At 38.5% G+C, this 576,716-nt stretch overlaps 12 protein-coding genes, 2 long non-coding RNA genes and 1 pseudogene across 31 annotated transcripts in view; 8 read left to right on the top strand and 7 right to left on the bottom strand.

The window, feature by feature from the left end:
- The window catches only part of LOC129775409 (Kv channel-interacting protein 4-like), a 239,499-nt gene extending 149,158 nt beyond the window's left edge, over nt 1-90,341 (bottom strand). For 3 of the 4 annotated variants that reach the window (XM_055780132.1, XM_055780136.1, XM_055780135.1), the window contains exons 1-2: nt 90,217-90,341; nt 89,027-89,238 (exon numbers count right to left, since the gene is read on the bottom strand). The gene's annotated coding sequence lies outside the window, so the exon portion shown is untranslated. Of the gene's footprint in view, nt 1-89,026; nt 89,239-89,915; nt 90,131-90,216 lie in introns of those variants that run through there. The other variant, XM_055780134.1, reaches the window with a different exon arrangement.
- A 6,869-nt stretch (nt 90,342-97,210) lies between these two features.
- LOC129773628 (uncharacterized) lies at nt 97,211-98,515 on the bottom strand. Its single transcript, XM_055777267.1, has one exon. The coding sequence runs from the start codon at nt 98,513-98,515 to the stop codon at nt 97,211-97,213; it is 1,305 nt and encodes a 434-aa protein (XP_055633242.1).
- Nucleotides 98,516-112,159: 13,644 nt separating this feature from the next.
- Nucleotides 112,160-113,111, top strand: LOC129779288 (uncharacterized). The gene is made up of 3 exons (XR_008743614.1): nt 112,160-112,319; nt 112,383-112,495; nt 112,563-113,111. It is a non-coding gene; the product is annotated as an uncharacterized LOC129779288 (long non-coding RNA).
- Nucleotides 113,112-113,830: 719 nt separating this feature from the next.
- LOC129776465 (outer mitochondrial transmembrane helix translocase-like) lies at nt 113,831-115,897 on the bottom strand. Its single transcript, XM_055782123.1, has 3 exons — nt 115,528-115,897; nt 115,100-115,338; nt 113,831-115,043 (listed from the first exon to the last, which is right to left on the bottom strand). The coding sequence occupies exons 1-3, from the start codon at nt 115,692-115,694 to the stop codon at nt 114,310-114,312; spliced, it is 1,140 nt and encodes a 379-aa protein (XP_055638098.1). The 5' UTR covers nt 115,695-115,897; the 3' UTR covers nt 113,831-114,309.
- An 11,574-nt stretch (nt 115,898-127,471) lies between these two features.
- On the top strand, nt 127,472-139,381 carry LOC129779115 (CTP synthase). 3 transcript variants are annotated; one of them, XM_055786389.1, is made up of 8 exons: nt 127,472-127,788; nt 128,158-128,193; nt 128,249-128,469; nt 133,356-133,526; nt 133,582-134,338; nt 134,405-134,561; nt 138,360-138,501; nt 138,571-139,381. In XM_055786389.1, exons 3-8 carry the CDS (start codon nt 128,304-128,306, stop codon nt 139,047-139,049), a joined length of 1,872 nt encoding a protein of 623 aa, XP_055642364.1. In that variant the 5' UTR covers nt 127,472-127,788; nt 128,158-128,193; nt 128,249-128,303; the 3' UTR covers nt 139,050-139,381. The 3 variants fall into 3 exon arrangements, with proteins under 3 accessions (XP_055642364.1, XP_055642362.1, XP_055642363.1); XM_055786387.1 differs by having other exon boundaries at nt 128,158-128,469; XM_055786388.1 differs by lacking the exon at nt 127,472-127,788 and adding an exon at nt 127,957-128,074 and having other exon boundaries at nt 128,158-128,469.
- Nucleotides 139,382-148,291: 8,910 nt separating this feature from the next.
- On the bottom strand, nt 148,292-152,133 carry LOC129776849 (glyceraldehyde-3-phosphate dehydrogenase 2). Its single transcript, XM_055782737.1, has 2 exons — nt 151,975-152,133; nt 148,292-149,828 (listed from the first exon to the last, which is right to left on the bottom strand). The coding sequence occupies exon 2, from the start codon at nt 149,805-149,807 to the stop codon at nt 148,809-148,811; it is 999 nt and encodes a 332-aa protein (XP_055638712.1). The 5' UTR covers nt 149,808-149,828; nt 151,975-152,133; the 3' UTR covers nt 148,292-148,808.
- Nucleotides 152,134-176,089: 23,956 nt separating this feature from the next.
- LOC129780298 (6-phosphofructo-2-kinase/fructose-2,6-bisphosphatase 1-like) lies at nt 176,090-447,088 on the bottom strand. 3 transcript variants are annotated; one of them, XM_055788378.1, is made up of 9 exons: nt 445,691-447,088; nt 343,636-343,656; nt 206,940-207,095; nt 196,165-196,244; nt 195,722-196,105; nt 195,517-195,657; nt 195,127-195,454; nt 194,933-195,060; nt 176,090-176,946 (listed from the first exon to the last, which is right to left on the bottom strand). In XM_055788378.1, the coding sequence occupies exons 1-9, from the start codon at nt 445,782-445,784 to the stop codon at nt 176,848-176,850; spliced, it is 1,431 nt and encodes a 476-aa protein (XP_055644353.1). In that variant the 5' UTR covers nt 445,785-447,088; the 3' UTR covers nt 176,090-176,847. The 3 variants fall into 3 exon arrangements, with proteins under 3 accessions (XP_055644353.1, XP_055644354.1, XP_055644355.1); XM_055788379.1 differs by lacking the exons at nt 343,636-343,656; nt 445,691-447,088 and adding an exon at nt 207,508-207,667; XM_055788380.1 differs by lacking the exons at nt 343,636-343,656; nt 445,691-447,088 and adding an exon at nt 207,318-207,351.
- LOC129780300 (uncharacterized) lies at nt 176,138-177,747 on the top strand. Its single transcript, XR_008743882.1, has 3 exons — nt 176,138-177,155; nt 177,222-177,464; nt 177,523-177,747. It is a non-coding gene; the product is annotated as an uncharacterized LOC129780300 (long non-coding RNA).
- On the top strand, nt 227,923-401,229 carry LOC129780299 (alpha-N-acetylgalactosaminidase). Its single transcript, XM_055788381.1, has 7 exons — nt 227,923-228,650; nt 354,880-355,172; nt 392,815-393,259; nt 393,322-393,483; nt 393,540-393,737; nt 400,017-400,181; nt 400,240-401,229. The coding sequence occupies exons 2-7, from the start codon at nt 354,913-354,915 to the stop codon at nt 400,396-400,398; spliced, it is 1,389 nt and encodes a 462-aa protein (XP_055644356.1). The 5' UTR covers nt 227,923-228,650; nt 354,880-354,912; the 3' UTR covers nt 400,399-401,229.
- On the top strand, nt 303,648-303,827 carry LOC129781005 (U4 spliceosomal RNA; annotated as a pseudogene).
- Nucleotides 369,482-379,528, bottom strand: LOC129780297 (uncharacterized). Of its 4 annotated transcripts, none has more exons than XM_055788376.1 (4): nt 373,461-379,528; nt 373,321-373,395; nt 373,099-373,269; nt 369,482-373,044 (listed from the first exon to the last, which is right to left on the bottom strand). In XM_055788376.1, exons 3-4 carry the CDS (start codon nt 373,240-373,242, stop codon nt 369,715-369,717), a joined length of 3,474 nt encoding a protein of 1,157 aa, XP_055644351.1. In that variant the 5' UTR covers nt 373,243-373,269; nt 373,321-373,395; nt 373,461-379,528; the 3' UTR covers nt 369,482-369,714. The 4 variants fall into 4 exon arrangements, with proteins under 4 accessions (XP_055644351.1, XP_055644352.1, XP_055644350.1 ...); XM_055788377.1 differs by having other exon boundaries at nt 373,099-373,266; XM_055788375.1 differs by having other exon boundaries at nt 373,321-379,528.
- A 10,609-nt stretch (nt 447,089-457,697) lies between the features above and the next one.
- LOC129779104 (protein arginine N-methyltransferase 9-like) lies at nt 457,698-468,361 on the bottom strand. The gene is made up of 2 exons (XM_055786373.1): nt 467,801-468,361; nt 457,698-459,851 (listed from the first exon to the last, which is right to left on the bottom strand). The coding sequence occupies exons 1-2, from the start codon at nt 468,115-468,117 to the stop codon at nt 457,907-457,909; spliced, it is 2,262 nt and encodes a 753-aa protein (XP_055642348.1). The 5' UTR covers nt 468,118-468,361; the 3' UTR covers nt 457,698-457,906.
- Nucleotides 468,362-478,771: 10,410 nt separating this feature from the next.
- Nucleotides 478,772-518,685, top strand: LOC129776227 (polycomb protein Sfmbt). Its single transcript, XM_055781747.1, has 8 exons — nt 478,772-479,110; nt 488,911-489,065; nt 489,593-490,313; nt 497,198-497,621; nt 497,684-498,540; nt 498,595-499,034; nt 516,894-517,200; nt 517,262-518,685. The coding sequence occupies exons 1-8, from the start codon at nt 479,104-479,106 to the stop codon at nt 517,987-517,989; spliced, it is 3,639 nt and encodes a 1,212-aa protein (XP_055637722.1). The 5' UTR covers nt 478,772-479,103; the 3' UTR covers nt 517,990-518,685.
- LOC129776228 (uncharacterized protein K02A2.6-like) lies at nt 507,942-516,887 on the top strand. The gene has a single exon (XM_055781748.1). The coding sequence runs from the start codon at nt 514,599-514,601 to the stop codon at nt 516,156-516,158; it is 1,560 nt and encodes a 519-aa protein (XP_055637723.1). The 5' UTR covers nt 507,942-514,598; the 3' UTR covers nt 516,159-516,887.
- A 15,940-nt stretch (nt 518,686-534,625) lies between the features above and the next one.
- Nucleotides 534,626-576,716, top strand: part of LOC129775071 (uncharacterized) — a 294,827-nt gene continuing 252,736 nt past the window's right edge. Inside the window, exons 1-2 of one of the 8 annotated variants that reach the window (XM_055779301.1) lie at nt 534,627-534,871; nt 535,694-536,194. In XM_055779301.1, the coding sequence (XP_055635276.1) occupies nt 536,124-536,194 (71 nt within the window). In that variant the 5' untranslated portion in view covers nt 534,627-534,871; nt 535,694-536,123. Of the gene's footprint in view, nt 536,195-576,716 lie in introns of all 8 variants that reach the window. The other 7 variants (XM_055779298.1, XM_055779299.1, XM_055779296.1 and 4 more) reach the window with 7 other exon arrangements.

Raw genomic sequence — 576,716 nt, 5'->3', positions numbered from 1 at the left:
TAAATAAAAATATGTTTAATTAATTTTCCGAAACACTCTCATACTTACATTGTAGGATGCTATAGTCCCCAACCAAATCACCAGCTCTATGTAAAATATTTTGTAGGGTACAAAATAAAAAATTTACGCCTATGTAGAATCTAAAGTGGGACACCCCAAATTAAATTGGAAAATTTTGTTCACAGAAAAAACACTGTAGAAAAAAAACCAGGTTTTCTCTCGAAAATTTGGGTAGAAGTTGTTTAGAGTGTATTGTTGACATTGTATTTTTATCGCTGTCTGTTTTTTTTTCGAAAATTGGAAAAAATGCGTCACCTGAAAAGCAACGTCGCGAATTGATGTGGGCGTATCCTAACTCGAAACCCAGACGTCTGATTAAAATATTATGTGCGAAAAAGTTGTTTGAAAATCAATGGGCTACTTAGGAAAAATAACATTTCAAATACACCGTTTAAAATCTTACTAATTTAACCCCTTCGCCTAGGATTTGATTTCCAAAGAAGCGGTCCAAATGCGAACACTTCGATGGGTCGCACATCGGGTAATTTCACCACTCTGCTGAGCGTCCCATCGCGCTATGATCAGGGTTGTCATTATAAAATCTATGTTTTTGGTCTTTGTAGAGTCCAAATATGTACATTTGAATCACATTCTTTGTAGAGTCCAAACATGTCTGTCACGATAGTGTCTTATTACTTAGTGTTTCTTAATAGATGAACATAAGAAACCATTGAAACGCTGCACATATAATTACTATTTTCTGTACACGATGAACAAAGAGAAGCAATTGTGTTTTTCAATGTTATAATTACCTAAATTTCTGCATTTGAATCTTCAAGTAGATAATGAAACAATCAGATCAGTAGTAAAATTAAAATAATATTGGTTGTTAGCATTATAACTCATCGGATTCAACATTGAATTATTCCACATATTCAGCATTTACTCATACCGTTGGAGTAAGTTACTCCACCATCTTTATGCGATTGATCGTGATATCGGTAAATCATGTTGCTAAAATTACCAACGTTGCAGATTGCCTTTACAAATTCAATTAATTGAAAAAAAAACACGAACCTCCTGTTCTTATCATATCCCAGAGTATTCTTCAGGAAAAAGGTACTATCATAAACTCGCAACAAATCAAAAGCACATTTTCCAGACATTTCACTAAATTTCTTCCAAACCTTTTTGATCTTATCCGATAACAACTGAAACTAAAACGCCATATGAGCCTTGATAAAAATATATATATTTTGGAAAAAAAACAACTGACCGACGAAGACGTTTTGACTATTATCGGAATTGTAAATACTTGAAACGATTGATTGTCCGCATAAATAGACGCAAGCGGTTTCCAATTGAAAAAAAAAATTTTATAATCCGCAAAATCACCTAGGTCCTCCTTTTGCCGATAATATCCTTCAACAGGACAGATCATTACATCGGAAATTTGCATGGTTATGCTTGTAGACCAAAAAACAACAAAAATGCGTTTTCCCAACAGCTTCGAGATGAAAATTTGAAAAAAATACTGAAAGTGCATCTTACTATGCTGTATCGAGGAATATAATCAAATTTCAATTTCATCAAAAATTGAAGTACTAAAAACTAATTTTGAATATGTGATTTTTTTCAGAATTTTAACAGTGTTGCGCGATTCAAAAACATATTATTTATAAAATTTTTATATTTGTTTTGAATTTTCGATACTTAGTACGGGTTTAATTTCTGTTTAAATATGTTCATACGTGATTTTTGATACTTTTTTCAAAAAATTTCGAGAACTGTGCGGCGCGAAAATATCCAATAATATAAAAAAAACTATTTTGTTCATTTTCTAATATTTTGTTACTATCCTAAAATCTATAATTGTATTGTATTCATGTGCTCGTGAAAAGCCTCCAAATATTATCACCAGTGCTATGGAAAATGTTGTATAAGGTATCAAATTAGAAAAATTAATTATTTTTTTTGAATCCCTATATGGTTTATATGGTAAGAGTTTTTCTTTTTTTCACGCCATACTCAATAGGCTTGGAAATGAAAATTCGAGAAAATACTCAAAGTACGTCTATTATGATGTACCACGAAAAATTATAATTTTTTTAGAGAAAATAATTCTTTTTAAATTAAATTAATTTTTTTGGTAATTCGAAATTTTGGATATTTTAAATTTTCAGATCCATTAAAACATAATTTTCATTATAATATACCTGTTTTTGATATGTGTTTTATTTTTTTTAGAATTTTAGAGGGTTTTTCGGTAGAATTTTTCAACGATTTGAAATTTTGGAATAAGTTTTGAGACACAGTAGTATGATCGATCTTGTTATACAATTTTTTTTTTGATTTTTTCATAATGTATGTGCCAATTCTTGAATGCAATTCTTTAAAAACACAATTTTCCGGTATAAATTTGACAGCATGTACCACATATTTAGTGAACGCCTTGCATTCCAGTCAGCATTTGTCCAATCCCCGTTGACATCGTTTGGACTTTTTTTTGTGCACTCCCAAAGAGATGAAAAAGAAACAGAGAAAGGGATGTCTGCTCCCATGCATACAAACATTTTAAAACTTTTGAGGTAGATGATTTCATTTGCTCGTCTTAAGCTTCAGCACACGAAAAAGCATATTTTCTGCCGAAGATTAAATATTTTCTGGCGACGCTAGTTTGGGTGTAGATTTCGTTCAATGGCATTAAATAGCATGTTGTTGATTTCCGAACAGTCTTTCAATGAATTGAATGCGGTACATGGGGTGTATCACGTTGCACTGTCTTGTGGAAACCACACCTCCTCCACATTAAGAGCACTTAATTGTGATGCAAATGAGGCGTTGATCATGGCTCTGTAGCGGTTACTGTGACCTGTTACGTAGCATCATTTTTGAAGTAAATTAAAACAAATGGATCCACTTGCCCTTAAAGCGCACCAAGCGTCGCTACGCACTTTGACAATGCGTATTATCCTGAAGTATCAGAAGTGTGCAAACAATGGTTGCTCGAATTAAATTAAGATTGTCTTTTCGTCAATCTTTTATCAGACAACCCTATCCACCACAACTTAATTAACGGAAAAACACGTTGGCGTTCCTGTTAGTGTAAATCAGATTGCCTCACTAGCACGACACTCGTTATTAAATTACAGAAACAAACTCTATAAACGCGCGCTCTCATCTCGACTCGAATTTGCTTCGGATGAGCGTGCTAAATCGTAAATTCGAAAGGACGAATGACGAAACTAGAGACCCTCCTCTAGCTCGCCAATGATGGATAACAGAACATTAGCCGACGTGAGACTACTTGCCATTATCGTTCTATTTACGACAAAAGTAGATTTACTCGATTGATGTGCTTTCCCAGTCTCCAGTGTGTTCGATCCTGGAAATGGCTCCTACCGGTTGTCACGACACCCAAGCTTCATTAGTCGTTATTTTTTGCTCACGTTCGGTGTGAATGATGACTGTGTCGGTGGGGCGAATAAAATGAGCGCAGGCTATTGGACATATCCGACACTAATAATACCCCAAGCAGCACTATTTGATCGGCACGTCCGAAATAGATTCCACAGACACGTGATTCGATCCTATCGATTCTTCTCCCCCCGAAGAATGGTCATGCATATTTTAACTTTCCATTTCTGCTGGTTGGTGCTGGTTGGGAAAAGTGTTGCTGAACGGGAGAGAATATATTGAAGCCGCTAGGTAAATGTCAGGTGATGATTGTTATAGTTGAAGATTGATTTATAGCACTTATGAGAAATAATTCGAAGTGAATATAGTGCCCAGAACATGGGTATCGCATTTTGAAATAAATTTCACATATCCTCATGGGTGTATAACTTCCCAGCGAAAAATCGTACCAAGCAAGATTATCAAGAGGACTAAAGAAGTCGACGATAGTGTTCCGGATTTATCACGCTCCCTATCGATGTGCATTTCATGCAGTTTGCAAATGTCACACAGCACTGCATTAGGGCAGCTTATATTCCGGAATGTCGATTCGTTTGTACTCCCCCGAAGGTAAGCCTCTTCAGAAATCGCTACCATCTATGTATTCCGTTTTCTCCTTAGATGGAAATGCACAGGCGAATGGTACCATTCATACGGACTGACCTTTTCGCATTGCAGAAAATCGGTGACCCACTGAATGTGGGTGCCGATTTATCATCCATTGGTCAAATATGTACTCGCAAAGCTACATGTAGGAAGGATGTTGCACCGAGAAAAGGACACATTGCAATGGTTTCAGAAGAACGTTTCGAGGATGGGTTATATTCAAATTGCATTTACATTCACGTTGAATGGAGGGTGATATTCACATTGCTCGTTTTTTTTTCTATATTTTCCTGGATGCAAGAATGTTATGCTTGCTACATTGAAGCTTGTCTGATGTACTTGATTTTTTTTCATAGAGACAAAGAACTTTAAGGGGGTATTCTAGTGTAGATACATGAATTTCGGACGTTTTTTTTTCGTGCTCCTTAAAAATAAAACTAAGAATATGTTTACTATCCATTATATCATTATTTGTTCATCTATCTTCGAAAAATAAAACAAAAATTGAACGGAGAAAAAATATTCATAACCAGAATACTTAAGATGAAATGAAGTGAGACTGTAAAAAAAAGTTGTGCCATGGCGTACACGATTCCAGCCCTTCTGGTTTTCTGAAACAAAAAAATCGGACGGATTCTGAATCAGTAAAGATGCCGCTATCGCATGAACCTAGGACAAGTCAAAAACATCTTTTTTGACAAAACGGCGGCCGTTTGAAAAACAAAATACGATTTAAAATGTTTTTTTTTCTTGCGTTTCCCGATTTTTTGAAAATATTAAGACTTAAAAAATATCATATTTTAGAGGTTCGTGCGATAGCGAGATGCCTGCACATTGTATCCATATAAATTCGACATGAATCGGTTCAGTAGAACTTGAGATATCGTGTACGCCAGTTCGAAAAAAAAAAGTTTCGAGAAAAACGCGTTTGAAGTTCATTGTTATGGCCGTAGCAGGTTAGATATCGCGTCACTAAAATGGCTCTAACTCGGTAAATAATAGGATTTTTGATAAGTCCTTTCTAGGGTATATTCTCGAATGCCTAAACTACAGAAATATGAAGGAAAAAGATTTTTTTTTCAAATTTCTAGACTAGAATACTGCCTTAAAAGATTCCTCATTTTTATCCGGCATTTGAGAACCTCGCCTTGCTTGGAGGAAGTCTATTTTTCGATCACAATTATATGGTGAATGTTGTCTTCCAATAGTTAATCGTGAATGGATTATCGGCAAAAACACTTGTTAAATCGCATGATCTTGAAGGTCGATTCATCGGTCTACTACCAGGGGATAGTAACTTCAAGCAAAAAATGGGGACCGATTCGAGATTGCTTTTATGTAAACGGTGAACTTTTTTTACACTCTAAAAATTGCACCGACTTGCACTGACAACTGAATGATATTGTCAATTTGTGCGAGATGCCTCAAAACAGTTGGGAATAAATATTGTTTATATATACAGTAAGCTACATTTAATGCGATATTTAGATAATTGGACAGACTTGTAATGCGCCACGTTTAATTGGACATTTTTATCTTTTATTGGACATTTTTGTAAACATGGACTTCGGGGCCTAAATTATGGCCCCACATTAAAAGTTGCCACCAGACGTCGACACTGTATCACTCACATCGCCAATGTTCAATTACAGGCCAATATCGCCTCCAATGTAAATGTAAATAACTGTATTATATTGTTATTTATGTTCGCATCATAAGCAACGTACACACATTTATTCTCAACTTGCAACAGTATTCACGACATTATTACCCAGCAAACATTTATACGTATAACCTTCGTATATAAATTGATATATATATCCCATATTTGGGTGGTATATGATGCGCCTAACTGGCATATACATGCAAAAGTGGAGGTTATATACATACCTGATATCTGCTTGTGAATTGGTTTGGATGAATATACGACTTATGCATGCATCTAGTACGACTATTGTCATGCGTATATACGATTTACTACAGACAACAAAAAAACGAATGGCGGAAAATGTTCGTGATAATTATAACAATGATTATAGATTTTTGTAAATACATGTATGTTTGGAATATTACGTAAAAAATTATTTTTAAGTCTGAATATTTCCGGTTTCATGAAAAGTGAAAGTTAAAGTTGCTTTTTTATTTTTAACATTATAGAACGAAAGATAATTGCCGGTCTTTTGCATTTTGATATACATAGTGACAAAAATAAATTAGGTCAACTTCGTCATTCAGTTGCACTTAACTCAAAGCTGTAAACATAAGATTATGAGCTTGCCAAACCAAGCTGCCAAGCAATGCTAACCCACAACTATCGTATAAAAAGCATCGAATATCCGATATTTTGGGTGGCATATGATGCGCCCAAATAGCATATACAGTAAGTTACCTCTAATTCGACATACCGAGGTACTACTCAGCGTCGCATTAGAGATGATTGTGACCTGTAATAAGACATTCACGATGACAGTAGTATAGTGTCGACGTCTGGTGCCGACTTTCAATCTGGGGCCATAATTTGAGTCCCAAATTCGATGTTTACAAAAATATCCAATTAGAGAAGAAAATGTCCAATTATTCGTGTCCCATTACAGGTCTGTCCAATTAACTAGATGTCGAATTAGAGATAAGTGAATGTACAGTTACTTTAAGTTATTAAGAAATACCTAATAACCTAATAAGTATGTTGTCATACGAATATACGATTCATCACTGGTATAAAAAAATGGCGGAAAATATTGAAGTATAATGTTCAGCCCTGGGAATCACCATTTTTGTATGTATATAGAAAACATTTATATTTGTGCAAATAGGAATTAATCAATTGACTTTTAGGGATATAAATGTTTGATATGAGTGGTGGCGATGGCTATAAAATTGCTCCGATGGGATTTCAACTCCGATTGATTGAATTATCGAGCCGCAGCTATCTCGCACGGCTATCTGAAATATGATTCTAGGGCAGTTAAAGCTCTTACGTATGATACGAAAGAGTTGTAATCTGATACGTCGTTCCTGATTGACGATTGTGTTTTAGTGGAAATATCGCGAAATTTATATAGAAATGGTTAAATAAAGTTCAGTACTACACGTTTCAAGTAATCAAATAACATGAAGTAAAAAATTTCATTCATATTTTAACAATTTGAAACTGCCTTCGGGCCTACCCTTCAAAATTGAATCTTAAAAAAATCTTACAAGACACTTAACATCCAAGACACATTTAAGTAATGTATGATGTGTATAACTGGCATATGCATACGAAATTGGAGTCCATATACACGTATATGAGGTATGTGATGTTATATAAACGATAATTATACGATTTGATTTTTGCTGGGATGTATGTATATCGCCTCCACTTTTGAATGTATGGGCTGGCTAGGCGCATCATATACATTCAATTTATATTAGTCATACTTGTATGTTTATGAATGTAAACCTCAAAATAAAATCATTACACTAAACGTTCGTTTGAAACAACTTATACAGTAACCAAATCACGCAATAAACATCAATAATTGCTGGAAATATCTTATCAATATTTGTTTAAATTTGAAGATGTGCTTAACTCCAGTTTTGTTGACAACTTTTATGCATTAAATTAAATCGTACGATAATTCATATATAAACATAAACATTCTCACCTTTCAACCTTAATCAAACACCTCGTAGTTGAAATCTGTCAGTATGCATACACTCCCATACGAAACATAGTGGAAAAAAATATATTCGCCGATGTAAACAAGCGGTGAAAAAGGAAACACTTTTCGACGAGTGATTTGTATGGAGTTCCACTGCCGTGCTACTACGCTAAATTCTTCGTTTACCGGAAGTTTCTTTCGATTAATCGAACCCATTGTGACACGCGTGACATTTTGTACCATCTGTTTAGCTCGTCCACGTAGAGGGCACTCAATTGTGGTAAAAAAATGGTGATCAAAACCCCTGTATCGGGGTTTTGGTTGATCCAACCAATGATTCCAAAAACCCATAAAGCGCACCAAACAATGTCTTTTAAAGTTCTCGAAATGAACCTTGGTTTCCGTGAAAACGATGCACGATTTACAACCGGTTTTCCGACGTCAATATATTCATGATAAATTGGCTTTATGAAAACAGATTTTCTAAATTGGGTAGATACTATTCACGATCTGGGAGTAGCTATCAACTAAAAAACCAGATTGAATCAAAAATTAGGTGATTAACCGTGGATATTTTACAGATGAATTACCCTACGCATTTGAAAGGGAAATTAATCTGGTTATATTGGCTTGCTTCTAGCTTCGGGATAGCTAGCGAACACCGAAGGTAATTTGGATTCGTGGAGGGTGCGAAATCTCGCCCGAAGCAACTAAAGTTTGATTCGACGATTACTTAACTACCAAAATATTAGATTGGAGAAAAATGAATTCCTGATTTTTCGTGAAATCCAAACCTTTATTCAAGATGTATCGGATCGTCCGAATTGGGGTAAATATGCACCGTTTTATTGTACAATTTGTTACCATTTTAAAGGTAGCTTCATAATGCCTCTCTCATAGAAGTGTTGATCCTTATTAGAGAAAATCTCTAGAAATCGATTTTCACAATATTCACGTGATCACAATTTCTTATCACTTAAGAATTTTTGCTATACTAGAAAAAGGTGACAATCGTTTGGTGCCAGGTCCGGACATTATGGATGCATTAAAACTTCCCAACCAAGCACCCGGTGTTTTTGACGAGTCATGACAGATGTATGTTGCCTTACGTTGCCCTGATGAAACACAGCACCTCTTCTGTTGGCCAATTCGGGCCGTTTCTGGTCAATCGCTAGCATCAAACGGTCTAGTTGTTCAATAGATATATAAATTTAGTGTTTGGCCGTACGAAGCAACTCATAGTAAGTGATTCCTTTCATGTTTTACCAAATATGCAATAGACTCTTCTTGGACGTTAGTACTGATTTGGGCTGTTTCATCACGCTTTGCCAACGATCGTTTTCACACAAATCGGATAATCCGAAATATCTTTTGACGTAGGACTACGTCTTTCAATCAGAGTGCCAAATGAGAAAACAGGTCACGTTTTTATGAAATACAGTTCAAGGTGATAAATAATTTTGCTATGAACGGATCCTGACGATTTGCATACCAATCGAATCAGAAATTCTCTATGATGTGTTTGTTATGCTAGTTATGCTGTTATGCTAGTTTGTTATGAGAGTCGAATGGGACTGAATTGTCTTTCTCATACTGCTCATTTTGCGTCACCTTCATTCTTTGGACGCGAACGAATATTTTACTCGCTGTGGACATGGCATTGCAATAAGTTTCTGTTCAAATTTCATACTTTTGACAAGTACTCAATGGTATAAAAGAACATTTCGTAGAATAACATGTAGGAGATATTCTTTTGCAATTCAATTATTCAAATATTCAAATCAACCTCATGCCCGATGTCCGCCCTTTTAAGAGAAAAGAAAATCTTAACACTGATCATGTAGAAAATAATTAATGGTTAAACGCACATAAATCGAAATTTCCTCATAGATCGCAGATGTTTGCATCAATTCAGGTTCTACACACCAATCACAATAAATAAAATAATATTTTTCAGATACACAATTGAATGATTGTAAAATTTTTATTTAAACGTGGGATTTCACGTTTTGATTGATCCAATTTGCATTCCTCAAATAGTACCGACCAAAACAGACAACTAGTGTAACACAGTTTGAATACATCAATAACTACTGCGAAAACAAAGGTAGCTATCCAACACCACGTTCATATCTTCTCGGCCGTCTTTAAATCGCTTTTACCATTCATACACCCTTGTTTTTGACAAAGTTCAGTTACCAAATGTATTCTGCAACATTTTCAATGTTTAGACACAAGAATTTTTATTTGCAACACAACATTTCACACAATATCTCTAACCAATAGAATTATCCATATTCAAAATCTCAAAGCAAAAATATTTAACTTGTTCACAACTCTCCTGTACTCGCGCGTAAAATCGTAACTTATATACTCACAGACTGTGCAGACTGTAATATTACTGTTGTATATTTTTAGGCGTTATTGATATTTATTTAAAGGAAAGGATATAATCTTCAACTCCATACAGTTGCAATAGTCATTTTATTCAGCCACCTCATTGATTATCGATCTGTCAGACCTATGCGCGAGAAGGTAAGAGACGCTGTAAACAAACTTGATGACAGATCGCGCTCAAAGACCACCTTAAGACCAGATTAAGGCCACTAACAGTACAGCCAACTTAAAAAAATGAAAAATGTTCAGCGGGAGGATTTAGAATTTCAAATTTTCCGTATATATTTGACAGAATGTAATTACATAAATTTCTGCGATTTTAATTTCAAGGTGATAATGAAAATATTTAGATCAGTTATGAAATCAAAATACACGTGATTCTTAAATCGTGACCGGTGAATTGAATTGTGAATATTATATTTATTTGCTCACTTTATATACATATTTACTTACTACAAATACTAATACACACGTATTAACGCCCCCGGAGCGCAATTTTTATTATGAATGTATTTTTCCGTTATGAAATTTATTCAGAGGTCAATATAAGGGGGGAAAGTCCTTATCTAACGAGGATAAGGAATCGAGACGGCTCCAAGCCACCGAGGTGACGCAATCCGAGTCGAATTCAGTGTACATCAACATTTGTGAAGCGACTCTAATTCCTCCATATATGTACCATTCTTCATATTTGTCGAAAATCGAACACTTCTCTGATTACATTTTTGTTCAACTTATGCTGTAACCGAGTCTACATTTTTTTACTGATATCAATTTTGTGCGAGTGAAACAAATCTCAAGTTTCCACTCGGTTCGTGGCAGTTCAACACACATGAGACATTTTTTGATTACTCGGCGCATAATTTATCGGCAGATATAGCAGGGTAACTCCAAGCGCCTCCCCAGAAATTTGAAGGTAGAAGAATTAGCTTGTAGAATTAATTTCGGAAAAATAAAGGAGTCGAGAGTTGCACGCTAACAGGATTGGTCGAGTTTTAGTTGCATGAAAGAAAGCCAAGACCGTTCAAGCTAACCTCGAATCACTCGTGTATTTGATGATGCTTATACATAGTATTTATAAATTTAGATTGCATATTATCATTCAATAAAATTTTCGAGCTGCCGCCACGATGTTCAAATCAAATCTTCTGAACCTAAAATTACGTTAAACGTGTCGTTGCTGAGCTGATTTCGAAGATTATTTCTATTTTGCATACATTTGCATTCCCCAGAAGCATACAAGAGGCACAAATCTGTTCTTCACATCATGCTTCACAGACACGTTTTGTTTTGTTTCCATTCATACCACGAGATGCATCTTTAGTGATTTAAGGTAAGAATACTGAAAAAATTGTAAGGGGTTGTATCTAGGACACGACCGAATTATCGACGTAGAACTACGCAATTATATTATGCAATCCATTTGTTTACCACTATTTATTATTTTAGAATGCATCGAAATTTTTGAAATAACTTTTCTGTTTTTTTTATTGTTACTACTTCAGTAGTAAATTTTTTTCATTTGAAATTCGAACAATTTCAAACTGGTAGGCCTGGCTTGGTTAACTGACAAAGAACAATACGGATATTGTTTCCAGACTGTAGATTTACATATTAGATATATAATATATTAATATGTTACATTTACGATTGATCATTGTTCCAGACAAGGATAATACCGACGAGGCAACGAAGGAATAAATTATATATTTTTTTATATTGCACTGTAGTTTTAGCTAATTAGACTTGAGTTAATGATTATGTAGTTATAATATATTCAAATAGCTTCAAAATGTATTGCTTGATGGTAGCTCTTTATCCACTTAAGCCCAATTAAATAAATAAAGGAGAAAAAAATTACGATTGAACAGCGCTGCCAACCCGCACCAGAATTTCTCATTCCCACTCAGATATCGGACTTTAGAAGAAGAAGCTATAAACGCTTTTGCCAGTTTTCATGAATTTAAACCGTTAAGAGATTAGCGAATTGTAGTGCATAGCATATCAAACAAATCTTAGAGAATTTCAGTTTCGATTGGTATGCAAATCATGAGAATTCGTTCACAGTGAATATAGTTATAAACGTTAACTTTATTATAAAAACGTGACCTGTTTTCTGCTTTGGCACCCTTCCTGAAAGACGTAGTTCGACGTCAAAAAAGAGAGAAATTTCACACGCGGGAAAAATCTGGACCAATCTGTACTTTTTGACGAAAATCTGTAAACTGTACCGTACGGTTCCCGGAATAAATCGCCACAGAAAACGACTGCAACAGAAACCACCGCTTATAAAATGTGTAGTAGGCTATAAATATTGTGGCGCGGTATTGTATTTCAAAACAAGAATTAACCGGGCAAACGTATCGCCCCAGGCAAACGTAACGCCCCGGGCAGACGTATACCGTCCGACGCTCGCTAGAGCTCGGTCGGACATTGCTAAAGGATCGTATCCTATGTTTCAAACTAACCGGGCAATCAGTGGATCCCAGGTTTGCGTGCGAGACACCGCCGCTTCCGACGGCGGGTCGGCGGTGGACTCGGATTGCGTCATCTTGGCGGCATGGGCCGCCTCGATTCCTTATCCTCGCCAAATGGGGACTTCGTCCCCATTACATTGTCCTCAGAATAAATTTCGAAAAACGAGAACAAGAGAATAAATTTATAATAGAAATGTGAGGCACATGATGTTTTTCCCGCGCCAAATATTTCTAGCCTACTACACTTTTTCTAAGCGGTTGTTTCTGTTGCAGTTGTTTACTGTGGCGATTTATTCCGGTCACCGTACCGTACAGAATCTGTACCAACAATAACGAAAAAAAACTGTACCGTTCCAGATAAATCTGTACGTGTGGCAACACTGGATACACCCAGTAATAATGGAGCTGTGAGCTCACCAGCTGACGGAAAAACTCGATACACTGGTACAACAACTGAGCGTCCTAACTAAACGGCTGATACGTTACTCTGACTCTGCGAAGCGCCAAGAATAAAATCGGATGTTCAGAGATGACAAGAAAGCGGTCTACGACCACATTAGCGACGAGAAGCCCGATTATAACGAAGGTTTACCAGATATTAGTGATGTGACGAACTTCTGGGCTGGCATTTGGGAGACCCCAGTACAACATCGCGACGGACAAATGTGGCGAGAGAAGGAGAGTTGTGGTAAAATTGGAGAGATACCAGCTATCATCGTCGGAGAGAACGATGTTCGTGAAGCCTCGCGGTACCTGGGGAACTGGGCAGCACCGGGCAACGATGGTGTTCAGAACTTCTGGCACAAGAGGCTGACCGTCGCACATTCAACGATAGCTGAGTGCTGAAGCACTCAGGTGCTACAAGGTGCTACGTGACCCACATAACCTTCCTGAACTCGCCACCAGTGACGTAACCTTCCTCCTCCTGAATGACAGCAACACATTGAACTCATCAAAGTACAGACCGAAAACGTGTCTATCGAGTTTGTACAAAATACTGAGCAGCATCATTACCGCCAAAGTTTTTGCCCACTGCGAACAACACCACATTATCGCAGAAGAGCAGAAAGGATGTAGGAAAAATACACATGGCTGCAAAGACCAGGCCATCATCGACGCAGCCATAGTCGGCCAGGCGGTATATAACCAGCGGAATCTAAGTATGGCCTATATGGACTATAGTAAGGCATATGACTCCATACCTCACTCGTTTCTCGTCCGGGTATTGTAGCTCTACAAAATTGATCCCGTCGTCGTTAGGTTCCTGCAGCATGCGATGAGGCAGTGGAGCACGTCTCTGCACCTCAGTGATGGGGGAAATGTGTTGCAGTCTAGAACGCTGCAGATAAAGAGGTGGATATTCCAAGGCGATCTCAGGGTCTACGCTGATTCACGTCAGCGTGTAGGTATAGCTATCCGGGTTATCGAAGATATAAGCAGGGACATCTGCATGGAGTTCGGCCTCGACAAGTGCCGCTGTGTCTATCTGCTGAAAAGGCAGCTCACCGAATCCGGAGGTTTCGAGGTCTATGACGGAGAGTTGATAAGAGACATGACTCGTGTCGAATCCTACAAATATCTTGGATTCCAACAGCTTACCGGGATTCGCCACTTCGACATCAAGACGGAGCTGCGAGACAAGTTCTTGAGTCGAGTCAACTGTGTCCTGAGGACTTTTCTCAACGCGGGAAAAAAGGTACGCGCCATCATCACAATCGCGGTTGCCCTGCTGTCCTTCATTTTTGGTGCAGTCAAATGGAGTAAAACTGACCTAGAAGACCTTGAGAGGAGGATGTGGAAAGCATTCAAAGAGGCTGGAATGCACCATCCTCAATCGGCACTGGAGTGAGTGTCACTACCACGCAAAGAAGGGGGACTTGGAATAGTCGAAATATCTGCACTGTGTGTTGCCCAGGTACGACAACTGCGCGAGTACTTCGCAGAACGCGCCAACCAAAACACGCTATACCAGGCTGTCTGCGCCGCTGACAGAGGATACAGCGCTCAGCACTTGGCGCAATCGGAGTACCAACTCAACGAGAATCTAAAGACAAAAAAAGGAAAAGGAGGAAAAGATTGCAGCTTGGAAGCAGAAGGCAGTGTATGGTGCCCACCCATCAACTGGACCGGCCACACGTCGACAAGGCCGCATCTAATCTGTGGCCAACGCGTGGTGAACTCTCTCTTCAGGATAATGCCAACAAGAAACTGCAGGCATGAAAACGATGATGACACTTACCGGATGTGCCATCAACACGCAGAAAACATAGAACACATTATGGGAGGCTGTCACGTTTTGGCCAACGCAGCCTACACCGAGCGCCACAACAACGTGGCCCGTATTGTCCATCGACAACTGGCGCTCCAATGTGGTCTATTGGAAGACAACGTACCAAACTACCGGTACCTGCCTGCACCTGTCCTGGAAAATGACCGTTTCATGCTGTACTGGGATCGCACTATTCTGACCGACCTCTCGATCCACCACAACCGTCCAGATATTATGGTGTATGACAAGAGCGACCGACACGTCATCATCATCGATGTCGCAAAATTTGTAAGTACCGCCCATTGGCCGTGGAACTTGTGGGGGCTACGGGAGGTCACAAGAATTGTTCCAGTCATTCTCTCTGGAACTGGAATTGTCCCGAAGACTCTTCTGGAAGCGCTAAAGGTGTTGAACATGGAGAAGGAATTGGCTGGCATCCAAAACTCGGTCATCCTCAGCACCTGCGCGATTGTCCGACAATTCCTCGGTCAGGACTAAAAAGCACGAGGATGCAGATACGTGCATTCCGCAGAGCCTAGTCCCCCTTTGGCATTCAGAAGCCCGGGGACAGGTGAATACTCTGACTAGGTTCACCTAGTTTAGATGAGATAAGCAAAAAAAAATCATAAAATCAAACTCAGTCTCAAGGAATAATTTATCCTAGATTAAAGTGTATTTGTTTTATCACATATTGCCCATAAAAATAGTAACTAAATAATTAAACGTCATTAATGTTTTTGTTGATCACAATGTCTTCTCAATAGTGTCGTTTATTTTCAGACATCAAGGGCAAGACTTCTTGAAGGGTGAATGTCGGTTTCTGGACTTCTTTCAGCTGCGAATTGATGAACAGCTGCACTCACCTAAAATTTTTTTATCAAAATGTATGTTGTAGAAAAATTGAAAGCATCCTCCCATGAACTTTATCTACTCTACATCGAATAATTTAGGACGCGGCTTCATCTTACTTGGATGGCTTCAATTGCATTTTGTATTGCAAAAAAATCGATTCCGCTCATTATTGTTAGGCGGCCCATAGACAGGCATCCCAAAAGTACTGCATTTTCATAACAGTCGGTATGAAATTGAATCGACAGTCTCTGTGAGCGCGCTACACTCGTATACAAGCGACAGAGCATGAATGCATAAAGTAATACTATACAGCAACAGTCGGTGTTTCGTCGAATTCATCTAATTTGTCGTGCCTGACCGTAGTGACCGGAGAGACTGTTCGTTTCCGATTTTTTCGTGTCTGCTATTCCGTTCGCTCTGTCGCCGTAACAGTCGCTGACGAAGCGATGAATCTCATCGGTTTACCCGGGTTACTGTCACACGTGACTGTCGCCAGAAAAATGTCGTAATGCTAGCCTGTATCTTATGCGTTTGTGCTTCTTCACCAGTACGCTTTGAGATGTGTATCGGCCATATGGCTGTGATCACTAGTTGCGTGCACACATAGGAAGCCGAGTTAATTTCATATCGACTGTAATAAGAATGCTTTACTGTTGGGATGCCTGAATCCAGATACACAAATGATCAACAATTCATATGAGAAAAACACGCACAGCTTAATAATTCTAGGCGAGAGTTTCTTCGATAATATATTGGTGATGTCGGAAATACTCAGTGTTGGGAGTGTTTAGATTTATCCTCCAAGTTGGAAACTAATGCAGCGCGAACTCGATTATATACAGTCTCCGATTTATTTTCACTGTATATAATAAAGGGTGTGTCACATCCAATTGCATCACGGAAAAAACGCTGTAGAAATTTAATATTTAGGAATTATATCTTCAGCTTTCGCTTATAATCAGATAAGAGTGTATAGATCACGTTGGCCATGCTTCACTGTCAATTTTTCGTAAATTTGGAAAAATGTCGTCGAACGAAGAAGAGCGTCGTGAATTAATCCTGTGCACTCATTTCGAGAATCCGGAGTTGTCACATCGGGACATCGGTAAGATGCTGGGAATCGTCCAATCCACGGTCAGCAGAGTACTAAAACGATACTTCGAGAACCTAACCATCGACCGGAAGGTGAAGAACGGCAAAAATGGATGCTCCGTCAGTGAAAAAGATCACAAGCGCGTAGTTAAGCAGTTTAGATGTGATCCGAGAAGTTCGGTCCGGGATGTCGCCAATAAGCTGAATTTGTCAAGTTCATTCGTCCAGCGGACCAAGCAGCGGGAGGGGCTGCGTACATACAAGGTTCAGAAGGCTCCTAACCGCAACGAATAGCAAAACATGATGGGGAAGACGCGAGCCCGGAAGCTGTACACCGAAATGCTGACGAAGCCGCATTGCCCGGTAATGGACGACGAAACCTACGTCAAAGCGGACTTTCGTCAGCTGCCGGGCCTGTTGTTCTTCTCCGCAGAGGACAAATTCAGCGTTCCGGAGGAGATTCGCAAGCAGAAACTATCCAAGTTTTCCAAAAAGTACATGGTGTGGCAAGCGATCTGCTCTTGCGAAAAGCGGAGCGCCCCCTTCGTGATGACCGGCACGGTAAACGGGCAGGTTTACCTTAAGGAGTGCCTACAGAAGCGCTTACTACCAATATTGAAGCAGCACGAGGGCCCGACCATCTTCTGGCCGGATCTCGCTTCGTGCCACTATTCAAAGGACGTGTTGGAGTGGTACGAAGCCAACGGGGTCACCTTCGTGCCAAAGGAAATGAACCCGCCCAACGCGCCGGAGCTTCGCCCAATAGAGAAATATTGGGCGATTATGAAGCAGGCCCTCCGGAAGAACCCAAAAGTTGTCAAATCGGAGGCGGACTTCAAGAGAAAATGGATTTCTGTTCAAAAAAAACTACAACCTGACGTTCTACAGAACCTTATGGACGGGGTAAAGAGGAAGGTGCGAGCATACGGGCTTGGGCTCGAAGTATGAATAAAAAGAAAATGCCAAAAGTTGTTTAATAGTTTTTATTTTACTGTCTAAAATTTTCAAAAGGATCGGTCTACTGGGCGAATTTCTACAGCGTTTTTTCCGTGATGCAACTTGATGTGACACACCCTTTAGAATCCTGTATATGATCGAGTCAAAAAAATGTTTTCTTTAATTTGTTTTTCATGCATATAATTTTTGATTATTGAATGTAAAAGAAGAATTTAATATATTTTCCCATAATCTCTCAGGAGGTGATAGATGATCATATTTCATGGAAAAAAACCCTCCTACGTATATGTTCGAATTTTAACAATGACAGAGTTATAGAACTAAACTGGCTCTACACTAAAAAGTACGCTACGTGAGCCAATTATGTTGCTTTCATTTGAAAGATATATTTTTTTAAAATCTTTAAAACATTTTCTTGCTAGTTGTACGTTTTTCTCATAATCCAGTGGACCGATATGGCTGATTTTTTTAGCATGTAAAAATCTTATTATCTGAATTGTTACGTAGCGGTTTTTGAAAATTATGAAAATTGCCAAAATGTCGGCCATTTGAATAATAATAAAAAATTCAACAAAAATCGTAAGGCCGTGGTTATCAGAGAAGTTATCAATGATGATAATCGATCAAAGCAGATAGGTCCTTTTCGTAGGTCAGAATTCATTTTTGCATGCTGAAAAAAAACTTCTGCTAAATTGGTCCACTAGATTCTGAGATAAACGTACCACCAGCTGAAAAAATGCTCTTAAAGATTCGTACAGCCATGTTACTCTTGAGATGACCCCATAGTTTTTACTGCAGATTTTCAACGAAATGAAATATCGAAGAATCCTTCCGGTACAACATTGCATAAAAACCATTTTTTCGATTTACCAGAGTTGATTCCCCCATTAAACAGATTCCCGAAAAAATCGCAAATGAAACAAGTATAACGAAAATTTTCGCACGTAGAAGATTTCATGGAAATAAATTTGTACATAAAAAAGGCAATGTTTTTTTTATTAACTTCACACTTTCAAAAATAGCTGAATGTTCAAATCAAAATATCTCTATATGTGGAAAATTCTTCAGATCATGATATAATTATAGTTTTGAATGTCAATGAATCATATATTTCAAAGCAAGAATCAACCAGGCAAACCTAATTCACCAGGTAAAATATACCGTCGTATTCTGAAATACAATCGAGTTAGAATTACCCGAACGGATTGCAATTTTGCATTCTGTAATTCGTTCGACGACTCAAGTTCAATCGAGCTATGCATCCTAGCCACACTCTACCGTATCAAACATGTGTTCTATGTAACAGAGTAATAAAATCTTGCATGAACAACATATATATTAATGTTCTGCAGTTCTGTAGTTCCGTGAAAAGCATTAAATACATTTGCAAGTCCGTGAATGAGGGCAGTAAGGTGGCTGTATTTCAATTATCTAAATGGCAGCATAACGTTTACCGGGTCAGTTAGTAATAATGATACTAAAATTTTTTTGATAATATTAAGATTACGCGCTAAACATATTTTATTCATAAATAAAATAAAATCTCCTTCATGTCCAAACCTACATTGCTAAGTGCGCAACACTTCCCCCAGCCGCATTCTAATCTGGCCCTACAGTTGCATTCGCGTAACTTTCATTCACACGACTTCCACCCACGACACTTCTCCACGCACCTCTTTCAACAGATTCTCTTCTGTTGCTCACACTATTTCCCCCGAAAACTTCTCTACATAGAATAGCTGCGTCATCAACAAATTAAATTTTCCCATATCGGAATATGCTGCAGAATTCGCCAGTTATTAATTGTTATTAATTCTTCGCTGCACAGCAGGTTAATTTCTTTAGTTTGCGAAAATGAAATGAAATAAAATGACGTTGTACTGGAAAAATACATACTAAGACACCCGACATCATCAGCACGAGGGGAAAAATCATCAACGACGGTAGCAACGTATAACTATTGCATTCAGAATCTACAAAAACATCACTAATGAGCAAGCGGGTCTGTCGCAGACGAAAGACCAAAATACTCTCACATGGGAATGTATTCGTGTACAGTACACGACAGTAACAATATATGTCGCATAACATTTCCACTGTGTGACTGTAGTAAAAATTCAATCGCGTGACTGTCACGGGACAATGGTGGCGACAGTCATGAGATTACTGTCGTGATGCAGTACATTTGGTACCCCTGCCCATAGACGATCAATATTTTTGCGCAATATTTTGGTTTGTGCAATATAATTGTTCGTCTAGGGGCAATATTGAAGGCTTTTGCAATATATTGTGTTATTTTCAAAATCTTGAAAATATATTCTGCAAACGGGATAATATTGTGCCGTTTGTTCGCAATATTGCACAATATCCTATCGGTTGGTCTCTAGCGGTCGTTTGAACTAGTCATCTCAAGCACGCGTTATTATCATGAGTGGCAAGAAAGTCGAAAAAGATTTTTTTGTTGAGTTCATTGATATGTATCGTGGTCTTTCAGCTCGGCATGACGAGCACGACTCAATCGATAATTGAAAGTTCTGCTCTTCTCATTTAATGCTGTTGGTAGTAGGGTTTCATAAAATTTTCTGTTAACCCGAAGGCATCACAGGGACTGTTTGCACAATGCACCCAAATGCTTCCTCATACGTTTTTGTCGAGCCTAGCATATTTTGAGTGTGGAGGTAAAATGATCACTCACACACATCATACTAAATGGGGTAGATCTATGTGATGTTGCTTGTCCAGATTTGTTCAAAAATTTATTGAAATAGGAGGTAGATGTATGAAATAAATTTGGCCTATTCATCTTAAATCGTGATTGAAATTTTCTCATGCGTACAAAACCGTAGTAAGAAACACATAATATTCGCATAATTAGGCTTCGTTTTGGTTGGAGTGGCATATTTTCAGCGTCAAAGCCACAAAAGGAACCCCTTCAAGAGCAGAAGGTAATAAGACTTTAGTAAACAGAATATTGTAAGTCGTTATCCATCACAGATCACTCAGTCCCCAAACAACAAAGTAATTACGAATGCTAATTCATCGCTGAAATTAAACAAAATATCCGTTCACCTCTCCTAGAATATGTGTACAGTCGCCCAAACTGATAATTTGTCGAAGATATCAGATTAAATAAATTAAATTTCAAGATTAATTTCTTAAATACGGAGCGCAATTAACTACGGCCGAATGGCTACCGACAGAGTAATTTCGTTTTGACGTAGGACTACGTCTTTCATTTCTATACCGGGGTGTAAAATCAAAGTTTCGAAAACGAAAGCGTTACGCCGGAGACCGAGATTTTGAGTGTCAATAGCTCCTAAACAACTGAACGAAATGGTATGATAAACACTTCATTCGAAAGATAAAATGTCTACGCGTTATATACTTGTTAATTTCTGATCCAAAAACTTGTTTCAATAGTCTTAAATTTGCTGTCAAAATAGGCTATTGAAATCACCAATCGGTATATAAGCGAGCGCCGCTCGGAAATCCACTCAGTTCTAATTGAACAGCGATTGGAGCATGTTGTCGCTGTTGTGGTGAAGCTTCTTCTCCAAGAGCCTGTTTGTGCACCTTAGGCCAGAAGGGAATCCATCAGGAGGAGAGTGATGCTACAAACGGTTCCCCGGGAAGATCTCGAAGCAGCCGCTACACACACACACACACACATACACGCACGGAATTCTTTCCGTTTGGATCGAGAAAGATCCGGAAAATAATCTGCCAGTTCCTCTAGGAATTTAAAAATACATTCATGTGAAAGAGTTTATTTGAATGTTTTCTATCCATGTAACACTGTGACCAAATATGTTTCAATCAAGTGCTATTAACAGGTGGTTATCGAGTTAGCATTAACCACTGGTGGGCTTCCAGTATTGAGGAAAATGTGGAAATATCTAATCGTTACTGAAAATAATCTGCCAGTTCCTCTGGGAATTTAAAATTACATTCATATGAAAGAGTTTATTTTAATGTTTAGATCCATGTAACACTGTGACCAAATACATTAGGTTTTGTGATTTTTCAATCAACAATCAATCGCAATCAACAGGATAGCTTCTGAAGATTATTCTTCCCCATCAGTAGGATATTTCCGTATCCAATATTGGATGCATAAAACCTTGTGCCTCCAACGTAACGCTCTCGTTTTCGAAGTTCTCCAAATATTCATTCATTCAGAATGAATTCAGATTCAACTTCATACAAATAATCTCTAAATCAACGATAGTCCTACGTCACCCTTGCGGTTATACCATAGATATAACCCACTTCCTGTTTTTTATTTATATTTTGAAATGCGACAGATTTACTGAAGTGACCCAAAACTCACCAAACTCTTCAAATAAAGGCTGACAATCAATACGGCATCAATAGCCTATAGTTATATTACCAAACGAGCAGACTGTCTTCGACAAAGTTGTTACATATAATAGAGCGCTCATTTTTATGTTATCAAAAATAGGGTGACCAAAATTGTCGATGAAATGAAAAATCTAACTTTCTTATCTTTATAGATAGAGGTAAACATAGTTCGACAATATTGTAGCCTTGGTTATTTTAAGTAACTTTGTGGAACAATATTTCTTTCTATCTCTTAAAATAACCGATATAGCGCTTTTTCTCTAGGTTGAGTTAGGGTTACCATGAAAAAAATGGTTTTTTTGCCCTAACTTTTATATGTAAAATTCTGAGTTCTGAGTCCGTGGGCCGTAAGTTGAGTATGGGTGTCCTAGACCTTTTTTACCGATAATATTCTTCATCTGTATAGATTATTTCATTGGAAAATTTGCATTGTTATGTTTTTAGGTTAAAAATCAACAGACATGCGTTTTTCCAACACTAATTGTGTTGGTGTTTACAGCACCTATGCAAACATGAGCAGAATACCCACCTCCCAATACATTTAAAAGTTGCATCATTTTTGTGAGTGTACAATTAGGTATAATCACTTTGAAAATATACAGTGAACTCTCAGAATCATTGTTTCTATAACCCGAAACGAAATGTGATAGCAGATGTTGTGTAGATAGGGCTAACATCACAATTCGAGGGAAACTTTCAGATACGAACAAAACGAATCTCCCGTCGGGGGTAAGCGTTGTTACAGAAAAGACAAGTCGAACAAAAAGGGAAAGCTGCGTTCCGTGGGAATAAGAAACCATCGGCACTGGATGGCATCTGTTGAGGATTATCGGTTTCATAACGCTCAGGTGAAGACAGGGATAAAACTTTACAGAATAAAGCTCGGCGGAAGAATGGGAATCAGCTCTTTTGAATGAAATCCACGCTGAATAGAATTCAAGCGCAGCGTTGGAATAATTGTGTCAGCTGTGAGTTGGAAGAAACTGACAGTATTATTTTTTATTAACTATTTCTTGATACAATCAGTGAAGAATATGACCTGGGACTTTGTGCGAAGGATATGAGGTGCTTTCATGAAGTTTCTGCTTCATATTGAGATTTTCTCTGCAGGGTGTCAATTCTGATAATCCCGAGGGTTCGAATATTCAAACATTACACTGTAAACAACAATTTTCAAAGATTTTATGAAAATCTATGTAGCCGTCTTCGTCTTCAGATTGTGATGTTAATGAGCTTGAGCTTGGGTAGACTGACAATCCGTAGTTGCTCTCCCTGATCGACTTTTCGGATTGTTATGTTAATGATTACTAATACTTGAGGTGAACTGCATAAACAATTTTTTTCTGTTTTCAAAAATTAGTCCCACATTTTATTTACAATACAAACAGTGAAATCGCACGTTCCAAGCTATATTTTCTCCGCTCAAGGTCTTTGTTCATCCCATCTGTCTTCGGATTTTATCATTTCACTTGAACAATAAAATCTGAACCAACGGATTAAACGTGACACAATGAAAAAACAAGAAGGTTGGGCTGATGAAAGCCAAGTGAATTATGTCAGACATTATGTTAAAAGGGTAAATAAAACCTACCAGATAGAACCGACCGCTACTCGGCGCATCTTGTCGGAATACACGAGGACGGTTTTTGATTGTTCGCTGGAAAGGGAACGGATCGTAAAGGGCTACGAACGAATGTAAAATTCAGGCGGATCTGCATATCAACTGAATCATGAAAATATGAACAAGAACACATGAACATCGGATTCATCCCATGAGACGTAAATATTAAACAATCTGAAAAAACAAAATTTTGCTCAGTAAAAACAGCAACATTTTACCGCTTGTTTAATCACATTTTGGCTCGATTTAACTCAGTCCACCCCTGCTCGGTCCTCGAATGTCAATTTTCTTCTGAGGACTGTTTCCTTTTCCGCACATTCAAGTATTCTTCTCTGATTAATCCAATTCCACCCACAATGAAAGCACAAAGTCTTTGGAGATTGGACGAATGATTTCACATCTGAGTTACGAGTGGTACTTGTGAAATCTTTTGTGCACTGCAAAAAAAATCATGAAACACGAAGGAAGTGAGAACAAAGCGGCCCTGTGAGTGTAACTTGCATAATGCGAAATTCTATTCTGTTCCCATATAAACACAGACATTCCGCAGCATATTTCATTCCGAAATGGCTTTGCAATGAAATGAGAAGGAAAAAAATCCTAGCGGAATTTATGACATAGTTTTACACGAGAGGGAGAAATAAGTACACATATACGTTTCTTCTCGAGTTAACCTGCCAGCATCCGCTACGAGAGTCCCTTTGAAATCATGAGACGGTGAAACACGAGTGAGTGAACCAATCGACATCGTGTACACGCGTACACGTTCCAGCTGATGATGCTGGTGATAAATTGTGTCAAAATAATGGATTTCGTGATTTTTTTTGTTCGAAATTTGTATTACTTGCGTAAGATCTAGTAGCTTAGGCTTAATTCACTTGGAAATGGAAGAAAAAACAAATCTGTCTATTTGGCTCATTATTCATCGAATCGGGCTTTAACAGATTAAAACATACGTGAAAACATGCATTTTCAGAAAAACCAACAGAACAAATTATTCAAGGTTATTACAAAGAAATTGCCTAAGTTTTCCGTTCATGCGACTCATAAAGCTTGAGTGATTTGATATTTGAACGCAAAACAAAGGATCTATCTCACAACCATATTGATGAAATAAAAATGTTGGATACTCGAAATGAAAGTCATTAAGGTAAATGATTTTGGTTTGTCCAGTCGAAAATATGATCATTGTTTTGTCCACTTTTTTGAATGCTCTAATTCAGCGCACATGTGCCAAATCAGGTGTTCGAATGTTTGAAAACATATAAAAAAAAATATCTTATTCTTTATTTATAGTAGTTCTACAGTATGTTTTCACGGATTCATATGTTTTAAAGGATTATAAAACCACTTTCTATTGGTGTCAATGCGCCCCTCATTCGAGCTAACTTTTAATCAATCACCAGATAATTATTTGGCACGTTCTGGATTATAACACTTACAAATATTGTAAACATATTGCTTGCACACCATTTGTATCAGATTTACATAGTTAAACCATGTAATTAACGCATTTCGATTACTTCAATTCTGATCTGATCAAATATTTTGGGCAAATCATGATCATAGGTGAACAAACCATGAACATAATTTCTCTTTGAGGAAAATCGTTGAAAACATAAAAATTTGAATAATTTCAACGCATTAAACTGCCGTTCTACGCATAGTTGTCTCATGTTACTTTCTGACAATTTTCACTTTCTTTCATTAAACGATGATTAGGCTTTATGCCTAATCTACTGGAAAAACACAAAAAAAAGTTATTGTATGTTCCCAGCTTTTCGAAAAACAACACCAGGCTCATTTGACCCATGTTGATATTCTAGGCATAACTGTCCCGCCATGTATTTTTTGTAGATCCATAATAAATAAATAGGTTCAAGAACACGAATTTAATGCTACGCTTTCAGCATTGCTAATGCGCTCATTTCTGGTTTGGAAGAGCGAACTAATTCTCAAAAAAATTAATAGAACACGCGCACACGATGTTAGTGAATGCCTACTAAGAATGAGATTTATATTCTGCAAAGGTATTGCAGATCACTCCCTTCTACATAAAACGATGTTTTTATGCATAATCTTTCGAAAATACACTAAAAAACTTATTGGTTTCTCCAGTATTCCAAAAAACACTGTCCCATGTTGATATTCAAGGCATAACTGTCCCACCATGAATTTTAAACTTATAATCAAGCCGGATTGATCCAAGTGAGGGGAACTCTTCACATTTCGTTAGTTTACTCCTCAGAAAAAAACCCGTATTGTTAAACTGAAATACTTCAAGCTACTGGTAGACAAATATGCTAGAAAACTTTGATCGCGTTTTTCTCAGTTGCTGATTCTGGAACATGGGGCAACTATGCGTAGAACGGCAGTATAGTAGATTTAGCAATTCGAGACTTGGGGCTTTTCAAAAAACCCAAACACGTGTTGATTATATGTGATTTTCATGAAGAAAAATCTATTTGCATTTACTAGTTGCGTGAAAACACCGTAAATCGGACAAACCAACATCATTTATCCTACTTGCACATCAATAGAAAAATAGTGAAACGATTATTCCGATTCAGTTTTGGCGGAATCTCGAACTTTTCTTCGAGTACCACTTGGACGCTCTTCTGGCCAATCTGGGCGTTTCTTTTTTCACTATCTCTTAATTTTCAGTTTGACAATTGTCCTATACAGTAAAACCTGTTTTTTGCGGTTTTTTTGTGCGAATTTTTTTTGTGCGATTTTTTTGTGCGGTTTTTTGTGCGGTGTATGAAAAGAAGCCTATTTGACGAAGTTCTCCATTCCATTTAGTTCTTTTCGATGGTTTATATGCATTCAAGTGCGAAAAAAGCATATTTGCGTCTCAATTATCCACTTCTGAAATCATTCCCCTCCTCTCATCAAATGCTCTAGGTTTTTCTAAGTTTTTGCATGACATGAATTCTAACAGCAACACGTTTCGACATGCAACTAAAAGCACAAAACAGCCACGCGCAACCGAAAAGGCAAAGTGTCCCATCGCAAAGCAGAGAAACAAAAGAAAATTGAACGGTGAATGGCGTGGATTTGAGTTATTTTCTTATGGGGAAACTTTTTTTATGCGGTCCCTATCTACCGCACAAAAAAAGGTTTTTTTTTCAAAATGTGTACCGAACACGATTTTTTAAAGTTGCTGGTGAAGTTTTGCACAATTTTTTTATGAGACTTTTATGTGTATCCCTATCCCCCGCACAAAAAAAGGTTTGTCTGTATTTCCCGAGGGTGGTTTTTTTAAATATATATATATGATGATGGTCCCATCTCATTCCCCGGCAAAAGTTTGAGCGGAACGAGTTATCTTATTGATAATAATTATACTACGGTATTTATATTTTTCATTAACTAACCAGTATTCAAATTAAATTGTAAAACAAAACGGACTGGTTATCTCGCAGACGTAGATTACTAACGAAAGAACAATTTAAGCCATTATCTGAACGTATTTATTCCATGGTATGTCGAGAGAATTTCCAACCCGGGAAGACCCTAGACCGATCGGGAATTGAACCCAATACCTATTTCTGTATTAGCCAAGAATTTACAAGGGAAATCCCGCTTTATCAGATCACCGGTCACAACCTGCAATTGCGATCATCCGAGCTCTAGCAGCTGAGCAAACCCAAGCCTAATTCTAGCATATACTTCAGGCCCATTACTTCTTCCAAGGCATGTCAAGAAAGTTTCCAACCCAAAAAAAAACCTTGACCGATTAGGAATTGAACCCAATACCTATGTCAGTATTGGCCTTGAATTTACCAAGGAATTCCCGCTTTACTAGATACCCGACAACGACCTACTAATGCGATCGTTTTCGAGACCAGACATCTGAGCAAACCTAAGCCTAATTCTAGCCGATACTTCAGGCCCTACATTCAACCTGGAGTAAAAACGTATCAACCCGAATCTGCAATGAGCAATTGTGCAAGCTCCGGGAACGCCTTTTGGCCACTAGATTCTGCTTCAGTGTCCTGTTTGGTTGATTTAGTTTGGCCGAGCAATTCCTCTCGCAGACGAATCCTTTTGACGAAGTTCTGGAAGGCATTCCATTTCTTTGTGATATCATAGTCCGACAACCCTGGGGTTGCCCTAACCGTTCTCAACATCTTCAAATGCAGCGTCCGATCCTTAGTTCCACTACACCCAAACTAGCGTTGGTATAAAAAGGAGTGGGTCATATCTATGATATATCCGCAAGGTTGACGTGGAACTACCTTAGCTTAGCAATCATTCGTTTGTATTGATTAAATTCTTGATTGAATGAAACAGTTTCCAAATTCAATAGAATTCAATATATTTGTTTGTGAGTAAAAAGATTGAAGAAATGCCATGCAAAGTCATGCATTGTGATAGATAGTTCTTCGTTACAAGTAAATTTAATGACAGACCTTCTACGTTTGGTATGATGTTTAGGCCAAAATATATGTGCGGAAGAGTTATCAAACGTTTGATGAACCAGCCTAAGGCTGAAAATCTCTTTAATAAAGACAAAACAAATTATCAAACGATTTTTTTATTTTACATTTCCATCTGAAGTTTGAATATCTCAAGTGTACGTACTTCTCGAACCGCGAATTTGCTTGAAATTGAATAGTTCATTCGCTTCTAGTATCTGCACGATTTTCCCAATGTACCTAAGTTTAGAAGATCGTGTTAGGACAGACATATTCCAGTCTGCACAAAGGCAAGCGAGGACGAAAGTACTCGCAGTTTGCATTTATTTGCAGAGCCGATTTCCCCAGAAACCTTGGTTTTGAAGTCTGTGTTAGGGAAACACATTTCAATCGGAACAAAAATATCCCCAACTTGTATGAATTCGCAATGCCGATTTCCCCACGCTCCATGGATTTGAAGTCTGTGTTAGGGAAACACATTTCAGTCGGAACAAAAGTACTCCCGACTTACATGTATCTGCAATGCCAATTTCCCCAAGCTCCATGGAAGAAGTCTGTGTTAGGGAAACACATTTCAATCGGAACAAAAATACCCCCGACTTGCATGAATTTGAAATGCCGATTTCCTCCGACACCTTGGTTTAGAAATCTCTGTTAGGGAACACATTTTGGTAGAAATAAAAGCTTCCCCTATTTTCATGTATTCGCAATGCCGATTTCTCCATCGCTGCTTGGTTTTGAAGTCTGTGTTAGGGAACATTTTTTGGTGAGAACAAAAGTCCCCCTACTTTCATGTATTTGCAATGCCGATTTCCCCAAGGCTGCTTGGTTTTGATGGCTGTGTTAGGGAAACCGTAAATCGGGCCAATCAAAACGATGCAGTTAGGGCGTTTAGATAACGCCTAATATTTTACAGTTATTCAATTGTTTATCTAATGAAAAATAACATTTTGTTAGTTGCAATAGATGCGTAGAAATATTCCCTATCAGTTGATGCAAACATCTTTCCGATCCAGTAAGAAAGGGTCGAGTTATAAGCATTCGAAATCTTTCGTTTTTTCCTGCATGTTCTGTGTTTAGGTTTTCATTTTACCCACCATATATTCCGGTTAGACGTAGTCCCACGTCAAAACATTTCATCTTCGATAGAAAAAAATGCTTGGACAAATAAAAGCATCTTTTTCAAAACATTTAAATGTTTGTATGCATGGGAGCAGACATCTCTTTCTCAGAGACTGAACCAAAAAAAAAGGCCAAACGATGTAAACGGGGATCGATACGATACGGGGTTTTATACGACCACGCTATCCACATAGCCAATGTTGCTGGTGCTGTTGTATAAATGAGGAAAAATATTACATCTAACTATAAAATGAAGTTGGAAAGTGTTTCCTTAGAGTAAAAACGAATCTATATCCTTCTCGGCCTGAGTCGTGCATTTGACAAATTATGCAAAAAGCTTCAATGCGTGCTTATTTGCAATGGGTCTCTTGTTTCGCTCGCTCATATTGCTCTTATATTGCTGAAGCATATATATCAGGGGTGGCCAAACTTTTGGACATCCCGAGCGACTAATTGTTCAATTGTTAGGCTGCGGTCTACCAATATTGACTGTATCAAAAAGTCATTAGAAAATGATTGTAGTACTAAATGAGAAAACAAAGTTTTTACCCTCCTGCACTCGCGCGCAAAATTAGCCTCTGTAAACGTTATTAGCATTTATTTAAAGTACAAAAAGGTATATTTAAATTAAAAAACTCTAGAAAAAAAAATTCTTCAACTTCATTCAGTTTCAATAGTCATTTAGTTCAGCCTCCTCAAAACAAAATTATTGATTCTCGGTCTGTGAGACCGTTTGTTCGAGTATAGAAGGGTTAATTGAAGGAAAATCATAGGTCATACTTATAAATATCCAATGATCAACTATTCTATAATATAAAAATAATTATCGGTTACTAAATAATTGATAAGTAATATTTTATGTTATAAGTCTCATCAATCAATATCGTTCATTTGTTTTAAGGAAATTACCATTTATGAACACACAAAATCTTCAATTTCCTTCATAAAAACTAGGGACGAAACGGATATCCGGTAACTTTCCGGTATCTGGCCTAACTGGTCAATATTTGCTATCCTTTCGAATACCGTATAATAGAAAAATTCAATAATTTCTTATTAACGCAAGATAATTTTTTTTTTCAAAAATAATTTAATGTTTACTCATTACATTAATTCATTAAGACTATTACATTGATCATAATGTTTCTAACCGACCGATAACGCTTCGCTTCGTCGCCTTTCACTGTAAACAGTACTGCAAGGAGCTGAAAGATAAACTCTAGCAAACCTTGCCAATTGGGGGTACTGCTTAGAGTTTGATGACCATCAAACAAGCAAGTGACACTCTCTCAGATTATCTATCATTCCTAAAGACAGTTCCATGTTTTTAATTTTGAATGAAGATAATTGAATAATGTTCTTGACATATTAGAATTCGTAGTACTTACTCTTGCTCGACTAGTATTCAAATTATTCCAATATATTCACACTAATTTCATAATTATAATACAAAATCCTTAACAGAAAAAAAAAATGATCTGTTCAATATTCCTTGCAGAAAATTTATACTTTATTAGGGAATATTCATCCTATACGGAAAATTCAATCATAGTTCATTATTTGTTTGTTAAAATGCGTTTATTACTCCCTAAAATGTAAACCTTTATATAATTCATGCACACATGCAGTTTCTCCCAGTCTCGTGTTTGCAAATAAAGAGCCGAACATCCGGGCATCATCGTATTGCGAATTTCATATTTTGAAATGTTTCCGAAATGTTTCCCAGGGCAAAATATCAAAAATGCAACGAGCAAACCAAACAGCTCGACAAATTATCCTGACAGCTTCCACTCTCTATCCATAACATCCATAACAGGAAAGTAGAGCTAACGAGCAAAATTCTATTCAACAAGAATTGTATAATAGGGTTCAATATTTAATTTCAGAAATTTCTAATTTCTGTTGTTCTGTCACTGTTGTTCTATTCATGACTATATTTCTTGAAGAAATCTGCATAATTAATTCATATAGTTTTTACTGATTCTCGAAACCTTATGTCAGATGTTTCCAGCATTGTCAATTGGTCATTTAACAAATGATGGCGAAAACAGTGTTGAAATTGTTCCTAGTGACAATTTTAAAAAAAGAGACAGCTTCAAGAAAAATATTACAAGTTGTGGTCGGACAACTAGATTTGTTAATACAAAAAAACTAACTATCTGAAAGAAACTATTAGAACGGAAACTTTAATGGAGAGATATCTAATCTTACAACTAATATGTTTAATTTAGGTTAGCATAGACACCTTGTAAAATGATTACGGCAAAAGGTGGAGGAATACTTAATTCATTGCGTTTGTGGGTGACACTATCCTAGACCAGCTGGCGGACGCCTAGGAACACCTATGCGGGTGACCGGTAGACCGCGAACTACCGTTTGGCCATCCCTGATATATATTATGATATGAGCGATTATCAAATGCTTTGGCATCCATATTTATTACTTTAAATGAGTTTAAAAATAACAGAAAGTGTGCTACTCCACCATACTGGTATATCATTTGTATAATATATATGCTATAGCAATAAAAGAGCAATATGAGCGAGCGAAACAAGAGACACATTGCAAATAAGCACACATTAAAGCTTTTCGCATACTTTGCCACATACACGACCCAAACCGAGAAGGATATTGATTCACGTTTATGCTCTGCTTTTTACTGTTAGAAAATACTTTTCAACTTCATTTTATAATGAGGAGTAATATTATCACACATTTATGCAACAGCACCAGTGGCCATGTGGATAGCGTGGTCGTGCAAAATATCCTTCCATTCCATCTGGCCTCGGTTCGATCCTTGTTGACATCGTTTGGACTTTTTTTTGGGTACAATCCCACGCTGACGTTCAGTCTGAGAGAAAGACATGTCTGCTCCCATACATACAAACATATTAAAGCTTTTGAAAAATGTGCTTTCATTTATTAATTTCACCCTTCAGCACACGAAAAAGCATTTTTTTTTCTGCAGAAGATGAAATGTTTACTGCTAACGCTAGTTTGGGTGTACTCATCCACAAAAAAGACTTTTTTCAAAGAAGAAGAAATAATTATCGTGGAGTAGAAAAGTCAAGAAAAGTAGTTGAAAATTTCAGAAAGTTGGATACCCTCAAAATCCACCGTCTAAGTAGAATAGGCCAATAACGTTATGATAAAACACTTGGAATTTCTCAAAAGCATTGCTTATAACATGGTCAAGCGGCTAGTTGTGTATCTATATAAATAAAAATGGAAGGCCAAATGTGTTGGTAAGCGCGGAACCCGAGAAAGGAATCGTCCGATTTGATTTCTTTTTTTTTGTATTCGCCTCTGCCCGTAGATCAATGCTATGATTTTTTTTTAAAACATTGAGAGAGAGTTCGAAAAAAAAATTCCCATATGTTCTACAATGACACCGTTGTTAGTCCAACTGGATTTCGCGTTTGCGGAATCAAGCTTCGTTTTCCTTTGGTGTGAAGCAAAAATCGCAGTAGATTCTCAGATGGAATAACGCGCTGTATCAAACATGTATTCCATGTAACTGAGAAACATGCTATTTGCTAGTGAATCAAGAATCTTGAGCGAAATTGTGTTCGAAAATAAATTTATATGATATTGACGAGTTTTGGTAGAAGTATTAGGAAATGTACAAAAATCAAATCAAACTAATTTCTCTCAAATAAATGGTGCTGATGAAATGTGTCCCGAATTTAAAGTAAAAGTGTCCGGAATCCAAATCATGGTTAAAGAATTGCCCGGAATTAAAATCACGGCACAATGAATTAGTTTACAAATTTCGAACAAATCCAACATGATTTTGCGGAATTCTGTGATTTATAACTTACATGAATGTCATTCAATTATATAGGAACGGCAATTTTTCATGCTATGACATATTTTTTAGTAGTTGAAAGTATCATTACGTAAATATAAAACGTAAATTTTTCACTGTCGTTCACTCTTCGGTTCGAAGGTTGTAGTTTGCCTTCCATGTTTCTTCGACTTCAAATCGGTACAGAACATCTCTTCAACTATGCATGAACCATCAGTATCTGTTGATCAGTTTTGAGTAGAACTTAAATTTTTACTGAATTCAAAAATTAATGTTTTTAGATGAAATAAATGGGAGTGCGGGTAAGATTGACACCCTGTCGGAGTAAAACCGACACCTTTAGAGAAACAAATGAAAACTTGTTACAATTATGTCATAGTACACTTTAAAAGGGGAGAGGGGTATAGTTGCATATTATATGTATCTGGATTGATCGGATTATGAATGATAAAAAAGCAAACAAATTCACGTATTTCGACTGTAAGAAAAAGCTGTTCACTGATGGCTTATTGAGCCCCACAGCTCTCGCTGCCGATGTAGTTAGTCTCAGGTTTGCGGAACGAATGGTTCGGATTCCGGTCTTGAAATCTCAGCCAGCACTAATGTTGTTCACATTGAAAGGATGTTTCACATTGTTTTTTTTTTCTTGGCCAATTTGAAAGCCAGACGGTTCTCAAGATCAAGCAGGTGATGAACACACTCCTGCTCCTGGTCCGGAGTAAACACGAAAGTTTTGATCCCAGCCTGAGTGAGCATCCGCCGGAGCTGTGGCGATGAGCGTTGAACGGAGGGATATCATGAGCTCTGACAGGCTTTTTGTTGACATGCCCTGTTCAACGTTGGTTTTTGCTGTTTTCAGTTAAATATCAGTCCAGCTTTGCCGTTTTGTTGTCAAAACATAAACACGAGACATCCACAAAAAGTAAGAATGCATTTTTCCTGTCAGTGAAACACAAACCAAAAGTCGGTTTTACCTTGACTGAAGTTATCGGTTTCACCCCAAATGGACTCGAAATTTCAAAACAACGTTTCTGAGCATCTATGAAAAACAAAATCACCTATTCAATTGAGCTCACAGAAACTATCGAATTTTCCTAAATTTTCCGACTAAAACACTTAGCTTAATTCTTCTTAAATTCCACTAGCTGTTTGCTGAGCGGTTCTATTTTGTTGTTTAATTGGACAGCAAAGCGACTTTCGCAGCTGTAGGGTGACTCGAAACATAAGAAATGACAATTTTATACAGGAGACATCGGTAAATTTGCAAAAAAAGACTTTTAAATGGAAAAATCAGGAGGTGCCGGTTTTACTCTGATTTCCCCTTCTATAGGCCAGAGATTGAACATAGACCAAAGTTTATTGTTTTTCGAATATAATAAATTCATTCCAAGGGGTAAACAACAAACATGAGAAAAAAAGCAATTATAAAGTATACTGAGGATCGGTTCTTAAATGTTTACCCAAATGTAAAGTTACGAAAATAAAATTTATGTGAATGATGAAACGACACAAAAAAATAGATGATTTTTAAAATGTGAAAGGAACGAACGGAACTAGCATGCGAACATTAAATGAAATTAAAAATTTAATAAACGAAATATTAGTTCCTGTGGAGATGATTTCGACGTTGCATTTATGAAAAAAAATCAGCGTCGACAAGACTAATATGCGACTAAAACGCTTCTTTCGGTTCATTCCTGATTCCGGAACGTTGAATTGCCACCAAACAGTTTTCTCCAAAATAACAGATGTCTGATCAATTTTTCGACGCATTAGCCTCGATTCCTTCTTTAGCAGTAACTTATTCTCTCTGGAAATGACGATTGTAAATTTCGCTTCAGTGTGAAGAATGGAATGAACTCTTCAATGATCGTGAAAAGAGAACAACCATATATTGAGCCAACGTGAATACGATGCAGCATGAAATGCAGTAGGTACATTATTGAATTGACTTCGATTAGTCAATGAAAGTGTCTGTGTAAGTCCTTAGTTAGAGGGGGGGTCTTACACCACCATCGCAAGTATCATGTCTGGTCGATTGAATGAGTAGAAACTATGGCCGAAGGTTCCATGCTCACTTGTACTGTCGATGTTAAGGCATTTGAAGGTTTCGGTTGGTCTTTTTTCTCTTTCTATATATTATATACTTTCCGTATAGTACATTTTATTGGTATGCTTTTTACTGTCAATTATTATTAGATAATAGCTCAATCGGAATACTTGTAATTTTAATTTGTGATAGATCTCATTGCAGATTCAGGTTGACACGTTTATATCCTAATTTGATTGAAGGGCCTGAAGTATCAGCTGGTATTAGGCTTTGGTTTTCCTAGCTGTCTGGACTCGGAAACAAAAACGAATGAGCAGACAGTTGTCAGGAATCTAGCAAAGCAAGATTTCTTTTGTAAACTTATTGCTCATAATGACATATGTATTGGTCTTATGATCAGCAGCAACTTTGTAAGATACCGAGAACAATTCAAGCAAATCTTTTCTTTTTCTGTGAGATCAATTTTTGGAAATTCATCGAAATTAAAATTGACGAAATTCAGAAAATGAAACCAGCTCACCAAAATCCATAAACTGATGTTCTCGGCCATTGTGTCAGTAAGCCATCCGTTCAACCTCTGCATGCCTCCGTGGCAAGAATTATACACATATACTAGCTGACCCGGCAAACTTCGTCCCGCCCAAATTTGGTATTTTTTATATATCTTCAAACTATCTTCAAACATTCACGTTTTCTCACTAAGCGCAAGTTCATGAGTCCAATCGCAGAACTGTTCATTGATTGATCTTCTAATCGACCCCGTTGAATTCACCTTTTACTAAAAAAAATCCTAGTACTTCTACCAAAACTCATCATTCTAATATCAGACTATTTTCAGACACAATTCTCGTTCAAGATTTTTCAACCACTTGCAAATAGCATGTTTCTTCGTTGCATGGAATAAATGTTTGGTACAGAAAATATGATAGAATAAAGACAGTCCCCTCCCCTCTTCTCTCCTTAGAGAGAGGAGAGGAGTGTCCATTCATCATAGAAACGTTTCGTGTCCCCTAAAATCTTCACATGCCAAATTTGGTTTCGTTTGCTTGATTAATGGAGTGTCTAACCACCAAAGAAACATTTAGAGCACCCTAAAACCTCCATTTGCCTAATTTGGTTTCATTTGCTTGATTAATTCCCGACTAATGTAGAAATTTGTGTTCCATTTGCATGGCAGCTCCCCTTAGAGAGGGGGTAGGGAGTATCTAACCACCGTAAAAATATGTATTACACCCTAAAACCTTCACATGCTAAATATGGGTTCGTTTGCTTGATTAACTCTCTTAGAGAGGGGGGGGGGGCTGCCATAGGAATATCTAACCACCGTAAAAACATTTATTGTACCCTAAAACCTCCACATGCCAAATTTAGTTTCGTTTGCTTGATTAATTCACCAGTAATGCAGATATTTATGTTTCATTTGTACGGCAGACCTCCCCCCCCCCCCCCCTTAAAGTATCTAACCACCAAAGAAACATTTATTGCATCCTAAGACCTCCACATGCCTAATTTGGTTTCATTTGCTTGATTAATTCTCGAATAATGCATGAATTTGTCTTTCATTTGTATGGCAGCCCCCCACTAGAGAGGGGGGTGGAGTGTCTAACTACCATAGAAACATTTATTGCACCCTAAAGCCTCCATATGCCTAGTTGGTTTCAATCGCTTCATTAATTCTCGAGTAATGCATAAATTTGTGTTTCATTTGTATGGCCGACCCCCCTAAAGAGGGGGGTGGAGTGTCTAGCCACCATAGAAACATTTATTGCACCCTAAAACCTCCATATGCCTAATTTGGTTGCCTTTGCTTGATTAATTCTCGAGTAATGTAGAAATTTGTGTTTTATTTGTATGGTAGCTCCCCCTTAGAGAGGGGGGAAGGGTCTCAAACTATCATGAAAACCTTCCCCGGCCCAAAAAACTCCTACATACCGATGGGAGGCGATCTGGCGTAGTAGTAACATCCATGCCTCTCACGCTAAAGGCCACGAGTTCAATTCTCACTCCCGACATTCTTCCAAAAAATGGAAGTAAAAAGTGACGAACCTGCCAAATGAGTTGAAAATCACTATAATACAGATAAAAAAAATCCTACATATCAATTTTCATCGGTTCAGTAGTTTCCGAGTCCATAAGAATCAGACAGATAGACAGAAATCAATTTTTATATATATATAGATTGAAGCCTAATTAGCATAGAGTATCCGGAACACTTGTAGATGATATTTCTATCGCTTGTTTAACAAAAACCGCTTGTACAATGCAATCAACTAGTTATAGGTTCAGTCACATCCTTTAAATTTGAATGACTACGAAATCAACAAACTTCAAAATCGCTGAGAAATGTGTATTTGAGTGAAAGAATTGTTTTGGAATCATATCGTTCCCAGAGAAAATAATGAGAGAATATCTCATACATATTTTACTGACCCTCGCATCTCAATTCATCGGAAATACGGCTATAATGCGACCGATGTCATAAGTTTCACTAGTTTATCTACTCCTAATTCCCTCCGCTGTCATCAACTCAGTTTTTAGTTTTCCCCGAAGTGAAAAAATATACATAAACATAGCATTGATGAGAAAGCAGTCACTCACAAATCGATTTCCTAGCCCCCAAACAGAGTAAACTAAAAATCGATAGGTTTGGGATGAAAGAAAAAGCTTCGAAAAGGAGAGAGACGTTATTCTTCTAGGGGTTTATCGCTCCGGAGGAAACAAAATACCAGAGAAAAATGAATTATTCAAGCAACATTTCCCTCATTGTGTATGTAAATGAGGGCAATAGCATATTTTGACGTTTCCGTCTGCTGGTTTGGATTTGGTTTTCGGTTCGATGGCAACATTGAGAAATCTCCTCGGTCCACTCGGTGGAATGGAACGGGTACTGGGTAACTGTATGAAGCTTTCCCGAAGTGCCACCAAAAAGCAACAAGATTAATGAATCAAACATAATAAGGCTTGGGTAGTTATTTGCCGAAGAGAGATCGGCAATCAGTTTTGGGCTCTTGAGTTTTGTCGTATTATTGAATTACGCTCATCCAAGAATCATTATCTAAATGGACGTTCAATGTTTCGTTCAGTTGAATGATTTTCTATGATGCTAAATCAACACCAAACGAGACAGAAAAGCGGCGCTTAATCTGTTTCGATGAACCAAGTCCGATTGTTATGATTTTTCGCGGAAAACTGCTAATGCCCTCATTCATGAAATTATAGAAACTCTCTCCGGAATGTTGAACACTTTTATTATCTCTTTGAGCCCCTCGTCGATCCCACTTTTTGGTTTCTGGTTAAGAATAAATTTGTATGACTCGATGAATTTCATTTTTTTTGTCTTCATATTCAATAATGGTCAGGCTACAACTTTTGCAAATATTACATGTTTTCGGTGAATCACTTAAGAATAGAAATGACAAAAAGCGTGGTCTCGAAAAATGAATGGGAACATGAAAGGAAAAAACCCATAACCGCAAATCAATTATGAAACCCGCAAAGCTTCTCCATTTGCCGCGGTTTGTTCAGAATCCACAAAGGAAAGCAGCTAAATGAAATATTCGTGTCACGTTACCAGCATAACGTAATAAAAATTCCAGCTCAGCTTTTCCAATTTTGATTCTACCCCCGCAGTGCCACATTGTGTCTGACATAACACTAGCAGCTGTACCCTGCGATCAAAAGCGCCAGCGTACAAAAAGATGGAATCGATTTCAACCGTTGTTTTTGCGCTTTAAAGTGGCGTTATGTTATCTGATCAGATAACCGTAATAAATGCAACACCATTTGTTTGTAAAGTTCTTGTTCATTTGACTGCTTCAACTGCTCTTTTGCCTGGATCCAGGAATCGTTATGACTGGCCACACATACAGTGAGAATAACTACATACGAGTAATTCTAGCTTCAAGCAATATTCCTCCGAGGATGTTCATCATTCTGATTATCAGTAACGTGTACACGGGCGAGGCACCTTGTATTCATTTATTTCTCCTAAGATGATAAGTTTTAGGTCAAGGAAATCAATATTGCAGAAACCAACCACAATTCAATAACGTGCATTGGCCAGCTTCCAGCATAATTTGCAAATGCAAAATTGGTGCAATTTTTGATGCAGAAAATGTGCCCTAAAGGGAACACTCGAGCTCATCGAACAAGCAGCTTACCGACATTTCCTGGCTCCAAACCCATGTCGTGCATCACGCCAAAGCCTGATAGATGAAGCAACAGCTGTGGTCAAGCAAAAAAAACCTATCTTATGCATCGTTCCGTGTTTCTCGTCGTCCTATTGGTTGGATCCTTTCTTCAAGGGACAGCACGTTTTCTATTAAATATATTGCACATTATCTACCTGTATACCGAGTGGATGAAAGTTTCCAGAACAAGGATTCAACGTATATATTATACCGGTACCATCACACTTTCTCTCTAGGTGGCCACATGCCACCGCAAATAGTGTGGACTGCCAGCAAGTGGTTTGAAAATTAATACACCACTTGGGCCGGAATTACGAACAGTGTGATTATATTATAACGGCCTGGTTGAAGCATTATGTTTGAAGCCATGTGATTCTTAATTGCATATTGTTCCCGAAATGTAAACAGTCCTCCCCGGGAAGGCACACCCGGTCGGTGGATACTGGCCAAACACTGAAGCTAACCAACGTCTTAACACTTATTTGGCTTTGCTGATCCAGACGATTTAAAGTTGTGTTGTCGTTTAATTGGGTAACAAAACGGGGTACAAGGGTGCTATGTGATTGTTTTGTTTGATAATTGTAATTTTTATTGCAAATCCATAATTAAGCTATAATATAATATTTTTTTCCTTTGTTAAAATGTGGTAACATGAGTTAGTTTGGGATCACAATATTGATTATTTCCTTTAATAGAAAAATAAAATTTCGTAATTCGCTCGGGAAAATGTTCGTTCCATAACAAACAGGCGTATAGGACTTCCATTTTCAATGTGTCACCAAACAAAATGTTGCTGAAATTAAAAAAACAGACCAAGAAGTAGAATAGAAGTAGAATATTTTAGAATATTTTATATATCGAATTTTCACCAAGAATTGTTTATATCGGTATTGCAGCGAAATTAAGAAAGATAGATATCGGGTGTCAAAGAACAAATTGTAGAGTGGTTAAAGAGTTTTAATTTGACTGATAGTAACAATCATGTTTATTATAATTGTATGGTATAAAATTAATAATTACACATTAAAAATTACTAACTTTTAAATTTCTCACTTCCAAAATGTTATTTAAATTCACTAATTTAGATGTTCCACTACTACACTGCCCATGTTTGCATAGGTGACGTAACCACCAACACCACTCCGTGATGTAATATGCTTTTTTTCTTGTTTTTAGCTGAATAATCATGACTGGAAACAATTTTTATTGATTAATCAGTCTCTATTCAACAAATATTAACAGTCAAAAGTGACCCGGAGGGGTTATATTATTTTTGTTATTTTAATTCAATAGGAAAACACAGTTGGCGCTTACGTCAACCATGCATATATGGGCAGTACAGTGATGCTTCTGAATCCGGACGCTTTTTCATCCGGACACTTTTTCATTACATTCAATATTATTCCAAAACCATGACATTTTTTGCATGTTGAATTAATGTGACTGATAGTTACTATTGTGTCAATTTAGTTTAGTTTCAAACATGGTACCTATCTGTTAACAAAAAAATTTAAAAAACCAAAAATCAATGTGAATTTTACAAACCCATGTCCGGAATAAAAAGCACATTCAGAAAATGATTTTAAATCTGCACTGTCAAGTGTTGACGATTAAATTTCTCTCATTCTCAGGAGTTGCATAAGGGTATCTAAGAAGCCTTAGTATGGAGTAGGGAGAGGGGAGCAAAGATTTTCGACCCGGAAAACCACAAAACTCTTCGGTATACAGGACGGGGTCGATTATATGACCCGTTTGTATGTACGTGACAAACTTTGTAACTTTGTCTGTAGCACTGTCCCACATTAATAGAAATTTAACCCCCTTCCTGTTTACCGTTTGATCTGAAATTTGGAACAAACCTTTATCTCTGCAGTCATTATAAAACTGCTCATTTCATAATCTTGAAAATCCAAAATGGCGGCCACTATGAAACGGCGGATTTCATATTTACTCTAAACCCCAGCAATATGGGTATCAAATGAAAGGGCTTGACTAGTAGAACACAGTTATTTATGAAAAATTTAAATCCAAATCCAATATGGGTATCAAATGAATGGGCTTGATTAGTAGAATACGATTATTGATGGAAAATGTAAATCGAAGATGGCGGCCCTTTCAAAATGGTAGATAACGTATTTTCTCAGAGCCCCATCAAAATGGGTATCAAACGAAAGAGATTGATTAGTAGAATACAATTATCGATGAAAAATGTAAATCCAAGATGGCAGTCACTATAAAGTGGTGGAATACATATTTTCTTAGAACTCCATCAATATGGGTATCAAGGGATGGACTAGTAAAACACAGTTGTTTATGAAAAATACAAATCCGAAAGGGCCGCCACCACAAAACAGTGTCATTTTTTTTCAAAATTGCGTCAAAATGTGTATCAAATGAAAGGGCTTGACTGTTAGAACACATTTATTTATGAAAAATGCAAATCCGAAAGGGGCCATGTCAGATTTCCATTACCTACAGTTAGTTGTTTCATTACATGCCCACGATTTTATTTTAGTCTCATCAATGCCCTAGATTAATGAAGAAAGGGGTGTGATAATTACTAACTGCTACTTGCCTAATTATTTTCTAGCTTTTAGTACACCATCTGTATTGTTATTATGTTGAATCATAATGAAACCGTTGAACTTAAAAAGTGTTTTTTAATTATTTTATTTTCAAGCTTTTAGTACATTTTTTTTCCAAAATATATATTTTTATCAAGGCTCATATGGCGTTAGCCTGACGGGGCCGGACTTCAATATTTTGACAGTTTTTCTTATTATCTATGTTAGTAATATGTAACCGATTACTCGCTGTCGGCTCGAGGTTAGTATTACAAGTGTTCTCGTTATTGGGATGTTGCTGTCTCCAATGCTCTGTACGTGTGCCCGACACGGGATACTTCCTATTGGGATGCAGCTGACCATTAATCAGCAACGCCCCCCTAGTCTGTACCCCATATCTAGCGTGGTGCGTCTTCTCGACTCGAGGAATCCAGGATAGAATAGTCACTAGCCGGCGCAATCATCAGCTCGTGTAGAGTTGTCATGAGCGGTACAACCTTTGGCTCTTGTTGAATCATCAGTGGACTGCACAACCGTCGGCCCGTGTATCTGTAAAGAGTGTGTGTATGTATTGCCGCGACTAAGTAAAAGTTTATAGATCGGATAGGAGGGATATGAAACAGCGACACAACGAAGGAAACATCATTAAACGTTGACATCGGCGTTTCTGAGGAACAGGTATAGATGAAGCAGAAGATCAGGATCACGGCTACCTAAGATATCCCGGACGGGGATATCCGATTGTCTGCCTTTTGCTCTCAGTGCTCTAGAGAACTGAGAGCGATCAGCATGGAACCGGATACACGACCAGACAATATGCTCGATGTCGTGATAGCCATCGTCCCAATCACAAAGATTGTTTGCTGCGAGCCCAATGCGATAGAGATGCGCGTTTAGGTTGTAGTGATAGGACATGAGCCGAGATATCACGCGAATGAAATCACGACCTACATTCAATCCCTTGAACCATGCACTCGTCGAGACCTTAGGGATAATCGTGTGTAACCAACGACCGAACTCATCTTCACTCCACATGCGCTGCCAACTAACGAGTGTGTCCTGACGAGGAATGTGAAAAAATTCATTATAGGCAATTTGCCTTTCAAAAAGTGTGCCTTCTGAAGCGCCCACCTTAGCTAGCGAGTCCGCTTTCTCATTCCCCGGAATCGAGCAATGAGAGGGAACCCATGCTAAGGTAATCTTGAATAATTTTTCAACCAAAACACTCAATAGATGTCTTATTCTTGTAAGGAAATAAGATGAGCGTTTATGAACTTTCATTGAGCGGATTGCCTCTATTGAGCTGAGACTGTCTGAAAAAATAAAATAATGGTCGATGGGCAGTGTTGTGTTTCAATGAGCCCTAGAGCATAGTATATCGCACCCATTTCTGCGACATACACGGAACAAGGATCTTTGAGTTTGAAAGAGGCACTGGAATTTTCATTGAAGATGCCGAAGCCAGTGGACCCGTTTATGTATGAACCGTCAGCTTTTAGTACATTATCTGTATCATTAGTATACTTCTCTACAATAAAACCATTCATCAATTTCTTAAAAATTTTGGCTTTGCATTTTTCATGAATAACCGTGTTCTACTAGTCAATCTCTTTCCTTTGATACCCATATTCATGGGGTTTGGAGAAAATATGTAATCCGCCATTTTGTAGTGGATGCCATGTTGGATATTTTTTTCATCATTAACTGTATTCTACTAGTCAAGCTCTTTTATTTGATACCCATATTGATGAGGTTTTGAAAAAATATGGCGCCATCTTGTAGTGGCGGCCATTTTGGATTTCCATTTTTCATGAATAACTGTCTACTAGTCGATACCATTCATTTGGTACTCATATTGATGGGGTTCTGAGAGAATATGTAATCCGCCATTTTGGATTTGCATTTTTCATAAATTACTGTATTCTACTAATCAGGCCCTTTCATTTGATACCCATATTGATAGGATTTTGAAAATATATATATATAAATAGCGCCATGTTGTAGCGGTCATCTAGGTAAAATACAATAAATAATTGAATTAATAAAAATCTTTTGTACCAAACCCGTTTCCATTTAGTCCCACTACTTATGACGCATCCGTTAATATGTTCTACAATAATTAATAAATAATTTCTCTCAAAGAATTGCAAAGAAAGCACGTGTCTGGATTTAAAAGCAAAAGTGTTCGGATTTCAAAGCATGATTAAAAAATTCGACACGAGGAAAAAAAATAAAATTTTGAACAAATATAACATGATTTTGTGGAGTCCTGAGATTCATAACATAGATGAAGGCCTTCTAATTCCATAGAAACGCTATTTTTTAAAGCTATGATAGGTCAATATTTTTTTAGTAGTTAAAGTTATATTCGTATAAAAAGTTCTATAACTCTGTCATTGTTGAAATTCTCATGTGTAGAAGGATTTCATCCAATATGATCATCTATCGCCTCCAGAGAGATTCTGGAAAAAAATTGTTTATGTGAGGAAGGTGTTTTCTAACTTTAAGGGGATGAAACAAAAAATTAATTCTTCTTCTATTTTCAATGAACGAAAAATATATGCATAAAAAACGATTAAAAACAATGTTTTTACTCGATTATATACAGGATTCGATTATATGCAGTGAAAAGAAATTATAAACTGTATATAATCGAGTCCGTCCTGTACTATTCTATCATATTTAACCCATTAACGACCAAGCTGCAAAAAATCTTTTTTGGCGAAAGCCATTGCACAATGGTAGTGCATTTAAGTGGAAATCAGTGCTAGAGCTCGACAGAGATCGATTCTCTAAACAAAAATTATCTTCAACAAAGTTGTTACATACGATAAATCGCTCATTTCGATGTTCTCTAAAATAGGGTTACCAAAATTTTCGATGAAAGAAAAAATCAATCTTTCTTACCTTTATTACCAGGTAAATATGGTTCGACAATGTTTTAGCCTCAGTTATATTAAGCAAATTTGTAGAACAAAGTTTTTTTTCTATCTCTTGAAATAACCGATATAGCGCTTTTTTCTAAGTTGCGTTAGGGTCACCATCAAAAAAACGCTTTTATTCTTTAACTTTTATATTGCAAATTTTACATGCAAACTGTCTTCAGAAGACTTTTAGAGCTTACGAAGAGAAATATTTTGCGATGCAGAACTTGTCAATATCTCAACTCTACTCAAAATTATTGATATTTCTTCTCAAAAAATACGCTCCCATCAACCGCTTAACATTATTTTTGGGGCAAACATAAAAAGTGTTCGTTGACGGCATCTAAAAGAGCATACTTGACTCTATATATTATGGGATTTCCTAAGCTATGTTATTTTTTGGATTTGAGTAAACTAAAATTGAGATCATGAGCATCAATAACTTTTAGTAGGATTGAGATATTGACAAGTTATGCATCGCAAAATATTTGTCTTAATAAGCTCTAAAAGTCGTTCTAATACAATTTTCATGTAGGATTTGAAATATAAAAGTTAGAGCAAAAAAAATCCGTTCTTTCATTGTCACCCTAATGAAACTTAGAATAAAAAGCGCTATATCGGATATTTCAAGAGATAGAATAAAACTTTGTTCTACAAAACTACTCAAAATAATTGGGGCTACAATATTGCCGAACTCTATTTGCCTCTATCTATGAAGATAAGAAAGTTAGATTTTTAATTTTGGTCACCCTATTTTTGATGACATGAAAATGAGCGTCCTATCATATATAACAACTTTGTCGAAGACAGTTTTTGTCTACCATAAAGTTGTATTCTATCTAAGTTGCGTTAGGGTCACCATAAAAAACGGGTTTTTGGTTCTAACTTTTATAATTCAACCTCTACATCAAAATTATCTTGGGACGACTTTTAGATCTTATTATGACGAACATTTTTCTATGCAGAACTTGTCAATATCCTTATACTACTCAAATTTATTGATGGGTTTTCACCCGAAAACACATGATTTCAATTTTAGTTTACTCAAATATAAAAAAAAAACATAATTTTGGAAACCCAATATTATGTAGAGTCATGTATGCTCTTTTTAAATGCCATCAACGAATATTTTTTATGTTTGCCCCAAAAAGAACGACAAGCGGTTGAAGGGAGCGTAATTTTTGGGATGAAATATCAATAACTTTAAGAAGGAGTTGATATATTGCATCGCAAAATGTTTATCTTAGTAGTCTTCTGAAGACAGTTTGCATGTAAAATTTTTAATATATAAGTTATAGCAAGAAAATCCGATTTTCTGATGGTGACCCTAACGCAACTATTTCACGTTATTTCAAGAGATAGGAAAACGTTATTTCAAGAGATAAAAACTTTGTTCTAAAAAGTTTTCTTAAATAACTGGGGCTACAACATTGTAGAACTATGTTTACCTCTATCTATACAGATAAGAAAGTTAAAATTTTTATTTCATCGTAAATGTTTATCACTCAACTTTGTCGAAGACAGTTTTTGTCTAGAGAATAACTGTCGAGCTCTAGATCCTAATTCCCACTTAAATGCACCCCCTGGACCATTGTGCATTGGCGTAATTTCGATTATTGACACTGAAGAAATTCCAATGTTTAAGAATTTTTTTGCTCATCTTCCATTTTCCGAGAAATGGCTGTTCGAAAAATCGAACATTGGCCGACATTTGCACTTTTTATTTTGCAAGTACAAACATACTGCAAACGAAAAGTCACTTCAATTTGCAAATATACAGTGATCATAAATTCATCAATTTTACATTCTGGGATTAATCTACCTAAGGTTAGATGTGACATTTATTCTTTCATAAAATGTTAACTTATCACCCGGCAAGCTTTTCCTTTCAGACGACACGATATACTGTTATTTTTATTGTTGGCCTTGGAAAAAAGACAATGCTTAAGAATTATTTCTTCCCAATTATCCTTTTCCCGAAAAACCCAACATTTTCCAAAACCTGCAAAGTACCAAAATGCTGCGAAAAAACAATGGCATAGTGGGTTGGGAGATTATTATTCGGTCCGGCGGAAGCATATTCACACCAACAATCTAATTAAAATCCTCGTTACACGTACTGAGAATATCCTTCAGCTCTTCCACACATGAAATTCTACGGGCCACCATTACCTTAGGCTATTACAGACAAAAAATCATACATATTTTCAATATTTGTTGAATTAATCGATATTTGCAAACATTCTCAATTGAAAATGCAAATATAAATGAAAAAGCTTCCGTCTTCCAAAGAAAGCAAACCAAAATGCGCTGCGGAGGTTCGATGTGTTGGCATTGATTCAGCAAAAATGTTCGTTATGGTCAAGGTCATTTTTCGAACACTCAATTTCTCCAGCAGTTATTTTTCTGTGAAAGGCTCAAACGAATGATTTTCGCCCAATATCACAATGAATGTTCTTTAATCAAAGCAATACTGTAGAAAATTTCACATGTTTTTGTATTTTATTGTTGTTTTTTTTAAATTGATATTGAAAACACCATCCAAACATACTTGCTTTAATTTTAGCTATTGCCCAATAAAATTACACAAAATTGAATGAAAATGATGGCAAGTTAATAAATTGAGCTATATTTTGGCGCAGAAACATTACCATATGGTTGCTTTCCAAAGACATGAAAAATGATCAAAGTTGCTGTTTGATTTTTCGAACGCTTAGCCTGAAATGGGTTAAACCACCATATGACAATGAATACTGATCAAAAGCGGAAAAGGGATACAAAACCCGAAAATCAAACACGATCCCGCGTATGTCCACATTACCCATGTTGTGACGGATTATGAGGATGTCGCCCACGCCAATCGGGCAATCACTATTTTTCTTCCATTGTGGCACAATAGTGCTCGATAACAATTGTATTCACATTTTGAAGATGTATTGTTTCTAATGCGTGTATAATCTTGATGAGATAATAAAGAGTCAGTTGAATTCCAATAGTTACACGGCACGTGTCTTTTTCTTTCCGTCCGATCGGTCGTTTTTCGCGCTTTTTTTATCCTTCGAGAACACAACCCATATTACCCGCATCGAAAAAAATCTGCTTTTTGGTCTGTTTAAGTTTCAGTTAAAAACGTTGAAAAACTTTTTTTTTTGTAAAACATTCGGCCGATTATTTCTAAAAACAGTATATTGAATTGTACGAAACTACGGTTGAAGATCTTCTTAACATGTCCGTTTTCACCCACTTCCCCTACATCGAATAATCATTACTGCGATTAATTTTCAAACTAATACACTTCCAAGTTAAGAGTTAGGCTATTTTTTATCTAATGTGGAATATAAAATTTTCAGGTATTTCAGGTATGCGTTTACTTACGCAAGCTAGAAACAAATATAGAAGGCATAAGTTCTAGTGCTAAACTCAGTGTATTTGAAACGAGACAACCTGATACCAACCGTCGCACATACCAGTTGCAATATAATTGTTTTTTTTCGGGGCCTCTAAAAATCGTCCTAATCGCAGACAGAACAGATTCCCCATTGCAATATAATTGTCATATTTGTTTGTATTTTTTGCAGTAAAATTTTCATCAAACATAATAAACGCTTACATTGAATATCAGAACTCACAATAATGCATCGAGTAGTGTAGCATACCTGGAGATTATTTCAATATACTTTGGAGCGAACGGTACCAATGTTAAAACAAATGCAAACAAGAAACCGGCTGTGCGCCGCAAATTCCGAGTTCTGGTGCCAGCTACATTGAAGAGAGGCGAAATGGCTGGAAAAGATTGTCTGACTAATTTTCAACAACGGAATTCTACGCTATCGATTAAAAAGCTGGAAGCCACTATTCTAAACCGAGCCAGACTTTCGAAGACTTTTATGTAGGTTTCAGATAAAAAAAAGATGGAAATTTGAAATTTTCATGATTTCTTTTTTTTTATTTGACTTTTTAAGTTAAACGGTTTATTTGTGAAAAAACATAATAATTATACAGATAATTTACTAGAAGTTAAAAAAATAATTAGGCAAGTAGTAGTTAGTAGTTATCACACCACTTCCTTTAATCTAGGGCATAGACGAGACTAAAATAAAATCGTGGGCCACGTTGTATTTCCGTTATCCATAGGTAATAGTTTCATCATATGCCCCACGATTTTATTTTAGTCTCGTCAATGTCCTAGATTAAAGGCAGGGGTTTATGCAGTTAGTAAACTGCTTCTTTTTTTTAGCTTTTAGTAAATTATCTGTACAATTATTATGTTTTATCACAATGAAACCGTTTAACTTAAAAAGTTTTTTTTACTCTTTTTATTTAGATACAGTAGAACCCCGATTATCCGCGAAATAGTCGGGCTAGCTCCCCGCGGATTACGAAAATCGCGGATAACGCAATGAAAGGCTAAAAATAAGGTGCAAACACAAAAAAGAAGATATTTAGGCATGAAAACTATGTTTCATCAATACAGAAATCATTAAACTATCCATCTGTAAGGTCGTTTTCACCAGTAATCAGATAATGTGAAAGACATGACCAAAACAAAAGAACAAGACTCTACCGCTCACTGGCAAATTCCGGGAAGTTGTACATAATTAGAAATGAACTCGCTTTCGCGGATAATCCGCACCGCGGATAATCGAGGTTCTACTGTATATTTTTTTGTTAGGTGTTTTCCAAACCCATGCGTCTCCATTAATTCAATATATCGGGACTGCTATTATGGAGACACATGGTTTTTCTAAAACGAAACAACATTTAACATTTATAAAATATATCTCGAAAATGAGAAAACAAGTGTTCCTGAAATTTTTAAATTCCATGTAAATAAGTCTTCCCGAAAAAAATCTTAGAACCTTAGACGCCTCAAAAAACCCCGAAAAATATGCATATTTGCTGTTTATGCTCTAAAGTAACTTTTGGGGTGCAGTATAATATTTTCTATGCAGAATCTATCAAAATACGTTTAAATCTTTGTAAAATTACCGTTTTGGTTTCAAAGCCGACCACCCTTGTTGAAAACGATGGACCCTAATAGTGAAATAAATAATTGTTTCTTTTTTTTTTTTTGAAGGATTTTATTTTGTCTTTTTTTTTTTTGAAGGAATAAATATAGCAGTTTTGAGGAGAATCCGAGTATTTTTTTTCTCTAGTAGATCCTTTTTAATGGGATTGAACAAAACATAATAACAATAGGCACATCTGAGCAATTTTTGTACACACGCTTCCCTCTGACATTCTGATAATTAATAGACAGTTGAGCAATTTGGTCAGCTAAGGTTGGAACACGCCGGCTAGAATCGATGGACACTACTGGTCGAGAAATATTCCAAGAATGTGCACACTTACCTGCGATGACGGTAATTATTTCGCACACGGTATGCTATGTGCATCCTAGCGTGAACACGTCATCACACTTTCAATAATCATTCGGGTTAGCCGAAATGAGCCGCGCAATTTTTTGCCAGTTTGAGTCTGAATTAATTGAAATCGATCAAAAGCAGAAAAGGAAATAAAGCGATAAGCCTTTGTTCCGCAATGATTGATAGGCCGTATAGCAATACCGAGAAATAGAATCTCTCGGTCGAGCAACAGAAAAGGAAATTATATAACGTAGTCACACTCAATGGTTGGTGAACTGGTAGGAGGGAATCGATCGGGTTGAACTCAACTAACAATCATATTTCATAAAATTTCACTCCCACCCCCAACGGTAGCGCATCATAAACAAGAAATTGGGGCAGAATGTTTTGCTAGGCTTTATTCTGTTGATTTTATCTGCTGCTGTGGAAAACTTCATCAGTTCAGTCAGCCGAAAACGATAACGGAAAATTGTTTGCTTGGTAGAAGCAATATCTTTCACAAACTTGATGCTATTTTCATTCGAAAATCGAAATGTTGTTCCGGTTCGTGCAGAATGAAACACACACACATATTTCACTTAACCTAATCTTACTTCTACAAGAATCATGTTATCTGAGCATCTGGATAATCGTTTACACTGGTGTGTCCTTTACCTGTTGAAGAAAGAGAATAATTGTTGAAATTTACATATATAATACAAGCGAAGAGATGATGTTTTGAAATGGGACCCTACTAAGTATTTGAACGATAAAGTGACATGATGACGCAGCCTTCGGCATGATGTTCCCATCGCTCGAACCAAGTGCTTTCAAAGAGAAAGCTTAAACGGCGGGATACCGGATGATGAGTTTCCGAGCGCCGCGCATAATAGGTATAAATGGCATTATCGGGGCGATGATCGTTCTAAAAATTCATGCAATTTATTTTATTCAATCAATCACACTCGAGGAGCAGCGCTTCATTTGAATATTTTATCCCGACGACGCTTGGAGCATCTCGTTAACAAGCGGCAAACCAATGTTCGATGTTGATTCTGTTATTCAAATTACTGCCTCGTCACGCGGTAAACGAGTTCCATTCAATCATGTTTGGGAGTTAAGTCCGCCCAGTGATTCTTTCGAATCAAAACGAAGGTTTAACAACGTCGATGAAAATCTTGTTTCGAGAAAAATTTCTCTCACAATACCGAAACTGGGTTTGGAAGTTGAGTGCAGTGGAAAACTTGAAAGAACAAAATATGATTCACAGTTTGATTCAATCCTACATTAAACCCATTATAGTTTTCGTAAAACAGGAACATGGAAAGTGAAACTTGACACAACAAAATATGTAAAATATTCAAGCACTGCTTATTTTACTACAGCGCTCCCACTGGTTGGTTCTGGAATGTTTTGACAGCAAAAGTTCGCATGATTAAGTGGCAAGTCTATTTGAAAACAAGTTACTACCAATGTTAGGTTCAGAAAATCAAAAATGACCCTCTGTCAAAACCTATCACCCGTATTCATTTATTTAAAAAAATATATATGTTATAGATCTGGCACATCCTGAAAACATAAACTATTAAGAAATTTCTAACGCGATTTGGAAGCATGGAAACTGGCTGGTTCGACTGAAAACATACTAATGAAACGTGTTGTTAGCCCTCTGTTCACAGCTTGAACACCGTACCGGAATCAATGGAAGCTGTAGAAATGCCGAGGGCACAACACAACATGTATAAGTTTAAAACCACAAAGGGTGTATTTTATTTTTGTGGTAAAGTTATTGCAAGTTTAATGTGTGCTGGTACTTATCGATAGTCTTTACAGCGAAACTTCGACTACACTTTTCTGCTCTCACTTCCAAAGACGATTATCCCCTTTCCGCTCGTCGTAACGTTATTTTAATGCATTGCCACCAGCAGACGGAAAACACCCACACCGAAGCAAATTTATCAAACTGAATTCGACAGTTCCCAGCAGACTCTCATTATTTTCTGCTTTTCCCTTCCTCATCGGAAAGGTACACACTCGGGGTTGCCTCAGGGGTTAAAAAGGTTAACTTTATCGTCGCAAGATTTTGCCATCCGCAAGCTGGTTTTTATTGCCCGTGAAAGATTTTCAAGTCGTTCAAGTCGTAGTTATCAAATGAAAAAAAAAACGGGGAAAGCGTGAGAAGCTCCCGGACAAGGTACGATTTGAATAATGGTTTCCATTATTTTCCAATGACATTTCTGCAACAGTTTAATTCACAACATTATTCAGCTTCTAGTCTCACTTCTTGTACGCCAAATAGAGTTGGAAATATGAGCTTGAAAATACTCTCTTTGAAATTCGCAACAATGAAATAATCCAAATTGATTTATTACAAGGCAATTTTGGTTTTAATATTTTAAACTGAAAATGCCATTATAGCTCTGAACAAATTAGGCTAGCACTTAGAAATGAAACCTAATCGCCATAATGGCTATAATAATAATTAACTGGAAAACATTCCACAACAACGTTCGCAGTCGATAGCGCAAATAGGTGAAACTGTTTAGAGACTAGACTGGGGGAAAATCAATAGCATAGGCGCGTGTTCGTGTACAACTATTGACCCGAAATCTGGTCCCTCCACTTTGGCTGATGCTTGCTCATTGGAACGAATCTAAAGAAATAGAAACGACCGTAGCCATTTCGTGCGATAGAACCCAAAGGAGAGATAGCGGAGATAATCTTCCCAGTTCCGTTGGAAACAAATGTGAAACGTTGTGACGCATACAAGCCTTCGGGGCGACATTAGGTGTATTAACAGCATGAAACTGTTTTACGACGCTGCGTCGAAAACGCTTTTATTGAGGTGGGATTTGACTTCGAAACAGTTTTGTGTCTCAATCTGTGCCGTTTTAGAGATATAAAGTGAAAAAGCTGCGGACGTGAGTGAGAGTATGAGAGTGATGTATTGACGTCAATAAAGACACGATATATTCCGGACTTATCAGTGGTTATTGATAAGATGTTCGAGTACATTATTATATCTTGTTCAGACAGAGCGGACCAAGTCTCAGAGAAAAAAAACTCGCAATTTCTAATATTTTCATGATCAATTTAAAACCCAACTGTGGTCTTACATTGACTGCAAGTACTCTTTATTGAAATCACCCCAAACCGTCTGCCTGCTTTATCTGAACGAGGACGGTATTCCGAAGGCAAAATATATGGATATCAGTCACTTGCTGGAATACGTTCATCCAACCCACCAAGAATTTACGACAATTTAAGCAGGATGACGACAAAGACGATTATTCAAATTAAATTTTGTTAAGATGTTTTGAGGTGATGCTAATCGATTAATTTTGGTAATTAAAATGCCATGCCTTCATACCATAATACCATTTTATTTTATTGTATAGGCTTATTCTACAGTTTAAAATCCACGTCGACTGCGTACTGAACAAATTATATGATTTCATCATCAAATTATAAAAAATAGTGGACCAAGTGCACATAGCACATAGTCGTAAAACCCTCTTGATTAACCCTGAAAAGTTTTTTTTTGGTAATAATACAGTCATTACATGCCAAACCGATATAGTGGTTCTCAGATTTTTGCGAAAATTGGTTGTTTTGTTCCTTATCGCAAATTATTAGAGCCTTCCTTTTTTATTTTTTCACTAGACAACGTTTTGACTAACTAAAAACAAGGTTTTCCTCGTTTTCATATATAAATCACACGATCTCCAAATAGTAAACGATGTCAAAGTAAAATTGAGAAAATTTCCTTCAAGTATCTTCAGTTGGAGAATATTTTACAGTTGAATTCGCTTGTTGCCAGCCCAATACTTTTGTGACATTACAACACTTGTCTTTTAGTGGTTTTCGACTTTTGAACTTTAATGTTGTAAATATTTTCAGTTCCGTTTCAAAACATGCAAACAAACTTTGTTCTATGATTTGTCAACAAAAGATGAACGTGGATTCCTTTATATTCAGTTTTATGTGTTTTATTACTCTGAATGCTTCTCACTTTCCTCTGAGATCTCCTCTTCCCCTTCCAAAGCAATCGGTGGTCCTGAACATACCCCTCTTTGTATCTCAGGAACGGTACTTCCTACCGAATTTTCAGTAGCGTCAAATGAAAGGGGTCACATTATGGTGACTTTTGTCTGACTCTCTTCATTCTAACGTTTTAGCACCATTTTGCGAGAAGAAAGCGTCATTTTCCAGAGAAGAAATATTGTTGACCTTCATGGAAAATTAGTTCAATGTTCTTTTAGATTGAGAAACATTACAGAACAAGGCAATTTTAATTGCTTTTGGTATGGTCATCAAAATAAGCTATATATAATTGCATCTATATCATTGCATCTACCTGTACTCGGCATGCCATGATTTGGAAAAAGTCGAGATGGTCCTGAACCAAGCTCCATGAAGTGGTCCTAGACGATCAATCTGGTGCTTGCGATCCAAGGCTCGCACAAGCCTGGCTCATCAAGCGGTGCTTACTACCGGGCGAACGCATTTGATTTTGCTATCAGAAACTTTTGATTAACTCTATGAAAGCATCTGTGTGTGCATGTGCGTGTACCTGTGCAAGGGCGTTTATGTTTGCGTGTTGGAAATGTGTTTTACGTTGAAGTTTGATTTGACCGTTGACCATTGACGATTGCGTGTGTATTTGTATGTGCACTTTGTTCGTCTAATTTCAAACGTGTCGCTAAAAGGCTAAATCCATCCCACTTCAACATTATCTCCCTCTCGCGTAAATCCTATCTGCTCACTATCAAACTTTATTCTCGTTTTTCATTCTTCTTCGCACACCCGTGAATATATTCTAACACTACCATTTCTGATCGTTATGAGGGATTTTATGCCATTTCCAATCTTTTAGATTCTTTCCAAACGAACCGAAATCACCATTCTCGATTCCAAAATGGCCTCGGAATACGATATTCGACTTCCGCTGGTAAGACACTTGTACTCAATACCCACACTGTATGGGTTTTCCATAAATTTTTGTCATCCAATAGACGGATTTCATGCCAACTTGACTGGTCATTGGCAGCAACATCTTGCAGTAAAACGTTGTGGTGTAAAGATATTGGTCATTTATGCAACTTTGCATACTTGCAATCTTCGAAAAATAATTAGACATCTTTTTGACAAGAACCAATTTTGTTTCTTGATTTTTTCACAAAAAAAATATAACTCAAAAACCATAATACAGGTCGGACTCGATTATCCCAAGTATTGATTTTTTTTTCACTCCGGATAATCGAGTCAATTTTTTTTTCTTTATTTGTTTTTTGCATGTATTGTTCCTTTTTTTTTAAATAAAAGAGGAATTTGATTTCTGATTCATCCCCAGAAAACATCATTCTCACATGAAAAAAAATAATTTATTCAGATTGTCTCAGGAGGTGATAGACAATCATATTTGATGAAAAAAATCCTCCTACGCATATGTTCGAATTTCAACAATGACAGAGTTACAGAACTTTTTTTTTGTTTCAGGTTCTGTTGCCTCAAACTGGCTCTACAGTAAAAAGTACGCTACGGAAGACGATTCTGATGCTTTCATTTGAAAGATGAGAAAATTTAGTACAGGATATAGTAGTGGAAGAACTAAATTAGTGAATTTTTAATAACATTTTGGAAGTGAAACACTAAAAAGTTAATAATTTTTATTGTGTTATTATTAATTTTATCTTAAAAATTTATGTTAAACTAGATTGTTTCTATCAATTAAAATGAAGTTCTTTAACCGCTCCTCAATTTGTTCTTTGACTTCTATCGTTCTTAATTTGGCTGCAATATCGTTATAAACAATTCCTGGCAAAATATAAATTCAAGCATAATATTCAAAATCACGATTTTTACCCCACTGTACATGTAATAGCACCTTAAACTTCACCTTAACGTTGAAAGGTTACATTTCTTCATGAAATAAGCCATATTATAAATATAATATAAAAAATATATTTTTTTCCAAATTGAATATAATCGAGTCAAAAATTGTATATAATCGAATCACGTATAATCGAGTCCGACCTGTACTGTATTCTATTAGTCAAATCGTTTCATTTGATACCAATATTGAGGGAATTGCAAAAAATACATAGTCGAACATTTAGTGGCGGCGACCTTTTCGAATTTATGTTGTTCATAGTGTAGTGTATTCTCCAAATCAAGCCATTCAGCCATTTTTGGGGCGGCCAAATTGAATTTTTCAAAATCATGGAATACGCAGTTCTATAATGACAGTAGAATTAAATGTATGCTCCAAATTTCAGATCAATCATTCAACAGGAACGGGGTCAATTTTCTATTAATGTGGGACAACCCAACAAACATTCAAACATACATAGAAACAGGTCAAGCTGAATGGAACCATTCAAAAAGTAATTAGTTGTTTGGGGACTGCGGCCATCTTGAAATTGGATTTTTCATTATCTGCTATGTTCTACTAGTCGAGGACTTTCTTTTGATACATTTTTGGGCATTTTTCATAAATAACTGTGTTCTACTAGCCTTCTCATTTGATACCCATATTGGGGTTGTGAAAAAAATATATATGGCGCCATTTTGTGATGGTGGCCATTTTGGATTTGATTCTTTCATAAATAACTGTATTCTACTAGTTAAGTCCTCTCATTGGATGCCCATATTGATGGGATTCTGAGAAAATATGTAATCCGCCATTTTGTAGTGGCCGCCATCTTAGTTTTGCATTTTTCATAAATAACTGTATACTACTAGTCAAGCCCTTTCATTTGATACCCATATTGATGGGGTTGTGAAAAAAATATATATGGCACCATCTTGCGATGACGGCCCTTTTGGATTTACATTTTTCATAAATAACTGTGTTCTACTGGTCAAGCCCTTTCTTTTGATACCAATATTGATGGGGTTCTGAGAAAATATGAAATCCGCCATTTTCTAGTGCCCGCCATCTTGGATTTGCATTTTTCATAAACAACTGTGTTCTACTAGTCAAGCCCTTTCATTTGATACCCATATTGATGGGATTCTGAGATAATATGAAATCCGCCATTTTGTAGTGGCCGTCATCTTGGATTTTGATTTTTCTCAAATAACTGCATTCTACTAGTCAAGCCCTTTCTTTTGATACCTATATTAGCTATTCAATATTCAATTATTATACAAATTATTCAAAATTTCCGAAAATCAAAAATTAAATACTCCGGATAAAAGAGTCTAAAATTCCGGAAAATCGAATTCCGGATAATCGAGTCTCCGGATAATTGAGTCTCCAGATAATCAAGTCCGACCTGTATCTACAAAATTCTGGTCAAAGAATAAAATGTGATAAATTGTTCAGATTTACTTTTAATTGTTTAAATTTTCATTAACAAAATACCAAAAAAATTAAATTACACTGAAAACAGTATATTTTAAAAATTGAAATTCATTTTTCTCAAAAACTTTTTTTTTAATTCTCAAAAATATTATGTGAATAGCCTTTACAATTTCCAATAAGTCATCCATTTATCGGAAGATGGGCACTTTTACAGGGAAAAAGTTTTCTAACAACAACTTTTTAAAATTTTCTTTGAAAAAAAATACTACTAATCCTAATTCTGTTTAAAGTCAAGATACCATATTCGACATAGTTTTAGATCTTTTTAAAATATGAACTTTTGTCGAAGACTTCAACTTTCTATCTATGGATAGCTATCTATAAACTATAAACTATAAAAGTCTCTGGAATACATGGCAGACTCCTGGAAATATAATGTTTTACTCGTAACATTTTTGTGTTTAAATTCTCGCGTTTGTCATGTTCTTTACATGTTTCTAAATAAAAAGCTTGTAGACCATGTAAATCGCCATAATTTATACATAAAAATGTTACGAGTTAAACATTAATAGTGATTTAACAAAAAAAAAGGAAAATGTACAGATGACGTGTTGGAAATTGGAAATTACTTTTGAATTTCACCTAAAAATAAGTAAAAATAAAAAAAAATATCCCGCCCTTTGTCTCTAAACCATGTATAAACTATAAATAACAAATACAATCAAAAATCACAAAAACAACATTTTGTGTAATGCTTGTGTAATTTTTCCCAGAAATTACAGGCTCATTTTTCAAACTTCAGTTTGATATGTCGATCGTCTAAATCGGTCCAGTAGTTCAAAATTTATGATTTTTTGAAAAAAATAATTTTTAGAAAACATTGATTTACCGGATCATCGTAATTTCCGAAACCCCATTTTTGATTTGCGATGCGATCATCATTTATGAACAATCAGTCATCAAAAACGAAGGGGAAATTTTCGAAAAAACAGAAATCTTTGAAAAAACAGAATGAATTCGATTTTTTATTTCTTCCCGATATTTTTCTCCATTACATCCACACACACCAAGATAAAAATTTGTTTTTAAAATATTCCAAAACTTGAGAACTTAAGCTTTAAAATGATGTAAAATTGTGTTTTTTTTTTGTAATGAAAAAAATCGGCAATTACATTTCGGGGGATTCCTTTTTCACACATAGCACCCTCCATTGATTTTTGAAATCACTATGGTAATTGAAACAAGTGAACCGAGTTTACTCATCTTTATCTTTTTCAATTTTGCCTTCAAGTCCGAATGCTCCAGCAACTCCAATGAGTTATTGTATAATCGACATTTTTTGCATATTTTCTCATGTTTTCTTCATTTCATCTGACTACTTATGAAGAGATTCTGCTTCGTAACAAACCAGCACTCCTCAACCGGTCGCCTATCCGGTGTACTTGGGCGTTTAGAAATTTTGGCACGAAATCGATATTGTTTCGTACAGAACATATGTGGTTAACTCACAATCTGCCAACCCTACCCTACCTTTTATGGTACAGGCCTTGCAGGGGGGCATGTTCTCACAGAATAAATGCAAATTGCGGAGCTATGTATATGATACGACATCGACATCGCTCTACAAACCAAGGTAGACAAGAACAGAGATGCCCTAGTCTTCCCTAAAACGATTTGATGAATCTGGTCCAGCATACTTGGCAAATTCAAAAGTACAAATTTCTATAAAGCAAACGTTGCCTGCCCTCCTGAAATAATTAAATAATCAAACGCTCTGACTATATTGAGCAAACAAAATTAAAAACCAAACAAATCACACTTAATGTTTAACGATGGCATTGGCATGGCATGAAATGAACCATTTAACTCGGAACATTTCGATAAATATTGATTTATGAACATAAAATGCGTCAAATAATTTATGATTTATGAAGCACTGACCTTCCTATGCGGAGGTTTTTTCTGTTTGTTCGTTTATCTCCATCAATGGTTGCTCTCCAAATGCGCTATTAACACAACCAAACAATTGAACATACAGGATTTTTGCCATTTTAATAAAAAAGAATACATAATAAGGGAGCGCTTCTGCAAAAAAAAAAAATCAAACTTATCTCATCATCCAATCGTCTATTTTAACTTACAGACGAGAAACGCAATGCAGTGTGGAACTTTTGTAATCACCAACTCACAAAAAGTTTTAATTTTGTGTATCCGTTAATGTACATATTTATTCCGCTTCGAGGAAAAACATCTGTATACAAATTTTAATCTATTTAAAAAAGAGATCCGTTTAACATTGAAAAAAAAAGAAAAAAAAAACAGGTGAAATTTCAGTTTGGTACCATCCTACAAAAGCATAGCGGAGTGGGGGACTTTAATGAATTGGGATTGGAATTCCACCAGGATGGTGGAGAAACTTTCAGGAATGCTATACACATATAAAACGATGGCCTCGCTATGCTGAGCAGAGTAATGTAAACAAAGTTTTTTTTTAATTTACGCCAGTCAGTGGAATGGCCCAGCTGTGAGTTGAATTTACGTTGGGGAGTGCAGTAGGACTGGTTTTAATGAGTTTTTTTGTTCAGGAATGTCACAAAATGCTTTTCAATTCTAATTAGTCCTCATTTGGAGAGTTTGTCCGCATATAAGGTTGGGGAAAAAGAAATCCATTATTTTCAAGCAAACTTTAAGATCTAATTTAGAATAGTGATCTGATTCATATAATGATTCAGAGCTTCTCTCTTCTTAATCTTCTCTCCTCATTGGCAAACCACCACTACAAACGTTTTTCAGAAACTTGTCACGAGGCAAATTTTCCGGAAAAATCATTCACCAACAACAGGAACAGGTGGTTATCTCTTGGTGCTAGGTCCGGACAATTGATGCATAGGAATGCCACAGCCAAGCTTTCGGAACTCGTCACCCTCGAGTAGTGTGGTGACTACCGTTGTTCTGATGGAACACAATTCCTCTTATATTGACCATAGCTGGTCACTTATGAGCGATTACTTTCTTCAGACGACCGACAGTAAATGTCCGAGTTAGGTATTTGATCGTAGGGTAGCATCTCATGACAATAGATTCCCTACCATTCTCACCTTGCTACCTAACCAGCTTTCAATTCAGACTTAAATCTTTTTCAACCGTTTGGGCTGGTCCACCGCTTTTGGAAATCAACCGTTATTATTTGAAATTGTCGTAGGTGACCGACCATATCTGGTGTATTTTTTGGGGGTCCATTCCTGTCACTCATAAATGGGTGACGCTTTTCATCATTCGATAATTTATCCGCAAATTGAATGTTTTTGTTTGCGTAGCCATATCCAAGACGTTCCAATCCATTGTTGTGCAATGCATAACTTCTGACTATTCCAAACAGTTATGGCATGCCAGGCAATTTTTGATTGGTTGTTATAATATCGGGACATTAAGTACCATTCATTGTTTCAACCGCTTGGTCTGCATCTTCTTCATTATGAAAAAAAAAAACTGTAAAATGTATCGCATCTCTGTTTCACCACTTCTTTTCCTATCACCTCTATCACCATGTAACTCTCAACCTAATTGACCAAACGAAAAACAGCTAGTTCAGATTTCCAACGAGCATAAATCTGAAATTGCTCAATAGTAAAATACGAAGTATCGATAAAGCCATCAACCGGATAAACATAATGGATTTCTTTTTCCCCAACCTAATATATTTTCCATTCCCGCATGGCTATCACACTGATGAAATGCAAATTGACATTGATTGGAACCAACAAAATGTATCGGATAATTATGTTGGAATTATGTTAAGTCAACTTCATGAGTGTATATAAATATGTATATTTATCGTGCATGGGACGCAAAATAATTTCTATATTCAATCATGTCATCATCATTTGTTAAAAATCAAACAAAACATGCAACGTTGCAGTGGAGCGTTGGAAATTGCATTGATATTTCTTGGGGTTAAAGAGACTAAATAAACTGCGCAAAATAACGCAGAACCACTGCTTCTATCATTTACGATCTTATATAAATTTTGCTTACATGGTGATGGCTGCTACCCAAACCACTTTTCGACAGAGGAGTCTTCCAGTGAGGGTGCTCAATCAGGAAACAAGTCCCGTTTTTATGAAATAGTTTCAACGTTAATAACTATTTCTGCGAACGGAATTTGATGATATGCATACTAATCGAATCAGAAAGATTTGGGCGTCGGCGGGGAACTATTTTTACATACCATTACAAATCAGTCACACGTAAAACAGTCGCTCGAAATGAAAATGCAAACCAGCACGAGCACTGCCACGTATATTGTTGAGAGAAGATATATTGCAATTGAAGCTTCGCCCGATGGTAACTTCATCATACGGACCAGAGCGTAAAACTTAGCCACGGCCCAGACCGAGATAGATATTGTTCTCCTTCATGCGCTCCTTTTTTACTCTTAGAAAACACTTCCCAACTTAATTTTATAATCAGGTGCAATATCATCACGCATTTGCTGAACAACTGCTGAAGCATCATTAGCCATGTGGATAGCGTGGTCGTGTAAATTAGCTTTGCATTCCAACCGGCCTTGGTTCGATCCCCATTGACGTCGTATGGGCTTTTTTTTTGGCACAATCCCAAATGAAATGAGAAAAGAAAACAGAAAAAGATGTCTGCACGCATACATACAAACTATTTTTAAGCTTTAAAAATAGCTCATTATTTGCGCATTTGACTCAACAGCACACTAAATGGCATCATTTATGCCAAAGATGACATGTTTTCTGCCAACGCTAGTTTGGGTGTAAAATGCTAAAATGCAACTCCTGGATAAATGTGTTCTTTGACTGACTCATAGAATATATTTTTTTTATGGAGGTGAGGAACGTCCCCAGACGTCGAGTGGGGATCGCACCCACAAAAACCAAGCCCTCTACTCGTTGCCTTATTCCCCCTGGGACCACATCTAGGCGACTAAATACTTCAGGGGGCGGCTGTGCTCATGCACTCTTCGAGTTTTCAACGCTGACTAGCGTTGTCCTTCCCTTTTTCTCAATATTTTTTCTCTCTATTCGCTTTTCATTCCACTGCGCTTATGTCCTCTTCGCAGGCATCCATTTACCCGTCGAGACGTGTACCGATTAGGAATTGCCCTCCAACTTGACGCGCAACCCGTCACAGTCACCCTCGCGGGATTTCTCACCTGTCGAGACGTGCACCGATTAGGAAGCGCCCTTCAACTTGACGCGCGCTCCGTCACAATCACCCTCGCAGGATTTCTCTTCCCACCGGAGCGCCGATTAGGTAGTGCCCTCCAACATGACGCACACTCCATCACAGCTACTCTCTTGGGGTATGCACCATTTTGATCATGGCTTCATCTTTCGCGGTGTTCCTCCATCCAGGCCACGATCAGGCGTTGCCAGGCAGGCATTTTTGCTGTTCTCCGCGGCAGTATCCGGTTACCTGTCGAGACGTGCACCGATTAGGAAGCGCCCTCCAACTTGACGCGCGCCCCGTCATAGTCACCCTCGCAGGATTTCTCTTCCCAGCGGAGCGCCGATTAGGTAGTGCCCTCCAACGTGACGCGCACTCCATCACAGCTACTCTCGTGGGGTATGCACCATTTTGATCATGGCTTCATTCTTGATGCTCATTCCTTCGAAACGTTCGCAGTGTTCCTCCATCCAGGCCACGATCAGGCGTTGCCAAGCAGGCATTTTTGCTGTTCTCCGTGGCAGTATCCGGTTACCTGTCGAGACGTGCACCGATTAGGAAGCGCCCTCCAACTTGACGCGCGCTCCGTCACAGTCACCCTCGCAGGATTTCTCTTCCCAGCGGAGCGCCGATTAAGTAGTGCCCTCCAACATGACGCGCACTCCGTCACAGCGGCTCTCGGGGGGTACTATCCGGTACTACAGCCGTCTCAATTGTTCATCTTTTATGGTCAGGCGTTATCCGCATGCTGGTCGGTCCTCCACTTCCGCTGTAGCTCGGACATGATATATACGATTGCACTGTTTACTGCGTTCCAGGTGCCCTCGTCACGACACATTTCCTCCACGATGTTCCCAGCATGAAGGGTAGGCAGCCCCTCGCGCACTGTGGTGAATCTGGGACATTCGAATACGATGTGTTCCGGTGTTTCCTCCACATTTCCACACTCCGGACAAAGAGGCGATCTTGCGTGTCCGAACCGGTGCAGATACTGCCTGAAGCAGCCATGACCAGACAAAAACTGCGTTAGATGGAAATTTACCTCTCCGTGTTTCCTGTTCACCCAGCCCATTAGTGTCGGTATGAGCCTGTGCGTCCATCTGCCATTTTGCGCCGCACTCCACTCTTGCTGCCACCTAGCCATCGACTCCGCCCTCATTAACTTCCGGATTCCTCTGGTTCCCCTCTTCCTATAGCACTCGCTGTCCTCCGCCAAGATGATGTCTATGGGGACCAACCTGGCTATGACGTTGACCGCTTCTGTTGACACGGTTCTGTACGCACTCGCGACTCGCATCGCCATGAGCCGGTACGTACTATTCAGCCTCCTCGTGTTCCGCTGAGTTTCTAACGCCGCGACCCAGGCTGGACCACCGTAACGTAGTGTCGATGAGAAGACACTAGCCAAGAGGTGCCGCTTGCTGCTACTTGGGCCAAAGTTGTTGGGCATGATTCGTGTCAGTGCATTGATTGCCTTCGTTGCTTTTTTACAAGCGTAGTCGACGTGACTGTTGAAGTTCAGTCGATCATCGATCTGCACCCCCAGGTATTTTAGGTCTCGCTTCGAGGTTATCGAGTGCTCTCCAATTGTGATTTCTACACGTTGCACCGCCCTGCGGTTGCTGACAATCAGCATTTCCGTCTTGTGGTGGGCTATCTGCAGTTTCACACTTTACATCCACCTTCCGATTATGTCTATCGACTCGGTCGCGAGCATTTCGACCCGTTCCAAAGACTCCCCTGTCACGAGAATAACGATGTCATCCGCGAAGCCAGTGATATCCACACCTCTGGGCAGATTCAGTTTTAGTACGCCATCGTACATACTGTTCCAGAGCGATGGGCCCAGGATAGAGCCCTGCGGAACTCCCGCCGTAGTTTTAATCTGCGCCTGGCCCGTGTTTGTCTCGTACACCAGCACGCGGTTCTCGAAGTAGCTTCTCAGTATTCTACACAGGTAGTCTGGGACTTTCATCGTGTGGAGCGCAGTCGCGATGGCCTCCCAGCTGGCACTATTGAACGCGTTCTTAACGTCGATCGTTATCACTGCGCAGTATCGATTTCCTCTGAGCTTCTGTTTGGATGCTCTGTTGGCTCTTTCGACCACTATGCGAATGGCGTCTACCGTGGATCTCCCTTTCCGAAATCCGAATTGATTATCGGACAGTCCACGAACTCCCTCCGTGCATTCCGTCAGGATGATTCTCTCCAAAAGTTTCCCAAGAGTGTCCAACAAGCATATGGGTCTATACGATGCTGGACCACCCGGCGTCTTTCCTGGCTTAGGCAGTAGTACTAGCTGTTGTACCTTCCATCGATCCGGAAAGTAGCATTCGTCTAGACACTTCTGCATTGCTGTCCTGAACATATCAGGGAATGCTAGGACTGCCGCTTTTAAAGCTACGTTGGGGATTCCATCTGGGCCAGGCGCTTTCTTCGTTTTTAGGCGTTTGATAGCTGCAACTAGCTCGTCGTTCGTCACCTCTCTGCGTTCGATGCTATCCTCATCCTCTCCATATGGCGTGGGTGGCCAGGTCGTTGGGTCGTGCTGCGGAAATAACCCTTCCACGATAATTTTTAATTTTTCGGGACACATTTCGGAAGGTGTCGTTGGGCCCCTGAGCTTCGCCATCACCACTCGGTAAGCATTTCCCCATGGATTGACGTCCACGTCCCGACATAACTCCCTGAAGAAATTAGATTTGCTCCGCTTAATCGCCCGTTTAAGAGTGGATCTAGCCTCTCTGAATTCGACTCTCCGCTCTTCTCTGGTGTCTATGCTTGACCGTTGGAAACGTCTTCTGGCGCTAAGAAGTTGGCCCGAAGCACGCCAAGTGCCTCGCTCCACCAATAGGCTGGAGGTCGCTTATACCTGGGTTCCCTTTTTCTTGGCATTGCTAGCGTTTCCGTCAGTTCATCCGCGTTCATGTTCAAGACGTCGCTTTCCACGCGTAGTGCTTCGATGAAAAGGTCCTTGTCAAAGGTTTTTGTCTTCCACCTGCGCGGGCATGTCCTATTTATCCGTACTGCCACGGAGTTTCGTTGGCCAATGGTATAACGGATGGCTTGATGATCACTGTGAGTGTATCCTTCACATACCCTCCACCTCATTTTCGTCATTAACGACGGACTGCAGAAAGTCAAGTCGATGATGGACTCTCGACCATCTCGGCGGAAGGTACTAGTGGTACCCTCGTTGCACAGGGTAACATCGAACTTGGCTAGAGCTTCTAGTAAACTAGTCCCTCTCGCGTTGGTGCATCTGCTTCCCCACTCTACTGCCCAAGCATTGAAATCCCCTCCTATAACGACTGCTTTTCGTTCGGCGAGCTCCTCGGTGAGGACATCCAGCATATAGTGGAACTGGTCCATCGTCCATCTGGGAGGTGCGTAGCAACTGCAGATATAAATTCCGTTGATCTTTGTGATCACGAAACCTTCGCGAGATCTCGAGACTACCTCCTGAATGGGATATCGGTCCATGACCTGGATGGCGGCCATTCCCACTTTATCCTTCACCCAATTGCCTTTACCGGGGGGAACGATACGGCTCCGCGATAATTGCGACATCACGTTTTTTTTCTGTTGTTGACTGCCACAACAGTTGCTGTGCGATGTCACAATGGTTGAGATTAATTTGGGTTATCTCCATCACTGTTGGATTGCCCTCGCCTGTTTGTACACAGGGCAATTAAAGCCTCCCGTCATATGGTCATTACTGTCCTCTTTTTCGCAGAGCATACATCTTGGTTTTCCCTTGCAGTCGCTGGCAAAGTGTCCCTCTATTCCGCATTTCCTGCACAGTTTGGATCTATCTGGCCCTAAGCAGCCTTACGCCAGGCGGCCGAAGTTTAAACACTTTAAACATCGCTCTAGTTGCTTGGGAACAGGCGGAATGATTCTAAAACGACCCACAGCCCAGCAGTGGTTTATACTCTCTAACTTCAGCAACTTGTTCGCTGCGTCCGTTGAGAGACGAATCGTTGCGGTCTGCGTCCCGCGATACGCCTTTCGTAGTCGGATTTTCATCGGAACTTTGCCAAGGATGTTTTCCTCCTCCAACTTCTGACGTAGGTCTATCTCGGGGGTGAACAAACTGAGGTTCCTGCATTCTATCGATGCCTCGGAAGATAAGGCCCTTACGTTCGCTCCATCGCCGAGAACCCTTTCTACAAGATCCTTGAATGCTGAGCTCCTGATTTCTGGGTCTCTCTTCAGCTCGAACAGCATTTCGCCATTCTGGGTGCGCCTGGACTTCACCACGCTCTCCTCCAGTTTCTTGAGGCCAGGGTTCTCTCGCATTTTTTAAAGAGATCAGCGTATGATACGTTGCCCTTCGCTTCGACGAGGAGTGCATCGCCTTTGTCTCTCGCCCTCCGAGGATTAGGCTTCTTGTCTTTTGGCCCCTGCCACTTTTCATTCTCTTTCTTATTTTTCCCCCCATTTTCACTTTCCTCTCCCTCTCATTTTCTTCGTTCCTTTGCTTTTTCTTGTTTCTTTTCGTAACCGTGCTCCAGTCGTTTCTCTTGCTATCGGTGCCGATCTGGTCATCGCTGTCACCCAGCTCTTCGCTGTCGCCTTGGGCGGCACTATCGTCTTGATCATCGTTGTCGTGATCGTCCTTGCGTTTTTTGAGCATTTCTTCTTCTGCTGATGAATCCTTCTTTCTTTTTTCCGAACGGTTTCGACGAATCTTTGGCGTCACCTGTCCAGCTGCAGCTCTTTGCAACGCTTCTGCGAGTGCTTTCTCGGCGGTTTTCGTCTTTTCGACGAGTCCATCGTGCTCCTTCAAAGCTCGTCCCAAGAGAGATCTTATACCCGACATCCTGGTCTTGATCTACTTATGCACGTTGGGTTTGTCCTGCACGAAGGTGTCGAGTTCTTTGACCCTCAACATGATCGTGCTCAGGATGCTATCTCCAGTCAGCCCTCCTTCCTGGGTTAAACTACCGCTGGACTTTGATGATTGGAACAGGGAATTGATCCCCCGACTTTGCTGGGTCTCAGGTATTCCTCCATTACTACTGCTAGGGCCTGGTGTTTCCACTTGTTTGAGTATTGGCGATCGCAGAAGCTTTTTACTACTAATGAACGCGTTGGCTTGGTCACCTGTATCCATCATACTGTCTCTTGTTGGTTGTCTCCATTTTGGTTGGGTCCCAACTTCGGGCCGCTATCTCCGCTCGTTGTACATAGTCGCCTTTTTGTGATCCCATGGTTATCTATGCAAGCAGTGAGGCCATGCAGGGGTTGACACGGTCCTTCATGGGGACCGTGTTCAGAGCCGGATCAGCGCAAGTCAGGAATGTGACATCTGATGCCTAGTACCTAGTGCCAAGGCCTAGACGAGCACCGAACGTACCCGAAGACTTGCCAAGTTGTTACCGGGACGGGGGCAACCGTACTATTAACCCACACGCCATTTCAGGTAGGTGTCACCCTTCCTTACTCAGGGAGCAGAATAGCACGACTGTCGGCTTTTAGCATCGCATGTTATCCGTTTTCGTGTCTTGTCCGTTTTCCATGTCATACCAGTATGTCGTAATCAGGATCTTACTGGCGTCGATCCTGATGTGCTCGGCACTCCTCTCGTTGCTCCTGTACACGGTATTTCCCCCGTGCATTCTCTATATATATATATATATATATATATATATATATATATATATATATATATATATATATATATATATATATATATATATATATATATATATATATATATATATATATATATATATATATATATATTTCTGAATATTTTCTTTTGTATATTTTTAAAAAAATTTACTTTAAAACATGCTTTATACCACAAATTTACACTCTCTAACCCCCATTCCCTTTTTTCCAACGTTATTAAAATATTTTTATAAACAACTAGCTGTACCCTGCCACGCTTTGCTGTGGCACATTGTGGTTGCATGGTTGAGTTGAATTTTTCAACTTTTTATGACTTTTCGAGTTTTTGACGCGTACACAAACGAACAGAACATTTATATATATATATATATATATATATATATATATATATATATATATATATATATATATATATATATATATATATATATATAATATATATATAATGATAGATGACGAAAATCGATAAATTTTAAATCATTTAGAAACACAATTACAGTTCACGATTTTGTCAAACACTTAGAAAAAAGATGTTTCCATCACATAGCTCTCATATTTGATACGAAATGGTCGATTTTCATTAGAAGCTTAATTTCAGAAACGCATTATGGTCATATAAAAAATATTGTTTTTCAATGTTTTCAAATTTTTATATCGTAACAACACTCCTTGAAATGAATTGTATATTGTGTCCAACTATGAGCTCAATCGGTTCTGTAGTATTTGAGTTTTTGACGCGTACACAAATGAACAGAACATTTTTACACACACTTCCATCGTTCAAATTGAATAGGGTTTTCAAAAGGTATTTGATAGAATAGGCACCTAAATGTAACTATAGGATAAGTAGAAGAACAATAAAATCATAACCATATTATTATAATGTTTATTCTATACTTTTTAGTAAATCATAGTACGGATGGTTTGTTTTGCAGTTTTTGCGAAACCCATATAATATAACTTTGGCATATGTTGTTGTTGTCAATTCATCTTCAAATTAAACAAAATATTGCTAGATCATGTTAAAGTTGGCTACAAACTAAGTTTGATCCTCATTTAATATTTTATCCGTAAGTTGGGCCCCGCAGGAAACTCAGAAACGTCGCGTTGGGCGACGAACGTGTTAGCCTAAAGCCGGACGCATCACCGGCGAGCAGGAAGCCTTATTGAATGCGCACAATGAATTGAAATTAATCAAATCACACATGCTCGGATTTCACATCAACTGGAGAGCATGTGAGTAGATCCAATGCAAATGTTATTGAAGACTTTGCTGAATTCATGGAAAGCGACTGTACTGCAACGCGAGAAATTGTGGGTATTGTGGAATTCTAAAATGAAACAATCTGGAGTCGGCGATGAGACACACACCTCTCCATCGTCTTCTTCAATGACACTAACGTTCGCTGCCAAGCAACACGCCCGCCGTGACGGAGTTCGCGTTATGGTGGGCACTACCAAATCAGCGCTCCGCTGGGAAGAAAAACCTGCGAGGGTGACTGTGACGGGGCGCGCGTTAGGTTGGAGGGCGCTTCCTAATCGGTTCACGTCTCGACAGGTGAGAAATCCCGCGAGGGTGGCTGTGACGGGTTGCGCGTCAAGTTGGAGGGCAATTCCTTATCGGTACACGTCTCGACAGGTTTTTGTGGGTGAGATCCCTCACCTCTATAAAAAAAACACGCCTTGAATGGATTCTGAGTGACAAGCTCTACAATATGTGTTATCAATGTGCAAATCAGAAGAAATTTCTTTGACGAAAAATCCCTCAGCTGTTCTGAAAGGAGAAGACGGACATTGCACAAGCATTTAGCAACAAGATCCTGCCATAGGAACTTCATTCACTATAAACATCATTAGCCTTCTTGAATTAATGTTTATGAACATTAGAGGAGACGAAACAAAAAAAAGAGTGCGCTCGATGGATATCTATGGGTATCATATTATGATTTAGTGCGGTCAGGAAAACGTCATTCTACGTGGTCAAGAGCTGTGTGAACAATTTATGGTCGACAAGTACGTGAAGGAGAGAGCAAACGACTGCGGTTTCTACGACACAATCAACAGAAGCGATGTAAGAATACATACAATCCCTTGCAAGACACTATCGTGAGCAACGCCGACACAGCCTTTGCTATTGTCATGTCAAAACGCAATCCATTTTCATGATAATACAACATGTATTCGTGAAAATGGCAATGGGTTTTCAGGTGCAATAAGCACGGTTTTGAAACAAAAATCATATATTTTAAAATTAACTCTAACGTAACGCTTACTCTTTTACATTCTCTGCAGGTCGGGTGAAATCTTGAACAAAAATTGTGTCTGATAATGAGTTCTTATCCATATAAATAAAATGGATTCAACAAATGTGATGCTAAGTGCAAAACTCGGGGAAGGAATTTTCCGATTTGAGCCGTCTTTTTTTTTTGTATTTGTTTCTGCCCATAGATTAATGTTAAGGCGAGAAAATCAAGAGATTTTGTTTTGTGAAACTTTGAAGTAAAATGGGAAAATTCGGAAAATTGAATTTGTTGAATATGTTCTATAATTACATCGTGATAGGCGTTGTTGTTCCATTTGATGTTTTCATTCCATTGAAATTTATTTTTGTTCGAAAATGGTTATGGATATAGAATGGTGGAATAACACAATTCAATATCTTAGAGCTTATATATCGGGAGTGGCCAAAGCGCCGACTATGGGCGACTAGTCGCCTGCGTAGCCATTTCAGCGACCCGCCTGTCTGACATGTAGTTTTTTTAATATCCGTATACAACGAGAGCGGCCGTTTTTTAGAAAACATTGCCCTAAAATGAAAAGTTACTGTTTTGATACATCGCCGTCTATAATCAAATAACCACGTAGAACAGTGGTGGCCAACCATCGGCCCGCAGCAATTCATCAATCAACTCGCACGCATTGGATCATCGTGAGTTCCAAGCTTCTTTTCTACTTAACATTTTTTCTCGCTCGAAAATAAACTCAAGTTCAAGCAATAGATGAGTAATTTTTCATTTCACCCATTTCCTGACATTGAGAATTTCTTTAAGTGTCAACAACTAGCAAAAATGTTGATGCTGATTTTTCTCGCAGATTTTGGTGCTTCAAAGCACATGAAAGAATTCTTTAATTTTCTCTACCCCATTTGGTTTCGATGATATATATGCCGCACAAAACATGCAGATGGAACTCATAGAAACGCAGAGCTGCGTGGCAAATTTAAGAACCATAATATCTTGGATTTCTACTCCAGATTTGTTCCAAAAGCGCGATTTTCAGAAATAATAAAAGATGCTCATTTTGTGACTTCTTTGTTTGAATCCACAAATATTTGTGAGAAATTGTTTCAGTTATGAAAGAAGTGAAATTTTTATTGTCGTCAATCTAAATTGTAGACCGATACATTCTTAATACTACCTAAAACTACTTACTTAAAACTAAAAATCTAAAGAGAGCTGGCTGCATAATTTATTCGTTTAATTTAAAAGACGATTTTAACAAGTTACAGAATCATTTTTTTTTTATTTATTTATTTCGTCAAACCAGCGTAGACTAAATATGCTGCCCAAATATTACAGTGAAATTTAACGATATCTTATGCTATTCAGATAGTCTTTGAGCATTGACCTTGACATAGTTACATCAATTGTTTCACTGTGTTCGTTACAGAGGCTCATCATACGATTAATAGGACTATATTTGGCATAATTCGTTCTTCGATAATCTATGTAAAAAATGTTAGGGAAGCAACTTTAGAAGAGCAACATCAATTATATAAGTGAAAATTAAAACAGCCTTTTCTTGAAGAAGTGTCCCAGTGAAGCAGCAGCAGTGAATTTCAATCTGGCCAACAGGGCGACACCGTAGTTTCCATCCTCCGTTGTCTTGTGAGTCACCGGGCGACAAACAAGCAACGAACGTGTTCGATCCTGTCGTCCTTTTGCCAGCATCGTGTTGTGCAGCGGTTAATGGTGTGTTTAAGCCGCTGAGGGTGAATTATTTCGTGTTGTTTTACGGCGAATGTGCGCCGTGGTCCTTCGACGAGTCAGAGCAAGCTGCGATCTGAGTGTGCGATCGTCAGCGACTTTGTGTTGTGTTGAGACAAAACAGTTTGTATTTAAGGATTTTCAATATTGAGACAAACAAAAAATATTGTAGAAACTTTTCGATGATTGAAAGAACGTCCAATTAAACCGTATTCACATTATCAAGTATAACCATAATTCTGTCATTGAAATCGCGACTGCTCTCAGCAGAGAAATTTGGAGTGAAGAAAAGTGGTAACACTGCAGTCGTGTAGTTCGATGTCCCCTTCAATCTCACTCAATCTCTCAAGTTTCGCGGTCCCGTCAGTACTAGTTAGGTTTCCTAGAAACGATAAAGTTCGGTCTGTACGAGAAGCGGGTGGCAACTGTCACGTTATTCAAGTACGGGAAGAACAGATCTACGAGCTGCTCATCGGTTTATATCAATGAACGATTCGTGTTCCATACACTACAACAGTACAAAGAAACAGCTGATGTGGACGATAGGCCCAAAAAGGGACGTCCGAGGTCGGTACGGCTGCCCAATGATATCTATGTTGTTCATGAACGCGTTCGATACAATCCTCTTCGGAAACAAAAGCGTTCATCAGTCGAAATGAATTGGATAAATTAAAGGGTGTGTCACATCAAATTACATCACGGAAAAAACGCTGTAGAAATTTAATTTTTAGGAATTATATCTTCAGCTTTCGCTTATTATCAGATAAGAGTGTATAGCTCACGTTGGCCATGCTTCAATGTCAATTTTTCGTAAATTTGGAAAAATGTCGTCGAACGAAAAAGAGCGTCGTGAATAAATCCTGTACACTCATTTCGAGAATCCGGAGTTGTCACATCGGGACATCGGTAAGATGCTGGGAATCGTCCAATCCACGGTCAGTAGAGTACTAAAACGATACTTCGAGAACCTAACCATCGACCGGAAGGTGAATAACGGCAAAAATGGATGCTCCGTCAGTGAAACAGATCACAAGCGCGTAGTTAAGCAGTTTAGACGTGATCTGAGAAGTTCGGTCCGGGATGTCGCCAATAAGCTGAATTTGTCAAGTTCATTCGTCCAGCGGACCAAGCAGCCGGAGGGCCTGCGTACATACAAGGTTCAGAAGGCTCCTAACCGCGACGAAAGGCAAAACATGGTGGGGAAGACGCGAGCCCGGAAGCTGTACACCGAAATGCTGACGAAGCCGCACTGCCTGGTAATGGACGACGAAACGTACGTCAAAGCGGACTTTCGTCAGCTGCCGGGCCTGTTGTTCTTCTCCGCAGAGGACAAATTCAGCGTTCCGGAGGAGATTCGCAAGCAGGAACTATCCAAGTTTGCCAAAAAGTACATGGTGTGGCAAGCGATCTGCTCTTGCGGAAAGCGGAGCGCCCCCTTCGTGATGACCGGCACGGTAAACGGGCAGGTTTACCTTAAGGAGTGCCTACAGAAGCGCTTACTACCACTATTGAAGCAGCACGAGGGCCCCACCATCTTCTGGCCGGATCTCGCTTCGTGCCACTATTCAAAGGACGTGTTGGAGTGGTACGAAGCCAACGGGGTCACCTTCGTGCCAAAGGAAATGAACCCGCACAACGCGCCGGAGCTTCGCCCAATAGAGAAATATTGGGCGATTATGAAGCAGGCCCTCCCGAAGAACCCAAAAGTTATCAAATCGGAGAAAATGGATTTCTGTTCAAAAAAACTACAACCTGACGTTGCACAGAACCTTATGGACGGGATAAAGAGGAAGGTACGAGCATACGGGCTTGGGCTCGAAGTATGAATAAAAAGAACATGCCAAAAGTTGTTTAATAGATTTTACTGTCTAAAATTTTCAAAAGGATCGGTCTACTGGACGAATTTCTACAGCGTTTTTTCCGTGATGCAATTTGATGTGACACACCCTTTAATTGGTGCTTACATCGATGTGTGAGTCATTTATTGACGCCCAGATTGAAGCGAATATCTTTGGAGCGATGTTAAATACGATATTTCACATTTCATTATGAATTGTGGTGAGAAAAAAAATCATTGCGACCCGCACCATATCTATACTTGGCCACCACTGGCGTAGAATGTAGGAATAATTAATCCAACGTTCATCATAACTAACGAATTTATCCTATTTACCTAATTATTTATCATATTTAGTAAATATTTTTATTTTAATGAAGCAACTGGTAAAAACTTAATGAAAGCATAAATATTCAAGCAAAAATACAGCGTCGATGTAATAAATATGGCAAAAGTAGCACAAACACTCGCTGTTCGGTAGAGAGTACAGATTAGAACGCATGATCAACAAATAAGCTGCTGTTAATGGTTTCCGCCGTTAAACTCAGGCTACAACTTCATTCACAATAGAACCAGTTCCATCATTACTAGGAGTAATTTGCGATATTTCTTCCATGTATACAGCGTATTTTCTGCTCCACTTTCTCGCTATTATCTTCAGCCATGCCATGTGCCAAAGCAAACTAGCTGATATAAAATAATCTACCTTTTCCTCCCGGAGCTAAACGAGCAATAACTACTGATCATGTGTAGGCACGTAACGCCCGTTTTCCCATCCAGGCTGTATGCTGAAGATAAAACTAGTGCAAATACACATAATTTTCCACAGCACAGTGTCTGGTGGAAACTGATTTACTGTGTATACATATTCCTCTTCATTTGCACCCATGTGGCTCTCTGCGTCCCAGAGGAGAAGGTCATAATTGCATTTAATGTACCTCCCACTGCAGCACTTCTGTTCAATGGTCACAACCTTATAGTGCAGTGCAAATGCTTACCTTTTTTGTGCCTAGAGGGATGCTGGCACGGGGAAATGCCCTTGCACAATTATCCGGCAAATCGGTACAAACGATACAAGTTTACACTGTTGGACTGAGTGACATGAAGTGAAATATAATTATAAATATAATAAACTGTATGAATTAACTGATGCCTCTAATCAAACCAAGTTTAGCTCTATGTTGAGAGTGTTTTATTATCCTGGAAGTAATGATTTATAACCAAACATTTACCATAAATCGCATATCGAAATAAATTACAAAACTGAGAGTTTTGGGGTTTTTACACTGAGAGAAATAATTAGTAAATATAACGAATTTTTTGGTAAATACTACCAATCTATAGTCATTTTCGACCGTACTAATAAACACATATGTCAAGCAGAATCATGATTCGGAAGCCCAATATCGGCTACATTTTCTCGCCGAAAATGCACGTATCAGAATTATATCCTTATTATACCTCCGTATTGCCTTATGGGAACAATGAAAATGGTTAATACGCGCTTTTCTCACCAATTTTCAGATATGACAATATACAAGCTTACTAATGTTATCGAGTAAAATATACTAATCTCTGGTAGGGATGCGGGTTTGTTGACAATATGTACAAAAAAATTTGTACATTCTACTAATTTTGCATTACCAAATGTATTTAGTAGTTTTCGACCGAGGATTTTTCTAAGGGTATGCGTAAACTGAACCGTTTTACTGTCTTCCAGAATAACGATGCTATGTCGAGTAGAAGCTCGCCCAAGTAAAAGATTGCTATCGACATAAGCAAAGTGAGAAGGAGAAAATGTTAATTAATTGGAATTGAAACTCCACCAGAATGGTTGAGGGTACTCACAAAACTTCCAGGAGTGCTATACACATAGCAAAAGAATGACCTTTCCACGATGAGCAAACTTGAAACAACGTTTTGTTTCAATTTACGTCGGTCAGTGGGATGCCTGAGTTGTTGAGATAGATTCACTTTAGGGAGCGCCACAGCACGAGTTTTCTCAACAGCCCCATTCAGCGCGAATCAAGAGCGCTGGCACAACATCAGTATCGGTCCCAGTTTCCAAAGATATTGTTTTGTATAAAAAGAAAATAGTCAGAAATTCCACTAGAAAGTAGTAACACACCCGAAACAAAAAATATTTCATTTCATGCCAACTTTTCGAAGAAGGCAGATATTTTTTTCTTTATTTTTTACAAAAACTTTACTACTCTAAATCACAATGAAACTACAAATAATTAAAACTACAATATCTACAAAATTCCGCTCAAAGGATGAAATGTAGGAAATTGTTTATATTTTCATTAAAAATTAGCTGTCCCGGCAAACTTCGTCCCGCCCACAATTGCTTTTCTGATTTCAATAATTTCGAACACTCACGTTCCCGAAAATTACTTTTCTGTGCATAGATTGCCAGTATATAATTTTTTTCTTGACATATACACCTGACGCAGACTGAGACACTTCAGATTTGAACAGATACTGACTGTTCAAATCCGTTGCTCCGTTCTTCAGTTAAATCGTGAGGTACAGACACCAAATCATTTTTATTTATATAGATATGCAAAATTTGCCGAAAAAGTGACGTTCCTATATTCTAACTTTCCGATTGGTTTTCATAATTTTTTTAGCATATAAACCTGACGCAGACTGAGACACTTCAATCCTGATACTGACTGTTCAAATCCGTTGCTCCGTTCTTAAATCGTGAGGAACGGACACCAAATTATTTTTATTTATATAGATACATATATTTATACATTTATATGGTAGGCGTGAGATCCAAGGAAGGAATGGTTCGATTTATAGATACGTAGATTATAGATAGAAGATATAGGCGTACTTTCGAACAAAAATCAATTTCGTTAGCGCAAACATCGAATGGACTTATTACAGCTTATTGTAAAACATACGGGAATTCAATTTTCCGACCTTCCTTCAGAGTTTTCCGAAAATTTTCCGATTTTTCTTTCCATAACAATGATCTGCCGACAGAGACGAATACAACAAAATAAAGATAGCTCAAATCGGACGATTCCTTCCTCGAGATTCGCGCTTAGCAACACATTTGGGCTTCCATTTTTATTTATATAGATTTATTTTTCTTATTTAAAGGTTGTTAAAGTTTCTTATAATCCTCTGAATTATATTATGTTTATACACGGTTTTGTTGAACTTTTCCTTTAATTTTTTCGTCAATTTCATCCTTGAAGCTCCTCCTTAAGCCGATACATAGTTCTACGCTTTCAGAATATTTTTTTACCCCATAAGATTCCTCTTGAGCAGCCTGAGTTCATTATCCAAGCCTTGTATATCACCTGCTTCAACGAATTGAGGAAATTGGCGCATCAATTCATTAAGGTTTGGTAGCTTGACGAAATTTTGAGGGTTTATCAAGGCTTCGAGTTTCGATTACCAGATCGCTGAAATCAAACCGAAACAGATTTCAAGAGTTCAATATAGAAGTCACGACAAATCGATTTGAAGGTCAGCTTCTTAGCTTGGGAAGAAAAGAATAGTTTAAGCTCTTCAAGCTGCCATATAAATAGAACACAAATTTCTACATTACACCCAGGTTTTTTTTTACGCGGGGGATACGTACCTCGTAAAAAAACCGCGTAAAAAAACCGCGTTAATTGGAAAATCTGCGTAAAAAAAACCGCGTTAATTGGAAAATCCGCGTAAAAAAACCGCGTTAATTGGAAAATATGCGTAAAAAAAACCGCGTTAATTGGAAAATCCGCGTAAAAAAACCGCGTTAATTCGAAAATCCGCGTAAAAAAACCGTGTTAATTGGAAAATCCCCGTTAATTGGAAACTCCCCGTAAAGAAAAAAAGGTCACATAAAAATCCTCTTGAGAATCGTGATGGGGTGTGGCATACGCTCTGAGGGAGCTTGAAAGGGAGAGATATGAACTGAGAGAGAAAAGTGATGTTGCTCAGGTTTACGCGCAAAAATCGCGCTTATTTCATTCCTAAATGGGATTGATGCTATGCATGAATTTCATTGTGTGTGGCTCTCGACGAGCGGACTTAAATACATGTACATGAATCTTTCTTCCCCCAGCCGTTATGTGGGGTTGGATGAAACTTCGTTGCACACGAAGGTCGTACGGAGGATTTCTGCTTCGCAGTGGTGTGCTCATCAACCCATTCTTGCACAAGCTTTATGCTATCTCGAGATACTTCTTCTTGCACTTGCAGATTCATCAGCTAGCGACCCAGCTTGTATTTCTCCTGGAAATGCTTTCTCTGCTGCGCTAATTGCCTCTGTTCCAATTCTAACTGCTTCTGGTCTAATTCTTTCTGTTCTGTCAGGCATTTGCGTTGCAAAACCTGTCCTCCGACTTGACGTGGTCGTTCCCATCGAAAATGGCATAGGCGGTGGTGAACAACGCGGGCAAATTGAATCTGTGTTCGCTACAGATGCATCGAACCTGGCACATAGGTGCGGCACTAATATCCGTCAATAGCACTAAGTTCCGTCATATGGTCTCAGGAAGCATGAGGGACAGATTTGATATTGCTCAGTTTTTTTTACGCGGTGACCGCGTTAAAAAAACCGCGTTAATTGGAAAATCCGCGTTAATTCGAAAATGCGCGTAAAAAAAACCTCGTAAAAAAAACCGCGTAAAAAAAACCTGGGTGTACTCGAGAATTAATCAAACAAATGCAAATGAAACACGAATTTCTGCATTACTCGAGAATGAATCAAGCAAATGAATCCAAGTTAGGCATATGGAGGTTTTAGGGTGCAATAAATGTTTTTACGGTGGTTAGACACTCCTTTCCCCTCTCTAAAGGGTGCTGAACAACTCGAGAACTAATCAAATGGAATCAAATGGAATCAAACTTAGCATATAGAGGTTTTAGGGATCGATAACCGTTTCTATGGTAGTTCAAAAGCCCCTCTCTAAAGGGGGGCTCTCATACAAATGAAACACAAATTCTTGCATAACTCAAGAACTAATCAAACAAATTGAGCCATATTTGGCATGTAGAGGTTTTACGGGGCACGAAATGTTTCTATGGTGAATCGACACTTCTCTCCCCTCTCTAAGGGGGGCTCCCATGCAAATGAAACACAAATTTCTGTAAAACTCGAAAATTAATCAAGCAAATGGAGCCGAATTTGGCATGTGAAGGCTCTAGGGGGCACGAAACGTTTATATGGTAAATAGACACTACACCCCTCTCTCTGAGGGGGAGGAGGTTTCGGTAGAAGTACTAGGAATTTTATAGTAAAAGATAAATTCAACGAGGTCGATTAGACGATCAATCAATGAACAGTTCTGCGATTGGACCCATGAACTTGCACTTAGTAAGAAAACGTGAATGTTAGAAGGCATTAATAACAAAAAAACAAATTTTGGGTGTAACGAAGTTTGCCGGGTCAGCTAGTATCTAAATAAATAAACAAACAAACAAAGAAAAATTTTGTGGCAAGCGAAAAGCACCCCAAAGACGGGTTTCTCAAGGAGAAAGTCATGCTCTGTGCCTGGTGAGATTGGAACGAAATTGTATGTCAGCCATTCCGTGCCAAACCGATATAGTGGTTCTGAGATTTTCGTGAAAAGTGGTAGTTTCGTAGTTTATCGCAAAATATTAGATCCGTATTTTAGGTCCGAAAAATCATTTTTTTCTCATTTGTTCCAAAATCACTTTTTTTTAAATCATAAAGCTAATTAGCTTTGAAGCCCTAATGGAAAAATACCACAGTTGCAGAAAATTTGAATTTTGTTTTCGTCATAATTGATTGTACAGGGGAACTTCTATATAACGTACCATCGTTATAACGTCATATCTTTATATATGAAAGAGAGTTTTTCCCACGTACGTATAACTCATCATCACGGGAGAACGGCTGATCAGATATACGTCGTCCATATGTTTTGTGAGTTTGTCTTTACCCAAATTAGAATGATAGAGTACTTTGGAAAATATTTGAGATGATAAGAAAATTTCAAAAAATTGACTATGCACATATTTATATATAAAAGAGAGTTTTTCCCATAAATAGGGAAATTCGAAAAATTTACTATGCATATCTTATATATAGAATAAAGATATTTAAAACAAAAAGGGAAGTTCGAAAAAAGAGGTACGCTTATTTATGTGTCGCATACAAATTCTTTTGAAATGTATTCGTTATGTTTACCAATTCTCTAGAAATAAATTATATGGCAGAACAACGTAACATATATTTTAGCTCGGTATAACGTACACATTTTGAATGGACGAATTTCATGCCAACTCATCGTAGAAGATGGCTTTGAAACGTTGTGGGTGTAAAGACATTGGTTATTTGAGCAATTGTGCTTACTTGAAATCTCAAAAAAATTAAACTCCTTTTTGAAAAAGGCCAGTTTTTTTAATTTTTTTACAAAAATTTCTTATATTTCATTGTCTGACCAAAATTCTGTAGTTCTCATAGTTTTTGAGTTGATTTTTTTGAGTTTTAAGTTTTTCATACTTTTTCTCAAAAATATAACTTGAAAACTATAAGACATACAAATTTTTAGTCAAACAATAAAGTATAGGACATTATTTGATCTTTCATAAAAAACAAAAAAATATATAAAAATTACATTGAAAAATGAAATTATTTCAAAAATTAAAATTTATCTTTCTCAAAAATATTTTTCTTGAAATCCCAAACGAAAATTATATGAATAGCCCATACAACCAGTCTCCTAAACATCGGAAAAAGGGCACTGCAACAGGGAAAAAGTTGATGTGATCAACAGTATGAAGGGAAACATCATGAGAAAGGTTGGTTTCACCTTCTAGTTGGATTTTTTCATTATTATTTACTAACTCTACCCTAACAGCATCATGATAAAATAATATGAGCTATTTTTCCGAATTCTTTATTCGGATACTTCGATATAAAGAACAATTCGATACAACGTACAATTTTGAAAGTGAAATATACGTTACATTGAAGTTTCCCTGTATTTGTTTTTTGTTGTTTTCAGGGTTTTGGGACCAAGGGGGCTATTTTTTTTATTTTTCTTGAAAGCTGAGGATTTTTCAACATAACATATCCAAAAATTAGAAAAGCGTTTTGGTGAAGGGAAAACGTTTTCGGTTCATCGGTTAACTCGCAATCATAACTCAATAACTCAAAAACGAAAAAATACGCCTCTCTGAATTTTCAATATGTTGTTAAAAAATTCACAGCTTTCAAGAAAAAAAAATATAAAAAACAGGCGACCTTGGTGCCGATACCATGAAAACCATAAAAAAAACAAATTCAAATTTCTGCTACTGTAGTATAAAAGACTTTCGGCTTTGATTTGATATGTCGATCATCTTAATCGATACAGTAGTTCAAAAGTTATGATTTCTGAAAAAAGTGATTTTTGGAAAAAATGAGAAAAAAAAAATATTTTTCGGATCACCCTAAAATGAAAATGGTGACCCTATTGAAAAAAATACGGGTTTAATATTTTGCGATAAAGAACAAAATTACCACTTTTAATGAGAACCTCAGAACCACTATATCGGTTTGGCAAGGGATGGCTGATAATATGATCTTCTTCCAAGTAACCAGTCCATGAATTCCAACAAGTACTGATCGCAACTGAATAAACTCAAGTCAGCAATCTAGAACGCTTCTAAGGCGAGTTTGAAGCCAGAATTATCCTATATAATAGGCATCGTGTTCCTCCAGAATTTCAGAACACCGAATGTCTCATTGACAATCCGGCAAAATTTACTGAAGTTTGGTTGGGATGTGCTACTCCACCTGTCATACCCATTAGATATTGCACCTTCAGATTACCACTTGTTCAGGTTGAACCTCGACTCAGTTGCATCGAATGTGACTCAAAAACGTGTTAGCGAGCGATTATACAAAACTTTGTTGCATTACAATGGAAGGATGCTTCAAAACACCCATCGTTAGCATCTAAAAAAGTGCCATAGAAAGGCTTATTTCCTAAATAAAAGGACATTATCCTGTTGGGATGATATGTTACTGAATTCATAATGCTGCATCCGTCATGCATCATCGTGTACCTGCACCATCCGCCAATCCGCTTTCAGTCGTTTAGTCAAACTCAAGTGGCAACACAACTTCGCGTATCATCTTTATGTTTAATATAGCAATACTTTGTATCATGCTTTTGTGGCGACTATCTGTGCGAAATACATCTATTCATCTCATCCGGAAACTTTTAGTAAGCTTTTCACTCTTTTTGGTTCTTCTTGAGTGTGGAAAAGCTATTGACGATGGAATGGTAAAGAGTTGACACTAGGAGTTATCTGATATAAATCACTTAAAGTTACTTCGGAACGTGGAGTGAAAAAAAAATCTTATTATCACTGTGAGATGTTTGTTTTTGAAGCTGCATTTCTACATTTCAGTAATGCGTTAGTGCAGTTGTCGTTCGCTAACTGGGTGTTTTTTAGTTGGACTGCTCTTTAACTGTGCTTACGTTAACTGCTCAGCAGCCCAACCCAGTCGCCATATTCAATTATAAGTTTTGCTATCAAGAAATGTGAGGAGCATTCGAATATGATTTGAGAAGTTAAAAAAAATCACATTATCTTCGTATGACAAAGACACTTGACTGAAATTGGTGTTGTGTTTGAAATTGTTGAAAAATTAAATTGCATGAAATTTTATTGGAAACCCTCTGTATATCCAATTTCACGATGTTTAACACTGAGAAAACGCCATCAAAAACGTTACACAATAAATGGAACAACTTCTGTAGCCAAATTGGAACGTTCTCAGTCCCTTACCACTCACATTGCGGTCTGGAGCATTGGTAATTAGCACTATTAATAACACAACAATGGAAGCCTCATATCAACAATCCCGCTATGAACAGTCCAACTGTGAACATTCGAACAATAGGAACATTCTTACGCCAAAAAAGGCGGTATCGATAGAATAGGAATACTTTTACGCCTAAAAATGGCTACAGTGTAGTATACAACAAAAATATCTAAGATAAAAATGTACACGAATAAATTCGGCTCTGTTATAGCTGAATTGCTAAATGAAAAAAATATTTAAACAAAACTCCATCCTGTCCATCCACATAAATCCTATACACCTATCCCTTTTGCCTACCCAACAGATTACTAGGGTAGGTGTACCAATTATGGAGGACATATGTCACCAACTTGCAGAAATTGGCAAACAAATACTCTATTTAAGTTCAAAAGTATACAAGTATACAAAAGTATACTCTTTCTAGCAGTTTGAACTATGTTTTTGAAGATTCTCCCTGATATTTCGATGATTAATTGACTAAATTGTTTGGATTGTTTGAAAATGCCACTTCCATGTACCCATTATGGTAATAGCGTTCCTGGAGTTTCGTACTAAGTGTACCTATTATGGTAATAGTCGGGAAAAATGTTAATAAGATTCGAAAAATACTTCATTAAAATTTTTTGAACAAAACGATGCTTCTAAATCTTATTCCTAGTATGCAATACTATGTCGTTGATTCTACACTCGACAAAAATTATGGCAACGGAGCGAGTTTTTGATTTGAGAAACGTTGTAACTTTGTGAAAACCCAACATATGAAGATGGGATATTCATCATTTTAAAGCTTCAAGTTTTGAGATGTAATACTTGAATGCTTATATCATTTTGTGTGTAGGTGTAGTGGATAACAATACTGGAAAGAAAAAAATCGATTTTTTCTGTTTTTTTTAAGATTTTGTAGATTAACACAGTGTTTTATTAACAGAATCAATAGTAAGAGAAGTATTTTTGACTAGTAAGGTTCAAACTGTTCTTGAAACTGTAGTTGATTCAGGTGAAACAAAATATGCTAAATGTTTTAGAACTGTGAAAAAAATTATACTGCGTTGAAATACATTGAACAATGGAACTTCTAGGAGAAGAAACAGAATAGAATTAATGGATTGTATTAAAGTGCATTCCTAAATGGTCAAATGTTCAAAAAAAACTAGTATGTACTAGTACCAGTAATAGTTGAACTAGTATTCAAATTGTTGAACATATTTTGTTTGATGAGTCGACAATGGTTGACGGAATTATAATTTTTGAGATAAAACAAAGAATCCCTGCCAGTTACAAATCAGAATTTGCAAATATTTACAGAGATAGAAAACGCATTTTTAGAGTGTAAGAATTCATGAAGCTAACGGATTATAAAGCAGTTCCACGCCAGATCAGTCAACCGCTGTCCCGACACTCTTCAATTTTTTTAAAACTTTGTACGTATGGTGGCAGGTACCAAAAATCACTATTTTCATTATCCAATTTTATTACCAATTTTATTTGCGACTGATCTTTTTATAAGGTAGCATCTAGAATCATTGACCCATCTTTGCCAAAAATAATAACTTGGAATCCAATCGTCTGCTTAAAATATGATGTAGGGGAGGACGGGGTAAGACGGCCACCCTAAGCATGAATTACAATCGAACACAATGTACACAAAATTGAAGCATTTCTTCATGTCAACATCGATCTTTAGAATGTTTTCCGCAATCACGTTGGTTTTCAGAATGTTTACTACTTTTTTTAATCCCTTTTGTTTGTTTTAGGCTCATTAGCATTTTAGCTGTAACAGAGCCGAATTTTAATCGTGTACATGTCACATGTTTATCATATCTATAATTAGCACATTACACACAGTTGCCATTTTTTCGGCGTTAGAGGGTTCCTTTCTATACCATTGCATATGGTACACATTTACACGGTAGCCATTTAGGCGTAAGAGTTTTCCTTCTGTTCATCCATTATCCAGTTAGACCGGACAGTGGAGGCAGTTGATTGATCATTGTTGAGTTATTTATAGAACAGCAGCCCGATGTGTCTTGCAGAGCAGAGCAGTTGTATGGATGAATCGATCTTATTTCGACCGCGGATCGATCTCCATCGCTGACGATTGTTGCGTAGACGTAGTTATTCTGTAACAACACAAAAATGGTCAATGAGGGCCCTGAGTTTTGAACTCATGATCGATCGCTTACTCTGCGAACGCGCGACCAATGTGGCTACGGAGACCCCCCAGTTTACTACTTATTTCACAATTTTAGATGATAAATCAAAAAAGGTATGAAAATGGTGCTACTAAAATCATGCCGGGTAAAGTTGGTCACCACTAGGGGTCCTATGGAGGATAATTGTTTCCGGAAAAATTGTACTACAGATCAAAGCCGTTATACTTTAGATCAAGCATGACAAGATTAGGAGGTGTTATTTTCCCTGAATTACCTATAACTTGCTTAATACGCCACCCTTATCATAATTAAAATATTTATGTGGCATCTGAAAACAAATCGAATTTATCATGAATGCGCCTCGAGTTATGCAACCAACAATTTAGGTGGTTCGACGTGCGTTCAAATGATATCTTTTATGGCAAACCACATCCCTTACAATAGTGGCCGTCTTAACCCCGGTATGAGTCGAGTAAAAGTGCCTCAATAATTCAATTAAATACTTAAAAAACATTCCGTTTTCTATATAAGCACACTTAACAGACCTGTGTGTGCTTACTATTATAACATTTGGGTTCACGAGACATGTAACGATTCACCACTAAAACACTAAATTTCTGGCGAGCAAAATTATAAATCGGTGCTCGTCGCCATCTGAAAAGTTTATTTTTGTTGTTTTGCCATAACGTTTCACCTATACACACGTCAAAATGGGTATATACAGGGTTTTCCAACATTAAATTCCGAAAGTAAATTGAAATAAAACACACTTAGAATTCGAATTTCGATGAAACTTTTATTTCAAATTAAAGTTTGGTTTATGCCATTATGTGTGAAACACAACATCATTCAAATGTCCACCTAGGGCTTCCTCGCACACCTTGATCCGGAACAGGTAATTTTCGATGACTTTTCGGCACATATGGGGCGGTATCTCGGTCATAACTTCACGAATGTTGTCTTTCAAATGTTCAAGAGTTTGCGGAGAGTTGGCATAGACACGGTCTTTCGCATAACCCCACAAAAAAAAGTCTAGCGGGTTCAAATCGCATGATCTGGACGGCCAATTGGCATCACCAAAACGCGAAATTATGCGTCCCTCAAATTTCGTTCGCAATTTGGCCATGTTCGGTCGTGTTGTGTGGCACGTGGCGCTGTCCTGCTGAAACCACATGTCATCCGTATCCATATCTTCAATTTGTGGCAAAAAAATCGGTTAACATGCGGCCATAGCGCTCACCATTCACAGTTACCGTCTCACCGTCCTCATTTTCAAAGAAATACGGCCCGATGACTCCACCAGACCATAATGCGCACCAAACAGTGACTTTTGGCGGATGCAATGGCCTCTCAACAATCACGTGTGGATTTTCTGAGCCCCATATACGGAAATTTTGGGTGTTCACATAGCCACCGAGCTCGAAATGTGTCTCATCGCTGAAGAAAATTTGATGCGAAAATTCAGCATTTTGCTGCTGTTGTTCGTTCACCCAATCGACGTATGCCCGACGCATTCCATGGTCACCACGCTCTCATTTTTGTACCAGTTGGACTTTATATGAATGTAGGTGCAAGTCCAAATGCAAAATTCATCACAATGATGTGTTTGACAAGCCCAATTGCTGAGCACGCCATGGAATCGAAACATTCGGGTCATCCATCATATTTTCGGCCGAACGCACATTACGATGATGCACAGGTTTCACAATATCCAGTTTGTACGAATTTACGCACTACATTAGCGATTGTGTGCTCTGTAGGCCGTCCACGACGACCAAAACCCGTCCGTAATGCTCGAAAAACATTTGCCGGTTTTTCATCATTTTTATAGTATAATTTAACAAAATTAACACGTTGTGCGATGCTAAAACGATCCATATTGTAAAATGGCAGACATTCAACTAACGATATGACGCTTTGGTTGACAGCTATGTCAAACGGTTGTCAGCGCAGGGCTGTATACTTTCGGAAGCCCAAAATGGAAAACCCTGTATAATCGAGGGTAATACAATACACTAAAATTATGTATACCAATTGTCCAATAGTTTATTGTTTCAATAATCTAGAGAGTGGCCATCTTACCCCGGATGGCCGTCTTCCTCCGCCTTCCCCTACTGCAAGGTTGTTGAAAAATAAATGGTTTAGTTTGAAATTCGTAACAATTAATATTTCATTTTCGTTGTTCGAAGTTTCACATGGGGTCATGTTATGAGTTATTAAAATTTTTAATATTAGACTCAATTTTTGAGTAAGATTTTATAATGTATACCAAATTATTGTTATTGTTATTGTATTGTTATTCTTACTAAATAGTTCATTGATTTCTCAATAATTTCGAGTAACGATTTTTTTGGTCAAAAAAGGTCAATTGTATTGGATACACCCTTATAAAGATCAATCATAATTAAAATTGGTCATCTAATAATGAAAATTGTGATTTTGAATAGTTACCACAAAGTTCAAAAAAATTAAAAATGTAGTGCCCGAGACTCGAACGCATTGTTAACGTAAGTCTACGAAACTGAACTTTGAAGCCACTTTAACCCGGAAACAATGCACAGCATTCTCTGCGTTTTTCATTTTCCATGTGGCAATATCTTAGCTTCGAAATTATCTTTCAACTCCGAGAAGTTAAAAGTGTTGCCTACCTTAGTTTAAGCCTCTTCTTCTGTATCTATTCAGCTTAGCACGAAATACGTTTGGAGCGCAAAGCACCATCGAAAGCACTTAAACTCCTCTCGCGGAGATTCCCGAGCATCCAATTTGAAATACGCTGCACCTTGATGCCACTTTTAACCCTAAAATAATGCTCGAATTCACCCATCGAACAAAATTGCACTACTGTTGGCTTTTTCTTCCATTCCTTCTATGTATCGTGTAAAACCTCTCAACATAAGGAAAAAATGCGCTTCCAACTTTCGTTAATTCCAAACCATTGCGGATTAGAGAATGTATACATTGAACAAATTTTAGAAAATTACCGATTCGATTGGGGTGCAAATAATTAAAATTTATTCGTAGCGAAAGTAGTTATTAACGTTAATTCTATTTCATACGATCTCAACCTGTGTTCTGATGAAAGACAGAGTCCTACATAAAAAAAATTGGAAGGGTGTCGCGTCAAAATCTGCTTTTCTATATTTTGTGTCTACCTACCAGTACCGGTTCTGTTAAAAGGATTTTTTCTACCATGAACAATATGTTCACAATGGAAAAATTTTCAAATATTCATTTTTTGATGAAATGGCGACAATTTTTGTAAAAAAAAGAGTTTTTGCCTCGAAAAAACTGGCAAAAACATTCACCAGAATTTTATTTTTCAAAACAGCAAAAAATCCTACGTACGATGACAGGAAATTTAGTGGAGAAACTAGGAAAATCTCTTTCATCAACATCGGATGGACCGTCCCGGAGGTAAAACTCCCACAAGTTTGAAAAACATAGTTTCGAGCAGGACGCGTTTTAAATTTTGAATCCGCGCTCCTTACGCAAAGACTTAGGTCCACTAATTGGTTTGTAGCTTTGGAACGGAGCATCGCACAAACCTGGAACAAAAACTAGAGTAAAGTAGACATCCCAGAAAATATTTTAGGCCAGAAATATTTTTTGATTTTTTTCAAGTTTCCATAGTGTACTACCCCCTTAATGCAGATGATATGATTAACGAAATGTGAAATTATGGAGGATCGATACAAAACAACGCAGTTCAATTTTCTCCGAAGCCGTCAGTGGAGGGAAGGTGCCGATAACAGAGGATTGTGTTTCATCAAGAAGTGAACATACACGTGCCAATATTGTCGTTCTCACGCCGCACAAAAAAAATCTAATCAGTAAAGTAAATAACCTCAGCGAAACTCATAACTCAGTTTTACGGTGACTGTGACACAACCAAAAATCCGCTTATGCGGCAGAAAAAGTGCTTAAAAATTTAAATTCCGAGGGTAATTACTCACATACCTTTCGCTTACTTTCCGTTTTGCGTCAATTCCTTTGGACTGTCCTCGTAGTTCGGCCGACGAGAGATGATGATGTGGTGTGCGGTTTTTTTTTGTATTTCGACGACTCCGTTTACGCACTTTCAATTTTTTCGTATCCGGAATGAATACAACGACTTTGATGATACGTTAAAATAGAGTATTTTTCCTTCACTTCCACAATTTTTTATACCTCTGCAGAATGAAACAATAATCACAGCCCAACCATTAGTCACACATTTAATTGGCTAAACAAAACAGAACACCGCTGTCTAACAAATTCAGATGCACGGCTAAATTTTCATCCCTCTTGACTAGAGTGTGACCTCAAGGTTCCCTCGGAAATCTGCGGAAAACCTATTTCACCCGTCTGAGGGTGAAGCTGTATCTCATGCGACACTTGGGCCAAATTGGTTTATGAGAGTCACTCGGGAAGCGAGAAAAAGAAACGTTGCGACAAAAGACCGTAACTAAAAGGATCGTGTATCAAAAAAGCAAAGCATTGAACAAAAAAGTTTATCTGGAAAGAACACAGGACAACGTCCGAAACCTAATGGAGTGGATGACAGGACAGTATTGTTGTGGAAAAAATCAGGTGAAGGGAAAATGTATACAAGCGATGCCAGATCAAGCATCATAGGGGGACGAACTTCGTCTTTGGAATTTAATTATGTTCTATGAATGTGCTTCTCCTCATAAACTCCCAAGTGGCACACAAAATTGCGAAACAATACCGAGTACAAAACTAGAAAAGGAAGTGCTACACATAACACCATAATCCTCGAACAGTTGCGGTAGGACGTTTTTAGATGCAGAAAGTGAGATTTTCCAAAAAAAAGGTTCAGCATTGTTTGTCAGTGTGTCGTCCTTACGTTGGTAACAAAATGTGGCCGCAAAGTTGTAAAAGTTATTCGTTCATTCCTTGCATTTATTCCACAGCCAGGACTGCTGACACAATTTGATACAGCGAATTACGCAGACATATTCTCACAAACACACTGCTCCAACAACACCAACACCGGCAGCATGGACCTTTATCTCAGTTCCACCAGTCCCGCTTTCCCCACGCTATAAAGCACTACGATTTTCGAGACCGTAAATAGCGCCAGTGTCGGCAGTGGGATGGGAACGATGTCAAAAAGGCGCAAATAGCGCCATTCGAGTCACACTTACACACTCTCACTACACCAGCGATCCGAACACACAGAGGCACTCGACAGCAGGAGCTTCAAAGATTCAGCAAACTGCAGGTCCAGCACTGTGGGAGGATTTTCCGTTCGGCAACGCGCACCAAATCGGTCTGGTTGAAGGCGACAGGCCGCTCGTAGGTTATATCCTTTGCGAACGCCGAACTCCTGTGCCAGGCTCACGAAGTGAAAACGATTGCTTCCGTGCGTTCGGGACAGCTCATCGTAGCTTGTGAACCCTTGGTGTACCAAGCACAGAAATGGTAAAATTAACAATGGGAGTTGAAAAGATGATATCGAATATCTGAATTAACTATCCAACATTACATCAGAAGCTACTTATCTTGTTGTAACGGAGACTTACAAATTCTCTATTTTCGAAAACTGAATATAAAAAAACGCATTGCAAAAAAATATCAGAAATTTATGTGACTGCATAGTCATGCATGCAATCAGGGTTAAACTCTCCAACTGCTGAATTTGCAGTTAATTGCAAAATTGAGCAAACACACTTGGTTGATTCGTTATTTTCGATTTTTCGGGGATTCAAAGCGACTTATGTTCATCATAAAATCAATCCTTTTTACTTTAATGTAGTGAAAACAAAAAAATGTCACATTTTTACTCCAAAAACCTTCTATTCAGACGTGGCAAAATTAAACGTAGAGTAGTGCGGGGCAAAAGTGCGAACCTAACTGTCAATCTATGTGGAAAATTTAGGGGAGAGTGGTAAAAAACGCACCCTTTAAGCAAATCAGCCATTTGCCGCGCTTGTTGTAATTGATTCATGCTCTCCAACGTCTAGAATACTTATTCCATCACTATCAATAATATCCCTGATGTAATTTTATATAAAATGCTCGAATTTGTAGGGAATTTTGAATATATCCGTCGACAGTTCAAAACAAAGGGTGGGGTAAAATGCCATAATCGATGAACAGAACGCGCCATAACAACGGGATGAAACGTACGAAAACAAACGAGCACAACACCACCCAATGATTCGGACAAAATGCTTAAAAGTAAAAGGTAGATGATACACACTACCCTTGACGATTGTTCAGTATGATAGCTTAGTACCAAACCATAGCTAAACACTTTAAATAGTGGTAATAGAGTTTAAGTACTATCCAGTACACAAACCACAACTTTGTAAAACAGCTCATAAGAAAGGTATAAAAACCAGTATACAAACGAGATACAGTAGAACCCCGAATACAAGACTAAAAATGAGGTACAAACACGAAAAGTATATATTTGAGCATGAAAACTATGTTTCATCAAACAGAAATTTGATAGTTCAATCTGTAAGGTCGTGTACATCAGTGATCAGATAATGTGAAAGCCATGACCAAAACAAAAAAGCAAGACTCTACCATAAACTGACCAGACGTCCCGTCCCGTTACGCGGGACAGTCCCGCATTTCAACAACATGTCCCGCGATACCAATATATTTCAATATAACAATTTGATCATATTTATTTTATTAAATGGATTAACCTCAAAAAAAACTGTTATTTGGCAGACTGTTCAATAAAGCTTCCAATGCATCCAAAGATTATTACGTTGAGCTGGTTCCATTGCACCGACAGTGGATTTTTTGTTTAGAGAGTGTCAAATAGAAACGACAACAACAAAATTAGAAAGTGATTTTTGTAAAAGTCCCCTATTGATCAGGGGAACAACAAGAATAACGTGAGTCAGGCGAAAAGTTCATTTTTGGTCCCCTAGCTCGGTCGTGTTAAATAAGAACTAGTGTATACGGGACAGGAAGAGGCAGGGTTGTTTGATGAAGTATCGTAAATGAAGCGCTTGGCGGCCTTACGGAAGTTAGCCGGAACTTCAACCATGGCCAATGAAAAGATGTATATTGGCGTGTTCTTTTACCTTTTCGTGGCTTTGGTGGTCGGTTGTCTCTCCATTTTGGCCATTCGCCCAAAAGTTTTCTATCGGTCGCAGCTGAGGGATGTTGGGAAGGTTGGCGGTCTTCGCGACAATATTTATCTCCAGCCGATCCATCCTCCAGTGATCGGTTGGCATAATGGGCAGATCCCAGGTTCGGTATGAAGACCACATCACCTTCGCAGCTTCCGGTAAGCACTTCGTACTGTATATCTCCCAATTCACCATATGACTCGAAAGAAGTGTGGCTTGGACATTCCCTTCTCGTTTGTCAGAGAATGAACTTCTTCGAGAACTTGATGTGGGTGATATATTCGTCGCCAACGCTTACCTGGGGGACGTAAAGTATCCGGTCCTCTGCCATTCGTTGAATTCAAGCATCAAGTACTTCTTGTCTTTCATTATACGTACGATCAGAAGTTTTTCACCAGTGAAAAAGAAGTTTTTCACTTCTTTCACCGGAAAGAAGTTCTTCTCCAGTACCTTAAGCTACTACTTCTGGTGATTGCCTGCTGCGCGTCTCGTCTGACGCTTTTGCATTAATATGTCCATTTTGGCCAGATTCTCCTTCACCATTTGGCAGGTTGCTTTGATCTCCCGGCTTAAGGAGCGGCAGGGAGAGGATGTTGTATTTACCAGATTGGCTATATCTGGTGGACACAAAGTGTCTCAGGATGTCCAACTCCTTCGCCGTGAGGTGGAGCTGGCAGTATGAAAAAAAAATCATCAAATTACTTGACAGTGCTGCTGCTGCTGCAAATCAACAACCTTGAAACATTTTTGTTGTAGGCTTAATATACGTTAGATTTAAAGAAAATTTGTTCCATTAAATTATCTTTTGTAGTTTTTTTCATCGCCATCCGAAATTAGTCCATTTTTTTAATGCATACGTTAACGCTAAAATCGATGAAAAATGGATTGGAATTTTCGAGCATTCCATTCGATCATTGGAAGAAAATTGTAGAATTTGAATCGTGCTTGCCACACTTAAATGCTCTGACTGAGTGAGTTATTTTCAGGCGTGAACAAAATCTAAACCACCGAAAAATCACAACTGAGTGCAGATACTTATAAAGAAATAATGCAGATCAGGTTTAATTGCAAGGACACATGTTGAGAGTTTCACGAATAAATGAGACTCTCCATGGATAATGTTCACATAACGTAGGGTAGATAGGGGCAATATGGTCCCCCTAAGAACGAAGCGTCCTAAAACACGTAAAAACGTTTATAAATTATGCTACATGTTAAAACCTCACGATTTGAAACCTTATTGATCGATGTAAATTGTATGAATATACTTTAAAAAAGATTTATGTGGAAAATTTACACTTTCAAAAATGTGTTCCATTTCCGTCGATCGAAAGTACTACGGGTCCACCATGCGGGGCAATATGACCATGTTAGTTGATTCAATCTTTTGAGCATGTTTTCGCTAGGAAATAACGTAACAAGTTCATAAAAGGAAAGTTTATTCTATTTTGCAACTATCACGTATATTTCATTGGGTTTCAATCAGTTAGCATGTACAGAATATAACAATGTGATCAAAGTGATTGGACTGCAATTTTTCGTTACTCAAAGCAGGAACAGAGAATATCTGTGCCGTTATGTACTCAATATTGCCATCGACAGCGTTGGATCCATCCATCGCCGCCCGTAGATGAACTGAATTGTGCCGACAGTAGCAACCAAGGGAGTCCTGTGGAAGATTCTATAATCGTTATTCCGTGTTCAGCACTCAGCGTTCAGCTGAAGTTATAGCGCTTTTCTGCCTTTTTCCCCGCATTGTTAGAATTTTGGAATTTCTGGTTTATTTGCTTCTCCTATTGATAAGAGATAGTTATTGGAATCACTGAATTCTCATCGACGTTGAATTGCCTTAATGGTGGAATGTTGTATTTCTGTTGTACGTCCTCCAGTAAATCGTATAATTTCCCGACTGCAATGCGATTGAATTCTTGTGCCCTGGCGGCGGAGGTTGCTTCTGATGTCCGAAAAGAGAGTTGTGGGTGGTGCTTTCGAAAGCCAGCCAACCAATCTATTCCGGCTAATTGCTTTTGGCTATTGGAAGATTCCTCACACACACACATCATTTCTTTCGGCCAAATCATACGCCAGCTTCCGGATTTCTCTTGTCGTAACACCGTAGAATCCTTGTCCATAGCGAGAATATGGCTCCGTCGTAAAAACATTACCAATTGATCCGAGCAGCTGGTGCTGCAAAGAATCTGCACAATGTAAATAACGTTCAAGTGTTTTCCGCGGGACACAATGCACGAAGAATGCATGTCGCACTGACGTAACACTCTTCACCGCTTCGATTGCCGCCTTCAAGCCGTTCTGTGACCACTTTTTACGGTCGGATGTTCTGGTATAATTCCGCACCCTGATTGAGATTATTCGAAATAATGTACCGATCAAAAGAAAGTCTAGTCGTGCCAAATTCAAACAGCCATGGTGGAATGCCGAACTGCAAAATGTACGCAATCTTTTGAGAAAGTTCAGGAACCGTTACTGATGGGGTTGAACACTAATGGATGTTCAACCGGGATTCCTTCAACGGGTGATTCGCTGGGTTTCTTCGTGCAAATAGGGGACTCCAATCTCGATCGCTAGGTGGATCGCAGATGGTTTCGACGGGGAACACTCGGGGAACACTCGGGGACACTCGGGGGACACTGTTTGATTCCTGCTATACAGCAGTATAGCACAACGAACAACTCATTGATCTTTCTCGGGTATTAATAAGAAAACTCGAGAAGTTCATAAAAATACTTCCATTATAATTCATACACCTTCCATTCTTGAAGGTTTGGCTAAAAGTAACAAAAACTGGGTGAAAAAACGTTGCTATAGGAGCGAAAAAACATTGGGTGGAGGCGATCTGGCGTAGTGGTAACATCCATGCCTCTCACGCTAAAGGTCATGAGTTCAATTCTCACTCCCGACATTCTTCCAAATATGGAAGTAAAAGTGACGAACCAGCCAAATGAGTTGAAAGTCACTATAATACAGATAAAAAAAAAAAAAAAAACATTGGGTTGCTAGATTGCACAAGTCGCAAGATTACTAGATGGCTAGATTTCTACAATATTCCATTTCAGATCTAACATTACCGGCCACCTTGAAAATACAATTTTCAATAACAACTTAAATCTATGTTATAATTAATAATTCTTCTTTTCGTAAGGGTATCTTCAATATTGATGGCTTCAGTATATCTCCTGAAGATTGTGGAACCGCCACGTCTTTGAAGATGGTTATTGCAGTATTTCTGTTGATCGTATATAGCATCAGGAACTATTTCCGATACTTCGATTTTAGCCGGGGACAACATTGATGGCTGTGGGCTTGAAATCGCCAATAGAAGTTCAGCCGATTCTTAGGCAGCTGATAGAGGTCTGATTTGGGTACCGGTTATGACATTATTGCCACCTTGGATCAGCTTCAATTGGTGCAGTATAAAGAGCAATTAAATCAATGCGCGGAAGCCAGGGATGACAAGTTTGTGCCGAATGTTGTGGGATTTGACCGAAAGCTCAAACCGGCCACCAACTCGAATTAGGCCTTCCCAATCCAAAAACTGATTGAGCAACTGGAGCTTAGAATGTCAACTCGTCGTGGAATGCCTCTGGTTGCACTACTTTCATCAGATACAATTGAGTCGCGTTCGTATTTTGGACGAGAAGCACTCGGACATGGATCCGGTCATATTTTGAGCGTATAATACAGATGTTCGAGTTTTTCCGTTGGGAACTCGGAGCGAGGGAGATTTTGAAATGGCCATACTTTCTTGGGCTCACGGGATGCTACGAGAGTTGCATTCAGCTCGAATCGTGGAAAGCTGATTGGCTTCAACGGGGCTATCTCCGACTTGGACACTTTGACATTGCTATTAGCATCTTCCAAACGTATATAAATGCATGCTTCTTATGATTTTTTTAATGTGTTGCGGTAATTCGAGATGAATGTATTGTGATCAATCCGTAATTTTGGAACAGATGTGGGTTTTTGGCAAAATGGTTTCCGTTTACAATGAATTGCATCACCCCAACCTAAGCACGGGAGGCTGGTCTTGGCACAGTGTATGCCTTCATCTTGTACTACTTTGTGCATAGTTTGTAGAGACGAAATAAAATCGTGCGTGCTTCTGTATTTCCAGAATTTTCTTTGGAGCAGGTGATCGTCGGGACTAAACAAAACATGGCGGGATATTTTCCCCCATAAGCCCATAAGCACAATTGAGATGTGTCGGAAACGCAGAACAATGGTGAGAAATTCGTCCTGAGCAATCTTCAGTGAGTCTTCAAGTATGATTCGATCTTTAGTCGTTGAACTGTCCTTTTTCGCGACGGTGTATTCTTCGATAATATTAGGGTACTGCAATTTGAGATCTGGGTGTCTCCCTTGATTTTGTTCTGACGAATCGAATCGTTGAGGAGGGTGCTGCTCATCTGCCGAATTATTCGTTCCGGTCACCTCCTCAAGTTTCCACAAACGTTGTAGTTGATCTTCGATCGACGGGGCTAAAGCTACATGACAGTTTACTGCTTCTCTTGATTCATCGTGCTTCATTTGACCAGTGACGATCCAGCCAAAGACAGTTACGACCAGCATGGGAAGATTCTGGGCCAAGCGGATTCGTCCATCTAGCAAAAGAGTGTAGAAATGACCTGCGCCAATTATGAGGTCGATTCTTCGGGAAATGTTAAACTCAGGATCGGCTAACAAAACTGATTCCGGAATTTTCCAATGGGTAGTAGAATATGAAACTGCTGGGGTATCGCTGGTAACTTTTCGTAGGACGAGAAAATTCATTCGCTGCTTGAAATAATTCACTCTGGATCGGAGCTCAGTTGTCACCTGATATTTAGCGTTCGTGAGGGTGCCGTCTACACCCGTTATGGGGACGTTGACGTTGTGCGGGTAAGATGCAATCGATGACACAACCGTTCACTGATTGCGTTCGGCTGTGACCCTGTGTCCAACAGGGCTCGAGCCAAGTGCTCTTGTCCATATGCATCTACGATTATTAGAACTACGGTAGAAAGAAGTACACTCATTTTGTTTCCTTCTACAGCTGCGCTACGTGAGCATTATTGTCGGCAGCCAAAGTCTCGGTGGTGGCAATAGCAGATACCACGCGAGAGGGACCAGGTAGGGGCTCGTTTTCTGTTTTCGGGGTTGTCTCTGATTTAGGTTCCGGATGCAATTGAACTTCGATGTAACCGGGGTGTATCATCGTGTGGTGTCGCTTGGTGCATTGCTTGCACACAAACTTTGAGCGACAAGTACGAGCAAAATGGTCGCTACGGAAGCAATTGCTACATAGCTTTTTGTCGTTTACGACCCTCAAACGATCTTGAATATTCATTTCGTTGAATAAGAGGCAGTCCATCAGCGAATGCCTTTGTTTTTCACAGGCGGGACATAACGGATATTCCTTGTTAACACTTTCAGCCATAGCGTTGGAGCTGACACGGGAGGCATTCTGCTTTTGGATTCCAGAATTGTGGTTTCCGGTTTTGGATTGGGATGGGCTTGGGCGGTTGACCATAATCGTCTCCAGCACTCGAGTCCTTTTCTGCAGGAACTCAACCATTTTTTCGTAGGTCGGATTTTCATCTGATGCGATTGATTCCTCCCATGCGCTGTGGGAGGCGTCATCTAATTTGTCTACCAGCAGCTCTATCAGAATGGAACTAAATTGTTCGACAGGTTCTCCTAACTGCTGCAGTACCTTGGTGTGCCGTTGAAAATCATCAAAAATGCGGTGGAGCGCCTCCAAAGAACCATTCGGGATCTTTGGGTACTTCAGGAGCGCCCGTATGTGCTTTTTTCGTAGTAGACTCTTATTGGAATAACGCTTGATAAGCGTGTCCCACGCAACAGAGTAGTTCGCAGCGGTGATGGTGATAGAATGAATGAGATTCGCAGCTTCTCCCTTTAGAGCAGCGCGAACATAGTGAAATTTCTGCACACTTGATATCTCCGTTGACGAGTGAATCATGGAAAGGAAGGTGTCGTGGAAGGTCAGCCATCCATTAAAATCACCATCGAACTCAGGCAGCGTGATCGTCGGCAGTTTAACGTTCGACAGTGGGTTGGGAAATGGTAGTTGCGCGGGGATAGCTTGAGTAGAGGTTGATGCCACAGGCAATTGTTGGGTGGAGTGCTTCACTAGCAAACCAGCTTTCACTTGAAAATATTTTTCTTCGACCTTGGCTCTTATTTCGGCATTTTCCAGTGTAAAGTATTCATCAGCATCGAACTCTTCGTACTCTGATTGTACTGTTTCGAAAGACTCCATCAACTTCTCAAGACGCTCCAGTCGTAGTGGAATTTCGTGGCCATGTTCATCAGGATCAAAATTCCGCATGAATGTCGCGTAATCGAGTCAAGGATGTTTTTTCGCTTCAGCTCAGGTGTATGCCACGATTATCGCTATCTCACTCTACCTACCGTCACCGCCTATCTCACAATCCCTCTGATGTAAAAGTTCATCATCGACATCACGATATGTCAGATGGTGGTAAATTGGTAAACTCGTTGGTGTATTCTCTATCAGATTAGAAGACACGAAGCCGGTTTTTAAATTTTAAAATTTGAATGAAAATTTTCATATCATGTTATTTAATTATTAGAAACACGTATTTCTGACTTTCATTCAACCATATGGTCATACAATTCCAACATTGTTGCTGATTTTTTTTCCAATTTTTCCAATTTCGTTAGAAGTTCGGGCAACGGGGTTTATCTCTGTTAATCTTCTTGATATCGTGCGGATACCGGATGCTCTGGGTAGTGTCGGTTTTCAGGTTATGTGACCGTACGTCTTCTTGTTTGCGGGGCGAATTGTGTGACCTTTATCCTGGTCACGGCACCAAAATGATGGGGTTGAACACTAATGGATGTTCAACCGGGATTCCTTCAACGGGTGATTCGCTGGGTTTCTTCGTGCAAATAGGGGACTCCAATCTCGATCGCTAGGTGGATCGCAGATGGTTTCGACGGGGAACACTCGGGGAACTCTCGGGGAACACTCGGGGACACTCGGGGGACACTGTTTGATTCCTGCTATACAGCAGTATAGCACAACGAACAACTCATTGATCTTTCTCGGGTATTAATAAGAAAACTCGCGAAGTTCATAAAAATACTTCCATTATAATTCATACGCGAAATCGAGCACCAATATAACTCTCTACAGATGGCATGCTTTAAAAATTATATGCACCGCATTGAGAGCAACATAAAGCTTGATCCGAGAACCTTCTGGAACTACATCGCAAGTCGCAAAAAATCAAAAGCTATACCCATCAACATTCGCTTCAACGGTGAGTCAGCTGAAACTGAGTTGGATTCTGCAAACCTGTTCTCGTCGTTCTTTCAAAGTGTGCTAAGTAATAACTCACCACCCTTGACAGAATCGTACCTGAACAGTTTGCCGCAGTACAATCTCAGAATACCACGAGTATCCTTCAGTCAACAAGATGTCATACGAAAATTTATATCCATGTATCCATGCTTCAAAAGGTGCAGGTCCGGACAGACTTCCTCCTCTCTTTGTTAAAAACTGTGCTGCATCCCTCGCCTTCCCTGTTTCCATAATATTCACTCGGTCACTTAACGACTGCGTCCTTCCGAGTTTAAGGAAAATAGCGGCAACAACTCCGATTCACAAATGCGGTAACATTCACGACGTAAGCAACTATCGTTCAATTTCAATACTTAGCTGTTTGCCGAAGATACTCGAAAGCATGGTGCACGATGCTATATATGAGTCCGTGCATCACGTATTCGCCGAAGAACAACATGGTTTTGTTAGAAAACGTTCTACAATAACGAACCTAATGTGTTGTGTCTCCCATTTAATTGGAAGAATGTAAAAGCGACAACAGGTGGACGCTGTATACGTTGATTTGGCCAAAGCATTCGACAAGGTTCCCCATCGTCTTGCTGTCGAAAAACTGAAAAGACTTGGCCTTCCTGATTGGTTAACGCGGTGGTTTTGGACGTATCTGTCAGGACGAAGCGCATTCGTACGTATTGGGAACACACAATCGTCATCCTTCGATATTTCTTCTGGAATTCCACAAGGAAGTCACCTGGGCCCACTTTTATTCGTTTTATTCATTGACGACATGTGTAGATCGATGAAATCTCCGAAGTTGTTGTATGTCGATGACCTAAAGGTTTTTTGTAGCATAACGTCTCCGCTGGATTACTGCGAACTTCAGTCGGATATTGATGTGCTTACTAAATGGTGCGATGTAAATGGCATGGAAGTAAATGTACGGAAGTGCAATGCTATAGCATTCTCTAGGTCACGTTCACCAATTATTTTCGGCTACAAAATGTCATCCTCGAACATTGAACGAGTGACCGTAATAAAAGATCTCGGAGTATATCTGGATCACAAACTAAAATTCTCGGAACACATAGCATTAACCACCGCCAAGGCTTTTTCGATGTTGGGTTTCATACGTAAGAACACCCTATCATTCGAAGATGTGTACTACCTGAAAACCTTGTACTGTTCTATTGTTCGCAATGTTCTAGAGTATGCCGCTCCAGTATGGACGCCGTTTCATAATGTTCACATCCGGAGAATTGAAAGCGTGCAAAAGCGCTTCATCCGCTACGCTCTTCGCCGGCTACCGTGGTCCGATCCTTTACCTTTGCCTGCCTACGAGGATCGCTGCAGACTCCTTCATTTGCCAACATTAGAAAATAGGAGAATAATTCTACAGCGGCTGTTGATTTTCGATATCGTTTCCAACAACATCGACTGTGCTGAACTACTAACAAATATTCGATTTCACGCACCATTGAGACCGACCCGACATTTTGAATTTCTCCGACTACTAAGTCATCGTACTCAATACGGACAGAACGACCCACTGGACACATGTTGACGTTTATTTAATGAAGTTTTCGAAAATTTTGATTTAACATCTCAAAAAATACGTTTAGATTAAGAATTAACTCATAAGTGTCTGTGCGATGTATTTTTTATCGAAGACTTAAAATAATATAATATGATTCCACATCTAGCTATTTTCAACTATATTTACAAATGTTGACAGCTGTATTTACAGGTTATGTTGAAAAAATACATGCCCTTAGAAAAATCCTCGGTCGAAAACTACTAAATACATTTGGTAATACAAAATTAGTAGAATGTACAAATTTTTTGTACATATTGTCAACAAACCCGCATCCCTACCAGAGATTAGTATATTTTACTCGATAACATTAGTAAGCTTGGATATTGTCATATCTGAAAACTGGTGAGAAAAGCGCGTATTAACCATTTTCATTGTTCCCATAAGACAATACGGAGGTATAATAAGGATATAATTCTGATACGTGCATTTTCGGCGAGAAAATGTAGCCGATATTGGGCTTCGAATCATGGTTCTGCTTGACATATGTGTTTATTAGTACGGTCGAAAATGACTATGGATTGGTAGTATTTACCAAAAAATTCGTTATATTTACTAATTATTTCTCTCAGTGTGGTCATACTGCCTCAAGCATGGCCATTCCGCCCCGTACATTTACGCTCAATAAAAATGAACTGATCTTTTACATGAAACGGCAAAGCAGTACAATAAATCAGTGGAAATGTTCAGAATTAACATCAGTACGAATTGATATAAAGAGCAGAGTCATCAATTTCATTATGAAGCGTACAGAGCTTATTTTGTTGACTGCTTTTCATCATAATCAGTCAGTGTGAGATTCGTTCCAATAACTTTATAAAACAATTGAATTCGAATACGGTTTTCACGGAGATACTTAATAAGAATATTTCTAACACAATTGTTTAAAAATTAGTGCTATTGGTTCAATAACAAGCTCAAACGAAAGGTGGCCCATTTCGCCCCGCCTGGTCATATTGCCCCTATCTACCCTATATATATAACGTTTTGTTTTTTGTGTCCCGCGTTAGACCTCTGAACATCTGGTCACTTTACTCTACCACTCACTAACAAATTTCGGGAAGGTCTATAGATTTACTAGGGAACTCACATTCGCGGACAATCCGCACCGCGGATCAACCGCTCGCGGATAATCGAGGTTCTACTGTATCTTTCTCGTTTCACCCGTTCACTGATCTGGACGTTATAAATTGTTGCTATCGGTGAAATAAAACGTGAACTCAAAGTGTTTTTATCAATTTATTCAATTCGTTAGACTTTCAATACCCGAAGTTCTCGAGTCGGCGAAATCGCAATTTAAGCACGTGTTCATGTAATTCAAATCTCGTCTCGAACATGGCCCTTCGAACCAGATCGGATGGACCAAAGTGCTAGTGCCGAAGTGACTCTCAAATCAGCCATTTTGTGACTAGTGACCATCAGGGTGTAGTTGGAAACCCTGATGGTCACTAATTCTAAAAAATCAGGAAGAATGAAAATAAAAATCAGGATAAATCAGTATAGCTCATAATGGGTTGTCCGAAAAGTTAATGTCGATTTTTGGGAAAATTAAAACATAATTTTCATTCAAAGCATTATAATTTAATTTTATATCCATAGTTCTGTTTCACAATCTTTCGCTTAGATATTCTATCCTCCCAGAACATATCTGCTTCCTCGTCGAAATTTGCAGCGAGCCATATATGTGAGAAACAGGTTGCTTGGTAGTAGCTCATAATACAGAATCCATTCCAAATCCCACCAGAAACAGCGTATATCTTTCTTCGGGTTAAGACCGAATATGTAAAAGAATTAATAAACATGGTATAAATCCTTGCATATGCGGAAATGCTAGTGTTTCGTCTAACCTTTCAATCGTTTATATTTTTTTCCGAAAAAGACGGAAGGGTAATGTCGGGGACATAACCGGTGGACTACACCAAGGGGTGTCCATTATTCGAATATCATGGAGCACAGATCCCAGAATGATAAACTTTTCATGTACAAAATTACAGAAAAAAAACAAAGGATAAAATAAAACCTCAGCACTCAGCAAACACTCAAACGTTTAGATTCAAATACGAAAAAATCAAAATTTGTCGTGCAAATGTTGCAGAGGTTATTGTTCATCCGGCAACGAACACATACTTGATGGCAAGCATATCGTTATAGGAATTTACCGTCTGGTATCGTGATATAATTGAGCTTTGCACTCCTCATGAATAACTGTGTTCTACTAGTCAAGTCCTTCATTTGATACCCATATTGATGGGATTTAGAAAAAATATGTAATCCGCCATTTTGTAGCGGTCGCCGTCTTGGATTTTCATGAAATATGCAGTTTTATAATGACTGCAGAGATAAAGGTGTCTTCCAAATTTCAAATCAATCGGTCAACAGGAAAGGGGTCAAATTTCAATTAATGTGGTACAGCGCCATAGACAAATATGCTACATACAAACATATAAATATGTCACAGCTAAATAAAACCGTTTAAAAACTCCAGCATTCTATCAAATCGAGCGCGATTAGCCACTTCACCCGGCGCGACGATTCCACCGCTTTTAACACACTTCGATAGGCTCTCCTGCTCCACTCTTGCGGTATCGCACCGCATACATCCCCGGCAAATGCAGCAATCTCTTATACTGAAAATCAATTTCAAGATAGCGTCTGTCCGGCTTGGCGTCCGATGAAAGAATGTGGCCAAGCCCCATCATCGCTCACTTTATATAGCCATATAGTTAACGTTGTAGCGACCGCCTATATTTATTTATAAACTCTTTTTTGTCTCCCTTCTTCGCCTTGTCCATACGGTTCGCCCGTACCCGTGGCTGCTTTCTTCGTACCCGTGGTGGAATTCTTTCTTCCAATTTTTCATCAATTTGAACTTAATATGAGCTGGAAACCCTTAATGTGTAGCATATAAACAATTGCTGAGGATATTTCCTATCAATGTGTGTATTTGGAACCAAAATCCATTCATTAATTGAGGAGGTATTAGCGTTCAAAAACTGAACACCTTTTCACACCGAAATATTGAAATGGGCCCCTATATTGAAAGGTTAGCCGTAGTCCTACGTCAAAACCTACAGCATCACTACAGTCAATTGCAGAGAAATCAATATTCGAATTATCACTGAATTCATCCTCCATGCTTTGGAATGAATCTCTACTCAACAAATGAGAAAAGCATATCCGCAGAAGAAGGCTTGTTGAATTTTTCCTAATTTTTATGAAATTTAGTACCGTTATAGATATATCTCCATAATCGTTGATTCTACTTTGAATCACATGAATAAATTACATATAAAATCTTGTTATATTGACTGTGGATCCAATTTTGTTCTCTTGAGTAATTTTACACTCTCACTCTACATTAATAACTCTGGGGATACATCTACATACACATTATCTTCAATAAAGCAATGTTGTTCCTCAAACTTAATCTCGTTGTAATTTCATTAATTCGCCAGACAATCTGGCTTCATGAAATTTTCTAGCACTGTTTTGGAAAGCCACGAAGCAATTGAGGGTAGAGATTAAAAAAAAGTACAGCTTTGCGTCTAGAGAACTTAATTTTTATGTAAGACTAGCTGACCCGGCAAACTTCGTCCAAAAAATTTGTTTTTTGCCCAAAATTGTTTTGTTTGCCCAAAATTTGTTTTTCGTTATCAATACCTTCAAACATTCACGTTTTCTTACTATGAGCAAGTTCATGGGTCCCAATCGCAGAACTGTTCATTTATTGATCTTCTATTCGACCCCGTTGAATTTACCTTTTACTATAAAATTTCTAGTGTTTCTAACAAAACTCAACATTATAATATCAAATTATTTTCAGACACAATTCTCGTTCAAAATTTTTCAACCACTTGCAAATAACATGTTTCTCCGTTACATGGAATAAATGTTTTATACAGAAAATATGATAGATTAAAGACAGCCCTGAATCGGACAATTCCTTCCTCGAGTTCTGCTCTTATCAACACATCCGGCAATCCTTTTTTTTTTGGTATAGATAGAAGAAGATATAGGAGTGCGTTTCATCACATTAAAATCCATTTCCAGTTTCGAACAAAGTTCAGGTTGCCTAGCGCAAATATTAAATGGACTAACAGCACTTGTCACTATGTATTTGTATAACATATGGGAATTTAATTTTCCGAATTTTTCCTTTTTCCTTCAGAGTTTTCCGAAAATTTTCAATTGTCATGTTTGGTTGAAATATCTGTAATATTTTTATGGGACCCCCTCTCCATTCCAGAGGAGGGAGGGGTGTCATACCATTATAGAAACATTTCTCATATCCAAAAACCCTCACATCCCAAATTGTGCTTGATTGGTTCTCGAGTTATGCAGAAGTTTGTGTTTCATTAGTATGGCAGTCCACCTTAGACAGGAAGGAGGAGTGTATTCACCATAGAAACGTTTCGTGCCCCGTAAAACCTTCACATGCCAAATTTGGCTCCATTTGCTTGATTAGTTTTCAAGTTATGCAGAAATTTGTGTTTCACTTGTATGACAGCCCACCCTTAGAGAAGAGGGAGGAGTGTCTAAACACCATAAAAACATTATTTGCATCCTAAAACCTCCACATGACAAATTTGGTTTCATTTGATTAATTCTCGAGTAATGTAGAAATTTGTGTTCAAGTTGTATGGCAGACCCGCGGAGATAAGGGATATAAATGAATTAATTTTTACAAATTCAGTCAATTGTGTACAGTATTTCAGGTGGGAGTGAAACCGTTACCGCTGGAAATGCATCTACTCAGAATGATGGTGCTTCGGCTACGATTTTTATAACAGCTGAAGTGGCCAAAAAGTTCGAGTGCAAATGATTGGCTGGCATTATTGGATTTGCCGATGCCGAAATCGATCCAATTTATTTTCTAACAGCACATACTAGCAATTCCGAAATAACTCCAGCAGACCGGTATTTGCAAAGAGGATGTCACCATGTGGGAATTTAACGATGCCTTCTCGATTGTCGTAGTCGCCAATCATCCTATCAGAATGTCGGCCGCTTGTTTTTGTTGTCACTTATTTGGCGTACAATCTCAAGACTGGTCAGACTGTGCATCGATCTGCAATGAAGGTGGTGGCCATTCTTTCATCCTGATTGAAAAAATGTAAGGTTTAGTTGGAAAATGTAATAAAAAGTGCTTCCAAATTGTGTGTACAACAGAGTATGTGTCTTATGGAATCAGTGATTGATCAAGACAAAAGAGCATTTATTAGGTTTTTATCATCAACTTTTTGTAAAGAAAAAAAAATATTAAAAGAATGTGCACCTAAGAGCCTCGCGAAGCTGATTTATTTCTGAGAAAATTTGAAATAAATTGTATCCATATAATAAATAACATTGGATTTTTTGTTTTCCTCTCGCGTTCTTACAGCTATGGAGAATCATTTAAAAACACGACCTTTCTCGAATGTTGACAAGTCTGATTCAGGTAATAATGAACGGTGTGCGATGCACGTCGCTGCTACGTCTGGTATACCACAAGGTAGCCATCTGGGCCCCTTGATATTTCTTTGACGTAAATCTGGTAATTGAAGGTCCACGGCTATCATATGCTGACGATTTAAAAATTTACCTTCAGTCCAGCTCGATTGAAGATTGTCGCTTCCTTCAACGACAGATGGATGCTTTCGCCGATTGGTGTATTCTTAATCGAATGAAGGTTAACCCCGCTAAATGTTCTGTCATCTCGTTTTCGCGCACGAGACAGACCATATTGCACAACTATGTCCTGTTCGGCACGGAAATTGAGCGTGTCAGTGAAGTCAAGGACCTGGGTGTCATTTTAGACGTGCAACTCTCTTTCAAACCGCACATCACATACATGGTCTACTGTCTGAAATCCCTCTACTGCTCCCTCACTCGCTCCATCTTAGAGTATGGTGCAGCTGTTTGGACTCCACACTACAACAACGGTGTCGAAAGGATCGAATCAGTTCAACGAAGATTTATAAGATATGCTCTGCGTAGATTGCCGTGGACTGACCCCCTCCGAATACCGAGTTACCAGAGCCGATGTCAGCTGATCAGCTTGGAAACTTTGTCGGTTCGTCGAGACACAGCCAGGGCTTTGATGATAGCTGATACCTTACAAGGACGCATCGATTGTCCCGGTTTTCTGGAAAAAATTAATTTCAACGTTCGACCTCGGGCTCTTCGAAATAACTTGATATTACGATTGCCCGCCCTACGTACAAACTACGGCATGTTCGATGGATTAAATGGTCTACAAAGACTCTTCAACAGGGTAGCCATGCTGTTCGATTACCATTTATCCCGAACGCTTCTTCGTCGGAGATTTAGCTCTTTTTTTACAGAACAAAAAGTCCCGTGATTATTGTTTTTAAGTGTATCTTTAATATGTGATGACTGTAATTTGATGTAATTAATTGTAATACGATATCATTTGATTCATGTTTAGATTTAAATGTAGATTTAGAATTTTATATATCCTTAAGCACATCATTGGGGCCCTTACAGCCCGTTGATGAATTGACAAATAAATAAATAAATGCACATATAACAGAATGGCAATCTGTCGGAATCATTTAAGACACACATGTCGCCTCCGGCTTGTAAAGTTTCCATAAACGCTTTCGTTTCGGAGCTGGTAATCGTACCAAGCTTATTGACCAGATCGGTCATTCCGATACCAGTATCGATGAAAGTCCGATCCAACATTGGGCCCTATTCCAGAAAACGAGACGAGCAGACGAGCGCTCGTCTCATTTGTTTTCATATTCCAGAAGCCGAGCTCGACTAGAAACAGACGAGCAGCTCGTCTGGCTAGACGACCGTTTGGCCGCACTCGTCGATGAATCAGTCGAATCGTCTAGTTTGTTTGATGTGTGTGTTCACCTTGTTGATTGAAGGCATCGGTATTCTTCTGCTCCGCCTTTATCTTCAAAAATTGTTTCACTGCTAAACTAGTATTGCATAAGTAATGTATGTTTCCAACTGCAACCATCAAATTTAGTTCAGTAATTGCTAGATTTTACAGATTTTCAAATGGGTCTCTTCCAAACAACACAACCAAATGTAAACATTGAACTCTGTCCAGGGATGCTAGATGGCTGCTTTGAATATATTAACACGGCACGAAAAGGGTCTTCACGTATTAAACGAAAATGAGTAATTCAAAACAACTACTTTATTGGAAATACATATATATATATATAGATTTAAAACTTTTCTTGATAAATCATTGATTATGTGAACAAACATTTTCTCCAATAAATCCATAATAACAAAACGTCTGAGTGATGAACCCATATGCTCGAGGAAAAATATCAATGGAATCAAAAGATATATGAAACTTATTCCTTTTTCTTATGTTTTTTTTTTAATATTTTGGCACTGAGAAGAGTATCGATTGATCAATTTTAAAACTGTTTGTTGTTTTTCTCAAAACAAAAACATGTCTTCTCATCTGACATCACTGATCATACCAAGAAAAACTGACTGAAGTCTCTCCAGTCTACCAAATAAAACATTTCAATGAAACTCGTGTACTGGAATTGGATATTTTGCTCGTCGTGACTGAAACCGAGACATAACGAATTTTTTCGAGAGCATCCGAAGAGTTCAATCAATTCCGAAGAGATCAATTCACGCATATCAGCCATATCAGCTGAGCGATTTCAGCCTGGAACGCAAATGTTTCCACATCTGCGGTTGGTTCTGGCATCTGAAAAATTGAAAGTTTTGAACAATAAAGTCATAACAGTCATAACCAAAATTGCGCAATGCTTTACATTTTCAAATGTAACAGCATTTTACATTTCGCATAGCATACAATCGATATATGAGAAAAACAATATACATACCTTCGAGCCTTTTTGATCTATTTGTAAAACATTTAAAAATTTTAATGTAAAAGTCCGCACTGCAAAAGTCTAGAACTATTAGCTAATGGAAACCATTCACAAATTGTTTTCGTTTTGGCCTTTGTCAGAGTAAATGTCGTCACCTCCAAAGATGCCAGATGATTTTTTTGAAAGTCTGCGACGAAAATCTCGAGTGTATAAATATCTGCTAGCTACCTCTGTAACCACGAGAATCGCAAAAAAAACGCAGAGAACTGACCCAACCCATAAAGAAAAGAAATACCATATCCCTGCAGTCTGCAATTGAAAATATAAGTCTAAAACAGAATAGAGTTTGCAACAATAATAAAATATCAGTAAAATTACGAGCATGTCTGCAAATTTGGCATCCTTGTGTTGATGAAAAACAAATATCGAAATAATTCGAAGTCGAACGGATTGATAAATGTGCTTAATCGAAGTGGAACGGGTTACAAAATGCATCTTTTTGCTAATTTCAAACCCGTTCGGGATCCGGAATAAGGGTGATATATTGGGTTGGGGAAAACGAAATGTCGTATATTGTCAATATATGGCAACACTTAAACATATCTTGTGTTGTACTTATCGCATCGGGTCATACTATACAGCTTTTTAAAGACGACAATCTGTGCTACAATTTGCTACTACGTGCTACGTTTTGACAGTGTTGTGATTGTCATTTTCAGTCTCAAGTTATAGCGCGTCAAAGATGGAGTCCACCAAGCAAGAAAATCGCCATAGTTTACGTTTTTACTACCTGCGAGGTAAAACTGCGACGAAGGCGGCCGAAAAAATTCTTGTAGTTTATGGACCCGATACTGTAACGATTCGCACAGCACAGCGTTGGTTTGATCGATTTCGTTCTGGTGTAGTGGCTGTCGAAGATACACCCCTCACTGGTAGTATAATAAAGTTGTCTTCTAAATGGCAACAAGTTTGCGAACAAAACGGCGCATGTTTGACTTAAATCGGATAATTTTAAGTATGTTAAATAAAGCGTCAAATTTCGATCAGAAATACGACATTTCTTTTCCCCAACCCTATACATATAGAGATATTGCTTTTCTTGGAAACGCAGAATAGATTTCACGTATTGTTGAATATAGAAGGAGAGACGTGTCCACGTGGACATTATTTAAACCCCCTCCCCCCTCACCGTGGACAAGCGTGGACATTTTTGTAACCCCTAACACCCCTGAAGTTGGCCACGTGGTGTGTGGACAGCCCCTAGGTTTTTTGATTTTTTGTAATTTAATTAATGTAATTTAATGAAATATATATTTCTTCCTAAAAAGCCTCATATTTGATGTAGAAATGTGTTCTACACGATTTCATATATTTTTTCTATATATATTCACAATGAAAAATATGATTTATCATTTCTCATTAATTTACAAAAATTTGAAAAAAATCCATACAAATTCGCACGCTATTTACTAAGGCCGATTACACATTCAGCCCTATTCTGTATTCCGACGGATTTCCATTTCGTTCGGAACCGTTATTTCGTTCGAGTTATAATTTTGCGTTCCTTATTTCGAACGTTTTGCCCATTTGATGTTCGAAGAGAAACAGATCGAACGAAATGCAAAAACTACTCGAACGAAATACAGAATGGAATTTTATCAACTCGTTCGAAATATTTCGAATCGATCGAAATACAGAATAGGGGTGATTATCCGGTTTCTGCCGGACCGGTTTGAAACCCAAATGGCAAATTTCGATCGGACCAACCTTTTTACGACGCCGTGATGCAGCCGTCTACTGTGCGATTCACATAGCACGTTACGGAGAAGAACGTCTACGTTCCATCAACGTCTCCACCAATTCACACATGCAGTCAATGCTTCCACCAGCACCGTCACGTCAAATGCCAAACGAATGATTTATTTAATTTTATTCATGGTGTCGCCACCTACAACAATTTTAAATTGCAATGCCCTCTTTCAGAACAGCATGCCTAGAATCAGTTCTAAATTTTGAAAAATTCAATGAGAATCATTGAATTCAATTATTTAAATGCTTAAACCCCGTAGTCCGACCCTTATGCAATAATAATAATAAATAGAATAATTCTTTCAACTAGTCGCGAATGATTTTCACTCCGAAATTTGGAGCTAAGAGATATGTTGGCATAAAAAGTACAGTAAGTTACTTATAAAGCGATATGCTGAGGCACCACTCAGTGTCGCATTGGAGTCGGTTTTGACCAGTATTTGGACATTTGCGACCGGTGGCGACTTTCAATGTGGGGCCATAATTTGGGCCCCGAACTCAATGTTTACAAAAATGTCCAACTAGAGGTAAAAATGTCTAATTAAACTTGTTGCATCACAGATCTGTTCAATTAGCCTAATGTCGATGTAGATGTAAATTACTGTACAACCAAATCAAAACAAAAGCCGAGACACAAAGCCCAGACAAAAACCAAACGAGCCGTCCGTCTCCGTCAATTATTCTTTTCTACAAACCCTGCCGGTCGTTTTCGTTGAACGTATGCTGACGGGTCGTTACGTTGCTGGTGTATGTGAATGTTTTCATGAGAATTGCATAGTAGAATCATTGACGTATCGTGACGTGACGGGACGTGAACGTGACGTGTATGTTGTATGTGAATCGCACTTACAGCGACTGTAATGTCCGGTGACCGGACAAGCATTATACGCGATGACCGTAGAATAGTGTCGACGTCTGGTGGAGACATCGGTTTGGGAAAGCAAATCATTCTCTATAAGATTATCACACCTCAAGACAGTTTTAAGTTGTTTAAATTTTTAATGAAAACTTTTACTTCATATTATTTGATTGCTCAGAACCTGTGGTATTGATTCTTCCTTAACCATTTTTGTATAGTTTCCTTGATATTTTAACTAAAACTCATCATTGTAATATACAATCATTATCAGACACAATTATTGTTCAGGAGGTTTCCCAACTTGCAAAAGAACGTATTACTTTATTACATAAAGAACACATTTCATGAGAAGAAGTTAATTTTCATTCATAGTTTTTATTTTAAGATATGTGTTTAATGCACCTGAAAATCCATTATCACTATCATTTCCCAAAAGCGGAGCACGAAGCTCCATGCCATGAAAGCGAATTGACAGTTGTTTGTCATGTCTGTTAGTATTAGTACAATGCAGGTAATATTTCGTCTAATGTAATAGTATGTGTGCACTATTGACGTTTGTTTGTTGATTTTGAAACCAGTTGATAATTTGCAAGCGATATGGATGCTGAAATTTTTATTTCACTTCTTCAACAACTACCAGTGTTGTGGAACTAATTCTATGATGCAAGTTTCTGCTCAAAGGGAAGCAATGGTCACAGGTGCACGATGTCATCATTTAGCATATTGCCACGGACTGTGTTATTAACGGTGAGTGGTGTCTTTTGACAAGCAGATCGAGTTATTTAATTGACTTCTATTTTTTGTTCACAGGCAACATCCCTTATCTGAAATAATTATTGAACGAGTTCGGGGATGTCAAACAAATCTTCAATCGGTTCATGGAGGGGCGGATTTCGAGCGGCTTTATCGAGCTGAATGAGAAGGTTAGTTTTTGTTAATTTGAACACACTAAAAATAATTCTCTCGTCTAATATTCTTTGGGCATTCCAGTTTGACCTGACCGGCGACGCGATCGACGACGAGACCAAGGCACTCCAGCCAAAACTGTCAGATATGTGCTCTGTGATCTAAATGTTCCAATGCCCGACGCCAAAGCATCGGTTCTGTCAGAACGAAATTCCAGCTTATCTGATTCGGTCATTCTTTGCCCCGGATCCGCGTATTGATAGCTGTGATGCGAATTGGGCTCGAGAAGCTGCCCATGCCCCAGGATTACGTGCTCGAGGAATTGCGGCATATGTTGAGCTCGTTCTTCGACGAGGATCAGCGGAAGCAGCAATGGAATAGTGTTTGAACGAATTATGTTATTTTATTCGTAATTTGTTTACTGTATTAATGAAATAAAAAAAAACTCTAGAATGAATGGATGTGTATACATTCTCTTGTAGGTAAATTCCAAAATAATCACAGGAAGTGAACACATTATACATATAAATAAATAGTGCCTCTGGCTTGTAACGGAATGTTATTATTATTGGTTCATCAAATTGCACTTTTATCTAACCGTGTTTCTGAGACTGTTGAAAAATTATGTGGCAACAGAGCGTGTGAAATAAATCATACTATTCGTGTATGCTTGGAAACGAAATAATTATGCGTATGAATGAATAAACCGCAGCTGGACTAAAGTTAGTTTTTTAAACATATTCTGAAGTGGGGCGGAAGTATTCACGATAGGTACGGTAAGAACGCCGTTATGATGCAGGATGTGTGTAATGTCCGTGAGGCCTGGTCTCACTTTGATCATGCTTATGGTGTGCTACACTCCAACATTCGGCCTTATATGATTTCCAAGGAACATACATATGAGAACGCTCGTGGTTGCCGCAGCAGCTGTGGGTTTAAGGTTTTCCGTCTGCACTCAGCTGCATGTAACCGGAATATTTGAAGCAATGGTTACCTGTCAAATCCACATATAAATAAATGCATATATGTGTTTGTGAGAGATGTACGGTTTTGTGTAGCGCGAGGTCTCTTTCACATTGTTGTCCGGTTTTCCGTCCAAACCCAGCGGCGCTTTTTGAAACCGGTCCGGCAGAAACCGGATAATGTGTAATCGCCCTAACACTAGCCTTATAGCATACCTGGACACTGTCTATTTACGTTGAACACTACAATGGCTTCCTTCCATCTTCACCTTAACTGCATTTTAATGTGTTAATGTGTGATTCGAGATAAATTTCTCCACCCGAGCAACGAGAAAGAACATGGAATTTCTGAGAAGATACAGTTCAAGAAATTTATTAATTCAATAATAATTCAATTTACTTAATTGATCCAGCAGGGAATCAATTTTTTATTTTGTAAGTTCTTACACGGGTACAATACGATTAAATTATATAATTTAGTAATCCATTATTTTCTCATTAACAGATGCATTTCTACCTATGCGCAGAATGCAATCCACCCCATATTAATTTGTGATATAAGAACTATCTGATTTGTTTTATGTATACATAACATCTTATTAACTTCGACTCCACATCTAAATCTAAACTAATTGCTACCATAAGCTATTAGTTTTAGAAGGGTTTTCATTTCACTCCGCCAAAACTGAAACTTGTGCCGGAAAATAATTCGAGGCAATAATAAATATTTGCTGCCTATCTTGAGGGGAACGATACAATCAAAATCTCACTGCTCTGGAACATAACATTCGGAAATTTAACATTCCTAAATAAGCGTCTCGTCTCCGATATCTTTAAAAGCTATTAAAAGCGCGTAGAAATATATTTATTCAATCTAAATCGATGCGAGCATCGTTAATGTGTCCCGAATTGTATTTGGAGTGCTTCATATTGCGAAACGATTCGATCAAATCATCCAACGTAATTGCAGGAACTTCATCCAGCATAGGTGTTCCGGCACCCGTAGTGCAGGCTCCGTTTGCCGTTCCGTTTGGTATCGCTGCCATTTCCCTACATTTCTCTCGCAAAACCTTGCGAATACGATAAACCGACGCATTTCGACACATTTCCCTCAGATCGGATCCGGAGAAATTGTTCGTCATCCGTGCCAAGCTCGGGAGTTCAACATCATCGGATATTTTTTCCTGAGCTAGTATCAACTGCAAGATTTTCAACCGCTGTTCTTCGTTCGGCAGTCCGATGTGGAACTGTGCTGGCATTCGTCGCAGAATCGCTTTATCCAAATCTTGTGGACGATTGGTAGCACCCATAACTATAACTGTCGAATCGGATTCAGTATTTAATCCATCCCACAGCATCATAAACTGCGTCTTCATCATGGCAGTTGCTTCGTGATCGGAAGAGTTCCGGGCTCGCAGAAATGAATCGATTTCATCGATGAAGATAACACATGGTTGGATTTTAACTGCCAGCGAGAAAACAGCAGATGCTAATTTTTGTGACTCCCCGTACCATTTGTCGGTCAACATCGCTACGTCCAAATTAATGAAACGCATTGCGGCCTCCTTAGCAGTAGCTTTAGCGATCAAAGTTTTGCCGCATCCTGAACAAAACAACAAACTCAATGTAAGGAAAACAGAACGGAAATCGATATTTCACCTGGCGGTCCATACAGCAGTACCCCTTTAGGTGCTTGATAAAGCGATGAGGCCGGGAACATATCTCGATTACATACGGGGAACACTATACTCTCCTTAATCTCCTGACAAACGTGATCCAATCCGGCAATGCTATTCCAACTGACACTGATGTTCTCCGGAACCACCAAGTGCGATGCTATCACCAACTCGTAATCGTTAAGATTGCTCAGTGCCGACTTTTTCATATTGGGACCCAGTCTGAAAATAAAATTAGAATTTTTCAAACATAGTATTACAGAATATAATTAATGTTTGAGCGATCCAGAAATCAACCGAATCATTACATAACGGAACTAGAAATAACCAAGGCACCAGGCTCCAAATAGAACAAATTCTCAGACGGAAGAATACATTGCCCTTTGCCATTCTTGAGAATCCCATACTTACATTTTCAGAATTTCCTCCGCCCTCTCGATAGCCTTCTTTTTGCTTTTGTTGGTTGGGTCTAAATTTTTCATGAGCCATTTGGCCGAATAGTAAGTGACGACGGAAACCAACGAAATTCGCAGCACAAACTGTACGACCTCGTTGCGTGTGATACTTGACCCCGACATTTTTAGCTATCGCAACGGTGAACGATCCGAATCCTAACACGAGCTAGCGGTCGACCCCGATAGAATCGATTATCTCGAGTGTGTCTTTAGCCTACCTATGGTAATTCTTTGAAATAAAGCAAAATTATGTGAAATCACAGAATTGATGCGAAACGCATAACGACCAGAAATTTTCTGTTCTTTGACGTCTCGGTATGACAAAGACGTAATAGTCGACGTGTTGCCAATTGGCGATCTAACGCAAAACGTAAACGATCGGTGAGGCATCTGGATTTTGTTTTTGAACTAAGGAAATGATGCTAATGTAACCTAAAGGTGGCCGTACACTGTTTGCCCGGAGGTCAAATATTTGAAATATTTTGACAGATAAAGTTTGATTTGATATTTGTACAAACACTATTTTGTTTGCCACTCTTAAATATTCAACAGTGTTAAACAATGTCAAACACCGAACATGGATAAAATCGACTGAAATATTCAAGGTAACCTAACCATGTACCGACAGGTTCGATGAACAGACTAAAAAAGTATTCGAGGCATCCAAAAATTGAAAAAAATTGATTCCGGGCTTTCCAAGGTAGTTCTCACATGCAGGAATCGTACATTCTTCTACTTGTGTTTGATTGTGCTCTCGAATTTCCTTCTTTAATTCAACCATTGTCAACATTTTTATAGTTTTCACTACTGAAAGAGGTAAATAAATAACATGTTATATATGAAATTGCGCAGAATTAAATTTCTTACAAACTCACCGCAATCAAATAATCGTTTATGATTATAATATTGTAATTTATAAAAAGAACTACAAGCCTTCCATAAGCTCACATTGCAAAATTTAAAACTATCATCACTTTCACCGTAGCGCCGTCTAGGTGTAGATTTGTACGTTAGATCGCCAATAAGAGCAATCGGGGTCATCATTGGCAGTACTAGTTTTGCAAATTCTATTCGTTAATTCTAATGGGTTCGTCCACATACCACGTGAAAGAAGAAACACGATTTTGAACTGCTCTCTCTTCTTCTGTTAGGTTAGGCGCAAATGGAGAAGCGTATAGCCAGAGAAGAGAAGTGGAACTCGAGAGAAAAAAGTGGCAACGATTTGTGGCAAGAAAATGTAAACAGTGAAAAAATTGACAGATAGTTTACGCTCTAAAAATTGAACATAATGTTGAGATGTCTCTAAAAGGGTGGGAGACATCATATATAAGGTGGGAGGTTCGTATATAATGTTATTAATGTTAGCATCATCATGATAAACACGGCGAATGGTATAGAAATTACGAACTGAAATTGAATAAAACATACATATAGACGCTAAAACGCTGTGGATAGATATTATAATGCATTTTTATCGGTTTATGTATAATGCATTATCAAAATAAATCCATATGTATTATAATCATAACTTGCTGTGCTATTCATAACAACATTTGTGATCGTATTCCACCAATGATGACAAATGTGTAATTTACGAATGAAGCTTCGCCATAGAAACTGAACATTGAATAAAAAAAATTAAAATGTGGTAAGAGCATCAGTTGAAATATTTTAAAGCATTCTCATCGGAATAAGTTGAATGATACAATAATTATACGACTAAATAATGTAGGTACGCTAAAAAACAACATAAAAATATGATTTCTGAATTTATTTTTTTCAGTTTTGAACACACTCTCTAAAAAGCTATTTTTATTTTTTAAAATACCCTCTGTTGGTATTGTATCTAGAATTTACAAGGTAATAAAACGTTAACTTCAATTAGTTTCTAGTAATCAGTTTCTTAGTTGCAGGGAAAATTGACACCAAACTATATATTTTTTAGTATTATATATAGATTCCATGCCAAACCGACATAGTGGTTCTCAGATTTTTGTGTAAATTGGTAGTTTTGTTCCTTTTCGTTAAATATTAGATCCCATTCCATTTTAGGGTGGTTCGAAAAATCTAGTTTTCTCGTTTTTTCCAAAAATATTTTTTTTTAGATTCATATCTTTTGAACTACTAAACAGATTCAGATGATCGACATATCATATTGGCCAGTTAGCCAGTTTTTTTTTTAAATACTATACTCGCAAAAAAAAAAAATTTTGTTTTCTTGATTATTGATCGTAATTGTTCTTTATAGTTTTCATTCAAGGGCGCTATGTTTTTTATATTTCTTCTCGAAAGCTGAGGATTTTTTAGATAACATATTCAAAAATGTGTTCTTCGTTTTTAAATTATGATTTTTAAAAATTAACCGATGGTTAAAAAAATCATTTTTCTCCTTTTTTCCAAAAATTACGTTTTTTAAAAATTCATAACTTTTATCTACTGAATCGATTCATATAATCGACATAGTTAATTTAAGTGCAAATATTTTTTTTTTTATTTATGAAAAACAGATACAATTATTAATCACGAAAACAAAAATAATTTTTACGCAAGTGCAATATTTTTCCAAAATTTTTTTTTCGTTTTATTATCTCTCGAACAACTCTTAATGCATGGCTTTAATTTGATATATCGATCATCTGAATCGCTCTAGCAGTTCAAATGTTATGAATTTTTGAAAATAGGAAAAAGGGGAAGAAATTAATATTCCGAACTATCGGTTAACTCTAAAAAATTATAACTCAAAAAAGAAAAAAGAATATATCTAATTTTGAGTAAAAAATATAAATGTGTAAAAAAATCCTCAGTTTTCAAGAAAAAATGTAGAAAAATATAGCGCCGTTGGTCCCGAAACCATGTAAACTATAAAAACGGATACAATCAAGAATTACGAAAACAAAATTCAAATTTCTTGGAAGTTTGATATTTTTCCAATAAGACTAGCTAATTTACTTCAATTTGATGTATCGATCATCTGAATCGGCTTAGTGGTTCAAAAGTTATGAGTTTTTGATAAAAGTCATTTTGGGAAAAAGTGAAAAAATCGAATCACCCAGAAAAATAATAATACAGATTCAATGTTTTACCATAACGAAAACAAGCTACCAATTTTCCAAAAATCTGAAAACCAATATATCAGTTTGGCATGGAATGGCTGAAGTAATACTGCAATAGTTCACAAATTTCAAAGTTCGCGTTTTTCTTGTTGTTTTTCATGTCTTTTAGTGCGGCCATAATAATAATTAGAATTACTGCATTTGGATTGATGCTAGAAAATATCATTAACTTCCTTGAATAATGGATGTGATATAATTCACTTTATATATGTATTAATAAATGTTTTCAAACGAATACATTTGTCAAACAAACTGCAAAACTAAATACTTTTATACTGTGACTTAATTTTTTGAGTTTAACGTTCAAAGACCCTTCAATAAAAATGGCATTGGAACAACATAGTAAAACTGACATACAATTATGACAGATGATTGCTTTTTGATTGGCGCGTGCTCCAACTGGTGAACCGCCAACTAGAAGGCACTCCAATAAACGCCAATAAGCAAATGGTACTGTAAAACTGTGAAAAATATATAAAAAAAAATACAATCTAAGACTCTTTTTGTCGTTTATGAGTTTGTTTTGTCTAAGTTACTGCTTGACATGTTTGCGGATAACGGAAAGATATGATATGTTGGTTTGAAAGTTAAGAATTGGAAAAAAATATAAAATTCATGTGAATGGAGACAACTTTTGTGTACAGCACATGCCACTAGGGCCTTTTGCTGATTAAGTAAGTAACATTACTTACAAAACGTCATAACTTTACAGTCGATTTCAAAAATCGTCATATCAGATGAAATCTTATTCTTTTATGAATCAACTTTAATCTGTCATTCACACAAACTCAAAAATTAAATACTACAGAAAAACTTTGATTATAACGCTTAGAGAATTTGCGACTTAATTTTCCACAATTCACTCTTTCACACCAAATTTTTATCTTGTCGCAATTTTAAACCTCTCAAATTGAATTGTTAAAATGATAGGTCAAAGAACGAAAAGCAGGAGAAATTAACAAATAATGGAGGGTAAATAATAAAGCAATATTGATCATGGATTTTTAATAACCATCTCAGAAAAATATTGAAAAAAAACATTCCTTTTTAATTTCTCTTTAAAATTTTGATAAAATTGCACTGAATAGTTAAATAAGAGCAATATTAATATTTGAATAAACTTATGTAATTATAAACATGTTTATATAAACCTTCACATCTTCTCATTCTTCATTAAAGACCTTGCGTCAAGACAGCTAGAAATCCATACACTCTCAAATCAAGTGTGCCTGAAATAATTATATTCTTCACGTAAAGAAGCGATGAAAATGTGGACAATTTTTAGTCAGTGAATTGTATGGAGTTCCACTGCTGTGGTATAGCGCTCGCAAGCGAACACGAGATTATCAACACGACTCGTACGTGCCACAAACGTAGCGTGGTGGAGCGCAGATTGAGTCGCAGTGTGGTGTAAACAACGTGCCACTCGCATACAATGTCTGATTCACACAGAGTTGTGTGATACATTTATTTACTAACACAACCTTCCAACCTGTACAGTGTCAGACTCATGGCGCTATATAATTGTTCACCAATACAACCACCACAACCGGCATCAGCAGCACGAGAAACTGTGGCTCAGCCACAGCGTCGAGCGAGTCGTGTCTCACGAGCGCTCCACCATCTCACGTCGTCAGGCCAACTTGCGCCATTCCATCTGTTTTCATTAGCCAAAAATACAGGCGCTATATCGCGCCAAGTTACTCGCGCTATACGTCTCAATTTGTGCCTAGCCTTAAAGGCGAATGAACTGCAAAGTTTAAAGACTCTTAAAAACAAAGGACCGACCGATCTCTCTTCTTCGGAGGACAAGCGTGGACATTCGCTGTATCCCTCATCCTGTTCACCACGTGAACATTCTTCCATTTTATCCTTAAAAAATCAAAGAAATAACTCTACTGATCTTACATTTAAGTTTAAATTAGTTTCATTTTATATTTTATGTTTTCATTATTTGAAAAAAAAAAACAAAAGTAATTCAACTAAATAAATTATAAGTTTAGATAATAAAGACTCAGTGGAGTCATCCCAACAAACAAACAAACATTGGTTGTTATCTGGGTCATGCGGAAACGATGAAGCATCTTTTCAAGTACACTTTGCTTATTATTTTCTAGCTTTTTTCCCCTCACACTATCTGCCAATTGTTTCTCCGGTTTTCGTGGAGACGACAAATTTATTCTCGTGTTTGTGGAAAATCATGAAATTATAAGTTTAGATAATAAAGACTCAGTGGAGTCATCCCAACAAACAAACAAACATTGGTTGTTATCTGGGTCATGCGGAAACGTTGAAGCATCTTTTCAAGTACACTTTGCTTATTATTTTCTAGCTTTTTTCCCCTCACACTATCTGCCAATTGTTTCTCCGGTTTTCGTGGAGACGACAAATTTATTCTCGTGTTTGTGGAATTAGTGCAATGGTTGAATTGTTATAGACTAATAGTATTGCAAAGGTTTCTTTTAATTTTACAGGACCATTTCAATAGAAATACATTGCTCCAGTCCAACCGGAAAGGGAACCTTATGAAACTTCGAGACCCCTTGCCAACAATTAGGCCGATTGTCGAGCAAGTGGACTACGTCCATCACCAACACGTAGCGCAGATTGTTTTGCCGCTACATTCAAAACTTCGTGAATTTCATCCGGGAAGATCCTAACCTATGGAGTGACGACAATATTGCAGAATCTGAGTGTGAAATTTCGAAAAATTTGAAAAGCCTTGCGGAACTCTATCCATCGGTACGGGTTAAAATTCAAAACATCAAAATGTTATGCCGAATATCAAAGGTAGTTTTTTTTGTGTGATACAATCCTGATTGATACATTCCGAATATTCTAATTACAGATTGCATGAAATATGGCGACATCAAGCTTTCGATTTCCAATACTAATCGAAATTCAATCAATCAATCAATCAGCTGAGCAAGTAGTTCGAAGCTGCGCAGCGCCTCAGTAAAGTGTTCAATGAAAACCAGATTCAGGTGGCACAATAGCCGAAGTATGTTCATTTAAGTTATTCATTAATCCTGATTTTTCTTGACCTTTTGTATGAACTCGAATGGAATAAATGTTGTGAATTGGGTAATTCGTATTGAATTAATGAAAAAAATGTTTTTATAACGTCCGAAAACTAGCCTGACCAAATAGTTTAAGCATGAAAACGGTACAAGTAAGCCAAAAAAAATTGTATAATATTTTGGCGTAAGCCTACCTCTAACAGGATTTCGGTAATATTAAGAATGTAATGGTCTACATAGATTGATGACGAATATATAAATGAAATAAATTTAAAATCTACTGAACATGTAGGAAAACGTGAAAGATTTCGAATGCTGAAACAATAAATCAACTTAATAGAACACAAAGATATTTGCATTACTTGATAGGAAATGTTTTTGAAAGGTCAATATTTATCCAAACACACTATGTGCCACGCTTTGATCGATCAAAATTGTGCTCTTCAAATGGTTCCGACCAAAAAGAGCAACAAGAGTAACAGCGGAATATAATTCGAATACAAGCGAAACATTGAATCACATGCCTTGTGGTTTTTCCATCTGTCAAATCAAATAAATTTGGCTATATCCCCAATTATATCCCCAATATTACCCACTCCCCTTTTTTAAAGAATTTTATAAAGTGAATAGAACCGAACAATCAAACACCCTAAGATATACCTGCTTTGTGCTCTACAACGAAGGAATATTTAGACAATGAATCGACTTTGCGAAGCAGAATATGATTTTTGGAAAATTCATCATGAAATTTGTCACATCCCAGATCAAAGTTCTGTTGGAAAATTCAGATAGCTTTGATGATTTCAACTTTAAGTCTTGACTTTTCCGTATTCGTTATCATCGTTGGAAAAAAAAACATTTCAACTGGCGCGGTACTACCATGCAGACCATGCAGAAAATATAATTAGTGAGCTTCATATTAAAACACTAAGAATCTTCTCGATGAAAAGTCCAAGTGAGAGGAATAACGTGTTACCATGCTCAAATAATTTATGGTAATGTTCACCAACGAAATCATAAAAATTCATCATTTATCTCCATTAACAAATAATTGACTGATAAACTCTTCTCTGTGAATAAAGTGACTAAAATTTAAATCCAAGTTCCAATCAGAAGTTCATTTGACGAAAAATATAGGAAATAATGACAAAGCAATATGTTTTTTTCTGTACTCAAAAAACGGTACAGACTGATAAAAAGACGGGACAATAAAAATAGTCGAAAAAACGGTAATGTACCGTTCAAAACGGTACGTTTGGTCAGTCTAGTTTTCGCCAAGGGAATTTTTCAGGGCTAGAGATAAATGGACCAAAAAAGTTGTTGGTGCAAATTATGCAGCCGTTATAATATAAACAAGGAGAGTGATAGCGGAAGGAGAATATTTGCGCTAGGGTATGAATGATGGATCTCTGTTGAGGCAAATATTCAGTTTCTTTTTTCGAAGCAGTTAACATCGCTTGTTTTCCGTCATCATTAGTGCTTCGTTAGTGTCTTTGACATTGTATCAATGGATTGAACTGGCACTATGGCAGGCGTTGAGGTTGTGCGCCACATAATTATTTTGGGAATATTAAGCCAGACCAACGTGAATGTCGTACTAGACATGTTATGAGTTATTCCGGTTCGCGTGCCAGTCGCAAACTTTTCTTCAACAAGAATTGACGAATTTACGCAAAGCTGAATCAGCTCATGCGACATCTACATTAGAGCTCAGAACCACAAAATTGAGGGTGTTTGCTCATTTCACGCACTGAAAAGCCAGATTTTGTGGTGATTATTCATTTTTTTTCAATTTAGATTCATTTCAGCAATTGAATGTCGTCAGTATATGGTAAGAAAGTTGGAGTTTTGTATATTTACGATGGTTTTAACACGCGATTTGACCAAAGTCATAGATAATCTTCAAAAATTTTAAGTTCGATAATGCATACCGGTTATTGATACTATGAATAATTGCGATGAAATCGATATCATATCAAATTGACTGATATCATTGATTATGTAGAGGCCGATACGAGAAAGATTTGTAGTATTTTTAGTGCAAAACACCCTATTCATCGTTTACTTAGTTGAAAAAAATTAAAGTTACAATACTTATAACAAGCCATTCCTCGTAATGTACATAACACATTGTAAAATGATGATTTTCTAACCATTTCAGCGTGGAAAGAATACATGAAACCGGGAAATTTGAATATAAATTCTGATTTTTCTAGAAAATTTGAACGAATTTCATATCAAAAAAACAAAACAACCTCATTTTACTCGCTGCGCCATCTGGTTGTAAATCCAACGTAAATTCGTCAATGACATCTACGCTAATCTTGGTTATAATGAAGCAATGCAACTCTTTTCAAGGTTATTAATATAAAAGAAAGAATTTGTTTCGTTTATTTAGTTACCAATATAAAAAAGGGAGTACTGGAATTTTGTATGTGATTTGGTTTTACTCGCAAGTAGCAAAACTTTCTCCACTAAAGATGACAGCTGCGCTTATCTCGAGCATGATTTTTTCGAATTTTCTGGTGCTACAAACCAAAACAAAATGAAACTTCCTGACTTGGATTTCATCTCACAAGAATTTTCAACGCAATGATTCATATAGGATATTTCCCACAAGCATGGAAAATTTCGACCATCATTATGATTCCTAAGCCAGGGAAAGACGCACAGAAAGTGGAATCTTACAGACCTATCAGCATCCTTCCAATCTTCTCAAAGGTGTTCGATAAAATTATCCTAATAAAATCAGCGCCCGAGATTGAAAGATTAATCCCGAATCATCAATTCGGATTCCGAGCAAAACATGGCACTATTGAACAAGTGCACCGATTGAAAGAAGAAATTCGTAAAGTTTATGAAGGCCGCGGATATTTCTCAGCGCTTTTTCTTGATGTAGCTCAAGCATTCGATAAAGTCTGGCACGAAGGACTGCTCTATAAAGTTAAAAATATGCTACCGAATGTATATGAGATTATGCGTTCTTACTTACTGGGAAGAAAGTGTCATGTTCGGTAAAACCAAACACTATCGAAAGAGCGAGAAATTTATGCTGGCATTCCTCAGGGCAGTGTTCTTGGACAAGTTCTCTATCTCATCTACACAGCTGATCTCCCGACCGCGCGGAACTTAATGACTACAACATTCGCAGATGACACAGCTATTCTCAGCAGTCACAAAAACAGAACGATTGCCTCACGGGATCTCCAGGAACACAAAACGGTCGTGGAAAAGTGGCTTAAAAAATGGAGAATTAAAGTAAATGAAACAAAATGTGTCCACGTTACGTTCATGCTTAATCAGAACACATGCCCACAAATCAACTTCAATGGATCGGCAGTACCTCAATCGACTGAAATTAAATATCTCGGTGTACACCTAGACCGCCGTCAAACCTGGAAGAAACACATAGAGGCAAAGAAAACGCAATTGAAATTGCGAGCAAACCAAATACGTTGGCTAATCGGGAGGAAGTCGAAATTAAAACTGGAGTTCAAACTACTTCTATACAAATCCATGCTGAAGCCTATTTGGCATTATGACTGTCAACTTTGGCAAACAGCTTCAGCAAGTAATATCGAAATCATCGAAAGCGTACAAAATAAGCTGCTAAGGCAAATTACTGGCGCCCCTTGGTACATCCGCAATAGTGTCATACATCGAGACTTAGGGATGGCGACAGTTAAAGAAGAACTTTATAAAACGAGGAGGAAATATGCTTAAAAGGTGAAAAATCATCCAAATCCACTAGCAAGGCGACTCGGTCAACCTATGGTAACACGTCTGAAGAAAAAAACCTTAATTATTTGAACGTGGTCAAACGTTAGTGTTGTGCTCCAGCACACATGTGAAATTTTAACTGTAAGAATTAATAACAAACGTAATACTTTATTATGTTAGAACTAAATGCAAACCAAATATTGTTATTTCCACATCAGGGAGATTCAATAAATGTATGTATGAAACAAAAAATCTCGAGCATGAGAAAGTAATACAACTTTTTGCGAGGTCAGTAATGTTAACAGAAAGCGTTTTTTTTCGAGAATAGCGCAAAATGGTGAGAAGTGTTTATAGTCACTAGTCACTATAGTCACTTGTTGTTAGTCACTTCAAGCCACCAATCCGATCACCGATCCTCACTGACGCTGATATTGGCTGGATGACTGATGAATCGTACCTGTAGTCTTCGTCCTTTTTTGTTACGTAGACTTGAAGTTTCGATTTATCCTTTCCGACAGTTCAATTAAATTTCATCAAAGAAGTCGTTTTCTTTCAGAAACTCAATCAAATTGGTGTCTTTAGATTCGTTCAGGCTGATAATGTCATTAGTATTTGACCTATATTGTGTCGGGTTTGAGAATCTTTGGCATGCTAATAATCCATGGCTAACAGATATGGAGCCCGCATTACAGAAACTATAATCGCTCCTCACTTTGATTATTGTGCTTCCATACTGTTCCTCGCGACGAAGCAACAAAACAGACGGATGCAGATCCTCCAGAATAAGGTGATGCGAACAATTTTATGTTGCGATCGGCTGACACCAAGAATAAAAATGTTAAACTGTCTGCAATGGATGTCTGTTCGACAACAAATCGAGTTTAACCTATTAGTTTTTGTATACCATGTGACGAAAGGAATGACTCCACAATACTTGAGAAGTACGGTAGTGTATGGAAGAGATGTGCATCGCTACGAAACAAGGTAAGCAGGAGATCTTAGATTGCATAATTTTAAAAAGACAAAATTCCCTATTTTACAAGTGTTACCATTTATTTAACCAACTTCCAGAAGTCACAAAACGGACAAGTAATTTGAGGGAATTCGAAAATATATGTGAAGTGTTTGTATCACAACGAGCCTTGGATTGAGACAAAGATGGAATACACGGAAATGAAGCAAGATAAAAAGGAATCTTTCAGAATTTAAAAAAAAATATCGAAAGATATCTGCTCATAAACCTTCCACACTTCAAAAGATGTGTATGGGTATGAAGCGGGCCATTTATGAATAAAATAAGAGTTGTTTTGTGTTGTGAAATAAATATAAGCTTGTGAAGGAAATTGGACCAAGTTGGATATCCTTTATCGACCTTTTTTTCAGCCGAATCAAGGAAGTGTGATGTTTTTAATTTTGTGAATATGGTGAGATGAATGTTCCTCTGGGTTATATAGCAGTTTATGTGGATCTAAGGTTTCACCCACCGAATGAAATCAGATGGAGGACAGGAATATTTTGAGGTTCTTCTTTTCTCTCCTTACCTGCCAGCTTGTTGGCTGTGTTTCCGGAATAACCAGGAACTCAAAAGAAGACGTTGTTTTTTCTGGAAAGTATGCATTTGTTGCTTTGTTCAACTTATATGGAATCAGTTCTGCGCATTTCACGTTACGAACTTTTAAGTTGGATGCCTTATTATTTGACTCGGTGACTCATTTTTTTTTAGTTTCACTTAGATTGGCCAACGCCAGGTTGAGACTTAATATAAGAATTAGATTCTCTTTTTGAAGTCACAAACAAATCACTCATCAGGACTTAATTCAACAAAAGAGTTAATTCCTAATTTGCGTTTCTTCCTAACCTAATATCATTAAGTGTTAATTGAATTAAATGCAATAAGTTCTACGTTAACTATGCGGTCGTATCTTGGACACCAGCTTCCTGATGTTATTCCCGTCGAGTAAAAATGTTTGAAACAATCACATGGCAACCCTGCCCAGCAATGACATTTGACAGCAGTTTTGCTGCCGCCGAATCTAGTACAAAATTTAAAGTTGAAGTTGTCAATCACAATCGAGCGAAGCGTGCCCACAATCCTCGGAGTAGAGAGTCTCGCGAATTTCTGATATGGTATTTTAAATTACCGCAAATTCTATACGAAAGTGTGATACAACTTGTTTTGCTTCCTTTACTGATCGGCACTGATAGGACAATTGAAGAAATATCGATGAATTTCGATATGTCCAAAATTTTGTTAACAATACGTACGTAGAGGTTATGTATGTCGTGTTTGCTGACAGCTGATACGCAGTAATTCGCCCCTGGAAGCAATTTTGTGGTAGTTTAAAACTCGCTTTCCAAAATAAAGTAAGTAATGCATACCTGAGACATTTCAGCAAGCGAAAGAGAAGTGGCTATTGGTTCTCAAGGAAATTAATCTGTTTTCGTAGAGGTGAATTAAACTCGTATTTGCACGTGCGCATCACGCTAATCACACAGACGTTCAAAACAAAACAAGCATTGATCAGTTTGCAAGGTTTTGTTTACGCGACGATTAATGTGTTTTGTATTTCAGTAATAGAAAGAAAATTACTATTTGAAAACTAAAATTCGTTTTGACTGTAAGCTGTAAAGCTCAACTTTCACCAAAAGTGTGAGCATCAACGATTGTAGTGAAAGTTTACGATTAAATACTTTTTCCTGATTCTATTGCGTGTTTCGATTACTTCATTTCAGATTGGCTCTACAACTTGAGTACTTGAAGCTGCAATTGTATGTGCAGTCGTGCCATCTTCAATAGCGTACTTCATCGGTCAAATTCTTACAGAACGGCAATAGTGGCAGCTTCTACAGCAGTTTCCAATAGGACGCCACCAGCCGCAATGAAGTACATACTGGTAACCGGAGGCGTAATCAGTGGCGTCGGGAAGGGTGTCATTGCCAGCTCGTTCGGGACACTGCTTCACTCATGCGGAATCGGCGTAACGTCGATCAAGATCGACCCTTACATCAACATCGACGCGGGAACATTTTCCCCCTACGAGCATGGTAAGTGCCAGGGATTGAGGAGTGGTTTATTTTTATCCGCATTGTGTTGTTGTGTTCAAAACTTTCGTCTAGGGTGGCGTGTAAGACTTAGCTCAGTGTTGCTAGCTTAGGTGGATCTTCTTTCGCTCGAGGTTTCTAATCGGTATTGTTTTTGTTTAAGACATGAATTGAAACGATTTGGAATTAGTAGGGTATTGGTTTTAGGAAAATAAAGCGTGATAAGGAGATTGAGACAATGAAGGCAAACACTAGTTTAAGTTTAAGTTTATAGTAAAGCTGGAACTAGTTTCACTGAACGGATAACTTCAACGCTGGAACTGTAATTACAATGTAATAGCGTTCAATGGGTCTTGGGACGATGCTCAGTGAATCGCTGTCAATTCAGCAATATACACTGAGCAAGAAAAGTGAAGACTGAAAGGTGCTGAAAATTGAGCACTCCATATGATGTGACCCCGGTCATAGGGGAACGGTCAGAAAGATACAAATATCGGAAGGGGAACTAAATTCGTTCTGTTTCAATAAGTTGGCACAAGGTGCTATAAAGAATCGACAGCGACAGCTGATTTATGCTGAATCGTGAAGTGTCCACTTCTGTCATCTAAATGTTGTTTACGAGTCTTTGAGTTTTGCACAAGTTCAAGCTTTAATTTACTGTGAATTTCGTTGCAAAGAAGCATTTGTGGAAAGCTTTGACTTTTTGTTTCCATCGGAAAACTGGTCCGTCGAAACGACGCTGTTCCTCTGGAAAATCAAAGGCTCCATAACCAGATTCGAAAACGAGTAAGCGATGGGGGAGCAACAATCCTACGCAGAATAAGGATTAAGGAGATCACTGCAACATGTCTCTACTTCAACAGGGGACCCTTTTATCCCCTTTGCGATCTGTGCGAGGTTCGCAATTCGATCAAACACATCGTTTGTATTTGCCCAAAGCACGAGGACCTCCGGAACATACGGGATCAACGGGAGCATTCGTGATGTACTTGGCTTTGACCCTTCACGAACTGATGCACTGTTCTGTTTTTTAAAAGATGCCGATTTGTATTTTAATATCTAAACAAAAACTTGTGATCAAATCGAAGACCCTTGTTCTGTCCCCTTCGCGATAAGGAGAATATGAACAGCTGGCATTTTCGAATGGCGTGGGTTCCCCATCAGTGGCCTGCGGCCATGGTAAGTGGGCATCTTCGTCAAACGACCAGAGAGAAGAAATCAAAAGTTCAAATCTGTGGAAACTCTCGTGATGACACTTGTTTTTTGTTCATTGTATTATTGTTAATTGCTTATCCGTAGGCACATGTAAGATAAAATAATCGCGGCACTATTTCGGCCGTTTTGTCTGAGATGAACCAGCCAAAGAGGCTGAAAGTCTCAAAAAAAAAAAAAAAGAATCAAAAAATCCATCTCTGAGGATCAGTTTTTCTAAAAATTTTCTAGTAAATCTAGTTTTCTAGTAACATCTTCTGCGACTAGAATATCAAATGGATCTGGCTTAGGAGGAGACGCGGCAGGCATATCTTTATGAACTGATTTGTCTAGAAATTGTTTATATTCCTTATTTGGATTTATAAAATCATGTAAAATTTTTAGTTTAAAGGATAAAACTGTGTGACGGCTTCCCTCTTTGGTGGCAAATTGACTGCGATAATTAATTAGAAAGCAGTTAATTTTTTATTTAAATCTAATTTCCGCAACTGAGAATCCAACAAATACTTTTTAAAGACATCTTTGACCACCCTCACTAGTCGTTCTGCTTGTCCGTTGCTACTTGGGTTGTACGGTGGGTGGAATAACTGTCAACAATTATCACGAAAGTTCTTCCTTCGAAATGGAAGAAATCTGCATGTAAACGACTGAACGACCTAAAAGTTGGTATCCATTTGTTATGTTCGGGCTTGGTAGGCACCGTGCCCATTTTTATACACGCCTCACATTTCTTCACGTTTTTCGATATCTAAGGTGATTCCTGGCCAAAAAAAAGTTTGGCGCGTCAACTGCTTCATCTTCACTATACCGATGTGGTTCGCTTGCAAAAGCTTGAGAACGCTCTCTCTTAAGATATCTGTATCTGTATCAGTATCTGCCTCACTAGGAACAAGACGTACGATATCAGCAGGACCGGTTACATTAAAACAACGAGAAGCAATTTTTTGAATGTCGTCAACAGTAGCTAACGGGTGCAATCCAGATAGGTACAGCCAGAATTTAGGAACGGGAATCGATGGTGTCAGGTATGGCAGAGACAAGTCACTGAGATCATTTTTTTTTGTCCCGCGAGAAGAAGAAGTGCCAATCGGTTTGCTTTCATTACCACGACGACGTTTAATACCAAGTCTGGGCCATGTATTTTCGGTCGTGTCTTTGGGCGTTCGGCAGAGTTATCAATGGGGATGCATTTGTCCACTTTTTCATTCAGCGATTCCACCAATTTGGTCAGCTGTTGGACCTGAACCGGTAAGCAATCTGATGACAAAGTTGTGTTATTTGTGATCTCATCAAGTAGATAGGATTTCACGCTTCTACCTCCCAGTTTATCCTGGCATGTTGCACAAATGAAAAACACCTTGCCTTGTGAAACTAGATCTCTGCTTGCTCGACTGAGGTTGAAACCACAACATTGCATGCCGATGTGGAAGTAAATCTCATAAAAGCCACAACGTATTCTCCGCATTGTTTTTCTCCATCTTTGAACAATCAAAACAAACGTTGAGATCCAAAATTCGGGGATGCGGTTTCGAGTAATGTCCTTCGGGATCGTTATAACAATAAATTAAAAATGTACTTCACACTTCCACGATGTAGACAGGTCCAAGTAAACAATAAACGATGAAAACAGATTAAAATATTATAGTCAAACTAGTAAAAAACTAATTTCCAAAAGACAAATATTCAAAACGTGAACGATTGTTTACAAACAAAAGGTCAATATCCGCGAACATAGGCGAATTAATGTCCTTGTAGAATGCATGTCAACTTGCATGTGAGTTATGATAAACGGCTGAAACATGTGGCAGAACAACAACTCGGAAGAACGGCTGGAATACGTGGTGGAATAATCTTTTAACATAGTGCCTCTACTCCATTCTCTATTCTTTATTCTTTTCTCGTTTCTCTCATCTATCTACTCTCTACTCTCTACTGTTCTTTATTCTCTACATTCTACCCTCTACTCTCGACTCTTTACTGTCTATTATCACTCTTCTCTCTATTTTCTATTGTCTACTTTCTACTCTCTATTCTCTACTCACTACTTTCTATTCTCTATTTTCTGCTCACTATTCACGATTCTCTATTCTCTTTCTTCTTTTTATACTCTCCACTCTCTACTCCTTACTCTCTACCGTCTTCTCACTATATTCTGTACTTTTTGCTATCTATTCTCCACTTTCTTTTTTTTTCTTTTTTTTCTTTTTCTTTCTACTCTCTACTTTCTACTCTTTACTTTCTAATCTCTAATTTCTATTCTCTATTGTCAACTCTATGCTCTACTCTTCACATACTACTCTTAATTCCATATTCTCACTTCGTACTCTCCAAACTCTACTATCTTTTCTCTTATCTCACTCCTTACTCTCTATTCTTTTATATATTTTTTGTTATTCTTTACTCTTATTTTCTTTTCCCATCTATTTATTCTTCACTCTCTACTTTCTATTCTCTATCCTCTATACTCTCTATTCTCTATCCTCTATCCTCTATGATCTACCCTCTACTCACTACCTGCTACTCACTATTCTCTATTCTCTACTCTCTATTCTCTACTCTCTATTATTTTCTTTCCCCAACAATTACAAAAAACAGCATGGAATACATTTCAAAGTATTTATTTGTAATCGGCCAAATTTATTTCATTTAACAACTCAAGCAATTGCTGGGCAAGTGTGAAAGTATTTCTTCAGGTCTCTCGGTGTGATCTTCCATCTTCTATCATCTTCCATCGTTGGGATAATCGCCTACAGGAAAAACCTTGGTTTGGTTTGTTGTCTCGGAGGAATAAAGTACAATCATGTTAACATCAATTTGTTTGCGAATCATATCAGTCATATAATGTACTTACATCACACGTCCTATCTGTTACATGATTTGAAGCGTTGAATTCACTTGAAGAGCTGGTCGAAACATTCCTTGCAAGAAAAAAAAATTAAACCTTCAACGAAAAACATCAACAAATAAATATTATGCGATCAAGGTCAAAACTCGATTATAAGAACCCGAAACAAAATGGCGAACATAAAAAAATTACATTAAAGTTCACAACACAAAAAGACCACGAAAAATCCAACGGCAGAAACAAAAGAAAACAAAACACTTCAACAAAACCAACTTAACTCGTAACAAAAGCTAAAGTGAAATGAAACAAGCAAACTCGGAACGAAAACACAACAAAACAAAATTAATACGTACAACAGAACAACTCGCAACAAGAAGAAAATCAAATAACATACAAAACAACTCAACACAACTTAAAACAACTCAACACAATTTAAAACAACTCAACACAACTACAAACTACTCAACACAACTCAGCGTTTGGGGACCTCGATTCTGATTGCATCCTCGCTGGAACTGATAAATATGCTTCTTCTGCTTCTTTCGTGTAGTTATATTCATCAGTGAGAAACATGATCGCATAAATAAAATGCTTTGATTGAAAATCAAAATTTGGAAAATCGGGTGCCTGCCTACTTTTGCATCGTTTTTTGCTCCATTGATTCTTGTGTTTTTCACGCAGCTCAAAAATTCTTTTTCTCAGAAATTGTTCGGTTCTACATCGAAAAGCTGATCAAAGTGGGGATTTTTGAATCCATCAGTAGTTGATGATTTATAGAATTTAATTAGAAGCAAACACTAACTGTAGCGATCAATTTTCTGCATCATTTCAGGCGAAGTCTACGTGCTCGACGATGGCGGTGAAGTGGATCTTGATCTTGGAAACTATGAGCGTTTCCTCGATATCACACTGCATCGAGACAACAACATTACAACGGGAAAAATCTACAAAATGGTAATCGAGAAGGAACGTATCGGGGACTACTTGGGCAAAACCGTGCAAGGTAAGGCGAAAAATCGTCTGGTTAAACATTCCACTTATAAATACACGTTTTACAGTCGTGCCCCACATCACCGATGCGATCCAGGAGTGGGTTGAGCGTGTGGCTCTGAGACCTGTCAAGGACAACATTACTCCGGAGGTGTGCGTGGTCGAGTTGGGTGGCACAATCGGAGATATCGAGGGTATGCCTTTCGTGGAGGCATTCCGGCAGTTTCAATTTCGTGTGAAACGAGAAAACTTTTGTGTTGCCCATGTCTCGTTGGTTCCGTCGCCAAGGGCCACCGGTGAACCTAAAACCAAGCCAACTCAGGCCAGTGTCCGCGAGTTACGCGGGCTGGGATTGAGTCCGGATTTGATAGTGTGCCGTTCGGAGAAACCCATCGGCAATGAGGTGAAGGACAAGATAAGCAACTTCTGTCACGTTGCCCCCGAGCAGGTGGTTTGTATTCACGATTTATCCTCAATCTATCACGTGCCGCTGCTGATGGAAGAAGCAGGCGTTATCGAGTTCCTGAACGAGAGGCTGCAGCTGAAGTTGCCCCTTCCACGGCCGGTGCGGTTTATGCACAGCTGGAGGGATCTGGCAGAACGAGTGGACAATGTGTACAAAAAAGTTAATATCGCTTTGGTAGGAAAATATACCAAATTAGAGGATTCATACGCATCGGTGTCAAAATCACTTCTACATGCTTCGCTGGCGGTTGGTTATAAGTTGAATCTAAAGTTTATTGAGGCTTGTCATCTGGAGAGACAAACCAAACAGGATACTCCACATTTGTACTACGAAGCCTGGCAGAGTCTCACCAACAGCAAGTGAGTTGTGGAAGATTACAGCAATTGAGAGAAACAGAAATAATGTTCCTGGTTTTTGTTTTTCAGTGGTGTAATTGTGCCGGGTGGATTTGGCTCTCGAGGTATAGAAGGAAAAATTCGTGCTTGCCAGTGGAGCCGTGAAAATAAAAAGCCCTTCCTGGGAATCTGCCTTGGTCTGCAGGCAGCAGTCATAGAGTTTGCCAGGAATGTGTTAAATTTAACGGTGAGTATTATGACTCCCAAAGGCGTCTCGTAGGTAAATTGACTAGTTGTGCACCTACACGGTGAACGAGAGTAACACACAAAATTGGGTAAACTACTACTCAAAATTGCAAAAGGCGGGTTAAATTAGTGCTCGAAACATTGTTTTCTATATCTAAGAATTTTCATGGATTGATTGATTGACTGGAACGTGTTTCATCGTATTTCAAACTAGCAAGTGTGTTCCTGACACTCTTATCAACACTCCACTTTCACGAACTCAGTCGATCGATTTGTGGTTCCGAACGATCGGGTTGGAAAACCGTTCAACAAACACTTCTCCGTCGAAGAATCGTCGCGCTGCGCTCCACCAAAGCGGAGTCCACTGGTCCCGATCACATCGGTTATAAGATGATCAGCAGCTATCCCCGGTAGGTCAAACCGCTCTCCTCGACATCATTAATTACCTCTGGCTGAAACACGACTTCCCAGCGGAATGGAGACATAGTGTTGTGATCCCCATCCCCAAAGTCGGCCAGAACAGCTGTTCCGTGAAAGGATACCGCCCAAGACCCAAAACCCTAGAGAGGATGATGAATCGGCGGCTCGTCACCTACTTGGCCGAAAATAAGAAATTGGACTGCCGACAATTTGTCTTTCTACCGGGGATCGACACAAACATGTATTTCGCATCCATTGGAAAGGTGGTAGCTGAAGCCAGAAAAAATCGACAGCATCTCTCTTGGATGGCACTAACGTTCCAGTGGAACTTTTTGTCTCTTCAACGTAGCATTACTTCTGTCATTTTCATTAGTAGTACTTGGTTGAGATTTCTATGCCGAATAACATGTACTCTGGAGGGGCAAGCTCTAGAATACACATGACCACAGTCAGTGCAAGCCGGAAGAATTTTTTGACGAGAAATCCCCCGGCCAGAACGGGAATCGAACCCGAACTTCCGGCATGATAGTGTGGGACGCTAATCACTCGGCCACGGGAGCACAACCTGGATTCCACTAGTTCTTAAAAAACTGGCTGACTGGGGGGTAAACGGCAATCTGTTGCACTTTGTGAAAAACTTCGCGATAAACCGGACCTTTGAGGTAAAAGTTGGGAACACCAGCTCCAGGCGCCTTCATGAAGAAACTGGTGTACCTCAAGGTTTCGTCTTAGCCATCATCCTCTCCTGATAGCGATGAACAGCCTGTTCCGGGTGCTACCGAAGGAAGTATTAGTATTCACGTATGCGGACGACATCCTTTTTGTAGTGGTGGGGAATACGCACAGGGCACCACGCATCAAGATCCAGGCAGCTATCAATGTTATCGGTAAATGGGTGTCAAACGAGGTTTTCGACTTTCGGTGTAAAAGAGTAGTCACATGATGGTATGCAGCCACAAACACCAAGGTTGCAATTCGGGAATCAAAATCGATAACGACCACATTCCTCGCCGTAGAACGTTGAGAATCCTGGGAGTGGTGGTCGACTGCAACCTGAACTTCCAGCACCATTTCAACGAGGTGAGGAAGAGCTGTGCCACCCGATTAAACCTCTTACAAACCACCTTCAAACCTCAATGGAGTAACAACTGAACGATCCGTTTACGGGTGGCCAAAGCCATCATCAACAGCCTACCATCAAACAGCAGCTTCGGTATGAGCCGAAATAGGAGAACCTCCGTTTGACATTTTTATGGACGCGGCGATAGTCTCCAGAACTGCGAGCTTCCTCGCTAAAACCAGCGGAGGTAAAGAGACACACCTGACTGTTTTAACGAACGAAGTCTTGCTTAAACCTTCCACTGATAGCTAAACAGCTTTGGTTTGTGACTAACGACTGGAGGTTGCCGGTGGACCGAATGGATGATACAATCAGGAACAACTTCCGAGCTGAGGCGAGCTCTGTGGGTCTGAAGCAAACCTTTGTCGAACTTGTTTCAAGAAAATATCACAATTATGAAATTCGTTACACGGTTCCAAATGGATGCAAGGAGTTGGTTTCGGGGTAAGCGGTCATAATACCTCTCTTATTTCCAGCAAGAAACTCGTCGACATTTGCCAGGTGTTCTCGGCCGAAGCTGCCGGAATCTTTGAAGCTGCCACTATCCCGTCAACAAACCGATCCTGATACTTAACGACTCGGCTAGTTTCATCGATGCCGTTGGCGGGGCTAACTAGGCACCCATGGATACAAGCTATCAGGAAGTATCTGCTGCCGGATACAGTCGTCATGCTGGTCCGTTGAAGCGACGCTGTTCCTCCGGAGAATCAAAGCATCCATCACCAGATCCGACGACGTCAAAACGATGAGAGATCAACGAATCCCATCCAGGTTAAGAACCGGTCACTGCAACACGTTTCACAACTTCAAAAGGGGACCCTTCATTCCCTTTGTGACTTGTGCGAGGTTCGCAATTCAGTCGAACACATCGTCTGTATTTGCTCGAAGTACGAGAACCTCCGGAACATACACGGGGTCAGCGGGAGCATTCGTGATGTGCTTGGCGACGACTCTTCACGAACTGCTGCACTGCTCTGTTTTTTTAAAGATGCCGATCTGTATTTTTAAAAAAAAGCTCTAATGTTTGGAAATTCTCATGACGAAAACTGTTTTTGTCTCTTGTTTTATTGATAATTGCTTGTCCGTATGTGCATGTAAAATGAATCAATGTTTATAGTAAGCGCACATCGTGGCCGGGTTTCGGCCGTTTTTGCTGAGACGAACCAGCCCAAGAGGCTGAAAGTCTTAAAAATGAAGAATTAAAAAAACGACTCCCCTCGGTGTCACCTAATGGCATTTCTCTCACATTCATTTCTAGTGCTGTAGGCCCACTTGACTTTGCACATCTTCTGTTGCAGGAAACACAAAGCGTCACACAAACACAATGTGTCGACAGGGAATTCAAACAATGTCAGGGGAAATAAGAAAATATCAGAGAATTTCGCCACCAATAGGAAAAAAAGGAAAAGGAAATCCAGACGATTAGAATTTTGATCTTTGCAGTTTCTAGTTACCATGATATCAAAAATTTATATTTGACTAATTTGACTGTGTAGGTTCTTCAGTATATGTTTGCTTTTGCCTATAGATGAAGTTAGTCCTGCAGAAGGGGAAACAGCGTAAAAGTGAATAATACAGCGTCGTTGCTTCCGACGAGTCTCTGAACAAGAGTACAAAGAGGCTTCAGATGGATCTGTCAGATTCCAAAATCTGAAGAGAAGGAAGTGGTAACCAGACGTCAAAGTTTTTGGGACGTTGTAGAGCAGGGGTTCTCAAAGTGGTCTATGTCGGTTTCCTAGGGGTCGACATAAACGACACAAATTTTGGTGGTTGATTCCGAAGGAGCACACTGCCGTAGCGGAAGGGTTAATAATCATTATTTACATTTGATATTTACTGAATTTTATGATGCCACTTGACAACGGTTACCAACAATACAACAATACGGTTGGTTTTTGAATTGATAAGTATTTTGTATTAACCCTGAGCGAACGAATGTCTCTATACTCGCGACATTGCAAATATTCTCAAAAAAAACGAATGCCGCCATACATGCGTGGAGAGTCATGGATGCGTATTTTTGGCCGAAAATCGACGTTCTGGGACTTAGCCTGAGTGGCCAAATAATAAAAAATTTGAGTGCTTTGAGGCACCCCTAAATCATGTCCGATTGAGCTTTAATTTTGCACAGGTCATTTGTTTGGACCATTACACAAAATGTACATGGTCGGTTTTTGAAATTCTATGATTTTTTTTCCATACATCCATTGCCACCCTACTCTCAATCTAAAGAAAGTTCTTCAATCATGATTTTTACAGGATGCAAATTCCACTGAAGTAAACCCAAATACGGAGCATCCGCTGGTGATAGATATGCCCGAACACCATCCCGGACAGATGGGCGGAACAATGCGATTGGGCAAACGCACAACTCTTTTTAAGGATGGAAAAAGTATAGTTAGTAAGTACCCGAAACAAAACACATAATCTATAATCCTAGAAGAATAACCGAACATTTCTTCCATCCCAGAACAACTTTATGGAAATAAAAGTAAAATCGAGGAAAGACATCGACATCGGTACGAGGTGAATCCCCTTTACACAGAACGCTTGGAAGAAAATGGACTCAAATTCGTTGGATACGATTCGGAGAAGACCCGCATGGAAATCATCGAGCTGGAAAATCATCCTTACTATGTCGCAACCCAATTCCATCCCGAGTATCTTTCGAGACCGCTCAAGCCCTCCCCGGTGTTCCTCGGGCTGATTCTAGCTTCGGTGGGTAAGCTGGACTTCTATCTAACCCATGACAATAAGCTATCCAACTCCTCGTCCTCCTACGTTACGAGCGAAAGCTCTAGCGATGATGACACAATGTTGTCGAATAATCGTTTGTTGGAAAATTTAGCGTTGAATAATCGAGAGTCGCCAAACGGTAAAACTAGCAGCAGCGTGAAATGCAACGGAACGCATATAGCCGAATGCAACGGAGAACACGAGGAGAAGTAAAGTTGTGATAAGATATTTAGGTGCAAAAGTAACAATTTTGAAGATTTCTTAGTTTTTTAATAAGATTAAACGTTAAAATGTTCAAGCTAAAAGTGGAACGAGATGAAATCTCAATAGAGCTTTCGTGAAGACAAAAATCTGGTCTGGTCTTATAAACTCCTTTTAGCAGACCAGTTTTATCAGACGATGTGGTGGATTTTGTACACGTTTGTTGTACCCAAGCCGAAACGAAATATATGTAGCTTCGTCTTCCTCCCGTTTTTCAGACTTCTAAAATCTAATTTATTCGGTAGTAAGATAAATAAAAGAAAGCCGCTGATAATAAAACTCAATTATTGTTGTGAGAATTTGTTCGAATTGCCACGTCTCAACTATCGAAGCGGGTGAGGGTTTTTGGTATTTTTAATTTGAAATTAATTTTTTTTTTAATTTGAAATTAAATTAATTCTCAAAGTTTTCCTTCGCGTGTTAAATTCCTGCGCGTCGGATACAACGAAATACGGGTTCATTTCTTCATTCGTTCACTACTTATTAGAGGTTAGCTTCAGTACATTTTAGAGTTTTGACGTGGGACTACGTCTATTTATTTATTTCAACACCGTCTTCTATTAGTACAGACTGAATAATTTACTTATAGACTAGATGTAATAAATGTTTCGTCAAGTTGAAGTCGAAAACATCACATACAACATTGAACAGACGAATATATGAATCTAGCGGGTTGTTGTAGCCGTAGTTTGTCCTATGGAATGGAACCGATAGTAGAGATGAATTCCTCATGCGTCCTATGAGCTTGCATCAGTCGACATAAGGGGGGAGATTCATTGGGTCGTTCCATTGTAGCTGTCTTAGTGCAAAACGGATAAACTTTTTCTGCACTCGTTCAATCCTCAGGTTGTGAACTACGTAGAAGGGGGACCAGACAGGAGCAGCGTACTCAAGAATACTACGGATCAACGAACAGTACATGATTTTCAGAACATGGATATCACTGAACTCGTACGCGTGGCGGCGTATGAAACCCAGTACTGAGAAAGCTTTGGCAGTCATCATGCCTACGTGGTCATTGAATCTCAGTTTTGAGTCTACGTGCCTCCAAGATCGCAGATGGCCGCAGATCCGTTATCCAGTCAGGGAAGCCCATACATTTCATTTTCTCCGTTACTAGGAAGTGTGGGACTGTGTCAAAAGTTTTCGCGAAGTCGACATACACCGCATCAACTTGCCGTCTCTCTTCTATCTCACGTGATAGTGCGGTTACGTAGTACATTAAATTCGATGTGGTTGAACGGTGCCTCATAAACCCATGTTGCCCATTGAAAATTATTGGAGATGCCACATTGTATAAAACATTGTGCATTAGCCGTTCAAATACCTTGCTTAGGCAGCACAGCATAGATATTCCACGATAATTTGTCACCTGATTGCAGTTTCCCGATTTGTGTATAGGAACAACGAAAGCAGTTTTCCAAGCCATTGGAAATGTTTTCTCCTGAAGTGATTTGTTGAAGAGGCGAGCAATAGGGTTCGCAAGTTCAGTGGAGCATTTTTGTAGTAACAAGGATGGTACGTCATCTGTACCACATCCTTTTTTGATATCAAGATAGTCCATGGCGTTTGCAACATCATCAACAGATAAGTGAATGACAGGTAGATTGATGGTGTGAGACTGAATATGAGCAAAACAGTCACGTTTCGATACTGGATATGCTACACTGAACAATCTCAAAGAATGAGGCAAACAGGTTAGCAGCGTCTGTGTCCGTGTTGGCCTGGACATCTTCGAAGATAACATTGCGTGGGATGCGTTAAACAATATGCGTTCGACGTACATGCCTGAAGTTAATAAAATCAAGCAAGTTCTCGGCTCGAGAAGTACGTACACTTGAGAAAAATCTCGAAAAGAAAGGAGGTGTGACCAGATACTTCTGAACCGGGTGCGGAAGCTCCACCCGACGTCACTGCATCTGGTGATCAACAAATCAAACAGAATCTCTTATCGGCCATGTTCTGATACATGATCTGATGGTTCCCGCGATGGTACAATCTTACGCGATTAAAGCAAGGAACTCGAAAACTATGCTGTGCTTTTTTTTTATTAAATCGTTTATTTTTACAGGCTCAGTTACATAAGTTTAAAGGAGCCAAACTCCTGACTGTATTGTTACAAGTATATATAAACATTTTTCCTTAATTCTAATGTTAATGGTGTAGAAAACCGATTACTCGCGGTCTACTCGAGTTTAGAAGGGTGACATATTTTCTTCAGGAAAAGGAAGGGATAAAAGGATATGTTGACAATGTTCACTCTCACATTCACACTCACATTCATTACACTCAATTCTTAAGCCTATCTTATATCTAATATGTTTTTACATTTCACCTTATTCTATTGTTAATAAGAAGGGATTTGATTTCTCGCGAAGGAAAAGGAAAAGGAGAATATAAGGATATAAGGACAATCAGACACGAAGATCGATAACTTTTAGGAAAACATATATTTGGGACATGTAATCAAGGTCTAAACCAGCCAACACATCTCACACCGGCACATTGGGCTGCCTTCCTCTAGCCCCGAAGAGAGTTTTCTAAATTCGATCTGGCAACATGATACTCCTCGCACGACCAAACAACGTGTTCGACGTCGTGGTAACCTTGGCCGCAGGCACAGATATTGCTGTCGGCAAGATCAAAACGAAAGAGTAGCGCGTTTAACGAACAGTGATTGGACATGAGTCGGGAGAAGGTGCGAATAAAGTCCCGACTCAAGTCCAGACTTTTGAACCATGGTTTGAGGCTAACCTTAGGGATAATTGAGTGGAGCCACCGGCCCAATTCATCTTCGTTCCATTTGCGTTGCCAGTTAACGATGGTATTTTTACGAACTAAAGAATAAAATTCATTGAAGGCGATTTGACGCTGATAAATTTCGCCTTCAATTGCACCTACCTTTGCTAATGAGTCAGCCCTCTCATTACCCGGAATTGAGCAATGTGAAGGGACCCAGACAAAGGTAATGACATAACAGCGTCTGGTTAAAGCACTCAAAATTTCTCGTATTCTCTCAAGGAAGTACGGCGAGTGCTTTTCCGGCCTCACTGAACGGATAGCTTCGACAGAGCTAAGACTATCCGTTACAACGTAATAGTGTTCAACAGGTCGTGAGGCGACGCTGTCCAGCGCCCAGTGTATTGCTGCCAATTCAGCAATATACACTGAGCAAAGATTCTGAAGACTGTGGGAGGTGCTAAAAAATTCGTTGAACACTCCAAATCCTGTGGACTCATTCATAGAGGACCCATCAGTGAAGTACATATTATCACAATTGATACGCCCATACTTTGCATTGAAGATCGTAGGAACGATCCCCGATCGATGATAATCTGGAATTCCATGGATTTTCTCCTTCATGAACAGATAAAAAAATACAGAGGAATTGATGTAGTCAGGAAAACAAACACGGTTGGGAATATACAAAGAAGGATCAACCTGCATGGAGATGAATTCATGATATGAAGTCATGAATCCAGAATGAAAATTTAGCCCGATCAGCTGCTCAAAATTTCCGATCACCAATGGGTTCATAACCTTACACCGGATGAGGAACCGAAGAGATATTAAATTGAAGCGATCTTTTAGTGGGAGTACGCCTGCCAAAACCTCGAGACTCATGGTATGCGTTGAGGGCATACATCCGAACGCAATACGGAGACAAAGATACTGAATTCGCTCGAGTTTAATGAGGTGTGTTTGGCAGCTGATTGAAAACAGAAACTGCCATACTCCATCACTGAGAGAATAGTTGTTCGATACAACATTATAAGATCTTCGGGATGGGCTCCCCACCAGGTGCCGGTAATTGTACGGAGAAAGTTTATACTTTGTTGACATTTTTTACTCAGATACCTAATATGGGCCCCCCAAGTACATTTGGAGTCGAACCAGACCCCAAGATACTTGAATGACATAGCATGAGTAATCGGTTTACCCAAAAGTTGAAGCTTTGGTTTTGCTGGTCTATGCTTCCTAGAAAAAACCACCATTATGCTGTGCTGCCGGGAAACAATAAACTTAACCCATTAGTGGCCAGCGTATGAAATTTAATACGCAAAATTGTCCGTTCTTGAAAAACTGTTTTGAAGCTTGCATTGAAGCTTGCAAAGTTCGAGTTTCCCGCAAAAGTCGCAAAGTAAACATAACCTACACCTGGGCAGTAATGGGTTAACGAACCTACTTTTGAAAAGTGCTGGAACATTGCTCGCGACCAAAGCGCGAATTTTTAACAAGTGTTAAAGTTAAATTTCAATCCCTATCCTTATCCGAATCCAAACCACACACTCCCATACAAAATGCAATGTGTGGTACATACAGAAATACGAACAGGAGCCGAACGCGTACGAACAAATAAATGCATACGAATCGATTCTAGTGCAATTTTGAAATCTAATGCCAACTTTTACCGGAGCAAGATCACGAATAAATCCATTCAGTTTGTTTTAGAAGTATTCCTAGGGTCGTTTATTTCTCCATTGCAAGACACATTCCAAATAATGAGCTATCGACATCAAGGCCTCCTGCAGTCGAAGGATCTGACCTTCCCTTCAATTTTGAGCCAAACATAATTAAAACTGTCATCAACAGCGTAGCGGTAAAGGCGAATGAACTACAAAGTTTAAAGCCTCTCTAATACAAACAACGAAGAAAGCGTAGCGGGGTACATCCTAGATCACGTTGAACGAAGACGCCGGGACGAGTGGTTCGATGATAAGTGTCAGCATGTGTTAAACAAGCAGAATGGAAACAGTAAGCCCAACCCTCCCGGGCCAGGACCAGATGGGATCTATCCGGAGCTGATACAAAAAAGCAAGGATATATCCATTCCTCTTCTGACTGAAATCTTTAGGGCTAGCTTGGTACTATAGCATATAGACCAATTAGTTTAACATCTGTCATTCTAAAAATGATGGAAAAAATCATTGATCTCCATATCAAACTATCATATTTGAACAGGAGCCCACTGAATAAACTTCAGTTTGCCTACCAAGCAAATAAATCAACCGAAACAGCACTCCATTCGTTGATTTCAAAAATAGAGAAGTCTTTTAATGCCAAAGAAACCTCACTTACAGCTTTTCTGGATATCGAGGGAGTCTTTGACAATGCATTCCACAATTCCATAAACAAAGCTATGGAAAACGTGGTTTTGACATGTGCATCTCCAACTGGATACAAGCAGTGCTAACCAACCGATTGATAACAGCCAAATTAGGAGGATAAACCAACAAGAAGTTTCCCTCAAGGAGGAGTTTTGTCTCCCTGGTCTCCCTGGTGGTCTCTAGTTGTCGACGACCTTCTCAATAACCTTACTAGTTTAGGATACGAAATCATTGGATTCGGTGATGATATAATTATTATAGTAAGAAGTAAATGTGAGTATACTATTTCCTATAGAATGCAAGTAGCCCTAAACTACACACTCAAATGCTGCAATCTGGAAGGACTCATCGTTAATCCTTCAAAAACAGTCATAATTCCTTTCACCAGGAAAAGGAAGTATAAAATTGCAAGAAGTGTACAATTGGAGCTTTCCAAACAAACTAAAGATTTAGGCATCATACTTGACCAAAAGCTAAATTGGAACGACCATCTGGAGTATGCAATTTCTAAAGCCCGCTCTGCTCTTTGGACTTGTAGCAGTCCCCCTTATTCCATGCGGCGAGTGACGTGAGATAGCAAAGTTTCTCGCTTCATTGTGGAAGCTGTGTGACATCAAACTCCATATGGAAATCCCGCATTATGACCATTTACTGTCTGGAATCCTTCACATGTCTCACCCGGTTGGCTGTTAGACTCTCACTGCGGAGCTGTGTGCAATCTCTTACTACACTGGTGAAATAGTTTAGTAAAAGCAGCTACCAAATCTTTAGTAACCAAAACATTGGTAAAATATACAAATGTTTTGTAAATATTACCAAAATTGCGTAAAAGCGATGTCAGTCGCAATGAACGTTCCTACCAGAGATTCGTAGATTTTACTTCATACCATTAGTAACTTTGTTTTTTTGTCATACCTAACATCTGTGATGTGCGCACTTTGCAATCGCCATATCTATTTTGGAGATGAAGCGATTCGGAGGTAAGCATTTTGTTGATGTTACGTTTCATTACATATATACATATTTAATATTATTAACATATGTATTTTTTTTCTTCATAGAGGCACGAGGGAACAAAATGCGGATGAAACGTGCTGGTGCTACCGACACTCCCTAAATAATGCAAACTAGAGCGATGCAGCAGGAAGAGGAACGGGAACTTTCCTCGTGTACCCTGCTCATAGAATAAGTTATATATTATTATTATAATGTATTCTAAGTATGTGGAGTTAAATGTAATCAAATAGAATTTTTTAAATTAACAATAATTAAAAAAACATTTTTATTATCCCTGATGGTTATCTCTCACAAATGAGAAGCAAAATTTTCACTGATATTGCACCAATGTTGGACCAACAAATCGTAGTTTGTTTGACGTTTGTGCCTACCATTTTTCTTTCGTAATATGTACCAATGATTAGTAGGGTAGAAAATGACTAGAGAATTGGTAACATGTACCAAAAAATTCGTCGTATTTACTAACTATTCCTCTCAGTGTACACATCGGCATATGCAGTATACAATGCAGAGTGCGTGTGTCGTGTCCCACACAGAAGCTGCCCTACTTTTAAACTTTTTTTCGATAACATATGAGGACACGACCACAAACCTCTCTTAGTGACAAACTATAGTCACGCCATTCGCCTATGGGAATGCAGTGACTTGAGCCAGGAGTATATTCGGGAAAAGACTACACAAATATCGGCTCAAAAAAGCTTGATAAACTACAACGTCTGGCATGTCTATCTAAAACTGGTGCAATGTTCAGCACACCCTCTAAAGCCCTAGATGCTCTTTTACACCTGCTACCCTTGCACCAATATGTGCAACTTGAAGCGGAAAAAGATACTCTTAGGCTGAATAGGGGTAAAACATTTTCTAGAAGGAGATCTCACAGGGCATTTAAAAATCCTGAAAGATTTTCAACTGAACACTATAGTAAGCACGAATGAAGACTGGATGGAAACAAAGACTACCTTCAACGCTCCCTTCAAAGTGATTGAATTCAATCGCAGCCAATGGGAAGAAGGGGGTCCTCAAACTCGTCCAGGATCACTCGTGTTTTATATCGATGGATCTAAAATTGGTAAATCTACAGGAGCTGGGATTATTGGACCAGGGATTGACATGGCAATTCCAATGGGACAGTGGCCTACAGTTTTTCAGGCAGAAATACATGCGTTTCTAACATTTACAAATATTTGTTTGGCTAGAAAATACAGGTGTGCCAATATCTGTATCTTCTCAGATAGCCAAACTCGTTCAAAAAATAAGTTTCAGTGCCTCAGAAATCGCGGAAAAATAAAGTTAGGACAAAAGACAAGGTGTTTTTCGTAATCTACTTTTTATTTTCTATTCTACATAATCGACGTAACGTTCGAGGCATTTTTCATAACGTGGCACGAGTTTTTCTATTCCAAGCGCGAAGTGCGTAGCGTCCAACTTTTTGAAGTACGATGTAACTGCGTCACGAATTTCTTCAGTGTTATCGAATCATTGACCGCCGTACGCCTGCTTCATCACCGGGAATAAGCGATAGTCGCTAGGGGCGAGGTCTGGGGAGTAAGGAGGATACTTGAACACAGTCCATTTGATTTTTTTTTCAATTGCTCTTGAGTCACGCGAGCAGAATGGGGCCGCGCATTATCGTGTATGAGGAACACTCCTTTCATCAATAAACCTGGCCTTTTGTTCTTAATCGGTCCAAAACTTCACAATAGTACGGTAATGAAACAGGCGTTCGGCGGTCAATGATTCGATAACACTGAAGAAATTCGTGACGCAGTTACATCGTACTTCAAAAAGTTGGACGCTACGCACTTCGCGCTTGGAATAGAAAAACTCGTGCCACGCTATGAAAAATGCCTCGAACGTTACGGCGATTATGTGGAAAAATAGAAAATAAAACGTAGATTACGAAAATCATCTTGTTTTTTGTCCTAACTTTATTTTTTCGCGATTTCTGAAGCACTGAAACTTATTCTTTGAACGACCCTCGCATAACAACACATAAATGGTAAATTGAGGGTCCTGAGTTTTGAACTCACGATTAGAGGTGGGCGAGCGCTCACGAGCCGCTCATTTGAGCCGGTACGTCAGAAAGAGCGTACAATCCACGGTTCTTTAAAAATGAGTTCTTCTGAAAACCCCATTAATGGGTATCAGATGAACGGGCTTGACTAGTAAATCACAGTTATTTATGATGAAGTCAACCCGCATATGGGTGTCGCAAGAAATGATTTGACTAATATAATACAGTTAATCATGAAAACATTCTATTCGAAATATTTATAAAACGTTTGGGATATAAAACGGGTAGAAAACTGTGTCGTTATCGAAAACCGCTATACTCTCCCGACTGATAATTCGACATGATCAACATTATATGGATCAAGTGAAATCAGTTCTAGTGATTATAAAAAAGCTTTGTATGAATTGATTTCGGAGCTGGTAAAGCGATCTAAAAATCTTGAGTCAGACGAATTAGTAGCCTAACTAAAAACTGCTAGATCCTCGCTTCAAGCAGCAAGGTTTTGGGGATAACAGAAAGTACAACTATGCACACCAGTCGTTGATAAGGATGCTAAAATTGACATCCATAGAATACACACCTACGAAACTACCTCAAATCGTTGGTGATGGAGCGCTGCCATCTGTATGGGATGAGTTTGATGCATTGGTTGGCAATCTTCGTTCCTCGCATGATCCAAAAGCTGCTGCAACATCTATTGTAGATAAATATTAGCGGAACCACATTTGCCGAGACTAAGCGACACTTCGTTTTGGAAGAGCGCATGGCTCTGAGCCGCTCACTGAAATGAACCGTTTTGCTCTTAGGTTTTACCCATCTCTACGCACGGTCGATTGCTCAGCAAACGCGCAACCAATGTAGCTACGAAGACTCCGGGAAAGAAAAAGTATGTTATTTGAATAGAGAACAAGCTTGGCACCTTGGGGAACACTTTCCTGCAATTGAAAAAAAATTGAGTTCCGGCTCCAGTTCAACAACGCGTGTCACTCACTCGTTGGTGTTCTAGATGCTTTCATTTGTGGATTGTGATATATGGAAACGAGGAACCAAATCTGTTTCACTTCTCTCGACTAGTAACAATCTAAATTGTTTATTCGTGTCCATAATGCATCATTTTCAAAATGAAATACATGATTATTGCATCTCCGCGTGAACTGATCTGATGGAATTCCGGAGTGCGGTGCGCGCATGATGGATATATCGCCGTCTGTCTCTCTCTAATCTTAAGCGATTGTTATAACGTCAACTTCTTGACAATACACAACAGGTATATTAATTTTCAGCATTTTTGTTTCGTTTGTTTCATACTTTGCAGCTAAATTTATTTTAATAATTATTATCATTAATCTTATCAACTAAACAGAGTAGTGTGTAATTGTTGTCTCAAAACGTAGCGCGTGTAGCGTTTGTTTCCGTTACGTTTCATCTACTCAAACAGAAGGTTCACATTATTTTGAGGTGTGGGTGTTGGTTTCTGTTGTAGGTGTGTATGTGTGTCTGTGATACGCAACGTTGAAATAATCAGTGGCATCGAGCCCTGAGATTTTAAATTTGGTTGTTTCAGAAAAGAATTTAGTCCTTGCTCTGCATGTACTTGATCAGGTCGACGACACGGTTGGAGTATCCGTATTCGTTGTCGTACCAGGAGATGAGCTTAACGAAAGTGTCGCTGAGCTGGATTCCAGCCTTGGCGTCAAAGATGGATGAGTGGCAGTCGCCAACAAAGTCGGTGGAGACGACTTCCTCCTCGGTGTAGTCCAAGATGCCCTTCAGTGGACCATCGGCAGCCTCCTTGACCTTCTGTTTGATCTGATCGTAGGTAGCTGGCTTGTTCAGACGGCAGGTCAGATCAACGACGGACACATTCGGGGTTGGCACACGGAAAGCCATACCGGTCAGCTTGCCGTTCAGGGCTGGGATGACCTTGCCGACGGCCTTGGCAGCACCAGTAGATGCTGGAATAATGTTCTGGGCAGCACCACGGCCATCACGCCACAGCTTGCCAGATGGACCGTCAACGGTCTTCTGGGTAGCGGTGGTGGCGTGGACGGTGGTCATCAGACCCTCCAGAATACCGAAGTTGTCGTTGATAACCTTGGCCAACGGAGCCAAACAGTTGGTGGTGCAAGAGGCGTTCGACACAATCTTCATCGACGGGTTGTAAGCATCCAGATTGACACCGACAACAAACATCGGAGCGTCAGCAGATGGGGCCGAGATGATGACCTTCTTGGCACCGCCCTCCAAGTGAGCGGAAGCCTTGTCGATCGTGGTGAACACACCGGTCGATTCTACGATGTATTCGGCGCCAGCCTTGCCCCATGGAATGGCTTTCGGGTCACGCTCCTGGTAGACCTGGATCTTCTGACCGTTCACGACCAGCTGTCCGTCCACAGCGGAGACCTCGCCCTTGAAGCGACCGTGGGTCGAGTCAAACTTGAACAGGTACACCATGTAGTCAACGCCGATGAAGGGATCGTTGATAGCAACGACCTGGGCGCCCTTGGCGATGGCGGCACGCAGCACCAGACGACCGATGCGGCCAAATCCGTTGATTCCGATCTTCGACATGTTGAGTTGGGGGTTGTAGTGCTGCAAAAAATGAGGGAAACGCGTGTTATTATAAATATCGCATTGTATTTGTATTAAGTTTCATTTAACAATGTGTTTTATCTTTTTTCACTTCCAACAATAAGCACAACTTTATCTTTTTAAATAGCGCTTCTATTGTATAATTGATTTTGTAATTCGATCATGTAATGAATGTTGTTTGATCAATTAGTGAAATTCACGATGGTCGCATTTGACTTTATCGGTTTTGAACTAGGTGATCATCTTTAACTAGGGTAAGTGTACGAATTTTGGAGGAAATATGTCACCAACTTGTAGTAATTTGCGAATAAATACTCTATTTTAGTTCGAAAGTATACAAAAGTATACTTTTTATAGCAGTTTGAACTCAGTTTCTAAAGATTCTCATTGATATTTCGATGACTAATTGACTAAATTGTATAAAAAACATGTTTGAAAATGCCGCTTCCATGTACCCATTATGGTAATAGTGTTCCTGGAGTTTCGTAATAAGTGCACCTATTATGGTAATAGTCGTTGTCACATGGAAAAAGTGTTAATAGGATTAAAATAATACTTCAATAATAATTTTTGTATAACACTATGCCTTTAAACTTATTTCTAGTATGCAATACTATGTCGTTGATTCTACACTCGACAGAAATTATGGGAACGGAGCGCGAAGACGAAGTTTTTATGTGATTTTAGAAACGTTGTAACTTTGTGAAAAACAAACGCATGAAGATGGGATATACATCATTCTTCATGTTTTGAGATGTAATACCTGAATGCTCCTAACCTTTACTGTATAGGTGTAGTGGATAGCAAAACTGGAAAGAAACTAAATCTATTTTTTCTTTTTTTAAGATTTTGTAGATTAACAGTGTTTTATAGACCATGTCCATAGTAAATCCAATTAACCTTAACATTCAACATTCATTTGATTCCAGGATTCCTAGCTCCTGTAGGTCATTTTACTACAGGAAAAGGTTTTGGTAGAATGGAAAATTTCCCTTTTTCTAATGAATAATTTCTCAATAATATGATTAATCGATGAATCAGAAGGCAGTTTTGAAAATTGGTCGAATTACAACATCAAGAAGGTTATACTAAAATATATTATGTTTTATTGCATCAAAACAGCCACCTCATAGCATAAAATCTCTTTATTTTGATCGCATATTCCTTAGTAAAATGCTAAGAAGCAAGCATCAATGGGACACACTATTTTCAAACTAATTTTTCAACGAAAGAACAATGTTTCGCATAGAAGCAAGTACCAAAATCGACAAAGAAGAGATTTTTGATGTTCGAAAATCATATTAGAGCATTTAAAAATGAGATGTTCTCTAAACTAATAAAAAACACACTCGTATTACCATAACAGGTACTATTGTAATGATAGGTACTTCATGTTGATCTCATATGGAAACTGAAAACAAAACTTCAGAAAAAAGAAAAGTTATGTCCTTCAGTGAAAGGATCGAACCCGTAAGATTCGTTTTCATTTTGCCTGCTACGACTGCTTTCGCCGACAAATCATGCTTCTAATCACGGAAGCATGCGCAAGGCAAGGTGAGCTGACCGGATAGAGGTCATCTAGAGGGCGAATGGAGAAAAATATTCATCCGATATGGAAAATAGCGCCAGACACAATTGGATTTGCTCTGTTTCTTATCATTGCTTCGCTGATCTCTTGACTGGTGTACAACAGAACTGATGAGAATTTTTTATATAAGGTATGGAAGAGTTTAGAGTATATTACTAATTGCCCCAAACGTGCTATAAATATGCACGTTTGTAAAAATGTGAATATTCAATGCTTCGTATCTAATAATTGCGATTCCGAACGTGAATATATTCTCAGCAAATCATCAGAAGCAAATTATTCCAGACATCCAAATGAAGGCGTCATCGAGAAAAAAAATTCCACCATTTGCAAACTTTGCACATATCGGCGAATATTCGCGAAATATCAATGTTCACTTTCACTGCACTTTTTCATAATTGCTCTGCGTCACTGATAAACTGGAACCTTGCTGATAATAACAGTTCTAAACCAAACAGGAATAATATTCAACACTTTTCACTTTGAATCATCTCAATTACCTAGTGCACAATTACTTAATCACAAAGCCTTAGAAAGGGAAATGTAGTAAATGCTTACCGTTTGAGACTAGCGTGTATTCACGTCGGCTTCCAAAAGCTGAGTGTCGAATCAAGGGCAAATGGTTTTGTGTTAAATGCAGCCGTCGCCAGTTTCGCAGCCAGCTCCACCCGAGGTCGCGTCGCGACGCTCGCGCTCGACTCGTGGAATGAACGCCGCCGCGGAGGGGAAGTGTGACCGACCACTCACACCACTACCATCTCGCAAGCAAGCAAGCAAGGGGATCATTTCGGGCAAAGTTAAATAATAATCTATAATACCATGTTGAAAAAATACACCCGTAACTGTTAGTTGATTCCTGTTGGGAAAAGTACCGCTGCTAAAATAAAGCCACAGCTTTTATACACACAAATAAACAATTGTTATTCAACTGATATCGTCAGGGTTCATTTCGTCTTACGGTTTGACCTTTGCTGGGGACAAGTGTAAAACCGGCAAAAAACAATGTGGTAGTGTGGCGATTGAGGTAAACTGGTGGATGCGGATTCACCCGGATGGGCGGTTTGGTGGAAAAGCTGCGGAAACTGTCCACGAACACAAATGTTGTCAAAGTCAAGGGGAAATGTTGAGGAAACTGGTAATGGGTAGTATTGTAACATAAATAGTAATGCTTTACAATTATAAAAAACTCTACGATCTTGCACTATTCACTTAACAATTTTGGTTTGTGTAATATTGTTCCACAAAATTATTTAAAGAAAAAAATAGATATTTTTGTACCGCTGTACGAAACACTATCATTGTCTATGTAAGACAATTGTTTCAGTCTTTCTTCTTACCAGAGGCCATTGCCCAAATTTTTCATCGTACACGGTTCCTTATATATTTCATTCTGCTGGTAATCATTCAGTTCAACTGCAATTCCATCCTTTTTCTCTAGTATGTACTTCATAATAGACCAATACTTTCCGATTGGCCTCAGTTCCGGTCAAATAGAATCATCTCCATTATTGTAACGTCATTTTCGTTGTACCACTGTTTGGTGACATTTGAGAAGATACAGCTTGTCTGGCAAGTCTGTCCAATCCATTTCATACTACTCCGGAAAAAGCTCTTTCATAAGCACTCTCCTGGTAATTTTGCTAAACGAAACGAAAGTACAAACTTCCTGCCCATAAATTTGATCGAAAATTGCCAAACAGCGCGTTTCGCAATAATATTTAATTAACAAATTTTCGTACGGTTTCCTCGAGCGATTCTTTGCCCCCAAAATTTGGTTTGCATTCCGATTTGGTACAATTTGGTACTTAAAACATTTTAACAAAACAAGCGAAACACTTGCCTTGTTCGGCGCTTCCTTCTATAACAGCTCTTCCGGTTTCGCTTTGAGCAGATTAATTACTTTCGCGCGTGTTTTAGGATCCGCTGGCTTTGCCGATCTGCCCCTTTCGGGTTTTCGAGTGGTAGTCAGATTACCTCCGAATCGTTTCAGATCGTTACATGCCGCGGAATTAAGAAAGTTGTTTGCCAATCCTCGAGCGAATAGTCCGGGATTTTCGTTCCGAGCGTCCAGGAGCGAATCGCGACGCGCTTACTCCAGTGAAGCCATGACGAATACAAATGAACTTATCCTGAAAATTTATGCCTAATGTAATTCCATAAACTTTTAGATTTATTCAGTGAAACTTAGAAAACAATTGCTCGAAAAATGCTTTGAAGTTAGCGTTGTTGTCAAGTGAGATTACTTAATTGGGTTTCAAAGGTGGATGCAGAGGTTCAGTAGGTTCTTGGAGTATTGCATCAATGGCTGGAATTTATAACTTTGCGTATAAACTCCTTAAGGAGGAGGAGGAGCTTCGTTCGGTTGTTTGATGACAGAAACGGTCCAACGACAGTAACGTAGCAACGTTCCAGAGCCGATGATTAGAAAAAACTCTACAAGCTGACTATTGAAAGAATATAGCTGCTGAGTTTTTGCGATCGGTGCCTGAGGGACAATGATTGTTCGCTGTTGTCGATTACTACAGTCGTTTCATTGAGGTGAGGAGATCAACGATGGTTCGTGATTCCAAAATCGGCGATTTTCTGACATACTACTGTTGATGCTTTCGTATCGATGATTCGAACCTCGAATAGTCAAAAATCATACCGGCTACATTTTTGACGTAGAACTACGTCTTTCATTAAGGGTGTCAAATCAGAAAACAGGTCAGGTTTTTATGAAATAAAGTTAACGTTAATAACTACTTTTGCCGCGAACGGATTTTGGCGATTTACATACTAAACGAATCGGAAATTCCGTAAGATTTGTTTAATATGCCATACAATAGAATCCCCTGGTTAGTAGATGGTTAAAATTCATGAAAACTTTAAGTGTTTCTATTTTTCCATACATTTGTTCTGTCCATTTGAGTGCTTTCCCGAACAGAGATATCAATAACGAGCAACTTATCGACGACCAACGGAGGGGAAATCGTAGGATTGAAAGTCTCCGTGAACAAAGGGGAAAAGTAGAAGAATGAAGGGCAATACTTGCCTAGAGTATAAACAGTGGATCTCGCAGAGGCAAACTTTCATTCGGCATCGGACTGTTGAGTAATCCAGTTCACTTTGCTTTCGCTGCGCTTCGATCTAAGATTGGACCCCACCAGTGGTAATCCAACTTGGAAATCGTCGTTTGATTTTTCTGTTCGTTTTTCGCGTGATTCGTATCGTGTGTTCTTCTTTCCGCGTCATAAATTGGACGCTTCGCGTAGTGTGCGATGAGCGAGAAGAAGAGGAAGGCAGGCTCGAGCCCTGCAAAAAACGAACGCACGCGGTGTTGGTGCAGTGAAAAGCGCTCGCAATGAACCGAGCCTTCGCAAATGTGACACCGCACCGAACAACAGAGAAGTAGGCGATTTCGGCGCATCGGTCGAAAATGTAAACGCCCAGGCAGCAACCAAAATCAAGCTCCCCCCGCTGGTGGTGAAGGCGGTCGCTCTTGACAAACTCATTAGCGAATTCGCATCGATGGTGTAACACCCATCGATGAATTATGCCACACAGCAGAGTACAAGCTGTGTGGCATAATTCAGTATTTTTCCAAGCAGTTAACATTGTTTATTTTCCGTCTTCATAAGGGCTTCGTTGGTGCCTTTGAGAATGCATCAATGCATTAAACTGACGTTATGGTGAAGCAGACGTTAAGGTTGTGCACCAAAAAATTATTCGGAAATACCAAGCATCTTGAATGTCTTACTGGAATGTTATAAGAATGGGTTTGCGTGGCAGTCGCAAATCTTCAACTAGGATTGCATTTGCGCTAATATTGATCAGAATGAAGCATTGCTACTGTTTTCGAGGTTGTTATTAAAAAAAAAGAGTTTATTTCTCTTGTTTAGTCATCAAGAAAGTAAATGTTCTGGAATTTTGTATGTGATTAGGTTTTGCTTGCCAGTAGCAAAACTTCCTCCACTAAGGGTGACACCTGCGCTTCTCTCGAGCTTGAGAAAGTAATGCAACTCTTTTCGAGGCCAGTAATATTAACAGAAGCGTTTCTTTTGAGAATAGCGCAAAATGATGAGAAATGTTTATATTGCTAGTAGTTTCAAGTCACCAGTATGGCTCTGTATGCATGCTATGGTGAACGCTTGTTTGGCGCTTGGTTTACGCTTAGTTTGTACGAACGATATCTAGAGGTGCGATTCCTTTGAGGCAATACTAAATAACATGTAGCATGATATTTGCTACTTGCAAGTGTTGTCATTGTTGTTGTTTACATGCGGTGCCAAAGATATATTGATGTAGTTATGAGATATAGAATAATGGTGCTGGTGCAACATGTATATAATCGACTGTAGCCGAGTCTATGTCAATTTCGAAAAAGGCCACCGGAATAGCCTTCGAGGTAAATTTTCAATGCATTGACATGAAATAAATTGCGACATACGATTGTTTTGCGAGGGCAAGAATTATCGTCAACTGATTCTACAATGAAAAAATCATTTCAGAGATTATTCTACTAAGCAGTTGCTTCTTTGTTTCTAAAATTTCACAGCATTATAGAATAATATCCGAAGGTATAAACAAGCGACTTATATAAAATAACAGCGTAGTTCTACGTCAACAATGCGGTCGTATCTTGAACACAACCTCCTATAATTTTTTTTATTCGGAGGGGAAGTAGCACAATCTCTTCTTCATTTCTTGCCGATTATTATAGAACGGATTATTTGTTAGTGAAAATAGACAAACAATAGGGTTCACTGCAATATGTAATTCTTCTTGAATGGCCTTAACGTTCCCTGTGGAACTTTTGCCGTCTCAACGTATTCATTAACTAGCGTCCGTCATTAATACTTGGTTGAGATTTCTATGCCGAATAACACGCCTTGAATGTACTCTGGAGTGGCAAGCTCTAGAATACGCGTGACCACAGTGCAAGCCGGACGAATTTTCTTTGACGAAAAATCCCCCAACCAGAACGGGAATCGAACCCGAACACCCGGCATGATAGTATGGGACGCTAACCACTCGGCCACGGGTGCACACTGCAATATGTAATGTGGTTATGTAAAGTCAGTTTGCCGCCACTCAACGAAATGAAATCCATGAAACATAATAAACAATGGATTGATGCTGTTGCTCAACGCACATTGAAATCTGTATACTCTACAACAAATTCTCGTTTCTCACGAATTTGAACGCAGAACTACGTTGAAAAGAAAGGTATAGTTTGCAAAATAAACTAAAGAAGTGCGCATGTCTTTGGTAGATCGAAGCGATATTCGCATTAATTGATTGTATACCTTTAAAACAAACCATTGAACAACCGAAAAATATCTAACATTATTTGAACAAAGTACTTGAAAAAAATTCTAATTTTTCCATTTGCACTTCCTATGCTTCCTCAGCTATACTGTAAAAAAACGTGCAATCAACATAGTGACAAAGCCCAATTCATCGGGCGAGAGTAGCAATGTTTTTTTTGTGATTTATGTTCTTGTTTCGCTCTAGACACCGAAAAATTGCAATCGGTTGAGATTTAATTTGCAGGTTGGCTTTTCAGAGGTTACCGAACTTTGTGATAACAGGAACACTAATATCAAAGATCTGACTAAGATAATATTAAAAGTTGATTGAATTGAATAAAATAATTTTGTAGGCCTACGTTAACAATGCGGTTGTGTCTTCGATACCACCTTTCTAATTTCTTAGATTTTTACTACTCTTTCCTCTATATCCGGTAAGTGATGGAGAGGCCAGGATACAACAATACGAGACCGAACGTTGTCGTCGCACATTTTGATTATTTTTCGATCGATTTTCACTTCGCAGAATCCAATTGTCATTTGGAGAATTTAACATCGATAATTACAAAGGATCATGCAATTAAATGAATCCAAAGGAGCTGTTGAAAATATTTCAATAGCCATACAAATTAGGATAATTCAGCTGATTTAAAAACCAACGAAATCTGTTTATGTAATTGGTATTTAAAAACCAACGAAATCTGTTTTTCATTTTCAAGAATTTTCAAACTTTCCTATCATGCTTGTTCTGCGTATTTGACAATAAAAAGTTTGAGCTGCCTGATGTTTTATTTTTCAAATACTTGTTAGTGTGACCACAATGGTAGAATTCGTGGTTTTTTGAAGATGCTTAAAATGAAATTGCTACGGAAGTAAATAATCTAGCAATTTGGTGTCAAAGAACTAATCATAAAGCAGTTTGTGAAGATTTATCAGGTTGATCAAGAGCTTCTCGATAAGTTACCATATATCCTATGTATTGGAAAGAAAAAAGTAAACAGCATTACGCTAAACACTCTTTCATGATTTTTTTTTTTTTGAAAATGAACGTATTTCTTACAATGGAAAGAATGTAAACAAGCCATTGTTTGTATTCATTTTCAAATTTACATAAGACTCCAACTCATTGGATTTTTTCATCCAGTATTGTGCATAGATGCTCTGTGGGGTTTGGGTTTGAGGACTGGGATGGCCACTCAAGCATTTCAATCTCTTTGGACTGAAAATAGCGCACCTTCAAGGTGTGCTTGGGATCATTGTCCTGTTGGAAGATATAGCATTTATGTTCATTTTCCTGAGTGACGGCTTTAAGTTTTGCTCCAAGACATTGACGTAGGACTCAGCAGTCTTCTTTACATCGATCTTGACGAGATTGTCCACCCCATTCCAAGAAGAACAACCCCTCACAAGAGGAGGCGATCTGGCGTAGTGGTAACATCCATGCCTCTAACACTAAAGGTCACGAGTTTAATTCTCACTCCCGGTCCGAACAAACTTCTTTCAAAATTCAGTATGACTGGAGCTCCTGGTCGTGGGCCGTCATCATTCTCCTTGAACCGTTTTGCCCAAGTTTTGGTGCCAGATGATTTCCTTCATTTCAATATAAATCATGCGAAAGGCATACTCTAGTTGCAAATCATGACTATGTACCAAAATTGTATAAAAATGACAAAATAATAATAATCTTTATATAGATGCAAAGTTGCATGTTAACCTTTTGTTGTTGTATTCAATTTGGACATGGGTGCCATACTGGTCGAAATTATTCTCACTTGAAAGAGCAGGGATGCATAATTTGTATGATAATGAAAGATGAACAAGATTTTTTCAATTCGTTGTGAACTTTAGATGTGTATCTACTGAATAATGTGTTTTGAAATGCTGTTATATAATATATTCTAAAACTCTCGTTCGAGTGCCATCTTTCGACACAGTCCTTCAAAATAAGGTCATGATTTTTGACTACAGTTCTGCACGGTAAAAAAGATTTGGTGGCTGAGAACAGACATAGGTACGCGAAGATTTAATTTTTCACTTGCATTATTTTTTCCAAAAATGTACACTTTCGCGGGGAATCGAAATTTGAGCAATTTAAAAAATATATACATTACGTGTCACTTACATATTCAACAACAAATTTCGCACGAATTATAACAAGTTTATAATTCGTAGGCCATCCTTAGTTTCCAATCGATCCAAACAACGTATTCGGCCAAGCTACGGCATGTGGAAATTTGAATCTCGCTTCACACAGAGGTAGCTGCTCATTTAAGCTCAATAAAACTTGCATACTGCCTATTCTTCGGCAGTTCTATTCTTCGTGCGATCAATCTACAACAGTTATCGATTGGGGTGAGAACTGGTAAAAAGCAGGGTAGACCAGAATCGAAGCCCCAGTCCTATAAACCATGATAAGGACTTCCGACTTTAATGAAATTATGCTTTACTCTGTTGAAATAACACGGTAGTTTCGATACAAAAACGGCAGCAAATGATTCAAGAATACTTCCTTGAGCTTCTATTGACATTCTTTGTTTTAAAGAGGCTTTAAACTTTTCAGTTCATTCGCCTCTAAATCCTTGAACTCCTAATTTCTTATTCGCGTGAATGGAAAAGTCATTTGAAACAGTCCCTTCTGAGAAATAAAATCTAACATTACATAAATTTGAAATAGAATAAGGGTGCAATAGAGGTGTTTATTTGGTAATTTTTAATAAAAAAAATATTCAGGAATGTCCACGTGGACAACAGGGAGAGGGAGTCTGGTCAATGTCCACGCTTGTCCACGAAGGGGGAGGGGGGAGTCTAAAATCGTGCTTTTTGTGTCCACGTGGTATGTGGACAGCCCCTAATTGGACAAATCTGTAATGCCACACGAATAATTGGACATTTTTGTAAATTATGTATTTTGCATACTTTTTTTAATAGTTATTTATTAGATTTCCGATGATTTTCCTGTTTTAACTTGTTTTTCATATTGTGTTGTGTTTGTTGATATATCCAATTACAGGTAAGAATCGCCTCCAATGCGACACTGAGTGGTGCTTCGGTATGTCGAGTTGGAGGCAACTCCCTGTATAAACAAGTATCATATCCATGGTTGTTGACCACTGACCTGTAGCATGTATCAAGTCGAATCGATGAAGTTGTATCTTTACATAAAGATTCGTTGCGCGAGTCTCGGTAGCACGATTTGCATAAGCGAAAGAGTCATGTATTTCTGTAGCATCTAAATGAGTGTACCGGCGAAATCCGGCGAATAGCGAACAGATGATAATGTTACATAACTCGCGAGATTCTACCACCAATACCATTGTTGTTCGCATTCGTGTCCACATAATGAACAACGAGTTCGTGTTTTCAAACGAAAGTGAATTTCATTTGGTCTCATCCTTCGCGTTTTGCTGTAATATCCCCATTTGTGACGAAATCGATAACGAACACGATGACTCGATGATGACGATTTCGACGTTTCTGGTGTATATTGCACTTTTTTTCGTGGGGATACACCCGAATATTGGGGTGTGCGCTGCGACCGGCGTATATCATTAGTTCTTAGATTTACTGTTATGTACCGTTTCGGAAGAGACATTGTTTTCGAGATGACGTATGAATTCGACATAGCAAAGGTCGAACAGAACGCTTGGCCGAGGCCGATGTGAATAACATGTTCGTGTGTGACATTGATCAAGGGTAATGTTGCTTCCTCTCAAATCATGTGACGAGAATTTGTGCGTTGAAGGATTATGCAAGAAGGGAATTTTCCGTGGAAAACGGTTCATAAAACCATAATACGTTTATCATGGTTCAAACCTTTTGTTATGGCTCAAATTTGAATGGTCTAATTATAGTGCTAACACGCTACTGGGCGGCTTTTTGTACGCATTTGTTGATAAGGGAATAATCTGTTTACGCCAAAAGAACGCATTTAGGGGGCACGACTTTCTCTATCAATATAGCAACAATCGCCGTCTGGCATACATTCTGTTAAAAAAAAACACATAACAATGAGTTGTGGCGTCAATGCGTAGAATTCAAGAATGACAGCGACTCATGCCAAATATTTACTGCTAACAAAAAAATACTTTTCATTCCCATACAAATATTTAGTTTCATAAAGAAAAATCCATTCGGATTTTTTATTTATCAATAAGAATGAATGATATTACAGCAAAACGCGAAGGATGAGACCAAATGAAATTCACTTTCGTTTGTAAGGAGTGTGCAGCGATGTTAAGGAAAATGTTTCGGGATACTTCGTTTGATATAACGATAACACATTCATAACACAGTTGAGTTCAGATACGCAAGAAAGTGTAATTTGTTCACTAACTCCGCGTTCAATCTTTACTTTGAATATTATTTAGATATTGATTATGAAAAATGAGTTCATGACTTATACACATTTTCGCATTCTCAGTCTGTTGATAGAGTGTGATACTGACCCTTGTGTGTCCTTTACAATTAATTTCAGCTTGAACAAAATTGTATCTTCGTAGCATTTTCCCAGTACGAACATGTTGAGCATGCTTTGAAATATTTTTTCAAAGCGAACAGTAGAAACATGCCATTCCAAAGAAAAGGATCAATACAACCATTAGCAGATCCCACCAGTGAAGGAAAATCATTCGATATCAATTTTCACCATCAAGGTATAACCAATGTTCATTGAGAGTGAATTTTCGTTAGGCTTTCCAGCTTTTTATCCCAATGAATCGCATTATAATCAAAAACGTTTAAAAAGGGCTCAGTTTTCTAAATCGTGTTGGAAAAAATGTTGGCGATACACACTATTTTCGGTAACATCGAAAAAGTAGTATAATTTCTGTCGAAAAAGCAGTCTACTTGCAACAATCCGTGCAGCGATTGACGATTGGCCCAAGCGTTTGCAATTCTGCGTAAAGAAGAGGAGGCATGGTGCCTAAAAAAATGTAAAAATTTTAAATAAAATGTAAATTTTAGATACTTTCATGCCTTCAATAAAATATATTGGGTTGTGGAAAAAGACATCCATTATTTTAGCGTTAAATTCAATATTTTATTCAAAATGCTTGGGATTGTTCGATTTGGTTCAAATATGCACCGTTTTGTTGTAGAATTTGTTGCCAATTTGAATGTGGCCTCATAATGCATCTCTCATAGAAACATTGGTCTTTGTTGGCGAAAAACTCTATCAATGGATTTTTATAATCTTTTCTTGATCCCAATTTCTATAGGGTGGATGCATTAAGGTGAAGGTGGAAGCTAGCCATAAATGGCTGCCACAATGGCGCTCATTTCTTTCATCTCCCTCCCTCACCCCTCGCCACAAAATCAATAATTTTGCGAAACAATGTGAAGAAAATGATCGTTGTCGCACACTTCCCACCAAGTAATATCAACCAAATTCTAATCGATTACTCACAAGATATTAAATTTTCATCTGCTGTCGCACTGTATAATGAAAAACGTCGGAAAACTCGAGCTAGTGTTCTGAAAGATAAATTTTCAATTTCCGGCAATGGTTTTGTTTGTATTGATGAAAGCATCGTTATTTTTTTCCACACTGATGCCAGACAATATAATCGAAACAGCTATAAAACCACTCAATAAAATGTTATTCCTGAGTTATAGAGTTTCGTGTCATGAAAATCAATATAATAAAATTGTGTTGATATCAATAAAATTATTATCTCTACGTTTAATGGGTCTATAATGTAAGTTTTAATAACTATAACATTGGTTAAGCAAATTGTATTGCAGAGCTACCACGGCTGCCTATGCTTTCAAAAACAGTAAACGGTAAAGTATTACATTCAATCGAAATGCATCGGCCAAGGAAGAGAAGGGTTAAGGCTCTCCAACGTGAATATGTGAAAACAATACGATCAACGAAGGTAAATATTAAGGAATAATCAACATCGAGTTACTACGCGGAAGAACTTGTTAATACCAAAAGAGCCTCAATTCGCATGTGCTATAAATTTGGTCATGTTACACTCGCCTATAATCAGAATTTTTCTTCATATGCAAATGCACCTTATATTGCAAATCAACCCCTCCGCCCTGGGTGCAAAAGCCTCACTCGACGCCACTGACGACGAGTGAGTCAAGGTTGGTGAGCTGAGCATTGGTGAGACGAGCGTCGGCGACGAATACTTTTGCGAGTTTATATCTGGTGAAGCATCTGGTGATCACTACGGTTCGAGGAATCTTAAGTATTTTAAATGATTGAGAATTTACGATTGCGGTTTATATCGAATAACCAAGAGTGTACATTATTGTCGAGAGAGAGAGAGAGAGAGAGAGAGAAAAGTTGGGACCCAACCAAAATGGAGACAACCAACAAAACCAACGAAGATCGAAGAGACAGTATGATGGACACAGGTGACCAAGCCAACGCGTTCATTCGTAGTAAAAAGCTTCTGCGATCGCCAATACTCAAACAAGTGGAAACACCAGGCCTTAGCGGCAGTTATGGAGGAATACCTGAGACCCAGCAAAGTCGGGGGATCAATCCCCTGTGCCTGCCAAAGTCCAGCGGTAGTTTAACCCATCATCAGGGCTGACTGGAGATAGCATCCTGAGCCCGATCATGTTGAGGGACAAAGAACTCGACACCTTCGTGCAGGACAGGAGCACGATGGACTCATCGAAAGGACGAAAACCGCCGAGAAAGCACTCGCAGGAGCGTTGCAAAGAGCTGCAGCTGGACAGGTGACGCCAAAGATTCGTCGAAACCGTTCGGAAAAAAAAGGTTTCACCATCAGAGGAAGAAATGCTCAAAAAACGCAAGGACGATCACGACAACGACGATCAAGGCGATAGTGCCGCCCAGGGCGACAGCGAAGAGCTGGGTGACAGCGACGACCAGATCGGCACCGATAGCAAGAGAAACGACTGGAGCACGGTTACGAAAAGAAACAAGAAAAAACAGGAAGTGGGTTATATCTATGGTATGACCGCAAGGGTGACGTAGGACTATCGTTGATTTAGATATCATTTGTTTGAAGTTGAATCTAAATCCATTCTGAATGAATGAATAAATGAATATTTGGGGGACTTCGAAAACGAGAGCGTTACGTTGGAGGCACAGGGGTTTATGCATCCAATATAGGATACAAAAAACCTTGTTCTGAAGAATAATCGTCAGAAGCTTTCCTGCTAACTGTACTTGATTAACAAATCACAAACCCAAATGTATTATATGGATATTTTATGGATAGAAAACATTCAAATAAACTCTTTCACATGAATGTATTTTTAAATTCCCAGAGGAACTGGCAGATTATTTTCCGGATCTTTCTCGATGCTGAATGGCATCCAAACAGAAAGAATTCCGTGCGTGTATGTGTGTGTGTAGCGGCTGCTTCGATGGTCACCTTCTCTTCTCCTGAAGGACGGCTTCTCTGTGCTCCCTCACAGTTTCGAACAAACTGCTTGCGTTTCAGGGCAGATCTCGATCCTTCGCCGTCCAGCACCCTCAGCAACGATGTTGTCTTGTCGATGTCCTCACGAAAAATGAATGTGTCTCACCACCAGAATATCGCTTAAGTATGCTTTTTGTGTGTGATTGAATCGAGAGAAGGCGTGGTTTACGATGGCAATTTGGAAGGCAAATTAGAGGGGAATGAACTCTCTGAGCTCGGAACTTTCGGCGACTGAGCAATAATCGATTGCGGGCGCATACAATATTGGATACGGAAATGTCCTACTGATGAGGAAGAATAATCTTCAGAAGCTTTCCTGCTAATTACACTTGGTTGAAAAATTACAAAATCAAATTTGTTTGATCGCTGTGTTCTATGGTTAGAAAACATTAAAATAAACCCTTTCACATGAATGTATTTTTAAATTCCCAGAGGAACTGGCAGATTATTTTCCAGAAATGATTAGATCCTTCCGGAACTTTCTCGATGCTGAATGGCATCCAAACGGAAAGAATTCCGCGCGTGTATGTGTGTGTAGCGATGTCTTCCCGGGGAACCGTTTGTGGCATCACTCTCCTCCTGATGGATTCCCTTCTGGCCTTAGGTGCACAAACAGGCTCTTGGTGACACCGTTCATCAGCGCTTTCATGATAAACGAAATTAGCTTCACCACAACAGCGACAACATGCTCCAATCGCTGCTCAATTAGAACTGAGTGGATTTCCGAGCGGCGCTCGCTTATATACCGATTGGTGATTTCAATAGCCTGGTTTGAAAGCAATTTTAAGACTATTGAAACAAGTTTTTGGATCAAAAAGTAACAAGTATAGAGCGCGTAGACATTTTATCTTTCGAATGAAGTGTTTATCATACCATTTCGTTCAGTTGTTTAGGAGCTATTAACGCTCAAAATCTCGGTCTCCGGCGTAACGCTTCTGTTTTCGAAACTTTGGTTTTACACCCCGGTATAGAAATGAAAGACGTAGTCCTACGTCAAAACAAAGGAACGGAAAAAAGAGAGGAAGAGAAAAGTGAAAATGGTGGAAAAAAATAAGAAAGAGAATGAAAAGTGGCAAGGGCCAAAAGACAAGAAGCCTAATCCTCGGCGGGCGAGAGGCAAAGGCGATGCACGGATAAAGTGGGAATGGCCGCCATCCAGGTCATGGGCCGATATCCCATTCAGGAGGTAGTCACGAGATCTCGCGAAGGTTTCGTGATCACAAAGATCAACGGAATTTATATCTGCAGTTGCTACGCACCTCCCAGATGGACGATGGACAAGTTCCACTATATGCTGGATGTCCTCACCGAGGAGCTCGCCGAACGAAAACCAGTCGTTATAGGAGGGGATTTCAATGCTTGGGCAGTAGAGTGGGGAACACATGCACCAACGCGAGAGCGACTAGTTTACTAGAAGCTCTAGCCAAGTTGGATGTTACCCTGTGCAACGAGGGCACCACTAGTACCTTCCGCCGGAATGGCCGAGAGTCCATCATCGACTTGACTTTCTGCAGTCCGTCGTTAATGACGAAAATGAGGTGGAGGGTATGTGAAGGATACACCCACAGTGATCATCAAGCCATCCGTTATACCATTGCACTATGGTCCAGGAGGTGTATTTAAATGGAAATTAGCATCTAGAGCTCGACAGTGATTCTCTAGACAAAAACTGTTTTCGACAAAGTTGTTACATATAATAGAGCGCTCATTTTTATGTTATCAAAAATAGGGTGACCAAAATTGTCGATGAAACAAAAAATCTAACTTTCTTATCTTTATAGATAGAGGCAAACATAGTTCGACAATATTGTAGCTCTGGTTATTTTAAGTAACTTTGTGGAACAATATTCCTTTCTATCTCTTCAAATAACCGATAGAACACTTTTTCTCTAGGTTGAGTTAGGGTTACCATGAAAAAAAAAGGTTTTTTTGCTCTAACTTCTATATGTAAAATTCTACATCAAAACTGTCTTCGAATGATCTTTAGAGCTTTCCAATCCACGCATTTTACGGTGCATAACTTGTATGTATCTTGATGCTACTCAAAGTTATTGATGTTTTTTCCCCGAAAACACGATCTTTCCATTTGCTTGTCGTTCTTTTTGGGGCAAACATAATAAAAAATTATTGATGCCATTTTAAAGAGTACATTTGACTCTACATAAGGTGAAACTTTCAAAAGAGTGTTATTTTTTGTATTTGAGTAAATTAAATTTGAAATTATGAGTTTTTGCATATAAATGAACAAGTTGCAATTTTTAAATGCATATAGTAAGCGTAGACTTCAAAGCAGCATCACTTCAGTTCAGTCTTATAGCCACTCAACATGGAGGTTCAAAGAAGACACATTTTTGTTTTTGTTTTCGGTGGACGAAATATAGAAGACGTTATACAATTATTACGAGAAAATGCCAAGATATATGTGTTTTGAGTGCCAGAAAGTGCCTGAAATTTGAGAAGTTAAAGTTCTCAACATGGTGGTCGAAATGTGCTCGTACACGCTCCCGATTTGAACGGCAAAACGCCACGTGGCTCGAAGAACTCTTGGTTTTCTCAAAAAATACCTTTTCTAATACTGCTAGAAGGCAAGAAAGGAAGCTCTGAGCTGAACCAAAGGATGAAGCGTAACCGTGTTCGGGAGATTACAGAAAAAATTTCTGCTGAAGAACTTGGCTTCGCAACAGCTTCGGATCCAGTATTATCTCTTAGTAATAGGCAAACACCAGAGTATTTCGATCTTCTGATTCCGGAAAATGCTAAGCATTTGATTTTGTAGTTTTTTATTTGTATGATTTTTAATTATTACTATGAATTTAATTTCCATTATAACAGCTAAAACAGGTGATTATGTATATACGGAAGATTATAAAAATAAATTTGAATAAAACAATAGGAACAACAAAAGTTTGGTAAAATAATGTCATCAATCAACTCATCGCCAGTAAAATATCTCAATATATTACTAAAAAATAACACGTCGAGCCCCGAGTTGTTCTTTATACGGTTTCTATTCAGGAAGCATTTGATAATTTGTCGGTCCCCGCTTTTCTTTTTATACAATAAATATATTTTATTGTAGAAAAAGAAAATAGTCAGAAATTTTTCTCGTAATAATTGTATAACGTCTTCTATATTTCGTCCACCGAAAAAGGAAATCAACAATGTGTCTTCTTTGAACCTCCATGTTGAGTGGCTATAAGACTGAACTGAAGTGATGCTGCTTTAAAGTCTACGCTTACTATATGCATTTAAAAATTGCAACTTGTTCATTTATATGCAAAAACTCATAATTTCAAATTTAATTTACTCAAATACAAAAAATAACACTCTTTTGAAAGTTTCACCTTATGTAGAGTCAAATATACTCTTTAAAATGCCATCAATAATTTCATTCGAAGACAGTTCTGATGTAGAATTTTACATGTAGAAGTTAGAGCAAAAAAACCTTTTTTTTTCATGGTAACCCTAACTCAACCTAGAGAAAAAGCGTTCTATCGGTTATTTGAAGAGATAGAAAGAAAAGAAAGTTACTTAAAATAACCAGAGCTACAATATTGTCGAACTATGTTTACCTCTATCTATAAAGATAAGAAAGTTAGATTTTTTGTTTCATCGACAATTTTGGTCACCCTATTTTTGATAACATAAAAATGAGCGCTCTATTATATGTAACAACTTTGTCGAAGACAGTTTTTGTCTAGAGAATCACTGTCGAGCTCTAGATGCTAATTTCCATTTAAATGCACCTCCTGGACCATAGTGCATTGGCCAACGAAACTCCGTGGCAGTACGGATAAATAGGACATGCCCGCGCAGGTGGAAGACAAAAACCTTTGACAAGGACCTTCTCATCGAAGCACTACGCGTGGAAAGCGACGTCTTGAACATGAACGCGAATGAACTGACGGAAACGCTAGCAACAGCATGTGATATAACAATGCCAAGAAAAAGGGAACCCAGGTATAAGCGACCACCAGCCTATTGGTGGAGCGAGGCACTTGGCGTGCTTCGGGCCACCTGCCTTAGCGCCAGAAGACGTTTTCAACGGTCAAGCATAGACACCAGAGAAGAGCGGAGAGTGGAATTCAGAGAGGCTAGATCCACTTCAGGGAGTTATGTCGGGACGTGGACGTCAATCCATGGAGCAATGCTTACCGAGTGGTGATGACGAAGCTCAGGGGCCCAACGACACCTTCCGAAATGGGTCCCGAAAAATTAAAAATTATCGTGGAAGGGTTATTTCCGCAACACGACCCAACGACCTGGCCACCCACGCCATATGGAGAGGATGAGGATAGCATCGAACGCAGAGAGGCGACGAACGACGAGCTAGTTGCAGCTATGAAACGCCTAAAAACGAAGAAAGCGCCTGGCCCAGATGGAATCCCCAACGTAGCTTCGTGTGCTACGAGACAAACACGGGCCAGGCGCAGATTAAAATTACGACTGGAGTTCCGCAGGGCTCTATCCTGGGTCCATCGCTCTGGAACAGTATGTACGATGGCGTACTAAAACTGAATCTGCCCAGAGGTGTGGAGATCATTGGCTTCGCGGATGACATCGTTATTCTCGCGACCGGAGAATCCTTGGAACGGGTCGAAATGCTCGCGACCGAGTCAATAAACATGATCGGAAGGTGGATGCAAAGTGTGAAACTGCAGATAGCCCACCACAAGACGGAAATGCTGATTGTCAGCAACCGCAGGGCGGTGCAACGTGCAGAAATCACAATTGAAGAGCACTCGATAACCTCGAAGCGAGACTTAAAATACCTGGGGGTGCAGATCGATGATCGACTGAACTTCAACAGTCACGTCGACTACGCTTGTAAAAAAAGCAACGAAGGCAATCAATGCACTGACACGAATCATGCCCAACAACTTTGGCCCAAGCAGCAGCAAGAGGCACCTTTTGGCTAGTGTCTCCTCATCGACATTACGATACGGGGTTCCAGCCTGGATCGCGGCGTTAGAAACTCAGCGGAACACGAGGAGTCTAAATAGTACGTATCGGCTTATGGCGATGCGAGTCGCGAGTGCGTACAGAACCATATCAACAGAAGCGGTCTGCGTCATAGCCAAGTAGGTCCCTATAAACATCATCTTGGCGGACGACAGCGAGTGCTATATGAGGAGGGGAACCAGAGGAATCCGGAAGCTAATGAGGGCAGAGTCGATGGCTAGGTGGCAGCATGAGTGGAGTGCGGCTCAAAACGGCAGATGGACGCACAGACTCATACCGACACTAATGGGCTGGGTAAACAGGAAACATGGAGAGGTGAATTTTCACCTAACGCAGTTTTTGTCTGGGCATGGCTGCTTCAGGCAGTATCTGCACCGGTTTGGACATGCAAGATCGCCTCTTTGTCCGGAGTGTGGAGATGTGGAGGAAACACCGGAACACGTCGTATTTGTATGTCCAAAATTCACCACAAGGCGCGAGGGGCTGCCTACCCTTCATGCTGGGAACATCGTAGAAGAAATGTGTCGTGACGAGGGCACCTGGAACGCAGTGAACAGTGCGATCGTACATATCATGTCCGAGCTACAGCGGAAGTGGAGGACCGACCAGCGTGCGGATAACGCCTGACCATAAAAAATGAACCACAGCGAGATCTGAAGCACCGGAGTACCTCACGAGAGCGGCAGTAACGGAGTGCGCGTTATGTTGGAGGGCACTACCTAATCGGCGCTCCGCTGGGAAGAGAAATCCTACGAGGGTGACTGTGACGGGGCGCGCGTTACGTTGGAGGGCGCTTCCTAATCGGTTCACGTCTCGACAGGTGAGAAATTCCGCGAGGGTGGCTGTGACGGGTTGCACGTCAAGTTGGAGGACAATTCCTAATCGGTACAGGTCTCGACGGGTAAGCGGAAGCTGGCGAGAAGGATTGACAAATTGCTGGCAATGCCACAAACTTTTTTGCTAACCAACTCAATAGCAAAACCAATTAACCTTATTAAACAGCTTTCATTTGATTCTTATAACATTCATGTAGGACTTTTACATGCAAAGATATTTTTGTTTGAATGAAAAGTTACCCCTTAATTTTGATGATAAATAATTCAATAAATAATTATCACATCGCAAAAGGAGAGGTGGTTTTGAAAACTGCAATAAATTCTGTATAGAGTTAATTTGTTGCTTTGGCGAAAAAAATAATTTGAATTTTTTGCGTCAATTTTAAAATAGTGTCAAAATTAGGTTTTTTTATACTATTTTAGAAAATCTTCTGTAATTTTGCAAATATTGCAGTAAATTCGAATGTTAGCAGGTAAATATTTAGCATAGTGTATACCCTAAACCTCTGTGAACATTTCATATTGATACGTTCAGCCGATCGATCAAAGTTTGGAGTAAATTAGAGCAACACTTCATCGCACACTGTACCAAAAGTACAAAATGCTATGCGTACCCTCCAAATTCGTGACTTCCATTTTCACGCGTTAATGTTTATAACGATTGTAGGGAGTGATGATATTCACACATATACTTATGTATTTTCACATATACACAAACTCTACCCCTCCAATTATGATTTTGCCTTCCTGGAGTGCATTCAGCTTTTTGTACAGATAGTTCCATCAGCATAAATTATAGATGAGAATGACCGTCAACATAGGGTCATTCTCATCTGAAGATGACGACAGTATCAACATTCTTCTTGGTCTACGTAAATTGATTCTTTTTACTATTGCTCTCTGAGGAAACGAACATTTTTTCTTTTGATTGATCATCTATACTTTAGATACTGGTCAAATTTCAGAATTTAATTTCATAAACATCTTGATCGATATCAGAAAAGTCTTCTTAGGAATCTGTTACGTCCTCTAAAACTTTAGATATGGTCTCGGTATTCTTGGGTTAAGTTTTATAACTAGATAAAAATATATATTAGGCTGTCAAAAAAGTCCTGCGGTATTTTTTTTGAATTTTCATTTGTTCATAAAATTAGTTATAATCATCTGTTTTAAGTCAAATATGCGCCGTTTTGTTCGATGACTTGTTCCCAACGAGATGCCAACTTCATAATACCCCTGTTATAGAAGCTCGCTTCCTTATTGGCAAAAACCAGGAAGTGGGTTATATCTATGGTATGACCGCAAGGGTGACGTAGGACTATCGTTGATTTAGAGATCATTTGTTTGAAGTTGAATCTAAATCCATTCTGAATGAATGAATAAATGAATATTTGGGGGACTTCGAAAACGAGAGCGTTACGTTGGAGGCACAGGGTTTTATGCATCCAATATAGGATACGAAAAACCTTGTTCTGAAGAATAATCGTCAGAAGCTTTCCTGCTAATTGTACTTGATTAACAAATCACAAACCCAAATGTATTATATGGATATTTTATGGATAGAAAACATTCAAATAAACTCCTTCACATGAATGTATTTTTAAATTCCCAGAGGAACTGGCAGATTATTTTCCGGATCTTTCTCGATGCTGATTGGCATCCAAACGGAAAGAATTCCGTGCGTGTATGTGTGTGTGTAGCGGCTGCTTCGATGGTCACCTTCTCTTCTCCTGAAGGACGGCTTCTCTGTGCTCCCTCACAGTTTCAAACAAACTGCTTGCGTTTCAGGGCAGATCTCGATCCTTCGCCGTCCAGCATCCTCAGCAACGATGTTGTCTTGTCGATGTCCTCACGAAAAATGAATGCGTCTCACCACCAGAATATCGCTTAAGTATGCTTTTTATGCGTGATTGAATCGAGAGAAGGCGTGGTTTACGATGGCAATTTGGAAGGCAAACTAGAGGGGAATGAACTCTCTGAGCTCGGAACTTTCAGCGACTGAGCAATAATCGATTGCGGGCGCATACAATATTGGATACGGAAATATCCTATTGATGAGGAAGAATAATCTTCAGAAGCTATCCTGTTAATTGCGATTGATTGAAAAATCACAAAACCAAATGTATTTGGTCACAGTGTTACATGGATAGAAAATATTAAAGTAAACTCTTTCACATGAATGTATTTTTAAATTCCCAGAGGAACTGGCAGATTATTTTCAGTGACGATTGGATATTTCCACATTTTCCTCGATACTGGAAGCCCACCAGTGGTTTATGCTAACTCGATAATCATCTGTTAATAGCACTTGATTGAAACATATTTGGTCACAGTGTTACATGGATAGAAAACATTCAAATAAACTCTTTCACATGAATGTATTTTTAAATTCCCAGAGGAACTGCCAGATTATTTTCCAGCAATGATTAGATCTTTCCGGAACTTTCTCGGTGATGAATGGCATCCAAACGGAAAGAATTCCGTGCGTGTATGTGTCGATCCTTCGCCGTCTTCCTCCTCCAGCACGTTAGGCAACGATGTTGTCTTGTCGATGTCCTCACGAAAAATGAATGTGTTTCACCACCAGAATATCGCTTAAGTATGCTCTTTGTGTGTGATTGAATCAAGAGAAGGTGTGGTTTACGATGGCAATTTGGAAGGCAAATTAGAGGGGAATGAACTCTCTGAGCTCGGAACTTTCGGCGACTGAGCAATAATCGATTGCGGGCGCATACAATATTGGATACGGAAATGTCCTACTGATGAGGAAGAATGATCTTCAGAAGCTTTCCTGCTAATTACACTTGATTGAAAAATTACAAAATCAAATTTGTTTGATCGCTGTGTTCTATGGTTAGAAAACATTAAAATAAACCCTTTCACATGAATGTATTTTTAAATTCCCAGAGGAACTGGCAGATTATTTTCCAGAAATGATTAGATCCTTCCGGAACTTTCTCGATGCTGAATGGCATCCAAACGGAAAGAATTCCGCGCGTGTATGTGTGTGTAGCGATGTCTTCCCGGGGAACCGTTTGTGGCATCACTCTTCTCCTGATGGATTCCCTTCTGGCCTTAGGTGCACAAACAGGCTCTTGGTGACACCGTTCATCAGCGCTTTCATGATAAACGAAATTAGCTTCACGGAGCGACAACATGCTCCAATCGCTGTTCAATTAGAACTGAGTGGATTTCCGAGCGGCGCTCGCTTATATACCGATTGGTGATTTCAATAGCCTGTTTTGAAAGCAATTTTAAGACTATTGAAACAAGTTTTTGGATCAAAAAGTAACAAGTATAGAACGCGTAGACATTTTATCTTTCGAATGAAGTGTTTATCATGCCATTTCGTTCAGTTGTTTAGGAGCTATTAACGCTCAAAATCTCGGTCTCCGGCGTAACGCTTTCGTTTTCGAAACTTTGGTTTCACACCCCCGTATAGAAATGAAAGACGTAGTCCTACGTCAACACTCGGATAGCCAATTTTCACAGGCCTCTTTTGTGGCTAACTTCTGACTACCTAGCTCGTTCGCCATGGACAAAAACAGGTGGTAGTCACTTGGTACAAGGTCCGGACTATACGGCGGAGCTTCTGGCGCGTCACCAAAGAAGTGTGTGGCCTGGCGTTGTCCTGATGGAAGACAATGCGGCCTCTGTTTATCAAAGATGGCCTCTTCTTCATGAGTGCTACCTTCAAGCGGTCCAGTTGTTGGCAGTACAGGTCCGAACTGAGCGTTTGGCCCTAGGGAAGCAGCTCATAATAGATTATTCCATGACAATCTCACCAAACACACAGCAGAACCTTCCTGGCCGTTAATGAGGGCTTGGCCACCGTCTGAGCCGCTTCAGCGGGCTTCGACCACGACCGTTTGCGCTTCACGTTGTCGTAAGTGACCCACTTTTCATCGCCATTCACCATCCGCTTCAGAAACGGGTCGATTTTGTTGCGATTCACATGCGTCGATACGGTCAAAGATGTTTTTTGCGTCAACGTGTGTGGCACCCATACATCGAGCTTCTTTGTGAATCCAAGCTTCTTCAAATGGTTAATAACGGTTTGATGACTTATCCCCAGCTCTTGGCCGATGCTACGGCTGCTACTATGCCGGTCTTTCTCGGCTAATTCAGCGATTTTGTCGCAATTTTCGACGACAGGCCTTCCGGAGCGTGGCTCATCTTCGACGACCTCTACACCAGAACGAAAACGTTGAAACCATCGTTGTGCGGTGGAAATGGAAACTGTATCGAGTCCATAAACTGCACAAATTTTATTGGCAGCTTGAGATGCATTTTTGCCTTTGTCATAGTAGTACTGTAAAATATGTCGGATTTTCTCTTTATTTTGCTCCATATTTGCGACACTATAACTCACGAACGACTTAACCAAACTAAACACTGTCAAGGACTATATTAAAAAATACCTTTCCAACAAGCTATAATATGACTTGATACAATGAATACAACTAGAACTACGCGCTTACAACGACACCTCGCGGAAATACCGCAGGACTTTTTTGACAGCCTAACTTACACTGTAAAATACTATAACTGTAATTTTTTTAATTGTCCACAATATTGTGAGTATTTCAACTGCACTAATTCCAACATTACCTATTTCTACTGTCAATAAGAAAATAAAATTGCATCACAATATATTACAAAACTCTTAAAAAATCCCCAAATTTTGTGGTTTAGAAGCAGTAATTGTTCCGGAAATTTTGATTGGCTGGCACCGTAGTGGTAGATCGACGTTTTTCTGAGCAATTTTGGAATTAGAAACTTAGAAACATTAAAAATCACGACCGGTCGGTTTAAATAGGTATACAACACATGTATATAAAAAAACATGAATTTAGAAAAAATCATGAAAAAACATGAAAATGAACATGAAAAAAGAAAAAATGAATGAAGAAAAAATTAAAAATAAAAAAAATAATTCCAATACAAAATCTTGCGAACAAATTATATAACCGGTCATTTTGACCGTTCTAGTTCTAGTGTTAAAAATACATGGTGGGACAGTTATGTCTAGAATAACAATATGGGACAATTGAACTTGATGTTTTTTTTAAATACTAGGAACAAACAGTATGTTTTTTGGTGTTTTTCCGAATGATTATGCAGAAAAAAACATCGTTTTATGAAGAATGGAGTAATCTGCAACACCTTTGCAGAATATAAATCTCATTGTTATTAGTCATTCGCCAACAAATTGTACACTTGTTCTGTTAAACTTTTGTTTTATTTATGTGAGAATTAGTTAGTTCCTCCAAACCAAAAATAAGTGTATTAGCCGCGCTGAAAGCATGGCCTAAAATTCTTGTACTTGAACCGATTCATTTATCATGGATCTACAAAAAAGACATGGTGGGCCAGTTACGCCTAGAATATCAACATGGGACAATTGAACTTGGTGCTGTTATTTGAAAAGCTGGGAACAAACAATAAGTTATTTTGTGGTTTTCTGGAAGATTAGACATAAAAACATCGTTTTATGAAGAAAATTGAAAATTATCAAGAAGTAACAAGCGACAACTATGCATAGAACGGCAGTATAGTAAGGAAAAAGTGGTCCACTCGAAAGCAGCGTGGAGTGTGACTCATAATATATAATTTTAGCTTGAAAGGACGTTGACTCCAGAATAAATCACTGATGGTGTACTGTCGTTAAAGTGAACCAGATAAAGGTAGGCATTACAGCATCAAAATGTTGACTCGAGCATTATATACTCCGATGTGTACTGGTTTAGAGAAATCCTATTTAAAAAGTCCAAATATGATTCTTGGTCAATATTTCCAATGATCAAATTGCGTGGAAAGCTCAAACCTGTCATTGATTGCTCGGATCCTGGAAACGCTGCGAAACACGGTATCAATTTCAGCTTCCCAACAATGTATCAATGCAACCACGCCATTTATAAATAACTCATTTCACTTTTCGGATGCACTGGGAGAGCACAGTGAATCCAAAATTAGCTCTGGTGAGATTTCTTTCTAATGGTGGAATCAAGAAAACAACATTCTGCAAAAGACATCCAATGAACCGGGAAAACCGTAGAAATAGCTCGATTTCGCTGAAATAAAACTCTCCGCATGGCTTTGGGTGCAGTTACCTTCGATTGGTTTGTCACGGAGTTCGGATACGCTCTAGCTGTTACAAAACGCAAAACAACAGTTAACTTCTCTAACTTCGTTACATGGCTTTATATTTAGCATTGTTTCTATCATTATATCCATTTTCCTTTATTCTACGAATTAAAAGTCAATATTATAACTAAAAATATACATTACGAACGCATGCTATTCTACGTTTCATTCTCTTGTGTTTTGTGTGCTGTAGCAGTCGAAACATGTTTCATTTCATGTCAACATATCAACCATCGCTTCAATGATTCGAATTCATTATTAACATATGTGTGTATATCAAAATGCATCTTCACGGTTACGTTTGCCTTGCTCTCTACATTGTCTCACTAAACGTTACGTGAATCTAAATATATAAGCGCTCTAATTAACTTGCAATTGTTGGAAGGTTTTCAAATGTAGAGCAAAATACAAAGTATGAAACATCAATAAAATGTGTGCTCTTATCGGTCACAGTAAGATGTTTTGTGTTTCCGTATGTGTGTGTGTGGGTGTGTGTAGGTGTGTAGACCCGCATCCAACTGCATCACTTTTGCGTCTAACGTCGACAAGGTATCCGCGATTAATTATGTGTGAAATAATTGGCTTTTGTTATGTTGTGTTGTAGTAACAGTTTTGCTTCGAACTTATTTTGTACGAATTTTTGGAAGAACCAGAGATTTTTCCCACGATTGATTATTCGCAGCCTAAACAAACCGTGGACTGCGTTATATATTCTATTGTGTTTGTGTGTTTCTGTTTCGAGGCAGCAATAGTAGAGTGTTTCATTCTGACCAAATCTAACCAAATTTAGCTGATCGTGGTTGACATCTGTTGGGACAATGGTGCATCGAAATGCGCCGGAACCGTGGTCAGAGCGTCCGCACTTGTGCGTGTCGTCGAGCAGTTCTGTGTGAGAATGGGAAGACAGAATTTGAGTATTGCGCAATACAATTTTCAGCGGCATATGGTACAATATGACGAAAAACAGGATATGAGGATGATTAGCAAAATATGTGTTCAGCTTGTCCCTGTTTTTGGGCCTTACGGTTCTGAATTATGCATTCATTAAAAAGTATGATGTTGATGATAATGGCCCGTCTCATATCCCTACAACGGTTTGATTTATCTTATGGGTAATAATGAGGTTTATACAAAATAATTTTTTTTTGTCTATATTATAGTGACTTTCAACACTTTTGGCTGGTTCGTCACTTTTACTTCCATTTTTTCGGAAGAATGTCGGGAGTGAGAATTCAACTCGTGACCTTGAGCGTGAGAGGTATGAATGTTACCACTACGCCAGATCGCCTCCACCTATACAAAATAAGGAATTCAGTATCATAAAATGAAATAAAAACGAGCTGGTTCTGTGGCAGACATGCGTTTCTCTCAATTGCATATCACAAATTGATTATGAATTCGAGGTAAAGTAAAGTAAATGGCCGATCAATTAGGTGTAAGCTTGACTATATCAATTGGCAGGATTTAGTGTGGAACACATTGAAGTGGCAGTGACGACTTTTTACTCGATGATCAATGAAATTATAGAGGAGGAGATACCAACAAGACGAAAAAGGAGAAATATAAACACAAAATATCTGATATCTGAATCAAAACATAAAGAATCTAAAAACTAAAAAACAGAAGACACATAAAATTTATAAGAAATACAAATCTGACGCTAATCTTGAAAAATATCTGAACTTTTGCGGTTTTCCATCACGAATGTACCTTGACGATACCGTGGGAAATGACCCAGAAAAAAATTTGCAACCTCTTCGCAACATTTTTTCAAGAAGTTTATATTGAAACAGCTGAGGAGGATCGAGATCGTGACTTCTTTGCATTTCTTCCAGAATTTCCATGTGATGTTGAAGTCAGAAAACTAACTCACATTGAAATTTTTGACGCATTCAATAAGCTTGATGTCTCGAAAGGGCCAGGTCCTCACGGAATTCCACCGGTTTTTATAAAATAAATGGCATCTGAATTAACTCATCCACTTTCATGGCTTTTCAATAAGTCATTGGAATCAGAAAGGTTCCCAAAAATATGGAAAAACTCTTTTCTTGTACCTATATTCCAATCCGTTAACACTCCTATACTCGCGCATTGGTCTGTCAGACCGAGAAATCAATAATTCGTTCATTTCTCAGAAAATATCAACTCTACGACTTTACGATTCTCTCTAGCTTCGTTATTCGTCGTTCGTCATCGTTTAGTGTATCGCATGTGTTGGCACAAAAGGGACGTGTACCACTTTTTCCACACTTTCGGTCTGACACACCGACGCGAGTATAGGTGTAACTTTTTTGGACAAGAACCTTTTTTCCTATTTTAGAATATTGTTCAATGAAATGTATAAATTATTGTTAGTGGCGTGGAATATTTATTGAATATAATGCATAAGATTATTACCTGACTATTCTCATTTGATTTCAGTCCCTTTTGTAACTGGATTGAACGGATCCATATATTAACTATTCGTCGATATATTCGTCGTTAGATTCATACGTTCAAAAGCAAAATATGAATGTTTGACTTTCGTATAGTTATTCGCTAAATATAATGGTCATACATATACACACTTGTGAAAGAATTTCACTTGTAAAAGAATTGTAAACAGTAAACTATAAACTAATCGGTGGCTTATGGTAATTTTCAAAAGTTACAGTTACAGTATAATGGACCAAATCGACAAGAAAACAAGAAAAAGAAAAGGAACTTCCTAGAAATCCTTTTATATCATCTTTTTATTCCCCATTTAAACAAAGGCATTACTTTTTAGTTTACCAAGAATATTAGAAATATGCAAACTTTATATTTCAGAACCTTTATCATCTGGTCTAGAAGGTCGTTATAAATTCTTTTTTTGATAAAAGACCCGAAAAATACGCGATAACTGCATGAAATGTACAAAATATGTCTGTTTCGAGCATGCAGTTATGCTATGTGCTGATTCTTACTCCAATGAAACCACAATCGATTAATACGTTTTTATGTTGTTTCATAGCTCTTTATACTTCCGTGAATTAAATTCAGTTGCTTACTTTTAATTAATAACAGTGAGAAATCCGAATTTCATTATTTGTGTTGGAGTATCAAAAATTAATCTGCTTGAGGATAGTCATCTATATCAAAACATAATAAAGATGAAGAGAACATATTTTTTTGGAGTTTTTTCATTCAATCATACCCTCTACTTCAAAAAAAAAAAAACAAAATACACAATGGCAACATTACAGAGAAGTTCAATTTTCGGTCTGTGACACCGTGCGCGAGTATACGTGTTATGATTTTGCACGCGAGTACAGGAGGGTTAAAGATCCGATGTGAAAAATTATCGTGGAGTAGCAATTATTTATTGCATTCCAAAACTCTTTGAGGGATAGGGATAGGGATAGAAGTCAAGCTATTGAAATGGCTAGAATCATATTTGACTGACCGCACGCAAATGGTAAGATTTAATGGGAAAATTTCAAAACCAATATTTGTTACATCCGGAGTTCCTCAAGGCTCTCATTTGGGGCCACTTTTGTTCATTTAATTTGTTAATGACGTTTGCGTTTTTCTCAACAGTGTTAAGGCACTTATCTACGCAGATGATATGGAAATAAAGAATGAAGAAGACTCTCAAACATTCAAAAATGAAGATGACATAGTAGAATACTGTAGAATTGTATGGTCCCCCTACATAACTTCACACGAAGACAGAATTGAATCTGTACAAAAACAATTTTTATTATTTGCACTTCGTAAACTAGGCTGGTCTTCATATCATCACAGTGAAACACAGTGAAATGATTGATGTAACCATGTCAGACTCAATGCTCAAAAACTATCTCAATAGAATTAGATATAGTTGAATTTCACTGTAATATTTGGGCAGCATATTTAGTCTACGCTGGTTTGTAGAAATAAATAAAATTTTGATTATGTAACTTGTTAAAATCGTCCTTTGAATTAAACGGATAAATTATCCAGCCAGCTCTCTTTAGTTTTTTTTTTAGTTTTAAGTAAGTAGTTTTAAGTAGTATTAAAAATGTATTGTTCTACAATTTTGATTGACGACAATAAATAAATAAGTCAGTTTGAAATCACTTATTACCATTTGCGTTCAATAAAATTTCCAACTCAGGAAGATCCTTGAACGATCGGGAATTGAACCTAATATCTAAGAGTGTCTACTTACACAGTATGTTCAATAAATAAGGGGACTTTTTATTTAAATCATGGCACACGTAACGCCATCTGCTGAACGTTGATAACATTAGAAAGGCAAAGGTCTCACCTTTCAAACGCAGCCAACTTTATACAACAGTTCCTTCCCTGATCTCATCGGAGAAGGACGTGTTTTTCTTTCGCTGCAGAGTGGAAAGGAAGTATCAAGTTTTTTTTCTATTACTTTTTTGCTACCTATTTTTAAAAAAATTGTGTTTTACAGGTATACATACTCGCCAGCACTCAGGATCTAAACAGGGCACCCATCGACTACCTGGACTAACATCGTCACCGGCTTGCAGTCAGCTACCCAGTTTGTTGGAGTTACTCTTCGAAAACAGGTAGGCTAAGTTCTGCTTTTTGCTACCCTTTTTTTTTTGCTTTTCCTTCCTGTTGCTATCGTTCTCATTAACAAGAAATCAATTTCTTGCTTTCACAATGGAAGTGGATGTTACTAAACACCACAGTCCCCCTGCCCCTCCTATTCCTAATAATGAATCAACTACCCCGGAGCCGGGGAACACCGATCCACCATTAAAAACAGCTCCTCGGATTAAGTCCTATCCTGAAGATTCCGATGGACCTTACCATGTTTATTTTCGCCCCCGTCTGAAAGCTCTGCCAATTTTGACAATAGCCAGAGAACTCAAAAAGAATTTCAGCACGGTCGATTCGATAAAACTTATTAGACAGAACAAGCTTCGCGTGGTTGTCAAAGACCGCAAGCAAGCCACTGAGATTACGCAATGCAAACTTTTTACGGAGGAATATTTTGTTTATATTCCTTCAAAAGACGTTGAAATTGATGGTGTCATCACCGACCCTAGTATAACGTGTGATGAAATATTACACGAAGGATAAGGTCGATTCAAGAATGCCAATATTGATCATCTGAAGATACTTGCTTGCAAGAAATTGCATTCGGTATCTCATTCCGAAAAAGGGAAAGAGTACTTCGAATCAGGTTCGTTTCGAGTAACCTTTCCCGGAAAAGCTCCTCCACAATTTGTGGAAATTGAAAAGGTTTTGCTTCCGGTGCGCCTTTACGTACCTAAAGTGATGAGTTGTATGAAATGCAAGCAATTGGGACATACAGACTCCCACTGCAGCAACAAGATACGTTGTGCAAAATGTGAGGGGATGCATGAGGATAAGTCATGCTCTGAAGATGCCGATAACTGCATTTTTTGCAAAGAAAAAGTTCACGATCTTTCCTCGTGTCCAGCGTTTAAATCGCGGGAGGCAAAAGTTAATAACTCTCTCAAACAACCATCCAAGACGACCTATGCTGAAATGCTCAAAAGGGCTGTGGCAAAAGAGACCCCTAATCCTGGAGCACAAGAGAACCCTTATGCAATTCTGCCAACCGATTATTGGGAAAATTTTACTTCCATTGAAGAAGCATTCATGTCAATACCGGGAGGCTCAAGAAAAAGAAAAATCTCTGCTCCTCTTACTCCTCCGACTCCTCGTAAGAAGCAAGAAAACGTTAAACCAATTGAGAAATCCTCTGGAAGTGATAAAACTCCAAAACAAACTCCTCCAAAGCAAACACCTCCTGGTTTTACTTCCGCGAGAACACAAAAAGACGTGAACACTCCGTCCGGGTTTTCCAATGCTGGGTTATTCTCCCTTCCAAGTATTGCGAGTCACATTCTAGATGCTTTAAACATTCCCGAGCCCCTCAAAAGTATTATCGTTAGTTTGGTTCCTGCATTGTTTGCATTCTTGACAGAAAAATTGCCCCTCCTTGCAACCATTTTCTCACTAGATGCCTAATTGTTCTATAAGCGATATAGATACAATTAAAGTTATTCAATGGAACTGCAGAAGTATTAAACCCAAAATCGAATCGTTAAAATTTTTAGTCAACAATATTAATTCTGACGTATTTGCTCTTTGTGAAACATGGCTTACTCCTGATGAGGACTTGAATTTTCATGATTTTATCATTATCCGGTTAGACCGAAGAGACTCACACGGTGGCGTTCTTTTGGGGATCAGAAAATGTCATTCCTTCTATAAATTCCCATTACCATCGCTTCTAGGAATCGAGGTAGTTGCTTGTCAAACCACAATAAGGGGAAAAGACCTATGCATTGCTTCTGTATATATTCCTCCCAGAGTTGGAATTTCACGAAACCAACTCGATGGAATTATCGATATTTTACCTGAACCCAAGTTAATCTTGGGTGATTTCAATTCACATGGTGTGGCCTGGGGGGCACTCTATGATGATAACCGTTCCTCAATCATCTACGATCTATGCGATAATTTCAATTTATCAATTTTGAACACTGGCGAAGCTACAAGAGTACCCAAACCTCCTGCAAGAGAAAGTACACTAGACTTGTCACTCTGTTCGTCTACTTTATCGTTAGATTGTATGTGGGAAGTAATCCAAGATCCTCACGGTAGCGATCACTTACCAATCCTTGTTTCTATTGCCAATGAGATGTGTCCCCAGAAATTGGTCGAAGTTGTATACGATCTTATCCATAATATTGACTGGGAGAAATTTGCTAGTATTATATCAGAGAGCATCAATTCTACTCCTGAACTTCCACCTCTCGAAGAATATGATTTCATTGCTAGTTTGATTTACCACACTGCCATTCAAGCTCAAACGAAACGTTTCCCTGGTGCAAAACTTCGCCGACGCCCTGGTGCTCCTTGGTGGAACAAAGAGTGCTCGGATGCTTATTTCAATAAATCCTCTGCTTTCAAAATTTTTCGCAAAAATGGCTCAATGGAAAATTTTGATAAGTATGAACTTTTGGAGACCAAATTCAAACATCTTATTGGAGCGAAAAAACGCAGTTACTGGCGACGATATGTCAATGGTTTGTCAAGGGAAACATCTATGAGTACCTTGTGGAACACGGCCAGGTGTTTGCGAAACAAAAACCATACAAATGAAAACAAAGAGTATTCCGACCGATGGATTCTTGATTTTGCCAAAAAAGTATGTCCAGATTTTGTCCCTGCAGAAGACATATCTCGTAATACATCGTCTTCCAATAGTAATAAGGAGACATTGTTTTCTATGACTGAATTCTCACTTGCACTTCTTTCGTGCAATAATTCAGCTCCTGGTTCCGATGGAATCAAATTTAATCTTTTGAAGAACCTTCCAAACGTAGCTAAGAAACGTTTATTAAGGTTATTTAATAAGTTTATTGAGCAAAATATTGTCCCCATCGAGTGGAGACAAGTGAGAGTAATAGCCATTCAAAAACCGAATAAGCCAGCTTCCCACCATAACTCATACAGACCAATAGCCATGCTATCTTGCATCCGTAAGTTATTGGAAAAAATGATATTCCGACGTGTAGACGATTGGGTTGAAGAGAATAACTTTTTATCAGATACGCAGTTCGGTTTCCGCAAGGGCAAAGGGACAAATGATTGTCTCGCGTTACTTGCTTCCGAAATTCAGACGACAATTGGTAATTGGTAATAAAAAACAGATGGCTTCTGTTTTCTTAGACATTAAAGGGGCGTTTGACTCAGTATCTATAAGAAGTTTATCCGATAAACTTCAAAGCCATGGATTTTCACCAATTTTAAACAACTTTTTGTTTAATCTGTTATCCGAAAAGCACATGCACTTTTCTCATGGAAATTGTGCCGTTTCTAGGACTAGCTACATAGGTACTTGTTTAAGCCCTCTTCTGTATAATTTCTATATTAATGATATAGATGATCATCTTGCAGATGGATGTACTTTGAGGCAACTGGCAGATGATAGTGTTGTATCCATATCAGGTACTAGAACTATTGATTTGCAAAGACCGCTGGAAATTTCCTTAAATAATTTATCTACATGATCTGTGAAGCTAGGTATTGAATCCTCAACTGAGAAAACAGAAATGGTTGTATTTTCTAGGAAGCACCAACCTTCCGAACTTCTGCTTCAATTGTTCAACAAAACCATCGTTCAATCCACAAGCTTCAAATATCTTGGAGTTTGGTTTACATATTGCGTATCTGAATAAAAAATGTCAACAGAGAACAAATTTTCTCCGGACAGTTACTGGAACATGGTGGGGTGCTCATCCAGAAGACCTAATACCGCTGTACAAAACTACAATACTGTCAGTCATGGAATATGGTTCGTTTTGTTTCCGTTCTGCTGCTAAAACCCACATCATTAAACTGGAGAGGATACAGTATCGTTGCTTGCGTTTAGCCTTAGGGTGCATGCAATCAACACACAACATGAGCCTTGAAGTCTTGGCAGGTGTTTTATCATTGCAGGTTCGGTTTTGGGAACTGTCCTATCGCTTCTTAATCCGAAGCGAAATCATGAACCCATTAGTAATTGAGAATTGTAAGAAGCTTCTCGAATTGAACCAACGGTCGAGATCCATGGATTTGTACTCTCATTACATTTCTCAAGAAATAAAACCTTCAGCAGACATCTTCAATAATGTTAGCTTTCCGAATTTTTGCAGATCTTCCGTTGATTTCGATCTTTCTATGAAGGACGAAACTCGAGACATTTCAGATCATCTTCGATCATCGTTAATCCCTAATATTTTCGCTTCAAAATATAATCATATCAATTCTTCAAGAATGTTTTTCACTGATGGTTCAAGAATAAACGGATCCACTGGTTTTGGTATCTTTAATGAACATTACACTAGCTTTCATAAACTTGAAGATCCTTGTTCAGTGTATGTTGCCGAACTGGCTGCAATATATCATGCAATTAAGACCATTGAGTCCTTACCACCTGATCACTATTTTATTTGCTCAGATAGTCCTAGCAGTATACAAGCCATTCAATCCTTGAAACAACAGACGAAAGCATCATATTTTCTTATCGAAATTAGGAATGCATTGAATTCTCTTGTTGATAAAAGTATTCGAATCACTTTCATTTGGATTCCTTCCCATTGCTCCATTCCTGGTAATGAGAAAGCGGATACACGCGCAAAGATGGGTAGTATGCAGGGCACAGTTTTTGAATGACAAATAGCGTATCGGGAATTTTTCTCCATTTCCCGACAGCAGTCACTCACCAGTTGGCAAAACCAAAGGAACAGAGATGAGCTTGGGAGATGGCTATACTCTATTATCCCCAAAGTTTCAACGAGGGCTTGGTTTAAAGGGTGAGATCTTGACAGAAATTTTATTAGAACTATGTCCAGATTGATGTCCAATCATTCCGCGCTGAATGCGCATCTCTTCCGCATAGATCTTGCTACTAACAATTTATGCAATTGTGGTCAAGAATATCATGCCATCGAGCACGTTGTTTGTTCATGTAATGAATTTTGCAATGAAAGAATTAAACTGGTTGCCGATTTAGAGGCTCAACTTACGCATGCCAGTTCGCGATATCCTAGCTACTCGTGACCCTAATCTTATGTACCCCATATCTGTCTTCCTAAGAAGCGCTAATGTTATTATTTAGGTCGCATCTCCTACTCCCACTGTCCATTCTCCCTTCCTTTCCTATTACACAAGCAGAACTTAGTACCCGTTGAGATAAGATCATTACAGGAGCTATTAACATAACAAGGAGGCACTCACTACCAAAGGATACCGTTGCTACATCAACTGGCGATGTAGTTGTTACGACACACCACAGGCACTGTTCCAGACAAGGTTATACCGACGAGGCAACGAAGGAATAAATTAAATTTGTTTTTATATTGCACTGTAGTTTTAGCTAAAAAAAATGTTTTAAAATGTATTGCTTGATGGTGGCTCTTTATCCACTTGAGCCTAATTAAATCAATAAAGGAAAAAAAACTTTATACAAATCGGTTGACAAGTTGAAAAGTTACGCGCTTTTTAATGACAGTATGTTTTGTGCTCGTGTTGTACAAATACAATGGAACAAAGAGCAAATATTAAGTTTTGTTTCGTGAATTTTTTCCTAAGTTCGTGGATTTTTGATGAAAAAGCAGATTTGTGTCATCGACTACCCTCCGTATTCTTCTGATCTATCACCATGCGACTATTTTCTGTTTCCTAAACTAAAAAAAAACACGAAACAAAATTTAATATTTGCTAGGCGGACCCAATAGTTCAGGACTAAAAACGGGACACGTAAACAAGAAAAAATCAAAAACTCATTTTAATAAGAATATTATTGAATGAATGAAACCATTCTACGCCAAACCGATATAGTGGTTCTCAGATTTCGTTTAAATTGGTAGTTTTGTTCGTTTTCGCAAAATATTAGACCTGAAATTTTTGGATAAAAATGGAAACAAATGATTTTTTGGAACAATAAAAAATCAAAAATACTGGTCTAATATCTTGAGATAAGGAACAAAACTACCAATTTTAACGAAAATCTGACAACCACTATATCGTTTTCGCCAGGAATGGCTGTATATGTAGGGGAGGTGGGGTAAAACGGGCATGTTAAGAAGAACTTTAATTATATCTTTGGAAACTCATGTTTACAAACATTTTGATACAGCTTCTTGGAATTTAATATACTGTTTTGTAACTATACAAAACAACCACCTGTCCATGTTACCCACACTGTCCGTATTATCCGCGGTTCCCCTACCTGCTGTGTTCTCTACCAAGAAACAATATTCCGAAAATTATGATTTTTGGAAACTTTCTCATGAATTTTGCCACAATCCAGATAAAAGTTCTATTTGGCAATTATTTATAATTTCAATATTGAGCCTTGACTGTTCCGTTGTCCACATATAACTGAAAAAGAAGATTTTTACTAATGCTACTTTGAATGGTCAGTTGGAAATGGACTTTAATAAAACTCATTTATACTGTTGTGTGTTTACTAGAACAACTTTTCATTTTTTAATACACTCCAACGCTGTATCGTAAAATTATTCACAGTTTAAATGGATTTCGTTTACATCTGAATCAACTAAACTTTCGAAACCACTTGCTCCGCACTAGTCAGAAATACTTCTTTCCTTTTATGTTGAAGAGTTCTATTTTATTATAAATCGTTTATTCTTACAAATTCTAAATCTATTTTCAAATCTGAAGAATATTTACAGTTTGCTTTTTCTACGGTGAATATGATGGGGTATCGACGCAGACGACTCGAAGTTGGTAGAAAGACATATTTTTATCATAGAGAGGAGGGGACATAAGAAGATTTGGACAATTTGAATGTTTACACACGGAGATCGATAGTTTTGAGGGAAAGATAGATTTGGTCTAAATGAGCCAACACATCCCGCACCGGCACAATGGATTGTTTCCCTCGGGCCCGACGAGAGTTTCCTAAATTCGATCTTGCTACAAGATACATCTCGCACGACCAAACAACATGCTCAATGTCGTGATAACCTTAACCACAAACGCAGAGATTGTTGCTGGTAAGATTGATACGAAATAACAGCGCGTCTAATGAAGAGTGATTGGATATGAGTCGGAAGAAGTTACGAATGAAGTCCTGATTAAACTACATACTTTTGAACCATGGTTTGAGCCTAAACTTGGGGATAATCGAGTTGAAGACGATTTGACGCTGATAAGAATAATAAAATCATCAAAATTAACGACAATGTCAGTGGCAGATACATTGTCTCTTTCTACAAGACAAATAAATGTTTGAAAGGTCACCAATTAATGTCATTGGTAGAAAGCAACCACAGCTTTATACATCGGTGAATCCCGTAGTACAACAGGAAACTTTTCTTGTGAAAGAAAATAAGCGCGCAATCCTTCAAAAATACTAAGAATTCTCTCGATAAAATGTCCAAGAGAAAGGAATCATGTGTTACCCTGCTCGAGCAAATTAGCATCATATTCAACGACAAAATTACACAAACTCTTCAATGTTTCTGCACGAATCGTGTAAATATGAAGATATTTATGAAGTTTTACAATGGAGCTCTCAATATCGATTGCATGTTGAAAACAGTTGTGTGAAATCTCTGCGAATACAACATTGTAAACCCCAATTCATTCATCAGATGTTCATTCGAATGAAATTATGGAAAATAATGATAGTGGAATATGAAGGAATATCAAAGTTTTCTTTATGCGGTACAAATTGACAAAAAGACAGGACACTCAAAATCGGTCGAAAAAACGGTATTGCCCCTTGAAAAACGATACGTTTGGTCAGCTTAATGTTTGCTCTTTGTTCCATTGTATTTTTACGACACAAGCACAAAACATACTGTCATTAAAAAGCGCGTAACTTTTTAACCTGTCAACCGATTAACATAAAGTTGGCTGCGTTTGAAAGGTGACACCTTCACCGTTGTAATGTTATCAACGTTCAACAGATGACGTTACGTGTTCCATCATTTAAATAAAAAAGTCCCAGAACGTGTAGGATTTTTTCGTTCAAAATATTTTTTTTTATAATTCGTTTATTTTTACATGCTCAGTTCCATAGATTCAAAGCAGTCTTCCGTGTTTCTCATTAAACACTGCTTACGAGACGAACAATGTTCACGCTGCTCTCGCAGATTTGTGTTTTCAGACAAACTTGTTTTTTTTTCGTACCCGTATTTGAAAATGTGACATGTTTGTATTGCTTTGTTTGTTTGGACAACACACCACCACCACCAAACACACAAGGTGCTGGTGTGTTGATAAGGAAACAATGCTTCCCTATCATGGGTGCTTCGTCTAAAACTTTGAGCAAATAAAATAAACCTCTTTATCTGTTCTGAACAAAATAAGTGTCAATTGATATTAGAGTTCTTCACAATTAATATCATTATTTAGCGCACGCATCAATTTATAAGTTGAATTTATTATTAGCTATTATTAGCTATTTGAACAAGTACTACAAATTGAATAGAGCGTGGCGGAGGTGTTTAGATACCCCTATTAAAATACCAAGAATAGGTGTAAACATTCCTGAAAACATGCATCTAAAACTGATTTTTGATTTATTTGGCCAGTAGTCGGTTCTCCAGACCTCAATTGGCAACATGCATGCAAAAAACTCTGATAGAAAGTTTCTTTCTATTCAGAGAATGTTTTCTTTGCACGGGAGAAAACCAAGGATTATTTAATCAGACTTGCAACATGTTTTTCTATCAGATGTGCAAATTGAAATCCGCCGTTTCATTGTTAAAATTTGAGATTTCGTCCCGAAGAAATGACTATATTCTTATTATTTAAAGTACAGTAGAGCTCCTATTATCCCCGCGAAACAGTCTGGCTAGCTCATCGCGAATAACGGAAATCGCGGTTAACGCTATAAAGGACTAAAAATGAGTTCCAAACACGAAAAAAAGATATTTCAGCATAAAAAGCATGCTTCATCAATACAGAAATCATTAAATTATACATCTACCAGGTCGTGTACACCAGTGATCAGATAATGTGAAAGCCATGACAAAACAAAAGTGCATGAGTTTATCACTCACTGACTAGTTCGGGGAAGGCCTATAGATTTACTATGCAGCTTGCTTTCGCGGATAATCGGATAATTGGGGTTCCACTGTATTGTCCTTCGCTAGCCAAAATCTGTTCTCATCCTTCTGGCGGCAAAGAATCTTCGTCTGTGAAGCTGCTGGTTTTTCGAAACGATCCACAAATCTATCCAATTTGTTGTGGTCTCTTCATAACAAGGCTAGACCATCGGGATGAAATGTAGTCGATAAGGGCGATATCTGGAATCAGCTTTGTCAAAACCTGCAAGTCGGGGTATTTTGTCCCACTGAGGTGTGTTTCCCAATCCGCTTTTCCAATACATGCATGTCGGGGGTATTTTTTGGTGTTGAGTACTTTTGTACCCGCTTGTCGTTGTGCAGACCGGAATATGTTTCCCTAAAACGTTCTTTTAAACTGAGAAGCCTGGGGAAATCGTCATTTAATATACTAGAGGTGAATGAACTTTAGCGGTTCGAGAACTACGTAAACATGAGATGCGCAATAATTTCAGAGGGAAATGTAAAATAGAATGATCGTTTGACAATTCTTCCGTTCGCGTATATTGGTAAGCCACATATCAATCGTAAAAGAACGTTCATCAAATTTATTTGTAACGAAGAACATATTCTATTACAAAAATTTTAAAGCATTCTAAAATAATATTCGAAGTGGTAAACAAGTGGATTGCATAATATAATTGCGTAGTTCAACGTCGAAAATATGCGGTCGTGTCCTAGATACAACCTCTTACTTTTTTTTCAAAAATTATTTCTTTATTCTGCAAAACTGATTACAAATTTTATATTCAAAGTATTGCCCATCGCTAGTCACAACTTTTTCCCATCTTTCTGGCAATTCACGGCTAACCACGAATCGATCCAATTTTTGACTTCATTAAAATTGGAGAAGTGCTACGCCCTCTGTTGTAAAACCGATGAAACTTACCGGTAACCTAATATTTTTAACAACTCATGAAATCAACAATGCTTACTTGCCGTTCAATCATACATTCTAAACCCAGCAGTATCAAAACCGACGCGGTACGCCCTATTTAATATTTCTCTTCTGCCGTGCTTCTGCCCGTCAGTTCAAGCGTTGTTCTATGCTTCCTTCGTGCATATTGTGAGGAAAAAAATGCTGTGCGTCCGTTGAATATGGTAACAAAATAGAAATAAGTTTAGCCAGGCTGAGCACAATTTGTTTAGTACTATTGCTTTCAGCCGATGACATGCATCAACTGCTGAACAATCATTACTGTGAATTCATCAGTTTGCATTCAAAGTAGTTAGACATAGCCAGTGGGATCTGCAGCGATATTTCAACTTTCCAGTGTATCGATGAGATTGCAGAGCATCCTCGAAGTCTCAGGACTTCAAAACTGTGGCTACCAATCTGTTTCACAACAGCTGGGACATTTAATCTGTCATTTGTATTATATTTAGTTTTATTTGGCATTGTTTGGCAGTTTGCACACCACTTTTACTCTAAAGAATAATACACATCATCAGAGATCTCTTAGTAAGAATTGTGGATCTCTTTTAAAATAATGCTGACCAAAACGCAACAGTGGTGACGGTTAAAGGGCGATGATCACCGACTTTTTTATATCACAATTTTGTGGCCTAAACGTGGAGAGGCCAAAGGAATGTTTTAGGATGAATAATTTATTTCCGTGCATGAAAATAAACGAAGAGCAATGAATACTGCGACAACGGGTGGTATGTTTTGTACATGATGTGTTTGAATAATAAACGGCATGTTTATTTATGATGAGAGAAACGCGTGTGATTTAAACATGTTTGTGTTTATGCACACTGATCAGAAATAAATATACAAATACTTCCTAATAATAATATTTGCGTATTATTCGAATATATCCTTCTTTCGGGTAAGTGTCGCATTCGGGTTACATTCGGGTAATTGTTACATTCGGGGGAGTGGAATTCGGGTGAATGTCTTTCGGGTAACGTTTCGGGTGAATGTCTTTTCGACATCGCGGTGATTAAATAAATATGTCGCCAGTTTAATGATTTTCGGAGGAATTCCCTTGGTTACTTTCTCAGGTTTCCTGAATACCTCTCTCCGATGTCACGATCGGAGTTCGATGACGAGTACGCTCGAAGTTTAACGAAATTCTTTCGGTTACTTTCGCAGGTTTCTCAAAGTTAACTTTCCCCCATAGGGAAGAGTTCGATAGAAAGAACGTGTGATAAATAATATTAGGTTGGAATAAAAGTTATCCATTATTTTTGGGTGAAATGCAAAACTATTTCTCATATGCTCCGGATTGTCCGATTTGGGTCAATATGCACCTTTTTGTTGTAAAATTTGTTGCCATTTTAAAGGTAGCTTCATAATTGTCTCTATCATAGAAGTCTTGGTCCGTATTGACGAAAAACTCTCGCAATAGATTTTTACATTCTTCTCCTGATCCCAATTTCTTATCGCTCAGGAAATTTTGCAATGCGAGAAAAAGGTGGTAGTCGGTTGGTGCCACGTCCGGGCTATATGTTGGATGCATTAAAACATCCAAAGCAAGCTCTGGGAATTGTGTGGCCTTGCGTTGTCCTGATGGAACACAACTCCTCTTCTGTTGGCAAATTCTGGACGTTTCTGGTCAATCGCTAGCTTCAAACGGTCCATTTGTTGACAGTAGAAATATTAATTTAGTGTATTGCACTATTTTTTTTTTAAAGTTTAAAAAATATGAAGAAAATTGAAAAAAAATTAATTGCACGTATTTTACTGTTGCAGTATCCGCACCATAAACACCATTCACAATTTCAGCGGCCTAGCTTGCAGTTTCGCCTTTATGAAAGAAAAAGAGTAAAATATACCGAATTTTCTCTTTGTTAACCTCCAATGTCAACACCCTGTAACTCACAACTGAATGGAACAAACAAAACACAGCAAAAAATATTGTTTTGTGTGAAATAGCACCTTTACAACGAGCCTAGCCTTGAAGTTGTATAACCGATATTACGCGAGATATTTATCACTATAGCTACCAAGAATATAAAGTTATAACTTTGAGTAGAATTGAGGTATTGATAAGTTCTGCATCGCAAAATCATTTGTAGTAAAGTTCTTAGTAAAGTTCTAAAAGAAGACAGTTTGCATGTTGAATTTAAAATATAGAAGATAGAGCGAAAAAAAACGTGACCGAACCGAATGAACCATGACGTTTTTTCTATCGTGACCCTAACGCAACTTAGAAAAAAAGCGATATATCGGTTATTTTAAGGCATAAAAAAAACTTTGTTATACAAAGTTGATTCAAATAACTGGGGCTATAACATTGTCGAACTATGTTTACCGTCTTGTATGAATGGAGAAAGTTATATTTTTCAGTTCATCGAAAATTTTGGTCACCCTATTTTTGACAACATAAAAATAAGCGATTTATAATGTGTAATAACTTTGTCGAAGACCATTTTTGTCTAGAGAATAACTTTCGAGCTCTACACCCAAACTAGCATTGGCAGAAAACATGTCATCTTTGGCAGAAAAGATGCCATTTCCTGTGCATGAGAGTCAAATGCGCAAATAATGAGCTATTTTAAAAGCTTAAAAATGGTTTGTATGTATGCGAGCAGACATCTCTTTCTGTTTTCTTTTCTCTTTTCATTTGGGATTGTACAAAAAAATGTCCATACGACGTCAATGAGAATCGAACCCAGGCCGGCTGGAATGCAAAGTTACTTTACACGATCACGCTATCCATATAGCTGCCAGCGCTATTATAAAGGAGCGTGATAATATTACACCTCATCATAAAATGTAGTTGGAAGGTGTTTTCTAAGACGATAAAGAAGAACATGAACGAGAACATATCTTTCTCTGTCCTGGCCGTGTATTTGGCAAACTATACGAAAAGCTTTCATATGCTTTCATTTAAATGTGTCTCCTGTTTCGCTCCCTCATATTGGCTCGCGCATATATTATACAAATGATATAATGTATTGGGGAGTAGAACATTTTATGTTATCTTTCAGCTTATTTAATGTAATGAATCGGGATGCCAGAACATGTGCTAAACATTAACTTTGGGTGTAGATGCAAATTTACAATCAGAAGATCTTCCTGGACCATTGTGCACTGCATATTGAGTTCTTTCTAGAGGCGAATGAACTGAAAAGTTTAAAGCCTCTTTAATACAAAAGCCTCTTAAATGCAGAAACAGAAACATTTGGTTCATAATCATTTTTATAAATATTCATGATTCACAAAGAGAAACACAAATAAAAATAACTATTTGTTTATTATATTATAGCATCGGATCAACAAAAAAAAATCAAGACAGTCGATTATACATCGACAGCCATACTGAAAGGTCATGTTTCTTGATATTTATATGGTCCCAAGATTGAAACAGACTATCGGAAGGGCTATTTGTACCATATCAGTCATTCGTGGAAACAAACCGTCCAAATCTTTCAATAAGGTCGAAACATTACACACGAAAATTAAAAAAAAATCCTGTGCTGATGTTGGGGCGTTGTTCTCGTGAAGCAGTAAACGACTTATGCTGATGTTGGGGCGTTGTTCTCGTGAAGCAGTAAACGACTTATGCGTAATCAGCAGCTAATAATGGAGGAGGTGCAAACAGATTCTAATTTTCTGGGAAATCGGTCCAGATATTCAAGGCCCAGAATTCTGCCATTTGTGTTGAAGCAATAAATAGGTTTTCAAGCTGAAACAAGTACAATTTAGATTCTGGAAATATAACCATTAATGTCCTCGGCGAGATGCGATTGTAAATTGATCAGGTTAAATTTATCAATTGACAAAATCAAATTACACTCTGGAAGACAATCAACAACGCTGCACTTGCATGAGTAGTATACAATTCGATGCCTGAATGGGTTCAATCCCAGGACCCAGAGCGATTTCGCTTATTTAACTATGTCTTGAGGAAAAGGAAGTCATCCCAATCAAAAAAGTGGATACTATTTGTAAACCAACTAGGCAACCTTGCAAAGCCAAATAAATCAAGGCGCTTTGAAGTATACTACCAGGTTCGTCAATACTACAAAACCGTCAATACTACTTGAATGATATCCCAAAGCATGATAACACGATTTTGATTCATTCGCAGTTGATTCAAGTTATGCGTTTATGTGATTCTCGAACTGCATCTGCCTGATATGCATATATGATGTCGATTAGCTCAATTTTACGATAGTGCATATCATAAAACCGATGGTTGTTATACCTAATTATGACTTGATCTGTCGTGATAAATAAAAATGGATTTTTTGAATTTTATGCGATTTTAGGTGTACACGATGGATGTTGCAAACTACACTTTGAACTAACTTACCTTAGGTTGTATACGATAGGTGTCAACACACTCCACCTTCAGAGGAACAGTTTCAACTTCGAAATCGTATCCATAGGAACGCACGATCAGAAGAGTGTGTAATGGAACATTAATATATGGAACATCATCTGAAACGAAAATAATATCATAGAATCGGGTGTACATAGTGCCCGTACTGAAACTACTCGTTTTACCCGGTTTCGATCCCGTGAAATACGCCATAATGCAGCGGAGAACGGCTTGATGGGACACCACCAGCACATCCGTGTTGGCCAGCAGTGCCTGCACCACACTGTCAACACGCTGCAGCAGATCCAGATAGGACTCTCCATGGGGATAGCGATACTTGAATTTGTCCTGATCGCGCCAGGCAAACTCCTGCGGGAAACGCTCCTGGATTTCCTCGTACGTCAGCCCCTCGCAAATGCCGGCATCGATCTCGTTCAAATCTTTGATGGCAGCCCGCGGACCGGGTATGTTTTGAACCGTTCGAATTGTTCGACACAACTCGGAGGTCCATATCTGGATATGAAACATGGAGATTGTCGTATGGAAACAAAAACTTGGTAAACATCGCTACTCACGAGCTTTGGTTTCGGACCGTCTGGAGTCGCACCGGGACCTCCAAGCTGTCGTGCCAATCGCTCGGCATACTTCATACCCCGAGGCGATAGGTCGGAGTCGCCACCAATCCGTCCCAGGACATTGTACTCGGATTCGCCGTGCTGTGGATAAAGGATTCATTAGTCTTCAGTTCTAATTAGCGCTGTTGTCACAGATAACACTAACTCGGCTGAAATAAAATGTCTGCTGTCGTATCACTGGACTTGCTAGTACCCCGAGAATCTCCGTTTGGATTGCTCCCCGGACGCCACGTGCCGTTACCGAATGACACATGGCATCCTCCGAGTTGTTCACCGTAATCAGAGGTCCCTCGAGGGGACAGCAACTCTCGAACCGAGGTGTAAACAGCTCATTGCTTTCTTTGATCCGTCGCTCCCAATCGATGTTCTGATCTAGCTTATGGTAGAACCGTACCGTATCGTCGATATTTTCCTGGAGACACTTCTCGTTGCAGCTGAACTCGATCAAGAGATGATGGAAGACCTTTTCGCAGCAGAACGCGGCCAGAAACTGGCGCGACTGACGGGTCAGGTGCATGCCGTCGATGATCTGAAAGATTCATTTTTATGGTCATTCGATAGTTAATAATACTGAAGAATTGGACTTACCGCAACATTGTTCCCCTCTTGGAAGAATAGCGATATCTCTTGCAGGGTGTCGGCAGTGGCATTTTCTTCCACATTGTAGACTAAAATATATCAATAAAAGGGAAGTCTGAGATGAGTAAACAATCTTACCATGCGTAAACAACAATTATTAATCATTCGATCACTGTCATTGCAATTCTTATCGTTTGTTTCGATGCAATTGATATAAGTCTCATCTATTTTCGAATACATGGAGTCGTTGATCAACAAGATAAGTTATACAGTGCAACCCTCGTTAGTGTGGCGCGAGTAAATGTATTTGTTTTTGTTGGCCTTTTAGATGAAATATGAACAAATGTATCGTAATTTTCATGTATTTCCCAGTGTCATAAAGTTATACAGCCATTCCATTCCACCGATATAGTGGTTCTCAGATTTTCGTGAAAAGTTTAGTAGTTTTATTCATTATCGCAAAACATTAGACTCGTATTTTTTATTTTTTCAGTGACCTTTTCTATTTTAGGGTTGTCCGAAAAATCAACTTTTTCCTCTTTTTCCCAAAAATGCCTTTTTTCAAAAATTCATAATTTTTGATCCAATAGACCGATTCAGATGATCGACATTATTTTCGACAAAATTAAAGCCAATCACCTGGTCGTTTTTGAAAAAAATACTACCTCTGCAGAAGATTCGAATTCTGTTCTCATTATTATTGATTGTATTCGTTTTTAATTTTTTTTTTCATAGTCTCGGGACCAAGGGCGCTATATCTTTTTATGTTTTTCTCTGGAAAGCTGAGGATTTTTCACATAACATATGTCGAAACCAGAGAGGCGTTTTTTTCGGTTTTGAGTTATGATTTTTCAAAGTTAACCGATGATCCAAAAAATCATTTTTCACGTTTTTACAAAAGTGACTTTGTTCAAAAATTTATTACTTTTGAACTACTGGAACGATTCAGATGATCGATATATCAAATTAAAGCCTACTAGGTAGCCTTTTTTGGAAAAATGACACATTTGCCAATTAATTGAATTCTAGTCGCATAGAAATATTGAAAGAAGACTGAAAACATGTTAACTTTGGAAAATCATAACTTCAAAACGAAAAATAACACATCTCTGACTTTTGGATATGTTATGTAAAAAAACAGCTTTCAAGAAAAAATATAAAAAAAATTGCATCCTTGGTCCCGAAACCATGTAAACTATAAAAAACTAATACAATAAATAATTACGAAATCAAAATCCATTTTTTTTCGTAAGTCCAATATTTTTCTAAAAAGACTATCTAATTGGCTTTAATTTTATATGTCGATGATCTGAATCGGTCCAGTAGATCAAAAGTTATGAATTTTCGTGTTGGAAAAAAGAGGAAAAAAATGATTTTTCGAATCATCGGTTGACTTTTAAAAATCATAACTCAAAAACGAAAAAAGCGCTTCTCTGGTTTCGACATATGTTATGTGAAAAATCCTCAGCTTTCCAGAAAAAATATAAAATAAAAAAAAATATGAAATTTAAATAGAAAAATAGAGAACAGAATTCGAATTTTCTGCAGGTATATTATTTTTTAAAGACCAGGTGATTGGCTTTAATTTGATATGTCGATCATCTGAATCGGACCCTAATAATAACTGTAAATCTCGACGAGTAATCCAATTTTGAGACATTTAGCATCAAAATTATTTTTTGAAAACCTCGATTTTCTGGGATTTTTGAAAAAAAAAATAAACTAAATTTTAACGTCTGCGATACCAGTAAATGAAGTCCGAATGAGCTAACATTTTGCATAGGGTATATTATCGTGCAAATCAACATTTCGTAGCAAGTTCCGAATGAAAAATCGAGATAACTATTTTTATTGGCACCCTAAACCATGCTTTTCGTTCTGTATTCCGAAAGAAAGAGTACCAGAGTGCCGATTTTTGATAAAAAAAATTCGAGATGACATTAGATCTCGACGTTCCATGCAATTTTAAGACATTTGGCATCAATTTTTTTTCGAAAACCCCAATTTCCTTTACTTCTTCCTTGGCTGATTATTCGTTTTTAAAAAAACTCAAACTTTGACCGCTTTGCGCCACTCTCCCTTAAGTCCGATTGAGCTGATATTTTGCATAGGGTGTTTTTTCGAGGCGATGAACATTTTTATGGGGTAAATTTTTGAAATTCGAGATGACCATTATCATTGGCACCCTAATATATACATATATAACTCAAAAACGAAAAAAGACGCCTCTCCGGTTTCGACATATGTTATGTGAAAAATCCTCAGCTTTTCAGAAAAATATTAAAAAATATAGCGCCCTTGGTCCCGAGACAATAAAACAACAATCAACAATAAAAATAAAAAACAACAATCAATAATCAATAATATCAATAACATCAATCAAAATCAATAATAACGAGAGCAGAATTCGAATTTTCTGCGGGTGTAGTATTTTTTCAAAAAAGAGCATATGATTGGCTTCAATTTGATATGTCGATCATCTGAATCGGTCGTCTTTAGAGCGTGGTTCCTTTGCGATTATCATGGAATAGTGGGGGAGGGTTGGAATCAGGATTCACTGAGGTAAGTTTATCTTACTTGAGAAGGTAACCGAGAGAACTCCCCTAAAACCAATCAAACCGGCTTTATATTGAATTATTCATCACGGGTGCGCATTATAGAACTTCTATCGCGACGGCGGTGTTATTTTTGGGAATCCTGAGAAATGAACCAAGAGAACTCTTCCTAAACCCATTCCGAACGGCGATATGTTATAATTATCGCGTGTACTCCGTATCGAAATAAATCACGATGTAACTCCGCCATCGTGATTGTATTTCGATACGGAGTACACGCGATAATTATAACAAGAAACCTTAGAAGGTAGCCGAGAGCTCTTGTAAATTTAATAATTATCGTGTGTAATCATAATCGAACTTCAATTGTGGCGGCGAGAAGGAATTATAAAATTCAAGAAATGAAGGTGTTTGCACCGAAATAGATTTATGAACATCCCAAGTAAACGAGATCCGCACCAGACACTGTAATAGCCAACACAGGGATCAAGTCTCTCCGGAGAGTTTTATCGGTGATTGCTTTGCATCGTTTTTTCGCTAGAGAGCAGACAGAACAGCTGATTGTGTGCAGCAATAGAACAGAAGAGACTCAGAAAAAGTTCGTCGATAAAATATATCTGTGTTATGTTCTGTGTTTCAAATTTAAATCTGTTTTTTTTCTGTAAAGTATCCGAAAGATCAGAACGGTTGCGCGCGAACAGAAGGAATCAAGAATTACCAAATTTAAGAATTACAGAATTGTAGAAAGAAATTATTCAAAAAAAAATAAAGATGGAGAATTAAAGAATGAAAAAATGAGTTGAATAATAAAAACAGAATTAAAGAGTTAATGAATAAGTCGAAGAATTAAAAATTGAATAATCCAAGAATTAATTCAAAAAAATTCAAAAAAGAAAAAAAACTTATCTGACGCCAACTGTGCACTATTTTCCAAAAAAACGCGCTGCGTAGGGACATTCATTTGAATTGTATTCAATCGCGTCCCGTTCACATATAATTGTATTGCCAATAAAAAGTGGATTACACTGATGTGCAACGAATTTTGCTCATTTTCAATTTGTATCAGAATGTTTTAGAAACGATATAGAATAAATTGAAAACGTATGAATGAAATGTTTCATTATAAAACGGGTCTTTCATTGAGGACTTGCCAACTTTTTTTTTTAAAATAAAACAGAGGTTTTTTGAGATATTGAGTTCAAATTTATTCTGGTAATTTTAATTTAATAAAAAAATAATTTTTCTTAATGCTTCAGCTCACGTCTAACGAATATTGGAAAAAAGTGATGCATCTATATTACCTTCACAAGAAAACTAGAATCGTTTAAGTATGGTAAAAACAACGGTAAAAAGCTCCAACCCAAACCATCCATGATGTCAGAGAGAACAAACGCAAACTTAGCTTGAGCGTGAAATTAAAATTATTCCGCTAATGACAACACATCCGGTCCCATCAGTTCAATTTACTTGATCAAAAAACACGCGTGAAAGGCAAAGTCCTTCGGATGTTTCGATGAAGATAGACCATCGCAAAAAAAAGTAACATTGTACATAGCAGCAGTTCCTCTCGACTTCCATTCTAAAAAGCAACTAAAATTGTATAATTGTCATTGATTAAGTGTGGCTGAACTTGATCGGCTAAGCGTGGTACCATGATGTGTTTTTTAATCCACTAGTCAATTGGTCACGCTCACTCGTCCGTCTTCAGAAGTTCACTTTCTTCAGCGGCTCACGCATTAAGTTGAAGGCTGCAACGAGCTTCTCCTGTTCTGACTGCTGTACGGGCCACAAATGTACTGGTAACATTGATTGTGGCTCAACATCGATAGTTTTTTTTAATACTTTGAACATTTGTCAGAGGTAACCGTCATTTATTGGCGAAAGTCTTTGAGGAAGCAATAGAAGGTTAGAACTGCAATGTTGATGTTTTTAAAATGATAAAGGTTAACTAGAAAAGAAACAAAACTTAACGTGTGTACATTGTGTTTATTCAAAGAATTTTGCATGCTGGTCGAAGGTTATCCATTTTTTCCAATAACAGGCAAGGCCAAAAATTTCCTGATTTTCCAGTAATTTTTCTGAAAAATTCCAGATGTAGCTGTAGTTCTTAAAAATATAATTAGCTATAACAATTGATATTACTTTCTGACGTCTGTCGATATCTGTCGATATCTACCAATAATTGTAAGTGATTTCAGATTGAATCAAACGACGATTGAGAAGTGAGAAGCGTTAAAAATGAATTTAAAGTTAGCTACTTAAAGTTAAGTTAAAATTAGACACCAATACAAAGCGTTATTTTCATTTTAATTCGGATCAATTTCACGAACTGTTACGATTTTAAGGAAATGATTTTTTCTTGCAATCTTTCAGCCGTTTCCTCACGCATGTTTTCACAAAAACCATTCGGTGCAAATGCAGAAGCCCTCGCAACGTTGAGGTTTCCACAAGAGAAATAGAAGACCATTAAACTTTGGTAAAAATTCCGTAATCTTATTCTTTCCAAAAATGGCCTAGCCGTTCACATTTCGGATCATAGTGAGCAAACTTATTCCTTTGTTGCTAGCAATATTGTGTCAATGCTGAGTCTGCAGGAACTCCACTGATACGTCCAAAATCTGCCAATTTAGTCAAAAGCTTCTCGAATCGATCGCCAGCCAATTTTTAATCGGAATCAATGACGGAATAGCCAAGAGAGGAAACGGTTTCATCGCATGATACATCATCGCTTCATAATATTTAAAAGTATGTATTGCTTTTAACATTCCTTCGCATCCCAGACGAAATTGCAAGATTTGTCCATCGTAAATTTTTAGCGGGTTTTTTGAATCAATTCACTATTGGATGCATCGTGTAAAATATGCAATCCGAAGTTATCTAAATTCAGTTTGAAACGACCAATTCACGTTGGTGCTTTCCATCAACCCTAGAGCATGTTTGTGCAAAGATGTATTTCCCAGGTCTTCTTTGATAGCTGTAAGTTGATCTGATGCTTGAAAACTTTCCAAAACCATTGACGTCATGTAACGATTTACCACCTCCTTATCTTCTTCATTCCCAAAATCTGAAATTCAGATTCATCTGCAGCCTCTTTGAAGTCTCGTTCAAAGACTCGTCGAAACCAACGATAATGTATAGCTTGTAAAGTTTCATCGAGCTTATATTTAGAAAACGTGGTAATGCCAAACATCATCATAAAGCTTTTTATATCACGCCCTAGTTGGACTTTTTCAACTTTCTGGCCGTCATGAAACATTCTCCTCAATACAAACATGTTCTTTTTTCTCAGCAGTACAGAGTGATTTGTGACACATAACTGTTTTTAGACACCTCAGGATCTAACCTTTGTAGTATGGTTTTAAAGTATGAACTTATCGATAGTTTTTTAAGAATGGAAAAGGAAGGGAATTGGTTGGAACTGCATGTACTGATTGTATAAGTAAGTGATCAGCTGCAATACAACCTGGAAATGGCTGGTTCGAGCACTCGATGTGAATACGGTACAGTACGCGCATCCTGGCTAGTGTCGATCGACCATGACGAAATCTCCGGATCTTGCAGCCAAATGCCTTGGAGGGTGGTTTTGCCTGCCATTTAGTTTTTAGTACAGGAAAACCTGTTTTTGTGCGATTTTTTTTATGCGGTATATGAAAATTATATGACGAAGTTATCGTCCATTTAGTTTTTTTTTCGATGGTTTATATGCATTTCAGTGCGAGAAAAGCATATTTGCGTCTAAATTATCCACTCCTCAAATCAGTCCCATCCTTCCACTAAATGTTCTAAGTTGCGCATGACATGATTTCTAATAGCAACAAGTTTCGACATGCAACTAAAAGCACAACATAGTCACGCGCAACCCAAAAGGCAAACTGTCCAACCGCAATGCAGGGAGACAAAAGGAAATCGAACGGTGAACGCGTGGATTTGAGTTTTCTTGGGGAAACTTTTTTTATGCGGTCCCTATCTACCGCGCAAAAAAAAGTTTTTTTTCAGATTGTGTACCAAACACGATTTTTTAAAGCTACTGGCGAAGTTTTGCACTATTTTTAATGCGATTTTTTCGTGCGGTCCCTATCCCTCGCACAAAAAAAAAAGGTTTGCCTGTATAGCAACATTCATCTTCTTCTTTTATTTTATTTTTGAAAGCCATCAACTTTGCAGTTCTTTTGCCTTTAAACTAACTCGGAATATCGTTTCAATGAAAAATCTGATACGCCCAAAATTAGTCAATATTGCCGAAAGCTTCTCGGATCGTTCCTAGCCAAGTTTTTTTATCAGAATTTATGACGGGAGGATCAGCACAATTGATTGCAGCCTTCGTCACAGGATAGATCAACGGCGATCGCTTCGTAAGCACCAAAACCAGTGCTTTTAACCCTTTGCGGTCGGAATTTATTTCCCTTGAAAGAGATTCTCTTATCTTTCCACACTTTGTTTTTACCGAGTACCGTTACCTATTATTGATAGAAACTCCGTACACATTCGTGAAGAAGTTCACTAGACTTTAAAATTCGTTAGAAAAAAATGTAAACAATTACATCGTTGAATAAAGTATTTAGTATGATTTCTTGCTGTGGTGGCTGAGAGCAGACAAATATCGAAGCCGCAAAAATTACATCCGCACGCGGATATGATATATATATGATTTTCGGGTTTTGTTTCCCTTTTCCACTTTTGATCAGTATTCATTATCATAGGGTGGTTTAAATATTATAGAATAACATGTAGAACGTGTTCTCATTGACAGAAATTTGAAATTCATAATGTAACTGTCCATATTAAACCCACTGTCCGTCTTACCCGTACCTCCCCTAACTGTTTCCAGGCACCACAGCAGCTCAGCTTTGATAGTATCGTTTTTCAGTAAGAATTTCTCGATAGTTTTCGAAGCAGAGAGAATGTCCGTGGAGACAGAGATGCAAACTATCTTGATTTTTTGGTATTTATCAGTCTTTATGTAAGCCGTAAGAAATATACTGGGATCTCTGCCAAACTTTTCCTGGTTTCTAAACACGGGACTGTCATAACAACTCTCTGGTTCACACTTTTATAATATTTACATTAGAAAATTTTTGAATCCAAAGTGAATGTAATAAGATTTTATATAACATTTGCTTGACAGGCTCAAAGTAGTATCTTCTTCAATGATGAAACTATGCTAAACATATCTATAATCGAATCAAATATCATCGAAATCAGAAATCATTCAATAATTCTTCCACTGCTGATATGCTGCTGATATGATTCGACAAAACAACACTGGCATGCCATGCTTATTAATTCTTTTACATTCCTCAGCATCGATTGAACGACATTTTTTTAAATTCAATCTTAATAGCAAATACAGGGTTTTCCAACTTTAAATTCCGAAAGTAAATTGAAATAAAACACACTTAGAATTCGAATTTCGATGAAACTTTTATTTCAAATTAAAGTTTGGTTCATGCCATTATGTGTGAAATACAACATCATTCAAATGTCCACCTAGGGCTTCCTCGCACACCTTGATCCGGAACAGGTAATTTTCGATGACGTTTCGGCACATATGGGGCGGTATCTCGGTCATAACTTCACGAATGTTGTCTTTCAAATGTTCAAGAGTTTGCGGAGAGTTGGCATAGACACGGTCTTTCGCATAACCCCACAAAAAAAAGTCTAGCGGGTTCAAATCGCATGATCTGGACGGCCAATTGGCATCACCAAAACGCGAAATTATGCGTCCCTCAAATTTCGTTCGCAATATGGCCATGTTCGGTCGTGTTGTGTGACACGTGGCGCCGTCCTGCTGAAACCACATGTCATCCGTATCCATATCTTCAATTTGTGGCAAAAAAAAATCGGTTAACATGCGGCCATAGCGCTCACAGTTCACAGTTACCGTCTCGCCGTCCTCATTTTCAAAGAAATACGACCCGATGACTCCACCAGACCATAATGCGCACCAAACAGTGACTTTTGGCGGATGCAATGGCCTCTCAAAAATCACGTGTGGATTTTCTGAGCCCCATATACGGAAATTTTGGGTGTTCACATAGCCACCGAGCTCGAAATGTGCCTCATCGCTGAAGAAAATTTGATGCAAAAATTCAGCATTTTGCTGCTGTTGTTCGTTCACCCAATCGACGTATGCCCGACGCATTCCATGGTCACCACGCTCTAATTTTTGTACCAGTTGGACTTTATATGGATGTAGGTGCAAGTCTAAATGCAAAATTCGCCACAATGATGTGTTTGACAAGCCCAATTGCTGAGCACGCCATGGAATCGAAACATTCGGGTCATCCTCCACACTGGCAGCAACAGAAGCAATATTTTCGGCCGAACGCACATTACGATGATGCACAGGTCTCACAATATCCGCTACGGATCCAGTTTGTTCGAATTTACGCACTACATTAGCGATTGTGTGCTCTGTAGGCCGTCCATGACGACCAAAATCCGTCCGTAATGCTCGAAAAAACATTTGCCGGTTTTCATCATTTTTATAGTATAATTTAACAAAATTAACACGTTGTGCGATGCTAAAACGATCCATATTGTAAAATGGCAGACATTCAACTAACGATATGACGCATTGGTTGACAGCTATGTCAAACGGTTGTCAGCGTAGGGCTGTATACTTTCGGAAGCCCGAAATGAAAAACCCTGTATTAATCTATTCCGTTCAGCACAAATCAGTTCAGCCGCACTCGTCCGTTCGCAAACAGTTTGCCCGCAACAAACACTTCGTTCTCAAACATTTCTCTCCCAAACAGTTCACTCTTAATCAGTTCTTTCCCATACAGTTCACTCGCAAACAGTTCGTTCTCAACCAGTTCGTTCACAAACAGTTCACTCTCAATAAGTTCGTTCTCAAACAGTTCACTTGCAAACCGTTCTTTCGGAATCAGTTCGTGGAGTGGACTACCGTTCTTTGAAAAAGAACGACCGTTCGTTCACTCTTTTCGGCGAACTAGTTCTTTCGTACCGTTCGTGAACGGTTTGTCTATCTCTAGCAAGTAAGGTGAGTGATACGGTTAATTCTAGCAAATAAATTTTAAATTTGCAACTTCAACAATGTTGATTGCTTCCTGAAATTTCATATCAATGGCCTTTCAGGTATTGTGAAATTTTAGCATCAGTGTAAGTGTAAAATTGTACATGATAGCAGTTGTGTAAAAAATGACTTGATATATGAAACGATTTATATCAATTTTCATAAATAAAAACCAAGATATGTTCCCGCTCGAGAACGGGTCGCTCAGTTTAAGCTGTCTGTTTTGTTGTGTTCATTTTCATCCAAGGAAATTTATTGCGGCGAGAATATTGGAAATGTGAAAAAATATTCGAAAAAGTGATTTCCAATATGCTCTAGATATAATATTAGGTGTTGTTAGTCCAATTGAAATTCGCATTGGGTTGAAAATAAAAATTATAAAAGAAAATCACCTTTTCCATTTCAAATATGTTTTCTCTATATTAAAGTTACATGTTTTTACTGATGAGAAAAATTGATAATTGTTTTCGGTATTGATAATTATCTTGTATTACATTGGTGAGTTTTTTTTTCTTTATATCATCCGTACATAACACAGGAGGCATCTCGTTTAGGGTCATAGATGGCGGTTTTCATCATATCTCATTCCAATTTGGCATCTTCTATCTGATACGCACCATACAATGACTGTTTACCATCCTCCTGTCATCATTACTGTCATCATCACTCGGTAGACACTGGTGGAGTGAACAAACAATACCCAATAACCAAACGAAACAACCCTTTCCAGGGCCACCAAATCATTATCAAAGAGTTTAACGATGTATTTCTTCAAACATATCCAAAATCAACAGATAGCCTAACGGAATCCTTCGCCAACTATGCGGTCGTGTCTCGGATACAACCCTCCTGTGACTTTTTTGTTTTTAGTTTATTGGCAATTCTGACGATATTTTGAAAAAATCACCGATTGAATCAGCGCACAAAAATGTTTGTTTTGATTTCACGAAACAAGGAAAATTAAATACATGGGCGGATTGTGTAAAAGTATTCCAATATTCTGGTAATGGCTGTCATAAGGTGGGTTGAAAGATAATGTTTACTATATATATTTTTATCACGTCAATCCATCATTCCTAGTAAAAAGTTATGATTTCCGTTTTAGCTTACCCCGACTAATTCCAACTTGCCCCGGTGTACCTTACACACATATCGATGGTTATTGTGGTTCATTTTTAGACTAGGCTTACCTTTAGCGCTTTCACCCCGCCAGCTGAGATGCCGTGCTACCTTGTGTGACGCCAGAGATTTACCCCGACAGGGTAGACCAACGACAGTGACCACTAGAGGCGCCCTCAGAGGGCATGGCTTTACGCCGCAGTCCGGCTTCACAGCAGTACGGGATCCTGTTGAAATTCGAAAAGAAAATACACTCCTTTAGACCTTCAGTCGACACGCTTCGTTGATGTAATTGATCTTATTTTAGCATCGGTAAGAAAAGATGGAGTATTTTTAAACGGTCTCATCAAAACAAATGTGTTTTCCCCGAGTGCACAATGTAAACAGCTCTCGCCAATATTGTTGTCTCAAACACACGCAGTTTTCAAGGAACAAGATGTTCTACTTGCTGTGAATAACCTCCAGCATGTTAATCGAATTCCAGGCTGGCTTTTAAGAACAGAAGCTGTCGCACACTTGCTGAATCCAGTATTTTATTTTGGTTCACCGTGGAAATAAATCCATCAAATGCAAATATTCGGCTTGCTCCACAAAACAAAACCACAACAACAATAATAAATAAAAACACAACACATTTACTTCGACCATTGCCATTGGCAGCAACATCAGCGCGCTCGGAGGAAGAGACGGCGTGCGTATCTAAGCAGTTCATGTGTTCATCGAGAGCGATGCACAAACTGAAAACAAAAGTGAAATTTTCACTTCAGCTTTTCGTGGTTTGTTCCTTTTTGCTACATTAACTACGGCAGTCTGGCGTGTGTTGGTGATATGGCTCGGTTTCGTCGTCATCGGAGTCAACGATTTCTTTCTCCGAAAGTCTTCGTACGCTGGTCGTGCCCTCCGCACACCATTCAATACCACCGGAAGACCCCGTTGTCTGCTTGTGTGTGATTGCTGATCAACAAACAAATCTGGTTTTCCCGGTTTACATTCTCTCCGTTGTTTTGCTTCCCGACGTCAAAAAGAAAACACTTTGGGAATGCTCGCATTGAAGAGGTTTATTTTTGCGTGGACATACACATACCATCCTGTGGCGGTACGCTTCGGAATGAAACGTGCTGCGGTACGCATAGACTTTGGAAGCGTTTTCGTGTACTCACTCAGTCTGGCGTCGATTGGTTCTGGACACGACCGTTTGGTGGTATTTGTGTGGGTGTGACTGAGCACGTCATTGTATTACGATGCTGCGGTCAACTCGAGCATTCAAATGTACCATTTATTTAATCTCTTATCGATTCTAGTTACATAATTATATGTTGGAAAAACATGTGCGTCGTTTGATGTGCTATAGGATGTGGGATGGGAAAGTATTGTTATTTTTTATGACGATGAAGATTAACATAAAGTGGATTTTTAGGATTACCAGGATTACCCATTAGCATGGATTAGGGATACCATCTGTCCTGATTTGACTGACTTTTGCAGCGTCTTGATTTATTTTTCATATTTTAGCATTTGTCCTGATTTTAAGAAGGAATTGAATTTTGTTGACAAATTACAACTCGTTTATATTTGTATTTTGTTTTTGTGTAATAACTCTTTGACGGAGTATTACGTCTTCTGCCACATCGCAAAAATTCTCCAATTTCAAGCGCTGGTGATTTTGGTGATTTTGGTGATTTTACGAGACATTTGCATCAATCGATTGGGGCACTCTCTAAGAATTTAATACAATGAACAAAAATATATACTTTATGACACTAACAATCGAACAATTAAACAAAATTAAGTAAGTGTTTTAAGAGTGAAAAAACAATACCCAACAATAAAGAGTTTAATAATGGAATTCTTCAAACATATACAGAATCAATGTGTAATAATAGCTCAACGTAATCCTGCGTCATATGCGTTTCTCGGACACAATCCTCCCGTAACTTTTTGTTGGTAACTATGATTTTGCTGGTGTATAGATAGTGACAGTCTCATCATTCACGACATCTTTCAACTGTTTTCATTCAGAGTTTTCGTTCCAACGAGTTGTTTTGTGTTTTGTCTCAATATTTCAAGTTGATTTTTAAATGTCCGCCTAGGTACCCTTTTCTCTCAGAAAGACGTAATTATTATGAGACTAAGTGCTGCATACTACCACAATGAACCATTATAGGTGAATCTGATCTGGGGAAGCATATTCAAACACCGAAACATTGCAAGAATATTCAATTGGAATTCACTTCCAAATTTATGCTGAATTATGTGTAACGTATATCTCAAAAGATTGATAATGGGTTGGTCAAAATCGTAGCTGTGCAGGTGTCCTGATTTTTAACTCCGACCAGATGGTATGCCTACCCAATATGCGATATTCCAGATCAGGAGTACCAGTGGAAAAAAACAGGAAGTGGGTTATATCTATGGTATAACCGCAAGGGTGACGTAGGACTATCGTTGATTTAGAGATCATTTGTTTGAAGTTGAATCTAAATCCATTCTGAATGAATGAATAAATGAATATTTGGGGGACTTCGAAAACGAGAGCGTTACGTTGGAGGTACAAGGTTTTATGCATCCAATATAGGCAATATAGAATATGAAAAACCTTGTTCTGAAGAATAATCTTCAGAAGCTAACCTGCTAACTGTACTTGATTGTCAAATCACAAACCCAAATGTATTATATGGATATTTTATGGATAGAAAACATTAAAATAAACTCTTTCGCTTGAATGTAATTTTCAATTCCAAGGGGAACTGGCAGATTATTTTCGGTAACGATTAATATTTTCACATTTTCCTCAATACTGGAAGCCCACCAGTTGTTAATGCTAACTCGATAACCATCTGTTAATAGCACTTGATTGAAACATATTTGGTCACAGTGTTACATGGATAGAAAACATTCAAATAAACTCTTTCACATGAATGTATTTTAAAATTCCCAGAGGAACTGGCAATGATTAGATCTTTCTGGAACTTTCTCGATGCTGAATGGCATCCAAACGGAAAGAATTCTGCGCGTGTATGTGTCGATCCTTCGCCGTCCACCTCCTCCAGCACGTTAGGCAACGATGTTGTCTTGTCGATGTCCTCACGAAAAATGAATGTGTCTCACCACCAGAATATCGCTTAAGTATGCTTTTTGTGTGTGATTGAATGGAGAAAAGGTGTGGTTTACGATGGCAATTTGGAAGGCAAACTAGAGGGGAATGAACTCTCTGAGCTCGGAACTTTCGGCGACTGAGCAATAATCGATTGCGGGCGCATACAATATTGGATACGGAAATATCCTATTGATGAGGAAGAATAATCTTCAGAAGCTATCCTGTTAATTGCGATTGATTGAAAAATCACAAAACCAAATGTATTTGGTCACAGTGTTACATGGATAGAAAACATTAAAATAAACTCTTTCACATGAATGTATTTTAAAATTCCCAGAGGAACTGGCAAGTTATTTTCCAGCAATGATTAGATCTTTCTGGAACTCTCTCGATGCTGAATGGCATCCAAACGGAAAGAATTCTGCTCGTGTATGTGTCGATCCTTCGCCGTCCACCTCCTCCAGCACGTTAGGCAACGATGTTGTCTTGTCGATATCCTCACGAAAAATGAATGTGTCTCACCACCAGAATATCGCTTAAGTATGCTTTTTGTGTGTGATTGAATCGAGAGAAGGTGTGGTTTACGATGGCAATTTGGAAGGCAAACTAGAGGGGAATGAACTCTCTGAGCTCGGGACTTTCGGCGACTGAGCAATAATCGATTGCGGGCGCATACAATATTGGATACGGAAATATCCTACTGATGGGGAAGAATAATCTTCAGAAGCTATCCTGTTAATTGCGATTGATTGAAAAATCACAAAACCAAATGTATTTGGTCACAGTGTTACATGGATAGAAAACATTCAAATAAACTCTTTCACATGAATGTATTTTTAAATTCCCAGAGGAACTGGCAGATTATTTTCCAGAAATGATTAGATCTTTCCGGAACTTTCTCGATGCTGAATGGCATCCAAACGGAAAGAATTCCGCGCGTGTATGTGTGTGTAGCGATGTCTTCCCGGGGAGCCGTTTGTGGCATCACTCTCCTCCTGATGGATTCCCTTCTGGCCTAGGGTGCACAAACAGGCTCTTGGTGACACCGTTCATCCGCGCTATCATGATAAACGAAGAGCTTCACCACAACAGCGATAACATGCTCCAATCGCTGGTCAATTAGAACTGAGTGGATTTCCGAGCGGCGCTCGCTTATATACCGATTGGTGATTTCAATAGCCTGTTTTGAAGGCAATTTTAAGACTATTGAAACAAGTTTTTGGATCAAAAAGTAACAAGTATAGAACGCGTAGACATTTTATCTTTCGAATGAAGTGTTTATCATACCATTTCGTTCAGTTGTTTAGGAGCTATTAACGCTCAAAATCTCGGTCTCCGGCGTAACGCTTTCGTTTTCGAAACTTTGATTTTACACCCCGGTATAGAAATGAAAGACGTAGTCCTACGTCAAAATGTGAAAGATTTGCACAAGGTTGGCGAAAATGTGTGGTTTACGTTCTACGTAGTGTATAAAAAAAGAAAAAGTAATGTATCCAAAACACGACCTCATTGCTGACGTTGGAATTATTTTTTGTATTTCCGTCTTCCCTATATTATAACATGTAGAATAATTTACCCTTATCGTGTCAGGGTATAATTTATGGGTTTTCTCTTATTGCAACGGGTTGAAAGCGTGGCATAAGCGAGGCGTGTTTACTTCTTACTAGGATCATTGCAATGCATTCAAATTGCTGCTTGCGCCTTGTTTGATGTAAAGAAAAATCTAATGAAGTAGGAAAAAAAACCAAGCTTTTTCGATGCAACTATGTAAGATGCAAATTTTCGTACTTCGTCACATATGCAGTTCTCCAAACCGGGAAAAAATTCAAAATATCGTCGGCGTTGAATTGCACATAAAAAACACGCCAGATTCTCGCTCACGTCTCGGTGTAATGTTTTGTATGATTGAGCAATGTTTCTGGGGCCGGGAAAGGTTCTTATGATAGTTTGAGACCCCTCCCCCTCTCTAAGAGTGAGGAGGGGGAGGGAGGTATTCAAGTTCACTAGACATTAAATTTCGTTTAAAAAATGTAAACCATTAAATCGTTGAATAATGTTTTTAGTATAATAAAGGAATAGTCCGATTTAAGCTGTCCGCTTTTATTATATTTTCTGTATCAAACATGTATTCTACTTAACGGAGAAACATGTATTTTGCGAGTGACTGATAAATCTTCTTGAAAGAGAAATACAGCGCGGACTCGATTATATACAGTTTCCGATTTCTTTTCACTGTATATAATCGAGTCAAGAAATTTTTTTTTCTTATTCGTTTTTTATGCATATTTTTTTCGTTTATTAAAAATAAAAGAAGAATTTAATTTTTGATTCATCCCCTTGAAGTCAGAAAATACCTTTCTCATATGAAAAAAATATTTTTTACCAGAATCTCTCAGAATGTGATAGATAATCATATTTGATGAAAAAAATCGTTCTACGCTTATGTTCGAATTTTAACAATGACAGAGTTATAGAACTTTTTTTTTGTTTCGGACTCTGTTACCTCAAACTGGTTCTAAACTAAAAAGTACGCTGCGTGAACCAATTCTGTTGCCTTCATTTGAAAGATGAGAGAATTTAGTACAGGATATAGTAGTGGAACATCTAAATTAATTGATTTGAATAACTTTTTGAAAGTGAAAATTCCAAAGTTAGTAATTTTGAATGTGTAATTATTAATTTTATCTCAAAAATTCATATTGAACTTGAAAGTTTCTATCAATCAAATTGAAGTTCTCAAGCCACTTTACAATTTGTTCTTTGACACCTAATTTCTATCTCTCTTAATTTCACTGCAATATTGATATAAATAATTCCTGGTGAAAATTCAAGCAAAATCTTCAAAATTCACGATTTTTACCCCACCGTACATAAAATAGCCACTTAAATTCCACCTTAATTTTCAAGGGTTACATTTTTTCTTGAAACAAGTCATATTCGAAATGTAAAAAAAAAAAATTTCTTCAAACTGTATATAATCGAATCACATATAATCGAGTCTGTATATAATCGAGTCCGACATGTATGTCTGAATATAATTTTATATTATGACGACGAGTTCTGGTAGAAGTACTACGAAATTTATAGTAAAAAGAAATTATGAAGGGTCAATAAGAAGATCAATCAATGAATAGCTCTGCGATTGGACCCATGAACGTTCGCTTGGTAAGAAAAGGTGAATGTTTGGAAGTATTGATTACAAGAAATCCATTTTGGGCGGGACGAAGTTTGCTGGGTAAGCTAGTACCTTATATAAAATTTCAGCTACATGCAAGTGACACGAGCTGAAGTTTTTACCAAATGAAACAATGACATTTTGAATAATAGGGTGACAAAAATTTTAGTTGAAATAAAAAATCTAAATTTCTAATTTTTATAGATAGAGGTAAACATAGTTCGACAATGCTGTAGTCTCAGTTATTTTAAGCATCTTTGTAGAACGAAGTTTTTTTTCCATCTCTTGAAATAATCGATATGGCGGCATTTGAAAGGGCATATTTGACTCTACATAACGTGACATTTTCTAAAACTATGTTATTTTTTGAATTTGAGTAAACTGAAATTAAAATCATAAGTTTATGGATGAAAAACCATCAATACCTTTGAGTAGGATTGAGATATTGACAAGTTCTGCATCGCATTTGTCTTGATAAGCTCTAAAAATCGTTCGAAGACAATTTTGATGTAGAATTTGAAATATAAAAGTTAGAACAAAAAACCCGTTATTTTATGGTCACCCTAATGCAACTTAGAATAAAAAGCGCTAAATCGATTATATCGCAAGATAGAAAAATAACTTTGTTCTACATAGTTGATTAAAATAACAAGAGCTACAACATTGTCGAATGATGTTCATCTCGATAAGATAGAAATATCAATAAGTTTTCATGTAAAATTTTAAATATAAAAGTTGGAGCAAAAAAACTGTTTTTTTCATGGTGACCCTAACACATGTTAGAAAAAGGCGCTATATCGGTTATTTCAAGAGATGGAAAAAACTTCATTCTGCAAAGTTGTTTAAAATAACTACAATATTGTCGAACTATGTTGTAACAGTTGTTTACTGGTATCTAAAGCAATGACTCTGCCATCACTGATATATAAAGATAGCAAAGCCAGCCATCTGTCAATTGACGAATCGTTAAAAGCTCCGCACCTATCCATCTGAGGGACCGCGTTTTCATAACCATGAACCGGTTTGAGGAGATGAGATGTCGCGCTCATGAATGAGGTCCCTTTTGCCAAACAGACCTAAACATTATTTTCCTATTTCGTTCGATATTTCGGGCTTAATGATCATCAGCCCTTGCCCATGGTCGACTAAATAGACGGTTACACCACAGGATCCTAGGGACCCTTCGGGTCAATATCCCAGGGGTCGACATAAACTAGAACTGATTTTGGTGGTCGACGAGGTCTGGAAATCGATCCCTATTAATTAGCACAAGTGCTTATTCGAAAGTTTCAAGATACTGGGTAAGTTATGTTACGTGACCCAACTTGGTATAAGAATCACTAATATTTCAGAAAAATATTATTGTTCTACTTGCCCAAAATAGTGTTATCCATTAGCGACTTTTACGTCTTCGGGAGAACGAACCTTTACAACATGCTAATGATCTGTCAATGTCGAAACGTTAGTCAAAATTAACATTTTCATCATAGGGAAATACACGAACGAGCAACGCTTGATAATTATTTAAAATTACTACTGAAATTCGGAGTCGGTGGTTGCAAGAGCGCTTACTCCAATTTTCGGCCGTGATAATCGTCTAAGTCTAGAGTCTACATTTTTGCTGTTGGATGTTCCCGTGTCAACGAGAAGCTACGTGTAACGTGTGAATTCGAGACCTGTCGATTGGCCGCCTCGTTCATGCGATTTGACGCCATTGGATTTCTTTTTACGGGACTATGTAAGTCACTGGCCTATGCCAACAAGCCAGCAATTTCAGAAGAGCTCAGAGACAACATCCAACGCAATATTCGCAACATTCCGGTCGAAATGCGTGTCCGAGAAGTGGAAAATTTGGGTCCAACGGATCGATCGCTGTAAGGGGACCTGTGGTGTTTCTATGACCGACATCGAATTTCATTCTTAAAATGTAAGAGTTGAACTACAAGCAGAATAAATTTGAACTCAATGTCTCAAAAATCTTTGTTTTATTTTTTAAAAAATTGACAAGCTCTTAATGAAAGCCATTATTTCCTGTGCGATCATTAGTCATTGAAATATTAACAATTAAAAACGAACGAGTAATTGGATTCATTATTGGTTAGGTGGGGCTTTTGTCTACAAAATTTACGAAAAAACTGAACTCCTTTTTTTCCTTTCCCGTTATTTGTGTCCATCACACAAAAATGTACCCGCCAGAGAAGAAAATTCTGTATCTAATTTATTCCAAAACGAGAAATTTGTAGCTTTGATTAGTGTCTATTTCATCTTCAGGCGTTGATTTATAACGACATTACATTCCTTTAAAAATTCACTTCTTCTTGAATGGTGTGAACGTTTCCTGTGGAACTTTTGCCGTCTCAACGTATGCATTAACTAGCGTCATTTATTAATACTTAGTTGAGATTTCTTAAGCCAAATAACACGCCTTGAATGTATTCCGAGGGGCAAGCTCTTGAATACGCGTGACCACAGTGCAAGTCGAAGGAAATTTCTTTTACGAAAAAAATACCCCAGCCAGAACGGGAATCGAACCCGAACACCCGGCATGATAATGTGAGACGCTAACCACTCGGCCACGGGTGCAACAAAAATTCACTAAAAAATTCTATTTCCGTATTTCTTTGTTGTTGAGTGTATACTGAAGTCGCTTTTTACGCGGGAGATACGTGCGTGAAAGAAAAACGCGTAAATTCCAAAATCCGCGTAAAAATAAACCTCGTAAATTCCTAAAACCACGTAAAATAAAATCGCGTATAGAAAAATCGCGTAACAAGCGACTTCAGTGTAATTGAAATTCGCTATGCGGTTATTATATTCTTTTCATCGCAATTTTGAGAATAATGCAAACAAATGTAGTAATTTAAATTAGCACGTTCGTCGCCCCCTCATATGGGTTCACATTTCCAAATGGGATTTTAAAAAGGGGTTTGATGGTTTGAACATAAAAGTATAATGTTTATACTAAAATTTTTATTAATTTACGTTCTGGATGATTTGTACTACAACTTCTTGCGATATTCATATTATATGTCATTGGAATGTGTATTTGTTCTCAATTCGTCTTCAAATTAAAATTAATATGTGAAAATGTGAAAATTGTTCATTAAGTTGAGGATCACGTTGGGTGACGAACGTGTTAAAGGAGATTTTGAGGGTTGTCTATTTGTAAAGCAGAGAATGTGTTTTGTTCATATTTGAGTCCACTTTTTAGCTCGGGTATTACATTACGTACAGTTGAGCCTGATGATAAACGAGGCAACACACACCAAAGTTCACCGAGAGGATAAAAGAACGGTACTAACACAGTACCGATTGCATACAGCGTTCATCGATTTCCACTATCGCATCTCGTATCATATCAGACACGCACCCACTGCGACGCCTGTTGTCAACATATCAATGTCGAGAGAGTGTGTGTGTGTGCGTACTTGCTGCTCTCACACGAGGTTGATAGCAGAATCATTTTGTTTTGAAACCTCCTATCAGAGTGGTCAGGTCAGTTTTGAGCAAGCATTCTTTCACTGCTCAATGAGTATACACACTTCGAACAAACCTTTCAACCTCTAATGGGTTTTCCAAAACGATTGCAAAGTGCAACACGAGGTTGCCAGAGGCCAGAGGCCTTCCATCTACCGGTGTTAATTGTACCGAAATCAAAAGAACCTTTTGGGTTACTCTTCTAGGTAAACGCGGCGGTACAGTATGCAACACCATGCCGAAGCGTTGGATGTTGACCGATGTCGACAGATGTGAACGAGGCGAGAGGCAAAGTCATTGGGCTAAATGCGCATGTTTAATTATTCTGTTTCAGTGATTGTCCGGTCATCTGGTTCCAGCGCTGTCCGATATGTGAATCACAACTTAGCCGGGAGAGCGTGCTATTGAACCCTGTTTCAAAATTTGCATTCATGCAAATGAATGCTAACCAAAAATAAAACTAATCAACGTAGTGTATGTTAAATTTTATGTGAGCGATATCATTAGCAGAGGTGCACTTCTCTAATTATTGCTTTCCAATTATGGAAAATTAAATTACCACTTTCAACTGGCCACACAGTATGATGTTTATGCTGCACTGTAAGCGACACCAAGCGAGTGAGTCTGAAATGATGGGAGTTTATGCACCGGTAGGTAAAAGGCTTCAGCAAGGCGCTAACCTGAAATTTGAATTCACAATTTGTAATTATGTAATGTAATGAAGAATTTTCCATTTATCCATTTTGTGGCACGGAAATATAGATTTGTGTTCTGACAGCCAAAGTAATGCAACTCGTGATTTGTTCAGTTTCAGGTTTGTCATTTCACAATAGACCGATTCCTAGTCAAATCAGCCTGTCGCTGCCAACCCTTTCCGATTTTCTTGAAATTTGGAAGATATGGTGACAGCTACCCAAGACCACAGTTTTTATTATCATATGACCATCTTTAATTACGGCTTATTTTTATAAGGGCATATCCAGAATCATTGAAATCATTTAAAGTATGATGTACAACAAAGTTGTTGAATTAATGATCTTTTGAACGAAAGACTTGGGCAGAGTTTTCTAGGTGCTTGCGCAAAATCTACTTACACAGTGCATTCAAAATGTTCCGGGACCAACGTGCGCTAAAATCGGAAAATGGCGCTATCTCTGCTCCAACGCACGAACTACATTTGGCCAACTTCTGGCCAGCTACTGTTTCTACCGTGAACCACTATTTCGATTCAGTAGCTAATTTTGGCTGATAAGAGTAACGCAGTGATTTTTTGTCGCCATCATCGCCAATTTCAATTATGGAACAGAGAGCCGCCATCAACTTTTGTGCCCACAGGGCAAACAGTGAATGCGGTTTTCTAAAAAAGTGTCCTGGCACCGCGATTTTGGTAGCGCAGTTTCTAGCCAAACGAAAAGTAACTGTCATCACACATCCCCCCTATTCTCCGCACCACGCCCCGGCAGACTTTTTCTTGTTTTCCTAGCTAAAGAACGTTATGAAAGGGGACCGTTTTGACGATGTTCCAGACATTCAACAAAATGTGACGCGTTTATGAACTCCATACCGGCTGAGCAGTTTAAACGCGCCTTCCAATACCTCTACGAACGTTCAAAAATTTGTGTGGAAAGAGAAGGCCTATATGTAGGTAACTGATATCTAATCTCGTGAGTATCTCGTTTTTTATTTGTTTTAAAAAATAGTCCCGGAACTTCTTGAATGCACTGTGAACGACGTTACTTTTCGTGTGACGCATTTTTGACGTAGAACTACGTCTTTCATTAAAGGTGTCAAATCAGAAAAACAGGTCACGTTTTTATGAAATAAAGTTAACTTGAATAACTATTTTTGCCACGAACGGATTTTGGCGATTTACATACCAAACGAACCGGAAATTCCCTAAGATTTGTTTGATATGCTATACATCACAATCTCATAATCTGTATATGGTTTAAATTGATGAAAATTGGAAGCATTCCCATTTCCTCATACATTTGTTCTGTCCATTTGTGTGCTTTCCCGAACAGAGCTGTCAATAACGAGCAACTTATCGAAGAGCAACGGAGGGGAAATCGTAGAATGTAAAGTCTCCGTGAACAAAGGAAAAAAAAAAAAAGAAGAACGAATGGGAATATTTGCATAGAGTATAAACAGTGGATCTCGCTGAGGCAAACTTTCATTCTTTGTGGGGAAATCGACTAAACAACATCGTTGCTGGGCGAGCTGGACGGCGAGGGATAAAATGCCTTTCCCAAGGCAATGGGGGTGGAGGAGTAATATGATGGATAAAGTAAAGTTTTTCAAGAGCCTTTTTGAAGGTTGGAGATGAATGAACTGAAGAAGTTTGAAGTCTCAAGCAAGGAAGAAAGGGAAATTTTCAGTCTAGTATCATCACATGTCTTCGTTTCGGATTGAGCTGTGGATGCGACCAATGTCACTGGCATTGCAATCATTGCACCAAACTGACGCCATTGCATTAAGGTTTTGAGCTACACAATTGTGTGAATCAGCAAGCTATGTTATCGTCAGCTCACAAAGAAAATAAATGTTCTGGAATATGGTCAGTGATTTGGTTTCGCATGACGGTAGGAAAACTCTCTCCACAAATGTCATCCTTTGTTGTTGTAAGCTAATCTAGACTGGCAATATTAACAGAAATGGCTTCTGTTGAGAAGACCGCAAATGGAGATAAGTGAGTGTATATTTAGTTGCTTCAAGTCATCGTATATGGATATTTGTATGCGTACGTGCGTGCTTCATAACCCGTACGTAAAAATAGTGCATCTTCGCTACGCTGAAACCCCATTTGTATCTGCTCCCGTGTGCATTAGCCCTGTAACGATGCAACAATCGCAAATTTTTTATGCTAGGATTGACGATTGTTTGGTATTGCAAATTATGCAGTCGTAATGACAAAAATATAAACAAGGAGGGGAGATAGCGGGAGGGAAATATTTACGTGTTATGGTTGGACACCAAAAATTATTTGGGGAATACGAAGTTATTCAATAAGTTATAATAAGTTTTTAATTTATTTGGGTTCGCGTGTCAGTCGCAAAACTGCTTTCAACTAGGATTGCATTTGCGCTAATCTTGATCATAATGAAGCAGTGCTACTCTTTTCGAGGTTGTTGAGAATAATGGATTTCGTTCATTTAATCACCAAAAAAGTAAATGTCGTTCTGGAATTTTGTATGTGATTTGGTATCGCTTGCCAGTAGCAAAACTGTCTCCACTAAGGATGACAGCTGTGCTTATCTTGAGCATGTATTGTTCTGCGAGCACAATAATGAATCATCTAACAATTGTTTTCAAATGATACTACAAGAAAAAAAATCAGGGCAACCAAACTGGTTGAATGGTTATTTCAAAAATTTCGTAGCATTATAAAGCTAATATCCACAGTTACAAACAAGCGACTTGAATCAAACTACAGTGTAGTTCTACGTCAACAATGCGGTCGTGTCTTGAACACAACCTCCTATAATTTTTTTTCCAATTTTCGAAAAACTGATAGCGATAAAAATACAGTGTAAATAGTACACTCTAAACTACTTCTACCCAAATTTTCAAGAGAAAATACCCAATGGGGAATTTTCTACAGTGTTTTTCCGTGATGCAATTTGATGTGAGGCACCTTTTAGCATTATTAAAAAAATATATATATATAAATGTTTGACTGGGAAACACTCTCAGTCAGCTCAAACTTGTAACTCCCCCCTAACCGTGTACAAGCGTGGACATAAAACTTTCAACTTTTGCAGTTCATTCATCCCTAGCCCTGAGAAGGCCAATTTTGAAAATTCATTCTAAACTCAGAACTATTTTGGATATCCTCGTCGTCGTCTGGTTGCTAGCAGGATGGCTATCGAAATCATGATGATTTCATGATTTCGTCAATGAGGATTTCGTCAGGCTTTTTGATTTCGCAGTTCGTGGTAGGGGAACACATTCTGGACTGCACAAATGCATGCAAGTACAGAGTACCTGTAGCTTACATCTGATGATGTTTTGGCGTATGCAAATAGTGTGCTACCAAAATAATGTCGGTGCGTTAAGCATTCCGGAAACAAGCAGTGAGTACATGGCTTATTATGCTGCTTCTTATTCATATGCAGTGCAGATGGAATGTAAGCAAACTTCTTGCACTGAGCGGTGTAGCCCATTCATTGCAGCAGTGCAAGAAAATACTCCAATTAACTATCATCCTCAGCGTTAACACTTAAACACTTAAACATTGAACTTGCAAGTAGTTTTGCACTATCTATTAACAACAATATATCTCCAGTGATCCCTAAAACGGTTGTGTAACATTTACCCGTATACCATTCACACGAAACACATTCACTCGAAGCACATGTATTCGAATGTAACAAATATCCGAATGACGTTCAGTCGGATGTAGCAAATACCCGAATGCAACATTTATCTGAATGTAACATTTACCCGAATGAAGAAGGAAAATTTCCGACAAATCGGGTTATAAGTTATGTCGAAAACGGGGTTTTCAAAAAATTAAGTTTTGTTATCACGTTTTCCGTCTGGAAAGTCAATTTTTGCAAATTTTTTTTGAGATAACAGTAAATCTCGACGTTTCATGTAATTTTAAGATACTTGGCATTATGTTTTTTTTCGAAGACCCAGAATTCATTCCCCCTCGGGTGATTTTTCGGGTTGAAAAAAAAACTCAAATTTTGACACCTACGAGACTTGGAAATGAAGTTTTTGCAAATTTTGCAATCACGACGTACTACACCCCCTCGTACTAAAATTTTGCACAGAGCGACGCAATTTTTCGCTTCTTTCCAGGCCTCCATTGTATCGATCAAAACCGTTGTATGTGACATCAGCATAGTTGCCACTATTAGTCGGTACAATTTGATGAGTCCAAATTGGACCTATAAAACATGAGATTTGCGCGTTTAGATTATGCTTGATATTTCAAATTCATGCAATTGCTTATCTAAAAGTATATGCTTATTTTTATTATAAATATACATGCGAATAACTATTTCCAACCAATTGATGCAAACATATTTTCGATCTATTAAGAAATGGTCAAGTTATAGGCGTTAGAAATTATTTATTATTATCTACATGTTCAGTGTTTAGATTTTCATTTTATCCATTTAGTTTCATTTCACTCTATTATGATTTCAGAAGTACCAATTTTTAAGACAGTGGTTCTTGAATGTTTTTGTTACTTTTACTTCGCATCAAGCTGCTTGGTGTTCTTCGGCACCATTCTGATATCCTTTTATGCTTTATCTGTAATTTCAATTTGAGGTTTTCGAAATCCATGCCTTTGTCTTTGTTATCAAACAAAATGTATTTTCAATGAGATTGCAGCTAAAGTAGAAAGGGAAGGCTGATGTCCCAGATGAACATTTACAAATGTTTATAGTAACTAGAGTTGGTCATGCATAATAAAAAATCAAATGTTTAGTAACTGTCATCGTTTGTACATAATTTAAAAAGGACGAAGAGGGACATATCAGAATAGACTTTTAAGTCGACGCGGAATCCATATTACAATGAGAAATGACCTTTTCTGTAACCATTTGATTGTGAATAATGTTTCTAATCAATGACTATCGGGATTGAATAGATCGTTTCCGGGTTGGTTCTACGTGGACCCGCTTTGCATTAACCACAATTTCCTTACGGCTGGATCATTTGTAAGAAATAAAGTTTGAATTTGATAACTGTTCAGCAATAAGTTGATGTACCTCAGGTTACTGATTTATACTGATTTACATATGGGCGTATTGAGACTTAAACATGTTTGAAACGGTCGATCGCAAAAACCCTAACAGGGATTTTTGCGCACCAATGCTCGCAGTTGCGCCCAGACGATTTTATGATACACGTTCATCAGAGCTGAACCAGTTTTCCCTTTCCCTTGTATGTTGTTAGTGGGAAAATTCAAATTGTTACGTCGTTGGACGAAAGTGAGACCAACTGCATAATCTTATCAAAAACAAACTTCTGATGACGAACGGACGGAAGGTTCAAGTACCACTTCCGGTGCAGCTCATTACGTGTCTGACCTAAAATATTAGTCTTACCGGCTGTCTCCAATGAAACAAGTTTTGCAATGGATCTATTTCGCGACCTGCGAATAGTTTGCTGAAGCGGTCCACGATTCCTATCTTGTCATTTTCACACGTGTCGATGCTGGGGGAAATCTAAAGCGACTTCGTGTAACTCTTGTTGGTTCGACATATCGGAAAGTGTATACACGTTTCAGGCATATGTGCCGCCACGCATCGGCCGGCATTCGATAGAGAATAAAAACTGAGCCGCATTTCCTTGAGTTCGAGCGGTTGGATTGAGCTGAAGGCATGTATTTTTGTCGCTTTCCCGACTCCTCTGCAAGCCTGCGACGGTCTGTTCGCCTGCAATGTGGAGCCCTAGGATCCGTCCTAGTGGTGCGTTACGCAATGTGTGTCTGCTTGTTTGTTGCTTTCTGACATTTTTCCTGCAGACCTAGTTTCCCCGAGCGTTTAATGGTACCATGCGTTGGAAAATTGCATTTCTGGTCATGGTAGTACAATGATATTGTTCGTCGTTCGTTGGATCGAGGATTGCCGTGTAGTGTAAGCTTAAATCAAAATAAAAACTCGTCACAAATTTTCATATTACAAAATATTGTTTACAATTGAATAATTTGTGTAGACATATCATTCAAAAAACCAGTTTCCGTTACCATTACTACGAATGATAGACAATTGAAATATTTGAAAGTAAGCTAATCGGTCTGATATACTGTTTTTTCTATTTTATTTTTACATAAACGCATTTCATATTGGCCTGTGCACGGAATGCGAAGGGTGTCACTCTCAGAGTGGTGCCACACACGACGATAAGTTTTTCACAAAATAAAATCATTCAAGTTTTTCAATGAACGTAACGCCGAACGAACAAAAGCTTAGCGTAGGACTGTGATTACTCGAAAAATGTTTTCGGAATGTAATTCTTTAAATTGTTCAGAAATTAGAAGATTTTACTGATCTAATATTCCAAAGTAACGAGAGTAACGGTTGAGATTTCATGAAGTGCCTTTCACAACCTTTCGACAACGCTCCAACGATGTCAGGATCGAGCGGAGTAGTTCACGTTTCCGTGAGAAAACAAAATATAAAGCCGTATTCATCGTATTTATAGAGTAGTCTTTGAACTTATGTAGATAATATTATTTTGATGAGAATCCACAGTATGTGACATTTTAGGAACTGTTTAGGGGAAGTGGGGGTAAGATGAACATGTTAAGAAAAACTTATTGTCTACCCATCGTGAGCTCACACCAACGAACTTAGACATTTATCAAGTATGCTATAAAGGTCCTCGCGTTAGTATTAGTAAATAGCGTGAAAAATAGCGCACACACACTGCACGCTATTTTATACGTGTGGGTAATTTTCGTGTACGATACAAAAGAATCTAGCTCACCTGTAGCGTATGTCAAACCACGCTGAACTCAAACAACGATGCATGCACACGCACATGGGAGAGAGAAAGAGAGGAACGAATTCGTTTTGGGGGAAGTCACTTCAAAATGCGATAAGGACAATTTGACTGGGAAGAATGAAATGATATAGTCGAGTCGGTAGGAGATGAGACGTCCGACTGACTGTTCAGTCATTTTGGCGGGAAACTGCGTGAAGAAGCCAAAAGTCATTATAACTGAATACGGATATAGTCAGTCAGATAGTCAGCTGATTATCCTCAGTTGATTATGACTATGCAGAACCCTGTCAACAAACCTCAAACTAACCGATTATTACTTGCATTTAAGGGCAAGTACTCCGATTCTATGGACGACATAAAAAAATACCTTGAACAGTTTTCGACGAGAAAGCGAACATGATCTGGTGGGATAGAATTTTAAAGCTGCATGAAACATGGTGAAAGATTGTGAAACAAAAACGTGCATATAAAATTGAATAGATGTATTTCTGCCTATAAAAATGATGCCTTCGTTCTCCTAAAAATTGGCACAAACTTTCCGGAAATCCCAAAATGAGCTATCCTGATTTCTTTCTGATTTTTATTTTCCTTTTCTCTGATTTTTGAAAATTAAAGATGTCAACTCTGGTCAGCATAATACGACAGATTGACCGGATCGTTCCACGGGAGAGAGCGCAAAGCGGAAAGCACGAAGTTTCTTCTAGTTCGTTCGATCACAAGACTCTGTGTAACTTGGAAAGGACACCAAACCAGGGAAGTACAGGGTTTTCCATTTCGGGCTTCTGAAAGTATACAGCCCTGCGCTGACAACCGTTTGACATAGCTGTCAACCAAAGCGTTATATCGTTAGTTGAATGTCTGCCATTTTACAATATGGATCGTTTTAGCATCGCACAATAATGATGAAAAACCGGCAAATGTTTTCCGAGCATTACGGACGGATTTTGGTCGTCATGGACGGCCTACAGAGCACACAATCGCTAATGTAGTGCGTAAATTCGAACAAACTGGATCCGTAGCGGATATTATGAAACCTGTGCATCATCGTAATGTGCGTTCGGCCGAAAATATTGCTGCTGTTGCTGCCAGTGTGGAGGATGACCCGAATGTTTCGATTCCACGGCGTGCTCAGCAATTGGGCTTGTCAAACACATCATTGTGGCGAATTTTGCATTTGGACTTGCACCTACATCCATATAAAGTCCAACTGGTACAAAAATTAGAGCATGGTGACCATGGAATGCGTCGGGCATACGTCGATTGGGTGAACGAACAACAGCAGCAAAATGCATCAAATTTTCTTCAGCGATGAGGCACATTTCGAGCTCGGTGGCTATGTGAACACCAAAAAATTTCGGTATATGGGGCTCAGAAAATCCACACGTGATTGTTGAGAGGCCATTGCATCCGCCAAAAGTCGCTGTTTGGTGCGCATTATGGTCTGGTGGAGTCATCGGGCCGTATTTCTTTGAAAATGAGGACGGCGAGACGGTAACTGTGAATGGTGAGCGCTATGGCCGCATGTTAACCGATTTTTTTGCCACAAATTGAAGATATGGATACGGATGACATGTGGTTTCAGCAGGACGGCGCCACGTGCCACACAACACGATCGAACATGACCATATTGCGAACGAAATTTGAGGGACGCATAATTTCGCGTTTTGGTGATGCCAATTGGCCGTCCAGATCATGCGATTTGAACCCGCTAGACTTTTTTTTGTGGGGTTAAGCGAAAGATCGAGACTCTCCGCAAACTCTTGAACATTTGAAAGACAACATTCGTGAAGTTATGACCGAGATACCGCCCCATATGTGCCGAAAAGTCATCGAAAATTACCTGTTCCGGATCAAGGTGTGCGAGGAAGCCCTAGATGGACATTTGAATGATGTTGTATTTCACACATAATGGCATAAACCAAACTTTAATTTGAAATAAAAGTTTAATCGAAATTCGAATTCTAAGTGTGTTTTATTTCAATTTACTTTCAGAATTTAAAGTTGTATATTCCAAAATACTTCGCGGAAGCGAACGAAATAGCGACTTGAGACAATAAACATCAGTACGCCAAATTTTCAAGACCTCCCATTTTTGTTTGACTTTAAATCGTTACAGAACATCTCTTAAACTCTTCATGAACCATTCTACTGGATCTGTTGATCATTTATTGAGTAGAACTCGGATTTCGATAGAATTCGAAAGTGGTGTTTTTAGGTAAAATAAATGGGAATGTGGGTAAAATCGACACTCTGTCCAAGGCGAATAGAAGTATATCCTAAGGTGGGGCCGTTTCGTCACTAAGTTGGTTAGGGGAGCGGTTAATGAAAACAGTACAGAAGAAAGCAGAAGGGGAATTATTTGCTTGAAACGTGAAGGAGACAGACTGATCACGAGCGAGTTTGGGCACAAGCGTATTGTGTTTTGTTTACAAAGCCAAACCAATGAAAATTTGTTACAATAATTTTATTATTTGCTTTTCTTATTGAAAGGGTGTTTGAAGGTTTTTTTTGCCAATCCAAAAGCCAAACGGTTTTCAAGCTCAAGCAAGTGACGTACAAATTTCCTCTGCTGGTCTGGAGTGAACACGCAAGTTCCTTAGGTGAGCATTCACCAGAGATGTGGCCGATGAGCGTTGATCGAAAGGTACCATGAGACCTGTGCCTTTACTGTTGACAAACCCTATTCAACGTTGGCTTTGGCTGGCAAACCCTATTCAACGTTGGAACATAAATAACGAGGCATCTACAAAAAATAAGGACACATTTTTCTTCTGAGAGAGACACAAACCGGGTGCCTGTTTTACCTCGATTTAAGGTGTCTGTTTCACCCCGAATGAGCATAAAATTTCAGAACAATACATTTGAGCATCTAAAAGAAAAAATCACAAAGTATCGAATCGAATTTTACAAAAATTCAGGAGCTGTTTGGTGACTAGAAACGTAGAAAATGACAAGTGTGTACGGAGGGTATCTGAAAATTTGTAAAAAATTGCTTTTTACTGGAACAATCAGAGGGTGTCGGTTTCACTGATTTCTCCTACTTGTTGATGTTTATCTGAGCTGAATGGCGATGCATCTAAAGTTTTTTGCATGATGGAGGACTATTTTGTGCGGCCCAAGGAATGTATTGAGAAACAGAGAAAACTTATCCAATGTCCCAAATTATTTCATTCCCTTTAAGGGTTCACAACGTTTGAGAAAAATACCCTAACGATTGTTCTATTTTTTCCTGCATGTTCCATGAGGTTTCGAAGGGATGATCTGTAAGTTATTTAGGAAATTGACAAGTAGTAAGATCATTAAAAATGTTAGATCAAAAGTGTTAAAATTACATACAACGATCGTCGAAAATGTATCAGGCAAGTCGTCAAAGCGTTGTGTAGCGCGACAGAAACCATTGATACCCGATGATAATCAAGCGCAACAAACCAGCATGAAACATGGATACACCCAACCGGTTCGAACGCTTAGGCCAGCATAAGTCACAAACCATGTAAATTGGAGCTTCACGAGAGCTTAGCGCGTTTCTTTGCTATGCTCAACTCCTTCTCGCTATCTCGCGTATTGTCGGTGCTCTCCAAGCAGCAATAATCTCGTATCACCGCTAATCAGTTGGTCAGAGCTAGAACCGCTGGAGCGTTTTTGCCTTATTCGACACAACCAGGGGCCACGCAGCTGGTATAGGAGAGTGCCCCGGAGAGAACTCACTCGCTGGTCCTACAAATGCACACCCAGCAACTCTCTTTCTCTCATGGCCCAGACAATACTCGTCTGTTACAACGGCTCGCCCTGGATCAACTTTCCGGCCAGGCTCAGTCAGCACTGACGTGACTTAAAACCCCCTGGCAAGTATTGCGCTGACTCTCGAGCCAGACGCACGTGTTTCTGTTGGTGCTCTAGCGAAAGTTCCTGGCGATTGTTTGCCTTCTCGATCGACCCTCGCGGTAGACTCCTAGCGATCTTGCAGTGTGACATAATTTCAGCCGTTTCGTGTGGTGTTTGTAGAAAAGTTAAGCTTGCTCGGAGCTTCGAATTGTACGTTTCGCGTGCGTTTTTTGTTGCTGGTTCTGATCGGTGCTGACCTGCATGCTGTTCATTGTAAAAGTGCCTCTGGATAATTCAACGAAAGTGCACATAAACAAGTCGTGAGTCGCGCTGCATTTGTTTGGCGTCTGCTGCAAATACAAAAAGCGTGGGCGAAATCGGCTGAGTGCCAGCCACTGTTCCACAGCAAGAAACAAGAAAGAGAAATTAGAGCCTCTTGCCGATCGTTTGTTATCTCATCCCGCGAAAAGACAACAACATCCACATCAACGCCGCGTATAGCCGCAGCATTCAGCGGCAGCAGTGAGATAGAGGAAAAGCGCAATTCCAGGGGTTTGCTTTATGGTTAGGAAGTGTGTGCCGTTGAACTGATCTGAAACGGGGCGGAATAGCCATTCCGAGTGTGTAGTGTGACCAAGTGTCAGTCTGCGATTTGCCAAACGCCGTATTCCGACTGTGAAGGGTTGTTGACTAGGCGCGGTGGACAACAGTTTTCTTTTTCGAATTTGATATAACACACAGGTTAGTACACATTTTGTTCAGTTGGGGCTAATTCAATGCGATACGAGTGATAAGCGTATTGCGTTTCATTGGACTTGATTGGTAGATGGAAGCTGTTTAGCAAATACCGGACAGTGGCTGGTTCAAAAATAGGCGATAAGATGTTTACTACAACTGCACAAGTGTCGCGATGTGACATACTGTTCAGCTTCAACGGAATATACACAATACAAATTCTGAAATTCTTGTTTTACAATATCTTTGAATTCTTATATTTGCAAGAAAGGCAATGCATAAGACCCTGACGAGTTTGGTTTGATTGAACTGTGTGATCGTGTAAAGGTTGAACGGTTGAGTGATGATTGCATGCACAGTGCATTCAAAAAGTTCCGGACTTTTTTTTTAAACAAAGAAAAACGAGATACTCAAAAGATTAGCTAGTAGTATATAGGCCTTCTCTTTCCACACAAAATTTGAAACGTTCGTAGAGGTGTCGGAAGGCGCGTTTAAACTGCTCAGCCGGTATGGAGTTCATGATACGCGTCACATTTAGTTGAATGTCTGGAGCATCGTCAAAACAGTCCCCTTTCAAAGCGTTCTTTAGCTTGGGAAACAAGAAAAAGTATACCAGGGAGAGGTCCGGAGAATAGGGGGGATGGGTGATGACAGTCACCTTTCGTTTGGCTAGAAACTGCGCTACCAGAAACGCGGTGTGCGAGGACGCACTGTCATGGAGCAAAAACCATTCTCCAGATCGGTACTGGTCGGGCCGCACGCGCCGTAGGCGAGCCAATAATCGTTCCAGGACACTTTTTTATATGTTTATTTTTTATATGTTTTATTTTTTTTATATGTTTTATTTTTTATATGTATATGAATATGAAACCAGACTTTTTTAATTAAGTATATACGTTTATTGTCCAAGAATGATTGAAAATATTTTATTCGTAGTCATGTCCATTGGAAGAAGCAAACATTTCCCGTCTGTCAGCCAAATCATGAATGTCTCTCGAAAAAACCTTTGTTTTTTTCAACCAAACCGGCCATCGAACCATTTTGGCACATTTTCGTGAGAATTGAAGTAAAGAATTGAAGAAAACTCGGATCTCGGAATAATCGGAATCAGCCAGGTCTGGTGCTTCCAATTACAATTCCCTATTCGGTCTTGCTCGGTGTGACGGAGCATTGTCATCTCGAAAAATCATTTTGTGTTGAATTTTCTAATATTCCGGTCGTTTTCGGAGCAGAGTACGATGCAATTTGATCAATTGTTTCTGAGAACGATCACTTTTCATAAATTCACCGGTGTTCGGTGTCTTCAAACACTTTTTCAACGAGGTTTCAACGTTCCTCGTTCTGGATGTTTATCGATTTTAAACTTTTTGAACAACCCAGAACATTAGGATTCGTCGAAAGAGTGCTCGCCGAAAGCTTCCCCCAGCACTCTAAGCGAATCGATGTTTCGAACTGAATACTGTTGACAGATGGCAAAAACATAAAAAAAATATGGTCAATGTGAATTTGCCCCTTTTTCACTTGCATGTAAAACTAATGATGTGTGAACTTCGGTTTCATGTTTATACACATGGTAGACCAGTCAGTTTAAAAATCGTCATCTCGAAAAAAATGGAAATAACTACTGATTTTCGTATCGAACTTTGAATTTGAATAAAAGACCTTTAGATTTCGAAAATAGAAAAAAACTTAGAAAGTTGACTGAAATTTCTCTTGAAATAATAACCAGGAAACATTGAATCGTATAACTAGCGTCTATACAGCATCATATATTCCAGATTTATGGTGGTATATGGTGCGCTTAACCAGCATATACATGCAAAAGTGGAGGCAATATACATACATGGCAAATGGTTTGCGAATTAGTTTGGATGAATATACGTCTTATATATGCAGCTAATACTATTATTGTCGTACGTATATACGATATATTATAGACATAAAAAAAACAAGTGGTGATACTCCGATGAGATTCGAACTCCGATTTTTTGAATTCTCGAGTAGCAGCTATCTCGCACGGCTTTCTAGAATAAAATTCTTGAGCAGTTAAAACTCGTACATATTATACGGAAGAGATGCAGATGCAAACTGCCTTTAGGCCTAGATGGTAGAAATAATTTGACTCCCTAAATAAAAATCCACAGAAGTCGACACTGTATATGATATAATATGTCCTCATTTATTATCTAATATAATTTACTGTTGAACGGTTTCCCACAGCTCACAAACTGCATATGCCTGATATGCATATATGATGTCGATTAGTTCGACTCTACGATAGTGTATATCATAGAAACGATTATTGTTATACCGAATTACGACTTGATGTATCATGATGCGGGTTTTTCGCATTTTATATCATTTCATTAATACACGATTTATACTTTGATCGACATTATATATGATTGTAGTTCGATCCCACTTTATATGCGACTTGGATTATGCAAAGTTATATGATTAAATGTTTACTGGGTATAGTAAATATCAGGGCCCGAAATCTTTGAAGATTAAAAATGAAGATCAACAGAAACAGAAAATAAAGTGACGAACGTTGAGAGCCAGGATGACTGATGCTCTATTCTAGTCAATACCTTTTCTAATTGACGTAACTAATTAATACAAATCTGCCTCTCCATTCAACTGACTTAAATCCACACTTGTACTTCTCCCTGACACGAATCTCTTCACCCGCGAACACAATCTTATTCTTACGTCCATATACAGGCAAACCTTTTTTGTGCGGGGGTAGAGACTGCGCAAAAAAAAAAAAATCGCATAAAAATACAAAACTTCAACAATAGCTTCAAAAAATCGTATTCGGTACACAATTTGAAAAAAACTTTTTTGTGCGGTAGATAGGGGCCGCATAAAAAAGTTTCCCCAAGAAAATAACTCAAATCCACGCCGTTCACTGTTCGATTTCCTTTTGTTTCCCTGCTTCGCGATGGGACAATTTGCCTTTTCGGTTGCGCGTGGCTGTGTTGTGCTTTTAGTTACATGTCGAAACTTGTTGCTATTGGAAATCATGTTATGCGCAACTTAGAGCATTTGAAGGAAGGATGGGAATGATTTGAGAAGAGGATAATTTAGACGACAAATATGCTTTTTCGCACTGAAATGCATATAAAACGAAAAACTAAAAAAAAAACAAACGGACGATAGCTTCGTCAAATATGCTTCTTTTCATATACTGCACAAAAAAAAACCGCACAAAAAAACCGCACAAAAAAAATCGCACAAAAAAATTTGCCCAAAAAAGATTTGCCTGTACAATATGAGCTGAGAAGTCCCGGAATTTTTAATGAAAACAATTGTTTTTTGGTCAAAGCTGTATTTATTCCTCACAACGCCGAAGGAATTACCGTTGAATAGATAATATACAAATATTTATAGTATGTAAATAACTTGTAAAGAAAATAAAAGAGTTTTTTTTATATTTTTTATTAAAAAAAGATTTTTAAACAATGATCAGCTTGTTTTTCATTTTTACGGCTGAAGAAGAAATGTTTCATAGGGCCTGGCCGGGTATGGGAGTAAAAAGTGCCCCCAAACCAAATCGCTAGCTGTATGGCAAACACTTAAAACTTTTCCAGTTCTTTCGTCTCTAGCTCTGGGGAGGGGCCTTGTGAGAATAGAAAACTCTAATTCAAACTCCTTTCTGGCCTGCCTTGAGAAAGACACTTTATTCAACACTCGTCAGCAAACCGTGTCTGCTTTCGAGACCACCAAACGAAACTCTGTTGAACAACAATTGTTTCCAAAACAATGTTTTTTTTGTAATTAATAGTAGAAGGATCAACATTCGAACAACTTGAATTTGATGGGTTTTTTAGTGTTAAATAAAACACCTGGACACCTGTATTTACGTGTAGAATAATGTAGAATAGAAAATCCAAATAAGAGAAGCAACACTTAAAGTTTTTGCTCGCGCAACGCAAAAAAAACGGTATATTAAATGAACATTTGTTTTGTATATTTTTAACACTCGCGCGAAAAATCGTAATTTGTGTACTCTGGACTGTGTGCGTCTCTGTATTATTGCTGTTGTATATTTTTAGGCGTTATTGGTAATTATTCAATTCGCAAATATTCTACTCGTGATGGACATATTTGCATAAGGCACATATCCCATCACCGTTCTCTATTTGATAACGCATTAGATCAACAATTCGAAGGTGTGATTCAATCGAACAGAATATCTCCGCGTTACGTTCTTTTTAATGTTTCTCTTCTTCTTTATTTCTGCCCGTCAGCGCAACATCTGCATTCTGATGCGGAAAATGTTACACGTTGCACCACTGTGTGCGATATCTATCTTACATTCTTCCTTTGTATCGAGCAAAACAGCCGTCGGCTAGCTGGAGCGATACTGTGACTTAAATGATGATGATGACAATTTGGAAAATTAAACTGAATTCTCATCCCTGAGAAGGGCCATTTGAAAAACCTCGGTGCCGTCACTAGCTGAATGGTTGATGAATAGTAAATGCTGTGAAATCGTGAATGTTTTGTTCATACCCAATAAACTGAAAACGGGTGGAGCTTAAATTGCATTAATATCTCTATCCACATTGTTTTCTGTAAAAAAAATATGTATTGATTTCTTGGGTTTTCGTTATTGTTACACATACAAAATAATTGAAAATAAGGTAACTCCTGATTGACCAACTAGAAGAGCTCGCCAGGCTACACGCCTTTGCCTCCGGAATACAAACACTTAATCACCCAAAATCTGAATGTGGAGCCAGTAACCGCATCTAATATCCAAGTTTATAGAAACTGGATTAGAAGACATATACTCTGGAATAGCGAATCTGCACCTGTACATGAAATATGAGAACTGAAATTGCAAAACTTACAAATATAATAAACAAGAAAAGAAAACACTCTTTTGTGAAACTCTAAATGCATCAGCTTCGGTCGCGAACAGATCACAACAAATCGAACAAAAATAAATTGAAAATAATAAATCGTCGACGATAAAAACTATAGCAATTAAATTTTTTGTATGTCATCGATCGGAACGAGTAATTATTGGAAGAATCTGAGAAGAACTATAGTCCAAACAACAAAATTGCCTATTCCCGAAATCATTTTGTAGTTTTTTTATAATTCGTTCGAATTCTTAACTATATTTTTATAACAATATATAAATCATTATCTTAATTCTATGGTATGTAAGATAAAAGCCGATTACTCGCGGTCGACTCGAGTTTAGAAGGGTGACATATTTTTTTCAGGAAAGGATATAAGAAGATTGTAACAATGTTGATGATCAAACTCAATTCTTAAAGCTATTCGTATATCTATAGTGTCTTTACATTTCAATTTCTTCCACTGTTTATAGCAAGGGGACCAGATCTTGTAGTTGACATATCTCAATTTTTAAAGTCTTCTTCTTCTTCTTCAATGGCACTAACGTTCCTAGAGGAACTTCGCCGTCTCAACGTAGTATTACTTGAGTCATTTTTATTAGTATTTAGTTGAGATTTCTATGCCAAATAACACGCCTTGAATGCATTCTGAGTGGCAAGCTCTAGAATACGCGTGACCACAGTGCAAGACGGAGGCAATTTCTTTGACGAAAAATTCCCCCGACCAGAACGGGAATCGAACCCGAACACCCGGCATGTTAGTTGTGACGCTAACCACTCGGCCACGGGAGCACGCATTTTTAATGTCTGCTAGAGTTAAACATGGTTAACATTTTCCAATCGATGTGTTCTTTTGTTTGAATCTCGTACAACTCATGTTCTTATCTCACCATTTAGTTACTGGTGTTAAACGACCCAAACGACCAAATCACTCGTAAATAACCCCTTACTCACGGAATATAAATTGTTCTCCGATAAAGTATCGAATTGCATATAATATGCTTCACTTTGGTTATAGCAGTTAAAGTTAAAGCAAAACAAAGACAAAACTAAAGAAAAATAGATAAAACATACTGGTTTTTGCGGTTATTAGCGAGTAATTGAGCAGAAAATAAAAAAAAACTCTTCTCGTGTGCACACAGTGGTACACAGACCCACGAGCTATGCAGTCGCCCCTTGCCCCATAAATGCACCCAGAAAGGTGCATCTTGGCTTGGAATACATACATACTTTTAGAAGCCCAGAAGGTTACCAGGCCACGATCGTGATCCACATGAAGATGTGCGCATCTAACGTAGAAAACTGCCGGAGAAGGCGTGTTAGGAAAATAGAAAGACAGATCGATTGATAACGAGCCCAGCCATCCTTCTCGTTTGATGCTGCTGGAAACTGGTTTTATGATGGCTGCACTGCCGCGCGGCCCCAAGGCGTCCCCGGGCGCAGCAGGGACAAGAAATAAAACCACGCCGGGTGTGCAGTTACTCGTTCGGAATGGTCATGGATGATGATGGGGAGAAAATCGTGCTCCGATCATACCGATGATGCCCGCTTTTGCATGCGGCCCAACTCAGAAGCAGACAAGTGCGAGCTGCAAGCATCCATCATCCATTATGTAATTGCGGTTCCCGGTCAATTGGGTCGTACTGGAGCATGGTGGTGGTGCACGTGAACAATAGATTGCATTCGAACATCATTTAAAAAAAAAGTCTAACACACTGAACATAAATTGTCGATCGTTATAACATATTGGCACATCCCCAGTCGACAAAAACACACCGATAGTGGATTATCGGTGTCTAATCAAGTTAACAATTGAGGAAATGAGCACATTTGTAGAAGCCGGTCAACGCAGACCCGGGCAATTCCGCGTGCAATGAAGGGAAATATTATTTAGTTCCCGATAGTAGCATAAATTGACATATAAAGGGTGTGTCACATCAAATTGCATCACGGAAAAAACGCTGTAGAAATTTAATTTTTAGGAATTATATCTTCAGCTTTCGCTTATAATCAGATAAGAGTGTATAGATCACGTTGGCCATGCTTCACTGTCAATTTTTCGTAAATTTGGAAAAATGTTGTCGAACGAAAAAGAGCGTCGTGAATTAATCCTGTGCACTCATTTCGAGAATCCGGAGTTGTCACATCGGGACATCGGTAAGATGCTGGGAATCGTCCAATCCACGGTCAGCAGAGTACTAAAACGATACTTCGAGAACCTAACCATCGACCGGAAGGTGAAGAACGGCAAAAATGGATGCTCCGTCAGTGAAAAAGATCACAAGCGCGTAGTTAAGCAGTTTACACGTGATCCGAGAAGTTCGGTTCGGGATGTCGCCAATAAGCTGAATTTGTCAAGTTCATTCGTCCAGCGGACCAAGCAGCGGGAGGGCCTGCGTACATACAAGGTTCAGAAGGCTCCTAACCGCGACGAAAGGCAAAACATGATGGGGAAGACGCGAGCCCGGAAGCTGTACACCGAAATGCTGACGAAGCCGCATTGCCTGGTAATGGACGACGAAACCTACGTCAAAGCGGACTTTCGTTAGCTGCCGGGCCTGTTGTTCTTCTCCGCAGAGGACAAATTCAGCGTTCCGGAGGAGATTCGCAAGCAGAAACTATCCAAGTTTGCCAAAAAGTACATGGTGTGGCAAGCGATCTACTCTTGCGGAAAGCGGAGCGCCCCCTTCGTGATGACCGGCGCGGTAAACGGGCAGGTTTACACGAGTGCCTACAGAAGCGCTTACTACCACTATTGAAGCAGCACGAGGGCCCGACCCTCTTCTGGCCGGATCTCGCTTCGTGCCACTATTCAAAGGACGTGTTGGAGTGGTACGAAGCCAACGGGGTCACCTTCGTGCCAAAGGAAATGAACCCGCCCAACGCGCCGGAGCTTCGCCCAATAGAGAAATATTGGGCGATTATGAAGCAGGCCCTCCGGAAGAACCCAAAAGTTGTCAAATCGGAGGCGGACTTCAAGAGAAAATGGATTTCTGTTCAAAAAAAAACTACAACCTGACGTTGTACAGAAACTTATGGACGGGGTAAAGAGGAAGGTGCGAGCATACGGGCTTGGGCTCGAAGTATGAATAAAAAGAAAATGCCAAAAGTTGTTTAATAAATTTTATTTTACTGTCTAAAATTTTCAAAAGGATCGGTCTACTTGGCGAATTTCTATAGCGTTTTTTCCGTAATGCAATTTGATGTGACACACCCTTTATTAGCTTCGCCACCCTTAATTTTATCGCAATCAATTCTCCGCCATTATCCTCATATAAAGTATAAGTCAATCAATGGCCAGCACTGTACTGTATCTCCTAACTTGGTTCAGTGAAATCTTGAAAAAAAATGCTGAAAAAATGGCATATTGCAACGTTTTAATGTGTCCGGATTTTTCTTGACACTATTCAATTACGTTTATAGTTTACTAGCTGACCCGGCAGATTTCGTCCCGCCCAAAATTAATTTTTCGTTATCACATTCACGTTTTCTTACTAAGCGCACGTTCATGAGTCCAACCGCAGAACTGTGCATTGATTGATCTTCTAATCTACCCTTCAAAATTACCTTTTACTATAAAATTCCTAGTACTTCTACCAAAACTAGTCATTATAATATCAGAATATTTTCAGACACAATTCTCGTTCAAGATTTTTCAACCACTTGCAAATAACATGTTTCTCCTTTACTTGGCATAACTGTTTGATACAGAAAATATGATAGAACAAAGACAGTTCTAAAATGTCGAACCACCATCGAAACGATCCCTAAAACCTCTATATGCCAAGTTTGATTCAATTTGCTTGATAAGCTCTCGGGTTATTCGGTTAATCGGACCATTCGTTCTCCGGGTTTAGGGCACACCAACTCACTTGGCCTTCCATTTTTGTTTCTATAGATAGAAGATATAGGAATGCGTTATTCCGTCTGAAAATCGTAACAATTTGGCCGTCGTTCGTTTTTCAAACAAAACGAATTTATTTGCGATGTTAGATGAAAGATGGCGATACGTTCGCTTCATTGAACTTTCAAGGTGCGTAATTAACCCCAATTTGTCTAATTCCATCATTACATTACACCATTATTCATTTTTTATATTTATGAACATATTTAAGATATGCGCTCGATGGATTTTTATGTGAGTAGTTTGATGATAAGGCTCGGTCAGGACAACGTCATTCTACGAGTAGAGAACTAACGACTGAGATTCTTACGACACAATCAACAGAAGCGACATGAGGAAAAATACACTAACTTCCGAGACGCTATCATAAGCAACCCTGACACAGCCTTCGCTATTGCCAGACCAAAACGTAATGCATTGTCATAACATTACAGCACGTATTATTCATCGAGGAATGAAGTCTTCAATTAGCTTTATTACAACATCACATGTAATCGATCCCACACATTGCTGGATGTATTCGGTTGAATGGAAAAAGTAGTGAAGAGCAATAAATACATTTGCAAGTTCGTAAATAAAGGAAGCAATATGTTGTGTTTCAACATGCTGTGTTTAAAATTCAGAATACCGATGTGAATACTCCTCGATTGAATGGCAACGACGAAAAAAATGATCAAACGAAGTTGTCTGGCGTTTCCCAATTCCCAAAAAAATAGCCGTCTATCTTGAGAATGCGCATATTTAAATGTTGATTTTCTTCATTTCATTTTCCTACTTTACATTGAACTTTTAAGAGTTCCTACAGAGAACATGTCAGTTACGTTAATAGAATACGTTGAATAAAGAAAAGGGATGGTTTGTGTTTTGTTTTTAATTTTTGTCGGCATTCACCGCCTTGGCACCCCATTTCTCGGTATGTCAAACACAAATATGAACACAAGATTCACGAACGTTTCAAGTTTGTTTATCGAATGACAATGTGCACCGTCCTTTCCGGCAGCATAAACATCAAACACACTTTCGTTCAAATCCGTTCCGATCGTTCCGATCGTTAAAACATTAAAACACACTTACAATACATTAGTATTTTTTGATTTCACAGCCAACATATTCACTAGAAATTATTTATAAGTCAGAACAACGTTTACCGGGTCAGCTAGTATATACATACAGTCATTCCATGTCAAACCGATATAGTAGTTCTCAGATTTTCGTCAAAAGTGGTAGTTTCGTTCTTTATCGCAAACTATTTGACCCGTAAAATATTTTAAAATTTTTTTTATTTTTTTTTTGTTAGGATGCACATTTTCATTTCGTGATTCGAAATATCGACTTTTTCCCTTTTTTTTTTTTTTCCAAAAATGACATTTTTCAATGACAAATTCATAACTTGTGAACTACTGAACCGATTTAGACGGTCGACATATCGAATTAAAGCTTATAAACTAGTCATTCTTGGAAAAATGCTACGCTTGCAAAAATTTCAGGTTTTGGTTCTGTCGTTATTGATTGTATTTGTTTTTTATAGTTTTCATGGTCTCGGGACCAAGGGCGCTATATTTTTTTATATTTTTCATGGAAAGCTAAGGATTTTTCACATAACATATCTCGAAACCAGGGAGGCGCTTTTCTCCGTTTTTGAGTTATGATTTTTCAAAGTTACCCGATGATTCAAAAAATCATTTTTCCCCTTTTCCCAAAAATAACTTTTTTCAAAAAATTATTACTTTTGAACTACTGGACCGATTCGACATATCAATAAAGCCTACTAGCTAGCCTTTCTTGAAAAAATAACCCACTTGCCAATTAATTGGATTATAGTCACATACATCCAGTCTAGTCGCATAGAAATATTGAACAAAAACTGAAAACATGTTCACTTTGAAAAATCATAACTTAAAAACTAAAAATAACACCTCTCTGGTATTCGGATGTATTATGTGAGAAAACCTCAGCTTTCAGGAAAAAATATAAAAAAATATGGCGCTCTTGGTCCCGAAACGATGTAAGATATAGAAAACAAATATAATCAATATTTACGAAAACAAAATCCATTTCTATTCAGAGTGTAATATTGTTTCAAACAAGACTAGTTTATTGGCTTTAATTTGATATGTCGATCATCTGAATCGGTCCAGTAGATCAAAAATTATGATTTTTTGTAGTGGAAAAAATGGGAAAAAAAATATTTTTCGGACCATCGGTTATCTTTGAAAAATAATAACTCAAAAACGAAAAAAAAACGCCTCCCTGGTTTCGAGATATGCTATGTGAAAAATTCTCAGCTTTCCAGAAAAAATATAAAAAAATATAGCGCCTTTGGTCCCGTGACCATGAAAACTATAAAAAACAAATACAATCAATAATAACGAAAACATAATTCAAATTTTCTGCAACAGTAGTATTTTTCCAAATCTGACAATCTGAGAAACACTATATCGGTTTGGCATGGAATGGCTGTATATATAGATATAGATTTGCCGGAACATAATCGCCTGCAATTCAGGATGTTCATAAGTATGTAATTTTTGAATAAGCTTACCGCACAAACAGGGCAACACCTTGTTCGTTCAACAAAGCTAAATTTAGATTACAATGCTCACATGGTGCACCCATTTCAATGTTAATAGGTTCACTACGCACTTACTGCAAGCATAGTTTATTAATATTCAACAAGTTGTACTAGCTTCCTCTCATTTTCTTCCATTGCGTCATTTTTGTTTGCGGAAAGTAACACTTGTTTCGTTTTCTTTTAAAACATACAAATGAGAAGCACAAAGGAGTGCATTTTCTCTAGTTATATGACAACTGAAGAAATTGAAACAAATCGGCTCTAACCCTTCTCAGCTATTTCGTATCATTTGTATATTCTAGGATATAAGGATAAAAAAGGATAAAAAAAATAATCCAAACTATTCAATCATCAACCATCATCAATCATTTCATGAAATTTACATAAAAATTTCGAGTGAAGAATATGAGAAAGTGACAATTTCCGGCTGTCCACGCCCACGCGTTCGCCTATGGGAGATTGTTTTGACACCATTCGCAAACAAAAAACAAAACAAACGTTGACGTTTGATCTTTGCCGGGTGACACATTGGCCCAATTGCAATTGTCCACACCGCGAGAGGCAATCAATGAACAAACCGATTGTTACTCAGCAAACCAAACACAACGAAAAATAATTAACGAGCTGCTCATGTTTTCCGCCGTCCTCCGTTTTCCCGGGCCCTCGAAAACCGAACCCGAAAAAACCATGCCACAATTCGGTGTTCTTAATTTCCCATCACCATGTCATCATCATTAGAGCTCTTTATTCTCTTTGTTCTAATGAAATCGTGGGCTAGATGAGCATGAGCATCATGTAACAGTGCCATGACCACAGCGCAGATCTACATGAAGCACTAATTGTGACGCAACAGTCGAACGCAATTTTGGAGCTTCATTATTTTTTTCAACTTTTTTTTCTTGATAAAAATTGGCACTGCTGTTGGGTCGTTTTCCCTTGCTCAACGGTTGGGTTCATGCACACACGACAGGGCGTTTATGGGCCCATGCGCACATCGCTAAAATGTAATGAAACGATATAACGTGTACCTACCTATGCAAATCCGAGCCGAGTGCCAGTTTCCATTTCAAAGCATCATACCCCGCAAATGATGAACGAAAAAAAAAAAATTTGAGCGAGGAAGTGAATCGATGGGCTTTTATGGCCTCAATACGATGAGGCGGGGTTTTAACAGTACAGGGAAACTTCGATATAACGTACCCTCGTCATAACGTACCCTCGATATAACGTCACTCGATATAACGTACATTTTACCTCGATATAACGTACACCTTTTCAAAGTGTAAAGGAAATTTTTTTTCTGATAGAACAATGAATTATCTGTATTGTGATGCTAAAACAAGCTTTGTACCTTCAATCAATCTCGATACAGCTGGTTTTGTGATTCCAGATTCTAAATGAATCAAGCTTTAATCAACAGTACGAAAGGAAACATCACGAGAAAGGCTGGCTTCGTCTTCTGATTGAAGTTATTCATTAACTTGACTAAAACAGCAACACAATAATGTATTATAGACTACGTTTGTGAGTACTTTATTATGCTTCGATATAACGTACAATTCGATACAACGTACAATTTTGAAAGTGAAATGTACGTTATATCGAAGTTTACCTGTACTATGTTAGGATTGAGGAATCTCGGATTGTTAACTTGTTTTTTTTTGTTTGTTTCGTGTGTGTGTGTGTGTGCCGATTATTATACTTCCTTTCAATTCACGGCTTGTATGGCGTAAGTGAATTTCGCGCGTAATTGAAATTCAATTATTGGCTTTCTTCGTGAAGCAATGGCAGGAAGGTGGTCCCGAAGAGGTGCGCTAATGGGTCGATTTATTGATTTTGAGAACCAATATCGTGGTGATATCATCGCTTTTACTTTCGAGCGAGTTTCAATTGAATCGTGATTGCTTTCGCACTATTTGTGCGGAACAATGAATTACGTTGGGGTCAGTCATATTTTCGTGGGCAGATCCAGAGTCGGTAGAAACAGTCGAATCCGTTTCGATTCCCTCGGTTTTATTTTGTATCTTATAACACGGTGAGCCCCAATTTGTTCTTGTTTCCCATTGAGCCCGCAACAAGAGTATTTGCTTAATATCAGTGTCGGTCTCCACTCTCATAGATAGTTATTGTATCAAAAGAAAAAAAGTCAGAAATTCGACTAAAAACTAACCACATATCGTAATGAACATTTAATTCATACTTTAATTATCTTGTAACTGTCAGTCCCAGTAATCAACCTTTTTCTAATGAAAAGCTCAACGTCAGACCCTTGGAACCGACACGGGGCTCAACTTGTTAGGATGTGATGGTGGTCACTGAAAATGAAATTTTTAATTTTCATGTAATTAACTTTAGGATAGCTTATTTTTATTATTTTAAAACATCTTATCTTTATGAAATAGTTTAAACGTCAATAACTATTTCTGTTACAAACGAATGTTAATGATTTATATGGCATTCGAATCGGTATTTTATTAAATTTGTTTGGTGTATTGGAAATTAGAAATCCCTAATCCTTAAATGATATAAATCAAGAAAATAGAAAATATTCGACTTTCCTTGCATTACTGTGCTTACCTATCTTTGTTATCAATAAAGAGCAACTAATGAATTATCGAAGTATAGTATTCATATACTACTGCGAATCGACTGCAAATGCAGTATTCGCTCTACGGACAATGTGGACAGAGGAAATATTGCAATTTTTGCTCCGTCCCTTTTAATTAATTAGGTATAAATCAGAGACCGAAATGCCCGCCGATTTGAGAGAAAGAACATGCATTTTCCCCCACAGGGAAAATAGTTGGGATAATAAAAGGTGAGAGAACGCTATACGCTCACTCAAATTCTCGCGAGAAACGAAATGCCGATTTTTATTTTTCGGCGAGTTATAACTAGCCGAAAAATGGTTTCGTTTTCAGTGACTTGTTCGATAATAGTTTTTCACTTCCCCACTACAGCTGAAAACATGCGGTAACATTGGGTTTCATCGTGAAGTGCACATGAGATGGATTAATATTTTTACAATTCTGGCGCTGTCCAACCGCACACCCAAAGTTAATTTTTAGCACATGTTATGGCGTCCCGATTTATTACAATCAATGAGCAAAAAAATAACAAAAAATGTTCTACTCCCCAATACATGTACAGGGTGGCCACCCATTAGGGAAAATAGGGAAATGTGGGAAAAAGTCGGGAATCAAAATACATCGGTAAAAATGCGGGAAAAAGTCGGGAATTGTTCCACGAAGTCGGAATTTTTTTTGCGCAGTGTTTTTTTTCGGCTCTCTAATAAGTTAGCCGAAAAAAAACTATTTTTGTTTTTCAAACAATCCTGTCGGCGAGGTAAGGAAACAAGAGAAGAATAAGCTTAAGGAAAGGCATCCAAACTTTAAACGGAGTTTTGCATTAGTTTTCCGGTCAAAGATGTACGAGATTGTCGCACATGCTATGGGATATAGGCTGCTGGAACTAAAATTGTTTTTTTGTGTTACGGCAGCACCGACAGTTAAATAGTTTTCGCGTGAATGTCAGACAGAGGCACCGATGGTTTCATTCCTTTTCGATGACCTAACGGGACTTGTGAGACCTGCTATGGAAAAAAATATGAAATCCGAACGACTGAAAGTGAAATCTAAAACACCTCACAGAACCATTCTACTGCTACCTGTAAGTATTAAAATTGGAATTGCAACGAAATCCGTAAAATTTCTGATGAAGGTATCCTAATATTTTGTACCAGCTATCGTGAGTTCTACTGTGGATTTTCAAAGAAATTGTTCATACAATCCCCTTTGACATATCGCACTCGTTACCTAACATGTATTAACCTGGATGTGATTTTCAACATTCCGGATATAGCGGAGAAATGGACGGAGTTATGCTTGGAAGTATTCGTCGATAAACAACATTTGCCCGGCATTCGTGCAGATAAAATAAAGAATGAGTATGGACAATTGTGTCCAACGTCTTCTGCTGAAATTGTATTATCTGCATATCAAATAAAAGATCAAAGATTGGATAACTCTTGGATGGAAATTATCGCTCAGTCGCAGAAGGAGCTTCCAATTTTGACCTTGTTTGTGAAAAAAGCTCTAAACCTATCGCATGGCAATGCATCATTCAAGAGAGGATTTTCTTCGAAAAGCACAAACGAGGCTAGAAACTCGAAGATGTTTGTTGACACCCAAAGAGATGCAGTCTTGATGGTAGAGAAAATCAAAAGTGTTGAAAGTTGAACTAGATTTGTAATAACGATCAATATACATAATACGTTTAGTTCAACTTCTTTTCTCTCATGGTTTTCTAATGGCATCCAATAGAAACATTCGTACCATTAAAAAAATAGTAGTTGACTGTTGAAATGTAGATCCAGCATACGGGTCGAAACATGTCCCTAAAATAAATCAAGGCTCTGGGGTGAAGATGCAACGCATTTTAAAGAAAAAAGAGTCAGATTCTGGGTCATTAAAAATGCTCTTACTTCGTGTTATTTGTTTCATCTCGTCTCATATGCTCCTATTCCTGCTAAACATTTTTATTCAGCGTTTTTTCAACAAGATAAATTTTCTGATTAATTATATTATGGATTTTAGGGTCAACTCAGGAACTGATCATAGAAGGTATCCGGGAAATGCTCGGAATATGTTTGGATGTGACCAATGAAGTTCTGGTCAGTTAATAAAGTTAATAAATGAAACTTTTTGAATTCGGAGTAAGTAGATGTGGAGTGGATCTGATACGTTTGAAAGTGATTCAGGTCCCAGATTCATATTAGGCTGTCAAAAAAGTCCTGCGGTATTTCCGCGAGGTGTCGTTGTAAGCGCGTAGTTCTAGTTGTATTCATTGTATCGAGTCATACTATAGTTTGTTGGAAAGGTATTTTATATAGTCATTGACAGTGTTTTGTTTGGTTGAGTCGTTCGTGAGTTATAGTGTCGCAAATATGGAGCAAAATAAAGAGAAAATCCGACATATTTTACAGTACTACTATGACAAAAGCAAAAATGCATCTCAAGCTGCCAATAAAATTTGTGCAGTTTATGGACCCGATACAGTTTCCACCGCACAACGATGGTTTCAACGTTTTCGTTCTGGTGTAGAGGTCGTCGAAGATGCGCCACGCTCCGGAAGGCCTGTCGTCGAAAATTGCGACAAAATCGCTGAATTAGCCGAGAAAGACCGGCATAGTAGCAGCCGTAGCATCGGCCAAGGGCTGGGGATAAGTCATCAAACCGTTATTAACCATTTGAAGAAGCTTGGATTCACAAAGAAGCTCGATGTATAGGTGCCACACACGTTGACACAAAAAAACTTTGACCGTAACGACGCATGTGAATCGCTGCTGAATCGCAACAAAATAGACCCGTTTCTGAAGCGGATGGTGACTGGCGATGAAAAGTGGGTCACTTACGACAACGTGAAGCGCAAACGGTCGTGGTCGAAGCCCGCTGAAGCGGCTCAGACGGTGGCCAAGCCCTCATTAACGGCCAGGAAGGCTCTGCTGTGTGTTTGGTGGGATGGTCAAGGAATAATCTATTATGAGCTGCTTCCCTATGGCCAAACGCTCAATTCGGACCTGTACTGCCAACAACTGGACCGCTTGAAGGTAGCACTCATGAAGAAGAGGCCATCTTTGATAAACAGAGGCCGCATTGTCTTCCATCAGGACAACGCCAGGCCACACACTTCTTTGGTGACGCGCCAGAAGCTCCGGGAGCTCGGATGGGAGGATCTTTTGCATCCGCCGTATAGTCCGGACCTTGCACCAAGTGACTACCACCTGTTTTTGTCTATGGCGAACGAGCTAGGTAGTCAGAAGTTAGCCACAAAAAAGGCCTGTGAAAATTGGCTATCCAAGTTTTTTGCCAATAAGGAAGCGAGCTTCTATAACAGGGGTATTATGAAGTTGGCATCTCGTTGGGAACAAGTCATCGAACAAAACGGCGCATATTTGACTTAAAACAGATGATTGTAACTAATTTCATGAACAAATGAAAATTCAAAAAAAATACCGCAGGACTTTTTTGACAGCCTGATATACACATCAAATTCTTGCGCTCGCTTTGTCTTCGTTTGTTCCAAGGCGCTTGTATAAATGTATAACAGGTGAAGCAATATCATCACTTCAATGAGAAGGGGATTACGGTTTGTGGAGCGGGGGTTGTTTGTTTTGTTATTGCTAGGATACGCCATTTTTGCATTTTCACATGCGAGAGTAGTGGATGAACTGGATGAGAATGAAATTCTACAAAATCATCCCGTCTTTTTCACATAAATTCGCGAAAGCCGAACAAAGTAGGCATCGTTCGAATAAGCGTCGCAGCAGTTTGTAGAGAGCCGCCGGCAGCGTTCTGATGCTGTTTGTAAACAATACCGACAGCAATTCCAATATGGCTGAAAGTGCATTTCATATGATTGTTTCGGTTCCCGGAATAAATCGCCACAGAAAACGACTGCAACAGAAACCACCGCTTATAAAATGTGTAGTAGGCTATAAATATTGTGGCGCGGTATTGTATTTCAAAACAAGAATTAACCGGGCAAACGTATCGCCCCAGGCAAACGTAACGCCCCGGGCAGACGTATACCGTCCGACGCTCGCTAGAGCTCGGTCGGACATTGCTAAAGGATCGTATCCTATGTTTCAAACTAACCGGGCAATCAGTGGATCCCAGGTTTGCGTGCGAGACACCGCCGCTTCCGACGGCGGGTCGGCGGTGGACTCGGATTGCGTCATCTTGGCGGCATGGGCCGCCTCGATTCCTTATCCTCGCCAAATGGGGACTTCGTCCCCATTACATTGTCCTCAGAATAAATTTCGAAAAACGAGAACAAGAGAATAAATTTATAATAGAAATGTGAGGCACATGATGTTTTTCCCGCGCCAAATATTTCTAGCCTACTACACTTTTTCTAAGCGGTTGTTTCTGTTGCAGTTGTTTACTGTGGCGATTTATTCCGGTCACCGATTGTTTCACCTGGTATATATAGAGGCGCCTTGGTTCGTTCTAAGCAAAGCATAAAAACAACAGCGCCCCCCCATTTGAACCGTAAACGCTTGTGTGAAGAAAAAAATCTCAACCGAGAGAGCAATCCAGTTTCAAGCGCGCAGTATAGAAATACGGCGCAAATTTCAGCGTGAAGGTAATATTATATTATCAGGCACGTAGCGTAACCGGCACGGCACGTTTCATGCAAGACAAATATTATTGCGTGTGTTTCAAATGTGTATGCGTATATATAGCGGAACGGCTCCGGGCATACACAGCACGCTTCAGACAAATGCTTGAAGGAATTCTCGAAAAGAATATTTTGCCGGTGCCGGGCACGAACTACACGGGCGACTAGCACCATACATACAAATCAAACGTCGAAGTTCGTGGTATGGGTGCGTTCGTCGCTCTTCGGTACGACATCGGTTCAATCACCAGTCGCTTCGCTTGGCTCAATTTCGTCAACACAAATTTATTCTCCCGCTCCGTCTGAGCTGCCGGTCCGTACAGAGAAGTTGCTATGCCTGATAATATGTATTTGTCTGCCCGTATCGGTACGTGCCGTTTACGCTACGTGCTGGATAATATAAAACGGCCTTAAAACTCAGCTTCACACTGGGCGCAAATCTCTGCGTGAGAACGGCGCTGACAACCAAGCATTTCATCTGTGTTTCGGAGCGTGCTCATTCGCCGGAGCGCATGTGTGCACAAGGAGTGGGAGCTTGTTGCGTATCAGCACCGAGTTGCATTCTGAAGACTGGATAAAACACTTGCAACAAGCGCACTGTATTTTCGTTCAGTTTCTGACAGGGAAATTGAAACTCGTATGCTGCTGCTACAGATGTTGTTGTCGCTGCTGAAGCTGTTGTTGTTGATGTGTTACCGCTCGTGTTGCTGATGTTGGATTTGATTACTCTGCTTTTTTTTGGTTCTTCTTTCTTTTGGTTGATAGTGTTAACTACTTCACGATGAGGAAATTACTAATCGCTTCGCTGCAGGACCGGTATTTTCATGCATACTGACTGACAAGAGTATCACACGGGAGTGCTTCTCTTCAGAATCTGAACAGTGTGCGATATCTCCAATTTTTACTTTGTATCAATCAAAATCGTTGTATGTAGCTTTGAGAGAGATTGCTGTCTGCTCGTTAACTAACTGGTGAGAGACTGAGGCTAACTAAATCGAAATAAATATTTATATGATGGTTCAGTTTTGACGTAGGACTACGTCTTTCATTTCTATACCGGGGTGTAAAATCAAAGTTTCGAAAACGAAAGCGTTACGCCGGAGACCGAGATTTTGAGCGTTAATAGCTCCTAAACAACTAAACGAAATGGTATGATAAACACTTCATTCGAAAGATAAAATGTCTACGCGTTCTATACTTGTTACTTTTTGATCCAAAAACATGTTTCAATAGTCTTAAAATTGCTTTCAAAACAGGCTATTGAAATCACCAATTGGTATATAAGCGAGCGCCGCTCGGAAATCCACTCAGTTCTAATTGAACAGCGATTGGAGCATGTTGTCGCTGTTGTGGTGAATCTCTTCGTTTATCATGAAAGCGCGGATGAACGGTGCCACCAAGAGCCTGTTTGTGCACCTTAGGCCAGAAGAGAATCCATCAGGAGGAGAGTGATGCCACAAACGGTTCCCCGGGAAGAGTTCGGAGCAGCCGCCACACACACACATACACGCGCGGAATTCTTCGTTTGGATGCCATTCAGCATCGAGAAAATTCCGGAAAGATCTAATCATTTCTGGAAAATAATCTGCCAGTTCCTCTGGGAATTTAAAAATACATTCATGTGAAAGAGTTTATTTGAATGTTTTCTATCCATGTAACACTGTGACCAAATATGTTTCAATCAAGTGCTATTAACAGATGGTTATCGAATTAGCATTAACCACTGGTGGGCTTTCAGTATCGAGGAAAATGTGGAAATAACAATCGTTACTGAAAATAATCTGCCAGTTCCTCTGCGAATTTAAAAATACATTCATGTGAAAGAGTTTATTCGAATGTTTTCTATCCATGTAACACTGTGACCAAATACATTTGGTTTTGTGATTTTTCAATCAATCGCAATAAACAGGATAGCTTCTGAAGATTATTCTTCCCCATCAGTAGGATATTTCCGTATCCAATATTGTATGCACCCGCAATCGATTATTGCTCAGTCGCCGAAAGTCCCGAGCTCAGAGAGTTCATTTCCCTCTAGTTTGCCTTCCAAATTGCCATCGTAAACCACACCTTCTCTCGATTCAATCACACACAAAAAACATACTTAAGCGATATTCTGGTGGTGAGACACATTCATTTTTCGTGAGGATATCGACAAGACAACATCGTTGCCTAACGTGCTGGAGGAGGTGGACGGCGAAGGATCGACACATACACGCGCAGAATTCTTTCCGTTTGGATGCCATTCAGCATCGAGAAAGTTCCGGAAAGATCTAATCATTTCTGGAAAATAATCTGCCTCTGGGAATTTAAAAATACATTAATGTGAAAGAGTTTATTTGAATGTTTTCTATCCATGTAACACTGTGACCAAATATGTTTCCATCAAGTGCTATTAACAGGTGGTTATCGAAGTAGTATTAACCACTGGTGTGCTTCCAGTATCGAGGAAAATGTGGAAATATCTAATGGTTGCTGGAAAATAATCTGCCAGTTCCTCTTGGAATTGAAAATTACATTCAAGCGAAAGAGTTTATTTTAATGTTTTCTATCCATAAAATATCCATATAATACATTTGGGTTTGTGATTTGTCAATCAAGTACAGTTAGCAGGTTAGCTTCTGAAGATTATTCTTCAGAACAAGGTTTTCCGTATCCTATATTGGATGCATAAAACCTTGTGCCTCCAACGTAACGCTCTCGTTTTCGAAGTCCCCCAAATATTCATTTATTCATTCATTCAGAATGGATTGAGATTCAACTTCAAACAAATGATCTCTAAATCAACGATAGTCCTACGTCACCCTTGCGGTTATACCATAGATATAACCCACTTCCTGTTTTTGTTCTCTCATTTCTCTTGGATAGAATTATATGTAAGGTGGATAGCTACGATTGTTTTTGAAGTGGCATAGATGCATTCAAATTGTATTTCGCTACTTCTTTAGTCGGTCCTTTTGGTCGGTCCAATTCTAGGAGTAGAAACTGAGCCTATCAATACGGGTGATTTAGCGTGTTTTGATAATGTTTGACATTTTACAGTTGTTCAATTGTTTATCTTAAAAATATAACTCTCTTCATTGTGATAGTTGCGATCTATCAAGAAAAGTCCGAGTTATATGATTAAGAGATGTTTCATTATTTTTACAAGTTCAGTTTTTGGATTTTCATTTTATCCACCATATCTCCCTTTTGGACGTGATCCTATAAGAAAATAGTGGACAAAATATTCGTAAAATTTAACACATTGACTGCTATGAGTTCACCGGTGAACTCGGCTACCACCAAGTTCAGAAGCATTATTATGGTGGGAGAAAAATGGTCTGTGGGGAATCTATGGAGATTCAACAATGGCAGTCGATATGTTGAATGATTGGGTTTCATTGTTTTAACAATTCTGAGCCGTAATCAGTTACATTTGGTTGAATTCATTGGAGATCATTTTATCATTCGTATATGTAATGGTGCTCCCGTGGCCGAGTGGTTAGCGTCCCACATTATCATGCCGGGGGCTCGGGTTCGATTCCCGTTCTGGCCGGGGGATTTTTCGTCAAAGAAATTTCTTTCGACTTGCACTGTGATCATGCGTATTCTAGAGCTTGCCACTCCAGAATACATTCAAGGCGTGTTATCCGGCATAGAAATCTCAACTAGGTACTACAAACAAAAATGACGCAAGTAATACCTATGTTGAGAAGGCAAAAGTTCCACTGGGAACGTTAGTGCCATCCAAGAAGAAGATATGTAATCACACTCATATATATATTTTTTTATTTTTCTTTCAGGTATGTTCATGGACTTGGATTTACATCACAAATTAAACATCGATATTTTTAAGGTAGACTATATCCTAACTAAAACTTCATTTCAGATGATTTAGTCTCAACTTAAGGCAGTATCACAGCAGTGGAACTCCATACAATTCACTGACTAAAAAGTGTCCACATTTTCATCGCTTGTTTAAGTGAAGAATATAATTTTCTCAGGCACACTTGATTTGAGAGTGTATGGCTGTCTAGCTGTCTTGACGCAAGGTCTTTAATGAAGAATGATAAGATGGGCAGGTTTATATAAACATGTTTATAATTACATAAGTTTATTCAAATATTATTATTGCCCTTCTTTAACTATTCAGTGCAATTTTATCAAAATTTGAAAGAGAATTTAAAAAAGGAATGTTTTCTTTCAATATTTTTTTGAGATGGTTATTAAAAATCCATGATTACCTTTGCTTTATTATTTTTTATAGTTTACGTGGTTTCGGGACCAACGGCGCTATAATTTTCTATATTTTGTTTTGAAAACTGAGGATTTTTTACACATTTACATTTTTTACTCAAATCAGATGTATTCTTTTTTCTTTTTTGAGTTATAATGTTAACCGAGATGATCGATATATCAAATTAAAGCCAATGAGCTAGAATTTTTTGGAAAAATATTGCAAATGCGAAAAAAATGAATCTTGTTTTCGTGATTAATAATTGTTTCTGTTTTTTTTATAGTTTACATGGTTTCGGGACCAAGGGCGCTATATTTTTTTATATTTTTTCTTGAAATCTGAGGATTTTTTACTTAACACACTAAAAAATCAGAGATGTGTTCTTTTTCGTTTTTGAGCTATGCTTTTTCAAAGTTAACATGTTTTTGAGCTTCCTTCGATCATCCTATGCGACTAGACCATATATATGCGAATAGAATTCCCCTCTTTTGCAAATGTGAAATTATTGACTTCATTTAACTATGTCGATTATCTGAATCGGCTCAGTAGATCAAAAGTTTTGAATTTTTGAAAAACGAAATTTTTTGAAAGAAAAAGGAGGAAAATGATTTTTTAAACAATCGGTTAAATTTGAAAAATTATAATTTAAAAACGAAGAAGAATACATTTTTGAATAGGTTATCTGAAAAGTCCTCAGCTTTCGAGAAAAAATATCAAAAATAAAAGCGCCCTTGGACAATGAGAACTATACAGAACAAATAGGATCAATAATTAAGAAAACAACATTATTTTTTTGCAAGTGTAGAATTTTTTCAAAAAAAGACTAGCTAACTGGCCAATTTGATATGTCAATCATCTGAATCGGTTTAGTAGTTCAAAATATATGAATTTTTAAAAAAAGTTATTTTTGGAAAGAAGGGGAAAAACTAGATTTTTCGAACCCCCCTAAAATGGAATGGAATCTAATATTTTACGATAAGGAACAAAACTACCAATTTACACGAAAATCTGAGAACCAGTATATCGGTTTGGCATGGAATATATATAACACTAAAAAAAATATAGGAGGTTGTGTCCAAGACACGACCGCATTGTTGACGTAGAACTACGCTGCAGTTTAATACAAGTCGCTTGTTCATAACTGCGTATATTATTTTATAAAGCTACGAAATTTTAGAAATAACAATACATGCTCGAGATAAGCGCAGTTATCATCCTTAGTGGAGAAAGTTTTGCTACTGGCAAGCGAAACCATATCACATACAAAATTCCAGAATGACATTTTTTTTTCTTGGTGACTAAATAAACGAAATAAATTCTTCCTGTTAATCTCAACAACCTCGAAAAGAGTAGCACTGCTTCAATATGATCAAGATCAGCGCAAATGCAATTCTAGTTGAAGGGAGTTTTGCAACTGGCACGCGAACCCAAATAAATTTATAACTTATTATAACTTATTGAATAACTTGGTATTCCCAAATAATTTTTTGGTGCACAACCTTAACACCTGCTTTACCATAGCGTTAGTTCAATGCATTGATGCAATGTTAAAGGCACTAAAGAAATCTTTATGATGACGGAAATCAAACAATGTCAATTGCTTAGAAAAAGGCTGAATATTTGCATCAGCAGAGATTCATTACTAATGCCCTAGCGCAAATATTTCCCTCCAGCTATCTCCCCTTCTTGTCAACACGTTCGGATCGACATGTTCACCCGCAACAGCGCAATACGTTACGACATGCAATACGACATGTGAGACTTTAAACTTCTTTAGTTCATTCGTCTCTAACCTTCGAAAAGTCCCTTGAAAAGCTTTACTTTTTCCTCGTATTACTCCTCCACTCCTCACCGTCCAGCTCGCCCAGCAACGATGTTGTTCAGTCGGTGTCCTCACGAAGAATGAAAGTTTGCCTCAGCGAGATCCACTGTTTATACTCTAGGTAAATATTCCCCTTCGTTCCTCTTCTTTTTCTTTGTTTTCTTTGTTTCTTTGTTTGACTTTACATCTTACGATTACCCCTTCGTTGCTCGTCTATAAGTTGCTCGTTATTGATAGCTCTGTTCGGGAAAGCACACACATGGACAGAACAAATGTATGGGAAAGTGGGAACGCTTATAGGTTTCATGAATTTTTACTATTTACACACCATGTGATTGTAATGTATAGCATATCAAACAAATCTTAGGGAATTTCCGATTCGTTTGATATGTAAATCGCCAAAATCCGTTGGCGGCAAAAATAGTTATTAACGTTAACTTTATTTCATAAAAACGTGACCTGTTTTCTGATTTGGCACCCTTAATGAAAGACGTAGTTCTACGTCAATAAAGTTTGGTGTTAATTTCCCCGACAACTAAAAAGATGATTACTAGAAACTAATTGATGTTAACGTTTCATTACCTTGTGAATTCTAGATACAATACCAACAGAGGGTATTTAAAAAAATTAAAATTGCTTTTTACGGGGTTTGTTCGAAACTGAAAAAAATGAAATTTATCCAGAAATCATATTTTTATGTTGTTTTTTAGGCGTACATACATTACCTAGTCGTATAATTATTGTATCATTCAATTTATTACGATGAGAATGCTTTAAAATATTTCAACTGATGCTCTTACCACATTTTAATTTTTTTTATTCAATGTCCAGTTTCTATGGCGAAGCTTCATTCGTAAATTACACATTTGTTATCATTGGTGGAATACGACCATAAATGTTGTTATGAATAGCACAGCACAGCACATCACAGCAAGTTATGATGACGATACATATGGGTTCATTCTGATAATGTAAATATTAACGACATTATAAATGAACCGATGGATTATATGGATTATAATATTTATCCCCAGCACTTTCAGCGTCTATATATACATTTTATTCAATTTTCAGTGATTTCTATCTCATTCGCCGTGTTTATCATGATGATGCTAACATTAATAACATTATATACGAACCTCCCACCTTATATATGACGTCTCCCACCGTTTTAGAGACATCTTAACATTATGTTCAATTTTTAGAGCGTAAATCATCTGTCAATTTTTTCACTGTTTACATTTTCTTGCCACAAATCGTTGCCACTTTTTTCTCTCATGTTCCACTCCTCTTCTCTGGCAGTATTCTAGTCTAGAAATTTGAAAAAAAATCAATTTTTTTCCTTCATATTTTTGTAGATTAGGCATTCAAGAATATACTATAGAAAGGACTTATCAAAAATCCCATTATTTATCGAGCTAGAGCCATTCTAGTGTGAAGATGAGTTCGGTCGTTGGTTACACACGATTATCCCTAAGGTCTCGACGAGTGTATGGTTCAAGGGATTGAATGTAGGTCGTGATTTCATTCGCGTGATATCTCGGCTTATGTCCAATCACTACAACCTAAACGCGCATCTTTATCGCATTGGGCTCGCAGCAAACAATCTTTGTAATTGTGGCGATGGCTACCACGACATCGAGCATGTTGTCTGGTCGTGTATCCGGTTCCATGCTGCTCGCTCTCAGCTCTCTAGAGCACTGAGAGCACAAGGCAGAAAATCGGATATCCCCGTCCGGGATATCTTAGGTAACCGTGATCCTGATCCTCTGCTTCATCTATACCTGTTCCTCAGAAACGCCGATGTCAACGTTTAATGATGTTTCCTTCGTTGTGTCCCTGTTTCATATCCCTCCTATCCGATCGATAAACTTTTACTTAGTCGCGGCAATACATATACATACTCTTTACAGATACACAGGTCGAAGGTTGTACAGGCCACTGATCATTCAACAAGAGCCAAAGGTTGTACCGCTCATGACAACTCTACACGAGCTGAAGATTGTACCGCCCAGTGACTATTCTACCCTGGATTCCTCGAGTCAAGAGAGATGCACCACGATTGATATGAGGTACAGACTAGGAGGACGTCGCTGATTAATGGTCAGTTGCACCCCAATAGGAAGTATCCCGTGTCGGCCACACATATAGAGCACTGGAGACTGCAACATCCCAATTATGAGAATCTTTGTAATACTAACCTAGAGCCAACCGCGAGTAATCGGTTACATATCACTAACATAGTCGTAAGACAAAAATTGTCAAAATATTGAACTCCCGCCCCGTCAGGCTAACGCCATATGTGCCTTAATAAAATATATGAGGGGTTTAGAATGCAAGGGGTGTAAGTGACTTGATGGATTTTTCTTCATCAACTTTTTCTTTAGTTAATAACTCAACTGCAAAAACGTTACAATTTGGGTTTGCTATAGAATCCGACAGATGAGGTTCTCATGTATCTTCAACGTTGTCAAATACAGCTGGGAATGAGTTTGCAGCTAAGTTAAGACCAAAAAAGAGAGTCGATATAGAGAAATCGATCAAATCACTTACACCCCTTTCATTCTAAGCCCCTCATATATATTTAGGAAAAAAAATTAATATTTTTAAAAAATCGGGAAACGTAAGAAAAAACGTTTTGAATCGCATTTTGTTTTTCAAACGACCGCCATTTTGTCAAAAAAGATGTTTTTGACTTGTCCGAGGTTCATGCGATAGCGGCATCTTTGCTGATTCAGAATCTGTTCGATTTTTTCGTTGCAGATAACCAGAAGGTCTGGAATCGTGTACGCCATGGCACAACTTTTTTTTTAACCCCCTCACTTCATCAGCTTGTAACTATTCTAGACATGAATATTTTTTCTCCGTAAAATTTTCGTTTTATTGTTAAAAGAAAGATGAACAAATAATGATACAATATATAGTAAAAATACCCTTTGCTTTATTTTTACGGAGCTCAAATAAACGTTCCAAATTCATGTCTCTACACTAGAATACCCCCTTAAACACTCCGAACGTTCATTTTGCTCTTTTTACTCGAAAGTCCTCCAGCTTAAGTACGAACTGAACTTTCATCATCCTCAAATCAATCCAATCCATCCAATCCAAAACATTGACAGAAAAATAATGCAGTGCAGATGCTCCGGACGTAGCACCTTCAAACGCAGCCTCGGGTGACCTTTATCCGTGATCGACGCCGGAGGCAGTGAATTATTAATTTATAATAATGGTTCGCCTTGCTCGTGGACAGACAGCAAAATTGGGCAAGGTCACGCAAGCCCTCGCCGAAAAGCATCATTAGTTGACCATGGAAACCGCGGATTAGCTACCATCGTTTGGGCTAGGGATTCCGAAGGTCTTACAAAAAAACCAACTCGAACTTAACTGTTTAGTCGCAATTTGTTTCACGGATATGCCGCCTTTGCTATTTTCTCGACGTTTATGGATCGATCACCTATGGCTAGGTGCAAACAAGCAAAAAAAAAATACATCAACACAATGCTGCACGATGTTTACGGTCTGTAAATGAATTGATGAATCGCTATTATCTGTGGGCAGCGTGATGGTGAATTAAATCATTAGATTTGATCGACAGGGAGAAGGCTCGCGATGCTGGTTGTATGCTTTGTTTGTGATTTGTGGGAAAACTCGCGGTTTGTTGGTTCGATCTTTTCTTAGACCATGTCAATTATTTAATCCGGTTTCCAATGTATCCGAGCCGAAAGAACCATTGCACAAACAGTGTAAGTCTATTAATTAGGCAGAGCGCTGCGTGGATTCACGGGTTTGGCGCAATAGAAAGAGAGAATGGAATCACCGCCGCGGAATAAAGGCCAATCGCGTATTTAAACGTGCTTCGATCCGAATCCGATCCGAATTGGCCTTGTTTTGGCGCGCCGTGAATCCGAATACGGTCGCTTCTTTGTTCTCCGCCTGTGCTAGCATAGCATAGCGAAGGTTTTTTTTGTTTCATCTCCTTCCACCGGTGCAAATTTCCCAGCAGAAGCAAACCAACCCACATTTGCCCACGGCTTCTTGGGATGATCTACTATGGCTTTCCCAGTGCAGCCAGCTGTGCACCGTTCAGTGCGGAATGAGGCTGGAAAATTGGATTACCGTACGGATCGTAGCAGTTGTGGAACGAAAGCGAGAGTATCACGGCCGATGAATCAGGCGCTATAAATGCTGACCTGTGATTATATAACGATACCACCCGAGGAATGTCGGATAATCGCTGAATATCCTATGAGATGGGAGGTTAATTGAAATTGCATAATCGGAAAGTGGTCGATTTCTATGGCAATGGGCTTTATACAGCTTCAGAATGTCATTTTTAATTTCAGTGATTTAGTTGGATTTCTTACACAATATCAAGAGTCTCAATCTGTATCGATCAACACTGAAGAACGTCTGGTAGATAATAATTGAACCTATTTCTGCGGAGTATGTTTCATTTAAATCAGGGGTTCTCAAACTGTTTTGGGCAAGAGACCCCTTTTCCAGAATTAAGTCATACCTTAGACCCCCATAGCCGAATTTCTTTGAAAATCCTATCTTTAGTTTTTTTCTCACTGAATAATTATCAATTTGAAAACATTGCAATTAGTTAAATGAATAAACTTGACATAATTTTTTCACGGAGGCGATCTGGCGTAGTGGTAATATCCGCACCTCTCACGCAAAAGATTCAATTCATACTCCCAACATTCTTCCAAAAAATGGAAGTAATGTGACAAACCAGCCAAAAGTGTTCAAAGTCACTATAATACAGAGAAAAAAATCTCAGTCATATCCAACAAAATAAATTGAGATAAAATTCAGTAAATATCAAGTGTAATAAATAATTCTTAATACAAATTACTCATAAACTATAAAAACATCCAAATCGCAGACCAATCTATCCACAACTACCAAAATACCAAAATACGGTTCAATATTGGTTAGTTCAAGGCTTAGCCGCGTTCGTTGATTTTCAAATATTTCCTTCGGTTTCTCGTTGTTTGTAACCATAGGCTTCGTTATGGTTATGGTTATGGTTTCGTCAAAGTATGATGATAGAAAAACGAGAAGATAATATTCAGGAATGTCTCACATGGCAGTACACTGTTTTTCAATGTTTCGTTATAACTAGAACATATAGAAACCTTGGTTGTACTCCTGCCTCATCTGTACTGATGATAATCAACTTTTCTTGCATTATCACCTTGGCTCATTCCATAGATGTCATGTAGTAGGGGAAAGGGGGTAGTTTCGGACAACGCTTGTAAAGATTGGTACAATTTTCAACCAAATTAAAGATATAAGTAAGTTAACAGCCCTTCCACCAACAGCTGGCATATGGTTTGACATCTCCTGGTCGTTTATTACTTACGAATGTAACACAGTGCCCTTTTTCATACACGTTTCGAAACTTTTGAGCTTGAATTTGTAAGTATTTCCCTAATTCCTTTGTGAACGATTTAGAAATTTAGGTACACCACCTCAGTTAGTAACTAATATGAAATGAAAAAACGTGCATACAACGGGGAAATAAAGGTCTATTTATTAGATAAAATTATGATTTGTCTTCGGATGATGGTGGGGCACATTCGGACATCGTTCACGGGGCACATTCGGACACTGTTTGATACCTCAAAAAATTTGTGTCTGATTGTTGTTTACTATCAAACATCAATTTAGTCTGATTCTCAGACCTAATGATGGTTCGCAACTACAGAAAGAAAACCTATAGAACCAGCATCAACGAAGATGAGATGAAAAGAGCTATTGAACGAGTTTCGAATATAACAACTGACTCAGATAGATACATTGGCAACTTTGTTCCCGGAAAATGTTCATCCTTTTCCAAAAACTTTACCGCGGAAAACCACCACTCGACAACGGAAGAAAGCAAAATCACGATTTTTTACTGACTCTCATAGCAAGCAGTTTCCTTTCAGACAAATACTGATAAACAGAAAAATGCAGAATATGCTGGAAATAAGAGGAAACGGAAGTAATTGTTGATAAATTTTTTTTTTCATTGTCCGAAAGTACCCCAGGACTGTCCGAAACTGGGCCACACATGAAGCACAGACATAGTGAGAGACATATGATAAAATAACATGGTCTTGAAGCTTTTGTGATAATTTTGAGAAATGCGAAAAATTCTGAATATTCTCTTCTGCTTAAATTTTGTTTTGAAAGTTTTGTCAGAAGGGCCAATATTATTGATATTGTTTCGATCAAGTTGAAATCGTCACCCTGCAGCTGAAACACAAATTCAAAAAAGCTGAAAATCATGCTATGCAAGAGACTCTTGGTGGTCGGCGAACTTCAGCGTGTAGAAGTAGAAGTAAGTAAAGACTTCGTCGTTTTTCTCATATAGCTGAGCAAATAATCGAGTGTTCAAAGAATTTCTTCGAAGGTTCTTGATAGCACTCATAACATACAGTAAATAGGTTTTTCGGTAAAAAAAAACGATCGATTCTTCTCTGGTATCAGTCTTCATATATGTAGCAAAAATCATTTCTTGGCACATATTTTCATCTTCAATATATCGAACATTCCCTAACAACAGAGCTTCATTGCTGGGTAATGTAGACTCGTCAAGCTGGACAGAAAATCTGTTGGTCTATAGTAAATTGAATAACATTTTTCCCTTTTCGCGACCCATTTCAAGTTTCCTGAAATAATTGAGAAAACAAATGTTGTTACGTCATGCACATCGTTGACCTAGCATTTTCTAAATTCTTTTCCAATCACTTTATTGCAGTTCACTTCATTTAGCTATGTAAATACCTTGTAATCTCTTGAATTAAATTAGAAGTTGAGGTACATTATCATTCAAGCTCCCACGCATTTAGAACGCATATGAAATTGCAACCTAAAGGCAAGCTTGTTATACAATAAAATATCAGGAGCATGTTTGGACATGAATTTGATGATGACTTCCTTCGTGTTAAATCGTGTATATGTTTAAAATACAGAGAAACATGCCTGAAAGACTCATACGCTCAAACACATTATTTTGCACGAACCTGTTCAGGTTTTTTTACTTCCCGAATTTTTCATGTTGTACTTTTTGTACTTTTTTTATTTTCATCTTGTGCACGTTCTTCGTCTTGAAACTCATCACAGCAAAAATGTACAGCAATATTATTTTCTACTGAGATGTAAGTCATTCTCAGGGTTGCGCCATATACGCAGAATATTCTGTATTTTACAGATTTTACGCCCAATTTCAAATACTGAATCTGTATATACAGAATTACAGATTTTCTGCGAAGACACAGAATTTGAAGATATTTTTCCAAATTCAAATTTAAATGTTATTAATTTTTTAATTTAATTCAGTTCATTTTCTCTGTCTTCCTTCTTACTAATAAACATCGTTGAGTCATGAAGATATGTACCTTGATTTATAAAAATGTATATGAAATGTCACCTCACTTCTCTCTTCCTGCTAATCCTGCTGCTTTTGGGATACTTTTTGATATTTCCACATTCATCAGCGTGTGTTGAGCAAATATTCTCGCTTCACAGTGCCAACAAGACAAAGTTCTGAAATCGGTTGGCTTGCACAATTCTGAAAGCGAAGAACTATGTATCGGCTCAAGGAGGAGCGTCAAGGATGAAATTGACGGAGAATTTAAGCAAAGCAAAGTTCAACAAAACCATATATAAATATCATACAACTTATTATGAGAAACCTTTTTAATGATTTATTTTGTTTTATTGATACGACTTAAACAGACCATCAGTCTTCCATGTTTTACAAAAAACACTGCGTCCAGGATAAACATGTCCACGCTACTGTTCACACTTTTGTGTTTGAGTACAAACATGATTTTTTCGTACCTATGTTTGAAAATGTGACATGTTTGTATTCGTAATATGTTTGGACATACGATGTTTAATCCCAATGTTTCACATGATGTTCGAACATGGTGTACAGTTTCTCTTGATTTTTTACCCCAAGCACCGGCAGTGCGTAGAGTAGAAGAAGCGAATTGGACACCACACCACCACCACTCAACGCGTGGTGTGTTGGTATGTTGACATGGAAAAAATACTTTCCTATCATGACAATGGGTGCTTCGTCTAAAATATTGGGCAAATAAAATAAACCTCTTTTTCTGTTCTGAACAAAATAAACATCGAATGATATCAGAGTTTTTCACTTTTTATATCATTATTTAGTGCACGCATCAATTTATATAATGAATTCATGTAACATTCGCTATTATTAGCTATCTGAACAAGTACTAAAATTGAATAGAGCGTGGCGGAGATGTTTAGTTACCCACAACAAATTTTGATTACAGTATTTCTATAATGTTAATCGAATATAAAGTACCAGAATTATTCAGCAGTGACATGATAGGCGTGACGCTAACCACTCGACCACGGGAGCAACAATTTTGACTGGATCTTTGAATACAAATGGCCAATACTGCTTGTTCGCGACGAACGCGACCCGAGCTATAAAACGAGAAAAAGAGGAGAAGAAAGGATTATGCAATCGCATGCACACATAGCATATGTAGTGCAGTGTATGTGTAGCTTTGAGTTTTTTCTTTCATTCAGTTTGTGATAACATCGAGAAATTAATGGTGTGTTTTAGCCGCTGAAATTTCTCTGCTGGTTCTGCTGAGTGCCGCTGAAGGTTGCATCTAAAACTAATTTTTTTTATTACGACGTCGCCCGCTGTGCAGTCGTCTCCCCAGAATTTAATTGCCAACATGCACGCAAAAAAAAATTCATAGAAAGATTTTTTCTTTGCACGAAACCAAGGATTATTTAATCAGACTTGCAAAATGTGCATGAACTCATAGCCTCTCAGTTCGTGCAATTTTTGAAATGCGAGCTAAATTTCAAGTTCGTTTCTGTGAAAAAGTGTTCTACGAAGAAATGTTTGGAATGAATAATTTCTTTCCGTGTATGAAAAGAAACGAAAGCAATGAATACTGCGACATCAGGTGATATGTTTGTACATGATGTTCTTGAATTATAAACATCGTGTTTGTTTTCACATGTTTAGGTTTGTGTATCATTGTTCGTGTTTGGGATAGACATTCAACACTAGCGAAAATCATGTTCGAATGCAAACAAAAACATGGAATTTTCACATCGCGTGGACATGTGTAAGTGTTTTTCGGAAGACTGCAGACCATAAATAAGAGCAATAAATTCAAAATGAAAATAAACCTTTCTTTCCATTTTTTCCGTTAGTTTTTCGATATGATTTCGTTTTTTGACGTGGGACTACGTCTAACCGGAGTATATGGGGAATAAAATGAAAACCTAAACACAGAACATGCAGGAAAAAATGAAAGATACGCATATACGCAGAATATTCTGTATTTTACAGATTTTACGCCCAATTTCAAATACTGAATCTGTATATACAGAATTACAGATTTTCTGCGAAGACACAGAATTTGAAGATATTTTTCCAAATTCAAATTTAAATGTTATTAATTTTTTAATTTAATTCAGTTCATTTTCTCTGTCTTCCTTCTTACTAATAAACATCGTTGAGTCATGAAGATATGTACCTTGATTTATAAAAATGTATATGAAATGTCACCTCACTTCTCTCTTCCTGCTAATCCTGCTGCTTTTGGGATACTTTTTGATATTTCCACATTCATCAGCGTGTGTTGAGCAAATATTCTCGCTTCACAGTGCCAACAAGACAAAGTTCTGAAATCGGTTGGCTTGCACAATTCTGAAAGCGAAGAACTATGTATCGGCTCAAGGAGGAGCGTCAAGGATGAAATTGACGGAGAATTTAAGCAAAGCAAAGTTCAACAAAACCATATATAAATATCATACAACTTATTATGAGAAACCTTTTTAATGATTTATTTTGTTTTATTGATACGACTTAAACAGACCATCAGTCTTCCATGTTTTACAAAAAACACTGCGTCCAGGATAAACATGTCCACGCTACTGTTCACACTTTTGTGTTTGAGTACAAACATGATTTTTTCGTACCTATGTTTGAAAATGTGACATGTTTGTATTCGTAATATGTTTGGACATACGATGTTTAATCCCAATGTTTCACATGATGTTCGAACATGGTGTACAGTTTCTCTTGATTTTTTACCCCAAGCACCGGCAGTGCGTAGAGTAGAAGAAGCGAATTGGACACCACACCACCACCACTCAACGCGTGGTGTGTTGGTATGTTGACATGGAAAAAATACTTTCCTATCATGACAATGGGTGCTTCGTCTAAAATATTGGGCAAATAAAATAAACCTCTTTTTCTGTTCTGAACAAAATAAACATCGAATGATATCAGAGTTTTTCACTTTTTATATCATTATTTAGTGCACGCATCAATTTATATAATGAATTCATGTAACATTCGCTATTATTAGCTATCTGAACAAGTACTAAAATTGAATAGAGCGTGGCGGAGATGTTTAGTTACCCACAACAAATTTTGATTACAGTATTTCTATAATGTTAATCGAATATAAAGTACCAGAATTATTCAGCAGTGACATGATAGGCGTGACGCTAACCACTCGACCACGGGAGCAACAATTTTGACTGGATCTTTGAATACAAATGGCCAATACTGCTTGTTCGCGACGAACGCGACCCGAGCTATAAAACGAGAAAAAGAGGAGAAGAAAGGATTATGCAATCGCATGCACACATAGCATATGTAGTGCAGTGTATGTGTAGCTTTGAGTTTTTTCTTTCATTCAGTTTGTGATAACATCGAGAAATTAATGGTGTGTTTTAGCCGCTGAAATTTCTCTGCTGGTTCTGCTGAGTGCCGCTGAAGGTTGCATCTAAAACTAATTTTTTTTATTACGACGTCGCCCGCTGTGCAGTCGTCTCCCCAGAATTTAATTGCCAACATGCACGCAAAAAAAAATTCATAGAAAGATTTTTTCTTTGCACGAAACCAAGGATTATTTAATCAGACTTGCAAAATGTGCATGAACTCATAGCCTCTCAGTTCGTGCAATTTTTGAAATGCGAGCTAAATTTCAAGTTCGTTTCTGTGAAAAAGTGTTCTACGAAGAAATGTTTTGGAATGAATAATTTCTTTCCGTGTATGAAAAGAAACGAAAGCAATGAATACTGCGACATCAGGTGATATGTTTGTACATGATGTTCTTGAATTATAAACATCGTGTTTGTTTTCACATGTTTAGGTTTGTGTATCATTGTTCGTGTTTGGGATAGACATTCAACACTAGCGAAAATCATGTTCGAATGCAAACAAAAACATGGAATTTTCACATCGCGTGGACATGTGTAAGTGTTTTTCGGAAGACTGCAGACCATAAATAAGAGCAATAAATTCAAAATGAAAATAAACCTTTCTTTCCATTTTTTCCGTTAGTTTTTCGATATGATTTCGTTTTTTGACGTGGGACTACGTCTAACCGGAGTATATGGGGAATAAAATGAAAACCTAAACACAGAACATGCAGGAAAAAATGAAAGATTCCAAATGCTTATAACTCGAACATTTCTTACTGGATCGAAAAGATTTTTTTTTTTTTTTATCCAAAATATATATTTTATTAAGGCTCATATGGCGTCAGCCTAACGGGGCCGGGAGTTCAATATTTTGACAATGTTTGCTTAGACTATGTTAGTAATATGTAACCGATTACTCGCGGTTGACTCGAGGTTAGTATTACAAGTGTTCTCATAATTGGTATGTCGCAGTCTTCGATGCTCTGTACGTGTGCCCGACACGGGATACTTCCTATTGGGATGCAGCTGACCATTAATCAGCAACGCCCCCCTAGTCTGTACCCCATATCTAGCGTGGTGCGTCTTTCTCGACTCAAGGAATCCAGGATAGAATGGCGGCGCAATCATCAGCTCATGTAGAGTTGTCATGAGCGGTACAATCTTTGGCTCTTGTTGAATAATCAGTGGACTGCACAACCTTCGGCCCGTGCATCTGTAAAGAGTGTGTGTATGTATTGCCGCGACTAAGTAAAAGTACAATCTGTATTTAAAACATATACGCGATTGAACACGAAGAAGTAATCACCAAGTTCATGTCCAAACATGCTCCTGATATTTTACTGTATAACAAGCTTGTCCTTAGGTTGGATTTTCATATGCGTTCTGAAATACGTGGGAGCTTGAATGATAATGTACCTCAACTTCTAATTTAATTCAAGAGATTATAAGGTATTTACATAGCTAAATGAAGTGAATTGGAATAAAGTGATTGGAAAAGAATTTACAAAATGCTTGGTCATCTATGTGCATGACGTAACAAAATTTTTTGTTTCAATTATTTCAGGAAACTTGAAAATATGGAGCATCTTGAATATTTCAAATAAGAATTTCGTGTTATTTCATAGGGGTCGATATTCGGACCCCGTCGACCTCCAAAATCATTTTTCGTTTCTGTCGACCCCTGGGAAATCGAAATCGACCACCGTTAGTCAATGGTGCCGTCCATCCATTCGAGCACTTCATCGAACCACGAATACGATCTAATCGAGGCAACAGCACCTTGACGATCAATTAAAATGTCACATTTCAAAAATTGTCCACACTTCGAACATAGGTATCTCTATAAACGACAAACCCTCGAGCCTGTAGAAACATATCAACAATAGGCATCGAAAACATGTTGTGCTTTGCTCAGAAGCGATAATAAACCAAACTGGCAATAATGTGGTTTTAACATGATTTTTGAAGGTTTTGTGGTTGCGAAACTTGATCTCCGAATTCAATGCATTCAACTGGACCCAGTATTACTTTCCGTTGACCGTAAACTAGTGAATCAAACAATCATAATCAAGTTATGGATTTGTATTTCCACCACAAGCGCTTGAGCGTAATTAATCGGGTCACTTTTGAGAAATCAGCCTTTGTTGGGTTGCATTCGTTTAAGAGACAGAGCAGGTCGACGGACCATAGATGCAGTAATATCAAAGATATAGTGCGAACGAAAGTGAGACATTTAATTCTTCTAATTTCTTCTGATAAATCCCACGTTTAAATCCTCTTCCACATTCTTCTACAACATATAGTGCTGTCAGACGATGATGCGTTGTTGGTGTTGTTGAAAGTGAAACAACATGCGATGCTCGCAATATGAATGCATTGTTTGTTGCCGATAAGACGGTGTTTTGCCGTCATGAGTAGATACTTGAAATCGTTTTTATTTACATTACGATATAGAAGAGGCAGAGCGAAGTCGGCAGTGGTTTGCGACTGATACCAAAAAAAAACATTGAGCAAGAAATAGATTCATGTTTTTAAGGAACCGTAGTTTCGTATGTTTGATTTTTTGGGAGAAATTTCATTCGCATCTAGATATCGTGACCAAATTCCCGTTAACTGATTAAAGATCAACTGTAAACCCTTTTTTAATCTCTTTTAACACGTTGAGCCCAGCGTCGGTCCCTAAATGAAAGCTAAATGAAAAGCGAAGCAAGAACAAATCGGAGCTTAACGTGTTAATAAGCACAAAAATCGAACTAAATAGATACGTCAACACCAACAAAGCTACAGAACCTGTTTCCTGGAGGAACAATTGTCTCTGCAATCGTCGCAGAGGGTTCAGCTTTAACACCCTCCTATTTTATTCCAGACTAGCTGACCCGGCAAACTTCGTCCCGCCCAAAATTTGTTTTTTGTTATCAATACCTTCAAGCATTCACGTTTTCTTACTATGAGCAAGTTCATGGGTCCAATCGCAAAATTGTTCATCGATTGATCTTCTGATCGACCCCGTTGAATTTACCTTTTATTATAAAAAGATTTCGAGTTATGCAGAAATTTGTGTTTCATTTTTATGACAGCCCCACCTAAGAGAGGGGAGAGGAGTATCTAACCCCCATAGAATCCTTTATTGCACTCTAAAACCTACACTTGCTAAATTTGGTTCCATTTGCTTGATTAATTCTCGAGTAATGCAGAAATTTGTGTTTCATTTGTATGGCAACCCCCCTTAGAGAGGGAGGTGGAGAGTCTAACCACCATAGAAACATTTATTGCACCCTAAAATCTCACTATGCCTAATTTGGTTTTATTTGCTTGATTAATTCTCGAGTAATGCAGAAATTTGTATTCCATTTGTATGGCAGCCTCCCCCCACCCTTAGAGAGGGGGGTGGAGAGTCTAACCACCGTAAAAACATTTAATGAACCCAAAACCTTCCACATGCCAAATTTGGTTTCATTTGCTTGATTAATTCTCGAGTAATGCAGAAATTTGTATTCCATTTGTATGGTTTGTGGTAACAATATCGTAACAATATCGAACAATAAAAGCAATTTTAAGGTGTTGAAATTTGAATGAAAATTTTTTGTTCGATGTTGTTTCAATATTTAGTAGACATAGTCCTGACCCTAACTTAACAATTATCTTTTGATCTCCTTGCATTTCAACCAAAATATCATTCAAAATATAAAATAATTATCAGATACTATTCTTGTTCAAGATACCTGAAGAGAATGTATTATTTTGCTACACAGAACACACAAAAGAGCCATATTTCATTTATTTTTTTTGTTTTAGAAACGTGTTCATTCCACTCGAAAAATTCATAACAATTTACGTACACAGAAATAGAACACGAAGCTCAATGATTGGAATTTTTGAGGAAATTACACTATCGATTTCCTCTAGGCGTATTTTGTCGATTATCCAAATTAAAAATGTGTATATGAGGTAATCCCAATTTTTTGTAATTTTGCCATCCAGCCGAATACATTCAGCAAGGTTCGGAACCGAATACATGTAACGTTGTAATGAAGCTCGTTCTGCATTTCATTCATTTTTTTTTTTGTACACACGTTTTGTGATATCATGACAATGCATGTGTTTAGACCTGGCAATATCAAAGGCTGTGTCGGCGTTGCTCATGATAGCGTCTGGCAAGTGAGTGTATTTTTCCTCACGCCGCTTCTGATTGTTTAGAATCGCAGTCGTTCGCTCTCTACCTCTATATCGTTCGCAAGTCATTCTACGTTGAGATGGTGGACGTTAGGAACATTAGAAACATTAGTACCATTGAAGAAGAAGATGGAGAGTGTCGTTTGAACGGTGGGTGTCAACGATGAACTCCATATTGTTGTTTCTTCTTCGAATCACAATTTCTCGCGTCACTGTGCAGTCGCCTACCATGACTCCAGCAATGTATTCAACGACATACGCATTGAATGAATACATTGATTAGAATGTATGAAAACAACGTGATCGTCACCTTGCAAACCGAGCATGTATGATATGAAGGATTTCAATAATTCATTATGTTTATTCAAAAAGTCTTCCAGCTCGCTGGAAATACGCATGGCTTTAGCCGAATTAAGGTTATTGGCGCATGTGAGGATTAATGTTCAATGAAGTGAATTTAGCGCCATATGTCATTTCTTCTTCTTCTTCTTCAATGGCACTAACGTTCCTAGAGGAACTTCGCCGTCTCAACGTAGTATTACTTGCGTCATTTTTATTAGTACTTAGTTGAGATTTCTATGCCAAATAACACGCCTTGCAATGCATTCTGAGTGGCAAGCTCTAGAATACGCGTGATCACAGTGCAAGTCGGAGGAAATTTCTTTGACGAAAAATTCCCCCGACCAGAACGGGAATCGAACCCGAACACCCGGCATGTTAGTTATGACGCTAACCACTCGGCCACGAGAGCACACTATGTCATTTAACAACGAAAATAAATTCGCTCTCTTTGAAAAACAAACTACGGGTCGATTATTTGAATATTATTTATACCAAAATAATGAAATCGCGATTAAAAATAGGAGATGGGGGTGAACCTTTGAGGTTATATATAGTTTTATGCCAAATTTGAGAAAAAATAGAAATCAAAATTATTTAGATTTTTTTGCATAGGGCCACCCTAATCGGTATTAAACATACGGCAATTTTTACCCTAGAGGTATCATATTATATATAGTTTACGTCTTATTTTCATGCCTACCAAGTTTTTGTGCATAATTTCATGAAAATCGTTCGAGCCGTTTCGGAGGAGTTTGACCACGAACATCGTGACACGAGATTTTTATATATAAGATTTACCTTTCATTCCCTCTCGTAGAAAAACATTGCTATCAAATAACATATGGGGGTCTCCGTAGCCACATTGGTTGCGCGTTCGCTTAGTAAGCGATCGATCGTGAGTTCAAAACTCAGGGCCCCCATTGACCATCTTTGTGTTGTTACAGAATAACTACGTCCACGCAACAATCATCAGCGATGGAGATCGATCCACGGTCGAAATAAGATCGATTCATCCATACAACTGCTCTGCTCTGCAAGACACATCGGGCTACTGTTCTATAAATAACTCAACAATGATCAATTAACTGTCTCCGCTGTCCGGTGGTCCAACTGGATAATGGAAGAACAGAAAGAATACCCTTACGCCTAAATGGCTACTGTGTGAATGTACCATATGTAATGGTATAGAAGGAATACTGGCGAATGGCAACTGTGTAATGTGCTAATTATAGATATGATAAATATGTGACATGTACACGATTCAAATTCGGCTCTGTTACAGCTAAAATGCTAATGAGCCTAAAATAAACAAAAGGGATAAAAAAAAAAAAAATAACATATGTCTTCAATAAATCCTATTTTTTTAGTATTTCGAAACGCAACACGCTTCGGACATTCGACTTTGGGTAGCCGGCAAAGCAAGAAACTTATACCTTTAGGCTTCTCGAAATCATAAAAACATCTGTGTAATCAGAAAACTCATTGTTTTTCCAAATATGGCGTTTTTTTTGAAATTGTATCAATTCTAATTCCAAAAATAAAATAAATTAACCCAAGTTGTTTCTACTCTATGGTGGTGGTGTGTGGTGGAAAAATGTGTAAAATGTGGAAAAAATCGAATTTTATCGCTGCATTTGCAATGCTATTCTTGGAGGTTATGGCCGCTCTGTGAGTAAAATGGCTATTGAAAAGATTTAACAAGCAAACAAGAACAACGGGGTTACTAATTAAATGTAATCAGTTCTTCCGCCCTGCCGACACATTGATTCGCTGATTTTTTTTTCAGATGAAAATAAGTTTTAATCAACAAAATGGCAGAATCTACGCATTCAGGAGATCCCACCATCAGTTTCGAAGCTTCGCGGTTTCAAAATACCCCATCCGTCAGAGGTTAGCGTGCGATATTTTCGACTGGGCGTCTTGCCTTACTTTTTATAAAAAGGTGTTAAAATCAACGCCAGTTACTATTTCAACAACGTTCTAAGAGCTCCCTTGCTGGAGCATGCCCCAAACACATTTTTGAACTGCAACTTGTATAACAAACAGCAGGACTTACGCATGCAGCAAAAATAATACAAGCATGATGCAATGAAAACTTGCCAGCCTATATATCCAAAAACTTATGACCTGGCTCTTTGTTAGATTTCAATCCAATTGACTTTTGACGTGGGACTACGTCTAACCGGAATATATGGGGTGTAGAATGAAAACCAAAACACAGAACATACAGGAAAATGAAAAGAAAGTTTTCGAATATCTATTACTCGAACATTTCTTAATAGATCGGAAAGATGTTCGCATCAATTGATAGGAAATACTTCTACGCATCTTTCACAATGAATAAAATGTTATATTTCATGAGATAAACAATTGAATAAACGTGAAATGTCAAGCGTTATCTAAACGCTCTAACTGAGACGTTTTGATTGGCCCGATTAACGGTTTCCCCAACACAGACTACAGAATCAATGTGCCTGGGGGAATCCTAACACGAACTTCAAAATCAATGAGCCTGGGGAAATCCGCTTTGCGAATACATGGAGGTCGGAGGCGTTTTTATTTACGCCGAAATGTGCGATTGATTCAACAATCTAAACAAGTAAATTCGTGGTTCGGGAACTACGTACACATGAGAGACGCACTAATTTAAGAGGGAAATATAAAATACAATGATCGTTTGACAATATTTCCATTTACATATTTTGATAGTCCTAGGCACCATATCAACCGTGAAAGGACGGTCATCAAATTTACTTGTAACGAAGAATATAATCTATTCACTCCTGAGTTCAATGGGTAGTCTGCAAAGTGGCACTGAGGCATATTTCGAATACTTAGACATTTCGTACTACAGAGAATCGAAATGTTGGAAACTCTCTATAGCAATTGTATTGCCCTCGAAGGAAACTGTGTTGAGAAATAAATACAGCTTTGTTCAAAAAACGAGTTTTCATCAAAAATCCCGGGACTTTTCAGCCCATGTAGTATACACATGCGCTCTGGCGAATGAACACGCACAGAAACACAGATGAAATGTTTTGTTATCAACACCGTTCGCTTTAAGGTTCGAACATCGATACTTCACCGTATTCATACACCGTGTTTATATGCCCTGTTTCTAAGCCGCGCTCGAATCTGGTTGTCTCCTTTGCTTTCTTTGTTGATTTATTTTTCTTCGCCCAAGCTCAAGCATATGTTTGTTTTTTTGAAGACTTAGTCAGACTCCATCGACATCAGCAACAAGTACTGCCCACAGTCGCTCTCGCAGTAAAGGGTGTGTAACATCAAATTGCATCACGGAAAAAACGCTGTAGAAATTTAATTTTTAGGAATTATATCTTCAGCTTTCGCTTATAATCAGATAAGAGTGTATAGATCACGTTGGCCATGCTTCACTGTCAATTTTTCGTAAATTTGGAAAAATGTCGTCGAACGAAAAAGAGCGTCGTGAATTAATCCTGTGCACTCATTTCGAGAATCCGGAGTTGTCACATCGGGACATCGGTAAGATGCTGGGAATCGTCCAATCCACGGTCAGCAGAGTACTAAAACGATACTTCGAGAACCTAACCATCGACCGGAAGATGAAGAACGGCAAAAAAGGATGCTCCGTCAGTGAAAAAGATCACAAGCGCGTAGTTAAGCAGTTTAGACGTGATCCGAGAAGTTCGGTCCGGGATGTCGCCAATAAGCTGAATTTGTCAAGTTCATTCGTCCAGCGGACCAAGCAGCGGGAGGTCCTGCGTACATACAAGGTTCAGAAGGCTCCTAACCGCGACGAAAGGCAAAACATGGTGGGGAAGACGCGAGCCCGGAAGCTGTACACCGAAATGCTGACGAAGCCGCATTGCCTGGTAATGGACGACGAATCCTACGTCAAAGCGGACTTTCGTCAGCTGCCGGACCTGTTGTTCTTCTCCGCAGACGACAAATTCAGCGTTCCGGAGGAGATTCGCAAGCAGAAACTATCCAAGTTTGCCAAAAAGTACATGGTGTGGCAAGCGATCTACTCTTGCGGAAAGCGGAGCGCCCCCTTCGTGATGACCGGCACGGTAAACGGGCAGGTTTACCTTAAGGAGTGCCTACAGAAGCGCTTACTACCACTATTGAAGCAGCACGAGGGCCCGACCATCTTCTGGCCGGATCTCGCTTCGTGCCACTATTAAAGGACGTGTTGGAGTGGTACGAAGCCAACGGGGTCACCTTCGTGCCAAAGGAAATGAACCCTCCCAACGCGCCGGAGCTTCGCCCAATAGAGAAATATTGGGCGATTATGAAGCAGGCCCTCCGGAAGAACCCAAAAGTTGTCAAATCGGAGGCGGACTTCAAGAGAAAATGGATTTCTGTTAAAAAAAAACTACAACCTGACATTGTACAGAACCTTATGGACGGGGTAAAGAGGAAGGTGCGAGCATACGGGCTTGGGCTCGAAGTATGAATAAAAAGAAAATGCCAAAAGTTGTTTAATAGTTTTTATTTTACTGTCTAAAATTTTCAAAAGGATCGGTCTACTGGGCGAATTTCTACAGCGTTTTTCCGTGATGCAATTTGATGTGACACACCCTTTATTCATACTCCAGAACCTTCCATGACTGAATTCACTTAACTTGCCATCGCAAGAGGGGCTTCGTCAACTGTTGGGACTTCAGGTGCTGAGGAAAAGTCATTTCAATACTCAAACTATATTTGTTGTGCTCTGTTGTCAGTGGGATCAGAAGTATGCCATCTATTATGGGTAGCTGAGCCCTGGTCGAACTACCATGGAAGAAATGTATATGAAAAATAATTCATCCCAATCGGAAATTGACTGCATATGATACCAAACACGAGGCCATAATATTCCAGCATGACAACGCTAGACTTAATGTTGTTACATACTGTAAAATATATACCGGTGTTTGTTAAGAAAATGGGTTATTAATCATATAAATAAATATTATCGCATTCTAAAAAGACACCTTCTGAAGCAATACACTTTTTCCAACGAACAATCTAGTCATCGAAACACTTTTTGTAGCTGTATTCAAGAATTGTAAGTTCAAAGTTTCGAAAAGGAGAGAGTAAAGTTGGAGTGCAAGGTTTTGAACGTTAATACTTCTTTACCGGCTGAATGGAATGGAATTAAAATCGCTTCATACGGAAGATAAAATGTGAAAGAGTTATATGATTGTCACTTATTGGTCCAACAAATCGCTTCAATAGCTTAAAAATTGCTTTGAAAACAGACAATTGGAATCATAACAAACTATCTCATTCATGATGATTGCTTTCGTGGTGATCACAATGTGTTCCCGAAAACGGACACAAAATCAAGGCACCTGGAAAAAACGTCATCGCGAATACATGTAGGTTGTGATTTCTTTTACTTGCTTGCAAATGCGCTCGAGCAAAGGAAAATTTGCGCATTCGGTTCCCATGATGCAATCGTATCCAAGAGCGTCAGTTTCTATTTTGCTTTTGCATGGAATGGTCATGAAGGAATGTTTGATTGTAATTGCGGTTAAGCGAAGGAAAATTCGCGCATTCGGCTCCCGAGGTGCAATCGTGTCCAAGAGCAACAGTTTCGATTCTGTTTCTGCGTGGAGTGGTCATGACAACTCTCGTGTATTATTATCACGAGAACAAAATAGAATTATGTATCAAACTTCATCAGTTGCTTATGCAAAACCACGCAAACCCAACGGTTTTTTTCTGAAACACCAACAAGTTCGAAATACTTAAATTTCATGTTAATAACCATTTCATACTCATGCTCATCCACTCACACACTAACAAGGAAACTTTCAGTCATCTTTAGCAATAATTATTCATTCATTCATTGAGAATTGATTCAGATGCAATTTCAAACAAATGATTACAGAGCCAGCGTTAGTCGTACGTCTACCTTGCGGTTATATCACAAGTATAAGCTACTTATAGTTTTATGTTTTCGATGCAAAACGGGACCCACGAAGCGCTAATTTTAGTTTCAGACATAGGAAAAACATGAGGACCGAAAAACATGGAGAGTGAATATGCGTTAGATGCTCGTGGGATCAGAATTTGATAGTTCAAGCATTCAGCCACTTGATAGCGATAAAATTTTTGAAGAAAATTGAGCTCTTTTGGCACTAACTGTGCTGCGACTTTTATTATGCCCGAATCATTCAAACTATTGGCCGATAAAAAGTCTGCGCTCTGAGGGAGCTCTAATAAGCAAAATTGTATTATTTGGTCCGATAAACAGCCACAAATGCGTACCAAAATAAACAATCGAAATCTTTTCGACATTTGGTTCCAGCACGACGGTGCCACATGTCACACAGCAAACGATTCGATAGACATATTTCACAATAAATTTGGTGAGCAATACATTTCACGCGTAACTTTTGAAAAGGTCCTAAGTAACAAAAGTAAACAAATCGAGCTAATGGATGCATACTATTAGTGCTCAATCATTGAATGCAATGCAAAACAACCGTTTAAGTATCTATCCTTTTCACCTTTTTATTACCGATACAAAAAATGTCCAATGTACAGATTCGAATTTTAAGCACTCGACTATAACTTCGGACGCCACTTTCCTCTGACGCTCGATACGTCCGAAGTAACAAAGCAATCAAAACAACACGAAGTCGCACTTCGGACATTTTGAGTTTTTGTTATTTTCGGGTGTTGATATCGTTTTTAGTGCAATTCAATGAGTTATAACAATAATGATCTGCTTTTAGCACAAAACGCAAGTATTTGAAGCGTTGTTCAGTAGTTATTTGCAAATTGTCATCGTACAACGTAATTCGTCCAATGTACGAAGCGGTCAGTCAAAACGTCCAATATAACATTTTTCGCTCGGAGGTTTCAATATCAAACTAAAATCACATAACAACAGTTACGATTGGTTTTGCGGAGTTACGCAGTTACGAAAGTAGTGATGAAGATCGATTCCTTTTGAAACAATTCGCGGAACAATGTTCCGATCTTCAACTTTGTTTTTCTCGAGTTGATGTGAATGTTACATAGGACCTTTTCAAAAATTACGCGAGATTTCTTGTTTTCGACCAGTGAATTGGCCATCTAGATCGTGCGATTTTACACCGTTGGACTGTTTCTTCTGAGGGTATGCCAAATCTCATGTTTATGTCAATGTACAGCATCGATTCAAGCCCTAGAAGACAACATAACACATCTTATCGCTAAGCCGATATGCTCCAAAGTTCACACAAACTTTGACCGATAGAAATTAGCCATATCGAAAATCACCTTTAAAAAGAAAACTTGTTCTTAATGACGCTGTGAACAAACTAAATGACAGATCGCGCTAAAAATTGACATTAGGACCACTGACAGTACTACCAACTTAAGAAAAAAACAATTGAAAAATTATCAGCGGGAACATTTTTAATTCCCAATATATATTGGACAGAACGTACATTATGGTAACGTGTGCATTGTTAAAGGAGCCTCTATCTGGAAGGTCGAAAAATAATGAATTTTCGCGGTTTTTTTTCGGATGTTACGAAAAAAGTGATGTATTCGTGTATTTTGGTTATTATTTAAGGTATATTTGAAGATGTATTTTCCATTTTTTGAGTGCACAAAGAATGATTATGACGCTGTTGACAGCTCGATGCGTAGATACTGTCTGAAAATCGGTACCTTGCTGGTTGTGATCGGTTCTGCAGCAACGGGGTGTCGTAGAATAAATTCCAATGAATATTTTGAAACTTTAGGACAATACCTAAAGCGTTACATAACGGGTTTTGAAAATTTGAAAAATTGCCAAAACGGCGGCCATTTTTGTTAAAAATTAGATATTTTTCATGAAAAATCTCTAAATAGGGTTTTTTTAAAAAATCAAAAAAATGAGATATCAAAAAGCGACGATGTAACGCCTTGGACAATTCATTTTCACGTGCTGATAAAAAAAATCAGCCAAATCGGTCGAATGTATCCTGATATATCGATACCACCAGGTTGGAAGAACATGGTTTCGAGAAAAACGCGTTTTAAAATTCGTCCAGCAATACTATTTTCCTTTAGGTGATCTTATACTTTTGGCTGTAACTTTCAAACAAAATCAAATATCGAAAAAAAACTTTTAGGACAACATTTCTGAGGGTATAAGCTTCCCAAAAATGCAAAAAACAAAAATTCTTTTTTTTTCTATTTACCAGACCGGGGTCCCCCCTTAACTATGTCGATAAGAGGAAATTCCACGCCATTGATATTGAAGAGAAATACTAGACATAATTATGCTTTATCACGCAACCAGTCAATAAATTCCAACAAATACTGATCGCAACTAGCCGAATTGAAGGCAACAATCCAGGTCAAACGTTCAGAATTATCCAATATGATAACTGCCTAGTTTCACCTGGGCAACGCCAAATCTCATGACACTTTTTTTTTAGTTTGACTGGGATGTGCTATCGCAACTGTTGTACTAAAGATTGTATTTTTAAAAAAAAGCAGCACTTTCTTTGGTGTACTTTGTTTACATGTGCAAAATTTCCTTACAATCTGTCAAGTGGTTATCGAGATGGCTTCCAAGCGAGAAGTGCTTCGACAAAAAATCAATGGCTCGGTCGTGGAGTATCCAGGCCAGTCCCACAGGTGGATCGCGAAACAGTTGTAAATAACAACTGTAAATCTCGATGTGTCATGCAATTTTAAGACATTTGGCACCGATTTTTTTAACCATTATTTCCAGTGATTTTTCGGTTTTCAAAAAACTCAAATTTTAACATTTGTGACTCCAGTAAATGAAGCACAAATGAGCTAATATTTTGCATAGGGTATATTATCGTGCAAATGAACATTTCGTAGCAAGTTCCTAATGAAAAATCGAGATAACTATTTTTATTGGCATCCAAAACCATACTTTTCGTTTCGCACTCCGAAAAAGTCCCAGAATGCCGATTTTTGACCAAAAAATTCGAGATGACACTAGATCTCGACGTTTCATGCAATTTTAGGACATTGTGCTCCAAAAATTTTTTTCGTAAACCCTGATTTCCTTTACTCCCCCCTGGGTGATATTTCGATTTCCAAAAAACTCAAACTTTGACTGCTTTGCGCACTCTCTCTCTCTTAAGTCCGATTGAGCTGAAATTCGGCATAGGGTGTTTTTTCTAGGTGATGAACATTTTGTATAGGGTAACTTTTTGAAATTTTAGGGTAAATTTTTTCCCATACATTCATTGGCACCCTAGTGTACAACAATCGAATATCTTATTTCAATCAGACATCAAGCTCTCGAGCTATGATTCAAAACAAAGATCAATGATTATGGATACGCCTTTACAAGGAATTAGACCCAATTAATACTGTTTATATGGCAATAAAACAAAATAATTTTATGAGGAAGCGATCTGGCGTAGTGGTAACATCCGGAACTCTCACGCTGAAGGTCCCGATATTCTTCCAAAATGGAAGTAAAGTGACGAATCAGCCAAAAAGTGTTAAAAGTCACTAAATAAAAAAAAACCGTTGAGGGTTCGGTCTAAATCGGCTGTTTTTCGGAGTAGTTATTCTTAGACTGAAGACAGTCTCAAATGTACTATAGGTGGATACTTCCATTTTCTCTCATTTAGGTCAATCGCTCTCGACTTGGTTCTCGACGCTCCTCTTTCATTTACCGAGGTCTATCTTACATTTACCGAGGTTTATGTTTACTTTACTGTTAAGGCACTGCCAACAGTTTCCCTCGCCTTCCGACAGAGATCCGCTCGATATGGTTCGGCTGGACGCAAGTTGATGTTCTCGAAATCCATTAATTCATTAAATGCGTTACCCAGGAAGGTTAAGTGGTGAAAAGGGAGAAGAACCAATAAAAAGTAACACACCTCTTTGTCGGTGCTGAAAACGAAGTCTTCTCCTCGGCCGGTTGACGTTTGCGTCTATAACCATTAACGCCCAGGGTTTGATGTGTATTGATTCTCGGAAATGTAGATGAATAGTGAGATAAATTGTTCATTTCTTCTATTCTTTTCACGAAGATGCATCTCATTGCTAAGAAAACAAACTAGTGCCAAAATTGTTGGTTCCATACAATGTAAATGATCATTATATATCAGTGGTTGTACTATTTCAGATAGGGGAAAACATAAAACAAAATGTAATTTATAACCCGCAAGCCGCAAATGTTTCTTTAACGCGTGCAACAGATTCATTTATGCCACTTTCAGTTTACCATTTGTGAAATTCCCTGAGAAATATTGAATGAGTTCGCCCTCTGCTAATTATCATTTTCAATATTTAACATGCAACCGATTTGGACACAACCCTACCGTGTTTTCAGCGCATCATGCCTCCACAAACAAATGCAAATTATAATGAAGAAGGTAACAAACAATTACGCACGTTTATCGCAATTCTCACTTTCAATGTCCGCGCAGCACTAGCGAATGAGGCTGGCCACTTCCGAGAGTCTCGCCGGGTCGTGTACGTGTGCTCACATGCTTCATTCAGTATTTCCCACGCGACCACCCACTCAAACTGGGCTCTCGAGTCCATTGTTGTTTTTTTTTTCTGTTCGCGCCAAGCGTGTTCCGTCTGTTTCTTTGGTTCGCATTTCACACACAAAATCGCCGAACCCACCGCGGAAGCGCCGCCAGGTGGTTTTCGTTGGCACTGTCGGTGCAGGACAACCCTTCCATTGTTCACCTGCCGCATAGTTGTTTGTGTAGTGGCGGTGGCGGTGGTATTGAGGCGTTTGCAATTGCTGTTTTACGGTGTCTAAACATTCGCGATCCAAAACAAAGGTGCCACAGAAAGTTTTCGGCCAAATATCATGCGCGTCGAGATTACGTCGCACTCGCGTTGGAATGCGGTGGGGAGGAAAATGAGTGTTTTAAATCATAAACGAACATCAAAATGATTTAACCATGTAAACAAACAATGATGCAAGGCGGCTGACTTGAACCTATCTGCGTTGCTATAGCTTTTTGTTCAATTAATGGTGCAATTGTGATATTCAATATTACTACCTTTTGTCAACATAACGCAAAGTACATTCCGGCGAATCGGTGTAAAGGTAATACTTTTCCCATGAAACCAAAATCATCGCATTTAACCATGAAATTTGGTTATCATATTCGATTAAAATGAAAACAAAACTTTGACAACCAACCAGTTCCACTGTCAAAAAGAAAGTGAAGGCCAACGACGTCAAGACTGGCTGCTGCTGAGGCTACCACTGATACTGCATTGTTAGCACGATCACGGTCAGCTGCTATCACGGACCTGTGGCGACCAGAAATATGCATCTCGCTATGGAGTCCACCATCTTCCAGCGTGTCTGTATGTGCGCCTTAACGGAGTAACTCGTTTTCCAAATGAATCGTGTCGGCTTTAGGTGGCTACCTCGCGTACACACCATCGGATGAAGGTGAGGAATGAAGAAGCAATCTGATCATTATTAAATTACGCAATTATCCGAGGCATCTTTCAGTTTTGTTTTGCTCGTTTTGAATTTACCGTTAAGCGATGCAGTTAGAGTCTTGAACCTAGAATTGGCCAGACGGATCTTCGGACGTTAATTTAGGTCATCAGAAGGTTTTAGATACATCCTTTCTGGATCCGGATTCTGCACAAATACTCTACAGTGAATACAAATACTGTTCAGTGAGCTGTATAAACAACTTTGACGAGTACAGTAATGCTTTTGAAACCAGACGGCTTTTTAATCCGGACACTATTTCATTATATTCAATATCAGACCAAAATTACAGGGTTTTCCATTTCGGGCTTCCGAAAGTATACAGCCCTGCGCTGACAACCGTTTGACATAGCTGTCAACCAAAGCGTCATATCGTTAGTATGTCTGCCATTTTACAATTTGGATCGTTTTAGCATCGCACAACGTGTTAATTTTGTTAAATTATACTATAAAAATGATGAAAAACCGGCAAATGTTTTTCGAGCATTACGGACGGATATTGGTCGTCATGAACGGCCTACAGAGCACACAGTCGCTAATGTAGTGCGTAAATTCGAACAAACTGGATCCGTAGCGGATATTGTGAAACCTGTGCATCATCGTAATGTGCGTTCGGCCGAAAATATTGCTGCTGTTGCTGCCAGTGTGGAGGATGACCCGAATGTTACGATTCCACGGCGTGCTCAGCAATTGGGCTTGTCGAACACATCATTGTGGCGAATTTTGCATTTGGACTTGCACCTACATCCATAGAAAATCCAACTAGTACAAAAATTTAAGATATGGATACGGATGACATGTGGTTTCAGCAGGACGGCGCCACGTGTCACACAACACGACCGAACATGGCCATATTGTGAACGAAATTTGAGGAACGCATAATTTCGCGTTTTGGTGATGCCAATTGGCCGTCCAGATCATCCGATTTGAACCCGCTAGACTTTTTTGAGGGGTTATGCGAAAGACCGTGTCTATGCCAACTATCCGCAAACTCTTGAACATTTGAAAGACAACATTCGTAAAGTTATGACCGAGATACCGCCCCATATGTGCCAAAAAGTCATCGAAAATTACCTGTTCCGGGTCAAGGTGTGCGAGGAAGCCCTAGGTGGACATTTGAATGATGTTGTATTTCACACATAATGGCATAAACCAAACTTTAATTTGAAATAAAAGTTTCATCGAAATTCGAATTTTAAATGTGTTTTATTTCAATTTACTTTCGGAATTTAAAGTTGGAAAACCCTGTATAACATATTTTGCATGTTCAATTAATGTGACTGAGTGTTACTATTGTATCAATTTAGTGTAGTGTCAAGCATTGTACCTAGCTGTTGACGAAAAATGGCAAAAATCAGAACAAATATTGGTGCTCCAAAAACCCTTGTCAGAAGATGATTTTATTGAAGGAGTTGCATAAGATTGTCCGGAAATAAAAGCAAAAGTGTTCAGAATTAATATCATGAAAAAAATTGTCCTTATTTAAAATAACGACAAAGAAAAAAATTACAATTTTTTTTAATAACTTACATTGTTTAATGTTGTTTATTGTTTGGATAAAAATTCATCTGACATTGTCTTAATGATATAGAACTTAAACATAAAAAAATAAAACACAACATTAAATACATCGGATTTCACAATTCTGTTTTTGAAGCGTAATGATGGTTCTCCAGAAACAAAAAAAAACTGCTCTACTGACGAAAACGTACGGATTATTCCGGAGATCGACTCATGTTGCCCAAACGATGATCGATGTGGAAGCGGTTGCAGCCAGAGATGCCAACCTTCCTGATTTTACAGGATTTCCCAGCCTTTTTAGCATGCTCCCTGATATACTGACGAACACTCAATTTATCCTGATTTTTCTGAAATGATCCTGATTTTTCCTGGTTTTTGTACTCTTGACATTATTCGTAATAACTTTAGACCTATGTAACTGAGCCTGTAAAAATAAACGGATTAATAACAAAAAATATTCGTAATAAATACAGTGGAACCTCGATTATTCGCGAGTGGATGAACCGCGATGCGGTTTATCCGCGAAGGCGAGTTCCATAGTAATGCTATGAACTTTCCCGGAAATTATCAGTGAGGTGTAGGATTTTGTATTTTTGTTTGGTCATGACTTTCACATTATTTGACTTCAGGTGTACACAACCTTATAGATGGATAGTTTAATGTTTCCTTTATTGATAAAACATAGTTATCATGCTGAAATATTGTATTTGCATCTCTTTTTTAGTCATTTATTGCATTATCCGCGATTTTCGATTTTTCGAGTGTTCGGGTTCGATTCCCGTTCTGGCCGAGGAATTTTTCGTCGATGAAATTTCCTTCGACATGCACTGTGGTCACGCGTGTTCTAGAGCTTGCCCCTCGGAATACATTCAAGGCGTGTTATTTGGCTCAAGAAATCTCAACTAAGTATTAATAATTGACGCTAATTAATGCATACGTTGAGAAGGCAAAAGTTCCACAGGGAACGTTAACGCCATTCAAGAAGATACTGGTTTCCATGTTGAAGTTTTCTGTCATGATAGTTCTCCGGTTCGCACTTGTATATATTTTACATTGAGTTAAATTCTCTAGACGCAAACCTGTACTTAACTTTTTTTATCTCTACCCTCAGTTGTTTCGTAGCTTCCCAAAACCGTGCTAGAAAATTTCATGGAACCAGATTGTTTGACGAATTTAAAGATAAAGATGATGATGGTCCCACCTCATACCCCTACAAAGGTTTTAGCAGGACGACTTATCTTTAAGATAATATTAAGTTTTAATAATGTGTAATGTTATGCACCTGTAAATTATTACAGACAACACAATGTATAAGACAGATTTCACATGTAAGACGCACAGTTTTTTTTTTGAACTCAGCCATTGTTGCCGCTCTTTTAATATGTCTGGGCATCGAACTGAAGAAGTTTATTCCTTTGTACAAAAGTGAGTTTTGCGACCTACTAAAAAGAAAATTAGGTGTTCTTGCATGATTCGCGTTTCGAGTATTATAACTATGGAAATCACTTCCTCGTTCAATTCAATCACACAAATAGCGAGGCAGCATTCTATTCAAAATTTTAAAGATGAACACCATTGTCAAGTAATGATTCCTTTGCTTAACAGATAACCACTATAGCGCGTCCAACATTATGTTAGAGGAAGTGTATCTATGACATCTTAATATTAATCTCATGATCTTATTCTGTAAGCGCTGCAATCTCAATAATTGTGTGATATTCGGAACAAAATGGATGAGCATATTTTCTAGTAATCTTTTTGATGACATTATCAATATGAGATTTGAAGGCTAATTTGTCATCAAAAACTACTCCGAGATATTCAGTTTCTGTAACCCGTTCAATTGCCTCACCATCAATTTCAAAATGACCATCGAATTTGGAGTTTGCCGAAGAAATGAGCATGTATTTAGTTTTACTTAATACATTTAACTTCAATTGTTTATATTTTAGCCACCGAACGAGAGAATGAAGATCTTCGTTCAAATGTACCACGGTTTCATTTAACTCTCTAGCTGCGTTACCGATGGGAGCAGAAATAAAATTGTTGAAACGAGTGTTCTGAGTTCTATCACACAAATAGCTTTGAAACCATTTGTATGATGTCCCTACAATTCCAATGCGCTTCAATGTTTGTAACAATAAGAACCTAGAATTTGTTTCAAAAGCGCGTCTCAAATCCAAGAACACAGCAAAAATAGTTTCTATAGCCTCGATATTCTCTTTCCACTTTGCTAACACCAGATTAAGAGTAGTTTCACAAGAGTGGCCCTCTCAATATCCCGACTGCTCCGGCATTAGCAAATTATTGTTATTAATATATTTCATAAGCTGGCCTTTCACAACAAGTTCCAAAACTTTTTCTAATGGGTGCAACATACTAATAGGGCGGAACTCTTCGGCTTTATCCGTCCCATTAACTTTGGGGATGGGAACCACAATGGATTCCTTTCAAACTACAGGCACGTGCCTTGTTTGCAATGACTCATTTATCAGGTCCAGCAGTTTGTGTCCAATAACATGAAAGCAATCTTGTATCACTTTTGCGTTGATATTGTCGATACCAGCCGATTTCTGCAAGGAAAAACAAATATCTTTCAATTCTGCAAATGTAATGGGTAGAAAACATTCTAATCTACAATTGTTATTCATCGGCTGTATTATTTCTTGAGGTTCACTGACCAATTCAATACTTTGATTAATCCGTTGAACACTACTATCGAAATAATTGCTGAATTTTTCGGTTATTATTTGTTCGGAAAGTTCTTCTAAATTTTCGAAAGTTATGGACCGCGACATAATATTTTTAGTGTTGAGTAAACTTTTCAATATTTTCCATAACTCCTTGCTGTTATTCTGATGTTGATCGATTTTCCTCTGAATGTACTCACATCTAGTCTTTTTCAAGGCTTGTAATTACATGTTCCGTGCGGAGGTGTACCTTTTCCAATCATTCTCTAAATTACTTCTACAAAACTTTACGTACTGTTTATCCGCACACTTATCCCATCCAAATCTAACTTTGCGAGTATTCATTAGTCATCCATAAGTGTCATCGTCCACTTCGATAATTACGTTGTATTTGTTATACTTGAAACGTGGATTTTCATATTCTGCAATGACTCCCTCTCCTCAGAACGCGATATTTTAATTTTGACATTTTAAAAGGTCAATAAAAATATCTGAGGAATATCTATCACTCATTCCCAATATTTTCAATTTTGGTTTCACCGGTTTAGGAACAACTGCGTTAAATTTATCTCCCAGATTACTTTCAATGTTATTCTTCACACTTTCAATGTTTTCCCCTGCTGCACACTCAACTATAATCGAGCCGTCTTTCCCGTTTCTAAAATTTCTAATTTTGTGGATTCTAGGATTCAGTTTCAGTTCTTCGCGCTGATTCATCAAAATTTGTTTTTTTTTCTACTAGAATAGTCTTGTTTAGAACGAAAAGTCCTGTTGCTAAGGGTACGCTTCCTGTTAATCACAGCTAATTTTTTTTTCTTCATTATTTTGTTTCCAAAAACGAACTTTTCAAATCTTTTAAATTTTGAGAAATACTGATTTCAATACTTCCCATCTTCTGTGCAAGAAGTTCATCAAAACATTTGATCAGTTTCTCCGTTTCCTTAACAATTGCAATCTTTTCCCGCTCATCGATATTTTTCTGGAACTCGTTCAAAGAATGTGAAAAAAAAGACATTTTTTCTATCTCTTTCTTCACTCTTTCAAAGTCCAGAAGACCATCCTGCGCACAATTGTTTTCAGCCAACAAACATTCATTATATTTGAACAGAACATTTTCATTGTCCGCTATCAATTTTGTATGGCTCGCAGCAGTTTTTAACGAGGAAGCAAATATGTTCTGGGAGCATAGAATATTTAAGCTGTGTGAAAGATGGCAAAAGATTGTGAAACAGAACTATAGATATAAAATTAAATTATAATGCTTTGATGGAAAAGTATGTTTTTTGTTTTCCCAAAAATCGACATTAACTTTTCGGACAACCCAATATGAGCTATCCTGACTTTTATTTTTATCCTTCCTGATTTTTCAAATCTATAGTTGGCAACCCTGGTTGCAGCAAATACGAGGATCGTAGGATTCTGCTGGGAGCACGAAATTTCACCATCTCAAGCAGGTGAGGTGCATCAATTTCACCACTAAGAAGTTTCACAATGAAAGTAGCTTGTTGAATACGCCTTCGTCTCTCAAGTGTATCCAGATTCAGCATGCGATATCTGGCTACATATGGCAGCAGGTTCCGGGGCATCACGCCAAGGCAAATGCCTGAGCGCTCTACGAATAAAGCATTTTTGAATCCGCTCAATCCTACTGCTGCACATATGCTGGTAAGGGATCCATACTACCGATGCAGTCTCGAGAATCGGCCGAACAAGAGAACAGTTCAGCGATTTCAGGCAATAGGGATCAGTGAAGTCCCTAGAGATTCTCGATATGAATCCAAGCTGACGATTAGCCTTAGTGATCAATGCAGATCGTTGTGCATCAAAAGTGAGCTTATGTTCGAAATCTACGCCCGAGTCGTTAATCTGATTCACTCTCTCTAAAATAAAATTGTCGATCGTGTAGTTGAATATGTTTGGCTGTTTTTTCGGTGAAAGCTCATGATCACTTGGCGATGCTTATGGTTAGTTCATTCAAGTGGCATCAACTGACGAACTGGTCAAGCAAGCTCTGTAGTCGACGGCAATCCTCAAGAGTTTTGATAGCCAAATAAATCTTCAAGTAGTCTGCGTAGATCGACACACAGCCGGATGCTAGAATAAGGGACACATCATTGTTAAATATCGCGAACAGCCTTGTGGAACTCCCGAACGAACAACAAACGGAGACGAAGTGTGAGATTGAAGCTTAACACGGAGCGTTCTTCCAGAAAGATATGTCAATTCCGTCGAACGCGGCTTTTATGTCGGTGTAAATAGCATCAACCTGTGCACGTTCTTCTAGGCGGTTAACACAGAACGATGACAGCTCGAGAAGATTGGTGCTTACCGAATGTCCTGGCACTGATCAAATATAGCTCTTAACTTCCAAGAAGACAACATCGTTCACGATCATCTCAAATAGTCGCAGATAAGCTGGTAAAAATCCGTAAATCTGGCATCTCTATGTCCAAAAGGCAAATAAGAGTTTGAGATGGTTCAAGGGACAGTTTATACTGGATCGTAAAGCGAAACGAAATTTGAAGGCAAAGAATCACTCAAAGCTTTTAGAAAATATGGTTGCAACTAGAATGTGTTACCTTGTCCGATCGACAGAATCCTCCTTAAGACTGCATAATAGCCGACCACCCGATGAAAATCCGCGAGCAAGTTGGTCTCATCGTTCCGCAGCTTGAGCCGGGAGGTCGAAGCAATCGGCCAAACGGTGAAGAAGTACTTGGTCAAAATGGACATTTTTATGCGGAAGCGTCAGACGGGATGGCTGAGTCTGAGCAGCGGACAAGCGGCTGGAGGAGCTACCTTTTTGGCGAAATGCGACGTTGTGATCATAATGGATTACGAGACTTGCTTAATGTTGAAGGCTGAGTGTCCAACCCGCTGTTATTTCCTTCGGAACTTACGGTGTACGGGGAGATATACAGTACGAAGTGCCTGACGAAAGTTTCCTCCTTCATAACGCGAAGAGGAACGTGGTTTTTTGACATGGCTTGGTTGTGGCTCATTATGCCATGAAATCACTGGATGAGATGGACCGACAAAAAAAAAAACCATGTACCGAAGGTCGCCAACCCTCCCAACGTCTCCCAAAACCTCAAACGGAGGATCTACCTCAATAATGTTGTGCCGTAAGGTCGCCCTCCAGGTTCTAGGATTATATCTGTAGAAGACTTAGTATACGTAGGATTTTTGCTGTGCATCTGTCGTAATTAAATCAATTATATACTCGGAAGGCTATCATAAGAAAAAAAAGGCGAGTCTTCGGAATACTGTCGTGTGACAGTACATTTGGACTGACTGCATAATGTAAAGGGTATCTGTGTCTGCGACCTTCTAAAGCTAACGGAAAAGTTTCTATGTGGCTCGTGCTGGCCAGGAAACTTCTTTCGACATTCTAGCAATTATTGTTTGTAGTAGTTTTCAATTTCCGCATTTCTACTATTTTGTGGAATTTGCTATGGCTCATCTGTAGATTAATTAAGTTGTGGTCGATTGGTTGAAATTTTTGGGTTCTTTATCCAATTTGAAACCATTTGCTTTGTGGATTCTGAATCATACTGGAATGAGATGCGAAGTAACATTCTATGAATCGTCGCAGCCCACGCGCTGTATCACAGGTACTTGTTTCACAAAGTTTGTTACTCGGAAGATCATCCTTTCTAGAGGTGCTAATAATTCTAGCCCGACTCGTTTATAGCAGAATAACTCGTTCCGAATGCGGCAATATTGCAGCAACGGGGTGAGTAATATAACTAAACAAATGATATCCCGCGTGGCGTTTTAAATTATAACCACGTGTAGGTTACTACACACATTGCAACGAAGAGAAGATGACCCGCTAGCAACGCTAGCATCTTTCGCGTCTGGCAGGCAAAATGATGCTCACCTCGTTGTCAATTTGAATAAACATATATAAATCTATCGACATGGTAATCCGCCCGGGATCAACCATGAGCCTCTTTGTGGAAGCTTTCAGTGAAGTGCTGCAGCAAATGTCAAAGTGTTGCCCCGAGCAACAACTCGCGGATGCACTTTTCGCGTGGCTCCGATTCAATCCTCCTTTCATCATTGCAGCAAGAGTTAATTCTTCTCTCGAGACGAGACGAGAGACGAGTGATGCATAATGCAAACGTGTGTTATTGTTTTTTTGCTCCCTCTACAAAGTCATTCTGTGCTCTGCTGTATGAGGAGGAGGGAAAGGTGGAGATCGCACCCGGCAGCATCTCATTGGAACAAAAATAAAATCGAATCCGTGAATTGCCTGTCGATCTGCGGCATTGTCAGTGAGACACAATCCAACAGATGTATATCGGTCACGTTTCGCTTACAGTTTTATTAGTGGGGTAGCGAAGTATCAATAGCATTGAACATCCTTGTAGCGCGATCTGGATCAAAGGTACAACTTTTCCAGCGTACCAAAGTGCCCTTTCAATTGGATCCTTAACGACAGGTTCATCGATTATGAAAGGGGTATGTAGAGCGTGGTTTTGAGATGGTTGCTAAGGAGCAATTCAGCGCCAAATCAGCCGACCGCTAACCTGACCCTCCCCGTTTTTTTTTTAAACTTGGTACCTATGATGTAAACTACCTAAAATCACAATTTTCAATTTAAATTATGAATGATTTTTCAAACGGGCGTACTCAAAATCATTATTCTTTCTTCAAAATATTTCAAAATCCAGATGAGTGAATAAAATATGATCTTTGACAAAGTTTTTGAAAAATCATGAATTATTTAGGCCTGTTAAAAAATCTTGTTCAAAAATTTAATTTAATATTGAAAATTTGTGTATCCGGAAAAAACACCCCTCAATTTTTGAATTTTTTGCGACAATATCTACGCAAAAACAGCAGAAGAACGGATTCCAGAACATGCATGTAATCCTTGCTATTCGTTTTGAAGGATGTGAAAGCTCTCTTTAGTTTTTCGGTTGAACAGAATCCCGCCCAAGCCAAGCACAAACCTCCACCAAAGTTCCTGGTTGAAAAATATTGTTCCTCCTTCCGGAAATCACGCCAGTACCCGTCGAAACCTTCAGGACCATTCAAATTGATTATTTCTTCACTGAAAATAACCTAAAAATGTTAAAAAAATATAAAAAAAGTCACAGGAGGGTTGTGTTCGAGATACGACCGCATAGTTGACGTAGGATTCCGTTAGGCTATCTGTTGATTTTGGATATATTTGAAGAATTACATTGTTAAATCTTTGATAATGATTTGGTGGCCCTGAAAAGGGCCGTTTTGTTTGGTTGTTGGGTAAAGTTTGTTCACTCCACCAGTGTTTACCGAGTAATGATGAAGAAGGGGTGATAAACAGTCGTTGGATGGTGCGTATCAGATAGAAGATGCCGAAGTGGAAGGAGATATGGTGGAAACCGCCCTCTGTGTTCCTAGACGAGATGCCTCCTGTGTTATGTATGGATGAAATAAAGAAGAAAAAATTCACCGATCAAATATAAGATAATTATCAATATCGAACACAATTATCAATTGTGAAAATATTTTCTCGTCAGTAAAAACATGTTACTTTAATATGGAGAAAACATATTTGAAATGGAAAAGGTGATTTTCTTTTATAATTTTTAGTTTCTGAGTGTTTATTCAACCCAATGCGAATTTTAATTGGACTAACAACACCTAACACTATATGTAGAGCATATGGGGAATCACTTTATCGAATATTTCTTCACTATTCCAATTTTTCTCGCCGTTTGAACTTTCCTTGGGTGGAAATGAATACAACAAAACAGACAGCTCAACCGCAACGACCCGTTCTCAAGCGGGAATACACCTTTATTATTTTTATTTATGAAAATTGAATTAAATCATTGCATATATCAAGTCATTTTTAACACAACTGCTACCATATGCAATTTTACACTTACACTTGTGCTCAATTTTTTATTGATATGAAATTTCACGAAGCAACCACCATTAAAGTTCCAAATTTAAATTTTATTTGCTAAAATCATCGTATCACTCACCCTCCATGCAATACAAAAATGCCCTCGACTTACATATATTTGCAATGTCCCCTCTATCTTCATGTATTTACAATGCCGATTTCCCCCAGGCAGCTTGGTTTTGATGTCTCTGTTAGGGAATCGCCGCATGTGTCGTCAATTTCGACCAATGAGAAGTGGGTATTTCCGTTAGGATGGGGGTTGTAATTTTTCAATTGTTCGATAGTTAGTTCCATGACATATATTATTTTATTCAATAATTTTTTTTTATGGTGTGCCGAAATCGATTGTCGCAAAAATTTCATCAATCCATCATGAAATGACTGAGCTGAGCAAACGCTTATTTGAAATTGGATTGGATTGGACGATGTGCTCGATTTTCGATTTTCAATTTGTCCCCCAATATGTTCCCGAAAGACGTAATCCTACGTCAAAAATGCCGTCTTACATCGAAGAACTTTCCGCAAAATATATTCTTTTAAAAACATTCCTTGTCATAACATACCATGTCCCACTGTCAGTTCATGTGAGCTTCGGCTAAACTCAGACGTATTTCGATGTGATATGGTGTAAGATTTCTACCGTATTAATAAACATATATGGCAAGCAGAACCATGATTCGTAGTACGCGCTTTTCTCATCAGTCTTCAGATATAAAAACATTTAAGTTTACTAATGTTATCGAGTGAAATATGCTAACTTCTGGTAGGGATATGGGAAAGTTGGCGATAAGTACCAAAAATTTGTATATTCTACTAATGTTTGCATTACCAAAGGTATTTGGTAGTTTTCTACCGAATATTTTTCTAAGTGTGGTCTTATACAAACTTGTCACCTAAAAAATACAAGAACATTTGTTAAGGCACAGCTCTAACAAAATCATGCAGTTATTTACCATAGTTATCAATACCAATACACTAGAATATAAATTGAAGCGTTGTTTACAATGACACAAAGCTGCAAGATCATCACCTGGTACTATAGAAGTTGGACAGAGTGTAGAGAAGCTCATAAAACAGAAGGAGCTTTTTGTTTCCTATCTCATTCCAAAGTTAGAAAAATTAATAACACATGATTTCATTAAAAGAAAGCGGATTTTTTTGAAAAATAAATATAACTTGTAGGAAGAAGAATTTGTAGCTATTTGTGATTTCTCAGAAAATTACACTTTTGTACTACAGCATGAAGTCAAAATCATTACAGGAATGGGCAGAAAGCAACTATTCATCCATTTGCGATTTATTTCAAGCAAAAAGGCATGCTCAATCATTTAAGTTTTGTAGTAACTTCCGATAATTTGCGTCATGATTCTAACTTATCGTTAACTTATTGTTCTCAAGAATGATTGATTTTATACGCCAAGAGAAACATTTCAATTTGAACAGCATTTTTTTCATGTCCGTTGGAGCTGCATCACAATATAAAAATAGAAAAAAAACTTTTCCAGTCTTGTCTTTGCCAATCTAGGAATAATATGACATAGATGTTGAATGCCATTTTTTTCAGCATTGCATGGCAAAGGACCCTTAAGACAACGGTACTCACCTTTTTTTTTTTCAAAGGGGCCATAAATACGTGTTAGTCGTGGTGTCATGGGCCGCAAAAAATGAATAAAGAAGGGTGGTGTTTAATACACAATCACATTGCTTTATAGAAATTCAAGAAAAGAACACTCTGGCACAAACATCTGGTAGCACTGATAAGGATGAATGAATGTTTTGGAACGCGAACTTTTCACGAAGCAATAAAAAAGCCAATTTGATTGAGCCAATCTCGAAACTAACTCTCAGAATTAACATATACTGTTGATTGTTCGCTGTCTAGAGCGACTCTGAAACACTGAACTTACTGATTATCCAAGTAGATCATATTCACGAAAATTAATTAATCGATCGGTAAAAGTCACTAATTAATCATTCACGATTTATCAGTCATCCTATTAGCGACCAGATGGCAGCGGTAGCGATGCTTTCCGAATGGCCATCCGACGATATGCATCAACCGCTGAATAATCTTGTCTTCGATGGGCTTTCAAGCATATTTATAGATTTTTGTGATTTCAATAGTTTGTTTACAATGCAGTTTTTGTGCCATGGAAAAAAGTTTTTGGGTCAATAACAAACAAACCGAAATTTTAAGATGCAGCAATGATGAGGTCAGAAATACCGAAGCACTCTCCACCAGACGACATGAAAATCGACGCGGTGCCTCCACTGATCAAAACTGCACCACTGTGTGCAATATCTATCTCCAATTCTGCCTTTGTATCGAGCAAACCCACTGTGCTTGACACCAGCAATGAGAAAGATCGCTGTCTGCTAGCTGGTGCGAGACTGTAACTTGAATAATGATGACCATTTGAATTATAAAGGTTTCAAAATAAAATAAAAATAAAAATGAAACATTTTTTAAGAGTGCATGCTTCCTTCATATAGCCCCAATAATAACCTGAAACATAGCATAGGGACATAGGAAGACACCGAATTATTGGGACCAACCGTTTCTGAGTAAATTTTTTTGGAAAATTCTCAATCAATTTTTGTTTGGGCCCTTCTCAAAACTAAGGTTAGAGTCAACAAGGAAATCCGATGATTATGTCCTTTTTGGACATAAAGAATGCGTTTGCAAAATCTGAGCCAGATAAAAAAATAAAAATAAATCGACCTTCGAATTTGAATTAAAATTCGTGAAATAGAAAAGGACTGCTGCTGGACACTACGACTAAGGTTCCGACATCGTATAGAAATTTTACTAACATTATTTTCACTATAAAAAAATGGTTATATCTCGAAAACGATTGGTTCGAGAATAAAACGTTAATTATAGTTTTCCATGTAGAATCGCATGTAGATTCTATTTTTAATATTACATTTCCTAAACGGTTTAGATTTTGCAGAGCATTGAAATTCCGTAAACTTTAAAAAAATCATATATCCATTTTTATGAGCTTACCACGGCACCACTGTACGTCAAACTTTGATTAATTGGAAGAGCTTTCCAACAAGAATATGCAAAACAAATATCGAAGAGTGTGGGGGAGGTGGGTCGTTTTTAGATATAAAAGTTTTTAATTTTAAATTCAATTTTCGAGTAAGATATTTTGACAGTGTATTCAAAATGTCATTTCTCCTAAATAGTTCATTAGTTTTTCAGACAACTTTGTCAAACATCTTATTTCAAACAGACATCTGGATTTTGAGCTTTTGAGTTGGAGATTTTTTGAAAGAAAGATAAATTACCAATAATTTAGAAAACGCTCTATTCAAAAATCATTCGTAATATAAATTTGTCATTGGTCATTGATAATGAATATTGTGACTTTAGGTAGTTTCTATCATAAGTACCAAGTTAAAAAAAAAGTAGATAGGTCTGGGCCTAGAGGCACGGACGGGAGCTTGACGAAGGACTGTGATTGTTTGTAGTGATAGGATTTGAATTAAGTTTTTTCATTGTTCAACAATCCATAATTTTTCCTCTTTTGATACATCAAATGTAGGTCCTGGAAAAACAGTTTCTCATATTAAATTATATCCATTTAACGGGTAAGATGAGGTAGAATCTGGAACCACATTCAAACATGGACGCGAGGAGCTCGACACAATTTTGACGTGGGACTACGTCTAACCGGAGAATGTGGGGGGTAAAATGAAAACCTAAACACAGAACATGCAGGAAAAAATGAAAGATTCCGAATGCTTATAACTCGAACATTTCTTACTGGATCGGAAAGATGTTTGCATCAATTGATAAGGAATATTTCTATACATCTATCGCAATTAATAAAATGTTATTTTTCATTAGATAAACAATTGAATAACTGTTAAATGTAAAGCGTTATCTAAACGCCCTAACTGCCTCGTTTTGATTGGCCCGATTTACGGTTTTCCCAACACAGCCATCATAATCAAGCAGCCTTGGGGAAATTGGCATTGCAAAAACATGGGAGTATTGGGACTTTTGTTCTCACCGAAATGTGTTCCCTAACACAGACTTCAAAACCAAGCATTGTTGGAGAAATCGGCATTGCAAATACATGAAGGTCGGGGGTATTTTTGATCCGACTGAAAGTGTTTCCCTAACACAGACTTCAAATACATGGAGCGTGGGGAAATTGGCATTGCAAATACATGCAAGTCGGGGGTATTTTTGTTCCGACTGAAATGTGTTTCCCCAACACAGACTTCAAAACCAAGGTGTCTGGGGAATTGGGCTTTGCAAATAAATGCAAACTGCAAGTACTTTTGTACTCGTCTGTCTTTGTGCAGACTAGAATATTGTTGATTCATGCAAGGCGCACCCATATTTTTTTTGTACTCCAAAAAGTATTTTCCTAACACAGATTACAAAAGCGGGTACGAACACATCGCTTTGGCTCGACTATTCAAGATTATATTGAAGGATATGTCTTCATATCTTCTGCTCACTGAATTTCTACGCATACCATTTGATGATTAGACAAAATGTTGATAACCATTTGCTGCGATAACGCCCTTTGATTAAGCAATATGCTTTCGGCGAACATGTCAAAATCGAAACCGAGTCTTCAGGCACTCAAATCAAGCAAATTTGTATCTCTCAAGTAGATATAAACACATGAGAGGTACAAACTCCAGAGGGAAATGTAAAATAAAATAATCGTTTGATAATTCTTCCGTTCATATATTTTGTCCAAATATACATCAATAATATATATAATACAAACGTAGATAGACTGTCATTAAATTCACTTGTAATGAAGAACATAATCTATCACAATGCATGAAACATAGCATTTATTCAATCTCTTTACTCACAAAGCAAATATATTGAATTCAATTGAATTCGGAAATTGTTTCAATCAATCAACAATTTAATCAATACAAACAAATGATTGTTAAGCTATGGTAGTCTCACGTAAACCTTGAATATGTACAATTTGAATAAAAAATAGCAAATACAACTTTTATTTTTATATCGATGTTCAAAAATGTCCATAAAATACCATTAAAGCCATGGAGTGAATGGAGAACGAACAAGTGAATTCAGGGAAATGAAGCGGCAAAATAATAACGTAATTACTTCTAAGGAAGACACATATGGGTAACATAATATTAAGATCGCGACTACTCAAGCACAATACAATAACTGATAAATGCCTATTATCGGCAAATGGAGATTATTATGGAGTTCATTATACACATCGACTCATATTGTGAGCTAACGCCCGAATGTAGGCAAAAAGATTGCTCGTTGCGTTGTGGGGGAAAACGTGTGGTTAGTAAAATCGAAATAACATACCCATTTTAATCGTCAAATTGTAAACTTTTTTTTAACTATATTCACTGTTCATGTTTTAACCCTTAGAGTACGGAGTCTATTTTATAACATAATGGACGGAGTAGGGTCACTAAAGTCCCCCAAACGAAAAACTTACCTTATAATTATAAATAAATTAATAATAGAATGCCACTAATATGTTTCTATAAAGTATTTAAAATAAAGCTCGACTACCTAAAAGGAAAAAGAGAGAAAGAATTTATTTACGAAGTTATTAAAGAAAAACTAATATTTGGGGACCGAAAGTCCTCCACTCCGTACTCTAAGTGTTAAGGTAAAAAATTGCTGGACAAATTTTCTATCTAATGGCATACAACATATATATCGCAAGAACGGGTTTGCGTAATACGCGTTTGAAATATCTTGATGAATCATTACATGACTCATTTTCAATTTCGTAGAGTGACCTCCCTATATAGAAATCAAAGACGTAGTCCTACGTCAAAATCGAAGAGAGTCGCGTCAAAATTTGCCGTTTTTCGGCTAATTTGGCATGGAATTGCTCCATGAGTTCCAGAAAGCTACTCCATATTATTGCAGGGTCTACGGATGTCATAGAATTGAGTATTTTTTGGAAAACTCAGAGTCGAGAGAGTTATGACTCTGACTTCCAATTTGACGTTTTGAGCGAAGAAAAACTTAGTTAGATAATGTGGCTATCTCAGCACACGCTTGCACTATTTGTGCCTCGTGTTAAAACTAGCCCCCATCCTCGAAAGCTTATCACACATTTTCCCCCAAAATCCTTGTCATTGAACTTTTTGAACTCACCATAAATCGTAACTAAGCCGACCACTGCCCCGAAAATCCTGTTTGTCTACTCGAGAATCTTTTCGAGTAAATGGCTTTAGTTATCGCCAAAATTTGCATACGCTTGATTTTCGTAATGGGATTCATCGAATCCGGCCCGCCTGCCGTAGATTCTTTCATAATAATGTTACGTCTTCGGTGACGCGCCTTGCGCGAGATGTGAGATGTTAAAAACTAAAAGTGATAGCGTCAGCTTTCCGCGACTGATACAGTTTTGTCTGCGTGTGAAAGTTGCCACCGAAGTGGTTTAATAGTGTTTCGGGTTGAAGTTTTGCGACAACTTGCGGTGGAATTTGAAAATGAAAGCATCTCGTGACGATGCGGCTATTTTTGTATCAATTTCTTGCGAACTTTCGTAGCTGATTTGGTCATCTCCACTTTTAGATTGGAATACCTGTCTCTTGTTGATTGGGCGGCAGACGGTCAAGTTCAATGACATGGCAGAATGCTACGCCATTCTTACTTATTCTACCCAGCTGGTGATAATCTGCAAGACGCCATCGTGTTCTTCCCGCGCGGAGAAGTCAGTGACATTGGTTGGTAACTTACTGGTTTTGTTTTGAATTTATAATGATGGTTCTGGTGCGCTGTGATAAGTTGAAGTTGTGGATTTTTCGGGCGTGAAAGAACATACCTGAAAAAAGAGAAAATGAGAAGAAAATTAGAAAATATAGAGTTTTGAGTGAACGAAGTTCTTTAGAAAGTATGATAAATACAAGAAAATACTAGTTAATCTTCCCATCAAGGGATTATAAATCATGAGACGAAAGTTCAAATTTTAGTTCATCCTGATCATGAAGAAAAACAACTCAACAGCTCCATTCATGTCCTCGAATGTCAAACAGACGACGTTTTGCCATTAGCACAATTAATCAGCACACATCTTTGAACTTCCCCACATATCACTACCCTGGTTCGAGAAAATTAATTAGCATTAGTAAACCCCATCTTACGAGGTAGCTCAACGCCTCTCGCCACGACGTTTAGATGGTGAACGCCATTCAACCATGGACCGTAAATCAGTGCGACTTAATTGTGTGCGCGGTCCTATCTGTCATATCGTCTAATGTCAAGGTCTTGTGTGTGCTGGAAGGCGTGATGACTATCATTTCCCACTACTGTGTGTGTGTGCATTGGGAATCTACTAATCGTGTGAAGATGAGCCCCGTGTATCAGATTACTACTACTCCGTGCGGGGAAGGGGATGGGTTCCGCTAGGCCATACAACAGGGCGGTACGGGTCGGGAATGCTCGCCCCGAAGTAAGAGGTGGGTAATAAAGTTTGAAATTGAAACGATGATGTTTGCCTTTGCCTTTGTAAAGATTCCGCCTGCTGGCTAATTCGGTCCGTGCTGTCAATGAGGATAAACATTGTTACCATTTTACGATTGTTATTATCAACGATGGAAACCGGATTATCCGAATTTGGCACTGCATTTATGATCGTGACTGTCAAACGCAGAAATCGAACCGCTACTTTGCGGAACGGCACCTCTCATTCGATTGAGGAAATGTTTCATCGTTTGACATGGCCTTGACTTTTTGTTGGATGTATAATTAGGCGGAGAGCCTTCCTTAGATCGGCTGTATATGTTTTGAACTTGAAAGTAAAGCAGCTTGGAGGATATCCTCCGTTCATTGATTGGATCCAGTTGAATTGGGTGTGATGATTTGCAAATGTTTTGTGCTCACTCGACAAAAAAAAAATGGAGGAGCAAAGTGCAACATCGAATTTTTAGTGGTTCTTGAACATCAGTTCTAGTTTTGGAATATCCCACTTATATATTTTTGTTCCAATGTGTGAATGGCCGTAAGACAGAGTATCGAGAAGAAAATCGTATTGTCTTTAAATTTTGTAGCTTACACAAAATTGTCACAATCAAAGACTACAATCTTCAAACTTAGAACATTTAATTTTATTGCAACAGAAGGTTTTAGTGTGACCTAACTGTTTGCAATTAGTGCATGACATTATTTTGGGAGTAAATAATCGAACTGGAAGACGAAGCTTATCAATGAGAACATAATTTGGAAGAGCTGTGCCCTCGAAGGAGATTCTAAAAGAACCAGATGGGAAATATTTCTTCTCGTTGCCATCAATTATAAATGAATTCAGCGATCGAACTTCTAAAATTTTCACATGAGGAAGTTTTACATCATGAAAAATACCCTCTGCGAAATCTGCTAGTTGGAGAGATTTTTCCGAAACCACACCATCGATTTCAACAATGTGTGCCGGAATATACACTCGATATTCAGCAGTGAACAAAGAATTATCAACAACTGCGTTAGCGTCTTTACAATCCGAGAGCACAACACGAAGTTTGTCTTTATTCACTTTTGTAATCTCCAAGACACTTGAGTAATTAGATTTCAAGCCTTTACAAATTTGGGACACTCTTAACGGTTTCCCTTTGGGACGGAAGAATACCACCCAACGATTTTTCGATGAACCCGAAACGTCCTGGTATTGTCGTATTCGAGAAAGATTCTTGAGAGGAATATTCTCAATGATTGGATGTTGAGGAGAATTAATTAGATTTTGAACCGAACTGAGTGAAACAGAATCAGTTGTTGGCTGTGTCGAATTTAACTGTGATTGTTTTTTATTTTTCTTCAAAGGACGAACTTCAGAAAAGCAATTACTAGGAGGCTACGATGCTCATATTAACATCGGAGGGTTCGTTCCCCTCCATTTAGATAGAATTGTGTAATAAAAATGAGAGCAGAGAGAGCATAAAATGCCTAACACACACAGAAAATGAAACTATTATTTTTGTATATAAAAAAAAATAAAATAAAATAAAATAATTAATTAAGTAACACAAAATAAAAACTTAGCTGTTTTATATTTTCCAGAGGCAGGGAATCTTCAGAAATCCTGCACCAAGGTTCAATACAGCGGGAAACTTCACACACCGAAAAACACTTGAAAATTCAAAATTCGTATATCCTCTTCGGGGAATTCCACTCGCTATACAAATGGCTCCAATAACTTCACAACTTCTTCGAGAAATAGTCTTCAAAACACTGAAATGATCTACAAGAAAAAATTTCGAAGAAAATCTGCAATATTCGTTATGATGAAAATTATACGTCACCTTTATTCCACGGCTTGCTGATGTATATGAATTTCATTAACCTATTATTAGTTATATTTATATTTTTTTTTCCATTTATATTTTAATTTGTCAACTCTCCCTTATTCGATGTTCTGTAACTCGCTGTTTTCCCTAACTCGATGGATTTCATGGCACCTTTGATTTATTTTACAAGCATTCTTCTCTCCATAACTCGAGTTAGGGAGGTAACTCGATGGTCCCTTGGATATCGAGTTAGGGAGAGTTGACTGTATCTCTTATATCTTAGCAATTATGTTCGATCTTGTGGTATATCTTTTATATCTTTTGAATTTCAGGTCGAGCATACAAATGTTAGGATGTAGAATTTTGGAGGATTTGTGCCTACGGAAGAAAAGAAAGTTAACACGTTCGTCGCCCAATGCGATGTTTCTGAGTTTCTCGCGGTGCCCAACTTGCGGATAAACTATTAAATCAAGATCAAGCTTAATTTGTAGTCAACTTTTACATGCTCTAGCAATATTTCTTTTAGTTTAAAGTTGAATTGACAACAATAACACATGCCAATGTCATGTTATATGGGTTTCGCACAAACCATCCGTACTGCAAATTAATAAAAAGCTTAAAGTATAAAAAGTATTAACATTATAATAATATAGTCATAATTTTATTATTTTTCTACATATCCTATAGTTACATTTAGGTGGTGTTCTATCAAATTTCTTTTAAAAATCCTATCCAATTTGAACGAGGAAAGTGTCACCCATATCTGAGTGACGGAGTGACGAACGTGCTAGAGCTCTCACACTCCCGCGGGCTTTCCCCTTTAACAATAGAATTCAAATCAAAATTTAACAAACCAATTCATTTTATACAGCTACTGATGTGACAACGTTCGAAAATCCGGAGGGCATTCGTAAAAAAATTATAATTAGGATCATATAACATAACTAACCAATTTCTTCAACAGATACAATTTGCTAATAGTGATAGTAATAGTAATAGTAATAGTAATAGTAATAGTAATAGTAATAGTAATAGTAATAGTAATAGTAATAGTAATAGTAATAGTAATAGTAATAGTAATAGTAATAGTAATAGTAATAGTAATAGTAATAGTAATAGTAATAGTAATAGTAATAGTAATAGTAATAGTAATAGTAATAGTAATAGTAATAGTAATAGTAATAGTAATAGTAATAGTAATAGTAATAGTAATAGTAATAGTAATCAAACTACAAACTACGCCGGTAACACCGGCTGAGTGCATCCTATGGCTCACCTTCCCTACTAACACATTCCTAAATTCCCGTGACATTTATGAGAGGTCGTAGAGTTCTCTGCATCTCTTATGAGTAAATGTCGAACTAACACTCCTTCCCGTTCCTTAGCAGTTGCAAGGACGTGGCCAGGACAATTCTTTACTGTTGGAGAAAACATGCCTTCATTTAAGAGATATTACTAATCATCAGCAACGGAACTTAACAGTTCTGGATTAGTACCACCTACGATATTGTGCAACTTGCTCGTGATGATCGTGATTTTTCCTGATGTTTGATTTTACTTCATCAGAATAAAAGTTTTTATTTTTTTTTATCTGTATTATAGTAACTTTCAACTCATTTGGCTGGTTCGTCACTCTTACTTCCATTTTTGGAAGAATGTCGGGAGTGAGAATTGAACTCGTGACCTTTAGCGTGAGTGGCATGGATGTTACCACTACGCCAGATCCGCAATAATTATAATAGGATCCCTGCCAAAGTTTTCCCGGTTGGAAATGCGAGCTAAAAAAATAACCTACATAAAAAATGCTCTCCGATCCGCACTTGTATAATGCTTACTTTTTCCTTCGTTAAACATTATAATTAATCTATTCCGAAGCAATTTGCGTTAATAAGAGGTTGTTGACATCTCGTAGTTGGCGTAAAAGAAAGATCAGATTTGCACGCTCAAAAAAGTTTCACATAGCTTTGAATGAAATTAAGTACTTGATGTTTTTCAAGCTCTACTGCTTAACCATCTGTCTGTACATTCCCTGATATTTCCACAAAGAACTCATTTCTATAATATGAAATCATCAGATACAGTTTCGATGCTTTTCACATTGTTCGTGGAAAAACTAGTTTCTCTTTTACGTAGAACACATATTCGATAGAGAGAAGTGAAATTTCATGCATATTTTTTATTTAAAAAAAACGCAGCTTTAAAAAATCTGAAGAATCCATTATGATTTTCCCTTCACAACGACAGAACATGAAGCTAAACACCGTTAACGCGAATTGAATGAATGAGCATTGAGGATAGTATTGAGAGATCTTTTTTCTTTCACTGCAGTATCATACTTCTTGCTACCAGCTAGCCTTACAGACATTTGGTAGATTCTATACATAGATATGATTCAAAAACAAATGAGAATATGTAATCCAGGACAAAAAGAATTAGCCAATGTGATAGACGTCGTGTCCCGTAAGGGATAAACTTTTTGTCTCTTTGATAACACGATAAATTAATTTGAAGTCTTGCCTGGGAGTTACTGTCCTACCAGTTAACCAGCCGGGCAATGCACTGATCAGATTATCACAGGTTCAGGTCCATACAAAGTTCACTCGAGGGAAAGAAAAACTTTGACTTTATGGACAGCATAAAAATACCTTCAGCAGTTTTCGATGGGAAATCAAAGGTGCTCTGGGACGATGGTGAAAGACAACTGTGCACATAAAACTGAATAAATGTATGTCTGCCTTCAAAAATGATGCGGCACGTTCTTCCAGGACGATCCAATATGTACTATCCTGATTTTTATTTTCATTCTTCCTGAGAATTACGGTTGGCAACACCGGTCACAATATCACTCATCATTCATTTTCTTCCTAGAACGTTACCGTAATGCATTTTAACATCAATTACTCTTTCGTCTTTGATCATCAATAATTCAATATCAATAATTCAAATAATTCAAATGATTGCAGTTTTTGTGTACAAAATCGTATAATTGCTTTGGCAATAGCAATATTAAAATTTATATATTTTGAATTAATATATATTGTATTATTATCAGTTTTTTAATATATTTTGTTCTCTATTTCTCTGCTTACAGGTACTTGAAACGAGAATAATTCGACATGAATAATCTATAGTGAGTAAATTAATTAAATTGCAACAGACGAAACAAGATATACCATTCATAAGCATCCTATATATCGAAATGGTTCTCGCAGTTTATCTGCCTTCTAATTAGAAGTATATAATTTTATTCGACGGATATACCTTCTATATGCCGCAAATAGATTTGAAATTAATGTTTTGGTGATTTTTTTAAGATAACTTTCAAGTTGAAAAGTTGAAAAAAAATCGTTTCAACTTGCCTCGGTGTACCTTATATAGAACAAGATTCGTTGCAGTTGATCGTTTGGGCATGAAGCCATGTGTTCCTCGGCGATGTAATTGTTGCAAGCATGAGAAATGAAGTCCAATACAATAATCTTAAAAAGCTTGGACCTGGCACATAGACATGCGATTCCTGTATAATTCTTAACATCCTTTTTGCAACCTTTTTTGAAAACAGGAAAGACGAAAGATTTTTTCCATGCTTTCGGAAAAGTGCCACTTAGGATGGAACGGAGGAACAAGATGCTCAGCAGTAACGAAAGGCTGTTAGGGTACATGTTCAAAATTACAGATGGGATATTGTCGGGTCCAGCATTCGTTCCGTTTACAGCAAGCCTTTTCTACAGATTTGGAGTTTATTACAGGGTAGGCTCCGATAGATGCCAGGCAGGGTATACTGTCAACAGTTGCAGAGACCTGATCATTGCTGAGACTTCTCCTAATGAAAATACCACTGAATTGATTCCGATATAGTTCATAAATATCTTCTCTCGTGTTTGCTTCAATGTTGTCGCGCGTCATAACTGAAGGTAGACCAGATTATTTCCTTTGACTATCAACATGTTTCCAGAATCCTCTTGGGTTAGCACGCAGATTTGTTTGGATGTGGTTGAGATACGCGGTGTGTTAAGCATTATTCAGACGTTTGTAATTCCTGTTTGCAGAAGAATAACGTTCCTTCCATAGATCATCGGGATGTTTGGAAAGTTTCCTTAGGTGGAATCTTTTCATGGCTTTCAAACGTTTTGAGTTCCTGTTTGTCCATGAAGAGTTAAGCAATTTACTGGCCTTCTTCTTAGAAACAAATTGTTCAATCGCGTAAAGCAACATATTGGGCATGGAAAAAATGAAACATCGCAAGAATGACCAAATTCGTTTCTGAGAAAACGTCCATCACACGGGAATATATACAAATAACGATTTACCGTAGCGAAGATGCGCTATTTATCAATTCATTCAATCAATCAATTTAAACCTGTGGTGCAGGTTTGTAATACCTGTCATAAAAAACAGAAACTGTGCAGTGGCGATATCGTAACTAATGAGGTACATCATAGGTACGATTATTGCTGGTTGAAAACGTCTTAAATTGCATGAAACATTATTTTCAATTCTTTCCAATACAAAGCAAATAAATTTTCCACGACAGTTTGAGCGTACTTTTGAAATTTACATTCTCTTTGCTTTAGTAAGGAAAGGATAAACAGTGTTGTTTATTTATTGTAACGCCAACCAATAACGCAGAAGTTAGCATCAGAATGAAATAAATTCAAAAGTTGTATGAAAAAAAGGGAGATTGTGGAGGCGATCTGGCGTAGTGGTAACATCGATGCCTCTCACGCTAAAAGTCACGAGTTCAATTCTCACTCCCGACATTCTTCCAAAAATGGAAGTAAAAGTGACGAACCAACCAAATGAGTTGAAAATCACTATAATACTGAAAAAAAAGGGAGATTGGAAAAATATTATTTAAAACAAATCATAACTATTATAAGATCGTTATTTTAAAAATTTTTTAAATTATGTATGAAATTTAAACAAATCTATGACGTGTATCTGCAGATTCTTGATTTCAAAAGGTTTAAAAATTCTACTGAAATACTGATTATTCTGTAGATATAATAACCCAGCAAGAGACATGTACAACATTTTCCAACGCATTGGAAGTGCTCCTTGCTGAAACGCGCTGTTAAGAATGAAGACTAGTGACTCGGATTTAATTATTGCACAGCGATGGGATGCCTATCGGTTCAAAAGAACGAAACTGACAGGATCTTTTGTTTGCCATTTACCAAGCTCCAAAAAGATTTGGGAACCCGGCAAAGGTCAATTGATTTAGATTCGAGAGTATTTAATTTTGGTTTCACGGATGCAAACAAAAACATATTTTGGACATATTGGAAACACCATAATGATTTATCATCGTCGTGATCAGAAATTCCCAACCTGACAGGTTGTTTGCGGATGTGAGGAAGTTAGCGCTCCCTGCATTACTTCTGGAACTATAAACGGTGAGGTAAACAAAAACGTGTGTCTTCAGAAGCGATTATTTATAATCGGTGATTCAATAAGTGAATTGAATCATGGAAACCTTGTGTAACTGAAATAATTGCAATCTTGAGAGCACTGGAAGTCGAAGGCTTCAACAGACGTTTTGACATGACATGATTAGCACTTATTTGGCAATTTTGTCTAATTGAATTCCAATATATGGTTTTCTAGTCATGACTTTTAAGTACCGTATATTTTTTATGAAAGTGGAGCAAGGATTTTTGCGATGCGAGCTATTGTCAAATTGTGTATAGTGAACTGCGTTAGACATTCTAGAGGATTTTTAATTGGATGATTTAGCAGGTCAAATATTATAGCCGAAAGTGAGATGCTTCATGAGCGGATATTTCGCGAACGACTGCCCAACGGCAAGTTAAGTTGTGGTTAATTCAAGGCAATGTAGGAAGTAGGAAGTTGGATGTTGCATTTGAACTCATAACCAGCGTAAAAAGAAAGCTAGATAGCTCCTTTTGTGTGCAAACGGTTGTACAATGGGGCGAGCAAAATTGTTTCGACCCATGAAAATTAGAAACCCAGCTGAATCGGGCACTTCAAATCGTTTTGTTATCTTTTTGCATGAACTTGTTTTTACTCCCTTACAGCTTCAACAGAAGCAGGTTTGCCGGGCGTTACATATTGCTGTGGATAATTTCTTACCGTAATGATCAATTCGCACTGCTTCTGGGATGGTAATCATTCCAAACGGAATGCATTAACAGAATGATTAGTGTCATTTCTGTCGGCTTTTTAATTCGTTTTGTATTTTGTATGTGTTTTGTTTTGTAGATGTACCAAGACTGGAACGATCAAAATATCTTGGCATCTAGAAACACTATAAACCCGAAGATCCTGCTCATGCACAATAATGTATTATCATCATTGGAAATTCCGCACAGGATACATTATAGTTTAACATCATTTTCTTAAAAATTATAGGACAATAGCGTGTAAACACAATCGAAAAATATGTAGTTACGTTTTGAATTTCTGATTTCTGTTACTGAGAACACCTTCTACATGTTATTCTATAATATTTAAGCTACCCTATGGCAACGAATACTGATCAAAAGTGGAAAAAGGGAAACAAAAACCAAAAATCATACATGATTCCGCGTGTGGATGTAATTTTAGCTACTTCGATATTAAGCATTTTGAGTGGTTTAATATCAAAATTCAATTCGCTAATAGTTATATTTCGGTTTGTGAGTTAACAGAGAAGCTATATTAGGTATGTACGAGAGATTTTTGAGTGGAAAATTTAAATTATTGAAAAAATTGAACTGGTGGGGTAAAACGGACAGTTGACAGTGGGAGTGAGATGGACTGTGAAAAGTCTGTTTAATCTATTCCCAAGGAATGCCCTGTGTCTATAAATGGAAACTAAATCGCCACTGTTTAGAATTTGACTGGAACCAAAAGCAAAATAGTTGAGGGTCTGTTCGTTTAAACTGTTGAAAAGCATGATCATCACTTAACGGAAATTCGTGACGAGTTCAGATCTTGGTTGAATAAAATTATTCGTCTTGCGATCGATAAACCTCTACGCTTCATGTATTACAAAACTGTCCATATTACCCTCACTATATGTCCATATTACCCGCATCGAAAAAAATGTTGTACTTTTCGGTCTGTTTTAATTTCAGTAAAAAACATTGGAAAACGATTTTTCGTAAAATATTTGGCCAATTAAGTAGAAAAACAGTATATTGAATTGCAAGAAACTGCATCAAAGTTTTGGGAAACATGAGTTTCCAAAGATATAATTGAAGTTCCCCACCTCCCCTACGTGTGTTTATGAGAATTGTTCGCACATTATGAGTCAACCGATGTTCCACAATGTTTTTATAACCTGTTGGAGTGGTAAGCGGACATCGAAGATTTTCCGGGGTTTCTTTAATGTAAGATCACCGGAGTGTTCGAAACTTATGCAAGATATTTGAAAAAAAGCTCATGATTCCATCAAAAACAAACCGGAATATATATTTTTTGATATTTTTTCGGAAGTGCAATGAAAACCTTAAGTCACAACATTTTCCCCATCAAAGCTATCCCGAGATTAAGTTAATAGCACCGATTGTAAACATAACCTAGACCAGGGGTTCTCAAAGTGGTCGATTCAGGTTTCTCAGGGCTCGACATGAAGGAAAATTTGTTTTGGGGGTCGAAGAGGTCTAAACATTGAGCCCCATTAATTAACACAAGTTCTTGGTTGAATCTTTCAAGATACAGCATAATTTGTGTTACGAGATCCAAATTGATTCCTAGTAGAAAGTATTATTGTTGTACTTTTCAAAAACTTAACAAATAGATGAGCGCTCATAAGTTCGTATAAGACGATAAATTTTCCCTGGTCATTATGCACAATGCTACAGTGCGTGCGGCAACTCTCGGTTGAGACAACGATACCTCATATCCATATCTCTAACCTGACCCGCCCCACAAAAATGTTGCCCTTTTAACCTCGAGTAAACCGCGAGTATTCGGTCGAATCCTACTAAACATAGCAATTAGTTGAAACTTTGTATAAACAAACCTTGAATTAGCGGCTCCGCAAAGCTTATGCGATTGGGCCTTACAAATAAATGAATTGGATAAAAAAAAGAAGATAAATTTCGTATTTGCGTTCTGAAATTTGTTGGAACTTGAATACACTCATTTACTAATTTAATTCAAGAGATTGCATTAGTAGAAATAGAAAGAAAGTCACCAGGTTCATCTCATAACACTGATTTTTTTTAATTTTTATAATGTTAACGTGCGATTTTTGTAATTTTTTTTTAAATTTAATTGCCTACTCCAGTATTTGTGAGTAATTTGTATGAACATATTTACCCTCAAATCAATATTTATATAATTTTACATCTATTTATTTTGTTGAATTTTGATGAGAAAATGATGTCAAGTTTATCCGCTTAACCCACGGTTGCCAGACTTCCAGATTTCTAAAGCAGCCAGATATCCAGATCGTCCTTTGTCTAGTCCAGTCTTTTTGCACTTTGCCCAGATTTTTTCAGATTTGAAAAAAAAATCTACAATCGCATTTGACTCTATTGAGTTGGTTTGGAAAGCTAGTTTTATTGAAACAGTTATTCAAAATGACATCACTGATTTCACTGAAAGGATTGGGAGACCAGACTGAGCTGGCTTTCTCAGAGCACCTATAAGCATGCTGGTTTCTACTTTTTGTCAAATCAAGTTTGGCTTAAAATTTGTACAAACACTATTTTGTTTGTCACTCTGCAATTATCAACAGTAGCAACAGTAACAACTGAAACATTTAAGATAACCTAACCATGTACCGATAGGTTCGAAGAACAGACCAAACAAATATTTCAGGCATCCAATAACTGAATATTTGCTTGTCGTGTTTTGTGTCGAATATATTTGATCAGTACACGTTGATCAAATTTTATCTGTCAAAAAGTGTCAAATATTTGGCTTCGGTCAAACAGTGTATGAGCACCCTTAGTAGCCAGAACTAGCTATTGGAAGGATGATATACTGTTCGTGAGTGATTGGTTTTATGACCTTATACAGGTTGTATGACGAGATGGTTTCGTTGTCCAAGAGGAACTTAATTGCATACTAAATTTATTTGATTGTATATAGGGCTAATGGAGCAAGGACAATGACTGCACCAGGCAACTCCATCGTTTTCATTATGAAGTGTATTTGCTATAGTTCTACCTTATGCTCTTCGTATGCATGTAAGTATATTCCAGATGAAATTGAGCAAACCAATGGCTGCCTTAGATGCAGTCCCTTGCGAACTAGTAAGTGTGATGAGATTCAGGAAATTCTTGAATTAAAACCCTTGAAATTGCAGCATCCATACACGACTAGATAGCTTGCATTGGAAGCAGAGGGGCAAAGAAAGCTTGACAGATATGAACCACTCCGAATCTACTTTGGATTTGTGAAACATATTAATCATGTTAAAGTGGTAGACTAACATTTATTTGGAATTTTTGTCATACATACTCAAATTGATTAACAACATAAAGAAGCTAGTTCAAAGTGAGAGCCCTATCGATTCTTCATTCGTATAAAAAATGTCGACAAAAATCCAGACTTTCGATTTTCCAACATTCAGATTTATGTTCAATACATCTGGCAATCCTAGCCTAACCCATTTATAGGGCCGTGGGAATTAGGTAAGGAATCGACTCGGACTTCAGAGAACATAATCCTTACATGAGGAAGAACACATTACCTTTGATAAAAAAAATAAACTATTGAAACAGTTGAAAAAATGGGTGGCAATATAGTTGCCCCTGCCCGTTAAACCCAAGAACACTGCTTGCCGCTGCCTTGTAAGCTGATTTTATTGCGCCTTTGGTTATACAAAAATTAAAACAATATCTATAGTACAGCGAAAGAACTTTTTTTATATAGAAAAAATGTAAAATTTGAATTTTTCATCAAATACAGTATTCTTTCATTGAAGAAACTGCATGAACGTGCATCCGTGGCCGAGTGGTTAGCGTCTCACATTATCATGCCGGGTGTTCGGGTTCGATTCCCGTTCTGGCCGGGGGATTTTTCGTCAAAGAAATTTCTTCCGACTTGCACGGTGGTCACGCGTATTCTAGAGCTTGCCCCTCGGAATACATTCAAGGCGTGTTATTTGGCTTAAGAAATCTTAACTATGTATTGATAAATGACGCTAGTTAATGCATACGTTGAGACGGCAAAAGTTCCACAGGGAACGTTAACGCCATTCAAGAAGAAGAAGAAGCATGAACGTACACAGTAGATCCTAAATGGAACTTTTACTGTTAAAAATTGATCAACTTGTCTTTAAATTAATGAAAAAAATTGTCTGAATGAGACAAAAACTAGAAATATATTTTTGTTAAAAAAATGGCTACAGGAGTCTGAGGTAGAGGCGTGCAATCCAGCTCATCATGATGAACAGCTCAGATCAGCACAGCTCATCTAAAAGAGCTGTTCTTTATGAACAGCTCTTCAGCTCAGTTGTCAGTGTGGATGTCTGGTGGCGACTTTCAATTTGAGTCCCAAACTCGATAGTTTAATCTTCATCAGATTAGAAGACACGAAGCCAGTTGTAAAATGTTAAAATTTAAATGAAAATTTTCACACCATGTTATAAAAATTATTTGAAACACTACATTGCCGACGTTTTTACTGAGACTTTTCATGAAAATATAAAGCTGTTTTCAAAAACAGTTTTCTAATAAAATTTTTTCACCGCCTGCAAACAAAGTGTTTTTCAATACTAATTCTTATTTGATACACAGAAGTTAATTTTTATTACATAGTTTTAATTTTAAAAACATGTTCAATCTGCCTGAAAGTCGATCATTGTTTTTGGCGCCCTTTAACTGGTAAACAAAGCTCGATGCCGTGAACGCGAATATAACAGTTGAACAGACGAGGAACAAATGAAACTGAACTTATGTCATAACACGAAGAGCGAGAGGCCGTCAATTGATTTAAATCTTACAGCTCACACACTCTCCACAATTCTATAGCTGTTTTTCCTCCTGCATCATTATCAAAGTGAGCTGAAGAGCTGTTTGTTTTTTTGCGAGCTGTTCGGGGTTAACTCACTTTAAAGAGTCGATTCTTCGGGACAGCTCATGAGCGGATGGCACATCTCTAGTCTGAGGTATCACTTAATTCTGGAAAAGGTATCTATCGCCCAAAATAGTTTGAGAACTCCTGACCTAGACCAATAAAGGCTGATGATTTTCGATCACAGCTTTTGTAATACACAAACATGATTGGCATGTTTTCATAAACGAACAAAAACATGCATCACCCGGCCACATAAGTAAAGCAGATAACCTTCAGATAACGGTTGCGGCAACAATTATTCGAAGAACGGACCTTGAAACCCAGCGATAAACAACCAGTTCATGCGGCGAACCTCACGGCACGCACTTCAAATCTCTGAACTTATCGCAGCCTCAATGAAAGGGAAAGCTCACAACGCGCTCGCTGATCGGGTTTCAGTGTTTCAACCTTAATTCCTACGCCAATCAGCACTCCTCTCTGAGACTTTGATAGAAAGCGAATCGGTCCGGTTTCTGTTTATGGTAAATAAATTTACTAACAATCGAATCAAGATAAGCTGGACGGTCATCACGGTCATAAAAACACAAAAAAAGGGAGTGAGGGAAGAGATTCCTTTCGCTTTGATCAAATTTCGGCAGGTAAAACAAAACAAAAAAAAGGTGGTATCATCGATTTACATTGGCGGAACAGTAGCTTTACTACGGTTCCATTTGATTACCATGATTCAACACGGATTGCGGTGAATTATTTTAACTGTTATACATTACCTTACTTATCGGTGGCTGATAATGATCTAGCAAGCGGCTTCCGGCGCGAAATTTTCGATTTGAAAGCGAAAGTTAAGTGGTGATTGAATTTATGGATTAGAATGATCGTCTGGGTCGATCGTTGACTTGATTCAGAGAGCGTTCACTGATAGCAATTACGTATAGACGATCTCGATCTCAGCGAATCTAGGCTCGGGGTTGATGGTAATTGCATAACATCTTTTAACCCAAACAGGCGAAAGATCGTTCAACAAGAAAGTTCAGAAGTGAGTGTTGGAATATTATATAATATTGGCAAGCATGGACGTTTCAGACGAACAGTTTCAAAAAATCCGAATATGATTCAAATTTTGAATATCTTATTCACGATGCACATTTGCATGGTCATCCATCCAACCCATTCAGGTCACTCTCACACAACACACACACACACATAGTAATCGAAGCCATCATTAAATCACCCTTTGACCACGAACGACAGGTGCGGCGGCAGAAGCTACGCTTCGAAGCACCTGCAAAACGTGTGAAAATCGTTGGATGAATGCTATCGGAGAGGTTTCATCAGCCGTAATTGTTCCGTGAAGCATATGCTAGACAATGTAGGAATTATACACACTCGCGATGGAAGATGTCGATGAAGCCACCGCGCGATGCTGCTGATGGTGATGATGGTGGTAGAGATGGTGATGATACAGTTGACTACAACAATGAGGTAAAGTTCAACGATAAACAGCAGAGTCAATTGTGATCGAGACAATTAGTGGCGCTGTTTAGTCGCGGAAGATTTTATCGTTACTGTGTGAATGCCTCTTGTAGGCAGCAATAAGTCTATCCGTTCGAACATATAACAAGACTTTGATAGTTAAGGTTTGAGTTTGAGCCATTATTCGTGGTGGACGTTTTATAGTTTTTATTGGTCAAATGGTCCACACCATAGAGCTACAGATGAACGGCTTGTATTGTCTCAATGTTTGGTGACTGTGGTGCTTTGAAAAACCATATCTGCTTTAAAAATCAGTCAATTATAGTTAAATTTCTTGGCTTCCTGCCTGTATATCATAGTAACGACTGAAAATACCGGGACTTGTTGAAATAACAAGTTCCACCAAATTGTTCTATTGGAATCAAACCACCTATTTGAAGTTCAACTTGATACTTTTTGGTTGACTCATGAGTCTATGACCACTATTAGCCGCTTTAAAACCTTATGAAAAGTTAAGTAAATGGTAAAGAGAAGAAACTCCTAATAAGCACTCGTAAAATTGGCCAGGAACAGGGAAAGCCTCACAGTATCTATCTGGATATGGCAATATTATCCAAATCTATGATCACTACGAATAGATCTGTCAACGATATCTTCAAACGTGTCACAAAACTGCGTTAGAAAAAAGCTTTTTTGGGAACGCGCGCTATATACAAATAACACATAGGGGAAAAGGGGGGAATTTCGACCACCTAAGCAAATCGCCTAATATTTCCAAACCAATACGGTCTAAATAAAAAATGTCACATTGTATACTGAGCTACACTTGTTTTCTCCCAATAAATAATGTTTAATCATTATATAAAGCTTTAATGTACCAAATATATCATAAAATATGAGAGATGATTTTTGTACATTAAAATTTGATGCGGGGTGATTTGGACCGTCTGTGGGGTGATTTGGTCCAGTGTGTGTTTCATACTTATGTTTATGTAAAGTATTTTGGGATAATGTTACAATCAGTAACAATGTTTTGGGATCAATACCAGGTGTCTTGTCCAGATTCCAGACCAGAAAAGATGGATTGACACCATCTCGAATTCTGATTGAATCTTTTCCCTGTTGGTTGAGCATTTTCAAACACTTTTGATGCTTGATCAAAGAGAATCCGTTCTCGATGGCCTGCGTTGCTCTTTCAAGCTCCTCCTTCTTCCAACGTTGTCTGTTCATCCTCTTTTTGTAATTCAGAGGCATCTGGAATCAATTAAATCAAAAAAAAGTCTCAAACCTGTAGGACCAATTCACCCCACAGAAACGTGTCCATGTCACCCCACACAACACGCAAAAATTAAAATGCGATTAATTTCATTTATTGTTATCAAACTTACAGTTTCGCTACATCAAATTGTTCCTCTTCTGTAGGCGAACAGAATTGTACTGCACAATACATGAAAAGTTTGTTTATTAAGCGGGAAAAACCTTAAAACCACTATCGGAAAACTCACATTTTTTGACGATCAAAGTGCTTGCTGTGTTTATGCTACCTTTTCCCTCTACTTGTGAAGTTTTACCAAAGGTTTTTTACTTTAGATACATACGGTTTAACAATAGAAGGAAATGACATTATAAAAAATCCAAGTTGAGCCGTAATTTTTGAAATAAAGGGGTGGTCCAAACCACCCCATATGACCAAATCACCCCGTGTTACCCTACTAGTTACAAATTCGTTATTGACGTTTGTATTAAAAAAATGGCCTTTTTTCGGATGGTGATAAAAAAAAGTAAGACAGATAATTGAGTTTGATAAATTTCCAATGGAAGGTAATTATGTTAGCTTACTTGCAAAAAAGCTGATGACAATGTTCGCATTGCACTGAATATTCATCGCGAACGATAATGCGGCGGTCTTTTTCACAGTCGACACACACTCGGTCACAGGCGATTATTCCACATTTCTTAACCAAAACAACAACAATGTACGCGTGTGAGAAGTTTTGGGCATAACCGGAGGGACATAGGACTACACTTTCTCATTTCCTTTTGATTTTCCTTCTTCTTCTCGCTTTGTTTTATTGAGGCTGTGTACTCAATTTTTTCATTCACCGGGAATTTTTTGATGATGATGATAGACACCATCGCCGATGCTGACTGGTTGCAAGCTGGATGACTACCGATTCGTTATTTCGACTAAAAATTGAAACCACAGATTGGACAATGCAACTCGATGGAACCTGACATGTGCAAAATCGAAAGAAAAGCAGCAAACGTATTCCCTTATTCTATTCTAGAGGCGAAAGAACTACCAAATATATAGCCACTCTAAAACGAACAAACTTATACTATTTAATAAACGCATATTAGCAACATTCCCTAATTAACCCTTTTACGGGTACTGGCAACTATATTGCCACCAGCCTTCCGAAAAACACTTACAAATGTCCACGCGATGTGAAAATTGCATGTTTTTGTTTGAACTCGAACATGATTTTCGCTAGTGTTGAATGTCTATCCAAAACACGAACATTGATACACAAACATAAACATGTGAAAATAATTATTATTATTATTTATAATTCAAGAACATCATGTACAAACATATCACCCGATTTCGCAGTATTCATTGCTTTCGTTTCGTTTCTTTTCATACACGGAAAGAAATTATTCATCCCAACACATTTCTTCGTAGAATACTTTTTCACAGAAACGAACTTGAAATTTTGTTCGCATTACAAAAATTGCACGAACTAAGAGGCTATGAGTTCATGCACATTTTGCAAGTCTGATTAAATAATCCTTGGTTTCGTGCAAAGAAAACATTCTCTGAATAGAAAGAAGCTTTCTATGAGGCTTTTTTGCGTGCATGTTGGCAATTGAAGTCTGGGGAACCGACTGCACAGCGGACGACGTCGTACAAATGCTGGCCAAATAAATAAATACCCAAAAATTAGTTTAAGATTCAACCTTCAGCGGCACACAGCAAAACCAGCAGACCAATTTCAGCGGCTAAAACACACCATTAATTTCTCGATGTTATCACAAACTGAATGAAGGAAAAAACTAAAACATACACTTACACTACACTACATATGCTATGTGTGTATGCGATTGCATCATCCTCTCCTCTTCTTCGCACGTTTTATAGCTCGGGTCGCGTTCGTCGCGAACAAGCAGTATTAGCCATTTGTAAATATTCAAAGATCCAGCCAAAATTGTAGCTCCCGTTGTCGAGTGGTTAGCGTGGAAGAAAATTTATGCTGATGTTAATGTAATGGGGAACGAAGTGCTCTTTTAACGAGGATAATGAACCAAGGCGACCCCAACATTGGCTTCAGAATAAATTTCATTACGAAAAAAAATTAAATAATAAAAAAAAAATGAAATGAAATCATGAAATTCATTATGAAAATTATGTTCCGGTAACGTCAATACGTAAGTACCAATACAAACTGGCACTGTCACTGTGTATCCAAAGTTTTATTGCTAATTGCTAAATTGAGAAAAAAATTTACCAGCTTTTGCCAGTTTTTTTTAAATTTCTTCCAGCTTTTTCCAGTTTTTTCCCAAATTTTTCCAGCTTTTTCAAAAATTTGGTTGGCATCTCTGCCCCCAGCTCTAAATTATTACACAATAAATTATATGTAATAATTTTGGGCTAGGGGTAATACGTTCAGAACATAACGTTTCAGCGCATACTGGTTTGTGATTTCAGCATCGAACCAAGTACAGTAAAACGTGTTTTTGTGCGGTTTTTTTTTGCGCGAATTTTTTTCGTGCGATTTTTTTTGTGCGGTATTTGAAAAGAAGCATATTTCACGAAGTTATCGTCCATTTAGTTTTTTTCGATGGTTTATATGCATTTCAGTGCGAAAAAAGCATATTTACGTCTCAATTATCCACTTCTGAAATCATTCCCTTCCTCCCATCAAATGCTCTAAGTCTGCATGACATGATTTCTAGCAGCAATTAAAAGCACAAAACAGCCACGCGCAACCGAAAAGGCGAACTGTTCCGTTGCAAAACAGGGAAACAAAAGGAAATTGAACGGTGAATGGCGTGGATTTGAGTTATTTTCTTGGGGGAAACATTTTTTACGCGGTCCCTATCTACCGCACAAAAAAAGTTTTTTTCAAAATGTGTACCGAACGCGACTTTTTAAAGCTACTGGTGAAGTTTTGCACGATTTTTTCTATGCGATTTTTTTTATGCAGTCCCTATCCCCCGCTCAAAAAAAGGTTTGCCTGTAGAGAGTGAGAGTCACCTCTCCAGTGCAAAAGGTTAATATGTTTCAACAGGGCTCTGAAGGAAAAAAGCCCTCGTAATATGAGACTAGACACGACAAGATAAATTTACAGCATTACAACACCATACCAGACCATACTCATGGATCTGTCAACAATAGTTCACAATGAGTGAACTGGGAGATTCCTCCTCCTTCGCCGTAATCTCCAGACATTGCACCCTCAGAACCCCGAAAAACGCTCCAGACTGGTATTCTTTCAGATGTCCGGTCCAACGCACGCCACACAGTCGTTTGCTCATTATATTCTCAATCTCGGAGGTCATCAGAATCCTAAAATCGTGCGGCAGCCGTCAGCACAAAGATGAAGGTCATCCATAAGGTATAAAAATAATACCAACCACTATTACACGCACCAACTCCGGTCCAGCTCAGACGCCATTGTTCACCGAACTGAATAGGCACGTAGAAAAACACAATGGAAACCCAGTTTCGTGTTGTGCCTTTATTTTCCCACCTATCTTACCCCGTTCGGTTTGTTACGGTCGTTGGACCGAGCCTCACTTCCAGGGTTCACACGGATTTATGCAATCTCTGTTCTTCTTGTGATGGGCCGTCGATGTGGTTTGTTTTGGTCTAAGTTCCCAATCAAAGGCAATAAGACAATTCTGCAAAAAAAAACTGTACAAATGCGATAATTGCCATTGATTTTTTTTTTGCTCGCGCTGTTTGACAGACTGTGCCAATAGTGAGTGAGCCCACATTAACTGGATCGCTTCCATATGCACAAAGGTCAGCATCACGGCACCATTCATTGACGACCTTTATGTGACTTCGAAATCGCTCCAGATTGAGATGCTGCCAATCGGACTGGGTCCCATCGGAGTTGCTAGTTGCTAGTCCCACGAGAAGCTATTTCTTTCACTGAAATCTTCAGCGAATTTATATACACTCGAGTGTCTTGAAGATATACATTCACTCTTGGCGGCCCGGCAGTTTTATGCGGAATGCCAAAGGTGCTCACGGCAAGAATCGCCCTGTGTGCGGTGTGTACTTCTGAAATCAATCGCCTCGAGGATTCCTTTTACTTCATTCATTTTTTTTTGTCTCAACTTGGATGCCATAAGGTAAACCAAGATGGGAGCAGTTCTGTAGGAACCCTGATTCACGTTACACTTTGTCCATTTTAATAGCTGTTCTGTGTAGTGTTTAATGAGGGAAAATTAATCATTTTGATAGTGTATTAAACGTTCTCGATGCTGCGATGAGAAATGCATCCACCTCGATACCTGAACATACAAATTGGTTACGATATTTGAGAACAAGTTTTCGGCGAACGATGCTACTCATGGCGGCAAGACATGAATCACATTCGTGGCACCAGAATGCATCCGATGCAAAACTTAACTACGACTCAATTCGCGTGTCGATTCGAACCACACGGCGAGGAGCACGTGGAGTTGGAAGAAAATAACCTATCTGCATCTTCCAAATGCTAGGCAGTACCCAGCGGGCCTATTTGTAGTCCCATATTGCACAATAAATCGTGCAGCCTTTTCCAAAGGTAAACCCAGACGACAGCGGCAATCGTCTGTCGTCGAAATTCTTGGTATTACATTAGACAGGGAAACACCTAGCATCGAATCGACCAGAGCTGCTGATGAATCCGATGACTTGAGGTTAACATTTCAACAGAATTCCATAAAAACGGTGGAAGCTGGTGGATTGAGCCGTTGTAATAAAACGTATCGCGTCACGTCGAACAGAGTTCAAGACAAACCGACAAACCATGGAGCTATATGGTGATTTGGCCGATGAAAAATCAATAAATTCGTCGTGATTTTGTGACACGCTCTAATGGCCGTTGCGTGCCACCGTGTCGTTTCGGTGATCGCATCAGTTGTTGTCAGTATCGTAATCGGATATTTTTGTAAACAGAGAGATGGGTGGTATTAAATTATTGCCCTCAGGTGAGTACCGGCCGTAAGAAGGGGTCACGAATCGGATAAAACTGAAAGAGCAGCCCTTGTTGTGTGGATGTACAAAACTATTGCTATGCATGCATCGTGTTTGCACACACATCTCCCAATGTTAGACATGTGGACAGGATGTGTATTAAAAGTTGAATGCATTCTCTGCTAAGATATCGTTAATTTGCTCATCTCAAGCACCAGCGATTGGAAACTGTTCCTGGCCATTGTCTAGAATGCGATTTGGTTGCCAACCTTGAAATATATTCGATTGGTACAGAAACGGCACAGCAGTATACAGAAGCCATATTAGTCACATGATTATTTATACATTTATGTTTCCTGAATGATTTGGCACTTTTTCAGGTTTTGTTTTCAAAAAAATATTTCAGTGGAACATACCACCGTAAAGATCTTGCGCAAAAGCAATCCATAAAACATTTGACTGAGCCACGATCAATATTAATTCACCGTTAATCACCATTAATTCACAACCTATTATCAATCAGATACCATATTTGTGTTTATGGAAGTGTAGAAGTAGAGTAATGCGGGGCACTCATATTTAATACGGAATGGTCGATTTCCATTAGAAGCTTAATCTCAGAATCGCACTATAAAAATCATTTTTCTCCAATTTTTTCAATTTTTTATGCTGTAACAACATTCATTGGAGTGAAATGAATATTGTTTCCAACTTTGAGCTCAATCGGTTCCGTATTTTTCGCGTTTTAAACGCGTACACAAACGAACACAACATTTATATATATATATATATATATATATATATATATATATATATATATATATATATATATATATATATATATATATATATATATGTATATATATATATATATATATATATATATATATATATAGAGAGAGAGAGAGAGAGAGAGAGAGAGAGAGAGAGAGAGAGACATATAGAGATAGAGATAGATGAGAGAAATCGATAAATTTTAAAGCACTTCGAAACACAATTTCAGTTCACGATTTTGTCAAACATGTGAAAAAAGATGTTTCCATCACAAAGAACACATATTAATGTGGGGCCTCCGTAGCCACATTGGTTGCGCGTTCGCTTAGTAAGCGATCGATCGACCATCTTTGTGTTGTTACAGAATAACTACGTCCACGCAACAATCATCAGCGATGGAGATCGATCCACGGTCGAAATAAGATCGATTCATCCATACAACTGCTCTGCTCTGCAAGAAACATCGGGCTGCTGTTCTATAAATAACTCAACAATGGATCAACGACTGTCTCCGCTGTCCAGTCTTAACTGGATAATGGAAGAACAGATAAAAAACTCTTACGCCTAAATGGCTACTGTGTAAATGTGTACCATTGCAATGGTATAGAAGGGAATACTCTAACGCCGAAAAATGGCAACTGTGTAATGTGCTAATTATAGATATGATAAATATGTGACATGTACACGATTAAAATTCGGCTCTGTTACTGCTAAAATGCTAATGAGCCTAAAATGAACAAAAGGGATAAAAAAAACAACTTTTCATTACTGAATAGTCGAATTTCATTAGAAGCTCAATTTTAGAAACGCACTCTGGTAATATATAAAATCATTTTTATTTCAATTTTCCACTTTTTTATGCCGTAACTACACTCCTTGAAGTGGATTGTATATAGTGTCCAACTTTGAGCTCAATCGGTTCCGTACTTTTCGAGGATTTGACGCGTACACAAACGAACAGAACATTTTTCTATATATAGAGATTACCTTCAAAACGTAGTACAAGCATTTCTCGAGTTGTGTTTGTAACTGGACAAATACATATTTAAATACAAAACGACAAATGCGCACCTTTCCCCATAGTGAGGGCAAAGGTGAGCACCGTGCGGGGCAAAAGTGCGCGCTTATTGAATTGAAATTCTGAGTTAACTTATACCAAAAAAAATGCTTTATCATCAGAAACGGGAGAAGCATCATTACTAGAAAGTGTATGCACCGTCCAGTAGGTAGGAGGCGGGTGTTTTATGGTTCTTTGAGGGTGGAGAAGAGTGGGTGTTATGGTCGAACATACCACGTGGACATTTTTGGGAGGGAGAAGACTGACAATATAAGATATCCGAAAATGTCCAACATTTGAAACAGAATTTGTTTTTATCAACAAACTAGCTGACCCGGCGAACTTCGTCCCACCCACAATTGATATATTGATATAAATTATTTCGAACACTCAAGTTCCCACAGAAATTATTTTTATGTACGTAATCTATACTCGCGATGCATGGTGAAAATAAAACATTTTTCATTTAAAATTAATTTTGAATTACTTTCAAGCAATTGTCCATTCTTATTCCTCATCTTGGATTTCGGTTCTGAGGATTCCGACGCTTTGCTCACTCGTATATACCTACCACATAGGTGCTCGCTGACACATTCCAGCAGAAGTAGAAATGTCAATAAAAGAAGATTCAGATCATAAATCACTTTCTGATATGAGCCTCTTCCTCAGAGCTGATTCAGAAATACCGAGGTCTGCCGCAATCCGACGCTTCGAGACTCCCTCCCGAAGCCTCTGTCGGGCAATTTGAGCATTTCTGGAGTGCATTTCTTCAAATCAGTTTTCTCCTTGTGGGTCTCGTTAAAAATTTTGTTGAAAACATTTTATAAATTTTTTTCAGAGCAAAACGCTAGTGCGAACTTTTACCTCACAGCCACTGCGCACCTTTGCCCCACAAGCAATTTTTTAACTAATCGAATTTTTAAAAAAAGGTCTTGAACTTTTTCACTAAAACGAATACGCACTATCGTCAACTATAGAATGAAGATTTCCTTGACAGTGTAGTTTTGAACTTTCCAGTTATTTTAGGTAAGTTAATCGTCATCTCCAAAACTGAAAAAATAGATCAAAACATCGCAAAACTCGTTTTACCTCATAACTTTTTGCCACTTTCATGAAATGTTTCTTGTTTATATGTGTGAGCTGCTGGTATAGTAATGTATCAAACGACTACACTGTTGTCGAAATTTTATGCTCGTTTGCCTCAAAATGACCAATGCGCACTTTTGCACCGTCCCTTTGCCCCGCACTACTCTACTATTGCAGCCGCTTGGCGCTCTGCAGAAATAAAGTTTCTCTGTGTTGAGTGATGTTCACCTTTAATATGCCCAAAAAAGGCAATATTCTGAAGAAAGCCTAAATTATGAATGAACCAATACGATGGCAGTTAACTCAAGCAATTTTTTTTTTGTTATCTGTATTATAGTGATTTTCAACTCATTTGGCTGATTCGTCACTTTTTACTTCCATTTTTGGAAGAATGTCGGGAGTGAGAATTGAACACGTGACCTTTAGCGTGAGAGGCACGGATGTTTCCACTACGCCAGATCGCCTCCACCAACTCAAGCAATGAGAAACCGAACATCTTCTTGAAAATTAGAATCTCTTCATTCAAAAAATGTCATTTCTAAAACCGGATAAACCATGATCATTTATCGGACAAACCATAATCAGAGGTGGACATACCATGATCATATTTTCTCTTGGAAGAAAATCGTTAAGAAACATAAACATTTGGAGAATTTGAACGCTTTATGGTACTATTAGCAACTAGAGACTTGGGGCTTTTCAAGAAACCCAAAAAATCGATTTGCATTTACTAGTTGCGTGAAAACACTCTAAATCGGACAAACCAACATTATTTACCCTATCGCATGCAATGTCAAAAATACATAACGGGTGGCAACTAAAATTTTGGAATGTCTTTCTCATTCCGAGGAGGAATCGATTCCTTCTTAGAGCGTTAATAATTCTTTTCCGACTCAATGAACTTTATTCGAAAGATAGAATGTCAATGAGTTATATGTTTGTTATTTATTGATTGCTACGTCCACTTTGCGGTTATATCACAGATATAACCCACTTTTAGTTTTTAATGAGTTTAATTTTTTTTTTCTTTATTATAGTGATTTTCAACACATTTCGGCTGGTTCGTCACTTTTTACTTCCATTTTTGGAAGAATGTCGGGAGCGAGAATTGAACTCGTGATCTCTGCGTGAAATGATTTTAAATGAAATACTGGACACAATTATTTTCGATCGCTTTTATGTCGACCACTGTTTTGACGTAGGACAACGGCTAACAGGAAGAAATTAAAAACTAGACACTGAGCGTGAGAAATAATGAAAGACTTCGAGCGCTCATAACTCAATCATTTCTTGATAGATCGCAAAGATGCATCAAATCATTCGATTGAAAATATTTTGACGCATCTATAATAAAGATTTTTTTAGATTAGCAATTAAATGATTTTTGGATGTGAAGCATCGCGCTAAATTCAGCGCTGTGGGACCATCACATGATGGTCGTGACAATTTGCAGATATGCACTCTAGTCCACCTGAGTCTATTATTTTTTTACTTGATTCTCTCACAATTACTCGATTTTTTACGAGATTTTCTTGAAATTACGCGATCTGCCTATCGTCACCTCGTTGGGAAGATAGATTTTGCGAGTGTAGTTGTGACGAGCGCGAGCCGATGAAGGGACAATATTTTTAAAGCGATTCTCTCGAAATTGCGTGATATTTTACGCGATTTTCTTTATGCGATTTTTACGCGATTTTTTTGCGCGCACGCATTAATCGCGTAAAAAAGAATTAAATGTGCAATGGTTTCTCTCGATACAATGAATGCCCGAAGAGAAGCGAAACATTGTCTTGTGTGATATTCCCGCCAACCAGTATGCATAAATTTAGCTGCATCGCTACGAAGCGATCAGTCATTTTCTAACCGAGCAGTAGATGACAACGTTAATCGAAAGGAAAAACCCGGAGAGAAACAGGATAATTATATCCAAGCATGAGGATTTTTGGGTGACTTTCTCTGATCTATCATTCAATTTTCATGAATTCGTGCATTATTTCCGAGGTCAAAGTGGCATCAAAAAGCAACGCTGAAAAACTTAGATATTCGATAAGTTCAGTGTTTCAGTGCCGCTCAAGACAACGAACAATCAACCGACCCTGTTAATGCTTATGCTGAGAGTCAATTTGAAAATGTTATTGCTTCGAAGCTTTGGGAATCATTGGTACTGCTCAGTGCAACCATTTGGTTAGCTTACATTACATTACAATATTCTCTGTTTGTATTTCGGAACGCATATACTACATGGGGTCCCAGAATTTCTAATGAAAACAATTGTTTTTTTGGGCAAAGTCGTATTTATTCCTCAACATAGTTTCCTTCGAGCGCAAAACACTTGGTATAGCAAGTTTTCAACAATTCGATTCCCTTTCTGTAGTACGAAACGTCCAAGTCTTCGAAATATACCTCAGTGCCACTCTGCAGACTGCAGTATGGATTCCCGAGTCCAATAGTTTCACGTTCCCACGTTTCATTCATGCACGTTTCATCTATTGTCACAAAACGTCGAAAGAAGTCCACTGGATTACGCTACAACAACGTCAAACCGGTTATTGAATCATCAATGCGCCGCTGTTTTTGGTCGACGGTCAGCAAACGCAGCACCCATCCCACGGATAGCTTTTTCATGTTCGCAACGTCGTGCAAAATGTATCCCACTCGTTCTTTTGAAATGCCTACGGCCTCATCTAACTCGCGTAACTTCACTTCACGATCGTTCAAAACGAGTCGACGCACTTGTTTTACGATTTCTGGATTTATAGCCTTTTTTGGACTTCTAGAGAATTCTCTCAAAAAGGCCTGGTTTATATAGCTTACCATCAACACGAATGAACTTTAGGGGGTCTCCGTAGCCACATTGGTTGCGCGTTCGCTTAGTAAGCGATCGATCGTGAGTTCAAAACTCAGGGCCCTCATTGACCATCTTTGTGTTGTTACAGAATAGCTACGTCCACGCAACAATCATCAGCGATGGAGATCGATCCACGGTCGAAATAAGATCGATTCATCCATACAACTGCTCTGCTCTGCAAGAAACATCGGGCTGCTGTTCTATAAATAACTCAACAATGGATCAACGACTGTCTCCGCTGTCCGGTGGTCCAACTGGATAATGGAAGAACAGAAAGAATACCCTTACGCCTAAATGGCTACTGTATGAATGTACCATATGTAATGGTATAGAAGGAATACTGGCGAATGGCAACTGTGTAATGTGCTAATTATAGATATGATAACCATGTGACATGTACACGATTAAAATTCGGCTCTGTTACAGCTAAAATGCTAATGAGCCTTAAATAAATAAATGGGATAAAAAAAACACGAATGAACAGTCAGAAATGCAACAAAGTACCTAGAATCATTTACTGCTGCATCGAAACAATTCGATTATTGGGCATGGTTTAATGCATAGGGGCTTCAGATTCTGGACTGATCAGCTTGTTTACCAAATCAAACCCCTGTCAGGAACTTAAGAGGAGTGATCGGTCGAATAGTAGATGCAGCTTACAAACAGTATGAGTGATTTGAAGAGCTAAAACGAGCAGCATCCTCTGCGTAGAACGAGATACACACTATAACATGGCGCAGCATGATCGTAACCACCCCGAATGGTTTATTTGAACTGACTGAGAACTAAAGATGACCTACGAATTAGAAACTTATCGTAACTTATGTTAAATTGAGATTAATTTTGGAAAAGAGTGAAGGTTTTTCCATCTGGTTCTATAGTTATGAAACACTGGAATTTTTGTTTTTTGAATGTTTCGCGCCTGAACACAACAATAAAGTTGAAATGGCCAGTTTTATAAATGTATTCTACACTATATACTTCAATTCAACCGACTTCTTACATATGTCTGGAAACTCAGAAAAAATTAGATGTTCTATAGTTGTGAAACGCAGTGTACACAGAAAATTATGTTTGTTTTGTGTTTTGACTTAAAAAGTGCACTGGAGAGTAACCGTCTGCTCATGTAGCTCCTACCCCCTGTACATTAATTTACTTTTATGACAAGTGCATTAAATGCCATTGAAATATTGTTGAGGACGGGTGCCCTCGGTCCGACGCTAACCAGACGAATATGTTGAGTATTGAAGTGAAATAAAATATGTTTGTTCTGAAGTCAAGTTTGGTACAATTTCCGTTTCAACTACTTCTGCATTCGCCGTCAACATGCCTTGAATTGACTAGAAATGAATTGACGAACGTAAAGAGCGAGGACGAATTATCCTAGCAAATGATTATTCCAATTGACTTGACTGATGAATACAAATCTACCTCTTCATTTAACCTGACTTCAATCCACACTTCTACTCCCACTGACGCGAATCTCATTACCCGCGTACACAATATTATTTTTACGTCCATATAAAATGAAACGGAAACTTGATTTCTGATGCAAAAAGTAGTTACACGGTGTAACTTACACCATAAATGAACGGCTTCATTGTTTACCCATCGTGAACTCACACCAACAAACTTAGACAGTTACCAGGTATGCTATAAAGGTCCTCGCGTTAGTAATTGTAAATAGCGTGCGGTTTGGATGGAATTCTAAACTAAAATTGAACTCCGAGTTCAATTTTGTAAAAAAATACATACAGAAAAACGGGTTTATATCAACAAAATTCACAAATTTGTCAGTGTTTCTGAACACACCACTGCACGCTATTTTATATGTGTGAGTAATTTTCGTGTTCTTGAATGGCGTTAACGTTCCCTTGTGGAACTTTTGCCGTCTCAACGTATGCATTAACTAGCGTCATTTATTAATACTTGGTCGAGATTTCTTAAGCCAAATAACACGCCTTGAATGTATTCCGAGGGGCAAGCTCTTGAATACGCATGACCACAGTGCAAGTCGAAGGAAATTTCTTTGACGAAAAATCCTCCGGCCAGAACGGGAATCGAACCCGAACACCCGGCATGGTAATGTGAGACGCTAACCACTCGGCCACGGGTGCACATTTTTCGTGTACGATACAAAAAGAAAGTTTAGCTCACCTGTAGTATATGTCAAACCCGGTTGAACTCAAACATCGATACATGCATATGTGATACATGAGAGAAAGAGAAACGATTTCATTTTGGGGGGAGTCACTTCATTATGCAATGAAGTCCGTTTGACGGGGAAGAAGGAAATGTGATAGTCGAGTCGTGGAGTGAGATAGCAACTAAACGCCCGAATGACTGTTGAGTCATGTTGACGGAAAAACTGCTGGAAGAAGCAAAAACTAATTTCCAATTGAATATGAAGGCGAATTTCTTCATAGTCCCCCGACTATCCTCAGTTGAATTTGACTGCCGAGCCCTGCTTCCTACATTCACTAATGCAATATTCTGGTCATATTCTAAAAATATTATTCTGTCTTTTTTGTGTCTTTTCAGGTAAGCGTGATCGTCCCATCTGGATATTCAACTTTCAATAGTTCCAAAATTAAAGTGAACGTTTGCAGTTTGATAAGAAGCGGAATTAATCTCAAACCAGTTTCGGATACAGGTAAACATTCTAGTGACGGTACGCACGAACCTAACCTTCAAACGCGCAGTGCAGAGCGTTATGCACCGATCATGCAGCGGCATGTCTGTTTCTTATTTATTCTTTAATTGTGATTTACTGGTAGTTAGCCGATAAAAATTGGTAAAAGCATTTCTTCACACCCTTTAACCTCTTTTCGGGTGGTCAGCCCTTGTTTTCTCCGACGAGTCTGATTACCCAACAAACCTCAGAACCACATATTAGCGGGTTGTCGTTTCGAACGAATTAACACACAGAGAGTGTAGAGGTCTCTTACTCCGTCTCACTCAACGATGTTTGCGGTAATTATTTAGCTTCACATGACGGTGGCGAAATGGTGGTTGTTATATTGTTGCGTCGCCGCGTCGACCGCTGGATAGCGCCAGCAGAACCAACGCAATAAGAACCATTTGAGAACGAACGACGTTAACCGACTTTCGGAATGGGGTTCAATCTGAATCGACATTGTGGTAGCCGCCAGGTTCCCACACTTGAAGAGAACAGTGGTCGACCGTACCATGTGGACGTATGTTGCGAAAGGTTGCTTCCGCCGGAGTAGTAAAGCTGGCACAGGAAAACTTCATCAACAGGTGGACCTTTGTTTCCTAACTGGTGCGAACGTTCATGACTTAATTAAATGTTCTTGTAGAGTGTGGCCAACTATTTCTATTTTGGCTTATCGGTCGAGAATTTAGCAGCCTTGTTCACTGCATGAAGTGAACTTTCACGTTTTCGAGTAAGATGCAATTGCGAGTGTTTCCTGGTAACAACTAAGTATCTTCGAAATGAGTACGGTAGACGATGCCCGTAGGGGTTCGCTGTTAACCGAGCATTTGGGAAACATTGTTGTAATGGCATAATGGCTTGTATCAGTGCTGCAACTATAGGTCATCGCCGCAATGAATTGCTTGCATTACCTCAATGGATGACAATTCATACGAGCAATAAGTACAATGTGAAACATTTTTAACACTTCGAAATTTCATCATCGAAATACCCTTCTGTAGGCAATTTTACAATGTAATTGCGGAAAGGAATTATAACACTGATGCGGAGTAGTTTGACACTCTTTCATGAGACAATAACTTTTCAACACCACATAATTTGAGAATATAGAGAAAAATATATTTTTGTAAACACTTACTCTGCAGAAGTGTGCTGAGCCGAACGTATCAAATATGAAGTTACGTGACCAGCTGCCAAGATTACATGTGGTTTACAACAAGTCAACTGTTTGTTTGGATGCAAAAAAACACAATCCCAGCTACCTTGAGGAAACCAATTGAACAAGCAACAATAATGGCAAAGAATACGCCCCCATCACTAACCGATGTGCCGACTGCAAATGGTAATTGTATGCCGCCACATTGGCCTATTGACGTTTGTACAAACCGCGTTCGAAAACCGCAACTTTTGTCCGGCGGCGATATGATGTTTAGTTAGTATGAAGTGCAGAGTGTGTTATTTGATTTGAGATTTGTTTTGGTACTATTTGTGTCCCTCCGTGGCCTAAACTGGCCGCTGCTGTCGGCGTGGCCATCGTAAACAGAGTTCTCAACGTAATGGCGAAGAAATGAAAAATTAACTTCATGCTGTCATGCGTCATTCATACAGCGTGGTTAATGTTGATCACTGCTATGCCACCTCTTGCTGGTGATCGTTAGTTTACATAGCATTCACAGTTCACGGTTATAACCAGATTGATGCTTCGGAAAGACTTAGTGACATTGATTAAACGGACTTCGTGTTTCAGCAGAACGGCTGTAATGAGATGTTATGGTAATGGAATTGATTAAAATCAAATTGGAGTAACGATTCGCTGTTAATAAAGTGGCTTAACTAGTATATACTACTTTGAAATATTTCTGAAATTAATTGTGGCATGCGAGAATCAAATACTTCAACAACCAACGTCTTGCAATTTACACTTATGTAGGGTATAGCGAGCTAGTTGGTCATCTTTGAATAAATTTGGTTATAACTTTGTAGTACAAAGTTTTGCATTAGAATGTTATGTGCCGCAATGAAGCTTACCTTTTATCCTTTCAATGAAAAATAACCAGAGAATCATTTATTCCACATTTTATTTATATATTCCAGAATAAATTGATCAACTAACCCCACACACGGGGTAAGTCGGTCAATATATAGGGCATGTCTATCATATAATAGGCATGTTCTTTTTGGTCAAATAATAAGCGTTTTTTTCCATTAGAGGCTTCCTTCATTATTAATCAATTAATTAAATCAAAACAAAAACGATTGCCAAATATCACGTTGTCAAGTAAAAAAACAAATTAATGAAAATTTTAAATTCTTTTTGAAAATTTGAAAATTTTCTATATGAAAACTACATAAAAGTCTTCAAAAGTCTGACTCGGCTTAGAATAGTAGCTCCCGGCTTTTTAATCGATAGCGTGGAATTCCGTTGTTGGAAATAAGTCAGGCAATCTTTCCCATCCATTTCGTCTGCCTTCCATGTACCTGACATCCAGATTCCAGAACTTTGCGGCGCATAGCTAGAGATGTCTAAATTTTTCGTTTATTCGATTATTGATTAATCGTGGGGCCATTTTTAAATATTCAATTCATTCAAATAATTTTCTTTCAGTGTTCGAATAATCGAGCGAATTTTGCAATATTTTTATTGCACCAACATACAATGTTTTCTGTTCAAAATTACCTGTTCTTCAAATGTTGTTGAAATAGCAGATTTCTCGCTTAACTTTTGAAAAGGTCCAATGTAACATTTTCGTCAACTCGAGAAAAACGAAGTTGAAAACCCAAACATTATTCCGCGAATTGTCTTAAAAGCTTTCGATCTTTATCGCTACTTTCACCACTAGCAGTCAAGAATAACTCTGAAAAACCAATCGTAACTGTTGTTCCGTGATTTGAGATTAAAGTTGAAGACTAGGAGCGAAAAATGTTACATTGGACGTTTTGACTACCCGCATTTGCACATTGGACATATTACGTTGCACGATAAGAATTTGAAACTAACTACTAAACAACAATCCAAATAACAGCATTTCATTCTAAAGGCAGATTATTATTGTTATCACTCGTCGAATTGCACTGAAATCCGTAACAACACCTGTATGAAACAAAAACTCGAAACGACCGAAGTACGACTTCGTATTGTTTTGACTGCTTTGTTACTTCGGACGTTTCGGGCGTCGGAGGAAAGATGTGTCCGAAGTAACAACCGGGCGCTTAAAATCCGAATCTGTACATTGGATATTTTTTTGTATCGGCGATAAAAAGATGAAGAAGATAGATACGTGAACGATTGTTTTTGTAATACATTCAATGATTGAAAACTAATAGCGTGCATCCATTAACTCGATTTGTTTACATTTGTTACATAGGACCTTTTCAAAAGTTACGCGAGTTCGAAAATTTCTGCTTGGTCACTATAACTACTAGTTCAAAAGAAGTATATTTATAGAATCACTAGCGAACCCGGCAAACTTCGTCCCGCCCATTTACTTGATTAATTCTCGAGTAATGCAGAAATTTGTGTTTTATTTGTATGGCAGCCACCCCTAAGAGAGGGGGGAAGGGTATCTAACCACCATAGAAACATTCATTGCACCCTAAAGTTTCCATATGCCTAATTTGGTTTAATTTGCTTGATTAATTCTCGGGTAATGCAAAAATTTGTGTTTCATTTGTACGACAGCCCCCTCTAAGAGAGGGGGAAGGAGTATATTAACACCATAGAAACATTTATTGCATCCTAAAACCTCCACATGCCAAATTTGGTTTCAATTGCTTGATTAATTCTCGAGTAATGCAGAAATTTGTGTTTCATTTGTATGGCAGCCCCCCCTTTGAGTGGGGGAAGGACTGTCTAACCATCATAGAAACATTTATTGCACCCTAAAACTTTCACATGCCAACTTTGGTTTCGTTTTATTGATTAATTTCCGAGTAATGCAAAAAATTGTGTTTCATTTGTAAGGCAGCCCCCTCTAAGAGAGGGGGAAGGAGTATCTTATCACCATAGAAACATTTATTGCATCCTAAAACCACCACATGCCAAATTTGGTTTCATTTGCTTGATTAATTCTCGAGTAATGCAGAAATTTGTGTTTCATTTGTATGGCAGCCCCCCCTTTGAGTGGGGGAAGGACTGTCTAACCATCATAGAAACATTTATTGCACCCTAAAACTTTCACATGCCAACTTTGGTTTCGTTTGCTTGGTTAATTTCCGAGTAATGCAGAAATTTGTGTTTCATTTGTATGGCAGCCCCCCCTTAGAGAGGGGGGAGGGGTCTCAAAATATCACGAAAACCTTCCCCGGCCCCAAAAACCCCTACATACCAATTTTCATGTCGATCGGTTCAGTAGTTTCCGAGTCTATAAGAATCAGACAGACAGACAGACATCACTCCATTTTTATATATATAGATTGTCCACTAGTATGGTATATTTTCCTTGGCACTCTGAATTTGAATACCACCACTTTAGTACGGAAGTTTAGACCACCTCCTTCAATTCCGCCTTTTACTCATGCAGTAGTTGAATTCTTCTTCCCAGTCTCCTCCACCACCAGGGAATTATGTTTATGCTTCAACTGTAAAAGGTTATTCGATGAATGACGGTTCAACAAATTTTGCACTGTATTTTTTGAAAAGATGGTTCCCTTTTTCACTACTCGCGATTACAGTGATAATTATTAGATGTTTTCATATTTTGATTTTTCATTATTCAATACAAAATGACTCCGTAAAAAATGCAGTTATTCGATTATTTGCATTAATCGAACGAATAACCGACGTCACTACGCACAGCCGGTTTCTTGCTTGCATTTGTTTTTACATTTGTTTCGTTCGTCCCAAAGTATATTGAAATAACCTCCAGGTATGCTACATTGCTCGATGCATTATTGTGAGTTGTTGATATTCAATGATAGCGTTTATTATGTTTGACGAAAATTTCACAGCAAAAAATACAAATAGGGTAGAAGTACCTATCATCACAATAGTACCAATAATGGTAATACGAGTGAGTTTTTTGTTAGTTTAGAAAGCATATCTTATTTTTAAAGGCTCTAATACGATTTTGAAACATCAGAAATCTCTTCTTTATCGATTCTAGTACTTGATTCCATGTGAAACATTGTTCTTCCATTGAAAAATTTAATTTGAAAATAGTGTGTCCCATCGATGCTTGCTTCTTAGCATTTTGCTATGGAATATGCGATCAAAATAATGAGACGTTCATGCTGTGAAGTGGCTGTTTTGATGCAAACACGGTGTTGACGTATACATTACAACCATCATGATGCTGTGATTCGGCCAATTTATTCGATTTTATCGAAATGAACATGTATTTTTTTATTATACTAATTGGTACAATTTCACATCTACGTGCCAATTATCGCAACATCAAAAGATGCATGTTCCTATTATGGTTGTAGGAAATCACTGCAGAGCTGCTATATGTTCCTATTATGGTTTTACGTTGTTATGTTATGGTTGTTATGCTATTATGGGTGTACCTCACGTTTTCACGCTGTGCAATTGCATATCATAGGGCGTTTTTGAACGCTCAGTAGTGTTGTGAAATAACACTCTGCGTGTCCGATCGAAGCATATTTGTTTGATCCACTCTGTTGAAAATTAAATCTTAGACGAATGGGTTAATACCCTTTGTTCAGTTATAGAAGAGAAGCGAAAACTTCATCACAACCCTCACGCCTTTGTGATTCTCTTGTCAGCTAGCAGAGAGACCTAGCAATGAGGAGCCGGCAGTTATTTTACAACCGGGAGGCACATAACAACAGTCTAATCTAGAGAGAGAATATATTCGGTATCCTGCCTATCCGGTCAATATTTGGTATCCGGCCGGATACCGGAAATTAGAAAAAAATTCTCATTAACAGAAGATAAATCATAAGTGGAACTTGTAATGCTTGTTCATTCTTTTTTGATTTGTAGTTAATTAAGTATACCCTTTTTCAGATTATCATCCCGGAAGATCTTAGTTTTTTTAATTTTGAATACAAAATAATTGGTTGATTTCCGTTGCATATTGGAATTATGTGGCACAAAATCTGTCTGGAATGCCATGGTTATCGTAAGAGAAAGTCTATCAAGAGAATCTATCAATGCAAAAATTGCCGATTGATGAATAATAAATAATTAGCCTTGTACAGAATTTATTGAGTTTTCAAAACTGCATTCTGATTTGGGAATAATCGTATTATTGAAAAGTATTCATTAGAAAAAGGGAAATTTTTCATTCTATCAAAACATTTTCCTGTAATAAAATAACATACAGGAGGGTTTTTGGAATCAAATGAATGCTGATGGATAAGGTTAATTGGATTTTTTATTAACTTGGTTAATAAAACACTGCGTTAATCTACGAAAATTAAAAAAAAACAGAAAAAATCGATTTTTTTCGTTCCAGTATTGTTATCCACCTACACACAAAAAAAGAAGCATTCAAGTATCACACATCAAAACTTGAAGCTTCAAATGAAGCTTTAATGTGATGTATATCCCATCTTCATGCGTTGGTTTTTTACAAAGTTTTAGCGTTTCTAGAATCAATTAAAAACTTCGACTTCGCGCTCCGTTTCCACAATTTTTGTCGAGTGTAGAATCAACGACATAGTATTGCATACCAGGAATAAGATTTAGAGTCATAGTTTTATTTAAAAATTATTATCGAAGTATTATTTGAATCCTAATAATACTTTTTGCATGTGACACCGACTATTACCATAATAGGTACACTTATTACGAATCTCCAGGAACACTTTTTTACATTTTCAAACATATTTATATACAATTTAGTCAATTAATCATAGAAATATCAGTGAAAATCTTCAAAAACAGAGTTCAAGCTGCTAGAAAAAGTATACTTTTGTATACTTTTAAACTAAAATAGAGTATTTATTCGCAAATTTCTGCAAATTGGTGACATATCTCCTCCATAATTGGGTCACTTACCCTATGACAATTACATTGCTAGTGGTTTGTGCGGTGGTTGGTATGAGGTTGTCTCATTTCAGATACACAGGGCTTAACAGTAAAACATATTCGCTTGCGTATTGCAACACGGCATACCTGAACGTTTTATATGCGTTGCTCTCAAACAAGCAATTTCAAAATTGATGAAAATTCAATAAAAATAATTTTAAAATCGATTTCTATTAACATTTAAAGCTAATACCTACAACAAAACTTTGTTTTACGTTAGAACCGATTTTTTTCATAATTATTAACCATTCTTAGCACAAATTTTATAATGCGCAAACAGTGAATGATTATTGGAATATTTTTTAACCTACTTAATAGAAAGTTTTTCCAATTTGCTTATTTTATTGAATCAGCAATTCGTTATTTTTCATCCATAGATCGCTAATTTTTTGGACGCTCAAATTTCACTGACCAACTTACTCTTATGACCAACAAGCCTCACCCTACCCTACTTAGTTGAAATTTCTTATGCCAAATGGCACGCCTTGAATATATTCTGAGTGGCATGCTCTAGGATACGCGTGACTACAGTGCCAGTCGGAAGAAATTTCTTTGACGAAAAATCCCCCGCCCTGATCGGGAATTCCATTCACCCGTTTGCAATATCTTCCCAAATGCAACATTTACCCGAATGTAACATTTATCCGAATGCAACGTTTATCCGGATGTAAAGAATTAAAATAAATGGGTAGTTTTATATAGATGATAAACTATCAAATAAGATCAGAGATCGAGATTTTCAGAGAGAAAGAGGTGTAGAATCTCTATCTCGGAAGTTCAACGAGAGTGCTTTTTCGTCTTTCATTTAGTACCGAAAATATGGAGCGAAAAATCAAAGCTAACTTTACCAACTTTAGCCTGTTTAGACAGCCCCCTTTATCCCGCGCGGCGAGTGACGTGAGATAGCAAAGTTTATCACTTTATTGTGGAGTCCACCTTACGTTTCTGCTCCTGTTTGATACCCCAGTCGATAACATATGAGGACACGACTCCCAATCTCACCTAAGTGACAATCTATAGTCACGCTATTCGCCTGCAGTAACACCGTGACTTGAATCATCTCACGCCATTCGCCGTGCGGAAAAAGAGGAACGTCTAAACGACCTGCATTTGGACAGCGTCTGAGTTGTACAAATATTTACCCATCTTATGTTCACTTCACGGTGAAACCCAATGTTACCGCATGTTTTCATGTTGTACTGAAGAAGTTTTCAGTTGTACTGAAGAAGTGGCAAACCATTATCGGCATCCAGAAGTCACTGAAAACAAAACCATTTTTCGGCAATCATAACTCGCCAAAAAATAAAAATCGCCATTGCATTTCGTGCAAGAATCGAAGTGAGCGTATAACATTCTCTCGCCTCCTATATTCTCAACTGTTTTTCCCTGTGGGTGAAAACGGATGTTCACGTAGCCCATCCGATCAGTAGAACACATTCTATTCACTATAATCAACCTGAAAATGGTTTTGTTTATACTATAGCAATTATGTGAATAGCATTAATATGACCATTGAATGTTTTGCTCTGTTCAAATATACATGGTTGGCGTAACCACGAAAACCACTCAGTAATTGAAAACGCATTTTCCTTGTTTTTAGCTGAATAATCATGACCGTGAACAATTTACATAGAATAATCTGTCACTATTTCATAAATATTAACGGTCCAAAGTAGTCCGGAGGAGTTTTATGATTTTTGGTATTTCATTTCAATTGAAAACACAGTTGGCGTTTACGTTAACCATGCATATTGGGGCTGTGCTCAGCTGAGGACTACTCAACGATTTTCAATGTCTGCGTTGTTGATATTTGTAAATGGCTGTTCGCCATTATCAGTATTTCTTCGTTGGTATATTGAATATCCGTCTACGCTTTTGATCATGTCATGAACAGTCATTCATATTCCGGAATCCAACTAGATTGAAACTCGATTGAATTTCACGATTCGATCTAAATCGACTTTTGCATTCTTAAATCCGTTCGACTCAAATTCAATCGTTCTGAGCAAATGTAATAACCTTGAGCAATTTATTCTCTATCAGATTGGCAGACCCGAAAGCAATTTTAAATTGTTAAAAATTGAATGAAAATTATTACTCGATATCCTTTGAATACTTGGAAGACTCAGTCCTGACCCTAACATAATTTTATTTTCTATAAATTTCATTGCATTTCCACCAAATCTTTATCCATAATATAAAATCATCATCACACACAATTTTCATTTTTCCCTCCTCGCAGAGAATGTGTTACTTTTTTACATAGAAAACTTATATGATATGTATATACACACTTCGAACCGGTTCTGTCTTGGTTGCATGCGTTATGTGATAACCTGAGAGGTATTCAGTGTTTTTAAACGCACACTAAAAAAACTTGCCATAATTTAGCTGACCAAATTTTGATCGTTGACTCTTTATCGATTGCTACTTAGGAATTATAAAAGGTGGTGTCCAGAACGCAACTGCGTTATTGACGTAGGACTATTAAATTATTTCGCTCAATCAACTGGTTTATCATTTCAGATATCATTTTGGAATGAATCAAAATTTTAGAACTGTCCCTCAAGTAGATTTCTTACGCAGTTCATATCTCACGGATACGACGGATATTGTGTCACCTGCAGTCAGCGAATTCACATGAAGCTTGAACTGAGCCCCAATTAAAGCGGTTGACCGCTCGCTGACTGGAGTGAAACTAAAATACAAAAATAGTCTTCTTATTCTTGTTTTTGTACTGTACAGCATTTTAATATTTATTTAATTTGAATGAAGATAGCAAATAAAAATTTGTTTTATGATCACGTCTGTTGGAGAGGTGGAACTTAAGGGCCTGTTCACAGTGCGATTGGCTGAACCGACAGTCAAACCGATACCAAAACAGAGATCGAAGTACGCACCCATACCACAAAATTTGACTCTCGATTCGTGTGTATGTCGGATGCGAGTCCAAGTCAGCACAAAAACTTGAGACTTATTGTTACGTTAGGTGCTCATTTTTGACGGCTTTTGGAAGAACAAAAAAGTTAATGCTTCCATTTTTAGCCATTTGTCAAAACTGTGTCAAAAAATTTATTAAAGTGAAAGAAAGATGGACGATGTACACTTAGTACATTAACCCTTTCCCGTACAACATCGAGTCTCACTCGTGGGTACTTGAATAACATAGGATGCTAGAACGCTCAGCAGGCTAGTGAAATCACTTGATGTGTGACGTATTGAATAATAGGGGAAGGGGTTAAAACACTGAGTGTATACTGAATTCTACATTCTGTCTCAATATGATGGTCATGTTACATGTGCAGAATAATAACGATAATACAATAATAAACTCGATACTAAGGAAAGTTGTTTGGCATTATACTGTTGTCATGAAAAGTGGGATCGCGCAGTCCGGACCAAATTCTTGGACGTCATTTAAATAAAATAATATTCCATATATATAATTAAAAATATTGAACTGGTTTTATCATTATCTTATTGAATTGGAACCACCAAACGGCGGTCCATTAGATTCAGACATATTAAGCGTTTCGTTCAGTCCGGATAAAAACGTTATTCTGAACTTCTTTTTAACCAACTTCGCTATGAGCGGAATGCACTTTTCTGTCCCCTGAACAAAACACATTTGCAAACACCCTTGAATTGAATACCGGATACCCATTACCACGACAGTTTCACACTCGACCGGTGCTGTGTTTTTCCATGACCTTCTAATGTACAGAAACAGTGATTCATTCTGATGGTGGTTGTTTTTAACGTCTTCCCGAATGAGGATGTGCTCACTTAACAACAGTTCCTGAGAAATGAAAAAAAATATTTGGAAAGACCACAAACAATGGTTGAACAATAAAAAGTTCTCACACCACCTCTGGCATACTATGCGAAGCAGATCGTTGTAAAAACATAGTATAGATTCATACGAACAAATACTAAAGTTTTAATTTAATGTTCCCATAACTGTGTGATCGTCCATAAATATGCACATGCATTTTTCAAAACAATGTAGCGTGAAATTTAATTAAAAACAACAAATTGTTAGTATGTCATTTCCACACATTATTTGATTTTCGTTCAATCCCAGTCATTGGGATTTCCTGAAACGAAAGATCTTTGTCCATTTCTTTCACCGGGGAAAAGAAATGAAGCCTTTGATACGATACCGATGAGATATTTGGATAGAAAGATAATTTCTATTTCGTTTCTGCGCAAACATCGGTGCTATTGGAACCGATTTCATAACTTTTGCAAACAACTCCTTCGTGGATGGTGGATGGTTCACATTCGGCTGCATTAATTATTACACAACAGTTTATTGATGGTAGGCTTGTGCAATATCGATAGCAATATCCTCTATTTGAATGTGCTCAATGTACTCAGTCCCAATCAATAAAATCATCACATTCGCGCAAATTGTGGCACACGCGCCGCCTGCCGTAACGATCAACTGTCGGATACCGCCTGTGAATGATGGAAAAGTTGCTGTTGTTGGGGGTGGCGAAAGGCTTTGTACATACACTTCCACTTATGAACACATCGCCTCCTCCTTCGGTAATGGTGGGTCCGCAAAAGTTTTCTTCGTACCAACATCGGTAGCAGCATCGATTAAACGATGGATTAATTTGTTGCTGTTGATGGAGCTTTTCAATGGTTTACTTCCTCCTACATATTGCCGGTATTGTTAAAGTCAAATTCCTGCTGCCAAAGGCAATCAAGCAGCAAGAAGCATATACTTTACTCATTTGTTCGGCTTGTATCGAAATGTATGACAAAAACTCTACTGGCTACTGCTGTTGCCACTTGTTGAGAAACTGTATCACACTTTCATGGTTGTTGTGCAATACCTTGTCCTGCGTGATGGGAACCGCAGTAGACCCCATCGGGGCTGACAATTAGTAGTTATCGATATTCCACTTATAAATTTTACAAACCGCTGTCTACCCGCCCCACCTTGCGGCTGTAATTAAGACAGTGATCAGACAGTACACCGACTGTAGGATTTCTACGAACCCCTCAATAGAAGCCATCTTTATCGAAGATCAGTATTTAGCTGGAATAGAATAAAGGCGTCTGAAGCTTGCATTCTTACTAGAGCTAACAATCTGTATTACCGATGAGCAATCTCGTGATTGATTAACTCATTGATGTTGTGTTCATGATTGAAATCAAGTGATTAATGTATCCAATACAGCGTGAAGTACTTACAATCGAACAAACGATAAATATTTGTATGGTGATACAATACACAATCTTGTGCTTTTTTGCCAACTAAATTAACTGTATACGAGTGTGATGAGTGATTACTAATGTATTCAATATTGGGTGTGGCAAATAAAGATTGTATTCGAACAAAAAAAATAGACATATTCAATGGTTTGTAACCTTTTAGCGTGAGAATAATAATGGTAGAAATTTTTACAGAGAGTAGTTTGAAGTGTAACGCACTCGATCACAAATAAGAGAAGCAATGTGCAACTACGATTTTTTGTGATTTTGCTCATTTTGTTATTGTTACTAAAGCTTTTTTGTATAAGGGCAGTATGTTGGCAATGGAACCCCTAACGAATCCAATTGACCTAATCATTCAGCTTTCTGCATAAAACGTTTATTAGAACTTTCGTCTTTGATTATGAATATTTTATGAAATGATGATCACACAGTTAATCAATAGGCAGTTTTGTAAACATGGAAAATTAAAAAAAAATAGCCAAAAGTAGTTTTTTGTAGTATTTAAAAAAAACTACTGTAATTTTGCAAATACTTTAGACCAGGGGTTCTCAAAGTGGTCGATATCGACCCTTTGGGGGTCTCGACGAGGCCTAAAAATTGACCCCAATTTGATTAACACAAGTTCTTATTTGAAACTTTCAAGATACAGTATAAGTTGTGTTACGTGATCAAACGCGATTCCTAGTAGAATGTATTATTGTTGTATTTTTCAAAAACTCAATAAATAGATGAGCGCGCATATATTAGTATAAGATGAAAAATTTGGCAAATACATTTGGCATTTGTGCTCTGGAATTTGTTGAAACTTGGATACACTCATTTACTCATTTAATTCAAGAGATTACATTAGTAGAAATAGAAAGAAAATCACCAGGTTCATCTCATAACACTGATTTTTTTAAAATTAATTGCCTACTCCAGTATTTGTGAGTAATTTATAATAACATATATATAATTGATTCAATATTTATATAATTTTACATCTATTTATTTCATTGAACTTTGATGAGAAAATGATGTCAAGTTCATCCGCTCAACCCAAGGTTGCCGGACTTCCAGATTTGTCTGGAAGTCCGGCAACCGTGGGTTTTGGTAGAACATCCAGATATCCAGACCGTCCTTTGTCTTGTTCAGATTTTCCGCATTTTGTCCAGATTTTTCCACATTTAAAAAAAAAATCTGCAATCACTTTTGACTTTATTGAGTTGGTTTGGAAAGCTAGAAAGCTAGCTGGTTTCTACAAAGTTTGTACTAAAGACATGTGTATTGGAGGATTGAAGGATTTCTTGAAGCATGCTGTGACTGAGAAGCACAAAAGCGACTGCTGTGATCACGAATGTTGATTGATCGATTGTGTTGAATTGTAGAGACTTTAAACTTTTCCAGTTTTAATCCTGAGAAGGGCCCTTGTGGACAAACTCAATCCAAACTCCTTATTCACCTGCCTGGAGAAAGACACTTCATAGTCATTGCTCATCAGCAAACCGTGTCCGCTTCCACAAACATCAACCGACGTTCTCGTGAAAATGTTTAATAAAATTCGCAATTAAATAATAAAAAATGTCAACAAAAATCCAGACTTTTGATTTTCTAACATCCAGATTTCTGTTCAACACCTGGCAACCCTGGCTTAACCCTTTGTAAGGCCGTGGAAACTAGGCAAGGAATCGACTCAAACTTCAGAGAACATAATCCTTACATGAGGAAGAACACATTATCTTTGATAAAAAATGAATTATTGAGAAAGTTGAAAAAATTGGTGGCAATATGGTTGCCACTGCCCGTCAACCCCAAAAACTTTGATTTTTACATATTAGGCTGTCAAAAAAGTCCTGCGGTATTTCCGCGAGGTGTCGTTGTAAGCGCGTAGTTCTAGTTGTATTCATTGTATCGAGTCATACTATAGCTTGTTGGAAAGGTTGGAAAGGCTTGGCGCTATAATATAGTCCTTGACAGTGCTTTGTTTGGTTAAGTGAGTTATAGTGTCGCAAATATGGAGCAAAATAAAGAGACATATTTTACAGTACTACTATCACAAAGGCAAAAATGCATCTCAAGCTGCCAATAAAATTTGTGCAGTTTATGGACCCGATACAGTTTCCATTTCTACCACACAACGATGGTTTCAACGTTTTCGTTCTGGTGTAGAGGTCGTCGAAGATGCGCCACGCTCCGGAAGGCCTGTCGTCGAAAATTGCGACAAAATCGCTGATTTAGCCGAGAAAGACCGGCATAGTAGCAGCCGTAGCATCGGCCAAGAGCTGGGGATAAGTCATCAAACCGTTATTAACCATTTGAAGAAGCTTGGATTCACAAAGAAGCTCGATGTATGGGTGCCACACACGTTGACGCAAAAAAACATCTTTGACCGTATCGACGCATGTGAATCGCTGCTGAATCGCAACAAAATCGACCCGTTTCTGAAGCGGATGGTGACTGGCGATGAAAAGTGGGTCACTTACGACAACGTGAAGCGCAAACGGTCGTGGTCGAAGCCCGCTGAAGCGGCTCAGACGGTGGCCAAGCCCTCATTAACGGCCAGGAAGGTTCTGCTGTGTGTTTGGTGGGATTGTCAAGGAATAATCTATTATGAGCTGCTTCCCTATGGCCAAACGCTCAATTCGGACCTGTACTGCCAACAACTGGACCGCTTGAAGGTAGCACTCATGAAGAAGAGGCCATCTTTGATAAACAGAGGCCGCATTGTCTTCCATCAGGACAACGCCAGACCACACACTTCTTTGGTGACGCGCCAGAAGCTCCGGGAGCTCGGATGGGAGATTCTTTTGCATTCGCCGTATAGTCCGGACCTTGCACCAAGTGACTACCACCTGTTTTTGTCCATGGCGAACGAGCTAGGTAGTCAGAAGTTAGCCACAAAAGAGGCCTGTGAAAATTGGCTATCCGATTTTTTTGCCAATAAGGAAGCGAGCTTCTATAACATGGGTATTATGAAGTTGGCATCTCGTTGGGAACAAGTCATCGAACAAAATGGCGCATATTTGACTTGAAACAGATGATTGTAATTAATTTTATGAACAAATGAAAATTCAAAAAAAATTCCGCAGGACTTTTTTGACCGCCTAATAAAAATGACTCCCAAATTAACATCGTACATTTTTAGTGGCCCGAAAAAAATGGGAGAATGCCAGATACTGTTGGAAGTCTTTGGTTAAGCAAAATATTGAAATAACGGTGCGGCAAAAAAAAAATATTTTTGGTGCCACCCACAAACATTTTTTTTTTTGCGCGCCGGTATATAGATGCGGTATATAGTTGTTACGGCCATAAAACCAACCGCAAGGTCTTTAAATTAATAAGAATTTTGTATGAATAAGACAAAAACTAGAAATAGATTTTTGTTTTAAAATTTGGTTAGAGGAGTCTGAGGTATCACTTGATTCTGGAAAAGGGGTCTATTGCCCAAAATAGTTTGAGAACCCCTGCTTTAGATTATCATGTAATAAGCTGAGGCTTGAATTAATTTAGATGATTGTCCTTGTGTTTCATAAATTAATTAGATTGAATTTAGATAATACTAAAAGGAACTCCAAATTTGTATCTATTTTGATTAGATTTTATGTTTTGATAAGAAAATCTTATGGTCTTTAGCTATGCACATGGTAGGTTGCCATACAAATGAAACTCAAGTTTCTGCATTACTCGAGAATTAACAGCTATCCATTAATGAAACCAAATTTGGCATGTGGAGCCAATTGGGCACGGGAGTCACGACATAGGATGATGAACGCAGAAATTTTCAAGTTAATTTATTTCAAATTAATTTGAGCAATAAAGAAACTCACGCTTCTTGAAACAAACAATATCTCATGTCATCCTATTAGCACACATTTGCCCAGACGAGTTCGACGACACAAATAAATAATGATGATGGTTCCACCTCATTTTCCTACCTCATTCAGTCAACTCAGCCACAATATTTCCTGTTGCAGTTTTTACTAGTCCCTGCGAAACTTCCGGATATTTGACGACGATCATAATGCTTCAAGTATATCAGTGGGGAAAAAATTACTCCCATTCGCTATTTATGTCATCTATCAGCCCTGTCATCGTACAACAAATTGATTACATCGATACGGTTTCTTCGTCACAGCCAAGCAGCATTTACAGAGTAAAGTTTTTTTTCCTTGCTGCCCAGCAGACATTGCAAGCTATCTTTATGCTCACATTGTTTGCATATAATTGAGCAATGGAGTTTCCAAATGAGACTCTTTTTATCGCACGTCGTACCTTCGAAGCACAAATACGGACAGCACTGTGGGGATAAAAAAGTTGTCAAATCAAGTTTGGCCCGGATAACTGTTCTATTATAGTATCGTTATGTTGTGACCCATTGAGCATTATTAACGACAAGCGGCAATGATCTCAATGACGTAGTAATGGGGTAGGGGTAGTCAGAAAGCCAATCCATATTTGGGTGGAAGTATACATCAAAATATTGCCCCAGTTGTTAGCTGTCTGCTGTCAATTAGACGATTTGAGCGATGAACCCGCACTTCAAACGCACTGTTCGATCAGTGTGGTCGTGATTGATCGGTTATGTGTGAACCGAAATCGCGTACTTTTTCAGGCCAAATTTTGTGGCTTAAAAATTTGTAATCAATTTTTTAAATGATGAAAAAAACAGCAGATGCATTGCTCATTCTTCACTTAAAATTACAGTCCCCAAGTTACAATTATATCCACAGCTCAGATGGATTAGTTGAAGTTCAACGCCGTCACCAAACGGCCTTCGGAACAAATTCCCATAATAATATCACGGCGAGAGAATAGAAATAAAAATAACCCAACCCAAACCCACTCCAATCTGGGGCCCGATCTCAAAAGGCACAAGGGGCGCCCATCTGACATCTGACAAGATCTATTGTTTACACCAACAACCTCAAATCATTCATGTTCTGATAAAGGGCATTACCGAGCTAACGGCGTTTCCGAACGCCATCAAATATCACCCTTTGTGGCCATTACCTGGCATTACCTCTGGCGGGCAGCGACCACAGTTTCGCAATAGCATCGCAATGGTTGCAAAGAATTAACGCGCTCTGCTCTCGGTACTTACCTTCATTAAGGCCATTTTTATCTGCAATTGGAAAGAAAAAAAAACTGTGTTCAGAAATTTGACGAGTCTAGTCTTTGTAATTGGTGGACATGCATGAACAGGAAATAATAGACTACAATTTCGGACTGATAATATATTAATATACTAAATAATAATAATAATATACTACAACACCTCAGCACTTAGAAAAATAAGCATTTTCACACAACTTTTAACATATTAAATCATCTGTTTCACTCAAATAGATCATATGGAGAGTTTTGAAGAATGAGCAGAAAGACAATCATCGAGATTTTTCGGCATTGAGAAGCTCGGGACAGGCAAAGGCTTCTGGATAGAATACGCCTAGTTATGTCAAGAAATGCCAAGACTCCGTAATTTTTTTTTTTTTTTTATAAATCGTTTATTTTTACAGGCTCAGTTACATTAGTTTAAAGGAGCCGAATTCTTAAATGTATTTTTTAAAACTATACATATACAATTTTCCTAACACTATGGTTAGTAAGGTGGAAAACCGATTACTCGCGGTTTACTCGAGTTTAGAAGGGTGACATATTCTTTCAGGAAAGGGATGGGATATAAGGGAATTGTTACAATGTTGATGATCACACTCAATTCTTAAATCTGTTCGTATATCTATTGTATATTTACATTTCAACTTATTTTATTGTTTATACCAAGGGGGGCAATCGCTCGCAATGGATGAAAAGGAGGGTATGAAGACATAGGGACAATCACACACGAAGATCGATAGTTTTAAGGAAAACATATATTTGGGTCATGTAATCAAGGTCTAACCGAGCCAACACATCTCTCACCGGCACATTGGGCTGTCTTCCTCGGGCCCGAACGGAGTTTTCTAAATTCGATCTGGCGACAAGATACACCTCGCACGACCAAACAACATGCTCGATGTCGTGATAACCTTGACCACAGACGCAGAGATTGTTGCTGGCAAGATTGAAACGAAAGAGTAGCGCATCTAACGAACAGTGATTGGACATGAGTCTGGAGAAGGTGCGAATAAAGTCCCGACTCAAGTCCAGACTTTTGAACCACGGTTTGAGGCTAACCTTAGGGATAATCGAGTGAAACCACCGACCCAATTCATCTTCATTCCACTATCGTTGCCAGTTAGCGATGGTATTTTTACGGACTAAAGAATAAAATTCATTGAAGGCGATTTGACGCTGATAAAGACTCCATAAATGAAATAACACTATTATACGAAACACATGATTAAACTCATGGACTTTCTCAGATAAGTTGTAACGGGCTGTCCACATACTACGTGGACAGCTTAGGAGGGGGGGGGGCTAGGTGTATGGGTTACGAAAATTTCCACGATTGTCCACGGTGAGGAGGGTAGGGGTGTAGCCAATGCCCACGTGGATACGTGATATAAATATTTGAGAAACAATTGTAAGGAGTTGTATCTAGGACACGACCGCATATTTTAGACGTAGAACTACGCAATTATATTATGCAATCCACTTGTTTACCACTTCGAATATTATTTTAGAATGCATCGAAATTTTGTAATAGATTATGTTTTTTGTTTCAAATAAATTTGATGAACGTCCTTTTCCTCTAAAATTATTGGACATGTGATGTTTACGTAGTTGTCGAACCGCGAAAATTCATTTACCTCTAGTATCTGAAATAACTATTTTCCCAGGCTTCTCAGTTTAAAAGTACGTTTTAGGGAAACATATTCCGGTCTGCATAACGACAAGCGAGTACAAAAGTACTCAACACCAAATAATACCACCTACTTGCATGTATTTGCAAAGCGGATTCCCCCAGGCACATTGATTTTGAAGTCCGTGTTAGAGAAGCACAGCTCAGTGGGGAAAAAATACCCCCGACTTGCATGTTTTGACGAAGCGAATTTCCCCAGGCACATGGATTTTGAAGTTCGTGTTAGGGAAACAGCTCAGTGGGAACAAAATACCCCCGATTTGCATGTTTCGACAAAGCGGATTCCCCAGGCACATTGATTTTGAAGTCCGTGTTAGGGAAACACAGCTCAATGGGAAAAAACCTAGACTTGGATGTTTTGACAAAGCGGATTCCCCCAGGCACATTGATTTTGAAGTCCGTGTTGGGGAAACAGCTCAGCTCAGGAAACTCGACATTTAGGGCGTTTAGATAACGCTTGACATTTTACAGTTATTCAATTGTTCATCTCATGAAAAATACCATTTTATTAATTGTGATAGACGCGTAGAAATATTTCCTATCAATTGATGCAAACATCTTTCCGATCTGTTAAGAAATGTTCGAGTTATAAGCATTCGAAATACGGGTAGGGTTAGCACACAAATCGGCAAAACAAATGTGTGGGAAAAAAGAAAGTTTTTCCAGTTTTTATGAATTTAAGCCGTTTAGAGTTTAGCGAATTTTAACGTATAGCATATCAAAAAATTGAGGGTCTTCGTAGCCTAATTGGTTTCGTGTCCTCTACTAAGCGAACAATCATGAGCTTATAACTCAGGGCCCTAAACTGGCCATCTTTGTGTGTTATTCTAGCTACTATGACCATGCATCAATCATCATATGATGGTGATCCCAGCCTCTCACTCCACATACGATCGATCTGCTGCATCGGTAATTGGTGCTATTTATAAACACAACAATGGAAGCCTCATATCAACAGTCCCGTTGTGTCCAACTGTGAACATTCGAACAATATTCTTATATATTCTTACGCCATAAATGCGACATATGTTGTGTATCGATAGAATAGGAATGAATACTCTTACGCCTAAATGGCTAATGTGTAATAGATAAAAATGTGTATCGATGAGATAGGAATACTTTGACGCCTATATGGCTACTGTGTCATATACAACATGGGAAAAATGTACACGATAAATTCGGCTATGTTACAGCTGAATTGCTAGATGAGCCTAGTAATAAAAATAAACAGATGAGATAAAAAAAATCAAGAATTTCCGATTTGACTGGTATATGCAAATCATGAGAATTCGTTCACAGTGAAAATAGTTATTAACGTTAACTTTATTTCATAAAAACGTGACCTGTTGTCTGATTTGGCACCATTCCTGAAAGACGTAGTGCTATGTCAAAAAAAATTATATCTATATTTAAAAATCAACGAAATCTGTTTTTCTTTTTGAAGAATTTTCAAACGTTTCTATCATGCTTGTTCTGCGTATTTAGGAATGAAAAGTTTGAGCTGCCCGATGGTTTTTTCAAATACTTGTCAGTGTGAACACAATGGTGGAATTCGTGGTTTTTGAAGATGCTTAAAATGAAATTGCTACGGAAGTAAATAATCTAGCAATTTCGTGTCAGAGAACTAAAATAAAGCAGTTTGTGTAAATTTATCAGGTTGATCGAGAGGTTCTCGATTAGTTACCATATATATATATATATATATATATATATATATATATATATATATATATATATATATATATATATATATATATATATATATATATATATATATATATATATATATATATATATATATATATATATATATATATATATATATATATATATATATATATATATATATATATATATATATATATATATATATATATATATATATAATATTTGGTAACTAATCGAGAAGCTCTGGGGTTGGAAGTGTTGGAAAAAAAAAATAAACAGCAATTACGCAAAATATTTTTTCATGAATTTTTTTTCTGGAAAATGAACGTATTTCTTACAATGAAAGGGATATAAACAAGCCATTGTTTGTATTCATTTCCAAATATATATAGAACACCAATTCATTGGATTTTTTCATCCAGTATTGTGCATAGATGCTCATTGGGGTTGGGGTATGGGGACTAGGATGGCCACTCAAGCATTTTAATCCTGAAAACTGAAAATTCCGTTTCGCCACCTTCGAGGTGGCTTAGGATTATTGTCCTGTTGGAAAATATAGCCTTTAAAATTACTTTTCCTGAGTGACGGCTTTAAGTTTTCCTCCATGACATTGACGTAGGACTCAGCAGCCTTTTTTACATCGATCTTGACGAGATTGTCAAGAAAAACAGACCCACACAAGCAGTGATTGTCCACCGTGTTTAACTGTCGCTTGAGTAGGCTGACTAGCTCAGACTTCAGGCTGTCATTCCTTTGTGTTTTTTAACCTCAAACTTACTCTAATCGGTCCAAACAATCTTCTTCCAAAAGTCAGTATGGCTGGAGCTCCGTCATCATTCTCCTTGAACCGTTTTGCTCAAATTTCGGTGTCAGAGGATTTTTTTCATTTCAAAATAAATCATGCAAAATGCATACTCTAGTTGCAAATCATGACTTTGTACCAACATTGTATAAAAATATCAAAATAATGATAATCTTTACATAGATACACAGTTGCATGTTAACCCTTTGCGGTCGTATTCAATTTGGACATGGGTGCCATACTGGTCGGAATTATTTTTGCTTGAAAGAGCAGTGATGTATAATTTGTATGATAATGGAAGATAATATGATAATGAAAGATAATTTTTTTCAATTCGTTGTGAACTTTAGATGTGTATTAGGGTGTCAATGAAAATGGTCATCTCTAATTTCAAAAAGTTACCTCATAAAAAATTATCTCCACCTCGAAAAAACACCCTATGCCAAATATTAGTTCAATCGGACTTAAGGGAGAGTGGCGCAAAGCGGACAAAGTTTGAGTTTTTTGAAAATCGAAAAATCACCTAAGGGGGGAGTAATGTCCTCAAATTGCATGAAACGTCGAGATCTAGTGTTATCTCGAAAAAAATTGTTCGTCAAAAATTGACACTGTGGGACTTTCGGAATACGAAACGAAACGTATGGTTTTGGGTACCAATAAAAATAGTTATCTCGATTTTTCATTCGGAATTTGCTACGAAATGTTGATTTGCACGATAATATACCCTTTGCAAAATATTAGCTCATTCGAACTTCATTTATTAGTGTCACAGACGTAAAAATTTTAGTTTTTTTGTAAAACAAAGAATCACCGAAAATCGAAAATCGGGGGAAATTGTATTGGCACTCGGTCGTTTTTCCGTCTGAAAAGTCGATTTTCAACCAAAAAAAATTTTTTTTTGAGATAACTGTAAATCTCGATGCCATGCAATTTTAAGACATTTGGCATCAATTTTTTTTTAAAAACCCCGATTTCCGGTGATTTTTTGGTTTTCGAAAAACTCAAATTTTAACGTCTGCAACACTAATAAATGATGTTCAAATGAGCTAATATTTTGCACAAGGTATATTATCGTGCAAATCAACATTTTGCAACAAGTTCCGAATGAAAAATCGAGATAATTATTTTTATTGGCACTTTAAACCATACGTTTCGTCTCGTACTTCGAAAAAAATAAGTCCCAGAGTGTCGATTTAAGACAAAAAAAATTTTTCGATATGAGACTAGATCTCGACGTTTCATGCAATTTGAATACATTTGGCATCAACATTTTTTTTTTCGAAAACCCCGATTTCCTTTTTTCCCCCCTTGGGTGATTTTTCGATTTTCAAAAAACTCAAACTTTGACCGCTTTGCGCCACTTTCCCTTAAGTCCGATTGAGCTGATATTTGGCAAAGGGGGTTTTTTGAGGTGGTAAACATTTTGTATAGGGTAACTTTTTGAAATTTTAGGGTCGATTTTTTCCCATACATTCATTGGCACCCTAACGTGTATCTTCTGAATAATGTGTTTTAAAATGCTGTTTTTATATAAAAAAATATATTCTGAAACTCTCGTTCGTGTGCCATCTTTCGGAACAGTCCCTCAAAATGAGGTCCTGGTTTTTGACTACAGTCCTGCACGGTTAAAAAGGTATGGTGCCTGAGAACAGACATACAAACGTGAAGATTTAATTTTTCACTTGCATTACTTTTTTTAAAAATATACACTTTCGCGAGGAATTGAAATTTGTGCAATTAGAAAAAAATTATCCTAACTTCTCCTAACTTCTTATTTGTGTGAGTGGAAAAGTCATTTGAAACAGTCCTTTCTGAGAAACTAAATCTAACATGAAATAAATTTGAAATGGAAAAAGGGTACAATCGAGCTGTTTACTTGGTAATTTTTAATTAAAAAATATTCTGGAATGTCCACGTGGGCAACAGGGGGAGGGGTCTGGTCAATGTCCACACTTGTCCACGGAGCGGGAGGGGGAGCCTAAATCATGCTTTTTGTGTCCACGTGGTATATGGACAGCCCCTAACCATTGTCACCAACATATTCGTTATGTGGAGAAAAGCACAACGGGTTCCGAGTAGTTCCGAGAATAATCACTCAGCAAATGTGAGTGGAGCTTCTTCCTTGTAATAAAAATGAATCGAACAAATATTTATCATGCTGCGCACATATCCTTTCAATTGACATGACACGCGCTCGTTATATCAACGCACAATTCCGACAGAGAACTTCCATTATTCACCGCACAGCCGGCTAGCGCCGTTGAGATCCGATGCTGTTGGTAAGAGATGTTTTGACTACTACATTGCAGGCCCATTGTATTCAAATGACCGCCATCAGATCCGCTTCCGACCTTTTCGTGCGACTAGGGGGTTGCTGGAGAACAAAGTTATGCTCAAAGGGTTTTATTGCACTATTATTCGCGCATAGTTTGCATATCATCTCACATTGCTCAAGCACGTAGCAACAACGTCTGTCTTGCATCTTATTGTACCGCACAATTCATTGTGATTAATTTATGTTTGGGAAAATGTGACAAACTAACCGCTACCAGTAAATCTAATCTGGACAGTCCAAATTAATCGTAAAATAGCTCGGCGTTTCATTCGTGAACTGTCAACCTATAGACGGCTGATACTTCCCATGTTATGTCATTCCTGTCTGTGTGAATATACTTGACGGGTCCAAGCAAACAACTATGTGAGCAGGATGGTAATTAAATCTTTATCATGATTTGTCTGCTCATCCATCATGGCACCGCTTTTGCGTATTTTTCCATAAACCACAAGTTGCGTGGGCGGCGATTAACCACAACAAGTCAACATATAATATCATGTAATTTAGACAAACCTGTCAAAAACAACGATGGGAAGAAATGTGCAATTTAAGTAAATAAATATGACTTATTTTAGCAGCTGCATCACAAGAAAAGTGTGTAACTCTTTCATTTTGAATTTATTATACAGTTGCCAAATGGTGGACAGCAAACTTATTATACTCTTAGGTTATGTCTTTCAATGTTTTTGTCAATTCACATTTGAAGAATCCCTTCTAAATTTGAGCATCAAAAATTTTTCTCTAGTATTAATATTGTGCATACGTTAAACGTTAGATTACCAACTTCTTTGGAACTTCTATTAGTATAGATTTTTTTTGTTGAAATACCAATATACCTGCTTTGATCTTCAATTGTCTCCTAGTTGCGTTTTTGTCTTATTTACGTAAATAGGTAAAGACTTACTCGAAGAAATGAGACACACAAAAATCACCCAAAAATTATTTTAGATTGGATTTTCTTCAAACTTTCCGGGAATAAACTACAACAATATGTTTATTTTTTGTTTCATTGCTTCATTAGATCTTCTCTTCATAACCGAATGCCAGAACCTTGCGCTTAACCTCACTAATGAGGTTTTTGACAAAAATGGGTCCACTTCCTTCGATACGTTTATGAACTGTTTCTTCAAATCCAACTCGTTCTCCAATACCTTAGATGTTTCACGAAGTCTGATCATCATGATGGCTTGAAACTTCTCGATCGGGCAATGTTCCAGCGATTTCGGTGAGTTGACGTCTTTTGGTACAAACACAACAATGTTATCTCTGTACCAGTTTGACACCGACCGCGTGTGCTGGCAGGATGCCAATCCTGGCAAAACAACATCTGTAAGACCGCAGGAAGGTCAGCAGGCGCTTCTGGCTCATCTTGCAGCACCCACCAAACAAAAAACCTTTCTGGCTGTGACCCTAAATTGGACAAATATGTTGTGAATTCGATCAACAAACATAAATCGATGTCTATACGTGATTTGGCCAAAAAGGCTGGAACTTCATATGGAATGATCGAATCAAAGCTAGACATAACCTGAAGACGTTTTTTTTCCTGTTGGGTACATTTTCCACTACGACCAGTTATTTCATCTATTGTGGCGGAACCTGAAGACGTACAAGAAACAGAAAATTGCCAAAGTGACAAACGAAAAGTAACCGTGAAATTGCGGAAACTGTTTGATCGAAATGAGAGTAACAATCAGCAATGTATTTTTATGGACGATGAAGCGTATGTTAAGGAGTACTATAGAGCTCTTCCTGAGCCCCAGTTTTATACAATAGCTGTTGGAGAGAATATTTCTGACTCAGAGAAGTTCATTCGGGTGGAGAAATTCGGGCCAATGGTGCCTATCTGGCAGGTCATATGCAGCTGCGGCATGTGTTCATCAATCTTCTTCAAAAAAAGGACCATTAACGCCGAAATATAAGAATATAAGATAAGAGTGCTTCCAGAAGCCTCTTTTGCCATTGTACAATAAGCATACGTCGCCACCATTATTTTGACCAGATTTGGCATCCGTCCACCGTTCAACGATTAATTGGCTGAGGGAAAACCATATCGATTATGTCGAAAACGACATCAATCCACCTAACTGTCCACAGCTGCGCCCAATTGAGCGTCATTGGGCGGTTGTGAAAGGAATCTTTCGCAAGGATGGCAAGGTTGCTCAAAACATGAAACATTTGAAGAAAATATGAAGAACCGTTTTGGAAAAGTGTACCGAAGAAACTGTGCAAAAACTGTTGAGTTGTATCAAACATAAAATTCGTTTGTACTTCAGAAGCTAACTTTTTGTCTGAAAATCATGATGTTATGCTATTTTGTATATTAATCTCAAATAAAGTCTGCTGTTTGATTATTTTTATTTGCATTTATTGTTCATTTTGGGTTGATGAAAGTTTGAAGTCACTTTTCGATTCACTCCTTAGTAGCTGGTTAAAATTATTCTACTGGTTGAAGCAAAATAAATTGAATAACAGAGGAATTGACTAGATCTTTATAATAATTACTGAGGGGTGTGGGAGGTGCGTAGCTCCCCCGGGTACACGGCTTGCAGATCCTCAGACTGCTCACTCGTGAATAGCTATCTGAACCGCACTAGGTGCTGGCTGACACATTCCAGCAGAAGTAGAAATGTTAATAAAAGAAGATTCAAATCATAAATCACTTTCTGATATGAGCCTCTTCCTCAGAGCTGAATCAGAAATACCGAGGTCTGCCGCAATCGGACACTTCGAGACTCCCTCCCGAAGCCTCTGTCGGGCCATTTGAGCATTTCTGGAGTGCATTTCTTCAAATCAGTTTTCTTCTTGTGGGTCCCGTTAAAAATTTTGTTTGAAAATATTATATAAATTTTTTTCAGAGCAAAACACTAGAGCGAGCTTTTACCCCACAGCCACTACGCACCTTTGCTCCACAAGCAGTTTTTGAACTAATCGAATTTTTAAAAAAAGCTCCTGAACTTTTTCACAAAAACGAATACAGTAAAACCTGTTTTTGTGCGAATTTTTTTTGTGCGATTTTCTGTTCTTGTGCGGTTTTTTTGTGCGATTTTTTTTTGTGCGGTGTAAGGAAAGAAACATATTTGACGAAGTTATCGTCCATTTATTTTTTGCGATGGTTCACATGCATTTCAGTGCGAAAAAAGCATATTTGCGTCTCAATTATCCACATCTGAAACCTTTGCCCTCCTCTCATCAAATGTTCTAAGTTTTGGCATGATTTCTAACAGCAACACGTTTCGACATGCAACTAAAAGCACAAAACAGCCACGCGCAACCGAAAAGGCGTCCCATTGCAAAGCAGAGAAACAAAAGGAAATTGAACGGTGAATGGCGTGGATTTGGGTTATTTTCTTGGGGAAAACTTTTTTTACACGGTCCCTATCTACCGCACAAAAAAGTTTTTTCAAAATGTGTATCGAACACGATTTTTTAAAGCTGCTGGTGAAGTTTTGCCCAATTTTTTTATGCGACTTTTTTGTGAGGTCCCTATCCCCCACACAAAAAAGATTTGCCTGTACGCACTATCATCTACTATAGAATGAAGGTTTCCTTGACAGTGTAGTTTCGAACTTTCCAGCTATTTGAGGTAAGTAAATCGTCATCTCCAAAACTGAAAAATTAGATTAAACGCAAAATAAATACGCAAAAATCTTTTTACCTCATAACTTTTTGCCACTTTCATGAAATGTATCTTTTTTATTTTTATTTATTTATTTATTTATTTCTTTGAATCATCTGACTCACGTTTGGTCTAAATGATAATTTAAAATTAAACGTCACAACTACATCTAATACGTTGGTCATACGAAATAAAAACGATACAAAATACAAAATAAGTCATCTATGAATGAGTCGTCTATAAAAAGTGTCTGAGGAGATATTGAAGTCAAATAAGTCGAAAACTTCGTTGAAACGAACTGACATGAAACGGACAGGATTATGCAACGCATAGTTCACACTGCGTCCTTCGAGATACAGAAAGTTTCTGACACGAAGAGTACGTTCAGGCGCATAAATATTGATTTGTGTCAACAATGTAGGGCAGTCGATTCCTCCGACTGCCCTGCACTGCATATGTGTGAGCTGCTGGTGTAGTAATATATCAAACGACTACACTGTTGTCGAAATTTTATGCTCGTTTGCTTCAAAATGGCCAATGCGCACCTATGCCCCGCACTACTCTATAAAGATAGAGAAGAGGGTGGGGTGCAACCAGACACTTCCACCCCGGGAAAGCTCCACTCACCGCTACTGGTAATACACTATTCCATTCTTTGTTTTTAGGAGCCTTTAAACTTTGCAGTTCATTCGCCTCTAAACATAATACACGTATTCCTAAACATAATACACGTATTGGACGAAACCTCCTATAATCCTTTATTTATATAGATTAGTCATCCTAAAACCTCTTTGAACGAACTTACAAAATTCAGTCATTTTCAATGTTTTATAGTTTAATTTTCATTAAAGTAATTAGTAAACAGAAAACAGATGATTCTGCCAATAATGATACCATCTATTAATCAGGGGTTCTTCGTAACCGGGAAGGTCACTGAGCAAACGTTTGCAGGTTCAATCCCAGGACCCTCCGTTGCCAAACTTCTGAATGGCATTTGTCAAGGTTAGAGGCATTTAAAAATTGAATTTTAAAATTGAAAGTCTTTATAATAGTGAAAAATCTATATGACAATATTTTATAATATATCTTCTAATATCTTGTTTTCTTCTTCTTCCACAGGCTAACCAGTAACACACACACACACCTCACACCATGACAGGTCATCAGCACGCCAAAGGCGGGACAATATCCCGAAGCATACCCGCCAACGACAAAAGGTGCCGGTCGCCTCTGCAAACGCTTTGCATTTCCCAAACTGTGATAGTATCGTTAGTAATCGCCATCTTCGTGCTGCCCGCCGAAATCGCCACCCTCGACAATGGTCTCGCCCGGACGCCCCCGATGGGGTGGCTCTCCTGGGAACGGTTCCGCTGCAATACCGACTGCGAAGGTGATCCGGAAAATTGCATTAGGTAAGCCAGTCACTTTGATGTTTTTCCACTCATATTTGTTCCGCCACTGAAATCAACGCGCGTGAAAATCTGATCAGATTTAGGGGGTGAAAAAAAATTAATTTAATAGCGCCGGTGTCCACGGTTTGTTGGTATTGTACACAACATTGAAATTAAGCCCCTGTGTGTTTGTTTGATAATTAATCACGTCTGATTTGGGGTGGAACGTTGACCAGACATAGAAAGTAGATAGAAAGTGAAATCGGATGAGCATTGGGGGGTCGACGGCTCGCTGATAGCGTGTGCATGCGATTCCAAGAGCATTGTTTTGGACGTGGAACAAAAGTTAATTTTTTTAATCTTAATTTTTTTCATCGAAAGTGTTTCATAATATTTTATATTAATTTATATTTTTTATTTTTTATATCGTTATTTCTTGGGGAAACACTAATCATATACAATAAAGTACCTAGGATCATCTTTTCAAATCCATCACAACCATGCAAAGCATCGCTGTTTGTTTCGCATTGCCCCCTATAAACCCTGACCACAGACCACATTCGTAACTGAAAGCATTTTCATCACCTAATGGCTCACAAAAACGATCTAAATTGGGCAACCGTGAAGACATATCTCATTCGGATCTTATTAGCCCCAATTCTGCGTGGTAGACATTCATGAATTAACGAGAGCACTCCACGCCATCACTGGCCATTTACACGACTCGGGTACAGATATAGTGTAGGGGGACAAAAAATCGAATCGTGAGCAAAGGTTATTCAGCATACGCATCACGACATCCTCCAATCCGCCGATGTCGCAAAAATGGCAAGCATTCCTCCTTCGGAGAGTGCTTCTGAGATTCCAGCACAGCTTCTAAGCTTCGGTGGAATATGATGCTGAGCAGGGGTCAGCCGTGCTCGTTAAATCGAATCATACACACGGAATTGGCTCTGTTAGGTAATAGTTGAAAAGTTTTATTTTGCCTAAACGCTGGCCCCACTCAGAAGATTTATGGGGATATCTGTGGATTGTTTCAAAAAAAAAGCAACTCGAAGGCCGTATGAGTGTACGAACAAGAATGAGGGCATTTATTGCATGTTTTTCTTCCATTCAAAGCATCTGTATCGAGCAGATACAACCAATTAACACGTTCAGTCGTTTATGAAATCTATTCCGATGCCTACCGAGCATCTGAGCTTCTTCAGCATCGGAACTAGAAGTGAACGCGTGGGAACGACACATCGTTTGCTATTGAATAATAAAAAGTTTACCGACGGATATTTATTTCGGTAATAAATATTGTTGAACAGTATTACTAACAGAAGAGCTGCTGCCATCCGATGAGTTCTGGCGTTGGTGGGTTTTAATGTTCTCATCTACATTTTCCTTCTTTGGGAATTGGAAGGACAATTTAAAGGAGACTTACTGTACTCACTTACCTTCAAAACAAAAAGCTTCGCAAGCAAAATAATGTTTCAATATTATTGATTATTCCTCCATAAAAGAAAGGAAAATACGGGAAAAGAACTCCCACAAAATTCAATAAGCACAAGCAGTTTTTGAATGTAATGTTTGTGGAATACATATTATGTCGAGTGCATTCCCTCAAGATTTCCTCTTATGCGTTATTCGCAGTATTGTTTCAATAATTTAAAATTCAGAAATCTCCACAGTATATTGTGTCCTCCTATAAACTCTCGAAAAATATTATACTATATTATTTATGTCCGAAGTGAAACGTTTACCGTTCCTGTTTAATTCTCACAATAGGGTAAATGACGTTGGTTTGTCGATTTAGGGTGTTTTCAGGCAACTAGTGAATGCAAATCGATTTTTCTTCATGAAAATCACATATAATCAAGACGAGTTTGAGTTTGTTGAAAAACTCTAAGTCTCTAGTTGCTAATAATACCTAATAATAGCGTTCAAATTGTCCAAATTTAAATGTTTAATAACGATTTTCTTCAGAACGAAATTATGATCGTGATTTGTCCACCTTTTGATCGTGGTTTGTCCGGTTTTAGAAGTCACCATTTTAGAATGAAGAAATTCGAATTTTCAAGTAAATGTTGTATTTCTCATTGCTTGAGTTTACTGTCATCATATTAATCCATTCATAATTTAGGGTTTCTTCGAAATATTGCCGTTTCTTCGGCATTTTAAAAGTGTTCACCACAACAAACTCAACACAGAGAAACTTTATTTCTGCTATGCGCGAAGGACACCATAAACAAAACAAACAAACTGCAGCGCGCCAAACGGGTGCCATGGAAATCATGTGGACAAAACAACATTAGTGAATTTACCCTAATTAATGCAACACGATGACCTCAGTTCTGTTCATGGATTTGGCCGATGTTGGTTTGTCCACATGATTACAATGGTAACCGCTTGACGCGCTGCAGTTTGTTTATGTTGTACTTCGTGCGTAGCAGAAATAAAGTTCCTCTGTGTTGGGTGCTGTTCACCTTTAAAATGCAAAGAAAATGCAATATTCTGAAGAAAGTCTAAATTAAGAATGGATCAATATGATGACAGTAAACTCGAGCAATGAGGAATGCAACATCTACTTGAAAATTCTAACTTCTCCATACACAAAAAGTGACAAACCATGATCATTTTTCGGACAAAATGATCAGAGGTAGACAAACCATGATTCTAATTTCTCTATGAAGTAAATTGTTAAAAAACATAAAAAATGGAACGATTTGAACGTCTTATGACATTATTAGAAACTAGAGACTTGGGGCTTTTCAACAAACCGAAATCGTCTAGATTAAATGTGATTTTCATGAGGAAAGTTCGATTTTCATTTACTAGTTGCGTGAAAACACCCGAAATCGGACAAACTAACATCATTTACCTTGAATAAAAATGGATTTCTGTTCTTCTGTCTTTCTGTCTTTCTGTCTTTCTGCCTTTCTGTCTTTCTGTCTTTATATCTTTCTGTCTTTCAGTCTTTCTGTCTTTCAGTATTTCTGTCTTTCAGTCTTTCTGTCTTTCTGTATTTCTATCTTTCTGTCTTTCTGTCTTTCTGTCTTTCTGTCTTTATGTCTTTCTGTCTTTCTGTCTTTCTGTCTTTCTGTCTTTCTATCTTTCTGTCTTTCTGTATTTCTGTCTTTCTGTATTTCTGTCTTTCTGTCTTTCTGTCTTTCTGTCTTTCTGTCTTTCTGTCTTTCTGTCTTTCTGTCTTTCTGTCTTTCTGTCTTTCTGTCCTTCTGTCTTTCTGTCTTTCTGCCTTTCTGCCTTTCTGTCTTTCTGTCTTTCTGTCTTTCTGTCTTTCTGTCTTTCTGTCTTTCTGTCTTTCTGTCTTTCTGTCTTTCTGTCTTTCTATCTTTCTGTCTTTCTGTCTTTCTGTCTTTCTGTCTTTCTGTCTTTCTGTCTTTCTGTCTTTCTGTCTTTCTGTCTTTCTGTCTTTCTGTCTTTCTGTCTTTCTGTCTTTCTGTCTTTCTGTCTTTCTGTCTTTCTGTCTTTCTGTCTTTCTGTCTTTCTGTCTTTCTGTCTTTCTGTCTTTCTGTCTTTCTGTCTTTCTGTCTTTCTGTCTTTCTGTCTTTCTGTCTTTCTGTCTTTCTGTCTTTCTGTCTTTCTGTCTTTCTGTCTTTCTGTCTTTCTGTCTTTCTGTCTTTCTGTCTTTCTGTCTTTCTGTCTTTCTGTCTTTCTGTCTTTCTGTCTTTCTGTCTTTCTGTCTTTCTGTCTTTCTGTCTTTCTGTCTTTCTGTCTGTCTGATTCTTATGGACTTGAAAATTACTGAAATAATCGGCATGAAAATTTGTGTGTAGGAGTTTTTGGGACGGGAAAGGTTCTTATGATGGTTGCACTAAGTCTTCCCCGTTCAAATGACTTTGTCCTCAAAGTTTGTTTGCTGTTTGAAATGTTGTTGGTATGCTGATAAAAGTTTCCAATTCCTTTTTTGCTGGTTCATCAGGTTCAGACCGTATTGTAAGTGGAATGTCTTTCTGTTGCTTGTTTGGTATTTTGATGTTTATTTTTGTGGAGTTTCTGGAAAGATACCAAAAAATTCCAAGTGCAGCTAGAATTGATATAGTTGATATTCCGCTTAATGATCCGAATAAGTTTATTTTCCAGGACAAAGAATTGTTTTGCAGGTTGATAGTTTCCAATTTCTCACGGTGCTCAAGTGTTGAATTTTGAAGGTATTCCACAGGAGGGTCATCGACTGATTCCGTTTCTCAATCTATTAAACCAATGGTAGGATGGTATGATGTTCCTGGTATGGTTGATTCCAGATTTGAGAATACTTCTCCATTAATGTATATGTCACAATCCTCGAATTGGACAAGAAATGATCCGTTAATGATTTGATTGGAATTACTACAATTTGATGATATTTCTGCTATGGCGTCGTTGATTAATATTGTTGCTTCGTTAATGCGTTTTATTAAGCCTTTTGAATAAACTCTCTCATATATGCAGTTTGAGTGTTTTCTCTGGATTAGCTGTTGTACACATTCGGATGCTATTTGTAGGAATGTATTTTCGCATATATAATTATTATCTTGCTTATAACATGGTTGATTGACTTCAAATATGTGTGTTTGTATATTTAAGAAGTAATTTCCGGACAATAGTATCCTTTTGTTACGTTTTATAATTGAGTCGATGTAATTGTATTCATAAATATTTTTAGATAATTGTGGAATTTTTAGTATGTAAGCGATGTGAGAATTGTTAAGCGTTACTTGTGCACTTGATTGAGAAAGAAGTTCCTAGAATGATGATATGTGAATATCATGTTTATTTAGGAATGTGGCTATGTTGGCGAAGTCTCTGATTGATAAGAGCTTGCTGCTTGGTATACCATGTTTGGCCATTATAATTGCTTCTTCTATTACTTCTATCTGATCCTGAAGGGAGTCTAGATTGGAAAGGATCATTAGTTGATTAATTTCCCTTGAATGATTTTTCATCCTTTCTTTTTCCAGTGAGAGTACTAGGTTTGCAATGTTGGTGACATCTTGAATACGTTTGCTGACGGTTTGATTGATCATGACCTGTTTGTTGTTTTGTTCGATTAGGGAGTTAAGAGTAGTGTTGATGATTCGAGGTTCCTCTGCATCTGGGTTTCCGGCTATCCATTTCCAGACGGTGCCAATGGAGTCCCATCGTTTCTGTCTTCTCGTGAATGGTTTAATTTTAAGAAATGTTTCATACAATTTGTGATTTTTAATTTGTATTAATTCGTACAATGGATTGGGATATGGATTGTTTTGTATTTCTTCATTAATTTTGACTACTGCGCTTCCAAGTTGACATAGATTCATTGGATGAATTATTTTGATATACCCTATTTTTTTGGGCTTTTCCCAAAGGAATGATGGCCAATGGGTTATTAGTTAGATCGTGGATGTGTATTTTGGAGTGTACAATGTACGCACAAATGATGAGTCTGTAATGTTTTTTTCTCAAATTAACTTTATGTATTTTTCTGTTGTTTGAATCTATGACATATGTATCGTGGTCTTCTTTTATTTTTATAATATTATATCGACTTATTCGTTTATTGTAAGAATTCGTTTTTTCGTACGCATAAGAATTTGGTTCATAACGTTGGAATGTTTTTGGAATGATTTTTTCTTTTTTGGTTTTGAAAAGTTTAATAATTTTATCATTATTTTGGTCTCTTATTCTTGCAATTTCGTTGAATGAAAGATTTTCTCTATTTTCCCCTATGGGATATTTTTTGGTGTGTTTTAATAAAGGAATGTATGGTATTATTGTATCTATGGGCTGCTTGTTGAATCAAACAATGTATTGTCATATCGGAATTCAATGCTTTTATGCATCTAGCAATTTCTCTTATAGTTGAATGACATCTCTCTATATGACCATTGGTTTCTGACCTGTTTACAGGTGTTTTAAAAATTTGAACACCTAGATTTAGTATTCGTTGTTCTACAACATTGGAACGAATGAGCTTTCATTATCAATGACTATTTGTGAATCCTAGTCGAATAATAATTGCAGTAATACATCTTTAATGTCAGTAATTAATTTTGATTTGATGGGTCGAATTTTTAAATATTTAGAAAATTTATCTATAGACGATATGAAGAGAAAATTGGAGTTGTATACAAATATGTCAATGTGAATAATTTCTCCAGGATAATTTAGTATTGGTGTTTTTACAGGTATAAATTGTTGTGGGTTTTTCTGTTTTACAATTTCTTACAACTTTTTGTATTAATTTATGCATTCTTGGAAAGAAGAACTTTTTCATGATTAGTTGAGAGTTTTCTTTTGCATTGATTAGCAAAGTTATGAATATTTTTTATTTCTTCTAACTATTGTTCTTCATTGTTCAGATCTGTTACTTGTGTTTGTGAAAACCTAGCTTTGACAATTTTTGAAATAAATTCTTCTTTGTATATTTCTTGTATTTGACCAATTATGTTTTCATTTGTTAAAATTCCATTTACAACTCCTGGATTTAAGAATTGTTTAAGTGTATCTCTTAGAAATTGTGGGGTAAAATTTGGTTCGACAAATATGTGTCTACTGAATTTTTCAAAAAAGATGTTTAATTCATGCGATGAGGTTTGTCCGATTTAAAAAATTAATTGATTCCGAAAAACATTGATGGGTGCTTCAGTTGATGGAATGTATGAAGTGTCATCATTTTCTGCTGAATGAATGGTTGGGGTTAGTGAGTTAATTTGGATGCGTGATAACGCGTCAGCTACTACGTTGGATTTTCCAGGATTGTAATGCATTTCATAATCATGCTCTTCCAAAAATGATTTTCAGCGTTTTAGTTTAGCGTTGTTGTTTTTTGGTGACAGTGTGAATGTTAATGGTAGATGATCAGTGTAAATTTTTAATTTAGCTCCGTAAATGAAATTTAGTAGAGTTTGTAATGCCCAGACGACTGCAAGCATCTCCGTTTCGTTCGTTGCGTAGTTTTCTTCTGTTCTGGAAAGAGTTCTGGAAATGAAGGTTATTGGCCTTTCTCCGTTGGAAAATTGTTGAGAAAGCACAGCTCCTAAAGCTTTATCTGATGCATCTGTGGTGAGGATGAAGGGTTTTTCAAAATCTGGATAAGCTAGAACATTGTTTGAGGATAAAATACTTTTTAAAGTTTGAAAAGCATCTCGTGCTTCTGCATCTAATTTGATTGAAAGTGCTTTAGATTGATTCTTCGGAATTTGGCGATGGCCATCTTCCACTCTTAAAAATTTCGAAATGCTCTCAATTCTTTTAAATTAGTTAGTTCTGGGTATTTTTCAATGCTTTCAACCTTTTTTGGATTCGGTTTTAAGCCGTGTTCTGAAACAATAAATCCTAATAAATCCACTTCGTTTTTCAAGAATTCTGATTTGTCCAGTTGAATTTTGAAATTCGCTTTTCTGAGTGTTTTTAGTACAATTTTTAAATTATTCAAGTGTTCATTTAGTGTTTTTCCGAATATGATAATGTCATCAATATAAACGTGACATATTTTACCAATATGTTCTTGAAGAATATCATCCATTACTCTTTGAAAAATGGATGGTGCGTTTTTTAAACCGAACGGCATTCGAACGAATTCCTATTTACCGTTATTTATAGAAAAAGCTGTTTTTTAATGTCAGATTTTTACATGGGTACTTGATGAAATCCTGACGCAAGGTCAAGTGTTGTGAAATTTTTATTACTTCCAAGGTTCGCTAAAACTGCTGACGTATCCGGGATATCTATCACTTATAGTTTTTATATAGAAAATTTTCATGTCGATCGGTACAGTAGTTTCCATAAGAATCAGACAGACAGAAATCCACTTATATATATATATATATATATATATATATATATATATATATATATATATATATATATATATATATATATATATATATATATATATATATATATATATATATATATATATATATATAGATGTCGAGTTTTGGTAGAAGTACTAGGAAATTTATAGTAAAAGGAAATTATAAAGGGTCAATTAGCAATTAATCGGCTCCCCATCCTATCATCCGTAGAATAAGCAAAATTATAAATATATTTATAGAATTTGGCTCCTTTAAACTTATGTAACTGGGCCTGTACAAAAAACGATTTAAAAAAAATATTAGAAAATTAATCAATTAATAGTTCTGCGATTGGACATATGAACGTTCGCTTGGTAAGAAAACGTCAATGTATAAATGTATTGATAACAAAAAAGACGGGACGAAGTTTGCCTGGTCAGGTAGTTCAAAATAAAAAGCTTCGCAAGAAAAATAATGTTTCAATATTTGTTCAAAAACAATGGGGTCTCGCGCGGAGCGTCGTCGTGTATAGACATGTTTTTGTTTCGCTCCGTGTTTAGTTCCATTTTTTCTGTTATTTCGGTGGTGTGATTAAAACGTTTTATTTCCAAACCGGTCCGAAAACCTTTTTTCAAAGAGATCGAAAGATCCTTTGTACATGTTTTATTAGCTTTCTATTACATGAAGTGGAGTGAAATGCTGCAATAGAAAGTGGTGAAGTTTAGCGATTCAGTGTGTTAAGCGTTCATTTTTGCATATTTCCTGCATGGACACGCGCAAATATTTATATGTGTGTGTGTGGAGTGCAGAGCAGTTTACAGTGAGAATATTGGGCTGCATCAGAGAATGAAACCCGCATTTACACCAGTGACGTGATGAATACAATCAGGCTAAGTCTCTTCATGTTATGCTCCTTCTCTTAGTCTCTCTATTTCTCTTCATCTGTAACTCTCGTTTGCTCAGATCTTTCGTGACAGTAGAGGTCCGATGGAGGAATAGGCAGTGCTATTTAGAATTGTTAGATATGATTTGGCAACAACAAGTGTGTTCTCGCAAAAAAGCTATTTTTCGTTTCCTACATAGCTTTTGATAGCGGAATTCATATGCTTTTAAGAAAAAATGCTTTGCTGGACCGCTGGACATTTGATACTCAAATAATAAAGCAGCGAAAGGAAAATTTTGAATATATTTTTAATTTCGTATGTTCGTTTACACTTGCATCTGTGTATGCAGTAGAGATGTGCCATCCGCTCATGAGCTGTTCATTCGAATCGCTTCATCATAAAGGGTGTGTCACATCAAATTGCATCACGGAAAAAACGCTGTAGAAATTCGCCCAGTAGACCGATCCTTTTGAAAATTTTAGACAGTAAAATAAAAACTATTAAACAACTTTTGGCATTTTCTTTTTATTCATACTTCGAGCCCAAGCCCGTATACTCGCACCTTCCTCTTTACCCCGTCCATAAGGTTCTGTACAACGTCAGGTTGTAGTTTTTTTTTTAACAAAAATCCATTTTCTCTTGAAGTCCGCCTCCGACAACTTTTGGGTTCTTCCGGAGGGCCTTCTCCATAATCGCCCAATATTTCTCTATTGGGCGAAGCTCCGGCGCGTTGGGCGGGTTCATTTCCTTTGGCACGAAGGTGACCCCGTTGGCTTCGTACCACTCCAACACGTCCTTTGAATAGTGGCACGAAGCGAGATCCGGCCAGAAGATGGTCGGGCCCTCGTGCTGCTTCAATAGTGGCGCTTCTGTAGGCACCCCTTAAGGTAAACCTGCCCGTTTACCATGCCGGTCATCACGAAGGGGGCGCTCCGCTTTCCGCAAGAGCAGATCGCTTGCCACACCATGTACTTTTTGGCAAACTTGGATAGTTTCTACTTGCGAATCTCCTCCCGAACGCTGAATTTGTCCTCCGCGGAGAAGAACAACAGGCCCGGCAGCTGACGAAAGTCCGCTTTGACGTAGTTTTCGTCGTTCATTACCAGGCAATGCGGCTTCGTCAGCATTTCGGTGTACAGCTTCCGGGCTCGCGTCTTCCCCACCATGTTTTGCCTTTCGTCGCGGTTAGGAGCCTTCTGAACCTTGTATGTACGCAGGCCCTCCCGCTGCTTGGTCCGCTGGACGAATGAACTTGACAAATTCAGCTTATTGGCGACATCCCGGACCGAACTTCTCGGATCACGTCTAAACTGCTTAACTACGCGCTTGTGATCTTTTTCACTGACGGAGCATCCCTTTTTGCCGTTCTTCACCTTCCGGTCGATGATTAGGTTCTCAAAGTATCGTTTTAGTACTCTGCTGACCGTGGATTGGACGATTCCCAGCATCTTACCGATGTCCCGATGTGACAACTCCGGATTCTCGAAATGAGTGCACAGGATTAATTCACGACGCTCTTTTTCGTTCGACGATATTTTTCCAAATTTACGAAAAATTGACAGTGAAGCATGGCCAACGTGATCTATACACTCTTATCTGATTACAAGCGAAAGCTGAAGATATAATTCCTAAAAATTAAATTTCTACAGCGTTTTTTCCGTGATGCAATTTGATGTGACACACCCTTTAGTGAGCGGATTCGGATCGGCTCGCAATCAAAAAAACGCAGCTCATCAGCTCATTACGGAGCTGGAGCTGATGAGCTGTTGAGCTGTTGAGCTGATGAGCTGCTGAGCTGATGAGCTGTTGAGCTGTTGAGCTGATGAGCTGTTGAGCTGAAGAGCTGTTGAGCTGTTGAGCTGTTGAGCTGTTGAGCTGCTGTGCTGTTGAGCTGTTGAGCAGCATAGCTGTGGAGCGCAAAAGCTGCAGAGAGTGAATTGCGAGACGCGAAAGGATTTTTCGTCTCCCGCGCTTCATGGCATGACGTCAGTTTGTTTTCGTGTATCCCTCTTCGTACTTTAGCTTTAGCAGAGATGCCAGATAGGAAAAAAGGTTTTTGTTTTGAAGATATTCAATCGTTCGTTACATCATTAAATTTTTCTTATATGGCCAAACAAAATAATAAACATTATTATATGCTTATAAATAAATTTTATACATTACATTGTTATTTAAACATTACTGTGGAAACACATACATTTATTTCCGCGTGCTGAATCAAAACAATTCAGAAAACCACTCGGCATAAATGTTGATGATTGATACTGGTCCTTTTGTTACCTTTGTGATCGTAAATAATTATTTCTCGTTGCACCTATTAGTGGATTTATTTTTATATCATCGGATGCAAAAAAAAATCTCGATGGTTTTTTCAAAAAACGTTGTCTCGGCCAATATTCCTGGAGGCATTTTATTTGGCTACTGCTGGTTTTTCTGTTGTTTAAGTTCAGCATATCCTAAGCATCTTCTATGTTGGATTTCAGCATTCAGTATTTGTTGTATATTATATTATTATAATTCATATCAGTTCTAGTTTTTGTACAATTACAAATTAAATTCGTTTATTTTTTGCTTTCCGTCTATTAAGAAAATGCAGACTATGCAATGTCCCATGGTGATTACGTTTCATATGCAATTGTGTGGACAACTGCAAAATTCAACTGAGCTCAAGAGCTGTTCCAAATGAACAGCTCACTTGTATGAGCTGAACGGCTCTGAGCCGCTCACCATGATGAGCTGATTTGCCCATCTCTAGTATGCAGCTATGAATAATTGAGACAGGAGATATTGCGCGTGTTTTTCCATACACTCTCCCAAAAGTCTAGCAGTTTTCTCTCGTAAGAAATGCCGCGCAATGATGGTGGAGGGCATAATTTAATGTGCAATGTGTCAAGGAACGACGGAAGTTATTCAGGAAGAATGGATATAAGCATGAAACAGTTTTGGGGAGCAGATGAAAAGAGAGTAGCTAGTGATCCCCGATTTTTTTTAAATTATTCGTTCAACAGTTAATCGCGTTGACGGCATTGAGTTTCGTTTGCGAGTTTATGGGAGCGTCGGAGATGGTGATTTAATTTCAGGATAAAACTGCAGCGGCCGTACGTTTTTTTCTCTCTAGGTTTGAATCGGTTATTCGACGTAAATAATTCGTTCGCTTCGATTATTGGTTGCACAGTGTTCGTTCGATTAATAATCGTTTCTGTGGGAATTATTCTATTAATCGATTAATCGAACGATTATCGGAGATCATTAGGAGTAGCGTTCCGGATTGAAGTGTGATACAGAGGGCCTCATTACGAGCGTCGGTGGGGGCGAGATGTTTTGTATGCAAGGTTATATACACTTCATCTCGTTTTCACCGTGAGGTGATGTTCGTGATCAAGCTCAGAGTATGTGTGATGAATAACAGAACATATCGCCGGATCGGTTGGCCTTGGAGGAGTTTTCTCGGTTACCTTATCAGGTTTCCCACTATTGAATCTCCTCCAAGGCGATTGAATACCGATGAAAGGTATATCGAATGAATACTAGAATATATTAATATATATTATATAAAATGTATCAATTTTTAAGGTTTTCCTTCTCAGGATACCTAAAGATAATCTATGCCGCGTGTTGTAACACATGAGATTTCCGGATTTTTGTTTTGTCGAGAGGTCAATTGTTCGCATTTACATAATCACATCACTTACCGCAGTGAATCCTGATTTTTCTTAACCATTCCCACTAACAACAATCCCTCCCATGATAAACGCTAGGGAACCACGCTATAGAGGCGACCCTTCTGGCCTTCGGGCGGCGAATATCATACTAACATTCCTTCCCATCCCCTGGTGACTGTAAGGACGTGGCCGGCGTCGTTATTGACAATTTAAAGCTCGAATCACCGAAAATTGCACAACGAGAATGATTTGCTAGTCCCAAGCGTCATTCTGTGTGTTCTTTGTGCAATTTGGTTGGTTCAGGTCAATCACGGAGAGCAACTACGAATTGTACAGTCTACCCAATCTCAAGCTCAAGCTCAATATTTGTTCAAAAACAATGGACTATTCCTTCAGAAACGAAAAGGAAAATAATGGAAAAGGACTCAATAATTCAATTTGTGGAATGCTTATTATGTCGAGAACATTTTCGGAAGAATTCCAATCAAGCGTTGTTCGCAGTATTATTTTAAGAATTCAAAATTTAGAAACCTAATCTTGTGTCCACCTGTAAACTCAATCTTCTCTCGAAGAATAAACTGTATGTCCGAAGCTTCGATTGCACCGGTTTCGTTCTCACAAGACCTTCATTCTAGTAAAATAAATGAGTATCCTAAAAGAAAATGTTGCAATGATGATCATAATTCACGCCTTATTCCCGAAGAGGCACATTTTTTATGAAGCAGCACTCAATTGGCTGCTGTCATGGGGCCAATCATTTACACTGGATTAGTTTGTGCAACGCGCTTCGTTCCCCACTCAAATAAATCACGACCGACCCAAACACGGGTCTATTTGGTCCATCATTTCAGCTAGAAGAACTTTATACCGATCGCAACTCGTCCATATAATCGCCCCCTCGTCGGCATGCAGAAGAGCATCTGTCTGATGTCTCCGGCAAATGCGAATGGAAATATGTGTCGAAATTTGAATTGAATCGAAATGAGCGCCGCTGTGGCATCACTGCAATTACGCTGGCGCTGGAGGAAGCCTTCTTCTGAACACACGTGGAGGGTTACCTTCTTGGGCGAAAATTGCACGGGGCTTTAATTCGACCAACCCCACCAGCCCAGCCAGCAGCCAAGGGTCGCGTGGGTTCAATCAACCAGACAAGCAGAATGGCAACTCAGGCCCAAGGTATAAGGTGATCATTTGGAAACTTGTGAGGTAGGTTTACATATCTAGCAGATGTATGTGGGTGAAGATACCAATAAAAAGATACCAATAACTTTTAATTACAACTGACATTTTTTGTAGCCGATGATAAGACAGTTTTATCATTTAAATTAGAAGCACACCATCCTACGAGAATATTCTGAGATGGTGGAGTGTTGGAATTGACCTATCTGGTCATGGGAACCATTTGAAATTTCAAGAAATTCACGAAAATGGACAAGTCCTAAGGCTAATATTTTTCGGAGGCGATAGAATGTCAATTTTATCATTTGAATTAGAAGCATACTATCCTCCGAGAATATTCTGAGATGGTGGAGTGTTGGAATTGACCCATCTGATCATGGGAACCATTTTAAATTTCAAGAAATTTACGATAATGGACAAGTCCTAAGGCTAATATTTTTTGGAGGCGATAGAATGTCGATTTTATCATTTGAATTAGAAGCATACCATCCTACGAGAATATTCTGAGATGGTGGAATGTTGGAATTGACCCATCTGGTCATGGGAACCATTTTAAATTTCAAGAAATTTACGATAATGGACAAGTCCTAAGGCTAATATTTTTTGGAGGCGATAGAATGTCGATTTTATCATTTGAATTAGAAGCATACCATCCTACGAGAATATTCTGAGATGGTGGAATGTTGGAATTGACCCATCTGGTCATGGGAACCATTTAAAATTTCAAGAAATTTACGATAATGGACAAGTCCTAAGGCTAATATTTTTTGGAGGCGATAGAATGTCAATTTTATCATTTGAATTAGAAGCATACTATCCTCCGAAAATATTTTGAGATGGTGGAGTGTTGGAATTGACCTATCTGATCATAGGAACCATTTAAAATTTAAAAAAAAATCCACGCGAATGGTTGAGGTTTATGGCAACTATTTTTTGTAGCCGATGGAATGACAATTTTTTCATTTTTGACTTAGACGACAGGATTCTATCTCGTTTCTGAAAGGACTCAAACTGGACAAATAAAAATACTTCAAGTTAAAAGGTAATATAAAAATTTATTGATGAGACTTAAAAATTATATCATTTTAATTTTCGAACATATTTCACATTGTTTTGTAGATGGAATTTTTAGCACCATATTTGGGGCGCATCTACTGCAACACCTCCGTCCACATGATTGACATGACAAAATTAGTGATTTCAAGCTGCTGCAGTATAAACAAATTTTTATTACTGCTGTATTTAGGAGTTTTATTTTGATTTGTTTCCTCTCAGAATCCATGTTTCCTAGCCCGGTCAACGGTTTCTTCAAAAGAAAGTTTTGTGCATATTTAGCTACATATACACCACAGTTGTAGTCGTCGTTTTGCTTGTCGTGCGCAATATTTTTCGAGCCGCTTTGCCAATTGGTTGAATCAAATGGTTGATTTTTAAGTCTCCGAATAGAGCTTACTGCCTTCAAAAATTCTTCTTGTACGTCCTTCAAATATGGGGATGCTGTTTCGAGAGGATCTAAATAAAAAGTTTCTCTATTCATAAAATCAGCAATGAAGAGAACCCAATGGTTCCCTCTTCCAACTTGCTTGGTGGGTGCTTGCCCAGCTCTAACATTCAAAGGAACCACCCATACTCCCGATGTATTGGTTAGAACTGGTAAAACATAATCTCGTTTCCTATCCAATACTTCTTTTAGTTGAGTTGTATCAAACAAGTTTCTCGACATGTAAGTTGATACCAATTTTACGCTTTCGACCTCACATTCTTTTATGGCCACTGCAATTATCGCATCTAAGGTTTCTCCATCCATATATGTATGTGCATCGAGCGTTTGAAGCATTTCTGAGCTTACAATCATACTACTTACTCCTATGCTCTCATATTCTGAAGGAAACTCACCGAAATACCATTTGGTGGTAACTGGAAATTCAAATCCTTTGTCAATGAATTGATGAATAGAGGACAGATTACAGGTAGTTTCTAAATCTTCTTCTAATGATCTTTTTCTGTTGTTATCACTGTTTTCCTTTGAATCTGGGTGCTTCTGTGTTGATTGTTCAAGTTGTGTGTTTAAGCTGTTAGTTTCCTGCTTCTTTTTCTTCTTGAACAAGTGGGTTGAAGCATCTTTTTGAAAGTATGGACTATGCCATTCGTCCTCTATGTCTTCTACGTTTCCGACAAATCTGTCATATTCTGCGATTCTATCATCTTGACGTTTTTTAGCATTACTTATTCCTTTATCAGTAGCGTATATATCTTCAATGTCAAAGTCGGAAAAGTGGAACAGAGATTCAATATACGATTGTAGTTTTCGAAGAAAATGTGTTATTCTTTCGTAGAGCTGACCTTTCATAACATTGTGTTTCAATGTTCGGAAGAAGCTTTCAACCCTTGCGTTTGAAATAGTATCCGGATTCGAGTCAATTTGAGATACTATTATATTTGACCACAAACAAACCACAGGCATGTATTTTTTCAAGGCGACATCTTCCAAGAATCCTTTGAAATACAGTGGGTTCTGTGATCCTTGGCTGAGATCATCTATTTGTTTTAATGTTGTTTCAAATGTTTCTTTTAACAACGCATAAAAAGGCGATCCCAAGAAGATTTTGTCCTCATCTTTTTTTAGAATTTCTGGTTCACCGATGCCAGTATAATCAAATTTACCAGCGCTTTCTGAATCGAAGCTTGTTCTATCATTAATTTTTGCATCTAGTTCTTTTAGTGATGTCTCAAGCATTCGGTTCTCATTTGCAGATCCAAAAATGCATGTCATAATGATAAACAGATCGATTAAGTCCACTAAGTTTGTAGCACGTACAGCCAATCGCATACAGTCCATGAACTTATGTTTTATGTTGATTGGAGCAGATTTCAAGTCCTTAGAAACTACATTCATGAAATGACTGTAGCATAAATGAATGATAGTGAAATTGAGATTGAGTTCTCTTATGCAAACTTTATAACAATCTCGGATATACTCTGGTAGTGTATGGTGTTGATTATTAAGAGCCCGTATCAATCCACCAATCAGTGACCAGCTCCAATCAACACTAACAATTCTCGCTATTTTATTCAATTTATTCATAGAGCTGCCTGACTCGTACGAAGCACGAAATATATTCAACCAATTGTGGAAGTCTACTGTTTTTTGGCTTTCAGTCACAAAGGTTGTTACGGGTACACTAAAATTTGACCGGTAATTGTATGCGACCAAAACATATATTTGAACACGCTTCTCAGCTTTTGAATATCGTACAACCGATCCAGTACCATCCATGTAGAAAATAGGACTGTAAGTCTTGTTTTTTCTCAGCTCTTTGAACATTTTTGTATTAAAACAAATTACACCAAAGGGCTTTCTAAACACATTTTTGATATAAGATCCGTTATCCTCAGACATTTTTATCAAATCTTGAAAATCATCAATATCCCTGTTAAGCTTCGATTTAGCTTCACTGCTAATTTTTTTCAATACATTTTTGCTGACAATGTCTACCTTCTCGAATGGTTCCCTTTTTTTCTTTTCGTTGATCAACTTAGTTCGTAATTCAAGTGGTTTTTGGAGCTGCAGTTTTTTCATATTTATGTTTCTTTTTACTCCTTTGCAATATGCCGCTTTCAGGTTTTCCCCGTGTATCAGGGTCATAGCGACATTAACATAGACATCGACTTTATATATGTTATCACCATCCGTAACAGAAACAATTTTGAAACGATAAGATCTGCAGGTCTTGTGAGCGCAGACACCATAAAATAGCCAGCCAGATTTGTTGCAATTATGAGAATTTATATTGATTATACAATAGATATTGAATTCTTCATATTTGATTTTTAACAAATCTTCTAAGGCCACTATAAAAGGCCTTCTATGCTTTTGTTGCTTATATTTAGCATCGCCAACCTTGGTTTTGCTTTGCATTATATTATGTTGATCATAATGTTTACACATTTCAATGTTCTTCTTGTTGATGTAAAAAGAACACTCGTAAATTGAAGCACCACTATAAAGTCTTTTTGTGGCAGTTGCCCCACATTCCGCAACCTTGACATTGTATTTGATCCTGTTACTGTTGCCTTTTTCTTTTATCTCTTTTCGTAGGTTTTCAAAGTCCGTTGTATTGAACACAAGTTCAGTTACATCTACATCACTGCTATAAGTAGTATCTTGTGATTTGGTCGATCCTTCAAGATCATTGGTATCAAATGAAACAATCGAGTCTTGCATGTCGTTCGTTGATCTCTCTTGCATTTGACTTACTGATGTTTCAAAAATGCGACATTCAATTTCTGGAGCATTAAGTTCCATTCCTTTCTTACATACTTTTGCAGGAAACTCGACGGATAATGATTTTATTTCGACACGCGATAAATCTGTTCCTTTCAATAAAAATCCGAATGGAGGTTGCTGAAGAATAATACATATTAATACATGAATAATTAATTGGAAATGTCATCTTACTTCGTTATCTTTTCCCGTATTATCAACGCCGTCAAAAGTAGTACTTTGAGAGTCGGCCAATTCCTCGAAATCGTTTGTGTCAAATGATACAAATGATAATGTTCTTGTTTCGACACGTGAAGGAGATGAGTTTGTTTCGGACATATGATCTGTTTTATTTAATAAAAGCTGCTAAATAACAACTATTAATACATGAATTAATAAATAGAAATGTCATCTTACTTCATGAACTCCAACGCAGTCTTGTGGCAAGCAGGCACTTTCATTCTCAAAAGAACATTCTTTGAAATTATCGATCTATAAAAATTTGAAGTTACTGTATGGCGTGACTATTTCAAAGCAATTTGATATTTTACACTTACGTTATGACTTTCAGCGGCAATTGAATGTTCAATATTCTGCGGAAATGATTTCACATTGAAAATTTCAAAATAGTTTTATTAATTTCAGGAAGCTTATAACAATTATAAGGGTTCTCACCTTTCGTTCTGCACGATACTTCTTATATGTTGGATTACAAGCGAAGTTATTCCTAACTTTTTTTAAGTTAGGTGCGCATTTTTCGTTTAATCCCATTTCTACAAGAATTTCTTTCAGATTCTTAGAATTCAATTCGAATAGCTCATCCAACTCTTCTCTAGCGATCAAATCATTCGCTGCATCCCAACAATTCTGCAAAGTAATCTCAGGAGCAAACCGTTTTACGGATTTTCGATGTTTCATTAGAAGGCTTTTGATTACCTTCATACTAGGATAGTTCGTTTTATCTAATCCCATACGCTCCAAAATTACTTGCATGTTCTTAAAATTTAACTTGAAATCATATTCTAGGCACTTGGTTGAAATTAAACTGTTAACCGCTTCTAAACACATCTCTAAATTAATTTTATAAGAGGATGCCATCTTCACAGTACACATTTCTCAATCCTTATAGTACTCCGGTTGGAAAGGGTCTGACTAAATTTACTGTAGGAAAAAACGACACTAGTTTTCAAAGTCCAAATTTTCACTATAACTTTCTCTAATGGTTTCTAAATACACGTGGTGAATAAAAACTTATAAAGATGGATCATATGCTGCTCTGCTACTTTTATACTCCCTGAAATTGGTGGGGTGTTTGTCCTGTCGGCTTCGCTCGGTTAGCTCGGGTGATATTAGTTTGTTGTGTTGATACTGCTTTCATCTCACTTTCGCACGTCTCTCGGTGATGCGATTGAATGAAAAGGATAGAAATTGTTTCGGCTGGTGTACGGAAAATTAGTGTTCCAAACGAAATGGATCGTCGTGGAATGGATCATGTTCTGCTCTGGTGGGGTATTTGTCCTGTCGGCTTCGCTCGGATAGCTCGGGTGATATTCGTTTGTTGTGTTGATACTGCTTTCATCTCACTTTCGCACGTCTCTGGGTGATGCAATGGAATGACAGGTCATGTCGCAACACGTATGCGCTCGCTCCGCGTGGCGCAAACAGTAGATATTATCGTCTATTACTGCTATTAATCACCTAATATTATTCTATACACTAACTTAACGAACCAAAAAAATAAACACCCTTATTCTTGTTTTCGAACGAACACAAAACGTTCGAAAGAATGCCTCATTCGTATCCTTGGTTTCGTACGAAAGAAATCTATCCGTTCGAACATTCGAACATCGTTCGTTCGAACGAATTGCCCTATCCTCGTTTTCGTACGAAAGTGTTTTTTCATCGGTCAGTCAAACGACACTTTTGAGTAGCGAATCAGATGAAGCGTAGAAGAAAATTTAATCGATGTTTACGTTTTTGTGGTTTATTCAGACGCATAAAATACTCAAATTGATTTTCTCTAATGTTTATTTTAATTAGGGTGGGAAATTTCTATAGAAGCAGATAAAAAATATATAGACATGATTTCTTGATCTGTCGATATTTTCAATTTCGCTGCCGGAGAAAATCGTTTGGTCGTCGAGGATTAAATGAATTGCTGCTCGTTTGTGTTGAACAGGTGAACAATAATGGCTTGAGAGTTTTTAACCTGTCCTCAATTACCATCGCCAAGGTTCGAGCCATACAAATTAATAGTTTAGTTAAACGTTTTGTTTCTGAAAAAAATAATACGTGAAAATTGATGATAATTACTTAGTAGAATATCGACATGCTGAAATTTAAACTGCTTAGCCGGATGATTTTCAATTTTTATCCGTTGAATCCATTCCACGTACCGTGTTTCATCCCTTTTGATTATGAAATGATATTCCTGGTCGACATCTCTTCTTATAATAGGAAACAACGGAAATTATGTGACTGTTGGATTTCGCGTTATGATCATAGGCTTTAGTATCACTAACGCAAATTTCTCCATATTTTCATACCAATTCGTTCAACTTTTCAGACCCATTTATCATTGGGTTCTGGTGGAAACATTCAGAAGCTCTTTTAATAATACATTTAAAGAACATGTAGCAATAGTTTCTATTCATGTTTTTAAAAAGTGAACTCAGGGGTATGAATGCCACACAGAAAAAAGCGCAATTTTTATTATGAATTAATTTTGTCGTAATAAAATTTTTACTGAAGTCATAGATTAATACAAACTGAACCTACCTCAATTTCCATGCATTCGTCGGATTCCAGCTGTATTCCACTTTCAATATCATCACAACTCATCGCAATCGTTTCATTGCCGAACGAAAATTCGCCACGGCGCAACTCCGCCACCGAATATTTTCATTACGATTCGGCGCTAGAGTACGTGCTCCCGTGGCCGAGTGGTTAGCGTCCCACACTATCATGCCGGGGGTTCGGGTTCGATTCCCGTTCTGGTCGGGGGATTTTTCGTGAAAGAAAATTCTTCCGGCTTGCACTGTGGTCACGCGTATTCTAGAGCTTGCCCCTCCAGAGTACATTCAAGGCGTGTTATTCGGCATAGAAATCTCAACCAAGCACTACTAATAAAAATGACGCAAGTAATGCTGCGTTGAGAAGGCAAAAGTTTCACTGGAACGGTAGTGCCATCCAAGAAGAAGAAGAAGCTAGAGTACACAACTTCACTTTGGTGACTTAAGATAATAGCGCTGACTTAGTATTTTTTTTATTTTGCGCTTTTTTATGTCGAAATATTTTTCAGTGTTGATCTTAACGCCTACAGAAAATGTATAGCAGACCAGGAGACAGACACTTCTGTCGTCAAAAATTTCGGCGGTCGACGCCATATTTGAAAATGTCGACGCCGGTTTTTTTCAACAAGAAAAATGGGGCCAACGGCGACCGCCGCTAGCTTATTTTTCTAGTTGACTCGATCGGCTACGGATGTTTTTAGTTCATTCAAGTCTGTTCAGAAGATCGGGACTATCCTGTACCGCCTAGTATGGAAACGACCCCGTGTTAACACTAGATTTACCAGCTATTTATATATACCTATTTCTACCAGCACCAGTCAAAATGACTGGTGTATAAGAAAAAATGAATATTGTGGTTCCAGTCTGTACTATTACTTATCAAATGGCGAAAATAAGTTGAACAATATTAATTGTGATAGATAAATGGACTAATAGACATTGTCAAATAACAAAACACTTAATTGTTTACAGTTTGTTGCTCACAATAGATTTTGCAGTGTATACACTTTCTACATAGACTTTTTTTGCATTTATTGCAAATATTTGTAGTCTTATTGTTATTAAAATATTCTATTTGACACCATTTGCGTACAGAAACAGTGCCATTTGTAGTTGGTATATCAGCTTCGTGTGGTATTTGCCTTGAAGTCTGATATTCTGAAGCAAGTTCTTTTGCTAATTGAAACAGAAAGTCTTCTCGTGAGATATTTTCTCCTGTTATGTTTTGTTCAATATCCAGCTATTTCTTCCGGCTGAAACTAAATTATTGAAAAACAGTTGAAGTGGTCACCTTCTGGAACCTGATTTCCATTCGATCAGTGACATCGACGCCAAAATATGTCTGGTTGCCAATAGAAGCGCGTATCGTTCCAAGCAACGAAGTATTTTGAGATCTTAATTTTAACGCCAAAGGAATACTTGTAAAAAATATCAGTTTTACGCTCCTTCATGGTATACGGTTCAAGAAATTTCATTACGACAAATTTGCATAGGGGGATTGATGCATTTCGAGTCTCGCTTTTTCCTAAATAAGGAAAGCCATTTATCACATATTTCGTCTCTACATCAGACGCCAATTAGAATTTTATGCTAAATTTATGGGGTTTGTTTGGAAAATACTGAGTAAATCTGCATCTGGCCTCCGATGGAAAAAGTTGCTTATCCCCGGTAATATAAGTTCATCCCCTGTTTGAAGCTATTTCCTTCGTACGCCCCACGCGCGCACAATATTGCAAGAGATGCCTTCAATTTTTCTTGTGTAATTGTCCACTTTTTTCCAAAACTCGAGAGGCTTCTAACTCTGTACAAATTCGTATATGTTCCAAAATATGGTTATCAATCAGTAATTGGAACGCACTACTTAGATTCCCGTTCATAATATTTCTTTCAGCATGTGCTGTTGGACCGTGTACATCTTTGAAATTACTATGAACTAGTAATCTACCAGCAACACCTCCTTCTTCAATTCTCGTTCAAATAGTTCCGTCTAAAGCAATTTCAGTTTGCTGATTTGGTACGCTTGATTGGAATTTTTACGCAACCACTGTCGCTTGGCTCATCTATATTGTCATCATCAGGAATTTCCTCATCACTACTCTCGATAATAGCACTGTTATCATCACTTCCTTGAGAATCAATTTTTCTATCTAACAAATCATCGCCGCTGTCGTATAATTCACTTTCCACATCTGAACATTCCAGAGGTATGCTGGTTGCATTTTCTAAATATGCAGAACATTTTCAGGGGCTGACAATTGCTGTCAAAATATGTTGAAATTAAAACGCTCTCATACATTTCTTCATAGAAACATGCACCAGTCAGTTTGACTGGTACTGGTTTAAATGTCAATAACAAAAAAATATATTTGTTAGTAATAAATATTAAGTAACATTAAGTTTATAAAATGTTTTTTCTACTTATAGCTACAAAAGTCATAACATCATTTCGGAAAGCAAATGTAATATGTCGTAGGAATTTTAAATTGAAATTGCACGACCAGTCAAAATGACTGGTCTGGTAAATCTAGTGTTAAATAAGTTGCAAGTGGTTGCTCACGGAAGTTACGAAGGCTAAATTCGCGTTCAGTGGATTCAGTAGTAGATGTATATGTATGACAGAAGTGGAGAAAAAGGAATGAAAATGAACAATCGATCATTACCAGAAGTGATGACAACGCGGTTAGATCCAGGAAAAAATCAATACAGTTTTTTTTTATATAATTACGCCTAATTGATCTACTGATTGTAGGACGTATTCTATTCATTTAAAGTGAATACTCACGGGAAAAAGTATGGCGAAATAAGATTTAAATTAATAACAATTTGCAGAACAAGATATTTTTCTCTAGGCTCAATCTGAGAGGAGAACTTGAATTCCATTACTCAGTGGGTTAGGTATTACCTCTGACTACCAAGGAGTCGCAAAGAAAACCCTATTGTAAGATTTATATCACTTGAAAGCATACGTTTACTTATAATAAAAATACTTCAGCTTCAAGTCGTCTGAACGAGACTGATCTGAGGAGGTTTCTTATTCAGAAAATCGGAACAAAGTCGAATGATTAATATCACTCGATAATAGTCGATTTCAACTTTTTTTTCGTAAATTTAAGCCGGGAGTCTCGAGTCATGGTTAAGAAGTGTTCTCGATGCATCGATTTCGCGAACTGAAAATTAATATCGACTAGCATTTCCGAAAATACTAGACTATCCCATGTTGTAGGTTGCTCAACCGATCAAAAATTCGTTTCCTCATATATTTTCTCAAATATTCTTAATTTTTTAAGCACTTTTTTGTGAGAATATGATGAGATTTTACAATAAAACATGAAACAATATTTTGGAATGGGTTAATCACGTTTTGGAATCGGCGCCTATCCGGCTCGACTAAGAAAATCTAGAACTGGACTATAATATTGATCGGCTAAATTTTAGAGAAACTTAGTTTATTCGACCCAAAAAATTATTTTCTTTTTGAATATTTTTTCATTGACCGATGTAATATTTGGTCCAGAGATGTAAGCTGATTTACATTTAAGCCGCGATTCATTAGCCATCGAAGCAAATTAATTGGTCGACTTAAGCTGACTTTCTTGTTATGAACGATCAATTTTTGAAGCCGCCATTCAAATTCAAAAACGATTATTTTAGCAGTAGATGCCGGTTTGATGACTAATGGAAAGACTCGTGTGTCTAATTAAAATGAAAAAAATGTCATTCCATCGCCTCCAAAAAATATCAGCCTTAGGACTTGTCCATTTTTGTGAATTTCTTGAAATTTCAAATGGTTCCCATGACCAGATGAGTCAATTCCAACACTCCACCATCTCAAAATATTCTCATAGGATGGTATGCTTCTAATTCAAATGATAAAATTGACATTCTATCGCCTCCGAAAAATATTAGCCTTAGGACTTGTCCATTATCGTAAATTTCTTGAAATTTAAAATGGTTCCCATGACCAGATGGGTCAATTCCATCACTCCACCATCTCAGAATATTCTCGTAGGATGGTATGCTTCTAATTCAAATGATAAAATCGAAATTCTATCGCCTCCAAAAAATATTAGCCTTAGGACTTGTTCATTGTCGTAAATTTCTTGAAATTTAAAATGGTTCCCATGACCAGATGGGTCAATTCCAACACTCCACCATCTCAGAATATTCTCGTAGGATGGTATGCTTCTAATTCAAATGATAAAATCGACATTCTATCGCCTCCAAAAAATATTAGCCTTAGGACTTGTCCATTATCGTAAATTTCTTGAAATTTAAAATGGTTCCCATGACCAGATGGGTCAATTCCAACATTCCACCATCTCAGAATATTCTCAGAGGATAGTATGCTTCTAATTCAAATGATAAAATTGACATTCTATCGCCTCCGAAAAATATTAGCCTTAGGACTTGTCCATTATCGTAAATTTCTTGAAATTTAAAATGGTTCCCATGACCAGATGGGTCAATTCCAACACTCCACCATCTCAGAATATTCTCGTAGGATGGTATGCTTCTAATTCAAATGATAAAATCGACATTCTATCGCCTCCAAAAAATATTAGCCTTAGGACTTGTCCATTGTCGTAAATTTCTTGAAATTTAAAATGGTTCCCATGACCAGATGGGTCAATTCCAACACTCCACCATCTCAGAATATTCTCGGAGGATAGTATGCTTCTAATTCAAATGATAAAAATGTCATTCCATCGCCTCCAAAAAATATCAGCCTTAGGACTTGTCCATTTTTGTGAATTTCTTGAAATTTCAAATGGTTCCCATGACCAGATGAGTCAATTCCAACACTCCACCATCTCAAAATATTCTCATAGGATGGTATGCTTCTAATTCAAATGATAAAATTGACATTCTATCGCCTCCGAAAAATATTAGCCTTAGGACTTGTCCATTATCGTAAATTTCTTGAAATTTAAAATGGTTCCCATGACCAGATGGGTCAATTCCAACATTCCACCATCTCAGAATATTCTCGGAGGATAGTATGCTTCTAATTCAAATGATAAAATTGACATTCTATCGCCTCCGAAAAATATTAGCCTTAGGACTTGTCCATTTTCGTGAATTTCTTGAAATTTCAAATTATTCCCATGACCAGATGGGTCAATTCCAACACTCCACCATCTCAGAATATTCTCGGAGGATGGTGTGCTTCCAATTCAAATGATAAAATTGACATTCTATCGCCTCCGAAAAATATTAGCCTTAGGACTTGTCCATTATCGTAAATTTCTTGAAATTTCAAATGGTTCCCATGACCAGATGGGTCAATTCCAACATTCCACCATCTCAGAATATTCTCGGAGGATGGTATGCTTCTAATTCAAATGATAAAATTGACATTCTATCGCCTCCGAAAAATATTAGCCTTAGGACTTGTCCATTATCGTAAATTTCTTGAAATTTAAAATGGTTCCCATGACCAGATGGGTCAATTCCAACATTCCACCATCTCAGAATATTCTCAGAGGATAGTATGCTTCTAATTCAAATGATAAAATTGACATTCTATCGCCTCCGAAAAATATTAGCCTTAGGACTTGTCCATTATCGTAAATTTCTTGAAATTTAAAATGGTTCCCATGACCAGATGGGTCAATTCCAACATTCCACCATCTCAGAATATTCTCGGAGGATAGTATGCTTCTAATTCAAATGATAAAATTGACATTCTATCGCCTCCGAAAAATATTAGCCTTAGGACTTGTCCATTTTCGTGAATTTCTTGAAATTTCAAATGGTTCCCATGACCAGATAGGTCAATTCCAACACTCCACCATTTCAGAATATTCTCGTAGGATGGTGTGCTTCTAATTTAAATGATAAAACTGTCTTATCATCGGCTACAAAAAATGTCAGTTGTAATTAAAAGTTATTGGTATCTTTTTATTGGTATCTTCACCCACATAGCAGATGTGGCGAAATTTGAAATTGCCCTCTAGTATGTACCACATACAAATCACACAATCCGTGCCAACAGTGTGCGATAGTTACAACCATTAGAATTAGCATAATTATCGCCCATCGGGTGCTTGCGTGAGAAAATTATTGCTTGTGGAAGCTGCTTAAACGGGGGACTGAATGGAACAGTTATTTGGTGATGCTTGTTTGGAAATTTGGTTTGTCCAAAATCGTGTTGAGTGAGTCGCCTTTTTCACTGCCGATTCAATGCAAATGTAATTTTGGGCAGCGACGGAATCCCCCGCAAACGTGCTTTTTGTTTTTTTCACTGTTTAGAATTTTGTCTCAAATATTTAGAAATATAATTTGATTTGTACGTAATTAATAGCTATAAAATTGATCCACTTACTATTTTTCTTCAATTGGAAAATAAAAGCTAAAATAATTTACACAAAATCGTCCATTCAGTACCCTTTCGATACTCTTCGGTGGTCATGCAAAAATCAAATTTTTCATTCAAAACTGTACTTTTTCAGAGGGTGTAATTGAAATTATGAACATAATCATGAAGAATCATAAAGGCTTTTTTTTCGAACCCAGGACATGATAACTGCCTTCATCCCATTGTCCGCACTGTCATTGAGTCGCGACAATATTGTGTCCAAATATTGATCATTGAGAAAAATCCTTTAAACGGATGCGGTACTACCAGGCAAACACAAAATATAATCAGTGACCTTCACGAATTCTTTACATTCCAGAAACTTGTTTTCCGTTTATGAAAATATTTGCACACAGCGATTCGCAACTGGCAAGGATTATTTGTTCTCATTCATTTATATTCCTGTAATCTATATTAACAGTAAGTTTTTTTTTACTAATGCTATTTTGAATCTCTGGCCATTCACGAATGCACTTTAATCGTTTAACCTACAACGTCGAACCATACTCGTGGTGCTTAAACTGTGCCAAAATCTACAACATTGAACCATCGAACGCTCAATGTGTTCGTGTTTGGTCCGTGCTGTTGGAAATGAAATCATAGGGTATGAAGATAATTTAATACTGTTATGTTACAGAAAGTTCTGCTTGTTCAAAACACCCTCAGGTGGAAGCGACTCTTTTCATTATTTATGAGAACGCGTGTAAAGGGTTTATCTGAACCATTTCTTCTCAAAACTTTTCGCGACTGGCATGATCACGTCCATTTAATTCCTGATCATCAAATCATCAAATTGATAGCAACCTTAATAACATTCATTCTTCTACTTGGTGATTTCAATTTGTCCGGCATTAGTTGGACTCAGAGTACATATAAACACTTGTATCCATATTCATCACGCTCATCTTTGAACTGTTTAACTGATCGTTTACTGGACAGTTTTAGTACTGTTGACTTGTGCCAAATGAACGGAATCTTCAACGATAATAACCGGAATCTGCTCGACCTATGTTTCACCAACTCAGAAATGGTCATCAACACAACGGTGATCAAAGCTCCATCCGCTTTAGTTAAAATAAAGGGTGTGTCACATCAAATTGCATCACGGAAAAAACGCTGTAGAAATTCGCCCAGTAGACCGATCCTTTTGAAAATTTTAGACAGTAAAATAAAAACTATTAAACAACTTTTGGCATTTTCTTTTTATACATACTTCGAGCCCAAGCCCGTATGCTCGCACCTTCCGCTTTATCCCGTCCATAAGGTTCTGTACAACGTCAGGTTGTAGTTTTTTTTGAACAGAAATCCATTTTCTCTTGAAGTCCGCCTCCGATTTGACAACTTTTGGGTTCTTCCGGAGGGCCTGCTTCATAATCGCCCAATATTTCTCTATTGGGCGAAGCTCCGGCGCGTTGGGCGGGTTCATTTCCTATGGCACGAAGGTGACCTCGTTGGATTCGTACCACTCCAACACGTCCTTTGAATAGTGGCACGAAGCGAGATCCGGCCAGAAGATGGTCGGGCCCTCTTGCTGCTTCAATAGTGGTAGTAAGCGCTTCTGTAGGCACTCCTTAAGGTGAAGGTGGAAGCTAGCCATTGTAGTAGTATAGGTAAACCCTCGTGTAAAAATGGGGTAATAGTGTTTGTGAGAGAAGAGCAAAGCACACTTAAATAGATCAATTCACTTATCAGACTGTGTGGCGCTTCATTGACACGAGTCTTTGAATACATTTGAAAAAAAAAAACAAATAACAATTCAATACTAAAGTAAAATGTATGAACGATATGTTCCGATGAACAATTGCAAATATAAATATATATAGAAGGTGCATTTGCATATGATTCTGATTATACGCGAGCGTAACATGAGCAAATTTATAACACATGCGAATTGGGGCACTTTTGGTATTAATAAGTTCTTCCGCATAGTAACTCGATGTTGATAATTCCTTAATATTTTCCTTCGTTGATCGTATTGTTTTCACATATTCACGTTGGAAAGCCTTAACCCTTCTCTTCGTTGGCCGAGGCATTTAGATTGAATTTAATACTTTTCCGTTTACTGTTTTTGAAAGCATAGGCAGCCGTGGCAGTGTGCCGAGCTCTGCAATACAATTTTCTTACCCAATGTTAAAGTTGCTAAAACTAATGTAAGACCCATTAAACGTAAAAATAATAATTGTATTGATATCAACACAATTTTATTCTATTGATTTTCATGACATGGGACGCTATGACTCCGGAATAACATTTTATTGAGTGGTTGATAATTCCTTTATAGCTGTTTCGATGATGTTGTTTGGCATCAGTGTCGAAAAAATAACGATGCTTCCACCAATGCAAACAAAACCATTGCAGAAGATTGAAAAACGAAAATTTAACTTTCAGAGCACTTGCTCGAGTTTTCCGACGTTCTTCACTATACGGTGCGAAAGCAGATGAAAATTTAATATCTTGTGAGTAATCGATTAGAGTTTGGTTGATATTACTTGATGGGAAGTGTGCGAAAAAGATCATTTTCTTCACACTGTTTCGCAAAATTATTGATTTTCGGGCGAGAGGTGAGGGAGGTAGATGAAAGAAATGAGCGCCATTGTGGCAGCCATTTGTGGCTAGCTTCCACCTTCACCTTAAAGTAAACCTGCCCGTTCACCGTGCCGGTCATCACGAAGGGGGCGCTCCGCTTTCCGCAAGAGCAGATCGCTTGCCACACCATGTACTTTTTGGCAAACTTGGATAGTTTCTGCTTGCGAATCTCCTCCGGAACGCTGAATTTGTCCTCTGCGGAGAAGAACAACAGGCCCGGCAGCTGACGAAAGTCCGCTTTGACGTAGGTTTCGTCGTCCATTACCAGGCAATGCGGCTTCGTCAGCATTTCTGTGTACAGCTTCCGGGCTCGCGTCTTCCCCACCATGTTTTGCCTTTCGTCGCGGTTAGGAGCCTTCTGAACCTTGTATGTACGCAGGCCCTCCCGCTGCTTGATCCGCTGGACGAATGAACTTGACAAATTCAGCTTATTGGCGACATCCCGGACCGAACTTCTCGGATCACGTCTAAACTGCTTAACTACGCGCTTGTGATCTTTTTCACTGACGGAGCATCCATTTTTGCCGTTCTTCACCTTCCGGTCTATGGTTAGGTTCTCGAAGTATCGTTTTAGTACTCGTGGATTGGACGATTCCCAGCATCTTACCGATGTCCCGATGTGACAACTCCGGATTCTCGAAATGAGTGCACAGGATTAATTCACGACGCTCTTTTTCGTTCGACGATATTTTTCCAAATTTACGAAAAATTGACAGTGAAGCATGGCCAACGTGATCTATACACTCTTATCTGATTATAACCGAAAGCTGAAGATATAATTCCTAAAAATTAAATTTCTACAGCGTTTTTTCCGTGATGCAATTTGATGTGACACACCCTTTATGTCGCCATCATCCCCGCTTCTTGTTTCATTGCGTGAATTATCGCCACTCGTTTTCGTTAATACGATCGAGTCAACTTATTACGATACGATAATCGAACGAATTTTTATTCAATGAATCGTTTCTTCATGAGTATTAACCGGGATGACATTCTCAATGACTGCGATATCGAGGTAGCCACGCAGTCTTTATCTAATGTTGTCCTCTATGTGATTGATCAATTCGTCCCCAAAAAGACGGCCTGCAATTCTCGTCACCCGCCCTGGACTACCAATCTTTTGAAACGTTTGAAAAGGGAAAAAACGGTTTACTTTGAGTAAATTTTCCAATTTCCGTTACTCTGAAATCAGCAAAAACTATAAACGACTGAACAGAGCGCTATTTGGAGCTCATCTAAACCGTATTCAGAGTAATCTGAAAAACAACCCACAAGAATTCTGGAGATTTGTCGATGTGTAGAGAAGGAGTCAGGACTACCTACCGTAATGACACGCAACAATGTGGACGCATCAAACAAAAAAAGTATTTGTGAGCTATTTCGAGAACAATTCAGTGGTGTTCTCGTTAATGGAAGACTCCACTATGAACTAATTTTTAAAGCTGCCAGCAGTGTACCTTACCTACCTGCTATTTGTACTGATCCTGCCATAAGTTCCAGCAGAGTACAACTTGCTTGTTAAAATCTCAAGAAATCTTCGAATCCTGGGCCAGATGGCATCCCTTCTATCATATTGAAAAAGTGTTCCAGCAGTCTATCTTTACCGCTAAGTTTATTGTTTAGTCGCTCACTACGCTGCGGAGTTTCCCCGAAGGCTTGGAAAAAATCTTTCGTTTACTCTTTTTTTCAAAAAGTCAGTAAAAAGCACGTCAGCAACCATAGAGGTATCGCTTGCCTTTGTTCTATCTCCAAATTACTTGAAATAATAGTTTTGGATACTATCTCCCGTGCCTGCAGCAGTTACATCTCCGACCAACATCACGGTTTCGTGCCCAAAAAGTCTATTTCCACAAATCTGGTGTTGTACTCATCGTTCATCGCCCGCTCTCTTCAGTCTCGTAACCGAATCTATGCTGTTTATACAGATTTCTCAGCCGCGTTCGATAAAATTAATCATGACATCGCTGTCGCAAAACTCCAACGCCTTGGGTTTCATAGTTTTCTTTTAAACTGGTTACACTCATATCTTACTGATCGTGTGATGTAAGTGAAAATCGGCGACACTCCCTACTACCAAAATGACGTCCAGCGGATTGAGGCTATCCAGCGAAAATTCGTCCGTTTCGCCCTACGTAACTTGCCCTGGAGGGATCCTTCGAATCTACCAAGCTATGAGGATCGTTGTAGATTGATCGGACTCGATTTGCTGAGCTTACGTAGGGATGTAGCGAAGGCAACTTTCATATCGGATCTGATTTCTTCGAAAATCGACTATGCTGAAGAAGATCAATTTTAACCTACACTTTCGTAACCTGCGTTCTCATACTTTTCTCCGCCTCCCTCACTCTCGTACAAATTACGGTTACAACGAACCCGTATCAAGTATGTCTCGTGTTTTTAACCGTTGCTACTTGTTTTATGAGTTTTACTTATTTCGTGCAAGCTTGAAAAAGGCATACTTGACCGCTCTTTCAGTTAGATATGGTTTTAAGTAGATATTAGATGTTGTAGTATTAGTATCATTAGCGTACTTATGTTCAGGCCTGTTGATAGTAATGAATGAATAAATAAATAAATAAATAAATTTTGGTCACCCTATTTTTGATAACATAAAAATAAGCGCTCTATCGTATGTAACAACTTTGTCGAAGACAGCTTTTGTCTAGAGAAAAACTGTCGAGCTCTAAATGCTAATTTCCGCTTAAATACATCTCCTGGACCATTGTGCATTGTGCAATGGTTGCTATGATAAGATTTCACTGTTTGCTCTCCAGTTTTCAAAATGATGTCCAAGCAGGAAGAGCAGCGTGTCAAAATTTTGCTCGCGCAGCAAGAGAATTCGATGTTTTCGCACGCCAAGTTGGCAAAATTTCTGGATGTGACCAAATCGACGTTTTAAAAGTGTTCGGGGAGCGTCTGTTGACCGCCAGGAAGCCTGGAAGTGGCGGCAATCGTAATCCGGACGTGACAGCGACGACGAAGAAGGTGGCGGCGGAATATAAGCGGAATCCTAACCTCTCCAACCGGGACGTTGCACGTCGGCAAAGCAGCAGTCCCGAAATCTGTAGATGAATCTACTCACAAAGGTCGACTGTGTCGTCATGGACGACGAAACATATGTGATTGCGGATTTCAAGCAGCTTCCGAGACAGGTGTTTTATACCGCATCAGAAAAAGGAAAGGTGGCCGAAATTTTCGAAACCATCAAACTATCAAAGTTCCCGAAAAAATACTTCATCTGGAAGGCCATATGCACGTGTGGTCTAAAAAGTGGCATTTTCATCACTACGGGAACCATAAACCAAGAGAACTACTTCCAGGAGTACCTGGAAAAGAAGCTGCTACCATGCCTAAAGCAACGTAATAGATCTGTGCTGTTCTGGCCGGACTTGGTTAGCTGCCACTATAGGAATTAAGCAATTGAGTGGTACGATGCGAACAAAGTGGTTGAGGTACCCAAAGACCACAACCAGTGGCGTCGACTGGAGGTTGCGGAGGGGGGGGGCCGCCCCCGGGTGCCCGATTTTAGGAGTGCAGAATGAACCGAATTTATATGAAGAAATTGGATGAATATGATTTCTGACGGGAAGGTGGGGGTGCAAATCGACTCTTCCGCACCAGGTGCGACACAGACTCTTCCCTGGGTGCAAATGTTTTTTTTACTTTTCTGGCGGAACGGGAGGGGTGCAAGTCAACTCTTCTGCCAAGGGTATAAAAACTTCACTCGACGCCACTGACAATAACCCTCCCAACAGCTCAAAACTCCGCTCTATCGAACGGTATTGGCCCTTGATCAGACGGGATCTAAAAAAAATAATGAATCCATGGAGAAAGATGCAGCAGTTTAAATCTAACTGGCGTTCGGCGGCGAAAAAGGTCGATGAGACAACTGTGCAAAATTTAATGGAAGGGGTTAGGTGGCGGAAGGCACGGCAGTTGTAGCCGTGGGCTGGCCGATCCTCTGAAAGTGCGCAGCTTAAGCGCCACTCCCGAAGGAGATTTCCCGCCAAGATCGATCGCCCGGTTGATACTCCCTTTAAGGGCGAGTTCCAGTACTGCTACTTCCGTGATGTTTGCTTACAACTATGTTAGTAATATGTAACCAATTACTCGCGGTTGGCTCGAGGTTAGTATTACAAGTGTTCTCATAATTGGGATGTTGCAGTCTTCAATGCTCTGTAGGTGTGCCCGACACGGTATACTTTGCATCCCAATAGGCTACAAAGGATGCAAAAATATTACTAACATAGTTGTAAGCAAAAATTAACGAAACATTGAACTCCCGGCCCCGTTAGGCTGACGCCATATGAGCCTTAATAAAAATATATATTTTGGATAAAAAAAAGTCACAGGAGGGTTGTGTCCGAGACACGACCGCATAGTTGACGTAGAATTCCGTTAGGCTATCTGTTGATTTTGGACATATTTGAAGAATTACATCGTAAAACTATTTAATAATGATTTGGTGGCCCTGAAAAGCGCCGTTTTGTTTGGTTGTTGGATATTGTTTGTTCACTCCACCAGTGTTCACCGAGTGATGATGGTAAAAGATGGTAAACAGTCGTTGGATGGTGTGTATCAGATAACAGATACCGAAGTGGAACGAGATATAATGAAAACCGCCCTCTGTGATCCTAGACGAGATGCCTATGTATGTATGGAAAATGGGAAAATACTGTATGTAGAGCATATGGGAAATCACTTTTTCTAATATTTCTTCATTTTTCCAATTTTTGTCGCCGTATAAACTTTCCTTGGGTTAAAATGAACACAACAAAACAGCTCGCTCGTTCTCGAGCGGGAACACACGTTGGTTTTTATTTATGAAAATTGAAATAAATCGTTTCATATACAAGTCATTTTTAACATAACTGCTACCATATACAATTTTACACTTACAATTGTACTAAATTTTTCACAATACACGATCGGTCATTGATATGAAATTTTACGAAGCAACCAACATTAAAATTCCAATTTTATTTTATTTGCTAGAATTAATCCTATCACTCACCTTACTTGCAATATACAAATACCTCCGACTTGCATATATTTGCAATGTCGATTTCCCCCAGGCAGCTGGGTCTTGATGTCTCTGTTAGGGAATACATTTCGGTAGGAACAAAAACTTAGGATAGGGGTTGAGATTTGTCAATTGTTCGATAGTTAATTTCATGACATGTATTATTTTCTTTAAGAAAAAAAAATGTTATGGAGTGCCGAAATCGATTGACGCAAAAATTTCATCAATCCATCATGAAACGACTTAGCAATAAGCGTTTGAAATTGGACAATTTTCACGATGTGCTCGATTTTCGATTTTCAATTTGTACCCCAATATGTTCCTGAAAGACGTAATACGTCTACGTCAAAATGCCTCATCAATCTTCATACAAACCTAAACGAAAACGGTAGCTTTCACCCGTGCCTGAGTGAATCTCATCACAGGCCAGGTCGCTGTTCTCCGCCAGAGAGCGTACCCCAATGGAATTGAACGAACATATAATTCAAATTCCGCAAAGCGGAAGACGGATCACAACCAAAAAGAACACGCAAAATTAACGAATTCCTAAACATTAAATTTTAATAATTTAGTTTCTAATTTTAATCGAGGAACAACAAAATAACATTATACATTTGGTTACAGATGTTTATTCCTTAGGCTTATCTATTTCTCCTCTTATTTTTCTACTGTCTGTGTGCGCGTGTTTCTCAGTCATGACTTTGTTAAGTTTCGTTGTGCTTTGTTCAATATGTTAGTGTTTTGTGCTTTGTGCTGGGCTTTTATGGGTATCTCATTGTCCAAGAATTACGCCATGGAACAATGGCTTTTGTTGGAAGCGTCTTTGTCTTGCTATCCAAATTTCACGACTTTAGGCGGTTCAAGGCAAAAATCTCCATGGCGTCCTCACCGGACGCCACCCTCTACAGAAGAAGCAATTGAAACGGACTCGCCGTTTGGATCTTGTTGCTGATGGTGGATTTGTTACTGTTGATCTAGTGCTTTTGGTAGTAGCTTTCTCGTGGCTCACTGCGTGAAGATAAAGCTGATTTTCGCTGCTGTGGGTGGACAATTATTCTGTCCCAATTCAATGGTGCCTGTGGAGGATATCGCCGGCAAACATCGAACATGCATATTAGCACTTTGATCGACTTTCTTTTAACAATTTGTTCAAGTTCTGTTACCGGTTTATACTTGTAGCACTATCACGCTTCTTCCTAATTTTATTCTACGCGCCACACAAAATTATCCTACTATAATAACAAAATTTAGAAGGTTTAAACTAAGCATTTTTATAAGTTAATGTTTTGTTTCCACATATTATCACCAACAAACTAATCACGATCAAAGTCGCGCACTTCCACCTTTTTACGCTATCAGCAGACAAATACGCGAGCCCGGAACTCCTCAGATCAGGGAAATGAATCCTCAGATCAGGGAAAATGAAATCAGGCGTATTCACCTAAGTAAGTTACTTTTTCCCGAAAACTCAACGGCCGCACTCAGGAATCCAAGACTAAAGTTTGCTGTCTCATTCTAGTTTTGAGATACCGTATTCCAGCTTTCGCGACAGAGAAGTAACTTACTCGAATCTTACTGATCTGAATACTCACGCGGGAAACGAATAAGCTTTACGCCGCTTGAAGATCAGCTCAGCCCATATACCCATTATCCACCTTAGGGCAAATACATATAGAGTATGTTTTGCCCTAGAACATTTAACTGCTGACCGCTACACAGTTCGGATTTGGCAATCCAAAAGAATAAAAAAAACTTTTTTTTAAATAAATGAATTGAACTACCAAAAGAAAAATAAGAATATTTTTGCATTATAAATTTTGACTGGAAGAAACGATCCACCAATTTTTGCGCGTTCCAGTCTTTATCTGCTTTATTCGTTAAATTGTCTAGTTGTTTTACTATCTTCACTATTTGTGTTCTGAGCAAAAAAAAATGCTGAATAAATTTCCCATCTAATGGTATGTTGTATACCATATATCGCAATAACGACTTTGCACAATATGCAATCAAAATCCCTTAATTTCTCGTTATAATTTTCGTAGAGTGACCCCCTATATAGAACCGAAAATTATAATTACCCCCGCAAGGATCACAAATTAAATGCTGGCCGAGACACCTTGACCCCACCCGAAAGCGCCAAAACCATCGTTGGGCTGCCGTTCCATTCGCTTCATCAATTTGGCTGCTGCTTCAAGGCGGATCGGATGAGACGTTCGAATCAAATCAAATGAAAAGTTGATGTTATTATGAAAACGGACACTTGAACAACGAGAGTAACATCTCATCTATCTTGTGAACAGAATACCCCCCAAACAGACGCAACAAATCCTACATTTGCACGATCGCAATCGTGACCACCGATGGTCAGCGGATCTCCGCACAGTTTGCAGAATCCTGTACGCAGCAGCAGCCGCAATGAAGCAACATCATTTGGCCTTGACCGGTTGCGCCGCACATCGAGAAGCCGTTTTGTGTTGTGATTGATGATCACGCGGCGAATCCGATCACACGGCGCGCATTCAGCACACACACACCTCACGAGCCCGACGCCCCATTAGAATTTGAATTAGGCAGTCTGCCTCCAAGGAAATTGAAACACTCCACATTCGCAATTCGCTGCGAAGATTCAAACGTGTTTTGAAAGTGGTTTATTTCTAGCAGCCACTTTATGTGGCGAAAGAAATTTCAATACATGATGTTGGTCAAAATGACCCCAAATTATGAGACACCCTGAGACTTCCTTTCAACATTCGCTTCACAGCGAATGCAGGAAATCACGATTTCGTGTGATGAAAGGTCTTTGACCACTGGGGGAGCGCCTTGCGGGAGTATACCTATCATCATTACAACCATTGACACGGTCAGTGGCGCAGAAAATGACTCTCGTTTTTTCTACAAATTGCAATTTATATTAAATTTAAAATCACCAAGGGTTTCCCCTCACGGCTCACGGCTCACGATCAAGTGCCAGACAATGATTCTTGAAATTTAATGCAGACTCCACTGATTCGAGCGTATTTAACGTTTACCGCAAGTCATTACCGCATCGAGGACATATCGTCTAATTATATTGGTTAGATGGCAATGCATGATCTTTTAATTCAATGGTCCAAATTGAGGCTCTGACGCTGGTATTTTTTTCCCATCCACAGCGAAAACTTATTCCGCACGATGACCGATCTGGTGGTAACCGAAGGTTATGCCGCCCTCGGCTATGAGTATATCAATGTGGACGACTGCTGGCTGGAGAAATCCCGTGGGCCTCGCGGAGAGCTTGTTGCCGATCGGCGTCGGTTTCCACGAGGAATGAAATCGCTGGCCGACTACGTCCACTCGAAGGGGCTGAAGTTCGGAATCTATGAGGACTACGGTAACTACACCTGCGCCGGCTATCCCGGAATTCTTGGATTCTCCCAGAACGATGCCGCCCAGTTTGCTTCGTGGGATGTGGATTACGTGAAGCTGGATGGGTGCTACTCGTTGCCGATCGATATGGATCACGGCTATCCGGAGTTTGGACGAAACTTGAACGCCACCGGACGGCCGATGGTGTATTCCTGCAGTTGGCCGGTGTATCAAATTTACGCTGGCATGAACGTAAGTACTTGATATGTCCATCTCAGATGTCAGTCAATAAATTGCTTTGCTCCATTCCGCAGCCGAATTATTCGTCCATCATTCAGCACTGCAATCTGTGGAGAAACTACGACGACATCCAGGACTCCTGGGCCTCGCTGGAGAGCATCATCGACTACTACGGAAACAATCAGGATGCGATTATTCCGAACGCTGGCCCGGGTCACTGGAACGATCCGGATATGGTATGCCCCCTTCATCCCACACGGTTACCCACGTCATAACTCATTGCTCCTTTTAGTTGATCATCGGAAACTTCGGTCTGAGTTTTGAGCAGTCCAAAACGCAGATGGCACTCTGGGCAATCATGGCGGCACCTCTGATGATGTCCGTGGATCTGCGTACCATTCGGCCCGAGTTCAAGGCTATTCTGCAGAACAAGAAGATCATTGCCGTCGATCAAGATCCGCTGGGAATCCAGGGAAGGAGGATATACAAGGTGAGAGTTTGAGTTTGCTATAACTAGGCTGATCAAATGGAAACCACCATAGAAACATTTCGTGCCCTCTAAAACCTTCACATGCTAAATTTGGTTTCGTTTGCTTGATTGATTCTCGAGTTATGCAGACACTCCCCTCTCTTATGGACGAGGGAGGAGTGTCAAACCTCCATATACCAAATTTGGTTTCATTTGCTTGATTAGTTCTTGAGTTATGCAGAAATTTGTGCTTCATTTGTATGGCAGCCCCCCATTAGAAAGGGGGGAGGAGTATCGAACCACCATAGAAACGTTTATCGATCCCTAAAACCTCTATATGCCAAGTTTGGTTCCAGTTGCTTGACTAGTTCTCGACTTATGTAGAAATGTATGCTTCATTTGTATGGCAGCCTCCCCCTTAGAGAAATGGGAGGAGTGTTAAACCCCCTTAGAAACGTTTCTTGCTCCCTAAAACCCTTCACATACCATGGAAACGTTTCGTGCTCCATAAAACCTTCACATGTCAAATTTGGCTCATTTTCTTGATAAGTTCTTGATTTATGCAGAAATTTATGCTTCATTTGTATGGCAGCTCCCCCTTAGAAAAGGGGGAGGAGTGTCTATTCACCATAGAAATTATCGATCCCTAAAACCTCTATATGCCAAGTTTGGTTCTATTTGCTTGATTAGTTCTCGAGTTATGTAGAAATGTATGCTTAATTTGTATGGTAGCCTTCCCTTAGAGAAATGGGAGGAGTGTTGAACCACCTTAGAAACGTTTCTTGCTCCCTAAAACCCCTCACATGTCAAATTTGGTTCCGTTTACTTGATTAGTTCTTGAGCAATTTATGCTTCATTTGTATGGAAGCCCTCCGTTAGAGAGAGGGGATACTTCTATATTCACCATTGAAACGTTTCGTGCCCTCTAAAACTTTCACATGCCAAATTTAGCTCCATTTGCTTGATTAGTTTTCGAATTATACAGAAATTTGTGTTTCATTTGTAAGGCAGTCCCTCCATAGAGAGGAGGGAGGAGTGTCTAGCCAACTTTGAGCGCTGTGAGGCACCCCTAAACCATGTCCGATTGAGCACAGATCATGTTTTTGGATCAATAAACAAAATGTACATAATCGGTTTTTGAAATTTGAAATGACCATTTTCGCTGTCACCCTAATATACAGTGACTCAAACTCGTAATCGAAATGGCGAAAAAAGGCTATCTGTCATTGTTTCGAAAAAGGTTTCTTTCGATTCTCCGAGGTTATTCTGCTCTTGAACTTTGCAACGAGTAAAACCATTGTGTGTGACATCAGCATTAGCAGAGATTACTAACTGCTTGCTAGTTAGAGCGTGACTGAGTATTAGAAATCGTGAAGGGTTCATTTATACCCAATAAGTTATAAGCGGGCGGGGCTAATTTGCAATATCTCTTCTCTCCAAGTGTCCGTACGAACGAGTGATTTAGGCACGCCTTATTCACAGCAGTATATAAAAATTCGATATAGGAAACCCAGGTAGGTAACCACAGAAATGCACAAAACAAATGCACGGGAAAACGGGTATCCTTCAATTTTTGTTAATTTAAATAATCTATGGATTAAGAATGTGTAATCTTTAACATATCAAAACAATTCTCAGAGAATTTCCTATTCGATTGGTATGCATATCATCAACTTCCGTTGGCAGAAAAAATCGTTATTAAAGTAAAAGCTTTTTCATAAAAACGTGACATGTTTTCTGATTTAGTTCCTTTACTGAAGGACGTTGTTTTGACGTAGGATTAGTTGATTCAGGTGAAATACAGGAAGCTAAATATATCAAAACTGTGGAAAATGTTTATAATACTGCAATGGAGTAAATTGAAAAATGGAAGTCTAGTTTAGAAGAAACATATCATTATTATATTAAAGTCCATTCCGGAATTGACAGAGATTCAAATTGGCATAAGTATGAAAAACTTCATGTTCATATAGATTACAAGAACTATAATTAATGACATAAAAAGGTGGAACATATAATCCGTACCAGTGGCAAATCGTCGCTATTTTTTTCCGGAAAAGGAAAAAAAAATTCCAAAAATTTAAGGAATTCGTGAAGCGTATTGATAATATTTTGTGTTTGGCTGGTAGTATCGCAACAGTTGAAATATTTTCTACGGTGATCAATGTTTGGACAACAGAAAAGTCATGACATAGGGCCTGATTACGAACGTCACCTCACGGTGAAAACGGGATAAAATGCATACAAATTGCATACAATTCATTTCGTTTTCATCGTGAAGTGACGTTCGTGATCAGGCCCATAAATGCTATGATAATTATCAAATAGACCTTTGATCTGGAATGTCACAAATCTACAGTGACTCAAACTCGTAGTCCTACCCCACCATGCAGATCTTTTCCCACCACTTTTGAAAGTCGAAAATAAGTTTTCGAAACATTCTATTAGGATAATGATATATACATAATTTGAAAGCTTAAACCTTCAACTTTTGGAATATTTCACGAACGTGTTGTTATCTTGGTGTGTGTAGATGTATTGGACACAAATATCGAGAAGAAGCAAAAATCGATTCGTTTCTGTTTTTACAGAAATTTTGTGAATTAATTGAATTTGCTATTAGGTTGGTTATCAAAAAATTGGGTAAATTCACAGAATTCCTATAAAAACAGAAAAGAATCGATTTTTTATTTCATCTCGATATTTTTGTCCACTACACCTACACACACCAAGATAAAAATATGTTCGTGGAATATGCCAAAAGCTGAAGGCTTAAGCTTTAAAATGATGTATACATATATCATCATTTAAATATAATGTTTTAAAAGCTTATTTTCGACTTTCAAAAGTGGTGGGAAAAGATCTGCATGGTGGGGTAGGACTACGAGTTTGAGTCACTGTAGATTTGTGACCTTCCAGATCAAAGGTCTATTTGATAATTATCATAGCATTTATGGGCCTGATCACGAAGGTCACTTCACGATGAAAACGAAATGAATTGTATGCAATTTGTATGCATTTTATTTCGTTTTCACCGTGAGGTGACGTTCGTAATTAGGCCCTATGTCATGACTTTTCTGTTGTCCAAACATTGATCACCGTAGAAAATATTTCAACTGTTGCGATACTACCAGCCAAACACAAAATATTATCAATACGCTTCACGAATTCCTTAAATTTTTGGAATTTTTTTTTCCTTTTCCGGAAAAAAATAGCGACGATTTGCCACTGGTACGGATTATATGTTCCACCTTTTTATGTCATTAATTATAGTTCTTGTAATCTATATGAACATGAAGTTTTTCATACTTATGCCAATTTGAATCTCTGTCAATTCCGGAATGGACTTTAATATAATAATGATATGTTTCTTCTGAACTAGACTTCCATTTTTCAATTTACTCCATTGCAGTATTATAAACCACACATAAACCACAGTTTTGATATATTTAGCTTCCTGTATTTCACCTGAATCAACTAATCCTACGTCAAAACAACGTCCTTCAGTAAAGGAACTAAATCAGAAAACATGTCACGTTTTTATGAAAAAGCTTTCACTTTAATAACGATTTTTTCTGCCAACGGAAGTTGATGATATGTATTCCAATCGAATAGGAAATTCTCTGAGAATTGTTTTGATATGTTAAAGATTACACATTCTTAATCCATAGATTGTTTAAATTAACAAAAATTGAAGGATACCCGTTTTCCCGTGCATTTGTTTTGTGCATTTCTGTGGTTACCTACCTGTGTTTCCTATATTGAATTTTTATATACTGCTGTGAATAAGGCGTGCCTAAATCACTCGTTCGTACGGACACTTGGAGAGAAGAGATATTGCAAATTAGCCCCGCCCGCTTATAACTTATTGGAATGAACCCTTCACGATTTCTAATACTCAGTCACGCTCCAACTAGCAAACAGTTACTAATCTCTGCTAATGCTGATGTCACACACAATGGTTTTTCTCGATGCAAAGTTCAAGAGCAAAATAACTTCGGTGAATCGAAAAAAAACCTTTTTCGAAACAATGACAGATAGCCTTTTTTCGCCATTTTAACATTACATGCGCTGAATCGGAGTCAGATGCTGAAATGGTTCAAAATATGTATACTGTAACCTTTGAAGAGTGTAAATATAGTACATTGGGCTCCCTTGGATTAGCAGCCACCCAATACCGAAGGTTCTGCTTGCTTGCAACTCCACTCCAGTGGAAACGACTCTCTTCATTAAAGTAGGTTTAGAGTTCCCGTGAACGTGAACGCGGACAAACACTTTTTTGTTGATAATTCATCAGTCCATATATAAAACGCGAGGAAAACATCTTGAAACGATAGGAAGAAACATTTTCTAGTTGAAAAACATGTTTCAACACAATTCATATTGATAAAAATGGATTAATTCAATACTTCACAACGATTCTGAATTTCCGCCGTGGAATCGAGATGTTGGTGAACTCACCATAGTTCACCGACTTCGGTGAACGTGAACGTGAAAATAGTGGTGAATATAGACGTCAAAATATTTCCCCGTTCATGTTCACGTTCGAATGTCCCAAGGCATTCTGAAAATTATTTCACCGTGAACTGTAAAAGGATATGTTCAGCAATTTTCAAGTTTTCAATGAAAATTTTGATATGGATGCAATTTCATTCCATCGGATCTCTGAACGGGTTAAAAAAAACTTCATTGCTTCGGGTTGATTCGTGAACAACTGTATATTTTATCCGAATTACTTTATTGAAGATCGATGTTTATTTACTTCACGTTTACTGCCGAACTTTTAATATGAACGTGAACGTGAACAAAATCATTCTATTCACCACAATTTTTTGAGTTGTTTGTTCGCAATGTAGTTCACCGTGAAATGATCGCACTATTCCACCACCTGTTCAAGTTCACGTTCACAGGAACTCTAAACCAGGCTTTACTCACGAAAAACCAATGTAGGGGGACTGACTGAGGCATACCTTCACAATGCCTTTTACGAAAGATATGATTACGTACATTCAATTCCGGAGTTAATAGGATTTGTAAAGATGGAACTTTAAATTTATTTATTTCTCTCTATTTATCACATCTGTCTTGTGTTGTCATATTGAAAATGGATGGGGAAAAGCCAGAGTGGCATAAAACCTCGTATCTTGACATAAAACATTGTAAAAAAAAAACACGAACAATAATGGTGATCAAACCATCAATAATCAATAAAAAAAAGAATAAAAAGTTAGCATAGTCCATCTATGGAAGTGTCCGGTAATCACTCTTGATCATGTAGTCCTCGATGAATCCGACGACGAAAAGCTCCAGCAGATTGGTTGAAATCGAAGAATTCATAGAATGAACTGAATCGTGCTGACATGAAGCGAATTGGGTCATGCAACCCGTTGTTTGCAAAACGGGGCCCAAGGTGAAGAAAACTCCTTGACCGAAATACTCTCCCAGGAGCATAATTATTCAGTTCCGCGAGAACACCAGGACAATCTATTTCATCCAATAGTACGCAAGCTGTAAACATCGCCTGGCTAACCTTTCTTCTGGAATTCTTCTGGAAGTTTCTCCAGTCCTAGTAATTGACATCGAACTTCGCAGGGTGGAATATTGATTGGACCATCGCGCGGAAGATGACACAGGGCATAACAGACGAATTTCTTTTGAATGGGTTCAATCCTAGCAATCCATAATGTATGATAAGGACACCAGACAACCACGCCGAATTCCAGAACCGATCGAACAAGCGTGCAGAACAACGCTTTGGAAGGTTGGATCACGAAACTCATCAGAGACTTAGAAAATGAATCCGAGTTATTAGCCCTAATAATTATGTCCGAATAATGCGACTTAAACATTAAGGCAGAGTCAAGCGTAATTCCAAGGTCACCTATTTTTTCCACGCGTAGCAAAGATTGAAAAACGATCATGTAAGTAAACGTTAACGTTATCGATAAAATAATAGGGATTTCCAATACAGGATGGTGATTATCAATACCGATCAAGGGTTCTGAAGCTTCAATAACAGAATATTCCGGGATTCCGGGAAGTCAGCCCAGACTGATTGTAATCACCAAGAACCAGAGCCAAATCGTTCTGTTCTAGTCGTGACAGTACATTCCCAATCAAACTAATGTGACTGTTGATACTGATGGAATCCAATTTCCGTTCAGGAGGAAGGTATATTAGCCCAACACTTAAAGATCTGTTTGGTGTGGTCATTTCCACCCAAATCTGTACATTTGGTCAGCCTAGCTATAACATATATTATTTACAATACATTTTATATTAATTTGAATTATCTCGCAGCACAAAGGCATCGAGATTTGGTCCCGTCCGATCACCCCCATCTTCCAGACATTCTACTCTTACGCTATTGCCTTCGTCAACCGGAGAACGGACGGAACACCATCGGATGTTGCCGTCACCTTGCGTGAACTGGGCTTGATTTCACCCACCGGATACAGAGTCGAGGTACGAGCCTTCGAGTAAGTCAAAATGTTCATCCTAACACTCCCCCTCTCCATTCTAGGATCTCTACGAAGAAGTCGACTACGGAGTACTGAGCCCCCAGACGAAGATCAAGGTCAAGGTGAACCCATCGGGAGTGGTGATTCTGCGTGCCGATGTCCAGCCGGAACGGTTTTCCAAGAGACCCTACAATCCGATCTTCTACCGTTACCCTAACTAAGTCTCGGCTCGAATACACATTGTTCATCTCGTTACAAACGAACACTGCAAACACTAGAATCTAAGTTTGACGCGTGTCGTGTCAGTGGCGCGGGAAATGAAACCGGGAAAAAACAACAACAACCCTCACAGACCTTACAAACCCAATAGAAATTGTATCTTGATTGAGAGGCAATTGTACAAATGAATGCGGCACGTTTAGGGGCCACAGGAAAATGAGCTTACCAGACAGATAGTAGGGGGAAATCAAAAGTGCCAGCTTCGTCTAACTCAAAACATTCACTCAGCCAATCAGAACAAACAACTAATTCACTCCACGATAAAGTAGGGAAATTATTCTCCGAGGAAGAATGGTGGAGAAATTGTTTTTTTTTATGAACGTGATATTTATTATACAGAGTACACTATTCCTTAAACTTTTCGTTTTCATGTATTGCCACGTGGAAATAAGTCCCTTTCCACGGCATAGAACTTGTTTCAAATAATTATTTTGGACGTTCGAAGTATACCTATATAAATAAAGCTTTTTTCCTATGAATAAGCTTCAACGCCATTCCCAATAGGTGAGAAACTACATTTTCATGAGTCCATGAAAGCACCTCAAAATAGCGTGTTTTTAGAAAAAAATTCAATCATATCGCTGCCGGAGGGATTTGTGAGTGATGCTTCGAACCGTCGAATAGCAGCGTATGTTTTTCACTCTCGCTATAACGGCATAATCAAAGCGTAGAATTCCACAGGTATGCTTGTTTATGTAATTTATTTTTATCTTAGTAGGTAAATGTAATGGAATATGACTACATAGCAATAAAAAAAACAAACATTGTGACAATGCGGGTGTTTGGATTCATGTTCAATATCACATGATACAGAGTCTTTCAGATTACACGCTCAAAAAAATCGAATAGCTCCTTATAAAAAAAAAATTTTCGCTCCGACGATGGTAACACTGCATTCCCCACTTCGGGACGATAATATTCGACTACTCGTTCAGCCTGATCGGATGGTTTTTAGTGTCAAGATGTACAATTTACAAGAACGTGTATTTTTAGTGAAATCGTATTACCCGAGCAACTGAAGCCTTAATGAAACTTTGTCCTCTTATGGTAAGAAATTCAACATTTCTCATCGTCGATTACTTCCTCTGGGGTACGTTGTTATGTTGATGAGCCACAAAATTAAAGGAGGAACTTAAAGCAGAAATAACTCGGATTTTGAACAGCATCGAAGTCGTAATGTTAGAGTTGTGCATGAAGAATTTTGTTCGCCGTTTAAAATGCGTTATCGAAAAAATGGGTGGACACATCAAAAATATCCTAAAATAAGGTTTGTTCTCGTTTTTTTTAAATAAAACTTTTCACTTTTGTAGAAGTTATTAAAATTTGTTGCTTGAGCGTTTAAGCTGAAAGACCCTGTAGTATCTGTCGTAAAAATGTCCGTAGGCTCCGTCCTAGAGATAACCTTTTTTGATAATCGGTAAAAAAACTACAGACAAATAGTTTGTAAGTTATTCACATTTGTAGCAGCATCATCGATGATATAAAAAAAGTCAAAATTGTCATAATAGCATAATATCAGATTCTCATGATAGTGCGGTTCATTTTTTTTCGGAAGACGAGATAAGGATAACAGTTAGTTGTTATCTGGAAGTTTGACAAGTAGTTTGTGCATAATTAACATTCATAGCTACATCATCAATAGTATAAAAGAAAGTCAAAACTAGTGGAAGCGATCTAGCGTAGTGGTAACATCCATACCTCTCACGCAGAGATCACGAGTTCAATTCTCACTTCCGGCATTCTTTCAAAAATGGATGTAAAAGTGACGAACCAGCCAAAATGTGTTGAAAGTCACTATAATAGAGAAAAAAAAGTCGAAACTACAGTAAAACAGTATTAGATTCTGTTAACCATCACAGATGTGCTCCCGTGGCCGAGTGGTTAGCGTCAAAACCTAACATGTCGGGGGTTCGGGTTCGATTCCCGTTCTGGTCGGGGGAATTTTTCGTAAAAGAACTTTCCTCCGACTTGCACTGTGGTCACGCGTATTCTAGAGCTTGCCACTCAGAATGCATTCAAGGCGTGTTATTTGCAGAGCTGCAATCCATCACCGTCAATGTCACAAAAAAGCTGACCATAGTCACTCAATTCCTCTCACGGCACGTGAGATCCAAATATTTAGTAGTGATACTCACTCTCTTGTTTCTGACACCTAACCAAATGACGGTTGGTTTCAATGCCTCTCACTGCCGATCGCTCTGTTTACAACTTTACGTTACGAGAGCGGTGGTTGTGGCGTATGATGGTAGTAGAAATGTGAGTGATCAGACAGTTCCAATCATTTTTGACAATCGCGACGGTTGTTTAGATTAAGAAGGTGGAGTTAACAGGTGGCTCATAATTTACACTATTTAGAAAAGACGTATGAGGAATGGCAAGACGAAAGGTTTGGATTTGTTTATGTTATTACTTACGTTGGTATGGTTACATTTGATTTCGTCGAAGGTATTTGAAGCAGTATAATAAATAAACAGTTGTCGTTGAAAATAGTAACCTAGTAACCTTTATGCATATGCTTCCGCCAGCTGGCTCGGCTAATGTGATATGATTTATTCAGGGAATGCTTTAATCGTGGTACCGACATGGTGCATAATTTGCAGCTTTGTTTTTTGTGCTGGTTCATAACGGCAATCAACTGTGCCGACGAAAGCCAATGTTTAGTGTTGTTTAGATACCATCTATGTAAATAAATTCAAACTTACGGGATACGTCCGAACGGCAATTCTGACATTACGTTTTACCTTCCACTTCACTTTCCTTGGTTTAGATATGTTTGTTGAAATAGAAGTTGTTGTTGTTGTTAGAGATGTCTAAATTTTTCGTTTATTCGATTATCGATTAATTGTGGGGCCATTTTTAAATATTCGAGTCATTCGAACAATTGTCTTTCAGTATTCGAGTATTTATTTCTTGCAGTTGAAATAAACAAACATTTATAATAAAAAAGATTACGGTGTCATAATTTTAAAAGTTATATTAAATATAATTTTGAAATAAACATGGTGCAGCCAAAACCATTATTTGAATGAAATGGTATTCAAGTATATTGATAAATTTACCATTTCATAATTATTTGCGGATCATGAAAATGATCCGATTGAAAACCGACAAGGGGTTTTTTTTATTTAGAGTTAAGCCTTACCAGATGTTAAGCCTATTGAAGTTTAGTTAATAAACGTGAGATGAACACAAAAATTTCATTTTTTTTTTATTAAAATAAAAGAAAATTGCGATCTCAAAGAATCGCTCAAAATCAAAATCATCCACTTCCATTGAGGCTTTATTGAGAAACTTCTTATACAGTGTTACAAACCGCGCCACGAACACGTCCAGATGGAATATATGTTTGCTTCCTTGCTGCATCCAGTGTTCATAATGCCCGGCAAAATTCAATGTTTGCGTCTTCAGACTCATATCGCAATTTTTAACCAGATTCGGTACCAATCCACACATTATAACATTCGATAGAACGCCTTGAAATAGCAGCTCGTATAGCCGTTCGCTGACCCCCTCCAGCTTCTGTGGACTTTGTTCGAGGACAATCTGATTGGCGGTTTCTCGATGGAATATTTTCCAGTCAATTTCCGCTACTTCTTAGTTGACCGTGAACGGTTACGGTTGTACCTTGCAAGCTTCCAGCATGAGGATAGCGTAATTCTTTTCTCCGAAGGAATGTGCTGAAATGCAAATAGTGTTGTTACATTCAAGAAACAAACAAATGACAATATTACATTCAAAATTTTAAGAATATCCTCCTAAGATAGAGCCGGTCCCCTTATTCCCAAGCAACGACTTCTCACCGCGGGAATAACCAGCGAAGTAGAATTGGCGCACAAAATCAATCTGCACCTAGACACATACTTTTCAATGGTTCTTCTCAGCGCATCCTGGGTATCTTTGGTCAGCTAATCCATCACGGACAAGACGAGTCTCATATTCACTCTACCCGCTGGGATCAATTTGATTGATCAAATCCGACACGACCACCCTGTCATATATCCTGGTAACCGATGAATTCAACTCGATGTGGTAATTACTGCTGATGGTACTGATTTCCACCTTCCGGTTCGAGGGCGTAGTGAATTTTATTATTTCATTGCGTAGCCGTTCCACGCCCGGTTGGTAAAGTTTCCACAGCAGATACATGATGCGAGTTTTCTTACTGGCCCGGAAGGACCGTATAACATGAGATGCGGGAAGTCTCCCTGGGACCGAAGATTAATCAGATGCGCAACTTACGTTTTGTGGTAGTCCAGTTTGGACAGCTGGCGCGGTCGGTAGCGGTCAACTCAGAGAGCCATTGTACACAAAAATATTTGATCTATAATACAAAAATACTTGGTGACTTGTTGTTTTCGTGTTGGTATTTGTCAGAGTAAATGCATCACCTCCAGATTTTTTTGAAAATCATCGACAAAAATCTGAAATGTTGATGAAATCTGAGATGCAGATACTTTTGTAACCGCGAGAATAGCAAAGTAATGTTTGAAAAAAGGGGTTTTAAGCACAGGGAATCAAGTCATAAAGAGAAGAAATACCATATCCCTACAGTCTGCAACTGAAAATATAAGTTTGCAACAGGATAGACAGGACATTAAATATCAGTAAAATTGCGAACAAGTCTGCAAATTTAGTATCCTTGCAATGATGAGAAACAAATTTGGTAAAAAAATCGAAGTCGAACGGGTTAAAAAATGCATCATTTTGCTAATTTCAAACCCGATCGGGAGCCGGAATAGAGGGGATACGCAAGGCGTGTTATTCCACAAACTAAGTACTAATACAAATGACACGTGTATTACTACGTAGAGTCGGCGAAGTGCCGCTAAAAACGTTAAGGCCGTCTGAAAAGTTGAAAAGAAAATATATGCCTGAAAACACAATATTCTTCAAATTGTATTTAAAATGAAACTGTATATTCACATCTGGCATCCCTAGTCACAAAGAACGAACACAAAGAGGCGAATGTTGTGAATATCGCCAAACACCAAACCATCAGTTAGACTTTTGAGTGTCGCACTATTCTGACATTTCAGCGACAGGACACTCACCAAGGAGCTCGGATTTCTACTGTCAAGTAGAAGTTCACCATGCGTTAGTGTTGTGATAATACTCTTCTCACACTATTGGACTGACTTTGTGATGGTCACCAAAGATAATCGTAGTACAAAATTTGTTGATTATCTTTGTGTGAGTACCATCACTTGATTCTCACGACAAATCGCAGCTCTGCTAAGTACTAGTAAAAATGACGCAAGTAATATTACGTTGAGACGGCGAAGTTCCTCTAGGAACGTTGGTGCCATTTAAGAAGAAGGATTAAGGATTGTTATTTCGTTGTTATCTGGAATTTGCGCGATGATATTCGCCAATAGCCACCAGATTTGTGGACGGAAAACTTAATGATTGCCCTGAATGCTCAATGTACATCGAAAACAAAACACGGTTGTTTGTTACTCTTCGCCTTGAAGATTCAAATGTAGACATTTAGATAATTATAACATTGAAAAACACAATTGCTTCTCTTTGTTAATCGCATTGCAGTGTACAGAAAATAGTAGTTATATGAGCAGCGTTTCAATGGTTTCTTATATTCATCTACTAGGAAACACTAAGTAATAAGACACTATCGTGACAGGCATGTTTGGACTCTACAAAAAATGTGATTCAAATGTAGATTTAGCTTACAGCACATAATACTGATAATTGTTGATTTTCGAACGATGTATGAAAGCTGTATGGAACTACGTCTGTTATGCGGACAGACAAATGTTTTCGAACAAAAAATGTTTGTTTGCATGTTGAGAAAATGTATTACATTGCGAATAACGACGAAAAAGTCCATTTTGTTCATTTTGTCGCTTACGTCTCCTATACAAACTTGGGCAGACAGGCACCGTGTATTCATCAGTGATGGCACCTAGAGACGTCGGTTAATCGTACGATTAACTCAAATAATCGAATATCTGCAATTTTAATCGAGTAATTTTGTATCGAATGATGAAAAATCAAAAAATTGAATTCATCGAAAAATTATCACAGTATTATCACTTGTTACATTTTCAACGAATTTAAACAGAATTTTCTGCAAGCTCTCTAAAATTGCGGGTTTTTTCTTTGCATAAAAATGACTTCCAAATTTACATCGTACATTTTCAGCACCCCTAAAAAATTGGAGTCTTCCCGAATACCTCTAGAAGTCTTTGATTACACCCCCTGTACTCGCGCGAAAAATCGTAACTCGTATATTCACAGACTGTGCGTGTCTCCGTAATACAGGTTACTCTCGATTATCCGGAGACTCGATTATCCGGGATTCGATTATCCGGAGTATTTTACTTTTGATTTTCAGAAATTTTGAATAATTTATATAATAATTCTATATTGAATAGCTAAGTATCAAAAGAAAATGCTTGACTAGTAGAACATAGCAGATCATTGAAAATCCAATTTCAAGATGGCCGCAGTCCCCAAACAACTAAATACTTTTTGAATGGTTTAATTCAGCTTGACCTGTTTCTATGTATGTTTGAATGTTTGTAGGGTTGTCCCACATTAATAGGAAATTGACCCCGCTCCTGTTGAATTATTGATCTGAAATTTGGAACATACATTTAATTCTACTGTCATTATAAAACTGCGTATTCCATGATCCTGAAAAATTCAATTTGGCAGCCGCAAAAAAAGGCTGAATGGCTTGATTTGGAGAATACACTACACTATGAACAACATAAATTCGAAAAGGTCGCCGCCACAAAATGGTCGACTATGTATTTTTTGCAATCCCCTCTTATTGGTATCAAATGAAATGATTTGACTAAAAGAATACAATACAGGTCGGAATCGATTATTTACAGACTCGATCATGTGTGATTCGATTATGTACAATTTTTAACTCGATTATGTTCAGTTTGGAAAAAAAATTGTTTTTATATTTCTAATATGGCTTATTTCATGAAGAAATGTAACCTTTCCGAAATCCGGAGTGAAAAAAAATCAATACTCCGTATAATCGAATCCGATCTGTATAGCTATTGTGTATTTTTAGGCGTTTTAGGCGTTATTTATTTAAGGAAAAAGATATAATTGAATGAATAAACTACAGAACATATTTTGTCTTTAGCTCCATTCAGTTTTAATAGTCATTTAAATTTTATCATCCAACTCGCAGCATCCTAATTTCGGTAAATGTTCGATATACAGTATACACAAAGGCGTTTGCGCGTTCGGGACAGGGTTGCCATGGCAATAGATTTATTTCTGGGAAACTGTCCCTAGAAATTCCTCTAAGAAAAAGTCAACAGAAAATTTTGTTTAACACGATCGTCGCCTAACGCGCTCCGACTGAGTTTCTTGCAAGACCCAAGTTGCGAAAAAATTAATCTATGACCGTCAAGCTTTGTTTGTATACATAATCCAGTAATACTTTTTTTCAATTTGAAGACGAACTAACAACAATAACACATGTCAATGCAACATTATAAGGGTTTTGCATGAAGCAGTAGTACAAACCATCCGTAATGTAAAACATTAAAACGTATATAAGAAACATAATACTGTTATGGTTTAGATTTAATTATTTTTCTTCAAATACTAAATTCAAGTGCCAATTCGATCAAATTCGGTCGAAAATCCTATTCAATTTGAACGAGGAAAATGTCACCCGTGTCTGGGAGATGGGGTGACGAATGCATCGAATTCGTTGAAAATGCGAAAAGTTAATAATTTTTTCTCTGGAAACGTTCTATTTTGATTCTAATGTGTAAGATCATGCAGTTTTTTCAATAAAATAAATGGTGTATTTCAGAAATGAAACGGATATTCGGTAACTATCCGGCCAATATTTGCTATCCGGCCGGATACCGGATATTAAAAAAAACCGATAATTCCTAATGAACAAAGGAAAAATCATATTTTTTTCAAAATTAAATTAGTATTATTTCATAATATTAAGTCATCAACACTATGACTTGTATTATAAATTTTTTAACCGACCGATTACGCTTTGCTTCATCAGGCCAGCTTCAGAGAACAGTCTTTCACTGTAAACACTACTGAAAGTAGCTGAATGATAAACTCTACCAAACCTTGTCAATCGGGGATTGCTTAGGATTTAATGACCACCAAACGTAAAGAACGTGACTATCATTTTCGTTTGCCACTTCGTTGAAACAGTCCCAAAAAGGGTCGTGAGCTTCGCGTGTAAGATTTAATTCAGTTTCGTCTCTTTGCTCCGTATAATTTGATTTGTGGTGAAATAAGTGTTTTCTCTCTCATATTATCGTTCCTAAAGACAGTTCCAGTTTAGCAATCTTGAATGAAAATAATGGATTGGTGTACTTTACTTATTTGAATTAGTAATACTTACTCTATCTCGACTAGTATTAACATTATTTCAGTATATCCAATTTCCTTTTCTATAATTAAATCATTAACAGAAAAAATATGTTCAATATTCCTTAAAACCTCCTTCTTTTAAGCATCAACAGATTATCTAGTCCTAATCACACAACTTACATCTAACATCAATATATCTTATTATATTAGGCTGTCAAAAAATTCCTGCGGTATTTAAGCGAGGTGTCGTTGTAAGCGCGTAGTTCTAGTTGTATTCATTGTATCGAGTCATACTATAGCTTGTTGGAAAGGTATTTTTGCGCGCTATAATATAGTCCTTGAAAGTGTTTTGTTTGGTTAAGTCGTTCGTGAGTTATAGTGTCGCAAATATGGAGCAAAATAAAGAAAAAATCCGACATATTTTACAGTATTTACTACTATGACAAAGGCAAAAATGCATCTCAAGATGCCAATAAAATTTGTGCAGTTTATGGAACCGATACAGTTTCCATTTCCACCGCACAACGATGGTTTCAACGGTTTCGTTCTGGTGTAGAGGTCGTCGAAGATGCGCCACGCTCCGGAAGGCCTGTCGTCGAAAATTGCGACAAAATCGCTGAATTAGCCGAGAAAGACCGGCATAGTAGCAGCCGTAGCATCGGCCAAGAGCTGGGGATAAGTCATCAAACCGTTATTAACCATTTGAAGAAGCTTGATGTATGGGTGCCACACACGTTGACGCAAAAAAACATCTTTGACCGTATCGACGCATGTGAATCGCTGCTGAATCGCAACAATATCGACCCGTTTCTGAAGCGGATGGTGACTGGCGATGAAAAGTGGGTCACTTACGACAACGTGAAGCGCAAACGGTCGTGGTCGAAGCCCGCTGAAGCGGCTCAGACGGTGGCCAAGCCCTCATTAACGGCCAGGAAGGTTCTGCTGTGTGTTTGGTGGGATTGTCAAGGAATAATCTATTAAGAGCTGCTTCCCTATGGCAAAACGCTCAATTCGGACCTGTACTGCCAACAACTGGACCGCTTGAAGGTAGCACACATGAAGAAGAGGCCATCTTTGAGAAACAGAGGCCGCATTGTCTTCCATCAGGACAACGCCAGGCCACACACTTCTTTGGTGACGCGCCAGAAGCTCCGGGAGCTCGGATGGGAGGATCTTTTGCATCCGCCGTATAGTCCGGACCTTGCACCAAGTGACTACCACCTGTTTTTATCCATGGCGAACGAGCTAGGTAGTCAGAAGTTAGCCACAAAAGAGGCCTGTGAAAATTGGCTATCCGAGTTTTTTGCCAATAAGGAAGCGAGCTTCTATAACAGGGGTATTATGAAGTTGGCATCTCGTTGGGAACAAGTCATCGAACAAAACGGCGCATATTTGACTTAAAACAGATGATTGTAACTAATTTTATGAACAAATGAAAATTCAAAAAAAATACCGCAGGACAGCCTAATATTTTGAATGAAAATAATTACTTGTTGTTTTTCAAATATTTAAAACACGTAGTCCTAATTCTTACTTTACAACTTTGTCTATAAATTTGCTGATATTTCCACAAAAACTCATCATCTTTCGAAATTAATTTCGAAGCTGAACTTATTCATTATTGTCGAAGCTCCATTATGAGCTTCTACTAATCAAACAGTCGATAAATTCCCACAACTACTGCTCGCAACAAACTAAAAAAAACTTCCAGAATTAGTGCAATGTGACAGTCGTCGTGTTCCATCAGAGAAACGTCAAACTTCATGTGCTACCCCACCAGCTGAACTAAACGGATATTGCACCATCAGATTATCACAGGTTAAGGCCCCTGCGAAATCCTCTCAAGCACACGTACTTCGACACAATGGATAGCATAGAAAATATATTTCTTTAATTTTTATGAAACAGTTTTCGATGAGAAAGCAAACATGTTCCGAGAGGATAACATTTTTAGCTGCCTGTGTGAAAGATGGCGGAAGATCGTGGAACAAAACTTGAATAAATGAAGGTTTGCCTAGAGAAATTGTGCAATTCTGGCTCCGAAGAGGAATCCCCCAATGTTAAATCACGTCTTACTAGCACGAACGCCCACAGAGGAAAGGGGACGAATCATGGATACACACGTTAACCAAAGTATATGAGAAGCGACGGAAGAATGGTTTGCAAGAAAAAAATGAAACCTCCGAAAATTACAATATGCGTGAAAAATAATTTTTATTTTTTGTTTTCCAGCATCCTGTCCTGATTCGATTGGTGTTCTTATTGCAGGTATTCCGATACGCTACGGCTAAATGACTCGTGACTTCACAAGCGTTGTATCTACGGTTTTCTGCAAGACGAGTTTCTAATTTGTTGTACATACGATTACATTTAACGCAACGAGAGCGTCGACTAGCTCTAAGATTTTTTAAATGTTCCTTTCTATCTTTTTTTAGCTTGTGTTCAATCAGTAGATGATATGTACCGACGTTACCTTGGATATCTTCCATTGAACGACACTTGTCCCTCTTGTGCTACCGTGAACGCCCGAGGTGACCCAGATGATATCGCTTTCGCTTCAAATGCCTCTTCACATGTGTCTCGATTAAATTCGTGCTGTAACCAAATGTCCATAATGTCTTGGACAACTCTTATTAGAAGAATCGAACTTTCTTTATCAATCTTACGTGGAAAATTATCATTGGTTCAGCGGTGCACATACTATTTTGTAATATATAAGAGTATATATACACAAATGATACACATATCCCAACATGCTCATTCACCTTTGGCCCAGGAATATGACTAGAAAACTTCGCTTGTCGTTATTAATCTTCGCGTAATCCAGGCAACCTCGCAATCAATTTGCCTTTGTACACTGTACTTCCGCCAGTTTCATGAACGCTCCTTTTACATTCCAACCATATTGTTTCGTATATTTTCTTGGTCAACGGATACGCACAATACTAGCACAGTATCATTCAAGTTCGCTTCGATAAATTCATTTGCAACAGCTATATTAACGTAAGCGCTATTCAAAGTCACCCAAAAAACGGCTTTCGATAAAAAAAATTAACCTTACGCAAGCAAAACTCTTTCCAATTATATTGAGCGGAATGACATCTCGATGAATCCTGATTTTCTTGACGCAAAATTTTAGCCTTGATCCGACGAAATATTCATGGGATTGCTTTCGCATGAAAAAGTAATACTAAAACAACCGGTTCCAAGAGTGACCTCAGCTTTTCAGTGGGCGCCAATGACGCATACAAACCCTCAAACATCGATACCATTGTGAATACTGTATATTCAACTGAGATAGACTATCTCGCTATTGCTGTGCGGACAGCCCGTCTCGCGTTTTTCGTGCTGACATCTCGCGTCTCTATCTCTGTGCGGACATCCCGTCTTGCTTTTGCCGTGCGGACATCCCGTTCCGCTTTCTTGCGGACATCCCGTCTCGCTTCCTTCCGTGCGGACATCCTGTCTCGCTTTTGCCGTGCGGACATCTCGTCTCGCTTTCTCATGCGGACATCCCGTCTCGCTATTGCCGTGCAGACATCTTGCATCACTAATTTTTCATACATTACTTGATTTTCACTTTTACTTACATTGTTTGTTTGGGGGATTCTCTTCGTTTCAAGAACTTGCTATATTTATGGGAATTAATAGTCCGAATATAAACCATATTGGACTTTATTCAATTAAAGCTCCTGGCAGGATTGCCAATGTGCAATTCTGGCTCCGAAGGGGAATCCCCCAATGTTAAATCACGTCTTACTAGCACGAACGCCCACAGAGGAAAGAGGACGAGTCATGGTTACACACGTTAACCAAAGTATCGCCTGCTATGAGATACAAGTATCCCTTGTATCATATAGTGGTGTGGTTCATACTGGTTCACCGCCCGTGTCGCCTGAGTACATCTTGTTCAGTTCGGTTGACACTTCTATTAGTCAATAAGCTCATTTCACAATTCCTTAATGACGTGTATCACACATAAATCATGCGTTTGTGTTTCCAAAAATCGCTTCAAATATTTCAGACAACACAATATGAGCTATCCTGATTTCTCCTGATTTTTATGTTCATTCTCTCTAATTTTTGAAAATAATAGTTGGTAATTTCGGTAATTTTCATTTTTACATCATAAATAATATTTTCCTTTATGGCACTTTGAGATATTACTCGAGAATCAAAATAAGATCGAAAAAAACACATGTGGCATTTTTGCGCCGATTCTACGACCTCCGAGCTTCAGTTTAAAAATCGCTTCTCGATCTGAAAACGAAACACAGGATAAGCTTCAGCGACGAAGCAATTGGTTGATGCCCTTGTACCAATTCTGGTGGCTTTTGAACTGATATGCCGGAAGAACTCCACCCTTTATGAAGCTGACGTTGGATTGCAATTTATGCCAGAACAACTATCCGAGCAACCATCAGAAATTTCGAAGCAGCTGCTTGGAAGTATTTCATAAAATGTTTCCTATATACAGATTTGTTCGCGTATATTAATAATCATTTTGCTCGTGACACAATTAATGATGACTTCGACGTCTTCTATCAAACATCACGGACTGCATTGATCAAGCAAGGCTTTGAAATCGTTTGTGGCTTGATGAAATTTCACGATTATGGTATTGATTCAGTAGCTGGACAACATGAGGGAAAAATCCACAAAACGATGCAGAACCTGCAGGAAAAATTTGAACGACTATTGCAGTATTCAAAGGTATTAACATCCAGTAATGGTTGGTAAATGACTGGACTAAGCGTACCATCGGTACTTCACGTACCTGCAGGCATAAAATAGACCCCACTCGTGGTCCTTAGCTTCCTGTCCAGTAACTCCTATCCCTACCTCCCCGTGGTGCCGGCTGGGGTACGAGTAACCATAGTGAAGATCGGGTAATCAACCCCGATGGGATCTTGGTCGTATGCTGACAGGGAAGGGGGCCTATCCGAGCGTCTGTTCACCAAGGAGGTGCGGCTCAAAACAGCGTCTGATCCCCATGTTAGGGGCGGCTGATCACTGTCTTCGTGCCAGCGGGGACTCTAAAAAGAGCTGTGCACGACGGTCCTCCGGCGAGACAGGGGGTTGGTGCAGGCCCTGCAAGCCATCCGTAAAAATAAAACGCACAGGAAAATTCACAAAGAAATTCGAGACAGGACAATCGGACTAGACCCACGCAAAGAACACGGACTAGAGATTGGAAACTCGGAACATGGAACTGCAAGTCTCTCAATTTTCTTGCGAGTACCCGAATTCTTTCGGAAATATTGAGAGCCCGCAATTTCAACATCGTTGCGCTGCAGGAGGTGTGCTGGAAAGGTTCGATGGTGGGATCGTTCCATGGTGGATATACCATCTATCAGAGCTGCGGCAACACACACGAGCTGGGTACAGCTTTCATCGTGATGGGGGAGATGCAAAAACGGGTGATTGGTTGGTGGCCGATCAATGAAAGAATGTGCAGATTGAGGATGAGAGGCCACTTCTTCAATATCAGTATTATCAACGTCCACAGCCCCCATCTAGCTAGCACCGATGACGATAAAGAAGAATTCTACGCGCAGCTAGAGCGTGAATACGATCGCTGCCCAAAACACGACATCAAAATTGTCATCGGTGATTTGAACGCTCAGGTCGGCCAGGAGGAGGAATTAAGACCGGTAATTGGTAGGTTCAGCGCCCATCAGCGAACCAACGAAAACGACCTAAGACTTATCGACTTCGCTGCCTCCAAGAACATGGCCATACGTAGCACCTTCTTCCAGCACAGCCTCCAATACCGTTACACCTGGAGATCACCACAGCAAACAGAAACACAAATTGACCACGTTTTGATCGACGGTCGGCACTTCTCGGATATCATCGACGTCAGAACCTATCGTGGCGCTAACATCGATTCAGACCACTACCTGGTGATGGTCAAACTGCGTTCTAAACTGTCAGTCGTCAATAACATAAGACACCAGCGCTCACCACGGTATCACCTACGACGACTACAGGAGCCGAACATTGCTGCAACATACTCGCAGCGTCATGAAGCTGCGTTACCGGGGGTAGACGAACTGGATGCTATTCCCCTCGATGAATGCTGGAACATCTTAAAAGCAGCAATTAAAGGGTGTGTCACATCAAATTGCATCACGGAAAAAACGCTGTAGAAATTCGCCCAGTAGACCGATCCTTTTGAAAATTTTAGACAGTAAAATAAAAACTATTAAACAACTTTTGGCATTTTCCATTTTTCATACTTCGAGCCCAAGCCCGTATGCTCGTACCTTCCTCTTTACCCCGTCCATAAGGTTCTGTACAACGTCAGGTTGTAGTTTTTTTGAACAGAAATCCATTTTCTCTTGAAGTCCGCCTCCGATTTGACAACTTTTGGGTTCTTCCGGAGGGCCTGCTTCATAATCGCCCAATATTTCTCTATTGGGCGAAGCTCAGGCGAGTTGGGCGGGTTCATTTCCTTTGGCACGAAGGTGACCCCGTTGGCTTCGTACCACTCCAACACGTCCTTGGAATAGTGGCACGAAGCGAGATCCGGCCAGAAGATGGTCGGGCTCTCGTGCTGCTTCAATAGTGGTAGTAAACGCTTCTGTAGGCACTCCTTAAGGTAAACCTGCCCGTTTACCGTGCCGGTCATCACGAAGGGGGCGCTCCGCTTTCCGCAAGAGCAGATCGCTTGCCACACCATGTACTTTTTTGCAAACTTGGATAGTTTCTGCTTGCGAATCTCCTCCGGAACGCTGAATTTGTCCTCTGCGGAGAAGAACAACAGGCCCGGCAGCTGACGAAGGTTTCGTCGGTTTCGTAGGTTTCGTCGTCCATTACCAGGCAATGCGGCTTCGTCAGCATTTCGGTGTACAGCTTCCGGGCTCGCGTCTTCCCCACCATGTTTTGCCTTTCGTCGCGGTTAGGAGCCTTCTGAACCTTGTATGTACGCAGGCCCTCCCGCTGCTTGGTCCGCTGGACGAATGAACTTGACAAATTCAGCTTATTGGCGACACCACGGACCGAACTTCTCGGATCACGTCTAAACTGCTTAACTACGCGCTTGTGATCTTTTTCACTGACGGAGCATCCATTTTTGCCGTTCTTCACCTTCCGGTCGATGGTTAGGTTCTCGAAGTATCGTTTTAGTACTCTGCTGACCGTGGATTGGACGATTCCCAGCATCTTACCGATGTCCCGATGTGACAACTCCGGATTCTCGAAATGAGTGCACAGGATTAATTCACGACGCTCTTTTTCGTTCGACGACATATTTCCAAATTTACGAAAAATTGACAGTGAAGCATGGCCAACGTGATCTATACACTCTTATCTGATTTTAAAGCGAAAGCTGAAGATATAATTCCTAAAAATTAAATTTCTACAGCGTTTTTTCCGTGATGCAATTTGATGTGACACACCCTTTAGCAGCACAGCAGAGACCGTCATCGGGTATGAACAACGAGGACAACGGAACGAATGGTTTGACGACGAGTGCCGAGCGCTCCTGAACGAGAAGGATGCAGCACGCGCAGCCATGCTGCAAAGAGCGACTCGACAAAACGTGGAACGATACAAACTGAAGCGAAGGCAGCAAACACATCTCTTTCGGGAAAAAAACGCCGCCTGGAAGAGAAAGAGTGTGAGGAGATGGAGCTGCTTTATCGTTCTCGAGAATCGCGGAAGTTCTTTAAGAAACTAAACGCCTCGCACAAAGGCTTTGTGCCGCGGGCCGAAATGTGCAGAAACAAAGAAGGAGACATCTTGACGAACGAACGCGAGGTGATCGAAAGGTGGAGGCAGCACTACGATGAACACCTGAACAGCGCGCAGACAGGAGACCTAGACGGCGTTGAGGAGGACTACACCGGTGCAATGAACAACGACGACGTACCACCCCCGACGATGGGTGAAGTTAAGGAGGCCATTAATCAGCTCAAGAACCACAAAGCAGCTGGTAAGGATGGCCTCGTAGCGGAGCTCTTCAAGGGAGGTCCGAGAAAACTTGTAGAGTGTATGCACCGGTTGATAGTCAGGATCTGGGACACAGAACAGCTACCGGAGGAGTGGAACGACGGGGTAATCTGCCCCATCTATAAAAAAGGCGACAAGTTGGATTGTGGAAACTATCGTGCCATCACAATCCTGAATGGTGCCTACAAAATTTTGTCTCAGATCCTCTTCCGCTGCCTATCGCCAATAGTAAGTAGATTTGTGGGAAGTTATCAGGCCGGATTCATGCCCGGTTGCTCGACGACGGACCAGATTTTTACACTGCGGCAGATCCTCCAAAAGTGCAGCGAGTATCAGGTCCCTACACACCACATTATCGTCGACTTCAAGGCCGCATATGATACAATCGACCGACGACAGCTATGGAGGATCATGGACGAACACGGCTTTCCCCGAAAGCTGACAAGACTGATTCAGGCAACGATGAACGGTGTGCGGTGCAGTGTGCGGATCTCAGGTGAGCTGTCGGAATCATTTAAGATTCACAGGGGACTTCGACAAGGCGATGGAATCTCCTGTCTGCTCTTCAACGTGGCGCTAGAAGGTGTTATGCGGAGAGCGGGCTTCAACATGCGGGGCACGATTTTCAACAAGTCTAGTCAGTTTGTCTGCTTCGCCGACGACGTGGACATAATCGGAAGAACACATGCGACGGTAGCCGACTTGTATACCCGACTGAAACACGAAGCAGGGCTGATTGGGCTTGGGATCAATGCGTCTAAGACTAAATACATGCTAGCTGGAGGGACTGATCGCAACAGAGTTCTTCTTGGTAATAGTGTTGTGATCGACGGCGACGAGCTCGAGGTGGTAGAGGAATTTGTCTACCTTGGCTCGTTGATAACAACTGACAACAACAACAGCCGTGAAATTCGAAGACGCATTGTCAATGGAAGTCGTGCCTACTATGGGCTCCGCAAATCCTTGAGGTCCAACAAACTCCGACCCCGTACGAAGTGTACCATGTACAAATCCCTAATTCGACCGGTTGTTCTCTATGGGCACGAAGCATGGACGATGCTTGAAGAGGACTCACAAGCGCTTGGAGTTTTCGAACGCCGAGTGCTCAGAACAATATACGGTGGTGTACAGGAAAGCGGAGTATGGAGAAGGAGAATGAATCACGAACTGGCGCAACTCTACGGCGAACCCAGCATTCAGAGAGTCGCCAAGGCTGGACGAGTGCGATGGGCAGGGCATGTTGCAAGATTGCCGGACAGCAGCCCTGCAAAGATGGTGTTCGCATCGAATCCGGTAGGAACAAGAAGGAGAGGAGCCCAGCGAGCGAGGTGGTTGGACCAGGTGGAGCAGGACTTGGCAAGAATCGGTGCAGCCGGGAGTTGGAAAACTGCAGCCATGAATCGGGACTATTGGCGAAAAATTGTGAAGAAGATCTAATCTCTCAATGGGATGTAGTATCATTATAAATAAAAAAACATCCAGTAAATACCTGACAATGGTGTTTGATGCTCTTCGTACTGCACGCCCAACATCATTGGACTCTGAAATGCATCTTCCTCTTCTGGGAATTTCATTAATTAGATCCATTATTCTGCTTCTTCTTAATTGGCACTCACGTTCCTAGAGGAACTTCGCCGTTTCAACGTAGTATTACTCGCGTCGTTTTTATTAGTACTTAGTTGAGATTTGTATGCCAAATAACACACCTTGAATGCATTCTGAGTGGCAAGATCTAGAATACGCGTGACCACAGTGCAAATCGGAGAAAATTTCCCCGACCAGAACGGGTAATGAACCCGAACCCCCGGTATGTCAGGTGTGGCGCTAACCACTCGGCCACGGGAGCACTTAGATCCATTATTAGTGTCCTTAAATATTACTTTAATCAGCAAGTTAAGTAGCAAAAACTTGCGGTGATGCAATCCCTAGATGCAAAGCATTGAGGAAAAAATTACAAGGAAGGACATCATTTTCTGCTAGGTCCCAGGTCACTGCGGAATCCAGGGTAATGAACAGGCTGATCGTCTCGCCAAAGAGGAAGGTTCTCTGAACTATGGACCAACCACCCTTGCCTGGAAGGGTAGTATTCTCCGATCCACACAAGTATGCCTAACACGTTTACGTATTGGGCATACCGTTTTAACGCATAAATTCATTATGCTTCACTTGGAACCAACACTATGTGAGTCGTGCAATGTTAGACTCACGGTGGAACACATTTTAATCATATGCCATAAATTTAATGCTCCAAGAATCAATTTTCAGGTTGCAGACAACTTAAGGACAGCACTAGCAGAAGACGTCGTTGAAGAAAAAAGGACCATCGATTTCCTAAAGGATCTACCTATATTGACAAACTTTCTTTCTTTCTTCTTTTCTATTTTCAGCAAAAGATTAGCAGGTTTTTACGCCCTTTTTAGAAGTAAGCTCCTCAAACACACTAAAAAAGGCTTTTTCCCTGCTCCAATGTTAGGGTGATGCTGGCCCCGAATCCGTACAGGGTGCGACCAATACGACATACATCCATAGCGGTAAAGAGATCGAGCGAGAATGATAAATTATGCATTAGTTTATCTTGTTAAAATTCCTGCCCTCAAGGCAAGAGACGAATGAACTCTCAGAGTTTAAGGTCTCTTTAATTCAAAACCTGAACCTGAACCTGCATAATCAAAGGCACAATAAAGTGAATTTACAAGGCAGTATTTTAGAGGTTTACGGTTTAACGGGTCATTTTTTCAACTTATTCAATAGTTGTAAATGTTTCAAAGATTAATACACCCATATCTCGCATTACGGCCTAGATACGTTCCACGAAATTCGACCGCAAAAAGCCGTATAGGGAATCAATTATTCTAATACAAATTCAATCAGGTCAGTTTCAAATTTGTTAAATATGTAACATGGTTTATCATTCAAAATGCATTTTATCCTTTTATTTTTATTTAATTTTAATCAAAAATTAAATTCATTTAAATCAAAACATACAATACATACAACATACATACATAAAAACCAACAATAATCTATAAACAAAAATAAAACAACTTCATGTTTCATGGAATATGTGTATGTATACATACCTAATTTGTATGTTGCTTAAGTTATTGTCTCGCAAATATTTTTTTCACTCCTGTACAAAAGTGATTTTTGAACCAATCCTCAATTTTTTTTCCCATGATAACGAAACATTTTAGGCCGTAAATCGAAAACGTGCCTGAATTGAAGAGGGCCGTTATAGCGAAATGCCGTATAAAGAGCGGCCGTATAGCGAGGTATGGGTGTATGTGTTATTCCTCATGTAAGCATTATGTTCTCTGAAGTTGGAGTTGATTCGTTGCCCAGTTTCCACGGCCTTATAAAGGGTTAAAAAGGTCCCTTCAGTGACCGAGCCACATGGTCAAAAGCAACAATAGATCAGTGATGAAGCCCGAATGCCCGGCTTTATCTGAAAACTTTTAGCAACGATCGAAACGCAAATTCTTCCATTTATTCTTTTACTTTTTTCTCATTCATTTTTGTTGGTTCTTTTGGTTTTTGGGCAAGAAACAATTGACTAAATAGATTTTTCTGCTCTGATTCTAATATCCCCCTTTCGTTATTTCAAATAGTGCTTAAATTGTGCTTTCTACTAGGTATTTAAGCCCTGATTAAAACAATTTTAATGTATTGCCAGGACGATGATAGTAAATAAATGAAAATAATATACAGAAAACTACAATTCTTTGAAGATAGAATTTGTTCTGGATTTTATTTGTAATGTGTTTATGTGCCAATTACACACACTGACCTATGGAACGAAATCAAAAGTGAAACAATAATTATTTCCACCACCAACAGAACGTCATGGAGCACACTTTACATTTACTGACAATCTGGACTTTGGCCCCAAACTAATTGCTTTGTTATTGTTGCCGTTCGCGACACTTGCTCATGACTGGTTCGAACCGGGAAGAGATTGTACACAGCGATTGTAATCATTGCACTGCACATGGTTTTATATGCACCATATAGTGAATCGCAGACAGAACTTGCGTTGAGAGCAAAGGTATGAGTATGGGAGAGTGGTCCTCAGTCGCTACCCTAAATTATGAAGGCCAGAAAGTACTTGAAATGTTAGTTTTTTTTGACGAATTGTACATGTACAGCATTGAATTGTACTCTTTTTCTTTGTATTCTACTATTTGATGCAGTTGATGAATGAGTTAAACTGTTTTGAAAAGTTCATATAAAAGGTGTCACAACAAACGATTTTGGTTAAGAGACGAATGAACTCTCAGAGTTTAAAGTCTCTCTAATTCATTACCGATTACCGATTTTGGTTCGATTCTTGATTCATTCGTCGAACGGAATACTGCCGCTTTAACCCTTTCAATACGGCAGTGTGCTCCGTCGAAGTGTTACCGTACGGAGCACTGCGCCGAAAAGTATGCACATCGCGCTGGTGTGATCGATGTGCAGTATGACTTTCATGTCGTCTAAAGACGACGCTCGTACACACAGCTCATCGCGCGGATGTCGTCTATAGACGACGCTCGTAGCGAAAGGGTTAAAACAACCGATCGATCTAGGAGCAGCCTCCCCTATACAACCACAAAGAGTGCAAAATTGGTTGTACGCATGAAGCTTTCTCCTGATTTCAGAATTTGGACGATAACATCATATTTAAATATTAAAAAAAAGTACAATAATCATTTTCCTGACAGTTAGTAGTTTTTTTTTATTCTATCTTCGCCACTAAGGCACGCTGTGTGGGTGATATCGACTCACATCTCGTGTTCTACCTAGCCAGCACACTCTAGCCCACGGCACGTGGAGCAGCAGGCGCCAAGTTAGTACCAATCTTAGAGTTGTAAAACTGTAAAGATAAACACAATCCAGACGATCGATAGGAAATTTTAAGCGCCGAAACGTGTGGACATTACACGTGCTTAGTTTCGCAAAACTGATAACGCCTTGCAGAGTAATAATAAATAACACGGATGTCGATTGGTGGCCGGGGAAGCGACAATCGGAGTGTTTGTAAACAAAGAGGAAATCGTAGCTCGTTCCCGTGAACTTGAATGATTATCGATTGATTTAATGTTTTGCTTCTGCGCGTGGATCCTGTTTCAGTAATCAGTTGTATTCACTTATATTTAAAATAGCTTCAGAGTCATATAATTGATCAATTGAGACTCAATGCCATCTATGCGAGCTATTGATGGTAAATGTATGATCATCAATAATCAAACAGATTCTCTCCAAACTGTGCATCTGTTGCAACGAGAGATGAACTTTTAACTATTTGTTTCAATCATTTTGTTTACTGAGCTTTTCTTGCATCTGCAAATCGCATATATTCGAGCATTACGGCATTTAGAATTGGGGAAAGCGCTGGAACGAAATGAGTTGCTGTTCGTGGATTTAAGATTGTAATAGCGCGTTTACAGTAGGGAGATCTATATCTATAGATGGATTTATTCACGCGAAAATAGATATAAATGAGCGAGAGTATATATGATACACTTATTCGAGGTACATATATCTACTACGAATAAAATAAATTCAGCATATATAAACGCTGATTAGTTCTCACTGGTGAGAATTCACTAAAGCTGGCCGCAGTTCTACTTTAAGTGAATAAATTCACCAAGAAAAGGGAGAGACGACTCATTCTCTGTTTCTTGTACTCGTCCTCATTGACAATTGAATGGGTTTGCTGTCATCAATGTTTCTATCAATTTGCTTCTGCCATCGATGCTCAGTTTCCTTGCCATGGCCGATAAGAGTGAGCAGAAAGAAGTAATGAGAGTCGAAATCAATTACCTCATCCAAAATGGTCCTTCACTGCTGTTTATTCAAGTAGCAGAATGATGCACATTCTATATTCAATCCCAAAATTGAGTGTACACATGCTACTTGACGATACTTTCCATTTATTTTGTATATATTTTTTAAATGCATTGATTCTTTTGATGCATATTAGTTACTCACACAAGAGGAAAAACTACAGGGTGGGCCATTTAAAGTGGAAGGATTTGTTTTTGCAATAGCAAAGTAAAGAAGTGGAATTTTAAAATTTTTTTTTTTTGAAATTCATTTATTTTGGTCCAAGGAGATTTGTTCTAACTACTTTTTGATTATGATATCTCGTAAATGACCGCCTCTGGCCTTGACCGCAAAAAGTGCCCTTTTTTCGGCATTTTCCATCACTTTGCCCAATGTTTCTGCCGATATGGCAGCAATTTCTTGTCGGATATTGTCTTTCAGCGCAGCCAGGGTCCTTGGTTTACCAGTGTATACCTTGGATTTTAAATATCCCCATAATGGACGTTGTCTGGACAGATGACTGGCATTACCAACACTACCAGACGATATAAATTTGGCATATAATCGACGTATAGTGTTGTCTCCAGGCGATGTTTTAACTTTATTTTTATTTTTCCACGCACGTTTAGTTAACACAATTGAGAAGTTATTTTGAATGTACAGCTGAACAATTTCAGCGCGTTGTTTATCTGTGTATTGTTCCATGGTTAAAATTGTACTGAAATGACGCTTCCAACGCGGTATGACATTTGTTGGAGATCTTACGTTAGAACATAAGAAAAATAGTGAACCATATTTGAATTGTATAACTCAGAATCCCACTACATATTGTGAACCAAACAATTTATAGCTAGCTTGAAATTAGTATGCTAATTCGTATCAACCGCATTTCCGTTTTCTATCTTTCTCCCACCCGATCGTTGCGCGGGAAACCGACGATGATCGAGGTCGATTACACGATAGGATAGAATTGTTCAGTTCTGGTCGATACGTTATCGAATAAAGTAATATTTTCGAAAGTGAGGTTTTATTAAAACATAATTGGACTTCAACGCTTTGACGCTCAGTATTAGATCCCGAAAAGGACTTCGTCCATCATAGCATCGGATTCCACCGTATTATCGTCCGTGTCCGCCAGCAGTCGCCCAGGTTCGCCGTAACATTTTTTGGTGCCGAAACCCGGGACTGCCTGGTCATCATCATTCTCGACCGACCTGAGAGGTTAGCGTGGGTTGGCCTTGAACAATAGACATCGCTGTTCAAAGGAGTTTCGCTGCTGCTGTTGCTGCTATTGCTGCTGCTGCTGCTATTTCCACGGAATCTACAGGCGGGACATCACACTGCCAAGGCAGTCTTCTCGATCTGGACGTCTAGACGGGACACGGAATTCTTCACCACGTGGTCGCTGACGAACAAGGAACGCAGGTTTAGTCAAGAGAACCCAGGTAACCTATATCGAATAGGAGCAGGTGAGTGGACCAAGCTTTCTATTGTGAAAATAAAGCGAGATTGTGTGAAATAAACGAAGACATCGAAATGATATCAAAAAAGGTTAAGAAGCTGATTCTGCGTAGGAATAACATCGTTGGTTCCGCTAAATTGCTGAAAGCGTTTGACGTGAATTTTGTATTTGATCGTGATTTCCCTCAACTGAAGTTCCGTCTTGAAAAACTAGATGAGCTGTGGGAGAAATTCAATGAGGTTCAGGCGGAAATTGAATTAGACGAGGACTTAACCGACGATTTAGCTGAAATTCGAGCTTCGTTCGAGACTGAATACTTCGAACTGAAAGGGTCTTTGGCGAGAAAACTCGAAATTGTTACCGAGCGCACTGACCGACCTCCCACTTCGCCTGGTGTTCCACCTGCATACGCTTCCTCTGTTCGTCTCCCTGAACTGAAAATTCCTGAGTTCAGTGGAAACTTTGATGATTGGATGAATTTCCACGACCTTTTTACTACTCTCGTCCACACAAATTCCCATCTTTCATCGGTACAGAAATTTCAGTACCTGAAAGCTGTGCTGAAAGGAGAAGCTTTACGTCTCATTCAATCGCTTACTGTTTCATCCACTAACTACACAATCGCATGGGATCTGTTGAGAAAGAGATTTGACAACAAGAATCTGCTGATCAAGCAACATTTTTCGGCACTGTTATCTACTTCCTCAGTACGTAAAGAATCGTCAGTTGCTCTATCCAACTTAGCTGACTAGTTCGAAAAGCACATCAATGTGCTCAACAAATTGGAAGATTCCAACAATCATTGGAATTCGTTCCTTGTAGAGCTGCTAAGCAGTAAGCTCGACCCGACAACGCAGAAGGAATGGGAACAACAGCTCGATGAAACTGAACGACCAACGTACCAAACATTAGTTGAGTTTGTTCAGAAACGCGCACGAATTCTACAATCACTAACGCTCTCCCAGATTTCGAACCAAGTGAACAAATCCGAATCAAAGCACGAGTTAAAACCTGTCAGAAGTAAAACCTCCTCGTATCACACTACAAATAGTTTCCCGAAGTGTATCATGTGCAAGAATTCACACATATTATCCCAATGTGACGATTTTAAGAAACTTTCGCCACAACAACGTTTCGATGTGGCCAAGCACCACGGCCTCTGCTTAAATTGTTTGAAGGCGTCACATTTGTTGAAAAATTGTTCAGCTGGTTCGTGTCGAACATGCAGCAGACGACATCACACACTGTTGCATCTGAATTCACAGTCTTCGGATGCTGTCGCTCAATCTGAATCTGTGGCAGCACAGGTCGGCCAATATTCACAACTCTCACAATCGGCCACGGTTGTCGAAGCGCCACCGTCGGTTACGTGCATTGCCGATCAATGTCACGTGGTCCCTCGGGTTACGGGACTAGCCCCGTCGCCGTCGGATGGGCTTGTTAATCGCTCTTTTTCGTACGTACCTTCGTCGGGTACGCAGTCTACACCGTCATGCTCAGCCCGCTCTTCCTCGCAAGTGACTAATTGCCAATCCGTCACTCCAAACCAATCGTTCGTTTCGAAAGGCAGCACATCTGCTGTCTTTATGCTCACAGCGTGCATCAAAGTTAGACACGCTGATGGCACTTATCTCTTCGCCAGAGCACTGTTGGACTGCGCATCCGAAGCCAATTTCGTTACCGAAGAACTAGCCCAAAAGCTTTGCTCAAAGCGCAAGCTCGCAGACATAGATGTTTACGGCATCAGTCAATCGGTCAAGAAAGTGAAACACCAAACAACTATTACAGTTGCCTCTCGCTTTGGATCATACAGTACTAGTATAGACTGTCTGATACTACCTACGTTAACTCGGATTTTACCTACTGCCAATGTAGATATATCGAAATGGGTTATTCCTCGCCACCTCCCTCTCGCAGACCCTAAATTTAATATCGCTCACGATGTAGACATAATCATCGGTATAAGGAATTTCTTCACGATCTTAGAAAATGAGCAGATCACACTGGGCGATAGCATGCCGGTGTTGCACAAAACGGTGTTCGGATATGTTGTCGCAGGAGAAGCATCGGTTCACCATAGTCCTGTGGTAGTTTGCAACGCATCAACTGTTGAAAACTTGACGTCAGCAGTTCATAAATTCTGGCAGGTGGAGAGTTTTGAGAAGGGAAAGGCATTCTCCCTCGAGGAACAGCATTGCGAGGAAGCATTTTTGAATACGCATTATAGAGCCGCTGACGGTCGGTACGTGGTACGTCTGCCGATTCGTGAGGAGTTGTTGTGTTCTCTGGGAGCGTCATATTCGGTTGCGAAACGCAGATTCCTGACCATCGAGAGGAAACTAATAAAAGATCCTACGCTCCAGGTAGAATACTCACAATTCATGACCGAGTACATTTCGTTGGGACACATGGAACAAATTGAACCAGATATGTCGAAACCACACTTTTATCTTCCTCATCATGCTATACAACGTCCCGAGAGCACTACTGCAAAGACGAGAGTAGTGTTCGACGCCTCGTGTCGAAGCTCCAACAATCTATCGTTAAACGACCTCTGCTATATTGGACCCACAGTTCAACCACCGCTACTGTCTACACTTCTCAACTTTCGGTTGCCGAAGCACGCAATAACTGCCGACGTGGAGAAGATGTATCGGCAGGTTCTCATCCACGAAGAAGACCGTGCGCTGCAGCTGATCTTGTGGAGAGAGAACCCGAAGGATCAACTGAAAACGTATCGTTTGAAAACAGTGACTTATGGCACTGCTCCTGCTCCGTACCTCGCCACCCGCGTGTTAAACAAATTGGCCGAGGATGAAGCCGAAAATTACCCGTTGGCTGCTGCGAAAGTGCTGAGTTCTTTCTATGTGGACGATTATCTTTTTTATTATAAATCTGCTTCGTTGTGGAGGGTTCAATTTGCGAAAGTGGTGTAGTAATAACCCCAACATTCTCTCACACATCCCCGAATCACTTCGAGATACTCGAACAGAGTTGGAAATCAACAAGTCAGGATCGGTGAAGGCACTCGGCCTCCTCTGGCACCCCCTTCCCGATCACTTTAATTTCAACGTTCCAAAATTTTCATCGTCGGAAACGATCACAAAACGTTTAATACTCTCAGAGATGTCGCGCCTTTTCGATCCGATGGGGTTAGTCGGAGCAGCTATCGTCAGCGCGAAGATCCTTCTGCAATTAATGTGGTCGAAAAACTTTGACTGGAACCAAGAAGTTCCAAAAGAATTTCAAGATTGGTGGATCCAATATCGGTCCGAGATTCAGACACTCGCTGTTTTAAAAATTCCTCGCCGTGTTATGGTGGATAATCCTCGGGTACTTGAATTTCACATCTTTTCAGACGCATCCGACAAGGCCTATGGATGTTGCGTCTATCTCAAATCTATCAATTCAATGGGAGAACGTAAATGCAATTTACTCATTTCAAAGTCTCGCGTCAGCCCACTCAGCAAACTATCAACTCCTCGGCTCGAGCTTTGTGCCGCTGTGCTCGCTGCGCAATTTAATTGCCCAGTAACGTACTGGACGGATTCGACAATAGTACTTCACTGGCTGGCATCGTCATCATCTTCGTGGAAAGTGTTTGTGTCGAATAGAATCGCCGAAATACATCGGCTCACCCGAGGTAGTATTTGGCGCCACGTTCCAACCACCGATAACCCTGCTGATCGAGTCTCACGAGGCATTCTCCCATCTCGCTTAATTGATGACGATTTGTGGTGGCATGGACCTCCGTTCCTACTCGAGGATGAGTCAAGCTGGCCGCCGAACAATATAGCGCTCTCGCCGTTACACTTACAGGCTCGAGAGACAGAAGCCAGACAAATAGTGTCCATGATAACCACCATTACAACTTCATTGCTTTCGGAATTGATCGAACGACACTCTCTTCTTTCTCCTCTGCTACGCAAGGTCGCTTGGATTCACCGATTTAGTCACAACGCCCGCGCGAGAGAAGCCCGAAATCACCATCGTGGCCCACTTACTGCCACAGAGATTGATATCGCATTGAAAACTTTGATTAAAGTCGCTCAAAAGGAATACTTTTCGCTAGAAATCGATTTTCTAAGGAAACATCAAGGTCCTGCACGAAAGGAAATGACATTTAAATCGCCGTTGAAAAAGCTTAATCCTTTCCTCGATTCAGAAGGTTTGCTGAGGATATTTGAACGTCTACAAAATCTGGATGCTCCTTTCGATACAAAATATCCCATAATTCTTCCATCGAAAGCGCATCTAACGTTCCTGATTGCGAAGGCGACCCACTTTAGAATGCTGCATAGCGGACCTCAACTACTACTAGCCACCGTGAGACAGCGTTTTTGGCCAATCAGGGGACGAGACCTCGCTACGAAGATCGTCAGAGAGTGCATGGTTTGTTTTCGATGTAAACCCAAAAGCATCCGCCAGATCATGGGACCACTACCAGCTGTTCGTCTTACGCCTTCGCGTCCGTTCGTTAGTAGTGGCGTCGACTATTGCGGACCGTTTTCTGTTCGTCCACCGAACCGTCGAGGTTCGTCAATGAAAATATTCGTCGCAATTTTCATTTGTATGTGGTCGAAAGCAGTGTATATTGACATGGTCTACAGTCTCACGACTACCGCCTTCGTGAACGTTCTTATTCGTTTCTTGTCGCGGCACGGTAGTGTAGCTCATATTTATTGCGATAACGCGCGGACGTTCGTCGGAGCAAACCGCGTGCTCCAGGAATATCGTCGCGAGTTCAACGCGATGCATTGCTCCGAGAAACTCGCTTCGCATTGTGCTGACAATGGAATAACCTTTCATTTCAACCCTGCACGATCACCCCACTTTGGAGGCCTATGGGAGGCCTCCGTCAAGACCTTTAAAATCACCTCTACCGTATAATGAAGGATTCGCTGCTGATCATCGATGACTTCCACACGCTCATCACCCAGATACAAGGAGTGATGAACTCTCGTCCGTTGATGCCCTTGTCCTCCGATCCGGCGGACGTGATTGCCCTAACGCCTGCGCACTTTCTTGTGGGAGAGCCAATCAATTCGCTCCCGCAACCAGATTTGTGTGACTTTCCTGACAACCGTCTTAACTCATTCCAGACAATGCAGAAACGTTTCCAGCACTTCTGGAAGGCTTGGTCGCGCGACTACATCGGCCAACTGCAGAACCGCCAGAAATGGCCAGTGGTCCATCCTGATGTCGACGTAGGCACACTCGTTCTGCTGAAGAAGGAGTCAACACCACCCATGAAATGGAACCTTGGACGGGTGGAACAAATTTTCCCAGGAAAAGACGGACACGTGCGTGTGGTCCAGGTCCGGACCGCACAAGGTACTTACCGACGAGCCATTACAGAGGTGTGCCCACTCCCTATCGAGCAGCCTCGCACCCAAGACATCAGCGCTACAGTTCCTGCAGATGCACCACCGACCACCCACTAAGCAAGGAGACGCTTGGTGGTTAGTTGAAAGTGGCTTTCAACGGGGCCCGGCATGTTGGAGATCTTACGTTAGAACATAAGAAAAATAGTGAACCATATTTGAATTGTATAACTCAGAATCCCACTACATATTGTGAACCAAACAATTTATAGCTAGCTTGAAATTAGTATGCTAATTCGTATCAACCGCATTTCCGTTTTCTATCTTTCTCCCACCCGATCGTTGCGCGGGAAACCGACGACGATCGAGGTCGATTACACGATAGGATAGAATTGTTCAGTTCTGGTCGATACGTTATCGAATAAAGTTATATTTTCGAAAGTGAGGTTTTATTAAAACATAATTGGACTTCGACGCTTTGACGCTCAGTATTAGATCCCGAAAAGGACTTCGTCCATCATAGCATCGGATTCCACCGTATTATCGTCCGTGTCCGCCAGCAGTCGCCCAGGTTCGCCGTAACAACATTTGTTAATCTGACATCTCTGTCAAAAGTTATGGGGTTGCCAGATGCTTCCACTTTAAATGGCCCACCCTGTAGCTGTACATGCAATAAAATTCCGCTTTCTGCTCATTGTTTATTCTTAAAAATTGGAAACAATTCCTATTCTAGGCATCGCAAAATTGAGTGTATACCTTAAATTCATCCGAACAAATTAGCCTTTTGAGAAGGATCTTTGCGAATTAGCGTACTTTTTAGTTTTTGTGGTTTTTGTTTTTTATTGATGTTAGAGAACATTTTTTATCAAAATGGCAAGTAAGAGGAAAGAAATAGATATTTTTACACATACAATGATAAAAAGTAAGTTATCGAGGAAAGACATTGCGGGAAATAGCAGTTGCTGTCGGAAGAACTCACTCTACAGCAAATTATAAGCAAGTGGAAATACGAATGAACCATGGAAAATCTCCCGGGTAGAGGACACAAACGGATCCTGTCTTCTGATGATGAACGAGTAGTTGTGCGAACATTAAAAAAAAAACCCTAAAACAAACATTCCTAAATTGACTACCGAAGTAGCCAGCACCATTGGAAGACCTGTCCAGAGAGTAGCATACAGGAACAATCTGAGGAATTTCAATTGTGAATATGAAAAAACGACTACAGTTTTCTAAGGCATATGTAAATAGGCCCAAGAAGTTCTACAACTAGGTCTTTTATACGGATGAGACGAAAACCAATCTCTTTGAGTCGGATGGAAGACAGATGGTGTGGAGGGAACCAGAATCGGTGCTCCAGATTCAGCATTTGGTTCCCACAGTAAAACACGGCAGCGGCAGTCAGCTGATGTATGGTACAATGGCGGCTTCTGGAACTGGAACCATGGAGTTTCTCGACGTAACCTGCAGTGCAGAAATTGGATCTCCCTCGTGATTACTACTTTTAGCAGGATGATGTCCCGAAACAAACTGATCTTATCATGCGGGAGTGCCTGCTCTGTAATGTCCCAATCAACTCAAAACACCTCCGCAATCACCTTGAACACTATTGAGCATCTATGGTGGAAAATCAAGAACCGTTTGAAGAATAAAAATCCAAGGAACAAAGCGGAACTTAAAACGAGGATTAAGGAGATCTGGGAGAGCATTCCGTCTACAGTGACCAGAAATTTCGTCTCAGCGCTTGCAGGCAGTGCTGGATGCCAAAGGGAGCCATACCAAATTCTTTTTATCTGTTAATGTTTCTGAACTGATTTTAATTTCTTTTTTAGAAAAACTGGAACTGAACATGTTTGCCACGTCTGAGTTGTAGATTTTTTGTTTGTTTTTTAAACATGCAGTAGAAATGTGACCTTTTTTTTTCATGTAGTGATATGAAAGAGTAAAAGAGAGAGTAAAAAGGATCGATTTTACGATGAATATAAGTCGCTTTAAATTATTTTCTTTTCAACTTTGAAAAACTCAAAAAAAACAAACCAGCACGGGATGTACACTCAATTTTGTGATTGACTGTATGTATACAGACATTCCATGCCAAACCGATATAGTGGTTCTCAGATTTTGATGAAAAGTAGCAAATTTGTTCTTTATCGTAAAATATTAGACTCGTATTTTTTTATTCCAACGTTAGGGTGACCATTTCCACTTTGGGGTGGTCAAAAAAAAGTTTTTCTCAATTTCTCCAAAAAACAAATTTCTTTTTTCCAAAAAACCATAACTTTTGAATTTCTGTACCGATTCAGTCGATCGACTTATCAAATTAAAGCCAATAAGCTAGTCTTTTTTGAAAAAATGAACAGTTGCAAGAACTTTGAATTTTGTTTTCGTTATTATTAATCTTATTCGATTTTTATAGTTTCATGGTCTCGGGACCAAGAGAGCTACATTTTATATGGTTTTACTTGAAAACTCCAAAAATGAGAAGGGCGTTTTTTTTCGTTTTTGAGTTATGATTTTTCAAATTCAAACGATGATCCGAAAAATATTTTTTCCCCTTTTTACCACCGAATAAATTCATAGCTTTTGAATTACTGGACCGATTCAGGTGATCGGCATATCAAATTAAATCAAATTAGCTAGTCTTCTTTAAAAAGTATTACGCTTGCGAAAAAATTTGTATTTTATTTTCGTAGATATTGTTTGTATTTGTTTTTATAGCTTACATGGTTCCGAGACCAAGGACGCAATAATTTTTTTTTTCTTGAAAGCTGATTTTGTTTGTATAACATATCCAAAAGTCAGAGAAGTGTTTCTTTGAATTATGTTTTTTTTTCAAAGTTAACATGTTTTCAGTCTTCGTTCAATATTCCTCTGTGTTCAGTTTTTAGGCAAGGGTTATTTTTTTTCAAGAATACTAGCTATTTTGCTTCAATTTGATATGTCGATTATCTGAATCCAGTTGAATCCGATCCAGTAGTTCAAAAGTGATAAATTTTTGAAAAAAGTCATTTTTGGAAAAAAGGTAAATTTTCTCATCTTTCAAATAAAAGCATCAGAATCTTCTTCCATGGCGTACTTTTTAATGTAGAGCCAGTTTGAGGCAACAGAGTCCGAAACAAAAAAAAAGTTCTATAACTTTGTCATTGTTGAAATTCGAACATATGCGTAGGAGGATTTTTTTTCATCAAATATGATCGAAAACAAAAAATACATGCAAAAAAAAAACAAATAAAAAATTTTTTTTGACTCCATTATACAGGGTATACAGCCCTGCGCTGACAACCGTTTGACATAGCTGTCAACCAAAGCGTCATATCGTTAGTTGAATGTCTGCCATTTTACAATATGGATCGTTTTAGCATCGAACAACGTGTTAATTTTTTAAAATTATACTATAAAAATGATGAAAAACCGGCAAATGTTTTTCGAGCATTACGGACGGATTTTGGTCGTCATGGACGGCCTACAGAGCACACAATCGCTAATGTAGAGCGTAAATTCGAACAAACTGGATCCGTAGCGGATATTGTGAAACCTGTGCATCATTGTAATGTGCGTTCGGCCGAAAATATTGCTGCTGTTGCTGCCAGTGTGGAGGATGACCCGAATGTTTTTTTTTTTTTATATATCTGTATTATAGTGATTTTCAACTCATTTGGCTGGTTCGTCACTTTTTACTTCCATTTTTGGAAGAATGTCGGGAGTGAGAATTGAACTCGTGACCTTTAGCGTGAGAGGCATGGATGTTACCACTACGCCAGATCGACTCCACTACCCGAATGTTTCGATTCCACGGCGTGCTCAGCAATTGGGCTTGTCAAACACATCATTGTGGCGAATTTTGCATTTGGACTTGCACCTACATCCATAAGTCCAACTGGTACAAAAATTAGAGCGTGCCGACCATGGAATGCGTCGGGCATACGTCGATTGTTTGAACGAACAACAGCAGCAAAACGCTGAATTTTCGCATCAAATTTTCTTCAGCGATGAGGCACATTTCGAGCTCGGTGGCTATGTGAACACCCAAAATTTCCGTATATGGGGCTCGAAAAATCCACACGTGATTGTTGAGAGGCCATTGCATCCGCCAAAAGTCACTGTTTGGTGCGCATTATGGTCTGGTGGAGTCATCGGGCCGTATGTCTTTGAAAATGAGGACGGTGAGACGGTAACTGTGAATGGTGAGCGCTATGGCCTTATGTTAACCGGTTTTTTTGCCACCAATTGAAGATATGGATACGGATGACATGAGGTTTCAGCAGGACGGCGCCACGTGCCACACAACACGTCCGAACAGGGCCATATTGCGAACGAAATTAGAGGGACGCATAATTTCGTGTTTTGGTGCTGCCAATTGGCCGTCCAGATCATGCGATTTGAACCCGCTAGACTTTTTTTTGTGGGGTTATGCGAAAAACCGTGTCTATGCCAACTCTCCGCAAACTCTTGAACATTTAAAAGACAACATTCGTGAACTTATGACCGAGATACCGCCCTATATGTGCCGAAAAGTCATCGAAAATTACCTGTTCCGGATCAAGGTGTGCGAGGAAGCCCTAGGTGGACATTTAAATGATGTTGTATTTCTAAAGTGACCAGATGATCAGAGGTCTAACGCGGGACACAAAAAACAAAACGTTATGTATATATGTTATGTGAACATAAACCATAGTTTAGCGAGTCTAAACTGATCTGTGTTATTTCTTTCCAAGTATCGGCACTCGATTGTGATTTTTCGGTGGTTTAGATTTTGCTTACGCCTGAAAATCACTCACGCAATCAGAGCATTTACGCCTGGCACGCACGATTCAAATTCTGCAATTTTCTTCAAATTACCGAATGGAATGCTCGTACTTTACTTTCCCCAGGTAAGCGATGACGTCGAATATATCATCCACATCAAGTTCTCGAATAAGGTCCTTCTCTGACAGACGTGAAGGGAATGTCCAAGCCGCTGTTCTTTCGAGTCATATGGTGAACGGGGAGATTTATAGTACGAAGTGCTTACCGGAAGTTGCGAAGGTGATGTGGTCTTTATGCTGAACCTGGGATCAGCCCATTATGTCAAAAGATCACTGGAGGATGGATCGGCTGGAGATAACAATTATCACGAAGACCACCAACCTTCCGAACATTCCCCAGCTGCAACCTATAGAAAACTTTTGGGTGAATGGCCAAAATGGAGAGGCAGTCTACCACCAAAGCCACGAAAAGGTAAAAGAACACGCCGAGATGAGATGTTCATCGGTCATGGTTGAGGTTCAGGCCAACTTCCATAAGACCGCCCAGCGCTTCACTTACGATACTTCATCAAACAACCCTGCATCTTCCAGTCGAGTATACACTAGTTCTTCGGACTTATTTAAAACGTTATGCTCTGACCGAGCTAGGGGACCAAAGATGAACTTTTCGTCTGACTCACGTTGGTCCCTGCGGATCAATAAGGGCTTTTATAAAAATCATTTTCCAATTTTGTTGCTGTCGCTTCCAGTTTACACTCTCTGAACAAAAAGCACACTGTCGGTGCGATGAAACCAGCTCAACGTATTAATCATTGGATGCATTAGAAGCGCTCTTGAACAGTCTGCCAAATAAAAGTTTTTTCGAGGTTCATCCATTTAAGAACATAATCAAGTTGTAATATTGAAATATATTGATATAGCGGGACATTTTCGTTTCTTTTGCCAAATGCGGGACGTTTCGCGGGACGTGATCTTACGCGGGACATTTTGTTGAAATGCGGGACGTCTGGTCAGTTTATGTATTTCACACAATATTTAGTGTTTCATAAATCAGTTGAAGATAGTTCGAGAAACAAAACCGGCCATTAAACTCATGATGGTTCAACATTTCAACTCCCAACATCCAGTGTAAATCTCTGTTATCGGAAGTCATCTTGCATGATTGTGACAAATTTACCCGAAAGACAGCTACCTGAAAGACATTCATCCAAATGTAAGAAATACACGAATGCCACAGGTACGCGAATGAAACATTTACCCGATTGCAACATTTACCCGAATGAGACATTTACCCGAATGAGACATTTTCCGAATGCAACATATACCCGAATGTAACATTTATCTGAATGCAACATTTACCTGAACATCATTTACCCGATTTTAATATTTACTCAAATGTACTACTTACAGCTATATTCGATTAAATTTGTTTAATCCTGATATGGCTTATCATTTTATCACATACATACATTAACTGGTGGTGAGAGAGAGCGCGGCGTTGCGTACTATACTTTTCAAAGTTATGGAAAAGATATATAGTTTCACTTTTATATTGATTTTATTATTCATTTTGTATAAATGATGGACCTTCAAATTCGATTATAATCGTTCTCCATTTGAATCACGTTTCCCATACACGTAGAAGAAAGTTGTCAATTTCAAGCAGCCGCCATTAAATTTATAGGATGAAATATTGAAATCTGTTAAAAAACAAAAAAAAACAGATAATGCGTTGTAAGGAGATAAAAGAACAGTATTATAACACAACGAGATTCTAGAGCATTTTCGAGAAACAAGATCACTCGTATACCATTTATATGGATAGAACGTTTACCCCAATAGTACACAATCCCGAATGAGAACAAAAGAAATATTCAATAGAAAACAAAGAAATTGTTGTTAATAATCCTGATAATGAACTAAAATCAGTTAAACACCACCCGACAAAGAAGCTCATTTGTCGGTTAAACACCACCCGACAGAGGAGCTTATTTTGCATTCAAAGAAGGAATGGTTTCCTGTAATTATTGAATTTAAAAAAATCACGTTTGTCAAATCCAATTGAAATATTTAGAACGAAAAATATAAACGCGAAAGAATAGCTCAGATTTAAGATTAAAAAATTAGTATAAAATATTCATTTTTCGGTACTTACGTTTTAACGCCACCGCAGTGCAAGTTTAATTATAAGTTAATTTTGTTCGCAATGAAATTTGTTCCGAACACAGGTTTGCTCACGAGAGGCTGCCGCTTCCGACGGTAGCATTTATGCTTTATAACTTCTATGTTAAAATTACCTGTTTAATTTTCGAAATATTCCATAGCCCGTGTTTATTTCTAAATGATCTCTTAGGCTTGAAGAGCAATATGGAAACAAAATCGACGGTATGTTAATTGCACCTACACTAATTTCTAAAAATTACACAGCGATGTCTCCAGCATCATTCCAAATTTCCTCATTACAATGTTGCTCTCTCATGTTATTTTGATATCAATATATCTTATTTATCAACAGGAGATTCGACAAAACTCATAATCAGATTCACGCAATTTTTCCTTTCTCATTCGGGGAAAACTTCACATTTGAGTAAATGTTGCAATCGTGTAAATGTCTCATTCCGATTTAAATTGAGTGATTCTGTGATTTTTCAAGAGAACTTACAAGAACTTGAAATCGTTCCAATTTGCCCCGGTGTATCTCATATAAAGAGGAGACGCAAGCGAATATATGAGAGCGCAAATTTCGTAACCTTTAATTAAAATTAATTAATTGAAGAAGATCAGAACAGGCGATACTCTAGAGAAGATCAGGTAGACTCAGTCAATCTAGTCCAACTAAATTACAGCGATCTTCATAAATGGGAAAATTTGATACCCCTTATTCAGACGGGAAATTAATGTAGATAGTTATTGTATGGCGGAATCAATAAAAAACAATTTTTCGCCAGTAGCGAATCCTTGAAAAGGAAGCTAACTCAAACTTTCACTAGATTCCCTTGAGATTCATTTTCTCAACACACCGATCTTGACTGATTGGCAGAAATGGCGATTTTGATTCCAGCAACAACAAAAATCGACTGAGAACCAGTTGAGTCGAGGGTGTTGATGGCCCGAAATTCAAACTAAACTCAAAATGAGCTTCTTGAAACCTTGAGAAGTACTCAATAAACTATCGCAAGCCGTATCAGGACCGTGGTATTGTACAAAAACGAGGAAAAACGTCGATGCTCAAGAAACGAAAAGTAGATTCGCCACGAATTTTCATCGAATTCCACAATGACTTCGGAACCAGCGAGTACGACGCCATGGCGGACCTGGAAACATACAAATCCTTCCTGTCTGGCGAAAGAACACGACATCTGCAACAAGTGCGCGAAAGCCATTTCAACTGTTATTCATCGCAACATAGACGCGGAAACAGGACGAATTTTCACCAATATTGACGCCCATTCTTGAGGAAGAATTGCAAGACACGATGCCCTCTCCTGATGTAGTAAGCACTATTATTATAAGCAAGCCAAAAATGTCTTCGCTTTCTCGACAGAATGTAACTGAAATTATTATTTATTGTCAGAATTTCAATCGCATGAAAAGCCCATGCAAGATGAGGGAAATCCATAAAAAATTGCTCTCCTATTCCTTCGACATTATTCTTGGAACTAAAACTAATTGGGACGAAATCGTACGAAACGAAGACATTTTTGGCAATATTTACAATGTATTCCGTCATGACCGTAATTTGACACTGTCACATAAAAAGTCTGGGGGAGGCGTCCTCATTGCCATAAATGTAAATTTTACTTCTGAAGAAATTACAACTGAAAAACATAAAGAATTCGAGCATGTATGGGCCAAAGTATCAGTAGCAGGCGAAGTACACATATTGGCTCAGTGTACTTTTCACCAGACCACGCACATAAGAAATCATACGAATTATTTTTTCAAACTGTACAAAGTATAATGTCAAAATTAGAACCAGAAGCAAAATTGCACATATATGGCGACTTTAATCAAAATGAAGCAGACTTTTTAACTGACAATGAAAATGAATCCATTCTACTTCCAGTCGTCGGCGAAAATGATACTCTACAATTCATTTTCCACGAAATTGCTCTACTCGGTCTTAATAAAATAAACCACGTAAAAAACAGTCAAAATACATATTTAGACCTTTTATTCACAAATATGACCGAAGAGTGTGTATGAATCCATAACTCCGCTCTGAAAAACGAGACTTTCCACACAGCAATAGAATACTCAATTTTTACGCAAAAAAACCTGCCTACCGACTGTGAGTATGTAGAAGTGCCGGAATACAATAAGACTAATTTCGATAAATGTATTCTTCGTACAATAGATTGGGAACATATGCTTAGTAATGAAGGAAATGTCAACCAATCTGACCGAAATTTTCACGAATTTCTGAATATCATAATGTCAGAATTCTTCCCGAAGAAAAGAAGACGTAGAACTCACGAAGACAAATACCCTCAGTGGTTTTTTTTTATTATTATTATTATTATTACATTAATAATTTAACAACATTTTCAACCATTTTCCGTGCGCTTGACTGACTAAAACTAACTTAAAATTTATACCGTTTACCCGCGGTTACTCGGGACTTAACCTAATCCATTCAAATTCCCATTCACACTTCCACTCATTTTCCCATTCATACAATCCACTCACACATATTCACATAATTATTGCGTTTCACGCATTTTGTATTATAACACTTTCTTTTAGTTTTGACATCTTCTTTTTTTCTTCATTTTTACAATGTTAGATTAAATGTTTAGATTAATACCGTTTACCCGCTGTTATTCGGGACTTAAACCTAATCCACTCAAATTCCATTTACAATTCCAATCATTTTTCCATTCATACAATCCACCTACACATTTTCACATAATTATTGCGTTTCACTCATTTTGTATTATAACATTTTCTTTTTGGTTTGGCATCTTTTCTTTTTCTTTTTTTTTTTTTTTTTTGGCATTCTTCTTTTACTTTTTGCAGAGTTACCTCTTTTCTTGTCTTCATTTTTGTATTTTTTACAGATATTATGAAAACTTCCAAAAACCTTTTTAATACACTTAAAACTAACTTAAGATTAATACCGTTTACCCGCGGTTACTCGGGACTTAAACCTAATCCACTCAAATTCCCATCTACACTTCCATTCATTCTTTCACTCATACAATTCTTGCAGACATAGTTGTATAATTATTACGTTTCACACATTGATTTTTATACTTTTTTACATCTTTTTTTTTTCATTTGATCCTTTGTTTTTACATATTTTTCTAATTTCTTGCTCATTTCATTTTTGTTATTTTAACATATATTAAGGAAACTTCCAAAATTCTTTTTCACTTGATCTTTTTGATTCCACCTAAATTCACGAATTCCTCTTTGAAAAACGAACAAACTAGCATTTGGGTGCCGCTGTACACAGAAAGCAATACAATGGATAACCAACCACGATGCTGCTTTGCAGAGGGGACTTCTACAATCAACTTCCCATGTCAAAAAATCTTCTAATTTTTCGAATTGCAATTTAAATCTTGTTCTTACAATTTTTGTTACCCATTCTCTCACCTCTTTTGAAGAAATGCAATGATGAATTCTATGATCATTGCTATCTTGCATATTGTTTCCACATCGTTCGCAAATATCACTCTCCGCATCCTTTATTCTATATTGTTTCGATTTTTGTCGATTTGCAAATAGGTCGTTAAACAGCAGAAACAGTGCTGACCTATCTTCTGCTAATAAATAAGAATAGCTTAGAATTTTCCAATGAGCAGTCCAACTTACTTCGGGAAAATTAATTTTTTCAAGTGGAACAAATCCTTGCTGGTAAATTAATGAACGATAAAGTTGCTTAACAGAATCTACTCCATTATACAATTGAATCGATTTTTGAATCCACTCCTTTCCATTTCGTGATAGTTTAGCTAGATGTTTGAAATTCAGTAAATATTTTTCGCCGATGGTATTGTCATGCATTCGGTTATCTTTAAAAATATTCCAAATAAATAGCGCTTTACATTTTTCAGTAGGGTCAATCAGACCAACTCCACCGTTATCGATATCGAGATATAACTGTCTTCTGTCCACACGAAAAATGCAATTTTTCCAAATGAAATTTCCAATTATGGTCTTCATTTTCGCAAAGTGCAAATTTTTGGCTGGGAAAAGCTGAGCTATATACCATAGTTTTGATAATATAAAGGTATTTACATACCACACTTTTTCAATTAAACACATACTGCGGAAAGAAACCAACCATAATCTGTGTTTTATGTCATTGATCAACTTTTCGTAGTTCACATCAACAGTATCATTCCATGTAATTTTGAAGGTAACTCCTAGTATGTTCAAACTTTCAGTTTCGGCTACTTGAAATGGACCACCGTTGCAGTTATTTAAGCGTATGAATCGCGATTTTTTAAAATTTGCACTGATTTTCGAAAACTTGGAGAAGGAAGCGATGATATTCAAAACCTTATCAAGCTCTTCGGAGTTTCGGAGAAACACATTCACATCGTCTGCGAATGCAATCACTCTTAGGAACTTGTCATAAACAAGGACCCCGAGGACGCTTTGGTCAATGCTTCGAATCAATGGTTCCACATACAAAATAAAAAGTATCATGCTTATCGGACACCCTTGTCTGACAGAAGAGTTAATCTGAATTTCCTTTGTTAAAAATCCGTTATATAGAATTTTAGATGTAGCTTTACCGTACAATCGTTGGATACACTGAATCAGTTGACATGGAAAACCGAATTTCTCCATCACTTTCCAAAGAAATCGATGATCTACTTTATCGAAAGCTTTCTCTAGATCAAGGCTCAGCAAGAGACCCTTGAATCGCTTACTTTCTGTAGCTTTTGTCATAATCCTACGCACATCTTTCAGATTATCTACACAAGACCGTCCAGGAACACATGCACTTTGTCCCGATCCAACTATCTTTTCAATATAATTTTGAATTCTGTTACAAATAATTTTGGTAAACAGTTTATAATCAGTGTTTAATAAACTGATTGGCCGGTAATTGTCTAAATCTGTAAGATCACCTTTTTTTGGAATTAGGGTGATAATACCATTCGTAAATTCTTTAGGAGGGATACACTGTCCACTCAGGTATGAATTAAACAACTGTTTTAAATCAGATTTCAATAGATCAAAATATTCAAGATAAAATTCATAGGTTAACCCATCTGGACCCGGCGATTTTTTCTTGTTACACATTTTGAGTGTTTTCCAAAGTTCCTCTTCGGAAATTTCCTGCACGAGATGTATACTGTCTTCTGTTGCTAGTGATCTGGTTATTGAATTTAGTGGGTTCTCATATCTTTCGAGATCGGAGTTTTCTGGTGTGGCTTGGTACAGTTTCGAAAAATGATCATGTACTATGGATCCTAAATGTGTACTATCTGTTATTAACGCTCCCTCTTGTTTTATTTTCAAGCCAAAAACATTTCCCCGATGAATCGCGTTTGATAGTTGGAAAATTGTTATTTTTTCACCTTCTGCGATTGAGTTCGATGATATTTTTGCACCCAAATTTTTTAGACGATTTTGCTCAATATCCATTAATTTAGATTTAGTTATTATTATTTCATCTTGGACATCCTCCCCATGAGTTTGCTTGTCAAAATACTCAAATAATTTATTCGAAAAAAACGCTTTCGAAGCTCTGTTGGATTGATTCAAATGCCAACTCTCAGATTTGTAAAAACTTTTTACCTTTGATTTGAAGCAATAGTTCCACCACGCACTCAGATCTGTCTGGTGCATGGGCTTTCCTTGTAACGTGTTGTATTGAACTTTGAACCTATCCTTGATTTCAGAAACCGCTAGTAAGCTTGGATTTACCTTCCAGTAACCCCTACCACGAAACATCATATGCTCTTTCTTTATATTTAATTTTAATAACACACAGTGATGATCCGAAAAACTCAATGGTAAGGTTTTGCAGCCAGATACGTGGGATAAAAAATCTTTCGAAATATAAAACCGATCTAATCGCGAAGCTGATTGATTCCTGTGGAAAGTGAATCTATGCACTTTCATAGCTTTTGCAACATCCTTTAATGAAAGCAGTTCAACCAGATTTTTGAGACCATTTGAAAAATTTTTTTGCAATCCTTTTGAATCATTCTCCTCCAAAATACAATTGAAGAAGTAGACTACTCTCCGTAGGTGGTACGATGATTTGTTTCCTGGATACTACATCAGATTCGGACGAGTTAGAATCCTCCCGTTGGTACTTGCGTCCCCGCTTTCTGCTGCTGATCTCAATCTGCATAGCCGCATTCTCTTCATCTTCTTGGCTATTCGAAACGTTTTCCGCCTTGTCTTGATCAACCGATTCATCTTTTCCACTGATCTTTGTGGATTGTCCCACTCCATCTTGCTTCCCCAGCAGCACCATACCAGATTCCAACGATGGTTGAGTTGTGCGACCGCCCAGAACCACACTTGCAAAAGATCCATATTTCTTATGACTTCCTTCGCCGACGCCAGAAGCTGTTTCCAGGTTAGGATTGAGCTGCAGACGTGTATTAACACTCTGCCGCTTCGTGCAATTTGCCTTGAAATGGTCCAGAGCTCCACAAGCAAAGCATTTGCTTTGCATACCATCATGAAAAATCCTTGCTCTGATATGCTGGATAAGAAGTTGCGCCGGAATTTCCGAAACAATTTCCATATGAGCACCTCGAACTCCATTCCAAATCGGGAAACCAGATTCCGCTGAATACCGTTCTCGCACTAGTTGGCAGACAGTTCCATACTTTGCCAGAACAACGGCGATCTGCTCGTCCTTGACCTCTGGAGGCAACCCGAAGATCCGTACGTAGCGGAAAGTACCATTCGCAGGCGCCACAGATAAATGTACGTGATTTCCATTCGCATAACGGAATTCCACACTAGTTCCTAGTCTACGAAGCGCTTTTTGCATAATCTCATTCGATTGAAACCGGACAAATAGGCTGTAGTCTTCTCGATACATTGCACTCAGGTCATCGCAAACCCATCCCTGTTCCTTAAAGAACGTGAAAACCTCCTCATTAGTAGGGTTCCGTGTTTGAGATCCAAAGCGAAGCTTGATGGTGTTTTCTCTTTTCGGTTCCATTGTTTGGAAAATCGTTTCTTGAACAATACAATGTACTGTTCAATTGACTATTTAACTCAATAGAACAATAGATTTAACACAATATTGAAACTCTTCAATTGTCTCGAAGCACGTTTGATTCGGACGAAATAGCAGAGCTGGTGGAAAAAACGTCAGCTCTTTTCCAAGGCCTGCTGTTGACTGGTTCAATCCACAAATAAATAATTTAAAAAATCAAGAACAAAAAGCACACAAAAAGTATAAACTAACAGAATCGGATGAAAATGTATTTAGTTACCACCTTATTTGTCAAAAACTAAATTCGGCCATAAATATCGCATATGAAGAGTTTAATCGGAATGTCGAATCTGAAGTCAAATCCTGTCCGAAGAACTTTTTCAATTACGTGAAGTCTAAACTTAAGAGCAATAATATTCCATCACGTATGCATCTCGACGAGAATGTGGGTAACACTTCGAAAGAAATATGTAATCTTTTTGGCAATTTTTTTCAGGAAGTCTATACCACATTCTCCGAGCAAAACCATGACCGAAAGTACTTTTCATTTCTACCGGAATTTTCCAACGACATAGCTGTGAACAATATCACACATCAGGAAATACATAAAACATTAAAAAATCTGAGCCCATCGAAAGGCCCAGGTCCTGACGGAATTGCACCAGCAACCCTCAAGAACCTGGCTGACGAACTTACGCTCCCTCTCCATCGCCATCTCCTGTAATATTCCCAGACAAATGGAAACAATCTTTCTTAGTGCCTATTTTCAAATCAGGCTCAAAGTCTAACATCCGTAATTACCGTGGAATTGCTATTATCTCTTGCATTCCTAAATTATTTGAATCAATTATTAATGAAAAAATCTCTCAACAAGTAAAAAGGTCGATTACATGTAGACAACACGGTTTTTTTCAAATGCCGCTCTACATCAACTAACCTACTAGAATTCGTCACCTTTTTACTAAATGTAATGGACAATGGCAAACACGTAGAAGCCCTCTATACGGACTTTAGTAAAGCATTTGACCGAATCGACATCCCATTATTAATCTTCAAACTGGAAAAAATAAGAATAGCACACAGTCTTCTGAAATGGCTTAACTTATATTTAATAGAACGCGAACAAATAGTTCGTTCCCAAAACAACCATTCAAATCCCATTAAAGTCACTTCGGGAGTGCCGCAGGGATCCCATCTTGGCCCTACTTCTTTTCATTTTGTACATTAATGACATTGCCTTTATTATTAAGCGTATAAATATATGCTGACGACATGAAGCTTTTCGCAGAAATTGGAAATGACAGCGACTTTGAAGCATTCCAGAATGAAATAAATGTATTCTACACGTGGTATGAAAAAAGCCTCTTACAACTTAATGTAAAAAATATAATGCAATAACATTCAGCAGAAACAACAACCACCAAATATTGTAATATCCCTAGGAAACGAGACTGTAAAAAAATGCAGAATAGTCAGAGATCTAGGCGTCAATCTTGACTCTAGACTCACATTTATTGAACACTACAACTCAGTAATAAACAAAGCAAATAGAGTGTTAAGCTTCATAAAACGCTTTGCACATAACTTCCAGGACTCATACAATAAAAACATTATACACCACATACGTAAGACCTATTTTGGAATACTGCAGTATTGTATGGAATCCTTATATTGTCGCACACGAAGAACGCATAGAGTCTGTCTAAAAACAATTTCTTTTGTATGCACTCTGTAAATTGAACTGGTCATCATTCCCTCTTCCCTCATACGAAGCACGCTGCATGCTCATCAACATAAAAACACTTAAAGAACGTAGAAAACTTACAATGCTTTTCTTTGTAAACGATCTTATTTCACAACGCGTACAGTCAACGGAATTGTTATCTGGCCTAAACTTTTATGTAGCAGGACGTCAATTAAGAACAAGGAGCTTATTCCTAATAAAAGCATCTAGAACAAATTATGCTAGCAACGCTCCTGTAAATCGCATGATGCTTATGTACAATCGTCATTGCGACAAAATTGACATCACAATGAATAGAGAGCAAGTTAAAAACATGTGCCGTGAAAATAACAATTAGTATATAAGAGAACATTGTAATAACATATGTATGTAGTCTACATTTGATTGACAAAATAAATAAAAACATTAAGCCAAAATGTTGAAAATCGTACTTAGAATAATATTTTCGGTGAAAAAAAAACTGAAACGAATATTAAAGAATCAATCACTATGGTGTGAGGCAACCTCTGTTCATTGGCCAAATTGCAGTCTATGGAATTTCTGTCCACACTCACTGTCAAAGAGCGTACTGTAAAACAATAAAAATAAAAAATCCCACACGTGCTGAAGCAAGCGAACATCCATTCGCCCATACCACCCTTTCTTAGGTTCATCTTCATCGTGAAACTGAAACAGTACATTCTTGCATCGCGAAAATCTTTCATACTTACGGTTACTGAAGTAGCTGACATTCGAATGACCAGTCAAGGCATCCTCACTGGTCAGGGCCAGCTTGGGATCATTGGTGGTAGCAATTGGAGCCATATCCGCTTTCTGTCAAGATGACAAATGTGTTTGTTTTGATTTTGTTCTTCCCACGAATAAAACCTGCTACGAGCTTCTATTACCGCTGCACTAGATTCCTAGAATGTTGCACTCGTTTACTTCCCGGTGAAATCCTTGCCAGGGGAATTCAATTGTTCTACACGACGAGACGCGGGAAATTCCCTTTCCTGATTCCTCGTCCAAAGCACAGCTTTATTGAACGTATCGAAGTAATCACTTCCTTTCTGAATGAATTATCGGTCGAATGGGTGCGGGGCTCAATAATCGCCAAGAACAACGCTACGCTATCCGCACAGCACAAGTTTCAACCAAAGAAGCGCCTCGTCTCCGAGCCAGCACACAGAACAGATTACCACCCTGGGCAATTGCAATAGATGCTGCGATGACACGCAAATTGCACTTGTCGAACGCGAAACTGCAATTGCACTTTGTACGCGCGCGCGATTTTTGGACTATAAACACTCGGCACACGAGAAAACAGAACAAGTTAACCGTGAAACAGGTTGTTACACTATCTTTGTGCGCTATTTATATTTTTCGATAGTTTGCCTCGATAGTCGCTGGACTCTCCTCCGCGCTGGATTGCTGAACTATCTCCTTTGCTTGGTTACAAGCATGTGCGGTGAAACACAATCAGCGATGAATATTTTCCACTGCAACGGTTTCCTCTCAATCAAAATAGAACAAATCGTCAACAACAAACAGCTCAACCAAAACAAGATTAATCACACAGCTTCCGAACAAGAGCTACAGGTATTGAACGGCGCCTTCCACTGCACAGTCTCATTTGTCGTTTCAAGCAAGGCGGTACAAACTAGCGACCTGCAGCGGTTCCAAACTAGATTGAATTTTGGACTACTTTCTCAGTTACATAAACTTTTCCTCTCGGCGCGATTCTACCACACATTCACACCTTCCCGATCTTTCTTGTCTTTTCGCTAAAATGATTGGATGAGGTATACTTGATTAGCTTTTTCACATCCGTCATGCCATGGGCTATGACGCGGGCACCGATCGAAACTCCTGGTTGGCCAGTTTGTGTACGATTCCGCTGAGCCAGCTTAGTAATTCTCGGTGACACTTTTTGCCAAGTATGAGGATCGAGCGCCGACCAGCGTAACAACACTTCCAAGATTCAGATTCAAACTGAGCCGAGTTAATCGGAGAGATTCACGAAAATTGCTCAAAAAGTAGAACACGGTCGTCGGTACGCTGCCTTCGGAACGAAAGACAAACAAAGGCAGATGAGTAAAAATAATTCTTGACCGCATGAAGCGCACAAATAAAATGTGAATGATTGGAACCGATTACGCTGTTTGCGCGAGGCGTAGTCAAATAGACAACGAGTGGCACACGGTAGAGCGTGAGCGTTGTTCTTGGCTGATATGGCTCAAACGTGGTGGATGGGTTGTTCATCTCAGCGGTGAATCGACGTTTTTTTGCAACATCGTGCAAAGCAACATTGATTATTACAAAGTGAGCCACGTTAAAACGTTTATAACTAGACCTTGAATTCTTGATAGATTCTAGAAACATTTGCATCGAAAGTTCTACACATCTATTATTATAATTAAGAAAATTATACTGCTCGAAACAAACTATTCAACAATATGAAAGTGTCATACATTATCTTATCAAAAATACCAGTACCAATGCCATTCTGATTGGTCCATTGGTAAGAACAATCTATGCTCCCCAAACATATTTACCGTATGCGTGAAAATGTTTGCACTATTGATTAATGTCAAAACCTGAAAAGTTCTCAAAAATTTCGATTTTGTTTTTTATTCATTCAAAAGGGAGATATTTCTGAGAGTCGATCGAATTTCCACTTGCTGCAATTACGCCCTCCACAAGCTTCCGGAACGCACGTCGAAGCCTGGAAGCATTTCTCTTCAGGTACGGGTCAATGTTTGTTTGAGGCTTGCTGTATTCTGGCGGGCATTTAGAACAGGCCTTGCCCTTCAAGCGCGCCATGCTGAGTAATCCAGCGGAAAAAGATCGGGGCTGGTTGGCGGGCATATACGCTTCGCCCAGAACGGCAGATGTTCCTGCAATCACTTCGGAGTGTGGTCCGAGGTTTGGCAAGGAGTCCCATCTTGTCGAAATACAACAGGCTCGCTCCGGGCCGTACTGCTATTTGATCCATGAAAGAACATACTTACTTAAAAACCCGATGTAGACCTCTGTGTTTATTTATTTTATTTTTTTTCCTTTATTGATTTAATTAGGCTCAAGTGGATAAAGAGCCACCATCAAGCAATACATTTTAAAACTATTTGAATATATTATAACTACATAATTATTAACTTAAGTCTAATTAGCTAAAACTACAGTGCAATATAAAAAATATATAATTTATTCCTTCGTTGCCTCGTCGGTTGTCTTGAACAGTGCCTGTGGTGGGTCGTAACAACTACATCGCTAGTTGATGTAGCAACGGTATACTGTGTTTATTTTGTCACCTTTGAAAATGAGTACCGAGTTCATTTTTTGCCATAGGAAGCCATTGATCCAAACTAGATATGGACTAAACAGTTCATGGTTTAGTGAGCGACTCGTGTTAAAACTTTGATTAGTGCATAGAATAGTAAAAATATTTCTTAATTCTAGGTTCTCCAAAAAATTACCATCACAATCTTCTTCATTGCATTTTTTTGCAATCTTCTTCATTGCATTGATGCCAAACGTAACGCCTGCAGTTGGTTATCATGTCGGCTTCTACTACTGAAGAGAGTCCATCACGTGTTAGCCACAGATTAGACGCGGCCTTGTCGACGTGTGACCGGTCCCGTTGATAGGGGTGGGCACCATGCACTGCCTTCTGCTTCCAAACTGCAATCTTCTCCTCCACTGTCTGCAGATTGCAGTTGAATTGGTACTCCGATTGCGCCAAGTGCAGAGCGCTGTATCGGCGCAGACAGCTCGGTATGGTGCGTTTTGGTTGGCGCGTTCTGCGAAGAACTCGCGCAGTTATCCGTACCTGAGCAACATACAGTGCAGATATGTCGTCTATTCCAAGTCCCCCTTCTTTGCGTGGTAGTGACACTCCCTGCAGTGCCGATTGAGGATAGTGCATTCCGGCCTCTTTGAATGCTTTCCTCATACTCCTCTCAAGGTCTTCTAGGTCGGTTTTGTTCCACTTGACTACTCCAAAATATAAGGTCAGCAGGGGAACCGCGAATGTGTTGATCGCGCGTACCTTGTTCCCCGCATTGAACAAAGTCATTAAGACACTGTTCACTCGACTCGAGAACTTGTCTCGCAGCTTCATCTTGATGTCGGAGTGGCGAGTCCCGGTGAGCTGTCGGAATCCAAGATATTTATAAGATTCGCCACGCACCATGTCCCTTATTAACTCACCATCATAGATCTCGCAACCTCCGGAATCGGTGAGCTGTCCTTTCAGCAGATGGACACAGTGGCACTTATCGAGGCCGAACTCCATGCAGATGTCCCCGCTTATTTCTTCGATAACTCGGATAGCTACACCTAGCCACTGACGTGAAACAGCGTAGTCCTTGAGATCGTCCATGTAGAAGGTATGGATCACTTCTTCGTGGACTTCTTATTTTATAGCCATGACCGTTTCTATTGAGCGTCCTACTGAGGGGGTTCAGTACCAGACGAAACCAAAGCGGGCTGAAAGAGTCGCCTTGGAATATCCTTCTCTTTATCTGCAGCGTTCTAAACTGCAACACGACTATGGCAGCGCCGATGATGGCCGGGTCTTTGCAGCCATGCGTATTTTTCCTGCATCCTTTCTGCTCTTCTGCGATAATGTGGTGTTGTTCGCAGTGGGCAGAAACTTTGGCAGTAATGATGCTGCTTAGTATTTTGTACAGACTCGATAGGCACGTTATCGGTCTGTCTGTCTTTTATGGGTTCAATGTGTTGCTGTCTTTCGGGAGGAGGAAGGTGACGCCACGGATGGCGAGTTCAGGAAGGTTGTGTGGATCACGTAGCGCCTTGTTGAAGCACTCAGCTGTCTTTGGATGTGCGACGGTCAGGTTCATGTGCTAGAAGTTCTAAACACCATCGGGGCCCGGTGCTGCGGTTCGCGGACATCATTCTTTCCTTTGTAGAGTTAGAGTAACGGTTCAGCCATTTTGTTAGGACGCTCAATTGCTGTACCAGTGTGTCGAGTTTTCCCGTCAGCTGGTGAGCTCCCAGCTGCCGAAGTTCAGTAGGCCGCACGATCACAGCAACTTGGCGATATAATTTCGCCGATCTGCTACCTCTTCTATACGCCATCAGCCTTCCAATTGCGGCACGCTTATTTAGGGTCCGTTGCTCCAATCTCCTTCGCCATGAAGGCTCGCGCCTTTCACGTAGATATTGGAGCAGTCCGCCTCTTAGGCTGATACGGTATCCTAAACTTTTAGCGGACACCACAGCAGCACAGTAAACTTTCAGGTGCAAATCCTCCATGTTCTCAACATCAACCAAGTGCAGCGTGTGAGATCGTCTCGTCGTAATGAAAAACCAGATGGCGTAGTAGCTGTTGATCTGGCTATGGATCTACCGGCTCAGGGGGTTGTTGTACTGTGGCCTCCACTGATTCTGATTCGCGTGCCCCACTCGCGAATAAATTGCTCAGCCGTACTGAACTTCGTCTCGACTCATCGCTTGCTCTGTTTGTTCTGTAGCTTAATTCCCTTTGCGCCTGCTGCTTGATCTGGTCGATTCCCGTTAAGAAGAGCATGTTGTTGCGTACAATCGCTCTACACCTCGCGTTCATCGCGTTCTGATCAAGCCTCCCGACAAACTTTGGATACGCTTCCTCGAACATTGTAAGTATTCGAGGGCGACCGCTCATGTCCGTCTTCAAAGCAGCGCAGATGTAAAAGGCGCGGATCACGAATTTGTTCATATCATGTGTCCACATAATCCGGCTCCTAGTGGTACCCACAAGTGTGGACGACTGTCGTCTGGTACACCCAAACTAGCGTTGGCAGAAAACATTACATCTTTGGCAGAAATGATGCCATTTCGTGTGCTGGAGAGTCAAATGCGCAATTAATGAGCTGTTTTAAAAGCTTAAAAATGGTTTGTAAGTATGCGAGCAGACATCTCTTTTTGTTTTCTTTTCTCATTTCATTTGGGATTGTGCCAAAAAAAAAGTCCATAGGGATCGTCAGTAGGGATCGAACCAAGGCCGGCTGGAATGCAAAGCTATTTCACACGACCGCGCTATCCATATAGCTGCCAGTACTGTTATATAGAAGCGTGATAATATTACACCTCATCATAAAATGAAGTTGAAAAGTGTTTTCTAAGAGGATAAAGAAGAACATGAACGAGAATATATCTTTCTCTGTCTGGGCCGTGTATTTAGCAAACTATAAGAAAAGCTTTCATATGCTTTCATTCAGATGTGTCTCCTGTTTCGCTCGCTCATACTGACTCTAGCATATATATTATACAAATGATATACATGTATCGGGGAGTAGAACATTCTCTGTTATTTTTCAGCTCATTTTATGTAATAAATCGGGATGCCATAACTTGTGCTAAAAATTAACCCCTTCCCGTATTACTTAATACGTCACAAATCAAGTGATTTCACTAGCCTGCTGAGCGTTCCAGTGCGCTATGTTACTCAAGTACCCACGAGTGAGACTCGATGTTGTACGGGAAAGGCTTGACTTTGGGTGTAGTCGCAATACGTCTCGTAGGCACAGCGTTTCTTCCGTGGTGTTGATGGTTGTTTTTTTCTGTATCATAGTGACTTTTAACAATTTCGGCTGGTTCATCACTTTTACCTTCCATTTTGGGAAAATGTCGGGAGTGAGAATTGAACTCGTGATCTTTAGCGTGAGAAGTATGGATGTTACCACTACCGCCAGATCGCCTCCACATTTTTCATTAAAACCTTCCACGAACAGTGTCTCCGTTATCACCATGCTTCCCTCCAATACCACTTCCATTTCCTTGCTAGAAACTTCCCATGATCGTGATCGCGACCGCATTTATCGCACGTTTTTTTCTTCAGACCTTTCTTGTCCTTTACGGCTAATTCCCACGACAAGGCTTCTTCCACTGCCTTGTCGAACGTAACGTCTTCTTGTTTCAGCAGGTGTGTACGGAGCCTGCCATCGTAGATTCCGAACATAAATCTATCACGAGGTGTCTCTGTCAAAAAGTCGCCATGGTAACACTTTTCCGCGAGTAATTTCAGTTCCACTACGTATTCCGTGACCGATTGACCATCTTTCTGATCTGCCTGGTGAAATGGCGATAACGTTCGGACCCTTTATTCATTTCTGGTTTAAAATGTTTTACAGCGTCGATACCAATTCGTCGTACGTTTTCTTACTTGGACTGTCTGGTGTATCCATTCGCACAAGCGTCAGTAGAAATGGTACTGGGCTACCTTCTTTGAAAAAATATCACACGTTCGGGAAGATTGGATTCTAGTCACATAGGAATATTGAACGAAGACTTAAAACATATTAAATTTGAAAAATAATAACTCAAAAACGAACAATAATACCTCTCTGGGCGCTATATCTTTAACCGAGGAAACTATGAAAAACTAACTCAATCAATAATAACAAAAACCAAAATCCAGATTTTTCGCAAAAGTAATGTAAAAAGGAATGATATCGAGATATGTTATGTAAAAATCCTCAACTTTCAAGAAAAAATATACAAAAATATAGCGCCTTTTAGTCCAAAGCCAGTGGTTCAAAAGTTATAAATTTTTTAAAAAAGTCATTTTTGGGAAAAAAATGGAAAAGATTGATTTTTCGCACCACCCTTAAGTAGAAATGAGCACCATAATGAAAAAAAAATCGGGTCTAATGTTTTGCGATAAGGAACAAAACCAATTTTGTTGAAAATCTGAGAACCACTACATCGGTTTGGCATACTGAGCTACACTTGTTTTCACTCAATCAATAATGTTTAATCATTATATCATGCTTCAAACTACCAAATATATCATAAAATAAATAAGGTGATTTTTGGACATTAAAATTTGATGCGGGGTGATTTGGACCGTCTGTGGGGTGATTTGGTCTAGTGCGTGTTTCATCAAAAAAAAACATACTTATGTTTATGTGAAGTATTTTGGGGTAATGTTAAAATTAGTAAGTGTTTTGGGATCGAAACCAGGTGTCTTGGGCAGATTCCAAACCAGAAAAATTGGATCTCGAATTCTGCATGAATCTTTTCACTGTTGTTCGAGCATTTTCAAACACTTTCGTTGTCGGTCTAAGAAAATCCGTTCTTAATGGCCTGAGTTGCTCTTTCAAGCTCCTCCTTCTTCCAACGTTGTCTGCCCACCCTCTTTTTGTAATTCCGTGACATCTGGAATCAATTGGATCAAAGAAAAGCCTCAAACCTGTAGGACCAATTCACCCCACAGAAACGTGTCCATGTCACCCCACACAACATGCAATTAATTTCATTATTGTTATCAAACTTACAGTTTTGCTGCATCAAATTGATCCTCTTCTGTAAACGAACAGAACTTTACCGCACAATACACGAAAAGTTTGTTTAATCAGCGGGAAAAACCTTGAAACCACGATCGGAAAACTCACATTTTTTGACAATCAAAGTGCTTGTTGTGTTCATGCTACCGTTTCCTTCCACCTGTCGAATTTTACCAAAGTTTTTTACGTTAGTTACATACGGTTAAATGATAAAAGAAAATGACATTATAAAAAATCCAAGTTGAGCCGTACTTTTTGAGATGAAGGGGTGGTCCAAATCACCCCGTATGTCCAACTCACCCCGTGTTACCCTACTTGATTCTTCCACACTTACACTCACAATATTTTTGGGCTACCAATTATTTTGTAGTGTAATTTATCTCAATCTTCTCGATTTAAATTATAATTCATCTGCCCTGTACATTATCTGTTTCTTTCTTTCGCTTTTCTCGGTCATTTCTCTCAACTTTCCCTTCCCTCATCTGTTTACTATTGTTCATTCTTATCCCCATCTCTATTTCCGCGCGACACTCATTCTCTATTCCAGCTTTCATATGTAAGTGTAATGTTGACTTAACTCAATCCCTAACACTGGGTATGTATTTTTGTGGCACATTTTCTTACAAGCATGATATGAAATAATGCAATACTCAAACAAACACGATGAATAATACAAATGGTAACACAACTTACATGTCAAAATCAAAACTGAATGCCTGAAGTTCATCAAATCAAGCAAATTGGCGTTTCGAGAAGTACGTACACTTAGGAGAAGCAATAACTTCAGAGGAAAATGTACAATACATTGATCGTTTAGCCATTCTTCTGTTCACATATTTTGGAAGTCCACGATAAATGAACAATGCATCATGCCATACGTCAGACTTACAACGAAGAACGTTATCTATCACAATGCATGAATTGACCTAAATTGGGGATTGTTCGCAAATGAATTCGAAAATTGTTTCTTTCAATCAATGGTATAATCAATAATTTAATCAATACGCTCAAATGATTACCAAGCCAACGATAGTCCTGTGCCAACCTTGTGGTTATATCTTATGTATAACCCACCCATTTTTTAACGATGATGAATGAAATCGAATGAAACTTTCAATTGAAAGCAACGAACGTCTATTCACATGTTAAACTGCCCATTAAAATGATAATGAATATAGCCCATTCGAGCAGTTACAACCAACAAGTGAAAGCGTTTGCTCTCAAATTCAAAGGAATCGCAGAATCGATGTTTCAGTGTGAATAGAGAATACTCACAATCGGGAATAACTCTGGCTGGAGAGAAAGGAAGAAGTAAGAAAAAACATTTTCATCTTTTAGTTTCGAAATTCTCAAGCCATGGTCACGACAGTTAGGATGTTTTTGATGAATATCATAGTGGGTAATGCAGTTCATTTTCGTAATCCAACGAATGGTCATGATCGATAGAGCGACTTAATTTTCCCAACCACAGACCTTGAATTTTTTTTTATTCTTTATTTGAGAGGTTTTCAGCCTCCTGAGCTGGTTCGCCTCTTTATCGAAGGCATTGCCGCAAGTTTCGTTGAGAACAGATTGCACATAAAATTATCACATAAAAGTTGGACGTAAAAATTAAACACATATAAATCCTTTTGCGAAACATAACTTAACAAAGAACTTGCTGTTTGCTTGTTGGACCAGATGGCAAGGATGTCCTCGACCCATAGCTCCAGGCCAGTGGAGAGAAAGCCGTGCCGTTGAAGATGCCGAAGTGTTGTTATTCTCCTTCATCGTGGAGGGGAAGGAACAAGGATCTTCTTGTCTGATCCATTGTTCAGACGCTAGATCTTAAAAAATAGTTCGGCATCTTTTAGGTAGCAGACAAGCGCTGCTACTCTTGCTGGATCGTCCCTCAAGATGTCTCTTACACACCCGCTGATTCCATGAATTCCGCAGATCATCAAATTTCGGGCAACCACACAAGAAGTGCTCGACGGAGTTGTGGATTTGGCAGAGGTCGCAGAATAGATGGAAGGGTCCTCTATTGAATCCGGTGAGACCGAGCAGTGACCGGTCCTCAGCCTGGACAGGATTCGTTGTTCTCTCATTCCTTTAACATCGTCAAACCTGACAATCGTGCCCTTGACTTTTCTGAGGAACTGCCCCCTCCCCTTTCGGACCAAAAGGTGCGGAAAGAGTTGGTGATCCACAACTTCACATCGTCAAGCGGCACATCCCGAGTGAAGAACGGTCTGGTGTGACCGATTCCGGCGAACCTGTCAGCCGCTTCATTCCCTGCGATGCAGTTGTGTCCGGGGACCCACATGAGCACAGTGTCGGACAATATGTACTTCCTGATGCCCTGTACCCATGGATGCTTGGACCTGGTCGCACCGATTGCATCAATGGCGCTTGCCGAATCGGAGACGACCAACAACGGCTTGGAAGATGAAGTTGTAGTTGCCTCGAAGATGTCGGCCACTTCGGCCGAGAAGACCTGACAGATGTCCGCGAGTTTCTTGCTGGAAATCCGACTATTATTATTATCGCTCACCCCATATCTGATCTCGTGGAGACGGTATTTTTCTGCTATGATGGTCTTGAAATATTCTAGCAGACCGATCGAGCTCGAAAGTTGTCCCTAATACCGTTCTCGACGAGAACAGTTGGGAACCTCCAGTCGTTCGCACCAAACCAGGATTGTTTTGCCACCGGGGGGTTGTAATACGCCACCCGCTGCAGGATCGTTTTGCTAAGGGCGGTCAGGTGGGTCTCCCCTCTACCGCTGGTTTTCGACAAGAAACTGGCAGTCCTGACTACGATCGCCGAGTCTATGATTAGATCGAAATGAGGTTCTCCAATTTCAGCGCAGACAGAGGCAACTGGTGTTGATGGCAGGAGACCGGAGACAGTCCGTAATGCTTTGTTGTAGATCGGTGCCAGAGATTTTGGGAACTTGTCTCCGGACAAACACGTCAGTTCAAGGCCATAGGTGAGGCGGCTGCTGATGATGGCTTTGGCCACCAGTAGCCGGATATTTCTGTTGTTGGTCCGGTGCGGTTTGGAAATGGTTTGCAACAGATTCAACCGGGTGGCACAGCTCTTCTTAACTTCCTCGAAATGGCGGAGGAAGCTAAGTTTGTGGTCAACAAACACTTCAAGGATCTTTAGCGTTTTTCGGCGGGGAATGTTGTTTTGATATAGCTGGACCCTGGAGTTGGGGCCATGATGTCTGTCGCTGCAAATCACCATATGCTCTTCTGCGCTGAAAGTCTAAATCCTCTCTCGGCCGCCCACCGGCCGATGGCATTGGTATCTGCCTGTATCCTGATGCGTGAAATCCTATGGGTGTCACCCACTGCCATCAGAAGAATGTCGTCCGCGTAGACAAATACGAAGACTCCCCCAGGCAGGACCTGGAACAGGCTATTCATGGCGACGAGGAAGAAGGTGACGGCAAGAACAGAATCTTGAGGTACTCCTGTTTCGTCGCGGAAAGCTCGGGAACTGATGTTACCAATTTTGACCTCAAAGGTTCGGCGTGTGACGAAGTTCTTGATGAAGTGCAGTAATTTCCCGTCAACGCCCCCATCTGCCAGAGTTTTCAGCACTAACGGGATCCATGTTCTGTTGTATGCCTTTTCCAGGTCCAGTGCTACCATCTACATCTGCTGACGGTTCCTGTTGGCTTCGGCTATCACGTCTCCGAGGGTCGCGAAGTAGTTGTTGGTGCCCATACCCGGTCAGAAGGCGAACTGTCGATAGTCCAATTTTCTATTTTTGGTTAGAAAGGTGACCAGGCGTATATACGCCATTCTTTCTAGGATCTTGGATGAACAGGAGGTTACGGAAATTGGACGGTAGCCTTTCACGTTGTTGCTGCTTTGACCGACCTTAGGTATCGGTATTACTAGGCTGTGTCTCCAACCCTCGGGAAATTCGTGTGTATCCCACAGGTCGTTAAAGATGCTGAGAAGGGTGGACTGTCCGAGCTGGGACAACTGTTTCAGCATCTTATAGTCGATACCGTCAGGGCCAGTTGACTCACCTTCTGCGGAACGTAGGACGACAGAAAGTTCCTCGATGGCGAAGTTCCGGTTGAGAGGATTATTAGGACGACTCACAGGGACCACAAAGTTGCTGACCGAAGTGACCTTGAAACGTAACACACGGTTGCCTTCTCAGATTACAGTCAGCGCGGAGTCAGAAAGCACATCGCCGGTTGCTACACAGGATCTAAAATCGAGTATCGTACAGCTCTGTAGGAAACATGACTGACTTTAAAACACAACTATGTATACACTAAATGAGATTGAAATGAAACTCCGCTTTCCGCTTTCAAATCGATGGGGAGCACTTCACATAATTTTTATGCACAGTTTATCATTTTGAGTCATAGCATTTATTCTCCTATCGAAATGACTAACATTGATTCTGATATCCACTGATTTTTTTCTCATTCTAAGCTGATAGGTGATATGTATGATAAGGGTGTGATATCTTGACTACACCATTGAAACCAGCCTTCTGCAATACTACAGGTACTCTAGGTAGGGTCCTCAGAAAGTGTTTGTGTGTCAGATCACTCTTTTCGTTTAATCATATTGGTTCTGATAGAAGTGCGAGCATATTATAATGTTGTGTATGTATTTGTAAATAGTATATTGATTTTATTGCCTCCTACTGGCAATCAAACAGATTGCACTTAATAACACCATGATTTTGGACTATATTAATATTGACTTTTTCCACTTTGGTAAGACTCTGATCGCCATCCGCGTCGTCTTCCTGCTCCTCCCCCTCCTGCATCATAGCGGCGCTCTGGAATGCATCTTTTGGAATGATAAAAGCGGACCGCTTGGCAAAACTTTGCCCCCGCTGGGTGCTAAGAAATTCCTTTTGCGGTACAAATTCGATCTGGTAATAGTATAATATGGCATGGATATGTTTCGCATCGGTCGGTACATCAAGCGACAATTCCTTGCCCACTTCGTGAAGCTTTCCGTCGAAATGAACCGCGGCCAGCTTGGTTGGCTCCGATAAATTTTCATACGTAAAAGGACCGAGATCGAGGTGGTTTTCGGTTTCCAACGTCGACAAATACCTTCCAATGTGGAATTTGTGCAATTCGGGATTCTCTACACGGCAACATTTGACAATCCAATCGGAGCGAATGACACTGCCATGCAGCTCCACAAGGGAAGGGATAATCGATCCGGTGGGTTTTAATTTGGGATAGAGAGATTGATACTGACAGAAGTGCTCGCTATTCATTTGTCCGAAGACATCCACCGGCTGAAGAATGATCAAATCCAGCGTATAATCGCTCAATAGAAATGCTTCCGGTAGGCTGCTCAGCAGCATGATTGCCGACATCGGGATGTCATTTTGATTAGCGAGAAATTCAATCAAATCCTCCGAGCGATCCAAACAGAATAGAACGGATGTTTTACCCTCTTTGAGGAGCTTCAACCCCGCGTAAGGAAAAAGCGATAAATCTAACACTTTATCTAAGTCCTCTAATACCTCAATATCGGTAGTCAACTTGTTATAATATTCAGAATCATTTAAAAATTCAAGCACGTGTTCATCAATACTAATTTGATTATCCATGGAGTTTAGATTGTGGGAGAGAGCAAGCGCACCGTCCTTACAGGTCATGGTCAAAGTTAGGCGTTGATCCTTTGTAACTGGTAATCTTTGGTTCAATTTGAATATTGCTTGATTCCAGCAGGTATTTGCCGTCGGATCCGTACTGATTTTGTTCTCTTCGTCCAGGAAAAGATCGAACCAAACAACAAAACCATCCAAAATGCCATCGTCGGAACAGACCAACTCAAATTGGCCTTCTTCCAGTCCCTCCTGCCATCGCTCCAAACATTCAAGATCATTGAAATCAACGGTTATCGCGCATACTGTGTCCGTCACGAAGAGGAAGTCGTCATTTGCCTTAATTCTACTAACATCCTCTGCATCGTAGCATTTGATTCCTTCCTTCGAAATCAAACAATTGCTTGGAAGATTAAAATCACTGCTAAAAACTTCGTTGATAAGAATATTGCTCGAGGTAAGCGCACGCGACGTGTAACCGGACACGTGCAACGACACCTGACTAGGGATGATCCGTCCCTCTGGAAAGAGTAAATTCCTTTTCGCATGTATCAGCGTCTCCAAAATCCCCTCCCCAAATGCCCCGGAGTCCAAAGTTTCCGTCACTATCAGCGAGAACTTGTCTCCGATCTTCAAATCCTGCGAGAAACTCTGAAACAAACAGATCCTATCGCTCAGCCCGTTGGCACCGAAAACGTCCCGCGCAATCTGCACCATAATCTCGGACCCATCGCAAGCGGCCACCTTCCGGATACCTTCGCAGTTAAGCGCATACAGCGACAACAGTCCGGTACCTGTCCCGATGTCCAGCATTTCGCAGTGGCCGGCCTTTATCTGGTTTTGGATGGCCGCCCGGTAGGCTGCGTTCCGCACCACGTCGTTCAACATGCGGAAGTGCCATCGCTCGACAAGCTCACACTTGGTGTTCTGGAGATTTTGATATGCCTTCAGATATTTGGGATCTTGCAAGAGGACGCGCTCGAAGCATATCGAAGCCTCCAACGAGCGGCCGTATCTGAAATAAATAGTAGAATAGAATATAGAAACAAGTTAATACGATAGAAATAGTGCGCATTGCAAACCATATATTAGGTGTAGTATAACATATCTATTTTATTCTGTGAAATAATCGAATCTTTGTTTTAATTAATTCATATTTTTAGACACTGAACCTTACTCCTAGGTGGCCGAGTGGTTAGCGTCTAACATTATCATACCGGGTGTTCGGGTTCGATTCCCGTTCTGGCCGGGGGATTTTTCGTCAGAGAAATTTCTTCGACTTGCACTGTGGTCACGCGTATTCTAGAACTTGCCCCTCAGAATACATTCAAGGCATGTTATTTGACTTAAGAAATCTCAACTAAGTAATAATAAATGACGCTAGTTAATGCATACGTTGAGGCGGCAAATGTTCCACAGGGAACGTTAACGCCATTCAAGAAGAAGAAGAAGACCTTACTCCTAGAACTCGGCCTTGACAATTACCCAGTAACGTTCAATTGGCCGAAGCTGGGACAGTTAGGCCGAGGACATAATAAACGCGGTGCTGTGCGATGCGTTGCGATTAATTGAAGCTCATCGCGTGCTATGACATACTGATCGCTTTAGATCACGCGTTTTTTATGTTTCATTCCATTCCATTCCACATGTAAACCTAAAACAAGGTGAGACAACTGGCTTCTCACTCTTCTTCGTCGTACAAAAACGAAGCCATGACATAAAGATGCCAGAGTGGCCAAGTATTATAAAATTTCGTTTTTTTTAAATTTCTGGTTTTATGAATCGTAACATTTGGTTGATGCGAATTTGATGATTTTGCATATTTTCAGTAAGGCAATCTCAAAAAGGATAAAGGATAAAATAAGTCTTTTAAATACCCATATCTATAATATAATAATGATATCCATAACAACTCGTCCAAGATTGTCTGGAGAATCTTTTCTCGTTAATTCGTGCAAAACAACGGCGCTCAACTCCATTGTAATTCAGAAACAACTTGAAAATCGTGACTAATTTTTCATTCCTTCAAAAACAGAGAAGAAATATTTTTGACCTGTGTGCAAAATGAGTTCTATGTTCTTTTAGATTGTGAAACATTGCGAGACAAAGCAATTTTAATTGTTCATGGTATGTTCACCGAAATAAGCTATATAAATTGAAGCTACCTGTTACCTTTAGGTATGCATCCGCGCACGTATTAAATAAAAAATGAGAATTTTTTCAATACCTTTCAGTAACTCAAATAAAGAGCGTAAAATTTTCTTTCTCCAAGAAAATTGCTCTTTGGGCTCCCTAGAAAGAGTAGGGGTGTTTGGTTTTGCTAGTTTTAATTTAGTCAAAGCAAAGATGGCGTCGAAACAGCACGTGCTCCGCGAACGCATTGTACGGTTCTACGAAACGCATTTCCAGCAAGGAAAAATGTTCACGGTGGCACATTTTAAGGAAGAAAATGTACCTGTCAGTACGGTATATCGTATCCTGGGTTCCCTGAACGTAGAGCGGAAGGTTGGAAGTGGTCGTCCGGTGACGATAATGACGAAGCAGAGGAAGACATCGTTAAAGAAGCTGTTTGACAACAAGGACGCAACCAGCCTGTGTGACGCCGGTCGGAAATATGGCTGCTCCCACGTATTGATCCATCGGACCCTCAAGATGGAAGGAATCGTCTGCAGGAAGAAGACGAGGTCGCCGGAGTACACGGAGGAGCAGATTGAGACGGTTAAATCACAGTGTCGGTGGATGACCAAAAAATACCGCGGGACGTATTTCGTTCTGGACGACGAAAGCTATTTTCCGCTGTCCAAAACGCATATTCCTGGAAATGATAATTACTAATCCAGCGACAAGTCATCCACACCGCCTGAAGTGAAATACAAATTCAAGCACAAGTTTGAAGAAAAGATTATATTGTACATCGCCATTTCCGACCGGGGCATTTCAAAGCCTTGGTTTCAGCTGAGCGGTCTGGCAATCAACCAACAAATCTATCGAGAAGAGTGCCTCGATAAAATCCTACTGCCGTTCCTGAACGAGCATCACGCGGATGGGAAGTACGTCCCATTACGCCAAGAAGACGCTGGCGTATCTTGAGTAGAAAAAGATACCGTTCGTGCCAAAAGATCGTAACCCAACAAACTTGCCCCAGTGCCGCCCAATAGAGTATTTCTTTGGCTAACTCAGTGCCCTAGTGTATAAAAACAATTGGAGGGCCAAGGACACGAAGCAACTGACTACAAGTATCCGGAAAATGGACGTAAGTGTCGTACAACGTTCTTGTGAGAGCATCGCGACAAAGTTGCGTCGAACAGCAGACCACGGCCCTTACTCAAACATTCACTGACATTTTTTTGAAGAAAATACATTATGTTATTAATAAAAAATACTGAAATCGATGAAAGAAAAAATAAAAAAAAATGTATATGTGATTGAAAAAATTCTCATTTTTTATTTAACACCCGTTACCTGTGCACGGGCGTTTATGTTTGCGTATTGAAGATGACTTTGACTTTGACATTGACTTTGATCGTTGATCGTTGATCGTAGATGTTTGCGTGTGCGTTTGTATGTATTGTATAACTTTGTATAACTCCACACAGGTCGCTCTAAGGCTAAGTTCTTTCCACTCAAACATTATCTCCCTCTCACTTAAATCCTATCTCTCACTATTAAACATTATGCTTTTTTTTATTCCCCTTGGCGCACCCATGGATATATGCCAACATTACCATTCACGATCATATTGTGGGATTTCATGCCATTCCCGGACTTATATATTATATAATATACTAGCTGTACCCTGCCACGCTATGCTGTGGCACATTGTGGTTGCATGGTTGAGTTGAATTTTCATTTTTTATGTTGTAACAACAATCCAAGTTGTGTTTGGTTGTTTTGTATATTGTCTCATAGTTTGAGCTCAATCGGTTCCGTACTTTTCGAGTTTTGAACGCGCTCACAAACGAACAGAAAAAAAAAATATATAGTTATATATATATATATATATATATATATATATATATATATATATATATATATATATATATATATATACTAGCTAACCCGGCAAACTTCGTCCCGCCCATTTACTTGATTAATTCTCGAGTAATGCAGAAATTTGTGTTTTATTTGTATGGCAGCCACCCCTAAGAGAGGGGGGAGGGGTATCTAACCACCATAGAAACATTCATTGCACCCTAAAGTTTCCATATGCCTAATTTGGTTTAATTTGCTTGATTAATTCTCGGGTAATGCAAAAATTTGTATTTCATTTGTACGGCAGCCCCCTCTAAGAGAGGGGGAAGGAGTATCTTAACACCATAGAAACATTTATTGCATCCTAAAACCTCCACATGCCAAATTTGGTTTCATTTGCTTGATTAATTCTCGAGTAATGCAGAAATTTGTGTTTCATTTGTATGACAGCCCCCCCTTTGAGTGGGGGAAGGACTGTCTAACCATCATAGAAACATTTATTGCACCCTAAAACTTTCACATGCCAACTTTGGTTTCGTTTTCTTGGTTAATTTCCGAGTAATGCAGAAATTTGTGTTTCATTTGTATGGCAGCCCCCCCTTAGAGAGGGGGGAGGGGTCTCAAAATATCACGAAAACCTTCCCCGGTCCCAAAAACCCCTACATACCAATTTTCATGTCGATCGGTTCAGTAGTTTCCGAGTCTATAAGAATCAGAAGTCCTGCGGTATTTCCGCGAGGTGTCGTAAGCGCGTAGTTCTAGTTGTATTTATTGTATCGAGTCATACTATAGCTTGTTGGAAAGGTATTTTGGCGCGCTATAATATACTCCTTGACAGTGTTTTGTTTGGTTAAGTCGTTCGTGAGTTATAGTGTCGGAAATATGGAGCAAAATAAAGAGAAAATCCGACATATTTAACAGTACTACTATGACAAAGGCAAAAATGCATCTCAAACTGCCAATAAAATTTGTGCAGTTTATGGACACGATACAGTTTCCATTTCCACCGCACAACGATGGTTTCAACGTTTTCGTTCTGGTGTAGAGGTCGTCGAAGATGCGCCACGCTCCGGAAGGCCTGTCGTCGAAAATTGCGACAAAATCGCTGAATTAGCCGAGAAAGACCGGCATAGTAGCAGCCGTAGCATCGGCCAAGGGCTGGGGATAAGTCATCAAACCGTTATTAACCATTTGAAGAAGCTTGGATTCACAAAGAATCTCGATGTATGGGTGCCACACACGTTGACGCAAAAAAACATCTTTGACCGTATCGACGCATGTGAATCGCTGCTGAATCGCAACAAAATCGACCCGTTTCTGAAGCGGATGGTGACTGGCGATGAAAAGTGGGTCACTTACGACATCGTGAAGCGCAAACGGTCGTGGTCGAAGCCCGCTGAAGCGGCTCAGACGGTGGCCAAGCCCTCATTAACGGCCAGGAAGGTTCTGCTGTGTGTTTGGTGGGATTGTCAAGGAATAATCTATTATGAGCTGCTTTCCTATGCCCAAACGCTCAATTCGGACCTGTACTGCCAACAACTGGACCGCTTGAAGGTAGCACTCATGAAGAAGAGGCCATCTTTGATAAACAGAGGCCGCATTGTCTTCCATCAGGACAACGCCAGGCCACACACTTCTTTGGTGACGCGCCAGAAGCTCCGGGAGCTCGGATGGGAGGTTCTTTTGCATCCGCCGTATAGTCCGGACCTTGCACCAAGTGACTACCAACTGTTTTTGTCCATGGCGAACGTGCTAGGTAGTCAGAAGTTAGCCACAAAAGAGGCCTGTGAAAATTGGCTATCCGATTTTTTTGCCAATAAGGAAGCGAGCTTCTATAACAGGGGTATTATGAAGTTGGCATCTCGTTGGGAACAAGTGATCGAACAAAACGGCGCATATTTGACTTAAAACAGATGATCGTAACTAATTTTATGAACAAATGAAAATTCAAAAAAAATACCGCAGGACTTTTTTGACAGCCTTATATATATATATAGAGATGTAGATGAGGGAAATCGATAAATTTTAAATCACTTCGAAACACAATTTCAGTTCATGATTTTGTCAAACACGTGTAAAAAAGATGTTTCCTTCACATAGAACACATATTCATTACTGAATAGTCGATTTTCATTAGAAGCTCAATTTCAGAAACGCACTCTGGTCATATATAACATTATTTTTTTCCAATTTTCCTTGAAGTGGGTTGTATGTTGTGTACAACTTTGAGCTCAATCGGTTCCGTACTTTTCGAATTTTTGACGCGTACACAAACGAACAGAACATTTAAATATATATATATATATATATATATATATATATATATATATATATATATATATATATATATATATATATATATATATAGAGAGAGAGAGAGAGAGAGAGAGAGAGATTTTGGAATCTACGTTCATATATTGTTGATAAAACATAGGAGAAAGATCATTTGTATGTTTTGAAACGAAACTGTAATTAATTAAATTAATCATTAATGTTCAACAGTCCGAAACAGCAAAAAGTCAGGTGTTGCCACGTCACAAAAGTATTTGACTGACAACAAGCCAATCTAACTATAAAATATTCTCCAACTGATGATTCTTGTTGGAAATTTTCTTAATTCTATTATAACATCGTTTAATTTTGTGTGCTTATTCATTATTCATGAAAACGCAAAAAAAAAATGTTTGTAGTTAGTCAAAATGTTGTTACGTCACACTGGGATGGATCGTATACCCAAGAACCCAAGTATAAAAATGTTTGAACCTATGAACCTATTTTTGTGACGTGACAACGCTTCAAAATACCTGTTTTTCAAATGCGTGTTTCTCATGAATTACAAAATGAAACGTAGGTCTACCCATCTTTTAAACCCGCCTCTCTCAAAGGTTGGTGCATAAAAATCAAATTTGTTACAAAAAAAATATGATATAACTAGTGCTTATTCAAAAAACTTTTTCAATTTTCTCCTAAAACCAGATTTGAAATTCGGGTTTCTGGTGCATAACCTCATGGAATGGGTCTAATACGTTTTTATGTTGTTTCATAGTTGTTTATTCTTTCATGATTTTTATTCAATTGCTTATTTTCAATTATTAACAGGAAAAACATCGAATATCGTTAGTTGTATAGGAGTATCAAAAATTAGTCTGTTTTGAGAAGGCTGAATTAGATGACTATTAAAATTAAATAAAGGCGAAGAAAACATATTGTCTGGAGTTTATTCATTCCTTTATACCCTCTTCTCCAAATAACAATAACAATAAAGCCTAAAACATACGCAATAGCAGAATTACAGAGAAGTTCAAGTTTCGGTCTGTGAAACCGTGCGCGAATTATGATTTATCGCGCGAATACAGGAGGGTTGATTGAAATAACAAGTCATGAGCATCTTTTGGATCGCATTTATTGCATGTTGAGAGGTATTCTGCCCCGAAAGCCTCTTGCCTATTCTGGCCTAATCGAACCCAATATCCATGAATTCATAACGTTGAGCCAACAAAAATAAAAAAGTGATCTGTTTGTAAATCTTGCAGTATCACTCATCAAAAGATGATAAAATTCCCACAACAGAGATCGATTCACAATAAATCATTCATCTCAAAATGAACCACATACAGAAAAAGATCAATCAAACGATTCGTGATGTAAATACAGTAAAGCGCCGATTACTCTAGCGGAAAAGGCCTTCCCGAAATTTTACGGTGAATGTCAGGCTGTTACTCTTTTGTTTGGTCATGGTTTTTACACCATCTGTTCACTGGTGTAAACGACATAATTTAATCCATAGTTTACGCTGAAATATCTTTCTTCACCGAATCTTCTCCGATCATTTTCAGTCTTATATCTTACGATGACTTTCCCACCATATTCCGCGGATGATTGGGGCTCTGTGGTTTATCGTTACGTGAATATTGTCTGGCATAGGAACTCCGTAAATTTTTAGGAAATCAGAATATACCAAAATGTGTTTTTTTTTCTTACCAGCTCTTTGTACTCATTAGATTTCCCCAGTTTTTAAATTATGAAAAAGAATACGAATTTCTCCATCGCGAGATTAGTGCGGACATTTTGGCAGGTCATGAAATTATCATTTCAGATCATATGATACAAATAAAAGAAAAACAGAACGGATCAGTATTAATGTGTATATTTGTACCAAAAAAATCACAATCGGCCATAAAAACTAAAGCAGAACATCATCTAAAGATGTAACAAAATGTGTAAACTTAAATCCATTATCGGTAACCATTTTCTTCCATGCTTCCAGTTTACTTCGAATCATCGCAGATGTGGACACAATACAGCTAGGAACGCTGAATGATACAGTTGGAATAAACCGTCGTTCTGCTCCGGGCATTAAACCGGCTTGGAAAATCTCCAAAGGCACTCCGGTTAAGCAATTCTCGTCCGAACGGCTCGTATCGTACCAGTACACAATCGGATATCCAATCAGCACCCCAAAAACAGTGGGAAAGCAAACATTCTCCGAGACAAAATTCAACGAAACGATCTTATCCTTATCAATGGTTTTGAGCCGCGAAAATGCTAAATTTAGATGTTTTGCAATGGAATGCTGATCCTCGGAAAATCTAATGATTTCAGGACAAGACAGATGTTTAGACACATTAATAAAGCAAAAATGATCGCAACACAGCACATCAAGTCGCTTGGTATCAAAAATCCCAAAATCTTCTCCAATCTCAAACACTACCAAAGAATCTTCGACAAGATTCCTCAATTTGAGTTGACCCAGCAACTCATTCGTGGCACCCGGTCCGAACGAATTAATGTCCCAAACAAAGCCACACTTGACTCCCACACCAATGAAGTACAGCTGATGGGCGAGAAGTTCGATTTTGTACCCATTCCACAACTTGCCAGAAAGTGTCCCCTTGAGAAAATTTCGTATCGCTTCCATGTTACAAACTAAAAACAAACGTTCCAAAGAAGTAACAAACAATTCTAGGCATGCTTAATTTGGGTGCGACTTACCGCTGCAGACGAACACCAGTCTCGTTCAAAAGCTCCGGATGCTCGGGAAACAGCTCCAATCCTTGTTCGATAATATCGAATACCTGCTGGAATTTTTCCTCCTGCTCGAGCTGATCGGCGTATTTGCTGACGACGAATAGAAACAGTTCCTCCAGTGAGTCCTTGTCATCCACGCATTTGGGAGCGTCCGTCAGCTCTGGTGTGTTCTGCTGCAACAGCTTCTGCAGGACACCGAATGCTTTGCGGAACTTTGCGCGCGTCACAAAATCGTAAACCACTTTTAATTCGCCAACCAGAATCTCTTCATCGCTGCTCATTTTCAGTGTACTTAATTTAGCGAAGGGACAGATATTGCAATTTCTTTTCGCTGGACGCTTCCACGATCGTCAACGCATCTAGCGATCCATTTGTAAACACTAGTGGATCGTAATACCGCACTCTTGCTCAGGTGAGTTTTCAGTCGCGCAAAACAGGAAAAATCGATTTTTTGAATCCTGCTTCTTCTTGGCACGAGCGAGAACGGCTGCGGTTGTCAAAATTTTCAAGGTCGACTCTGCTTCGGGAATCGTGTGCAGACAATCAACAACGGGGGATTAGGATCTGTTGTTCGAATGAAATTTCGAATGTTTACAAAACAAAACAGAGGGGCTTTTCAATTCTGAGTCGTGCCATTGTAATCATGCATATATTGGAACCGGAGATCGAAGTGTTCGCCTTCTTGAAAAGAAAACATTCGCGACGCAGAAGGTACGGTATCGTCTTCTAGTGGATTTTTATTGATGTATGAGGAATAAACAAACCGCTTTTCAACTGTTTTTCAACAATACTTAGAGGGCTATTTTTTCTTGAATTCTTATAACAATAATAATTTATAACAAAAATTAGTACGTAGTGATAGAGTGCAACCTAGTAAAGTAGTTTTCACTTCAGGAACCGTTTATTTATTTCGTTGACACACAATACAGAATCGAATATGAGTACCTTCATTGAGATCAGCATGTCCAAAGGCAGTTGCAAATTTTCAAACATTGAATGAAAATTATTTTGAAACGTTGTTTGCATAGTTAGGTTACATAGTTATCCATATATAATTTTTATTAAAAAATACCAAAATCTGTTCACCAGAATCTTTAAAAAGTGAACCAATATAAGGAAATAGCTTTCGTCAGTGGTACCGAAAAATATGATCATAACGCTGAACCTAACTGTTGCCTCATTTGTGTAGTCGTTCCCGATTATACATTGAGATATTGGCCAAACATATTGTAACCTTTCATCGAAAACGGATGAAACCTGAACCCTCAAATAGCTTCAACGGCTCAGGATGGAGATTGAGCCGTTGATAACCAACCGTGCCTGAAATATTCATATCAGCGCGTTCCATATGTAAAATTACCTTCGATGACCAAACGACTTCCTCCGGCAGCGTCTTCCGTAGAAATTGGAACAATTTGAATAAATCTAACTCATCGCTCATCCATTTTTCGATAGATTTAGTACGAATTTATAGTAACGTGTAGAATGTGGTAACAAAAGATAGAAAAGTCAAATAATTAAATCTAATGTGCTCAATTCGTAAAAGAAGACTTCTCGCGCTTTTTGCAGCAAACCATAGTTGTGGATGAACCTGCGTAATTATAATTTTCTCATTATACAAAAAAAACTTCTACATACCTAAAAATTAATCGCCAGATGTGTTGCTAAACTCGAGGAAGGAGCCGTCCGATTTGAGACGTCTTTATTTTGATGTATTCGTCTCTGCCTGTAGATCAATGGTATGAAGAGAAAAATCTAAAAATTTTGGGAAAACTCTGAAGGAAAGTCGGAAATTTGAATTCCCACATGTTTTACAATTACATTTTGATAAGCGTTGTCAGTATATTCTATGTTTTCGCTAACGAAATTTATATTTGTTCAATGGTGAAAATGGATTATCAGTTGAAATGTCACATTTCTATATCTTCTTTCTATGTAAATAAAAATGGATCGCCAAATATGTTGCTAAGCGCGAAACCCGAGGAAGAAAACATCTGATTTGAGTCGTCTTCATTTAAAAATCGGAAAATTTTCCGAAAAGTTGTGATGGAAATTAAGAAATCTTAGAAAATTTAATTCTCATATGTTCTACAATGACATTATTGTTAGTCCAATTGCATTCTACGTTTGCGGAATTAAGGTTCGTGTTCCGTTAATGTGAAGCGAAAATGGCAATGGATTCTGAGGTGGAATAACGTGCTTTTAAAATAAAAATTATGAACGAAAACTAACTTTTCTGTATTAAACATGTATTCCATGTAACGGAGAAACATATTACGGTACTTGCGAACGCTAACACGGAGCCGAAATTCAATAGATATCTATTTTTTTTTTGGCATGGGAACTCAGTTATCTTTTGTTTTGTGGATGTATTGTTGTTCTTACTATTTTGTTAATTTTTAGCGCTACGTAAATGCGGATTTGTGATTTGCTGTATTTACGTATGAACGCCACCTAAGCGTCACTAATCTGTCAAAACAAAAATTAACCGATCAAACGTATTGCACCAGGCAAACGTATGTCACCCGTTGTTCACTAGCGCTCGGTCGGACCAAGCTGAAGGAGCGTCTTCTATGTTTCAAACTAACCGGGCACTCGGTGGAACACAGGTTCGCTCCGGTAGCGTTCATACGTGAATACCGCAAATCCCAAATACGCATTTTCAAGGCAATAACAATACAAAACATAACTGAATGCCCGTGCGAAAAATAAAATTGCTATATATTGAATTTCGGCTCCGGTGAGGCTAATACGTAAGTACCCATATTATCTATATTTCTACAGAAGAATAATCCATAAAGAGTCCTGCGATTGAATCCACAAACGTTCGCTTAGAAGGTATTCATACCACAAAACAAAATTTTAGGCAGAACGAAGTTCGCCGGGTCGTCTGGTTATATATAAATTAATGTTAATCTCTATGTATATTAAAATCTCGTGACACGATGTTCGTGGCTGAACTCCTCCGAAACGGCTCGACCGATTTTAATGAAATTATGAACAAAAGGCATGAGAATAGGTCGTAAACTATATAACATACGGCTAGGATACCGATTACCATATATTTAATACCGATTAGGGTGACACTATGCAAAAAAATCCATTTTTCTGAATAAATTGAATAACTATTTTTTGTGTATTTTTTTAAAATTTGGTTTTAGCCTAAAAGATTAGAACCTAAATTTTTATCCTTTTAACCCCGTCCCATTTTTTATTTCGTGATTTTGGTATTTTTGTAAACACAACATCCAAATAAAAAAAATTAATCGCCGCTCAATTTTCCAATAGGGGGCTGTTCACATACCACGTGGACAGAAAAAACACGATTTTAGACTCCCTCCTCCCCCTCCGTGAAAAAACGTGGACATTTTCTATACCGCTCCCCCTGTTGTCCACGTGGACATTCATACATTCATTTGAATAAAAATTGGGAAAGTAATTAAACTGCGCATAAATTTCATTTCCAGTTTGTTTCTATTTTCTATGTTATGTTTTTACATCGATCAAAAAATTTATTAAAAGTAGCGGTTTGTACTCAGTTTTTTTATTTGTTTCCCAACATTGCCCGTGAAGTAATTTGCATAACTCCTTGGTTTCATCCAAATTCCATTTACGTTGTTATACGTTATATTTACGTTATATCAATGCATCACTTGTGAATCTTATCTCGGACATTTTGTAGCATAAACTGGCGTAAACTGGCTAAGCTGCTTAGGTTTTGGAGAAAATCAAACAATAAAATCAAGGGCTAAAACCTAAATTGCTTGAACTCATAGACGTTAGACTTAAAAATTCCTGCATTGCAGAATTTCTGTTTTTTTTTCGTTAAAGGACTGCGCAACGTGCTATTTATGATATCCAAATGAGTCGAAGTTCTTGTCCTTCAATTATATTTCCCACTGGCCTGAACAAATGATAATCTGGAGATGCAATATGTGGGAAATACGGTGGGTGAAGAAGCCCATCGCAACCAATCACCAAGAATTTTATTTTGGTGGAACAGGACGCCGATAATGATGGCTAATCGCTGGATCGCTGATTATGATTTGTTTAGTTGTGAACTGTGTGTGTTGAAATCTATCGACGGGTTGCTTGGTAAGAACTCATATTATGCTCTCTTTACAATGCAGGCTTTTAATCGCATGCGATATACTCACTCGCGATATTTTTCAGTGCAGCTCTTTACAATGGTGCGCGATATTGCGAGATGATCTGTCATAATCTGTCTGTCAAACCTGCGTCTCTCTAATCATACTGCCATTATTTGTTATGGACAAGGTCGTACTAAATTGGTGGAACTAAATCATATTGCTAGAAATGTGAAAGCAAGTATAAAACTCTAGATAATTAATAATTGAAAAACTAACGAATTCAATCAAATATTAACAAAAATGCATAAAAATAATTATTATTATGCAGCAAAACACTTGCAATAGGTAATCGATTCAGCTCTCACTTTATGAAGCGCCTCATATGTATAGAACTGAACATTTATTTCGATATATCGTTCCACCCATCAAGCATATTTTGTTCCACCTGTTTGATGTATGTAGTGTCTCTCATCAAAGCAACGCGATTTTCGCAGCCAAAGCTTGGAGAGTTCTATCTTTTTTCGCACTGTCATGGGTGATTTCGCGCTTTGCTCTGATTGGTTGACGAATAAAATCGCGCTCATTGTGAAGGATTGTAAATCCGGCATTACGGAATTTCTTCCCAATCACTCAGACACAAAAACTTACTTTCTCCTGGTGGAGACAGGCTTTGAGGATAACTAACAGAGGTCATTTGACTAGTCCAAAGATTTTTTTTTTCACTCAACATTGCTGTGAATGCTTAGAATTTGCATCACCAGCCACGATTTGCTTAAATACTGTGAGTTTGTGAGTTTGGAAATAAGATCTGATGGAAATACGATACATTAAATGTTTTTCGGTAAAATAGTGTAGAACCCATACATAGCAGTATGTTACGCAACCAGGTTTCACCAGGTGTTATGAGCATAGATACTGTAGAACCCCGATTGGTGTGCACGATCTTACAGATGGATAGTTTAATGATTTCTGTATATGTATAAAACCAGAACGAAGAATTGCATCGTTGCTTAGAACACTTCATGAGAGATACAGTTCGTACATACATAAAAAAATGTTTGTGTTCCATTTTCGCCTTGGGAGTTTTCAAAAGATGAAAGCGAAACAGTTCTTACATCAAGAGCGGAAGTTGAATCGAAAGCCCCATGTAGGAAAACAATGTCGCGTATTTCTAATATTACAACATTCTAACATGCTTCGACGGTGTTTTTTTATCACATTTGTTTATTTTATGCTCATTAGTATTTTTAGCTGTAACAGAGCCTAATTTTTAATCTTGTACATGTTACATGGTTATCATATCTATAATTAGAACATTACACAGTTGCCGTTTTTCGGCGTAAGAGTCTTCCTTCTATGCCATTGCATATTGTACATTTACACAGTAACCATTTAGGCGTAAGAGTATTCTTTCTGTTCTTCCATTATCCAGTTAAACCACCGGACAGCGGAGAGAGTTATATGATCATTGTTGAGTTATTAATAGAACAGCAGCCCGATGTGCCTTGCAGAGCAGAGCAGTTGTATGGTTGAATCGATCTTATTTCGACCGTGGATCGGTCTCCTTCGCTGATGATTGTTGTGTGGACGTAGCTATTCAGTAACGACACAAAGATGGTCAATGAGGGCCCTGAGTTTTGAACTCACGTTCGATCGCTTACTAAGCGAACGCCCAACCAATGTGGCTACGGAGAGTTTTTTTCATATTACGGACCCCGTTCGATTTTTGCACGTTTCGTTTTTGGCACGGTTCGTTTTTGTGCCAAACATGTTCCGGTAATATAATGGGCATGATCGAAGCAGTACTTATAACCGTACTATGCCCATCATGTTACACCTCAAATTACTTGGGATCTAAAAACTAGCTTATTGGTGGTCATATCTAGTGTCTAGGTCGTCATAGACCAGATGCGGACCTGTTCCGGTTGCGTTCCAACTACTCCCGGGTGACTATTCTATTATCGAACCTCTAACAACTTGGAATCCAAAAAGTAGTCAATAGTCATAATGCGAGCATACGATATTTCTGAACTCATCTGCATGTGCCCCCAACACCTTGGCAATCCGTTGTTGTTCCCGTTGTTTCGTTGTTTTGGTATCATTGGAATGTTACTTTCTTAAGGTGAAGGTCGATGGATACCACAAAGGGCTGCCTCTACGGTTTTCACCCTGCCACTCCGCATTCATCGAGGTACACATCTCAACAAATACAAACGTCTCGTGCCTGAATCCATATATGCTGCACTGCAGCAAGATATGAGTATGAATTTCAGGGATGAGACGTTCGAATTGCATGGTAAAAAACTCAGAGGCCACCATTTGTAGTTTTCAACGACCTTGTCCTCAAAAAATAATTATTGAAAAAATAATTTTCTCTTTCTTATTTCTTCTTTACTCAAGTCATTGTTTGCATTTAGAAATAATGCAAACTATATCTCAATTCATGATAAACAACATTGTATTCGGAAGTGTTTCGTCGAAAGTTTATTCATCCAAGTTCATCTGCAGCGCAGCATTACGAATCTTCCTGAGGTGCAACATATCAGCCATCTCGAAGTGTTTGTCCAGAGCCCATTCGATTATCCGTGCCAGTTCTTGAGTGACTTGGTGTGTTCGGGTCAATGCTGGACCTGAAAGTACCTGGATGTCCATCTTGCAATTTAACAATATACGCCAAGGAACGTCGTCTTCGTAAAGCAGTTCCAACTATCCAACCTATATTTTTCCATCGTTGAATCACTGTTTCGGAGACATCCATCCATGCTTCATGCAGCCAAAAAGAAACGTCTTTAAGGTAGATTTTTTTAATCCGTTGCTTGAAGTCAGACTCATTGACGATTTTAAGATGTAATTTGCCTTGGTATCTTGTTTTGGTAAATTGAATGACCTGTTGGTCCATGGGCTGTAGTGAATGAGTCACGTTTGGCGGTAGAAACTTTACCTCTATCAAGCCGTCATCCGAAATCAGCTCATGCTGGAAATGATGGGCCGTACAATTGTCAAGAAGAAGAACGGCCGACGGATTTCCACTCTACTGGAAAATTTTCGAATATTTGGTACGAAAGGCTCGTGAAACGTCGTCCATACATTTTTCGAAGCGGCATATTCTATAGAAATTTGAACGTTTTTGAAAGCCCTATGGGTTCTTAGTTTTTCCAATTATAAACATCGGCAATTTGTGAGTACCCGTACCATTTGCGCATGGCATAAAGGTTATTCTATATTTTGCCATCTTTAGCCGCGGAGCAGTAGACTCTTCAGTGTATAGCATAGTGTACCCGAGGAGAGCAAAAACTAAGATATTCGCGTCATGTTATTTTCTATTGACCCCTAAATACTTTTAACCGCCTAAAAAGTTAAAGAACAAATATGAAAAACCATTCGTTTTTGGCAACACAAAATATTCGGGCGTGTTGCCAAAATCGAACGGGTCTGTATGTATTTAACGTGTTCACGTGGACTTTATCTATACCCACTCCCCCCTCACCGTGGACAAGCGTGGACATTTTCGTAACCCCTACTCCCCCTAAAGTTATCCACGTGGTATGTGGACTGCCCCTAGGACGAATTAATTTACGTTGTTGAAAGACAAATGGCGCTACGTACGCTTCACCGAACTTCCCTAAACATGCGGAGGTACTGGAAGCCTTATCGAATAAGCACAATGAATGATTGAAATCCTTCAGATCACACATGCTCGAATAGCGAAATGTTAATCACGCTATTGTCATCAATCCAGATAAGTTATCAGCTGGAGAACACGTGTATTGATTCATTGTTTCGAATTAATTTTTATGAATATGTAGTTACAAGAGACGAAACAAACAAGAGAACTCGATGGATTTTTATTATCGAACGATGATTCAACGCAGCTAGGGCAACGTCATTCTACGATGTCGTGAGCTGTGCCAACAATTCATGCTCGGCATGTACGCGAAGTAAGGGCGAACGACTGCGATTCCTACGACGCAATCAACATGAGGACGAATAGATTCATCTTCCGAGAAGCTATCAAAATCAACGCCGACACAGCCTTTGCTATTACCAGGCTAAAACGGAATGCATTGTTATGGAATTCGATAGTGTAATTGCCTCGGAAATTCCAGATCCGTCTTCTGGTCAACTCACGATATTCCAGAGTACTCACCCGTATTCTGAAATACGAACGAGTCAGAATAACTCGAACGGATCGCATTTTCCATTTTGTAATTCGTTCGACTCAAGTCCAACCAAGTTGAGATAATGTGATAATTTATGGTAATTAGGCGACATTTAGAAATAGACGACATTGAGCTTCGTGTTCTATTTCTGTAAATAGAAACAGATTTTCGGGTGGAATAAACACGCTTTTCGAACGAAGAATATTGATGGAAATTTCAAAAAAAGTTGAGTTAGGGCCAGGACTATGTCATCTAGGTATTCAAATAACATGAAGTAATAATTTTCATTCAAATGTTAACAATGTACAATTGCTTTCGGTCTGCTAATATGATAGATAGTAAATTGCTTCACAACATATAATTTTCATAAAGGTAATGCTGCCACATTTCCATAGATAGATTAAATTGTATCGAACAGATTTCAGAATACAAAAGTCGATTTCGTTCGAATCGTGGAATCCGATCGGCTTTCAGACCAATCGGATTCCAGAATATGGGTTAGTGTTTGATATTGTTCCCACAAACATGGTTCATAGCCCACGCGGTGATCTAAAGCTTTTACCGCCTTGCATTGCAGATGGAAAACACGATCACCATTGACAAAAAGCAATAGCGCAGACGTTGATGGACTGGAAATAGTTGGGTTGTACCATATTCGTCTTAGCTGAGCAAATTATTCAATGTTCATATTAATGTTGAGTTCCGTTGTTCGGCGAAAAGCAGTAAATAGAAACAAAAGGGAAGCAATATGGTTGTGTTTGAAATTCAGAATATCGATGTGACTACTTCTCGATTGAATTACAACGACAAAATAATGCGCCAATAAATTGGCCGGTATACCAACACCAATGAAGTTGTCTGTCATATTTTTGGTTTCACAATCCATGAATGGAACCCAACAGTCATTAATATGGCTGTCTATTCAGAAAACCTATTTTCCACTAACAAGACCGTAATTGAACAAAATTAACATTGATTTTCTTTATTTCATATTTTACTTTAAGACAAAAATATATCACTTTCTTTCACTTCACATTTTACTTATTAACATTCATATTTTTTACTTATTTTCATATTAGCACTTTACATCAAACACATCAGTTGTGTAAATGAAATACATTGAAATAAGATGGTTTGAATGATTTGATTTTTTTTATTGTTGTCGGCCATCATCGGCGGCGTCTGTATGTCATAGATCTTATTGCCACATATTCATTTGATCTTCATCAACGAATGGATCAAAAACGTAAACAATTCAAACATACTTTCAATATGTTAGTTATTGTTTATTCAATCACCAAAATATTCACTAGAAATAATTTATTTGACAGAACAACGTTTGCCTGGTCAGCTAGTAAATTTTATAAATATGTACCACTTTTTTTTCTTCAAAACAACTTATGTGACCTGATCAGTTATTTACGTTTATTAGTATTTTTTTAAATATATCCAAATTCATCCGCATTTTCGCATATGCTCACAAAATATTCCTTGTACTAAAACGGTTAAGCAGCAGGCTGAAAATGGGACAAAAAAAGTATATTAATTATTAAAAAAAAAAACAAGTTTAACATTCGTCATATGTACGAATTTAATTATTGGATGTATAATTTCTTCAAAAAGTTTTATTTGTATTTTGATTTTTACTCTGTTTTTCAAAGTAGAACACTAGATTAATGTACAACAAAACTTTCATTGCTTGGCGTATCTCTTTCCTACTGATAGGTTTCATTACTAAACGTTATTTTGAGTCGAATATGATATGAAAACTTTTTGCGTAATATGTGATAGCAATTTGGTTGTAATTTTTTTCTCTATCGCATAAGTGTAATGTTCGATTTGGTATAACCCTCGTTTGGTGAAATTTATTTCGAATTCGATCTCTTCGGACCAAGGAGCTGGAATTGACAGGTGGTTCGTTTTCGACAGTATGATGATAAGGCATGGAAGATGCGAGAGGGGATAAAAAATGACAGCGACTATTTTTGTTTATAAACAAAGCAGGTCTAATTTTTATGCTACATAGCGGTCCACACCAACATATACATACGCTGGGCCGGTTTCAATCGAACTAGCTGTTGTGTCTCACAACCCGCACGATCAGGTGAGTCTCCAGCTAAAGCAGCAGTCGCCGGGAAACGATATGCATGGATATCCACAGCGTATCGCTATCACTCAATCCTAATGGGTCGCCAACGACTAATTCCACCAAAGCGAATGGAACTTAGAGCAGTACGGCACAAGCCCGCCGGTAGTGACCCTTTCATATACCCACTAGCAAAGCTCCCACAATCGCTGAATTGCCAATCCCAGCAGCAACAGCAACAACCCTCACGTTCCGTAAAACAGCAATGCAGACAACAACTTGCAGCAGTCACCGAAACACAACAATGATGCCAACAGCGTAAACAAAACCAACGTTTATGCGCAGCAAACACATAGAGGTATGCACTCATCATTGCATGCCATTTGTTATCCTCTTTCTAGGAAAACTCTAGCCGTTCGTTTTGTCGCTGTCAATTCGAACTCAAGTAATGGCTGAACAGCAGTTCTGACATAACGTTCCACCTTATTATACCGCCTTGCTTCGGACAGCTCAACGATGGGTGCAATCGGGCAACACTTGCGCGTTTCGCACACAACCATACACAATTGTTTCACTTTTCGAAGTTCAACTATACTCGCGTTCGGCCGATCCGTCAGTCAGTAGTGTATGAATTCGGCCTCGCGCTTTGCACGTATCCATAGAATATACATATAGGAAACATACGTCTCTGTCTGATTGAAAGAAAGCAAAGCCCGAGAACAACAAGAAGAAGAAGAACAGTTGCAGAAAGAAACGAAAAAAATTCACGAAAATTACATCAAATTTTGCTCTCCTGAAATCCGGTGCGTGTGTTCTGCTAGCATCACCCGGAGGACGCGAAAAATCCGGATAATAAGTGCACGGATCCAGGAAGGACTCTTTAGACGCGGAGGAAACATTTCTTCCCAGATATGTGCAGCTAGTTGAAATATGAACGGTGAGTGTGCGTTCAAGAGCGCCCGGAATTTGTTTTATTTGGGGCCTCTTGTTGGTGTGGTGTGCTTTTTACGATGTTGCGTTTTCATTGTTTGCGGCGGCATTCGTCACAAACTTGGAGGCAAAAGTATGATCCGAGTCCGAAAAGCAGCTAGCTCGTCACCATTCCGGGAACGTAAGATTCTGCGATGCCAGAGATGTTTTTTTCTCTTCTCTATACCTGGTTTAGAGCCAATACCATGGAAGTAATTATCCAGGAGTGAGGAGCATCACGCTTTGTCATTCTGCTGTTTCGCGTTTTTTAATGCTGCTCTGCACTCCGTTTCCCCCTTTACGTATGCGGCGTTTTGGAGTGTGTTTTCAGGCATTGGTTTGCGACAGGTTTTCAGAGGTTTCATCACTGGAAATAGTTACTGCGGAAAAGGATATTTTTCAGCTTGTGATCTGGATCGTTCAATCTGGAGAAAAAGCAACGATGATGGCTCAATATTGTGTAATGCTGGCAAATTATATCCCTCTATGGAATATTGTTTACTAAACATTCGGAACGGACCTACTCGAGCTTGTGACTTTTTCTTGCGTGTACTTAAATTTCAGTGGAATACGACAATAATTTAGAGTTTGGAAGCGCTTATTCCATCTAATATCTTTTGATAATTCAATTTTTTTTAAACAATTAAACTGGTCCTCGTCAATTTTATGCATATATATATATATGTGGCGCTCAAAATAAAAGAATTTGATCGGCATAAATTTAGACATCTATGAGCTTGAGCATGAACAAAAATATTATTCGAACATAATACAGTAGAACCCCGATTATCCGCGGAATAGCCTGGCAAGATCACCGAGAATAACGAAGATTGTGGACAATGCAATAAAGAACTAAAATGAGGTGCAAACACGAAGAAAGATACTCCAGTATGAAAACTATGTTTTATCAATGCCAGTGGTCAGATAATGTGGAAGCCACGATCAAGACAAAAGGGCATGAGTATACCATTCACTGTCAAATCCCGGGAAAGCCTATAGATTTACTATGTATGGACCCTGAAAAACTGAAAGGATCCTCAACTATAACTAAAGCCAACAATAGAGGTCTCACGGTTTATTCAATTTTTTTGCGATTTTATGTTATACTAGCTGACCCGGCAAGCTTCGTCCCGCTAAAAATGGATATGAATACTTTCAAACACTCACGTTTCCTTACTAAGCGAACGTTCGTGGATTCAATGGCAGAACTATTCATTGATTGATCTTCTAATAGAGGGAGGACAGTCCCGCAAGGTGGCAAGAGTGCCACCTTAAGCTAATACCCGTTTTTGAATGCTCTTTTGTAATATTTTTTCCTTTTTTTTTGCTGGTTCATTTATACTCCTATTTAGGTGGTGCTATGCATCACATTGTTCAAAAGTTATGTTTACTACGAAAATGTTTTATTTACAGAAATGATGTTTTTGGCTTGTATTTTTCCAGTATGCCAATCTTATAAAAATATAATTTTTGATGAAAAAAGCACTGTGAAACTCACGGTGGTTCCAAAGAACGCAAACTCTAGTTCTAGTGGCGTTCACGAAAACTGGTAAGCCAATCTTCTCCGGCCAATTTGGATGTTTTGTCGAAAGAGTGATCTAAATTATTTCACTCTGCGATTTTATACCCTAGGTTCCGGATGTCGTGTATTGTCAGCCCATGAAATAACTTCTGCATATTAAGGATGCGACTCACGAGTTGCTCCTCCTGTTGTTTAGAAAACACAGTTTTAAAACAACCTAACTTCTGCACATATTTGGCCAATGCTCTTCTGGGCAAACTATATTCCTCTGCAGCTCGTCTCCATGATTTACAGAATGTACGGCAACAACCATAGTTTCCATCTGCCACTGGTTTCGGAACGAAATCCGTTCATATTTACAAACCATGATCACAGCAAACACAACCACGATTACATTATTTGCATTTGACAGATCGAATTCGAGGTTACGACTATGGCATTTTTACCCCGGTAATAATGGCTCCTTTTGCCCCGGAAGTTGAGAGATAACAAATTTATTTTTTATTGAAATAAATGCGTACGATTCAAATTAGTTCATACAGTAAGTTGAAGAAAAATGATTATTCTATTTGTATTTATGGGTGGAGTCATGCAAACGTATAGAAACTGAGGGTATTTCGTTAATTTGCGCCTGTGTGTTCTTATATAGATTGCAGTTGTAAGAAGCTCAGTTAGTATTTATCTGTTTTTCAATAAAAGATATTTATGGTTCTGGCTGATGATATGTGAGATATATGCAGTATATGTATAAAACAAAGTTTGGTAGTACTACCAAAACTCGTAATTATAATGTAAATCTATTTTCAGACACAATTATCGCACAACATTCTTCAATAACTAGGAAATAATATGCTTCTCCGTTATATGGAATACATGTTTGATACAGAAAATATAATAAAATGAAGACATCTCAAATCGAACTATTCTTTTCTCGAGCTTTGCGCTTACCAACACATTTGACGATTCATTGTTGTTTATATAGTTAGAAGATATAGCAGTGCGTTTTATCACCTGAGAATCAATTTCCACTTTCGAACAAAGAACAATTTCGTTAGCGCAAACATCAAATGGACTAAAACCGTTTATCACGAAGTAATTGTAGAACATTTGGTAATTCGATTTTCCAAATTTTCTTCAGTATTTTCCGAAAAATTTCAATTGTCGTGTTTAGTTAATGTGGGACCCTCCTCCTTTCAGAGGAGGAAGGAATGTCAAACCATCAAAGAAACATTTCTCGTACACAAAAATCCTCACAAGTCAAGTTCGGCTTCATTTGCTTGATTAGTTCTCGAGTCATGCAGAAGTTTGTGTTTCGTTTGCATGGCAGCCACCCCCTTAGAGAAAGGGTGTCGAGTGTTGAACCATCATATAAACATTGATTGTCCCCCAAAACCTCCACATGCCAAATTTTGTTCCATTTGCTTGATTAGTTTTCGAGTTATGCAGAAATATGCAGAAAAAAAGTGTTTCATTCGAATGGTAGTCACCCCTTAGAGAGATGGGTGGAGCGTTGAACCACCTTAGAAATGTTGTTGTCTCCTACAACCTCCACATGCCAAATTTGGACTCATTTGCTTGATTAGTTCTTGAGTTATGCAGAAACTTATGCTTCATATGTATGCTAGTACCCCCTAATAGAGGGGGGAGGAGTGTCTGTTCACCATAGAAACGTTTCTTGTCCTTGAGTGGCCAAAAAATCAAAACTTTGAGTGCTTCGAGACACCCCTAAATCATGTCCGATTGAGCTGAAACTTTGCACAGGTCATTTTTTGGGCCAATAAACAAATTGTACCTGGTCGGTTTTTAAAATTCGATGATGATTTTTTTCCATACATCCATTGCTACCCTAATACAGGTCGGACTCGATTATATGTGATTCGATTGTATACAATTTTGGACTCGATTATATACAGCTTCGAAAAAAATATTTAAGTGGCTATTACATGTACAGTGAGGTAAAAATTGTGATTTTCGAAGATTTTGCTTGAATTTTTACCAGGAATTGTTTATATCGATATTACAGCCAAATTAAGCAAGATAGAAGTTGTGTGTCGAAGAACAAATTGTACAGCGCTTAGAGAGAGCATCAATTTGATTGGTAGAAACCAATCTAGTTCAATATAATTTTTTAGGATAAAATTAATGATAACGCATAAAAAATTATCAACTTTTAAGTTTTTCACATCCAAAATGTTATTAAAATCCACTAATTTAGATGTTCCACTACTATATCCTGTACTGAATTTTCTCACCTTTTAACATAATGAAAACAACATAATCGTCTTCCGTAGCGTACTTTTTAATGTAGAACCAGTATGAGGCAACAGAGTCCGAAATAGAAAAAAAGTTCTATAACTCTGTCATTGTTGAAATTCGATCATATGCGCAGGAGCCGAACTCTTTCTTAACTATATTTTTACTAGTATATATCAATGTTTCCTTAATTCTAGGGTTAATAAAGTAGGAAACCGATTACACGCGGTCGACACGAGTTTAGAAGGGTGACATATTTTTTTAGGAAAAGGAGGGGATAATCGATCTTTTTGGTCGTAGAGTTTTTTTTGTAAGTATGTTTTATAGTGAATATTGATTTAAATGTTCTGACATGATACTTGACAAGTTTCACGAACAGTCTCTTCCAGGATTGTCAAAGTTTTTTTTTGTTTTTTTTGTGATCTTTATGCTGAGAATCAGAATGTTTATTCCATGTTAAAACTAAAGACGACAGTTATATAAGTAATAAATTGGGAAAACGTATTTGATTTTTCAAAAATTTATACAGCAAAGATCGATTCTCTGATACTGATTTAATCAATGAAGAAAACCGATTTGTAAAGATCGATTTTTTCTAAATATCGACCAATCTTTTTATTGTCGACTAGCTGACCCGACGAACTTCGTCCCGCCCAAAATAGATTTTTTGATTTGAATACTTTCAAACATTCACGTTTTCTTACTAAGTGAACGTTAGTGAGTCCAATCACTGAACTCTTCATTGATTGATTACCCTTTGACCCTTTACAATTTCCTTTTACTATAAATTGTCTAGTACTTCTACAAAAATTCGTCCTTATAATATAAAATTATTTTCAGACACAATTCTCGTTCAAGATTCTTCAAGCATTTGGAAATAACATGTTTCTCTGTTGCATAGAATACATGTTTGATACAGAGAATATTACAAAATAAAGACAGCTCAAATCGGGCCATTCCTTCCTCGGGTTTAGGGCACACCAACACATTTGGCCTTACATTTTTGTTTATATAGATAGAAGATACAGGAATGCGTTATTCCGTCTGAAAATCCTTCTGCACTTTCGAACAAAAATCAATTCGTTAGCGCCAACATCAAATGGACTAACAACGCTTAGCTAATTGTAGAACATATGGGAATTAAATTTTCCGTTTTTTCTCTCCACTATATTGATCTACGGAAAAAAACGAATACAACAGACAATACAGGCAAAAATCGGACCGTCCCTTCTTCGGCTTTTCCGCTTAACAACAGATTTTGCCTTACATTTTTATTTATATAGATAGAGTCCGATTCCCCACCACACCGCCCACCGGCAGCAAAGTCTGCCCACCAACCCCGGCCTCCAATGGAACATCAATGGACTGTACAACAATTTAAAAGAAATTGAGATCCTTGACCGAGAGCTTTACACTCCAAGAGGTGAATCGAGTTTCTCCAACAAACATTCAAAAAATCCGTGAGGGTTAAGTTCCATTGGCACATCAAGTCCTGCAATACTCCGTTGTCCGTTGTCGTTGTCGAGCGCAACATATTTGGGTACAGCGGTTAATCCGGAAGGCGAATTCAAACAGTTGGGAGTCCATTAATGAGAACCAGTCCTCTGCGGATCTTTGGCGCAGAGTTAACGCGATGAATGGAAAGAGGAGACCACACAACCCTATTCTTCAAGTGGACGGTACAACCCTCAGCGACCCGGTAGGTACTTCGAACAAGCTCGGAGAATATTTTGCGGGACTGTCCTCCATCTCCGAATATGATCCCGAGCTCATACGCCGACAGGGAACGAATACCACTTCGCTCTCTCTCGGTAATCCTTTCAGCCGGAATTCCACCATCGAGGAACTTTCCGTCGCCCTACGTTCAGCGAAAGGTGAGTCGACGTCCCTGATGGTATCGGCTATAAGATGCTGGAACAACTGTCCCTGATGGTATCGGTTATGAGATGCTAAAACAACTGTCCCTGCTTGGACAGTTCGTCCTTCCTGCGGAGTACACACGAATTTCTCGAGGGTTGGAGACATAGCCTAGTAATAACCATATCTAAGGTCGGCCAAAGCAGCAACAACGTCAAAGGCTTCCGTCCGATTTCCTTATCCTCCTGTTCATCCAAGATCCTGAAAAGAATGGCGATCAAACACCTGGTCACCTATCTGGCACCAACATCTACTTCGCGACCCTCGGAGACATGATAGCCGAAGCCAACAGGAACAGTCAGTACATGGGGATGGTAGTACTGGACCTGGAAAGGGCGTACAACATAACATGGATCCCGTTATTGCTGAAAACTCTGGCAGATTGGGGTGTTGACAGTAAACTACTTCAGTTCATCAAGAACTTCGAAACACACCGAACCTTTGAGGACAAAAATGGGAATATCAGCTCTCGAGCTTTCCATGAGGAGACAAGAGTTCCTCAAGGTTCCGTTTTAACCGTCACCCTCTTTCTCATCGCCATGAATAGCTTGTTTCAGGACTTTCCCAGGGGTGTCTTCGTGTCTTTGGAGTGTTGGTCGATCACAAACCTAGCTTCCTCCGTCATTTCGAGGAAGTTAAGAATAGCTGTGCCACCCGGTTGAATCTCCTGAAAACTATTTCCAAACCGCACCGGAGCAACAACAAGAAGATTCGGTTACGGGAGGCCAAAGTTATCATCATCAGCCGCCTCACCTATGGCCTCGAGCTGACGTGTTGGTCCGGAGACAAGTTCCCAAAAACTCTGGTATCGATGTACGAACTGTCTCCGGCCTCTTGCCATCAACACCGTATCTAGGACCCTCCTGGATCGCTCTTAGCAACAAGATTCTGCGAGTGGTGCATTCTAACCTTCCTCCAGTGGCAAAACAATCATGGTTTGGGGCGAACGATTGGAGGTTTCCAACGATTCTCTTGGAGAACGGTATCCGGAATAACTTCCGAGCCGGGGTGAGCCGGCCTGCCATAACATTTCAAGACCATTATAGCAGATATATCGTCTCCACGAAATCAGTATACGGACGGCTCAAAAGGACCATCAGGAGTTGGATTTGGGGTAAGCGACAGCAATAATAGACTGATTTCTAGCAAAACAGTGGCGGACATCTGTCGATCTTCTTGGCAGAGGCTGTCATCGATCCTATCGGTGCGACTAGGTCCAAACACCCATGGATACAGGCCGTCTGGAAGTACCTATTGACCGACACCGTGCTCAAGTGGGTTCCCGGAAGCAGTGCCATCGCATGGAATTAAGCGGTCGACCGATTTGCCGGTATCGGTCACACCGGGTCGTTTTTCACTCGGAGATGCCGCATGACGACATGAAGTTGTGGACCACCAACTCTTTTCGCACTTTCTGGTCTGAAAGGTTGCTTGCAGAGAGAAGACAGTAGTTGCCCGAAATATGAGGATCTGCGAAATTTCAACGGAATCAGCGAGAGCGTACGAGACATCCTAAGTGATGACCCTGCGAGAGTAGCAGCGCTTTTTTGCTGCTTGATTGATGTCGAACTATTCTTCAGGGTCTAACGCATGAACAATGGATCAGCCACGAAGATCCTTATTCCTTCTCCTCCACGATGAAGGGAGATAAGAACGCTTCGGCATCTTCAACGGTACGGCTTCCTCTCCACTAGCCTGGAACCATGGTCTGAGGACATCCTTACCATCTGGTCCTGCAAACAAGCAGCAATTTACTAAAAACCAGTATTCTTTGTTGAATCATTTTAAAAGTGTTCAATGTGTTCTTTTTTCAAGGTCAAATTTATGCAATCATTTTATGTTTAATGTTTTATGTACATTTAATAAAAGTGATTGTACTTTGCGGCAATGTTATGCCAGGTTTATGGCATTTGTTAGAGAGCGAAAATTGGATTTCTCAGAAGATTTTGTTTCTACGGCCTTCAGTTAACACGGGAAAGTAACTCGTATTAGAACATCATGTGTAAGCTTTTCAGACAAATCATAGTTACATAAAATTTTATCAAATACTTTATTATAACTTGTTCAGACAGTGCACCAGCCAAATGGTTAGCGTCTCACATTATCATGCCGGGTGTTCGGGTTCGATTCCCGTTCTGACCTGGGGATTTTTCGTCAAAAAAATTTCCTTCGACTTGCACTATGGTCACGCGTATTCAAGAGCTTGCCCCTGCCCTTGCGTGTTATTTGGCATAAGAAATCTCAACTAAGTATTAATAAATGACGCTAGTTAATGCATATGTTGAGACGGCATAAGTTCAACAGGGAACGTTAACGCCATTCAAGAAGAAGAACTTGTTCAGACAGAGTGGAAAAATTGCGATTACTGAACTTTTCATGGTCGATTTCATATCCAAGCGAGGTCAGAGTGGACCAAGTACACATAGGCAGTCGTATAATCCTCTTAATTGACCCCAAAGAGGTTCTTTTTTGTCATAATACCATTATACGATCTTGCTAAAGAGTAACTGAGAGCTGTAGATAAACAATTGGGGAGAATATTTGGAAGCTACTAAAACTACACAGCTTCAAACTTTGAGTTTGATTTACTCGAAATCATAATTATGTTACTTAGTCCTGTCTGACCCGTAAAAACTAAAGAATTGGAAAAAAAAAAAACAAAGCAAGCCACATTTTTTCTCTACTAAATTTTTAATTGGGAATTCGATCTGATTAAGAATACAGCGCGGACTCGATTATATACAGTCTCCGATTTCTTTTCACTGTATATAATCGAGTCAAAAAAATAATTTTGTATTTGTTTTTTATGCATATATTTTTCGTTTATTGAAGATAAAAGAAAAATTGAATTTTTGATTCATCTCCTTAAAGTCAGAAAACACCTCTCTCACATGAAAAATATATTTTTTCAGAATCTCTCAGAAAGTGACAGATGATCATATTTGATGAAAAAATCCTTCTATGCATATGTTCAAATTTTTGACGGCGCCAGTGGTTGTATGGTTAGCGTAACAGCCTCACAATCCGATCGGCCTGGGTTCAATCCCAGCTGGCGTCGTTGGGATTTTCTGAGGCGAAAAATCTCTGGTTACGTCTTCCTTCGGAGCGGAAGTAAAAGAAGTTGGCCCGGCTCATGAGTTGTTGAGTCTGATAGGTAGGAACAGGTGGAGTCGCCTCCCTGATGTCGGTGATTGGCACTAAAGTGGCGGAAATAGGCCGACGAAAAATAAGCGAAGATAAAAAAAAAATATGTTCAAATTTCAACAATGACAGAGTTATAGAACTTTTTTTTTGTTTCGGACTCTGTTGCCTCAAACTGGCTCCACACCAAAAAGTACGCCACGGAAGCCAACCTTCATTTGAAAGATGAGAAAATTTAGTACATGATGTATTAGTGGAGCATCTAAATTAGTGGGTTTAAATAACTGTTTTGGAAGTGAAAATTTCAACGGTAATAATTTTTTATGTGTGATTATTAATTCTATCCCAAAAATTCATATTGAACTTTATTGTTTCTATCAATCAAATTAAAGTTCTCAGACCACTCTACAATTTGTTCTACGACGCTCAACTTCTATTCAGTTTCGCTGCAATATCGATATAAATAATTCCTGGTGAAAACTCAAGCAAAGCCACTTAAATTCCACCTTAAGGTTACATTTTTTCTTGAAACAAGTCATATTTGGAATTATTTTTTTTTTTCAACTGTATATAATCGAGTCCAACATTGTATATAATCGAATCACATATAATCGAGTCCGACCTGTAATAGAATAATGGATATTCTGTTCTCAGCACTCAACGTTGAAAATGATCGTTATCGAGAAATGTCGTTTCGACCAGAGGTGTATACACTGTACTCTTTGAAGTGAGTACACGGTTTTTTTTCCAATGATGCATTTCAATAGATTCAACGATTGATATACGATCATACGAAAATTTAATGCCAGGTTATGTTCGAAGTACTACGCCTCTCGATTGAGCATTTGAGAGCAGATACTTGGGATCGTCAAAAACAAACATTAACTACGTCCATCGACAAACGTCAACTAATGATATTCATGTCATGTTTCCAGTTTTCAACCAAATAATACCTAGTATGAATCCGCAAGAACTAAGTACTATGGTTTGGATGGGACAGTTCGCTTCGCCACTGGATGAAAACCTCACGAACCTATATGGCCAGCCGGTGCCGGCAGTGATGGACGATATCACGCAGTCCTCTTCAATGGTATGTAGCAGCGATGAAAAAAACAGTAGTAGTCTACCCATAATTTTCAACTCATAGTAAAAACGCATGCATAGATATAAATCGAAATAGATCGAAGAAACTAGTTAGTTTCGATGCTGTTCCGTTTGGTTTTTTGCTGCTTCCGCGTACCTCCCGGTAGATCATATTCTTCGTGGACAGCATACCTAACATACGCTTCTTACCATGTGTCCTTCTGTCTTACGTTAAGTAGCGATTTTGTTTAGTTTTCTCTAATTTGATTTTCGTTTTTCTCTTTCTTTTTTGATTAATTTTTCGTCAATTATCGTCCGGGACTATCAACATTTCACTACACTCTCACTGCCCCCGAACAACCCGAATCATGAACCAACATTTCATCACATCAAAATATCGTGCGAACGCGCGCGTTTCACGTTTGTTTTTGCTGCACTTCAATCCCTCACAAACATCAAACCCACCACACACACACGTGGAAACGTACAAAATTTTCCCACATTGGGCGCGTGTGACGCCTTCATACGCCTTAGGACATCAATCCGGCAATCGGACCGCTAATAGGGGATTACAGTGGCCACGTGACGGCAATTCCCACGCCATCCGGCGGGCTAGCAACGATTCCGAATTCCGATCTGGCCATCACTAATCCCGAACTGTTCAATCTCCAGCAGCAACAGTTGCAACTGCAGCAGCAGCTCAGCCTCGGAAATTACAGCTTCCTGGAGCAGAGCGCCCTCGCCGGTCAGCTGGCGGGAGTTGGTGGCACTGGCGGGCCCGATGGAGATGACGCGGTCGGAGTGACAAGAATAGTCGATGATGATGACGAAGACGATGGTCTCAACGATGAGGAGCACGCGATGCAAACGTACGAACGGTACCAACGAATGGTGGATGCCAGCAATGAATTTCTGTCCGTCACGGGACAGGAAAATTTACTAAGTTACAAGCTGATGAACGAAGCCCAGCTGCTGCAGCCACAGGGCAGTTTTCTCGACTATGATGGAAGTACAAATGACGACGGTTCGTCGAGTCCGACCCACGAGAGTTTAGTACTTAGCAGCAAACAGCTCGCAGCAGCGGCGGCGGCCACGCCAGGTGGTCAGAACAGTGGGGAGATGGGAGCTGGAACGATACGATTTCCCAACAAGAAGATCAAACCTGTGAAACGGCCCGGACTCGTGCTGAAGACTCCGATTGCCTATAAAGGCGACATCGACCCATCGGTGATTCCAATCCAACGCGATGGCATGGGTAGGTTATATTTCTCCGTTATTGTTTTGTGTTCAATAATTGTCTATCAGGAAACAGACCACACTTGTAGATGATATGTTTGTTAGTCCGGGTTTTCTCTTTTTGTTTTGGTTGCCTCTTTACTTTGAGTTGCCATTGTCAGTTCCACTCATGTTTTTGTGTACATCATTTTCAAAAACTTGTATCGCACCTAATCTTATTTGATCTAGATTTGTTGATCAGAGCATAGCATTGTTAAAGTTTACCACTATATAAGTATAAAATAATTCTCCCTGAAAAATGCTGTTTTACAAAATTAAGCTAATACTTTCAGGAATTTTGTTCTCGTGTATTTTATTTCAATTTTGGAAGAAACCTTCTCAATACAATCCACTCTACTTAACTCAATATCCAAGGGACCATCGAGTGAGGCGGGTATCGAGATACAGAACATTGTTTCCTATTTCTATGTAATAAATTGAAAATATATGATATTAGGGTAAGAGTCCCAATTATGAAAATACTTCAAAATATGACCCAATTATTCATAAATCAATTATGGTACATGGAGTTTACTATAATTGGTACCATTGCACAATGGTCCAGGGCATGCATTTAAGTGGAAATTAGCATTTAGAGCTCGATAGATAGACAAAAATTTTCTTCGACAGAGTTGTTACATATAATAGAGCGCTCATTTTCACGTTGCAAAAAATAGGGTGACCAAAATTGTCGATGAAATAAAAAATCTACTTTTCTTCTATCTATAGATAGAGGTAAACATAGTTCGACAATGTTGTAGTCCCAGTTATTTGAGACAGCTTTGTAGAACAAGGTTTTTTGTATCTCTCTTTGTATCTTGTATTTGTACCGATATAGCGCCTTTTTTCTAAGTTGCGTTAGGGTCACCATGAAAAAAACTGCTCTAACTTTTATATTTCAAATTCTACATACAAACTGACTTTTAGAACATACTAACGCGAACATTTTGTGATGCAGAACTTGTCAATATCTCAACTTCACTCAACGTTATTGATATTTCTTCCCAAAAAAATACGCTCTCTTCAAATGCTTGCCATTCTTCCTGGGGCAAACATAAAAAATGTTTGTTGACGGAATTTGAAAGAACAAATTTCACTCTATGTAATATGTTATTTTTTGTATTTGAGTAAATTAAAATGGAAATCATGAGTTTTTGGGTGAAAACTCATCAATAACTTTGAGCAGGATTAAGATGATGACAAATTCTGCATCGCAAAATGTATTGATAAGCTCTAACAGCCGTACGAAGACAGTTTTTATGAAGATTTTTAAATACAAAAGTGCAACTTAATTGGAAAACAGCTTTGTGTGAGATATTTATTCTTTAAAAAAAACTGTCTTCAACAAAATTGTTACATATGCTGGAGCGGTCATTTTAATGTTATCAAAAATAGGGTGACCAAAATTGTCGATGAAATAAAAAATTTAACTTTCTCATCTTTATAGATAGAGATAAACATAGGTTTTGAAAATCACACATCATGTATTTATTTATTTATTTATTTATACAGTCTTCGCCAAAAAATTGTCGGACAGACTAAAATTCAACTATTAACCCTCATACTAAACGCCTTTCTAATCGTGTCAAATTAAAACAGAAAATACACATCCTTAAATCGTTTGCAACAAACATCGAAAGGATTATTTTATCCGTATAGAGTACGACGCGCCCTGCCGGAAGAAAACGACTTGTCTAGTTGATCTACCCGAAGCGATGATTCGAAGCTTGCCCAAAAGTTCAGCACAGTCAAGATTGTTGCCAAGAAGGTCAAAAATGAGCAGTCTATGGAGAAACTCACGTCGTTTTTGCAGTGTCCGTAAACGGATCAGTGCGCAGCGTTCTTCATATGAGGTCAAGTGCTGATTGCTGCGCCACGAAAGATGACGAAAAGCATATCGGATGAAAGTTTTCTGCACACGTTCCACGCGAGCGATGTGATCAGCGTGTTATGGGGCCCAAACAGTGACACCGTATTCCAAAATACTGCGTACGAAAGACACATGCAGCGCTTTGAGGCAATATACATCACTAAATGCCTGAGTGTGGCGTCTTATCAATCCGAGAACGGTAAAAGCATTCGCTGTAACTGTTGCAATATGCTCCGTAAATTTTAGCTTGTTGTCGAGCGCGATACCTAAATCGTTGACGGCTGCAGCCCTTTCCACTTCGATCGATCCCATCGTATAATCGAAAGTTATTGGCGAGCAAAGCCCCAAAAAGTTATCGCGTGACATTTCCTGATGTTCACTTTCATGCCATTTATCGAGCACCAATCCAGCAGAGTGCTAACATCCATTTGAAGAGACAGAAATCCGCATGTTATGTTACCACACGAAACAAATTCAGGTCGTCTGCATATATCATTTTAGATGATTTGAGAACAGCGCAAATATCGTTACTATGCTCTTTCAAATGTCGCCAATAAACTTTGTTTATGTTTGCCCCGGAAAGATCGACAAACAAATGAAAAGAGCGTGTTTTTTGGGAACAAATATCAATAACTTTGAGTGAATTGATATATTGACAAAATAAAATGTTTGTATTAGTAGGTTCTAAAAGTCTTTCGAAGACAGTTTGTATGTAGAATTTGAAATATAAAAGTTAGAGCAGTTTTTTTATGGTGACCCTAACGCAACTTAGAAAAAAGGCGCTATATTGGTTATTTCAAGAGATAGAAAAAAGCTTCGTTCTACAAAGATGTCTCAAATAACAGGGACTGAAACATTGTCGAACTGTATTTACCTCTATCTATATAGATAAGAAAGTTATATTTTTTATTTCATCGACAATTTTGGTCACCCTATTTTTGATAACTTAAAAATGAGCATTCTATCATACTTAACAACTTTGTCGAAGACAGTTTTTTGTCTAGAGAATAGCTATCGAGCTCTAAATGCTAATTATTGAGCTCTAAATGCTAATTTAGAATTTTATGATTTTTTTAAATCGAATTTGAGGAAATTATTTTTCTGTAATTAAATAAATGTTTTTGTCATGCGAAAATAATGTCAATTTTCCTAACATTTCAAATGTTTAGTTCAAATTACATACAGTATCAACATTTTTTTTCTTTCCTAGTTGCTCAAATTCAATATGAATTTCTATTGTGCATGAGAAAGGCGGATGGCAGGTGTCAGTTGAAACAAGAGGATTGTCAATTTCATCAATAGTCCAGTAGTTAGTGATCTCCTCATTGACAAACCACAATTCAAGCGTATTTCCGAAGTGTTTTTTTCCAGGCAATTCATCTGCCACATATTATTGGAGCTCATTCCGTCTAGCAGTACAGAGTTGGATTGAGTAATAGATAATATTGAGAGGTCCGCGTAACACCTAGAATAGGGTGCCAATGAAAATGGTCATCTCTAATTTCAAAAAGTTACCTCATAAAAAATGTTCACAACCTCAATAAAACACCCTATGCCAAATATCAGCTCAATCGGACTAAGGGAAAGTGGCGCAAACCGGTCAAAGTTTGAGTTTTTTGAAAATCGAAAAATTACCCAAGCGAGGGTAAAGGAATTCGGGGTTTTTAAACTATGTCCCAGAGTGTCGATTTTTGACTAAATTTTTTTTCGAGATAACCCTAGATCTCGACGTTTCATGCAATTTAAAGACATTTGGAATCAAAATTTTTTTCGAAAACCCAGATTTTCAAAAAACTCAAACTTTGACCGCTTTGTACCACTCTCCCTTAAATCCAATTGAGCTGATATTTTGCATAGGGTGTTTTTTCGAGGTGGTGAACATTTTGTATAGTAACTATATAGTCAGCTGCACATCCGACGCCTTATCTGGAGGAATATACACAGCACCAATGACAAGCTTACATTGTGACATTCCTAACGACACCCATGCGTGCTCAATGCTGTCTCCGTTAATCGGAATTAGACTGGACGGAATGGTATCCTTCACAGCGACGAGGACAACGCATGTATGCTAATTTGCTTAAATGACCTATGTTCTTACACCCACAACGTTTCACTGCTATCTGAGATGGTACTGCCAACTCCTAAGACGAATTGGCATGAAATTCGTCACTTCTCAATCATTTCAATTTTTTTTTTTGGCAATGCGCAAAAAGTACACCCATCAACTTTCCCATCAGACGACATTAAAATCAACGCTGTGCTTCCACCGAACAAAATTACACCACTGTGAACGAGGTCACTGTTGTGATATCGGTATTAGGAAAGACTGTTGTCTGCTCGATAGATGGAGCGAAACTGTGATTTACAAAAGCGAGTGGCTTATTCATAAAGTTGAAAACTGTCGAAGCCGTAGAACGGACGTTGCATTTTCATTGCGAGCAATCGATTTATGCGCGCCTGATTCGCAGTTGTACCTCGCCGATTCATTGAACCTTATTGGGCACACAAATGGGCAGAACAAATGTAAATGAAATGAAAGTATTTCCAATTCACATTAATTTAACCGTTTACAGATTGGGAAATCGTAATGTATAGCTTATCAAACAAATTACGTTCGCAGTAAAAGTTCGCAGTTCGCAGTTCTTAACGATGAAACTATTTTATAAAAGCGTTTTACGGTTTTAACGCCCTTACTGAAAGACGTAGTCCTACGTCAAAAATTCTACGTAGGTGGCGAAATCTTAACTTTGACAGAGTTATTTAGCTTTTCTCGTTCTTCTTCTTCTTTTTATATTTCAGAGGCTTTGAACTTTAAAGTTCGTTCGCACCTAGCCTTAAAAAGTGCAGTTTTAGAAAACTGGTAATAGAGGGTCCTAAAATTTAATACATAATCAATCGCTTAGTAAGCGGACACGTAACATATTTGGCTACGAAGACCCCTTATTTTTTTGTTTCGGACTCTGTTTGCCTTCACTGAGAGGAATAATTAGTAAATATGACGAATTTCTTAGTAAATGCCAATACCAATCTATAGTCATTTTCTACCGTACTAATAAACGTATATGTCAAGAAGAATCATGAATCGTAAGCACAATATCGGCTATTATATTTATTTTCCGCCGAAAATGCACGTAGAGATGTCTAAATTTTTCGTTTATTCGATTATCGATTAATCGTGGGGCCATTTTTAAATATTCGATTCATTCGAATAATTGTCTTTCAGTATTCGATTAATCGAGTGAATGTTTATTTCTTGTACTCAAAATGAACAGATGTTTAAACAGATTATGATGTCATAATTTTAAAAGTTACATTAAATATAATTTTAAAATAAACATGGTGCAGAATAATGGTTTTTGAGTTAAATGGTATTTCACTATATTGTTAAATTTACCATTTCATGATTTGTTTGCGGACGATTGAAAAAAGAGCTAATCATGAAAATGATGCAAAATATTTTTATTGTACCAACATATATTTTTTCTGTACAAAATTACCTGTTCTTCGAATGTTGTTGAAATAGTAGATTTGTTTGAACATTTCTGCTTGGTCCCCCTATAACTACTAGTTCAAAAGAAGTATATTCACAGAATCATTGACCACTAGTATGGTACATTTTCCTTGGCACTCTGAATTTGAATACCACCATTTTAGAACGGGAGCTTGGACCATCTCCTTCAATTCCGCATTTTACTCCTGCAGAAGCTGCATTCTTCTTCTCAGTCTTTTGCACCACCAGGGAATTATTTTTATGCTTCAACGGTAAATGGTTTAGTATATTCGATGAATCTTGATAAAACACCATGACGGTTAAACAAATTTTGCACTGCATTTAAAAAAATGGTTCCCTTTTTCATTCATAGCGATTACTGTGATAATTATTCGATGTATTCATATTTTGATTTTTCGGTATTCGATACAAAATTACTCGATAAAAATGGCAGATATTCGATTATTTGAATTAATCGAACGATTAACCGACGTCTCTAAATGCACGTATTAGAATTATATCCTTATCATTGCCTTATGGCAACAATAAAAATGGTTAATACGCGCTTTTCTCACCAGCTTACAGATATGACATCATCCAAGTTCACTAATGTTATCGAGTAAAATATACTAACCTCTGGTAGAGATGCGGGTTGACAATATGTACAACAAATGTGTACATTCTACTAATGTTTGCATTACTAAATGTATTTGGTAGTTTTCGACCAAGGATTTTTCTAAGTGTTAAACGTCAATAGTTTTAAAAAGCCCTAAAGCTTTATTTCAAAAAGTACTTCAATTTAAGAGATGAGCAAATTTGGTACTGAATAGTGTAACATTTTAGTAAAAACCTCAAAAGTTAGTATTTTCATAGATGTTGTTATTAATTTTATTCTAAAAAACTTGATAGCTTGATTGTTCCTATCAGCCAAAAACCTTTTCCGCTCTACAATTCGTTTTTCAAATATGCCAGTCTATCATATCCTGAAAGACTCCACAAACAAACTGCAGCGCGCCAAGCGGCTGTGGACAAACCATAGTCAGAATTAAGGTCTTCGAAATGCGTTAATTACATCATTTAGGTATATAAAGCTGATACAAATAGTGTATAAGCATGATGTTTACATTATTTGTAAGTGTTATATTTTAGAAAAGGTCTGAATTGGCTGAACTAAAGTTAGCTTAAATGAGGGCCGCATTGACACCAATAGAAGATGGACTTTATAAACAAACCTTTAAAACATGTGAATCCGTAAAAAAATCTCATAAAACTACTGTAAATCATGGAAAAAAAAACAATTTTAGTGTTATGTTTGAACAGTTGAATACCTGATTTGACCCAGGTGCGCTAACAAAGCATTCAAAAAAATGGACAAATCAAAAATCAACATCAAATACCCCAATATTAGGGAAAGCGGAAACATATTCCCCATATCAACTTCAATCATTTGTCACCTGTTAGTGTCACATCCATATCGTCTCTATCTCCCCTCACTTCGCAGCAATTTGTGAAAAGTGTGGCGCAATAGGTGTGAAGCACTCATTCTACACCAAGCAACGACGATTCTGTAGCATGACCTGCGCTCGATCCTTCGACGCGTTACGTTTGTACAGCGGTACCAACAACACCAGCGGAAACAGCTCTGTAAGCGCGCTCATCAGCAGCAAATCGATAGCGTCTCTGGAGGATAGCATACCACCGCTAGGAACACCCTCGGCGCTGCCCCCGGAGCAGTTAATAGACGACTCCGCCGACGAGGATTCTTCCAACGTCGCTCCGGCGGAGATCGACAGCAAGCATCATATCCTGCAGCAGCAACAACAGCTCCAGCTACAGCAGCAGCTGGCTCTACAGCAACAAAATCAACAACAGTCCCAGCAACAAGTACAAAATTTCAGCTATAGATTCAAAATGTCACATGTCGGGTAAGATCGATACCTAAGAACCCGGTAGAGCTGACTTTGACTAATATTCGTTCGTTTTATAGAAGCGACAACAGCAACCACGGTGTAAATAGCGACAAAGCAATCAACCACGAGATCGTTGCACAGGATGAAATTCCGCAACTTCCGAGGGGAACCCGGTTGGCGTCACCCTGTCCTCAGGACGAGCGAATAATAAGCATTCGAAGGAAGCCATCGGAATTCATGAACTCCTTCGATTGGACAGCCTCGTTAGCGGATCCGAAATTCTTCGCAGCTCCGGTGACGTGTTTTCGGCACGCTCCCGGCTATGACATGTGGCCTAACGTGGTCATTGGAATGAAGGTGGAAGTCGAAAACACGGACAGCGATATGCAGCAAGCAATGATCGGCGGAACGCCCCATTCGTTTTGGGTGGCGACCGTCCTGAGAATATGTGGCTACAAAGCCCTTCTTCGTTACGAAGGATTTGACACGGATCCTTCGAAAGATTTTTGGGTAAACCTCTGCTCGTCGGAAGTCCATCCTGTTGGTTGGTGTGCCACTCGGGGTAAACCTTTGATCCCACCTAAAAGTTTAGCCAAGCCGTACAAAGATTGGAAGGAGTTCTTGGTGAAACGACTCTCTAACGCGAGAACATTGCCCTCTACGTTTTATAATAAAATCAGCGATAGCTTTAAGTCGCGCTTTCGCGTGGGTTTGAACTTGGAAGTGGTGGATAAGAATCGAATAAGCCAAGTCAAGGTAGCCTCGATCAACAAAGTCGTGGGGAAACGGCTTTACGTGAGATACTACGACAGTCCACCAGATGACAACGGTTTCTGGTGCCACGAGGACTCCCCCCTTATTCATCCTGTGGGCTGGGCAACTACGGTTGGACACAACTTGGCCGCACCAGAGGAGTACATGGAACGGATGAATGGTAGGTAGTAGAATAGTTATCGTGAACATTGGTGAAACATGTCTTCATTCGCAGCTGCCCGAGATCAAATCCTAGAGGCAAACGAAGATGACGCCACAATGGATCTGTTCAAAACCAATTTCCACTTCGAAGAGTATTATCTGGAGGGTAAACAGACCGGTTTCGAGGAGGGTATGAAACTGGAAGCCGTCGATCCGCTCAATCTTTCCTCAATATGCGTGGCGACGGTGATGTCGGTGCTGAAGTTTGGCTACATAATGATCCGCATCGATTCGTACGACCCGGACGTGAGTGGAGCGGATTGGTTTTGCTATCATGAAAAATCTCCCTGCATTTTCCCAGTTGGTTTCTGTTCGACCAACCAGATCACCCTGACACCCCCCAAGGGATATGATTTGAGCAATTTTACCTGGGAACAGTACCTCATCGACACAAACAGCAAACCCGCCATGGAAAACCTGTTCTACCGGGATATCATTCGGCAGAAGTTCAAGGTAAGTAAGTAGGTTGAAATGATGTTTTTCCTGTGCTATGTAGATGACAAAAATACGATAAGAACGAGTGCAGATAGACTGAATATACCAGCGTGTGATTGGTTGATTCTGTTTTGATGTTTAGGGTAGATAGGGGCAATATGGTCCCCCTACCTTCTATATTATGTAGGAACATAGGAACTGTTTTGATGTTTAGGGTAGATAGGGGCAATATGGTCCCCCTACCTTCTATATTATGTAGGAACATTTATAAATTATGCTACATCAAGGTGTCGACTACCTTGAAAATCAGGGAATATCAGGGCATTGTTTTTCGAATTTTGAGTCGACATCCTATTTTAGAATTACCCTTCCATGAAGTGCAAAACCAACACTTGTGCCTAAACTTCACGATAAAGGAAGTACTCTTGGTCATTCCCTTTGCTTGAATTCACTATCATTAGATAGCAAGTAGAATATGTTTTGAGATCCCAAAGGTAGTAATCACTTATCCAACAAGATTTGTATCCCCAATGGATTGAACTCTCCCAATTCAATCAATGAACATGGCATGTGATCTCACAATTGACATTGAAACATTGCGGTGCTACAGCAATAAAAAACAGTTTCCGTTTTTCTTCATTGAAGGATGAGAGTTCAAAACATTTCTGTAATGTAGTACAATTTACCATTACAACTTTGTTTTGACTTTTTTTTTTAAATATCGACGTGTTAATTTTTTAAATGTTCATCGAACAATGGAATGGAATGGAATCTATATTTCATTTTAGTTACCATGCAAAATATTTTCATTAATTTAGCGTTACCTTCTTGTTGGGGCTGCAGTGGAGGATTGGATGTTCCGGCGGTCGGGCGCAAACACCGGAGACTGTGACTTTTTACACTTTCATATTTATTCACACCTTTTCTCTTCTTATTTCAATTTTATAATTCAATTTAATCTTCATACATTGATGGTTGTATGGCGACTGATGCGCTCCGCTGCGGGCGCGTCACTTTTATTCGGTAGCACTGAAATGGTTTTCTTCTTGCCGGCGGTGCAGCTTCTTACTGCCAACGGTGCAGTTTCATTTAGAGATGTGCCATCCGCTCATGAGCTGTTCCGAAGAATCGACTCTTTGAAGTGAGTTGACGCGGAACAGCTCGCAAAAAAAATCAAACAGCTCTTCAGCTCACTTTGATGATGATGAAGGAGAGAAAAGAGCTGTAGAATTGAAGAGAGTGTGTGAGCTGTAAGATTCAAATGAACTGACCGTCTCTCGCTCTTCGTGTTAAGACATCAGTTTAGTTTCATTTGTCCCTCGTCTTTTCAACTGTTATATTCGCGTTGACGGCATTGAGCTTTGTTTACCAGTTTAGGGGGCGCCAAAAATAATAATTGGCTCTCAGACAGAATGAACATGTTTTTAAAATTCAAATTATTAATGAAAATTAACTTCTGTGTATCAAATGAGTATTCTATTTCAATGAAAAACACTTTGATTGCAGGCGATGCAAAAATCTCATAAGATTTTTTTTTTTTGAAGAAAACTTTCTATTGTAATGTAAAGCCTCAGTAAAAATGTCGGAAATGTTGTACTCGCCGAGTCTGTTGTAAATAATAGTCTGGAATACGTGTTTCAAGTAATTAATAATATGGTGTGAAAAATTTCATTTGAATTTTAACATTTTCAAACTGGCTTCGAGGCTATCGAGTTTGGGACCCAAATTTAAAGTCGGCACTGACAACTGAGCTGAAGAGCTGTTCATAAAGAACAGCTCATTTAGATGAGCTGATATGATCAGAGCTGTTCATCATGATGAGCTGATTTGCACACCTCTAGTTTCATTGCTGCTGCGACTGCTACTGCTGTTGCTGGTGATGTTTTTCTCCTTCTCTGCTGAAGGTCTCCAATGTTCACTGCACCACGGCTCACGCAAAACTGAATGCCGTGCCGCAACAAGCGTGCATTTTTATGCCGTCGAGCACAGCGTGTTTTAGTGATGGCTGGCTCATAGTTGCGCTGTGGGATGGGTAATCGTGGTTTGTGGTGTCGTGTGCAAATCATGCGTGCTGCTAGATGCTGTCGCTTCAGTTCGGTTGGCGTAGAACTGAACACTTCTAATAATTTAATCCTCTTAAATTATCCGTATTATCTCCCTATAAATCTTTCAACCTTTCCTTTCAATTTTTTCAACTAATAGTTTTTCTCTTATATTTCCTCTATTCACAATTCTCTATCTATCTTCTTCTATATTCTTCATTTGTCCTAACTCTATCTATTTATAAACCTTCTAGCATGTATTCGAACTGCCAGCATTTCACTGTTTGGCTAGAGCGATATAAGTCCGTGTTTATACACTAAGTAATTTAGTGGAGGTTCGTCGCAATAGTTGCGACACATTGATTAGAAATATAATCAACAATATATTTATATGGACGTCACTGCTTTAGCCACCAATTCCAGAAATGGTTAATCAAACCTTCTTTGGAGTAACATAAACTATTTTCTCGTTTGGTCTATGACTGCGCAGTTCGCGTTCAAACGCAACCCATCCCAGTATCCATTATTCGTCGAAGGTCTCTCAAACCTAAACCATGGTGGAATGAGCAGAGTGGCAAGCTTTATGTTGAAAAATCGAATTCACTTGAAGCTTTTCGTAAACGTGGAGCCATTTTAAATTTTAAAACATTTGTTTCATCAGGTTACTTATATTACGGGCTTATTTATTCTTTCAGAAATCACGACTGGTTTTACGTTTATAATTTATTCTATAACTATTTCTTTCTAAGAACAAACTCTATTTTTATTCGATGCGATTGATTGGGTGACCGGTTCTGGAAACTTCCTAATGTGGAGAAAACGGAATCGCGTGTGCCTTCCTCAACGGTTCAGTGCCAAGTGAAAAGTTTTCGCATGGTTTATAAAGTAACAAGTTTTTCATGACAACGGTTGTTAAGGACGACGAACATGGTAACGGTATAGATAACTATCCTGATTGCTATGATTCAAATTCTAAATGTAACATAAAACCGGCCACCTGAAATAACTATTTCACTATTCATTAAAATTAATTTCGTTTACAATATCAAATACAAGTTCATTAATTACTATTGGTATCAGTTTGGGTTGAGGGTAATAAACATAATTTCGTCACTGGTCGCTTCAAAATTCCAGTCGACGTTCGTAATGTCACAACACGTACGATGTTGTCCGGTCCAGGATGAACCTCTACAATCCGTGCTAGAGGCCAGCGAGTAGGTGGTAGAGACTGGTCCTGTAAAATGACTATTTGACCAACTTGAAAATCGGTCTTCGATGGATTCACTGCAACCTGTCGTTGGAGCTCTTTGAGATACTCGTTCTTCCACTGCTGCCAGAATTGTTGGTCCTTTTTCTGCATAAGTTGAAATCTGTCCAATCGATTGATTGGTACATCTCCAGCATCCATATCGGGTACAGCTTGTAGTGAAGATCCCACAAGAAAATGTCCAGGTGTGAGAGCTTTCAAATCGTTGGGATCCTCCGAGAGTGGGACTAATGGACGCGAATTCATGCAGCCTTCTATCTGCACCAGAATTGTCTCCAGATCTTCCCTCGGTAGTACTGCGCTGCAAAGTTGACGAACAAGGTGCCGCTTCGCCACCTTCACTGCGGACTCCCATAATCCGCCAAAGTTGGGTGCACGTGGTGGTATAGTGTGCCATTAAATTCCCTTCGTTGCGAGACTGGTTGTGATACGTTCAGTTGCGTTGTGATCGTTGAGCATATGATATAGTGCATTGAGTTCGTTTTTCGCACCGATAAAATTCGTGCCATTATCGGAATAGATATGTTCCGGGTTTCCTCTTCGAGCCACGAAACGACGTAGTGCACACAAAAATGGTGACGTGGATAAATCTCCTACTAGCTCTATATGTACTGCTTTAGTACAGAAACATACGAACAATGCCACATACGCCTTTGTAGGTGCAGCGCGTCTATTGGGAGACTTGACGAAGATCGGTCCACAATAATCAATTCCCGTAGTCGTAAATGGTCGACTAGGAGAAATGCGAGCGGTAGAAAGTTGACCGATAGGTTGTTTGGTTAATTTCGGATCAACGCGAAAACATCGATAGCATGTTCGGATTACGCTTCGAACAGCTCTTCTACCGTTCTACCGTTAATATTCGTTTCGAACCGTTGCGAGCGTGAGTGATACATCACCATGGATTAATTTTTGATGGGTGGATATCAAAAGCAATCGTGTGAAATGATGGAAACCTGGTATCAAAATTGGATGCTTCATTGCATATGGCTGATTTGAAAGTCTGAGCCGGCCACCGACTCTAATTATGCCGGTTGAATCTATGAATGGGTTTAACAGTTTCAAAGAAGATTGGTTCGATACTGAATGACCTTTCTTCAGTTGGCATATCTCTGGACTAAAACATTCGTTCTGTAAAATTTTTATCAGAGTTATCTTCGATGTTTGTAATTCTTCCAATGTAAGTACAGTAGCTGTCTGCTTAACTTTTCATCGTGCGTTATTTATAAATCGTAAGCAATAAGCAATCGTACGGATCATTCTGTGGTACGATGAAAAACGTGTTATAAGTGGATTTGATGATGGAGAAGCGTGTATTACCAAGCTGTGCGTTTTACGCTCAAGCTCTTCTTCGGGAAGTTCGGTGTTGGTTTCATTCTTAGGCCAATTTTCCTCTCCCTCTCTCAACCAATATGGACCATGTTTCCATTGATCACTTGTCAGTAGCTGCTCTACTGTAATTCCTCTTGAGAGCAAATCTGCAGGGTTACTTGCTCCAGGTACGTGTTTCCAATTTCCGCCATGAGTCGTCATCTGAATATCTGCCACTCGATTTGCCACAAATGTCTTCCAGTACTTGCGCGTACTATTATCGGTGTAATTAATCCCAATGGATCGTATAAACGAGCAATGCTTGACAATGTTGTGCGTTTCGTTATCGTTCCATCCTTCACGTTTGGTTCAATGTCGAATCGAAATTGATCGTGATTTGGGTCCCAACATATTCCCAGGGTTTTTATTGTTTCCTTAGAGTCGAACATTTGACAAGGTTGTGTGGCTAGGTTTTCCTCCGGGATTCCGTCCAAAGCTTTTTGATAATTCGAACACCATTTTCGTAATCGGAAACCTCCGCGCTTCAGTAGCTCATCCATTTGTTCGCATAGTTTTTTAGCATTCTCAATATTGTCTTCACCTCGAATGAAATCATCCATGTAAAAATCCCTTTTCAAAGCCATCGCAGCGAGAGTAAACGATTCACCTTCGTCTTCGGAGAGTTGATGTAGGATTCGTGTCGCTAGGAATGATGAAGACGCCAGACCATACGTCACTGTGGTTAATTCATATTCTCTGATCGGATCATCTTTACTAAACCGCCATAACAAACGTTGTAGAGGGCGATCGTCGGGATGAATTAGAATTTGACGATACATCTTCTCTATATCTGCTGTTAGCGCTACCTTGTATTTGGGGAATCTGAGAACTAAACTTAATAAATCTTCCTGGATTATTGGACCGACTAATAGTGTGTCGTTTAAAGCATAACCTGTGCTGGACTTCATCGAAGCATCGAACACAGCGCGTACCTTCGTGGTGGTACTTGATTCGTTCAATACCGGATGGTGAGGGAGATAATAGACCACCGGTAGAATTTCTTCGCTTACCGATACCTTTCGCATGTGACCCATGTTGATAAATTCGGTAATAAAATCATGATATTTTATCTTGAGTTCAGGAGTTCTATCCAATCTTCGTTCTAGACTTTCCATTCTTCGCAAGGCGTGGGAGTATGAAGCGCCAATTAATTTCGACATATCACGTTTCTTTGGATATTTGACCATATATCTACCAGTGACATCTCCTGTTGTTGTTTCGCGGAAAAATTGTTCACAAATTTCATCATTGGCGGATGGGATAGTTGCATCTATGTCTTCAATTTGCCAGAATTTCTCCAAATTACGGTCAATAGATTCAATCGTTGAAAAACAATGCATTTGGCATGTGATAATAGGGTTAACCATAACCGTTCCAGTAGCAAACCACCCGAACACGCTTTCAATTAAAACGGGCGATGGATTGCCGATTTGTATCCGGCCACCCTTTAGGAACGAGAAGAAATATTCAGCTCCGAGAATAAGCTCAATTCCTTTGGATATATTAAATTCGAGATCTGCCAGGAAGATATTCTCAGGGATCCTCCACTCTGTTGTTGGTATAGTATGGGTAGGTAAATTTGTGGTGATTTGCCTGAGTACTAAAAACTCCATGAGAATAGAGAAATTGCTATATCTTGAACTTATGTTGGTGTATACGCTTCCGAAGGTTTCTGTTGGGGACGCTCCGATACCGAAAACAGGTTGATTTGTCCGATTCCTAACTAGTCGCAGTCTCCGACAAAGTTGATCGCTCATTAAGTTGCATTGCGAACCCGAGTCCAACAGTGCCCGAGCGAAATGTTGTTTACCGTAACCGTCTTGGATAATTAGTACGACTGTTGAGAGCAGTACATTAGCACCAGAATGTGTCACTTTGGGATTGGTTGATTGGATGGAATTCGCTGTCATAACGTTGAAATCATTGTTGAAACTGGTCACGTTGGAATTTGTGAAAGGTGTAATTCGGGATATCGCTTGCGATTCAAAACCAGGATGTAGCATACTATGATGTCGTTTCTGACAAATTCTGCAACTGAATTTTGATTGACATTTTCTAGCAAAATGATCATTCCTAAAACAATTGCTGCAAATTTTCTTCGTGTTCACCAGGTTGAGACGATCCTTCAATTGCATCTTCTCGAAAGTGGGACATTTGACTAAAAAATGACGCTGATTACAAGCAAAGCACTCTGCTAAATTATAATCGGTCGATACATAACTGTTCACTCGTGAATTGGTAGATGTTGAGTTCCGCTTCAATTCGTTAACTTGTTTGACTTGTGATGATGGTTGCACGCCTTGAGAGGTTATTGATAACAATTCGAGTGTGCGTATTTTTCTTGATAAATATTTAATAAAATTGTCGTAGGATGGTTCTTCTTCTCCAGATACATAATCCTCCCATTCCTTCAAGGTTAATTCATCAATTCGGCTGCTGAGTAGTTGTACCAACAAGCTGCTCCATTGATCAGTAGGCTCACCCAATTGGTTTAGTATTTTTACGTGGCGTTGGAATTCATCCACTACATCTCTTATCATCAGTACGGACTTGACGGCAAGTTTAGGTGGAGTTATCAATGCTTGCTAATGTTTCTTCTTGAGTATATATTTGTTTGCATATCTATTCAACAGCGCTTCCCATGCTACTGGATAATTGTCGGATGTTATGGTCAAAGATTCTATGATTTTCAAAGCTTCACCCTTCAGAGCAGATCGTAAATACTGGAACTTCTGAATGTTAGGAATCTCTCTTGATGTATGAATGAGAGAGGTATACAAATCGTGGAAAGTAAGCCACTCATTCAGATCACCATCGAAATGCGGAAGTACTATTGTTGGGAGTTTCACACCAGAGTTGTGAGTCACCGATGTTGGTGATTGTATAGGGTTTGGATTAGAGGGAGGGATTTTGGAAACCAGACCACTTTTCACACGAAAAAACTGTGCTTCCACCATTGCTCTGATATCGAAATTTGCCGCAACAAATTCTTCGGTCTCATCGAGTGTTTCATATTCACCTTGCATCTCCTCGAATTTTTCCATCAATAAATCCAGTCTGCTCATACGTATCGCAACTTCGTTTATGTCTCGATCTGCATCGTAGTTTGCCAGGAAATCTTCGATTCTTTGAATGGAATCGATTACATTGCGTCGCTTGAGCTCCTTTTGTCGAATCTTCTTCTCCGACATGTTGGCACGAATAACTGAAAAAACCGGAAAGACCCAGGAAGCACCTCCTGTTGGACTTGAAAAGATTGAAAAGACACTCACCTGTGCCTACCAATGGATAGGCCTTGTACAAATATTTAACAGCTTGGTAAATTGACGATAACCTCAAAATCCTTGGTCGATTGGGAAATGGGAATGGGAACTTGAAATCCTGTATATCGTCGATATTGGGAATCGGAACGATTTTTCCACGTGTGATTCCAGCAGCAACATAAATTTTCTGCTTTCTCGGAATCCAAATTAGTTTTCACAACAAAGCGTACTATCAGTGAAAATTGTCACCACCCGTAATCCTGGTCCACGGCACCAATGTTTCATCAGGTTACTTATATTACGGGCTTATTTATTCTTTCAGAAATCACGACTGGTTTTACGTTTATAATTTAGTCTATAACTATTTCTTTCTAAGAACAAACTCTATTTTTATTCGATGCGATTGATTGGGTGACCGGTTCTGGAAACTTCCTAATGTGGAGAAAACGGAATCGCGTGTGCCTTCCTCAACGGTTCAGTGCCAAGTGAAAAGTTTTCGCATGGTTTATAAAGTAACAAGTTTTTCATGACAACGGTTGTTAAGGACGACGAACATGGTAACGGTATAGATAACTATCCTGATTGCTATGATTCAAATTCTAAATGTAACAACATTTGAGACTTAGTTTGAAGACTTGATAAAAGGGTGTTCGATAGTACCAGTGCAAAAAATTGTAACAACTAGGTTCTAGAATATATATTAAACAAGTTTCATTCTACAACAAAAATTGTAAAATAAAAATATTACAGGCAAACTTCGATATAACGTACATTTCGCTTTCAAAATTGTATGTTGTATCGAATTATACGTTATATCGAAGCATAATAAATAACCCAGGAAAATATTTTATATTGGACCTGATCACGAGCGTCACTTCACGGTGAAAACGAAATGAAGTGCATATAACCGTGCATACAAGTCATTCCGTTTTCACCGTGAAGTGACGTTTATGATCAGGCCCATTACTTTTCTGTGTTGCTGTTTGGATGAGGTAAGTAAATAATGATGAAAAAGTGCAACTAGAAAATGAAGCTGAACCTTTCCCTTCATATTGTTGATTGAAACTTGATTCATTCTGTTGGAATGCTATCATCCACCCAACACTACATCACTGATTTTATAACCACTCTGAGAACTGAACGTATCAGAGCACGAGAAGGGTTCACAATTGGTCGGTGTTAAGTCAGACCGGACCATGCGACATTTTTCTGATTTGGAGAAAAACGAGCTTGAAGTTTGGCGCTATAAGATGCCTTCATTGAGCATCCAAAACAATTTCAATACGTTGTTCGTGCTGTACGCATTATTTTCCAAATCTGATAAGTGTGGTATATAGCCTACGTAATGCTTAACCAAATGCAATCAATAACTCGAAATTTTTGATTTTGCGACTTGGTCCCCTCTGACTTTACACCGACCGGTAACGGCTGTGAGTGCCATGTATGAACTGCCACACAAATGAAACACGAATTTCTGCATTACTCGAGAATAAATCAAGCAAATGAAACCAAATTTTGCATGTTAACGTTTTAGGGTGCAATAAATGTTTTTATGATGGTTTGACTCTCCACTCCCCTCTTTAAGGGGGGAGGGGGGCTGCCATACAAATGAAACACAAATTTCTGCATAACTCGAGAGCTAATCAAGCACAATTTGAGATGTGAGGGTTTTTGGGTGTGAGAAATGTTTCTATGACGGTTGACACCTTTCCCTCCTCTGGAATGGAGAGGGGGTCCCATAAATATATTACACATATTTCAACCAAAAATATTCCGACCAAACATGACAATTGAAAATATATTCCATGTAACGGAGAAACATGTTATTGCAAGTGGTTGAAAAATCTTGAACGGGAATTGTGTCTGAAAATAATCTGATATTATAATGATGTTGTTAGAAATACTAGGAATTTTATAGTAAAAGGTAAATTCAACGGGGTCGAATAGAAGATCAATCAATGAACAGTTCTGCGATTGGACCCATGAACTTGCTCATAGTAAGAAAACGTGAATGTTTGAAGGTATTGATAACGAAAAACAAATTTTGGGCGAGACGAAGTTTGCCGGGTCAGCTAGTGTTAGAATAAATGTAAATAGTCGTTTAAAATAAACGTTGTCTGTGCTGTTGTTACGAAGTGCGTGGTCATTTATTCATCAGTAATTTACATCATTCGAATTGTGCAATAATTGCACACAACCAACAATTAAACGAGTGTGCAGTGTACAGTCTGCGCAAAAGGAGTTTGGGTGGAGTTGAACACAATCAGAATCCGGAATCATAAACCCAGTTATATCTCGGGATTGGTTGAATGTACAAAAAATGTTTTTATATCAGAATATAGATAGAATATCCTAGAAATTGTTCTTTATTATATATAGAAATTATTAATTTTCGTAATTTTCTTCGGGTACTCTTCATCAAAGTTTAGACTCTCTGTTTGCGGCCTCAGCGGCCATTTCATTCCACGATCTTCATGTCTGCAGCATCCCTAGTCACTTTGGCACAAATTCCGCCTCACAATTGCCCAAGATTTTTCTATTAGGCGGAATTGGGGGCAATTGGTAGGATCGAGGTTTTTTACAATGTCGCGGGGATACCATTGTTACGGGGTACCACTGAAGCACCTCTCGACTGTAGCGGCAGCTTACAGGCACTCTCCCCTATACATTTTCGAGTCCATTGTCTTTTTTGTGACGAAAGCCTTGGTCTCACCCAAGGCGCTTATATCAATGTATAACAGGTGAAGCAACATCATCACTTCAAAAGAAGGGGATTTCGGTTTGTGGAGCGGGGGTTGTTTGTTTTGTTATTGCTAGGATACGCCATTTTTGCATTCACATGCGTGAGTAGTGGATATGAGAATGAGATTCTACAAAATCATTCTTCCTTTTTCACATAAATTCGCGAAACCCGAGCATAGTAGGCATCGTTCGAATAAGCGTCGTAGCAGTTTGTATAGAGCCGCCGGCAGCGTTCTGATGCTGTTTGTAAACAATACCGACAGCATTTCCAATATGGCTGAAACTGCATTTCATATGATTGTTTCACTTGGTACATATAGAGGCGCCTTGGTCTCACCTTGGCTTCCGAACGTATGTTTCACTAAGACGCTCCTTTGATCCATCAGAACAACACTTGCATGTTCACAAAAACGTTATGTACATCATACACTGTCGATTTGACCACCTTCAGCGATTTCGTGATTTGAGTACCTGACCACGATTTTTAATGTTTGTATCAAAAATCGAATTTCTTCTCTCGGCATCTATCCTGCACAACTTTTTTCAAAACGAAACGGATTAATGTGAAATTTTCACCGTGGAACGAAGGTGAACGTGATGAATTATAGAGGTTTTAAACTTTTCAGTTCATTCGCCTCTATCACCGTGGAAAAATACAGGTTTTCCAAATTATTTGTTGTCAAAGTCATGTTACGCACACTACGACCGCTGGTATAAAATTAACTGAAATTCCGAATTCTTACTGAATCTAATCCTAAGAGTAAATAGATAAAATGACTGCCTGCACATTTATTTTTCGGCACAAATGCTCAAGCCATATTGCGGAGCATGTAATGCAAAAATGCAAATTTCATCTGGCAGTCCTGGGTATGGGCCATGGTTACAGACATGGGATTTGGATCTAAATCAGAGTGGGAGAATGGAATCCGGTCTATTGTTGTACTATTTTCATTTTGACATCCATTGCATTGTGTTACATGATTTGTTGTGATTTCGATGAAAATTTAATACAAGTGATGTGGTTTTTTTTCTATTGAATTATGAAAATAAACTCGGAAAATTATTGAAAATTATTATGTTATGCTGGAATTTTACTACAAAAATACTGAAATATCGGTAAATTGCGGCTTGGTCAATCATCGTCGCGTGTAGACTTGTATTTTTGTGTACTAAAGAAGCGATCCAAAAAGACGTGCGCGGTTGATTTGAGCGAAAAAAGATTTTAAATATAAAAGGTAGTGATTTAGTATTGTGAAAAATGCGAAATGTGTTTCGAAATTAATATTTAATTTTCGTCCGGTTTAGCTTGGAGCGCTGCTGGATGGACGATATGCTTTTCGGATTAATTCAAATTAAACTGACCGTCTGTCGGGATCACTGGGATGTGTGACAACAGGAAACGATGAGGGAGAGATCACATACGGCAACATTGTGCGGAAAAGATCGTGAAGCATCTGAAACCATTGCCTAACCAGGATTGATGCCCAGGAAGATCCTCACAGATGCACGATGCATCGACAATACAGTTGCTAACCGTTAAACCCGCTTGAACCCATTGATTCATTTACAAGCCGGTATCCCGTTTTTAAATTGATTGGAACGCGCTGATTTTTTCACTTAATGTCTCACTTAATGGATTAACAGTAATCTCTGTGTGTTCACTGAGAATCCAGCTTTTGCTTTGGCTAACAGCCATTCGACTATTCTTCCTTCTATGGTAACGAGAACGGTTGCTTTTTTTCTGGTCGTGGTCTGGAAAACTTTCCCAAGACCTTCTCGCGCATTGTTGAATACGGAATTCCGTGGAATTTGGTCGTCTTTCGAACGGTTAATTCGGTTCTTACCATTTCCACAGCGTTTGCATGCGTTTCTGACCGGCGTTTGTTTTTGCTACCTTGGCTACCATGACTGTTGATAGATCACAGTAGCCATGCCAGAAGCAGGAGTGACATGCTTTTAGATTTATGCTTATTCTAGTTTTACCTTCCAACTAATAAAGACATGAAATCCTCAAGCTCTCATAATTTATTTGACTACTGAGAAGGTAACATTTTTGGCGACGAGGTTGAAGCCTGAAGATTCTTCCGAGATGACCACCGAATATGGAACTCAAGCCGGATCTGAAGCTGGAGCAAGTGGAGGAGAAATTCCGTTGTCCGTTGTGATGCAGCAAATGGCCGAGCAAAACAGCCGTTTGATGAAGTTACTGGAACAGTTCACCGGTAACCAAGCAACGTCAACACAGCAAAACGCTCCAGAGAAAATTCTCGAATCCCTTGCGACCAACCTTAAGGAGTTTCACTTCGATCCGGAAAACGGGTTGACTTTCGATCGCTGGTTTTCTAAGTACGAGGATCTATTCAGGCAGGATGGCAGAAGCTTGGACGATGCCGCGAAGGTTAGACTTTTGCTGCGGAGTCTCAGTGTTCAGGTGCACGAGAAATTCCTCAACTACCTGCTGCCGTCCCACCCACGCGATTTCACCTTCGACGAAGTTGTAGACGAGATGAAGCAGATTTTTGGTCAGCATAAATCTCTGTTCAGCAAGCGCTACGACTGCCTCAATATTGAGAAGAACGAAGCCGACGATTTCGTAACGTATGCTGGAATCGTCAACCGTCAATGTGAGGATTTTGAACTTCAGAAGCTCACCGTGGATCAGTTCAAGAGCTTGGTGTTCATCTGCGGTTTCAAGTCATCGAAGGACACCGACGTCAGGACCCGACTTCTGTCGAAGCTCGAGTCCGATCAAGCTGAAACCATCAACCTGGCAGGACTGGTCACCGAGTGCCAACGACTGTCGAATCTTAAACACGACACGGCGTTGGTCGAGAAGAAACCGACATCTTCAGCGGTCCAGGCAGTTCGGCAGTCAAAAAAGCAGCCGAACAACCAGATGAAGTCATCAGCAGACATCAAGACACCTCCATCACCATGTTGGCAATGCGGCGCAATGCATTTTGTGAAGGACTGCACATTTTCTAAGCACACCTGCAAACAATGCGGGAAAGTGGGCCACAAAGACGGCTACTGTGGTTGTTTTTCCAAGTCATCGACTACGGAGTCGAAAGCTGGTTCCAAGAAGAAGAAGCCTTTCAACACGAAGGTTATTCAAATCGTGAAGCAGGTTCGTAGCTGTAGAAGGTTCATCACCGTCAATTTCAACGGAAAATCGGCCGAGCTCCAATTGGACTCTGGTTCCGACATCACCGTTATCAGCACACACACGTGGAAAATGATTGGCTCACCGTCATCAACGGTGACTAGCGTAGAAGCATCAACAGCATCAAGGGAACCACTCGAATTGGTTGGCGAATTCACCTGCCCGGTTACTATCGGGAAAACTACGAAGGCATCGGTCTGCTACATCACATTAGTTGAAGATCTGAACGTCATCGGACTGGACTGGTTGGACGCGTTTGACTTATGGTCGAAGCCGCTTGCTGCCAACTGCAAACAGGTGAATCTTTCCAATTTTTCACTTTCCTCTGATCAGCACTTCCTTAAGCAATATCCTGAAGTTTTTCAAGATGGTTTGGGCCACTGCATGAAGACGAAAATTTCACTGTCTCTGAAGCCGGATGCCCAACCCGTTTTCCGACCAAAGCGACCGGTGCCTTTTAATGCCATCCAAAAGGTAGAAGAGGAGCTGGATCGACTCGAGCGGTTGGACATCATCTCGCCGGTCGATTTTTCGGACTGGGCAGCACCCATCGTCGTTGTCAAGAAACCGGGGGGAAAAGTGCGTGTATGTGCCGATTACTCGACTGGGCTCAACGCAGCACTGGAGACCAACAACCACCCTCTTCCTACCCCGGAGGAGATCTTCAGCAAGCTATCCGGCAGTCAAGTCTTCAGCATCATCGACCTGTCGGATGCCTACCTTCAGGTGGAGGTCGATGACGAATACAAGAAGCTGTTGACGATTAACACCCACCGTGGGTTATTCCGTTTCAACCGATTGACTCCAGGGGTCAAGTCAGCACCCGGTGCATTCCAGCAGCTAATGGCGAAAATGGTTTCGGGTCTACGTGGTGTGGAAGTTTTCCTCGACGATATTCTGGTGCACAGCAAGACTCTCGTGGATCATAACCGAATCATCCACATGCTTTTCAACCGTCTGCGTGACTATGGATTCCGTCTACGTGTGGAGAAGTGCCGATTCCACCAGGATCAAATCAAGTACCTTGGACATATCGTTTCTGCTAAAGGTATCCAACCCGATCCAGCCAAGATTGCAGCCATTTCGGAAATGCCCGCACCAACCGACGTTCCCACCTTGCGCTCGTTCTTAGGTGCAGTCAACTTTTACGGCAAATTCGTCCGCGAGATGCACCAACTACGCCATCCGCTAGACAACCTTCTGAAAAAGGACACGAAGTTCGATTGGAGTAAGGAGTGTCAGCACGCTTTCCAAAACATCAAAAAAGTGCTACAATCTGGTCTGTTGCTCACCCACTACAATCCAGAGCAAGAGATTATCGTGGCAGGAGATGCGTCAAAAACTGGCATTGGTGCAGTTATTCTTCATCGTTTTCCGAACGGCATCATCAAGGCTGTGTCACATGCATCGAGATCGCTGACTGTAGCAGAGCAGAACTATAGCCAAATCGAAAAAGAAGCGTTGGCATTGGTTTTTGCTTGCACGAAGTTCCATCGTTTGCTGTGGGGTAGCCGGTTCACGCTTCAAACGGACCATCAACCATTGCTGAGAATTTTCGGATCCTAAAAGGGCATTCCTGTACATACCGCAAATCGGCTCCAACGATGGGCCCTGACACTTTTGGGATACGATTTCAACATCGAATACGTATCAACTCAAGATTTCGGTTACGCTGACGTACTTTCCCGGCTTATCAACAACCATCCGAAACCCGACGAAGAAGCAGTCATCGCTATGGTTCGAGTCGAAGATGACGTTAGTTCCTGTTTCCATGACTCTATTCAAGATCTTCCAGTCACCCACAAGAGCCTGAAGATCGCCACTAAGAAGGATGCCGTGCTCCAGAAGGTAATTTCTTACACACAAGGTTCCTGGCCATCACGGTGCGAAGGTATCGAAGATGTAGAAGTTCGATCTTTCTTCAGCCGTCGAGATTCCTACTCCGTAATTGACGACTGTATCATGATGGCGGATCGAATTGTAGTTCCCAAAAGCCTGCAGAAAAGGATCCTCAAGCAAGTTCACCAAGGACATCCTGGCATCGAACGGGCAAAAGCTATCGCTCGTGGAATCGTTTTCTGGCCGACAATAGATGAAGACATCACCAACTACGTTCGTAGATGCCCAAGCTGTGCGAATGCTGCAAAATCTCCACCACATGCTCAACCACAACCGTGGCCTCGAGCTGAAGGACCCTGGCAACGACTCCACATCGATTTCGCTGGACCTGTGGATGGAGAATACTATTTAGTTGTGGTGGATTCTTTCTCAAAGTGGCCGGAAATACTGCAAACTCGTTACCCGACTACTTCCACAACGACTACATTTCTTCGAGAATGCTTCGCAAGATTTGGAATTTCTACAGTCATTGTGTCGGACAATGGAAGCCAGTTCACCAGTGCTGAATTCCGTGATTTCTGCGAAGAATTTGGGATCGTCCATTTCCGTACAGCTCCGTATCATCCACAATCAAACGGGCAAGCGGAGAGGTTTGTGGACACCTTGAAGAGATCGCTGAAGAAAATTGTCGACGGAGGAGAGAAGTCAACCCTTACTGCGCTTCAAATGTTCCTGTACGTCTACAGATCCACTCCATCAGCGGTTCTGAGTGGACAATCTCCAGCCGAGGTAATGCTTGGACGCAAGATGAGGACAACTTTGGACCTGTTACGACCGTCACCCAAACCAGAATTTCACCCGCAACATCAACCAGTCAAGCGAAGTTTCCTAGCTGGTGCTCGAGTTTATGCCAAAGTCTACTCTGCAAACGATAAGTGGAAGTGGATGCCCGGTATTGTGCTCGAAGCTATTGGCAACGTCAACTACAACATATTATTGGACTGCCAAGTTGGTCGACGCAAAGTGCTACGTTCGCACATTGATCAACTCCGAACGGGAATGGAAGAAGTTGCTCCTGCACCAGCACCATTATCTATCTTGATTGACGACTTTGGACTTACTCCAGCTGAACCAACACCTCAGCTGGACAGAACCCAATCTTCGATCCAGAACGATCAACCAACACCTAATGAAGTCCTGAACTTGGATCAACCAACATCTGATGAGGAGCACGTTGAGTCAGCCGAGGTTCTTGATCTTCAAGATACGTTGTCGAGTGAAGGAGATGAAACTCTACTGTCAATGGATGTTCCCCAGCCGATTCTGACATCGACACCTTTGCAACGTCCCGTGCGATCAACCCGGCCACCAATCAAGTTTCAACATTACCACTGCTACCAAATTAGAGGGGGAGATGCTACCTTGGCTACCATGACTGTTGATAGATCACAGTAGCCATGCCAGAAGCAGGAGTGACATGCTTTTAGATTTATGCTTATTCTAGTTTTACCTTCCAACTAATAAAGACATGAAATCCTCAAGCTCTCATAATTTATTTGACTACTGAGAAGGTAACAGTTTTATTCATCGCAATATAGCAAATGAGATCTGTTGGGTGGAATAACAAACAATTAGAAATATCCTTGTTCCAGCCATGTTTATTGTGGTGATAACTTATCGAAATCTCAAGAAAAAGATATCAACAAACTTAAAATCAGAGCAGTGCCCCTGTATCCTTCAATTTTTATTTCCTTCGGAGATTTTCAATCGTTCTCACTTTGTAAATTGATAACAGTGCACAATGCTGTTAGCCACTTTGCTAAGGAAAACAACAAATATGACGAATGACAGTGCGACGACCGATATCGGTTGCCAATTTTTCAAATAGTTATAGTTTAGTGAGTATACACAAATATAATTTATCAGAAATAACAAGATAGCTTGTGAGAAAAACAGTATTTTATGTCAAGTGAGCGGAATTATGCATTGGCTGGTATAAGGGAGCTTCACGGTATTTAAAGGAAAAAAAGAGCGAGAAATCAATTGTAAGGTATCGTCTCAGGAACTTTCCAGCTGAGTACTTGCAACGTGTCATCATCTTGCTGTTTTGAACGTTTTCAAACTAGTGAAACGATTCATTTCTTTTACCAGCCTATGTTTATGCTACATTCTATATTATTTTCACCACAGGTTGGAATGAAACTGGAATCCGCGGATCTGATGGACCCACGGTTGATTTGTGTGGCAACTATTTCACGTGTCGTCGGCCGGCTGCTGAAGGTTCACTTCGACGGCTGGGATGACGAGTACGACCAGTGGCTGGACAGCGAGAGCCCGGACATCTATCCGATCGGGTGGTGTGTGTTGGTTGGCCACAAATTGGAAGGACCCCGCGTGATGCCCAAAATCCCACCGACGCAAAAAGTGTCCCCCAAAATGATCAAGAAGGGGAAGCGAAAGAAGAAAATGATGAAGTTTGAGTTGAATACAGCAGACTGTAAGTTGATCTCTTTCCGACTGCGTCATAACCTGTGTTTAACCTATATTTACCTTCGCAGTGCATCCAGTTCCCACGACGCGCACAGCTTCGATCAAGAAGGAACAGGAACAGTTCGAGCAGCAGAAGCTGCTCAGTGCAACCCAGAACAGCATCCCATTCTCGATAGCTCAGCTGCAGAGTAACTTGGATCAAATCCAGTATTCCAGCCACAGCACGGCGGCCTCACTGGAATCTCACAGTATCAGTAGCGGAACGTCATCTTCACTGCTGTCAATCAAACACGAACCTCCACACGATCCGTTGCTTGGGCCGATATTCGATCAATCGAATGAGAGCATTATCGTGGGAGACGATGACATGAGTGGTGATCTCAAAACCGAAGATGAAGACGGCGAATCTAATAGTGCCACAGGAAATCCCTCCTCGGTTCCCTCGGAAATAACCGACATCGATATGGAGAAAATCATTCCAAGGCTAATCAACGACAACGGGAGTAATTCTCCTGAGCCCGCTAACGGTCAGATCAATCCTGACAGTTGGGATATCAAGGACGTTGCAATGTTCCTAACGGCAAATGATTGTTCGGTTCATTGCGATCCGTTTGTGGCGAGTGGGATCGACGGGAAGCGGCTGCTTCAGCTCAGTAAGGACGATATCATCACTTTGCTTCACATGAAAGTGGGGCCTTCGTTAAAAATCTATGATCTCATTCAGCAACTAAAGTGCAAAATCGATCCGAGCAAGTCGCGGCTACTTAAGTCTAGCCTAGGCAAAAAGTATCTGTAGCGAGGGGTAATCAATTGCGTATCGTGGAACCCAAATGAGATGAAAACAAGGGACAAATTCAAGAGTATTAATTTATTTCTCTGTTCTTCATTTGCGCCACATTTGCTGGTTTATATAGATTTTTTTTTTCGTTTTTATAGGTAGATTTTTTCCGTGTAGCAAGATTTATAGGTCTTTTTTAAGTGAGTACCCTTTCTGTTGTGATGAAAGCGAAACGAGTTTTAAAAAATAGTGTCGATGGGATTCCAAAGCTTTGCGTCGATGAATATGAAGTCAGAAACTTATGCGCATAATATTTTTTCGCGAAACAACATTTCCAGTGAGATAGAAAAGCAAAGTGTAGAAAGCAATTACCAAAAAAGTTACACAAAACAAAGGAAATCACGCCGCACCACAATGGGAACTCTATTCGGTGTTTAAAGGGATGTGAAGCAGATTCTAGCTCGATTTGCGATAGTGTCTAAACAAAGAAACAAGCAAACAAACAAACAATAATACAAACGTATAAAGAGAAAAGGTATACACGTATTTGTAAAAATCTAAAAGTCTTAAAATGCTAAAGTGGTAGTATAATGGTTCAGAATTTATTGAAGCATCTTTTTTACGAGGAAAGAGAAAGCTAAATTGTATATTTAGATTAGAGTAGCGGATACATGAGAGAAATACAAAGCAAAGGAGATAATGTTTCTTGGAAAATATGTCGAAACAATGTAATGTCCGAAATTCATTGAATTTTGCATGGATAATTCTTACGGCTATCGATTAGTAACGCATGATACGGAAGTTAGAAAAAAATGACGATATTTGTGATGTGAACGTGGATCCTTCTCTATCACAGCGTCTAGCGTTTTACGTCACAAATAAACCTTTGTGATAATTGCACTCTAATAGAAATAGAAGAATTCAGTTTCAAATGAATGATTTAGTTCCTCGTCGTATTTCAGAAAGGATTTGTTGTATTCCGGACATAAATCAACATTCGTTAAGAAAGGTTAGCATAGACGTCATCGACGGAGCGGCTCGTGCTGTTTCAAGGAATCGTCTCGTATTTGGACTGCTCGTCGCTCATCATTCGCTATTCACGTTCGTTCTAGTCAAACCAATGTGCACCTATTTCTCTGTTCGTGGTCAGTGAAACAAGATTTTTCTTTCCGGGTTGTAGCCGGTAGTATGTCATTTAAGCCGTATCCAGTTCACCGAAATCTACTAGATTTTGTCAGATGTGCAACGAGGTTCCCTTCAAGTAGTGCGTACATCGATCTCTGTCTTCCCCCTGTACTTCATCATAGAAAGTCTGCAACACCTTCTGTTCAAAAACAGGAAGTGGGTTATATCTGTGGTATAACCGCAAGGGTGACGTATGACTATCATTGATTGACTGATCATTTGTTTTTAGTTGCATCTGAATCAATTCTGAGTGAATGAATAAATGAATAAAATAATTGAAAATGAAACGAGACCGTTACGTTGGAGCCACAATATTCGTCAAAAGAAGCAATCACACAAAAGTTGTATAATGCATAATACATTGCTTGCATTGTGATATGATTTGTATTCCATTTCCAACATTTCCAAAATATATGTTACATCAAATCAGTCTACATAATTTTTGCGTTCGTTCATTCTTTCTAACAACACCCATTTCTCGTTTGAGAAATTGTTGAGTAAACATGATTTTCCAGTGCGCGTAGAGCGGGAATTACTTCATAAGATTCATTGCACCTCTAATAAATTGCCGACGTAGTCTTACGTCGATCGCACTTGATTGAAAAATAACAAAACCAAATGTATTTGGTCGCAGTATTATATGGATAGAAAACATTAAAATAAACTCTTTCGCTTGAATGTATTATAAATTCCAAGGGGAACTGGCAGATTATTTTTCAGCAACGATGGCATCTTTCTGGAATCTTCTCGATGCTGGATGGCAACCAAACGAATAGAGTTCCGCGCGTGTATGTGTGTGTGTGGCCGCTGCTCCGATGTCTCAAGCGGAACCGTTTTTCGATTCTGATTTTCTCTTCGACGCCTTTTCAGTGACATCACTCTCCAGGCTCTTGCTGACACCGTTAATCAGCGCTTTCATGATGATGGATTTGAGAACTTTTTTCACGAGTCCGTCGTTTTGTTTTAGTTTTTTTTGTTTTATGTATATTATAGGTTATTTAATTAAAATAAAGACTGCAGAATAATAATCTTTTTGAATTTTTTATTTCAGATGACTTCGGAAGGCTGTGTGCTTCCCCGAACCAGCTCATCTTCTTTTCGAGGACTCCATTCTGACGTCAAATATTAAAAACAAATTTATATAAAATAAAATAATATTTTTTCTATATTTTAAAACACTGATAAAAGCATATAAAAATTTGAAAACGATCGCATTTTATTTTCTTCTTAAAAAAAGTCGAAATTACGGTCGTCACACCGTGCTACTACCTTAACTTCACCATAACAGCGACAACATGCTCGAATCGCTGTTCAATTATAACTGAGTGGATTTCGGTTCGGTTCTTGTTTTTAAAGGGCCTTTAACCCAAAGGTCATTCCTTCCTGGCTGAGTGGATTTCCGAGTGGCGCTCGCTTATATACCGATTGGTGATTTGAATAGCCTGTTTTGAAAGCAATTTTAAGGCTATTGAAACAAGTTTTTGGAGCACAAGTATATAACGCGTAGACATTTTATCTTTCGAATAAAGTGTTTATCATACCATTTCGTTCAGTTGTTTAGGAGCTATTTTGCGGGTTTATTGTCCGGCGTTCTAAATACATGTTTTCTCGAAACAATGTTATTTCAACTGGTGGTATCGATATCTCAGGATCTACTCGACCGATTTGGCTGAAATTTTCTATCAGCTTGTAAAAACGAGTTATCTAAGGCGTTACATAGCTGTTTTTTGATATTCCATTTTTTCGGTTTTTTTTAAAAATCGCTGTTTGGAGATTTTTCATGAAAAACACCTCATTTTTAACCAAAATGGCCGTTTTTCATGAAAAATATCTCATTTTTAGCAAAAATGGCGACATTGCGACATCTACATTAGAACATCATCCGTTCTGACAAGTTTTCGAATTTTCAAACACCCCTATTGGTATTGGTATTGTCCTAAAGTTTCAAAATATTCATTGGAATTTGTTCTACGATACCCCGTTGCTTCAGAACCGATACCACCAGCAAGGTACCGATTTTCAGACAGCATCTACGCATCTAGCTGTCAACAGCGCCATTATCATTATTCGTGCACTCAAAAAATGGAAAATACATCTTCAAATATACCTTAAACAATAACCAAAATTCACTAACACTTCACTTTATTCGTAACATCCGAAAAAAATCCGCCCCTTAAACATACGAAAATTGGCCTGGCTATAACAAAGGCTGTGTCGACTTTGATCATGATAGCGTCTCGCAAGTGAGTGTATTCTCGTTGATTGTGTCGTAGGAATTGCAGCCGTTCGTTAACTATCTTCGCTTACATGTCGATCATAAATTATTGGAACAGATCACGATACATTTAAGGCGTATTGCTTGGCATAGAAGTCTCAACTAAGTACTAATAAAAATGACGCAAGTAATATTACGTTGAGAAGGCGAACGTTGCGAACGTAAGTGCCATTGACATTGAAGAAGAACATGGCGAGAGTCGTATGAACGGTGTGTATTAATGATGAATTTCAGATTATTGTTTTTTTTTCGAGTCAAAATTTCTCGCTTCACTACCATGATTCCAGCAGCGCATGAGCATTAATTCTACACCGGTGCCCTCCAGCTGGTGTTTTATCAGGATTGATGACAATAGCGACTGTCATTTTGTAATCCGAGCAAGTGTGATTTGAAGAATTTAATTGATTCATTGTGCTCATTCAAAAAGGCTTTCGGCTTGCCAGTGATGCGCCTGGAGACGAATTGAAGTTACTTGCGCATGTGTGGATGAATGTTCTATGAAGCGGACGTAGCGCCATCTTTCATTGAACAACGTAAATGAATTGGTTCTGTTGATTTGTTCGAATACTAACTCACCCAGCAAACGATGTTCTGTCTTATAATTCTGTAAAATTGTTCTAAAAGATCATTTTCACTGCGAAAGAATCATATGCGTACCTCTTTTTTGGAATTTTCTCTTTTTATTTTCAATATCCTTGTTCTATATATAAGATATATATTTGTTTATTTCAGGCTCATTACCATTTTAGCTGTAACAGAACCGAATTTAAATCGTGTACATGTCACATGGTTATCATATCTATAATTAGCACATTACACAGTTGCCATTTTTCGGCGTAGGAGTTTCCTTCTATACCATTACATATGGTACATTTACACAGTAGCCATTTAGGCGTAAGATTATTCTTTCTGTTCTTCCATTATTCAGTTAAACCACCGAACAGCGGAGACAGTTGATATGATCATTGTTGAGTTATTAATAGAACAGCAGTCCGATGTGTCTTGCAGAGCAGAGCAGTTGTATGGATGAATCGATCTCCATCGCTGATGAGTAATTATTCTGTAACAACACAAAGAGGTCAATGAGGGCCCACGATCGATCGCTTACTAAGCGAACGCGCAACCAATGTGGCTACGGAGACCCCCTAGACTAACAATTTAACAATAACTAAATCTAACTTTAGATTGGTTGGACAGGATTAAAATTTAGGACTAGTATGGAACGGGTGGGGTAGTTTGGTTTGATGAGAAGGGAAGGAATCAAACATAGATATCATATTTTGAGAAATTGGTAAAAAGAAAACATAAGGTTGAGGTCGCGCCTAGCTAAGATGTCTCTAACCGGTAAGTCAGATTGGCTCCCTAGTGCCCTGAGTGAATCCGATAGATGAGCCCTGGCAGAATGAAAGTTTATACAAGGCCAGACCACATGCTCGATGTCATGATAATCATCACCTCAAACGCAAATATTACTATCAACGATCCCAATGCGATACAGATGTGAATCTAACAAGTAATGACATGACATGAGGCGGGACATCACGCGAATGAAGTCCCGACCTACATTCAATCCCTTGAACCATGCATTTGTCGATACCTTGGGAATAATTGAGATGGCACCACTTGTGCGCCCGTGGCCGAGTGGTTAGCGCCATAACTAACATGCCGGGTGTTCGGGTTCGATTCCCGTTCTGGTCGGGGGAATTTTTCGTCAAAGAAATTTCCTCCGACTTGCACTGTGATCACGCGTATTCTAGAGCTCAGAATGCATTCAAGGCGTGTTATTTAGTGCCATTGAAGAAGAAGAAGAACCACTTGCAAAAATCTACTTGACCATCACAAAGCACCATCATTCAATGGATACGTGTCAAAATTTGACAGCAATCGGTCGATTGGTTCGTGAGTTACAGCATTGAGAGTGAAGCAACTTTTGTTATTGTGAAAAATGGAAAAATCCTAATTTCGTGTATTGATGGCAAAAATTGCATGAATTGGGCTTCGAATTGCCTCCGCATCCACCGTATTCTCCAGATCTGGCCCTCAGCGACCATTTTCTGTCCGCAGACCTAAAGAGCATGCTCGCTGGCAAGAAATTTGAGACCAATGATTAAGTGATTACCGAAACTGAGGCCTATTTTGAGGAGAAACCGAAAGAGTACTATAAAATTGAAAAGTTGCAAGATCGCTATAATCGATGTATCGCCCTCGAAGGCAATTATGTTGAATAATAAAATTGAATTTTGCAAAAACAGATAGTTTTACTGTGTTACCTTATAAACTTTTCAGCCGAACTGTTAGACGACCCAGATCTGATCAGTCGTTCTCCTGTGAGTTATACGTTCGTGGGAAAAACCTCTTTTTATATATTAAGATTTATGATATAAACATACTGAAATCAAAATCAAAATCAGCGATTGATCCCACGAACGTTCGCTCAGTAAGAAAACGTTAATGTTCGAAAGAATTCATATGAAAGAAATAATTGTGGTCGGGTTTTAAGCTCGCCGGGTCAGCTACTTATTCTGATGAAAAGATACAAAGGTTCATTGGATAACAGGGGGAGGAGTATGAAAATGTCCACACTTGTCCATTCGGTCCACGTGGTACAGTCAATCGCAAAATTGTGTGACCACATACTACTTGACGATACATTCCATGGAAGACCTGTCTGCGCAGACACTTGACGATACATTCCATGGAAGACCTGTCTGCGCAGACACTATCCGGAGAGCAGCCTACAGGAACAATCTGAGAGGTCGTGTTGGCCGTGAATAATATTTCATCTCAAAGGTGAATATGAAAAAAAAACGACTACAGTTTGCTAAGGCATATGTTAACAGAACTAAGGAGTTCTGGAACAAGGTCCTTTTTTACGGATGAGACAAAAACCAATCGCTTTGAATCGACTGGAAGATAGATTATGTGGAGGAAACCAGTATCAGTGCTCCAGATTCAACATTTGGTTCCCACAGTAAAACACGGCCGCGGCAGTCAGCTGATGTATGGTACAATGGCGGCTTCTGGAACTAAAACCATGGCAAATAGGCGATGGACAAGACGGCTTAATTCAACATCCTGAAACATAGGGCCTGATCACGATCGTCACTTCACGGTGAAAACGAAGTGAAATGTACACTACGTTATTACGGCTGCCACTGTGTTTGTAGAATCCGGAAGAGTTCATCCGCCGTGACAACTTTGATGAACTCGGTGTTATTATGAATATCACGATACTGTCACGACACGGGGAAAAACAAGTATATTTGTCACTTGTGTTTTAGATGGTGAAAGCTAGTCACGCGGAATGGAGTAAGTTTAATTTCGAATTTATTTAGCTTTTTTGCTAACATTTTGAATCGTGTTTTGCTTTTTAAGAAAAAAAAGATAAACAAACAGCAATTTACCCGCTTGGTGGCATTTTTAGAACGAAACCCTGTCGTAGCCAGAACGTAAATTTGTTTATTTGGATTCGATAAATGCGCTATGGGATGTAATTGAGGACTAAAAATGTAGCTCCCGTAGACCGATTGAAACATGGCAAAAGGTCTAATTTCGATTGTCCTAAATGAATAGAATTTTTTTGTTTCTATTTTAAGGATTAGACTAACAGAGAGTTGCAACCCCATAAAATGGCAATGGAGGCCACTGGCTAAAACTATAATTATGATTGGTTATGTATAATATTGATTTGTTGATATTTTGAATATAAAATAATAACTGTAATGTTTTTCCAACATTGTAGAGCTGGTTTTTTGTAATTCAAACATTCACAATTGGTGGACAAGACCCGAATCAGGACGATAGTTACACCGAATAAGGCCATTGATCTTTCGTTTTTACGTAATAGATATTTTCAACGAAATTGTTTTGAAGACAAACTATGAATGAAAAAATATTTAAGTTTCAAATAAGGAAAAAATGAATCTATCATTGCAAAGCTTTTAAATTAATATTTTTAAAATTATTCTCTAGTTCTTTTTTCCATAATTTTGATATCTGTCTAAAGAAAATCCGAATCATTTTCTGCTTTTGGCAAATTCCTTGAAACTCATCAGGTGTTTCATATGAAAATTATGCTTCTGACCGATGCTACTGACCAGTTTCTGTTTAAATAATTATATCAAGCCTCTTGTCCCGTATATCAAATTACACGAGAATGGGAAGGATAAAAGGATTAAACTTCAGAATCCCATATGGGAGTAGCTCAGATTATACTGATCATGAGATGGATAAATTCTGGTTTATTCTGAAATATAGAAAATTTTATTATTTATCAAAATTGTAGAGACGGTTATTTAAAAATGATTTTAACGTTGACCTATACTAAAAACTTCTCACTATTCAAACGAGTATAACAGAGCTGAGTACAAGAGTATGCGAGATATCGATTATTAAACTCATGATAGTCATGTTTTATCTCTAGAGTAATTTATAGAAAGAGGAAATAAAATTACAGCAACCAAGTATTCCACCTCATCTTTGAACCAGCGTTTGAATCAGCAAACTAACGCACCAAGCAAATGATTCATGGAATGAGTCCGAATAGTTGGCATTGAAATACCGAATCATCGAGGTAGAATCGCAAACTTGTCACTCTAAAACATACGTTCAATTAAATGGAATATTATCTCATACACTTATTCACTTATTAACACTTAACGTTCAAACGTCCGAAATTATGCAACCGACATAACGTTCAAACGCCCGAAATTATGCAACTGACATATCTCTTATAAACGGGAATGAACTCTTTCACTTCACGGAGTTTATCTTAACACAAAGGGCCTGATTCTCGAATACACTTCACGGTGGAAACGGAATGAAACGTATCCGCGATGACAACGGTACGGTGTCGACATCTGGATACGAGATTAGTTTCCCACTAAACTTATCATTATAATATCAAATTATCTTCAGATAAAATTTCTGCATGAGATTATTATATCACATGAAGAAAACAAAGTTTTCCACTCACATTGAATACCGGTTTGATACGAAGAAGTTAATTTTCATTAATGATTTTTTTATTTGAAAAGTGCTTATTCTACCTGAAAACTCATTTCACTAATTTCTACCTAATTTCTACCTGAAAATTGATTCTATCTGAAAACTCACTTCACTAACTCGTAAAACGTAGTTGAATGGTGTGCCGTTTATTTCGTTTCCACCGTGAAATGTATTCGAGAATCAGGCCCAAAAAGATTAAGTGGAGTGTAAGTGACGTGAAAGCGTTTGTGACAGTGATGTTCGTGATCAGGTCCATAACCTGCAGTCTCCCGTACAGAAATTGGCCCCGCCTAGTGATTACTACCTTCAACAGGATAATGATCCGAACTAAACTGACCTCATCGTGCGGGAGTCCCTGCTCTATAATGTCCCAACCGACTCAAAATACATCCGTTATCACCGGACTTGAATACTATTGAGCAGCTATGGTGGGAAATCAAGAACTGAACTTTTATTCTGAAGAATAAAAATCCAGGGAACAAAGTGGAACTCAAAACGACGATTAAGGAGATCTGGGAAAGTGACTAGTGACCAGCGACAGTGACCATAAATCTCACCTCGGCACTTGCAGGTAGTGCTGGACGCCAAAGAGGGCCATACTAAATACTAGGAGATTGATTTGTGTTATTTCTTTACATTTCTGAACTGATTTCAATTTTCTTTTCAAGAAAAACTTGAACTGTACACTCAATTCTACCACATCTGAATTGGAGATTTTTTGTTTGTTTTTTAAACATAAAGTAGAGATGTGACCATTTCATTTTTTTTTGTTGTGACTACCATTTTACGATGAATATAAGGGGCTGTCCACATACCACATAGACAGAAAAAGCACGATTTTACACTCCCCCCTCCCCCTCCGTGGACAAGTCTGGACATTTTCATACCCCTCCCTCTGTTGTCCACGTGGACATTTTTGCTTATTTAATTAGAATAATCGAAGAAATAACTGGATTGCGCTTACATTAAATTTTAATTCCATTTATGTTTTTTTTTCAAATTTTACTAGCTGTACCCTGCCACGCTTTGGCTATCTAATATGCCAACACGGAAACGCGCAGTTGAACAATCGAACGCCAATCGAATAAAATTAAATGGATTTAAAATCATTATCGGATACAATTTTAGTTCACGATTTTTTAAACACTTGCAAAAAAATGTGTTGCTACCACATAGAATACGTATTCAATACTAGAAATTTGATTTACGCTCACAGCATTACTTCAGAAGTGTGCTTATTCCATCTGAAAATCTTAAAGCTTCCTGAGGGGTTGGCAGTAGCAACAACAATCCTTGAAGTGGATTTTATATTGTGTCATAATATGAGCTCCATCAGTGGCGAACTTTTCGAGTTTATGAAGCCCACAAAAACAAACAGAACAATTTTAGATGCATAGATTTTTTTATCAATTATAAAGAATATCAAGAAAACAAAAGATGAAATAGAGACCTGATATCTAAAGATCTTCATTTGATAAAGAATTGAGGGGTAAAGGGTCAAAATTTCTAAGCGATTTTGAAACGCATGTACTTTCGATGGAATGACGACGAAAAATACAGCATTTTCAAACTATAAATTTCTAGTTTATGGATATCGAGTGGATTTGTCGAATGTAGTTTTTTACCCACTCCGGTACGATTGGTCACAGGAAATGTCGATTCATTTACACATTCGCTTCACTTTAAGTCATCAGCGCAATGCGAAATCTTTTCTGCAATAGTTCCGGGAATTTTCAGAGGGTACTAATAGCGTATTAGAAATATTTTCAATGTATATTTTATATGTTTTCAACTACTTATTGAAAATTTTTCATTGAGTGTCTAGATGGCTTCCAAAATGCTCGCGGGGAAAAACTACGACTGCTATTCTGTATTTCGATCGACATTCTGTATTCCGTTCAAGTTGTTTTTGCCCTTCGTTCAATCTGCTTCTCTTTGAACATTAGATGGGGCAAAAAATAGGGAATGCAAAATTACATCTCGAACGAAATAATGGTTACGAACGGAATGCAAATCCGGCGGAATGCAGAATCGGGGTATATCAGAAAACTCACGACTCATTGATTTTTTGCTATCCTTGCCCGAAAAGTTATTTGTATTGCTCTTTGGTTTTAAAAATCCGCTAAAATCCTTATCAAAACATCACTTATTAAATTCGAACAGTTTACTAAAGAACAATTCAACGCCAAATTAATCAATCGCTGCCCCGATCCTGCCCATTTTTTAAAAATATGTACAGTTTTGGTTTGAAATCTGCTGTCCGATTGAAATAAGTTTTTGAGAAATCAATTAATTTAATAGAAAGTTAATTGATTCCTCAAAAACATGAAGAAATGTTTAACCCATTCCAGGCCAAGCGTTCGAAAAATCGAACAGCAACTTTGATAATTTTTCATGGCTTTGGAAAGCTAACATATGGTAAGGTTTTGGCATCAAATGATAGCTCAATTTATTAGCTATCACTTACCATAAATTTCATTCAATTTTGTATAACTTTATTGAACAACAAATTCGAATTAAAGCAACTATGTGCGAAAAGTACATAACCTCACATAACCTAATAAAAAAACAAACCTTCTAAAATGTAAAAATATATAAACTTTATTACAGTATTTCTTTGATAAAAGAACACACATTGCGTTGTAGAAAAAAAACATTGAATCCTAGAGGATCATAAATGTAGGTTTTAGCCAATGTTTTTGTTTGGCGATTTTTCGGTTTTTTGTCATTTTCCGGAAAACGGAAGGACGGAAAAAATAATTCTTGAAGATTTGGGTTTATGTAACGCCAATAATCAAAATTACATTGGTGTTCGTTAAAAAAAAATTATACAGCTTGGTCGTTAATGGGTAAAACTGCTGAGAAAACTTTCTCATAAATTGAATAGAATATCGAAAACTATTATATGTGTTTGAAATATTGTTATATACAAGTTGTTAGGTAGCTGATCCGATATATTTCTGGCGATAGAGGATCGTATTTGATGAAAAAAATCCTACACGCTTATGATCAAATCTAATCTACGAAAGAATTATTGAACTCTTCCTTGAGACCGTTTTTTTGCCTTATACTGATTTTAATTCAAAAATTACGCTGCTTAGCACGATTCAATTGCTTTCATTTGAGAAAATTGTGCATAAATTATGTTGTGAATCACTTCAATTTTTGCAAGATAACAGTGTTATTTTTTTTCTCCAATTCATTTATTTGTAAGGCTCAATCGCATGAGCTTTGCGGAGCCACTAATTCGTGATTTGTTTTTACAGAATTTCAACTTAAATCTATGTTTAGTAGGTTTCGACTAGAGATGTGCCATCCGCTCATGAGCTGTTCATTCGAATCGCTTCATCATAGTGAGCGGATTTGGATCGGCTCGCAATCAAAAAAACGCAGCTCATCAGCTCATTACGGAGCTGGAGCTGATGAGCTGTTGAGCTGATGAGCTGTTGAGCTGTTGAGCTGATGAGCTGCTGAGCTGTTGAGCTGAAGAGCTGTTGAGCTGTTGAGCTGTTGAGCTGTTGAGCTGTTGAGCTGTTGAGCTGTTGAGCTGCTGAGCTGTTGAGCTGTTGAGCTGCATAGCTGTGGAGCGCAAAAGCTGCAGAGAGTGTATTGCGAGACGCGAAAGGATTTTTCGTCTCCCGCGCTTCATGGCATGACGTCAGTTTGTTTTCGTGTATCCCTCTTCGTACTTTAGCTTTAGCAGAGATGCCAGATAGGAAAAAAGGTTTTTGTTTTGAAGATATTCAATCGTTCGTTACATCATTAAATTTTTCTTATATGGCCAAACAAAATAATAAACATTATTATATGTTTGTAAATAAATTTTATATATTACATTGTTATTTAAACATTACTGTGGAAACACATACATTTATTTCCGCGTGCTGAATCAAAACAATTCAGAAAACCACCCGGCATAAATGTTGATGATTGATACTGGTCCTTTTGATACCTTTGTGATCGTGAATAATTATTTCTCGTTGCACCTATTAGTGGATTTATTTTTATATCCTCGGATGCAAAAAAAAAAAATCTCGATGGTTTTTTCAAAAAACGTTGTCTCGGCCAATATTCCTGGAGGCATTTTATTTGGCTACTGCTGGTTTTTCTGTTGTTTAAGTTCAGCATACCCTAAGCATCTTCTATGTTGGATTTCAGCATTCAGTATTTGTTGTATATTATATTATTAGAATTCATATCAGTTCTAGTTTTTGTTCAATTACAAATTAAATTCGTTTATTTTTTGCTTTCCGTCTATTAAGAAAATGCACACTATGCAATGTCCCATGGTGATTACGTTTCATATGCAATTGTGCGGACAACTGCAAATTTCAACTGAGCTCAAGAGCTGTTCCAAATGAACAGCTCACTTGTATGAGCTGAACGGCTCTGAGCCGCTCACCATGATGAGCTGATTTGCCCATCTCTAGTTTCGACCGATTACTCGCGGTTTACTCGAGGTTAGAGGGGCAACAATTTTTGTGGGATGGATCAGGTTAGGGATAGTGCTCCCGTGGCCGAGTGGTTAGCGTCATAACTAACATGCCGGGTGTTCGGGTTCGATTCCCGTTCTGGTCGGGGGAATTTTTTGTCAAAGAAATTTCCTCCGACTTGCACTGTGATCACGCGTATTCTAGAGCTTGCCATTCAGAATGCATTCAAGGCGTGTTATTTGGCATAGAAATCTCAACTAAGTACTAATAAAAAATGACGCAAGTAATACTACGCTGAGACGGCGAAGTTCCTCTAGGAACGTTAGTGCCATTGAAGAAGAAGAAGAAGAAGAAGAAGATCAGGTTAGGGATATGGATATGAGGTATCGTTGTCTCAACCGAGAGTTGCCGCACGCACTGTAGCATTGTGCATAAAGACCAGGGATAGCATCTGGTGTTCGACTATCTGTCGAGGGTGGGCGACGGTGAGATGAGGGGACAATATAACAGTGTAATGTCGAGGAAAGAATTGTACAATGGTTGGACAGCTTCAATTTGATAGATATAAACAATCCAGATTATCATGGAAAATTTATAAAAACCTATAAAAGCACAAAAATTTAAGTTTCATCCTTACCTTGGTTCCAATAATTTAAATGTTTTACAACTGCATTCTACGCAAAATTTACTTATCTTTCAAATGAGTAACATAATTATTCTAAGTAGCGAACTTTCTAAATTAGAGTCAGTTCAAGACATAAAGTTCGACTCAAGAAAAGTTCAACAACTCTAGCTGAGAATTAACCAAATGCGTAGAATTTATAATATGATCCTCTATCACCTCCTGAAATATTCCGAATCAGCTACCAAATTCCACGTATATTTTTATCAGAACACTCACTCAATTTTTTGACGGCTAGTGGAAATTGATGAAATTAAAATACTTTGGAAAAATGATTTTACACGCAATTCTGAAAAATGGAAAACAAAACTGAAAAACTATACAGACATTATTATCCTAAGACTAACTATTCTCGAGATATAACAAAATGTATAGAAAATTATATTAGGCTGTCAAAAAAGTCCTGCGGTATTTCCGCGAGGTGTCGTTGTAAGCGCGTAGTTCTAGTTGTATTCATTGTATCGAGTCATACTATAGCTTGTTGGAAGGTATTTTTGCGCGCTATAATATAGTCCTTGACAGTGTTTTGTTTGGTTAAGTCGTTCATGAGTTATAGTGTCGCAAATATGGAGCAAAATAAAGAGAAAATCCGACATATTTTACAGTACTACTATGACAAAGGCAAAAATGCATCTCAAGCTGCCAATAAAATTTGTGCAGTTTATGGATCCGATACAGTTTCCATTTCCACCGCACAACGATGGTTTCAACGTTTTCGTTCTGGTGTAGAGGTCGTCGAAGATGCGCCACGCTCCGGAAGGCCTGTCGTCGAAAATTGCGACAAAATCGCAGAATTAGCCGAGAAAGACCGGCATAGTAGCAGCCGTAGCATCGGCCAAGAGCTGGGGATAAGTCATCAAACCGTTATTAACCATTTGAAGAAGCTTGGATTTACAAAGAAGCTCGATGTATGGGTGCCAAACACGTTGACGCAAAAAAACATCTTTGACCGTATCGACGCATGTGAATCGCTGCTGAATCGCAACAAAATCGACTCGTTTCTGAAGCGGATGGTGACTGGCGATGAAAAGTGGGTCACTTACGACAACGTGAAGCGCAAAGGGTCGTGGTCGAAGCCCGCTGAAGCGGCTCAGACGGTGGCCAAGCCCTCATTAACGGCCAGGAAGGTTCTGCTGTGTGTTTGGTGGGATTGTCAAGGAATAATCTATTATGAGCTGCTTCCCTATGGCCAAACGCTCAATTCGGACCTGTACTGCCAACAACTGGACCGCTTGAAGATAGCACTCATGAAGAAGAGGCCATCTTTAATAAACAGAGGCCGCATTGTCTTCCATCAGGACAACGCCAGGCCACACACTTCTTTGGTGACGCGCCAGAAGCTCCGGGAGCTCGGATGGGAGGTTCTTTTGCATCCGCCGTATAGTCCGGACCTTGCACCAAGTGACTACCACCTGTTTTTGTCCATGGCGAACGAGCTAGGTAGTCAGAAGTTAGCCACAAAAGAGGCCTGTGAAAATTGACTATCCGAGTTTTTTGCCAATAAGGAAGCGAGCTTCTATAACAGGGGTATTATGAAGTCGGCATCTCGTTGGGAACAAGTCATCGAACAAAACGGCGCATATTTGACTTAAAACAGATGATTGTAACTAATTTTATGAACAAATGAAAATTCAAAAAAAATACCGCAGGACTTTTCTGACAGCCTAATATTTGATGAAAAATAATTTACGCTTATCATGATTATCATAACCATTATGGAATGGTTAATTTTTATAATTTTGAACTATGAGTGTCTATGCATACCCCGTAACTATAAAAATTCGATCATAGGAAAAAGTTTGGTCATTAACAGTTTACCTGAGATATTTTTATGATACAGATTACACTGAAGAACAATTATATGAGAAAAAAATATGAACGTTTGACTGGGCAGCACTCTCAGGCGGTTCAATCAGCTCAATTTCAAAACTCTCCCTATTTAAAAATACGGAGAGTTTTCAAATTCTTGAATATGTGTTATTTAATTTAATTTTCAATGTATAGGTGGTTGTATCAAAAAAATATTCTTCCTGTCCACGTGGACTCGATCTATACCACCTCCCCCCTCTCCGTGGACAAGCGTGGACATTGTAATACCCCCTACCCTCCCTAAAGTTGTCCACGTGGTATGTGGACAGCCCCTAAGTCGCTTTTAATTATTTACTTTTTTAACCCAGAAAAATTCAAACACAACAAACCAATACGGGGTGTACACTTAATAGCACTTAATATACTTAATTTATCAAAATACCTCGGCCCCAACTAAATGAGCCAAAACAAATATCAATTAGAAAAATGAAACTCCACATATTCTGCTATTATCGCAATTCAATCGAACCAAATTACGCAATTCTCATTTATGCATTATTTGCCCATTCCCTCAGGTAGGCCACGTGGTTTTTTCGCTGCATCCGTCGGCAAAAAAGTTCTAAACGCACCCCGCCAATCGGACACGATAGCGTATGTGTGTAAATTTCGCTCTTGTGTGCTTTCGCGAGCAAAAGCTCCTCCAATAGGAATCCCTTTGCTCTCATACCCATGTACGAAATGATGGTTATGACGATTGACAATGATCGCGCAACACAACATTGACGGGATGGTAGCCCTGCCCTGTGTGTATGTGTGCGCGAGAGTTCCACGAATGGCTACGAATGGACCTGCAAAGAAAAGACGTAATTTATTTCTACACACTCTCGCTCTTACGCCGCATTCGACATTCATCAAGTGACCAACACATTCTCGCGCAACCTATTCACCACCACACTGCCACGACAGTTACCGTACCCGCTGCTGCTGCTGCTCTTGTACCGTTGTTTTGCCCACCGTTGAACGCGTCTCTGTGACCGTAGCGCATTTTTTACTACGCGAGACGAAAGTAGATCGGTGCTGGTTTTACGTCGGAACGGAGGTTCCGGCTCGAATCTTCTATCAAAGGTGCTCTGAATCGGGTAGTTTGCGGGCAAATCTAGCGTTTCCGGTGAGATTCAGGGACCGCTGGCGGGCCGATGGCCGTTTTCACTCGTTACCGCCCAAGCGCGTAGCAATACAGCAACATAGCGTCACCTACGAACTCAGCTGTTTCCCGCCACCAGAAATCGGCTGAAAGTCGTCAAAGTGTGTTGTGCGGATTTTTCGCTCTCGGTCTCTCTCTAAATATCTCGGTGAGTCTCGAATTGGTTTCCCCCTTTTTGTCAAAAGTGTATTTTTCTACGTTCATCTGTTCGGTCCCGAAAAAAAAAAGTACGGAAAAGTGTGTACAAGTTGAAAAACAACATTACAGCGCCAGCAGGACGAGGCTCGCGTGTGAGATTTGCTGCGGTAAGGACGAAACAAAAAACATACAGGCCAGAAGGAACCAGAAAGTAGTTGACCGAAAGTAGACTTGGCAGCAGCGGCAGCCAAGAGCTCTAAGGAAGAACCCGTGCGCTTCTCTTGCGGAAAGACGCAAAATTGTTTTTTTTGGAAAGCGTAAATTGCGCGTTCACTATCCTCCCGAGTGTGAATCCACACGGGAACGGGATTTGCCGCAACCGTTAGTGAGGTGTAGTGTTTTTCGTTCGTTGCTGCGTATTGCCGGGCCGGACCGGGTCATCATCATCGTCATCGTCGTCGTGAATGCGCCCGAAATCCAATTCTGTGTGTGATTAACGTGCAAAAAGTGCAAAAAAAGAAGCGTGTGGCCCACTGCAGAATTATCGCTCTCCAAAAACGCGTATTGCATGTGTTTTTTTTCTCCTCGCAAGAGCATAGTGCGCACACACAGACGCGGGGGGTGTGTGATAAGGGTTTCCGATTGAGGTGCAGAAGTGAGAGTATGTGCGAGGAGACGGGGCGGCGACGAGGTGGTTTGTGGTGTGACGATTGTTGTTGTTGTAATTGTTGTTTCTGCGATCCGTCCTTGCGATCCCCGCACCTCCTATCGTGGGATTTCTAAGCAGAGCAGCGGGCGTGTGAAGTTTTTTTTTCTGTGTGTAATACGGCGCTTCACGGGAGGCGCCGCTAGTCATCATCGTCGCAACAGTTACAGTTACTGATAATAGCAGCAACAGCAACAACAACAAAAAATAATACTATTGTAGCAAAGGTAAATGCGTGGAGCACTGACAACAACAACAACAATAACATCGAGAGAAATTGCAGCATCCGGAAGAAGAAAACAATAACAATAACACACGGGAACGGGAAGGATCCAACCTTAAGAAGGGATAGAAAAAAAAGTGTCGTTGAAAGGTGCAGAAAGTGGTGTCAAAAGTCGGTGAGCATAATGTGACATAGTTTTTCAACATAGTTGGATTGCGGGAAAAAGTGATGCAGTCATTCCACGAGTGGGCCGAATTGAAGCCAATCTAAAAGTGATTCCGGAGAATTAAGAAGAAATCAAGTGCTTCGTGGCGAGAGAAATATTTTCGAGTGGCGCGGGAGGCAGTATTGTTCGGTGTTTTTTGGGGGGTATCAGCTCACAGTGCACGGCGTTTCGCGGGCGTTCCTTTGCCTCTACTGCACCAGTTTTGCAACAACAAATTTAGAAGCGGAAAGGGGAGAGAGACACCATCTGTGGGTGTGAGTCGTCATGTCGGTGGACGTTTGGTGTAAAAACGAGGACAACATGCAGGATTTAATTGTCGAGGACGACACCGTCAGGTGAGTCAAGTTTCGATGACGTTCACAGCCGGTGGAAGCGCTAGAAAAAAAAATATTTTGTAATAGGAGAGGATGAGTATTTTAGGGTACTGTGGGATGTGCTTGTGAAACAAGTGGTTCGGTACCCAAGTATATACAAGGGTACTCGAAAATAGAAGCATAGCCACATTTTGGACAACTTTTAAGTGCTGCTAGCTTTGTCAGATGTGATCTATTATTTTTGCCTGGAATAGAAAACTATATTCAGCATATTTAAAATTATTCGATTTAGGTCAATTTTGATTGATAACTTTTCACCATTTAGAAGGCCCCTTTTATAAAAACTTCACCTATATAGGCGAATCGACTGGGACCTCTCTTGAGGCGGATTTTTCACCAGCAAAATTACACCAACAGGTTGTATTCGCTTGATACCTGATGCGGACTATAGATGGATGTCTAAAAATTTTCCAGTCAAACTCCCGGAGCATCTGGTATGTAGCCGGGTATTCCTTTGATCGAACACCTGATTATCCAATTGTGGACAAGACAGGCACAACTTACAATTTTGATGTAGGGGAGCAACTCATAGTAGCCAATCCTACTGAAGACGAATTTCATGCCAACTCGTCTTAGGAGTTGGCCGCACCATTTCAGATAGTAGTGAAACGTTGTGGGTGTAAAGACATGGGTCATTGAGGCAACTTTGCATACTTGAAATATTCGAAAAACAATTAGACTACTTTTTGGAAAAAGCCAATTTTTTTCTTCATTTTTAAACAAAAAATTATAACTTAAAAACTATGATACCTACAACACTCTTGTCAAAGAATGAAATGTAGGAAATTGTTTACATTTTCACAAAAAACACAAAAAAAAAATTTCGCTGACAAAAAAATTATTAAAAATTAATTTTTCTCGATTTTTTTTTTAAATTCCTAAATATATATATATATATATATATATATATATATATATATATATATATATATATATATATATATATATATATATATATATATATATAAGGGCATTCAAAAGGTACTCTCTGGCTGCGTAATTATCCGTACATTGCCAAACTGCGTGATCGATGTCATCGTAACCGTTTCCACACCGACAGACGTTGCTTTGAACAAGATTTATTCTGTGGAGATGCACATCTAGCGAGTAGTGGTTGGACATAAGTCTACTCATATATATATATATATTATTAGCCCTTACAATACAACTTACCCTAATTTTGTTTAAAGTCAAGAGAGCGATATAGTGTATTCGACAAAGTTTTAGATCTTGTTAAAATATAAACTTTTGTCGAAGACATCAACTTTCCATCTTTTATAGTTTTTGGAATATATGTCATTTTTTGTATGAAGACTCCTGAAAAAAAAATGTATTGCTCGAAACATTTTTGTGTGTAAATTCTCACGTTTGACACGTTCTTGACATGTTTCTAAATAGAGAAAAGTTAGCAGAGCATTTAAAATGCGATAATTTACACCAAAAAAATGTTACGAATTGAAAATTAATAGCATTTTTTCAAAGAAAAACATGAAAAAATTGTTGTTCGAAAAATTTTTTTCATGTAAATGTGCCCATCGTCCGATGTATGGAAAACTTGTTGGAAATTTTAAGGGCTATCTATATCTATTTCTTTCAGAATTTTGAAAGCATATGTTTTCGAGGAAAATGAATTTTAATTTTCAAAATATTTTTTTTTCGATAATTTTTAATGAAAACCAAAATAAATTTCTAAATTTTGTAGGCCTGAAATATTTTTTTGGGTTTTTTTTTTAATTTTGAGTTTTTTCAACTCTTTTTCGAAAAATCTTAATTTAAAAACTATAACATCTACAAAAAGATGGTCAGAGAATGAAATGTAGGAAAATATCTTGGTTTTAATTTAAAATTATCAAAGATTTTTTTGGAAAAAAAAATCAGGTAAAAATATTTTTTGGAAATTAAAATTCATCTATATCGAAAACATATGCTTCTAAAATTCTAAAAAAAAATTATAAAAAAAGCCCTTAGAGTTATCCATACATCGGACGATGGCACATTTACACGGAAAAAGTTTTTCGAACAACAACTTTTTATTTTTTTTCCTTTGAAAATGTTTTTTTCGTAACATTTTTATGTACAGGGAAACTTCGATATATCGTACATTTTACTTTCAAAATTGTACGTTATATCGAAGCATAATAAAGAACTAAGAAATATAGTTTATATTACTTTTTTGCGTTGCTGTTGGGTAAGATAAATAAATAATGATGGAAAAGTTCAACTAGAAGATGAAGTTAATCTTTCTCATGATTATACTGTTGATTAAAGCTTGATTAATTTAGAATCCGGAATCATAAAGCTAAGAAATATAGTTTATATTACTTTTTTGTGTTGCTGTTTGGTAAGATAAATAAATAATGACGGAAAAGTTCAACTAAAAAGATGAAGTTAATTTTTCTCATGGTTTGTTACTGTTGATTAAAGCTGTTACTGTTGATTAAATACTGTTGATTAAAGCTTGATTCATTTAGAATCCGGAATTGTATCTCGGGATTGGTTAAAGGTACAAAAAATGTTTCTATATCAGAATATAGATAATTTATTTTAAAAATTATTCCTTTACAGTGTTGATGAATTTTCATACTTTTCTTCGGATACGCTTCATCAAAGTTCGGACTATACGTTGGTCAACTTCAGCAGCCATTGTAATCCACGATCTCTTCATGTCTGCAGCATCCCGAGTTACTTTGGCACACATTCCGCAATTACGCTTCACAATCGCCCAATATTTTTCGATTGTGCGGAATTGGCGGCAATTGGGAGGATTGGGGTCTTTTTCAATGTAATCGATTCCATTGTCACGGAGACCACTGAAGCACCCTTACCAAATCTGGTCAAAACTTCACTGGACGTTTCTGCAGGCACTCTTCCCTATACATTCTCGAATCCATTGTCTTGTTTGTGATGAACTCCTTGGTTTTCTATCCACAGCTTCGAATCCCTTGCAAAATCATGCACTTCCTGGCATTTTTATCAGCGAAAACGTACTTAAGTTTGCTTGAAATGTCTCGTCTAGCAGTGCCCTTCTAGAATATCAGGCCTGGCAGCTGTCCAAAATCCATCTTTACGCACATTTCGTCATTCATCAGCAAGCACCTTTCTTACTTCGCCAAAACCTTGCTGTAAAACTTTCAAGGCACAAGTGGTTTTTTGGCTTCCAAATTTTGCTTCAGGGTCCTGTTTGTTTGCTTGTAGGCACGGAAATTTCTATAACTTTTTCACATATGGATTCTCCAGACATGGACTTTGGATAAAGTTGTGTTTGTGGCGATGTCGTAGTTCGAGAGTTTGCGTTAATTATCTCATTACTTTAAACCTCAGCTCCGGTCGTATGTTTCACTAAGATTCGTCCACTGATCCATCAGAACAACACTTGCGCGTTTACGAAAATGTTTCAGTTTATCATTTACTGCCGATTTAGCCACGTTCAGCGCTTTCACCGTCGAAAGTTACAGGGTTTCCGAACAATTTGCTGTAAAAATTTTTGAGATTCGCCTACTACGACCGCTGGTATCAAATGATCTGGGATTCCGGATTCTAACAGAAATCAACCTTAAAGGTAAATAAATAAAATGACCACATGCACCTTTATTCTTCAGCACAAGTGTGATATTGCAGAGCATGTAATGTCAGAATCCAAATATGGAAGTCCTGATTATGGTCTATGGTTTCAGACATGAGACTATAATCAGCTTATTCAGAACGCACAATACACAGAAAGATTGTTTTCATGGGGTTTCCAAAGCTCTAATTAAAATTCAGGAACTTATACCCAGACCACCAAGTGGCCTTCGTTGATCCTGTGAGATTGACATGAAACTCTCAGTACGTATTCCGAAAATATTTTTTACACATTGAAAATGTGTACGTTATAACGAGAGTACGTTATATCGAAGTTCCCCTGTATAAATTATCGCAATTTACATGCTCTGCTAACATTTCTCTATTTGAAAACATGTCAAGAACATGTCAAACGTGAGAATTTACACACAAAAATGTTTCGAGCAATACATTATTTTTTTCAGGAGTCTTCATACAAAAAATGACTTATATTTCAAAAACTATAACAGATAGAAAGTTGACGTCTTCGACAAAAGTTCATATTTTAATGAGATCTGAAACTTTGTCGAATACACTATATCGCTATCTTGACTTTAAACAAAATTAGGTTTAGTTGTATTTTTTCAAAGAAAACAAAAGTTGTTGGAAAAACTTTTTCCCTGTAAAAGTGCCCATCTTCCGTTGTATGGACGATTCGTAGGAAATTTTAAGGGCTTTTCATATATATATATATATTTCATATATACAAACTGAACTTTAATTGTTAAAATAACTTTTTTTTCAGTGATTTTTTTTCCAAAAAATTTTTGGTATTTTTTTGTAAAAATTTAAACAATTTCCTACATTTCATCCTTTGACATGAATTTTGTAGGTATCATAGTTTTTAAGTTATAATTTTTTGTAACAATTTAAGAAAAAAAAATGTTTTTTTTCCAAAAAGTTGTCTAGTTATTTTTCGGATATTTCAAGTATGCAAAGTTGCTTAAATGCTGTCTTTACACCCACAACGTTTCACTACTATCTGAGATGGTGCTGCCAACGGCCAGTCGAGTTGGCATGAAATTCGTCTGAAGTCTGTTCCGGTGAGTACCGTTTTGTCTCATATTCCGAACAGTCTCAAATTCCGAACACTTCATTTTCAAATGTAAATTTACTAAACTTTAATGTTATAAATAATTGAATAATCAAAACCCTGAAATTCTTTAGGTTATAGCCTTCATTTTAACATCGTTTACAGGTATCGATACAGCCTATAACTTATGATATTGAGCATTTGCAAATAAGGACAGTCAAAACCATTGATAAAATGTTTGCGTTAGCAAATTCTGTGCAAAACAAGTATCGTTACTTTTTCAGTTTTTGTAGTTTTTTACACTATTTTGTTTGTTGTTTTCGTGTTAAGTTCTAGAAATGGTAAGAATCTACATTAAATGGATTAAATAAAATGTTATTTATGCAGAAATCTCCATTAAAATTGGTGTTCGGTATATGAATCAAGTTTCTATGCATGATTCAAATTGCGAACACATCATTTTGAATGTGAATTTTTTGAACTTTAATGTCTTAAATAATTTAATGTTCAAAACCCTGACATTCTTTGGGTTATAGACTTCATTTTAACATCAATTACAGGTATCGATACCGATATACCGCCCTTGGTCCCGAAAGCATGTAAACTATAGGAAACAAATACAATCAATAATTACAAAACCAAATTCCATTTTTTTTGCGAGCATAATATTTTTCCAAATTGACTTTAATGGGATATATCGATCACATGAATCGGTCCAGTAGTTTAAAAGTTATGATTAAAAAAAAAGCATTTTTGTTGTTCGGAATTTGAGACAAAAGTGATTGAACATATTTTTAGTTATTCACCATGAATCTGTATTAGTAAATCAGTTTGGTTGTAGTCAAATGAAAAAGAAGGCTCTATTGTATCCAAAAATTAAATTAATTTCGCGAAAGAGTTCCATTCTGAGTAATGAGACACTGTTTAATGGCCATTAAAGCTTAAGTGTTCGGAGTATGAGACAAAACGGTATTTGGGTGCTTCTTTCTAGTTACTGTAGCGTCTCAACAGCTGTCGTACCAATGAACTATTGAAAGCGTTTTGATCTTGAGGATTTGTTCGCTTTGTGGTAAAAAATTTATCAGGATCAACACACGCGCTGAAAAGTTGTCAGAGACGTGAAAAAAAATCCTCACACTCAGGTTGAAAGCCCAACATGGCTAGAAGAAATGATCGCCAAGGACCTTTGCAAAGTTAAAAAAAACTTTTTTGATTTATTTCAAACGAAAATGAAATATTTCAACATTAAAGTGAAAATTAATTGATCATTATCAGTACAGTGAAGTAAAAATCGTGAGTGATTTTGGTAGATTTTAATTGATGATTCGCCAAGAATTGTTCAAAATGATATTGCAGCGAAATTAAAAATGATAGAAGTTGGGTGTCAAAGAATGAATTGAGGAGCGACTAGAGAACATCAATTTGGTTTACAGAGACCTTTAAGTTTATTATGTATTTTTTGGGTAAAATTGAGAATCAGGTTGGAGTTGTGTTTCTTGATGATAAGTCTAGTGGTGTTTAAGGTGTTATTCTTAATTTGATTTAAAAAATACATAATAAACTTGAATGTTTCTTCAAACCAAATTAAAGCTCTTTACCCGCTCTATTCGTTCTTTGACACCCAACTGCCATATTTTTTAATTTCGCTGCTATATAATTTGGAATGTACCAAAATTACGATTTTACTCCACTGTACTCAAAATAGTCAAGTAACTTACAATTTGTCGATAAAATACTTAATTTTCTCTTCAAATAAGTCATATTTCAAATATAAAAAATGTACAGTCATTCCATGCCAAACCGATATACTGGTTCTCAGATTTTCGTAAAAAGTGGTAATTTTATTTTTTTCCCAAAAAGTGACTTTTTTCAAAAACTCATAACTTTTGAACTACGGGATCAATGATCGATATATCAAATTAAAGCCAATTAGTTAGTCTTAATTTCTTAAATATGACACCTATGAAAATTTTGGATTTTGATTTTTAAATGCATGGTTGTATTTGTTTTTTTTTGTGATTTTCATTGCTTTGGGCTAGAGGGCACTATAATTTTTTATAGTTTTTCTGGAAAGCTGAGGTTTTTTTTTTACATAATATAGTTTTCTAACCATCGGTTAACTTTAAAAAATCATAATTTAAAATCGAAAAATGTCACAATGATTTTTGGATATGTTATGTAAAAAATATCTCACCTTTCCTGAAAAAATATAAAAAATAAAGCGCCCTCTAGTCCAAAGCCACGAAAACAGCAAAAAACCAACACAACCAATAATTAAAAAAAATTATTTAATATATCGATCATCTAATTTGCAAAATATTAGCTCATTCGAACTTCATTTATTAGTGTTGCAGACGTTAAAATTTAAGATTTTTGAAAACCGAAAAATCACCGGAAATCGGTTTTCCAAAAAATTTTTTTATGCCAAATGTTTTAAAATTGCATGACACATCGAGATTTACAGTTATCTAAAAAAAATGTTAAAAATCGACTTTACAGACGGAAAAACGACCAAGCGCAAAAAAAAAATTTTTTTACAAATTTTTTTTTCCGGATAACACTAAATCTCGACCATTGCAATTTTAAGACATTTGGCACTAACAATTTTTCTGGAAACCCTGATTTTCGGTGATCTTTTGTTTTTAAAAAAAAACTCTAATTTTTACGTCTGTGAAACTAATAAATGAAGTTCGAATGAGCTAATATTTTCCAAAAATTTGCATTATCGTGCAAATCAACATTTCGCAGCAAATTCCGAATGAAAAATCGAGTTAACTATTTTTATTGATACCCAAAACCTTACGTTTCGTTTCGTATTCTGAAAAAAAACTCCAGGTTGTCGATTTTTGATAAAAATCATGAAATTTTAAGACATTTGGCATAAAAAAAATTTCGAAACCCCTGATTTCTTTTACTTGGGTGATTTTTCGATTTTCAAAAAACTATCCGCTTTGCGCCACTCTCCCTTAGGTTCGATTGAGCTAATATTTGGCATAGTGTTTTTTCGAGGTGGTGAAATTTTTTTATGGGGTAACTTTTTGAAATAAGAGATGACCATTTTCATTGGCACCCTAATACATATACAGCGCGGACTCGATTACATACAGCTCTCGATTTCTTTTCACTGTACATAATCGAGTCAAAAAAAATATTTTTTTTGTTTGTTTTTTATACACATATTTTTCGTTTTTTGATTATAAAAGAAGAATTTAATTTTTGATTCATCCCCTTAAAGTCATAAAATACTTTTCTCATATGAAAAATCCAAATTATTTCAGGAGATGATAGAGGATCATATTTGATAATAAAAATCCTTCTACGCATATGATCGAATTCCAACAATGACAGAATTATTGAACTTGTTCTCTGTTTCGGGCCCTGTTTGCTTTAAACTGGTTCTAATTCAAAAATTATGCTTCGTAGGAAAATTCTCTTACTTCCATTCGAAAGATAAGAAAATTTTATACAGGATACAGTTACGAAACTTCCAAATTAGTGGATTTAAGTAACATTTTAGAAAAACTTCAAAGTTTTTTAAGGTGTTTTTCCTAATTTTATCCAAAAAATACATAATAAACATGAATATTTTCATCAACCAAATTAAGGCTCTTTAACCGCTCTAAAATTTGTTTCTTGACACCCAACTTCTATTTTTTCTAATTTCGTTGTAATATCGTTTTAAACAATTCCTGGTGAATCTTCAACTAAAATCTACCAAAATCATGATTTTTACTTCACTGTACTCGCAATAGCCAATTAACTTTCACTTTAACGTTGATCCATTTAATTTTCTCTTGTAATAAGTCATATTTGAAATATAAAAAAAAAATATTTTTTTCGAACTGTATATAATCGTATCTCAAATTGTATATAATCGAATCATATATAATCGAGTCCGAACTGTATATAATCGAGTCTGAAATTGTATATAATCGAATCATATATAATCGAGTCCGACCTGTATATAATCGAGTAAAAAAATGTTTAATTGACGTATTTCATACTAGCTCGTCTTAGGAGTTGGCACTGTAAAGACATTGGTCATTTAAGCAACATTACATACTTAAAATCTTCGAAAACATTTTTCTTTATTTTTACAAAAAAATATTACTCAAAAACTATCTACAAAATTCTGGTCAACGGATGAAACGTAGAAAATTGTTTAAATTTTCATTAAAAGGTACCACAAAGAAAAATTACATTGAATAAATAATTATTTTAAAAATTGAAATTCATTTTTCTCAAAAGCATATTTTTTAATTCTCAAAAAAAGTGTGAAAAGCCCTTACAATTTCCAACAAGTCACAACAAGTCAGAAAGTTTTTCTAACAACAACCTTTTCATGTTTTTTCGAAAAATGACAACTAATCCTAATTTTGTTCAACACGTTGAGTGCCACTCGGTTTTATAGCGACTTTCCCGTCAGGCAGCGCGCGCGCCGGTATCGTGTACAGCAAATGCGAAGCGCAATATTGGCAAATTAGAAAGCTCGGTGTCAGTCACGATCTGAACGGAAAGCTCGGTGTCAGTCACCGATGGCGTGGCACTCAACGTGTTAGTAAAAATCATTAAAGTTTTCTGTAAAAAATTTCTATTTTTACCGTTATTATAATATTTTACACTGCCAGTCACCGGTGACTGACACGACCTAAACCGAAAGCTCGGTGTCAGTCATCAGTCAACGTGTGAAAGACAAAATATACAGGGTGGGCCATTTAAAGTGGAAGCATCTGGCAACCCCATAACTTTTGACAGAGATGTCAGATTAACAAATGTCATACCGCGTTGGAAGCGTCATTTCAGTACAATTTTAACCATGGAACAATACACACCTAAACAACGCGCTGAAATTGTTCAGCTGTACATTCAAAATAACTTCTCAATTGTGTTAACTAAACGTGCGTGGAAAAATAAAAATAAAGTTAAAACATCGCCTGGAGACAACACTATACGTCGATTATATGCCAAATTTATATCGTCTGGTAGTGTTGGTAATGCCAGTCATCTGTCCAGACAACGACCAAGACGTTTCGACGAGAATATTGATGCCGTTCGAGCCAGTGTTGCAGAGACTCCATCGACATCAGGTCGCCATCGTTCGCAAGAGTTAGGCATCGCTCGAACCACTCTCCGACGCATAATTCGTGTTGATTTGAAAATGTTTCCGTATAAAATTCAAATGGCTCAACAACTTAACCCATCTGACCCATCTGATCCATCGAAATGTTCCCCGGAAGATTAATATCGAAAAACGGCGATTATGACTGGCCACCGAGATCACCTGATTTGACGCCTCCTGACTTTTTTTTATGGGGATATTTAAAATCCAAGGTATACCAAGGACCCTGGCTGCGCTGAAAGACAATATCCGACAAGAAATTGCTGCCATATCGGCCGAAACATTGGGCAAAGTGATGGAAAATGCCGAAAAAAGGACACATTTTGCGGTCAAGGCCAGAGGCGGTCATTTACGAGATATCATAATCAAAAAGTAGTTAGAACAAATCTCCTTGGACCAAAATAAATGAATTTCAAAAAAAAAAATTTTAAATTCCACTTCTTTACTTTGCTATTGCAAAAACAAATCCTTCCACTTTAAATGGCCCACCCTGTATTTATACAAAAAATATTACGAGTTAAACATTAATAGTAATTTACCAAGGAAAACATGAAAAAGTGATTGTTGGAAAAACTCTCATGGCACTCAACCTGTGAAAGGCAAAATATATTTATACAAAAAATATTACGAGTTAAACATTAAGAGTAATTTGCCAAGGAAAACATGAAAAAGTGATTGTTGGAAAAACTCTTTCCGTGTAAAAGTGCCCATCTTCCGATTTATGGGTAACTTGTTAGGAATTGTAATGGCTATTCATATTTTTTTTTCAAAATAAAAAAAAAGGTTTTGAGTAAAATGAATTTTTATTTTCACATATTTTTTCAGCGTAATTTTTCTTTAAAAAATTGGTGGTATTATTTTATAAAAATTCAAATAATTTCCTTCATTTCATTATAGTTATAATTATAGTGCGAGTTATAAGTTTTGTAAAGAAGCAAGAAAAAAAAAGTTGCCATGCAAATGGAACACAAATTTTGTATTACTCGAGAAGTAATCAAGTAAATGAAACGAAATTAGGCATGTGGAGGTTTTAGGGGCTGCCATACAAATGACGCATACATTTCCGCACAATTCAAGGACTAAAAAATACACCTTCTATTTGTGTCAATGCGCCCCTCATTCGAGCTAACTTTTAATCGATCACCAGATGATTATTTGGCACGTATTCAGACCTTTTCTGGATTATAACACTTACAAATATTATAAACATCATGCTTGCACACCATTTGTATCAGATTTAAATAGCTAAATTATGTTTTGTCCCCAGATTTCTATGGCAACCGCTTGGCGCGCTGCAGTTTGTTTATTGCGTCCTTCGCGCCTAGCAAAAATAAAGTTTCTCTGTGTTGAGTGTGTTCAGGTGAACACTTTTGAAATGCCCAAGAAAAGGCAATATTCTGAAGAAAGCCTAAATCATGAATGGATCAATATGACGACAGTAAACTCAAGCAATGATAAATGCAACATCTACTTGAGAATTCGAATGTTTTCATTCAAAAATAGTGATTTCTAAAACCGGACAAACCATGATCATTTTTTGGACAAACCATGATCAGAGGTGGTCAAACCATGATCATAATTCCTCTTTGAGGAAAATCGTTAAAAGACATAAAAATTTGAATCATTTCAACACCCTTTAGTAGTATTAGCAACTAGAGACTTGGGGCTTCTCAGCAAACCCAAATTCGTATCGATTATGTTCATGAAGAAAAATCGATTTGCATTTACTAGTTGCGTAAAAACACCCCAAATCGGACAAACCAAGATCATTTACCCTATTTTATGTAAAAAAAGGCTCAGATTTTCAAAAGAAGAAAAAACAAGAAACAGCTAGAGTTTTTTTGGTCTCCACTCCGTGAGTGCCACTGTATGCTAAACGAAACATGGAATCTCAAAAAGTTTGATATGACACTGAAGTAATGAAGTTGACATACAAAATGAAGGCTCTGGTTATCCGTCTTTAGTTTTGTCAAGTTGCGCAAAAATGAGAAGATAGGGGAAAGTATCACGCGTTGCTGAATTGAAAATTATGCAATACAAACACATTCTACTTTCTCAACATCGGTTCAAACCCAGCATACATTGCAAATTGATAGTTTTTGGAGCAAAATTCAACAAAGGTTATGTCCTGAGACAGATGTGGTGTATTTCAGAAATTCTCTTGGACTTCTTTTTGAACACAACGCGGCATGCGATAAGATAATTCACTTACTAACATCGTGCTGGAAAAGCATTTGAATGACGTGTGGCACACTTTTTTGAGCTGATGTAACTAGATTCTACCGTTCATAATCACAATTCAGATAAACCCGAAGCTTCATCAAACATTGCACAGCACGGACGCGCTGTGCGTTCGATTCCGACCACGCGGTTTGATTCGAGTCCACTTGGACGCGCTAATCAGCCTCAGCGCTTCTTCCAGAAACCCACCGTGTAATGTGTTTCTTTATCCTGCTGCTGCTTGTTGACCATTATTGGAAGAAGCGAAAAAAACCCGAACCCAACCTCTTTTCAATGGTGGAATGGCTCCGCGCAAGCAAGCAAAAGCACAGACGGACACAAAAAATCAATATTTTCCCCCGAAACTTGCGAGCGTGTGATGCTTGCTTGCTTGTCATGCTCTGCTCCCTCTCCCTCTTTTGCTTCACCTCGCGCGATGATTCTGGCGAAGGCAGCAGCCAGCATCTCTCAATGTGGCGGGACCAGAAAATGTTATCTTTTTGCGAAAAACGTCGGTCCGCGGAGAATAATAACACAGCGCACGAACGATACCACCGTGATGAAACAATGGTGGTGGAAGACCTTCGGATGTGCGGCGACGGGGAGAATCCTTTCATCCTTCCTTCCGTCCTTCCTTGAACCACTTTTCATCTCACGTTTTGGAAGGATTGGAAGGGGCGCTCTCCGTTTCTGCGAATGGTGGTGAATGCATTGTATAGTGTGTATTGCGGGGACAGTGCGGACGATGATGATGGACCGCCGCCGCCGCACGGGTGTGTGTTCCGAAGGGAAAGATGATGCACATCCATCCACCCGAAGTGGTTCTCATTCTTCCACGAATCAGCCTGGTCACGGTAGCAGCAGACTCCTCTACTACTATCGTATTTTACGCAGAGTTCAGCACTTGAAACTTTCCAGCTGTACCTCTCCTATTGGATCGGGCGTTCGCCGCGTGCTGTTGTGTGCGTGGTTGTGTCCGCGCACACAAACACACGCAACCCCAGCTATTGTACGAGGAGGGAAAGAAACTCCTTTACTCATCCTTCGGGGTTCACTTCGCCAGCCAGCCTAGTGCTCTTGGAGCGTGAAACACCAACACATACAAAGCGGCAGATTGCGTTCCCGAAACCGATTCCAACGGGGAGCAGCAGCACATAGCATATTTATTCATTCTGTTGCTCTCGTTCGTTCCCATTGAGCAGCAACTTTTGGAAAATGGGCTCTGGTTCTTGCGGCGTTCTTGCCGATGGGGTGGGTGCATTTGACAACCCGAATGGATAAGGCCGTGGTACGTGCGGATGTAGGAAATTATAACCGTATAACGTATGAGAAATCCAATAGGATAAAAACAGATGATCAGATCTGACTTCCACCCTCAAAAAGGCTGACGTACTGCAAGTGTGAACATCGAGTAAACGGAATCATAACAAACCAGAAGGATTAACCTGGTTTACACATCACATCACCACGAAACGGTGTCCGGATTTTGTTATTTTTCCTTTTTTTTTTGTATATTTGATACATCGGCCAATTAAACATCACTCGATGAGTTGATAGGCAACTAAATGAATAATAACCTCAAATTTAAAATTACACTCTGCTCATTAAACTAATAGCGAATTCGTTTTTAAAACTGAGTCAGTGCCACACTGACTCTGTAATAAAAAAACGTTTTCAGTTTCACGAATGCGGTGGTTTGTTGGTGTGCGTTATATAGTCTGATTTGTTTATATTTGCGACGACAAATGTACAGTGTCGACGTCTGGTGGCGATATTAGTGCTTGGGAGGTAAATTATTCTCTATCAGATAAGAAGGGCCAAGTGCAGTGTAAAAATATAAAAGTTTGAATGACATTTTTTACTTCATATTGTTTGATTACCTAACACATATAGTCCTGACACTCACTTAACCATTTGTCGATGCATTTCCTGTTTGTTCCACAAATAATTACTATTATAATATAAAATCATCGTTAGACACAGTTTTCGTTCAATGTTTCTGCGATATCGAAAAAAAACCCTCTTATTTCATCACATAAAATAAATATTCGATACGTTAAAGTAAATTTTCATTCATAATTTTGATTTTGAGAGCATCTTTATTCCTCCTGAATATCCATAATAATTTTCGCCTCCCAATGAAAGCACACGGAGCTTAATGCCGACTACACGACTATACTCTTCAAAATCAGAATCCGAATTGGATTACGATTCCAATAATACAAAAGCAAGAGCAGTAGCTTTTCCATTTTCATAGTCTTCATTTCTAGATTTTACAAAACAATACTCGGAACTTGACAGTTCAGTATAGTTGTATTGGTGAACCCGAGTGCCAACCCGTGAAGCATCTCAGTGCGAAACTAGCAGCTTTCGGGGCGAACTAGTGCGCAACTGAGTGAATAAAAAAACGTTTTGACAGCAGTTAGTGCGGCACTGGGGTTGAAACTGAACAAAAACGAATTCGCTATAATTTTCAACGTAGGACTACGTATAACCTTTCAATATAGGAGCATATTTCAATGTTTCGGGATAACTACGTGTATAGTTTTGGACATGAAAATCTCTTCAATGAATGAATGAAGCTCTTGGTCTAGGGGCACGAACGGAATCTTGACATAGGACTGTGATTATGTGTAGTAACTGCACTTGAATTGAGTTTTTTCATTGTTCGAAATCTGTATATTTTTCTCTTTTAGTACATCAAATGAAAGCCCTAAAAAACCGTTTCCTGTATTAACTTGTATCCTTTGAACGGGTTAGATGAGATAACGTGGTAGAATCCGGAACCAGATTCCAGAAAGATTTTTTAATATCGCTACGTTTTGTATTGATCCACATGTCTTCAAATGTATTCCAACGTAACTCCTAAACATATATTTTTACCATAATTATGTATTTGAAAAAGTTGTTAGAAATTATAAGCAAATTCATAAAACTCTATGAACATGACGGTATAATAGGACAAAGGGGTTTTTTTCCCATTTAAATCGTTTACTGTACTCCTTACTGCAGGGGTTTTCAGATTTTTTTTATGGTGGAGCACTTTTTATAGCAAAAATATTTGACGGAGCACCTACATTTTTATATCCAATTCGCGGTGACAGTGGTACAGTGTCGACGTCTGGTGACAACTTTCAATTTGGGAACATAGTTTGTTTCCCAAACTCGAAAGGGTAATATCTATCAGATTAGAACGTACGAATCCAGTTTTAAAATGTTAAAATTTGAATGAAAATTTTTACACCATGTTATTTCATTATTTGAAGCACGTATTCCTGACTCTTATTTATCCATTTGTCTTTACATTTCCGATACTTTTACTGAAACTTTTAATCATAATATAAAAATGTTTTCAGACACAATTTTCGTATGATTTTTTCACCACCTGTAAGGAAAGGAGTGTTAGTTTGAATAGAATACTAATTTGATTAGGAGAAGATAATTTTCATTCATAATTTCAATTTCATAAATATGTTCATTTCGCCTGAATATCAATATTACTATCTTTGACGCTCCCCGAACAAAACTCAATGTCGTCAATTCGAATAAAAATATGCAATCATAGAACAGTAGGTCTGTGCCAACGCGAAGAGAAGAAAAATATATTTACACTTCTGTCATGCGTAATTGTTATGAAAAAAGAAGTTTGGGCATGTGATCATAACAATTGAAAATAAAAGTAAATCTACTTTTTGATTCTTGTGTTTTTATTCAATGAGTAAAATATGCAGTTATTTATTTCAGTTAAATAAATCCCCGTTCTTTCTCTTTGCAAGCTGTGTCATTTTTGGTTGAATTTTTGACAATTGTAACCGGACATCTGGCTCTGCATTCAATCGGGATCGATATTTAGTTTTTGTGGCTAAATAAGTCGAAAATCCTGACTCACACATATATGTCGTTGAAAATGGTAAAAGAATTAGTTTCGCTTTGTCGGACAAAATTTGAAATTCATTTTTTAGCTGACACCAAAACTCTTCCAACGATTTCTTGGATTTAAATTTTTTTTTCATATTGAAATCCGATGTCAAATCTATCAAACACTCATATTCCTGTGATGTTAAAGATTTTGGCTTCTCCGATATCGAAAAAGGCTGTTCCACCCAAGCCATTTCTTCGATCTTGCTATGATATTGGTCTGGAAAATACTGTTGAAAGCTGTCCAACAAATCCTGCCAATTACATGTTCAAGGTTATTTAAGAAAACCATTGTAATTATCATAATACCTACCTGCAAGTGCTCGTAAAATTGAATGAAATTTTCGGATGATATATTCGAGGATATTTCGGATTGAATTTTATTCAAATTTGGAAAGCTGTCCAGGTTTCGTTTTTCCAGAGATTCTGTCCAGAATTTGATTTTTCTTTTGAATGCCAAAATTTTTCCATTCACATCAAATACTGAAATCGCCCTGCCTTGCATTGAAACACTCAATTCATTCATTTTCTGGAAGATGTCAGCTAAATAAGCTAACATTATAAGCCACTGGTCATTTTTCAACTTTTCACCCAATGCAAAATCATGGCCGCTCAGGAAGGTTCTAACTTCTGATCTTAATTCGAACAACCGGGACAACGTTTTCCCACGAGATAACCAACGCACTTCGGTATGTAGAAGAAGCGTGGAATACTGGCTCCCCATTTCATCGCACAACGTTTTAAATAATCTCGAATTCTTGGGTCGTGCCTTGATAAAGTTGATTATCTTGATGCTTTCCTCCAAAACTTCCTTCAAAGATGGTGATATTTTCTTCATAGCAAGCGCATATCGATGAAGGATGCAGTGACTGCTACCACAGCTTTCCGCCTTTTCTTGAATTCTGGCAACGACACCAGCAGTCTTTCCAACCATAGCCTTTGCACCGTCTGTACATACATCAACACAATGTTCCCATGGAATATCATTCTTCGTAAAATAATCGTCAATCAGCTTAAAAATTTCAGCTCCCGTTGTAGCTGTCGGCAGTGGTTTGCAAAAAAGTAAATCTTCTTCAAAATATCCAGAAAATTGATATCGTACAAACACCATTAAAATAGCAAGGCCAGCTACATCTGTGGATTCATCAAGCTGCATCGCGAAATTCGATATTTTCAATCGAGACACCAAAGTGCTCTCAACATCTTCGGCCATGTCTCTAATACGCCGAGAGACCGTATTGTCTGACATGGAAATTGAATTTATCAATCCAACTGTTTTATCATCAATCATTAGACCGACGATATCCTGCATACATGGCTTGATCAAGTTTTCAGCAATAGTATGCGCTTCTCCCGCTTGTGCAACACGATAACTGACTATGTATGATGCAAGAACAGCCTTTTCATTATTTATTTTTGACAAATTCGTCATGTTTTCTTGAACCAATAACTCCTCACATTTACACTTTAATAACGAACTCGGTGTGCCTTCATACTCTGGATGCACATTTTCGAAATGTCGACGCATTTTTGCCGGAAACATTGTGCTGTTGGCAAACACCTTACCACAGATGACACACTGTGGCTTATTATCGCTGGTCTCAGTAAATCCCATTTCAATATATGATTCCTTATATTTCCGCTTTGCGACTTTTCTCACATTGGAATCATCATCTACTGGCCTGAAGTCCAGCTCAGTCTTTTGGATCTGCTGTAGATCCAGATCAACTTCCGCCGATGGAGGCTCTTCATTCAATTGTTGCGCATCAACATTTGTCCGGTCACTACTAATTCATGAAAGCATTTTCAGCAAACAGTTATTTTGTAGTCTTATTTATTCATACCTGCTTGTTGTATTTCTGGATGATCCAGGTCTAAAAAGCGTTTCTATTTTTAGCCAGTGGTCCATTGTGATTTCAATCACCGCGGATTTTTTTTTTCAACTGGAATTTGCAAAAACAAAAACAAATCCTGTTTGACGTTACCCAGCTGGGAACAGCTCTATTCGTTTTGGTGGTATTAAGCTTCGTACGAGTTCGGGGAGCGCAAAGATAATAATTAATTTCAGGCGTAATGGACCCACTTTGAACATCAAAGTTATGAATGAAAATTAACTTATCCGTATCAAATTAGTTTACTATGTGGATAGAAAACACTTTTTTTGCAGGTGATGACAAAATCTCATATGAATATTTTGTTTGAAGACAATTTTATATTCTATTGAAAACTTTTAGTGGAAATATAGAAAAAAATATAGGAAATATGTTAAGTTAGGATGAGGACAACGTGCATCAATTATATAAATAACGCAAAATATAAATTTTCATTCAAATTTTAGCAATTGAAAACTGCCTTCCGACTGGCCAATCTGATAGAGAGTAGTTTGTCTCGTAAAAACTGATGTTGTATCCAGATGTCGACACCGTACAGTTGTCATCACGGATTTCGATTGCGCTTGATTCAAGGTGGGTTTTCAAGTGGGAGCACTTGCTATAACTTTACGGAGCACAAATTTCCCGCGGAGCACCATTTGAAAACCCCTGCCTTACTGTATTGTTACTAGTATATATACATTTTTCCTTGATTCTAATGTTAATAATATAGTAAACCGATTACTCGCGGTCGACTCGAGTTTAGAAGGGTGACATATTTTCTTCAGGAAAAGGAGGGGATATGAGGATATGTTGACAATGATCACACTTACACTCTCAATCACACTCATCACACTCAATTCTTAAACCTATCTTATATCTAATATGTATTTACATTTCATCTTATTCTTAAGAAGGGATCCGATCTTTGAACCATGGTTTGAGGCTAACCTTAGGGATAATCGAGTGGAGCCACCGGCCCAATTCATCTTCGTTCCATTTGCGTTGCCAGTTAACTATGGTATTTTTGCGGACTAAAGAATAAAATTCATCGCTTTGACGCTGATAAATATCGCCTTCAATTGCACCTACCTTTTGCTAATGAGTCAGCCCTCTCATTACCCGGAATTGAGCAATGTGAAGGGACCCAGATAAAGGTAATGACATAACAGCGTTTGGATAAAGCACTCAAAATTTCTCGTATTCTCTCAAGGAAGTACGGCGAGTGCTTTTCCGGCCTCACTGAACGGATAGCTTCGACAGAGCTAAGACTATCCGTTACAATGTAATAGTGTTCAACAGGTCGTGAGGCGACGCTGTCCAGCGCCCAGTGTATCGCTGCCAATTCAGCAATATACACTGAGCAAGGATTCTGAAGACTGTGGGAGGTGCTAAAAAATTCGTTGAACACTCCAAATCCTGTGGACTCATTCATAGAGGACAAAAGTATTAGAAGGGTCTATTTACTAGAAAAATACAATAAATTAGAATTCGATTCCCATTCTGGCCGGGGCATTTTTCGTCAGAGAAATTTCCTTAAGGAATCTCAACCAATTATTAATAAATGACGCTAGTCAATGCATACGTTGAGACGGCGAAAGTTCCATAGAGAACGTTAACGCCATTTTTAACTTAACATGACTTCTATTTCTACATGAAAAAAAATTAAAAATACATATTTAAGATATTGCAAATTAAGTGTATCTCAGTGTATATTTTTTTTCAACATCAATACTCTATAACTCTTTCTAAGACACTATTTCCGTACTGCTCATGGTTTTCGAGAAACAAATTATCAAAGATTTCTCCTACTAAGAACGATACGCCCTATTGAAAAATTAATCTTGAGTCAAAAAATTCCCAGTTGCTGTGGAAAACTCATATTTCCTCCACCCCAAAAGGAATAAAAAAATTATTCGAATAAAAAATACATGTTTTTTATAATCTGCATTTTTAGGACGATTTAATTTGGAATTGCTCTCTTTCGTTACCACGTTGTCCGGAACATTGTTTGTAGAAGATTTTATTAACTTTATAGCCAGGTGATGAGTGCTCTCTTGGGAAATTCCTGAAGCTGCTGTAGTGAACTTATCTCATTGGGTGTTATGTTCTGCTTATGTATAGGAACGGGAAAGGAGTATGGGCAAGTCCATTCATTGCGTCGGGAGCAAAGCGAGTGATTAGTGCAATCGAAAAAAACATACCCATTTTAATCGTCAAATTGTTTAACTTTTTTTTCTATATTTTGTGTTCGTGTTTCAAGCAAAAAATTGCTGGATAAATTTCCTGTCTAATGGCATATAACGTAGCAATAACGATTTTTGGGTAATATAGTTTGAAATCTCTTAATGAATCGTTACATTTTTCATAGAGTGACCCCCCTACATAGAAATCAAAGAGATAGTCCTATGTCAAAAGTTATGAAAATCATTCGGAAAGTTGGAAAATTAGAAAGTCATTTTTTTAGCGTATGAAAATGATTAGGAAATTTGGAAATTTGATGAGAACGCAGCTCTTACCGCAGCAAAATAACTTCTTTACATCCGACTTGAAACAAGCTGCACTTTAAGGCAGTATTCTAGTCTAGAAATTTGAAAAAAAAAAATTTTTTTTCATATTTCTGAAGTTTATGCATAAAAATGTTAATGCCCGTCCCTCATAATTCAACTTAACTAAAAAAATTATATACCGCGAATATAGATCGCGTACAGAAAAATAATCACTGGGGGAAGTGTTCGAAATTATTTACATCAAAATATCATTCGGAGGGTCTTCGTAGCCACATTGGCTGCGCGTTCGCTTAGTAACCGATCAATCGTGAGTTCAAAACATGGGGCCCTCAATTGACTATTTTTGTGTTGTTACAGAATAACTACGTCCACACAACAACCATCAGCGATGAAGATCGATCCACGATCGAATGGAGATCGATTCATCCATACAACTGCTCTGCTCTGCAAGAGAAATCGGGCTGTTCTATTAATAACACAACAATGTCTCCGCTGGCTGGTGGTTTAACTGTACAAAGGAAGAACAGAAGGAATACCCTTACGCCTAAATGGCTACTTTGTAATGTTCTATTTATAGATATGACAAAAACAGGTGACATGTATACGATTGAAATCCGGATGTGTTACAGCCGGATTACAGGCTAATGAGCTTAATAAATAAACAAAAGAGATAAAAAATATCAATTGCGGGTGCGGCGACGAAGTTCGCCGGGATAGCTAGTTTGGTAATATTGGTAATATTATTTTATTGGATAGAATAAGAAACACCTGAGAGTTCATTTCGCTCGATGTGACGTTGCATCGAGCGAGAGGTATGAATTGTTCTGCTCTATGGTTTGAATTTTTAGTAGCAATTACGATTCGTTAATCATCCAGATAGCAGCCAGTCGGTGACGGTGAAAGTGTCCAAAATAGCCTTTCTCGAGGCAAAGATTTAGATTAGGTTTTCCAAGTTGATCTTTTTCAAGGCTAGAAGCGAATGAGCTGCAAAAGTTTTGAGCCTCTGTAATTGAACACATTCTTTCTTTCTTCATTTTTTTTTGTTTGAGTCTAGGTAGCGATCAACCAACACCGTCTGCTAAAACTGGAAGTTAATTTGGAATTTCCTCTTTATTGGTTTTAAAAATGTTTTTGTCGGTAGAAAGCTTGTATGAATTTAGCAGTTTTCTGGCTTTTTTGATCGATAATTCTACTATCGTGAATTCGAGCGTTGTTTCCGAGTTAAAAGTGGTGTGAAAGTGCAGCTCGTTTCAAGCCGGATGCGAAGAAGGTATTTTGCTGCGGTGAGAGCTGCGTTCTTCGATTGAAAATTGAAGGTGGAAATTAGTTCCGCAGCGGTCGCTGTCGCCTCCACAGAATCGATTTACCTGATTCAAATCGACAGCCCTCTCAGTTCTGTCCTCGACATTAGTCCGTTTTTGACTCTATTTCAACTTAAGGGCGTACTAAATGTTTAGGATCTTTACTTCGAAAAATCATAATTTGAAAAACATAATTTCATCGAATTTCCAATCTTTATTGAGAATCAACAAATTATGAATTATGAAAAGTAAACAAAACATTCTTAACATTAAAATCGTAAATCAAATCAAAATTGAAAAAAAATTATTTGTCCAGATTTTGAACCATTGCAAAATTGCATCTGTTTTTTCTATAAGTTTTTTTATAAGAGATCGATGTTCAAGACACGACCGCACTGTTGACGTAAATCTACAAATCCTATGAAACAAAACTTTCAGTTTGATAATTTTAAAATTATTTCGACGATTCTTTTATTTTTTTTATTCTTAAAGATTCTTAAAGGTGAAATTTGAGAGCCCATTCGCACTACGATTAGCTGAATTGACAGTTAAATCCATGCCACCAGAGGACGAACAAGCAATCATACCGCGAAATCAACACCCGATTCTTGTGTATGTAGATTTTTTTGAAAATATAAAAACAAATGCATCACTGCACTGCTTGGAGCTGCTTTAGGGCGGCTCTGGGAAGCGGAAAAATGGGAAAAATGTAAATGTTTCCAAGTTTCAACAATTAGAACAACTTGTAAGTAACGAGTATTGTTGTTAATGAAAGGTTTCGAATGTTTATAACTCAAACGTTTCTTAACAGATCGGGAAGATGTTTGCATCAATCGATAGGAAATATTTCCACGCATCCATCACAATTAATAAAATGTTAGTTTTCCTGAGATAAGCAATTGAATAACTGTAAAATGTCCAGCGCTATCTAAAAGCCCTAACTGTCCCGTTTTTATTGGCCCTATTTACGATTACCCCAATTTAGCCATCAAAACCAAGGTGCCTGGGGAAATTGGCAAAGCAAATACATGCAAGTTGGGGGAACTTTTGTTCCCACCGAAAAGTGTTCCTTAGCACCCATTTGTTATCGTTATTTTGTTTTTTTGGTGTTCATATTTATAAAAAAAGTAATATTTTTTAATATGAATATTTATAATTAATTTTGTTTTAAATACTTTAGCAGACTTATTCATCATTTATATAAATAAAAATGTAAGGCAAAGTCTGTTGGTAAGCGGAAAACCCGCAGAAGGGAAGGTCCGATTTTAGCTTTCTTTATTTTGTTGTATTCGTCTCTTCCCGTAAATCAATACAGTGGAGAAAAAAACCGGAATTTTTTTGGAAAACTCTGAAGGAAGGTCGGAAAAGTCGGAAAATTGAATTCCCACATGTTCGAAAATTACATCATAATAAGCGTTGTTAGCCCATTCGATATTTGCGCTATCGAAATTGATCTTTGTTCGTAAGTGGAAATGGATTTTCAGGCGAAATAACGCATTTCCATATATTATATCGATATAAATAAAAATGTAGGGCAAAATCTGTTGGTAAGCGGAAAACCCGAAGAAGGGATGGTCCGATTTTAGCCTCCTGTATTTTGTTGTATTCGTCTCTTTCCGTAGATCAATATAGCGGTGAGAAAAATCGGAAAATTCGGAAAATTGAATTCCCATATGCTCTACAATTAGCTAAGCGTTGTTAGTCCATTTGATGTTGGCGCTAACGAAATTGATTTTTGCTCGAAAGTGGAAAAGGATTTTCAAACGGAATAACGCATTCCTATATCTTCTACCTATATAAACAAAAATGGAAGGCCAAATGGGTTGGTGTGCCCTAAAGCCGAGGAAGGAATGGTCCGATTTGAGCTGTCTTTATTTTGTAATATTCTTTGTATCAAACATGTATTCCATGCAACGGAGAAACATGATATATCCAAATGCTTGAAGAATCTTGAAGCATAGAATGAACTGCATGGAAATACACTGTAAAAACTTTATGAAAGTTGAAATCTTCAATTTCTTCATTTGATCGCATTTCGGAACATTGTTAAATTGTTTTAGTACAACGACAAAAAAATATATACACCCGGGTTTATTTCATGCGGTTTTTAAACGAGGTTCTTTACGAGGATTTTCGAATTAACGCGGTTTTTCTACGCGGATTTTCGAATTAACGCGGTTTTTGTACGCGGATTTTCGAATTAACGCGTATTCTCTAATTGTTGCGGATTCTCTAATTAATGCGGATTTTTTTTGCGAAGAACGTATCCCCGGCATAAAAAAAACTCGGTGTACTTAATTTTGCTTGAAAAACGATATAGTCTACTGTCATTTGAGACAAACCGCCCGTTTTATGTCCATATAGACGGGTAATACAAGTGTTCTAAAATGTACAAAATTTTCCAAAACATAGAAATGGAAGTAAAAAGTAATGGAGTAAATCATAGATATAACAATATAATCCTAATTTTTATAAGAGTTATCCAGAATTATGAACTAATTACTTCAAAGAAATCATTATTTAAAAACAACATTTATCATGGAACTCTTAATCTGCGTATAGTATAAAATAAACTGCTAAATCTATTTTTTATAATTTGGTAAATTTTCTAAACATTTCTAATTGCTTCAATACACTTTTTAAAACAGAAGTTCGAGAAATCTACACATAATTCTGTATGGAAAAACTGTATAAACTTCTGTTCTGAAACTCGTTCTTTTTAGAGACGAATGAACTCTCAGAGTTTAAAGTCTCTCTAATTCAATACCTTCCTTCCTTCCTTCGTTCTTTTTGTGTCCGTATAGACGGTTAACACAAGTGTGTACCGATTTTCGCCACATCTCAGCTATTTTTCTGCTGACTGAATTGCGTACCTTTCCGAGCGCACTAAGGCACATCGAGAGAATCCTTTTCCCTACCACTCAGGATTTGTCGTAGCCTGTCGTGCTAGCACATCATTTTCTCTCTTTATCCTTCACTCTGGTTTTGAACCACAAACGGGTGGACTTTATGTGTTTCCCTTCTCGCTTCCGCGCACATACAAACACACACACGCACACACACATACCGTGCAATCAAACGTTTGGAAGAAACGCGCTCAGCCAACCATCCAAAAATATACAATATTGTAATCAGATGTTTACAACCATATGTTTGTATAATTGTTATTTTCCCCTTGCTACTCTATTTCTACACACACGCAACATAACAACTCTCACTCCCCTCATCCGCGCGCGTCACTAGTGTTCCAGAGAATGCAAAACGCTCGAAAGTAATCCATCAGCAGCGTGGTTTCTGTTTCTTCTTGTCTCTTGTCATTACTTTCATGTTTCATTCAGCTGGCCGTTTTTTCCCCACTCTCCTTCTACGCTTTTATCTACTGCGTGACACAACGGGGTATGCGGGAAGAGAGGAAATCAAACACACCAATTGGATTCCAACTGATGATGATCAGCTGACGACCAAGACGACAGCATAGCATAGCAGCATCAATAGCAGATGCGTGCTCTGGACCACGCGCTGATCAGTGTTACTGCCTGCCGCGCATCATCATCTGCTCTGCTCTGCTCTGAAGGGGGTTACCTTGGAGGGGAAGACAGCGACTGGCCGTCAAGATTTTACGCAGTAATTTTTACTTTCCTCCAAGGTTAGATGAAACGATGTGACTCACGATATTCACCGATTTTTCGATTCATATTGGAAAGAGTTAAACCTTTTGTCGTGCTTCGATCCTGGTGCATGATTACCCCTTTCATGCAGCCTAACATTAGAGAAGGCATTCACCACTTTGGAACAGCTGATAAAATGTGTCATATATGTTCGGATCCGTGTATATTCCATGGCGGGACGAAAAAAAAGGGAGGGAGTTCTTTACAGGGATGCCAGATTTTTCCCGCATAAATTCGTGAACTTTCCAAGTTATGGAAAGTTTACGACTTTCAGGGCGTATCCAAAATTCACAGAATTCGTGATTTCAAAATTATACATTACAAATCAAGATGGAGCATACAGAATATGTAGTACTATGTTAGAAAACTTTCTCAAAATTAAAATGGCAATTTTTTAATAATTTGATTTGATAATTTGATCATAATTTGAGGCCCTGGGGACTGACACTGAAATGTCCGACTTTTTTGCGTTGATCTCACCGGACTGACAGCAGACCTCTCGTTCGGATAGTGTCAACATTGGGAACGGCAACAACAAAGTTACAAAATGATATTTAGAAAAGCCCACTATCGTTTCGCTGGGACCGACACGGGCCAGACGAAAAGTGCATTGTCGGTCCCCTTTTTCGGTCGGGGCTCAACGTGTTAACTACAGAGTAACTTAGAGAAATCCATAGAGACGTCTCCACAATAATTGAGCTTGGAAAGTCATTGAAAAGTCTATGAACTTCCTGAAAAAATAACATTGAAAACACGCGGGTCAACACGTAAGACCCGCGTCGGTCCCTAGGGGCCGATGTTGAACTTTTTAGTAGGAAAGCGCTGAATAACTACGCAATTATATTATGCAGTCCACTTGTTTACCACTATTATTCTAGAATGCATTGAAATTTTTGTAATAGATTATGTTCTTCGTTACAAATAAATTTGATGAACGTCCTTGTACGTTTGATATGATGCCTAGGACTACCAAAATACGATCATTTCCCTGACTTCTCAGTTTTAAAGTACGTTTTAGGGAAACATATTCCGGTCTGCACAACGACAAGCGAGTACAAAATTACTCAACACCAAAAAATATCCCCGAATTGCATCTATTTGCAAAGCGATTTCCCCCAGGTACATTAATTTTGAAGTCCGTGTTAAGGAAACACAGCTCGGTGGGAACAAAAATACCCCCGACTTGCATGAATATTTGCAGAGCGGATTTCCACAGTGATAGACGCGTAGGAATATTTCCTATCAATTGATGCAAACACCTTTTCGACCTGTTAAGAAATGTTCGAGTTATAAGCACCCTTCCTGATTTCTGATTTGGCACCCTTCCTGAAAGACGTAGTTCTACGTCAAAAAATATGTTTTTTTTTGGATTTTTTCCAAAATGTTATTACAAAATGTTATTTCGAATTTCCGATTATTTTCTAGTTATACAAAACGTTTTGGGAGCTGGGACCGACACTGGTATTTCGTAGACTCCATAGCGAATCCGATTAACCTTATTTACCAGCTTTCATTTGATCGCTATAAGGTTACTGTAGGACCTTTCAATACTGAGATATTTTTGTTTGAATGAAAAATTTCCCTTTCGTATTTGATGATGAATAAATCAATAAATAATGATCACACCGCAACGCGAAAGGCAGCTTTGTAACTCCAATAAACTCCATACAAAGTTATCGATTTCAGAAAAGAGACAAAAACAGGATTTTTGCAGTGTTTCACAAATTTTCCGGTAATTTTGCATTTATTACAGTATGTTCTAAAGTGGAAAGTTTTCAACTGTTCATTCCGAGGGGACGCATAGCATTTTGCACTTCTGGTACAATTTGCGATGAAGTGCTCCTCTGATTTACTTCAAACTTCGATCAATCGGTATCTGAAGTACTGATGTGCACTCAATTTTCTGGTTCCATTCCATCGAGTGTTATAGTGTTGCAGGCCGGACTCGATTATATACAGACTCGATTATATGTGATTCGATTACATACAATTTTGGACTCGATTATATACAGTTTGGAAACAATATATTTTTTATAGTTCAAATACGATTTATATCAAGGAAAAATGTTACCTTCCAACGTTAAAGTGAAATTGAGGTGGCTATTATAAGTACAAATGGGTAAAAATCGCGATTTTTGAAGATTTTGCTTGAATTTTCACCAGGAATTGTTTATATCGATATTGCAGCGAAATTAAGAAGTTGGGTGTCAAAGAACAAATTATGGAGGGGTTTGAGAGCTATAATTTTATTTATAGAATCAAGTTTAATATGAGTTTTTGGGATAAAATTAATAATTACGCATTAAAAATAACTAACTTTTATATTTTTCACTTCCAAAATGTTATTTAAATACACTAATTTAGATATTCCACTACTTTATCCAGTACTAAAAAAAGCAACAAAATTGGCTTTTGTAGCGCACTATTTAGTATAGAGCCATTTTGAAGCAACAGTGTCTGAAACAAAAAGAAAAGTTCTGTAACTCTTTCAGTGTTGAAATTCGAAAATTCTACGCATATGTAGAAGGATTTTCTCCGTCAAATATGATCATCTATCATCTCCTGATAGATCATCTTTCATGTGAGAAAGGTGTTTTCTGACTTTAAGGGGATGAATAAAAAATCAAATTCTTCTTTTATTTTGAATAAACGAAAAATATATGAAATTTTTTTTTTGGCTCGATTATATACAGGTTTTGATTATATACAGGCAAACCTGTTTTTGTGCGATCCCTTTTTGTGCAATTCCTCGTTTGTGAACCTATTTCTGCCCAATGTATACATGAAATCAGGACTTGAATCATACAAATTAATAGCACAAACAATAAAATCGCGCGAAAACAGTCACACAAATGAGAAATTGCACAAAACACTATCGCACAAAAACAGGTTTGCCTGTACAGTGAAAAGAAATTGAAGACTGTATATTAGGCTGTCAAAAAAGCCCTGCGGTATTTCCGCGTGTCGTTGTAAGCGCGTAGTTCTAGTTGTATTCATTGTATCGAGTCATACTATAGCTTGTTGGAAAGGTATTTTGCGCGCTATAATATAGTCCTTGACAGTGTTTTGTTTGGTTAAGTCGTTCGTGAGTTATAGTGTCGCAAATATGGAGCAAAATAAAGAGAAAACCCGACATATTTTACAGTACTACTATGACAAAGGCAAAAAGGCATCTCAAGCTGCCAATAAAATTTGTGCAGTTTATGGACCCGATACAGTTTCCATTTCCACCGCACAACGATGGTTTCAACGTTTTCGCTCTGGTGTAGAGGTCGTCGAAGATGCGCCACGCTCCGGAAGGCTTGTCGTCGAAAATTGCGACAAAATCGCTGAATTAGGCGAGAAAGACCGACATAGTAGCAGCCGTAGCATCGGCCAAGAGCTGGGGATAAGTCATCAAACCGTTATTAACCATTTGAAGAAGCTTGGATTCACAAAGAAGCTCGATGTATGGGTGCCACACACGTTGACGCAAAAAAACATCTTTGATCGTATCGACGCATGTGAATCGCTGCTGAATCGCAACAAAATCGACCCTTTTCTGAAGCGGATGGTGACTGGCGATGAAAAGTGGGTCACTTACGACAACGTGAAGCGCAAACGGTCGTGGTCGAAGCCCGCTGAAGCGGCTCAGAGGGTGGTCAAGCCCTCATTAACGGCCAGGAAGGTTCTGTTGTGTGTTTGGTGGGATTGTCAAGGAATAATCTATTATGAGCTGCTTCCGTATGGCCAAACGCTCAATTCGGACCTGTACTGCCAACAACTGGACCGCTTGAAGGTATCACTCATGAAGAAGAGGTCATCTTTGATAAACAGAGGCCGCATTGTATTCCATCAGGACAACGCCAGGCCACACACTTCTTTGGTGACGCGCCAGAAGCTCCGGGAGCTCGGATGGGAGGTTCTTTTGCATCTGCCGTATAGTCCGGACCTTGCACCAAGTGACTACCACCTGTTTTTGTCCATGGCGAACGAGCTAGGTAGTCAGAAATTAGCCACAAGAGAGGCCTGTGAAAATTGGCTATCCGAATTTTTGCCAATAAGGAAGCGAGCTTCTATAACAGGGGTATTATGAAGTTGGCATCTCGTTGGGAACAAGTCATCGAACAAAACGGCGCATATTTGACTTAAAACAGATTATTGTAACTAATTTTATGAACAAATGAAAATTCAAAAAAAAATACTGCAGGACATGGACATTTTAAACCAAAATGTAAATTTTGGCTTAAAAAAATGACCTGTTCAAAATTTCAGCTCAATCGGACATGATTTAGGGGTGCCTCAAAGCTCTCAAAATTTTGATTTTTTTACCCAACGAAAATCTTCCTAGGGGGGAAATTTAGAAAATCGAAAATTTCGTCGAAAACGTCGAGATCTGGGGCATTTCGGAACGAGTGATTTTTGTTCGTTTCGACCACTTTGACTTAGCTTTGTTTACGAACCCAAAAATTATACATTTCTCTACGAGACAAATTTTGCTCTAAATCTAGTACACGGAAAATATTAACTTGAAAAAGATACAAAATACTAAAACCAATTCGATTTGAGTTCGAATTTTCTCGAAACGAATTACTCGTTTCGAAATGCGCAATGCCACCCCTGGTGTTATCTCAAAAAAAAATTTGGCCGAAAATCGACTTTTTGGGACTTAGCCTGAGTGGCCAAAAATCAAAACTTTGAGTGCTTTGAGGCACATCTAAATCATGTCCAATTGAGCTGAAATTTTGCAAAAAAAAAATCAATAAATCACTTTCTAGTAAAAATCTGATCGCAATTTCAGTTGCACAAATGAGAATTAATATTGGATTTTAGAGCAGCATCTATTGTATGCAAAAAGTTTGAATAAAAAGGTGAGGCAAAAATTGGCTCGTCTTACGTAGAGCTACGTTTAATAGGAAGATATAAATTGTATCATGACATTATAAAAAGTGAACCTCTAACGAAAAATGAAAGATTTTGAACCCTTATAATTCGACAATTTCCTGATGAATTGAGGTATGCAAACAATAATAAAGAAATCATGTTTGATATTACAATCACTAGCAGATCCGGAGAACTTCGTCCCGCTCAAAATTGGATCCAATTGTATCCAAAGCGTTCAATCCATTCAATTTTTCATGGTTTTTCCTTTTAAATTGGCTTTTTAAAGGCTAGCTGATAATGTATTGTATAGTTTAAAGCCTCTATAATTCAACACTACTATTAATATTCCTATTTCAGTATCGTTCTAGCCAGCGAGCAGTCATCGTTCTATCAAATGATCTGACTTCTGTTTCTTGATTTCCTGATGTATGAAATGTAAATGTTAGAAGAAAAAATGAAACAAATAAACATTATTGAAATTGCAATTTTGTTAGCAACTGTCGATTTCCATTACAATCGCAAATTTAAGTACAGGGCGGACTCAATTATATATAGTTTCTGATTTCTTTTCACTGTATATAATCGAATCCTGTATATAATCAAGTCAAAAAAAAATCGTTTTTTTGCATGTATGTTTCGTTTTTTCAATCAAAAAGAAGAACTTCATTTTTGATTTATCCCCTTAAAGTCAGAAACACCTATTAAAAAAATAATTTCATAAAATCTCATATTAAAAAAATTATTTTATCCAGATTCTTTCAGGAGGTGATAGATGATCGAATTTGATGAAAAAAAATCCTACGCATATGTTCGAATTTCAACAATGACAGAGTTACAGATTTTTTTTTTTGTTTGGGACTCTGTTGCCTCAAACTGGCTCTACACTAAAAAATACGCTACGGAAGACGATTCTGTTGCTTTCATTTGAAAGATGAGAAAATTCAGCACAGGATATAGTAGTGGAACATCTAAATTAGTGGATTTTAATTACATTTTGGAAGTAAAAAACTTAAGAGTTAATAATTTCTAATGGGTTATTATTAATTTTACTCTAAAAAAATATATTAAACTAACTGCTCTACAATTTGTTCTTTGACACCCAACTTCTATCTATCTATTTAGATTTTTTTTTAAATTAAAGAATAGTACTTTGTTGGGTTTACTTTTCGCGTTTTTTTTTATTAAACGGAACACCATGATTTCTGATCCGATCCGTCTGAACCCTACGAAGCAATAAATTGTTTACCGGTGATAGATAATGCCGTACGACAAATATTACTAAAAATGAACAAAATATAAATAATTAAATAGAATATTAACCATGACAGAAATACCATCATGTGAAGTGTGTAAAAACGACGATATGCTTATTTCCAATTCAAAAATTAACAATCGGTCTGAAAATATCGCTTCAGTTAGCAAACAGTCAAGGCCATTGGTGAACGCTAAGAGTTTATTTCAATCTCTTCAGAACGGTTTTCAAGAGCTACGAGAGGGTGGGGAACAAACCATGCAAACCATCGGCCATTAGCCATGCATTTCAATTGTTAGCAAACATTTCTACTAAAGAGATAATTATTCATTTTGATAGATAATATCCCAGTGATAAATAGGCGAATCTGATAAAATAATTTCGTAGTCCTACGTTAACAATGCGGTCGTGGCTTGGATATCCCCCTTGATTTTTTTTTGGTTTATATTTTTAGTTCCGCGTGGCATTATTCATTGTTCTGTTGTGATTCACTAAATTCCTACGATTTTACATATGAATTCGCATTCCCTTTAAAAACCAAGCAAATCCATAGATCTGGCATCTCGGGCTCTCCCTCTGCTCAGTGTAAAAATAACATTAAAAAGGTTAGAATAAGAGGGACCGGGAGAAAGTTATTGCTACGCTTCCATATTCCCACTTGTAATTCTTTACACAAACGCGAGTTATCCGAAAATTGTGTGAAACCCGCAGCCAACCACTGAAAAAATAGAACGAGAAGAACGAGAACTGTGAAATTATGGAGAAAAAAAATTGCACAAAATAACCGATGCGACGGCGACGACGACTGTGGGTTTGTGTGCGTGAATCCCAGAAGGAGCAGAGCGCCGTATCAGTGTGTTAGTAGGAACGCAGCGTTAGCGGTTAAAATCGAAAAGGGACAAATCTTCTACCTGCGCGGGACCGTCGTTTTTTAAAGGGCTTGTGTGCTTTATTTCTATTGGTCTGTAGAATTCCAGTTGGAAATTCTAGATAGAAAGATTGTCAGAATTTTCCACACAAACATATGTTCATTGATTTTCTACCACGCATACTGCGCAACAATAACAAGTGCTGCTCGCTGGTTTCCGGCTGTATGATATCGCCCAAAGAACGCCGCGTAACAGGCATTCTTCGTTTGCCCTTTCTGCTGTTCCACTGATTGCTTTCGTGGATGTGCGGATGGAGAATCTTCCTCCCGTTCTCCCGTTCCTTCTGAGTGATCATCGCATATTATCACCTCTCCTACCCCCGGTGTAGACCTATGAACGTCAGTCGTTATTTCCTCCTTCCACGCGTCTTCATTTTGGATTGTTTTTTCAACCGCTGCAACGAGAGACCGCGACGACCGGATGGATGGAACCACAAGTGAGAAGAGTCTGTTGGAGCAGCTACTGCTGCTGCAAGGTGCACTGATACGGAAGAGTGAAGCCAAGAATCATTACCGCGCCGCGGAATGAATGAGGGGGGAAAGCAATTGCGGCCATAATCCGGCGTGGAGAAATAAGCGCGTGATGTGGTGCTCGAGTCAGTCAGACGTTACAGCTGCGCAGAAATATTGGTGGGTGAATCTCCCCTATCTCAGGGAAGTTCCGGATTGTGATCCACCTTCAGAACTCGGTGATCAGCTGAGAATGGATCGTTATACCTCCTGGGATGCCTCATCATCGCCATCATCATCATCATCACCGTCGTCGCCATTTCCAACATTCGCGCGCGGCGCACAATCATCGTCGTCACGAATGTCGCTGAGTTGTGTTTTGACTCGTGAGGCCACGATAGACGCGGGCGTGTAAGCTTCCAGAGTGTAAATAATTATCGTTTGCTGTAGCTAAAAATAGATCCCCACCCCCCTGCACCGGCCTGCACCTCATTTGTGCTGTTGGGCTCCAAAGCGCGGCTACGTGTGCTTCTGCTGCTGCTGCTGCTCTGCAGCCGCTGTCTACACACTACAAACACATTCATGGACTTGCTGCTATAGCGTGATAGAGCGGACAAATGGTTCGAGGGAGATAAGCGGCGAAGTTCAAGAGGAGTGGGACGGGGGACGACAAAAAACAACAACAACAGCTCTCAACAGCTGTAATAATAGCCGGGTAATTGAAGGCAACAATTGAATATGAAGAGGTGTATTGGGTGGTGTTGGTGGATGGGGGGAGACGGATGGAGAGGTTTGGATGCTGTCAAGGGATAGTCATGGTATGAATCGATCAACTATGGTGGCAGAACAAGCAAAGGTTAATACTGGGAAGAACCTTCGCCGGTCTCCTGTAGACAGAGTGTTCGTCGACACCGTGGTGATGGTGGGTTTTGCATGTTGTCTTTTATATATTCTGTTGAAAAATTCCGGAAACTGAATGATAGAACTCAAAATGTTAATTTAAAAATATTGAAAATTCCGATTCCGACTACCGATTTTCAAAACAGTTTTCAAATAAAAGTAATGGAAACGAGTGTGCCTCTCCGCGAAAATTATTTTCGATGTCTTATATCGACTAAAAACGGGTTCATCGAAGTGTTAACACACACCCTTAAAGTTGTTAAAGTTTTTCCACTGCATACTCAAAATAAATATAATACGTTGAATTTAAGTTTACCAAACTTTGATCGTTGCACCCTTTATACGAGAGTTCTCGACCACCGAACGAAACGATATCCGAAATTAGAAAGTATTTCGAGACGCAGCGTCGGAAGATCTCCGTACGAAGTCGGAAATCAGAATTCGCCGGGAAAAATGCCGTAAAAATCGGAAGATGCTTCATGCAGTCGGGATTTTTTGCCTAGTGTTTTTTTTCGACGCTCTAAAATGTTACTCTATGTGTTTTAGTGCGTTAAAACGTCGCGTGAGAAGTAACTATTTTCTCTCGCAGGCATCAGGCAAAAAAATCTGGATGGGTAAGTACCATATATTTGAGTCCTTATATGAAACTCATAGGATCTATGGTGAAAAATGCACCTTTTTGTTTTTTTTTCACGCCATTCTCACTAGCTTTGAAACAAAAATAAGAAAAAAATACTGAAGGTACATCTTACTAAGGTGTATCGATAAATATCTTCAAACATTTTTTTTCATCAAAAAATCTAATAACAAAAAAAATATAAATACGCGGTACAAATTTTTTTAAAATATTTTCTGGTATTTCAAAATTTAAAAAAAAATATAACTTTGAGACCCACTTCTGCTCTAATTTTTATTTAAGGGAGTATTCTAGTTTAGAAATTTGAAAAAAAATAAAAAAAAATTTCTCCATATTTCTGTAGTTTAGGCATTCAAGAATATGCCCTAGAAATTACTTATCGAAAATCCAATTATTTACCGAGTTAGAGCCATTTTAGTGATGTGGTATTTAACTTGGTACGGCCATAACAATGAACTTAAAACGCGTTTTTCTCGAAACGAGTTTTTTGAACTGGCGTACACGATATCTCAAGTTCTACTGAACCGATTCATGTCGATTTTTTGTTAATACAATCTGCAGGCATCTCTCTATCGCATGAACCTCTAAAAAAATATATTTTTAAAATTTTACTATTTTTAAAAAATCGGTAAACGTAAAAAAATGCATTTTAAACCGCATTTTGCTTTTCAAACGGCCGCCATTTTGTCAAAAAAGGTGCTTTTGACTTGTCTGAGGTTCATGCGATAGCGGCATCTTTACTAATTCAGACTCTGTTAGATTTTTTTGTTTCAGATAACCATAAGGGCTGGAATCGTGTACGCCATGGCACAATTTTTTTTAACCCTATCACTTCATCAGCTCTTAACTATTCTAGTTATGAATATTTTTTCACCGTTTAATTTTTGTTCTATTGTCGAAAGATAGATAAACAAATGATGATATAATGGATAGTCAAAATATTCTTTGTTTTATTTTTACGGAGCTCGAAAAAACGTCCGAAATTCGTGTCTCTACACTAGAATACCCCCTTAAATGCGTTCGTATGTGTCTTTTTTTTCTACATGTAGCGTAATTTTTTCCTGAATTTTTAAGAGCATTGCGAGACAAAAAAATAATTTTCTTCATCGTCTGCAGTATTATTTTTATTTTCTTGAAATCAGTTATTTTATTGTATTCGTGATTTTCAATTGTAAGATTAAAATAAAAAAAAAATAATGATTTGGATTTTTTAAGTGTTCTTCTCATTAATCCGAATGCTCTGCTGACTCCTATGAATTTGGTAAACCATCTAAAACCAATGTAAAGATAATCTCATATATTTTAAAATATGGGAAAAAAATCTTTGTTCAGCGCAATGCTTTAAATATACCGACAAAATTTAGACATATAAGCAACAAAATTACAATAAATATAAATGGGTCTCCAAATTCAAAATAAATTAAAAATGCCCAACAACCAAAAATTAGATTAAAATTAGAGCAAAAGTGGGTCTCAAAGTAATATTTTGTTTTTTCAAAATTTCGAAATGCCTGAAAATATAAATATTTTTTTATGTACCGTGAAAAACACTCTTAAAATTCTTGAAAAGGTAACATATACCTAAATTAGACGTAGGAAGAAATTTGAATACAAACTAGAGTAGTACTGAATCTCAAAATAAAAAAATTAAAATTTAGTTTAAAATTGAAATAAAAATTAATTTAATTTTTTTTCTGTATTTGATTTTTTGATTGTTTGAAAATATTAATGGATACACCTTAGCAAGATGTACTTCCAGTATTTTTTTCATATTTTTGTCTCAAAGCTCGATAGAATGGAAGAGGTGCATTTTTCACCATGGATCCTATGTTGTACCATAGAAGAACTCAAATATATGGTACTACTGTCAAAATTTCATATTTAGTACCCTATACAATATTTTCCATACAGCTGGTGATTTGGTTTGGGGGTACTTTTTACTCCCGCACCCAGCCAGACCCTTTGAATATATAAAAAAAATATTATTTTTTTGTACCGCGCAACACTGAAAAAAATTTGAAAAAAAAAATTTCAGTGTAGGAACACATTTGAATATGAATTAGAGTAATACTGAATCTCTAAATACCAAAAAAAAAATAAATTTTTTTAATTTTAATATTTTTTGTACTTAAATTTTTGATGAAATTTTTTTTCAGTATTTTTTCAAATTTTTATCTCGAAGCTTTTGAGAATGGCATGAAATAAACGAAAAAGTACGTTTTTCACTATAGATCCTATGTTAAACCACATAAGGGTTCAAAAAACCACCAAAATTTCTTATTTAATATCCTCTACAATATTTGCCATACAGCTGGTGATTAATTTGGGGACACTTTTTACTCCCTTACCCGGCCAGGCCCTTTGTTTCAAAATTTGAAGCGATGGACGCGAGACTAAAAAATAATAAAATAAACTAAATAAAGCAAAGCTCTGAAGAAACAATGGGACGCATTTAAAATAAAAAAAGACTCAGATTTAGGGTCATTAAAAAAGTGCTACTTACTTCGTGTTATTTATTTCATCTCGTCTCAGATGCTCCTGGAGTGCAGTAGGCAGAGTATATTTGTATTGGTAAACAAAATATGGTGTTGTCATTATTTGCATTCAATATGGAATGTATATGAAAGAGACAAAATAATATTTAAATAACTTACAATTTGATGATGTCAGGAGCCAAAATGCTCATGAAATCTTGTAACTGATTGTTTTTCAATAGATGATAATTGTATTGTGACTTACTTCCATCATTTAAGAAGCAAAAACGTCCAGAGAACAGGCTTATTCTTTGAACTCGGAAATAGCATAATTTTCAATGAAATGTTGCTTAATTGTAAACTATTCTTCTTAAATCACATACACCTGTACTGGGAGCCTTCAAAATATCATCATATCACCAAATCTGTTTGTTTCTATGAAGGCGGGAGAGTGAAAATGACACACAAAAATACCACAGATGAACAAATCTTTTCCGACATCATTTCACAAATATCCACTGCACACTGTCACATTATACGCATATTCGGTGGGAACTCCACGCAAAGATCTGTTTTTAATTGATAAAAAACTTGCAAAAAAAGCGTTTTCACATGGATGTGGAATGCAATTAAATAGAAACACAAATATCGACGTCACAATGTGAAAAGTAGCTATGGCAGCGCATGCTATCACGCACACTACGCTCGCAAATTCTGCCATCTGCTCCACCTAATAATCCTTCTCATGGAGTCAAACCAATATTTGTACATGTTAGAATAGCTTGTGTTTCTGCTTGAAAAATTGTAGGCCACTGTCCCATTGGAATTGACATGTCGATTCCTGGTCCAGTAATACCAGCTCCCGTAGATTTGCCGAATTTAGAACCATCGGTATAAAACACGAGTGATCCTGGACGAGTTTTGGGACCACCTTCTTTCCATTCGTTGCGATTGAATTCAATCACTTTGAAAGGAACACTGAAGTTAGTCTTTGTTTCCATCCAGTCTTCATTCATACTTACTATAGTGTTCAGTTGAAAATCTTTCAGGATTTGTAAATGCCCTGTGAGATCTCCTTCTAGAAAATGTTTTATACGTTTCAGCCTAAGAGCACATTTTTCCGCTTCAAGTTGCACATATTGGTGCAAGGGTAGAAGGTATAAGAGAGCATCTAGGGCTTTGGAAGGTGCGCTAGGCATTGCTCCAGTTATTGATAAGCATGCCAGACATTGTAGTTTATCGAGCTTTTTCTGAGCTGATATTTGTGTAGTTTTATTCCACCACACTAGCGAAGGATATGTTAGTCTGGGTCTCACAATTGCCGAGTAAATCCAGTGAATCATTCTCGGTTTTAGTCCCCACTTTTTCCCGAATATACTACTACAACTCCAGAGAGCAGTCTGGGCTTTAGATATTGCATACTCCAGTTGGTCGTTCCAATTTAGTTTTTGGTCAAGCATGACACCTAAATATTTGGTTCGTTTTGAAAGCTCCAATTGTACACCTCCCAATCTAAGAGGTGGAATCTTATACTTTCTTTTTCTGGTAAACGGAATTATGACTGTTTTTGAAGGATTAACACTAAGTCCTTCCAAGTTGCACCATTTGAGTGTGTAGTTAAGCGCTGTTTGCATTCTATTGGAAATAGTATACTCACATTTACCCCTCACTAAGATGATTATGTCATCAGCAAAGCCAATGACTTCGTATCCTAAATTAGCTATGTTATTAAGAAGATCGTCGACAACTAGGGACCACAACAGAGGAGACAGAACTCCTCCTTGAGGACAACCTTTAGTTGGTTTCGTTGTTAGAGTAGATCCTCATAATTTAGCTGTTATTAGTTGGTTGGTTGGCATGTATCCAGTTGGAGATGCACATGTCAAAACTACATTTTTTCATAGCTTTATTTATAGAGTTGTATGATGCATTGTCAAATGCTCCCTCAATATCAAGAAAAGCTGTATGTGAGATTTCTTTAGCATCGAAAGACTTCTCTATTTTTGAAATTAACGTGTGAAGCGCTGTTTCAGTTGATTTATTTGCTTGGTAGGCAAATTTAATTTTTTTCAATGGTCTCCTGTTCAAATATGATAATTTGATATGGAGATCAATGACTTTTTCCATCATTTTTAAGATGACAGATGTTAGACTAATTGGTCTATACACTTTGGGAGTCGTCCTGTCACGTTTGCCAGCCTTGGGAATAAATATAACCCGGACTTCTCGCCATTCACTAGGAATGTAGCTTTGTACCATACTAGCTCTAAACATCTCCGTTAGAAGAGGGACAGTGATATCCTTGCTTTTTTGTAACAGCACCGGATAAATCCCGTCTGGTCCTGGAGATTTAAAGGGCTTCAAGGAATCCACTGCGACGGCGCCAGTGGTTGTGTGGTAAGCGTAACAGCCTCGCAATCCGATCGGCCTGGGTTCAATCCCAGCTGGCGTCGTTGGGATTTTCTGAGGCGAAAAATCTCTGGTTACGTCTTCCTTCGGAGGGGAAGTAAAAGAAGTTGACCCGGCTCATGAGTTGTTGAGTCTGATAGGTAGGAACAGGTGGAGTCGCCTCCCTGATGTCGGTGATTTGGCACTAAAGTGGCGGAAATAGGTCGACGAAAAATAAGCGAAGATAAAAAAAAGGAATCCACTGCCCATTCAACCCTTGACTTCGTGAAGATCGCCCTAGCCAATTCCTTAGCTCTATTCTCGTCTCTGATTAAACTAGATTGAGCTGTGTTGAAGACCTGTGCGTGTCCGGAAACCAATTGGATTGAGCCTGGGAAGTGTGTTTCCATCATGATACTAAGTGTTTCTTGGGAATCGGTTGTATATTGACCATTTCCTTTTTTTCAGACTACCAAGTCCGTTGGTATGATCCTTACAAAGGGCTTTATGAAGTCTTGCTACAACAGGTAAACTTTCTACCTGTTCACATGTGAACTTCCAATCCCTTCTCTTAGATTTACGGATTTCTTTGTTATATTCTGTTGGACAGTTTTTGTAATCTGTCCAATCAGAGGTAATTTTTGCTTTGTTGAAAAGTTTTCTAGCCAATTTTCTAAGCCTTTCAAGTTTTTTGTTCCACCAAGATGCATCCTTACTTGAAGTTTTTCGCTTCAGTGGACAGTTTTCTTCGAAGGTGGATTTAATATTGGTTTCAAATTCTGATGAAACTATTTCAAGCTGTTCAGTGGAAGAAATACTTTCCACTGATATCAAAATTTTCTCCTGAAGTTTGGAATGATAACTATCCCAATTTGTTTTTCTTGGATCTCTGAATTGTTCGATCAAAAGATCACCAGAATTATAATTAAACATTATATGTTTATGATCAGATAGAGATTCTTCATTTGACACATGCCAATTTTCTATCTTATCTGATAGTTTAGAACTGCAGAGTGTTAGATCAAGAACTTCATGTCTAATAGAGTTAACACATATTGGGTCGTTTCCTTGGTTACAAATGTTAATATAATTTGACATTGAATGTTCAAGCAAACATTCACCTCTAACATTGATGTCGCTACTGCCCCAGACCGTATGGTGGGAATTGGCGTCACATCCTATGATGAATTGTTTGTTATTTCATTTACAATGTTGTATCAGCATAACAACTTCAAATGGAGGTACTTCAACGTTGTCTCCTGGGAAATAAGCCGAAGCGACGATGATAACGGTTTTTTCTCGGGTCACGGTAGATAAATTCTGTGATTGGTACATACCTAATGTTATCCCG

Source organism: Toxorhynchites rutilus, chromosome 3 (assembly GCF_029784135.1).
Source record: "Toxorhynchites rutilus septentrionalis strain SRP chromosome 3, ASM2978413v1, whole genome shotgun sequence".
NCBI lineage: Eukaryota > Metazoa > Arthropoda > Insecta > Diptera > Culicidae > Toxorhynchites > Toxorhynchites rutilus.
The sequence above is the reverse complement of the archived record's forward strand: the minus strand, read 5'-3'. Positions and strand labels throughout refer to the sequence as shown.

Coding starts and splice junctions, on each gene's coding strand:
- LOC129773628 (XM_055777267.1), bottom strand. CDS start 98,515: ATGCGGAATTTTGATCCTGATGAACATGGCCACGAAATTCCACTACGA.
- LOC129776849 (XM_055782737.1), bottom strand. CDS start 149,807: ATGTCGAAGATCGGAATCAACGGATTTGGCCGCATCGGTCGTCTGGTG.
- LOC129780297 (XM_055788375.1), bottom strand. CDS start 373,242: ATGTCCGAAACAAACTCATCTCCTTCACGTGTCGAAACAAGAACATTA. Junction 373,045..373,098: donor ATACGGGAAAAGATAACGAA/GTAAGATGACAT, acceptor ATTATTCTTCAG/CAACCTCCATTCGGATTTTT.
- LOC129780298 (XM_055788378.1), bottom strand. CDS start 445,784: ATGGCTCCAATTGCTACCACCAATGATCCCAAGCTGGCCCTGACCAGT. Junction 207,096..343,635: donor TAAAAATGGCCTTAATGAAG/GTAAGTACCGAG, acceptor GAATTTCAACAG/GATCCCGTACTGCTGTGAAG. Junction 195,455..195,516: donor ACGGTCCGAAACCAAAGCTC/GTGAGTAGCGAT, acceptor TTTCATATCCAG/ATATGGACCTCCGAGTTGTG.
- LOC129776465 (XM_055782123.1), bottom strand. CDS start 115,694: ATGTCGGGGTCAAGTATCACACGCAACGAGGTCGTACAGTTTGTGCTG. Junction 115,339..115,527: donor GCGGAGGAAATTCTGAAAAT/GTAAGTATGGGA, acceptor TTTTATTTTCAG/ACTGGGTCCCAATATGAAAA. Junction 115,044..115,099: donor ACTGCTGTATGGACCGCCAG/GTGAAATATCGA, acceptor TGTTTTGTTCAG/GATGCGGCAAAACTTTGATC.
- LOC129776227 (XM_055781747.1), top strand. Junction 497,622..497,683: donor TTCAAAATGTCACATGTCGG/GTAAGATCGATA, acceptor TTCGTTTTATAG/AAGCGACAACAGCAACCACG. Junction 498,541..498,594: donor GTACATGGAACGGATGAATG/GTAGGTAGTAGA, acceptor CTTCATTCGCAG/CTGCCCGAGATCAAATCCTA.
- LOC129776228 (XM_055781748.1), top strand. CDS start 514,599: ATGGTTCGAGTCGAAGATGACGTTAGTTCCTGTTTCCATGACTCTATT.
- LOC129779115 (XM_055786387.1), top strand. CDS start 128,196: ATGTGCAGTCGTGCCATCTTCAATAGCGTACTTCATCGGTCAAATTCT. Junction 128,470..133,355: donor ATTTTCCCCCTACGAGCATG/GTAAGTGCCAGG, acceptor GCATCATTTCAG/GCGAAGTCTACGTGCTCGAC. Junction 133,527..133,581: donor CTTGGGCAAAACCGTGCAAG/GTAAGGCGAAAA, acceptor CACGTTTTACAG/TCGTGCCCCACATCACCGAT.
- LOC129780299 (XM_055788381.1), top strand. CDS start 354,913: ATGACAGGTCATCAGCACGCCAAAGGCGGGACAATATCCCGAAGCATA. Junction 393,484..393,539: donor ACTGGAACGATCCGGATATG/GTATGCCCCCTT, acceptor TGCTCCTTTTAG/TTGATCATCGGAAACTTCGG. Junction 393,738..400,016: donor AGGGAAGGAGGATATACAAG/GTGAGAGTTTGA, acceptor ATTATCTCGCAG/CACAAAGGCATCGAGATTTG.
- LOC129779104 (XM_055786373.1), bottom strand. CDS start 468,117: ATGAGCAGCGATGAAGAGATTCTGGTTGGCGAATTAAAAGTGGTTTAC. Junction 459,852..467,800: donor ACTGGTGTTCGTCTGCAGCG/GTAAGTCGCACC, acceptor TATTTATTTCAG/ATACGGCCGCTCGTTGGAGG.